Here is a 576,716-nt window from a genome sequence, read left to right as displayed (position 1 = left end):
TGGGGCAGGAGAGCCATGCTGGAGGAGCTGCTGGCATGGGGCTGCCTGGTGGTCCCATGTTTTGCTCCTTTTGCCACCATGGTTCTGAAGTCTCCGGCGCAGCGGGAGGAGGACAGAGCCTCCCCCACCCCGGTAATGGGGTGGATCATGGGGACTGGGTGGGAGCCCTGGACTGGGAGTGGGGCAGGAACGAGTCACGGGAGGAGGTCATGTGCCCCCCCGTACAGCTAAGAAATGGATTCCACTTGCACAACTGCTTGTACCAGCGGAACACCTGGTACCTTATCCTTTGCCAGGATAGCTAATCTTATTAATTATGTTCTTGCATCTTTTTTCTTCAACAACAACAACAACAATATAAACCTCACAGGCCTGATTTCTCCTCTCCCTTGTACTTGTCTTACACTCTTGTAACTCGATTGATTTCACTGCAGTCTTTCCAGATTCTCACTGGAGAGGAGACTCAGGCCCTATATTTCCATTTGCTGCTTGATTTATGCTGCTTACATCTATGACTGACTTTGACTTCTTGTTCTATATTTCCACCGCACTTTATGAAATGTAACTGAATTGTTTGCTGGTTGTCACTCTCCCAGGGTTCAGATGATGTTCCCTTGATTTTGAAACAGCAACTCTAACACAGCTCATTTGCATCAGTCTATCACTTGCCTTCCACGTCTCTGAGAAATTGAATCCCCCTTTTTTTCTCCGTCATGTCTGTATTTCCTGAGCTATACAGGACAACTTCAGCTAATCTTTAATCATAATTCATACCTCCCTCGAAAGGCTGAATTATTGTAGTTGCCCTCTGCACTTTTTCAGTTTCACAAATGTTCTTTCTGTGCTAAGTGTGAATGGAATGATACAAAATACTGTAAATACAGACTTACTTGTGCCTTATAATGATGCCCGAACAACTTGAGGAGATTTACTCTCTATACCTGTATTTATACCTCTCACGATCTTGTTTGCCTATTTATTCTTTACCCGGTAGATTTCCTCTGAGTCGTCCCTCCTTCAAAAATAGATAGCACTCCATGTTTTTGCCAAATGTGAAATAACACAAAATAAAATGAAAAACCACGTATGAAATGGAAAACTTACTTTGCAGTGGGCAGCTCCTGCCCTGTGGGGTTGGGCTGGGCTCCCTGTTCTGGGCGTCATTCAGGTTTGGCCTAGCTGCACCTACATCTTGATTGGGGAGGGGAAATTTGAGTGAGTGGTGATGTGACCTAGAACAAAGGGTTGCAGTATCACTCACTCAAACTTGGCCTGGCTGCTCCAGCCTGGTCATGACGGAGGGGGATGACCAGTCTGAACCTGAGCCGCACTGCAACCCTGTGTGCTGGGTCACAATGGCTGGAGCAGGGAACTGGGCCCAGCCCCAGAGGACAGGATTTGCCACTGTAGGGTGAGCACAGGGCTGGCTTACTCTGCAACTCCCTCCTCTGGGGGCACGAGACACCTAAGATACATTTCTAGAGGTGCTATTCCATGGTGAATCTTTTTTTCAGAACTGTTTAATTTTAAACAACTTAGAGACCATATATTTGGGAATTGTTTTATTTTGCAATGAAATATAATTGCATCTGAAAACTTGATCACAGAAAGGTTTGCTGAAAATGACCACGGAAGGGATGCAGCCATGGTCCAAGCAAATTAATTTTAAAATTGGAGCAATTATTCACAGGAAATCATTTGCAGTATTCACTCAGCTTTACTATTTTTTTTTTTAAATTATTGCAGTAATGTCTAGAGGCTAGATCCCTGTTATTTTAAGCACTGCACAAACATAACATAAAGAAGGTCCCTGCCTAAAAGAGCATACGATCTAGATTACCTTTTATTTCTAGTTCTCATTGTTCTTTAGCCCCCGGAACATATATCTCCAAAAATCAATAAGAACCTTGTAAATATGAACTCTTTCAGACTCGGGGAGCTTTACTCAGGGTAACTAAATGAGGTTTATACTAGTTAAAGTCTTCCTTGTTCTTCAAAAATAGCACTCTGTCACCTTTGAAAAAAAATGTTCCTAGGGAAATGAATATATGTCATTCCCTTAAACAACTTCTTCTGGCATCATGGTGAATCTGATTGGTAATTTCCTTTTTTATAAATCTCTTAGGAGAGAGTCAAGTCATGTCAAAGCCTTGTTGTTTATCAGATGATTACATCTTTCATTATGAAGTTTGTATAAAAGAACAAATTTGAGTCCATCTTAGATCTGAGGAAGCTGAGTTCATTCATCAAGACCAATCAACTCAAAATGGTTTCACTGGAAGCACTAGTTCATACCACACAAAAGAACTACTGCTAAGGGTCAATCAATATGAAGGATGCTTCATTTTCCATCCCTCAGCCTCCCAGGAAATACCCTGACCTTCTCAAGAAGAGTCAAGACTTTCCCTGGAATATTGACAGGTCCTGGGATACGTACAAAATGCATTACCACAGTAGCAATATTTACCTAATGTGGGGAGTGCTGGTACATAATCTGTGCTCAGGCAACTGAGAAGCAGGGGAACCTCGCTTACGTTTGGTGGTTTTTTTAAAAAATATTTTCTATAAGTGCCCCCATCCCTTTTCTTTTTTAAGGAAAGAAAATACATACAGTGATTCTCTTATGCAATTTCCTGTTCTGTACAGTTCCTTTCATAGCTTTTTAAAATGTGCTCTCCTATCATGTTTGGAAAAAGGTACGGTCCACAGAGGATCAAACTGAGCCCAAATCTCCTACTTTAGAGCATGCTGCAAGACTAGCATCTCCCCAAGCAGCCATGTGCAGAAGGAATTAGTTACTGTACCTTATTGCTATAAGAAACTGCCTTCAGAGAAGAAAGGAGGAGAGTTATATTCTCTAGAGATGAATGGCATATTATAAACAGTATGCAGTGCTCCGATACTGTGATTCTCAGCTCTATAGAAATGCTTATAAATAATGAGATGCCCCGAGCTTATGAAAATAAATAAACCCCACAAAAATATGGGCTGACAAGATGCAGGCTTCTCTCCAAAATGGTTCCTAGAGAGTAGTCATGCCCTTCCAGCCTGACTGTGAACCATTGATAATGAGTGCGGTCCCACAGGGATCAGTTCTGGGTCTGTTTGTTCAATATCTTCATCAATGATTCAGATGATGGCATATAGAGCACACTTATAAAGTTTGTGGATGATACCAAGCTGGGAGGGGTTGCAGGTGCTTTGGAGGGTAGGGTTAAAATTCAAAATGATCTGGACAAACTGGAGAAATGGTCTGATGTAAATAGGATGAAATTCAATAAGGACAAATGCAAAGTACTCTACTTGGGAAGGAACAGTCAGTTGCACACGTACAAAATGAGAAATGACTGCCTAGGAAGGAGTACTGCGGAAAGGGATCTTGGGGTCATAGTGGATCACAAGCTAAATATGAATCAACAGTGTAATGCTGTTGCAAAAAAAGCGAACATAATTCTGGAGCAGGAGTGTTGTAAGCAAGACACGACAAGTAATTCTTCCACTCTGATTAGGCCTCAAATGGAGTATGGTGTCCAGTTCTGGGCGCCACATTTCAGGAAGGATGTGGACAAATTGGAGAGAGTCCCGCGAAGAGCAACAAAAATGATTAAAGGTCTAGAAAACATTACCTATGAGGGAAGATTTGAAAAAATGGGGTTTGGTTAGTCTGAAAAACAGAAGACTGACAGGGGACATGATAACGGTTTTCTAGTACGTAAAAGGTTGTTACAAGGAGGAGGAAGAAAAATTGTTTTGCTTAATCTCTGAGGATAGGACAAGAAGCAATGGGCTTAAATTGCAGCAAGGAAAGTTTAGGTTGGACATTTGAAAAAACTTCCTAACTGTTAGGGTGGTTAAGCACTGTTGAAAAATTGCCTTGGGAGGTTGTGGAATCTCCATCATTGGAGATTTTTAAGAGCAGGTTAGACAAACACCTGTCAGGGATGGTCTAGATAATTAGTCCTTCCATGAGTGCGGGGGACAGGACTAGATGACCTCTCGAGGTCCCTTCCAGTTCTATGATTCTATTGAGTACGTATCTATTTTAGGTAGTACACTAGGTAGAGTAGGGACCTTGTCTTATCAGTCTATACAGCATCTAGTACACCATGGCTTCTGTACAAACACCAAACAACACGAATGCAGTAATGAGTACCGCTGAAGTGTCAAGAATGAAAGAAAAGTACCAAAGTAAAATAAATAAATAAATGAATTATATAGCCTTTTAAAATTTAGAGTAGAAAAAGTGTGAGAAGTCCAAAAATCTATTCAGATTTGAACTTTGAGAAAGTTAATTTCTGGATTCAGAACCATACGCAAATTTCACAATTGGTCACCATCTATATAATGGACCAAACAAAATGTTGGAAATATGAATCCAAAGCTTTCAACTGATGCCAAACCCTTCAGACATTATAGGGAGTTGAGGGGATGCAAGAGTTTGAGTTTTGAGCTGCAGTGGTTGGATCCAGAAATGGACCTGAACCTAAACTTTCTCTATGGATTCAGAGTTCCAGTTTGGGCACATCAGAGAGATTGGCCTGAACAGTGAAGTTCTGACTGAATCCAACCTTTCTCAAAATTCAGGACAGGGGGTCAGGGCCCATCTCCACATGGAATGGTTGCAGAATGGCCTAAGGATATCTGCATAGAACTTTAAGTTTTAGATGTGAGAAGAAAAGAGAGCCTACACTGGAGTGCTGATTGCTTTCTTGATCACTGGTATTTAACTTTACTAAATCACTGTACTCTTGAAGCATGTTTTTGTGCTTTTGATGATGATGATCTATATTGATATGTAATTCACTGCTACAATAGAGTCACAAGCTAGCTGCTACCCTCCTCCAGTGCTGAATGAAGAGCACAGGTGAAGTTCCTTCTTTTATTAGAAAATGTTTAAAAAAAAAAAATCCAAAACCGAATAAAGAGGAAATCCTCTAAGTCTGTTGGCCTGAATCAGGGGTGGCCAACCTCTGGCTCCGGAGCCACATGCGGCTCTTCAAAAGTTAATATGCGACTCCTTGTATCGGCACCGACTCTGGGGCTGGAGCTACAAGTGCCAACTTTCCAATGTGCCAGGGGGTGCTCACTGCTCAACTCCTGGCTCTGCCACAGGCTCTGCCCCCACTCCACCCCTTCCCACCCTCTCCCCTGAGCCTGCCGTGCCCTCACTCCTCCCACTCCCCTTCTGAGCCTCCTGCATGCCACAAAACAGTTGATCGGGAGGTGTGGGGAGGCGCTGATCGACTGGGTGGGAGGTGCTGGGAGTGGGTGGGGGGAGGGAGGTTTTGGGGGGCTGCTGACATATTACTGTGGCTCTTTGGCAATGTACATTGGTAAATTCTGGCTCCTTCTCAGGCTGAGGATGGCCACCCCTGGCCTGGATCTTGGATTTCCCTGGTGTAAATCCTGCCTGACTATGTTGAACTCAGGTCAGATTATGATCACACAAACACCACTAACTTCAGTGGTGTTGTGCTGGTGTGAGAGTGGAATCAGGCCCATTGTTGCAAGGGCAGCATGAATTCCTGGTCTCATTGTCAACATCCTGTCATTACAGAAACTTTGGGAATACATTTCCCTCCCTCCCCCGCCCCAGACACCATTAATGTGGATTAGTGAGGTGCTTCAGCAACTGCCTTATAATATTTCTGCATTCAGTAAATAATTGTAAGAGTGTAGAATTGGAAATGTGCACAATCTGCTTTGTTGTGCTTTTTTTTTATCTTTTCAGAAGGGAGCTAGATTTGTTTTGTTATTAATGAGTAGCATTCTGAATAGCACTATGCGATTGAACAGAGCTCATTGGCTATTGATTTACATTATTTAACGAAAGGTAAAGACTTTGTGACCTTGTCACACTCAAACTAACACTTGTCAGACTAACTTCCAGTGCAGTGCACATAAGTGATTGGGAGGAGGGATAGCTCAGTGGTTTGAGCATTGGCTTGCTAAACCCAGGATTGTGAGTTCAATCCTTGAGGAGGCCATTTGGGATCTGGGGCAAAAATTGGGGATTGGTCCTGCTTTGAGCAGGGGATTGGACTAGATGATCTCCTCAGGTCCCTTCCAACCCTGATATTCTTTGATTGTGAAATTCTCACGCAGCTGGTTAAGGTGTGTGAGTCTCTCTCCTCCCACGTTCCCCCACCCAGAAAAAATCCCTGTTGCATGATTGTGTGCATGCATATTTATAAGTTCAATCCTTTTATGAGATGTTTGCAAATATTTGGATCTGGATAAGAATTTGAATTTGGAATGCCCCCATATTTATGGTGGTTGTAGTTTGGGATCACTTCTTCTGTAAATGGCCCCCAGAAAATCCACTTTGTTTCTTTTGGTCCACAAACATTAATTTATAACACTGGAAAAGAGAAGGAAATGTATAATCTCTTTTAATTGTTAAATATTCTATTCTCAAACTATATCAATAAGTGAGGGAGATTTCCAGAACTAGTTTGTATTGATTATACAGATGAATTGATTTATACTTGTTTAATAATGTCAAGCAATTTGATGAGCTGGTAGAGTGGCATTTATTCTGAGAGAATACTTACTTGGAATGTTTTGTAGTTTCAGAACAATAATATTTTATTTAATGGGTATTGTCATGGCTTTTGCCCCCACACATGTGTAGCAGGAGATTCTTTCTGGCAACAATGTATGTCTAGGTACAGTCTAACAATCTTCTTTGTTTGTTTGTTCTTGCCTTAGTCCCATCTATGTGGGGTCAGCTTTTCAAGTCCTTCTCCATTCCGGTCTGTCTTGAAGCATTTTCTTGGAAATGTGATAGCTGATCAGATCCTTTAGTATGGCATCCATCTACCTTGTGTTGGGGCTTTCAACCCTTTTTACCCTCCACTTATAAGTTTAACACCCTGTTTCCTATATATTCTTCTGATCTTTTCACATGCCCAAACCAACTAAGCCTGGATTCCATCAGGTTTTCTGTAATTGGTACTACCTTCACACTTCCCGTAATTTATTTGTTCCAAACATGGTCCATCCTTGTAATTTCAAGCATCCATCTTAACATGTTCATTTTGACTATATTCAAGATCTGCTCCTGTCTCTTCATCGGTGCCCAGCATTCAGAGCCATACAAAAGTGCAGGCCTAATTCCTGTCTTGTAGGTCTTACTTTTTTCAATTTGATAGGCATTCTCCTATTGCAGATCAGTCTGCTCCAGTCTCTCCATTTAGTCCATGCCCTTCCTGTTGTGCTTATAAGCTCATCATTGAGTTTACCTCTGTCCTGTACTATTGAACCTAGATATTTGAATGTCTGCACCTTTGGTACCTTGGCCCTATGAAAACACTTTGTTTCCAATTGTATTAATTATTATGCGCTAATATTTCATAATGGTAAATACTTTGTTTGCAACTTGTATCTTTGTTTGGCCATGGCCAAACTCTTAAGAAGTGCATAGTGTGCAAAAGCTAACTTGTGTCAGCATTGACATCAAAGTATGTGCTCAGGTAGGTGTCAAAATGATTATCTGTATGTGTCGTTTCCATGTGTACACCCACAAATACTATGTGCATCTAGAACTACTGCTTGCACTATCAAGGTGCCCGTATACTTACATTTAATGCTGGTGCAATCCTACACTAGGAATTAAATTAAAAAAAATTAGGCTTCTTGTGTTATGATTTGTCATTCTCTACACAGGCATATTATTTCTTCTTGATTTGTGCTACTGTGAAATAACTGCAGAATCAAGACACGAGACTCAGTCAATTTATGATACAGAAAGAGACTTCTCTTGTATCACTCATATTAAGAAATTTTAACATTTGGACACTGAGGTCTTGGGGAATTCGTCATCAAATACGTACAGTTCTTATAACCCACATTTTGCTTTTCTTTTCATAGAATCATAGAATATCAGGGTTTTGAAGGAATGAAAGCAACAGTATTAGGAGTTATCCCCCCATTGTGAGGATTTTCCAAGCATGTAAGTATTTTAAGGATACACACTTGTGGGAGGAGTGGGGGTATTGGGAAAATGACTAAACTTTGATCTAACCTATTCCTCTACATGTGCCAGACTATCAAATTGCTTGATAGAACCAGATCCAGAATGGAACAATGCTGCAACACTATTAGAAAGACAAAAAAGGTTAAAAGATTTTTCTAGGGTCTCTCCATATTGCACAGTCATCAGTTCTGTTACCAGAATGGCTGCTGAAGATATTTGAAGATGCCAGTGAGAACATGGTCTCTCCTCTAATTAAATTCTCATCTTTGTCCAAATGGTTGAAAGGGCAACTGTCTTAAACCTTTGAACTTTATTTGTAATACAAAGCTTCAATTAGATAAAAGACAATAATTAGCAAATCTTTTATCTTTGGGCATAATTAAATCTTTAAGAAGGACATCTTAATCAATGACTTGTAATGACAAGCTCATAAATTAATTAACCCTATCAATGAGTGTCTAGCAGGAATCGATGAGTGTTGAGCGATTCAGGATGAGGGGACACCACTATAGTAACACTGTAGCTCAATTCAATTTGGTTTAAAGAGCCTCATCTATAAAATATGAGCTTGTTCAAAAGATGATGTATTATTTAAGGGAGGATCACTAAAATATTAACCTCTAAATTGGTAGAGACAATTTTTTTGTACCTTACAGCCTTTCTAATGTTTCACCACACATCCCAATCAGTTTGTGTAGGTTCTATGCCGAAATGAATATTTACATTTTCATTAGACCATGTTATCTTTTTTGAATTCCTAGTGATATACAAGAAATGGGCAAAAACAGCACATAAATGGTGTAAATCTTTTAAAGAAGTTGAGCTCAGTCCTGTAAACCCTTAGTCAGTTGAGTAGTTCTATCAAGACGAATGGAGCTACATGCATGAGTAACACTGCTTATCTGAATGAGGGTTTGCAGGATTAGGATAGGTGTACTTAAGTACTTTTTTAATGGGCCAAGTTTTTCAATCTTTCTTTTATTTTTTTTCATTTTTATTTCTTCCCCTCCCCTTTTTTCCTCCCTTTCCCCCTTCTCTGCTATCACAAACAAAACTCCTACTGGCTCAAATGTAGGAGGACTGGAAGGAGAAAAAAAATGAGTGAGGACTTCAGGATTTGATTCTTTGTGTTTTTGATGATGCTGTTATCTGTGGGAATATGAGCTCTGAAATACGATATCACTTCTGTTACGAACAATATCCTAACAGATTATGCTCTTCCATATTCTATGACTAATAGGAAGGTGGTTTGGGATTGTAATTTGACAGTGATTCAGCCCCTCAATATGGCAAGAGTTTACAGATATGAAACTCTAGATGCAGATTTTTCCGTAGTCCTAAAATGATGTATATCAAAATAAAGGCTCTTTTTTTTTGCTTGAGGTTCTCCTTTGCTGGGCGTAATCCAGCATGTGTATATGATGCCCACCTGGGATATGTCACTGGAGAGGTCATATATAGCTCAGGGTTTCTGGCACCATGTGGAAGGGTCCAATGGTGGTCAGGCTTCTCAGAGTGGCCAATTGAATGGGCAAAGGCTGCTGCAGAGACAGCAAAAGGGGCCTCAGAGGCTTATAAATAACTACAGATGGAAGCACACTATTTCACCCAAGCAACATAAATAAAATAGACCTTCCCGTTCCCCCATTCCCCTTTTTATTTTGATCTTCTGGCTTTGACTGGCTTAGGGAGGTAGGCTGGTTATACTATCCTCTGTGACCGGTACAGGGTCTGGGCCCAGGTTACTACTTACAAGCTTAATATAATATATATTTAAATCACATATCTTGCATTGTGACTAACCTATAGCCATCCAATCCCCTCCCAAATATTTTACAGTTGATTAAAAATATATGAAGGGGAAATCTATTGCCATTTGAAGTCCTTTCCCGTGGTATTCTAAAAGTGTGTTTGCCTTACATTTTATCTGGCATTTCATGTTGGTTAGGATTATCTCAGTGAAAACTGATTTTGCAGTACGACTTTGACTTTTTAAAAAATAATCCTATGTGTTTAAGATTAGGACTCCCTTGCCCAGCCAGTCCTAAAGCTTCCATACAGAAATGGAAGACTAAGATTATCCTCTGGTAGTAAGAGGTCCATTAGTGCCAGCTTTGGACAAAAGAGTTGCAATTTGATAATCTATCTGATTGATGGCTATTGCTGTATTTTGGAATTAAACTCAACATATGTTTTGCTTAACCTGTAGTATTAACTAAATACTTAATGTCCCTTACCATGTTGATACCCAGCATTGCAATCTTGTTTCATTTTCTGAGTGGTAAACATCTTCTAGAAAGATCTGTTTTTCATCTCAATGGGGGGAGCAGTGGGTATCAGATAAAGCTTGAATGCAAATTTATTTTTAAGTGAGTAAATCAGGGGTTTTTGATTTACAACTAGTGAAAGAGCTGAATGGAGGGTTACAGATGGAAACTACCTCTCAGATTTGCAGTGCTCAGGCCTTTCATTCAATAAAAGAAGTGTAGTATCATATATTAGTAGCTGGTCTTACTACTTAAAAGAGAGACTTATCAAGACAAGTCCCCCATTCTGCCAAATCCTGTGGTGCTTCCTCTGACAGGGAGCATCTAAATCTCCTCTCACATTGTAAAGGTCAGTTCTGATCCATGTAAAACTACAGTATAGCTTTGAGCGTCTTTAGACAGAATTGTTCACAGCCTGGATATTTTCTGTTCTTCAGGCTGCTGATAGGAATCTAAACCTCTTGCCTCTTCAGATACATTCACCTTTCAAAGCTGTCATTCACATTGTCAAAACTTACACTTAACAAGTTTCAACTCTAAAAGTCCTCTTATCAACACTTCTGTCCATCACATTAGGACTTCTGAATGACAGCCTTTCACTGCTTAGTTTGAAGAAGGAATCCTTTACTAGCTCTCCTTTAAAAAGCCTATAGGGTCATTAAAATTATTTGAATTTCTTTTAATGTTTCACCAGGTGCCTGGTTCAATGCATGATGAATTGTAACCCTTTCTACAGTAATCTCAGCATTTGTTTGGGAGTTAAATAATAAATCTTTTCCTTGCTCTCAGACAGGAGTGCTAACACCTGCTTAGTTCACTGCGGGGTTTGTTTTAAGGGAAACAAATGCATTCTCCCAATGCTCTGATGTAGATGGGGAGTTTATTTTTTCTGGGTTCTTTACATGCCATTAGATTTTGTGGGAGTCTGTGCAATAGTCGAACCTTTGTGCATCTTGAAAACGCCCTTTTACTCAGTGTATCATTTTAGAAATATTGAGTGAAGAAGAAGTTCCTTAAAATATTTTGAATAACGATGTCAGACATATTTTTAAATAAATTACTTGACAGGTGCTTTTGTGACTTACAGTTTATAAAATTGGCCCAGTATCAACAGGGTGACCAGATATCCCGATATTATGGGGACCATACCAATATTAGGGGCTTTGTCTTTTATATGAGCAGCTACTACCCTTTGCCCCCCCTCCAATCCTGATTTTTCACTCTTGCTATCTGGTCCCCTTGTGTACCAATAATGGAAACAAAATCATACTGAATAATTTTTTTAAAAATCGCAAAATGCATCAAATATATATTATTTAAAGAATATTATCTAAGCTGTGGATCTAAAGTACTTTGCCAGACACTGCAAGTAGTTAACTAAAATATGGGCCTGTAAATAAACCACCCAAAAAAGTGAGGGTTAGCAAGGATTGTCCTCAAAGTTCTTTGTTTATAACAAGGAAATAAAAGAAACTAACATTGATTGAAAGGAAAAGGAAAACTTCCCAATTTGGGGTTTTGCCCAGTCCTGTGATTATTATTAATGAATCCCCATATTCTGGCCAGTTATTTGCCAACTTTATTTTTCTTCCATCGTATAGAATTCTCAATCCCTACCATACATTTTTAATAGGTTTTAACGTCCAAAACGCTGTGCTTATTGAACTCTGTATGCCCAAGGATCTCCAGCTTTGCAGCCAGGCCACTGGGATATCCTTGCATAAATGTAAATTATACAGCAACTCTACTAGGGGCAGCGTTTGTGATGAATATCGGGGAGTTACTTTTCCTGCCAAGTCTTAATTTAAGGCTCAATTTTCAGTTGTGAGCATAGAGCTCTGGGGCTTCTCAGAGGAAGTTATATGCTTACATTTTTATTTGCGTGGGGTGGAACTTTACAGCCTGAAGAAGGCTGAGGCACTTAACATCCCACCCCCAAAAACACTGGTGCCACAGTCTGAGAGTTAGCTTAAAATAAATACCTCCTCACTCCACTGATGGACTGGAGCAGTGTTGCAGTGTTTCAGTTGTTTTCTGTCTTGACGGTGTTCCTTTAATCCTGTGCCTATTTTTTTCCCCCAAAAATCTTACAATTGTATTCATAATTTGCTGCCTCACTTACCTGACTGTGTGTAAAAATCAGGTATTGCACACAGAGTTGTCTGATGGCCCATTCTGCATAAAAATACCAAAATTGCCTGTACAAGCTATTCATGTACATTTAAAACATATATAATTTAAAACCAATTCCTTACCAACATTACTAATTATGCTTCAAGTTAATACAAGACAAAAGACCCTTCAAAACTGAACTTGCTTTTTACTGTTTATGCTTCTTGTTTACTTTTTGTATTATCATCAGTTTGGACAATGAAACTACCTGGGTCACTTCTGGTTCTGTTTGTAGTCTGTTTCCCCATCCCTGCTTCTGGCTTTTGTGCCCTTGCCCAACGCTGTTGTGTTTGGGTTCTACAAGGCTTAAGTAAAGCAGGACTGTTTTCATCTACATTAACACAAAATCATTTATAGGGTAGGAGAGTTAATTTGTTGGCTGGGTGAGAGTCTGTTTTTTGGCACATCCCTGGACAGCCCATACAGAGTGTGACTCCTCCTGGATAGCAAGGAAACTGCCTACCTAAGTATGAAAAATAGCACCTTTAAATCAGAACATCTAGACAAGAGGCTGCCAAACTGGACAACTGGTAGTTAACTGGCTAGTCATATGGGGCCTGATTCAAAGCCCATTTAATTCAATGGGAGTTTTCTCAATGGCTTCTATAGGTGTTGGATCAGTCCCATGATGCTGGCTGCTTTCTTAACTTCTAGTAGAACCCTCCTCCCCCTCCAACACCACTGAACATATGGGAGGAGAAGATTGACTGAAAACAGACTTAGTCACAAAGTCATTGTTGTCCCCTCTTCGTCCCACCTTCCATTCTGGTAAGGCCAAACCCCTTGTCACAGTGAAGGCAGCTAACAATACGTAGATACTTTCCCAGTGTTCCAGTATTTGCTTATATGGAAGAGTATCTGCCACAGGGAAGTATCTGATTCTGAAGTGAGGTGAGGACTGGGTGATGGTGAGGGGAGATTGTATAATGGACTATATCTATTAAAATGTGCTACACACAATGAAGAAGTTTGAGTTCCTGCACTAGATTGCTCAGGTCGTGAGCTGGTCTTTGTGAAAAGGTTATCACCGAGGCTATTATTAAAGCAACAGACTATATATAAAGCGTGATTTAAGTGTGGACCAGCTTCTCAGCGGGGTGTCAACTGTCCTAGCTCCACTGAAGTCAAGGGAGCTACATTTTATGTGCGCCAGCTGAGACTGACCCATAAACAGTGTGATGGATGGTGGTTGGAAACGTATCGTTCCACTTCACAATGGAAAGAGAACCAATTTCAGGCACTTGTCAGTGGCAAGCACAGTGTCATGTGTAATGCTTCCAATATGTTTGCTTTGTTAGCCAAACAGGAGACTGAATCAAATCCCAGCATTCACCAGCACAAATTCTGGGTGTATTTAATTCAGCCTTCTTGATGCTACATGTGGTGTGGTATATATTTTGATTTAATTCTTTTTTTAGTGCAGTTTGGGACTTTGTTTTTTTTTTTCATAATGTCATTTACTTATGTATCCAGCATACCAGTTAAAATATATGGGACATCCCCAATTCCAATAAAAGTATCTGAAATTATCTTTATGCCCAGTAAAATAAATAGGAAATGATGATATTCAGTAGAGCTGGTTCGAAAACAGATTTTTCAATCCCATGAAAAATTTTGAGATGTCAAAATTTATTTTTTGTTCCAAACTGAGGGGGAAAAAGCCAAACTTAAGAAATTTTTCACAAAATAAAATTCCAAAAGATTTTTTGGTCTCAGGTCAATTGCAATATTAATTTGGAATAATTTGAACAAATCTGTTTTGATTTCAGCCCTTTAAAAAGAGTATCTAAAATAAATTTCTAAACAAAAAGTAATTTTGCAATGAAAAATTGAAACTCTTCATTCCAAAAATGTCTAATGAGAGACCCACATAGAATTTATGAAGGGCTCATCCACGTTCCCACTGATGTCAGCGGCAGTTTTGCCATAATCTTCAATGGGAGCAGGTTACAGCTTGAAACTCTTTGTTCGTAAAAGCCCAAATTCAGCAATATACTTAACCATGTATAATTCCACTGACTTCAGTGGAATTACTTTCATTTTTAAAGTTACCTGCATGCTTAAATACCTTCTTGAATCTGGGCCAAAATCCTTAAATAACTGCTGCATGAAGTATATTTCAGACTTAGTAAGAGATGCACAGATCAATTGAGCCACCCAGTGTTCGGAAATAAATGTATTGTATTATTAATAGATTTCATAGAGAAACTCCAGTGACACCATGTGGCTCTGACCTAGCACTTGATGAAATGAGAATCTATGGCTGCATTTTCCAAAGAGTTAGCTTTTCATATGGTTATGCAATTCGGCTGTGGGTGCAAACCCGAGTATTTACACCTCTGCTTGACATAGGCCCACAATCAAGTAGGTAGAGATGCAACTAATCAGGTTTGTACCTGCAGTTCATTATATGGGCGCAAAATGTGGGCACAGATTGTATGGGAGCCTGAATGTAAAAGCTGATGCCACTGGGAATGAGTAAAACTGACTGTGGATTTCAGCATTTGGTCCAAATCTACTGGAGCCCTAGGAATAATTCATAGGCTGTTTGGGTAGGAGTTAGTGACATGGCTGTAGAATTTAGGATGAAATCCTCCAAGACCTATTGAGGTCAATGGGAGTTTGTTCATTTAGTGACTTCAGTGGGGCCAGGATTTCACCCCTGCAAGGTAGCTTTAACCATGGTATCTTACCGTTTGCAGTAGAAAACTTCCGGTCAATACAAGTCTTTATCGGTGAAAACTGCAGTTGGCTGTAAGTGGGGTGTTTGTGTGTCTACATGGAGAGCAGCTGAGCTTCATTTTAATATTTATTATCATTATGGAAACATGCAAAAATGACTTTTTCCAAAAAACTAGTCATGGGTTTTAAATAATCCAATCCTGGCTATAATTAATAGTTGCCTGCATGACAACCAAAAAGCTTTGGTTCCTAGTGCAAAATATTAATGGCTGTAATTTGACCTTGTAGCTAATTACTTTTGACCAGTGTAAAATTCCATATACTAAATTTGTTTATGATACTTCCCTATTCTAGGCATCTGATACTGTGCCAAGACTGTAGTATGTGTCTATGAATAGAGGTCATGTCTTGGCCTTAAAATGAGGACTTGAAATATAAGCTGCATGTGGGTGGGTAGAACTCATGTCCCTAAGGGGCATCTGAGTTCCTTTTCTATTGTTATACAATGTGAAACTCCAGTAACCATGTTCTGTATTACCTTCTTATATTTCTTAATCAGAATAAATCCATTTTGCAGTTCATGACCTTTTTCATAGTTTATCCAGACCTTTATATTTTTCACACATGGGCTTAATTAGGTACGCTAGTGGATATCTATCATCTATATTGTACATCTGTTCATCTGTCTTTGTTTGGCTTCTTAAAACAAGCCTAAATTATATCCATCTTGTGTTTTTAGGATGGAGTAGTTGTACCCTGGTTATTCAGGCAGTACTACTCATGTCATTTAATGTTTCATATTCTGTCTTGATTTGAAGCCTGGTTTTTAACTAGTGTACAAGTCAGTAGACTCCAATGAAACTATGCCGATTTACACCTGGTGAGAATCTGGTCCTTTGTGGTTTCCTTTCTTCTTGTCTTAATACAGCAATCAATATTGTTCCATCTGCAAACGTGTTAAGGATATCAACTTGTGCTAAATTTGAATGAATGATAGTGACACCTATGGAAATACTGATTTGATTAGGGATTTATTAAGTCATTATATTCAGTACATATTAGTACAAATGGATGCATCCTACCGTGAGTTATAGAGGCAGACGTGCTTATGTGGATTCTTTTTCATGAACACTGTGCGGTCCCACATTAGCACAAAGTGTTGCATAACTATACACATAATTTTAAGAGGCCCAAACAAACACTTAAAATGCACCAAACCCTGTTTGGAAATCAAACTTTTAACCCAGATACAGTTTTTGGAGCTGGTTCAGATATGTTTTTCATATCTGAATGAAAGGAATAGTTTTCCTTTCTTTTATGAGACAGTCCATATGTCTCATAAATTTGTGTAATAAAATCCACTATTGGCATGTTCTGGAATGCTTTTTGAGCAAGATAGAGTATGTCGCCTTTCAAAGTTAAAACTTTGCCAAGTAACCTGAAAATAATGATGGAATCAAGAGAGCCATGAGCTCAGGTGTATTTCAGCAAGCACATGCTTCAGTCCTTGAGAGGCTCACGTCCATACTTCCATAAAAGGAAAACAAAGATAAACTAAATTATATAAAAAACATTTCCTATAAGATTTGAACTTTTAGATAATCAGAATCAATTTTCCTCCTTACTGACAGCTTGCTAGTCCAATAAAGAGCCTTAATAGTACTATAAATTCTGAAAACAAATTGTGCTGCAATTGTATCATAGAATATCAGGGTTGGAAGGGACCTCAGCAGTCACTCACTGTAGAGTGCAGGTTGTTTAACTCAAGTGTAGAGATATGATGAGCACTGCAGATGATTGATAATTACCTCCCAAAGGTTCGAATGTCACATTGAAATGGGAAACAAGAATACCTATTGGGAATACAAGCTTCTGAGTTAACCTATACTAACTTGCTACAGAACCTGATGTGACTTTATTGATGTAACCCTTCTGCCTGTCAGAGTTGGCAGCAACAAGGGCCGGGTTCAATATCTAGGGGATCCATTCCAATAACACAATGCAAACTGGCTTGAGCTCCCACCCAGTGACCTGGGACAAATATATACCACCCCCGCTGGGCGCCTCCAAGAGGCAATACTTCCCCTCTTGCAAGCACATAGTCTGAGTGTAGCAAAAACCCTTTTAATAACAGAGAGAAACAATGTGGCATTATGTTGGGGAAACACCACCAACAGGATTCATAACACAACCCATGAGCAAAAAAACCCACCCCAAGCAAATTGGGGCATGCCCCTTTCCCTTTGGTTCTTGAATCCAGCAACCCCAAATCACCAAGAGTCCAATGACTCTCTGTCCCTGGTCCATATGGCAGCCCCAGAGTTCGAAAGTTTATCTGCGGAGCTTTACCTCCCAACCTGGGTGGAGATGGGACGGGGGTAAGAGGCACCTTACATGATCTGAAGCTGACCGCCCCACAGCTCCATATGCCTTCGCTTCGCTCCGCTCTGCTCCGCCAGCCGCCCCACGAACTCCTTCACTCAGCTCCGCTCCGCGGCCCACCAGCAGCTCCCACCATCCCACGAACTGCTCCACCAGCTGGTCCACAAACTGCACCGCATCCCACCAGCAGCTCCCGCCGTCCTACGAACTGCTCCACCAGCCTGTCCACAAGGCACTCCAGCCGTCCCACAAACTGCTCCACGATATATCTTCAGGCTCCCCCACTACTTAACACAACACTCAGTGATTTCAGCTCTTAGTCAGTTCAGCTCTTTGGTGAATTCAGCTTGTAGTAGGGGAGCCTCAGTGCTGGTACACCATTAGCTCAAAGTGAGCTCAGCAGCCTGTAACTCCTAATGGAATCAAAATTAGCTCTGATACTCCACAGTGGAGAGAGGAGGAAGTGCAATTAGCATGTAAGGCCCTCACCAAGGGGCCCATGCCACCAAGTATTAATACTCATCCCCAGCCTCTCTCAATTCACAGAGTTTTAAAACCCATGACCCTTGCCTAGCGAGTGCTACTTAGTTGATGGTGAGTCCCTCCATCATAACAAAAGGCCAAGTACTGTTCCAAGCACAGTTCCCATAATCAGGGTAATAATAATTTATTCTTCCTGCCCCAATAACAGAGACACTGGGGATCCCACAGCAGCCAAAGTGACCATTTGGGCAGCTATGGCCTCATTCTAGGCGGGGTGGGTGTGCCTATGCAAATCAGATTGGCCCCTGAAGTTCTTTTCCACAACTTGCCACACCTCACCACCAGATGTCAGGGTGGAGCTCATCCTGACACTGCTTACATCGACAAATAAGTCAATTGCAGCAGTTGCTGTTCTTTGTTTTAATCTTTTTACCAGTAGGCAAAATATTACCAGTTTAATGAAAAATTCCATAAATTTAGATGGCTAGATTCACAAAAGGACATAGGTACCTGATTACCATTCTCGGCGCTTAAATCCCAGAATCAGACCCCACTGGGATTCACAAAGCCTCTGCTCAGCTGCCTCTGAACCTTGAAGGCACCTAAATTCATATGTCGCCTAATTTTTGTGCAGTAAAAGTTCCCTAGGTCCTATGTTTCTGCCTCTGCAAATGCACGCTGCAGCCCCTCATCAGGTGTCCAGACACTTAAGCCTCAGAGTGATTTATGAGAGGCATTAGTCTGCCTAACTTGCCAGCAGGGCCTGCTCCGGTAAGCGTGCTCATAGCTTGCTGACTGGATGGGGTCCTTCTAGATGAGCTTACACAAAACAGCTGGGAAAGAGGGGAGGCTCTCCCCAACCACTTTTAGCCCAGTAGTTAGGGCACTCAGCTAGGATGTTAGAGTACTCACCTGGGATGTGGGAGACCCATAGTTCAAGTCACTTCTCCATCTGAGAGGGAGAAGGGATTTGAACAGGGATCTGCCACTTCTCAGATGAGTGCCCTGGTCACTGGGCTAGGGGATATTCTGACGTAGGGCTCCCTCAATCTCTCATGTTGAAGCTGTTCCACTGGGGATAAATAACAAAAGAATAATTGGACCAGAGAGAACGAAACCGAGCAAGCATGAGGAGGACTCTATAGCCAGGTGGTTAGAGCAGTCACCTGGGATACCAGGATCCAGTCCCACAGCTCCAATGACTCTCTTTAAAAGTACATATCCACAGTGGCACAGCTTCAACAGGAGAAACTGCGGCAGCCCCACATCAGAGTATCCTATAACCCAGTGGCTGGGGCACTCATCTGAGGGGTGCAGATCCCTGTTAAAATCCCTTCTCCGCCTCAGGTGGAGGGGTGACCTGAACCAGGGGTCTCCTACATCCCAAGTGAGTACCCGAACTATGGAGCTAAAAGTTATGAAGGCGGTTCTCCCCGCCCCACAACTTCTTGCAAAAATGACATAGGCACCTAATGCAAAGAGAGGGTTTGCGCCTGATAATCCCAAGCAGGGGGACGCACCTCCCTGCAGCCTGGATTTAAGCATCTGTCTCTAAAGCCTTGTCTACAGGTCAGTTGACCTGAATTATGCTACTCAAGCTCTATGAATAACGTAACTGAAGTCGATGTAGCTTAGGTTGACTTACTGCGGTGTCTACACCGCACTGCATCGACCGGAGAGTGCTCTGTGGTCCATTCAGTGGGTCTTCACTACACCCACTAAATCGACCCTGGCGGCATCGATCGCAGCAGCATTGATCCCCCGGTAAGTGTAGACATGGCCTAAGACTGGGCATGGCTTAACACTCTATTCCCCCATTCTTCTGTGCTTGACATCTCCTATAAGATAGCTTAGGGCGAGGAGCCACATAGCATGCTGGCTTTTGTGAATCCCATGCTAAGGCACTTAGCTCTCCCTATTCATTGTAAAGGCAGCTTAGGTGCCAAACTCAGGCTTTGTGAATCCCAGTGGTTTTTCTGGCTTAGGTGCCACACTCAGGCTTTGTGAATCCCGGTGGTTTTTCTGGAGCCTGAAAGTTAGGCATGGGTGTCACCATGCTTAAATTTCTTTGTGAATCTAGCCCATGATGGAGAATGCTGCTGGAACTGGCAACGCTGCCTCTTAACTACTGGTAAAAGGTGAAAGAACTTTTAAGGCCATATCTTCAGTTGGTATAAATTGGCTTAGCTCTTTTGAAGTTTTTAGAGCTATGCTTATTTACTTCAGCTGGGAATCTGGCCTTTAAAGTTGGCATCGTACCAATAAACTGCTAACATGCCAACTGTAGGAGGCATTACAAATTCTGGGTGAGATTCTCCACTGATTTGCGCTTTGTGTACTCCATTTAGACCTGTGCAAAGAGGATTGTAAAACACAACTCTGCAGACTCTAGCTTATACCCACTATGCACAAATGTAAATGACCTACACAATGGAGGGTCAGGCCGAACTTGACGCAAAGGAAGTTCTGAAAAAAAGCACAAGAATTGCTTTAGTTATTTCCATTTTTTTCCATTTACTTAGCCATTAAAACAAATGAGATTCTCTTTATGTCTGTGAGATATAGTTCCCAACTGATATAAAGGGTATGAAAATCGTTAATGGCTAAAAGAAAAATAACAATATAGTTGTATATTATCTTGGAAGATTCTATCTCTAACTCCATTCTCTTGGCACAGATAGGTGTTGAATTTTGGAGTCATTTCAAACTTGAAATAATAAGATTTTAGAATCAGAGGGGTAGCTGTGTTAGTCTGTATCCACAAAAACAACGAGGAGTCCAGCAGCACCTTAAAGACTAACAAATTTATTTGGTCATAAGCTTTTGTGAGTAAAAAGCCACTTCTTACTAACAAATTTATTTGGTCATAAGCTTTTGTGGGTCTGAAGAAGTGGGTTTTTTACCCATGAAAGCTTATGACCAAATAAATTTGTTAATCTTTAAGATTTAAATATAAATTAACAAAATGAAAACACAGAGCTTACTTTTTAAAAGGCAGAAGTTACATAGTCCAATCTTTCTCTTTGTAACATGTGGAATATGTGGAATCAGGTATTGTAGCACCTGTAATTGCAGTAGTTGGAACTGTGATGAAGTGGTGATGTCCTTTGACCTGGTCCTTTTCATCTGTCTTCAATCCACTGTATGCGGTTGCAGGAGTATGGGGCCGGGAAGACTATATAGTTTGAACAGGGTGGCCATGTGGACCTAAATCACAAAACTTGGATACAGGGCCAAATTCCTCCCAAGTCAGAGGGTTTTTTTATATTTAGTTTTTCACTTTTGATCTGAACTTCTCAAAAGTTCTCTTTCTCTCCAATTGAAACCTTCTGCCCCTTGGGACCAACTCATTTTTGCTTTCCTAATAGTTTGGAGGGGGAAAGAGAGCTACATTCTGGGCCTGTTTCTGCACAACCTTGCACCTTGTGTAGCTGTTTATACCCTGCACAGACTTAAGGACAATGGGTGTGTAAAAGTGCCACAGGTGCAATGCTGTGGAGAATCAGACTCAATATTTTAAGGCAGGATTTAGTCAAATCTTAAATATCCCAGAAGAATGATGCTGCGGGACTCAGAGTAAAATAACTTTGTTATTCTAAGAGAGCTCAGTTCATGTCCTTTCTGGTTGAAATACTTAATGTTTCTTTCAGTGCTGGACAAAAATAGTTTTTTTTTAGGGTGTTGGAACAAGTAAGACTAGTGTATTGATTTTTTCTAAAAAGTGTAAAGTATTTTCAGACAGGCCACCAGATGGTGGTGTTTCCTTTGCAATTAGTGCTGTAAATTCACAGAATCAACTGCTCTCATTTGACTTAGGTCACTCAAGGTCTGCTCAATAAATAGCACATTTAAAAATTTGAAAGTGAGGACTAATACTAGTTAACTAAGCAAAAAGGAATGGGGAAAGCCCATCCATAATCTCCAGTGAAGTGAGACAATAGAGGACTTGGTGAGGCACATGCTCATGTCCTCTATATAATAGCTATCCTGCTTGCTTCAAATCTCAGAAATATCACAGGTGATAAAAGCAATAAACCTTGGGGCAAGTCGAGAATGTTCCTCCTTGGTTAAACAGTAGCTTTGGTTCTTACAACACTATATTTTGGAAATGAAAATGTATGGCCTTCTTGTTGTTGCTGTTTGAATGGGGTGCATATAGCACTGTTGCCCAGTGGGTAATGCAGGGAGGTGGGTTCTATTCTTGGCTCTGCCACTGTGCTGCTGGATGGCCTTGGACAAATCACTTCCCTTCTTTGTGCCTCAGTTTCCCTATTTATAAAATGGGGACAATGATACTGACCTCCTTTTGTAAGCACTTGGGGTATGTCTACCCTGAACATATTCTATTCTTTATACCCACACAAGAATCATTCTGACTTGGGTCAGCAAGCACTCTGGACCCAAGTTCCACTCTGCTAGGGAGTGGATCAGAGCCCCAGTTCTGCTGTGACTTGGGTCCATGCCCCGTCATTTTGCAGCATGGATGCAGGTCAAGCTGTAAGCCTGAGTCAGAAGATCTGTGTAGTGCAGTATGGACATGTTAGTATGGCTGGGAGAGCAGGGTCCAGCAATCGTAAGCTGAGGTTAACAGTGCAGCGTGGATGCTCAAGCATGGGCTTGGAAACACCGAGTCCGCAATCTCGGGTCTGTGGGACCTGGGTTTAGTGTGCAGTGTAGACATACCCTTGGAGATTTTATATATTCCAGCTGTAAGGAAATTACTCTTCAGTAGATGACTTTGTCTTGAATCCCTGTGACTTATCATAGAATCATAGAATATCAGGGTTGGAAGGGACCTCAGGAGGTCATCTAGTCCAACCCCCTGCTCAAAGCAGGACCAATCCCCAATTAAATCATCCCAGCCAGGGCTTTGTCAAGCCTGACCTTAAAAGCCTGACTTGCTGGGTTTTGCTGCTCTAGCATTTCTATTGATGGTTGTGGATTATGAACGTCATACCGGGGATTCTATTCCATTTAGAGAGACTAAATTAGAACTGGTCAAATATTGCAAAAAGTTTCCTTGAATGTTTGTCTTTAAAAATGAATTAACTTTGATTTGTATTGGTGCCCGCTTTGTGTTTTGCTTTGTGTTAATATTCTTGCAAATAACATCAGTACCATGAAAGTTCACAAAAGCAAAGCCTCATGTTTTAAAGGGAGATTTGACACTCCCTGAATATGAAATTTAAATTCACTTTTCGTGAACAGTTACACACAAGAAAGCTGATACCAGGAGATAAGATTATGCAATCGAAGAACAGAAAAATGCCATTTGATTTAGGTGACCAACTGACCAGCTCAGATTTTGAATACTTCAAAATGAACTCTTTGCAAATCAGCTGCAGACCAAGTATTTACAGAAATTGATAGGTGAATAGTTTTGTAAAAGGATAAATCTAAGAATGCCATGATCTGCTTTCAAACAGCATGTGCAAACCAAAAGGTGAAATTCCTTGAATTCATTATTATTTGCTCACTTCTGATATTAACTAATACACTTTTTTTTCTGAAATCCATTGTTTTCACAAGAAGAGGCTCTTGGTAAATGGAGAGATGTGTTGGAGAGACATGAGCTCAAAATAAGCAGCAGAAGAAATGTAGACTTATGTAATTTCAATAAGGGTGAATACTGAAGCATTCCCTTGAAACTAGATGGGCAGATAATGCTGAAAATGAAAAGTTTCAGAATCTGGGTTCCAGAACCTAGGAAAATGGAGAATGAAATTAGCGCTAGGATAACAAGTTCCTGGATCAAATGGAGAAAGATAAGATGTGTAGTATGTGACAGGAAGATACCAGTGAGGTTCAAAGGGAAAGTCTATAAAATGGTGGTCCATCCAGTTTTAAGGTCTGGTGCTGAGTGTTGGGGAAACTCAGAAGAAACATGACCAGATGATCTGTTCCATAGATCTGCAAATGATGAGATCGATGAGTTTTTAAGCCAGAAAGACCACGTGAGGAATCTGTATATCAGTTATGTTTGGCATGTTTCTTTGAGCAAAAAGAATGAGGGGATGCAGGCACAGATGGCTTGGTCATGTAAAGCGCAGTCCTGACAAGTATGTGTGTAAGAGTCCAACAAAGCAAGACTGCAGGAAGAAGACAGAGAGGCTGACCCAAGAAGGAGTGGTGGATTTCATAAAGTTAGACATGTTAGCATGTGGTGTGATAGAGGATATGGCATTAAACAGGGCACGTTAGAGGGGGAGGACACAGATCAGATCCCATCTGATGGGATTAATACAAGGAAGAAGATTGTTTTCACAAACACATTAAGACGGAGCATCTCTGCTCTGATACTCTAAGCAAAAAGTGGTATTTCTCTGTTTTGTCTGCCTATCTATTTATAGGGTTGCCCATCACCATGATATCTGAGCATCTTCCTTGCTCCTCCAGCCTTGCTTTTCCTTGGTCCTCACTTTCTATAGCTTCCTCCCGACCTTTCCTGCAAGCTGATGCATAGGAAGCTAACCTCTATATGCTTCTTCCATGGCTCCCTCAGATTTTGACACCTTCCTCCATCCTTACTCAGTAGAATCACACGACTGCCACTGTGGGAGCCTCCTGTACCTGTAGAGGTAGGGGCAAGGTTTTCTCTTAAAAAGGAGATTCCCAAGTATATAATATGTGGATTTTCTTTGTGCAGCATGTGTATGAACTGAGAATAAAGGCCATACTACAACCTCAGAACATTTGCTTCAACAGTGATGTAAATTTCTTGCCAAAGAGAGTTCCACACCATTTGAAGCATGGCAGTAATTACAGAATACAAAACTTACAGCTGAGTTGACTTCAGGGTTTGAAGGAAGCAAGTGGTTCTCAGCACAGACTCGGATAAACTACAGTGAAAGCCTGAGGAGAGTACTTAGAATGTTTACTTGTAACCAGCGGTTCTCTTAGTAATGACAAAGATCTCCGTAAGCACAAGAACATAAGCATAATGTGTTCAAATATTTTAGATGACAGAGATAACTGAATTCCTGCACCATCATGTAGCAGTCTGAGATGTACACATGTTGGCAAAGCTAAGTCCGCCCCCTGGGATTGAATTTAAAGATTTACAACATCCATTAAGCAGATTCAAAAGAAAAACAATAGCAGCTGTCCAGCAAAGAAAGAGTAAGAGGAGAGCTGATACTCTGCACATTTCCAGTATGAGTTTATCTTCAATTCATTGCACACACTATCGCTCCTGAATTGTGTTACAAAACATACTGGGTTTGATTCTCCACTCTATTACAGGTTTTTGATTCCAGTGAAAAGTCAGTTATTTGGCTTATACTGACAAAACTGGGTGACTGGACTACAACAAAATGGCAGATGAAATTCAGTGTTGATAAGCGCAAAGTAATGCACGTTAGAAAACGTAATCCTAACTATACATATAAAATGATGGGGTATAAATGAGCTGTTACCACTCGAGAGAGATCTTGAAGTCATTGTGGATAGTTCTCTGAAAACATCCACTCCATGTGCAGCAGCAGCCAAAAAAGCATGTTGGGAATCATTAAGAAAGGGATAGATACTTGGGCAACGGGTGGAGCCCCCTTTTGTCCCCAGGTAGTCCCCGACCCCACGTCTGGAGCCCCGAGACACCTGCCCACTTTGGCCAGAGCCACAAACTCCCCCTGGCCCGGAGAAGCCCCGAATGCTCCCCCCTCAGCAGCAGGAACCCCAGGCCAGTTGCAGCACAGAGTGTCCCCGGCCAGAGGAGTCCTGGTCTGGTCGAAGCCCCGAGCACTCGCCCCCGCTGTGCTTGGAGGAGCCTCGGGCCAGCTGCAGCCTTCCCTCCCCTCCCCAGACCCGAGACGCCCCAGTGAAAAGTGTCTCTTCGGAGACACTTTTGATATACCCCATGCAGATTTCAGGGCAACTGAGGGGGCAGTATGTGATACTGAGCTTCATGGGTTCCTCAGTAATCTCCTGGAGTCCAGAGAGATTACGGATGAACCCAGGAAGCTGAATAGCACATACTGCCTCCTCAGCCGCCCTGGAACCTGCATGGGACATAATAAAGCAAAAACTTTACTGCCAAACCCCACAACTAAGGGTCCAGTGGCCGCAGCAGCACCTCCCCAGGCCTATTATACCTGCTGCCCACAGACAGTAATAAGACAGAAAATATCTCATTGCCTCTATATAAATCTATGGGATGAATCCCATGAATAATGCATGCAGATGTGGTCACCGCTTCTCAAAAAAGATATATTGGAACAGCTTCCATATGAGGAGAGATTAATAAAACTAGGACTTTTCAGCTTGGAAAAGAGACGACTAAGGGGGGATATGATAGAGGTCTATAAAGTCATGACTGATGTGGAGAAAGTAAATAAGGAAGTGTTATTTACTCCTTCTCATAACACAAGAACTAGGGGTCATCAAATGAAATGAATAGGCAGCACGTTTAAAACAAAGGAAGTGTTTCTTCACACAAAGCAGAGTCAACCTGTAGAACTCTTTGCCAGAGGATGTTGTGAAGGCCAAGACTATAATGAGGTTCAAAAAAGAACTAGATAAATTCATGGAGGATAGGTCCATCAATGGCTATTAGCCAAGATGGGCAGCGATGGTGTCCCTAGCCTCCGTTTGACAGAGTCAGGACTGGATGACATGGGATGGATCACTTGATGATTCCCTGTTCTGTTCATTCCCTCTGGGGCACCTGGCATTGGCCACTGTCAGGGAAGACAGGATACTGGGCTAGATGGACCTTTGGTCTGTAAGGTGGTTTTGGTACATGGTCATAATCTGTTATGAATGTTGCTGCAATTAAAAATGGAGTTTAGAAATTCAAGATGGTGCATATGATAGGAAGGGTTTGAACTCCATCTTGGTACCCTTTCTTCATGACATTTTCCCACCAAAATTCTGTTTTCCTCATGGAACCTGAGGGACAGAGAACTGGCTGGACCCAGTGGGAGCAAGGCCTGTCAGAGTGTGCCTCAGGAATGTGCACCACAGAGAGCATATAAGGGACTGTCAGTGGTGACGCAGGCGCTGTCCACCATCGAGGCAGCCATGTCCAGGTACTTTGCATGGCATCAGATCAAGACTCCGGCTACTAACATCTGTCAAGGACTCTGATACTTACCTGACTCCTGTAATCCACCAAAGGATCCAGTGAAGGCTTTGCTATCAGCTCAGGTCTGTTGATCTCCTGCTTCAGCAGTAGAGAGCCAGATCCTCCAATGTTCCAGAGATCCTGAGACGAACCATCAGTTGTCGGTGTCCTCCTTCTGCAGCTAGGAGAGAGACCGTCATTATTTTTTGGGCATTTATTAGTTTAACCAGGGGACAGTTTAAAGGTCTGGGCTTTATGCCCCTTGCTGGAATCTATTTGTGGGTATTTGTAGTGTTCCCCATAGTGAATCTTCCCCCAGTTGTATCTATCCCTTAATAAATCTTCTTTCTGTTTAAGGTTATATTATTTCTATCCTTTATTTCAGTGCAACATGGGTGGGAGGCACACAGATTTCTAATTCTCCCAGTTGATAGATGCAGGTAGGAGTCGAACTTGTTGTGTATGTCACCTGCTTATTATTCCTTTCAGAGATTTTGCGGTAACAGGTCTGACCCAGTATGGCCGTTCTTATGTTTTTATGGCATAAAACTGGTGTAACAGAATGGAGAATTGAGCTCAATGTAGACATAAGTAAAAAAGCTTTGAGCAAAGTTGCTTGTAATGTTTTATTAGAAATGTATTTTAACTGTGTTTTGGGGGACGACTGCCAAGTAAAAAACAACTCCTTTAGAATTTTTCTTAGAAAAGTAGGGGGTGTGTTTTTATGGAAAAATGCCCCTTTCTTCAACTAATCACTTTGGTTTGGTCATATTGTACGTATATCACTTTCCTCACAATTTTAAGACATTATCAGTATCTATCTTGTAGTTTTTAATATATCATTTGTTGGCTGCCTGTAATACAGGGTCTTTCAACTCAGTATTAGAATATTGCATTGTTGCTACATTACTTTCTTTTGATGTTTCTGTTTTCACGTATGTGCTGTCATTCAAATTTCAAGATCGTAGCTACAAAAATAGGGGGCAGCATATAATCTCCAAACATTTGTTTTGATAGGAATAGAAATTTCATCTAATCTTATTTATCATTTCTTCTGTTTGCAAATCGATAGTGCAAAACGTGTATGTCAAAATTAGGTAATATATACACACAATATCAACCGAAAATGACAAAGTTATAGTGGGTGATGTAGTGGACACTCTTTTTTATATATATACTCTAGTTTTACAGAGTATGAAGCACTCCAATTCCCTCATTAAAATGTCTTTAATACATCTGATGTGATGCTGCTCAGAGGCTCCCAATTCTGTTTGTGCCAGGTGTAATATTTCTTGTTACAACACAGCACATGCATCTTTCATACCACACATGGAGATAGCTTCGAAGAACAGCTTCATCAAGAGGATGTAGTAAACAATAAGGAGAAATTAGCATGAAATCTGCATTTTGCAGAGCAATCTGAATGGTTGGTGAAAAGCACTTTTCTTCAGAGACGTGCTTAATGATGAAATAGGGCTAGAATTTTTGTTTGGGTAAATTTTGAATACCTGAAAATTTTGCTTCTTTGTTCCAGACTTCAAGGGATTGTTGTTTTTATTCCTTCCTCCCCCTGAAAGAATGCAAATACAAATAAAAAAACCAAAACAGGTCTACTGCCTCTGCTGATCTGGGATAGTTTTTTCTTTTTTTTCGGTTGGGTTTCAGTGTTTGGAGTGGACGGGATGTATGAAAAGTGGTGTCTGTACCCCAAACAGACAGCTGCTCCTTGCTACTGCTACCATCTCTGGGTGACCTGCGTCAGAGACTGAGTTCAGAAGCCGTTGCAAGTGGTTGTGAAGGAATCCAGTTTTTCATGACCTGTTGAGAAAATTCACACATTGAAGTGGTTTTCTCTTACCATCTGATAATCTTGGTTGTATCCCTCATGAAATCAGAAGAGAGATAATTGGATTGAAACCATTCCACATCCACTGCTTACCCAGCTCAAAGAGCTGAGGTTCAACTGAGGTTGGAAAATTTAGCCCTAAACATTAAGGATTAAATTCTGGCCTTCTCTTTCATATATGGCAAAAGGTAGTTAAGCAGATCCCAAGTTCCCTTGCAGACTGCTTTGGGCTCCCTACAGCCCTCTGTAGGACTTCTGTGGCTTTCCAGAATGGAATGCTGGGTCCTCAGCATTGAATGTGTATCTTGGTGCGTCTGCTCACTGACCTGTCCATCTTGCCCTGATTACTTTTTCCCCTGCAGGAACTGGACTCTGCGTGAGAGGACTCTGGGAGGAGCTGTGACTGAGTCAGAATGCGGCATTAATTTATGCCCATCTTTGTCACAAAAGCAGCAAAAGGGCACTTGAATTTGGCCCTAAAGTAACCTCTTGTGATTGATAAGCCAGAATTAAAGCAAGGTGGGAGTTGGTTTGCAGTCTCTTGCACTGCCTCCTATCCTGCTGCTGTCATAGTGATGCTCCTTTTTTTCAGTAAGATGTCCATCACCAGCCTTAAGCGCAAAAATGCCAATTTTAATCAACTAAATCCCCCTTATTTTCAAATAAGTTCCCCTGATTCTGTACGGTGAGTGGTGCTTCTCTCCAGCAACATAGTACTTAACGGGAGCACAAACCATTAATAAAAGATTAGAGGAAAAACAAAACACGGATTTAAAATTCCAAACATATCTCAGTAGACTGTCTGTATAAAAGGCAGTTTCCTAGGCAGGTGTTCAAATGCAATTCTTTCCTACATGTTAAATAATATCAGACATGCAAACTTTCATATTGCTGTGCTGAGCAAAACGGCTGCATTTTTCTTTTTCAGTCCATAAAAGTAAGGCTCTTTTGGAATTTAAGAACCTTGATCACATTGGGGCACAGCTGGAAGACTACAACACATTACAAAAACCTCATTTAAAATGTCATAGACTATTTTTGTATTTCTTTTTCCAGCATTGCAGATTGCTAAGATATTTGTGTGTAAACAGAAGGTTTTCTAACTGGACAACTCCTCCTCTCATGCCACATTCCTGTGTTTGACAACAGAACTGTTTCCATGGGAATGGTGACTTGTGATGTTACAAATAGAGCAAATGAGGCAGGAGAAGGCTGTGGATGCACAAAATGTCTGAGTAGGGAAGCAACAATGGGAAAAGAGAGGCAGGAAAAAATACATACCTTTTAATAAGGTTTGGGTAAAATATCAGTGTGGCTTTTTAAAAGTTCACCAGGATGTGCTAATGGCTTTATGACAAGGTTCCCTTCTTCACCTTTTGGACCGCCACAAACAGGCTGAATGTGTTCCAGGGTTATAAGCAGTAGAATGTTATCTATTAGTCCCCTGCCACCAATTCATCTGTACAGCCTTGTGCAGCAACGTACAAATGGACAATAAATTTCTCCTTCTCCCACCCTAAATAGTGGGTTAAGAAAAGATCTCCTCGTTCTGAGATCCTGTATCCCCTGGCCCTTGCCAGCCTTTCCCTGGCACTTCTTTCCTGTCTTTTAACTGTGCCCAGCTGATGGGTTGATTGATCTCATTGGCTGGTCAGCCTCTGGCCTAATTAAGCCATGGCACACCCATCTGCCAATTAAATCCACTCCTGGGGAGTAATAGCTAGTAACTCTAGGGACCAGAGTGCTCCTAGCTCTTAAAGCCTCTCTTTCTTGACCCTGAAGAAGGTGGGTCTTGATTTTACAACAAATACTGCATGCTATGTAATTAAGGACAGACCTCTCCAGTAACCAAAATAAAGCAATAAGAGGTAAGCCTGGAATGAAAAGTATAACTGTTTAGGAGGGAACACTAAACCAGACACTGCAGCTGCTTAGCACTCCTATGACGCTTTACATGTGCATACTTAAGTGAATCCTCATAACACCCCACTGAGTTAGGTAAGCAAGTACTATTGTCCTCATTTAAAAACTAGAGAAAGCGAGATAGCAGAACCTGAGTACAGTGGCTCAGCAAATCACTGGCAGCAGAGGGACAAGAATTGCTGTCTCTACCGTCCTATGCTTATTTTGCTAGATCAGACTGTCTTTTGTTGAATACCCAGTTTTCAGAAGTGGCTTCTAAAATTAAATGGTACATTGTTGCTGTCACCATTTTTTAAATACAGGTAAGCCTGCAACTAGCAAGAACAACAACAAGGATTTGCATGTCCACATCAGTGATTCATAACAATCATTTGCACATATAGCTACTGCAAGCAGCAAGGATATGAGCATTTTAGGTGCTGAAGTGTGCATACAGCCGTACATATAGAAGTCTGTAATTCTAACTGTCTGTATAGCACAAATGTCGTCAGAGCCTTTGGGTCTGATAATCCTCCCACTACACAAGTTTTACACTAGTATAACTTCTGATTTATACCAGTGTAAATGAGTGGAGAATTGAACCCTCTGACTTCTGAGTCTCAGCCCAAAGCAGATTTTTATGGTCAGGGTTTATAATGGAAATGCTGACAGATTCAGACACTTAACTATATTGGCACGAAGTGTGAAGCTACAATAAAGATATGCTTTACTGCCAAGGTGTCTCATATAGACATTGAGGAAGTCATGCGTTTCAATTTTCCACCTGTAAACATACTTACTTTGGCAGTGGGAATGTATTTGCCAGATTAAGATCATTACATAGGAAAAGAATGAAACAATGTAAATAGCACAGCACCCAACATCTCTCATAGATCTCATAGTCTGAACTGGATTGAGGTTTTCTTATTCTCACATTCCAATGATAAACACTAAAAAGAAAAGGAGTACTTGTGGCACCTTAGAGACTAACCAATTTATTTGAGCATAAGCTTTCGTGAGCTACAGCTCACTTCATCGGATGCATACTCTGGAAAGTGTAGAAGATCTTTTTATACACACAAAGCATGAAAAAATACCTCCCGCCACCCCACTCTCCTGCTGGTAATAGCTTATCTAAAGTGATCACTCTCCTGTAGCTCACGAAAGCTTATGCTCAAATAAATTGGTTAGTCTCTAAGGTGCCACAAGTACTCCTTTTCTTTTTGCGAATACAGACTAACGGCTGTTACTCTGAAACCAATGATAAACACTGCGTCTCCTTTATTTTTAAGTGCCCCATCCATTCAATGTTAACAACTGTCCTGATCCCCATTGAAATTGTTAGAGCTGCGTTTCGAAGGACTGCAGAACTGGAAGTAAAAAGTCCTTTTGAACAGATGCTTGCATCACCAAAATGTATGAATGCAGAGTAGTTGTAGCCATGTTGGTCCCAGGATATTAGAGAGACAAGGTGGGTGAGGTAATAGCTTTTATTGGACCAACGTCTGTTGGCAAGAGAGACAAGCTTTCGAGCCACCCAGAACTCTGTTCTCCAACAGAAGTTGGACCAATAAAAGATATTATTTTACCCACCTTGTCTCTCCAAAATGTATGAAGTCCATTCTAGTGCAGACAGTCTGCATGTGGAGCTTGGGCAGAATGACCTTTCAGCATACAAAGAGCATGTTTCCGGTACAGTCAGTTAACAGTCAATTCCACATTTATTTCAATGGGCTCTGGATCAGGCACATGGTGCTTTAGCAGAATGACTTCCATGGATCAGTTTGGGGGTTATAATATTCTGTATTTTGTTTCTCCTTCAAGGAGAATTTTTGTGTGCATGTCAAATGAATTTTTGTGCGCTGAAAATTATGGAAATATTCATCTTGTCAAAAACCCCAAATCTGAATTTTTAGTTTTTTGTTTTTTGTCAAAAATCTAATTTTCCCGCTCCATCCCCAGAAAACTTTTAATGAACATAGACAATGTCTATTGTGTTCCCTTAATCTGTCTTTGTGGAGACCTTTAAGGCAGAGTGCCTGTTGTCTATTGAGTTGTTGTCTTGTTCTGTTCTGCTCATACTGATATTTGTCTATGGGAAAACAAATGCATATATTTTTAAATCCTATGTCTAAAGGATCCATTTTTTTCAAGCATTTTGTGATCCCGTCTTCACGGATTTTCTGTATTCAGCTAATGAAGTAGTTTTTTGGCCTGGGAAGAGTAAAATATTCATGCTGTACTGTGCTGATATTGAAACTGATCTGTCAGCTCTGTTTCTTTTGTCAATTCTGTTTGGATGTCTCCTATGTTTCCAGTAAACTTCTGAGCCCAAAATGTTTTGTTATGGAGAAGAAAAAAAGATGTTCACGATAATATGAAGATTAAGATTTTTAAAAATAGGAGCCTGAAGTAGACTCCCTAGCCCATGTTTAGGCTCCTAAAGAAGTAGCCTGATTTTTCCAAAAGGGCAGAGCAGCTAACAAGTCCATTGGGAATCTAGTTATTCACTCTTCTGACCCATTAAATGCAAAGTGCACTATGGTAGCTTCCTGCTGGTCCCAAGTGTAAATTCTCTATTATAGGGATTACCTGGTAGCAAACGTTTGATGTGGAGCTTACAGAATGAATACATTTTCACATACTCATAACTTTATGGGAAAAACTTAAATAATTTTTTGTGTTATAATAGTCTGTATTTGGTTTCTCTTCCAAGGAGAATGTTTGTGTGCATGTCACATTTTTTGGGGAAAACTCTTTTGGCCATGTTTTGAAGGTGGAAACAAAACAGAGTTTTCTCATTTTTTTTAAATAATTGGAACAAATGAATTCACTTCCCCCCTTTCCCCACTTGGATAATATGAGAATGGCTTAGCTGTGATACATGGCCTAGCCGTAGTCCTTATTGAGGAGAATGTGTCTGCTTCCAAGGTTAAACATGCAGACTGGCCAAACTCTTTAAGGAGTCTATAAATCTCAAAGAAGAATTGGACTGGCAGGGACTGGGCTTGGGACTCTCCCTCCCACAACAGCCCTCGGGATCCTTCCTTTCCCCTCCCCCAACCGCAGGACCCACTCCCGCAGCCCCTTGTACTTGTTAGTGTCTTCTGAGGATTGGGGTGGTTGGGAGGGTGGAATATCATGTAATACTCTTCCCAATATGTTTGGGAGCAGCTGACTGGCCAATTTGCCACATCCTTAGTTGGCTGTCATGGTCAAACAGACAAACAAACAAAAGCCCTCTTTTGGAAATGTATTCAGGGGGAGTTCTGCCACTTGGCAGCAGCAAGATTATAAATAGAGCTGTTAGTCCTGCAACCATTTTACTGCCCTTTGCCTTAGTCTGAGAATGAGAGATGCCCCAGGCTGCACTGTGTTATTAAGGAATCCACAGAACATTCCATTCCACTTGGCTTTTCTGCCATATTGCTTCAATGGTCTCTTAAAATGAATTATGTGGCAGCATAATTACTGTTTTCTAGACAGTCCCTACTCCCCCATCTTTCTGCTAGCTTCCCTGTCAAGCTTCACTCTGTTATCTTGACATGGGAAGGTAAAGTTTCAGAAACAAGTTTCCTTCAGTGCCCTTTGGCAACCATACACTGTTCAATTTACCAATGGGTAAACTGAGTTCCATAGAGGTTAAGAGATTTGCCTGTGGTCACACTACATGTCAGTAGCTGAGCGGGGCCTAGAACCATGAAGTCCTGACTCTCCTGCCATAACCACTAGACTACACTACACTACTCAGACATAAGCAAATTAGCGTGAAAAGGAGATTCAGAAACACTTTGCAAATGCTGTAGTTCCAAGTTTTCCCTTTCCAAAAAGGTATCAAATATAATTTTCTCTCTTTTTTTTTAAGCTACAGCACATATATCCACCATCTTGAGTACTAATCTTGAGGTCGGAATATGCCTTTTGGGGATTTTTCTCTTAATGAAGTAACTTATGCTGCAGAAATGCCACAATATCCTTGCAATCTATGTGCATTCTGGACATAGTACTTGAAGTTTTAGCTCCTTCTCAAACATGTTGGTTGGAAAGATGCTGTTTTTAGAAGCTAGATATTTTTTATTGGGTTTGATGGGAAGTATAAATTGGGTTTGGAAAAGGGCTAACCCTTCAAGCCCTCAATTCTCCCTATTAAGATTTTCCTTGCAACTTGGCCTCTTTTAAACTTCCATCTCGTGCATACTCTCTTCTAATCTGATACCTCAGCGTACATATCTAAACATGATCAGTGACAGTTTTAGCTGCGGGGTGAGACTTTCTGTGACAAGGGCAGTGAGCTCTGATTTGAGACCATTCATTGCAAGTGACTTCAGCTGTCTCTTCAAGTGACATCCAGCTACTTGAGGACCGAGAGATGACGAAAGTTCTTTGGACAGAAAACTTTCACTGACAAGAAGGTGACAGGTCCTTGCACAGCTGGTCTCTGATATGCCTTGGAAGAGGCCCACATAGTTACTAATTTAAGTTTAGCGGTGGCTGAAAGCATGGAGCAAACAAGTTCTTGTAGATTTGTAACTCATCTGCAGGAGTGACAGGAGATGGAGCTACACTTATGGCGGTGGCATTGTTGTATAACATTTCCACTAGCCCATGTTTATTTAAAGAGAGGGAGAAGTCAAACTGCAAGCAATTGCTGGATCTCATTAATGCTTCTTATCATGTAGCTGGACATGGTGTATTCTGTTAATTTGTTCATTTATTTAAAGTGAGAATGACCTTTTTTTTTTTTTTTTTTTTAAATGGCCTGACAAGTTACGGTAATACTCCCCTCAGCCTAAGGGGGTTGTCTGTGCTGTGCTTTTTTTGCCCTAAATTTCCCTGTGGCTTCTAACCATTCATTTCCACTAGAGGTAGCAAAAATGGGAACTCTAATGTGAGGAGGGTTCCAAGTGGGTTGCTGGTGTTTTAAACACTGTCATCTGACTCTGCTCCAACATCGTGCTTAAAACGCTGGAAGATGCCAAAGCACTGTGTGTATTAGTGCTTTCAACACTGGTATCCCTGGAGAAAGCACAGTGGGAAACACTGGGCAAAACAACCCAGAAACGCTAGATGGATGGTAGAGTGGATGTTGTACAATGAATGCATTTTTTCAGAGGTTTGGGTATAAGTCTCTGCCTGCTAATGCATAAGCAGCTGTGATTTCAGTGTGTTTGCTATCATGTTAGTATGAGACTGGGACCTAGGAACCTCTGAGTTCTAATTCCACCTTTGCCACTGACTGCTGTGTGGCCATGTACAAATCACATAATCTTTCATGTGCTGCCGTTTTGCCATCTGCAAAATGGGAATAATTACTGATCTGTATCTCATGGGAGGTGTAGAGAGATTAAGAAGTGAATGTTCATACAGCTACATATAAACACTGGGGGTTATTAGAAAAAGTTGTTCTTTTTTTTTAAAGTGTTGGAAGATTTCTGTTGTGAAGTACCCACACATAAGGAAGAGCAGAAATATTTTATTCCTCCAAATAGCAGATAAACACTGGCATGAACTGTAATGACAGCTCAAAAATGTTAACAATCACATGAAAAGGACACTTTTACCCAAGCACAAAGATAAATTGAGTGGCTTATTGCTGATATTAGAGGAATAACTGAACTGTTGGAGGAAAGATAGCCCAAGTGGGATGCATTGATTAAAAAGGAAATAATGGATATCACTTTAATAGAAAATAATGGGACAGATTCTCAGCTGATCTTCAATGGCGCTATGACCATTTACACCAGCTGAGGATCTGGCTCAGTATATGCATTGATGTGTACATAACCCAACCAATACAGTCTTGTCTCTATTGTAGTCCCTTACCCTTTATGTCTGCCACTCTCTGTTTTAATACTTATTCCAGAAAAGATTGTGTACTGTAAACAGATGTGTTTCTCAATGACAGCATCGGGGCCTATTCCACAACTTGTGTGAATTGGCCAGGCTCCATTGAGTTCAGTGGAGTTATGCCTATTTGCACCAGCTGAGAATCTGGCCTTTGGTAAATAAACACAAACATTATTATACGAATATTATTATACAGAGTCAATCTAATTTGTTTTTAAATATCTTCTTGGAGATAGCATTGGTGGAACAGAGGACAATGGAGAAGGGATAGTTAAATATTTAATAAGGATAACAATGTGTGAGAGAGACTCTTTCCATGATTTAGCATATGCATCTCTACTCTGTAATCATTTCCAGTCTAGTTGGATAGTTTTACCTACATATAATGCCAAATAAAAGGTTTGCTATAGATATTTAAAAGCACCAAGTACACCACTTACAGATATGTTGTTGACAGTTAAAAAAATGACATATCTATTATTTATGCTGAGCAGTCTGACAGGATGAATGTTGCCCTAACTCTTGCATGGTAAATGAGAGAACTGGAACATGGTGTAGCTTGTAGAAGCAATCCTATTTGTTTAAAGGAGCATCATGTCTTTTCTGTAGCCTAATTCAGTAATAGCACTTTGTAGGCTAAAACACTCCAGGCCAAGGCCTGAGTCAGTGACAAAACTCATGCGGACTTGATTGGGATCAGGATTTGATCCTCTGCATATTTATATCTGAGTGTGTAGGTACAGGGTTTACGTGCACACACGCATCCCAGGTTGGAGGCTGCTTTTCAAACGTACTTGCAAAGGTTCTCATTGGGGCGGGGTGCTCAGCATTCTGAAACTTTACATTTTCAGTGGCTGATATGCATCAGTTGATAAAACATTTTAGAGTGTTGCATGTCTCTTTCCTCTAGAATTTATTTTAGCAGAATGTCTGGTAAGGACCACATAATTGCAAGAGAAGATTAGTTTTGTTTTTTTGTCTGTTGTAGCTCTTTTTTTGAATATATTTGGTAAACTGGATTTTTAATGAAATCAGAGTTATGGAGAGGAGATGAAATAAGGATGCAGTTTCAGTGAGGTCTATAGGACTGGGCTTTTATGTGGTTTTCTAGCTGCCCTGATATTGCCTTAGGATGTTCACTTGGGGCCTCTTCTGCTTTCATATTTGCCCTGTGTAAATCTTAGATTTTTAATGTAATGTAACCAACAGAGAAATGTTTAGCAGTGAAATACATTCACTTCAACAGTGCAGCATAGGCATAAGTGTAAGATCTGTGGCATGTCCTTAGAAGACACTGATCATATGAGTGGGGAAGAAGGAGTGAGTATCCCATATAAGGATTTGTTGTTTGAATAATTCTGCCTATAAATACACTTATTTTACTGAATGTCATCATTTGGATGCTTGGAGCTAGACTGTTATCTCAGTTGCACAGGTGAATATCCAGAAATGGAACTCTGTCGTTCCCCTGCAGCTGCGCTGGATATTCACCAATGATCAAAATCTGACTCTTGACTTAATACAAATTTTAAAATAGATTTAAATATCATTTTAGTTAGATTTTTTTAAAAATGAAAGCAGCATTCTTTCTAGACTAGTCAGGAATTGCTCAGGTGCTGTTCTCTAACAATAGCAATAAATCCGCATAACGCTTTAGTGTAAGATATTGAAAATATATCACTGCTGTTAAACATCCTGAGCAAAACTTTATCCAGCCCCAGTACACATGCACCAGAGGGAAGGCGATTCAAGAAGTCTCCCTGCCCCTTCTGTAAGGGCCATTGATGTTCCCTTGAATGCAGAGAGAATTGTCTTGTGCTCTTTGTAGTTTTAGACCTCCCTAGCCCTGGAGGCAGCCATAGCCCAAACCGCTCACACAGAACTATTAGGAGGACTGGCCCAGCTTTGGTGGAAATATATGCTGCACCCACTGTAAGAGTAGGACAGTGGAGTCACTGTTAGGGTCTCTGGAGAAGACGAGCCTACCTGACGCACAGTAACTTCAAGAGCTCTTGTTGAAGGGCTGTGCCTGCAACCTGGCAACTACCACAGTCATTAACACTGTAATGGCTTAGGGTCTACTTGCCTCTGTGGCAGACTGGTGATCTTCTCATGCCATAGAGCTGCAGCTGACCTCAGCACGGGCACTCAAGCTGGAGCTGTCTTTGTAGAAACACGAAGGCTGCTGGAAGGGCATTCTCTGAGGCATCCCCAGCTTTGGAATTAATTCCCCAGCCTTGGTCCGAAATGGTCTGGCAGTGTTGATCTTCAGGGCACTTTTCAAAACTCATCTTTTTTCCCCACAGGCAGTTGAAAATGAAGGGAAATGATAAGGGTCAGGCATTGCTGGCAGGGGCAGCACACTGGGGTATTTAAATTGCCTGTCTCACTGGTGGCAGGTTATACTGAACTCTCCTGCTGCACAAAAGGTATTTTTGTGATGCCTTTCTAAGTTACAAGGGCACCTGTAGCATAAGGGTGGGTGTCCTTTTTAGTATTGGCGTAAATCTGAATAAAGGAAGAACTGAGCCTAAAATAATGTAACTCGAGTATTGAAACAAGCTACTTTCTGAGAGCAACTAGATATTCTTTATATTTCCTTTTTCTGTCTTCAAGGGTATTCCCCAAGCTCCTTTCTCCCAATGTCTCTACCTTTCCTCTTCCCCTTTCTCAGTTAGGGGTAAGATCTTCTCTTCTGCTTGCAGAGGTCTCTGGTCTCTGTCATCGTCCTTCAAATCAACCTTCACAATCCTTTGTGATGCTTGTGTGTATTGTGGTCTATCTTAGACATAGTTCCATGAGCATCATTTATTAGCTTCACGTTTGGAAATGCACCCTTGTTTCCTATGTCACAGAACAGAGGGAAACTACCTCTCTGAAATGCACACATTCTACACCATTCAGTATTGGAAGGAGGAATCCTCAGGGTGAAGTTAGAAATTTCTGGGGGGTTTTATGCACCTGTCTAAATACTACAGGCCTGGTTGCTATAGTCTCCTAAGTAGGTTTGCAGGCGTGAGATTGCAGAGTGAACGAGATACTTTCATACCCTTGCCTACGTCGATCAAGGACCGGTCACAGTTGTAATCCTTGTGCTTGAAGGAGCTTGGGGATTGCTGCACAGATGCACTCTAAGGAATAGGGCCATAGCTCCACACCAGCCTGCAGAGCAGACTGGCTGTATCAGGCAGAGCAGCGTTTCTCAAACTGGGGTCCATGAGGGTACTCCAGGGGGTCTGCAGGCCGCGCTGATCCGCTCCTCCTCCCTCCCTTAACTCCTCCCCTTCCCTCCAAGCACCTCCTGCATGCTGGGGAACAGTTGTTCAGCTGCATGCAGGAGGCGCTGGGGGGAGGGAGAGGAGCAGGGATGGGTCACACTTAGGGGAGAGAGCGGAATATGTCTGGGGCCTCCAGCCCCGCTGATCAGCTCCTCTCCCTCCCTGCCAGTGCCTCCTGCATTCTGGGGAACAACTGTTTAGCAGTGTGCAGCAGGCATTGGGAGGGAGTGGGAGGCCGTGCTTGGGGAAAGGGGCAGGAAGAGGTGGGGTGGGGGTGGGGATTTGAGGGAAGGAGTGGAGTGGGGGTAGGGCCTGGGGCTGAGCGGGAGGGTTGGGGGTCTGCAAAAAATTTTAAATCAAAATGAGGGTCCTCAATTTGCTAAAGTTTGAGAACCGCTGAGGTAGAGAAAACTGCACTGGACCAAACAAATAGTTCAGGCTACCTAACCCACTGTGCACTGGGATGGTTGGGGAAAGATTGTGCCTTGCCGAGGGGTGGCCACTTCAGACAAAGGCTAAAAGTCACAATTTGATCCACCTTTAGTTTTGTTCATGGCTACACATGTACTATAGGAACAGAAGTGACTGAGGGCTGTCATTCACACCTTTTCCATAGACATCCTCAGCAGACTGACCTTTTCTACATTACAAATAATTCTCCAGAAACATGAACACTTCCCGTGCTGAATGGATCAAGACTCTCCAAGATATTTTGGATCAATTGTCCAAAGACTTTCAGATATATCCATATAATATATACATATAAAAATATCCATGTTTGTACCATTTTCAGATGAACCTGAAGGAGCGGAGGCGGGAGTTGACTGTCTTGTAATGCTGTGGTCCACTCCAGATTCAGGACCAGATTCTCAGCAGGTGTAAATTGGCATAGCTCCATGGGTGTTAGTGGAGCTATGCTGTTTTACACTCTCTGAGCATCTGGCCTGAGGTTTTATGTTCAAGCTTCAGCATAAGTAACCAAATTGAGCCATGTATCCAAACTGTTTTATGAATTGCTCTTGAGAATGCTCATTTTTTCCATAGTTAAAATGTCCCATCACTTTGTAAGCCATCTATCCAGTCTGAGAGCTCTGTGTTAAGTCATTAACCTCCACACACGAGTCCCATGTTTTCAGCTCTTTTTTTGAGCTAGGTATTACCTGCCCAAATGGCCATAACCCAATTTATATCTCCCTCCCCTCCCCCCGAGCCTGTCTGGCATCAGGGTACATGGAGATCCTGAGGTGTAAATAAATCCACAAAGATAAATATCAAACTTTGAGATGCTATTCCATTTTACTGAATGTTTATTTGAACTTCACACACAGCATCCAGTTAGATAATTTGCCCACAAGGCGAGTTTGATTTCATTTTTCACCATGTTCTGCTACTTGGGATTATTTATTCACTGCAACAGAGCCACAGACTAGCCTGATTCGTTATGAGTGCACCGTAAGGATGGAAACTGCAGTATTATATTTAATGAAAAGCTTTGGAGTGAGGAGCAATGCATTATCAAACAGTTCATCGTGTTATAGTATGGGGGAGACGGTCTGATAGGAGAGCAAATTGTGGAGGTAAGAAGAGACTTTTCCCTGTATAAATACCTTTACCTTCTCGTCACTTTTATTTGCACGAGAATAAACTCCCACCCCTATTCCAAAAATTGTAATATACTCCTAAAAATGGGAGGGATCTATAGTTAATTTCATTACCTGGATATACATATATTAGTTAACAAATTAGAAAAATGAGTAATTTCTCCCACCCACCCACATGCTTTTTTTCAGACTTCTTAATTCTAACTTGACTACTATTGATCTAATAGACATATCTTATACTTAGGAATTCATTTTCCATGGATGTGTCTGAGATCAGAAAAAGAGAACTAACATGGTAAATTAATTTACTTGTAATACATCTCGAAGGGCACTGTCACAGGGATTCTGTTCCCTTACACCTTAACATATTTTCAGTTAAACTGCCTAGTAAAAATTTAGCAAAGTTAACTGCAGCCAAGGAAAACATCTGCTTTGGACATGACTGACTTTACTTTCTAGCAGGAGGGCTCCATATATCAGTGCCCTGCCTTGTCTAATTTCATTAATATGATCTTGTGTCCATCCTGTGGCAGTTTAATAGCCATTATTTGTGGCCTCCATCAAATAAAGCGTTGACCATAAATCCAGCTTCACGTAAATGAATATATAAATGTCACTCTGCATTACTGTATAATATTTATTATTTTAATTAAATGAAACTGATTGTAACATTTGTTAGATCACAAGTTGCTTGTTAATGGCAATGAATGGCAAAAATGCTTATTTTATGCAAATAATTTAGATATTTTTTAATGTTATTGTGTTATGTTACCAGAATTAGGGATCTCAGTGGTCTTTTATGGAACACAGACTCTGTTTGTAAAGGCAACAATGACATGCATTGCAAAAATAGCAAAGAGCAAATGTGGAAGGTGAATGCACCACTATGCATCTGGAGTTTATTTCTTCACCATTTCATAGTAGAGTACTTATATTCATAGAGCCAAATACTGCTTCTGTTTGCGCTGGATAACTCCAAGAATTTAAATAGAGTTATTCTGGATTAGCACAGATAGAATTCAGACTTTTTTCCCATTATGAAGGTATCAGAGTTTGTAGTTTCATGATATACGTTCTAAAAATTAAAGTACTGGGACAAAATAAAGAAAATACATACATTTTAAAATATTGAAGCCTGTTCCAGTGTAATCTTATCCCAAAAATAGAAATCTATTATAAATTGGTGACTGTTTTTATTTACTGTCCTTTGTCATTGCATTCATTATGTTTTTAAATATACATTATCCAAAATGCATTTTATATACTTCTTGTTTGTGAAAAAATATTGGATAACTACTAAGTTTTTCATTGTCTTGATTTTGGCAAAGTTCCTTATTCTGGCAGAACTCCCATGGAAGTAAGGAGTACAGGAGCTGGTGGTGTGTGTTTTTTCCCCCCTTGATATCTGAGACATTTCTTGGGTTGCAAAGTGTAGATTTTATCAAAACTGAATTTATAACAGACTTTCTGGAGTTGAGAACAGCCCCCATATGTCAAAGAAAAGTCACAGTGAGAATATACTGTATTTACAGCAGATGAAGAGCTTTAATTTTATTTAGGAACCAGCATAGCTAAGTTATTTCTATTTATAATAACAGAAAATATGGACCCTCTACTTGCTGCCTATGAAATCAGTGGCGAAATTCCAATTAAATCAGTGGCGAAATTCCAATTAACTTCAGTTGGAGGAAAATTGAGTTCTAAATTAGTTTAAAAAAAAAGGCAAATCAAGGTAAAATTAGTTGTCTTTCTATACATAAACTTCGTTTGTACCTGTACTTTTGCAATGATGATCTCATCAGCTCCCAATAAAATCAATAAAAAGTCACACATTAACTTCAGTGGGGGCTGGATCAGCCCTTAAGACATGTTATGAGATGCTGTTTTAAAGTAGTTTCAGAGTAGCAGCCGTGTTAATCTGTATCCACAAAAAGAAAAGGAGGACTTGTGGCACCTTAGAAACTAACAAATTTATTTGAGTATAAGCTTTCGTGAACTACAGCTCACAGTTTCAAAATCTGTTTACCACAGATCTGCTGTTTGCTTTCCATACCCCTCATAAGACATTATATATCTTTATGGGGAAAGCCCTCTATTTTTCACATTGGGCTTTAAAGATTTTTTTTAACATAAAACTTTGATTCCTGTAAGAATTTTAGTTTTGTTTTGAATTGGGAAGCGTAAGTTTATATATATTTACAAAGTAGTAGCAGCAAAGCTAGGCATAGAGCTCATTCCTACATTGAATCTTATTGCTCATCTTTAGCTAAGTTCCCCCACAGAGGGTCTTGCATTTTATCCTTTTGGTCAATACTGACCATGCATATTCATTCCAAATTCTAAGCATTTACTAGATATTATCTAATAAATATAAATGACCCGTATTAGATACAGAGGTAAAATTTATAGATGGCAACAAATTTAGGCTGCTACTACTGCGTATTTATTTATGTTGTAGGCCCCCCCGCAATGAAATTGCCAGCTAAGTGCTTCACCACCACCACCAAAATTTAGAAACTGAATGTTTATAGTATTGAAAGAAGCCGAGAAAACTTTTGAAATCTGTCCCCACTTTTGAATTAGTAGTTTTATTCCAATGTATTTTTCTCCAAATTCTTGACTTCTGAAAACAACTTCTTCTAGTTTCTCTATGTAGTTATGTAACTGTGTAGATGTGACAGTGTACCTTCAATTCTATATTTTCTTTTGAAATTACTGTAAGATATTTCAATGAGGTACTCTCTTAATTTCCTCTTCATTTAATAAAGCAAACAACCTATAGTTGTATAGATTTATAATATTTTCTTTCAATCTTTTCAGCTGCTAAAATCCAATAGTCTTTGGACTCCCCTCCTCAGTTTTGCATCACATGAATCAGTTATCTTTGTCATAATGAACATGACAGTTAACAACATATATCTTCATACTGATCCCCATAGCACTCCATAGTTAGTTACTTTGGAGCTGACCCTTTATTCCCCTACACACCTAGAAGTCAGCGAGAGTGTACAAGGAACGCAAAGGAGGGACCTTAATCTCAAATTGCTACCCCTCACTTTTGTCTTCAGTATCTGCATTGGATCTATAGCCAGATAGGTGCCTCATCTGGGTACCATATTACTGATGATCCTGCAGCTCTCCTTCACTCTGAACTCTTGCTGACTTTCAGGAGAGTGCCATGCTCAGAGACACAGAAGCATCTGGTCCTTTATAGCCTAGCAGTTTTGTGTGGATCTAAATGTATCATAAATTCAATGTAAATCTGATTCATGCACCAGCCTTTTCACATTAAAATATTTGACCATATTTCCCGAGTGTGATCATCCTTTTGTGACACCATGTTGACAGTTGACAATTAAACACACTCTTTCAGATGTTCTCCCAATCTGTCTTTGATTACTTTACTAGTATTCTCTGTTACAGTATGTCAAGTTTGCATGTCTGTAATGTTCTGGAACTGCTGTAGATGTCTTGAGTTTCAAATGTATTGTAGACGTTGCATCAATTTTTCTCTAGCCCACTATTACACCCCTTTTAAATGACTTTCAAATACAATTTGTAAAGGATTCCCTAAATGATTAACTCTTTCTTCCAGAAATTCTTGGGTGGAATCTGCTTGGTCCTGAAATTTTATCAGTTTTCAGACATTCCAGTTGCTTGATTCCTGTTCCAGCGTGATCCTCTGTTCCTTCAGTATTTCTTTTTCTTCTCCAGGGAAATTTAATATGAATTCTGACTTGTGTTACCTATCCTCATTGCTGAAAAGTGAGGCAAAGAATTCATTTAGTTTTGTAGTGGTCTGTCAATAAATTACCTTTGCTGACACTTTAAAGTATTACTTTTCTTCCGCTGTTGGCATCTTGTTTATGTGTCTACAATAAAAACCATATTTATCCTCCCTATCCTCTCATGAAATCTTCTTTGGATGTTCCTCTTTTCTGTACCAGTGCCAGCTGCTGAGCATCTCCTATGAAAAGCTGAGTATCTTCAGATTCCATTGATAACTCAGAGGTTCGCATCCGACAGCAAGAGTATCAGGGAATCTAGCCTCCTGAGTTATATTTCCGTGGTGCAAATGATTTGCTGAATGACGATCTTATCTCACAGTTTATCAGATGTAAAATAATGATCACTGCTCTGCTGAGGGCTGAATCCTGCCTGCCTTCCTTACATGTATGGTCCGAAGGATATTCTGAAGTTTCATTTATTAATGTTTGGAAAGTGCTTTGAGATCATTGGATAGAAATCCTTGCATAATCATATTTAGCATTTCACAGCGCAGTACATATCATAGGTCATCCTTACAGTGCTCCTGTGAGACAGAATTACCTGTCACTACAATTATTATCTTCACTTTACTGATTAGAGTGGGGGAGAGAATAATGGCCTAATCCCTCTCCTGTTGAAATTAATGAAAGTTTTGTCATAAACTTCTGTCAGAGCAGGATTAAGCTTTCTCAGACATGCCAAAGTACAATTTGAACTCAGGAAGTCCTGGATCCCAAACCACACTCAATCCCATGGACCTCTCTTTTCATACATGCAACATATCATAATTGTCATATTAGTTGCATACTTTTATCTGATTCTGTGATATTTCAAGTCTTTCTCTGTACAATATCTAATGTTTTTGTTCACCTTGTATGTGCCTCTTTCTTTTACATTTCTCATACTGTGTTATTTCTTCACTCCCAGTATATTTATTTTCTGATGCCACACTTAACCCTAGAAAATACATGGTTTTATGTGTGAGCTCATTTTACTATTTCCCTTCTGCAGTTCATTTGCTTCCTTGATTTATCCAGTCCAGCTCCCCTGCCCCAGAATTTTCCAAAAATTTATCTCCTTAAATTAAACATCCTTATTTTTTCCTATACAGTCTCATTTTCTATACCATTACAAATGTAATTACTGTGTATTGGGAGATGCTGCTTCTAAATCTCCAGGTATATCTTTTATTTAACTAAACACCTAATTGGGAAAAGTTCCCATTCAGTTTTCTCATTTACATATTGGTAGTCTTGTATTGTGCCCATGATTACGTTAATCTGCACATTAATTTATTTCTTCCTCTGTTTTTAGAGGCTATGCCACGCAGATAAGCCCTATAGAAATACCATAGATGGATAGATTGTCAGTATCAACAGTGTTGTTCTTGAGCTGCACAACAAATCAGACTTATAAAAAGAATGAAAGAACACATTTTTAAACCTTAAAAATGAAACCCATGCCAAAAGAGGAGACTCTTAAAAATTGCCCTACACAAATGGAAATTTGGTTAAGGATCATCATGCCTTTGTTTTCAGTCTATGATTTATTAGCCCAGTAGGAAAATCAGCCATACCAGACCATTGGGTTATGCTAAAACCGAACTTGAAAGATTATGCCTCGCTAACCCCTGTGGCCATTGTGCCGGCTGTAGTGGAATTGCTCGGGCCTAAATGAAATGCACAGGGAGAATAGGTGGCCTAATGTCTTGAAGCCAGATTGTGATCCCTTACTTGCGTTCGGTAGCATTTGTAGGTGTTTAGTCCCATTTACTTCAAAGGGACTCCTTGTGGAGTAAAGAACTACTCAATCTGAGTAACATTCATGTAATCTGGCACTTAATCAGTTTGTAAGTAGCTGGTGTAATTGTGAGCTAAGAACATTTTAGTAGTCTATCTGAAGATTCAGATGCACTTGATAGAGTAAACTAAGGAGCCTTCAGAGAAGGGGAGAGAGCTGGCCATAGCTTGCATAGTCTGTTTGCCTCTGTTCAGTGAAGAGAATCTTTGGGAGAATCTTTTCCTGTATCCCCTCCATGCAGTGCAAACAAATACATTTGGATGGAAGCCAGGCTGCATGCATTGCTTTAGGCTCTTATTGGCCAGTTATGCCTCTGACAGTAGTAATATTAGACTAATTAAAGGCTAGTTGTATCAATAGAGCCATATTTTCAAGTAACTTGCTTGCTTGGAATGACTATTATTGAGCATTAAAGGCAAAATCAATTCTAAACAGATAAATAGAGCGGCGTGGTAATGTGGCTGTGACCTTTGAAGTGACAATCTGACATTAATTTTTAAAGATCATATATTCACATATGCTGTCATTGTAGGGCAAATAACTTGACTGGAAGTAAGTCTATGCATTCTGAGAATGCATTTACAGTTTAACATGCTGTTACAAATGTAAGGAGGCTCCCTCTCTCTCTTAATTTTTTTCCCACCAGCTTGACAGTTTTTCAAACATATTCACTGTCAGCCCTAACAACCTGTCAACAACTGCCATTATGGGAAAATCGCAAAGACTTGCTGGAGCACTGTGAACTGTGACAGACATGCCACAAGGATAAGTTCCTCAGAAACCGAGGGCTAAAACTTTTGAAAGGTGCTCTAGCCCTTCCAAGTCAAAATGAACAGTCGGATATCTGAAAAAAACATACACTTGTCACATCTGATATCTATTTCTTTTCCCTGCAAATAGAGGTGTATGTGAAAGAATAAAACATAGACTAGGAAAAACCCGTGCAATTTACTAGAGTTTGTGCAGTTTTCCTCACTGTCGAGAGTATATGTGGTGGGTCAAATGTATCACTGGTGCAATTCCTCGTGTGGCCAGCACAAGTCCAGTGAAACCATTAGAGTGGATGCAAGAATGGAACATTCAGAAGCTTTTTCCTATTGTACAGCTTAATGTGTTTCAGATTACTTAGTCCATGTGTCTATTACTTTCCCATAATAGAGACTGATCCTGCAAAGTGCGGAGTAACTTCTGGGATAGATTCTCCCCTGGCGTATGCTGGTACAATGCAGGAGTCATTCCGCTGATGTCGGTGGATTTACACTGGTTTAAAATAGGTGCAAGTGAGCAGAAGGCTGTGGGGCTGAGCTCTTGCTGAAGTTAAGCTGCAATATCAGGTTGTGGGATGGAATAAATAAGGTTCATCACTAGAAACATGCATAAGATAAGAACTTGCCCATTCTATGCTGTATTGTTCAAACTGCCCTTGTCCATACTGTGTAAATATGTCTGGAAGAAGACATATCAGGTGAAATCCTGTTCCCATGGAAGTCAATGGAGTCTTGACATTAACTTCATTGGGGCCAGGCTTTTACACATCCCTTCTGAAAAGGGGGCAGATAATACAGGTTAGGAAAAGATTGTGTCCAAATCTTTTCAGTAATGTTTATTAAGAACACTGGAAACTGCTAATGATGACTGAGCTGACTGCCTGGAGATTTTCCAACTGAGTTTTCTCAGTCAGTTATTTAATCATTACCAGTTTCTTTAAACACGTTGTTCTGATGTTTGAATGTCATTGTCAATGAACAGCAATTTAAGATTTTACTCAACAGTGCTTGTATTCAGAGCTGATTGGCGTAACTGATGGATTCCCAAACAGAGTCCGCTTTACATCTCCTCGTTTTTAATCTCTTATGGCTTTTAGCAGAAGGGTTGTGGACTGGATTTTATTAGAAAATTAACGTGCAGTTTGTGCTGAAATGTGTCCTATGGCGCCTAAGTGCTGGAGCAATTTTAAATTCTAAACATTCTCCATTTTTGTCATTTACCGTCAGACCCTTGGGAACATTGACTACCTTGATTTATGCATTGACTGTAATGCTAGTTCTGAATGTAAACCCCGCTACACTGAGGAGTGACTCCAATGTGTTGTTTCATGTTGTTTTAATGTAGCGTTGGGTACATGTAGCAACACAAGTTTTTTGCTGCATTACTCACAAGGTACAGAGTGTATAGAAAAGAGGACATATGTGCCTATAAATGAAGTCCTGGCCATGGGCTATCCATACAGTATGTGAAATTACAGCTCAATAATTATAGTCTAGTGGAGAAGGAAAAGGGTAATTTCTGTGTCACATAAACATAAACAAATACCTTAAAATAATAAATGGAATAGACGTTTACTGAATGCAAGCTATGAGCTTTAGGTATTTAAAGTCTGATTGGGAGAGGCATTGAGCAGCCTCAGCTCTCGCTGACTCTTAGGCAATGCTCAGTACCTTGCTGGTTTGGACCCTTAGCACCAATGAGTGATAAAGGAAAGGTGGTCTTCTGGTTCAGGCACTGGTTGGAGAGTCAGGTGCTCTGGGTTCAGTTCCTGGCTCTGTCACAAGCTCTGTGGGTGACCTTGAGCAAGGCACTTCATCTTTCTGTGCCCCATTTCTCCAGCTCTAAAAGAGGGATAATAATGTTTCCTTACTTCACAGGGGTATTGTGAGGATAAGTACTTCAGAGGTGCTGAGATAATACAATGATGGGACCATGTAAGTACCTAGCCAGTTAGATCAATGCCTATGCACAGTGCTCTACCAAAATTTCTATCTGACAGTTTGGACAGTAGTAACCTACAGCAGAACTCTTTCATTGTGATTCCCTGACAGAAGACACTTGAGGTGTGTTATGGAGCCTAGAAGCTTGGGAGTATGTTCAGCATGTTTGCACTTGTATGCCCGACCCACCAATGGCGTGTATGCATGGTATCCTTCTCCTTTTACCCCCTTGTAAGGATTACTATTTCTAGAGGCTGGCATGGGGCTGAGTGGCAATCAGAAATGGGCTCGTTAATGCTGGCTCTGCTGTTTACAAGGCCAGAGTTGTTCCTTAGATGTTTCTGTTCACTTTTAAATTCAAGCTCATTTTCTTTGTTTTTAAAACAAAACAAAACAAAAAATTGGTTTGTGACAGAAACTTAGAGCAAACCTTCTAAAATGCATTCTCTAATAATTCTCCAATAGACAATTAATGTTGCCTATTGTCTAACACCGTAGAACAGAAGCCCCTCATTTAATGATAATGATTTTCTTTTAGCTACCTCCCACTAAGGGACAGTTAGCTCCCCACAGACATTAGGTTCCTGGTTATTTCATATGCTCTCAGTTGTTTTTGTAATGCTAGTTGGGTCCTATCCTGTTCCTCAAACTGTTCAGAATAACTCAAATGTTCTTCGGTTTTAATGTCTCTTATTTTTCACGTTCTTCGTTTTTCTTTCAGTTCCCAGTTACAAAAATGAATGAGAAATAGTCATAGGACATATTTTTCATGCTGATTTTCTTTGGCATGAAAAAGACAGAGGTCTCCACTGATGATATTTCCAAATTTAATCTCCTTTCGTACAAATTTTTGAATATAATTCCTTGGTTTCATACTTGTAACACATTATGTTCAATCTGTACACACTCTCCTATTATTTACTCAACATATGCTCTTATTTTTTCAGATCAATGAGTTCCAACAGAAAAGGCATCAGTTTAAAGTTCCCCGGTTACTAGTTGGTTAATCTCTGGCAGGCTAATCTCAGGTCACAGCTGATTTTTAAATTGGTGTTTATCAAACTGACTTTAGATTGTGGTAGCCTGTTGCAAAATCCTGCTAATGCTCAAACACATTCAAGCTGGACATCTGACCCTGTTGTTGCAAAAGGTTTGTCTTTTGTATTTTCAGACAGCCGTACCATTGCTGTTATTGAGGGATTGTGCAGGTAATACAGTTAGCTAAAATAGTGTCTGCATTTTATTAAACCGAGGACTGCCCATGCACTCTGGGAATGTCTTTCAGTACATGTGGGAGTATATAAGGTTATAAATCATAGAAGGAAAACACTGTAACACTTCAATAAAGCATCCTGCTCTTGAGTGTCTGGGACAGAGAACATGAGCTTTCCACTATTTTCAGGGAGCATAAGAAGTCATCAAGAAGACTTGATGACTGCTTGTATAGAAGACAAACTGCTTGTATAATTTCTTGTTTTTACATCTAGCATTCTAGGGCAGGATCCCCATCCAATGCTACTTCCTGCGGGCAAGGCCTCATCAATTCAAGATGAAATCCCTATTCATGAAAGCACTTAAGTTAAGCACATGATTAAGTTTTTTCTTGAGTCAAAGAGCCACAGTCCTGTTGTTACTGTGGTGAGACACACAGGGAGAGGGGGACAAGGATCATCTATGGGTACTGAGAAGGATGGCTCACAGTTCCTGGCTCCCATAATGCACTTTGTTGTATCTTTGAGCTAGTTTCTACCACCCTTGACTCACATTGAATAGTAGCTTACTCCCCAAGAAAGTCCGCTGAAATCAACAGGAATAATTGCAGAGTAAAATGCTTCTGTTCTGAATGTGATTAAAGGGTGGCAGAATCTGGTTATTAATAGGAGCAGCACTTAAATTAGCCAAAGGCATTTATTGAGTAGAGATATCCTCCTTTACTTTTTAGCCAGTATTTGCCTTTTGCCCGTACCTGTCTACATCTGAGGAATTTTTTCCAGCATAACAATACCTCCCCCCTAACATCCCCATCCCTATGTCCCTCCATTCCAATTTGTCTTTTGTAAACCTCTCTGTGACTCTGGAGTTCAAGCGACAAGCACGGCTTGTCTCCCTCAGTGAGTCATATTTTGACATCAAGTGTACTTGATCTGGGGCTGGTAGCTTGCTTCAAACATTGTTCATGTGAATGGGTCTGGCAGTAGGGAAACTGCAGAAAAAAAGTGCATGAACAGTGATTCTTATTTTCTATCTTCAAATCAGACCTATTGTTGTTGTGTTCCTGCTGGCTGTTTTGAAGAGTCTTGACTTTGAGACCAGAGAGAAATCATTATCCAAGTCGCATTCATTGAAAACTGAGTTTCACTGGTCTCATAAGTGATCACTCAGATTAGCCTGAATGAACCTTCCACACACAGGGGCTTGTGTTTACTGTATAGCACCTAAGGCAACTTTTCTAATTTTTAACAGAAAATTCAGTGCATTGGTGAATACACACAGCGTGTTCTGTGTGATTTATGTACTACCACTTAGCACTTTATGATGAATCACAGCTAATTCTTTTTTCTCTTGACATCCTTCAGTTTGTGACATTCCCTGCTGTCATCTTCTTATTCTTATTTTCCTTACTATGTTCCCATTGTCATTTTCTCATGGACTTTATCATGGACAGGTATTCAGCCAGCTTTTATCCTAAGTCATAGAGCTTAAACTTGGAAATTGAACTGTGCTGACTTTTTAGATAAGAATGACAGACCATGAGTGTTTCGTTTTTAAATCTATGCTGCTGATCTTTCAATAATACTTAGCGCCTATGCAATGCTTGTCGTCTATAGATCTCAAAGGAAGGTAAGTCATCATCCCCATTTTATATTGGGGAAACTGAGGCACAGAGTGCTTGCCCAAAGTCACATGGCAGGTCAGTGATTGAGCCGAGTTCAGAACTACAAAGGACAGGTGCAAAATGTCAGCCACCAAGCACAGGAATCTCACTGGAGAAAGTTGTGCGTGCCCTAAGCACAATCTCTCTGGTGGTTTTCCTGGGAAAGTGAGGTAACTCACAGGGTCAGCTGTTTGATTTAACACCATCCACAGTTGGTCCCCAACTGGCTAATCCGTCACTTTGTGCTTTCAACTGTTATGTATGCTGTGAAATGGCTGACATGTCTTACCCTAGAAGTAGCTACATTTGAGCAGTGGGTATAATTTGTATATTTAGAAGGTGCTATGGATCCTTTTGGGTGATCCTATCATAATGATAATTGACATAGCTAGTGCTTAACACTTTTGGAGCTGTTCAGATAGATAAATAATCCTTGGAGTACCATTGTAATGCAGCTGCTATATGCGAGTGTTTTGCAGATGTGGAAACTGAGGCACAGAGCTGTTAAGTGACTGGTTCAGCGAGCCAGTGTCAGACACAAGGATTAGAATGTAGGAGTTCCTGACTGCCAATACTATCCTAGACCCACTAGAAACTGCTACTTCTACATGTAAACAGATGATCATTAAGATCAGTAATATAGATGGACAATATATAGCTCCTGGGATTTAAATGGTGAGGTATAGTACTAAAGGTTAAAGCAACACACAGTTTGAATGAAGAAAAGGAGGACTTGTGGCACCTTAGAGACTAACAAATTTATTTGAGCAAAAGCTTTCATGAGCTACAGCTCACTTCATTGAATGGACAGTCAGGGCAGAGGGTAAAACCAGTGCGGTAGTGGGAAAGGATGAAAAGGAAGGGTTGTGGTAATGTCACTTCAGTGCAGCATCACACCAGTGGCACAGAGATTTATGGAGCATATTTGAAAGGGACAAGTGGGTATGATGGATGGGGTAAGTCGGTAACAATTAGTGAAATTGCACCTTTCTGTCATAGTCTATCACTAACTTCCTCTCTCTGCAGTTGGAGTGTTTCCCAGTTGCAGTTAGAGGGAGTGAATGGTGGTCACTTCCCCCCTCCCTCGGCCACTGGGTCATGTAAGCAGCTAAAGAATTTAGCCATGTTATCTGAATCGTCCAGGGTAAAAGGCAGAACTCAATTCCTGCAACTCCCAGGCAATTTAAGCCAGTATTATTTAGGAGCCACTACAAAAGTCTGGAGATTCTTGGAAACAATGAGGTAATTATTGACTTAGTTTATGACTACACCACAATAAACCAGAAGAGACAACAGAGAAAATATAAATCGGGTACTGGATGCCTTATGGTAGTGGTAGCAGTATTACAGAAGTTAGTAGAGACCCTGACATGAGCTTGGGGCACTGGTGCTAGGTGCTGTACAAATATCTACCAAGAGATGGTGTCTGCAACAAAGTGCTTACTATCAAAATAGACAAACAGACGAAGGGTGGGAGGAGAAACAGAGGCACACTGCAGGTAAGTGGCAGAGCCAGGAAGAGCACAGGATTTGCAGTCCATGCTCTATCCATTAGACCTTGCTGCCATCCCAAATAGAGGTATGTGCTTTATAATACAGAGATACAACATGTGCTTGCAGGCAAAGATGATTTGAGGTGGCAGAGCATGAAGTAAATCCCTAGATCCCAACCCTCTCAAAGTTTGCGCTGGTTCAGATTCAAATCTGAATGTTATGATTCAGGCCCTGCTAGGATTACGATTATGTAAGGAGTGATGTACGTATGTGTATCTTAGGGTTTTATTCTGACCCCATCACCGTAGTATCTGAGTGTCTTCCATGTGAAATCAATAGTGATAGTGAAGTCCTTAGTGGATTTCATGGAGTCTCTGGCACGTCTTTCTTTTTGGGGTAAAAACTTGGCTTGGTGGGTTTTTTGTGTCTCGTCTCCCCCCTCGATTTTTAGAATGCATGTGATTCTTGGTTAAAAAAAAAAACTTGTAGGAAAGGAGGGCCCAGGCTCGGAGGACCTAGCATAACTCAGCCAAACCCTATACATAGGATAATAGTTCAGCTGGTTGGGGAGTGAAGAGAAAGGAAGAGAGAATCTGATGGAGGAAAGGGAAGGTCATTTGGTTCACAGGACCTGGGAGTCCTTTACAAATGTTGGGGCAGAACCTCAAAGTAGGTAATACAAAGGCTGTGTGCATTCCATTCTAATCTTTGCTGCTGCATGTGAAGATGATTAATAATTCTACAGAATGATTGCCTTGGTTTTTAATATCCCCTAGTGATGAGTCTCCAAAGAAATAGTCTGTTTTTTATGTTGTTATAATAACAGTTTTTGACTCACTATATGAAGTCTGTTAAATTATGCATGAGATGTGCATTTTACCCAGTTTGAACTGTCCACACTAATGGAAACACTAATGCTAGATGAACAGTATCTTGTAACTAATGCAATTCTTGCAATAGCAAGCAATATCCTCTCAGTATCAAAATGCAATAAACCTTTAATAGAACACACCGAGAGTAATGTTAAAAAAATAACTACAGACCCCTCTTGGACAACTGAACAATTTATATGAACAGCCCAAGTTCTAATTTGTTTGATTAATGGCTGCGTAACTATCAGCATGTAATGGAGAAAGAGGTGATGCATGTCTGGTCTGAACTATGGTACGGTGCCAAGAAATGAAACCTCAAAATCTTCTGCTCTAAGATCAAGCTGTAGAAGAGATCTGTCTGAGCCCTGGAGACCTCCAGTACTTGAAGACTTTTATTCATATGCCATACAAAACACTTCTTTTCAATCTTCTTGGGGTTTTTCTGGCTCAGCCCATATGGTGAACAACCTTTTAGTTATGAACAAAACAAAACTTGAATTCCAGTGCTTAGACACGCCTTGGACAGCGAGGGTATGGTAGAGAGCCCAATACGGTGTTAAACCGCTGTCTGGATCCCTGTTTATAACAGTATGATGACACTAAGAACAGTTTTTTGCATTTTTCTAGCATCTTGTTCTATGTCTGTGCACAGCTTGAAATCTGCAATATCTTTTGACAGCAAGTGCCCGTTATTTTACTCTGCATGTTTGTGTACATTTTGGGACCATGTGTTTGTCTTGGCTTCTTTAGATGTACACTTGACATTTGCAGACTCTGCTTGAGACCAGTTGTAATGCCCGTGCCGTGCCACTCAGCACACTGAATGTCCTGTGCACACTGGCAAAGCAGGTCTGGAAACGCTCAACTTTCCATGTGGTCACCTCACTGTGATCAGAAAGAAGAAACTGGGCCTGCCTCCCGTGGTTGCATGCCGCGTGAGAGAGAAATTCCACAGGAACAACTTTCAAGCAGTTTGATGATTCACTTTTCAATTGGATACACTAAGGCTGAGACTTCTGAAAATGGAGAGCTGTAGAACAAAATAAGACAAGAGTGGATCAAGTGATTTCTCAGGTTAAAAAAAGAAGAAATTTTAAGTGGTACTGTAAAATAGTGATCATTAGAGTTGAAACCAAAAATACTCTATTAGCTCTCTAGATGTTCCTTTTTCTTTCTATTCTTAATCAGCAATTAATTTAAGTACCATGAAATTAAAGGAATGCTTAATATGGTACCTCAAGATAATGATTCAGGCCTAACTTTGACCCCAGGATATGGCATTTAGGTCTTATAATCTTCTTAGAACTTATCATAAATTTCAGTCAACCAGGTTAAAAATGATATGGTCAAGGAAATGTTTTAATGTACAGAAGACAATCATATTTTGGGGTTAGTAGCTTCCTGATTTGATGGTGAGGAAAGACATTTTAAAAGTTAATCAGTTTATTGATTTTTTTCCCCTGCTCATTGCAGGAATAATTTTGGGTATGTCAAGGGAAAATTGGAGTTTTGAGATAATAATAATAATGCTTTGTGCATCAGACAACAGTAAAGTAATTGTTTTTGACTACAAATTGATTATATGAAACGGTATTGCCATTCCTAAGGATTCAGAAACCATGAGTCATGCTCCAGAAAATCATGAGGGTGGATTAGAGGAGGTTTAGATTGGATATTAGGAAAAACTTTTTCACTAAGAGGGTGGTGAAACACTGGAATGCGTTACCTAGGGAGGTGGTAGAATCTCCTTCCTTAGAGGTTTTTAAGGTCAGGCTTGACAAAGCCCTGGCTGGGATGATTTAACTGGGAATTGGTCCTGCTTCGAGCAGGGGGTTGGACTAGATGACCTTCTGGGGTCCCTTCCAACCCTGATATTCTATGATTCTATGATTATAATAAAAAAATAATACATTTAGGTTCTTTTTATTTGCCTTCTATTTTTTGAACATTTTAGAATTCACATTTTTAACTCCCTGCAACCATGAGGGTTAGAGACTTATTTTTTTTCTTTAAACTTAGATTCTCGTATAATAACATGACACCTGAAGCAAGTGGCTTTAAGAAGGAAATTGGATATTATGAGACTCCTGATAAAATCAGGAGACTTGGTATCACTGTAATATTTTTATTTTATTGTTTTAGTTCTGTTCCCCTACCATCTCTTTCTGAATATTACAAATATTGACTCTCTGTTTTTAGGGGATTTAAACGTGGGCAATTTCATAAACCCAAACCATGAAATTAGTATTTTTTAAACCACAACAAAGCATTGTATGGGTTTGATATTTAGGAGAGGCCTTCTGTTTATTTTACCCAATGATGAGGATGGATTTCAGATATACAGCAGTGCTTCTTGTGGCATAAATTCAAACCACATTGCAATTTTTCCAATGTCCCTTATGTCTAGAATGAGCCAAAGTGAGTTTGTGAGGTAGAGTTTCTCTTGTACCGTGGCTTTGCTTGGCACAGGAGAGGGAACTGGGGCTCAGGAAGCTGGTTATGATCCTTTGATTCTCAGGGCTGGGCAAATCCCAATGGTGCTGCCAGTGGCGTATTGTCATAGTGTAATGGGCTTCTGCCATGCCCCCTATGCTAAGAGGGAGAGTAGCAAAGGCACAAGACCCAGAATCCACAAAGATTTTCCAGCAGAGAGTTCCTCAATGCCAGGAGAATTCAGCGTGGGTTATTTACAGCAGGATTGAGGCCCTTCTAGACCGAATGACACAAAGAGGACAAATGTCAGAAGAAAGTCTGGTCCAAAATATCTGAACACTCCTGAGCTTTGGGAAGGTCATAATTTGGTGTTCATTGAGTTTCAGTGACACTTAGGGAAAATTTTCAATTGTGTCTAAGTGATTTAGGAGCCTAATTCCCATTAACTTTCAATGGGATTTTGTCTCCAAATTGCCTGTGTCACTACTGAAAATGGGGCATAGGACCCTATGTCACCTAGTCACTTCTGAAAATATTGCCCTTAAGCTTAAGTAATTATTTAGTAGTTTGACTACTCACATGCTGAAAGTTAAGCCTGTGCTTAGATGGCTTGCTGGACTGGGGCCTAATTTTGAAAATGTTGGCCAATCGGCTATTTTACCAACATACTATATTTAATAAAATCCCTCTTTCAAAAAATCAGTGCATAAAACCTTATCCCTATTTTAGAGATTAATCGCAGAACAAACAGAAATAGATCCTTTCTGCACAGTATCTTCTTGTTTGGATTGTTGAAAGTAAAACTGCAAAGGGAGATTGCAAAAGTCAGAGAACTAAACTAAAGTTTAAGAAAGGGATGATGCTTTATTGAATCTGCTTTTTGTAACCTTAAGAGTGCACTTCTTTAGTCAGCTGCATCCTGTCAGAACTCCTGAAGTAAGGAATAAGATATAGTAATATCTCATACAATGAAGATAGCTGCAACAAATAAATTATATGAGTCAATTTCCATCTGAGAGGGTATCCTGAGAACACAGTCCAGACAACTGCAGGTTGATGCTAGTCAGGGTTTCAAGATGTCTTGTGTTCATTTACACCCGTGTGTTGTGTTTCTCTTATGAATCATCACATTTATATATTGTTCAAAATTGCTTATGATTCCACCTGAGAGCTAAACTCTAGCCTCATATATTGGGATGTACAAATTGTTGCAAGTGCAGTAATGATTTAAGGATGCTAAGATTAGAATCAGCCTCAAAGGTTGGATTCATAAACAAGACTTGCCTTTTCTTCCTCTTCCGCACCTCTGCAAATAAAATACGGAAAGCAGGGGTAAAGTGCTTTGGAAGAGGAGCAGCTGAATAAGTGAAATAGTATTTTAAATACCTGAATGATACATTTTTCAGAGACAGATGACAGAAGTCAGTGTTAGAGGTTGCAGTGGGGTTTCCATAAAACATCAATGGACACTGGTTTTGAATATATATTTTGAACTACTTATTTTATTGACAGGCTGTCATAAGTGTGAAAGGGGAAAACACACAGCCATAAATAACAGCAAACCTAAATAAATTGCTGCCAGACAGTAGGTCAATACCAGCCATTTGATGCTTACATTAGGTTTTTGTAAGGATGGAGAAGGGCAATGAAATTCAGAATGTCTTGGTGAGACTAGGAAAACAGGCAGATAAAGTGACTTATGTAATTCATTGCAGAGCAATATAAATGGTATTTATTATATTACAGCAGCACCCAGCAGTGTGCAATGTGCCACATGATAGACAAGACCCCTGACTCACAAAGCATACAATCCTAGTGTAGGCATGATGCAGTGAAGGAGATGGGCAGATGCAACAAAGCATAGTGGAGGAAGGGACACGGTTATGGTGGCAATAGAATTATGGGAACAATAAGGATGGGGCAGGAGGACAATAAGACACTAGTCTTTGCATATACAAAGGCATATGTTTATCATGATGGAGCAGGTTCAAATGTATTTTTGTTGACTCACTTCTTGTAGGCCTCCCAGCGGAGGTAGGTCCTCAAAGGGGGGGATTTAAATAAGCAGAGTAGCATTAGGCAGCATGTCTAGAAGGCCCTGGACGATAAGGCAATATCCCTGTCATCCTGCAGCAGTGGTGTAAAAGGAATCCTAGAAATCAGAAATTGAAAAGTCCTGATAGGTTGACTAGTTTGTTCCCCCTGTCAGTACAGGATTGCTTCTTATGGTACGTTTGATGGTAGGTGAGTCACTTGCAAAAGGAGGAGATATGAAAAAAGAGGAGAGACTTAGAATAGTGATTGTGAGCCTGGAACTGAGAGGGTGAGACTGAAGAGGAAAAAAAAAAAGCAAAAGAAAAGAAAAAGATGTTTAGAGTTATGAGGGTTGAGAGCAATAGCAATAGCAATTTTCCATCTCCAAAGTGCAGCATAAATATCGACCAGCTAATCTTCACTAGTGAGCCAGAGAAATGTTCAGTGAATTGACCAAGTCCACAAAATGAGTCGCTGCAAAACCAGGATTGAAATTTAGTAATTCCTGACTCCCGGTCCCGTATTCTAACCGCTACCCAAACTGCCTCACAGTGAGAGAGAGAGAGAGAGAGAGTGCTTTCAGGATCTTGAGTGTAGATGAGAAACACCAACTACAGTGCTAAAGGGTCCATTGCTGAGAGATCCTTTTCATAGACCTAAAGGCAGAAGGGACAATTATGGTCATCTACTCTGATTTCCTGCATAACAGAAGCCATAAAATTTCACCTCAAGATTCCTGCATCATGACCAATAACTTGTGGTTGAACAAAATATTGTTAGAAAGACCCAGTCTTGATTTTAAAACCCCAAGTGATGGATCATTTGTCATATAATATTTTCAAACTTATGGATGACAGGAGAGGTCCTGAAAGACTGGAGAAGGGCTAATGTAGTGCCCATCTTTAAAAAGGGAGAACAAGAGATCAGTCTTTGATACCTGGGAAACTACTAGAGCAATGTATAAAACATTCAACTTGAGAATATCTGGTGAATGAAGGGGTGATAACTGGCAGCCAGCATGGATTTACTAACAAATATTGCTAAACCAACTTGATTTCCTTCTTTGACAGGGTAACTGGTTTGGTGGACAGGAGAAATGAGGTGGACATAATATATCTGGACTTCAGCAAGGGTTTTTGACACAGTCCCACATGACATTCTGATAAATAAGCTGGAGAAACGCAGGCTTGGTGGAACGACCATTAAGTGGATACATAGTTGGTTAAACAATCACAAGCAGAGAGTAACTATTAATGGAAGGATATCAGATTGGAGGGAGGTCTCAAGTGGAGTTCAACAGGGATGTGTTCTGAGCCTGGTTTTGTTTAACATCTTTGTTATTGCAGGCATAGAGAGCATACTGATCACATTTGCAGATGACACAAAGCTGGGTCGGGGGTTGCCAAAACTTTGGAAGATAGAGCTAAAATTCAAAGTGATCTTGATACATTGGAGAACTGAGTTATAGTCAACAAAATGAAATTCAACAAAGACAAATGTAAGACGCTACACGTAGGGAAGAAAAAACAAATGCACAAATACAGAATGGAGGGGGGAAACTGGGTTGGCAGCAGCATGGCTGAGAAGGATCTGGGAGTTGTGGTGGATCTGGGAGTTGCGATGCTGTGGCAAAAAAAAAACAAATGCAATTTTAGGTTGCATTAACAGAGGCATAGAATGCAGGTCACAGGAGATGATAGTACGGCTCTACTCAGTGCTGGCTAGGCCTCTGCTGGGGTACTGTGTCCAATTTTGGTCACTGATGTATAGAAAGGATGTGGAGAAACTGGAAAGGATCCAGAGGTGAGCAACAAAGAGATGAAATGCAAGCCTTATGAGCAAAGGCTGAAGGAACTGGGTATGTTTAGTTTGGAAAAGAGGAGATTAAGGTGGGACATAATAGCAGTCTTCAAATACTTGAAAGGCTGCCATAAAAGAGATGGAGAACATTTCTATCTCTTGCCACAGAGGCAGAACAAGAGGCAATGGGTTCAAACTACAGCATAGCAGATTTAGATTAAGTCTCAGGAAAAAACTTCCTAACTGTAAGAACAGTAAGACAATGGAACGGACTGCCTAGGGAGGTGGTGGAAGTTCCTTCGTTGGAGGTTTTCAAAAGGAGGCTGGATAGCCATCTGTCTTGGATGGTTTAGACACAACAAATCCCACATCCTGGCAGGGGGTTAGACTGGATGAACCTTGTGGTCCCTTCTAGCCCTATGATTCTATATCCCTCTATAATCTGTTCCAGTGGCTAATTAACCCCCCCCCCCCACAAGCCCTCTCCTTTTAAGCAAACATGCGTTGTACATAAGAGATTTCTAAAGTCTGAAATGGCCTGTATACTAACATGCTTAGTTCTAAAAATGGATTTTGTTTCATGTCTGATGATTGCTCTCTTAGGAAAAAGTTCTAAAAATGACATACTGTTTTGTCAAATCTAGAACTTTTCTGAAAGGTCTTTTGCACAATCCAGAATGATTCTGGTTTCTCCCAAACCTTCTGGAATTACTGCATTTGTTATGTCGTGTCATCTGCAGTAAATAACAGATGTTTTGTTTGCTAAATTTCGGGATTTACTTCTTGGAGAAAAATAATTAACACTGGCAGGAGTTTGATTGCATCAATTCACAGAAAGAAACACCCAAATGATAAATCCACAGTGGGAGAACTGCCCATATGTTACAGATTGGCTTAACATGGATGAGGCATTAAATAAACGAAGTCTGAAAAACACAAACCTTATCAGCTTTATTAGCGTTGAACTCTGTGGCTTCCACTGGGGCAGACACACTTAATTAAAGATGCTCCGGTCTAATTAGGTTGCACATCAAATATACAATTACAAGTGTTTAAAAAATATCTAGCTCGGCTGCATATCTGAGTGATATGAATATTTATTTTCACCAGGTAGAAAGAGAAAAGCATTGTTAGGTCAGATGATACAAAAAACAGAGGGACTGCCGAAGCTTGAATATTCCTTGCAATGAATGATGCCTAGATCTTCAGTCTGGGTGTGGCTAAAGAAGACAACTATGGACTAAGGGAAGATAAGGCTTTTGTTTGTATTTTTTAATCATTATCTGATTAGATAGTTTAATTTTATTGGTGACTAGTTCATGGAGAAATCCATCATCGTCAGTTGATTTACTATTTAAATGTCTGATTCTGCAGCCACCTTGTCGGCCCATACCAACCTCCACTGAGGTCAACGGGAAGACTCCTATTGAGTTAGTAGAAGTTGGATCAGGCCCAGATGTCAGTGGGAGTTCTGCATGCGGAACACCTGGAATATGAATGGTAAACTGGGAGGAACCTATGTGTTACACTGGGATGCAGTGTAGCTCAAGCAAATATGATTTGGTCAGGGACTGGTATCAAATGAGACCGTTTCTAAGCCCTTTTATACCAGAAAATACAAACATGGAAACAACTTTTCAAAAGTCACCGGTGATTTTTTTGTGTGCCAAAATTTTTGGGAGCCCAAACTGAAACACCTTTGGTGAAATCCCAGCCCACTGAAATTAATGATAAAATTCCCATTGATTTCAATTGGGGCAGGATTCTACCCCTTGGGTCTGATTTTCAGGTGTGCAGAGGATGTGCAGCTCCCTCTGACTTCGAGTGGAGTTGTGGGTGCTCAGCATTTCTGCAGATCAGACCTATGCTGTCTGAAGTTGGATTTGTAACACTAAAGGTTGAGCTATAATTTTCAGTCTTTGGCCATGGTTCTGGTTTGTCCTAGTTTGTCATTTGTCCTAGTATAACTCCATTCATTTCGGAGTCAGTGCTCCTGAGTTATATTGGTGGAAGTAAGATCAGAATCGGTCCCATTGTTTTATTCTAATTAAAACTACCTTCAGAACACTTTGATCATTGCTTTCATATAGTGTATGAAAAGCCAAATCTGTCTCAGCTATAATACTTTAATTTTGTTTAGTGGCTAGAAATTGCATAAAGGACTGTAAAAAGAAAAGGAGTACTTGCGGCACCTTAGAGACTAACAAATTTATTTGAGCATAAGCTTTCGTGAGCTACAGCTTTCTCTAAGGTGCCACAAGTACTCCTTTTCTTTTTGCAGATACAGACTAACACGGCTGCTACTCTGAAACCTGTCATAAAGGACTGTGTACTCTGTGCCGTTTTACATTTAGGAGTTAGATTTTTGGGTTAGACTTCTGGAACCATTTAATACTGTTTCTTGCAGAAATGGGGAGAATGACAAGAGTGATTTAGTGCTTGAAGGGTGTGCAACACAAATGGCAGGATGCTCTAAATTATTTTTAGCTTTTCTTGCTTTTTTTCATTGTGTGTGAGCTCACAGAAGAGTTCAAACTCGTATCAGAGTTCAAGAAAGAAGCCCCATCAACTTGCTCAATAAATGAGTCATATAGACAAGCTGACTGACTTGTAAGTGGACATAGTTTCCCAGAAATTTAACATAAGTCATTTGTGCTGAATGATGATAATACCTAGCTGTTCTGTAGTGCTTTTTCATCAGTGGCTCTCAAAGCACTTTACAAGCTGGCCTGAAGAGATGTGTCCTATAATCAACAACACTTTCAGGACCAAATGTGCAGTATGTGCCTTAGGGCTAGTCTACATGGCAAATTACTGCATGACAAGCAAGGGTGTGAATCTACAGCATGCCAGCTTGCCACACAGTAATGTCCCACTGCTACGCTTCCAGGGCTTTGTGCTGTAGCAGTGTCCACATGGGAAATTACTGTGTGGCAAGCTGGTGTGCTGTAAATGCAGACAAGCCCTTATTAAGGACATGAAGCTGCTTGAGTTTTAGAATGGCTACTCCAAATCAGTTCAGTAGAAACATTTCCTACTGGGCCACTTGCACAACTCTCTGCACCTGCTGTGGTCAACTACAACTGGGTCTGACCAGAGCAGAGTGGATACACAGCTGGGTAGCCCTTGGGATTTGGTAGCGCTTGAGGACAGCCCTTGGGATTGGTAGCCCTTGGGATTTGTAGTGGGGTCAGGGCTGCTGACCATGCCCTCTTTGTTTGGAGGCTGGGGTACTAGTTTCCCTTCCAGATTGCATTGTGTTCAATGTCAAGCACTCATAGTCTGTAACATAGTGTCTTACTTTTCTCAGCAATGTGCTACTTGGGCAGCTACCTGGAGGAGCAAAAGTTTGCCTGCGAGAACATAAACTATGGCAGAAAATGTGGCCTTGTATGTTCTTCCATAAGTATGAGTTCAGAATACAGTAGCAGCTTTATCAGTGAATATCCTGGCTTTTTTTTTAAGATGAAGTTAGACATTTAGGAGTAGATGCACCCTCTTTTTCTTTTCTGAACACAGGTTTTGTTATGAGACCTTACAGAGGCTGCTCATTTTAAAGTCTGCTTCAGGGCAAAAATATTTATGGCATACTTTAAATAAAACATAACATATGTTTTGTACTAACATATGTATCATTGTCCCTCTTAGCTGAGATAATTTCTGACCCGGTGTGCTATGCTCATGCAAAATTGATGATATAGCATTGCATAAGAATGAATGTGTTCCTTTAAAATACTATTCTTTCACTGTGATAACCCCACTCAGGTTTTAGTTTCAGGAACCAACATTCTTCCTAACTATGACTGTTTCAGTAAACCACTGCACAGGTGATGGGCAGCTTAAACCCTAGGCACTAGGTGGTTGATCCTGTTTTCCTTATGTATCTAACTTTAGCGCTCTCGTGGCCAAGATGGAGTCTGCTCCTGCAGGCAGCTCCGGCCAAGAGAAGGCGCGTGCAGGACTGCAGCAGGAAGAATCCCTTCCACCCCAGGGGCACCTGTTCCAAATCCCCAGAGTGACCACACACACACCAAAAAAGTACAATGGATATAAGAAAGGGAAATATTTATTTACAGAGGAATAAGAGGAGAAAAACAACAAGGGGAAATGTAGGGGGAGCAGTAGAACAGGGTTGCATCCAAACCAAGGGCCCACAGACCCGGTGGTAGCACAGTCTGAAAGGGCAGGCACTGAGCAATGTGTCTGCAAACAGAGTTCAGGAGGCCTGAGCAAAGTTCCAGCCAAGTGGTGAGTCTTGGGTGCTCCTGGTCGTCTTCAGTGCCAGTGAACTTTCCCCAACAAACCCCTCCGGTGCCCTCTTCTCCTGCTCTCTGCAAAGCCACACAGAGCAATCACCTCCCCACTTAACTAGCTAGCAGTCTCCCTCCTTATTCCCAGTGCAGAGTCACAAGCCCCAGTAACTCACAACCCCATGCAGCTCTGGGCAGCAGTGATACTGGGTCCAGCTCTGGCCTGTCCTTCTCAGGCGATTCCCCCCTGGCACAGTGCTCCTCCTAGCTCCTGTCCTGGCGTGTCCCCGATCATCTGCCCTGTCCTTCCCAGGCTTCAGGCAGGTTCTCTGCTGCTTCACTTTGGGAGGGCCTGCTTGCTGCAGCCCTTCTCCCTCTCTCCAGCTCCAGCGCCCCACCTGGAGTTTCCCTCCTTTCTCGCACTCTTCTCCTCCCCACTTAGGAAAAAGATTTAAAGGGGCCATGCTCTCTAAACCCCAAGGGGTTACGTGTAGCTGATACTCCCATCAAACTCAATGGGATTTTTGGATGCACACCCAACATACATCTTCTGTTAGGCTACTGGAAGGGCAGGTCAATAAATACTTATGAGACTTATGGGTAGATGAGCAGTTCTCTGCTTCCACATTTTCTATATTAATGCCAAAACTTTTCAGCTTCTAAACTTCATAGGAAAAATTTCACTCCATTAGTACCTTCTTAGAGGAAGTCATTGGAGACCATACTCAGAAAATCTAGAGAACTTTTTTTTTTTTTTTGCTTTTATACACATATCATTTATTTATAATGTAATCCTTAGGGATGCTAATCATGGTTTAGGGCTCCATTGTGCAAGGTTCTGTACAAACACAACATAAAGAAAGGCCCTGCCCTGAAGAACTCACAATCTAAATAGAAAACAAGAGACAACAGGTGGTACAACAAACAGACAGGGGGAGCACAAGGTAACAATGAGACAATACAGGCACTTCTTTGGCTGTCCATTTGGAAAATGCCAGTTTGACAAGGCTAACAAAGTGTTAACCCCCTGGGAAGGATGAATGATTTTTGTTTGAAAACTACAACTATCAGAGGCACTTTATGTGTCAAACACATTATTGGTTTTCCCTCCCTTGTTTGTGTTTCTGTGGTGTTGGTCCAATTGACACAGGATGGACAGTTACAAATGCAAGGGGCAACATTCCCATTCATTGCAGTAGGACAGGATTTCACCCAGGATATCAAAAAACATGTTAACTTTTTGGTTGGATGGGTGCATTATAAGAGTGGGATATGGTGTGTAGGTTTTCTGCTCAATCATTATAGCTTCTTAGATGCAGACAAATTAAGAATGGAAAGGGTAGCATTTTAAAATTGGTTAGTTGTAACTTTAGGTGGTGGCAAGATAATGTTTGGGTTTGTTACCATATGAACTATAGCATTGCATAAGAATGAATGTGTTCCTTTAAAATACAGTTCTTTCACCATCTCAGTGACAATGTACCTCCTAAGGTTGTAAGCTCCTTGGAACAAGGGACAACGTTTTGATTTGTGTCCAATGACTAGCACAATGGGGTCCTGCTCCACAGCTAGGGCTCCTACATGCTATCTCCTACAAATAATAATACTAAGCAATAATAAATAACATAGGAGAGTAGCAGCTGAACTTAAATGCAAATATTTCCATTGTAAACATCTGTTTTCAGAAATTTATAATAAGAGGGTTAAAATGGACTGTTGGGTGAGACTTGGCAGAAAAGCAGCCACCGAACATTTGTTTACAAATTCAGTCACAATCTCAACCGCACCAGAAAGTGTATTTTTAAGTCCCAACTAGCCTTACCTGCAATCTATTCCAGCCAACGAAGAGGGAAGTCTTCTTCAGCTCTGCTCTTACCTATTATACTGAAGGATTTAGCTACGTTTAACTGGTGAAGGTGAAAACCTGGGTTTCTTGACATTGATTTTGCCACTACCAAATCTGGCCTGTGTCATCTCACAAGATGCGTACTGAAGGAAACAAAGGCTGCTGCAGAGCATTCACAGCTTACCGTAGAAGATGCACAGTGACTGAGGCGTGTGCTCCAGGCACTGTAATGAGTGTAGATATATATATATCCAAGATCCCAGACTGATCTCTCCTCTGAAGGCTGGCACCTCTAACAGCCCATTGCTTCCTAACAGCATGCTGGGGGATTGGCTCAGTAAGAGGATCACCTCCTGAATCACCTTAGTTGGAAGGGGTGAACACTGCTGAATCTCCTATTAGAGGTAAAATAATCTTGCTGTACAGGGCGTCACAACTCTCTGACTGACACACTTGGTTCTGTTTCCCTAATTCTAGAGACCTAATACAATGAACGGTATTTTACAGTAAATCTCTCTCTTTTATTAAAAAGAAAAAGAGGACTTGTGGCACCTTAGAGACTAACAAATTTATTTGAGCATAAGCTTTCGTGAGCTACAGCTACATTGGCCAAGCTGGACAGTCTCTACGTAAAAGAATAAATGGACACAAATCAGACATCAAGAATTATAACATTCAAAAACCAGTTGGAGAACACTTCAATCTCTTTGGTCACTCGATTACAGACCTAAAAGTGGCAATTCTTCAATAAAAAAACTTCAAAAACAGACTCCAACGAGAGACTGCTGAATTGGAATTAATTTGCAAACTGGATTCAATTAACTTAGGCTTGAATAAAGACTGGAAGTGGATGTGTCATTACACAAAGTAAATCTATTTCCCCATGTTTATTCTCCCCCCCTCCCACTGTTCCTCACACGTTCTTGTCAACTGCTGGAAATGGCCCACCTTGATTATCACTGCAAAAGGTCGTCCCCCATCCCTCCCCTGCTCTGCTGCTGGTAATAGCTCACCTTACCTGATCACTCTCGTTACAGTGTGTATGGTAACACCCATTGTTTCATGTTCTCTGTGTATATAAATCTCCCCACTGTATTTTCCACTGAATGCATCCGATGAAGTGAGCTGTAGCTCACGAAAGCTTATGCTCAAATAAATTTGTTAGTCTCTAAGGTGCCACAAGTCCTACTTTTCTTTTTGCGGATACAGACTAACACGGCTGCTACTCTGAAACCTCTCTTTTATTAGCGTTTCTGGTCTGTTGATTTGTTTCCTATTTTACGATGTTTAGACAGAGAGATTTGAACCATTAAAACTCCACTTAGGCTTGATACACTGGGGCTGCCTGACACACAATAACACTGATATATGTCCAGATGAATCTCTAATTAGATTTTTGGCAGGACTGTCACAGTCAGAGAAACTTTCCCTATGTACTCCATTGAAATGATGCTTTCTGCAACCTCATGTAATGAAGGCCATCTTTTAATTAAGCAGGTCCTCTCAAAAGGACATCAAACTTAATGCCCTTTTTCCACTGGCCTTTGCCCTTGCAGTATCAGCCTTCTCAAGCATACTCCTCCATGGCATGATTTAGGCAGTATATTAAAAAGTACATAAAACATACAAAAGTAAGTAAAAAGTGATATCCAAAGCTTTCCATGAATGTTACAGTGTATGTAGGATAACAGTTATAAACCCAAATGCCAGTTAGTTTGGGAAATTATTATTATTTATCTAGTCCTTGAAAAGCTTAGGACCAGAAAATGACTATATGATTGCACAATAGTATCAGTGTTGTGTAAAATCTCAAATTTTATGACTGTTTTATTGTAACTGTTGAATGAAAGAGCCTGTTAAATACATTTTCTGTTTGCAATAAAATGTAAATGAAATATTTTGACCTGATTGAGGCATCTAGGAGCTACTGGAATATAAACTTTAAATAATAATATATAATTGTATATAACTACACTGAAGATAACGGAGTTCAATAGAGCTATGCAAGTTTACACCAGTGGCTTAATTTGGCCAAATTTTCAGGTGGTGGTGGACAAATATTTGTGCATGCTGATTTATGCATGCAATATCAGATGTGCACGTGCAAATAATGAATGAATACTAAGGCTTCAGTTGTGCAGTCGGCTCTTATAGCCTGGACCTGTACACTCAGACAGAGACCCCTTGACATCAGTGAGGCTCTGCAAGAGTTCAGGGATCCATTGTAGCAGATCTGATTGTGGGTTCCTGAGCTGTAACCAGTGAAGCAGCTAAAATGGCCACATGTGCAGGACCAAAATACCTGCTTTGTTAGGCGTGGATAACTGCAATATGTGGGGAAACAAAAGTTAAACAAATTTGTTATAGTCTAAATCCTATAAATCCTGCATTTCACTGCCGAGCGTCTGTTTATTCCCTCGTGGATTTAAGAACTCTCTAGCGATGTGAATGGAAGTTGCCTGTGTTAATTGCTGTAAATTGAGAAAAGAATACAAAAGCTCAGAAGTATGACACAGGGGGAAGCAGCCAGAATGCCCACTCAAGGGCTTGACAGTGGAATATGAAGCTTTTCACCTTATAACAGCCAGTTTGAATCTAGCTTAGGTAAGGATGTTATTGGTGAAATTACTAACTGCTTAATAGAAAAAGCCAGGCAAGGCTGGCATACATTAAACCTAAACCTTTGTAACTAGACACAGAGATCAAGTCTGTGATACCGTATTACATTTCTTGAAGATGATGATATATGTTTGCTTTTAAGAAGTTAAAGGGAAATCAGAGATACAATTAACCACTGCGTTAAAATAATCCACTTATCTCCATCATTTAAAACAGTTTAACAATGCCTTCATTGTGCTTATGAGGTCAGTGAACAAATGAATTCTATAAATAAGATAATACAGGAGCGGGCTTAATGGAACCTGCCTTGCACAGAGTGAAGAAAGGATGATTAAAATGTTACTCCCCCTGGCAACCATCACTGTATCCTTTCCACCCTGTTTTAGTTCATATTGATGAGCACTCTGTCATATGAATAGATCCAGTAAAGTCAATCCTGGACCCCTGCCATGGTCTGGAGCATTAAGAAAGTGAGACACCTTGGGTGAGTAAATGCTCACCCATCTGTTGTTGGCATCTTTTCATCTACGAGAGATGGTGGGAATCGCAGCCTATGATGTAGCTGGTGTCTCATGTGACTGAATAGTCCTAAGAGAGATTTGCATGATCTTTGGCAGGTATTGCAAATGTATGTATCTTGGTTGGGAGCTGCTTGCTTCCTACAGGCTCTTTTCTCTTCAAGCTCTTCAAGGAGCCAGCCCCTGTCATGGACTTTGATACCCTGATGGAGATGACGGTGCCACTTATTATGATCACTTGCCAAGATTTCCCATTGGTCAGGATCAATTCCAAATTCCTTCAAATTTCACTTTATAGCGAAGTTTCTTCTTGTTCCCTCTGATAGCTCCCTGTATAGAGCATGGGTATGAGTCCACGAGGGATGTATAAACTAGCCCTTCATATGAAAGGGCCCAATCGTTCAACAGACATGTTCTGCTGAGTGCTTTCCACTCCCTTTGACTTCAGTGGGAGCAGAGTGCAGGGTGGGCCCTGTAATCTGCAATGTGAACTGTTGTGGAGTAGAACAGTGAATGTCTGGATTCGGGTGGACTCCATTTGGTTTAGTGCGCTGTTGGATCACAGTGCTGGCATGAAGGAAGATCATAATGGTTGAAGTTTGATATTCACATTCAATGAGAAGAAGAAAGCAGAACAACCAGGAGATTAAACAGGCAGCCCTTGAATTCAAAAATTGCATCTTGGCTTTCTGCAAAATTCTCACAGAAAAGCAACGGCTCCACTGATGGGTGTGCAAATTGGTGTTGATTAGATATGTTTAGAGCTTAACAAAGGGGCTCCTTTCGCTTTCAAGCACAAACTTGGCACAAAAATATAATAGACATGATTTCTCAGCAGCTTTACATTTTCTATGTAATTTTAAGAAATCACCAAGATGACCCACTAGTAACAATGGTTGTGCTGAGAGATTATAGCAATTTATTCATCCCTATGGCCCTGATCCACCAGCATACTTTGGCATGTGCCCAACTTTAAGCACCTGAGTAGTCCCATTGAAGTCAATGGGACTATTTACATGTTTAAAGCTAGGCATGTGCTTAAGCACCTTGTTGAAGTGGGGCCCAGATACCAGTGCAATATGTATAAATTGTTACTAATATATTTCTCTCCACTCAGATAAGTCTGATCCTGCTTCCATTGAAATCAATAGGAATTTTGCCATTGACTTCAATGGGCTCAGGACTGGGCCTATATTTTATTCTATTTTATACACACTCATCACAGTAGTGTTTGAGATACTTTAAAGGATGATGTGATCAAGTCAATCATTCTAAAACCAAAACAGAAACAGGTAACTTCTTGTCTTATTTTGCTGTAGTTTTTCATTTGATAAACTGCCTGTTTACTAGGCACAAACCTATTTGGAAGGTCTCCTATATTTTAGTTGTCAAAACTTCTGTATTGGACTGAATTTTTGCTTATGTACCAGTTCTCATAATATTTCTTTGACCATTTGGAATGTACAAAACTTTCCTGATTGAAAATATTGTAAAAATACTTTCATTACTCAAAACTGGATTCCCTTTTTTTTTTAAAGGATGAGTTATTGGGTGGATAATTTGATCTGATCTCTTCTCTTTGGACCACCGATGATGATAACATAATAATTTATACATCTTTCATTTGAGGATCTCAAAATGCTTTGCCAACATTAGCTCATTAATCATTACAATGCTTTCAGGTAAATAAGGGACATACCAGTTCAGGAATCACTTCTGCAATACAGCCAATTCCAGAGGGAGCAGAGCAGCTGTTTAATAAAGCACATCAACATCACAGAATGGTGAAGAACAGGAAATAAAGATACATGTTTTAGGTAGGTAAAACATAATTAATTGCAGTGGAATGTGGATATAATACTGGGGCTAATACTGCTCATTTTAGGAAAGTGCCCTGAGATCTTTATTAACTGCAATTGGACAGGACCATCCTTTTATGCCTCATGTAAAAGTTAGCATCCCTAACAGCACAGTACTACTGTACACCATGCTGGGGCACTGGTTTGACACTGAATGAGAAGGAAGAGTGACACCAAATGAAATACCAGCGCTACTTCCTGCCAGTGCCTAGGTAGTGTATAGAAAATCTCCAAATGAGTTCTGATTTGAGCTTGTGCCTCATCTGGCTTTGCTGTGTGCTCTAATATGAGCCAAGTACATTACAAGGTGGTATGACTTTCAGCATAGTAACCAGGCCCCAGTCAGCCGACAGTGCACAAGAGTGGGAGGAGGACTTGGCCAATGCCAGTAGAACAAGTAAAGAAGTTTTTTCTTGCTTGCTGTTAAAGTGGATGTACCCTGCACCAGTTCTCTTTATGGGGCTGTCCATGTGAACCCTGTGAGTGTAGAATATGTCTCTCAATGCAGTTTGAGGTTATTGCCTCCAGTCTCTGTCTAATGATCTGTTCGCCACTCTCCACTCCTTGCCTCCTCTTTGGACTCTGAATTTGTTTGCTCAGAATTTCAAGTCCCATTAGGTAGGGCAAGGTCTTATTTTTCCTGAAGAGCCATCAGTTAATTCAAACATTAGTTCTGAAACCTTCTCCACTGATGATACTAACTAATCAGAGGAGATTATTGGTACTAGTTGTATTGTGTTAGGCATTGTTAATCCCCTCTCTGAACAGTGCTGATGGTTTAAGATCATTAATTGGTGCATAAATACTTAAGAAAGAAATTCAAAAATAGTGCTGATAATTTAAAAGCAGAGAGAGCTGCTCAGACTAAAGCCATGAATGGAACGGCATTCTAAACTATAATGCAGGACACTAGCAGTTAAGAAACTGTTTGATACGTTGTTAAGGTCTGATGCCACATGCTTTCATCATAGTGCTGCCAGGACTTGACTCTCACAGTTAACAAACTACATGGCATCTAGGAATCAGACAAGCCTTCTGAGGACTGCCACTGGAATGACTGTTACAGGACAGAATATAGTTTTGTACGGCACCTTTCATTCTCTAAGGGAGCTGAAGTGCTTTACAGAGCAATGAGATAGACTCCCATAGTGCAGCTATTGTGCAGACAGAGATAGAAAATGTTATGCACTCAACAAATAGCTCAGTTCCTAGCCTTAGACATTAGAACATATGTGGTAGGACCTGTTCCTTCTAGGAAGTACTGAGCACCCTCAAATATAATTGACTTCAAAAGGAGCCAAGGGTTCTGTCCTGTCCTCTGCTCTTTCCAAAATATGCTCTGGAATCTTTAATTGCCACCTTGGCTGCCAACAGATGTGGATAATAAGGACATTATTAATTAATAATATCGACTCCTATATAAGATAGCACTTCTAACAGTACTAAAGCGTCTTTCATTCCTGGAACTAAAGTATAGTGTCAAAAGTCAGCAAGAGTCCAAGTCCCTGTGTGAGACCCAAACCCTGTCATCAGTCTGAGTGAAAGTGCTGCCGGCATGAGTATATTGGTCCCAGCTGGCCACAAGTTTTTTATTGAAACTTTTGTTTCGATGGAAAATTGGATTTTTGACTAAATGAAAAATGTTGGGGAAAATGTCTGTCTTCCTCTGAAAAATGACAATTCTTTGAAGAAAATCAAAAGCAGAATATTTTTGGTTTTCAGCCAAAATATTTTCAGGTTGTGTTTTTTGACAGAGTAAAATTTTTCCACTGTTTTTTTTTTCATGGTAATTCCCCCTTCTCCCCATTTCCCCCCAGCTCTAGTATTGACACTGCAAAGCCTATTGCCCAACACATTAAACTGAAACCTTTATTCTGAAACAAACCAAGAAGCAGAAAGGGTACATTTATGGAGGGTGGAGTTTGATAGAATTTAAATGATAAAGAAGAAGATATGAATTATAAAGGTGATTTGAAGGATGATATGCTGCAGGAAAAAGCAGAAAAGATCTATTCAAACTGATTGGCATGTTGCCTTGTCAAACATGCAACCATAAACAAAATCAGTACATATGTGAGACTATCTGCAGAGCATTTCACAAGGTCAGACAGTAGAAATGTGGAAGAATCTGGTAACACTTATCTGTTCAGCAAATATACATTTTGAGCTCTGTAGTCAAATTGGTGCTATGACAACCATGCTAATGATGACTTCCAATAAAGCGTGCAATCAAAGCATTGCATCTCTTTGTTGGAGATAGCAGGACCATTGTAAAGAAAATTATATATTTGGATGATAGTTGGAATACCTGTAGTGCACACATTTTTCTCAAGATGACACCAGTCCTATAGTATAATGTATACAGTACTTCAGATCTGAAAGCAATAAAACATCCATTGTCTGTCAGATATGGAACCCACCAACCCTCTGTTCCAGTATGGATTTGTGCCATCTGATGCATGGTAACAATTAAAGATACCCAAGCTGGCAGGTAAATGGTTTCTATTGTGTTCTTTCTTATCACGGTATCAGAGAGAGACCAGCCATTTGAAAAGATGTCAGTCCACAGCATACAATGTAATGTACTTCTTCGGTAGCTGTGGTGATTTGTAAGTCCTTTCAAATAGGGTTTTGTTATTGTTGCTGCTGTTTATTATTGTGCTGTGATGATAACCACATGACACACATTAGTTTGGCTGTAATGATTTCTTTCTTCTGGCTACACTGATGCTTTCAGGACTGATAAATGACTGATCAGTCCAGAGTCTGGATTTTAAATGAATGACTAGCTGCCCTTGTTCTATTTATGACTATACACTGACAGTAAAGGGTCCATGTGAGTGGAAGATGTCGGAAAACTCTGTATAATAAATCAAGTTGCATAGTATTATTTTAAATTGTAAATAGTAATAATACTTTGCCCTTAGATAGCACCTTCCACCCAAGGGTCTCAAAGCACTTGACAAACATTAACGGATTCAGTCTCACATTGATGCTTTGAGGCTTAGGAGAGCATTGTTATCCCTATTTCACAGGAGGCTATACTGAGGCACAGAGCAGTGAAGTGACTTTTTGGAGGTCGCTCATGAAGGCTGTGTCAGAGCAGGGTAGAGAACACAGATCTCTGCTTCCCATCCTGTAGATGAATCACTGCATCTTCCATGCTCCTTGAATAGTTTTTTATGCTTTTGTTACTTCTGGCTCTGTCTTTTTAGGCTGGAAAAACATACCCCACATGGCTCTCTACCACCCCCCACCCCCGGAGCCATGCTTCCCTGTCTACACTGCTGTTTTTAGCCATGAGGTGTCCCACTGCCTCACAGCCGCTGGAGCCTTTCCCCATTGCTGGAAAAGGTTTGGGCTGTGAGGAAAGGCTCTGGCAGCTTCCCGCTTCTAGAATCTTCCCTCCATCAAAGGGAAAGACTGGCAACTCCCTGCTGCTGGAGCCTTTCCCCAGCAGCAGGAGAAGTCTCTGGCAACTGACCTTGCCACCACAAGTGGTGTGTAATGTAGACATAGCCTAAGACAGTCCTATGGCTCCTTCGTGCTGCTCTGGTGGTAGAAAAGAGCCTTTTGGGAAGATAATCCTCCATTTGTAAGGACAGTAGATGCACAGAATGGGATAGCAGTGAAGCTGTGCAACACTCAACAGTTTCAACTCCCATGGTCTCAAGTGGCCATTTTCTTTGTTTTCACTCCACATGAGCTCGCTCACACACTCTGAGTTTTACTTTGAGTTCTGGTCACTAAAGATTCCCCTTCTTCAGAGGAATCCTTGGATAGCCTGGAGGTTTTTATGCCCCACCATCCCCATGCCAACCCTTGGCTGCTAACATGGACTAATCACCAGGGCATCCCTGCAGTCAGCAGCTGGAACAAAATAGAGCAGCCACTAAGTTGTTCTAATATTCTCTGAGGCCTGGACCCACACGGAGTGGCCCTTAGTCAAAAGATCAACTTTGCACCCTCTTTCCCCCTTTGAAGCCCCCATCCTCAGGTGCACTAAGCACTCCTTAACTTCAGCTGAGGGGTTGGCCTATTATTTATCATTTGTTAAGCATTCATGGTGTGTTTGATGCTGTGCATGACCCAAATATCACCACAGTTTCTGCCCTTAGAGACTCGTGCTGTAGAGGTGAGAGTGCAAGACAAGACCCAGAGCATGGCAGTCATTTGAAATGATTTGCTTGTACTTATTGATTGTACTTCTTTTTCCTGTCATGGTCCGGTAATTTTTCATTTTGGAAGCAAAGAGTCTGTGGGAGGGATTTGCATGAGTAGAGGGTGGAGTCATGGTACATGAATTTTGGGAGGGCACTTCCTGCATATGGAACTGCTTTGGAATAGGCGTGAAAGATGGGAATGGGATAAGGAAATAAGGGTTCATACGTGCAGCTGCTTCTGAGGTCAGTGGAAGTTTTGTACATGTGTATCCGAAAGCAGCCTTGATTGTGTCTCATATGTGCAGCATTGCACGTTGGACTGCATTTTATTGCTCTGACCAGAACCTTATCTTTCTTCCATAAGGGAAATACCTGCTGTGCTTTACAGGTCTCAGTGACAGTCTCACTTTCTCAGCACAGAACTAATATATCAAGCTAATTTATGCCTGTGGTGTGTTGCAAAACCTATATAATATTGAGTAAACATTGTTGGCTTATACATTAACTGTCACTAACACCCTGTGCAAACTTTATTCTGGCCACATGAATTTCTTTTAAGGGGTGGCTCAGAAAAGGGTACTTTTATTTTCCAAGGAAAGCTGGCTCTTAAACTTGACAGATCTGTTAATTTTAGGTCAGGCTAGAGGGCTAGGTCTTTCATTGCTCATATTTCCAGTTAAGGGATTTCTGCTTGGCTTATTTGATCGACTCCTTTTTATTGTCAAGATTCCATAGCATTATATAATACTTGATTTTTTTTTATCCTACTTATGGTGTGAAAATATAGGGCTGGGAAGTTCTCTTGGTTTTGGAGGCTTGGTAGGGCTGGCATTCCTTCTTTCCGCTGACCCTTACGAACAACAAAGTGCTATCCGGTTTTGGATGCTCTTCTAGGGAAGAAAACAAAACATTTAATTCTTTGCATTTATGTGGGACCATTTCTTTGAGGATCTTAACATACTTTATAAACATGAATTATTTAAGCAACAAAATACCCCTATAAGGGAAGCCCTTAAAAAGGAACCAAACCAGGATATAAACACCTCACCAGAATATTATTTATCCTGGGTATAGGAAAGGATCACAATTTATTACTGTATATATTAATATTGTGGTAATGCAAGTGTTTGGGTTTTTTTAAGGTTATCCACACTAAGTATAATTGGACCATTTGACAGATGGATAGGCTAGGGAGGTTAGGTGCTTCTTCCCAGATCACACAGTTGGACAATGGCAACCAGGCATATAGAAACCTCAGTTAGTTATTAGTTACTAACTAATGTAACTACTCCCAGTGTGACACCTCCGAATATAATTCCCCTGGAACAATACCGCCCTGACTGCCATATTCACTGAGTGACACTGGGAATTTTATAGTTCTGCTGAAGGTAATTCATTTGGTACCATCAGATACTAGATACATCTAGTCCAACCACCTCTAAACAAAACACATATCTTGTTTGAGGATTGCTCAGGCAACCTGTGACTACTGAAGTAAAGAGGCCTCGCTGACAGAAAGCACTAGTCACATAAGCATATGTGGTAAACCCACAGCTTTGGGGTCTTCAAGGTAGATCAGCCGCTGCACTAGAAAATATATTCTAGGGAACAAACCTTCAAGGAAAAGGGGACAGGCAAGAGGACTTAATACTTTTCTGTGTGTCATTTCTATGATTCTGTGATTTGCACCATATTATAAAAGCAGCTCATTGTTTGGCTTCTACATTTCTATTATCTAAAAAAACATCTGTTCTGATTTTATTGGGATAGTCCCAGTTTCTCATGTGATATCCCAGTGTCCTGAGAATGTCTTTCGGGAAACTTGAAATATCATTTCACTGATCAAAACATTTGTAGGTTTTCATGTTTCTTTAAGACATATTGTTCTACTGAGTAATATTTGTTCTGTGTTTACCAGGAGCAAACAGTCTAGTGGATGAGTGTTTAGCATAATGAACAGTGCTTGGAATTAAAAGCTGACTGAACAGGGACACTATGAAAGCTGCTGTTTTGCTCAAAGTGAATGTTAATGTCACTTGTTCAGTGTTTCATGATCCACTCAATCAGACACAAAACTACTGGAAGAAGTCCTCTACTTTGAGAAATGCACGTGTTTTGCTAGTGAATCAGAAGATGGCACTGGCAACATCAGCATCTGTTTTTTTTTTAAAGAGGCCATTTTTGTCTTTTATATGAATTTCATCACAAAAGTTTTTGATTTTAAAAATATGGTCACTTTACTTTCATCCTGAATCTCTGCTGGATTCTGCAGGGTGATTGCCGCTTGGGGACCACTGGTGGGAGGAGTACTTATGAACATTCCCTGGCAATAACCGCTTCTCACCCACACTTTCTTGTTTACTCCTGCTAGCCTAACAATTATGGTTTGTCTAAATCTTTAATCATAACAACAACTTCTATTCAGGCCTAAATTGCAACAGTCAAAGCATATGTAGAACATACTGTGACCCTTCTCAGGTTCACCGCAATGTGGGGGATTATTTCCCATTGTTTCCTTTCTACATGTGAAACTAGTTTTCTGGATAGTTTTCTGTGTGTTCTTCAAACAAGTTCAGCTGAGTCATATTTCATTTTTATTAGGTGCAGTCAGGAGGGGATTCTCTCTTCTTGTTAGGGGAAGTATATAGAGGGGTAAGAGACAACAAATAAAATCAAAAGAACAGACTAGCAATGGGCAAACAGGCTTGGACAACATAAGAGTCCATCTGTGTTGTTGCAGTTGTGTTGGTCCTAGAATATTAGAGAGACAAGGTGGGTGAGGTAATATCTTTTGCTGGACCGACTTCTGCTGGTGAAAGAGACAAACTTTCAAGCTCAACACAACCTGAAGAAGAGCTCTGTGTAGCTCAAAAAGTTGTCTCTTTCACCAACAGAAATTGGTCCAATAAAAGATATTACCTCATTCACTTGGTCTCTCAGGCTTGAATTAGACATATTAACATTGCCCCTGAATTTCAGTCTGTCTGAACACCTGGGGAAAAGGGCTTATACTTTTTTTTTTTTTAAAGAAGCAAAACATTTTTGCGTATATCTAGAGTTCCTAGTCGGAGCTGGGAGGCAAAATGCTTCAGTGAGTAAATAGATTTGTTTTTCTTTTTTATGTTGACATTCAAAAAATATGTGACTTCTTTAATAAAATTAGTATTGAAAGAGCAACACACATTTGTTAGCTCCAAACCAGTTATATGCAATTTTGAAAGTTTCCAAAAGACTTGATGTAACACACAAAATGAGGTCTGAATATTCTGAGTTAAAGGATTCAGACAGTCTCTTTCATATTATATTCCATTCAAAGAGATTTCATTCACATTGCAAATCATTCTTCCATAGGTGACATAAGGCTTTAGATGGCTTACATGCCTTACAACTAAGTAATTTAGAATCAACAGTGGTTTGAGATGGAAAAAAACCTATTAAATAATCCAGTATCTCTGTGCCAATGCAAAGTTGTTCCCTTTCGTACATTTACACAGTCATAGGGGTTAGAGATGAAAAGACCCATTGCAAGGTGGAAAGGACCTCATACAACATTTATATGTTTTCTAGGTCAACTGTAAAGATTCAGTAAAGAGCCATTTAAGGAGCTGACTGACTCCTATAGAAGGTCATGTAATGGAGTGGGGGTGGGGGGGGGGAAATAAATGGCACCATTTTCAAAAACACCTAATTCCCATTTTCAATCATGACTTAGGCCCTTAGGACAAAAATTTCAAAACCACCTAAGTTACTTAGTTTAAGTCTCATTGAAAGTCAGTGGAACTTAGGCTCATAACAAAGGCATGCAGGCCCCTAAAATGCAGATGAACAGCTAGTGGGATATTCAAAAGCACATGAGTTAGGTACCTAACTCTTATTGAAACCAATGGGAATTAGACAACTAACCTACTTAGGCATTTAAAAAAAAATTCTGCTAGGTGCCCATCTGCATCTTTAGACAATTAAATAACTTTGATAAATCTGGTGCTAAATGCCTAAGCCACTTTTGAAAATGGGATATAGGAGACTACGTCAAGTTTTGTCAACAAAAAGTATTAATTGCTCATATTTAAAGTATTGAGAATCAGGAAAATCAGAATCTTCTTGTGGAGCAGGAAACAATGGTATCTTATTTACTTCAGTGACATCACCTAGAAAGTAAGGGCTAGATTCTCACTGGTGCCAGAGCTCCCCATGGTGCCATAAAGGGGATGGGGAGGCATCAGAGGGAGTTATGGCTCCCTGATTCTTAGAGCTGGTACCAGTGTAACTTGGAGCAACCACCAGGCTGCTCTAAGCTGCACCACTGGTGTAGAGTCCCTAATGGACCCTAAACCAGGGGGAGGATATGTGTAAACTCTGCACTGCTGCACCATGCCCCAGGCAGTCCCTTTCCACCCCAGCATGGTCTCCACACTGTGCAGGGGCACACTTAAATCAGTGTGCCACATTGATGAACTTTCTCCTGGACATTTATGGCAACACACACACACTCACTCTCACTCTGCCTCCCAGGGGTGCAGGATGACAAAGAGCACTGACTAGCCTCTGTGCATGGGAGCTCCATGCCAGCTCCAGATATACCACTGTGGAGACGAGTATTTGGTAGAGGCCGGGAGCAGGCCAGGAAAGGGGTCACTGCATCCTTGCTTGCTCAGAACCTTGACTGTACTGCGGGGCAGCACTGCTGTTATTCCAGCCCCTCCACTAGAATAGTAGCTGTGTGGCAGCCTGCCAGCTGCCTGCAGTTTGAGAACTAGATGTGTATTATACTTCCTCTCTTCGTTAGTGCTTGATACTGCAAGGAACTGAGTGCTTTGGCCCTGGTCCAGCAAAGCAGTTAAGCACATGCTTCAATGTACTGGGGCCAAATATGTGCTTTAACTTAAGCATGTGCTTAAGTGCTTTCTTTGCAGGGTCCAGCGCCATAGTGCTCAATGCACCATGCAGGATTGTCCTCTTCTTTCTGTCCACAATGGGTCAAATCCTCTGCTGATGTAAGTCAACATAGCTCCACTGAATTCACTTCCGTTTCACTGATTTACAGCAGCGAAGGATATGGCCCACTGCCTGTTTACTTGGACTCTGTGTGTAGTGTGGTGAATTTCACGCTAAGTGAATAGGATGATCAAGTGAGTGAACCCTCTCTGTCTCTCTCTAGATATCTCCAGCAACTACAGTAGCCATGGTTGCTGAGGTCCCATAGTGAGCCAAGTAATGGTGGTAGGCCCTATGCCTAACTCAGAGTCCATGACATTGCGCTGGAATGAGAAAAAGGGTATTTAAAAAAAATATAGAAAACTTTTGATTGCTTTATGGCACATAACATATGCTATTTCCTCCCCCTTCACCCTCCCACACATGAGGTCATAATATCAACAATGGGAACAATGATTAAGAACACATATAAGAAACAGATTATTAAATGACATAATAATCAAGTTGAAAGACCAAACACATGACAATAGCCTAGATGGGAGCAAAGGGCAGGGGGGTTATTTTCCTTTCCCATCCTCAGGTTGTTTAATTGCCTATCAGTTCTAGGAGATGTATTAGAATGAAAAAGTGCTGTGGTGATGGGGTGCTGGTTAGATCAGATTAGATGAGATACCTTGTCTGGGAGGGATTTTCAAAAGTGGCTCAGTGACTTCAGAGCACAAATCCCTTTGGCTTTCAATGGGAATGAATGAATGAATTTGTTTAGATTTAAAACTATAGCAAGATACCCATCCGAGGCCCTAGGTACCCTAACAAATCCTTAAAAATACCATACATATAATGAAATCCCAGCAGCATTTAAGTATAGTAATCATTTCAGCAAGACCTCAGTTAGGCAGGTACCTATAGAAACTCAGTGGCACCCTTTCCTTGTTTGTGGGAAGCAATACTCTCAGCCCTCTACAAAAACCCCATCAGCCGATGTCTATTGCAGAATGCACTGAAGATCATCACACTGGAGCTATTTTGGACTTATGCTTTTAAGTCACTTAGGCACTTTTGAAAATTCTACCCACTATCAGTAAGAGTCCTGAAGGCTGAAAATCAGCTGGGATCATCACACAGATTTATGAGGCCTAATCCTGTGGACTGCTGGGCTCCATGGACTCCTATTGACTTCAGTAGGAGACATGGGCACTTAGCGTCTCTCAGGAGGCACTCAGTACTTTGCAGGATTGTGACCTTTGCTACTAATTTCTTGACAAGCTAAAGTGGCTTCTGATGGTGCTGTGTAGAAAGGTCAGCTTTGTAAAAAGAAACACTGGAGTATGGGAAATCCTTGCATCCCCTGCACCTGTTTAGATTTCACTGGCATGCACGCAGCTGAACTCATGGCAAGATTCTTAATGCAAATCCGGGGAAATGGGTTGTGGATGAGCACGAGAGCAATGCATGCTGCACTCTGCTGTCAGGAATATGTCACATGAGTGATTTTTGTTTAACCAGGGGTTCTCATTAGCAGACAGTTGAATGAATGGGGTTAGGCTGTCCCGTGTTCACATTTTTTTACATTTTTCAGTGGCTTTTCTCCAACTATGTTAAATATCTGCATTAATTTTAGGACAAAGTTAAAGCACACAGGGCCAGATTTTCAGATTCTTGCGTGTGCAGATTCACAGGCAAAATGTGCATGATTGCAATGGGCATGTATTTTCCATCATTGCTTCTGTATTTGTAACCACTGTGCATGCAAACTGACCTGATTACGCTTTGCAGTACTGCTATAAAAGCCACGTAATTGCATGGCCCATACTTTTCAAGGGATTTTTAGCTCTCCCTGGCATCTGTCTGTGCAGGTGTAGAGTGGTTCCTCCCTGTCTGCATCAGCGGGAGGCCATTGTGCCTCGCAGCGCCACCTAACAGCTGAGAGCTGATCAACAGGAGATCAGCACCAGTAACAGTCTGTAGCCAGGCCTCTTAGGTGATGGCAGCAGCATCACAGTCAGGCTCAGCCCTCTGGGCGGGGGCAGGCAGCAAACAAACGTAGGACAGGTGGCCTCTGGTGGGTAGGCTCTCACCCCAGGGGTATGGTTGGCAGCAAGGGAAGAGAAACCCAGACCTACCCTACTCCACTGGGTCCCAGCCCAGACAGTGGCAAGGAATCCTGCCACTGGATCAGCGCGGATCTTGCCAAAACATGCTGATCATGGCTTCAGCAAACACAATCGGACTAATGTCTGGTTTCCCTGGGCTATTTCCTATCCCTCCCTGTTCATAGGGTGTCATTACTTGGAGTGTTTTCTGGGTGGCAGCTCAAGAGGCAGGGGTTGATACAGCTCAGTCTTTGGTTAAGGGCCAGCAACAAGGCAGCAGCATCCAACTCCTTCCCTGACTCCCCCTTAACTAAGTTGGAGGCCATGCCTCTTAGACTTCCTGCTCTGTCCCTCTGTTTCCGCCTTAAGGGGTGGGCCTGGCCTGGTTCTGCCCACCAGGGGGCAGGGAGTGGTTCCTCCCTGTCTGTGTCAGAGGGAGGCCACTCCGCCTTGCTACAGTGGCGTTTTCAATAGTGTTTAAAACACTCCAGATCACTTTTAACTTTCATTTTTATTGCAAGGGAAAAGCTAAAACTCTGCCTCCAATTTGCCAATTTATTCCTCAAAACCTTGAAGGTTAAAAGCATCCTGGCAGAAGGGCAAACAGGTTTTTCTGCTTTTGCAGGTTTCATCGAAATCTGAGCCAAATGACCGCTCCAGCGTTTGAGAACTGAATGAACTGAAAAGCTAAAGTCTGATCTGAAATTGCAGCAGACGATGGAACAAATAACTAAAAAATTTTTTAAAGGCAGCCAAGTTGTCAGCAACATAATATTATTTCAGATAACCCTTCTGGGCCATTTCCTTAACAGCAACCAGTTGTGTTTATTTGGAGATAAATATGGGGACTTTTGATGGTACTGTACATGTTCTTGATTTTATTTATATATTTATATATTTATTTATTTACATAGATAATCACTTCATGTTTAACCTGAAAATCACACCTTCTTGATCTATTTCATTGGCAATGTATTTTATATGGTTGGGGTATTTTATATGTATTTTATATGGTTGGGGTGATAATAAAAACATCTCAAATAAAGCAAAATTCTTAGGATCTCTAGGCTGCTTACATGGGGATTTGAGCCAAATGTTCAGGTCCCAGGAAATTGGCCAAGTTTGGATATTTGTAGTGTCAACTTGCATGTACAGTACAGAGTTTAAGGTTTTTTATCAGGATCTTAACTCCTTTTTTTAAAAAAAAGCTGCTTGCCATTTTAGCTTTGCTCACAAGACAAGCAATCAGCTGAATTGGTTAGAAATAGAATCTCCCCTTGGCTTAGTGTGACTGTGGTGTTCTGGCCAAATAGGAACTGCAGAATTTTCCCCAAAAGAAGGGAAGAGGGAAATTCTAATAATATAGCTTTCAGAGGGCATCTCAGCATAGCTCCAAAAGAGCCTTGGAGTGAAATGAAATGCCAGGAGTTGTGAACCAAGGTTTTGTATGGCTTCTACTTGTTTTTATGAGAGATTTCTTTTAGTTTTAGTAAATGTTCTAGTCAAAAAGGTGAGAAAGGAAATGTCAAATGGGGATTATTAGTGTTATGTCTGATTCTGACATCCTTACCAACACTGAGGCCTTCTCCAGACAGGAAAGTTGCATTAGTATAACCTAAACTGTGAATTTAAACTGAATAGTGAAACCAGTGCAAACCCCTATATGTGGTGTAAAAATGGCTTTACTTTAAATCAGTCAGGAACAGGTTTAAGTTAAACTGAAATAGGGGTGTTCACATAGGCATTGGCAGTGGTTTTACTATACCCGTTCAAAAACCTATTTAAATTAAGCTGGTGCAGCTTTCCCTTTGTAGCCCCTTACTCCATGAGCAGTTTGATTGAAGTAAATGGGATGACTCCTGGAATTAGGTGCTATTCAACATGATTAAGAGTAACCGAATCTGGCCGATTATTACTGTTTACTAGAATCTACTTCTCCGTAAATTCTCCTTTTCAAATTAAGGGGTGGCTGGCTTAATAGGCCACTGGCATTGGCTCCGTTGATAATTATTCCATTTTTCTCCTTTCAGTAATTGTCCCAGTATGAACTGTGCTATTTGAGTGGAAAGTATTAATTATTTTATCAACAATTGGCAGACCCTGCTTGTATTTACTGGTTTCCTTTTAACCAAAACAAAGATTACAGGCCCTATTCCATGCCTCAGCTGCTAAATCTAATCTTTACTAAGAAACTTGGGAACCCCTTTTGCATGAAACACTGTGTAAAGCTTTAAGCACTCTTTGAAGCTGAGTTGTATTAAATGATAGACAAAAAAAGCCCTCTGAAGAATTGGTGCTTAATTACAACTTAATTAGCATAATTATGCATGCTAATAGCATCTCAAATGAATAGCAGTTGTCAGGAGGTTGGGACCATCTGTAAGAGTGCCGGATTAATACATCATTTTTTATTTCTAACAACGCTGTAACTCTTTCCCTGAAAGTGATTTTCATTAATCAAGTTCATTTTTATTATATAGAAAATTTGGCATTTTTCATTATGGGCCATTATCCGTTTCCCCATGCAGTCCTAACACAATACTAATGAGACCCCATGTGGCTACTCCACATTGACAATGGTAGTACAGGTGTATTATTATAATTGTTACAAACAGCACATTGTACCTCAGGACTAGTAGAGTTCTAGTCTCAAGGTATCAGGGTTTCCACTTGGTTCCTTCCCTTGGGTCCAGTACAATTTCCAGAGCTTTATGAAAAACATACATGTTTGTGGTTATGAGGAAGCAGATTTAAAGCGATAGAAGCGTGTTTGTTTTTGAACTGGATAACTTGGAAGTTCAGTAAACTGTTTTTCTGAGAGTCTTTTTTTTTCCGGACATATTAAACTCTGAGCTTAAAAGAAAATGCATGCTGCTCCAAAGATCTGCTGAAAGGGCCAGGGATGATGCAATGGATATGGTGAAAGCATCGGTGTTTATTTAAAAATACTTTTTGTGGAAATGAACAAATTCTAAAAGCGTTACTCACTGCTAAATGCAGTAATAAAACAGCAGTGGAAAAATTGTCTTGGTATATGATGAACCCAAGAAGAACCGTATGTGGAAAACTCTAATGATACACTGCATGTAGTACATATCACACACACACACACTCTTACTTGAAAGTTTTTTGCATCTTTTGCACTGAATCAACTGGCCAAACTCTGCTCTCAGGTATGTAGCTGTAAATTCACAGTAACCCCATTTGAGTCTCTGGAGTTAGTTCAAATTTACACTGCAGTAGTTTAGCACAGGATATGACCCGAAAGCTCGTGTTTTAGGTTTGGGTAACTGGTTAATGTTTGCTTTGTAAAGACAAAAACTCAACATAAATGTACGGATTATAATTATTGAGTCACATATTATTTCATTTTTTTCCCAAATGTACTATTTTTTAAAAGCTTTTCTTGTTACATTTTTGCTATCTTTATGAAAAACAAGGGCTTTCCTTTAGATTTTGGATTCCTTTGGTGACCTGACTACAGAATGATCAGAGCCATTTCAATCCTGTATATTTTAAGGAGACGTGGTGATGAAGATTCCACACAGCTACTGTCCCTGTGTTGATCAGCTGTTCTCTCCATGTCACACTCCTAATCAACCCTAAACAAAAGAATGTTGAAAATAACTCAACTGACCCAGTCCCCATCATAACTCAGGGCTTGATGGTACACTACAGTAAATCTTGCTTTGGTGGTGGTGTTCATTATTATATGTGTGCATTGTAAGCCCACTTCTGTATCTACTCTGGTTACATACCTACAGGGAACAAACCTGTCAACTTTTTCTTCTCTGCTCAATCAGTCGGAGCCAGCAACAAATGAAATTTATATCCACCTGTCCCGTGGCTTAGGAACAGGTGGAAGTTGAGATGACCAGGTCAGGATCCAATGAAAATAACATGTAAATCAGCAGCATTAATATGTAAAAGAAAAGCTCAGAAGAGAGTAGTCATTCAAGCATGCAGCTTGTCAATGCTTGGTGTGGATCTGATTAAAAAAAAATCTGTAGCAGCCTCAAACTAAACATCTCTTTCATCACTCTATACATCTGCACTGTGTTACTGAAAAGACTGAACATAAGCAGGCAAGATGGTATTTAAAAGGGACTTTCAGTTTGCTACCTTATAGGAAAGCATTGTAATTTCTTTTTCTTTCATACTGAGCACATCTGTAGAGCCCGTGAATAAAAAAAACCATATCCTAATATGTCAGGTTTTTTTTGTTTAGCTTGGCCTGATTACATTTATTTTATTGTTTAAAAATATGGAGACTATTAAATGAATAGACTGAACGCTATCAGAAGGCTAATGCTGCCCCCATCGAAGTCAACTGAAAATTCCCCATGCCTTCAGTGAAAGCAGCTTTAAACCCAGAATTGCAAACCAGTTGCAGTTTGGGCAAGCGCTGTGTTCTAACAATGCACTCCAGTACTGATCTGCTGTTTCCTATTGTATTCCCGTATTGAGCATCTCCTGAGCAGGGATTTCAAACTGGGCTCCATTGTGTTAAATTGTGTAGTGTTTTCTAACATCATTAAACAGCTTCTGTGAACTAAGAATAGACCCCAGAAAGTTATTTCCCCTGTGACCTAAGATACATTTGAATCTAGGTCTCCACAAATAAAAGGCTAAAGGTTGTTACGTCCTCCAGGTTAAATAGACTGTACATGTCCTTTACTCCCTGATTGAGACAGAAGATATAACACTAAGGGGAAGAAAGAAAGAAAAGAGAGAGAACTTCTAGGCACAGAAGGAAACATTAATAAAAGTATCTATATTGATAAGTTATTTTAATTTCTACTTGGTGTGTGTTTCTTGGGTTTTATTCTTGGGTTTGTTTTTTGGAAAATGCATATTTATAGTAAGTAGTTCCTGTTTGACTGCTGTATTTGGACAAAGCCTACATTTCTAGCTGTACCCACTGTAAGTTTTAAATACTGTTTAGTAGCATATCCCTTTGCAGATTGTTGGTGGTCTGATCAGAACCTGACCTGTTTTCACAGAAAGCAAATAAAAGAGATACTGTAACTCAATCTGAAGCGTAATTTACCAAGTGGAACAGTTTGTTACTGGCCTTTGAATGACTTGTATGCTGCTGTTTAAAGACAGACAGTTTGGGTTTAGTATAATGTGAGCCAGCAAAGCAACTATTTCTTACACACTTTTTTTGTTTTGGTAGCATTTTCTATCACAGCATGGTAGGGGCATTTCAGGGGTGATGCCAGTGGTCTCTGGGTCAGCATGCAAGCTACAATGCTCTCCATCCACTCCTGTACCTCTTGTCTGATCTGGGTGCCAGGCTAAAGGTGATCTCAGAAGAGTTGTTGCATACCGAACCAGTGAGCTGGCTGGAAGTGAGTGGATGTAATCAATGATGGAGTGAAAGGAGGAGGAAAATCGAGTCATAAAAATGCACTAGAATGATGGGCTGAGTGAAAAGATTTGACCCATTTGCACTTTTGTGATAAGCAGCAATGTGTGAGAGTTGGTGCTCTGAGGCCCAAAAAAAGAGTAACAAAAAAAGCACGGTTCATATTTAGTGTCTTTCAGTCTTCTGTTTGTTTCCCTTTTAATTTAATCACTTTATCAGTTTGAATTATTTCCCCCCTTTCATATATTTTTCTCCCCAAATTCCATTTCTAAATTTCCTTATTCATATCCTTCTAAGCAAATCCTGACTCTCAGCATCAAAAGATTAACCCTATAACTCTCTCTCTCTCTCCCTCCCCCCTCCCCCCCCCCCCCCCCCCGTGTGTGTGTGTCCTTCCATGGTTCTTCCTAATCTGCTGCTATTACTACAAAATCCAATTGTCCTGTATAGCACAGTAATGCACACGGGTAGAAAAGATGCGCAAAAGAAAGAGAAGCACAATGTTAGAGGTAGAAAAAATCATCCCATCTAGAGTTGGTACAAGAAGACAACTTGCTCTGTATCATCTGAATGGTCTCTGTTCAAGATAGTCTACGTACATTAGATCATGTGAAGCTAGGCAACAAGTAGGTTGTTGACCAAGTATCATAAAAGTAGTGGCATATATGGCCCAAGTTGGTAACCAAAGTGGGCAACAATGGGCTGGTTATTAGGAATGACAGGGTGGAGGCCATGAATAGGAGCAAAATATGTACAGCAGATGTTGGAAAGAGTTGCCTGTTGAGAATATGTAGAGAGATTATGCTTTACAGAGATGAAGGAAGAGTCATGGAAGTGGAGACCCTGCCAGTCGCATGTGTATGAGATAAGGCCAAACTGTGGGACATGTATCCAAGTTCTCACCTGAGTATATATTTCCCCAATGTTTGTGGGTGCTCAGATTTAGGGTTTAGTTCACTGTAAAGATGGTCACAAGCCAAGAAGTTTGGACCTGGATTCAAACGTCTGCAAAGTTTAGGAGAGTTGGAATCTGGAGTTTCAGTTTGGGCACTGTGTGTATTGCATTGGTATGATTCTTAAAGAAACAAAAAACGAGAAAGTCATGCAGTGTTCATTGCACTGCCATTGCCAGGCTTCAGAGCATATTTCTGTATGCTTATGTTTGGACAGAGCACCAGGCCGTTATTTGTTAACTTGTGTATATTGGAGCAGACCACAGCAAAGAGCACTGTAGCACCAATATAGTCGGACCAGAATAAGGTACAGGCCTGTGTGTGTGTGTGATATTGGAAAAGGTAATGGTGGGGGAGGTAACTGCCTTTTCTATGACCACAAAGAGAATGAATCTGAGGGTTTGTGGGGAGGGGGGGCAGATTTTTCCAGACAAAGAAAACAGCAATGCCAAGACTCAGTTTTGTTACATCCTGTCTCCGTGTTCAAGCTGAGCACTGCTGATATTATGCTTTTGATAGGAAAGAGTCTCTGGAAAAGTGTATTTTACTAAAGCCAGCACACAGTGTGCAATGCAATATTAATCCAACATCAGGTCCCTAGTACCACCTCAGGTTTTAAAAACATGTCAATTAAATATTTAAGTGAATTTGAACAGGTACTTCTTGTACATTGAGTGCTCTACGTCTCGGGAAAAGAGCACTTGATCAGACTGAATAGAGAGCTAAACCTAGCTGCGCTGGCTAACAACATTCTTATTAATACATAAAACTTCTATTGTTTCTTAATTTACTTGAAACGGTTGTTTAGGCCGTTAATTGGCCTATAACAATATAGCGATAGCAAGTTAGATTTCAATCAACGTACTCATGAATTGCCAGTATTTTAGCAATAAATTGCTAGCTAATAAACTTCTTGTAGCTTCCTTAGTAAATGCCAACTAAAGGCCTAAACATTCCTTGCAGATTTAATTACACATTTAGTGCTCAAGTAATTTTGAATTAATTACATGCCAAATGGATTTATATTCTATGTACTTAATAAACCTTGATAAGTGCCCTTTTAACAATCTATTGGTATTTAGAATCCTATTTGTTTAAAAAGAATGACTTACATTGTTGGGTCATGATGCTTCCCCCATATGTTTACGAGCTGATTGCGGTGTCTACTCTGTTGTACGTGAGTCAGGACTGGAAGAATCAGACTTAGACAAGTGCAGGTGTGAACAGGGCAGAGGCCTGTGGAGATTCAGCCATTGAATGCGGAATCAGTCCACGATGGGCTGAATTTTTCAGGGGCTCTTGTTTGCAAACCTGATCCAAAGCACATCGAAATCAGTGGAAAGGCTCCAGTTGATTTCACTGGGCTTTAGATCAGACTAGTGCAGTGCCTGGAATAGCTATGGGAGCTCTATGTGGTATTCCAGCAGCAGCAGCAGGAAGAATCGGTGGCAAAGACTTGCCTGTAATTGTAACACTCAGCCTTCTACTGGGATGGAGGAGGATGCTAGGATTCATACTGGGTGCTGATCTTGCACTGATTTTGTGGAATTCCATTATGTTTACCAATCTCTAATTAGTAGGTGTCTGATAAATGTCACACAGCTACAAACTTAATATTTTTTTAAAATGAAAAAGCTTTTTCTGGTGACCTGGACAACACCCTCTTCCCCGGGGCCACATGTATAAATGCAGGAAGGAGGGATGGATAGACAGAAAGACAGATAGATGGATAGATAACTTGCCACAAAAAATTAATCAATGCTGGGAAATAGATTTTCCAAGCCCTGTTTTAAAACCTTTTGCTTTTAAAACATTTTGTGTATGGAAATTCACTAGGCCACTTGTTTGATGTGTTTCTATTATCACTAAGTTGTCTGGGCTGCATTTTATCTTTGACACGCCATAAGTAGCATGTGATATGTGATTGCCCTGGCAGCTTTACATAGTTTTTATATTCAGAAGTTTTAAAAAAACCTAACAATATGTCTTCCCTTTGCAGGTTTTGCCTCCTCTGAAGGCAGAGTTGGTAAGCTGAAGGCCACGAGTTTTATTTAAATTTAATTATTGACCTTTATTAGTTCCCTCTTCTGTGCACGTAGCACCTCATTTAATACATTTTAACATGTAACGAGTGTTCAGTAATGATTCAGGGAGATATTGCTGTCAAGTTGTAGCAGCTGTAGAGTATTCATTCTGCAGGAATACCCCTTCAGAGTGGAACATGGAGGAGCAAGCTTTTGCCCTCGGTACATGAAGATAAAGGCTGAGTGGTTGGGGAATACAGCTGCAGGTCAGGGTGAAGCAAAAAGGGCAACAGTAAAATGAAAAAAGCAGTTCCTTGGGGCCTGAAATGGAGTTCTACATAAAACAGAATTGTATAAGTTCTTCCACGACTGTGGAAATGTCTGATTTCCCTAGTTGTCAAGAGGTCAGGAAGGCAGGTTTACAAGCACTAGATAACTGATGCAGCAGTATTACTAAAGATGTTCCTTTTTTGTCCTGGTGTATGCCATTCAAATAAATTGTTATAGTACCAAACAGGCTGAGCTGTCTAAATAAAGAATCTTGCGTAGAGGAGGGATTAACCAACTCTTCCTATGCTAAAAGCCATAACGACAGCATCACTTTAAAATATGTATTTTATTAAAATTATATTGAAAAGAAAGTTGCTTATTTTTGTAAAGGGGATGTGTAATTTATCTGTGAGATATTGGTGGCTGTGAAAGGAAGAGGCAACATACCCTGTAGCAGTCATTATTGCTAGATAATTGACTGTGCCACTAGTTAAACATCGCAAGTGAAGCAAAGGTGGTTAAGGGCTGATAAAGTCAATCATCACTTATTTATGATGTTTCAGGCCATAGCCTGGATGTTAGGAGTTGAATTTTAAATTAAAAATCTCTCTGTTTACATGTGAGACTCCAGCAAGGGTGAGTGCAGGAAGTGGTTGGACATGAATGATCTCAAAGGATATATTTTGGTAAAATGGAGAACCTAGGGCGTTTATAGTGATGCATTCACCACAATATCCTGTATTTAAGACGTCTTCAATTCAGAAACAGAAAGATGTCTCTAAAGCCTTTCTATATCATTCCATTTTTGTTTGTATGCTACAATTCCCAGCAGCCCCCATTTTAAAGATCTGTAACCCTGTGACACATGTGCTGGGCACACCAGCTCTTTCAGACCAGCGCTCTGTTATTCCTACAAACTGTATATCCTACAAACTGTAGCACCAAATACTCTCGGGTAAAATTCACATGGTACAGAGAGCACACACAAGGCCTACACATTACTTAAATCCCTCTTACTATTTGTAAGTAAATTACTACAAATTACTTAAATCCCTCTTAAGATGAAGTGGTGCATAGTCCTTATGTGGATTGTCATAAATATAAAGGGAAGGGTAACCACCTTTCTGTATACAGAACTATAAAATCCCTCCTGGCCAGACGCAAAACCCTTTCACCTGTAAAGGGTTAAGAAGCTAAGATAACCTCGCTGGCACCTGACCAAAGTGACCAATGAGGAGACAAGATACTTTCAAAGCTGGAGGGGGGGGGAAACAAAGGGTCTGTCTGTCTGTGTGTTGCTTTTGCCGGGACCAGGTCAGGAATGCTCTTCAGAACTTCTGTTAAGTTAGTAAGTAATCTAGCTAGAAATGTGTTAGATTTCCTTTTGTTAAATGGCTGGTAAAATAGGTTGTGCTGAATGGAATGTATATTCCTGTTTTTGTGTCTTTTTGAAACTTAAGGTTTAGCCTAGAGGGATTCTCTATGTTTTGAATCTGATTACCCTGTAATATATTTACCATCCTGATTTTACAGGGGTGATTCTTTTACTTTTTCTTCAATTAAAATTCTTCTTTTAAGAACCTGATTGCTTTTTCATTGTTCTTAAGATCCAAGAGTTTGGGTCTGTGTTCACCTATGCAAATTGGTGAGGATTTTTATCAAGCCTTCCCCAGGAAAGGGGGTGTAGGGCTTGGGGGGATATTTTTGGGGGGAAGACGTCTCCAAGTGAGCTCTTTCCCTGTTCTTTGTTTAACACGCTTGGTGGTGGCAGTGTAGGGTTTAAGGACAAAGCAAAGTTTGTACCTTGAGGAAGTTTTTAACCTAAGCTGGTAAGAATAAGCTTAGGGGGTCTTTCATGCAGGTCCCCACTTCTGTACCCTAGAGTTCAGAGTGGGGAAGGAACCTTGACATGGATCCTCTGCAGAGAATGAATTTTATTCCTGTAGAGTCAACACCATCATAAAGTTCAAATAATAAATGATGCAGAGGGAAATTTGGGCAAGGAGCGAGATGGAGGATAGTCAATAAGATAGAGAGCTACAGGAAGGCTGCTCCAGATTCCAAGAGCTGCAGAGAAGAAAAATCTCACACCAGCACTAGCTAGGTTCATATGAAAGGATTTAAAGATTGCTGTGCTAGATAAAGAAAGGGAACAAGTGGAGACATGGTCCATGAGGTTGCAGCAATCATGAGGAGAGGGTGAATAATTATTTGTATGATATAAACCAGGTGGGTAATTTTGAACTGAATCCTGAAATGTAAAGGATGTTAGCTGATAATTAGGCATAATGCTACATTGTCACCTGGAAGAAGACAGAGGTCTGGACTTCTCATGGGATTTCAGTTCTTGAATGGCAGAAGAACCATGAGAATGGCAGCTCTTGCGTTACTGTTGGCTCCAGAGTCAAGCATCAGAAGAGCCCAAGGAAAGGCAGCAACTGAAATAACCTACCTATGCAGGTTCAGCTCAAACACTGTCATTTTCACCTCTGTTTGGGTTTCTGCAGAGCCAACTTAGAAGTTAGAGGGAAACATTGCCCCCCTACCAGGGAGCGCAGGGACCTTGGATGCCTCTGCAGCTCTGTGGCTCAACTATTGCGCCCTGTAAGTAGAGTGGGGGACAATGTTCCCTCTAATTTTTGACAGACCGTGTGCGCAAAAAAATTCTTCTGTACAATTTTTTGACAGGCCGTGTGTGCAAAAAATTTCTTCTGTGCAAATTTTTGTGTGCGCAGTGTTTCGCCGTGTGCGCAGGGTTTAGGATCTGTATGCGCGCATACATGCGCACAGCTTAGAGGGAACAATGATGGGGGGGGTTCTAGTTTCTCCATGGACTCAAAGGAATTACTTGCGAGAGTGGTAATTACTAATGTGATTAAGCATTTGCAGGAACATATTCTGTACTTTATTCATCATCAGCCTTTACAATGCTGTTAAACCTGACCTCTGGAGGTCGCTGGGATTGCTTCCTGCATTTTAAGGTGCCAGGCTCAGTTATTTGTCAGACACTGAAGGACACAACAACAAATTTTTCCAACTTGGTGCCCCAGCTTTTCCAAGCAGAATGCATGCAGTTGCATGTATCAAGATGGCCAGGGTGTGGAGCAATTTTGGTGTTTTACACATTGGAGATTTTCTTATGTAAGTTCTGCATTTAGGGCCTGATCCAGTGCTCCTGAAGACTCCAATGGAGAGACTCCAGTTGACATAATTTGGCTTTGGATCAGGGCCTTACAAATATATGCGTGCGATTGCACAAACCTAAACTGGTGCAGTAGGCTCAAAGGTGATTTCCAATCACCAAATGTTGACTGTATTACCCTTTTCTATATCATTTTGCATTTTTTCAGTAAAGTTGTGGCCTATAACATTTCTAACATGCTACATTGCCTGTGCCTCTTTTGTGGAGTTCATATGGACCAATAAGAAAAGGAGTACTTGTGGCACCTTAGAGACTAACCAATTTATTTGAGCATGAGCTTTCGTGAGCCACAGCTCACTTCATCAGATGTGTACCGTGGAAACTGCAGCAGACTTTATATACACACAGAGAATATGAAACAATACCTCCTCCCACCCCACTGTCCTGCTGGTAATAGCTTATCTAAAGTGATCAGCAGGTGGGCCATTTCCAGCACAAATCCAGGTTTTCTCACCCTCCACCCCCCCACACAAATTCACTCTCCTGCTGGTGCTAGCCCATCCAAAGTGACAACTCTTTACATAATCAAGTCGGGCTATTTCCTGCATAGATCCAGGTTTTCTCATTTCCCCCCCACCCCCATACACACACAAACTCACTCTCCTGCTGGTAATAGCTCATCTAAACTGACCACTCTCCAAGTTTAAATCCAAGTTAAACCAGAATATCTGGGGGGGGGGGTAGGAAAAAACAAGAGGAAACAGGCTACCTTGCATAATGACTTAGCCACTCCCAGTCTCTATTTAAGCCTAAATTAATAGTATCCAATTTGCAAATGAATTCCAATTCAGCAGTTTCTCGCTGGAGTCTGGATTTGAAGTTTTTTTGTTTTAAGATAGCGACCTTCATGTCTGTGATTGCGTGACCAGAGAGATTGAAGTGTTCTCCGACTGGTTTATGAATGTTATAATTCTTGACATCTGATTTGTGTCCATTTATTCTTTTACGTAGAGACTGTCCAGTTTGACCAATGTACATGGCAGAGGGGCATTGCTGGCACATGATGGCATATATCACATTGGCTGATGTGCAGGTGAACGAGCCTCTGATAGTGTGGCTGATGTTATTAGGCCCTGTGATGGTGTCCCCTGAATAGATATGTGGGCACAATTGGCAACGGGCTTTGTTGCAAGGATAAGTTCCTGGGTTAGTGGTTCTGTTGTGTGGTATGTGGTTGTTGGTGAGTATTTGCTTCAGGTTGCGGGGCTGTCTGTAGGCAAGGACTGGCCTGTCTCCCAAGACTTGTGAGAGTGTTGGGTCATCCTTTAGGATAGGTTGTAGATCCTTAATAATGTGTTGGAGGGGTTTTAGTTAGGGGCTGAAGGTGACCGCTAGTGGCGTTCTGTTATTTTCTTTGTTAGGCCTGTCCTGTAGTAGGTAACTTCTGGGAACTCTTCTGGCTCTATCAATCTGTTTCTTTACTTCTGCAGGTGGGTATTGTAGTTGTAAGAAAGCTTGACAGAGATCTTGTAGGTGTTTGTCTCTGTCTGAGGGGTTGGAGCAAATGCGGTTGTATCGCAGAGCTTGGCTGTAGACGATGGATCGTGTGGTGTGGTCAGGGTGAAAGCTGGAGGCATGCAGGTAGGAATAGCGGTCAGTAGGTTTCCGGTATAGGGTGGTGTTTATGTGGCCATTGTTTATTAGCACTGTAGTGTCCAGGAAGTGGATCTCTTGTGTGGACTGGACCAGGCTGAGGTTGGTGGTGGGATGGAAATTGTTGAAATCATGGTGGAATTCCTCAAGGGCTTCTTTTCCATGGGTCCAGATGATGAAGATGTCATCAATATAGCGCAAGTAGAGTAGGGGCTTTAGGGGACGAGAGCTGAGGAAGCGTTGTTCTAAATCAGCCATAAAAATGTTGGCATACTGTGGGGCCATGCGGACCAAAAAAATTGCTATGTATCCTAATCAGAGGACAGAAATAAGCAGCAGCCCCATCGTGCTCTCATTCGATGGATGGGAAATTCTCATGCATGACAAGGGCAGATTATGGCCCTACATACGTTCCTGCCATCACAAACTGTGTTGCTTGTTGCAGTTCAGAAATTACCCCCAGTTAGTCAAGAAGACAGTGCTGATGTGTGCAATGATTTCAGATGTTGTTCCTTTATTCATGTTTTCAAAATCTAGTATGAAAAATAAAGTATTTGTTTTTTTCAAAGGAGCTTCAGAGAGTTAGATGCTGATTCTCATTGAATTTAGAATTTTCAAAATTATTATTTTCCCCCTTTTTCCTTTCTGCTACTGAATGCAAGAGAAAAGAGAATGAATGTTTATAGGGCTGTTGGTCAGGGTTCAATTTTATGTTTGTTTGTTTTTTTCCTTTGCCTTTTGCCAGTCTCACTTTTCAAAAGTTCCTCAACACTGGAAAAGCTCTAGAGTGAAAAAAATGGAAAAACCCAGAGCATGAGCATTATTCATTTTATTGCACTTGAGAAGTGAAGTGGGGAGGAGGGAGGGGAAATAAGAAGAAAAAATAAAGGGGAGACAAGGGGAAAGTGAGAATTTGAAATTTCAAAGATTCAAAATGATGGAAAAAATCTTTGAAAAATTCTTTCATTTCTAAATGTGCGAAAACTTCAACATGTTTTTGCAACGTTGTTTTTCCATTTTTCAGCCAGCTCTTGTTAATTGCTCCTTTTTGGAGCACTACAGTGTCAGGCACATCCACCAGCAGTGCCCCCTGAAATCCAGCTGTAACTGGCACAATTCCTGGATGCATCTGCTTGTACCCTTGCTTCTCCTGATGCCACTGGCCAGTGCAGAATTTGGCCTTTGTTTTACCAAGTGAAAACAACAAGGATTTAGCGGGTAATCTTTCAGGAGGTGACATCAGTGCATTTTTCTAATTTTTGGAGTAATCATATGAATTTAGGCGATACTAAATATGGGCTCATTCATGGCTTTCCCATGAGCCCAGATTAAGGGGCAGTGTGTTATTGTGCTGTGCCAGGAGCATCGTGGGAGGACTCCTGATATCCTTCCGAGTTCCCCTGTTGCTCCAAGGAAGGAGTTAACTAGATCTATAACGGGCTTGTACTGCATTTCCAAGTGTATATGCTGGTAGTTGTATTGTGGGAGGGGAAGGAATGGTAGCCAAGGCTCCATGCGGTCCCCATCTTGTTCACCCTCTCTCTCACACCTGTGTGAGGGAGGAGACCATAGCAGCTCTGAAGAGCCTGCTTCCTCTCTGGCATTGCTACCTGTGATGTAGGTACCTGGCGCAGAGGTGTAAGGGTTTTATGCTCTCTTGCCCTCCTTCGCAACCACACACAGTTTGGGCTTGTATTTGTGATTACACGAGAGTACCACAAAGACAAGCATGAGATGATGCCTTTACGCCCTCGGAAACAGAAGGATATGACTAGATATGGGACTGATCCTATACTCCAAATCCGAACATTTACAGAAATTCAGATACAGTCACAGACAGAACTCAGGGTCTGCTTCAAAGCCCACGGAATGGGAATGTTTCAACTGACTTCAAAGGACTTTGACTTTTGCCTTCATGACTGGCACCTCGTCCAATGATGGACCTGACCAATCTGCCAGATGAAAACATCCATACATAGGGCTTTAGAGAATTTTGGATGTAGATCTCCAATGTTTCTGAACTTGGCAGTTTGGGCCCATCTCTCATGAAGAAATCACTAATGGCCACGTGAGTTTTTAGGCCTGTCAATATCCACTGACTCAGTAGGGAAGAGATGGCATCTTCACCCTAACTTCTATTTTCTGAACTAGCTTTAAACCAGCAGAATCCCTGTTTGTTGTTCACACTGCTGTACCCTCATCATAATGTAACACAGTCTTTTTTGGAGTTAAGCCCACTCGAAGTTCTAAAATGGTTTTGAGAGGTGAATGGTGGCCAGAACACAGGGATAAAATGTCAGAACTTCTGGGCTTTGGCCTCAGATATGCGAGTGTGTTAATTTGGACAGTCATTTAACTTTCTGTGCCTCGGTTTATCGAACTGTAAAATGGGAATAATAATACTTGCCTATCTTACCAGGAGATTCCCTGTGCTGGGAGAATCCCCAGCTGTCTGGTTCAATTGGTTTTCCGTCTCTTTGTGCTGCCATAACCAATCAAAGCATGCAGAAGGGGGCCACGATCTGGCTCTCAGTTTAGAAATGCATTAATTAATAATAACTTTTTCACTGGTGTGACTGAAGAGGTTTGAGATCATTTGATGAAAGGTGTTACGGAAACACAAGGCGTAATTATAATAATACTTTTTGTTTATTGTTAGTGTTGCTTGGCTGACACTTGCTAGCCTTGCTCACACAAGTAATCCCACTGAAGTTAATGGGATTATTTGTGTAAGCAGAGTTTGTCCCATTCTTATTTATTAATATCATTTATAAGACTATTGGCGCACTCCTGATAAGTCCAGATGGTAATGTATTTGCAATGCATGATGAGACCATTGTAAGGAAGTTCCTGTGTAATGAAGCTGGAGTGTATATTGAACCCAGTTGTGGACGATGCCGTTCAGAAATGGTGCTGCAGACCCAACAATGACGGCAACATTGGTTATTCACTGTCTTGCCCTGAAATACAACATGCTGCTTCTCAATTTACTGCTTTTGGTGGTGGGAAATGTTTTTCTGGCTTTGCTGAGAGAGAGAAAACTTAATTCAGTTTCACTAAGGACTGCTCCATTCCGTGCTTCTGACATCTAAACCCTGTGCTCTGGGGCCAGGGCACTGGTAAACCTACAGTCCCTGCTGTTAGTGATCACATATTGTATCAAAATTCTTCACTCCTGGCAACAAGGGATTAAAGTGAAATGAAAGTTGGAAAGAAAGAATTTCTCACTGCCTCCTCCCCTCCATTCTATTAAAGCCACACTTCTTGCCTCCACGATAAATATTTATAGCGCCAGTAACCAACGTTTACAGATTCGGACGGAAACAGAAATCGTACGGTGTCTGCGTCTTCCTTTTCAGCATGCAGCAGCACAGTGCAGCACATTCATCTAGAGGTCATTTGCATTCTTAATGAGGTCATTTGTCCTCTATTTACAGAGAAAGGAATATGAAACTTCAATGAGAGTTCTAATCGCTAAGTGAGATGTATTGTCCTGATGAGTTGGATAAAGCTTTATGATATTATACTTCCGGGTTCACCAGGCAACAGTGGTGATATAAATGGTTGCAATTAGTAAAAAGTCTCCCTTCGCACATGTTTTCTAATCCCACACACTCTGTGAATGGGAAGTTTAAGACTCTTCTCTGTGTTTTGGGTGTATATTACCTTTCAGGAACACTAGAGTTAAAGAGAGAAGAAAGAAAATGTTAAGACTCAGGAAATTAAGAGTTATGGTTCAATTTAGATGAAACCTAAACTTCTGAAAATGTGAAAATTCACAGTTAAGGTGCCCAAATGAACTGTATTCTGCCCTCTTTGTGGGACAACTCTTCCATTTTCCTTCCTTTGTTTCTTTTTACAGCTACTTTTGAAGAAGTGTTATTTTTGAATCTGGGATTTTTTAAAAGGACTTTAAGAAGTCCACAGTCTTCAATGTAAATCCTGAACAGCCAATGTACTGGCAAGAGGAACTTCAAAGGTGCCTCACCTTTGTACCCTATGGTTTGTGTGTTGAATGACACTTGACTCATTGGTTGCTACCTGGAATCACACAGGTCCAAGCCTGTGAGTTGCTGGGCACTACCAGCAAGCTGAACCTCCTAGTTCAGGCCCCTGACAAGAAGTGGGAATGATTGCCTCATTGGGGTATTTGTATAGTTGGGAATTTGTAAGAATATGTCAACTTTCCCTCTAACTCAGCCTCCCACACACCAACTAAACATCCTCATCCGACACACAAACATGACAATCCTGATAAACTGATTTTAGCATGTTTTCCTTCAATAGATCCTTTGGGCTTAATTCAGTTCTGTGCATTTTGGTTTTAAACCAGAAATCCTTCCGTCATTTGTTTCCTCTCTTTACAGATCAATTATTGTCTTTCATTCTGAAGGGGTATGGAGGAAGCTTGGTGAGGGTGAAAGAGTATTGTTTTCATGTACATGGTGGCTGGTGCAAAAAAAAAACAAAAAACCTGCTAGACTTTAAAGGCATTTTCCTTTCTTTACTGTAAATATAAATGCAGAATCAAAAGCATTTAAACTTGAGCCCTGGCTACAGAGAATGTGAGGTATGAAATCGAGTTGTTTATGCTGAGAGAGTGATACAGATTAAACTAATTTTCAGGTCTGTGGATTCACAAGCCAACCCCTTGCTAAGAAAGGCATTTGGTAGTGTACTTTCCAGCCACACCACATACTTAATAAGTGGTTTCCCTTGGAACTGGAAGGGCTTACATTTGGACAGTGTACGATGTCAAGGGTCTTAAAGACTAATCAATGTGGAGTCTTGCTCTTGGAAGATTATATTGAACTGCATGGTGAACAAGTTTGTCACTGTGATTTTATTCTGGATAACTGAGCCATCTGTAGTAACTCAATACAGCCTGAGAGAGGCTCCTTAGGACTTTTGAAGATGACATTTGATTTGCAGGCAGAATAACACAGAGGTCCATAAAAATGATCCTCAATCCTTTCCTTGCAACGAGAGATTGTGTCATAGATGGTTTGAAGCATTTCCTTGTGCATTCAACAGCATCCTAAGAGCCTGATCCAAACCACAGTGAGGTCAATGGGAGTTTTTGCTTTGACTTCAGAGGGCTTTGGATGAGGCACAAAATGTGCATTTCTTTTCCACTTCTTTTAAAAACAAAATCCTCTTAATTAGTGTTTGTTGTTCCTCCTTCTTCCATTTCTGCTGCTCAGCTCCTGTTTCATATTAGCCTTCAAATGTCTATTGTAAAAAAAAAAATTCTGATAGGTGGAGAAAGGAAAATTAATACATCAGCTGTGTGATTGCCTTACTATATTTGGATATTGAAACTGACAAGTTGCTGCCAGTCCATGGGTACAACTGAACTCTGTAATTGATTCAGTGTGTGCTCTTCAGTTCATTTTTCACTAGTTGCTCTCTCTCTCTCTTGGACCTGCTATACTCAAGCCAATAACTGAAAGGCTAGTGTGGACACACAGTTTCTCTGCACTTCCCAAGTCAGTAGCAGAGGTTACATGGTATAAATCATCTACCATTATTTAACTAATTAATCTGGACCACACTCTGTTGAAATACACATACTTTTCCCAGTTGGCCTACCTGTCAGGGAGGATTAGTTACATTGTATTTTTAATCAATGCATTGTTTTTCCAAAACCAAGTAACTCTTCCTTAAAATAAAAACTGAGACGTATCCCTTCCCAAGGAAAGGCTTTGCTCTTAGCCCACAGCTGTCTCACTGCGGAATGATGTAAATCACATGACATACTTAGCCTTTATTACAGCTGATGTGCTGCAATACACCATAGCAAAAGAAAATCATCCTCATTGCAACCTACAGAGGGCTCAAGCTGCGGAATTCAAATCTGGATCCGGATATTTGATTTACACAGTTCAGATGTGGGAACTCAATCCGTTATCAAGGTTTGTTTGCAAAACTCTGCTCTGGGTTAGGATTCGGAACGCCCTCAAAGTTCAGGGGTGTTTGGATCCAGAGTTTTGAGTCAGGCCCATCTTAACTTACAGTCATCAATTACGGACTAGATTGTGGCTCTGAGTAAGGGTCTGTGTATTGTTGCACTCCCCTAGGTGCAGACCAGGAACCGAATAAGGATTCAATCGCATTTCAGTCTCTGGTTTCCCTTTTGCTCCAGGGGAGAAGTGAGCTATGCCATCCAGGACCTGGTATAGATTGCTCCCTTCTCTGTGCGAGATCTTCTGTACTGGATAGTGGCTGGAGTCACGGATCCACCTGTTCCTCACCCTGGACTGCTCATTTCCTGCCCTCCTCTACAGAAAGGGCCATAGAGACCGTGCAGCAGCTGTGACCTGCAATGTGGGCAACCCAAATTACAGTCTTTCCCTAGAATGCCAACCTGGGACCCTCTCACTCACATGAATTAGGCTTGGTCTACACTACAGAGTTAGGTTGACCTAAGGTAGCTTATGTCGACCTACCTATGTCAGTATCTACACTACAGCCTTGCTCCCGCCAACGTAAGTGCCTTACAGACTTAATAACTCCTCCTCCATGAGCGGCATAGGTCTTGTGTCAGTGTAGCTAGGGTAACGCAGTGTCTACACAGACACTGCGTTCCTTATATCGGCTGTTGGCTGTCTTGTGAATTTCACAGCTCCGCTGGAGCCGTGAAATTGACAAGAAAGCTGGCTCCCCAGCCAGGCTGCTGCTGGGTCTCCACTTCAAGCTGGGCTGCCACCCAGGCTCCCAGCTTGTGCTGCCCTGCAGATTCCCTGCTGGGAGCCCTGCTGCCCCCTGGGGTCTCTGCTCCTCACTGGGAGCAAGGGAGCCGATCAGACTCCAGGTGCAAATCTCCCTGTCGGAGGCCAGAAACTCTGGAAGCTTCCCCCCAACTCCTGGCTGGGAGCAGGGAGGCAAGAAGCCCTGGGGGCAGCTGGGCTCCTGGCGGGGAGCTGAGAACCCTGGATTTCAGTCCCCCACACTGTCCCTCTTCAGTTGGTGAAAGCGCTCCTGGTGAGGATGTGCACCACCAACAGAAGGAGTGTAGTGTGGACATCCGCCACCGGTAATTACTGCAGTGTCTGTAAATCACCCTAAAATAGGTCAATTTAAGATTGTAATGTAGACACGTCCTTAGTCCCACTGACTTTAAAGGCCTTTCTCAAGCAAATATGACAATGACAATTTGGCCCAAAGACCTTTGAAGAATTATATACCTTACTCTAGTTTTAAATGGATCTGTCAAAGACTATTGATGAGACTTGTCGCTTTCCTTAGGAAAAGCACTTGCCTAGCACTATATGCAAGTTGATTAAATTAAGTCTGAGCCCTTTCATACTGGCTGGTACCAGTTGTTAATGAACTGTTGCGTGGGATGGTTAATGCTGTGTGAAATCAGTCATTAATTGTAGAAACAACTGATTTCAGGGAGATCACAGCAATTATGAACAGTTTGTAATAGCAATGGCATAGTAAAGCAAAACAAAAAGGCTTGCATTAGTCACAAAAGAAAAGCCAGGGACACAGCTAGGAAGGTTGGCTCAGAGAGAGAATGTGTTAGGCTCTTCCCTGCCAATCACTGCAATCAAAAGCTGAGTACTGAAAAACAACTCTGGGATGTAGTAATTATTCCTAAATTGTTATGAATACAGTTAATATAAAAAGGCAGCACACTGTATTGCCTATCTAATTCTTCCTCATAGTTTATCCTTTCGACTTACTTGGTGACATTTCAAAATACTAACCTGACCATGGGGAACCGGGGTGTGTGTTAATTTCCTTTCCTTTATGAATCAATCCATAAACAAACTATAAATGTGCTATAAATCTTAGAAAAATTGCCTGCTATGAAAGTATGTTAAGCATTTTTATGCAGTTGTTACCTCCCAGACTTGAATAGAAGACAGCCCTGAAATATGCAAACTCTGAATGCTAAGGTTAAATCAGCTACATAATCAGACAAACTGCTTTCAAAATACAATCCATACAATAAATATAATCATATGATCTGTCCTTTTTAGCACTGTTCCATGCTAACAGCCTCTGAGGGAAGGCAGCCAGACAATAAACACTACCTGAGCTCTGTGTGGTACCTTATGTGTGTCTGTTTGATACAGATTTACCACATTTACAGGCTAAATCTCCCTAAGCTATAGAGAGCTTTTAAGACAATTATATTGCAGTGTCCCCTTTCTACTAGAGTCACAGTCATAATCTTGCTAAGAGGCAGTGGAAGAGCAGGCTGGGTAATTAATCTGTAGTTTTTTGCCTTTCATTCATAATGAATTACTCATTTAAAAAAAACCATGTAATGCATCTCTCAGACAGCCTGTGTTGTTCTTAGTGTAAAATCCTTGTTAGGGTGTAGCTTTCCTCCTGGTCACAAAAAAACCTACCCCTATGCTCGCTGGGCTGGTTCAGGCTGACTACCTGTACAATGGTGTGGACACATAAAAACCTCAAATATTGATCAAATTTGGGTTGCACAATAACAGTTGAGGTATTTATCCTTCAGCTTTCTGCTATGGTGGTGTACACAAGACAGGAAAGGAATGGAGCTGTAGATCACAAAGGGATGGAAAAAGCTTCACTCTGGTTCACTCATCCTCATAATCACCAGAGGGTTTGCTAGAAAATAAGCTCATGGCAGGACGCAACCTTGAGGAGTCGTGGTAAAGATCAAGGTGTTAAACGTGGTTTTGCAATCAGTATAGACGGGCAAGTCATGGTCTGGCATGTTAGGTGGATGTAGTTAACCCAGTGGTTCCAGTAGTATTTGCCCACAGTCAGCTGACATGATGTTAAGCATGACTTCTCTTGCCTGTCCTGTTTACAAAGTCATATTTAACATCCTGTTACTTATTTTCTAGTCAACATCAGCCCAGAGATCAAATGTTACCAGATCCCCATACAGTGCAACCCAATTTTATTTAGATCCCATAAGATGGGAAGAATTAATTTGCAGATTCATTCACACCGAGACACAACCTAAAGACAGTTATGTGGTGATAGATCTCTGGCAATCTCCTGGACTCGGGATTTATATCCTATTCAATGTTATGAAAATCAAGAAGGGGGGAAAATCAGTTAACAATAACAGGAAGCCATAGTGTCCTGTGCTATTTATACTGTCAGCCTCCTTTCATGACTATATTTCACTGGCTTGTACACTGATATGGTTAGTTGTGTTGTGTTTGTAACCTTCCTTGAGGCAGATCCTCAACTGTTGTAAATTGAAGTCGCTGCTTTGGTTTCTATAGAGCTATGACAATTTATACCAGCTAAGGATTCTGTGGCTTTGAAATTTTGGAGTGGAAAGTGTTCCACACTGATTGCAACATTAACTTATCTCTACGTTTTTTTTCTCCCAGATACATTTATGCAAAGGAGAAAAAACGCATCATTATTTGTATCTTTCAGTGATTTATTTAAGCACCCAGATGATACAAACAAAGCCTACTTCAGAGAATACTGTATTCAGACTATGCAAGGTTGACTTTAGAATGTTGTTTTGTTTTTAAAGCCAAACACCATCTTTTAGAATGCTAATGTCCATTGTGTATTTGATTCCTCTTTGCTTGAAATTACAGTAGGCCTGAGTCACTTGCAATATTGGCAGCTCCAGGCATCAGTGAATGTTTTCAAGGCAGCATTTATCCAAGTCACTGTAGTTTTTAGTCAATTTCCTGTAAAAATATGATTGCTCAAGAAATGTAAAAAAAAATTATGTCTTCTTGATGGTATACCTTATTAAGCAAAAGTTTTTAAAGCCCTAAATCTATAGGTCTAGATCATGGCTTTTAAAACTGGAGCCATATTGGGCAAAGATGCATTTTGCCAGCTGAAGTGGCAGAGAGCATTCTGCCTGCTGAGTGTTGAACAGGAAGAAGGTTTAAGGGACATCTTGGTATGGGGCAATCACTAAAGCGGTTCTTACCCCTTCTTTTTGGGATAAGTTATATATCCAGTGTCAGGCTAGGATAACCAGACAGCACGTACAGAGGATAAGGGAACAAAGCCATGGCTTTGGGAGACCAGGCATGGCCTTTGGGGATGTGTGGCACTTCTAGCCAGGTGTAATCAGGTGGCTTGCTTTTGGGCTGGAGAGCCAACTACAGAGTGAGCTCCATCTGAGGAGAATCAGCCAATTTTCTCTGAAGGATAGAAGGTGGCTGCAGTAAGAGGGAAGCTCAGGAGGCTGTAGTGAGACTGCAGAGAGTGAAAGAGAGGCTCTTGCGTGAGGGAAGACTCAGCCTAGGGGAATTGCTCCAGCTAGGAAGGGCTGGGACTAGGCTGCTAAGGCAGGAAGGACAAGGGCGCTTGGGCTGTACCTAGCTGAAGGCTTGGAGGGAAGGCTTGTGTTTAGTTTGGAACTTTGTTAATAAATCAGACCCTAAGGAGGGCTGTTGTGACTGGACTGAAAAACCCCCTGTGTGGAGTTCATTTGGTGATCCAAGAAGGGGAACTGAGTTGAGGGGCTGCATGCTGCGCTGCCCAAGGCCACCAGGGGGCACCGTGGTGCAGCCACTCATCTGTACCAGGCCATTGCTAGAGAGGAGGGATGGTTTTGTGGTTAAGGCACTGGATGCAGATTTAGGAGACTCGGATTCAGTTCCTGGCTCTGCCCAAGACTTCCTGTGCGACTTTGGTGCAGTCACTTAATCTCTCTGGGCTTCGGTCCCCAACTGTACTTTGGGGGTAATTATGCTTCCACAAAAAGAAAAGGAGTACTTGTGGCACCTTAGAGACTAACCAATTTATTTGAGCATGAGCTTTCGTGAGCTACAGCTCACTTCATCAGATGTTTACCGTGGAAACTGCAGCAGACTTTATATACACACAGAGAATATGAAACAATACCTCCTCCCACCCCACTGTCCTGCTGGTAATAGCTTATCTAAAGTCATCAACAGGTGGGCCATTTCCAGCACAAATCCAGGTTTTCTCACCCTCCACCCCCCACACAAATTCACTCTCCTGCTGGTGCTAGCCCATCCAAAGTGACAACTCTTTACATAATCAAGTAGGGCTATTTCCTGCATAGATCAAGGTTTTCTCACATCCCAGTATTCTTGTCAGCAAGTTAAAGAAGTATGGGCTGGATGAATGCACTATAACGTGGGTAGAAAGTTGGCTAGATGGTCGGGCTCAACGGGTAGTGATCAATGGCTCCCTGTCTAGTTGGCAGCCGGTATCAAGTGGAGTGCCCCAGGGGTAGGTCCTGAGGCCGGTTTTGTTCAATATCTTCATAAATGATCTGGAGGATGGTGTGGATTGCACTCTCAGCAAATTTGCGGAGGATACTAAACTGGGAGGAGTGGTAGATACGCTGGAGGGGAGGGATAGGATACAGAGGGACCTAGACAAATTGGAGGATTGGGCCAAAAGAAATCTGATGAGGTTCAATAAGGATAAGTGCAGGGTCCTGCACTTAGGACGGAAGAACCCAATGCACAGCTACAGACTAGGGACCGAATGGGTAGGCAGCAGTTCAGCGGAAAAGATCCTAGGGGTGACAGTGGACGAGAAGCTGGATATGAGTCAGCAGTGTGCCCTTGTTGCCAAGAAGGCCAATGGCATTTTGGGATGTATAAGTAGGGGCATAGCGAGCAGATCGAGGGATGTGATCGTCCCCCTCTATTCGACATTGGTGAGGCTTCATCTGGAGTACTGTGTCCAGTTTTGGGCCCCACACTACAAGAAGGATGTGGATAAATTGGAGAGAGTCCAGCAAACGGCAACAAAAATGATTAGGGGTCTGGAACACATGACTTATGAGGAGAGGCTGAGGGAACTGGGATTGTTTAGTCTGCAGAAGAGAAGAATGAGGGGGGATTTGATAGCTGCTTTCAACTACCTGAGAGGTGGTTCCAGAGAGGATGGTTCTAGACTATTCTCAGTGGTAGAAGAGGACAGGACAAGGAGTAATGGTCTCAAGTTGCAGTGGGGGAGGTTTAGGTTGGATATTAGGAAAAACTTTTTCACTAGGAGGGTGGTGAAACACTGGAATCCGTTACCTAGGGAGGTGGTAGAATCTCCTTCTTTAGAGGATTTTAAGGTCAGGCTTGACAAAGCCCTGGCTGGGATGATTTAATTGGGGATTGGTCCTGCTTTGAGCAGGGGGTTGGACTAGATGACCTCCTGAGGTCCCTTCCAACCCTGATATTCTATTATTCTATGAAAAGAATAGGAGGACTTGTGGCACCTTAGAGACTAACAAATTTATTTGAGCAAAAGTTTTCATGAGCTACAGCTCACTTCATCGGAGGCATTCAGTGGAAAATACAGTGGGAAGATTTATATACATAGAGAACATGAAACAATGAGTGTTACCATACATACTGTAACGAGAGTGATCACTTAAGGTGAGCTATTACCATCAGGAGAGCAGGGGGGAAAAAACCTTTTGTAGTGATAATCAAGGTGGGCCGTTTCCAGCAGTTGACAAGAATGTCTGAGGAACAGTGAGGGATGGGGGGAAGAATAAAGAAGGGGAAATAGTTTTACTTTGTGTAATGGCCCAGCCACTCCTAGTCTCTATTCAAGCCTAAGTTAATTGTATCCAGTTTGCACATTAATTCCAATTCAGCAGTCTCTCATTGGAGTCTGTTTTTGAAGTTTTTTTGTTGAAGAATTGCAACTTTTAGGTCTGTAATTGAGTGACCAAAGAGATTGAAGTGTTCTCCAACTGGTTTTTGAATGTTATAATTCTTGACGTCTGATTTGTGTCCATTTATTCTTTTACGCAGACCCTGTCCAGTTTGACCAACGTACATGGCAGAGGGGCATTGCTGGCACATGATGGCATGTATCACATTGATGGATGTGCAGGTGAATGAGCCTCTGATAGTGTGGCTGATGTGATTAGGCCCTTTGATGGTGTCCCCTGAATAGATATGTGGACACAGTTGGCAGCGGGCTTTGTTGCAAGGATAGGTTCCTGGGTTAGTGGTTCTGTTGTGTGGTTGCTGGTGAGTATTTGCTTCAGGTTGGGGGGCTGTCTGTAAGCAAGGACTGGCCTGTCTCCCAAGATCTGTGAGAGTGATGGGTCGTACTTCAGGATAGGTTGTAGATCCTTGATGATGCGTTGGAGAGGTTTTAGTTGGGGCTGAAGGTGATGGCTAGTGGCATTCTGTTATTTTCTTTGTTGAGCCTGTCCTGTAGTAGGTAACTTCTGGATACTCTTCTGGCTCTGTCAGTCTGTTTCTTCACTTCAGCAGGTGAGTACTGTAGTTGTAAGAATGCTTGATAGAGATCTTGTAGGTGTTTGTCTGAGGGGTTGGAGCAAATGCGGTTGTATCATAGAGCTTGGCTGTAGACAATGGATCGTGTGGTGTGGTCTGGATGAAAGCTGGAAGCATGTAGGTAGGAATAGTGGTCAGTAGGTTTCCGGTATAGGGTGGTGTGTATGTGACCATCGCTTATTAAAACCATAGTGTCCAGGAAGTGGATCTCTTGTTTGTCTTGTCTATTCAGATTGGGGCAAAGACTGTATCTTTCTCTTACTCTATGTACAGCACCTAGCACAATGGGACCCTGATATTAACTGGGGCCTCTTGGTGCTGCTGTAATTCAGATAATAACAATGTTTCCCTGCACTTTGCATTGTACAAAGGGTTAACACAAGGACTGGACACTACTTAAACCTTCAAGATACCACTTATGTTGAATATAAGTGGTGTATGGGTTTGTGCTTGATGATTACCTTGTCACTGATGATTACCTGTTCTGTTCATTCCCTCTGAAGCACCTGGCATTGACCACTGTTGGAAGATGGGCAAGATGGACCATTGGTCTGATCCAGTATAACCGTTCTTATGTTCTTATATGCTGACTCTCTGCACAGGTGTGAATTCACCCAAGGGGGTGGAAATGCAATGGGTGAATATCTGGCTCTATTGAAAGCAAAGGCAAAACTGCCACTGATTTCAATGGGGCTGTGTTTTCACCTGAGGATTCTGGTTGCCCTCTGCACAGGAGTGCACATTGGGCAAAGAGTTGTGTGCTCTCACAGATGTTCAACCCCACCCCTGGCCTAGGATATGTAAGTGTGGGCTAACCATTTATCTGTACTTCACCTTCCTCCTGAACTTTGGGGATTTGGATAAAATGGAACCTGGCTTTCACTCACCCCTGCATTTGGATTTTGTTTTACTAAACAACGCTTTGAGTGGGGAGGTTTTGCAAAACTGAAGCCACCTCTTGGTTTTGCCAGGCTCTCTGGTTTGTGCTGTTTCCAAAGTCCTTTTTTAAAATGTCTAAAGTCCAACTTGATTTTAAAACAAACAACTAGGTTACAGTATTAATTAACTAAACCCTACAGAATGATTTCAGCAACACACTGATCGGCCTTTCGCTATTTGGGATGAACTGGCTTGACAAAAACTATTATTTTGTGACTGTAAATACTGTTGGAATTTAAGCCTATGTAAATATTTTGGAATGGTTATGACGTAGACAAAATGCAATGCAAGGTTTGGGCTGATTTTGATTTAGATTGGATCCGCTAGACTGAGCTGTGATGAAGTCTATGGTAATTGTGTCTGAAGTGTGGCTAAAAATGGACTGTTTTCATAATTTTGCTTAGTACTGTGCACAAAGGAAAAAATGTAACCCTGTTCAAAAGGCCAAGACAAGGCCTATGCATCATGGACTTCCACTTAACCCCTCAGAACAGGGCTTAAGGGAGAATTAATCAAAGAAATTAATGGAAGGCCAAATGATGTTTGCTTACCCTTAACTAGACTGGGGGACAGATTCCCATGCACTGCTACAGACTAGGGACCGAGTGGCTAGGCAGCAGTTCTGCAGAAAAGGACCTAGGGGTTACAGTGGAGGAGAAGCTGGATATGAGTCAACAGTGTGCCCTTGTTGCCAAGAAGGCTAATGGCATTTTGGGCTGTATAAGTAGGAGCATTGCCAGCAGATCGAGGGACGTGATCATTCCCCTCTCTTTGGCACTGTTGAGGCCTTATCTGGAGTACTGTGTCCAGTTTTGGGCCCACACTACAAGAAGGATGTGGAAAAATTGGAAACAGTCCAACAGAGGGCAACAAAAATGATTAGGGGGCTGGAGCACATGACTTATGAGAAGAGGCTGAGGGAACTGGGATTGTTTAGTCTGCAGAAGAGAAGAATGAGGGGGGATTTGATAGCTGCTTTCAACTACCTGAAGGAGGGTTCCAAAGCAGATGGATCTAGACTGTTCTCAGTGGTACCAGATGATAGAACAAGGAGTAGTGATCTCAAGTTGCAGTGGGGAGTGGGGGGTGGGGGTTAGGTTGGATATTAGGAAAAACTTTTTCACTAGGAGGGTGGTGAAGCACTGGGATGGGCGTACCTAGGGAGGTGGTGGAATCTCCTTCTTTAGAGGATTTTAAGGTCAGGCTTGACAAAGCCCTGGCTGGGATGATTTGTTTGGGGATTAGCTCCTGCTTTGAGCAGGGGGTTGGACTAGATGACCTCCTGAGGTCCCTTCCAACCCTGATATTCTATGATTCATCCCTTGTGTAGCTCTACTGATGTTAGTTGGCTCTACTGACTTCCGGGATGACTTTGGACTGGGATCCAAAGGAATAGTAAGTATCTGTTGTTTATCCAGAAAGGTAATAAAATTGAACAGAATTTGAGTGACCGTCCCTATGTTTCATGATTTGGGAAAACATAAATGTAGGCTCAGAATCACCTTTTGATTTTGCATCATGAGGCCATTCAGCCCATCATACTGAATAAGCTGATCTATTCTGCTCTCACTATGCATGTGCATATTGTTTTCCAATAAAAAAGTGGAGCTGTTTCATTGTAAACATAGGCTGACAGAAGCAGGGCAAATTCTCAACCACTGAAAGGCACCTGACCTCAGTGTGGATGCACACTAAACATTTTAGGGCCTGCTTCTGCTCCCACTGAAGTCAGTGGTGAAACTCCCATCAACTTTAATGGTGTGAGATTGAGCCTAGAGTTAATTCTGAAGATGGTGAACTATATTTCATTATGGAAAATAAACTACATTTTGCTGGATTTAAAACTGCATGTGGCTGTTACTGTGTGCAGGATTAATGCACAGATTATCACTACATTGCAAGGACAATGTACAGTTAAAGATCCTACATGTGGATATATACATATAATATACGTGTGTCCACACACAAACCTAGTCCGCTAAGAATATGACAGTTCTACTGCACCTCTCGGAACTTCACACGAATAGTAGGAGTAGAAAGCCCTCCTGCTCAAAAAGCTGTTCAGCTAAAGAAGTATCCTATAGGGGTGAGATATTTAATGGATAATGGAGTAAATTATGAGCCATCTTCGGTATTAACAACTCTGTCAAGTTTCAAGTTGGTATGAATTTCTGAGTGTGTGTACTCTGTAATAATAATTAATTCTTTCTATTTTATATATAGATACAAGTGTGCACACACATCTGGATACTACAATGAATATAGTGCAGTATAAATGCCTAAAGTTAAGATATAGGCTCAACTCGCAACCCTTGTATACAGATTTGGAATTTCAAACATACCAAAGTTGGTTATGTTTGGATCTAGCCCATTACAAAGATAGGGGCTAGGAGCAATGTGCCAGTGGATGGATAGATGGATAGATAAATTCAACAGAGTCCTCATTCATTACATTAAATAAAAAGTGACTTGAAATCTGAGAAAGCTTTTACTGAGTATATGGTTTTAATGTTTGGAATTCCTCCTTCTTTTCCTTCTATTAGCCAAATACTTCTAATACATTAACAAGTATAGGGCTGCCTTAATGCCAAACAAACCCTTAATTTTGAATTTAAATTCTTTTGTACATTTAGTTTGCCGCCTATCAGGCTAGTTGTGGTCAGAAAGTACTTTAGCTCTTTACCACGGTATGCTTTCCCCCAGGATATTTAAGGTCTTTGATTATTTTCAAATCTTTCATAAGTAGATATATCAAACATTTATATTTAGTGTCCAATAAGAGGGTGGGATTGGAGGGAAGAGTGATATAATATCCTGTCTTCAAGTCTTTGTGGATTTGTCTGTAGAGTTTGTGGATTCATTGGTCTGGGATTTTTGCAAGCTGCATGGTGATGAAATGAGAAATGGTTCTTCATGTTGTAGTTCATTTTCAATCTAAATGTTAGATTGCTGATCTTTTTTTTTTCTTAAACCAAAGCCCATGCTAGGGACATCTTTTTGACTCAGGTTGGCAGGCTTATATATATATATATATATATATATTTTTTTTCCCCAGAAATCTTGGAAACTTTGGAATTATTATTTTTAAAGCAGTTTTTATATATTTTTCTGGTAGTGCTGCGATGGACTTACATTCTGATTGTATTGCAGCTTGTTCTATCATTTACACTTGAGCAAAGCAGCTGTGAACTGGCACCCTTCTGACTAGTTAGTAGTCTATCTCCACTTTGTATTTGCAGAGGTGTAATTGATGTCACATGTGACAAAGCAGTGGAAAATCAGGCCTGCTTCTATGCACATGTACAGTACAAAGTCTGGATCCCATAAACCCCTCACTCAGATACGGAATCTTGACTTCACTAGTCCAGTTGAAGTAAAGGGGTGAATTAAATACTGGCACCTTTGAAGTCAATGGGAGTTTTGCCACTGATTTAAACAAGGCCAAGATATTACTCAAGGAGACTATTCCCATGAGTAAGGATTACTCATGTGAGTTAGGGATAGCTGGATTGATTTGTGAATGTACCTTTAGGTTTCCCCTCGGTACCATGGAAATGTCACAAGAAGTGAAATAAATGCAACTGATTCCTTTGCATCTTTTTTGATTATTTGTGTAACACAAAAACAATATTTTTTACATTTATTGTGTGATTTATGTTTTCATAATGCACAACGGGTGCTTTGACATGCTGCAGAAGAGAATTTGTTGGACACGGTAAAAGTGATAGGAAAAATGTTCTCTCTATTTAGATGTCATAACTATTTTCTTTTTCATGTGAAAATTCTAGTATTAGATACTAATGTTACCTTTCCTCCCCAACTAAAAGCTAAGAGTTTTGGAATAGATGCAGATTTTTTCATGCAATGCTATGGTTCTGGTGTATAGAAAAATGGATCAATTACTAAGGCAGGCTTCAAAGAAGGAGACTGCCCTAAATTATAAATGGCTCAGTCCCTTAATTCTGTCATAATCCTATTTGATATATAGTTCTGAATGCTGCTGAATCCTTTTAGGGCTCTTTGATCAAGTGAGCACTTCCAAATGTGATACCTCCTGTCATCTAACCCCCTAAATATAACACAACTTGCTATTTAATTTCTGGAAACATCTGTTTCCTCCCCCCCCCCCACCCCTTTTTAGTGGAGAAAACAAAAAGCCAGTGTTTCATATCAGCTGATTTAAGGGAAGATGGGAAAGTCCTGGTGGGGGCAGCAGTTCTTTTAACAATGAATTATTCCCTTACCGGTCCTACTGCCACTGAAGCCTATGGAAGTTTTGCAACTGACTGCAGTGGGACCAGGATCAAGCCCCATCATCTATACATCATCCATCTTGGCGTTGATCTGCATCCCTCACTCAGGCATTGTCTTCAGTGAGAATATTGGATGTTGAAGGACTGCAGGAGCAGGCCCATATGCCACAATTTTCAAGAGTGACTTGGGGGGCCCAACTTGTAATGCCTAAACGAGGCCTGATTTGCAGAAAATGCTGAACGCTCACCCTCTGAAAACCAGGCCTCTCGCTAAGGTGTCTCAGGTGTGGCATCCATAAATCAAGGCACCCCAAAGCGTAAGCCACTCTTGAATATCATGATGGAATGTATTAGCACATTGTTGTCAGAGTCCTTGCTCTAATAACTCCCAGGATTTGCTGTGTGTGTTTGCTGGTTTCCCTGGTTTTCCTCTGTGCTCTTGAAAAGTTAACCCAAGAACCATATGAAATTGTGTATTGGTTAAGCCAGGATTAATTTTCACTACAGATGGAACATGGAGAATAAACTCCTGCTTTCCTATTGGTTACTGAAACCAGCTTTAATTGTTAGGCCAAGCCCAGCACTATAAGAAGAACAAGGTATCCATGAGAATGGGCAGTTCCGTGTTTAGCTTCTCAAAAGGTCTCTGATTTCATTCTTCTTCAAATATTGCCATGGCTTGTAATAGCAACAATGAAGCCTGGGGTGGGTATTTCCTGAGCCTGATTTCACACATCCTTACTTGTGTCACTGGACCCTACTTATGTGAGAAGCCCCATTGACTTCATTGGACCACTTGTATCAGTAAGGGTTTTCAGGAGTAAGCCTTTAATGTCCAACTTGATTAAAGGGACCTGGCTTCAGCTCAAGGTCTCAACTTCTCCAGTAGGAAATTCATAGTTAAGTACTGTAGATTAGTGGTTCGCAGTTTCCTGACTCTGGACCTGGTATCTTCATGTGTTTTCGTAGAACAGTCAAAATTGACTAACTGCAACCATAGAGAAAAACTAGTCAGCCTCAATTCACCAATGGCCAGCTCAGCTGCTTCTTCCTCATTCATCCCTTATCCCTGGAGGGGAAAAGGTTTGTGGGAACACCCAGGAGGTGAACCTTACAGACTTTCCATTCTGTTGACTCCTGTTCACTTCCTCATGGGGAAGGGTTTCTAACTTTGCGTTCTGGGGAAGAAGTCTGGTCTGGAAACCACACAGAGTTTTAGGCCCCATGGGTTATTCAGGCTGCAGCGATGGGGTGGTATCATAAAGAGGCTGGTTCTTCTTGCCCACTTCTGTAGAGGAGCTCAGGAACAATGTTACCCGTGGCTGTCCCTCACACATCTCTGCCCAGTCTGAAGGTTCAGTGGGAGAGTTAATGCTGCCCAAAGGCAGATTTCCCCTCAGAAACCCTTTACGCTTAGATGGGAGCATATCATATACAGAGTTTTTGTTCTTTGGGTTCCACTCTGTCCTATCGCAGACCTTCTGGGTCCCCAGCTGAGGAATCACAACTGCCTGTGATGATTTTAGAGGAGCTTCTGTGGGCTTGAGAGAGAGAGAGAGAGAATACCGCAGAGAAGAGGGCACCCTCCTTCCACACACTGTTGCCCAGCTCCACAGCTGCTAGCTCCCCTCCACCAGTGCAAGCAGAAGACAGCATTCTATCCCTAGTCACGGCCTGCTGGGACTTCTGAGACATTATTCAGCTTCCGCCTCAGATGGAAACCTGAGCATTGCGAACTCCTGAACTGCCATCTGCTCAGTCTATACAGTATGTTGATCAATGCACTGTACAGTACAAACTATTTTTTGGAGTCCTGCCGGCTGTGATGAAATATTAGTAGCCATATATTTTGAAAACCTGTGGCTCTGTGGGCCAAAAGCACTCTGAGATCCCAGCTGGTAATCCAAGAGCAGCATCACAGTTTTCGTGGTCAGGGGCTCCATTTGCTTATGAGAATGCGGTGTTGGATCTTTCCAGGTTCCTTACAAAGATAATTGATGAATTAACCAATTAAACTGAGATCTGAATTAAATCCAAAGCTCCATCACTGAATTCCTGTTCCATCATAAATAACAAGCACAGCACAAATCAAAGCTACCAAAAATAAATACATAAAGCAATCAAGCAGGATGTTTTGTTTTGCTTTAAATAAAACCCATTTTGGAGAAAAAATTAGTTGTGAACTATACTGTGATCCTGCAAACGCTTACTATTGTACACTCTCATGAGCAGACGAGGCCTAGCACCCTAAAAGAATGGGATTATGCCATTAATCCTAGTAGTTAGATTGTGACACCCTTACACTAAGTAGTACCTTGCTTCACAAGTAGTCCCACTGACTTCCATATCTTCTGGTGTAAGGTACTATTCAGTGTGAGTAAGTGTATCACAATTTGGCCTGGGTGGGAGAGGGATTGGGCTTTATGGGCAAGATCCTGGATTGCCCTATATGCCAAGTAGCAGATTAGGAAAATTGAAGGGACTCCCTGACTCTGAAGTGCGGAATACCCACTCTGCAATTCACAGCACTGGGGGTAAGGCAGCCTCTCCTGGGCTACTATTTCTCTACTCATAAAGGTGGGTTGGGATTAGGCCTGACTCCCAGTGCTTTGGCTAGTTAGCACATCTGAGACAGCATGGTGGGGGGTGCAATCTGATCCTGGTATGGACCCTGAGCCCTGGAACAAGGAGTGGGGGGAACCAAGGAAGAAACTGTGTCACAATTCATTCCCTGGTCTGCTCCCGGGGCAAGATAGCAATGTGCTACACCTTGCGGTAAGTGGAGAGTAAACTCCCAAGCTAGCCCGAAGTGTGTAGTGCTTACTGCTGTGAGTGATCCCTTCCACTTCAGCGCTACTCCTGGTAGTAGGCATGACACTATGTTGCAAGTGTCTGCAAGATCAGGCCCCATAGTTTGTGCAGGGAGTCAGAATTACTCCTCAGAGGAGCTCAGAACCTGCAGCCATCCTAGCTGAGGCACTCACCAGCCTTCTATAATAAACCCACTCAAGCCATTTATTCTCCTTTCTGATCAAAGAATGAAATGGCTTAAGCTGGATAAAGTCTGTACTGGTGACAGACTTCACTGCTAGGGCCAGCCTGTTCATTGCCTTCATTTAGCAGTGGCTTTTAGGGAATTTGATTTAATTCTTTAGGTCTTAAACATAAGCAGAACATTCTTATGATTAATCATTCATTTTTGTTTTAATTATGAAGTTTGGCAGCTTTAAAAAATAATACTGTATGTACAGTGTGTTTCATAAAATGGTCTATTAAAAGTATTGTTCTATATTGCTTTCACATTTTCTTTCGTAGGATTTTAATGCAGGATTGTTAAAAAGACCACCACTAAGAATAGTTTGCATGTTACATCTCAAGGAGAAATTATTTTTCAACAAAATATATAACCTTTAATGCCCCAGGACACATCTGATTTCCACTCACCTCTGTTGTAACTTTTCCTGTGCCACGAGACTATTAATAATATATGTATCTTCTTAGTATACTGATTGGTACATTCTCCTATAGGTAGATCTGGTTTGCAAGCACTTGAAGTTTCTTTACACATCTCCACTTCCCCAAGGGATCAATGTCTTGATGGATCACATTCAAACACATTCAACATCTCACTGAGAGAGTGTGAAAAGGACAACAGAATCACTTTCATTCTATCCATATCCATTTCCTATTGCACTCCCAGTTCTACAAGTATTGGCATGCCCAAAGGGAACAGTACTTATCAAGGTCACAGGAGCTGGGAAACAGCTACTATCGAGGTTCAGAAACTTTTGGAATTAGCACACCAAAGGTGTGATTTCTTCCCCTGTCCAAGGGGGTTTTACTGGGATTTTTGGGGGTGTGTGTGGGGGTGTGTTTTCATTTTTTTTTTTGGCTTTTTTACTTAAAGTTACCTAGTTCTTCACTTATTTGCTCATTTTTAAAAGATCATGACTATGTCTGAATTTTACAAGGTAAGAGTAGTTGTTTAAGGTTTCTTGAGTGTGCTGCTTTTGGGATGAAGGAGAATACTGGATTCTAATTGGCAAAGGACAGTCAAATTGACAAAGTGGGATAAATAAAGTGGTGTTGGTTACTAGGGATGAAATCCTGGCCCCACTGAAATCAATGACAAAACTCCATTGACTTTAATGGGGCCAAGATTTCATCCTAGGAATATAAATGCAGTGGGCTTGAATCAGCATTGTTCATCACCTGGTGTAACCATTACATAAGTGCAAAATGAGTATAAAACATTGCAAGCCAGAATGGTAGCATTTCATACCAACTTCAAATTGGTGTAAATGACCCTCCAGGTGCAAAGCACTGACGAAGCAGCCTTGATATGTTCATAAAGAACATACCCACTTAGGTAATACAAAAATAGAAGGATATATGAATTTGTATAAACAAGTGACTTCATACATTCTGGAGTGTCTAGGGTAGGATAAATTAAAGAATCTCACTGGAACTGTTCAGGAACTGTCTGTCAAAATGATTTTTATGGAAAATGGGGTTTCCACAAATATGAAATTTCCTGAAGGCAAATTTTGATTCTCCCACTTTTTTCTATTTTCTGTTGGGAAAAGGAAATATTTAGTTGTTCAAAATAAAAACATTTTGTTTTGAGTCAGTTCAACATGAATGGTAGAACATTTGATAGTTGAAATTGCAACCAGACAAAAGCCCTGTGGTCCAAAGACTCTTTGAGTCATTTATGTTTATGGGATTTGTTTTTTCAAAATTTGATTTAAGTAACCACTGCAAAGGTCCAGGAGTGATGCAGGCTGTTTAAACTAGGACTTTGCACAAGGTAGTCTCCACCACTATTGACGTTCCCGTTTTATGCATGGCAAAGCCAAGGATCAGAGATGTTACTGTAATAGGTCATGTGGAGGACATTTGTGGCAGATCTACCTTTAGAACCCAAGATATTGGAAATTGCCATCAGCATGTGATAGACAAGGTAGGTTGGAATCATACAAGAATGTAAGCTATATAATATGTGGTAGGCATCAAGAAGTTAATGGAATTATGACAAACCACATTTTACCGCACTGTATTTATCATCAAGGACCTCTCTAGACTAGTGGCTAATGAGCCAGCACTGCAGCAAAAACTTCTCCATCTATTCTTGCATCGAGGTCACTTTTAGCTGTAGTCTCCACCCCTGGACATGAACCAGGGGCAAAATTCTCAAAGGTGAAGTAGCCAGCTAAAGAAAAGGGATTTAACTGCCCTTTGTGCTTTGAAAATCAATGCCCAAGTGCCTGACTGTGGATTCCAGTGCTTAACATTAGGTACCGAAATGTGAACATTTGGAGCAGTTTGCCAGACCACAGTGACAAATAGGTGCCTTTCCCAGCCTAAAGCCTCCCCTCTCTCTTTCCACACACTGGTCTCAGAACAAAGATAAGAAAAATATATTTCTTTTTTTCTAATAAACCATACCAAACACTATAATTATCTGGCAGAACATAATGAATTGTCTAATCCCAACTCAGTGTGATAGGTCGGGTGAATTCAGTAACACTTTGTGCAATACTTCATGAATTCAGTAATACTTTGTATCTGTTAAAGCAGGTATGCCACACTTAGTCTGCCATTGCCACTGCCAGTAAATCCTTTAATTGCTGCAGAAAGCCACTCATGGAAGGCCAGGCTCTTCTCATCTTCTAACACAATGCAGGTTGGAATTACACAGCATATGTCTGCCAAGACAACTGTATAAAATATCTGCTGGACAGTCCCCCAGATTGCCTGATTTCGGCTACTTTACAGGGCCTAATCCTACCAAGTGCTGAGGAACCTCAATTCCGCTTGATTTCAATAAGAGGAGTGAGTGCTCAGCATGTCTGAAAATCTGTCTCTGAAGTGTTGAGCACCCAGAAACTCTGGCACTCCAGATACCTTTCCTCCCTCCTCCCAGCTGTGCCAAACAGAGCTCTGGCTCAGCTAAGAATTGGGGCCACAAGTAGATACCTGCACACCCACAGTTGTATAAATACCTATCCGTGTATCAGAGAGTCAAGGTAGGTGAGGTAATATCTTTATTGGACCAACTTCTGACAGTGGAAGGTACAAGCTTTCAAGCTACACTGAGCTCTTCGTGTCTGGGGAAAGAATTGGATTGTCTGAGCTAAATACAAGTTGAGCCGGATGGATCTATTCTAACATTATTTAAATATTTGCAATTATACTGCATCTTGAAAAGATTTATAAAGTTCATAATTATTTATAAACTTAATACTTATAATGAAATGGTTGCACTTTGATGCCGGTGTATGTTTTTCTAAGCCTGGATGACCTATATTGCAGAGGTATTATGTATACGAGGTGATGCAGGGATTGGCTTGGGAATTACCCATGTTTAATGAACACTAAAATTAGAATTTGACTGAAATCCACATAAATGGCTCGACAGCAAGCTTGAGCTGCCACTGGGGAGCTGTGGGCAGCTCAAATTTACCCACAGGCATTTTTGAAAAACAGTTTTTTTTCTTTTTGAATCAGCATAGTTTGCTTTTTTGAGCAGAGAGTGCTGCTTGCTCTTTACACTCACTCCTCTTTTCCTGCCCCCATTTTGGTGTTGAAAGGCCCTCTCTGCAGAGGTTGACATTATGTAAGTATACAGTGCGTGCAGGATATGACACATTGTGGACTGAGATGACTTGCACAGAATGTGCCATGAAAAGTCCATGGCATTCTCTACTACATATTTTGCTGGTGGAGTTCCTGGTATTCGAAACACCTTCTGATGTCTTTTCAGTATGCATTGATGGGAAAAGATATTCCTAAAAGTTAACACACAACACCTCCTACTCCCAAGCCAGGGTAAAAATATGAGTCTAGTGCATGCTGAAGGTAAACCATGATCACTCCTGATCCCCCAAGAAATTAGAATCAGCAAAATCATCAACTCTCTTTTAGTAGGATCACATAAGCACAGTGGTTTTGTGCTCCCTCTACTGGCTGTGTAGCAGCAGTTAACCAGCCAAACAGAGCTGTGTTGTGTTAACATCAGCAGCAGCAGCATGCGTGGGATGTATGTGGCAGGAAAATAGACCTTTGTCTCTCAGTGCAAACAGCCAATTGGAAGTGATTAGAGCTGCATGCTTTGTTATATTCACAGCCCAGTTTATTTAATTGTGCTACTTTCTGGTGAAAAGGTATCGCAATTCTAGAGTTATCCTGATGGCAGAAATGAGTGCAAAGTTCTTCATGTCAGAATAGTTTAAGAATAAAACTACTAACTTAAGAAACTAATGTTCATCCAGAGAAAACCTACAGGAGAATTAATACTCAGAGTCATAAAGAAAATTTATTGTTCCCTTCATGGATGTGTATTATTCCCAATAACATTTGTGGGAGTTATGTTTGCCTTAAGAGGGAAATATTCCTCTGGTATGAGTATTTGAGGACAAGGGATCTTTAGATGATGTAGCGAAGAGTAATACTGATTTTTGAGCCCCTCTTTTATTAGTGATGTTTGGGACATGGCATTGTAGAATTTGATTAAAAATGAATTTTACAGATCTATGTTCCCAAGCTGGAGATAGATCCCAGTCTTTTGAAATGTATTTGCACATCATGTCTTTATTTATGTCTTTATTTATTTATTTACAAAAAGAAAAGGAGTACTTGTGGCACCTTAGAGACTAACCAATTTATTTGAGCATAAGCTTTTGTGAGCTACAGCTCACTTCACGAAAGCTCATGCTCAAATAAATTGGTTAGTCTCTAAGGTGCCACAAGTACTCCTTTTCTTTTTGCGAATACAGACTAACACGGCTGTTACTCTGAAACCTGTCTTTATTTATTTAGGTTGTCTTGCCTAACAGCTGCGGGATGTTGACTTGCCTGGAAACAGACAAGGCTTTTTATTTCTTTTGACCGCTTCTGTAAAGCTTAATGCTGAATTTACATAATCAATGAGCTAACCCTGTCACCCCAAACATGGAGTCTTTAAAGAGAATAGTTCTATGCAAATTAGATATTGATGGTGTAATGATTAATTGGCCCCAACCCTTTGTTAATATGCAGTTGTAGTATAACATGCATTTGTAATTATTTTCGTTTAGTTGTTCAAACAAGTGGTGGGCACCTCTTTGCTTACAGAAATTGAAGAGATAAAAGGGGGTCGTCAACTAGTTTGATTTTCTGTTACAGTGCTAGGTTCCTTAGGCTGTATATTGGACTATAGGAGTCAGATTCCCAACCAGTGTAAATCAGTCCAACTCCATCAAAGTCACTAGAGCCAGGTGGATTTACACCAGTTGAGGATCTGGCCCAAGGGTTTCTGGGGTCCAGGTTTCTTTGCATTATTGGTATTCTCCATCCCGATGTCATGCTGATGAGTGATATTATTTGCTACTTGCTGTTTATTCTCTTTGTGACATTTTAAAAAGATATTTCCAGGGGGAATGAAATTTTCTCAAAGATACATTAGTGAGAATTCTGTTTGGAAGGTTGAATCTGTTACAAGCCACAAGCAAGAGTATAAAACACTTTATTCTGCCTTGCTCTCTTCCTAAATGCCGGCTCTGTACTAGTTTTTCAGTCCCTACAGCTCTAGAGCGCCTTTTGCTCAAATGACAAAGGCCTGTGGATGTGGAGTAGGATCATAAAGGTTGTGATCCCATCTTTCCATGTTAGCGCATAGATTTACTGCACATTGTCTTATGGAGTGAGTCTAAAGTTGCAAGTTTCCTTTCACATGCACTTGGGTTGCAAACATTGGAGCAGATTATGTTGCAATGTTGAAACCTCTGCAGTTTTAGCTGGGACTCCGAAGTGAAGGGGAATGTAGATCAGGGGGGCTCCAGAAAAGGGGGGAAAAATCTTAACAAGCTGAGTCTCAGCAGGCTACACATTTGAAATGCATCTGAACGAAGAGAGAATTTGATGTGATTCATTCCCCAGCTTTTCAGACAAATGAGGAACATCTGAGGAAAGGGCAAGCAAAGTTGTGGGTTCTAATCCTGAAGCATTTGAGAGTTATGGCGCTATAGGTTCAGTAAAACAAATAAGTGCTTCTGGGCCCCAGAAGTTTGTAAGTGTTGGATATAGAGGCTTGAACCAAGAGAAGAGCCGAGACTTAGGTGGAAAGGCAGCACCAAAAGGGGTGGCAGGGCAAAGGGGGATTATAATTAGCAGCAATGTTAGTATTTTGCACTTGTTTGAGCCAAGTTGTCTGCTTGGGGTGAATTGGCCCAGTTCCACTGAAGTCAATGGCAATGCGTCAATTTACATTGGCAAAGAATTCGGCCTGTTTTTTTTAATTTGGACTGTGTAGGTTGGACTGTTGTGCTGGATGAGACCAGGTTAAGACTGTACTGTTACCCAAAGGAAAATAAACTGATGGTTCTCTCCTCGTTATAGCTCTGCTGAGTCAGGTAAAGCGTGGGGGAAGCTCCGTTTCTCATTGTAGTTCTTTTTGCTCTTGGATTTCCAGTTTTTATCATTCGCAAAGCCAGGGAGACGTGTTTCTGATTTGTCCAACAAGAAGAGATCCCAATGTATCATGCTCCTGATGAGAGCCTCCATGTGACCAGAATCCCATGGGAGCCAGATGAGGTCGCTCAATTAGGGTGAACTGCAAAGAATGGGGCAGGCAATCCCCAAAAAGCTGGTGGATATTCTAATACTTAGATTTACCAAGCCAGCATAAAACAGCTTATTTATTACCTCATTGGTTATTCAGAAGTCAAGAACACAGTTCCCTTAAAGTAACCCAGCCTCAGGCCTTCACCTAGACACCCACGTCAGATATGATGAGGATTAATGAAAATTTTATTCATCATGTAAAAAAGCTCTACCAATCCCAAAGGATTGGACACATTACCTCCAAGGTTAATGAATATTCCAGATCTTACCCAAATGCACGCCTACAGCCAATTCTCATTAACGAAACTAAAATTTATTAAAAAGAAAAGTGAGAGAGAGAGAGAGTATTGCTAAAAGATCAATATACATACAGACATGAGTTCAGTTCTTGAGGTTCAGATTCATAGCAGAGATGGTGAGCTTTGTAGTTGCAAAGAGTTTTTTTAGAATTTAGTCCATAGGCTATAGTCCAATGCCCAATATTTCTATTCAGGGTGTTTCATTTTAGGACTGGGATCTCAGTCTTGTGACTCCAACTTCCCCTGATGAAGCTTCAGCAGATCTGTGATGACAGGATCAGGACCCAAGGGTCTTTTATACAGTGTTCTAGAATCCACTTGATCATACAGTCCTGGGTAAACAATAGGCTTTTGATGTAACCTTGTATTTCCTAAACATCACCAGTAATCTGTTACACAAATTAACATAGGGCAATTTATCCATTAGGCAGTCAATCACAAACTTCAAAGAAACATATAGACAATGACATTATTTCACCCAAGATTCATCTAAATGGTAATATTCCCTTTTGATCTCTGAATTAATAGTTATAGTGACAGACAGGAACTGTCTGTTTACATGGCTAGCATCTAAGATACACACAATTAGCATCACCTCTAATTCTCTAACAATATAGGTTTGCACTTCAAAGTTCTAGCCTATCTAGCATTGAATGGCCCTAATTACCATTCACATACACATTTGTTGCAATTATATAACAGTGGTAGCAATAATGCTTTGCATGATTATATTTTAATTAGATAATGTCACACTCCATCAGTCTGAACACTGGTTCAGTTACTTATGGGGGGTAATTGGTACATTGATCTCTGCTTATGCATTTCCTTCTTTCAATAAAATTGAAAGAGTATAGCTCTGTTACAATATTAATCCTTGGGAATGGTGCACTGTTGATTGGAGCCCCCCCAGACAGTTTAGAATTGGCTTCTCTGCTTGCCCTGGCTGATTCTCAGTTGTTTTCCCTCTCGTGCAATTAAAAAACAAAAAAGATTCTGATGACTTCCTTGAGCTCTCAAGCCTGCTAAAGGAAACTGCTTGTAGCCACCATCTCCACTTAGATTTACCCCTCTTGTCACTTTAAAATCCTGTTTTCATTCCCCTTCTCTCTTTCTGTTTGTGTTCTGGAAGGAGAATACTTCCAGAGCTCCCTTGTTCATATTATGCACTGAAAAACTTCCCTAAAGCAGCCATAGAATTTTTGTTTTAAAAAATTGAACATTCTAGAGCACTATTTTCCCTTGTTTTTGTGCCCTCTTTCGTAGTTCTTCAGCCACCATGTGGCACCGTAGAAGGCCTGATGCATAATCAGATTGCTTTAAAGTGACCTTCACTGACAGCTGTTTGAGATGTGCTTTTGCACTATGGCAATGCGCTCTCTCCACTCACCAGCTGTGTTAGGAAATTGAGTACATCATCTCCATGGGAGAAGATACTGCTAGCTACTTTGGGATGTTCTCTATCTCAGTCCCCCGACGCCCATGAAAGGATAATAGGTTGCTGTTTGACTTGTCAGGCAGATCACACACTAGAATTCTCCAAAGTGCCTGGGTCCATTTAATAGGGGCATTTCCCTGAAGTGTCTTTCCAGTAGCTGGTTACAAATTGGACTCGGGTCCTCTATTGTACCCAACCAATTGAGGGGGACGTAACCATCTATTAAAGGGTTTCCTGAAAGGTATGAACCAGAGATGGGACTGACCAGCAAAATTCTTATCTGGATCCTGACAATCCTGAGTTTGTGGGTGTTCAGATCCTGGCTGAAATTATGGTCCCTGTGAAGTCGGGGGAAATTTTGCCATTGACCTTAGTGGGGTCAGGATATCACTCCTGGGTTTGGTTCAAGGCTCATCTTTCTTTGTAAACACTAAAGAAGACGACAAATAATTCAGCTAGGAATAATGGACGAAGGAGGAGCAAAGGAAAGTGTAGCCTGCGTATCAAGAGGACTTGTAGGTAATTAGATTCCTTAGTGGCATGTCTGGCATAAAACCATAGCATAGAATACAGGGTAAAATATAAATGCTGGGGAAGGGGTGACATCAGATGACATCAGGGAGGTTGTAATCCTAGTTGGATCGCAAGTGGGAGTGGCTAGATTATTATAGCTTTCTGGTGGCAGACATGTAGCAGGACATCAGACCACACAACAGCCAAAAATGGGACTAACTAGAGATGTTTGTTCTCCCCTCAGTTCAGCAAATGAGAATTTGAAGTTGGGAGTATAGTATATGCACACGGGTAGAGCTTGGCTTAGTGATAATGTGCTGTTGAGGTCATGGGTACTTCTTCTGGTGCCCTCAGTAGTGCTTCCGGTGAGAGCAGCTGGCTGTAACCTGTTGTATCCCTAAAGTGCTGATCCATATTCATATTCATCTCGCTCTTGGTCAGTTGAACGGAGCAACATGCAAGGTGGAGTTGCGGACCAGGCACACCTCCTTTAATAGGGTGTGCTGCAATACGTGTGTGTTACACTGAAGTGATGGTAGCTGGTTGGTAGTGGAATGTTAAATGGAATGTGTTCTCCTTATGGGTCGTTTTACTTTACAAGGTCAAAGGTGACCTACACAATTCCCCCAAAACAGCTCTCACTGCAGAATTGCTGATGAGAAGTAAATTTATCAAAATACTTATAGCCTTGTTTTCACTGGCACATGAATTTCCTTTTCTAACTTTTGTTTAGGCAACTGAATCTACTGCATTACATTTGTTTTTGAGGTCTATGGCTAGCTGCACTGTAATTTGCATTTCTGTGCTTCAATCTGATATTCAGGTATAAAATGAAACCTAGTTATTACCATGTGGTTGCTGCCCTGTCTCCCATGTATAAAAGATCTTTAAATCTTGTCTCAAATGCACATGTAGAGATTCTTCTATATATCCTGGTAGCTAAAACATAGTGTGCAAGGCAGCAATGAACAATCACCTGTCTTTCATCTAGACAACTGCAAATGGCTCATTTTAGCCTTTTGATTCACTGAGAAGCATTGCTGGCAAGGGGTTTTCATTTAAAATTAAGTGTGTTATAAAGCTATTTAGAACCAATGAGGTCGATCATTAACTTGCACAACAACATCCCAGTTAGAATCCCTGGAAGAGAGGCAGTATCTCTTGCATTTGATGGCATTATGGTTGCAACACAAATGCACAAAAGCTAGAAATTCAGTGCTAAGACTGAAAGCCTGTCCTTAACTCACCTCAATGAAAGAAAAGGCAGGGAGGGCATCAAATTCTTAACCAATGTGCTGTACTAACAGTTCTGGAACTGGTGGTCCATGCTAGACCATGTCTGCAATTTCTCCTGTATAACGCAGTATAACTCCTCTCTCATGTTAATCTATTCCCTTTGTACAGGCACACTGACTAATCGACTGTAGTTCATGGAACATCGTATGTCTCAACCGTTCTGGTTTGATGTAAGGGAGCGATAGCACCATTTTCCACACATGCTTGAAAACTGACCTATTTATAACGGGGTGACATTAAGCTTTTACCAACTCAAGTGTAAATTCTGAGGACAAATTCCAAAGGGTTTTTATTATTGGCATTTACATATTACTATATTATTGCTGTACTAACCATTTTTAGCTGTGGTAGCTAGATTTAACCTAGTATGGGTTTGCCACCCTGAGCTACAATCAAACTTCTGATTGCAGTGCAGACATACCCTTAGACACAGTTGTTAAACTGAGGATGCATTCTCTCCCATCTCTTGTTTGGCATTGCCATTGCCTTCATTAAGAAAAAAAAGTGTCGATGAATACAACACAGGCATTGCATAGCTTAACAACAGTATGCTAGAAGATTTAGATTGTATGGATGTCATAGTTCTTCTAAGGTTATGTCTACACTTGAATTGGAGATGTGATTGGCTGTGACCATGTGGTGGCACAGACTTCACTGTGGACTGTACAAGTGTGCCCGGAACCCTGGACATGTTGCTAGCCTGTGCCGGGGTCCATGCTGCCACATCTTCATGCTATTTTTAGCTGTGCTAGCTAGATTAAAACTATCCTGGGTCTGCCTGCCTAAGCCGTGATCACACCTCCAATTGCAGTATAGACATGCAGCTGGAACCTGGTTACAAATCAGAGAATTCCAAGCAGAGAATTCCCCTTTGAGAGGGAAGCCCCTGCAGGTGTAGAGGGTGTGTTACTGCCAGGCCTGTGTCTTCTGCCCCTATCCCATCTAGTGTAAGGGTATGTCAGAATGGGGAAGGTGATGTGGCTAAGTTCTGCTGCACCCTTCACTGGTGAAAGGTTCATTAAGGACCCCACACCAGCAGTGCAGGAGAGAAAATCTCTTTTATGGTTGCTTTACTGAAGGATTTGTTATGCATATTTCAAAATTACATCTTGCAAAGGATATAGTTTACACCTGTCTCTTTGTTAATGTGTATGGGATCCACAGTACTTGTGTAAATCTGGAGTAATGTCACTAAAGTGAATGAAGCCACTCCAGATTTATACTGTTGTAATTAGGATCAGAATCTGGGCCATATTTTTTAGACAGTTTAATGTTGCACATATATTTACAGCAATAATTTTTAAATGTAGAACCTTAGAGTTACGAACACCTCAGGAATGGAGGTTGTTTGTAACTCTGAAATGTTCCTAACTGTGAACAAAATGGTAAGGTTGTTTTTTCAGAAGTTTACAACTGACATTGACTTAATACAGCTTTGAAACTTTGGTATGCAGAAGTAAAATGCTGCTTTTAACCATCTTAATTTAAATGAAACAAGCACAGAAAAGGTTTCTTTACCTTGTCAAATCTTTTTTTAAACTTTCCCTTCATTTTTTTAGTAGTTTATGTTTAACACAGTACTGTAATGTATTTGCCTCTGCTGCTGCCTGATTGTGTACTTCCGGTTCCAAGTGATTGACCAGTCAGTTTGTAACTCTGATGTTCGTAACTCTGAAATTCTATTGTATATTATTTATCCCCCAAGACCAGAATATTTGGGATAAATAAAACATTTGCATGATAAAGCAGAAAGAATTCAGAGATATTCTGGCCTCTTGGGTAAATTTGAATTTAAGCGGGTATTGTTATGCAGTTTATGTAAGTGTACATTAAAAAAAAAAACCTTAAGTATTATTCAGCTGATATCATAGAATGGTTCCAAAAAAAATTAAGCTTCATAAACTGCTTAACTTCTGCTTTCTTAATACTCGTGTAGTTTAAAGGAGCTGAAATATTTTCTTATTATTATTTGAAAATAGCATTCTCTTCTACTTGTGTACCAACATCAGTCAAATTTTTATAGGCAAGATGAAGAGTAAACTCTTGAAGTAGTATTTGTTAATGGAACTATGGGCACAGACTTTACCATGGCAATGTGAACACAACTAATCCATTACCATTTATTTAGTCAAAATTTGAACTAGCTGGATCACAAGAAAGGAAAACACAAATTCTTCCATAAATCCCTTGGTTATGTTTCATCAGAGGAAGACTATTGCCAGTGCTTTGGCTAGGCCATTGGACTAAAATAATAATGTGAAAAACTCATCAGATGATCTGCTTTCTGATAAAAGAGTAGTTTCATGTCTTTGTGTACAATCAATCTCTTGACTCCAAAAATCGTTATTTTAAAGGAAAGATAATGTGAATAAATTATGACCTGAAAATGGATACAGAAAAAAATTAGCATGTGGTTAAAATGTTTAAAACGCTATACTGGAAAAGAGAGACCGGGTGGGTGAGTTAATATCTTTGACTGGAGCCACTTCTTTCTGATGAAAGAGACAAGCTTTTGAGCTACACTGAAGAACTACTCTGTAGCTCAAAAGCTTATCTCTTTCACCAGAAGAAGTTGGTCCAATAAAATATATTACTTCATCCACTTTCTCTCTAATAGCCTGGGACCAACACAGGTACAACAACTATACAAACAATGCTGGAAAAGTGCAGTCTCTTTATTTGCTTGGCATGTTGTTTGTATCTTTGTTTTATCATTGCTGTCATTAAAAATTTTTTTTTATCTAATTCTGTCTTCTATTTTTTATAAATTATTATGCATAAATTCAAGCTGCCTGCAGACAGATTCTGCAAAGTAACAGATTCCTACTAGTCCTAGTGACTAATACAGTGTCCACATTCTGTGCAGTACATTGCAAGACACTTTCTACAATATATTAAAGAGTGAATTCTCTGTATCCTCCTTACTATATCTCAGGGCTATGATAGCGGTACATTTTATGTCTCTTTGTGGAGGTGCTCTCGTTGGAATGGTTGTACCACAGGGGGCACATGGTGGTGTTCAGAATCCTTTTCCAGTAAAAGTCATCATCATTCACTTGCAACTTCAGCATACGTAGACGGCATTATTTTAGCAATTTCCCATCAATCTGAGACGTTCCCTCTCACACAGGCTGCCTTTCAGAAGCAGAACAGGATGGAAAGCATGTACCCTGTGCTAACATTTGCTTTGTCCCCTCATATGCTCCTAAAATAGAGAAATCTTGTGGCCGTATTAGAAGGTCATCCAGTGGGCCAAATTTGAAGGTGATATCTAAGGAGGTATAAATGTATATGTTGGTGAATATGTGTAAGAGAGTCTAAGGGAATCTGAATTAGTGTACCTTATGTGGAAGAAGGTGTAATTTTAAGCAGCTGTAGCAGAGACCCATTTTAACATACATTCCGCTGGTAGCTGCTTTTTGTGCTGTCCTTCTCTCTTCTGGTCTGCCACTGCATAAGATACACCGTTTAGTTCCCTTAGACTTAAACCCACTCACCGCTTTATAACTGACACAGTCATATACATCACTTTTGACTACGTCCCAATGTTTCTGCGTCACTACCCCTTTCTACCTGTCTGGCAATTTTTTAAAATTAAAAGGAAAGCCTTCAGTGCAGTAATGCTTACCTGTTGAGTTACAGAGCTGATCTCACTAGTGAAAGAGGAGATGGACATATCAATGCAAAAAGTCAGAGTAGGACCCTTGCTGAAATGATTTTCTCTGTTGGGGGGAAAAACATATTACCGGCTCCATTAAGGTGAACATCAAGTAGAGGACTAAGCATTTAGTTCCTGATTGATGACTGCACAGATGGGATAAATATTAGAATGGCTGCAGCAGTAATGACTCTATGCAGGACTGTGTTGTCCAAGAAGTTGCATTAATTTAATTAGCTTTAGGCTGGAATCAGAGCTGACGGGCATCTACTGGGTGTCTTAAAAGAAGTAGCTGACACACATTGGGGTTGTAATGTAAAGTAAGAATGTTCTGTCGTGTTTTCTTTTTTCTTTTTAACTTTTACTCCATAGACAATAAAGCCTAGATCAAAACAAAAATGAGCAATGATGTGTGTAATTTTTTAACAGGAACTCTTTATAAATATTCAATTCTGCTGTTTGGCAATATTAAGAAATCACTGAAAATGCAGTTATTGCGAAATGTGTTCATTTGAGAGGTTTGCTGTTACAAATATGAATCTTCAAAGGCCATGAAACTTAACAATAGCCTTAGTATTAGACAGAGAGTTAATTATAACATCTATCACACAAGCAAAGTAACTAAACAAATCTATGTATCTCTTTGTTTCTGGCTTGTTTGAATGAATGCTGTCAAAAGGAATTTGCCTCAATGCATTTGCTTGTTAGTCTTATCAAAGTGTCTGTCAGGGAGAGTGCTTTAATATTGTTCAGAGGCCTGAGTGAGTGCATTGCGATTGGCAGAGACAGTGACAGAGGTGGTTAGGGTAGGTCCTGACAGTTTGAATACAGAATTATACAGCGCAGTGACAAAAGTGTTCAGTTTTATTTAGACCGGGGAACAGGACATGTCTGAGACAAAGGAGAAGCAAAGAAAAGGTAAAGTTATTAAAACTTTAATTGAGTTTTGAGTAACTGGTTTTGAGTAATTGGTTGGGTCAAACACTTAATGGTCACTGGCTTGGAACTCCAACCTTTCACCTTTAGGTCATTGGTTCAGATCTGGCCTGTGCTGGTCGTAGTGATGGATGTTCAATAAAGGCTAATATGAAATGAATTAGTGGTCTCAGTCCAGTTCCTTGTGAAGTCCCTGCATCACATTTAGCACTAATTGGAACCCTTGTTGGCAATCCCCAAAGAGGCAGAAACCTGAACGAACCTTTCTACTGTCACTTATCTACGCTGTAGAACATTGGTAGACCAGAGCATCAGATCTTGCACGACTGCTGCAGGCGCTTTACTTAGTGGAGAGAGAACTTTCTACTCTTCCATGTTATCAATCCGGCATCTTCTGTGTGCGCTCAGTGAAATCTATATTGACTGTAAGGGCCTGTCACACCACTGTCACTCCAAGCCACATGACTGCTGTAGCCAGCACAGAAAAAGAACTCTTTAGGGAATGGGTACAGAAGCCTCACTCCATTTTTGGAAAAATATTTGTAATTATTATGTTTTTAGAGCGTAATTATACAAATATATATTTTTAATTGTATGCACAGTATTAACCCACACCATCCTTCCCATATATACACGGTGAACCCAGTCTTGCTGCCATTGGTGTCAATGGCTTGTCATTGAATTTAACTGGAATAACCTCAGGCTCAATGTCAGTGGATAAACACAAAACACTGGAACAGGTAAACCTGAGATATTTTTATGAATATTCATACCTTTATAGACTCCAGACCACAAACCGTTCCCACCAAAATCATCCCTTTCCTTCTCCCACAGAAACAGGCAGGGGGTATGGGCACCCATGCAGTTAGTCAGAACTGTAGGCTGGCTGATGCTCTAATGATTACACGGGTCATATCCTGTAGCTATTCCACGGAAGATTTTCTTAAAGGAATGCAGGTTGAATAGCTGCCATGTCACTCAGCACACACAATGCTGATGGGCTGCCCTGCTAGCAATAGGACTTGACAGGTTTTGAAAATGTCACCTCCTCCTGTTTATTCCTGTCCACCCCATGATTAACCAGAAATAACTATTGTGGGGCTGCTTGAGTTTTAGTATAAATCTAGACTGGGATTTGAATGGGGGCTGGGAGCCTAGCTCCATTTGACTGCTTTGAAAATCCCAGCCTGAGTCTAATGATAAGCAAGCCAGTTTAAAAGACTAATAAACCTCTGAAGCAATGCCCATTGTTCCTTAAGAAACCAGCTGAATTTTCCCTGCTAAGGGTATTGAGATGGACTTACCTACCTTAAGTGGGGCCAACATTTCACTCGAAATACAAAAGTCAATAGGGGTTTTGCCATTAACTTTATTGGAATCTGGATTCACCCTTGGACTCAGAAGCTCCGTATCAGACTATAACTTAACATCCTTGGTCTGAATTTTTTGAGACAATGTCATTGTTTTTGCTATGCTCTGAACTATTTGGAGGGGATGGGTTCTGTAGTGTTCAATGAGAAACGAGGAATGGGCAAGGACCTGCATTATAGTACTTCCTGTTCAGCTGCAATATCCAGACAAAGCTGGGTCTTCATGCAGTCTCTCGTAGGAATAATGAAAGTTATGAACCAGGCTCTTTCACTGGCTTTGTTGGCCCTTTCTGGATATATTCTAGATGAGAGTGCTGGCATTTGAGAATCTGTAGTCTCCAAGTGGTCCAGTCAGATTTTTTTCCTCTGCATGTGAGTTTTGTTATAGGCATGCAAATGTATATTATGATTCTTGATATGTGTTTGACTTCATCCTTTTCTGATTCAATCTGTGGTATATTTTCTGGATTGATCTTAGTGATTGAGGCATGCACAGGACAATTATTTTCCCCCACCCCTTTATTTAGTATTTTTCTCTATGGGAAGCTCTAAAAGCTAGTAGAGGTCTATTTGAGAAGATATTGCCTTCTCTGTCACTTATACATTTGTCACAGGTCAGAGGGCAGTGTTTGGTAGAATGGTGTGTTTTTCTAATATACCAGAAATCCCTTTGTCTTTAGGGTTTGCGTGGTACTATATAATATGCCACATTACCCTTACAAAATGCTACAGTATTATACATGCTATTAGCCCCAACCACTCCAATTCCACTATGGTAAGACACATCTTGAATCATTACTGGATAATACAGTTGTGCTTTTTTAAAAATAGGGATTATGTTAATATGGGGAAGAGTCCACCAATGGCTTACTATACAACCGTTGGCAAGTCACTGCCCCACTCTGTGCCTCAGTTTCCCTATCTATGAACCTGGGATAATGATACTTAACTTCCTTCCTTTCCTTGGTATCTATGGATGAAAATAGCTAGTGAAGAGCCAAGCAACTCTATTATTTATTACTTCTGAAATTCCAAGGAAAACATTTCAAAACTTACAAAACATACGAAAAAACAATCGCCAGAAAAGGGCTTTGAGAAGTTCATTCTTAACGTCTAACTAGTGGGTATCACTCCTTGTGCAAACAGAATTTCTTAGGGCTTGAGTCAGTAACATATGTCCAGCCACCGCGCTGCAGAAGCCCAAGGGAAAGGGCAAGTGTAGTTTGAAAGTCAAACATATTTTCTGATTAATTGGACCCTTGAGGCTTTGGGTGACATTAAAGAATCTGCCAGTCATTTCTCTCCCCACTTTTGAATGATAAACCACAAAAAACAAAACCTGCTTTTGGGGGGGGGGGGGCAGTACAACAAAAATACTTCATTTCAGAGGCTTTGTAGCTAACCTGGGACTGATGCTGGTAAGAAGTGGGGTGGGGAGGCCAAAGACTTGCTCTGCCAATTATAGAAATATAAGTCATGTCCCTCTCTGTCCATTCAGAGGAACCTGAATTATTCAGTACCCACCACATAACTTATCATCTATTCTTTACTCACACTGGTCCCAGGAGGTGGATTTCTGGAACATGAATATGGGGGTGCCCTTTACAAGGGACACAAAATACTTTCCTGCAGTACTGTGGAGTTACTGAACCCAGCGTTAGCCCTGCAAGGACTTGCTACTGCCCCCGGTGAAGTTCATGACAACACCCCACTGATTTCAGTGGAGGCAGGAGTGAGTTCTGAGTGCCTTCACACAAAAGGCACCCATCTGATGTGCAGGGTCCTATGTAAATTTTGTCCTCTATGGACCTACTGCAAACAGCAGAAGCACATGTCTGAGACATGGCCCGAGGAGTATCCCACATTTGGCTCAGGGGGATTGTATTAAATATTCATAATAAAGAAATGGAACAGTCTGTAAATATGCAAAACCCACCATTTTTTGTTATTTGCTTGAATAGTCAGCTAATTTCTCCAGCAAGGCCAGTCCCAATAGGATTGACTGTCTGAGCAGCGATACTTTTTCTTTAAAAGCAAGTTCTGTCTGTTTTTTTTTTTAATTAGTAAGTGTAATGTACTTAATTACCCTGGTTATATATATCAGAAATTCTGCCAATTTCTGCCTTTATTTGCTAGGGGTTGCTGCATCATCTTGGTCCTACAGGAAACTCTGTCTGATTCATAATTTCCCTGGAGAAATTGCCTACTTTGTTTCTACTGACAAGGAGGATTCAACCCATGATCTTGTGCCCCCTTTCCACCTGGAATAAGAGGGGAAAGACCATTGTTGCATCAGACACGGTGGCCGTTCGTTCCATGGGATCATGCAGCAAGGGGCATAAAATATTTTTTACATAGAGCAAGTAGGCGAGCTCTGGTAAAGAATACACACACACTCACGCTCTCTCGTGCGTGCTGACAGTCTGTTGGTATCCTTGTAAAATTCCACCACAGTTAAAGGGAACCTGAGAGAAGATATATGGCTATTAAAGTAAAACATAACTGCCTGTCAAAGAAAGGTAGTGGCAACATGCACCAAAACCTCCACCATCTAATGTCTGTCAGCAGGAGCCGGTAGTTTTTAACGTTGTTCGTATTCCTGAGTGAACGCAGTTGGATTGGCAGAGACAAGGATAGAGCTGACACTGGCAGGTCCTGTCAGCTGAAATCCAGAGGTGAAATGTGTGCATCTGAAATCAGGCCCTGACAGCTGCATTGAGACATAGACATGTTTAGGAAGCAGGGAGTAAGTGGCGAGGGGAGGGGGCCGGTGAGTAATGAAGGGAAAGGATGCACCATACAATGCCTCTTGTTATCCCATGGAGGCAATGTCCTCTTCTTTTGTTAAAAACAAAAAACAAAAAACAATGCCTATTATGTTTCATGTCAATGTTGCTGTCATTAGGTAGTCGGAAAGATTTCAATCAGATAAACTCCCTTTTGGGATGGCAGATCGCCTTGGCAGCCAATTTTAGGCCTTGATTTGATTGATAAACCCTTTGTGACAAGGGAGGATAAAAGAGGCCCCTAGTTTGGTACATATAAATAGGAAATTAGCTGGCAAAGTTGTCAAAGATAATTAACTCTCTGATTCTGTGTGTCTATTCAGGTTGACATACTGAAATTATTTAGAAATGCACATGTCAACGCTCTGACAGAATTTGGTGCTGATCAGATAAACAGTTTTTGAGATGCCTGATTGTAAAATAATGTAAGAGCTTAGCTGGTGGTTTTATCGTTATGCATTCTCTTTAGCAGTGCAGGTATCAAACGGTCACACTGTGCTTTAATGTGAGAGATTCAGGCATCGGAAGATAAAGTCAAGCACTGTGCTTTATAGCAACACACTTTTTGTGTTCCTAGCCTTTAGGTTATTCGTAATAATAATAATTAATAACGTGCTAAGTTCCTGGGTGTTCATCTGCTCCTCATCCTTTCCCGGGGCACAATTGGAAGTTGGAGAGATAAGAGTCTATGAGATAAAAGATCTGAAAGCCACAGCATTTTGTTACTTTCAGAAAAGATAAACTACTCACTGTTATAATCCAAGCTCAAAGATTGGCAAGGTTAGGTGAGTGCAACACAGAAATTCAGAGGCTCAGCCAACCATCTTTATAATGGCTCCTATTAACGCAGTTGCAAGTGGCAATCACTAGGGTTAGGGTCGAAAAACCCAGCGTCCCGACCACTGCCCTGAATTTGTATTTTGTCTAGAGTGGTGTATGTAGCTATACAATGTGATGGCTTTGTGTATTGTATACTGCATCTTTTAAGGCTGAGATTTTCAAAGTTACTATTTTAATGGGAATTGAGCCTACAAATCCCATCAGCATGTTTGAAAATCTCAGACTAAATTTATCACCCTTCATAGGTGCTGCAGCTTGTACAGACGAGGAACACACATTGTGCTGTCTCTTGAAGACTTGAGTTTAGTTGTTTCTTGTTGCTTCCCTTCATCTAAACTAGGTAATTGAGCCTGAAAACAATATGGCTGCTCTTTGTGTATGTGAAAGTACAATCACCATAATATCTACCTTGATTGCAATATCCATGGAGCAGGAACTTGGTGTCCCTACCAGCCTGTAGACCCCCTAGCATGTCATATGGGTCACATGGCCCTTCCCATTGTGAGCAGCAGTGTCACAGTAGTTCTGACTTTGGATGCACTTACTAGGTTCCCACTCGTCTTAATGGTACTTACACATAAAATTCTCCTTTCTGCAAGATTTGTAGTTCTTATATTGCATACTCTCAACTTATCGTGGGCACGGGACACTCTTCTCTCTTATCTTCAGAGGCTTTTCTATCGTGCTTATTACTGTATTTATGGGTTTTATCCTCATAGCATCCCTGTGAGGTAAGAAAACATTATTTCTCCATTTTACAGATGAGGAAACCAAGGTCCAGGGATTAAGTGACTTTCTGGAAACTACACAGGAAGTCAATGACAGAGCTAAGAAATCCCCCCCCCCCCCCCCCCAGCATCCAGATTTTTTAAAGTGCTTAGCACCCAGTAGCTACCACTGAGAACATAAAGTGAAAACAGAATATGTGAACAGAGAACTACCCTGAGGATCAGAAAAGAGAATTTTGTGTGTCACTCCCATGAGGGAAAACTATGGTTTTCCCATGAGGTTTCTGGGTGCTGAACAAAATTGAAAATCTGGCTATTTCTTTTAGGGGCCTAAATGCTCTTTTGAAAATCTGGATGCAAGGTCCTCTGAGTCCAAGTACACTGCCTTAATCACAAGACTGTTTTTTCTTTCTTTGGAATCAGATGAGACCTGTAACCAGGACATCTGCAGGTACTGTGGCAGGTAAATTATTCAAGTTCTCATCCATCTTTCCTGCAAGGATAATCCATGAAAAACTATGCTATGTTACTTCAGCAAAGGGAAGTTTAGTAACTAACCACACCAACTATCGTATCATCAGCTCTGGTTTTCCGGTCGGTCTGAGAAGCCCTCTTCGAGACTATAATGAGTTACTTCAAATTTCCTCTTTGTGAGCTTCTTTCCATCAACTAGAGCAACAAGACATAGCTGGAGCCAGGAATTTCATTTAATAAGGTCTTAGATTTTCCATTTCATACTTCTCACGCTAATGGGAGAATTACAGTGTGATCCTAGCATGGGGAAGCATTTTGATTCTTAAAAGGGGAATGGTCCATTAGAAGGTGCAAGGCTGTGGCTACCTTTTCTGGATGCAGGGAAGGGAGAATGTCTTAGAAAAGCACCCCAAACATGGATATTTTGCCTTTATTGTGTCATCAAGTCTAATTCTTGTAACCTCCCAACCAACTGCAGTGGAGTCCAGTCCCTCCTTATGGAGAGCCTGATATCCCCATGTCTAATGCAGCATTATCTAATCTGTGTATATCGCTGTTTTAGCATTAGTTATCATAGAGCTATAATGTGCTGGTGCTGTACAGTGTCTGTCTTATAATATATTTGTAACAAATTGCAACTGAAACTAAAGGAATAAACTAGGGGGAGGTGCTCTGGGATGCTGTTTCCTTTGAGTGGCTCTTGTTAGCGCTAAGTTTTAATGTAGCTTCTTATGGAGATTTTGTTTAGACACAATTTGATGATGCAAAAAGAAAAGGAGGACTTGTGGCACCTTAGAGACTAACCAATTTATTTGAGCATGAGCTTTCGTGAGCTACAGCTCATGCTCAAATAAATTGGTTAGTCTCTAAGGTGCCACAAGTACTCCTTTTCTTTTTGCGAATACAGACTAACACGGCTGTTACTCTGAAATTTGATGATGGAGATTCTGCTGCAGGCAGCCTGAATTCATGAAAAAGGCTTTAATCACAGCACTTCTGCTTTCTCCATTGGGAGATGTAGCTGCAGAGCACCTTGGAAAATCAGGCCACTTTTAAGTGCCTAAATGTGAATTTATATGCCTAGGTGTAGGCACCCAAGCTTGAAAAAAATTGTCCAGGTATATAAGAACTGCTCTGGAGTATAAGAATTACACAATATTTCCTATGTGACATAATGAACCCCATCGTACGGAATATTCTTTTCTTAAAAGATAAGCTTTTTTTAAAGTGTGGTACATAGGTTATTATGTCCCGGAGCAGGAGTAACTTCCTTGTAACTTGTTGGCAGATGCTTCACACACCTGTTTGCTCTAGACTTCAACTGGAAATACATTCCTGTTCCTGCATCATGTGTCAGATACTGCTTCTGGGATATTAGACAGATGTCTGTACAGGAGAAAAAAATCCACAAGTGTGTGTCAGGGGCTTAAGTACATTTTCCAGTGTATTAATGAGGAAAAATAAGTTACTTTTAATTAACATATTTCCCTATATTTAAAACATGTTCTGGTTCTACAGGCTGTCTTTCTTTTATGTAAGTGTGTGTAAATACTGATTTCAGAGTAGCAGCCGTGTTAGTCTGTATTTGCAAAAGGAAAGGAGTACTTGTGGCACCTTAGAGACTAACAAATTTATTTGAGCATAAGCTTTTGTGGACAGCTCACAAAAGCTTATGCTCAAATAAATTTGTTAGTCTCTAAGGTGCCACAAGTCCTCCTTTTCTTTTGCGAAATACTGAGTTATATTTGGTTTACAGCATGTGTAACGCCGACAGACCCCAGTCGTTGGCGGGTAGGATTGAACTGGGGACCTCTGGAGCTTAGTGCATGAGCCGCTATAGCATGAGCTAAAAGCCAACTGACTGTTAGCTGAGGCTATAGAGCAAACTCAATAATCCCCCTCTCTCTCTCAGTGGTCTCGGTGCAGCTAGATGGGACAGAACACCACGCCCAGGAGGTGCGTGGCTTACATGGGCATGCATGCTCACGCCTGCATGTTATACTTTTGCTGCGTGGCTATAAGGATGCACTCGAGACACTTGCTTTCAAGGTGGTTGTTGGTGGTTATGCTGCTGCTGCTGCCGCTGTGTTTGGGTCTTAGGAAATTGGGTGTCAGTGATTCTACTAGTGATCCTATTAGACTCATAGACTTTAAGGCCAGACGGGTCCATCATGATCATCTAGCCTGACCTTCTGCACATTGAAGGCCACAGAAGCTCACCCACCCACTCCTGAAAGAGATCCCTAACCTCTTGCTGAGTCACTGAAGTCCTCAGATCATGATTTAAAGAATTCAAGTTACAGAAAATCCACCATTTACACTGCAAGTGACCCACGACCCATGATGCAGAGGAAGGCACCCTACCCCCAGGTCGTTCCCTTTCCCTCTGCTCCTCTACCCCTTTTCTGATTTATTAATGGAAAATTACTTACAGCAGCTGTGGAGCTGGCTGCAGCTTCCTCGGAAGAAAACTGGCAGTTCTATGAATGACAGGGCAAACTTTACCCATGCAGCAATGACTGTGGAGGGGAAGGTGCCCTGGGGAAGTAAATAGGGTGTGAAAGGTGTCTCTTGCTGTTCACCAATTCATTACTCTTGTGGAACTTAGAAAACAGTAGCTATTCCTACTTTTGAAAGAACCATTTAAATTCCATATGTTAGCCATATGATCCGGCCAGCTGTGCATATCCTATTTCCATTTGCTCATCTTTGATTTCCAGGCACAAGTCTATAGATTGTTAAGGGTCAGTGCATTTCACTTTTTGTGGGAATGGAGGCTCGAGCCTCTTCATGTGGTGTGGATAAGTTTTACTCACTGGCTGACCTGGCAAGCTTTCCCTACCTGTTCTTCCACTCCTCTTGCGATTACAATTCTTCCTCCTCCACCAAGAAGGATGAAATATGTGGGCGGCAGTGATCCCTAAGCCAGTCTCAGATTTTTCTGCTTCCCAGATCACACAGTCATTTGAAGTGAGAACGGGATCATCTAGTTCCTCACTATGCATGCAGTGTTCAAAGAGTCAGAGCTATTGATAGCTCATTCCTGCATTCTCCAGCAGCGCCAAGTGCATCCCATGTGCGACAGAATCTTTATCCAACGGCTAGGGGAGAGTGTCCCAGCTCCAGAATCAGAGTCCAATCCTGAAACTGCTCACTGACAGGTGTAGTGGTTGCTAGCCTTTGCAGTCTCATATTATGTCATAATAATAATATTTTGTGGTTGCCATTTAAAAGTCAATATTTCCCAACACTTCCCACATCACAGTACATGAGATACCGCAGTTAACTGGAGTTTCAAGCACAGAGAAATACTGCTGTGTTTCATATACCACAATCTGGTAACTGTTGGCAAATGTATTTGTCTAAGATTCAGAATCAAAATAAAATTTCTCAACAAACATTAAGGGTAGAAATCTTGCTGAATCTAAGACCCAGTCCTGCACAGCTTGAAGTCAATGGCAAAGCTTTCCTTGGCTTCAGTGGTGCAGGGTAGGTCTCTTGAGCAGCTATTCTCAACCTGGGGATTATGACAACCCTAACCTCCCCAGATTGATTAATGGGGGCTCCCAGGTATACCTCAGCTGAATAGGAGGGAGGTCCTGATATAGAAAAGGGATCCCTCTATGGAATACTGTTCTAGAGGATAAGTCAACAATAATCATTAGTAGCAAGGGTGTATATAGTATAGATATATAGAACACATCCTGCAAGACAAATAATCTCTTTTGGACAGAATTACAAACCAAACCAATAAAAGATACAATAATAGAGTTCAATTCTAGGAAAACACTTGATGCGGCATCTCACAAGATCTCATTTGCAAAACTAATTCAAATGGGTTTTGATACAAACATTATGTATAAACACAGGATTGAAAACTGCCTGCAAAGTAATTCTAAACAGCAATGTATTGTGTTGTGTGGGGAGGTGTCTAGCAGAGTGCTGCACTGGGATGGTATTAGGTCCATTCTTAACCACTTTAGTAATGATCCGGAAGAGGGTTTCACTAATGTAATCCACAGATGATACTAAATTGGGCAGTAGGGTGAAAAAGGATGAGGACAGAGAGATGATAAAAAGGTACCTATAGGGGATGGAAATATGGACAGAAAACAATAGAGTGAGATGCAATCTGGGGAACTGAAAGCTAATATATCTGGAGGTAATTAGACCAAACTCCACTGCATGGGAGAAACCTGGAAAGCAGTTTTGTTAAAAAATAGGATCGGGGTGATGTAGGGGAGCAAATAAAATATGGGTTTGCAGTGCAGTGATGTGGCAGCAAGAAAGGCCAAACTGATAGGGGGTAGTAGAGGCATCCATTTATAGAGGTGATCATTGTTCTCTCCGTGTCTCCAATGAGACTGTGTCTGGGACCGTGCATTCCGTGCTGGGCACCTCAGAACCAGGATGATGTTAACAAATGAGAGGGAGTTCAGAGGAAATCATTTATGAGGAAAGATGAAAAGACCTTGGGAGGGAGGGACATGGCAGCTGTTTACGGTATTGGAGAAGTGTGACGATTATGGAGGTAGAAACATTATTTTGGATTTTATAAAGGGGATAGCTAGGAGTAATGGGATGAAAGTGGGATTAAAGGGAAAATTGAGGCTGGATATTAATTAAAATGTTTTGAATAAGTGAGATGCTTTAGGCTGAAACTTCATCTCTTGGGATGTTTAAAACCAACTGGAGAAAACATTAGGCAGTATTTGACAGGCAACTATTCTGCACTGGAAGAGAGGAATGTTGGCTACTTGAACTAACTTCAATAATTGTGTGAACAAATCAAGTTTGCAAGATGTAGTACTTTTTTGGATTCCACTGTTTAAAGCTCTTTCACACAGGGCCTTACCAGTTCTGGATGAAATATGAAAATTACTATTCACACTTCACCATGCGGCCTGAACAAACTATCTAGTGATCAGTCCTGTCATATGCTGATGTAGATTTTGGTGGCCAGATTTTCAAAGGCCAGTGTAATGGATGAGTTTTGCAAATGATACATGAATGCAAAGCTCCACAAAACCCCTTATCTACACAGACAGACACACATGTACTTGCATGATCGCTGCACATGCACACACATTGTGCAGGCAAATCTGAGGGGGCACAACAGATGAATTTGTATTTTGTCCCAATTGCTGGTTGTGCAGAGCTTTGAATATTTGGTCCCAGATCAAATCCTTTCTTTTCACTCCATTAACTCGTTTGCTTATGATAAAATCCCAGTTATGTTATTCAGTACCCTTTAATCTCCAGGATTGTTAATGATATCGTAAAATCAGACCAATCAATATTAACAATTCCATTTTCCATTGTTTTACATTATACAGCATGGTAAAAGCAATATGCAATGTTGGTTTAAAGAGATCAAAATAAATAAGTGAATAAATACATAAGCCTATGGGTTTACAGAGTGAGTCAAAGAGCAAGAGATTATTGCTGGCACTGCATTCAAAAAATAGTTTCCTTTTGAAAATACCAGACACTGACAGTTTTGCATCAGGATATAATGAAGTTGAGACGAAATCTATCTGCTCAAGTTGTGCCAATACAGCAGTAGAATCAGACAATTCTGGAAGGTAAAGAGAAATGAACAGAGAATAACAGTGTAAAAAGTCATATGAGAGAGAGATCAGATTTTTGATTAGATTTTTTTAAATCGGATTTATTTCTAATGGGGCAGGGTTACCTAAGCATTTATACTGCATTTAAACGAGCACTTGTATTGTGCTTTTTGTCCAAAGACCTCAAACCATGTTACAATAGAGGACAAGTATCCTAATTTTATAGGTGGGGAAACTGAGGCATGGAAAAGTTACAAGACCTGCCCAAATCTATAAAACAAGTGAATAGCAAAGTTGTGTGCTGTTTATGCTGCCTTTTGTTTTAAATGTGCATATGTTTTGGATTCAGTCCAGTCATCAAATCAAGAGACTTTAGGAAAAAAAATCACCAGAATGTGCAAATTAAAATCCAAACAGATGATTAAAAACTTTCTAAGAAATAATTATAATGGTCATGGTCTTTGCAAGGCAAATCTACTCTGCCATAGTTATGCAGACCATAAACCATGCCCATCCACATTTCAAAATCAGCTCCCTTCAAGAAAAGCTATTGAGAAGAACTACTCAGTAAAAACAGAAGTGATTGTTCTAACATCTCATATTCTTTTACAAAAACAAAATAACATGAGCTTGGGAACTGATTGACTTCCATCATAAACTCTTGCCCACTCCACTCAGACCTCTTGAGAACTGCTAGAAACCAAAATATTTTGACTCCACATAGATTTTTCTCTAATGGATTTTCCATCCACCCCTTGTTTCAGCTTCTCTTAGCGGGTGTTGGACTCAGACACTCATCGCTCTTCTGGGCTATATCAATTGCTGTCACTTCAGAAACATCAAGAAGCTGGTTGAGTGTAACATATTTATTATGCACAGTGTATTTTTCAGGGGAGGAAGGGGCATTCTTTTCCACCAGTTCAGTTTGGTTTTCTAAATGAAATTAAAATCAAACTGGGAAAGGGGGGAGACTTTCTCACATCTCAAGCTACCTTTTGCCAGCCAGATGCACTGATAATTTGTGCATATCAGCTCTTTTATTATTATTTTATTTATTTATTCTGTTTGTATTGCAGTGCCACCAGAGAGCCCCAGTTATTGACCCCAGTGAGCTAGGTACTGTAGAAACACAGAATAAAACCATGGTCCCTTCTCCAAAGAATTTACAGTCTATCAACATTTTCACCACAGTGGAGACACATTCACACGTTACCTTGCCACTCTTTAAAGTTTCAGCTAATCACTTTAAAAATGCTACCCTTCCCCTCCTTAATTTTGCTGGATCTAAGAAACAGCTAAAGATTAAGCACCCTACCCAACCTATACACTCCTACTCAACCAATCCAGATGTAAGCCGACTCTTTGGTGCTATATTAGGTGAAATTCTGGCTCTTTCCTAACATTTAGATTATAATAATTTTAGGTCTGATTTTTCTCTCATGTACAACTCTTTGGCTCCATTGACTTCTGTGGAACTACTCATGATTTTCACCAATGTAAATGAGAAGAGAATCTCATCTATCATTAGTATGGACAGCCATTATAATCTATAGTATCCCTATTTCTTGCTTCCAGGCATAATGAAGAAGGCAATTAAAAAACAAACAAACAGGTTTTTATTTACTCCATTTGCATTTACAGAGCTGCTGATCTCTGATGTTCAGAAACCAGGAGTCAGGACACACAAAAATCATGGGATTAGTTTAAAAATGATGAGATCTTTTAAAATAGCATTTTGGGTTTTTTTTTTCTTTGCTTGCTGGTTTCTGAGCTTTTAGGGTGCACTCGCTTCATATTTTCAAGATTTTCTTACAACCTGATGCCAAGACACCTACTTTAAAAAAAAAAAAGGGGGGGGGGGAATAGTCTCATGCAACCTCATAATTCCAGCAGCTGGAGCTTTAAGAAAAACACCAAGTATTGTGAGACTCCTGATTAAAATCATGACCGTTGGCAACACTGATGTGGTGTAAATTGGCCTACCTCCATTGAAGTCAACGGACCTAGATCAATTTGCATCAGCTAATGGTCCAGTCCAATAATTGACTTTTTTGTATTTAAAGGAAATGGTTAAAATGTAGCCATCTGATTCATACTAACATCTGGAAAGAGAGATTCACATTGGCTTCGTTTCCCTTGCAAATAAGTCAATCCCTGAAGCTCGTTAAAAACATTTAAAAAACAACATTCAGACAAATTCAATGAAATAATAATAATTATAGAGCAGGACCCTAAAAAAGTTGTGTGATGAAGTGAAGCGCATAAGGCACAGTTATTATGTGTATTAGAGAAACATGGATCTGCATGGTAGAAAGAAAAGGTCTGAGGCTATGTTCAGCACATTCAATTCCCAGTAGTGGAGCCCACCTCTGAATCATACCACCAAGTAAAGTTGGTTATAAACATGGAAAATATTTTTTTTTAAATCTCAAAATCATTTACATTCTGCAGGTTTGGAAAAGCTGATCCTGTGTTTATTCATAGTTTTTCCATGGACATTTTTATTGAAAATGTTCAGGTTTTCATGTCCCCTTCCTCACTTTCCTTCCCCCTTTATTTTTATTTTTTTGTCAATGAGAAAGAAAAACAAACAGAAAAGAGAAAGGGGAGGAACAAAGGAAAAGCTGACACCTAAATACATTTAATTTTCCAGTTTTGTCAGAAAAATTGAAACATTTAAAAATAAATTAATTATTTTCGCACAAAGTTATCATGTTTGGGGGGGGAAGGCCATTTTTTTATTTGGAAAAAAAAAAAGCATTTTTAGCAGCTGTATCATCCAGTGTAGGAGGAGGGCAGGTAGGGCTTTGAGGTGTCCGGAGTCCTTCCAAGGTTCAGAAGGTTAGTTTACCCTCTCACACCTTTCTCCATGACCACACGACCATGGATTCTGTACAGAGCTATTCTGAACATTGATTTTCCCTGGGCCCCTTTTGGATTGAGTGTCTCTGACAGTCCAATGGTGTGTCCAATAAAGGGGAAAACGCCTCATTGATCCCTGCATCTCATTGTCTCTCACTGACCAGATCGGTGCTGCTGGTGTGACACATAGCAGCCACAATGAACAGGTCCCCTGATGGTCCAGTTTGGAGCCACACCTTTCATTTTCACTTTCCCTGTGAACAAAACACTCAAGTTGATGGTGTTTTAAACATGCCTGTAGGACCACTGTACATCACATACATGAACAGCGGGGCTGGGAATCTGGCCTCGCACTGCCACCGCCTTACATGTGAAAGTCTGGGCAACATATTTTGTGTGCGGTGGTGCAATTTCTGCACTCTAGTTTTAGCCTTTCCTATTTCATTTATATTGTTATCAGAATATACAGCACTCTGCTTTACCATGTGATCTTAGCCTGTGTCACTTAACCTCTCTCCGTTAGCTTCCCTGCCTTTCAAATGGGGAAAACAAAATTTACCTAAGGGGCAAATTAGGGGCATTGTGATGAATAACATGTTCATATAGCACCTTGGAAAATAGAAGTGTGATATACAGATTCTGCCACTCCTGCTTATCTCAAAGGTTCCCTTAGAGTCCCACTTGAATAAAATGAGGCTACTCTTGGAGTATGGTACTACTCAACATGGGTAAGAATGACAGAATCTGGTGCTAAATACTGAGAGCTAGATTTTGATATTCTTACTGATGTTGAATAACACCTTGTTGTGTGAGAAGATCCATTTATTCCAAAAGGCTATGCAATTAGGTCTGTTCAGTATCAGTAAGGCTATGAGGATCTACCTCTAAGTATTATTACTAGATGAAGTGCAATATATTCTCAATATTTTCATCACTGTAGACAGCTGCGCACCCGGTTCTTGGTTCTCTGGGAAGAAAGCTGCTCTACTTTTTTGCTGTTTTAGTGTTTTTGCCCTGAATGAGGTCTGAGCTTCCCCCTAGACATCCAAGCAGAGCACTGTAGTACCATTTTCGTTGTTGCCTTGCAAGCATTCATTGTGTGTGCAATGAACAAAAGTCAATAAGCAGTGATGATAGCCATGTAATCCAGTGTTTTGCATCCCTCTATGCAAGGCAAAAGCTGCCTTCTAGTACCACTCCGATATAGGTGAATACCTGACCCTGTCTGAGATTCTGCAGGAGGCAAGGATCTTTCCATTTCTCCCCTTGGTCCCTCCCTTAGTACACTGAGATGCTAAAGATCATTAGTCTCAAAATCAGAGTAACACCATCAATCTCGGTAACATTCCTCCATTCAGACAAGCATGAGGACTTGCCTTCCAGGGAGAAAATATACAAGGGGAGTACAGACTGATGTTCCCGAAGAATGGGGACCTGTTTCTCCACAGCCTTGCATATACATTTACTCCCTGTGCAAAGAGTGTAAAATTCAGTAGTCTAAATATTGTCCAATATTGTCAATAATATGTATGGGAGTAAGGAATACTGGATTTAAATGGGAGCTGGGGCAATGAGCCAGTGGACTAGTGGCAGGACAGCATGCAGGAGATAAGCTAAGGGCCAAACACACTCACATCCAGCCCTTGCTGCCAAAGGGAGACCATATGTTCTTTATTCATTACCCATTTGACCAATCCAAAAGAGCTATTCCTAGCTCAAAAAGGAAGCTGTGATAACAAGGCTGCAGTTTGGTTTGGATGTGTTGTATTTTCTCCTTCTAGGAGAACTGAATCCTCCAAACCAGAGCTTGGAATGGTTATGGTCTGTATAATAACAGTACCCACTGCTCCTCTCTTAAACAATATACCATTTCTCTTATCTTGTCATCAGTCCAGAACATGGTTATTATTCTTCAAGACTGCTGCCTTAGGGTAAAGATATCTGACCCTTTTCTATCACAAGGCTATTGGCTTTCATAATTCCTAAAGGTGCTTCCTACTTTTCTCCAAAGCTAATGCCAATAGCAGCAGTGCAACACAGTGAGTCAACAGGTGAAAGCCGGAGACCCAGGGATTTAATAACCTCTGTTTGTTTCTCTCCTGCCTCTTTCCCAGAGATCAAAGACACATGTTCCTTCCTGCTGAGTGTGAAAATGGGATAGCAAAAGCTCTGATTTTCTTGCAGACATTGGAGCCTAGCTTACATTTGTTTAGATGTCTTCATTACCCAATTAAGCACTTCACTATATGTCATTCTCTGCATCCCCGCCAAATGGCAGTGCATGCATCTCCAGTCATCATTCTCACTGTTTCCAAACTTTTCCTCTCCTCATCACCACCCCAGACAGACAAAATGCCAACACTGAGCATTATCCAGAAATGATCTAATCCATTTTTATAGTTCCAGGCCTTTAATACGATGATGCTGTTCGGTCTTCCAACTTTGGTTCTACGTGTTAATGCAATGAATGATGCACAGGAAAAAACGTTCGGTTTAGCAACTGTAGTAAAGGTTATTTCAGTAAAGACTCAGCTTAACTAAGGATGAATGCACTGCAAGAGATCTAGCGAATCCTAGCGTTTGAGACAGAGATCCCAAATTACCTCTGTTACTGAATTGCTGTTAGTACTAACAGAGCTTCTTTGTAACAAGCTATAAATACAGCTGTGTCTACTTAATATTGCCCAAGGGGTTGTACATCATAGTTTGCTAAATTTTAATCATGCTAATGTTTGCATTTGTGTGAGTTCACATGTCCCATAAAGCCCTTAATCCTCAGTTTGCCGTCCCAGGCAAAATGCCCAGTCTCGGTTGGGGCCTTCCTAGCAAACAGTGCTGATTCCATTGACTTCTCACCACATTCTCTAATGCATTTATGGATCTGATAAGAGCTTTGCTAGAGATCTGCATGCCTTATACCAGGGATATTATCTGCTGCTGTTGATGATACTGGTTGTTAAAAAATACTATACAAACATTCAGTCAAATAAAAATGAAATTCATCCATCTCTCTTGGTTATATAAAAAAAAGTTTATTCATATAAAAGTACAGACAAACCTTACAGCTGGAAAAGACTACATGGAGACACTGTATTTATTCTAAGTGGTTTGAAAAGCAAGTTATAATTATTGTTAGAATCCTCTGCATCTACTACCACCAGACTGCTCCTGATTTTAAAACAAGTTAGGAGTTCAATTTTGTGCCTAATTTCTGCATGCAATTACCATGATTGCATGTGCAAATCACATAACTGCACATACAAATTATCAAAAATATTCTATTTGCATATAGTTGTGGTAATTGCATACGCAAATTAGAGATGCAGTTACACACACATTTAAGTATGCACTTGTACACTTAACTAGTTTACAAATCTGGCCCTATCCATGTATGGCCTGATTTTCAGAGGTAAATACCTATCACTCCAAGTAAAGTAAAGAGCAGCTGAGGAAAATCAGGCTTTTAGATCCCAAATGATAGATACAGGTAGATTTTCTTGTCAAGAACAGATTTCCCCTGAAAAAGTCCACGAAATTCACCTATGCATATGTGGTGCAAAGGGCGTAATTTGTTTTAGTTTACAGTAGTGCGGCAGAACCTGGAACTTGACAGATAAGAAAAGGGAAACTTGATTTACATTTGATTCATTTTGAAATGTACCAAACTTACTTACAGGGCTTAAATGTAGGGCTTCATCCTGAGTTTCACTTGCTGCCCTTTCACTTTTTATGCATGAACTGCTCTGCCTGTGGGTGATAGATTCTACTTGCACATGTGCTCACTAGAACTTATGTGTGCCAAGCCCAATAGGCAAATGGATCATGTTTTGAAATTCTAACCCCTGTGTGTGCGAATGTTAAAATCTATTGCTTGCATACATGGTGTTAGTATGGTGAAAGCATATGCAAAAAATATTAAGTGCACAAGCCAGGATCTGATTCTGAAAGCCAGGCTGTTCTTTTCTTACTGCTGAATCTTATGCAGTTAAAAAAACCTTTACAGTGCCCTCTTCACTTATTATCTTTATTACAGTCACACTTACAGACCCCAACAGAGATTGGGGCCCTACTGGTCTAGGTACTGTATGCAAACATAGTGAGAGACTACTTCTGCTTTGGAAAGCTTTACATTGTAAATTAACAAGACAAGCACAAGGTGTGAGGGGGAAACAAAGGCACAGAAAGAAGAAGCAACTTGCCCAAGGTCACACATAGAAGGTCAGTGCAGAGCCAGGAATAGATCCCTAAGTCTTCTGACCTCAGTTGTGGTGCCCTGCCCTCTAGGCCTAGCCACATTCATGCTCCTTTATTTCTATATTCCCCTTTCTCTGTTTACGGGCTCTGGTAAGCAATGGAAATGGTTAGTTCTTGCTTGAATTTCATAAGTGGCCTTCTTCCCATCTGTTCAAACACCAGCACCTTTTATGCTGGCATGCTCTGGTCTATATAAACTCCACTTTATCTTCTTCTAAAGCTCTGGAGGAAAAGACTGTTAATCTTTTTTTTCCTTAATATTTTCTTCTCTCGACAGCAGACAGATTTCTTCTCCTTTCCTTTATCCTCAGCCAGATTCAAATAAGTCTGTAGCTTCAGAGCAAAGGTAGGTCAACTGGACAGAGGTGGTGTGCTCGACTTCAATCGCTTAGAGATGGCGCTACTGAATGAGGCCATGTAACTGAAAGTGGTGGTGACCCTGCAATGGCTTAGAAGTGCCTGTGTTTCATGTGAGCTGGCTGAACAGTGCTGGCCCATAAGGGTATACAGCCTGGTTTCTTTCACTAAATTAGTTAACAAAAGATGGCGTTGGGGAGGGGAGGCTTTGGCTGGGGGGATAGTCACAGAGTTCAAGGCCAGATGGGACCATCAGATCATCTATTTTGACCTCCTATATATCTTCAGCCACCAACTCCACACAGCACCCGCTCATTAAACCCAACAACCAACATTAGACCAAATATTACAGCCCTCAGGAGACCGGACTATCATGTGCCACAGGGAGAGAATAGGAAGGACTGAAGTCCCTAGTCCATGAGACTCCCACAATAGCAGGGAAATGATTAAGCGAGGGAAGGGCGATAAATAGCAGTGCCACCTCCTCAAAAATTCCAGTATGACTATATTTTCTTGGTAGCTAAAACAAAGTATAAAGCCCCTGAAGAAAATATTTATTAAGCCACAGATGGCAACGCTGAGCCTCTGATTTTGCTAAATCCTTAAGAGGATTGTAGTACGGCTTATAGGAGCGTCTTAGTGGTTGGATGCTCAGCTTCTTATTAGAGATGTCAGACGTATATCCACCACAGTAACTTGAGCAGGGAAGGTGCTTTGCTAATCACTCACCTTAAATTAGGGTAGCAGATAATGAGGTTGTTTTATTTTTTTCACTTGCATGAGTTCCCAGGGCTTCATGTGCATTCTCATGAGTTACAAACCTATTCTCTCTTATTTATTTAACTATGAAATCCAGAGTAGCCAGTAATATAAATGTAAATGCTCAAAACAGATGTCCCCTCACTTTTGATAAAACTTACGAAAGTTGATGACACCTGCCAGGTCAGTACAATAAAGACAAGGTACACATAGAGATGAAATTGGATTCAGTAAAAGTGGGATGCATGTCTTCTCTTGGTGATTACCTTTTATTTCTTATTCTGTTGTCTTTCTCCCCATCCTCTTTTCTGTCCTTCATGCTTGCATTCCTTCTTCATTCTTCTCACTTTACAAATGGGAAAACTAAGGCTGAAAGTTCAATTGATCTGACCAAGGTCACAGGAATCTATGTCAGAGCCAGGAGTAGAACTTGCTCCAGTTCCATTTTAGTCATCTGCACCATGCTGCTTTGCACACTAGTGAGGTCCTCACACTTCTGTGTTGATCTGGATGACAATGGCTGCTCAGCAAAGAATCTAGATTAGATGCAGACAGCTCTCCAGGAGCCCTAATTGTATCAAAGTCAGCCTGGGTGGTACCCCTTCCCCAGACATTAATTGGTCTGGGTTTCCTTCAAAACTCAAGGCATCTACAGCTCTGTATTTCCTAGATCCCAAAGGCCATCTCTTAGCTGTAGAGAGGACCATGAAAAAAGGTGTGATTCTTAAAGGTAAAGTCAATGGGACAAATGTTCAGCTCTAGTGATGTGTTGATATTCCTGTAGTTCCTTGAGATGAAAGAAGTTTGGGATTTATTTTATTTTTTAAATGAAAGCTGAGATTAACCTTGACCCTTCTAAAGTAACAAATATCAGGGGGGATACACAGACTAGTTCTGACTATTCCATCAAATATAGGAGAAGCTATATATACCTTACACTGTATGTACCCAGTGTGACAGGGTCGGGCCAGATGGCTATAGGAGAGTAATAGAAGGCAGATATATTAGCCCCAGGCTAAGTAGGTCCCTTTTCCCTGAGTAAGGTAACAGGGAAGGTTCCAGAACAATCAGGAACCTTCTGGAGACAATTAAGACAGGCTGATTAGAATGCCTGCAGCCAATCAAGAAGCTGCTGGAATCAATTAAGGCAGGCTAATCAGGGCACCTGGTTTTAAAAAGGAGCTCACTTCAGTTTGTGGTGTGCGTATGAGGAGCTGGGAGCAAGAGGCACTAGGAGCTGAGAGTGAGAACGCGGACTGTTGGAGGACTGAGGTGTACAAGCATTATCGGACACCAGGAGGATGGTCCTGTGGTGAGGATAAAGAAGGGGTTGGGAGGAGGCCATGGGGAAGTAGTCCAGGGAGTTGTAGCTGTCGCACAGCTGTTCCAGGAGGCACTTTAGACAGCTGCATTCCACAGGGCCCTGGGCTGGAACCCGGAGTAGAGGGCGGGCCCGGGTTCCCCCCAAACCTCCCAACTCCTGGTCAGACACAGGAGGAGTCGACCTGGACTGTGGGTTCAGAAAAACGGCCAAGCTGAGAGCTGCCGTGAAGCTCCAAGGCGAGCAAATCCGCCAATAAGCGCAAGACCCACCAAGGTAGAGCAGGAACTTTGTCACACCAGGTTACTTTCCAACTTAGATCTTTTGTTTGGCATTGCCATTGGGCTAGAATGTTGTAGATAGGTATTTCATATGGGTACAGTATCACTCTGCAGACTATAGGGTGTCAATTTACGGTATGAGACTTGAATAACTTCTACTCCAGGGGTCAGTGGCATAGAGGATATTCCCATACTTGCATACATTTGCTGTAAGAAGTCTTAGGGTTGGATGTACAGGCCGTAAACTAAGAACCACTTTTTGATCATCTTTGTATATGTGTATACTTTCTTGCATGGCTTGCCAGAGTTTTTGTATGTGACTGTGTTTTGCTTGGAAATTTTATTTAGTGAATTTTTATATTTTGAAATTAGGCTTCATTCTGAATTGGAATGAAACCTGAAAAAATCAAAATTCTCTTCAAAAGAAAATTCTGAATATTTTTTTCCTTTTGGATCATTTGAAATGTTTTGTTTTGATTTTTGACTTGTTTATTTTATGTTCTGGAAATACAAAAAAATTGAAATATTCAAAATTAAAACGTTTCATTCTGAAAATGTTAAAATGAGACATTTCAACATTATTGAAACATTTTCACACCGTTTTCCCGAAAAACTACATTTTGGTGGAATTCTGATGATTTTTGTGAAGCATCTCTATTTTGATGGAATTACATTCTCCAATGGAAGATGGTTCTGTTGAAGTTACTCCAACCAGCTGTAATTACAAGCTACACAATTAATTTATCTTGGACACCAGGGTCCATGATCGAGTGACACGAGTTCACTTAAAAAAAGTGTACCTTGGATGTTGACATCCTGCAATTAGCTAGCTAAGTTAAGAGGCAGGATTCTCAGCTGGTGTAAATCAGTTTAGCTTGATTCCAGTGGAGCACGGGCAATTTACCTCATTTGTGAATCTGAGTTTATAATTGGCCTCTGAATGGTGAAAGTGAATTCAGCAATACCATTGGTCACCTTTGAATTGCCACAACACTAAAGAATTGAAGAAAATATTTCTAAATGTAATGATAAACAGAAGCATGTAGCTCAATTGTGTTGAAAATAAAGTAGATACATATGCTATGTGATTTTTCCACTATGTAATAATGGAAACATGGTAGCAAATTAATAGTGTACAAAAGAGTACAACGTTACTTCACAGAATTAATGTATTTTTCCCCACTGACATCTCACACTTCCCAACTCATGTAAAACATACTGTTTTCCTTGTGTTGACTTTAAAAGGATACATTTTTTTTTTAAATCAGGAAATCTACTGGAAAATGATTCTAATGGCTCTTCCTGAGATACTAGTTATGATACTTTGGTTGTTACAAGGGAAAGAAAGTGCTGCATATTTGTGAATGGTAAAAAAAATTTGAGGTTTCTGGTTAGCTCTAAATAGGCCATCAAGGATGAGTTGTTCCTTAATAGCATGATTGATTATGTCAGGAAAGAATATACTTTACCAGACGGATAAAGCAACCATGCAATTACCGAATTGAACTGTGCTGAGAATGTATTCCTTCATGTCAACTAAAAGGGAAAGCTGGTAAAGATGTCCTAGAATTTAAAGCTGCATTATGTAAGACTGAATTCTGTTTGCCAATACAAACCTATTTTGTTGAATAATTTGCACTGTAAATTTATCAATAGTAACAAAGTTCTGGTGATGTTTCTTAGGAGAGTTCCTAAGTCAACTAGAAAAGGAGTACTTGTGGCACCTTAGAGACTTAACAAATTTATTTGAGCATAAGCTTTTGTGAGCTACAGCTCACTCTTGCTTGATTTAATTTTATAGGACAGTTTGGGACAATTGTTTTCCAGGAAAAGCAAGATGAAACTTTGTGGTGTTTGCTTACCTCTGCTGTGCTACAGGCACCTGAATTTCAGCCCACAGCAGAGATAGTCAGACATTTGCTTGAAATGATATGAGACTCTTTTCCCTCATTACTTACTTGACTTTGATTTAATGAGTAATTCATCTAGAAACTACTTATACTTAGATTCTTGAGAAATAGAAGTCCTGCAATTTATTCAGCCTTGTAAAATATAGTGAAAACCTGATGATTTAGGGATGTCTCCAACTCCCATCAAAGTCAATGGGAGACTTTCCATTGACTTCAATGGGAGGTGATTCAGGCTCTCAGTCCAACCAACTGGTAAAAACTTCCTTTTCTATTTACATACAGTTTACATCTCCAGAAAAATATATAATGTTGTTATCTAATACCTTGGATTCAGGGCCTTTTATAGATTATTTTTATAGATTATAATTGTGTAATTCATCAATCCTAGCGAACAGGAGTGGCTAACAGGGGAGTTTGGCGGGGGAGTTCTCTAGGTGAAGAAGGAGCTATTTCGTGACCATTGGGGTAAATTTGTTGTCTGTAGTGTGTGTGTCTGTGTTTGTGGTGTGCTTGCGGCTTGACTGAAATATACTGTGTGCTCTGTTTGTTTGTTTGTGGGACTGTGTGCTGACCGTGTGTGTGCTGAGCCTAGAGGCCTGCTAGGCAAGGCTGAGAGCTTCTTAAGGAGGCTGTGATCCCAAGGCCTTTTAGCATCCATCAACCCTTAACCAGGGGGTGGGGCTACTCAGGGAGACCAGGGCATTAAAAAGTCCACTCCTAAATGACCAGAGGAGCTGGCTAACAGGAGTGGCTAACAGGACTTTGGCGAGAGAGTTTAGAGGGGGAGTGTGGGCAGCTGCTAGAACTCAACATTCTTTAATCTTAAAAGCCAGAAACACCCCCTTGATATAAACAAAACAACAACAAAGGAACCAGCTGCAGGAGTAAAAAGAGAATGCTAGCAGAAGTCCAGCAACAGTGTTGGGGCTACCCAGTTTATTGCACCCAATGCAGCAAGTATGATTACCTGCCCTATGCCTATCCCCATTCAGTGCAAGGAGTTCCTGACCCTCGGAGACCATGTACGGGCTTTGGAGACCAGAGTGGCTGAACTGGAGGAGCTGAGGGAGACAGAGAGGTACATACATAAGACTTTATGGGACACAGTAGAACAGTCATAGAATCATAGAATATCAGGGTTGGAAGGGACCTCAGGAGGTCATCTAGTCCAACCCCCTGCTCAAAGCAAGACCAATCCCCAATTAAATCATCCCAGCCAGGGCTTTGTCAAGCCTGACCTTAAAAGCTTCTAAGGAAGGAGATTCTACCACCTCCCTAGGTAACGCATTCCAGTGTTTCACCACCCTCCTAGTGAAAAAGTTTTTCCTAATATCCAACCTAAACCTCCCCCACTGCAACTTGAGACCATTACTCCTTGTCCTGTCCTCTTCTACCACTGAGAATAGTCTAGAACCATCCTCTCTGGAACCACCTCTCAGGTAGTTGAAAGCAGCTATCAAATCCACCCTCATTCTTCTCTTCTGCAGACTAAACAATCCCAGTTCCCTCAGCCTCTCCTCATAAGTTATGTGTTCCAGACCCCTAATCATTTTTGTTGCCCTTTGCTGGACTCTCTCCAATTTATCCACATCCTTCTTTTAGTGTGGGGCCCAAAACTGGACACAGTACTCCAGATGAGGCCTCACCAATGTCGAATAGAGGGGAACGATCACGTCCCTCGATCTGCTCGCTATGCCCCTACTTATACATCCCAAAATGCCATTAGCCTTCTTGGCAAAAAAGGCACACTGCTGACTCATATCCAGCTTCTCGTCCACTGTCACCCCTAGGTCCTTTTCCGCTGAACTGCTGCCTGCCATTCGGTCCCTAGTCTGTAGCTGTGCATTGGGTTCTTCTGTCTTAAGTGCAGGACCCTGCACTTATCCTTATTGAACCTCATCAGATTTCTTTTGGCCCAATCCTCCGATTTTTCTAGGGCCCTCTGTATCCTATCCCTGCCCTCCAGCGTATCTACCACTCCTCCTAGTTTATTATCATCCGCAAATTTGCTGAGAGTGCAATCCACACCATCCTCCAGATCATTTATGAAGATATTGAACAAAACCGGCCCCAGGATCTACCCCTGGGGCACTCCACTTGACACCGGATGCCAACTAGACATGGAGCCATTGATCACTACCCATTGAGCCCGACAATCTAGCCAACTTTCTACCCACCTTATAGTGCATTCATCCAGCCCATACTTCTTTAACTTGCTGACAAGAATACTGTGGGAGACCATGTCAAAAGCTTTGCTAAAGTCAAGAAACAATACATCCACTGCTTTCCCTTCATCCACAGAACCAGTAATCTCATCATAGAAGGCGATTAGATTAGTCAGGCATGACCTTCCCTTGGTGAATCCATGCTGACTGTTCCTGATCACTTTCCTCTCATGTAAGTGCTTCAGGACTGATTCCTTGAGGACCTGCTCCATGATTTTTCCGGGGACTGAGGTGAGGCTGACTGGCCTGTAGTTCCCAGGATCCTCCTTCTTCCCTTTTTTAAAGATGGGCACTACATTAGCCTTTTTCCAGTCATCTGGGACTTCCCCCGTTCGCCATGAGTTTTCAAAGATAATGGCCAATGGCTCTGCAATCACAGCCGCCAATTCCTTTAGCACTCTCGGATGCAACTCGTCCGGCCCCATGGACTTGTGCACGTCCAGCTTTTCTAAATAGTCCCTAACCACCTCTTTCTCCACAGAGGGCTGGCCATCTACTCCCCATGTTGTGATGCCCAGCGCAGCAATCTGGGAGCTGACCTTGTTTGTGAAGACAAAGGCAAAAAAAGCATTGAGTACATTAGCTTTTTCCACATCCTCTGTCACTATGTTGTCTCCCTCATTCAGTAAGGGGCCCACACTTTCCTTGGCTTTCTTCTTGTTGCCAACATACCTGAAGAAACCCTTCTTGTTACTCTTGACATCTCTTGCTAGCTGCAGCTCCAGGTGCGATTTGGCCCTCCTGATTTCATTCCTACATGCCCGAGCAATATTTTTATACACTTCCCTGGTCATATGTCCAACCTTCCACTTCTTGTAAGCTTCTTTTTTATGTTTAAGATCCGCTAGGATTTCACCGTTAAGCCAAGCTGGTCGCCTGCCATATTTACTATTCTGTCGACTCATCGGGATGGTTTGTCCCTGTAACCTCAACAGGGATTCCTTGAAATACAGCCAGCTCTCCTGGACTCATTTCCCCTTCATGTCCCACCCCTGGTCTGCTGTTGAGGAGGATGAAAGTTCCAGAGAAGGAGAGCATCTAACTAGAACAGATGGAAACAATCCCATAGTTGAGACCCTCTTTCCAGATGATATTGTGGTATCCTCTCGCACTGAGGATACCTCTCCGGAGGAGGGAACTCCAGTTATTACAAAGAGACCGATATTAATAATGGGCAATTCGATCATTAGAAACATAGATAGCTGGGTTTGCAGGGTCTCCCGACTTGCCAGTCTGGTGCAAAGGTATCTCTCAAGACATCTAGATAGACTTATGTGTAATGTTGGGGAGGAGCCGGTGGTTGTGGTACATGTAGGTACCAATGAATCATAGAATCATAGAATCATAGAATATAAGGGTTGGAAGGGACCCCAGAAGGTCATCTAGTCCAACCCCCTGCTCAAAGCAGGACCAATTCCCAGTTAAATCATCCCAGCCAGGGCTTTGTCAAGCCTGACCTTAAAAACCTCTAAGGAAGGAGATTCTACCACCTCCCTAGGTAACGCATTCCAGTGTTTCACCACCCTCATAGTGAAAAAGTTTTTCCTAATATCCAATCTAAACCTCCCCCACTGCAGCTTGAGACCATTACTCCTCGTTCTGTCATCTGATACCATTGAGAACAGTCTAGAGCCATCCTCTTTGGAACCCCCTTTCAGGTAGTTGAAAACAGCTATCAAATCCCCCCTCATTCTTCTCTTCTGCAGGCTAAACAATCCCAGCTCCCTCAGCCTCTCCTCATAACTCATGTGTTCCAGACCCCTAATCATTTTTGTTGCCCTTCGCTGGACTCTCTCCAATTTATCCACATCCTTCTTGAAGTGTGGGGCCCAAAACTGGACACAGTACTCCAGATGAGGCCTCACCAATGTCGAATAGAGGGGAACGATCACGTCCCTCGATCTGCTCGCTATGCCCCTACTTATACATCCCAAAATGCCATTGGCCTTCTTGGCAACAAGGGCACACTGCTGGCTCATATCCAGCTTCTCGTCCACTGTCACCCCTAGGTCCTTTTCCGCAGAACTGCTGCCTAGCCATTCGGTCCCTAGTCTGTAGCTGTGCATTGGGTTCTTCCGTCCTAAGTGCAGGACCCTGCACTTATCCTTATTGAACCTCATCAGATTTCTTTTGGCCCAATCCTCCAATTTGTCTAGGTCCTTCTGTATCCTATCCCTCCCCTCCAGCGTATCTACCACTCCTCCCAGTTTAGTATCATCCGCAAATTTGCTGAGAGTGCAATCCACACCATCCTCCAGATCATTTATGAAGATATTGAACAAAACCGGCCCCAGGACCGACCCTTGGGGCACTCCACTTGACATAGGGAACGATAGGAGAGAGGTCCTGGAGGCCAAATTTAGGCTGCTACGTAAGAGATTGAAGTCCAGGACCTCCATGGTACCATTCTCTGAGATGCTCCCAGTTCCACGTGCAGGGCCAGTTAGACAGGCGGAACTGCAGTATCTCAATGCGTGGATGAGACGATCATGTGGGGAGGAGGCATTTAGATTTATTAGAAACTGGGGTAACTTTTGGGAAAGGGGGAGCCTGTACAGGAAGGATGGGCTCTACCTAAACCAAAATGGAACCAGGTTGCTGGCACTTAACATTAAAAAGGTCATGGAGCAGTTTTTAAACTAAGGTTTGGGGGGAAAGCTGACAGGTGCGGAGGAGCATGTGCTTCGGACATCCCTTAGGGGAGGATCTATTAATAGAGAATCTCTATGTCCTAGTGAGGACAAGAGGATGGAAAATGATAAAATACGGGGATGGGCTGATCAGAAACAATCAAATAAAAAAGAGTCCAATTCAATTACATCGTGTAATGGCAGACAGCTAAAAGGAGACAAGTTTTTGAAGTGCTTATATACCAAGGCTAGAAGTCTAAATAATAAAATGGGTGAACTAGAGTGCCTCATATTAAATGAGGATATTGATATAATGGGCATCACAGAAACTTGTTGGAATGAGGCTAATCAATGGGATACAGTGATACGAGGGTACAAAATATATTGGAAGGACAGAACAGGTCGTGCTGGTGGGGGAGTGGCATTATATGTGAAAGAAAGTGTAGAATCAAATGAAGTAAAAATTGTAAATGAATCAAAGTGTACCATAGAATCTCTATGGATAGAAATTCCATGCTCTAATAATAATAATAAAGTGGTAGGGATATATTACTGACCACCTGACTAGGATGGTGATCCTGTCTGTGAAATGCTCAGGGAGATTAAAGAGGCTATTAAAATAAAAAACTCAGTGATAATAATGGGAGATTTCAATTATCTCCATATTGACTGGGTACATGTCACCTCAGGACGAGATGCAGAGATAAAGTTTCTTGAGTCCTTAAATGACTGCTTCTTGGAGCAGCTGCTCCTGGAACCCACCAGAGGAGAGGCAATTCTTGAGTTAGTCCTAAGTGGAGAACAGGATCTGGTCCAAGAGGTGTATATAGCTGGACTGCTTGGTAAGAGTGACCATAATATAATTAAATGTAATATCCCTGTGGCAGGAAAAACACCACAGTGGCCCAACACTGTAGCATTTAATTTCAGAAAGGGGAACTACACAAAAATTAGGAGGTCAGTTAAACAGAAATTAAAGGGTACAGTACCAAAAGTGAAATCTCTGCAAGCTGCGTGGAAACTTTTTAAAGGCACCATAATAGAGGCTCAACATAAATGTATACTCCAAATTGAAAAACATAGTAAGAGAACCAAAAAAGAGCCACCGTGGCTAAACAACAAAGTAAAAGAAGCAGTGAGAGGCAAAAAGGTAACCTTTAAAAAGTGGAATTTAAATCCTAGTGAGGAAAATAGAAAGGAGCACAAACACTGGCAAGTGAAATGTAAAAATACACTTAGGAAGGCCAAAAAAGCATTTGAAGAACAGCTAGGCTAAGACTCAAAAAGTAATAGCAAATTTTTTAAAGTACATCAGAAGCAGGAAGCCTGCTAAACAACCGGTGGGGCCACTGGACGATTGAGGTGCTAAAGAAGCACTCAAGGACAATTCTGCAGATGATACAAAATTACTAAAGATAGTTAAGACCCAGACAGACTGCGAAGAGCTACAAAAAGTGGGTGACTGGGCAACGAAATGGCAGATGAAATTTAATATTGATAAATGCAATGTAATGCACATTGGAAAGCATAATCCCAACTATACATATAAAATGAGGGTCATTCTTGTTAGTTGCCAGCTTGTGCAAATCAAGGAGTGACTGGTTCACATTCTTTTCCAGGTGCAAGGCACACTCCACAGCTGTTACCACTCAAGAAAGAGATCTTGGAGTCACTGTGGATAGTTCTCTGAAAACATCCACTCAATGTACAGCGGCAATCAAAAAAGCAAACAGAATGCTGAGAATAATTAAGGGGATAGAAAATAGGACAGAAAATATCATGTTGTCTCTATATAAATCTATGGTACACCTACACCTTGAATACTGTGTGTATTTGGTCACCCCATCTCAAAAAAGATATATTGGATTTGGAAAAGGTTCAGAAAAGGGCAACAAAAATTATTTGGGGTATGGAATGGCTTCCGTATGAGGAGAGATTAATAAGACTGGGACTTTTCAGCTTGGAAAAGAGACAGCTAAGGGGAAATATGATTGAGGTCTATAAAATCATGATTGGTGTAGAGAAAGTAGATAAGGAAGTGTTGTTTACTCCTTCTCATAACACAAGAACTTGGGGTCACCAAATGAAATTAATAGGTAGCAGGTTTAAAACAAATAAAGTGAAGTATTTCTTCACACAACACATAGTCAACCTGTGGAACTCCTTGCCAGAGGATGTTGTGAAGGCCAAGACCGTAACTGGGTTCAAAAAAGAACTAGATAAAGTCATGGAGAATAGGTCCATCAATGGCTATTACCCAAGATGTCTGACATTTTAACTCTCAGATAAAAACAAGTAATACAATGTATTATTTTATTTATATATGGTCTTTCACCCAGAGATCTGAAAGTGCTTTACAGTGGTACATTTGAATCTCATTTTGCTGAAGGGAAACCTGAGGCTCAGAGAAAACGAGGCCTACTGCATGTGCAAAGTCTGTGACTGCTGGCATAAACTGGGCACTCGTATACTTGCCAACATCTAGTGAGAGACAAACCTGATCATTATAAATGACCAATTATTATTTATGTTATCCAAAGCACCCACCATGTGCCAGATACCACACAAACGTAAGGGGAGGCATGGTCTCTGGCCCCAAAAGCATACAATTTAAAAGATAATCTGCCTAATGGGCTGTAAACATCAGCCACACCGGAGACAAAAGAGAGTTTCTCCTCCCTTGGGCCGATAGGAGGTGAGCTAAGCTTGCTTCACCTGTAATTTGCAGCCCATGGTAAATTACTATCTAGGCTGCAATAAAAGTGAAATTGAAATAATAGTGAAGTGGCATGAAGTGGTTAATGTTTGTTAAATATCCTGATCCTGGACTTTGGTCCTTTTGTCAACACCCGCTATTTTACAGGTTGCATTCCTGATAACTGATTTTATTCAGTGAGATAAACAAGTAGTAAAACCACTGTCCATGGAGTCCAATGTGCTCTAGGCATCTTGGAGATTAGAAAGCAGTTTTATTAGTTAATTACAGTTTGAAGAGATTGGTTTATAGCTGTAGAAATCAGGCTCAGTAGGAATAAAGCATCAGTTGACCCAGGCTCTGAGACTGGCTGCCACAGCTTTGGGTTTTGTTTAGCAGTGTGGACATAGCCTAAGTTTTTGTGAACTCTGTGGGTCTGTATTATTTTATCTGGGATTGCATCATTGGCCAGGAGTTGACATGGCATATCTCAGTGACCTGGCTTTTGTAGCTTAGGTTAGGTAAGATTTAGGGAGCACAAGGAGCTGACATTTACAGAGATAAGGGTTGTATAAAGTCCTCCATTATCAACTACTAGTACTTCTGTAGCATAAGTGGTTTTTCACTGTCAGTGTACTTGCTGAGGATTCTTATTGGGTTAGAGGTATTGCCATCCAATTAGAATTTTTAAAGAATCAAAAAGCATAATAGTCACCCTGTCCTAACTGCCACAATGGTAAAACTGTCACTTAGGAAAGTGCCAGCTAGGGACCGCCACAGATTTGTCTGCCAATTGATTAGGGAGACTGTCAGAAAGTAATAGCCTGAAAAGTAAATTGCATTATGTTCAAAGAGACACAGATTGTCATAAGAGCAGTGGCGGTGCGGATAAATCCTTAGTGATGCTAATAGCTGCCAGCTCTCAGTTAAGTGGGAATCACTTTATTAACAGTGTCTTGTCCTAGCTTTTTAAGCAAGCAAGTGTGTGAGTGGCACAGCAAATACTGGATATACATAGTGCTGCTCACAGGGTGTAGCCTGTGCTGTGTGTAGCACTAACTGGGGAACGCGAACAGAAAAGAAAATATCTGATATATTCTGCTGGTGGTTGAGATGGCAGCTGTATCTCTGTACAGAGACCAGAGAAAATAAATGTGATTGACTGAGATCAGACTGCTCCCATGGCCCTCCCTTGAGTGCAAGGAGGGACTGGAGGGATAATTGGCATGGATAACCATGGTCTACAGCCCAAAAAGGGTGTGTCTAATTGCAATGACAGTATGGCCACTGCCCTGGGCATCCTGCAAGCCTGCTAACATCTGGCAACAGGTGCGCAAAGATGGGAGGAGCACAAGCTAAACCATTAAAAAGAAGTGCAATGAAAACTAGGGTTCCTTCTCTTCCCAGCTCTCCCCTGGTGGGGTCTGTATTGCACAGGCAGAATGCTTCAATCCACCACTCAGTCGCTGCAGCTGGGCACTCCTTTCCCCACAAAGTGTGCCTAATACATGCACAGACATAATTTAGCCCTGTGTACACGTGTGTGTGTGCAGGGCAAGCTGGTTTGAAGCATAATCTAAATAAGCATCACAGCTCTTTTCCCAAGAATTGAATCAATATATCTGCTTTCCATCCCAAACATGCTCTCAGCCCATACATGGTACTTTATATTCCAGGATAGCTCATTAATATAATTTTAAATCAAAATGTGGTTACAGTAAACCTAACCAGTTTAGCACAAACCCCGTGGAGTATCTGAATTTTAAACTTAACCAATAATTAATAATACCAGAGAGAAAGGAAAAACTATGATGCAGGACATGGGGTATAACTAGTTTCTAGAGAGAGACCCTGTGAACTCTGGGCAAATATTTTCAGTAAAATTTCTTTCCTTGCACACCAACATGTATGAAAGTCACATCTACTAAATCTGTCTCATGAATGTTTTATCTAATTTCAGTTCTGCAAACACTTTAAAGGGTTGTATTTTTGGTAGGTTTCTAGGTGTCTGGTACAAATCCAGTTGTTCGTTCATGGATGAAATCTGAACAAGATGGAGGATACTGCAAGGAGTGGGATTACCGTTCGCTTTAATGCTCTGGTCTATAACTAGAGGGACAAAGTAAATTATATTCCAGATTAGTTTTCCCCCACCCTGTTTTTTATTTTTCCTCTCCCCCATTACATGTTTCTTTGGGACTTGGCAAATCCACAACTGTTGCTAAAGCTCTTCCTTGTCTGAACATTAAATGCATGTTTCTGCACAAGCTGCTAATTCCTCTCTACCCTGCACTTGGGTGATATGTCCAGATTATGCTGACCTAATGCCTGGGTTTGTGCATGTTCCTGGAACATCGCAAAGGAAATCCCACACAGCTTTTCCTTTCTGCATCATCCAATGGTTGTTAAAAACTTGGGTTATTTTCCACCTTCTCCTCTATAATGTCTGTGAGATCCTAGTTAAACATGCTATTGATATATTATTCCATTTATAAAAGCATCATTCATGGTCTGAAGCATGCTGAACAATATGTAGAAGATCCATACATAACTTCATGACCAAAGACAACACTGGAAGACTTACATCCGCCATTGTCTTCTACATCATCTCCGTAATTATCCTTTCAGGCAAAAGCGTGCCAGGATAGCTAGGACCTACAGCATGCTTGTACACTATCCCACACCCAGTTCACATTCTGCGCCAGTCACAGAGATCTGATAATGGAAGTATGTAATGTGCCATTTCTTTATGTATAGAGGGGACTCCCATAGAGTAGCTGCAGCGAGACTGGGGACTGCTGCCAACACATTGATTAGAGGCAACACTTCTTGATCAGCCAGAGCAGAGAGTAATGGGGAGGTGATACCATCTTTGGAATACAGAAAGTAAATACCTAGCTGGTAGACATAAATTGTTCCATTCCAAGCCAGTGAGCACAGTGGAATATGCTTCTAATGGGATGAATCTTTATTTGAAGTGGAGTGAAATTTCTGTAAAAAGACAAAGACTTAATTGAAATAACTGAAGATGTCTGCGACTTTCACGCCATTGATTATTTATTAGTTAGCAAATGCCCCTTGTGCTGTACATATATGTGCCATTTCCAAACATAAAATATGATACATGCCCTCTCCCAGTGTTTTTACAAATCTAACCACCAGTGGAGATTCACATTTTATGTAAGGTTCTACTGTATTTATATGGAGATTTTACAATTTGGAGATTTGGAATTATTTCCTGATTTGAACCTGTTTCTTGATGATATTTGAATAACTGAATTCAAACTCAACATCCATTTATTAGTGTTTGAACCTGTCGGGTAGCTGTAGCCACTGTTTATCATCGGTCAAAGAGATCCTTCACATCTTTCTATATAGGAGAGAAGTTGGACATCAGATTTAAGATGATTTCAACCTTAATGAAAGTTTCTGGGTTTTCTTGACTCCCGGCAAAGTTAGAGCTGTACACTTTTTTGTTGGCCAGGGATTAAGAAGTAAAAGAAAAGTAATATGTCAAGAAATGTCATAGCCTAGAGCTAGGTACATGAGAAGAGAAGAAATCCAGCAATTAATTTGCTAAGGACATCAAATAACTCCTATAGATATTTAGATAGATAGATAGATAGATAGTGGAGAGCGAGAAAGGAAGGAATTTGTTGATATGAAATAAGAAAAGGGAAGAAAAGGCAATCTTTTGCTATATGTTAAACAAATAAGTAAAAAAACTTAAATCCACAGATAGTTCCTTCAAAACTAAAGTTGTGAGAGTGTGAGTAAAGTATTCAGATAACATATGAAGAATTATAGAAAAAATGCCGAGTTTAACTAATGCTATTTTCTGTTTCCCCTTCCACTTTTTGTCTATCTGTCTCTTCAGACTGAGCTCTTGTCTCTTACTCTATGTTTGTTCAGTGCCTAACCCCATGGGGTCTCAATCTTGTTTGGAGCCACTAGACGCTACTGGAATAACAATAAAAAATACTTCCACCACCTTCATGTGATCATCTAGCAGCTCAAGTATATTAGGCTCAGTATGTAAGGCCATGTCTACACTACAAAAGTACTCTGATTTTACAGAAGTCGATTTTTGGGAACAGATTGTATAAAGTCGAGTGCATGCGTCCACACTAAGCACATTAATTCGGTGTTGTGCATCCACAGTACCATAGCAAGCATCAACATTCTGAGCAGTGCACTGTGGGTAGCTATCCCACAGTTCCCGCAGTCCCCGCTGCCCATTGGAGTTCTGGGCTGAGCTCCCAATACCTGATGGGGCCAAAATTTGTTGCGGGTAGTTATGGGTAAATGTTGTCAGTCAACCCTCCCTCCTGCCGTGAAAGCAACAGCAGACAATCATTTCGTGCCCTTTTCCCTGGATTGCCCGAGCAGATGCCATAGCACAGCAAGCATGGAGCCCGTTCAGCTCACCGCAGCAGTTATGACCATTGTAAACACCTCGCGCATTATCGTGCAGTTTATGCAGAACCAGCAACTGAAAAACCAGGTGAGGAGGCGACGGCAGCGTGGTGATGAGGAAATGAACACAGATTTCTCTAAAACCGTGGTCCCCAGCAATCTGGAGATCATGGTGTTACTGGGGCAGGCTTATGCCATGGAACGCCGATTCTGGGCCCGGGAAACAAGCACAGAGTGGTGGGACCACATAGTGTTGCAGGGTTGGGATGATTCCCAGTGGCTCCGAAACTTTCACATGCGTAAGAGCACTTACATGGAAGTTTGTGACTTGCTTTCCCCTGCCCTGAAGCACAAGAATACCAACATGAGAGCAGCCCTCACAGTTCACAAGCGAGTGGCAATAGCTCTGTGGAAGCTTGCAACGCCAGACAGCTACCGGTCAGTCAGTAATCAATTTGGAGTGGGCAAATCTACTGTGGGGGTTGCTGTGATGCAAGTAGCCAACGCAATCATTGAGCTGCTGCTATCAAAGGTAGTGACTCTGGGAAATGTGCTGGTCATACTAGATGGCTTTGCTGCAATGGGATTCCCTAACTGTGGTGGGGCTATAGACGGAACCCATATCCCGATCTTGGGACCAGACCACCAGGGCAGCCAGTACATAAACTGCAAGGGGTACTTTTCAATGGTGCTGCAAGCATTGGTGGATCTCAAGGGACATTTCAGCAACATCAATGTGGGATGGCCGGGAAAGGTTCATGACGCTCACATCTTCAGGAAATCTGGTCTGTTTAAATGGCTGCAGGAAGGGATTTACTTCCCAGACCAGAAAATAACTGTAGGGGATGTTGAAATGCCTATAGTTATCCCTGGGGACCCAGCCTACCCCTTAATGCCCTGGCTTATGAAGCCGTACACAGGCACCCTGGACAGTAGTCAGGAGCTGTTCAACTATAGGCTGAGCAAGTGCAGAATGGTGGTAGAATGTGCATTTGGATGTTTAAAGGGTCGCCGGCTCAGTTTACTGACTCACTCAGACCTCAGTGAAACCAATATTCCTATTGTTATTGCTGCTTGGTGTGTGCTCCACAATCTCTGTGAGAGTAAGGGGGAGACGTTTATGGCGGCGTGGGAGGTTGAGGCAAATCGCCTGGTTGCTGAATACGTACAGCCAGACACCGGGGCGGTTAGAAGAACACAGCAGGAAGCGGTGTGCATCAGAGAAGCTTTGAAAACCAATTTCATGACTGGCCAGGGTACTGTGTGACACTTCTGTTTGTTTCTCCTTGATGAAAACCCGCCCCCTGGGTTGCCTCTAAATTCCCCGTAAGCCACCCGCCCTCCCGCCTTCGAGCATAGCTTGCTTGCAAAGGAAATAAAGTCACTATTGTTTAAAAAACATGTATTCTTTATTAATTGATTATAAAATAGGGAGATAACTCACAAGGTAGCCCAGGTGGGGTGTGGGAGGAGGGTAGGAGGGAAGGAAAAGACCACTTTAAAACTTCTTGAATGCCAGCCTTCTGTTGCTTGGACTGTCCACTGGGGCGGAGTGGCTGGGTGCCCGGAGCCTCCCCCCTGCGTTCTTGGGCGTCTGGGTGAGGAGGCTATGGAACTTGGGGAGGAGGGAGGGCAGTTAAACAGGGACTGCAGCGGCAATCTGTGATCCTTCTGCCATTCATGAACCTCCACCAGATGCCGGAGCATGTCCATTTGATCCCGCAGTAGCCCTAGCGTTGCCTCATGCCTCCTCTGATCTTCCTGCCGCCACCTCTCCTCACATTTATTGGCCACTTTCCTGTACTTTGCTATTGTGTCCCTCCACATATTCTGCTGAGCTCTGTCAGTGCCGGATGACTGCATGAGCTCAGAGAACATTTCATTGCGTGTGCGTTTTTTTCGCCGCCTTATCTGAGATAGCCTTTGGGACGGAGGAGGAAGGCTTGAAACATTTGCAGCTGGTGGTGGAAAAAAAGGGAGTGAAGTATTTAAAAAGATACATTTTACAGAACAATGGCTATACTCTTTCACAGTGAACAACACTATTCACATTACATAGCATATGTGATTTTGGTACAAGATCGCATTTTGCATCTTATATCGAGTGCCTGCAGCTTTGGTGTTAGAAATCACACACGCAGGGCCGAGCAACAGAATTTGTTTTCCTGTTAACGTGCAGCAGCAGAAACCAAACTAACCACCCTCCCCATTCCAATTCTCTGGGATGATTGCTTTACCCCTCACCCCACCGCGTGGCTGGTATCAGGGAAGATCCCTGCTAGCCAAATGCAAACAGCTCAGCACCAATGCCCCCACCCCCACCATGTGGCTAACTGCGGGGAGGATTTCTTTTCAGACACAGGCAAACAGCCCAGTAGGAATGGCCACCTCTGAATGTCCCCTTAATTAAATTCCCCTATTTCAACCAGGTTACCTTTAGACGATATCACTCTCCTGAGGATAACACAGAGAGATCAAGAACGGATGTTGCTTGAATGCCGACAAACACCGGGACCATATCATTACAGGCTTTGCCATGCAATGATACCAGATTACTTGCTACTAGCATGGTGTGGTAAAGTGTCCTACCATGGAGGACGGAATAAGGCTGCTCTCCCCAGAAACCTTCTGCAAAGGCTTTTAGAATACCTCCAGGAGAGCTTCATGGAGATGTCCCTGGAGGATTTCCGCTCCATCCCCAGACACATTAACAGACTTTTCCAGTAGCTGTACTGGCCACGAATGCATCCCAAGTCCTCAGGGCTATTTAATCATTAAAAAACGCTTGCTTTTATAACAGGTATTATATTTAAAAAGGTACACTCACCAGAGGTCCCTTCTCCAGCTTTGTTGGGTTGGGAGGGTATTTCAGTCAGGGTGATAAAAAGATCCTAGCTGTCGGGGAGAACGGTGTGCTGTGTGCTCTCCTCAAGCTTGTCGTCCTCCTCCTTATCTTCCCCGTCTGCAAAATCCTCAGTCATGGCGGGGAGTACCCCATCATCGGAATCCACGGACAGGGGTGGGGTGGTGGTGGCGGCCCCCCCTAGAATTGCATGCAGCTCAGTGTAGAGGTGGCATGTCTGAGGTTCTGTCCTGGAGTGTCTGTTTGATTCTTTGGTTTTCTGGTACGCTTGTCTGAGCTCCTTAAGTTTCACGCGGCACTGTGTTGCGTCCCTGCTGTAGCCTCTGTCCCTCATGGCTTCGGAGATTTTTTGAAATGTTTTGGCATTTTGTCTTTTGGAACGTAGTTCTGATAGCACGGATTCCTCTCCCCATACAGCGATCAGACCCAGTACCTCCTGTTCGGTCCATGCAGGAGCTCTTTTTTGATTCTGGGACTGCACAGTCACCTATGCTGATGAGCTCGCCTGGCCAAATAGGAAATGAGAGTCAAAAGTTCCTGGGGCTTTTCCTGTACACCTGGCCAGTGCATCTGAGTTCAGAGCGCTGTCCAGAATGGTCACAATGGTGCACTGTGGGATAGCTCCCAGAGGCCAATACCTTCAAATTGCGTCCACACTAACCCTAATTTGAAACAGCGATGTCGATTTCAGCACTAATCCCCTTCTTCGGGAGGAGTACAGAAATCTGTTTTAAGAGCCCTTTATGTCGAAAAAAATAGCTTCGTTGTGTGGATGGGTGCAGGGTTAATTAGATTTAACACTGCTAAATCCAACATAAACTTGTAGTGTAGACCAGGCCTAAAGGTTTAGAATGGCAAAATAGGCTTCTGGCACTTTTTATCTCAAGGAGCAGTAGTAGTTAAATTGTTCACTGCAGTTCATCAAAGAGGACTACATTTGTGCTTCGTGAAACTCCACAGAAGTGAATGGAAAGATTTCTGTTTATTTGACTGAAGCTGGATCTAGCTCTGAGCATGGGCATCAGAATTACACTCATTAATAGGACTAAAACCCATGTCATAGCAGAGTGGAGGAAACAACCCTTGGATGACATGTGCAACTGTGGGTAAGCAAAAGCCTTGCATTACTGCTTCTTACATCTCTCTACCCTGCGCATATGCCCTTCTGTACACTAACTGCTCACTTGAAGTTGATGGAAGTTCTCAGAATTCAATGGGAGCAGGAACAAAATTCAGTCTGTCACTTTGACTTCGGCAAGGGAAGATAATTATTTCCTCCCCATTCACCCTACTTGCAGTTGGTTTTTCTCCTAATAGTTTTTTAAATGTCATATTTAGCTTCTTGTGCAGTGAGATAACTGTAGTAATCAGACATTAATTACAGGCAAGGTTCAAAGTAGTTCACTGTATGTTTTCCCGTTCATCTAGAATACATACTGTCTTATCTATGGGACTCTCTCAGTGTTATGCCTCTGCAATATCTGGGAGCTATAGCCCAAGATCTTAGAGGAAACTTTGGACCCACTATACTAGTTGAAACGGGTTTTTGGCCTTTGGCTTCTTTAATCTTTTTCACAGCTCAGTGTTAGATCAGAAATGCTGCGAGTGCTGGAAAAGCCTGCAAATGTGTTTCCTTTTACTCTTGATCCAGTTGTCATTCCTGCCATTCTTACTCAGGCACATTTCCAACTGAAATTAATGGGGATCCTGCAGATTGCTGTATACCTATGGATGTGCAAGATACTGAAGGTCCTCTACACCTATTGACTTCAACGGGAATGGAAGGCCCTCTGCAACGTGCAGGAACAGACCCTGAAACAACAAAGCACATGACAGTGTCTTCATTTAATAGATTCATAGATATTAAGGTCAGAAGGGACAATTATGATCATGACTTTGCACTGATACACCATCTCTCAGTCAAGGATATCAAAATGCTTTACAAATAATAGTTCACACTGGGCCAAATCCCACTGAGCATCATGGGCACACTAGCAACATAGTATCATATCCCCAACAAAGTAAAGTAACTTCACTGAATTAATCTGTGTAAGAGTTGGGAAGAGAAGCTGGGATTCCAACTCCCTGATTTAACTAACAGACCATGCTTAGGTTTTGTCTACAGTAAAATTTCAGCCCCCAATGCTAAATAATCAGAAGTGATTTGGTTTAGAGCTCTGCGATTTACCCCCCAATAATAAATAATAATAATATAATTAATAATTAATAAATTAATAATAATGTAAACCCCAAGAAATAGGCATGCAAACAAAGTTATCACTTGGCCTTATAAAACTTAAGACCATTCAGATCTAAATTATTTATCTAAATTGAATAATTAAGCACTTTTGTTGGAAACAACGTTTTTGTACTTGACAAGGGTTGCCTTAAAATTGACTGATTACAGGGGGTGAAATTTTCAAAGGCTCCAAAGTGATTTAGGATTTTAAATTCCATTGAGTTTGAATGAGCCTTAGGCTCCTAAGTCTCTAAGTCATTTTTGAAAATGGAACTTGGGGTCCTAAATTACTTAGGTGCTATTGAAAATGTTACTCACTGTCCTAATCCTTCAGTCTTTTGCCCATGTAACTCCCACCAGTTTCAGTAGGAATTTGCCCAGTGCTTGATTGATATGGAATAAATTTGAATAGATCCAATTAGGTTGTTTCCAAATTGCTGTTCCCACATATGTGTAAATAATATTTAGGATTTATGCATGGTAGCACTTTTCATCTTCAAATGCTGAACATATATTAATTTATTAATCCTCACAATCCTGTGGTTACTCAATTTCCTTTTATTCTCATCCTTATTTTACAAATAGGGCAACCAAGGTAAAGATAAACGCTCCCTTAAGCAAAGGAGGGAAGTCAGTATCAAAGCTGGAGTTAAACTTGGAAGTTTGTACCTCCTACTCAGCGGCCCAAGTGTCTCTTTATTAAGACATTTTTCAGCTAAAGAGAAAGATGACACTGATTCTTTCCAATGGACAGGAGAATTAACAGCTGATTCTGGGCCAAATTCAGACCCAGTCTCACTCTGTGGCTTTTGATGGATGAGTTTGTCCCCATATGGAAGTCTGAAGTAGTCATTGGCCCAGCTGAGTAAACCAAAGCAAAATGGCTCAGTTAGCAGGTAAACAAGTTTGAGTCCTAAAGGCCAGATTCTCAGCCAGTGCAAATCAGAGTGGCTCCATTAAAGTTAATAACTCACGCTGACTTCAGTGGGAGTCCTGCTCAATGCAGTGTTGACTTCAGTGGAGCTACACTGGGGATCTGACCATCATTATTTGCTTATGACTGGTTTGCAAAACCCCTTTTTGATTCTTCCAGATGTTGGAGGACACTATGCTGTGTCTGCTTGAGTGGCTGTTTATTTTAATTGTTTCATTTTGCACTGCTGCCTTTATAGGGCAGAAAAATCCTGGTCCCCAAAAGCAAATCATATTTGTGAATGTAATAAATGCTAATGTAGCCGGAGCCGGCAATGACTGTACATAGTTTTGGAAGATATATAATATAATTAGCAGTTGCTGTGAGTTGCCAGATGACAATGAGGTAAGATTTATGTGCTTGCTTTTTACATAAGTATGGTTTAGTTTGATAAGTACAGTTCTGAGATAAAAATTAATACATAATGTATTGGCCAATCCTTTCCCTGTGATCCTGAAATCTATATTACCTCTTTGTTCTAATTATATAAAATTAGGTTGCTTTCCCCTTTTATCTCTGCTTTGATTACCTCTTTAACTGTTCCCCTGTCACCTTGGCCAGAGGGGTGTAATTATTCCTACAAGTTCAACCTCTTGCATTTGGGAGCAGAGATTGTGTAAACTTGTTGCCAGTGTGGCGGCTGGCTGAATCAAGTCGTCTGCACTTGCCTAACTTCTTTCAGTAAAGGACCCTGAATAGGCCTTCGTTGTTTAGGTAAGAAAATGACTGAGCTGAAAGGACTAGTGAGCTCTTTCTGTGCTTTATTTGCTCTAATATCTCCCCATTGTGTCATGGTACCAAACCTTGTTATTGGGCTGCCCAGTAATACCCCGAGGTGCTCTAAAGACCCCATATGGAATGGGTCTATATGACTCCCCCAGTGTTCCCCCATGGGGAATGGGTTGGTCACCTCCACAGAGGCATTGACCTGCCCCTAAATCCACCCTCACTCTCTAGGCCATACAAGAGCTCTCCATGGCTGTTGGTATCTGTGCTAGTGGACAGGTTGGTAAAAGGGAGGGAGAAGATAGGTTCCCATTGGCCCTGCAGCTCCGGGCAGAAAAGAAATACTGCCAAAGCTCTCTTCTGGCTGCATGAGCCCTGTCAGTGAAGTTCCACTTGGCTTATCTCTGAAGACTGGAGGTGGGGTTGCTGGAGACCCAGAGCTGGTGCAGAGGCAGATACTGCATGGGTGGCTCTGGCCTTCCATAGGCCAAATTGGATCCCTCTGAATTCCAAGGTTTGTAGGCCAGCCCCACCAAAACTCCCCATGCATCCTGATAAAACAGTTGGAGAGAAACCTGTGTGGAAAGAACCTCATTGAGACTTCTTCCTCTTTAGCACTCTGGGGGTGGCTACCACCCCAGGGGCCATGGTTAGAGATCAGTTCCTGTGCTGACAAGGAGGAAGGCGTAGCATAGAACAGCTTCACTGTGTTTAGGGGTGCAAGGTCCCAGCCATGCATTCTTCATATCTTCCTTCTCTGTGGTATTAGAAGCTGTGCTTTTAAGAACTGAGCTTCACAGACAGGGAATCTGGGAGGGGATCTGTGAAGCTCTTGTTCTTACTCACAGCCAGCTGGAACCGGACACAAAATAAAGCAGATCTCTGCAAGCTCCTTAAGCGTTGAGTGATCACAGGACACCACACCTTCCCTCTGTGCAGTGAAACCAGATTGATTCTGCTGCCTTTCAGACCACCTGTCCCTATGAAGGGGATCCAAATTTGCTCCTTCACTTGGCTCTAGCCATGGCTACTTCACCCCTCAAAGAATGTGGAGTGAGCACCAAAAGAACAATAAAACAAACCTACTACTAAAGCAAATGAAAGCCCATTTGTCTGAAACATCCCCTCATTAGAGTGCTCGCTGTATGAGGAATACCCCTTTAACCTGCCAGCCTTTGACTCTATTCTACTGGTATTTGTGCAGTTCACTGGTTAGAAACAATACTAGATGGACTTCTGAGAAACTCTTTGAAACTTCAGTCTCTGCATGGCTGTGCTCATTTAAAATGTGAAAACAGATTATGTGCTGTGCAGCAGTATAGGTCTCAGTTAGGTAATGATTAAAATACCAAACAAAGATCATGCCAATAATAATAATTAATAAATAATAATAAAAAGATTTAATAGGAAAATCTTTTGCGTTACAGGCTTTCAGTTTGAACAATTTAAAGATTCACACTGAAAAGCTCCCAGTTCCCAAAAATCAGAGGGGGGCGAGGAATCCAAACTGAATTTAAAGACACAAATACCATTTAAGTTACTACTGAGCTGCTTCTCGGAAAAAAAAGGACATTTTGGAATTTTGGTTTAAAGCAGACATTAGTGTACAGTGTGGACCCCTGGGTCTAGTTTATGAAGTTGTAAGGCATTTAAAGGCTTGTTTATTGTGCCTAACTTTTTATAAAAGATCTACTGTTTTCGCCATTAATCATTCAAAACATTACAGTTTGAGGCCCTGATTAGCACCTGGTAATTTTCACATGATGAGTAATCCCCTGAATCCCATTGTCTTCAATGAGATTTCGATCAAATGCCATTACCTAGAGACAAAAAAAATAATAAACCTAACCCCAACATTTCCCAATTAGCTATTTTAATAACACTGGTCTTTTAAAAAATCTCAGAATAATGTAGGACTCAGTTCAGGTTATACTGAAGACTTTCCACTGATATCAGTGAGAGTTGGATTGCTGCCTTACTGAGAAAAATTAGAGGAGATTAAATGGCAAATATAACACATTGAATATTTACCAGAATATATCAGTTGCTCTTTCATTTGTTACAAGGCTCTGGCATAAGATGCTTAGGAGATCTGTACTTTACTGTAGACCAAAGCTTTTATATTTTACAATACTTTTTATAGAAAAAAAGAGTAGGGAATTTAAGAAAATACAAGCCATGTCAACATAGTTCAGTTTCTTGACATGTCATCCTGGCTCAGTTCTCTCTGCCAGAGCCTGCAGAAGGCCCTATGGCCAACTTGTCAGCTCTCATCTGCCTTTCTGTTCCTAGTGGGTATTTTATTAACACTTTTTAAAAAATGTTTTTTATTTATCTTGCAGTCTATATGCTGAGGCAGCAACCGGTTTGTTTCTCTGTCTTTTTCCTTCTTCCTTTCCCTTCTCTCTCGCTCACTGTTGCATGAGAGTGAGGTTAGGTCTTCTGGCACTGGAGTCCACAAATCATGGCAAAAGGGATTGTTGCAGTTTGCATAAATGCGGTGTTACTCGAAAAGTACAGACTGCAACTGCTTATTGCAGTTCTGTGGAATGGCCTAAATTAGGCCCAGTATCTTTCTAATGACATTCATTTATGCAACTGGTTTTTAGGAAATTGGAAAGGAAATTAAACAAGAGCAGCCCGGGGTAACTTTTTTTAATCTTTGACGTACGTTTCTGAAATTCTTATCTATCATACTCAGGGTGAAATCTGTTATCGAATTGTCAATGGATTTAGGTGTTGGTGTTTGGCAGGTCTGGTCCAAGTGAAATGTATGAATCAGAATAGGAAGGTACAATACCAATTTAATGCATTATTTCTTCATATCTAGATTATATTTTGTGTTCATTCTCTTAAAACCTGCATTCTTGCATAATTGAAGGCAAACCTGTCTAAAAGGATGGAATAGCTTATGCCATGGCCTTAGGTAAGCAGTAGTTTGCAAAGAATATTAAATAGCAAAACACAGAGGGCTAGATTGTGGTTTGGACCCTACACGTGTGCAGGAATATGAAGCCCCCTTACATACATCCTTGCATGGGCTGCTTACTCTTTCTCCAGAGCACGTGGGTGGAGAAAGGCAGAGCCTTGGTTTCATACCCCCTACTCACTGGCCTACATAACTGAGCTAGTGCATGGGATGTTGTAATATGCTTTTAAAGGTCATCTTTAAATTACTAACCCCAACCCAAAACAAGGGAGGGAATTCTGACTCCAAGGTATGCTGCTGAGACTCAGTGCTTCCCTGGGTTATTCCTTGATTGATGCACCTGACTCATCACCATTTCCTCAGGCATGTGCCTAAAGCCCTGCAGATGTGGGCTTCATTCAAGCTTGATTTGAAGGGAAGAGCTGCTCATCTAACCGTACCTTTCTCTAGACCACACACCTTACTTTTACACTTACAGTTACCTCAGGTAAACTCTACTTTGACACCCACAGCAGTGAAAAATCTCTGTCTGGAGATGCCCTTTTATATCTGTTCTACAGCAGTAGAATAACAGGATAGTTCTGGCCATAGCCCTTTCTCCAGGCCTACGCCTGAGACACCACCCCATATAAATAAAGTTTAAACAAGCACCTGCCCTAAAGGGTAGGAGGGATTCCCAGATTTACCAGCTCACCACACCCCAAACACAGGGCTACTTTCCTCCAGGCTCTGTCTGGGCAACTGGATTATTTCCCTGCATGAGGTAAACAGCCTCTGTGCTGTAGTTTGTACCACTGAGCAGTAACGCTCTCTATTTAACATCAGGAATTCAGGCAGTAATGAACCCTATCCCACCGTCCAAAACCAAAGGATGAGGGTGAGACTTAGAATTGTGCAGATACCTGAAACTATAGATTTATCTTCAGCTTGGTTCTCAAAATGAGAACAGAACCTTGGCCTTGAAACACCCACATGTCTCCAACACTCTTGGATGTGTTGCCAGAAAAACAGCGCCTTACCTAAAATGCAGAATGACAACTCTTTAGACATCCCTGGTGAGAGCTGTCAGGGCTTCATCCTTTGACTAGGCACTCCTTCCAGCAAACAGATCCTCACTCAGCTTTCCACCTCTAAATGGACACCCTCACATTTAAGGCTATAGTTAAAAACACAAAGTGGCTTACCTGTGGAATTAATTTTGATTATTCAGCTCAAAGGGATCTTAAAAATCTAATCTTTAATGCTGTTTATTTTTTATTCACTGAGCTCAGACAATGAAAGCAGAGAAGTCGGTTATGCTTTTTTCTGTTGCTTATTAGTTCTCATGCACTAGCACAATGCTGCAATGTTTGGATTGCAAATGATGCCAAGGAAAGTTCAACTCCAAACCAAGAGTGCTGCTTTCACTGGAATTCACAAAAATAATCACTGAAACATTTCTGTAGTTCATATATTTTTCTTTAGAAACTTAAGTTTTGGGTCAACTCAACCTGACAATGTTTATCTACGTACAAGAGTGCTATAGTTGTGGGAAGAGGAGCTGGCCTTTAAATTAGAAGGAGGAGGATTAGATTAGAGTTTGTCTAGGAAGACTAAAAGCTTCCAAAGCAATAAGATTCAAGGGTCTCTTCCTATTCCCATTGAAAGAAATGGGAGTTTTGTCATTGACTTCAATGGAACTAGGATCAGACCCTAAATTAGTATTCTGTATTACTTCATAGTTCTTACCCACATCTGGCAGTCCTAGTTAAATATAGTTTTAGCTATATAGCTAATCAGTGGGGTTATTTAGAAATGACTCAAACCTATATACTGTTAAAGTCTTAAATGATTTACTGGATGTCTAGATACCTATAATCCTGGAATTAAATCTATTGGGATATAAATCCCTGAAACTCGCAAGCAGTTAAATAAGTACTAAAAGAAAAAGGCCAATACACATCTAATCCATTCCATGTTAAGATATACAAAGGAACAACATTGGAAAAATTCATCTTCCACACTGAATAAAGAGTGATTACAAATGAAAGCAAGAACATTATCCAGAAATATAAGAAACTAGAGAAGCAGCATGATGAAATAGAGAGCCTGATAATTGCTGAAATAAAAGGAAATCACTGTAAATATTCATTCACGTTTTAATGGATCTGCATCGTCAGTGTGCACAGCCCTTTTATGCTCACTTTCAAAAAATATTCTCCTTCAACCTAGTTCAATGCCTGGATAACATCTCATTAAGAGGAGACATGCAAAGCTTTCATAAGAATATCCAAACCTTGAGCAAGGTCTGCTAAAATTTGTGATGCTTTTGGAGTGAACCATGGCCAATTTCTGAGCAAATCTGTGCTGAAATGTTTGAGTTGGAAGCTAATGGCCTGATCAAAAATCTGCTGAAATCAATGGAAAGACTCCCACTAACTTCAGTGGTCTTTGGATCTCAGTGTTGCTCTGTGCTTTCCACTATAGACGGGCTAACATTGTAACTGCAGTTCTGAACACCCCAGGCTTTGGAATGTTCAGATCCAGATCCTCAGCTTCAGCATGCTGATGCTCTTTCACCTTCTGCAGTCCGCTGACCACCTAAGTTTCAAAGGAGTGAAGGACAACTGTAGGAAAACTACCTGGGGACAAAGCTTATTTTTAAGTGACAGAGCCCCACAATGCTTTATTCCTGGTACAAAATCATGCACCATACAAAAAAATATTCACATGATCGTTTTGGATGAAGGGTTCTTTGCATAGTTAGTGCTGAAAAGGGACATGTATTGACTTGGTAGAGGGCTTGGGACTTTAGGCACCAAGTAACAGATATCTTTTTGTAAGGGTCATGGTATTCACTGTGGCTATTATCTGGGAAGTGAGTAGGCTTCCATTTCATCTCCTGCATGGTTCAAAAGGGAGCCAATGGGCCACTGTTTCTTTTCAAAACTCCTCATAATGGTCTACTCATTCCTCTGTGATTGATTTCATAAATATTTATTGAGTGTAGGATGGGGCTGTCAAGGAGGAGGAAGAATCTATGAACAATCTTATACCACCTTTGCTATACAGTACATTCTAACTACCTTATTCCTTCAGAAATCCAGGCCTGACCCAGTGACCCTTCCAATAATACCCCTTGTTTGACTTATTTGACATGATTACTTATGTGAGTCATGGCTACTTCCATGAATAAGGGTGGCAGGATTGGGCTCTGCAGCAGTGGCATATTAATGTGACCTTGTGCAACATAATGACTTTCAGCTCTGATTTGGAATCAGTGGATATATTACTTTGATCATTTAAGAAAATGAGCAGAGACAGGTAATGAATTGTGGTTAGTAAGCATTTGGCCAGTATTTACAAGTATGAGTAGATCATGGGTATTCTGCCTCTGGGCCTATCTTTGCATAATTTTCTTTGTTTGGTAATATAATGTGCATTCCTGGCGCCAGAGAAGAGTCATGTAATCCTTTTATGGTGGAACTTGGGTATTTACTAATACCCATTTAGAGTCTGTGTGTTTGCTGCTAGACCCTGCCCATGTACCCACACTGTATGTGTGGATTAGGTGTGCACCAAAAGCATTGCTCCATATCAGGAGCCAGTGATTCCTTGGCTACATGCACTGCTTTGAAGCCATGCACGCACCAAACCATTCCAAATGTCAAGGCAGTTTTATATGTCCTGCCATCCAAGTGATGATTTATATTAGCAGCTTGTACAGTCAGCATTTCCTTTGATAAATCCTGTTCCAGGATATATATTGTTGTAACTTAGAAGACATTGCACTTGCCACACTTCAGGATGCCTGCTCACATTCACTGTATCCTGGGCATTATTTACTGGAGATGGGATATTTAACCCTTAGCACATGCAGAGAAGTCATCACTGGCCCCAGCATGTCTTGAGTAGTTGATAGACAAGACCAGCAAAGCTTCACAATATCTTTGGTGGAAGTGTGCATTTTAAATGCAGACTGTACTCCTCCTATAAATACTGATGAGAGCAAAGTAAGAAAAATGTTAAGCTCTTCCTGCATTCCATAACCCTGGGGAAGAAGGCTGTGCTTTTTATTTCCTCTAGTTATAAGCGCAACAAAAACTTTGAAGGATAGAAGGGGAGGAGAATTGCCTTGGAACGGCTGTTTTAATCCACGGAATTTAGGCTACTGCCCATAAATCTTCTTGGGATGGAGGGGTGGCCTAGGTCCTTCTAAGCACTTTGGGTAAAATTGTGCGCAAAGCTTTATCACAGGGCTTTGCACGGAGGTGAATTTAACATTACTTCCAGGAGCTATATTATATATTTTAAGGCCAGAAGGGACCATTATGATCCTCGTGTCTGACCCCCTGCCTAGCACAGGTCCAAAGAATTTCACCCAGTGAGTTTTGCATTGAGATCAAGAGTTTGTGGTTGAGCTAGAACATGCAGTTTAGAAATCTTTAGAAATCTTAATTTAGAAATCTTAATTTAAAGACTTCCAGTGATGAAGAATTTGCCCTGAACACTTTACTATCTCTCCTAGGTTGTCCTCCTTGCAGATCAAAAGACCCGACTTACAAAAGTTAGTCTCAATTTAAGAAGCAGCAGCAAAAAAAGTGTGTTTCTTCAAGACCATCACATTACCTGACACCCGAACTAGCCGGTGGGTGTTCCTGGATTTACCTTCTACAATGCAATGCACAAATTTTTTGCAGAATTTTAAAGACACAGTATATTAACAATGACATTATGATATCTGGAATTAATTTTTTAAAATAATCTGAATGAAGTTCATAGTTGTTATCGATTATACAATAAGTATATACTTCTGTTCTGGCAGTTGAAGAAAAGGGGCAGTTTAGTAAATGAAAACTTAGCCACCGCTTGAGAGATTGCATTCAATAGAGGTAAATAACATATACAAAGAGCAGCAGAATCTATGTTTTTTTGTTGTGCTTTAGTCAACTTCAGTGTAATCAGAAGATCTGTGACATTCGCTATGATCCTGGTTAACCAAGTACACAGTATGTGAGCCTCCCCTTCCAATGGTATTTTGATTCCCTGACCATCAACTCCTGACTACTCAGTGAAATGTGGTGTTGCCCAAGCTGTGTTGGGACTTGGGATACAAATGTATATTCTAAGGGAAGAAAGAGTGCCTGGGCTTCACTTGAGCATGGCCATTTTTAGTATAACACTTGAGCACACTGGTCTGAGACCCTTTCAAAGGGACCACACTGGTGTCAGTGTCCTATGTAAGGTCCAGGTTAAGGACCCATTGAAAATAAACCCCCATTTGCCCCAAGTGTACCAAATGGATTACTTATTCAGCTACTACAGGTAATTGAGAACATTAAGTAACTATTGGCATTGATCACGCTTCTTAATAGTTTTTTATCTGGAGTTGTCTTATCAAAGTTCATAAAGGAAGCCCATAGTAAGTGAGCAAGGTGAAAAACATCTTATCAACTGGTACCAAAGTTAATATTTGTCAATTTATTTAAGGCTTTGCCTCTGGTTCAGGAGAATAATTGCTTCAGGAGTCTTTAGCCTTTAATATATTTAACTGTTAAGCCACCCTGAATTTGTGAATGAGCCAGATCCTCAGCTGGTATAAATCTGTGTTCCTCCATTGACTTCAATAGGCCTAACTATTCACCAACTAAAGACCATTGTAACCTCTTCTGAGGTTGCTGATGTTATATCTGTACCTCACACTGACTCCTGGAGATTAGAGCTGAGGAGGAAACGTTTTTCCTATCCTGTGAAAAATTTCAAGATTTTGGAAAAAAAAGTAATCCCAGATCAGGATGAAAAATGAAAATCTCAAATTTTTGCACACCAAAAATCAAAATTCTGAGTCTTTGGAGATTTATTCAACACCTAATTATCCCTGACCTTTGGAGAAGTTTTGATTCAGATTCTCTCCCTCTTTTGTGTGCACCCATGTATAGTAGATTCAGTGGTTGCCATTAAAAGTTTTAAAGGTGTTCTTTATGCTTATTTTAGCACATACCTAGAATGCCAGATGATGCTAATTACTATCAAATGGTAAAGAATTGACAACATGGTATGTATGCACATGTGTGTATGTATGCATGCATGTGTTTGTATACATACACAAACAACTTAGAGTCTGTCTTCACTGCAGTAGTAGCTTGAGTAATCTACTCTCAAGTTAACTCCACTCAAGTCAGCCTCATTTGAGGAGAGCAGCTACATTGCAAACTAACACTCAACCTGTGCAGAGTGATAGACTGGAACCATCCTTCAGGGAATACTATTTCTTCAGTGCCTCCCTTGCAGGAGTACTATTGTCAGCCCCCTCTCTCCGCCATTTACCTAGAGGGAGGTGATACAGCATTGAGTTGCACCACTTTCTGCCTGAAACTCCACACAGGAACTCCTGGACTCAGCAGGGGCACGGTGAATAACTTGTTATCCTGCTTTTATCTCTCAGCAATGGCTTGACCAAAGTTCTGCTCTTAGTATCTTTGCTGTGCCCCACACACTGCAGGCAGAAATAATGTTGGATAACTCTGTACAGAAGTTTGGTTTAATAAATCCCTCTAATAAGTGCTACAAAGGAAAAGGAAAAGGAGCTCTTTAGTGGCTGAGCCAGCTTAAATGAGGAGAATGCTTTACAATTAACAATCCAGTGCTTCCCATCACATGCTTTGCTTTATTAAGGGCAAAGCGAAAAATGTTTTTAAAGCATGCAGATAAATCTTTGTTTTAAAAGAGTCTGCAGATTCTATTATAACGAGCCGACCACCATCAACGATCTAGAGGCCATACAGCACTAGGTCACTTACACAAAATGGATGCCAATATTTTCTCAGCAAACTCTCTATTGATTGCATAAATACAGTACAGTACCCATGAGGTAGTGTTGACCTGTCACATAGTAAAGATGTGGCAAGCCCCATAATTCATTACCAGTTGGAAATAGAACATCATTGGAGAGATAAGGATAACAATGACTTTCCATCCAATGATAAATTACTAGCAGCTGCATTATTTTCCCTCACTTATATATGGCTCTCTTTATTGAATTTAGCTTGAGATAAATAAATGATCTGCCAGAAGCCTGGTTAATATTACTTCTCTGGGACCCATTTTAGGCCCATCTAGACTTTTGCTGATAATATCTTTAAGCTTTTCAGTACGGAGAGACATAACATTTGTTTCTGACAAGAACCCTATGTTGCCTTATCTATTTCATTTGAGAGGCCGTCGACCTCAACTTCTTTAGTTAAAATGAGAGCTTTACTGTAGAGACTAAGTTCTTGAACTTGACTCTTCACTTACAATGAGATTATATGTCCTGGTTGTAAATTTGAAGCCACACATGATATACAGCTATTCTTAGCATTTCCTGTTGATCACAGGGTGGTATTGATTGCCCTGCTTTTGAATCCTTTTCCTATTGGTTTGAAGTCAAGAAATTCCATTTCTTTTTTCCCTCACAGTAATTTGCAGATTCTTCAATGTATATTTATATTTTATTTTTGTTTCCTCCTTTTAGACATGACAGTAATTTTTTAAAGTGTCCCCCGCCCTTCACCGCAAGAAGAAGATAGCTTAACAAACGTATAGACTTGATTAAAAAATTTAAAACCATATGGCAACAAAAACGTAACTCTTCCTACGTATCAGCATGCCAAGGAAGGTCTTTGAGCTCTTGAAATTCTCTTTCTTACCATTAAAAATGTATCTGTTGCATCAGTGCTTCTGGTCTTTGCAGACATCGTTGAAGCAGACAAGGGGGGAGGGGCAGAATGGAGGTGTAAGGCTGAGGCGTAATCAATCTTCTTTGCAGCCCTACAGGTTTGGATACCTTGAATGTTGTCTTTTTGTTATTTCTGGGAAGACCTATCTTTGGGTTATAGATTAAAATCAGACAAGTAGAATTTTTCATACCATGAGAATTAGAGAAAATTAAACCTGACAGCTCCTGATAAATCCTCTCATAAATAAATTAGCTGCTGGTGGTAATATGAGTCCAGCCACCATTTGATTCCCATTCTCGAGAATATAGAACAAGTTCTCTTTGTTTTTTAACTTGTCCTCCTCCTCATTATTATTATTATTTTATTATTATATGCACAACAGTAATTCCTGGAGGTCCCAATGGAGAGTGGGGCCCCACTTTGCTAGACACACAGTAAAATTTACCTCAGAGAGCTTACAGTCTAAAGAGACAAGACAGATGAAGATGGGAGAAAGGAAATGTTATCATTCCCTTTTGTCTTACAGAGGGGGAACTGAGGCACAAAGAGGTAAAGCAATTTGCTCAAGGCCACGTGGGAAGTCTCTGGCAGAGCTGGGAATTGAACCTACATCTGAGCTTCTGTAAAGTCCCTTATCACAAGATCATCCTGCCTCAGCATTTCTTGGAACACGTGTTATTACACTCCCCTTTTCCCCCCATCCCCCGGGCAAAACTGAGAAGATAAAATAGAGCAATAGCAGTAAATCTCCACTGTCTGATGCTAAAGCATCTTGCATAGGTTTGTATAAGTGAAGCTATAAACTGTGCACATTAACTCTAAGCTGAAGGACTGCCTGTGTTGAAAAAATAGAGTATTGGCTCTTTCTCTGTGATAGGAATAGTTTTTACCTGTCCTGATCACTTCCCATCACACCGTAAAATGCAATATGTTGCAAAATGTTCCTTTTTCTTATTTTCAAAAAAGAGAGTCTTATTCATCCAATCAGAAAACAGAGCAGTCACATGGCATACATATCCTACCATAACTAACCATTTCCTGTGGGCTTCACAACAAATGGCTTGACCTTCAGTTTAAGACCTAGTGGCTGTAACTATTCAGAGCATAATTTCAGATAATGAGTACATTCACCAACCTAGCAAACAGGAAGATGGCTGATGTTTGTCAAACAAATTACTTGCTGCTCGTTAATAATAATGCATTTTCCATTGACATAGTGCCTCCATTCTGAGGATCTCAATGCACCCTGCAAATCCTGTGGTGATATTCACACACACACACACACAGCCCAAATGAAGAGGTTTCAGGCAGATATCTCTACAGAAGACTTGTGGAGAGCGTGGGGTGGGGTAAGGGGGAATGGAGGGGGAGGACTGCAGCACAGCACCCCTGATGTTACTGAACCCCAGAGAAAGCTGGGATGGTGGTCTCTGCTGCTCTGCACTTCTTATGGGGTTTTTGAGCCACTGGATCCAGTAGTCCTGTCCCCAGATTTCCTTGCCCCCAAGGCCTCTATATGGGCTGGCCTATCTGGGGCAGGAGAGGAGACAGACTGTTTTTGGGATACACAGAGGGCATGTAGAGCAGCCTACCCTCCCACAGCCGTGCCATAGCAATCCCACCATGAGGATGAAGTGCAGAAGGTATTGTGTGTGATATGTCACCAATGAATTTCACTCATTAATGAACTGATCCTAATTAGAGCTCTGCAGGTAGGTAAATGCTATTCCCCCCTTTGACAGAGTGGGAAACTGAGGCATAGCGTGATTCAGTGACTTGACCAAGTTCTCACAGAGAGACTGTGGCACACCTGGGAATAAAATCTAGATCTTCCCAGCCTTAACCACACGACCATGCTTCCTCCCTATGCAGTAACTGCTGGTTATTCTTTAGGCAGTAAATCTGTCCATTTTACCAAACAGTATATATCTATCATCCTATACTTTGCATACTAACTAAGATTAATAGTAATGCATGTGTAGTGAATAAAAATCCTTACTACATGTTAGTATATTTAAAGTGAAGTGGTAATAATATTCCTGTGTAAGGACAGTATAACATAGTGCATTATTTATATGATAGTCTAATGCTGTTCTTATGGCTCTTATTCTGAGTTGCCATTTTGAGTAATATCCATATGCATGACATGCCATCATCAGCAGTTCAGCCCACCTGAATGAGGTGAAGGACTCTTCCATACATTTCCCCTCCACTCTGCTGAAGAAGTTAGCTGTAATTTTGCCACACAGGTCATAATGTGTTGCCAAGGACATACCACTGCAAATCAACTCAGTTTCCCTTACTCCTCTTGAATTTATAGGAGAATATAATCTGTGGTGGTTGGATTGTTGACCCCACTACATCTCAGATAAGGTTCTTTCTCTAACATCAACAGAAGTAATACAGCTCAGGCATTGGCATTTGCAAACTTCCATCTCCGTGCCTCAATCTTGACCTGGTGGGACCATATTTAAGGTAATCCAACCTCTCAGCCTATCCTTGGCTACTCTCGTAAGACTACCAAGAGTGCCAGCTATGGTGGCCATGATAGTGATGTGGACACCTGGCCACAGGAACTGGACCAAGACCAACAGCTCATTTTACATAGCCCACTGAGCAAGTATCACTAAGAATACCTGTGCCCCACGTGTGATGGGCTCTGCGTCCCAGTGCCAATCCCAATAGCTATCTACACTGCTTTGTAAGAGGAGACCCATACCTGGAATCTACTTACTAAAAATTGCTTGACTTGGTTAAAAGAAAATGTTGTCCCTGGGCAATAAATTCCTGAATGAAAATATTTGGCTTGACTGCGTTGTCACATTCCCAATAGCCAAAGTCCCCATTATGCACTCTAGTAACTTTCCCCCCCTTGCATTCATCTAATTGAAACATGACTTCTTGTTCGTATCACACTTTCTATTAAGAAAATTCCACCCTGCCTAGCTGCAACCTTGTTTGCCAAGTTCTAGGGGATGGCAAACCTATATATTTGCACTGTAAACCCTGAAGGAAAAGCCTTATCGGCTGTGGTACATCATGCTCAGTGGGGCCAATGCATGCTGTTCAGTAAGAACTACAGTAGAACTTCTTATAAACATACCTGATTTTACTTGCACTGTGCTTGCTAAACTACCAGAAAGACACAGGTGTTTATATTTACAGACTAAATATTTATCTGAATTAAGTGGTGGCTCAGTGGGTTATTCTAATTAAGCAATATTCTAACATGGCTTGATTCAGCTTGAAATTCCACCTCTGCAAAAAAAGCTTAGGTAGACCATGTTTTGAACAGTTACAGTCTTCTGTCAGCCTGAATGGTGGTGCAGAGATATAAAAACATTTTGATGATGTAAGAGCAAGAAACTCTATTAAGGAAGGCTTTCTTCCCTTGTAACCATTATTGCTGAACAAGTCATTCTGATGATTTACCTAGTGAGTCCTAAGTGTCCTTATAAATGTAACCCCCATCCACCCACCTACCTACACTTTTTTTTTCCTGAGCAGATGGAAGTCTGAAATGGAAGAGAATAAAAACATCATTTGCTGGAGTCCTCAATTAATCACAATCAAGTTTGTGCATGTTATACTCTACAAGGGTAACAACAATGAAAGGCAGGGAGAAAAGGATGCTTTCCTGAGGCAATGATGAAGACACAAAAGCAATAAAGGATCATACTTCACAATAATGTGGAGATAGATGACAGCACTAAATAAAAATGTTCCTTTAAACGTACTGTAAAAATAAAGATGTTTGGATAGATTTATCAGCCCTGCTACAAACTCAAAATCCAGGAGAAACTATGGGCCAGATTCATCCCTTGGGGAACACTGCTGACTCCAACAGTTCCTCTAGGGATGATTTTGGCCCAGTATTTTTTCTAATTGTTTAAAAATGACTTCATTTATTAAAGAGCTTTTTTTCCCCTTGTTTTAAATGGGACAGGTAAGTAAATATAACATTAGACGATCCCTTCATTTGACATGAATTATCAGCTATTGTACATCCCTTACCTCTTTTATGACTGAACCATCTATCAATAAATGTATGGAGGGAAAAAATGCTCAACCTTTGCTTATGTGCCTGGGATTAGTATGTTACACATCTGATCCCATGAGACGACCATGCTGGGTTTTTTTAACCAGTTTTTTATAATGGCAAACCCTGTTAGCTGAAAATAACCCCCAACACCCACAAAAATCCTAGCCTGCTTGGCTTCTAAAAATTCAAAAACTAGTGAGATTAGTTTCTGGGGTCTAATTCAACCACTCCAATGGTTACATAAAACAATGTGTTTGTAAAATGAGATTATCCATTGCAGGCATATAGCGGGATACTGCTTGCAGAATGCCATTGGGACAATTTTGGCAATGGTATCAAAGCCATTAATTTTGGATATGTGTGTTCACTGGATGTTCAGAGCTGTACATTTCCAGTCAATTCATGAAGGGTTTTTTAAATTACAGAAAGCGCTTCATTAATTGCTTTGAAAAAGGAGAAGCAGCAAATATTGGACCCTGTAAGTGCATTGGGCATAGAACTCCCCTTGATTTCAATGGGAGTGCTGCACTAGGGGCCTGACCCAAAATGGTTGACTTCAGTGCGTTTTGGATTAAGCCCAGGGAGTGCCTGCATGATCCAACTCTTGGTGATTGCTAAATAATGCCACTCTTGATTAATCCAGTTTTTTAATAAAAAGCAAAATCGTTGGATGCAGTTTTGAAGTTGAACCATGCATACATGCGACCCAGCCTCGCAAATTTTTGCTCACCACATTAGTTTTTTTAATGGTCAGGTACAGTGTTTTTAGCATGTTAGTTATCATCAATCATTGTTGTAAAAAAGAAGTCAAGGATATTTTGGGGAAATGAATAATATAATACTTATCTGCCTCCTAGAGCGCTGTGAGGTTTACTTCATTTCTGCTATTAAAGTAGTTTGAAATCATTGCTATACAAGTATAAAGTTCTGTAATAATGTGCGGTGGTGTAATATCTTAATTATGCATTTGTATTTGCTATTTTTACCATGCTAGCTGGAGCCTCACTAGTGCAAATCTGTCTACTTGGGCCAGGAGAGTAAACCATACCCTACTGGGCATTAGAAAACTCCAATCTGATGTGCACATTCTCCTTTTCTTCAATATGTCTTTCCAAGCTCAACATGAGTCAAGTATTCTTGCTCTACCCTCATTTCTGCACCAACACAAGATGCCAGAGATGGAGTATTTCAAAGGAGTGGGCTAAAACACAGCACCAGTAAAACAATTTTGTTTTTGGGCAGAGGAGATTCTGAGTAGTGTTTACACCAATAACTGTAATGGTAAAAAGCAAGTGTCTTGTGCCCTCCTTGCAATCAGCACAACCCACATGATCCCTGATCAACAACAAATTGATTAATTTAAATAAAAATAATCTTCCTCTGTCCTCTGCCCCGAATCCTAACTCTGGAATCCCATGCAACTCTAATCAGCACATTTATATACTGATTTTCCTTTGCCCTCCATTCTCCCAGCCAAGAATCCTTCCTTGATCCCTGAGTAATAAGAAAATGATTTGTGCAAACAAAAATAATTACCTTTCTTTGCTCTCCACCCTCCTATCTGCATAATCTCACCAGTTTCATGTTTAACAAATTGATTTATTTAAATAAAACAGATGGTGATCTCCTTTTAACTTCTGCAGTACATCTCTGCTGAAAATTCATCTCACAAATTCTCATATGGCAAAAAGGACAATTTTTTAAAAAAAAGAAGCTATACCTCCTCATCTGACCTACCCAAGAGAAACCTTGCTTTCTCTCACTGAGCCCAGCTAACTAAGAAACCTTCTAAACCTGGGAAGATCTGTCAATGGGGAACAGACCTAGGCCATTCCAAAAAATAAGTAAAGTAAATCACATGTACCTTTATCTCAATGCTCTGTGCCAATCACAGCTGTTAAATCAACAGAATAGCTCTTTTGTATGAAGGATCCATACAGGGGGAGCTGCTTGCATTTCTAACACACTGTAGCCACCGTATGTGTTTTTCCAGTAGGAAGTTCCAAAGCAGTAACAACCCCAACTATAAACCCAGTGGACAGCTTTCCAGAGTGTCCTTAATTAATATGCAGGTGTGCAATTAAAGTGCCCTCTCATGCCTCACATAAAACACAAACTTAGTGCCACCTAATACCAGCATGCTCAGTGACAAATGCCAGCAGCAGATGCCACTCTGCCATGTGCAAGGCTGTCGACTTATTCATCAGAATTCAAAAATCTGTCAGACACCCCATTAGGACCCGATCCTGTTGTCAATGAAGTCATTTGTAAAACTTCCATTGGCAATGGAGGTAGAATCTGGCCTAATAGCAGTTTATCAGTTTGTCCTTGGAAAGGGGAGGGCAGTAGAGTAAGGTAAGTGAAATAGCATAAGGCTCACGTTATTTAGATCAGTGTTTCTCAACCAGTGGATTGCAACCCCATTGTGGGGCGGGGTGGGGGGGTGGGGAGAGGGGTAATCACAAAAGTCAATCAGGAGATCACGCAGAGAAAAATCTTGCTGCGCCACTCCCCACACACCCTTACCCTTCAAGGTCAAGCAGTCTCTGTCAACCTCTTGAAACACTAACATAAATAAATGATGTAGGCTTTGTTGATATTGATACATTTTTTACTCTTAATTTTATATGTAAAGGGGTCATGAAGTGTTTGACTTTGAATAAAGGGTCACCGAGCTGAAAAGATTGAGAAACACCTGCGTTCTTCTGTTCTGACAGAAGCCTTATAATTATATAGTTGGTTTTTGCACCGGAACTTACTTTGACATATGCACTTGGAGTTAGACATCTTCCAGTTTGCATTTGTTAATTCAGTCTGCACAGAGTTTTGAGGTCTGATCCAGTTCGGTTTTATATTCACGTCAGTAGAGTTATTCCTGGCTTTGCAAAGGAGAACGTGAAACCAGAATCAGGCTCCAAATGGGTGCAAAAAAGAAGAAACAACGAAAATTCTCCTTTAATAACTTGTACATACAATTGCAGCTGCAAAGTTAGAGGCTACTTTTGAAAATATGGCCCTGAATCTTGGATAGCCTGAGAGGACTCTTTGAGCAAGTTTTCCTTTTACAGGGGTGTCAGGATTAGCAGAACATGGCAATGGTGATGGCAACAGGATTAAGCAGCAACCCTAATGGTATTGAACAGTGAGCAGAAAGCTACTTTGCACAGCATGTTCGACGGCAGATGAGCCTTGCTGAGTTCTTACAGTAAGCAAATGGAGATGCGTATTTCCTTTCCATGGTCATCCTTGCATGCCTTTCACATCATCTTACACTCTCAGGACCCAGTGATGTATTTACAGTCTGAAGGTTAAGATTTTCATTTTTTAGATCATTAGTGGATACAGACAACCAAATCAATTAGTAACATGGAAAGAAGGCAGGAAATTAGGACACAGAAAATGTACTTTAGTACAAAGAAGCATTGAACAGTATCATATATATCCTCAACTACTTTAATTGCCTCTAAGTTTTCATCGTTGTACTTCTATAAATGAATATGACTGTCATCCAAAAAGTCTGTTGGGCATTAAAAGGCATTTAAAATATCAGTGGTTTGGTGATTCTCTCCCTCAGTCCAGGCCCCAATATTATCAGTATGAAATGAAGCTATATAGTTATGTCTTGCTTCATTAAAATGATTAATTTTTTTTTGTTCAGATGCAAAGGTTAATTGCAGTCTGTTGGAATGACAGAAACAATGCATCATCCATGACCAAATGGGATTTTCAATTGCCAGAAAAACTTCTCCTTGAAATCTGATGGAGCTCAGATCTCTCTTCATATAGGTTAATTTTCTATATATTTTTGCAAGGCTGACTATGTGCTAGTAGGGGCTGAACCTGAAAGGTTCAAGGGTTCAGTTCACATCAGCACTCCCAAGCCTGCATGCTTATCCAAAGCTTGTGCAAACTTGTTGGGACTAGAAATTGGCCAGAAAATATTGCAAGAACAGTCTGTTGTGCTCCTTCTTGGTTCCAGAACGGTGAGAAATAGCAGTTATTTCATATTTCCCCTTCTGTTCGTTGCTGAAACCGGAAGGCAGAAAGGAAGAAAAGAAATGAGCAAAGTAACAATTGGTGTTTTTCAATCCACAGAAAAGGTTGGGGTCGGTTCTTGTTTTAGCTAAGTAGGTTTGCCTAGACTGATCCTGAGAACTATTATAGATCTTAAGTAACATGGGTATAAATACAAAGAAGCTGTATGTCAAGGTATTGTTATTGCATGTAAAAGTTATTGACAAAGAATTCTAGCAGTAAGGAGATAATAAATCACATGATAAATTATAGAGTCTGCAGTCAATAGTTGTTTAATATGATGCAAATTTTAAGTGAAATTTAGAGCATACAACCATTCCATGTGTAGCCACTTCCTCCTGCTAGGTGAATTAAACATGCAACCAGAGAATGTAGCAATGAATTACATTCAACCTCAGAAATGCTTTAGAATGTCTTCAGGAGTGTCTGCCTGCTCCAGTGATGGATTATAACTTAGCATGAGATCCCACAGGCACAGCAAGGTATTTATGTTGCCTTCTGATTGCCCAGACAGTTGGAACAAATGTTTAGTCAGTGCTAACAGAAATCAGAGCATTGCTGGTCCTCCCCCCCCGCCCCCCACTTCCCAGTTGCTGGAGTATTATAAACTGCCGAAAGCAACAATTGCTGAAAAATAATTTACAAAACTACTTATAGTGGCCCTTACTGACAATGGATAAAAGAACAAGAAGTACTTGTGGCACCTTAGAGACTAATACATTTATTTGGGCATAAGCTTTCGTGGACTAAACATACTTCATCAGATTTCAACTATTTCCATCCCACTATCAACCTCAGCCTGGACCAGTCCACAAAGAGATCCACTTCCTGGACACTACAGTGCTAATGAGCAATGGTCACGTGAACACCAACCTGTACCGGAAACCTACTGACCGCTGTACTTACCTACTATGCCTCCAGCTTTCATCCAGACCACATCACATGATCCGTTGTCTACAGATAATGCTCTAAGATACAACCGCATTTCCTCCAATCCCTCAGACAGAGACAAACACCTACAAGATCTCTATCAAGCATTCTTAAAACTACAGTACGCACCTGCTGAAGTGAAGAAACAGATTGACAGAGCCAGAAGAGTACCCAGAAGTCACCTACTAAGGGCAGGACCAACAAAGAAAGTAACAGAACACCACTAGCCATCACCTTCAGCCCCCAACTAAAACCTCTCCAGCGCATTATCAAGGATCTACAACCTATCCTGAAGGATGATCCCTCACTCTCACAGATCTTGGAAGACAAGCCAGTCCTCGCTTACAGACAACCCCCCAACCTGAAGCAAATACTCACCAGCAACCATACACCACACAACAAAAACACTAACCCAGGAACCTATCCTTGCAACAAAGCCCGTTGTGGTTGCTGGTCCACATATCTATTCAAGGGACACCATCATAGGACCTAATCACATCAACCATACCATCAGGAGCTAGTTCACCTGCACATCTACCAATGTGATATATGCCATCATGTGCCAGGAATACCCCTCTGCCATGTACATTGGCCAAACCGGACAGTCTCTACACAAAAGACTAAATGGACACAAATCAGACGTCAAGAATTATAACATTCAAAAACCAGTCAGAGAACACTTCAGCCTCCCTGGACACTCAATTTCAGACCTAAAAGTCGCAATTCTTCAACAAAAAAACTTCAAAAACAGACTCCAATGAGAAACTGCAGAACTGGAATTAATTTGCAGACCAGAGACCATTAAATTAGGCTTGAATAAAGACTGGGAGTGGATGAGTCATTACACAAACTAAAAACTATTTCCCCATGCTAATTTTTCCCCTACTGTTACTCACAACTTCTTGTCAACTGTTTGAAATGGGCCATCCTGATTATCACTACAAAAGTTTTTTTTTCTCCTGCTGATAACAGCCCACCTTAATTGATTACTCTCCTTAGAGTTGGTATGGCAACCCCCATTTTTTCATGTTCTTTTTGTATATATATATATATATATATATATATATATATATATCTTCCTACTGTATTTTCCACTGTGTGCATATGATGAAGTAAGTTTAGCCCACGAAAGCTTATGCCCAAATAAATTTGTTAGTCTCTAAGGTGCCACAAGTACTTCTTGTTCTTTTTGTTGATACTGACTAACACGGCTATCACTCTGAAACCTGACAATGGATAGTTATTCCACAAGTATTCCCATTGACTTAAATGGAACGATTGGTGGAGCAAAGTTCTATTCAATGTAGTAAAGGTATCACAATCTGGCCCGGTGTTTGAAATGTAGGAACAATTAATTTACTGCTCTGTTTCGCAGTGAGTGTACAGTTCAAAACAGATGCTCCCCAAAAGTTTCAGTAATGTCACAGAATGTTAATGGATCAGGAGGGAGACTGGCTGCCTTGCAGGAATTCAGGCAAGCGTACTCGTCAGGTATCATCCATGTAGACTGTGTGCCTTGAGTTTTGCTTTGAGCTTCGTGTTTGAGCTAACCCACAGTCTCAACAAGAAAAGCAAAAACTGAGTTTCACATCAGATGCCGAGAACGTCAGATAATGTTGATTTAAAGCAAACATTAATCTGCCCAGATTTGCTTGGCACTGAGCCAAGGTTCACTCAACAGGTTGGTGAACCCTAGCAAATCTTTCTAAGAATCTGCTTTGTGTTTTGAGTTTGTACTGTGATCTGAAATCAGCTGAGTTTCATGTGGGTTTGATGTGCAGGTTTTGGAAGGCTTAAGGGGACAAATCCAGGGAAATACTGATATTATTGTATTTGCACTAAAGATTGAGGTAGCTGTACATTGTCCCTCTTGGCACTCCTGGATGCCAAAACTGGACAATGATGTTGATACTCTCAGTATGATTTTAAAGAAAACAAGCACAGTAAACTGGCTTCTTGTATTCTTGTTTCAGGAGAAGGTGTTGTTTGAGCTCTAGGAGACGCTGTAGCGTTGTGTCATAAATAAGAGCATCACTGAGCTCAAAAGCATCATGCCCCTCTTTCCTGGCTTCTTATAATTGTCTCTAAACCTGTACTTCATGGAGAAGTTGTGGGGTTGTAAAGAGTTCGAGTATGTCCAAAGGTATATCAGCAACTTCCATGTTAATTGGTTTCAGATAATTATGTATTGCTAGGAAAGTTAATAACCTTTCAGAACAGGACTATGTTTTACTCATGTGGGTGGGCAACTTATGTTATGACTGGGTCCCTCATGACATCTGCATTCATAATATAGATGGGACTGGAGAGTCTGCATAGCTAAATGTAAAATGTTTGGATGTTTTCAATGACAGCCTTACTGCCACAAATATAGGGCATTCCTTGATCCTGATCAGGTTGGAAAAACCGTGAGAACTGACATTTTCTAGCAGTTCCATTTCCAGCCCTGGCTGGAATCTGGAAGAGTATGTGATGAAATGCAGATGTGAGAAAATGTGGAGGGGGGAGAGAATAATTCATTAGAAAATTAAGAATTTCAAAGTGTTTGGGTTCATTTCTAGAAATGGGCAAAAAGGTGAATTGGGGGGGGGGGGAGCAGACAGAAGCTAATTATATTTTCTATACCAAGGAGGAAGCTTAAAGGCTTAATTAGGCTCAATAGAGTAGTAACTGCGTGAAATGTAATTCCTTGTAATATACAGGAGGTCAGATTGGAAGATCTAATTGTCCCTTCTGACCTTAAACTCTATGAATGTTACACAAAAGAACTAAAATTCATGGTTCCCAAATATAATGGGTAAGAACAAATGTAATTCTTTGAGTGTCCTCTAATATCCCCAAGGTTCTACTCCTTCCAGCCAGATGAGCAGATTGTAGTAAAGCAGCAAATTGAATTGTCCTGTCAGTCAGTTCAAAAGTACAGTAAAAGAGAAAAGCACTTTTGTCAATAATAGGCTGAAGCTGACATCTTTGTTCCTCTATTAAACAGTTGTGTTTGCACCTGCTTGTATCACTTCATTTTTCCACTAAGGTTGTCTAACTTATTTAACTTGACAGACTGAGCACCCCTCAGAGGTCTTTGAGATTCCAACCAGCATTGGAAGTGACAGCCCAGATAACACAGGTAATCATATAGGACCTTGTGGGACTGCACTGACTACTTTTTAATTAATATTTCCAAGTTTCTGTAATAAATTTATTTCTTAATTATATACGCAATGTCATACATGGTAGCTAATGATTACTACTAATTTAAGTTTGCAGGCTAGGAGGAAGTAATGAGCTATAATATTCCTCACATTAGTCTCTGGGTCTGAAAAACCCATTTCCCTCATTGAAATCATGATTATTTTTAAAATTAAGATTTTCTAACAAAGCAAAAAGAAAAAAAGGTGCACATTAAATCCACCTCTTCCCAAATAAAAGGAAGCTTTATGAAGTTAAGGTACTAAATTAGGTAAGTGTTTTTAATTAGCTGATCATTTCAGAAAGCTCATAAAACATTTAAATAACTCTGAAGTTATGTATATTTAAGCAGTTTAATGGAGAATTAAAGTCTTAAGTGGTAAATTTGAAAAGTAAATACAAAAGTCTATAGAGGAATGTTAATTGCTTTTTCTAAGTTTCCCACCTGGACTGATATGTTATAACTCCTGATACATTTTGTATTTATAATAATAATGGGTTGGATTAGGCCCAGATAATTCCTTTAGGTGTTTAACTTCACAATTCTGCAACAAACATGGAAGTTACTTCCAAAAATAATAAGTAGAATATAAATATTCTAGAATAATATATTTCTGGTTTAAACTCTCAGAATCCAGGGAATTTAGGGACAAATTCACCACAGGAACTCAGCCAAAACCCACTGAAGTCAATAGAAAGCCACTGGTGCCTTCTTTCAAATCCCTTGATTTCAACACCTAACTGCCTTTTAGCACCATCAAACTGACTTGCACAGGCAGAAAAATGTACCCACTGGAAAATATCATTGAACGTATGTAAGGAAATATCATGCCAAGAGATGGGATTAGCACCCAGATGAATTCTCATTTGCCTGTAGGTAATTTGGGAATATTTTTGCTTTTCTTCTGACTTCACTGGATTAAATTAAAACCTTATTTGAGAGTTTAGTACCCCTATAATGCTTGAAGCTAATTAAAAGAAAAAAATAGGTGTAATAGCTGGGTTTAAAAAGGATGCTTTGTGTATATAAACTGATCACTCAGTGTTAAACTTTGGATAGTGAGGAAGAATCCACAGGAAGAGGGGAAGTGGAGAGTAGTCTGTAAGTGACCTTACAGAGCTTTCCTGGAACCATTCCCTCTGCTAGGCATTGTTTGAGGGGGCCATCGAATTGGGAGACTGTGTCCCCTTCCAGTCAGTGGATCTGCAGATAAGGAGTTCCCTCCTGCCTTCCGTACAGAGATGGGAACCTCTCTGCATGGACAACTACTGTGCTACTAGGCTCCAACAGGAATGGTGCTGCCATTGTCTGGGTGCCTGTGTGGCTAGGTGATAGCAACCAAGAGGGAAAACCTGAAGGGAGGGTAATGTAGCTAATAACTGTGTGATGTTCCAGTCGATTTCCAAAATGAACCCTGGGGGATGGTGTCATGGAGAATAGCTCCTCCCATGTTTTACATCCTTCTGCACTTTCACTGACACCATAATTCTCTGACCAGTCTGAGCTTCCATCAATGCTAGGAAAGGAGAAGAAGAATGGGGATCGCCGGTAGTCCTGCCCTCTCCTTGTGTGCAGGCATAGGCAGATCAATAAATGTAAGATTCCCCTTATATACAGATCCCAGGAGGGATGATCTGGGCCCATATATTTGCCTTCTCTGTGCCTTTATTTCCTCAGCAGTGGAATGGGGATAGTAGCACTCTCTTATCTCCTGGGGTGCTAGAAGGGTTGATTATTTTTGAAGCCTTTTGGGATTCTCAGATGCAGTGTGCCTTAGAAGTGAGATGTGTTATTATAAGGATAAAGAATAATTTTGCTGCTTCACATTAATGGTTAATATCTGCACCACAAAATCTGCTTGATCACATAAAGATCCTACTAAGCATTTAATCCTAATCTACAGGCTGATGCATATTCATTTTATTTAGAATATTAATTTAGTCCTCAAAGGTTAATCCCTCTCAGGTTTGTAATTAGATATAGCAGTGTCTTGACATCTCTGGGCTCACTCATGTTGGAATGGGTTTTCCTAGTGGTCAGGTCTGTAACTGTAACCCATTTTCAAATTCAGCCAGCAGTCATAGAACGCAACTTGGCATGCTAGAAGCCCTGGCGAGTTCAAAGACTTTGCATCTAAGTAGAAAAAGGGAAATACAAATAGATGAACAACCCATAGAATGAGTTCTAAAATTCTGGTTTCATTCATCCACTGGCAGGTTTACTCATCTTCATTAAATGTCAGAGGAAAATTGGAGCACCCCAGACTAAACATCTTTGTATAACTTTTAAATATAAAACCATCAGAGTTTAAAATTGTATTCACTAGTAGGAATGCTGCCATGTGCTGTTTCAATATTTTTGTTTATCGTGATATAGAAAGTGTCTGATTTTCCAACCTGTAAACTAACTATGGATGTCCTGCTTGAGACCTGGGGCCTGATTTTCAAATGTGCTCAAACCACAGCTCCTGTCCACTGGATCCATCCCCTTTAGAGGAAGGGGTATCAAAAAGAACAGTGGCCTGTGTGTGCTCTGCAGCTCTGCAAATCAGGCCCTAAGTGTCTCAGATCTGGCCCCAAATTCAGAGGTCACTTTAGAAAATTTGGTCTTTATGTGAAATGATGATAATATTCATCTCAAAGATATACTATGATGCTTCATTAATTAATGGCTCAGTCATTACACTAATTGAATCTATTTCCCCATGTTAAGTATCCTCACACCTTTGTGTCAACGGTCCGAAATGGGCCATCTTGATTATCACTTCAAAAGTTTTTTTCCCCCTGCTGATAATAGCTCCTCTTAATTAATTAGCCTCTTACAGCTGGTATGGGTACTTCCACCTTTTTATGTTCTCTGTATGTATGTATAGCTTCTTACTATATGTTCCATTCTATGCATCCGATGAAGTGAGCTGTAGCCCACTTAAGCTTATGCTCAAATAAATTTGTTAGTCTCTAAGGTGCCACAAGTACTCCTGTTCTTTTTGCTGATACAGACTAACATGGCTGCTACTCTGAAACCTGTCGTTAATTAATGGTTATAAAGCACTTTGAGATCCTCAGATGGATGGTGTGACCTAAGTGCAAGGTATCTGTATTATTGTCTCATCCTTTGAAGCAGGAACCAACAGTTGGTTCGTCATTGTTCTGTTCTCAACCTCTCCCTGCTGAATGGTGATGAAAGCAATAAGATATGAGAGGGTGTGTATTGAACTAAGGGTATTGCTTTACCTCTGATGTATCATTAGATATAAGGCTGCTTTTAGCTGTAAACGCACAAGGGATGAGGAGAGCCCAGCAGACAAGCATTGTGTCATGTCTTAATGCACTTACTGAATGTCTCTATGCAAATATCATCAGGAAGGCTGAGATTTCCAAAGGTGCCTATGGGAGTGAGGCATCCAACGCATACTGCCTTTGGGTAGGAGTTCAATGTCTAACTACCATAGGCGCCCTGGAAAATTGCAGCCTGAAACATTAAATCATTCAATGAGTTGTAATAAAAAAATAGTGTTCTTATTCCAATTGAAATTGCTCTGTACTTTAAATTATCTATTAAAAATAAAGAATTATAAATAAAGTATAACATGATTGTAGAGTTCCCATTTGTAGGGCGGCCTATAATTAGGCTCTACAGTATTGGCGGGGGTAAACTTGTGCCTCGCTGGTAAGAATTCTTTTTCCCAATCCTCAGGTGTGGGGGCACAAATAAAATTTGGTGGCATGGAGATGTTCTAGCTCCTTTGCCAAATGTTTATCCACAGTGCAGGCCATGACCTTTTATATTTTAAGTTGAAATGGCTGGAATCTTATCTATGGAGGATGTGCATGTGGAATAACTTCCATAGTGTTTCAGGACACAATAGAGGGGTAAATTCTGCCCCCATGCACCCAGATTTGAACCAGAATAACTCCACTGGCTTCAGGAAAGGTACTGTGGATTTACACCAGAGTAACTGAGAGCAGAATTTGGCCCACAATACATGTAATTCCTCCTAAATTATATTAAGCTTCCATACTTTTCTGAGTGCTGCAGTAGATTATTATGACTCCAACAGATGGTTCCACTGAGTAAGTAATGTGCATTTTTAAAAACTGGGTGAATGCCTATTTACTTTATACAATTGTCTGTAAAAGCTCTGAAGGCCTGATGTAGTCTGTTAAGTAAATAACTAGAAATAAAACACACGCTCAAAATTCTTTAAATATGCATTATCCCATTAAACTATAATGGTTGGAAGGAGCTGTGGTGTTTGGGAAAAATTATACATGTTTCTTAACAACTGTCCAAATACATATTTACACATACTTACAAATGTACACAAACCATCTCAATATGAACCCAGACAAAAGAGCCTTATTAAGCATTCCTCTAATGTAGTATTTTTAGTAGCTTCATCACTATAAGTAGCCAAAAGCCACAAAAAACATCAGGAGAAATGCTGGCTGGCTTTGAACCTACAAGTCTGGGGTCTTTAAAGACATAAATTATGTCCCTCTGACTCACATATGAAACAAATGATCTCAGGTGGCTTCAGGGGTAGTGGCAAAACCCTGGAGGTGGAGCTAGCTCATTAGCAGGGTCTGTCCATCTGGTGACCGAGACTGGAACCATGACCCCCATCGGCTTGCATAGTAGGTAGCTCTACCAGATGAGACAAAAAGGGCCCTGCTGTGGCCAAGAACTTTGTTAGCTGGAACTTGGGCTTTGAATACATTCACTCTCATTGTTGGACTTGCTCTTTGTAAATACACGATTTGTGACATCAAAACATGTTAGGGTTTTTGTCGACTTAGAATTTGTGGAGCCCCTAAGGGCTTCCTCTGGTTTCAGATTTTGTGTCTGGATGTAAATATTTGTATGTTACTAGAAAGACAGATTTTCCTTTAGCTTGGAAGCTTTTCAGAACAGGGACCTGGCTTTCCTGCATGCCCATGTTGTTATAAAACAATAACCCTTTTAGAATCATTTTAAAGAAGATAATAGTTTAAACAAGACCAGACTGGTGGAGTATCTCCTTGGCTGAAGGTGTACCTTGACTGTGGAACTGCCAAGTTGAGAAGATCTGGCAGTCTCTGTCTGTCTTGCCTTTAGTTCATGTTGTACATGTCGGTCTGTCTACGGGGGTGGGTGGGGATTTGTATGTAGGCTGTTCAGCTGCTTTCTCCATCATCCCTTAGAGCAGAATAATGCACTGGCCAACCAACGCTTGGGCTCTGTACTGCTGCCAAGAATAAGGGCGTAAGAGAATACTCCCCTTGATTATAAAGTTCTGGAATCAGGTTCTCTCTTGTTGGTACAGATTATTTGGTTAATATTGCACCTCCCTGCTCTGTCTTGGCCCAGGGAGGAGTCGTACTGAGGAATGCTGGGATTCACTGAGAAGGGGGAAGAAGGCCGTAGTGCAAGCTCTCCCTTTGGGTTTCTGCAGAAGGAGGTTATATTTTTGTTCTGCAAGGTGCTCGATGGGACCGATCCATTGCTCACTGATATCAATTGAAAGATTCTCATTGCCAGTAGATCAGACCCCACAGGAGCTTAACCAACACAAACCCCAAAGGGGCACCCACCTCAGCCAGCAGAGCACACTATTGGCCTGTGCTGGCCAAGTGATGTTTCCCTAGCATCGTTGCAAATCTTTCTCTGGGTCCCCTTCTGCCTATAGAGCTCCTCCATGAGAGTCTATGCCGGGAATCAGTGTGGTCCTTAGGATGCCTCTATTTTTGGTCAGTTATCAGAAGCCCATACTAGAAGCATGTTTCTATTAACTGATTACAAAGTTGTTTCCCTTTGCTGGTCTATTCTTTTATTCCAAAATTGGCAACTGATAGGTGAAAATATGTGACTGTTTATAATTACAAAATGCTGTGCATTTCCGTCTTGTGACCCACAGCATTTAGTTGGTATCAGACATTTGGTTCATTCTTGACATAATTCAGTTTCATGACACATTTTGGTGTAATATTAATTATGTTAATATTCATTACTCTGTTGATTACCATGGGATCATATACTTGTGCATGCCTCCAAATTGATATTCAAATGCACACCCGGGCATACAAAAAGCTGCAATTGATTTCCTCTGACGTTTTTGCCCAGCTTTAAATAGCATCAGTATACATTCATTTTTTCCCAGCAGATTCCTTATTTGAGTGGGTTTGAACTCCAACATACGCTTCACTGCAAGAGGATTCATACTTACAAATGGGATTCACACTGTTTCCAGTACAGCTTCAAGTATTTCCTGTGCTTACAGCCGAAGTCTAAATACAAATCTGCCTCCCTAATTTTACTTTAATTTCCTAGTTTGCATCTGCCATCTCATCAGAGCAATCTGGCTTTGCAGTACGCTGAGGAAACTATCTAACATTACCAGTGGTTTGGATTTTTCACTTGATATATAGCAACCTGCTACTCGCTGGATTATGGCTCTGTAAGAACCGATGAACTTTGCAGCAGATGACAGCCTGTTAGATTGTTTTGCAAGAGAAAGCATTACTAGAAACAGCAAATCTGTGGGGTGCAAGAGAGGTCTCATCTTAAAAGCTGGCTTTCGCCTGGCTAACACGGTGGAGCCCTTTCAGCTCAATCCTGTGAGGTGCTGAGCATCCTCAACTACCAGGGCCTGATGCAAAGCCTATTGATGTCAATGGGAGTCTTTCCATTGACTCAGTGGACTCTGCAGATCAGTGAATCAGCCTCCTAATGACTTCATTCTGAATTTAGGGTACACCACACAGGAGTGCTCAGCATCTTTCTGGGGCAAACTCTTTATGAATAGCCACGTATTGATACGAAACTTATCTAGGTCCATGTAGCTCTTTGTCTTCTGAGGACGTGGGGGTCCTGCTAGATTCCAGATGTCCTGTACAGTATTGGATTCTTTTCTCTAATTCAAATGAGGATGAAAGAGGCTGCAAAGGCTTTTCCCCTCCCCTGCATTTGATTCTCATTGCATGGGACTAGCATCCAGTGTCAATGGAAGGAAGAAGGACAGTGTTCTGTTAAGCCACTAGGTTAGTGTTTTTCAACTACTGGGCCAAAAGTTTTGTGTGTGTGTGTGTGTGTGTGCGTGTGTGTGCACAATGCAGTCAGGGGGTTGAAAATTTTATTTTATTGTAAGGCAAAGAACATTTTGCTTGCCTACTCCCAGCACACCTGTACCTTTCAAGGTCAAATATTTTCCATCAACCTCTCAACACAGAGATGAATGCTATAGGCTTTGCGTTGTTATCATTGGTCCTTAAAAAAAACAAACCCCCTCCTATAGTACACGTAGGGGTGGGTGAATGTTTTTTACTTTGAATAAGGGGCTGCCAACCTGAAAAGGCTGACAAACATTGCTCTAGACTTTGACTCAATAGGTGTGGGCTCAGTCTCACCCCTGCCACAGACTCTCTGTGTGGCCTTGAAAAAGTCACTTAACTTCTCTGTTCAGTTTCCCATCTGTAAAACAGATAATAGGACTTCCTTTGGCCCAAGCTATTTCTTTCTTGTCTACTTACTATGCAGACCTTTCAGGGCACAGGCAGACTCTTAGCCAGTGAACATTTTATCTGGATAACTGTCAACGAAAGACTGGTTCACTGTGGTATATCAAAGATTTCTACAACTGCATTTAGGACTGATGATAGAATAATTGTTTTCCATCAAGCAAACCAAAAAAGAATTCATAATAAAATTTTACAAGTTAGCTGCCACCAAGAATAAACTAGAGAGCACTATATGAAATGAATTGGGTGCTTTAACTGAATCTTCTCTCAGGACAATAACTCTAATGTAAAGCCAAGGTCTGAGGAGGTCGCCTACAGAAAACCCTCATGGGGCATTTCAGAGGAGAAAGAAAATATTCTCCTTCCTGTCAAGTTCACTTCATGTCCTAATATGTCTGAGGATGTGCATTGAAAACATAATACACAGCCACCATTATGGATCAAGGTTTAGATAACAGGGGCCATTAAGAAATCTCCAAGGATGAGAAACTTAACCCTATATGAACTTTAAAGAGAATATGTAGCTACTAATGCAAGGAATAAGTCAGGTTGATTTTAATTGTGACTGAACTAAAATGTCACTTACCATTGCATTCAATTTTGTAATGTTTTTTTTAAAATACTGTAATATTCCTTTCTAAATGTACATGAATGCTCTATCTAGCTCCGTTGGACATAATCTGTTGTGATTTCATCTTTTCCAATAAATATGCTAGAACATCTAGAGTCTCTATTAATTAAATCTTTGCCCATCTTTAAGACTCCAGTTAGGTATCATTTGTGTGCATTGATGCCATCCTGGAGCAGAAATTACAATATGTATTGAGAAATTTCCATATTTGTCATCATGGATATGTTTCCAAACCTCCCAGTTTCTGCGCAGCCACTAGGATAAACAAGATAAATATGTATCATGACTCATCCTAAGTACAAAGATAACAGCTGATTTACAAGGAATGTAGAAGAATCTTGGTAGTGGTCAAGCATGGATTTCGCATTGCCTGCATCACACCACCTTACCACTAGATTGCCTCATTAAAATCACACTAGTGGTGAAATTTGTGCTTCTTTGCATAAAGGCTGAGGGGCACTGAGTGTGGATTCTGAGGGGGTGGAATCCCATACTCACCCATGGCCAATGCACAGGCCATCAGGCTAGACTGGTTGCATCCCATTGGAAGGCATTTCCCAACCACGAGACCACATAATCCATTTTCAACGTACCCTCATTGAGCCTTCACATTAACCTAATTAAGAGCCACACTAGTGCATGCTTTTGAAGCAAGCTTGGTGGCTCCCTCCGTTTCCCTTTCCCATTTCCCTCCTCCTCCCCCCACACACTCCAAACAGGGTTTCTATGACACAGAGAGAATCATGTGGGTTCTATCTCCAGGAATTTCTCCTAGTTACACAAATCTCCATGCAGCATCCTACAGCTATTTGCTAAGGGCTTCATCCTCAGCTCATGTAAATCGGTGCTGCTCCACTGAGAAGGATATAACCTGAAGATTGGGATATTAAGTTTGAACAATATCAGATTTCAAAGGTGTTAAAATATACAAGCAGCACTTACTAAAAGCACTAATGTAAGAAACTATTCATATCCTTTACCCTGTATATTCAGCCAAACTGGAGGTTCTCATTTTGTTTCCACACCTGTTTGCATGTATAAACCCTGTGTGTGGATGCACTTCTAGATCAGGTTGTCAGATACGCAAGTACCACATCTGCTTGCTTGCATTCCCAGATGGCTGTGTACACCAATGAAGAGGCCAGTTGGAGACTGACTGAAAATGTACCTTTTAATGTATTGTATTTATTGTTGTTTATCATTTACTGGAATGAGGACGCTTATATACAGGACTGAAAGCACTGGCTAGAAGCTACTATGGATGAGTTGTATGAGATTTCTTAGCCCCCAATTCAACAAGGATTTATTGCGTAGGCTGAGTAGGAAATTGTTTTCCCATTCTGCAAGAATCTGCAAGATTTAAAAAAAAAAATTCCATCCCAAATAAGGTTAGAAAATCAAAAATCTCAAAATTTTTCAAGAACTGACATACCAACAAAATTGCAAAATTTAATTTTAAGCTTGATCTTTTTATTAAACTTTATTTTAGTTTAAATTAAGTTACATTTAGTGTAAATTAAGTTACATTTTGAAACATTAATTTTTTTTGTCAAATATCAAAACCCAGAATTTGTTGACAATTTCAAAACTATTTAAACTTTTTTTTGAGTCAGGAAATTAGTTGAAATTGACCCTTTCCTACAAGCAGTTTCAGTTTTGACAAATTGGCATTTTTGTTGAGAATATTTTTGCAAAAAATTCCTTATCAGCTCCAGTTAGTAGCACAATGTATGGAAGTGTTGCCAAAGAGCTAATAAGAAATTGACTGCTTGGGTGTGTGTCAGAGGTATGGATGACTTAAAAATCAGGGTTATACATTTGCATCCATTTGGCAGCAGTGTCCCTGCCTGATCTGCTGTCCTGCTGCTAAATAGCACAATGGCATCACTTTTCTTTCTCTCAGCATCTGGCAATTTTTCCTCATCTGTTTTTGTTTAGAAGACTTTTTTGATGCCTGATAATTGGAGGATTGTATATGTTATTTATTTATTTGCACTACCGTGTGTTTTGGACATTGGACACAGTTGTGTCAATTTTTACCTTGGTCCCAGCTACAGTATCTGGCCAGTTGCACTAAACAGCATTATGGCCTTGTGATGTTAGCAGACAATGGAGTAGAGCCCGCCAACTTCCTCTCACTTGTGATCTAAGGCAGGTTTGCCAGAATAATGGACTGGGTATGTGGATCAGTATACTCTCTGGCTGTGATTCTCCTCTCATTATCCCAGTGTAAATCAGTACTACCTGTATTGGATTTAGAGGAGTTACAACTCTGTAAAACTGGTGTAAATGAGAGGAGGATTGGATGTTTTTTCTCTCTACGATGCACTCCGCCAGTTAAAACTTTTCTTTGCTTCCATAGGTAGAAGTGAACGAGACGGTCATGCATGTAATAGTTCAGTCTGTGGGGAGTGGGATGCAATGAGGATGCTGATGAGCTGTCTGAGTGGCCATGTCTCCCTAAATGTCACTTTGCTTCAACTCACCTTTGATTCCAGAGGATTTGTTCCCCACTCTTCATTTGTAACTAAAATCTATACCTGCACATGTTTGCCACCAAGAGTCCTACAGGACAATTTTATGCTTGAAAAGGGAGAATTCACAGCTATGTATGCTGTCTGTGCAAATGGCATTGATGCTTGACATTCCAGGAAGAATTCCATTCCCTCTGTGCCTCAGGTTCTCTTTGCCCGTAAGAAATGGAACATGCACAATTGAGTGTTGAAAATCAGATATTGACTTGATATATTTACTTTTCCCCCCCTGATATTATGGCTCTACTTTGAAATTAAGTGCACTACAGCTATTCACTTGCAGCACACTGTTGGCACATGGTTTATAAATTGCTAGAATTTGCCAGCCCTTGGCTTTTAAATTCCCACTGACAGCAAGAAGCTGGCCCTAATCAGCTCCAGGAGAGTTATGGTCTTGTGTACCTTCTTAAAGGAATGTACTGTAGATACACATCTAAAAACACATAAAATAGCAACATGCCAGAGACACTTTATTCTGAGCAGAGGCTTTATGTTTTAACTCTCTGTATTTTACATCTTTTCCAATAGTTCTGAAGGAAATTACCTCCTATATGACAGCAGGTAGACCTATATCACACACATATAAAATGGACAGAATCACAGTTTAAATAAAACTTGAGCCAAGTGAAAGAGTATTATTGGTCTTAGATAGCTAGCTGCTGTGAAGTTCAGTTGAGAGTCTCAGCCCAATTCTCCGGACAGAAGAGAATCATCAAGTGAAATGCTGTCCCTACTGAAGGCAATGGGAGTCAGCACTTCACCCATAGTCTGCAGAATAACTATTGCATTTGAGCAAAAGTGGCATTGGAGATTGGCCTGAGTCATGAAGATCAGTCATAATCAGATCAGGATATAATCTTCCCCAAAGGTCAATAGTGTTTGTATTTGGTCTTTATGTCTGACCCAATTATGTACAATGGCCTAAATCACAAACTTAAGAGACAGAGCTTTGTCTCTATCTGACTATGTCTATTCATCAGTTAGGACAGGGGAGATTGGATCATTGGTGTGTGTGAGCCCACTTCCACCTGTGGAGTGTGGTATATACAGCAATGTAATTTTAATACTGTTTTCTAGGTGTTTCACTTTGAAGGGTAAAATTGCACTCTTAGCCCATCTGCAGAAGTACTCTGTGTAACTTTTAGTTCACGATGGTGGCTGTTTTAAACTGAGTAACACACACGCTCTCTCATGTAGACTTTGTAGTTGCTTTGTCTCTTTTTGTTTTGTTCTGTCATTTTAAGTTGATCTGTGAAAGGAAAAAAGCATTCTGGTCTTTTGTTCAGAGAATATTTTTATGGATGATTGAGGGACTATTGGTTGCACTCTGGGCTTTTGCAAGTGCTCAGCACAGATCCTTTTACCAGAACCTCCCGTTCCGCCAGCATGGCCATATATAGGGCAGAAGGCAACATCCAAATCAGAATCAAATAGAAAATCCATTCTCTCTGTAGTTCACCTAAGGCAGCTAGATTCTGCAGTGCTGAGCACTTTAGAAATGCAGATAGCCACAGAAGTGTATGCATGCAAAGGCGTTCATGTGGAGAATTCTGTTCTGTGGCCAGGTGGCTGTGGAGAGATGAAAGATGGTGCAGAATCCCCCTGCATGGGAGCTCCACTTGCATAGTGGAAATATTTGATGTCTGCTGCCTTTCTCCCTTACATACCCACATACAAGAGCTCAGGACTTGGGCCTATGCTCTGAAGAAGCATGGATGTAAAATATCCATTTGGTTATATAGCCACACTGAAATCATAGACTGCAGATAAAATAAGAACTAGCCTGTACCTTTGCCCAAGGCTCAAACCAAACCACAAACCTTCCTTTGCTTTCCAAAATATTTTGGGTTGTTTTTTTTCCCCTTTCCATTATTTTTCCAATTACTGCAGCATCTCAGAATTCCCTGGTTCTTTCTGGCTAGACCCAAAATGGGAAGGGTCAATATGCCCTGAGAATGCAGAAAGTGTATGAAGCCTCATACAAAAGCATGGGCCTATTTGATTTCAAGACCAGCTTTGAGATGTGAAAGGGTCAGATAAGCATTTGGGGGGGAAATGCTGTCCCCACTGAAGTCAATGGGAGTTTTGCCCCTTGATCTACTGGTGCTTATTCCAACTGAACCCGACCTCTGAACCTTTTCAGGTTCATCCATCACTAATGCATGTGTGATGGCTGCCATCTTTGCTGACAGCGAGCTCCAGAGAAAAGCATGAGCTGTTACAGCAAAAGCAGGAGCATTCACTGGGGAGAGGGGAGGAGGGCAAACAGGGGCATGCCAGGGCACGTCCTCCCCCAATAATCAGTGGGGTCACTGCTCCTCCAGCCCTGGGGCCACAGCAGAGTCACATCCCTGGGCCCACAGTGGGATCACAGAATGAGCCCCTCCAAAAGTGGTCAAATTTAAATTCCTGTGCACGCCCCTGAGCATGAGGTAAAGATCCAAGAATCATTAGCTGAGGATGAATGGACTCATATGCTCTACAGATCTGGCATGGCTGAGAGACCAATACCACACACTTAGCAAAAGGTTACACAATTTCCTATGACAGGTTTCAGAGTAACAGCCGTGTTAGTCTGTCTTCGCAAAAAGAAAAGGAGTACTTGTGGCACCTTAGAGACTAACCAATTTATTTGAGCATGAGCTTTCGTGAGCTACAGCTCACTTCATCAGATGCATACTGTGGAAACTGCAGAGACATTATCTTGGGAGACAGGCCAGTCGTTGCCTACAGACAGCCCCGCAACCTGAAGCAAATACTCACCAACAACCACATACCACACAACAGAACCACTAACCCAGGAACCTATCCTTGCAACAAAGCCCGTTGCCAACTGTGCCCACATATCTATTCAGGGGACACCATCACAGGGCCTAATAACATCAGCCACACTATCAGAGGCTCGTTCACCTGCACATCCATCAATGTGATATATGCCATCATGTGCCAGCAATGCCCCTCTGCCATGTACATTGGTCAAACTGGACAGTCTCTACGTAAAAGAATAAATGGACACAAATCAGGTGTCAAGAATTATAACATTCATAAACCAGTCGGAGAACACTTCAATCTCTCTGGTTACGCAATCACAGACATGAAGGTCGCTATCTTACAACAAAAAAACTTCAAATCCAGACTCCAGCGAGAAACTGCTGAATTGGAATTCATTTGCAAATTGGATACTATTAATTTAGGCTTAAATAGAGACTGGGAGTGGCTAAGTCATTATGCAAGGTAACCTATTTCCCCTTGTTTTTTCCTAACCCCCCCCCCCCCCCAGATGTTCTGGTTTAACTTGGATTTAAACTTGGAGAGTGGTCAGTTTGGATGAGCTATTGCCAGCAGGAGAGTGTGTGTGTGTGTGTTCCCGGGGGGGGTGTGTGTGTGTGAGAAAGCCTGGATTTGTGCTGGAAATGGCCCACCTTGATTATCATGCACATTGTAGGGAGAGTGGTCACTTTGGATGAGCTATTACCAGCAGAAGAGTGAGTTTGTGTGTGTATGGGGGTGGGGGGGGGTGAGAAAACCTGGATTTGTGCTGGAAATGGCCCACCTTGATTATCATGCACATTGTAGGGAGAGTGGTCACTTTGGATAAGCTATTACCAGCAGGAGAGTGAGTTTGTGTGTGTGGTTTTTTGGAGGGGGAAGAGGGGGTGAGAGAACCTGGATTTGTGCAGGAAATGGCCCACCTTGATTATCATACACATTGTGAAGAGAGTGGTCACTTTGGATGGGCTATTACCAGCAGGAGAGTGAGTTTGTGTGTGGGGCGGTGGAGGGTGAGAAAACTTGGATTTGTGCTGGAAATGGCCCAACTTGATGATCACTTTAGATAAGCTATTACCAGCAGGAGAGTGAGTTTGTGTGTGTATGGGGGTGGGGGGGTGACAAAACCTGGATTTGTGCTGGAAATGGCCCACCTTGATTTTCATGCACATTGTAGGGAGAGTGGTCACTTTGGATAAGCTATTACCAGCAGGAGAGTGAGTTTGTGTGTGTGGTTTTTGGAGGGGGGTGAGGGAGTGAGAGAACCTGGATTTGTGCAGGAAATGGCCCACCTTGATTATCATACACATTGTGAAGAGAGTGGTCACTTTGGATGGGCTATTACCAGCAGGAGAGTGAGTTTGTGTGGTGGGGGGCGGAGGGTGAGAAAACCTGTGCTGGAAATGGCCCAACTTGATGATCACTTTAGATAAGCTATTACCAGCAGGACAGTGGGGTGGGAGGAGGTATTGTTTCATGGTCTCTGTGTGTATATAATGTCTTCTGCAGTTTCCATGGTATGCATCCGATGAAGTGAGCTGTAGCTCACGAAAGCTCATGCTCAAATAAATTGGTTAGTCTCTAAGGTGCCACAAGTACTCCTTTTCTTTTTACAATTTACTATATGATATCAGCCGCTTTAAAACAACAATTAAGACCTAAATTTTCAAAAGTGACTATTGATTTTGGGTGAGAGGGGCCTGATTGTTGTAGGATAGGTGCTCAGCAAAATGTTTCAAGTCAGGTACCCTAAAATAGAGGCGTAGATGCTTTGCAAATTAAGGCTTATAGGAATATGTTTCTTCTTTTTGTATCTCATAAGTACTGAAGAGACTGCATCTGCTGTAGTGTATGCCACAAGTGATTTATTCCTTTGGAGTGGGGTGGGTAGAGAAGCAGCGCTCTCAGAATTAAGGTCAATTTGAATAACAAAAGAGAAATTCACTTCCTTGTGTCCTTTTTTGGTAAATCCACACAACACTCAGCCTTTCTATCTTCTTTCTCTTGCTTCTGCTCCTGCACCCACAAACCTCAATGGCAAAACTCTATTGGTTTCAGTGGTTACAGGGTCTATTCCCATAAGGGATGAGTGAAGTCAGTCGGAGTAGAGGGTGCTCCATTTATTGTTGGGATAAGATCCCTAAATGTGTAACTTCAGACTGAAAAGAAACATTTCTTTTGAAGCTCAGTTGAATGTTACTACTACACATCAGCATGTTGCACTGCACATAGATAGTGTAGCAAATGTGATTTTTTGGGGGGAGGAGGGGTCTCTTTTCCCTCGGAACCTGTAAATATCCTCTGGTAGCAAAACCAGAGAGGAATAAATTCTCTTCAAGGTATTTACAAATGTGAGAAGCTTTTCAAGTCATATTTGCAATTCTCTTTCTTGCAACGACCTCTATTTTCATAATCCTTCATGGAATATTATGGTTTAAAGAGCTTTCTCTCCCTGCTGTTTTTGTTAAAAGGTTTTTGGTGTGATATTTGAAAAGTCAAATTCTGCATTTAAATTTTGTGTTTTCACAGATATAATACGAAAGAGGCCATACTTATGGGCCGCCCCCCTTTCTCCCTTTTCTGGGAGCGCCAATCAATTCCTCTCTTCTGCATGTATTGTTAACTAAACCGTGAGAGCATACGACAGTTTTAATAGTAAATCAATTGTGATTACATCTTGCTTGTAATTACATTTATTTCATCACATATGTCCAAAAAGGCAAGCATTAGATGGCGTGTATGGGCATGTGTTTGTGGTAGGAAGAGTGTCTGTCAGCTTGACAGCAAGGAAAATAGCTTATGGTCACTTAAAGTCTTTTGTGTCATGGACACTTGCAAAGAATCTGAGTGCTTATTTTGTTTGCTTGCCTGCTTTTAAAATCAATTGCATTTGGAGAGAGGGGGAACTTATTACGTGCCATGGATTTGCATCTAAATAATCAAAATATGAAGAGCTACAAACAACAAGGTATGAATGTGTGATCATAAATATGAGAAACCCAATAGGTGCCACATTAAGGGACTGATCTACGAATGGTTGGGGCCTTTCAGGTTCCTTTATGCTGTAGTGGCAGAAAGAGCAGTAGGATTTTTAGTTGGCCATGCAAAATGAAGGGGGGGAAGGGGGAAGGAATTCTGCAATCTCTGCAGATAGCAATGAGTCACTGACTATAGGCTAGATTCTGAGACTGCTGAAGATGTGGAGTAAAATGCTATTCAAAGTGACCAAAGGGACTCAGAATCTGCCCCTTTTAAAACAAGGCATTTCCAGCACAAAATGCCAACAGTGAGAATATTATGTTCACTTAAAAATTGGGCTGGAGATTTTACAAATAAAATCTCTTTTATTTGTATATCTTTTGTACAACAAAAAGCCAGAAGTACATGCATATTCTTAGAAAACATCAGTACCTGACCTGAAACTGCAAAGAAAGCTTTACTTTGAGTTTTGACAAAAATTTGCAAATATCCCCAAAAGTTCTGTTTCCAACTCACCTGGTTTGTTGCTGTGTTTGATCCTGAAAGCAGATGAGTCTTGCACAGCTTGGGGATTCATGAGCAAATGTTAGTGTTCCACCCATTTGCACACACTAAACTGTGGCTGCTCCTCCTTGATGATGCTGTGGGGCCTGCTCCTGCACCAGGGCTTCATCCTTGGGGCCAGCCCAACCTTGGCCTGCTTCCAGCAGCCCATATTGCCTGTCAGGGATAGGGAGTGACATTGCATCTGGAGGGGCTGGGCTGGAATGTGGGAGCTGATCATAGTGTGGACTTTGTGGGCGAGGTGCTGGGGCCAGCCTCTGGGATGGTTCCACAGGGATTGATGGAGAGTACCAGAAGAATAATTTCTGGAGGTGCTTACTGCATTCACATAGATTTGTCAACCCCCCCCCCCCGACCCCAAATAATGGACTGCTTTTCCCACTTAAATTAATACCCACCCATAATGAGAACACCCCTCCAAAAGGTATAAAAGCATCACATTATTTTAAGTATATTTTCTGTACTTTTATAAAACCAAATGCACATTAATTTAAACCAAAAGCTAGTGTGTACTTTTCAGGTAAAGAAAATATCAATAAAAAATGCAGATAGTATAAATATAAAGAGATTGGGGCATTGGCAAATAGACTGGGTAAATTCTAAGCATTCATTGACCCACAATATTTAGTGACACCTCCTGTGTGGTAAAGCAGTTTAAGCATTTTGGCCCATAACAGAAAGATTGCAGTAGACTTAGACTTGAATAACCATCCCTGCATGTAGTAGGTGCTCTCTCAGTTTCATTCACCTCTTAGTTGTATTTCTTTAGCTCTGCCTTCATATAAGCGCATGTTGAATGGGCCAACACAGGAAAAGAACTCAAGAAAATTCATCCTAGAGAACAAAGAGAAAGGTTTACCCCTCGCTGCAAGAAAGTTCGTCACCAATAAGGTGAAACTGTATACATCCGCGAATGAAATATGGTTGTATATATAAAACTACATTAAACTATTATATAGTTTAATAACTATAATAATATATAGTTAATAACTGGTAATATAAGTCCAAGTCTACTGCAATCTTCCTGTTACAGGCCAAAATGTATTAAACTAGTTACAATACTGGTTGTTGGTGCTCCAACACCTTGCACTAAAGTTGCCCTTTTAAACTTGCTATCTGTGTAGAGATCTTTTCATGAATAGGTTTAGAGATATTAAGCTGGTGAACATCTGTACCTAGAAGATTATTCAGTAGGCCAGTAGAAGTGGGATGGGAAGCAAAAATGGTGAGTAATGTGCACACAGGGAAGAGCCAAGCAGGAACTTCGGATCTGAAGCTTCAGCCCCAAAGTTTGAATTCAGATCTGGATCAGAAGTTTGAAGCTCAGGTCCATGTCTAATGTCTAATTATTGTGGATTGGGAGCTGCTGATTTGTTGATGGTTATGGCCAGCATTTTCAAGTTTGGGTGCCAAAGTTAAGGGCCTAGATATGGATTTATGAACCTAAGTCAGAGTGACCTGATTTTCCTTAGGTACTGAGACTTGCAGCTGCTATTGGCTTCACTGGAACTAGGGGGTTATAAAACTCTTTTAAAAAAAGGCATTTTTACTTAAGAATATTACTTTTAGGCACTAAAGTTAAAGGACCAAAGGTACATGGGACCAGTTTTTCAAGGAGTTGGTCTCTTCAGTTACACATGCACAGTTCATTAGTGCTACTGCATTGCATGTGTAAAACCCACACTTGAGCACACATAGGACTAGACTGCCAGCCTGAACTGGACCCTGAAAACTTCCATTTTCAGGGTGCAATATTCTGCCTGCAAACACTTATGCTTCCACTTCTGTGACTACAATTATCAGATGTTAATTGTTAGATGTTTACTTGATTTGTACCCACAAACTGTTAGACATCTAATTAGCAACATTTGCACTCTGAGTGCACAAAATTATAGCCACAGTTATAAAGATCACTATTGAAAGTCCAGTCCCAAATGAGTAATTACATGCACACATGCCAAACTGCATGCACAGCTCAGCATCTGTGTGTACAATCTTGCAAAACTGATGCACCTGCCTAGTTTGACATTGCCCAGGCTTAATCTAGCCTGAGCCCAATTAGGCCACTGTGTTGCACGTGGGGTGTGTGTTAGACTTAACTGGTGATCAAACCCAGCTGGGGAGAAGCTGGGTCTTCACACAGGAAGGAGAACAGGGCAGTGAGAAAGGCTAGGGAGAGGAGAGCTAGGAGAAAGGTAGTTGGGAGTTTCATCTGTGGGGCTAAGGGTGAGAGATGCCTCAGAGGCCTGAAGTTTGAAGCCAGAATTAGAGGTCCTGAGAAGAAACCTGGAGGCCAGGGCTGTGAAGCCTTGGGCAATAGGTGTGTTGTCTCTAAGCCAAGAGAAAGATGGAGGCAGTGAAGCCCAACAAGCAGTAACAGTAAACCCTAAGGGCCATTTGGAGTGAAGTTTGTGGAACTGCATAGAGGAGCACAAAAGAAGAGGTTCCTGTGACAGCCTCTGAGGAGTGGAGACTCCTGGGAAGGAGTCCTCCAAAATAAATGAAGAAAGAACTCTGCAGGTATTCGGCTGAGCCCCAGCGAGAAGCCCTGAGGTAAGCAGCCCAGGAAGCTGAGGATGTCAGGGAAAGCCCTGGGTACAGACAGTTAAAAGGCAAAGAATACAGGAGATGGTAATTCTCATTGTAGCGGACTCGAAAGAAAATTCAGTATGGAGCTGAGACAAGAACCAAGATGGTGGAAGACAAAGGGCTCTTCCTGAGCCTGAGACAGGGTTTGATAAAGTACTGGGAGTTGACTGGGACTAAAAGTACTGAAGCGGAGATTTCTTTGAATAGTCTACATTGCAGATCCTGGGTGAGGACATGTGGGTTTTAGTAACGCCCAAGAAGCAGGGCTGAGACTGGAACATGGGTATTGTTTTCTGTGAACTTGAGACTGGAGTACCCTGAAAGGGATGTAGAACTAAAGCTGGCCTCAGGGCTGAGTAATGGAAGATGCAGAGCGCTGTGGGACCAGAGTGACTGTGGCCTGAGAGTGTGAGGAGGAAGAAAGCCTGCTTTGCCACACCCAGACACAAGGGGCTACACCTGCGGTGAGTCAACCCTTCTGCAGCTCTCCTTGAAAACACATCCCATAAAATAACATCCCCAGTACACTCAAGACAATAGATAGGTAAATTGACACCAGCTAAGAATCTGCCCCTTTATTTCTAACTCGATTGAAGAAAACTGTGATTGAGCATCGTTGAGTTACAGTGACTTGTATCAGGTTAACTAGGACAGGTGGACAGGATAGACAAATACTCATATAATCAGGATTGGTTCTACCCTCCAGACACAATAGTCAAACAGAAACAGCAAAATAATAGAGGTGGTTACTTTATATGTTTCTGACTCCAAGGGGAAGGCATTTTCTACTTTACTTGGGGCAATAAAATCTCTAGAGCAAATTCTGGACCATGCCGATGGGTATGGGCATAGATTCAAAGGCCAGAAAGGACCACTGTAATTGTCTCGTCCAACCTCCTGCACAACACTGGCCATAGAATTTTCCCAAAATAATTCCTAGAGCATCTCTCTTACAAAGATACCTTCTCATCCATTTTGGAGATGCCCATATTCCTTTATCTAATAGATTTATGGATAGGAAAGTAGGAGTTATATGAATATTCAAAATGTTTGTTAGAATAAATCCCCTAACTGTGAGACTTCATGGCTACATTGATTGAATGGGTTATTCACTAAAAATAGTTTCTAGTTAATTTGTTTGCTTCCAAAGCACTGTGTCCTGTCACCAGTCTGCTCCCCAAACTCCTCCTAGATTCAGACAGTGTAACAGCAAGGATATGGAGCTATAATCTGTATAGGTTCATCAGCTCTTTTCAATAACATACTCCTTCCTAGCCAAGCATTTTGAGCAGAGATGAGGAGAAGGTGGTGCGGAGGTGTGCATTATATGCTATTCAGAACAAAGATACATGATGGGGTTGCACAATAGACAGGGGCTTGTATTTGAATTAGAAATTAGCCTAAATGACAGCATTGTTTCTTCAAAATGGGGGTGGGGGAGGAATAGGAATTGAATTTGGAGATGGATAAGAAATTTGGATTTCGATCTAATTCTGGGTTTGTATTCCAGTCCGAGTCCTTGTGGGTAGTTTGATCCAGAATTTTGCTTCTGCAGGGTCTGGTTTTTAATCAAGAGCCTTACAATGAGGCTTGTGCGTCACAGCTATTGTACGTTAGCATTTCCATTCTGCCAGCTGAAAATGCTAATATTTAGGGGAGGTTGTATGAACAACAACAACATGGAAATATTAACAGGAAACCATTTTGATGCCACAGGAAATTATAGCTATGATGGCACTTTCATATTTTATTAGTAGAAGAATGAATGAGGCTTCTGCTTGTGCAAACTTCCTCATCAGTGATGGGAAGAAATTGTATTTTAGCCTCTGTAGATGTACTTCTAAACATTATGCTTTAGGAAAAAAAAGTAAGCATTGTTTGAGAGCTCTGCTCAGAAGGATTCATATTTCTTCCATATCAATTTTAGCAGTTGTTGAAAGGTTTTGAAATTGACTGTTTGCAAAAAAAAAAAAAAAAAAAAAAAATAGGGTAACCCTTTTTCTAGCCAGTTCTTGTTAACATGTCACCTTACTTAGCCTACTCTGGTTACAGAATTAGCATCTACATTGATCATTAGAAATAGACCACGGGCTGTAGGACAGGAAGGGACCTCCTGGGTCATAAAGTCCAGTCCCTTGTTGTTGCAGACAACCCATCATATAAACCCAGTCATAAATTTATCACACTCTAAGTTGCTTGCTGCTACTGTTCCTTTTGGGAGGCTGTTCCAGAACCTCACTCCTCTGATGGTAGAAACCTCCTCCTCATTTCCAGCTTAAATTTATTCGTGACCAGGTTGTAACTACTTGTTCATGTGCCGACATTGTCCTTTAGCTTCAATAACTTCTACCTCCCTGGTGTTTACCCCTCTGATGTATTTATGACGTATGTATTTATTTAGCTTCAGGCAGCCACTGTTTGAGAACCCCACCTTCCAAAATGGAGGATGACCTTTACTCTCTGCACCCAATAGCAATAATAGCTACTCCGCACAATGAGGTGTTATCCTCCAACTGCTTTGGTGTCTCATATCAGCTGCCTGGAACTGCTATCTGGATGACCCATGCTTTACTGCGGAGTATTGGGACTTGTGTGGCCTAAAAGCAGCTGTTTTATTGGGTGAGCCAAAATGGATCCTCCCCATGCAGAGCTGCTGTGTTAACCTTTTTTCTGCCAGAAATCTCTGGATCCGTGTGCAGCCTGAAAAAGGTGTGGGAAAGCTTGTGAACTGGGATAATTTGAGGATTGTAGTGGATGGAATTCTCCATAGCTTCTAGGACAACCTAAGGGCTGAAGTAAATCCTATTGCCCCTGTGTCCTCACCATGTGAAATAGGGGAGTTGCTAATAAAAGGATTAAATGTCCACTAGCCATGCCACGTACATGCTCCAAAACCAGACACCCTGCTGGGTGCAAGTTGTCTCTGCCACCACCATACCACTGGTCTAGACATCCTTCACCTGCTTCCCATGCACAGAGCACTGCGTCAAGTCCACCAGGAATCAAAAATCTTCCATTCCCACAGAGGTATGGGCAGGATTTGACATGAAATGGAGATCTACAAGGAATTGACAGGCTTAACCTGCCTCAAACTAACAAGTGCCCATGTGCACAGAAATAAAAAACCTGGGGGAGGGGAGAACTCTTGAGATGATCAGACACTGTAATATGGTCTTTCTGTGTCCTCCTCCATTAGACAGACAAATATGGCTAACAAATGGGGACCACAGCTATATATTAATGTGTGTTTATGTAAAGCACCTAGGGACACCGCCAAACACTTCATACAATAAAAATAAGCCAACCTTAATACATCAGTTACCATTCTCTAAAGATCACATTTTAACAGGGAACTTTGCAGGATAAAAACATGGTTGTCTGAGAAGAAAATGGAAAAACATGCCCTCCTCCCCCCCAAAAAGCTGAGATGGTGTCAACTATCAGTGCTAAATTGGAATGTTACTTATTATTCCTGAAACTGGAATTCATTGGATTAGGTGACTAATAACAAAGTAGCACTGTGATTTTATTTATGATAAAAAAAATTTACCTACTGGGAAGAAATGGACAGATAAAGCCATATGTATGTAGAGTATCAGCTCTCTGAGATGCTTGATAAATGCACTTTATCAACATTCTAAAGCTACAGAGTTTTGTGTAGAGCTCACTACAATGTATTACAAGCATATTATGCCTGCTTTACAGTAGTAAAACCAACAAAATGAAGGGGTACCTGAGGAACATAGCTCATTGTGACACTTTTCTTGAGGTGCCCAGAACTGTAAGCTACAGTTACCCTACCATCTCAGCAAGAGAGCTTTGTTGAAGCTTGTGTGTGTTAGTTCCCTGTCACAGCAGTCTGTTTGCCCCACCAACAAACTCTGAGACACTGCCAGTCTTAATTTTGCCTTGTGGGTAACATGTAGTGAACCCCAAGAACTGCTGGAAGAGCATTCCTCTGCAGTATCCAGCCCCTATCACTGGACACTCTCAGAAATTACTGCATCCACTTTTTTCAAAGAGAGAGAAAATATACACAGGTCTGTTGGCTCAACTGGGGATGCACACCTCATTTTAGAGTAACCACACTGATACGAATTTATAACAGGAACATAAGATCGGCCCAAACTGGGTCAGACCAAAAGTCCATCTAGCTCAAAAATAAGATTAATAAAGAACAGAGATTTGAGTGATACTAAGCAGAGATGACAGAAACAGAAAATGTAACCAATAAAAATGGTTTCTAGAGTCTAAAATTTTATCCTAGTTTTATGCAATTTCTCACCTACAGTCAGTTCTCAGCATCCTCAACCCACATAGTTGGGAGATTCACCTTTCACAGATTCCAAGTTCACTGGCCCCTTTTGTTCTTTAAGTGATGGATAACAAAGGAGTCCCCTTTCTTCTGTTTTATAGTGCAGAAAACATTTGAAATGTATTCTTTGAAAAGCAAGTTTCCTCTCCTCTGCTGCTTATTATTCAGGATGCAGGCAGCAAGCCCCTTCTTCATCCTCTGGTCAACTTGCTTTTTCAATTGGCTTGATTACTTTGTTTAGATGCAAATGTATTATTGTCATCTTGCTTGTAATCAAGCCATGCAGTTTTCTTATCTGCCTATTAGCTTGTTCCATGCGGACAGGTAAATCCACATTCCTTTGTCAGCTGCCTCCAAAATGTATCTTAAGAACACATTTCCAGAACACTTACTTACATAACACCATGATATTCATGATCAACATGTCACCAGTTCTTATATGATACCTTACAAGAGGCTATTTGGATAAATATTCTGACAGTATGTTGGGCATAGTGAATTTGTCAGACCAGCTGTGATTTACTGTTTCATAGCAGTGAGTTGGCATAAGGGGGCTTTTAGTGCCACACTTATCAAAATGAGAAGGCATGCTGAAGGAAATGAAATATGGATGGTGGATTTATTTTCAGATTTGAACACTACAGCACTCATTCTCCTCTCGCTTACACTAATTTCACCCCATATCACTCCACTGACTTATGCATGATTTGAGCTTTGTGTGAGAGGAGAATGAGGATTTGTGGCTTTGTGTGAGAGGAACTGTGGCTTTTAGCTACATCCCCTTGGTAGAGCTTGTACATACTGCCTCTCAGGTGATGGAACTATCAGGAGCCACTGGACCTCAGAAAGGCAGTGAATGAAATTCTAGCCCTATTGAAGTTGATGGGAGCCCTTATGTGGATGGCACAGAAGGAGGAACTTCTTGTACCCTTTTGTACCTTCTTGTACCCTTATGTATGCCTTTAGAGACTGGCCACACCCTGGACTCTCCCTTCTACTCCCATTCTTGGACCATGTTACTTTCCTTTTGGGTCCCTTCCCTCTCTTCTCCTTACCTTCCACATCAAAGTCAAAGTTTCTGATCCACAGCTCCTGTCCTGCCTACATCTCTGCTCTCATTTCCTCTACCTTCACTTCATCCAAGTTTCCCCTCTAACTACCCTCTTGGTATCCTCCTTCCACTTCTGTGGTCTTCCCTTTTTCCATGATGCCTCTTCTCTATGGAGCAGTCTGCTCCTCCTTGAGCACAGCATGAGTACTGTCTCATCATTAAACCTCCTCTTATAACACTTGTTAAGGTGAAGATTTTGAACAATAATCCCCTAAAAAGACATTAACCTTTGTAGTGCCATTTTGAGATTGGATCTTCCAGCGTTTTCATCTAGTGTTTTAAGGCCAAAGTTTTCAAACTTGGGTGCCTAAGGTTAGGCACCCAAATTCATAATTAGTTACCTAAATAACTGGCCTAACTTTCACTCACTGATCTCATAGACTTCAAGTTTCTGGTTCAATGCAACAACTCATGAATAAGGGTTGAGGGACTGGGCCTTTGGTCCCCAAATTATTGGAAGAGGGACTTCGTTTTCACTGATCACACTAACACTAATAAATAAAGGCATTATAGAGCCTCATAAATCAGGAAAATTTATTGTTCTGGATTAAAAACTTGGCTGAAAAAAACACCAATCTCTTAAAAGATATTTAAAATAGCTATAAATATTTGTTGCGATGAAAAATGTTAGTTATTGCAAGAAATATGCAGTGGTGGGGGGGAATCAAAACTAGTCCTCATTCCTACAACCCCCCAGGATTTTACTTTTGTAACTGATGTTCGTACTGGCAGACTGTCTATTCATCAATGGGAATTTAAGGTAAATTTTCTAAACCTAAACATTTCCATGGCAGATATTTATTCCTGCTTCCTATTCCCTTATCAAGTATGCAAAACACATCATATATTAAAGTATGGTCAAAAGCCTACTGTCTTCAGTGGGAGACTTCCAACTGGCATTGGATTAGACCCTTATACCATATAGTCTGGTCATGCCAGAAAGCCAGCTGCAAAGATGCTACATGCTATCAGAGGGTAGAAAGTCAATGTTAGTAGTGGCTTGAGAGCTCATGGATTTTCATTTTAAAAAAAAATCAACCCCACCAAAAACCCCATCAGACTACTCTATGATATTCATTGACTATCACAAGATGTAAAAAAAACCAACCCATCCTTGAATATAGAAAGATTTCCTCTATTTTTTTTTCTGGATGTAATAAATTAAACATGGTATAAAATGCAAAAAGGTTACATTGAAACATATAATATTTGATGGTTTAATTCATTTTTCTAGTGTGTAAGACACAAGGCTATTAAATTTTTAAAGCAGTGATCTCCTGAAGTCCCTACTTTATGAGGGCTTTCTTCATAAAGATAAATGGTTTCCTTGCCAAATCAAATGCAGATTTGAAACAAATTAAGTTAATGTTCAACGGTACAAGGTAGAATGGATGGGGGAATGGTTTTATTTTGCATTGTAATAACCATATACACCTAAATCAATAGCTGTGGGGGGAAAAGGCAATAATATCACATAACTGCAGGAAATGAAATATAGTGGGATGGGGGTGAGGGGAGCAGGTTGTAGAATGAAAGGATTTGTATTGGAATAATGACATTTCATTAAAAAGGGAAGGAGTGCTATTGAATATAAGTCCGTACCAGTAAATTCCGTTTCTTATAATAACACTTGAGATGAGTTAAAGTTGGTATTGTGATAAAGTATCACACTGGATTCCTTACTTCTATTATGTTGTAATTTTATGTTAAAAGAAACATTTGAAATGTTAAAGCAGCAGTGCATGTTTTTCAAAGTGCTTTCTCTTTCTCCTAATGTTTCATTTAGCTTGTTATATTATCCTGTGATTCACCACTGGGACATTAGAGAGTTTATCATTTTCATTCTGCTATACGCTCATATCAAAAAAAGAAAATGTGAATCCAGGTCTGGTGAAAGGTATGAGATTTGACAGCTCTGCAAGTGAAAGCCTTCTCTTTATTCATATGACAGGTACAGCATGCATGGCAATGGCACATATCTTTGGCAAAAATAGTTTGCTCCCACTGATAGATGGAGTCAGATTCTCAGCTGGTGTAAATTCAATGGACATCTCTGGAGATGTATTGATTAACACTAGATGAGGGTCTAATATGGATGAGGGTCCATAATCTTTTTGAAAGTTCTTAAATCGTGATTCCATTGAAGTTAATTGCAAAATTCCCATTGACTTCACCAAGGCCAGGATTTTACCCTTAGGGTATGTCCACACTACAAATGAAGTGGATTGTAGCATAGGTAGGCATGTTCATCCTCGTTTTAATCTAGTTTGGATGGCTTACAATAGCAATGTAAGGTGCCACAAGGACTCCTCGTTGTTTTTGCTGATACAGACTAACACGGTGACCTCTCTGAAATATAGACATGGTAGCTTCAGCACAGGCCAGCAACCAGAATACAAGCGCTCCGGTGAGCCTAGGTACATATTCTGGCTCTGCTAGCCTATGCTGAACCCCATGCCAACACATGTACACTGTTGTTCCCTGTGCCAGCTAGATCGAAACTAGCACTGGTATGCTTACCTATGCTACAATCACTCCTTCGCTTGCAGTGCAGACATACCCTAGTCTTTCTATGTGCTGCACATCAGCCTATCAATGTGCATCAAATCTGCCCTAAAGGACCACCTGTATATATAGAAAGTAGTCCATTTGCCTCTCTGCTGGGACTGCCTTCTGGGGGATGACATGCACAGGTGTCTACTAGAAATTAACATGGGACCACAGTCTCATGTGTCCCAATGGCAAATGAATATTAATATTAAATACAAAGTAATGCACATTGGGGAGATAAATTCAAACTACTCATACATCTTACATGGTTCGGTATCAACCTAGGAAAGGGTTCTGGGCATCACTGAAGGCAGCTCAGTAAAAATCCCAGCTCAATACACTGCTGCAGTCCAAAAAAAAAAGAGGTTAGGATGCATAAAGAATGGGATAAAAATAATCCTGAAAATACGATGCCTTTATATAAATCAATGGGTAGCCTCCTCTAGAACTCTGTGTCAGTACTGGTCATTCTGTCACAAAAGATACTGCTGGAGGCTCAGAAGAGCAACAAGAATGATCAAGGGAAAAACTCTGTGAAGAAATTGAAAAGACTGGGTGGGCTTGTGCACCTTAGAAAGCAAACAGGAGGCTAGAAAATGATCGGAACTTCTGTTCTCCCTGTCTCATTCCACGAGACAAAGAAATATTCAATTAAATTAAAAGTGTGGAAATTCAAACTTGATAAAAGGAAATTTTTCACACATTTGATTAAACTGTGGAACTGGTCGCCACAGGATGTCATTGAGAACTTAAGATTCAGAAAGGGATTAGACATTTATACAGATAACTCTGCATAGTCTTATCATAACTGAAGACTGTTTTAGGGTTTCAACTAATCTCTAACTATAAAAGACAAGGATGAGACCAGTGTAGGGCAGATTTTTTTTTCCACATCTGACTATTTCAGGGTTCTTACGCCTTCCTCTGAGCATCTGTTTCTGTCCACTATGAAACCAGATACTGGACTAGATGGACCTTGGATCTGATCCAGTATGGCAATTCCTATGTTCATCGTTTTATTAAATCCCACTGGGGTCTGTACTGAACTGGACTCAGAGGTGAAGGGATCTTCTATTAAACTAATTCTGAGTTAATCAGTTCCTTAGAGCAACCCCACTCCACCCTCAATGATCACTCTTATCTGGTTATTCTTTAACTTGTATAGGAATTGCGTTGTATCCCTTTGAATAGCTCGGGAGCACTCTAGAGGGCCTCCCTGTCTTGTATTGCAGAAGCCAACAGAACCATGCAAGAGCAGCACTTTACATATGCAGATAGGCGTCTCTTTGTATAGAGTTAGTAAACATGGATATTTGGCTGTATCTGTGGTTTCCTTATATTCTTAATGTTGTTGTGACAGGGTGTTCCACTCATTACTAGTATGGCATCTCCTCCTGGTTGTTCTGAGGAATAGCTTGCAAGGTCCATGCCCTTTCCCATGGTTGTATGCTGTCCTCTGCCTCTCTCTCACTCCACAAGTTGTTACTGCCTCTTCATAACTCAGCCTCCGGCCAGGTCACCTTACACATTTTTCCCTTTTGGAGTACCAAAGTCTTCCTCCAGCAATCCTAGGCAGTCTTCCCATTCACTGGCCTTGTACTGCCACTCCCTCAGCAGCTGGCAGGGGAACCCCGGGCCTGCCCTTTACTTTGGGTTCCAGCTCAAGGCCCTCTAGCTAGCAGTCAAGGTCTGGTGTTCTAAGTGTTCTGGTCCCTTATAGACCTTACTTCCCTTTCCCTAAACCCTATCTCCCACTCCTTTGCTAGCCCAAACACACTTCCATTCTCCCGGGGAGTGACTGCAGACTTTCCCAGCTGCCCCATTTGCTGTCAGTTTCCTGTCTTTATAAGTGCAGCCCCGCTCCTTCCTCCTCAGCTGGGCCTCCTCTCTCTCAAACAGGGGCTTACTTAGCCACTTGATTCCTCTCAGCTGTGGCCTGTTGAGTCAATTAGCCCCCTTCTTTGTCTTCATTAACCCTTTCAGGGCAAGTGCAGAGTGAACACCCCATCAGAACTGTGTACAGATAAAATACAATAGTGCCTCACCAAGAGAAAATGGGTACGTTTAACAATTTCCACCCAGCAGGGTAAGTACCAAAGCGGTATTGTGGTATCAAACTAGAAATACCACAATACCACAAAGTGGTATTGTGGTATTTCTAGTTTGATCAGTTGCAGAAACCAAGTTTTGTTCTCCTTACATTTGAAGGTCTGAAGCTCACTGAAGTTCTGACAGTTTGGATAAGATTTGGATTAGCAACTAAAACATCTGGTTGCTTATCTAACCTAGGCCTCTGAAAGGTTGGAGGTTACTACAACCCTAGAGGAGATCCATTTTATTATTATTATTTGTGGCTTTTGGGCTAATTCTTTGGAATACTTATCTGAATGTTCTTTTGCACCCAGTTTAGGAGTGGAACCTGCCTGCATATACACAGGTATGCCTAGTCACATATCCTACATAATTTGTGTGTGTGCGCGTGCTCGCCATGCACAGCCAATGATCCGTCCCATAGTGTTTAGCCAGTAGGGGGGCTTGCTTTGAATTATTTTTCTACTCATTATAAGCTATTTGCTTGTAGTTATCAGCGTGCAGGGCTTTTTGGTTCATTTGTTTTAATAGGCACAGGTCAACATTTTTCTCAAAGATATTTCAGACACCATTCTCATCTCTTGGGGTGCACTGAGAGAATGTAAATAACTGTACTTGCGATTGACTTCCTTAGCTCACTTCAAAATAAGAGCAGAATATGAGCTCACTGAAGCAAATCAACTTTTCAAAATTGCTTATTGTCAAATCAGTACCCATCTCTATCAGCAGGAACTGAGATCATTATCCATGAACATTTTAGTGCTAGTACAGGTCCTTATTAACATGCCTCTGCTAGGCTCATCATGGGCTACAATTATGCAAACGATATCTGTCCCAAGAATACTGTACATATTCTCCTTTATTAAGCTTCTGGGCTAGATCCTCAGTTGATGTTAAGCAATAAAGCCAGTGGCGCTCTGGTGACTTACACCAGCTGCAGATTTGGCTCTCTGCCTTTTTGCTTTACTGAGGGGTCCTGAATGAAGCAGAAGCTCAGTGGAGTGAAAGAAATTCAGAAAAATTAAGACCTTTAAAAAAGATTGTTTCGTAGTGAAAGCAGCTAAACGTAACCAGAAATGATGTAGCCAAACCCTCTTCTATGGAAATGGTAAAATTGTGCCTTTTGAAGAAATACAAAAATGAAACTGTCTCTAACTCAAGACAAATGTTATGTCTTTGGCACAGTTAGAGTGGAGTGAATAATGCTTGGTTGTGTGTTTTTTTTCTTATGGGTTTTAACCACATCCTAACCCCGTTCTGGCACAACCGTAACCAGCACCCCACCAACGCTCATCTCCTTGTTGGTCCTTTGATTTCTCCCCTTGTGTCTACCCACCACAGTTCAATGGCAGTTCGCTGGGTTAAGACACCTCTGTTAATGCCTCTTGACTGAGACTGGTGTGTGGAGATGGAAGTGGGGAATCGGGGAATTCTTTATCCTTCAGCACCTCTCCTTAGAGATTATAGGATGCTCATTTCTCAGGGGACATCTGCTGGAATTGCCCATATCACAGTAATCTGAACAAGATTTGTAAAAAAACAGAGAAAGTAACAATAAAAGAAATTAGTTTATCTAGTTTAGCTATGAGAAGGGTTAAGACATTTTCAGCTTAGTTACAGAGGAAAAAGACAAGTGAACAACTTACATCTCAGGAAAGCAAATCTCTCCTATGATCACCCTTTGGTCAGGCTGTCAGCATCACTTGCTGTCTAGAGAGCAAGGCTTAGATCCTCAAAGGTATTTTGGTGTCTAACTACAATTGATTTCTTCCCCCCCCCCCCTCCTCCCATGGGCATCAGGCACCTAAAGGTCTCTGGGCCTTATTCCTCTCTGTCAAGAGATTCTTTTTCTTTTATCAAACACTTTCAGATAGGCCAGTACAGTATGTCCTCACTGCCCAGGTGTTACAGTGCATTTGCACCTCAGGGTGAGGTTTCATTAACATTTATACAAAATATTCCTTGATTAGACATCCTGTTTGGGGAGGAGAAGGCCACACGACAATTGTCTCCTAATTTCCTCCGGGAGTTCCCTCCACCCTTCCTACTCTGAGGCTGTTATGTCTGTAGTTCCAGGGATTTCAATTTCTTTAAAATAGGTACAGTTGATCAACTTTTGATCTATGCCATTGTTTCCCACACCCTCTGGCTGAATACACCCAATATCTACTTCTTCTGGACACGGAGATATGGGATCTGGGATATGACCTTGTAAAATTTCTTTTAATTTCTCTCGCCATAAAACTTTAAACTTTAAAGCAGACCCCATGCCACATTAACCAACACAGTACAGATTTCTAATTGTACATTGGCTAGTAATATTTACTATTTAGGGTGGTTCATTTAGTTCTATAAATCATTCAGTCAAATAATAGAAGCAATATCATGAGGCTAACTGAGTTCACCATGAATTCTTTTGTGAACAATCCGTAGCTCAAGGAATGTTTTACTGCAGAAATTCACAGGTAGTGATTTCAGATAATGGTTAAGTGTAGGAAGGTCACACTATGTTGGAGGAACAGTTTTTAAAAAGGTGAAATTTATTGAATAACACATTTATTGGGAGCTATTTGTACCACTGGGCTGAGCAGTCAATGTTTTCCCTATATAAAAATAATGAAATCAGTCCTAATTAGAGGACCTCTGAGATTTCCATAAAGGACATTATGAGATGGGTGATAGTGAAAATAGTATTCATGAATGTTCAGATTCCAAATAGCTGACCTGTTAGCCTGTGTTGGGTGTCTTTTTTTTTTTTTTTTACCGTTCACGTTAATGCAAATTGGATTTTGGTGGCCTATGTGTTTGGAAATTGGCTGTTCCTTGTGTGCATTCCTGTATTCACTTGAGTGTATAGGTGTTTGCTGGTCAGCCATTCTGGCCCATCGGTTTGTTCAGCCAGCCAATCAGAGAACGGAAATAGTAGATTGTGTGACTTAAGTGACCAGTAACACAGCTTGCATTTTAAAAAAATAGTGGAAAATAGCTGAGGCAAATTGCTGGTGAGCATCCCGCTATCTGAAATCTATTTGCATGAAGTGTTTGAACAATTGTGAACCATGGAAAAGGTCCTTCACGAGTCGGCTAGTAGTAGTACCCTGCTAGCAGAAAAAACAAACAAACAAGGGCTGAATTCACTGAAAAAATTCATCGCTATGAGAAGTTTGCCTGTAACCACACCTGGACTGTCAGTTTCAAATGAATAAACACAGTTCCCTGTGGCTTTAACTGGAACCATGTAAACATACCTATTGGCAGAATTTGGCCCTAAATGATTTTTTAGACCCTGTGGCCCACAGTCCTCTCTGGTGATCTCAACTGAGTTATGACAGGGGTGAAGGTGGTCACAAGTTTGATCTGCAAATTTAGATTTTATTCAAATAGATTAGTGAATATCCGGACTCAAGGCTGACTGACGCAAATGATTTTTAAGTGTGCCATCTCTTTTCCTTGTGTAGGGATGCAGCCTAGCTTGCTATAAATTAGATCAGATATTAGTAAAGATTTGTTGTGGCTGTTGCCTACAAATAAAATGCTGGAGAATGTTGGTAAAACTGACTACAGAATATCTAGGGAGTGAAATGAGCCAAATGCTTCCTTGTTTCCACCCAGGCAACACTAGTGAAATCCATAGGGTTACTCAGGTGTAAAATAGAGTATTAAAATTTAACCCAGCTTCCAAACTGAATCAGTTTATTACTCTGTTGATTTTAAAATGAAAAGGGGAGGCACGCAGAGCTTTCTTTAGATGTATTATGCTGCTAAGAAGTTCTCTCTGCTTTGGGCCTTTTCCTTGTCACACATGCTAAGTGCTCACTGAAATCCACAGTATATTTTGCAGGGCAATATCAAATTAGCATTTCATGACTAATTTAACATTTGCGCTGATTGGACATTTTTCTTTTGTGGGAGGATGAGAAACAGAGGAATTAAGCAGGAAATGCATTAGCAATTAACAATGAGATGAAAATCCCACGTTGGTTCCAACATGTTTTTCGATGTATTTTCTGTGAGTTCAGTATTTTTCCCTTCAGCCTGACAACTGTTCAAAAGCAAGTGCACACTTTGTCAATTAGCAAATACCATTCTTTGTAAACTGCCTCAGTGTGTGTAATTTGCCAAGGAACATCTTCTTTAAGTAATCAATACAAATCAATCAATGAATCTGTGTTTATAATGCCAAAAAATATCTTGCTGGGAGTTTGGCAAACCTTGTATATAAAGCCTATTGATACACGTTATCTTTTATCAATGCTGTTGATCTAATGCAAGAGAATTCAGTTCACACTTTTGAAAAATAGATCAGTGACACTTTGATTGTGTAGCTTTTGATTTAGAGACCTTTATGCGTTTATTCAGAAGACTAGTGGAACTAAAACTATTTTACCACTTATTAATAAAGCACTTAAGTCATTGCTCAATAAGCCAATGTGTAGATAGATCCTTTTCACTCAGCTCTAACCGTGTGACTTGCTCCAAAATCCATGTAACCTCAAGCTGGAATGCTCTGAGGAGTTACAGCAATGCTACGTGGCATATTTCCACCCTCTGCTCTTCTGCATAGCATGAACACACAGGTGCATGAGAGTTGTACAATAGTGGCGCATCACAACTCAGCAGACTGGCTGGACTCTTATAATTCAGATAGCAAGGGGAAGCCTTGAGCTGCATAGGAAAAGTGGCAAGAAGGTCCTCTGCTTTAGAAGAAAAAGAAAGGGGGTTGAAAGAGTGGAATGAAGTGGTCATTGGTTTCATGGAATAAGAAGGCAACTGGCTGCAAGGGCAGTTTGGGTGAGGGTGAAAGAAGTGCAGGGAACTGTTATGAGTGGGACACGTTGACACATCCAGTCTGGCAGTTCGATAAAGTTGTCCAGAAAATTGAAACCCATTGACTTTTTGTCCCATTTGGGTGCAATTGTATCATCAACACAATATAGATCCCGATTTTTCTCATGCCAGCCTTTCAGTGTCTTACAGAACTCCCATTAGAGGGACTTTGTCAACTTGAAATATAGTCAATATTTTAAAAAGGAGTTAAACATAATTTCATTTCCTGCCTTGGAATCCCACTGGCAATTTTTGTGGTTTTACACCCATATTTTCCTATTTATTTTCTAAAAGTTTTTCCTCTCCTCTGCTGCTCTGTGAAAGACCCAAACAGGAGAAACTGACTATAGTGAAACTGACTACGTGGAAAGCACTGTTAAATGTACAGTGTGACCTGAAAACATGCAGATTTATTTAGTCATTGTTATAGTCCTCTTAGGCGTTACTTGAAGCTAAATGAAAATATTCACATAGAGCCAGGTTGAGATTTTCAAACAGCTCAGGGAATTTTAGCCATACATCTCTCTTCCCTTCCCCCCCCCCCCCATTAATTTTAATTTAATGAAAGATGTCAGGCTAAATCTCTGGCATTCTTTAAAAATTTCATCCATGATTGTTAAGCTTCTGAAAAGCCAACAGCTTAGAAAGATGCACTGTTTTACACCCTCCCCTCATCAGAATCTTTTAAGCATTTAAAACACTATTATGATCAGAAAAAATACGCATTTTCCATCTTAAACCCCAGCTTTTTTATATAAACCAGTGTCACCTGGATTGACAGCACTGGGTTGCATTTTCAGAAGTGCTCAGCATCTATCAGCTCTCATTGAAGGGGCTTCCAGATGTCCAGTGTGTTTGAAAATTTGGTTATTTTATTTAATTTGCTTACATAGATCTGTGCCAATGTACACTCACTCGCTCTAGGGCTCAGATTTTCAAATGAGCTTCAGAAAATTCAGTGAGAGGTGGGTGCCTAATTGAAAATTCCAGCCTAAGTGCCCTTCACGTAACTGAAGATCAGAACACAATAAATACCAAAACATAACTAAAGGGCAGCAGTCCAATTGAAGATAACGCACTGCAAGCAAGCTAGGCAAATTACCCTCCATTTCTCCAGCATTACAGTTCCCACCTGTAATTTTCAGATGCCTGGAAAGAAAATGAGAAACAAGAGCTGATTTCCTTTAAAAATCTTCACACCACTCTAGGCACTATTTAGATAGTCCCTGCCTCAGAGAGCTTACTGTCTTATGTGTTTGTACAGCACCTAGCACTAGAGGGTCCTGATCTCCATGCCTAGCAGTGCTGACAATTGTACTGCTACTGCTAACGTGCCAGTAGGGGAGCTTTTGTATGCTTATCTCTTTCCAGTATCTGGCTCAGAAGCTTCATAGAGTCACTAGCAGTATCAAAATCCAGAGGCCCCTATAGAAATGGCCTGCATATATTGTAAACTAGCACTGGCTTTAGTCTTCACCAGGATCTTGTGTATTTTGCATTTATAAAACAAATTTAACACTGTAAACCCTCCCCCCCCCCCCCCCAAAAAAAATTTCTTAATGGCAGGTGTTATGGCAATTACATAACACGTCTTGCAATCAAGAAGTGCTTAGAAACAGCATGGGCCAAAATGTCTGTCTGTCCTTCTGGTTGCTGGTCAGTCGAGGCATACCAGTTTTATGTATGGAGAAATAATGAATGACCAAAAATCCTTTAGCTTCCAGCACAAATCAACTGTACAGCAATGGGCCACCTTTTCCTTGTGCTTTTGGATTGCACGGACTTAATGAGACTGAAGAACAGTGATAAACAGATTTTTAATTTAAAAAAAATTAACAAATCTCCTACATCAAAGCAACTGGTCTATATCCTCCTAGCCGGGGATGCTTGACACTGCTAGGGTGCTGGACAAACACGCTTCAGCACGGTGATCTTAAAGGGCTGTGGTGTCTTTCAGACAGTCTCATTCCTGAGACTTAATTAAAACCTAGTTCACTCCTTTATTCAATTTATGAGGCCTAGCCAGTAGGATTAAGCGATTACAGGCAAAAAGCCCCATTTGTGAAACACTCATAAGCTCAAGCTGCTAGGCTGCTCAGTTGTACTCCATTAAATTAATAAGGAATGAAAAGGCTGATCCATTATGAATAAAGCTGTGGGGAGTCGGAGCATTGCTTCATACTCTCTGCACACTCCTTAGAGAACGTTTGTGTAAAATGATTATGTTCATATTCATTCAATTGGAATTCTATGAAAGTGGAATGCATAAATTACTCTAAAGATGGGGAGTTTATCTTAAACATTAACTGTGTGTGTGAATTAATAAGACTATTATAAAACCATTAGCATTCAGTGTATTTACCTACATATGCTGCATACCTAAACCAAATTCAACGATTGCACCTAATTGCTATTCTTGTTGTGTGATCAAGCTGTGGTTCATTTTCCCGTGTAGTCATAATATTTATGAATTACAATTTTTCTATTAAAACTTTTGAATCTCTTCCGCTCCAGCTTTACATTTATTCCTGTAAGTTCTCCAATTACAATTGAATCCACACAATTGTTACTGAATGAGAAGGAAAGGAGCAGCAGGCATGTATGGAAACAAAAGCACTGATAGATCAACAGATGCCTGAATATCAGTTAAGAGTTTAACATCAGATAGCTTCTATTTTCTCAGAAGCTATCAGCCAAACTGTAAGGCCAGAAGGAACCAGTGTGATCATCTAGTCTGACCTCCTGAATAGCACAAGTCATAGGATTTCCCAAAATTAATTCCAGTTTGAACTAGAGCATATCTTCTAGAAAATCAGCCAGTTTTTATTAAAAAGTTTCCAGTGACAGAGAATCCTCCATGGCCCTTGGGCTTTTTCTGAACTCCTTTTAAAGAATGAGGACTTGATCCAGCTGATTTCAGTGGGAAGACTCTCATTGAATTCAATGGCCATTGGAGTGGGCCCAAGAAAAGGAGGAAAAAATAGCAAAGGGCATTGTGACAGGTTGTGGAGCACTGCCTTAACCTAGGCAAATAAGGGGTTAAAACCAACTCTGGGCTTGCACAGGTGCCTCAGGGTGAGGCTATAAAAGCAGCTGCTCCAAGAACAGGAAGAGAGCTGGGTAGAGTGAAAAGTAGGGCTCTAAACTCAGGGTTAGAAACCAGGAGGTGGGGAACTTTGCTTCCATTTCTAAGGTTAGCTTTTAAGCTCTTTGTCTGATATATAAAATGTGTCCTGAGAAAGAAACATGACTGGCAGACCTTATGATTTTTTTGCGCTGTGGTGATTTGCCAGGCTTCAGGACTAAAGTAAATAACACATTATGAGGACTGATTCCACATGATCACAGTTAAATGGCAATCAGAGATACACATTTTCAACAGTGTTGCTGAGCAGTGCAGGGAAGTTGCATGTTACCAGGGGTTGGCTAGCAGTTCTGACCTTCATTGTTCCCAGTGGAAACAATGACAGTCTATTAGCCCTCCTCAAGGGATGTCGTCATCATCTCACAGCAGCTCTAAAAATCCCTCAGGACATCTGTGGAACAACAATAATTCAGAGAGTTCACAGAATGTTAGAGCTGTGTGAAATGTTTGCACCAAATCTTGTCTGGATGGGGGTTTCCTTTGGAATGCTGAGCTGCAATAGAAAAATGCCTCAGCCTTTCAAACGTATGTGACCTGTTAAGTTTGCAACCCAAAATCATATCAATTTAGTTCCAATGCAAAAATTCAAACACACAAAACCAGGTAAAACACTGCAGTTTTAAACCTGATTTTGCTTTGGTTTTTTGTCTCTGACTTAAAAGCTGCAATGTAAGGAACTAATATTCCTACAAAACCAAACCACAGAGTTTAATGTAGCTTTACAGAAAATTCTTTGTCATATCAAAGCAGAACCACATCTGAGAAGGAAATAATTACTGTACACTGTGGACAAACAAAGCTATGGGAGATTCTGACACGCAACCTCTCTTCTCTTTTTGTTTTCTCTGTTGGAATGGGGGGGTAGAAGCTCCAGAAATCCATGACTGATCCATCCAGAGGTGGTCTTCTAGATGTTTGAATGCCCTTCACAGTCCAATGTATTGTCCTTTAGATTCAATAAACTTTCTTAGTTACACAAGATTTCATGTTTTTACATTGCATGCTCTGGCCTAAGAAGGAACAGTCCCTATTAGAACTTCAGTAGGAGAGACTGAAACCTAGATAGATATAATGGGCACCCTAGGCCTATGTAATTAGATGCAGATGTAATATTGAATATCTTCAGGGATAACCTCCTTCTGGCGTTAGGGAGACCTTTGATTGGGAAGAATATCACAAGACAAAAGAGTTGCTTGATGTCACCAGGGCCCATGAACTACTTAATCCATGCTCGATAGGAAGGATTAATAAATGAATTCTTGACTGAAACTACACGTAAAGTCTGTATTGGAGAAAGACTTATTCTTTGGCCTGACTCCAAAAGAAACTAATCATCATGAACTTCATGCAGATTTACAATTATTCTTTCAATAGAAAATGGTTAGGCCAGTGCTGCTCTGACAATAATGAAAAAGCTGCAGAAAAGGAGAAAGTGCTACATCTTAAACAGAATTTATATGGATCATTGGACTGTATTGCTTGTGATGCTACCCTTGGATTTGTACAGAAAATTAATGTAAAGGGGCTGTTATATATTAAAACAGACAGTATCGCCTCGCTCATCTGAGCTCTGAGGGACAGTAATATCATACAGTCTTATTTTTTGAGCAAGATACCATTCCTGAAGAAAGTGATAAGAAAGGACATTACTGAGATAGTATGAAATATATATAATTCATACACACTGCCTTTAACATGGTAATCTTTTATATTTAAAATATTACTCAAAGCATGAATTACTCAAACACTATTCCCAGTAATACTCTCCTGGGGCCTAATCTGGTACCTATTAAAGTCAAAGGAAGGAATCCTATCAACCTGAATGGGCATTACGATTGGGCCCTCAGAACACTGGCAATATCTGCAATATACTAGGGTGGCAATAAATTGGGGCTAATAACCAAATTGTTGATAAACTCCTGTTTTTGGAATATACCTGAAAAGCAAAAATCACAGCCTGTTTATCTAGAATTTCTGACCTTTGTGAAAGACAGCGGAAAATGTTTGTCAGTCTGGTTTGTCTAATCTAGCTCTCCTGCACTGAGATTAGGTTGACCACCTAATCTCTAACTCACAGGACTTTGTTAATCTCAAACCTGGAGACATTCACTAAAACCACAACGTTTTTTTTTCCCCAGAGGCCTTCCTTTGGCCGTTAGAGCACTTCTCCCTCCGCCCCCCTTTCCAGGATACATTTTTGACATGAAAAATGAATTTCATGCTGGTTACACAGAAGATCTGTAAGGAGAGAGATTGTGTATGGGCTGTAGAATTCCTTACTTCCATAGCACAGCAGACCAGTGGTCTGTGTGATTCAGTATCCTATCTCAGAAGATGAAAATCTCCATAATGCACCTGACCAGCTGTATTGTGACAGAAACAATTCCTCTGAAGTCCCAGCTGGATCAGTTTATTCTCAGTAGCATGAGGATTGATAGCCTATATGACTCTTTTAATCTAGGTAGCGTAACTACAAACGTTACTCCTGTTTGTATCCATGTCCAATCCTTTCTATATCCTTATTGCATTATTTACACCTCAGTAATCCGTGACACAGTTTGTGCACTAGATCGCATGTGGCCTGTGCATGGACATACAGGGGTGAGCATGAAACTTGAATATGAAGCTTCCTTCCTCTAGCTAGGCTGCCCACGGCAGGACACAATAGCAGTTCCTGTGCTGTCAAAGGTGCAGAGACTACTTGCTCCTGCTCTGGCCTCACCTTGGTAGACAGTACTTTGAAAAGGGGACAGGGAAGAAGCAGGGCCATGGCTGGAGCTGACTGTGTGCAAGGAACAGCACCACTGGCCATGGAACTCCTTACTGTGAGAGGTCAGGATGAGTGCAAATCTGACCACTTTTAGTGCACCGTGCAAATCCCTTCTTGTGCTAGCCCTTCCTCAAAGACCAAAGAATGACATGGTCTATTTTGTACAGACAAATAATAGTAGCAACAATTACCAATAATAGTAAACAAAATCTCTCATTAAATCACAGCAACTTGAATCATAGAATGGTGGGTCTGGAAGGACCTACTATGTCATCTAGTCCAGTGCTCTGCACTCATGGCAGGGCTAAATATTATCTAGACCATCCCTAGATAATAGGTGTTTGTCTAACCTGCTCTTACAAATCTCCAATGATGGAAATTTCACAACTTCCCTAGGCAATTTATTCCAGTGCTTAACTACTCTGACAGGAAGTTTTTTCCCAATGTCTAACTTAAACTGCCCTTGGTGCAAGTTAAGCCCATTCCTTCTTGTTCTATTCTCAGAGTTTCAGGAGAACAATTTTTCTCCTTTCTCCTTGTAACATCCTTTTATGTACTTGAAAACTGTTATGTTCCCCCTCAGTCTTCTCTTCTCTAGACTAAACAAACCCGATTTTTTCAATCTTCCCTCAAAGGTCATGTTTTCTAGACCTTTAATCATTTTTGTTGCTGTTCTCTGGACTTCCAATTTGTCTGCATCTTTCTTGAAATTGAAGGAGTGGTAGAAGGGGGGTCCTTTCAGGACAAAAGTGGTGTATTATCATTTAGACACCCTACAGATAGGGGCATTAGTAATGCACAGATACAGCATTTGTATTGTTGGAAACCTCTCCCAAAGACGGCAGTCCTAAAGGTCATTAATAGCTACAATAGGGCACTTAAATGTGCAGCCATATTTGATAGAGCGGGGCAAATAGCAACTGCCATATCTGACCCCAGGTTCAAATCCTTAGAAATATCCCAATTATCTAAAAGTTTCTACATTTGTAATGACAGGTTTCAGAGGAACAGCCGTGTTAGTCTGTATTCGCAAAAAGAAAAGGAGTACTTGTGGCACCTTAGAGACTAACCAATTTATTTGAGCATGAGCTTTCGTGAGCTACAGCTCACTTCATCAGATGAAGTGAGCTGTAGCTCACGAAAGCTCATGCTCAAATAAATTGGTTAGTCTCTAAGGTGCCACAAGTACTCCTTTTCTTTTTACATTTGTAATGGTGACCCCACTGTATTATAATATAATCTCCCTGAGGCACCAGAAGCTCTAATGCCAGTTCTCGGAAAGGAGGTTTTGTAAATGGTGACTGAGCATACAGCAAATATCAATACCCTGAAGTGTATGTTATAACGTACATTATGTATCGGGACTTTCTCACATTGTGCTAATATTTCCATTGCTGTCTCTTTTAATGCTTAAAACACTGCTGCTGAAAGCAGAAGAGGACTGTATAAGGGCAGTTTATTGAGTCACTTCTCTTTAAGTGGAAAGACTGTGCCTTCCTCTGTAAAAGATCAGTGTCCTGAACTAGCCACTCCAGCCTGAGCTTTAGAATAAGGTGAGAGAGGACAGATTAGGCCTGCTGTCCTGTTCCTTCCTATAACCCATTGACCAATATATTATAACTGCTTCTATTAAAAGGTTAAAATAACACATGTTTAACCCCCCGTCTCCCCTCCCCAGAATGGTGTCATTTAAACAGCGATTGACAAGGAAGCCCATTTTATCTGAGTGGCCTCTTACTGTTCACATACCAATATTAGGCTGTCACTTTGACATCTTTCCTCACCAAAAAAAAAAAAAAAACCACAACAAAAACCCAAACCATCCAAAATGATTTTAGAAAAAAAGCAATCACACAAGACATGCATTTATGGCACTGGGTTCTTCAAGGGGTACTTCAAGAATGCTAGACTTGTGGGATTAATATGTTGTACAGCATTAATACCCTGGGACACTGTGGGAGACCTAGAAATGCAAAAAGAATAGAAAGACCCTCTTATCTATGAGAAGACTGATTGCTAGTTGCAACTGTCATAGGAGAGGAATTAGAATACAAAGTTACCTACATAGTTCCGTATGACGGCACTTTTGTACTGTGTACTACCCATTATAATGCTTGTCGAAAGATAAATCGGTGGAAAGAGAATATCTACCTGCCTGACTCTGAAGTACAGCATGGGTTTTCCTAATGTACTGGATACTCTATTCAAAACAAGTTCCTGTGAGAACATATGGCCCCTGTAATGGAGCCGAGGTCAGAGAGGTTAAAGATGGACTTGCTACATAATTGGCAGATGTGCAATAGCCCAGGAGGAAGTTCTAACTCACCCAGTGTTTCCAAGTTTGAATACATGTAAGTGGCCTGTTAGGTCACTTCCCTTTTAGAAATTTCTCACTGTCTTTTCTGGATCTATTCTCCTCTTTTTACATACTGCATCTGGCAAATTCCCCTAAATATGCACCAAACACTCAGGCTGTTAAGGTTTGTAAAGCAGATAACCGCATTATGCTATTTTTTTTTTCATTTAAATTGCATGCAGATCTGGACTGGGCACAGGCATAGCAGAGTTAGCACCATGAGTATCTTGCCAATTCTAATATGTTATGTTTTTCCCGTGGCTTTATTGTGATTTAAAGGATTGGCAGATACGATCTCTTTTGGTCTGTAAGCACGTAATACCAATGAAAAGTATCCCCCATGGAATAATAAACTCTTTAATAACAGAAATGTAGCAACCACAATCATGGAGAAAGTGATTACATTCTACATAAAAAATATAAAAGCTCATTTGATCCTAAGCTCCCCAGTGGCACATTTATCTGAACTTTTTTTTTAAAATATAACATCCCTTACTTACATCTCATTCAGGGCCTTTGTTAATACTAATATAACAGTACAATTGACTGTAGAGGAATGTAATAAAGGATCACTATGGGTCACTGATCCAAGCTGTTAGTTCTGAGATTGCCCACAAATCTGACACACAGAACTCCTAGGAAAGGGGTTAGAAACTGCTGAGCATTTTGACACTCAGTCAAGTTTTATACACCCATATACAGTAGAAGTTAATACAAACAAACTGACTCTTGCTTTAACAGCAGGCTTCTTGTCATTTTCTTCCCACAGAGGTGCCACATTTAATGTGGGAGTCCTGCATGGATGTGACTCTATAAATGCCTCTTCTCATAGACTGTTTGGAAACCATCATAGTATGAACTAACCTTGCTCTTGACTTCCCCTCTGTTCTAATCTGCTCTCACTAGGGTGACCAGATGTCCCAATTTTATAGGGACAGTCCTGATATTTGGGGCTTTATCTTATATAGGCACCTATTATCTCCCCCCCCCCCCCCCCATCCTGATTTTTTTTTTTTTTTTACGCTTGCTATCTGGTCACCCTAGCTTTCACACCCCATTTCCCCTTCACTATGGTTAACTGCCTCCTCCCTGTCTTTCCATTTCCACTTCTGGGCTTACTTCTGGGCTGCCCTCTACTCCAGGAACCATTTCTTGACCTAGTTTGCCCTAAAAACATCTCTTCCAGGAGGCCTATGAACCCTAGCCTTCCAGCAGGGAAGTATTAGCTCTTTTGGTGATGACTCATCAATGCACTATAGAGAAACATACTGAAACAGGAAACATAAATACACACACAGTTTTGTCACTCACTCACTCTTGCATCTTTTATGTAGTTTTCCAGCCCATGTTCTTTATTTGCATGTTGTCATTAACTGTAAACGATTTAGTACGTGGTGCTTGTCCTCACACATCTCTAAAACTAACAGAAAGAAAGATGAGGGGAGAAGAAGAATGGTCTGGTGGGAAAGGTGCTGGGTGGGGACTCCAGAGATCTGGGTTGAATTCCCTGTTTTGATACAGCCTTCCTGTGTGACCTTGGGCAAGTCATTTTGTCTCTCTGTGCCTCACCGGCCCATCTGTAGGACTGGGGTTAATAGCACTGCCCTACCTCACGGATTTTGTAAAGATCAATTATATTAAAAGATGGTGAAATCCTCCAGTATTGGAGGCCATAAAACTACCTTAGGTGGAATGATGCTATGACTGCAAGTAGTAATAAAATAATAGTACAATAAGACATATTAAAGGTGAATGTATCGGTTCCCCTTGTTGTTTAAGCTTATGAGAGGGCTCTGAGTTTTAATAAGCCTCGTCGCTGTGTTCTGATGAGTAGCTTCATTTTGCCTTTTGCACTGCCAATTGCTGCAATCTATAAACCATCCTTTCCCCTGAAGTTTGGTTGCCTCATGAAGCTTCAGCTGATGATTGATCAATAAGAGCTGTGGTCTTCTCCTGTCAAAATCACTGCAGCATTCTGTAGTGCTGGCTCAAAATCTGTAGTGACGTTAATGTAAGCTGGAGATAGGGTGGAGCCATTTCTGCAAGAGGTGGTGGTTCTCCCCCCCCCCCCTCCCCCAGCCCTCCTCCCACCCCCGATTATCATTGTGGTGACTTAGGGAAATACCGTTTTCAAGAAAGATAAAAGGGAGGGGGAAGTTACAGATGGGAGAAAAATGGGGAGAAATCACAGAATTAGCCCTCACATTTATTATTTAATTGTTAAAATAATAAGAAAATATATTTATCTAGAATGCTCAGATACCATGGTGAAGGCCACAGGCATAAGAACCTACCTAAGCTGAATCAGAGAAAACTTTACCTATTCAAAGTCTGAGAGACAAGGGTGAGGTAATATCTTTTATTGGAACAACTTCTCTTGATAAGAGAGACAAGCTTTTGAGCTTACCACAGAGCTCCTTTTCAGGTCTGGGAAACATACTCTGGTATCACAGCTAAATACAAGATGGAACAGATTGTTTAGTATAAGTCCTTAACACACATTTCAAGGGACCATTCAAGGTGAAGTGGCCTATTAACACCCCTCCAGTCACAGAGGTGAGGAAAGGAAGGGAGAGAAAGAAAAAGGCAACTAGAGGGGGGCAGTTGTTAGTGAGTTATATATTGTTTTCATAAATCTGGTGTCTATTCAGTCCATGATTTTTAGTGTCAAGCAGATATGAATTTAAGCACCAAGGCTCGTCTTTTGAAGGGATTGTGCAGGTTTCCTTTGAGGATAAGGACTGACAGATCAGATATAGAGTGATCGCTTTGTGAAGTGTTCACCAACAGGTGATGTGGGGTTTTTTTGTCTTTTGTCATTTTCCTGTGTGAGTTCATTCGAGAGCATTGTTATTGTCTGGTCTCACTCACATAGTTGTTGTTGGGGCATTTATTGCACTGGATGAGGTACAACACATGTTGTGATAAGCATGCGTAGGTCCCATGGATCTTGAAAGGTGCCTTTTGTGAGTAGGGTTGCCAACTTTCTAATATCACAAAACCAAACAACCTAGCCCGGCCCTATCCCCCACTCACTACATTTCCCCCTCCCTCTGTGACTTGCTCTCCCCCACACTCACTCACTTTCACTGGGTTGGGGCAGGGGGTTCAGGTGCAGGAGGGGGTGAGGGCTCTAACTGGGGGTGTGAGCACCGGGGTGGGGCCAGAAATGAGGAGTTCAGGGTGCTGCTCTCAACCAGTGGGCCCCCTGCCTAGGAGCTGGACCTGCTGGCCGCTTCTGGGGCACAGTGCCAGGACAGCTAGAGACTAGCCTGCCTTAGCTCCGCAGCACCGCTGACCAGACTTTTAATGGCCCAGTTGGTGGTGCTGACTGTAGCTCCCAAGATTCCTTTTTGAACGGGTGTTCCGGTCGAAAACCGGACACTTGGTCGCCCTTCTTGTGAGGTCTGTTGATCATTGTATCAGTGGAGATATGTCTATAGGTTTTGCATATCTTGTTTTGGCAGAGTCTGGTGCTGCTTTGAGTTGGTGTGTCCTGATCTATGAGGAGCTTGCTTCTGATGATGACTTTGGAGAGGCTGGGGGCGTTGTTTCTGAAATTCACCGCTGTTGTTGTTTTTCCATAAAGTATGTTATATGAAAATGTATATAGGTCAAATTCTGCTCTAGATTACAGTTGTAAATCTAGAATAACTTCAGTGGATCTACTCCAAATTATGCTGGTGTACCTCAGAGCAGAATCTGGCCCTGTATCTGCAATATTTATTGCAAAATATGACCACTGATTTCTCTTTTTTTCCTTCACATATAATTTTAGAGGTTAGGGTAGGAATTACTTATTTAGTGATGGTACCAAGACATAGGCAGATTTGGTAACATTCTGAAACCACACAGCAAATATCTGCTCTGGATCTGGATGGAGACCATAGCAGAAATATATTCAAAATCTTCTATTTCCTCCTTTTAGTCTGCCAATCCCAGACTGCTTACTGCCATCCTCATGCTCTGGCCAACCATTGCCATTACTGAGAAACTAATCTCTCGCTCTGTAAGGAAGAGCTAATGGAAAGTCATTTAGTCCAGGCCAGTCCATGAGAGAGACAAAGTCTCAGTACAGAGAGTTTCTTTCTTGTAACCAGCAGTCAAAGGTGTGGAATGGGAGCAAGGTGTTTTTCGGGTTTGCGTTCTTAATCCAAAGCCAGATCAGAAGATTGAGAACATGCCTGAGGTAAAGTGCATTAGAGAATCCACACTGGAGGCTTAGAAAGGTAACTGTGGTGAACCAAAAGATCAAAATTACCCCGTATATAGAAATTAAAGCTTGTACTTGCACTTGTACAATGTGCCGGTGTTCTCAGCTGCCGAAAAGAAACGCCTACCTTAGCTTCTAAGTACAAAATTTGTTTATACAAAATATAGGTGAGCTTAGGTAAAATAGAGCCCATGAACCATTGCTCCACTCTCTTCAGTTATGCAGATCCAGTGGCATTAATCCCAGCACGTACTATTCATATATTTAATAATAGGCCCATCCGACTCTCTGGAGCCCAGTTCCTCGGCTTGTATAATTCATCATAGCTCAGTCAAAGTCAATGGAAAGCAGACAATTTACATTCGCTGAGTTTCTGTTCCCCTGGGTATTTTTACAAAAGCTTTATTAAAAAAAAAAAATAAAGCCTTGGTATACACAGTGAGCTAAGTGAGCTCATGGCTTTGCCACACCCTGCTTAACATCTGTTCTAGTACTAGAGACCAACTGACCCTCATCTTCACTGGCAATGATGTCAGCCTTCATTGCCTACTAATGAAATTTTCTAGCAAACATCGTCTTGCTTTCTCCCATGCTAGCCCTTATGCATAAGAGGAGCTCCCTGTAAATATCCTCAAGGCCATTATCCTCTTCAAATCTCTCATTAAACCCCACCTTTGCCATGATACCTACAAATTGCTTAACAATTGCAAGGCAGTGGGTGAGCAGCATCCCAGCCCATTAAACTTCTTGCTATTATTCTGTGCTCAGAGGTGAAAGTAAGCTGGTATGGTAAGGTACGGTATACCGGCAAGAGCCGGTACACTGTGCCATGCCGGACCAGACCAGCTTCCCCAGGCTGGCGATTTAAAGGGCCAAAGGCTCCCTGCAGCGGCTGGAGCACTGAGCCCTTTAAATTTGCCTCCTGAGCCCTGCTGCCGGAGCCCCGGGCCCTTTTAAATCACCGCTGTAGCTCGGGCGCTGCTACCCTGGGGCTCGGGCAGTGATTTAAAGGGCCCGGAGTTCTGCTGCGGTAGCAGTGGCTGGAGCCCTGGGCCCTTTAAATCACCCCTGAGCCTTTCAGTCTTTAAAGGCCCCACCTCTTCTGGTTGAGGCCACGCCCACGCTCAGGACTTTGGCGTACTGGTAAGTCCTTTAAGTTACTTTCATCCCTGTCTCTGCTCCACCCCGTCCATTACTTGTATCCACCCATTGTTTCTCATCTTACAGTTAGATTGTAAGCTCTCTGGGGCTGGGATCATCTTTCTGTTATGTGTGTGTACATTGGCACAGTGTGGCTGCCATGTCTAGGCATTACTGCAATACAAATAACTAATCATAACAAGTTTATAGACTGTCTGGGCAAGCATCTTAAAAAGACAGCCCTCAGTAATGTTTATTAATGATTCTGTTACCTGATTAAAGGGTGAAAAGCCTACCAATAGAAGGGTTGTTAACATAGCCTCCTCTTCCCCCCCTCCCCCCCACACACTCTGGAGCAGCCTGCAACATCAACTAGCATTATAACAAGTATTTGTTTGTTTTTAAAGTGATAGCACTATCCCTTGAAAGCAGTAATGTATGGATAGCTCTATTTAATAGATGTGTAGGAATTGAGTGAGACATGCTTGTTCTCTTATGACTGGAAATGGTCATAAAAGAAATAAAAGTACATTTGCCTTGTTAATACAATTTGTATTACATATTCATAAACCATTTTATAAAACTCCCAAGGAAAAAATTCAATTGTACTGAAAGCACATAATGGTAGAGCAACCATACAGAAAACAGGCCGCATGCTACAGAATTAACTGCACCATGAATGAAATGCTATGTCTATAATAAACCCATTCAGATATAAATTATGGGAGAGTAGATGGAATGTTTGTTAAGCAATAAAGCTTGCAACCATACATGTGAAATTGAATGGGATTTATCATAAAATATTGTGGAGGATATGGCCTGAATATGTGTTACAAATTGACTGAATTAAAAATAATCCAGAGAAAGAAAGCTTTCGGGAGACTAAAATTTTAGGAAATGAGTTCATAAGCTATTTAGCTGTGGCCCAAAGTCCCCTGGTGCCAAGAAAAAGAGATTTAAGAAAATAAGAACTGCTTGATTTCTGAGAGAACCACAGATATGTTGTCCTAATTTTAATGTCCTAAATTTGTCATATAATCTGACTCCCTGTTGGGTAAAACAGCATCTCACTGGTTGGAGCAGAGGATAGGGAATTTGGCAAAACCCATGTTTGGTTAGCATGATTTACTGGGGAAGATTTTTTTTTCTTGAGTTATTTATCTCAGTAAGGCTGCTGTATTGAGAATAGGACAGATGATATTTTAGTTGGACTTTAAAGGGATATGCGGTATGTTTTCCCAAAAGACCTTACCAGCTATCTCAACACAAACAACAAAGTTGCTAAAGAATACATTCCAAGGGTTTCCATGTAGCCTTTAGCTGGTCTTGGCTATATTCCACTTTCGAAAATTGCATAGTCTTAGCTTTCTTTGGATCCTCATTACTTCCAAAAATTGTAAATACTCCCAATTTTACAACATGATGGAAATATTGTACATATGCTTAAAAACCTTAACAGAAGCCCCAGAAATTATATTTAAAATTTAAAAATAGATATTTATGGGCTCTGGGGATAAATGAGAGACTGGATAAGTTACAGCCACAAATAACATTTGTAGCTATGGAAACGAACAACAAGGTAAGAAAATAAGGGTAATCAAACGCTGTGAACTCAGTGCCTATAATGGTCAAGAAGGAATGGCCTCTTTTCTCCAGTACACAGATGGGCAAATGCATTTCAGGGTGATTCTCACCTTCTGAAGCATTAGATAATGACTGTGGTAGGTGGACAACACATTAGCTGGACCTTTAGGGACACATCCTCAATCCTGAGGGACAGAATGTAAATCAGTTTTTCTCTGTTCACTTCATTAAAACGACATTGATTTATGCAAGTTGAGAATCTGGCCTATAGTCAGCCCCAAAGAATAGAGACCAAACTCTCTCTGTCTACAGAGCTTATGTGGTCTTACCTTGTTTAGTGAAACTAAGGTTCCTATTAACTTAAGTACATTTTGCTTTGTTGGTGGTTCTGTTTGTTTAAAAGGTTTGTTAGGCTGAAAAAATGGATGCGTAACTTCAGTCATCAAGTTAGTGTATCTGACTGACCACTAGAGCACTTCTGTTTGCCATTTACTGTGTACGGTAAATAAAGGAATTCTCCATGATCTACTGGGTGAGAGCGCTCTAACTTAGTTGTTTCCTGCTAACATTTCAATGCCGTAAAACATTCCCTTTCTTGTAGAACAGTAACAGTTAACCAGCATTTCTGTGCTAGATAAAGATGAAAGCAGGTTTTCAGCAGCAGATTCTTTTTGTCGCCTTGCAAAATGAGTCTGCAAGCTTTCCCACTTAACAACCCACTCACCCACCCAGGAGATATTTTACTGGTTTGTTTTATTTTTCCTCCCAGAAATACCACATGCAGCACAAATGTACTTCAGTGACATAGTACATATTGAGAACGGGTGACAATCCTATCCCTTTAAGGCATGTGCCCACTGGAGAGTGAGTTTATTTTACTCACAGAAATCCAGTCTATCAAAAGCCTCTTTTTAACAGAGGAGGAAAAGCCTGTTAACCTGACAAGCTGCATCTGAAAGGTCTTGGGTTCAAAGCTGCTCATCAGTATTGGTTGACATTCCCCTTTAGTGCCTTTGGAAGTATCAAATTTGCCAGGTATTGACTGCATTGCTGAGTTATCTGTTGAATAAGCACAATTTCCATAAAGGACATAAGGCCAGGGACATATTCACCATGCATTTTAAGACATGGTTGATTTGATTTTTTTCATTCCCTTCTCCCCTCACCCCACCCCCAAACATATTTCCCTCAAACTTAAACACTAAACTGTAACAGTATTCTTGTTTTGTTTTTTATTTGGGGAGTAATAGCATCAATTTAGCATTAATTTTCAGGCATTTTGCTCAGGGTTATGGGCTCTGGGAAGAGCTAACACAATTCTTATGGTGTCTGAATTATCTTTTGCCCCTAGACATGAATACTTCTCACCAAGGTTAAGGTCACAGGCATGGTAGCATGAGCAAACTTGTCTGGAAGCTCTGCAGAAGACCAAATCTCTTTCTCCATGTATATAAATAAGAGACCCAGGATTTCAAATCTAGAGTTTAATATTTAAACTTTGTATACATGTTCCTTAAGAACAAAAAAGCCCCAATGTTGAGTTGATTTTGGGAGGTACAGAATTCTAATTTTGGAGTACGAACATCAAAAACTGAACTCCACAATGCACAAGGAAAAACAAACATTGGGTAATGCACCTGGGCAGAGAAAATGAATGAACATTCAAAATAATGCCTGCAGCCACTCCAACAGAAAATATTTTGTGGACTAAAACACAATAGAAAGGGAGTCTGAATCCTGTTTTTCTTCTGACCACTTTAAGAAGTTGGTCCAATAAAAGATATTACCTCACCCACCTTGTCAGGTTTAAGATATTGTCAGTCAAGAGGCATACAATTCAATGCAAATTCCATTACGTTCCTCGATCTCTGTGCACATTTATCATTGACCTGTCATATCTGAAAACAGAATAGATTTTGGTGGGAGCTATGACTTTTACTCTTAGTGCAGGGTTCTTACCCAACTTGTTTTACATTCTTAAGTGTCATTTTTTTGAATGAGCCAATCATGATTAGATCTTTCAGTGGATATGTCACAGAACAAACAAATACATTATAAAACTGGTGGGGACACTTTTTTTTTTTCAACTAAATACGTATGCCCTTCATTTAAGTGGCAAAACCTACACAAAAGTCTGAAAATTGAGAAATATTTATTAACAAAAGTGATTTAAGAAACCCTGTATACATGGGCATATTAGTGAGGTTCAAATTCTTTTGGAACAATATTTGCCCATTGCAAGAAGTAAACCTTAACTAAATCTTTTGTGAAGGTTCAGCAAAGTAATGACAATAATATTTTGTAGTTCTACAACAGCTTTCACCCGAGGATTACAGGGCACTTTGGCAGACAATAATTAAGACTCACAACACCTTTGTGAAATATGAATCCACTCCTTTTTGCAGATAAACTGAGGTATATCCAATAATCTTGAGTGTCCAAATTGAGCCTCCTGTGACCTAATTTTCACAGGTGCCAAATGTACCTTCCCAACGGGGATCTATATTAGGATTCTTGACACAAATGGACTCTGTAGCTCCCAGGCTTTGTAGCTCCCTGAATGAGGTACGCAGCTCATGCTGCACAAGGTCTGCTTAAGTCTTGGTCCAGAATAAACCATCATGATATATGGGCTGCTCACTGTGCTATATTGAGCACCAGCATCTCCCATTGACTATATTTGCCTTGGTGGATACTCAGAACCTCTGAAAATCAAGGCCAAGGTATCTCAAGTTGGGCACCCAAAAACTTTAGCTCCCAAAATTCATGAATACTTTTGAACAATTTAATTTAAATAATTTGCTCAAGGTTATTCAGCAAGTCCGTATCGGAGTCAATATCAGAGCCATGAATAGAACTCCTGACTTTTGGCTTTATGCTCTAACCCCTGTGATCATGCTTCACTAGCCTGGACCAGAAGTGGAAATGAAGAAATATTACAGGATTTACTAAGAATACTATTGCCACTGAATTTTTCAAACTCAAGAGGTTTGGGTAGTTTTCCATCCTCAAGAAAGTTGTAGGACTGAGACTGCTCCTGGGACTTTCACCTCTATGAGTATGAAATGGGACACTCTCCTCACAGTTCCTGCACTAGAAGGTGATTGGGGTGCATGTCAGGCTTATTTTACTCTGGACAGCAAGTAAAACCAACCCCTAGAACTACACACACACACCCAATCCATGATGTGAAAGCTTAGTGGCCTCAATCTCCGCCCACAAAGAGAACAAGGAAAGAGTGGAGAAAACTGGCACACCAATAGCAGGAAATGGGTGGAGTCTCAGTCTGTGTCATCAACTGACAATCATTAAAGAAAGGCATTTGATTGTAATTAATGGTAAAGGGGCTGATATAATAAAAGGCATGTCTGCCCTCTGCAATGAGAAGCTGGCAAGAGGCTGTGAAAGACACCAAAGAAAATCTATGTTATACGGCTTTGGTGGCCTGGTGCAGACCTCTGCAGTGCCAAAATCCAGACGTGTGTCTTATTGAACTGAGTCCTTATGTTTTATTTATAAATTACTGCTATAATTTATAAAAGAGATACAGCGGAAGAGGGAACCCATAACATTCCTATTCTTTTTAAAGCAACAGCTACTAAAACCAGGGTAATAAATATTTTTCCCCAGCATAAAATGTAACACAATAGAATCTTTTTTACTTTGTGTGTGTTCCTTGTGCACTGTTACTACAGCAGATCTTCCCATAGTAGCGCTCACTTCGTCTATCATTCCACAATTTTGCTGTTAAGATCATTACACGTCAGTCATTTGAGATAAAAGAAATAGTCTCAGATGATGTTCATCTGGCATGCCATGTTACATTACAGGTTTTTATAACCCACACACTGAAGGTGTGAAAGAAATTAATTGCCGGTATCATTCCCCATAAAAACAAATAAATATTAATGGTTGCCTTGAAAGTCAATTGGAGGCTTGATTTTAATTCAAATTGTATTTCAACTTGTATTAGTTCAAGGACTGGCCAATCCTGGGATTTTAAATACAGATACTGACATTTCTGATTGTCACATATTTTAATCACTCTCCTAGTATAATGAGACTATGCATAATGATGTATTAAACATGACAGTGGCATTCACATCTCTGCTCTGAGTGCAGCAGGACATTAATAGATGTAATATTAGCAGTATTTGATTTTCTTGGGGCCCAAGCTTCTGTGTTGTTCTGACCATTCCATTCTGACATCAGGACTATGTTTTTATACAGCTTGAACATCAGGCACTTCTTCATCAGAAGTCATCAGTAGTAGCACTACAAGGCTCAAATGAAGTAACAGACTGCAGGGTTCCTGCTGGCATATGCTCAACCCAACCACCTTTGAAAAGCTGGCCGTGCTTAATTAAATTGCATTTGAAACATAGAGATGAAGAGCTTGCCAGGAAAAGAACACACATGCAAAGGGACTAAGGGCGGAAGAACCTCAAAATGTTTTGTTCAAATAAGCTGCCAAGAAAGATTAAGAATCCAAACTCCCATACACTCAGCGTTAAGCATCCAAAAGTTACATATATTTTGATCATCTGAATTACCCAGATTTCTTCCTTCAGTAGAATCTGGGCTGGAAATCTCATGGAAAAGAGTCTTATGAGATGTTTAGTTAAATCAAAGAAAATAGTTAAATGTTACCACTTATATAGAGCAAAAGAAAAGAAATTCCATCCAATCCAAAACATTTCACATTTTCTTTAACAAAAAACATTTGCTTCCTCGTTTGTCTTTTGTGCCATAAATATGTCAGTTGTTTAAAAGATGCAAGTGCCCTTATAAGTGTATGGTGGATAAGCCAGGTTGTAAAGTATTCAGGTTCATGAACTGTGTTTATGCAGTTCATTGTCTAGTTCTCATGAATAATTGATTCTTGTCCTTCCTGCACAAATATTTCTCTCAGATACCATTCAAATGGATAGCAGGTGCTTGATCTGGTGAAAAATAAAGAGGCTGTGTTCTTTAACTTAAACTGTAATGCAAGACAACCTGAGTGGTGGTTTACAGAGTGGAGTCATGCATTTCAAATTGGATTCATTGAGGGAGAGAGACTGATTAAAAATATGCACAATTCAGATGTGTAGAAACTTCTGAGAAGTAATTGTTCTAGACCATGCTGCCACATTGTATTTTAATTATGTGTGCTGTGTGTGAATGTGCAATTGTGAATGGACTATCATTAAAACATGGCTTGGTATAACAACAGGTTAGGTTAGTTAAAAAGAAGAATATATTTGTACTTGGTAAATTTATATAACAGGATCATTATGTCTCAAGACTTAAAAAGCAGACTGTGCCTTCTCCAGAATATTGTAATGACCAGGAGGCATAGAAGAGTAATTGTATTACCCAATATGTCTGAGGCTTGGTGTCTGTTCCTTTAAATTTAGAACCTCTTAAAAACAATTATCACTTTCTTCCGCTACAGGAACAGTCAGTCTACACATGAGTCAATTCAGTTCTGAGAGCCAAAGTGTGCATGTGGGCACAGAAGTGAGAAGGGCAGAGGTAGAACAACCCATTGGGACTGATTCTGATCTCAGATCATTGTAACTCCATTGGCTTAAGTGAAGCTGCACCTCATTTTACATGGGTGTCTAATCAGAATTAGGCCCAAAGACGTATGAGCAAAGGTACAGAGATCAGGACCCGATTCTGCTCTCACAAAAGTCAATGAGAGTTTTGCCATTGACATCAATAGGAGATGGAGCAATTCCTAGGAGAGTTGCTCTTTGATGTTGTCTTACTATCTGTAACTTGTACGGTGTTGTGTGTAACAAACTGATATCAATAGGGATTCTTTGGAGAAGCTCCCTGTGGAAACAATATTGTGTGTATGTTTTATCTCCTTCCCATGCTGATCTGTAGGGTGATGAGATTCTTTGCCATTCTTTGAAATGTTGATGTTCCATTAAAAATTCCAGCATTCTGAAGGGCACAGAACACAAAAGTAGCATTGATATGCATATATTTTACATCAGTTACCCACTGCATTACTCTTTGAGAGCATGAGAAAAATACTTGCTCTGTGGGTTCTAACCCATTGCTGTCTTACATATGGTATATCTTGCTGTATTCCCCCTTCGGTATTTTTGGACTATTTTAATTTTCACATCATAGACATTACCAGACAGAGAAGCCTGGAGAATGAAGTCCTCTCTTTAATCCACAAAACAGATGCAGTCTTCCCAGATTTCTCACTTCGTGGCACATCTTTTCCTCCCTTCCCCTACTGGGGTGAAAGAATGGCTCTGTCATATAGAAGATGGTTCTGCCTTCATGTTCATTCAGTCTTTGGCTGTGCTAATGCGATTACCAACTGGCTGGATGACATTTGTGGTGTCAACAGCTTCTGACAGGGGACTGGACTTAGAGCCACTGAACGCAATATAATGAGAATAGCTTGCAGTTACTATTAAATTTATACCACTGAACTAAGGCAGGCACTCTGTCATGTTTTGGGGTGCAATCCAGACCAGTGAGAGGCTGCGTCACCACTTGTTCTATAATCCTGAGTGCCTTAAAGTGCTCTGTTGCTGTAACTTCCTGTCTGGATGCTCCCAGCCAGCCGACAAGCATGCACTGAGTGTGCGTGTATTGAGCAGCCCTGGTTCAGCAATTCTGACTCCAGCAGCCTGTTTGTTATACCACAGTCACACTTTGGTCTCCACCAGCCTTGGTTGCTATTAGCCATGTGACCGCAACACATCCCCAGTCCTGAATTTCCCCCAAACCATCTGCCCTGAAATGTCCAGCTCTCTCCTGGAACATTCAGAGGAGCAATCTGGTCCATTGATCCTTTAAAGAGATAAAAGCACAGTAGCCTGTTAATGGAGTTAATAATTACTTCAGATCAAACACAGCACTAGGCTGGTTTAGAATAGAAGTAAAACAAGTTTATTTAATCAAAAAGTGAGATTTTAAGTGAGTTCAGGTATACAGGATAAAGTCAGAAATGGTCACAAACAAAAGTGAAAAACACTTTCTAGTGACTAACACTTAACAAAGCTACAGTCTTAGTTCATGGTAAGGTTCTTACCAAACCTCCTTGGCCGGGATCTCCCACAAAATACAGAGTGCTTGTTTCCTTTATCATCTTAGTTGAAAGATAACTTGGGTGTCTTTGTCCCTCACTTTTATAGTCCAGTGAGGAAAGGTACGAGGGAGTCTGGTGAAGAAGGTCCCATGCTGGTTGCCTCCCCACCAGTGATTTCTACTATACAAATTGATCTGTCTCTGCAGCCTCTGATATGCCAATGAATGGCCACTTGACTAGGATTGTCAGTGAGTGCACCTATATGGAGGAATCAGCCTTTTCTCTGTCTGGAGAAAACCTGTTTACTTCCCCAGACTTCTCTGGTTCAAATAAATTTTAGTTCAATGTTTCCTTCACCTTTGTACAGTCTTTTGGGCATTTACCATACATCCACCTTGCAAGAATATTAGCGATCACTGTTGTTGGTTTTCCAATTATGCCTTGTACAACACCTATTAGACACAGCTTATGACTTAGTGAATCGGGGTACACTGAACTGGTCAGGCCAGCTGAAATTCACTATCCAATATCAGTAAACTCTTTGCCATCTGGAATTGGGATGCTCTGAGGATCTCACTATCCCTGTGAATAGTTTTCCCGTTCTGTTAGTCACACTAGCACTTGTGCTTTCCCCAAACCTATACCTATCCTCCAGTGCTTTGGTTTTCATCATTTATTTGTGCTTTCATTGCAGATGGGAATTCTTTAATCCTGGATATCTTTGTGCCACATTTAGTACCACACCCTCTTTCCCCTATCTCACAGTCATCCATCCTCTATATCCCCTTGCCAGTCAAACTCATCCAACTCCTAACATTTAGTTTCCTAAGCCCATGATTAATAGCTAGGATTATAGCGCCCAGTTCCAAGTAAAAGTGAGCAAGTACTGTAGCTGCAGAGCTCGCTGCCAAAAGTGTGTCATGTTTTATAGCAAGTATGGGTCTCAGCTGGGCTGGAACACCCTTTTGCATGTTACTTATTTTGGGTAAGATGTTCTGTGGTAGAATGGCTTATAATGAAAAGGTTCACCCTTTTTTTTTTTTTTTTGAACACCAAGAGGCGCTCTGAGTGAGGAGGCTCAAATGAGTGCTTTAGACCCTGAAGCTAGTAGTATCCTAAAAAGCTCTGTCTTCTATAAATATTACCCTATCCCTGAACTTCCTCCATTTTCCATGCTGGATTCCACTTCTGAATCTATTCATTTTGAGTCAGCAACACAATCCTCCCCTGGAACAGACAACATGGATACACCTTGCCAGCTAGCAGTTCATAACGTGTATATATTGAAATTTTGGCAATGGTGTCTAAAACCACAAACAGAATAAGTTGTACCTAGAGAAACTACTTTTTTCAGAGGCCTTAATAGCCAACAATTACTAAAAATATCCTTTATATAATTTCAGATATAGTATTTAGTGCACAACAAAATTCATAAATCAACTCTTCACAAAGGCTTCTCTTTCCCATGCTATTCAAAATATTCATATGGGGCAATGTACAGTTCCTAAGCACAGACAGCAATTTCTTTCTGCTCTTTATGAAGAGAATTTAGTGCTAGATGAAGATGACAGATTGGTAGTCTTCACATCTGAAATTCTCTCCTCTGCCACAGAACAAACATAAGCTCCAGTTCTGCAAACACCTGGGCACACACTTAACTTTAAGTGTATCCGTGATCCCATGGGTTTGCTCACACTGTTATAAGCTCTAAGTCCCAGCAGATTGGCACCCCATAGCACTTGTCTCTCTACACACACACTTCTCTCTCTCTCTCTCTCTCTCCTTACCCCACAGACCTCACAGTCTAACTAAATGAGACACGGGAAGCAGGGCTGTGAAGTGATTTGCCCATGGTCATGCAGCAGAGCTGGGAATGGGGACTAGGTTGTCTTGCAGGCCCCTGACCACCCTGTCCGGCGTATATCTGTTCTAAAGGGATTGACTGGGGTGAGAAGGTATTTCTTTTTCATGCCTCCAAAAACAGTGCCAAAGGAGTGGGGGCGGAGGTTGGTAACACAATAGGAAAGGTGCTGAGACTACCAAATCATGTTAAGTTGCCAAACTCTGATCACTGCCAACCTCTGCTGGATTCAAAGTGGTGATCTGGATTTGAAAGAGTGCACATGATATCAGTGCAATTTATAAAGTTTTGCTTACATTCTCTGTATGCACACACTGCATGGGCATCTACATATATTGCCCCTACTAATCAAGAAACATCATCTAGTCAGGTTCTTATACCATGCTTATCATAAGAACATAAGAATGGCCATACTGGGCCATCCAGCCCAGGATTCTGTCTACCGACAGTGGCCAATGCCAGGTACCCCAGAGGGAGTGAACCTAACAGGTAATGATCAAGTGATCTCTCTCCTGCCATCCACATCCACCCTCTGACAAAAAGAGGCTAGGGACACCATTCCTTACCCATCCTGGGTAATAGCTATTAATGGACTTAACCTCCATGAATTTATCCAGTTCTCTTTTAAACCCTGTTATAGTCCTAGCCTTCACAACCTCCTCAGGCAAGGAGTTCCACAGGTTGACTGAGCTGAGTGAAGAAGAACTTCCTTTTATTTGTTTTAAACCTGCTGACCATTAATTTCATTTAGTGGCCCTTAGTTCTTATATTATGGGAACAAGTAAATAACTTTTCCTTATTCACTTTCTCCACACCACTCATGATTTTATATACCTCTATCATATTCCACCTTAATCTCCTCTTTTCCAACTGAAAAGTCCTAGCCTCTTTAATCTCTCCTCATATGGGACCCGTTCCAAACTCCTAATCATTTTAGTTGCTCTTTTCTGAACCTTTTCTAATGCCCGTATATCTTTTTTGAGATGAGGGGATCACATCTGTACGCAGTATTCAAGATGTGGGCGTACCATGGATTTATATAAGGGCAATAAGATATTCTCCATCTTATTTTCTATCCCTTTTTTAATGATTCTTAACATCCCGTTTGCTTTTTTGACTGCCGCTGCACACTGCGTGAATGTCTTCAGAGCACTATCCACGATGACTCCAAGATCTTTCTCCTGATTCGTTGTAGCTAAATTAGCCCCCATCATATTGTATGTATAGTTGGGGTTATTTTTTCCAATGTGCATTACTTTACATTTATCCACATTAAATTTCATTTGCCATTTTGTTGCCCAATCACTTAGTTTTCTGAGATCTTTTTGAAGTTCTTCAGTCTGCTTTGATCTTAACTATCTTGAGCAGTTTAGTAGCATCTGCAAACTTTGCCACCTCACTGTTTACCCCTTTCTCCAGATCATTTTATGAATAAGTTTGAATAGGATTGGTCCCAGGACTGACACTTGGGGAACACCACTAGTTACCCCTCTCCATTCTGAAAATTTACCATTTATTCCTACCCTTTGTTCCCTCTTTTTTTTTTTTAAGCAGTTCTCAATCCATGAAAGGATCTTCCCTCTTATCCCATGACAACTTAAGCCTTTGGTGAGGGACCTTGTCAAGGGCTTTCTGGAAATCTAAGTATGCTACGTCCACTGGATCCCCCTTGTCCACATGTAGTGGATCATCACCATAGTATCTGAGCATTTTCCACTAGTGCATTAAGCAATGTGACAACACATCTGTCATGTGTTGCTTTTTCTCTCACCCTCTTCCCGGTGCAGTGGAGTGTCTTGTTCCTTAGTAGTGTTTTTTTTTAAATATAAACCTGTTGCTCTGTATGTGTTAGAGAAGGCATTTCAAAGAAATAGGCCTTGCCCTTGGAGAGGAAAGTGGAGAGGTTTGTGATGGTCCTCAGTTCTTTGTTGAGTTCATTCGTTGCACAATCTCAGACCAGCCCCTGAGGAAGTTTTGTCTCTTGCACAGGTGAGTTTTACCTTATTGTAGAGAATTCCGTTGTGCCAGAGGAGTGTAGTTGTCGACAAATCTTTGTCCTAGAGCTTTGGATGATCTTTTAGAGATCCTGGGCCCAGGCCATGTAGCACTTTGAATATAAGGATGAAAACTTCCCTAGCAGTGATCCACTGTCAGTAAAATGCGGCCTGCAAAGATGTGCTGTGTATCTTTTCAAGAGCTCTGTCTGGAAAATTTTTAATGTGTAATGCTATACAAGTAAGTCACAATAATATTAACAAATAATACAATTTTAGTAATTAATTGAGAGTAAGAATGGTATTTGGTGTGATGGGATGCTATCACTTTAAAAGCAGGGCAGGCTGGGAACCTTAGAGAGGATACACACTGTGGTGAAGGAAGCGCTGAGGAGACCCCGTTAAGCAGCACATTTTGAAAGTATGGGTTGTGTCTGAATTTTTTTCATTGATTTTTTGCTTCCTTTTCTTGCTAGTAAACTGGGATTTGGCAGAGTATTCCTCGCAGCTCTTAGGGTACGTCTACAGTACGAAATTATTTTGAAATTATTCCATTCAAATTTTCGGAAGCTATTTTATACATTCGGCCTTCTGTGTCCCCACTAAAGTGCATGAATTCGGCCTTCTGTGTCCCCACTAAAGTGCATGAATTCGGCAGATTGCGTCTGCAGTACCAAGGCTAGCATCGAATGTCGGAGCGGTGCACTGTGGGTAGCTATCCCACAGTTTCCGCAGTCCCTGCTGCCCATTCGAATTCTGGGTTAAGCTCTCAGTGCATGATGGGGCAAAAACATTCTCGCGGGTGTTTCTGGGTGTGTCATCAGAAAGCTATGGCAGACAATCGCTTCATGCCTTTTTGGCATGCAGATGCCGTACTGCTTTCAGCAGATGGTGCACTGCTGCTCTCCTGCTACTATGAATCCACCTCTCCAACTCAACTCTGCTCGGCCATCGTGAACCGAGCAGCACAGCTTTCACCGCCAACTCTGCTCTCCTGCTATTGCCACGCTTCTGAGCTTCTCTATATTGTCTGTCCTGGGCTCCTACCTCCGTGAAAGCCACGGAAGACAACCATTTTCAGCCTTTGTTCGGCTACCGTGAACCAAACAGCACAGCTTCCGCTGCCACTCTGCTCTCCTACGTTTTGCACCCTTTTTCCAGGATTACCCATGCAGGCGCCATAGCCATAGAGCCCGATCAGGTGTCCGCTGCAGTTTTGACCATTGTAAATACCTCGCGCATTATCCAGCAGTATGTGCAGTACCTGCAAAACCAGGTGAGGAAGCAACAACAGCGTGATTACTATACTGATGAGGACATGGACACAGATGGCACAGCATGTGGCGATTGGGAGATCCATGGTGCTGTTGGGCCAGGTTCATGCCGTGGAACGCCGATTCTGGGCCCGGGAAACAAGCACAGACTGGTGGGACCGCATAGTGTTGCAGGTATGGGATGATTCCCAGTGGTTGAGAAACTTTCGTATGCGTAGGGCCATTTTCATGGAACTTTATGACTTGCTGTCCCCTGCCCTGAAGTGCAACGACACCAAAATAAGAGCAGCCCTCGCAGTTGAGAGCGAGTGGCCATAGCCCTGTGGAAGCTTGCAACGCCTGACGGCTACTGGTCAGTCAGGAATCAGTTTGGAGTGGGGAAATCTGCTGTGGGGGCTGCTGTGCTGCAAGTAATCACCACAATCATTGACAAGCTGCTATCAAGGGTAGTGACTTTGGGAAATGTGAAGACCATTGTGCATGGCTTTAATGCGCTGGGGTTCCCTAACTGCAGCGGGGCGATAGATGGAACGTATGTCCCTATCTTGGCTCCAGAACACCGGGGCGGCCAGTACATAAACTGCAAGGGGTACTTTTCCATGGTGCTGCAAGCACTGGTGGATCACAAGGGACGTTTCACTGACATCAACATGGGATGGCCGGGAAAGGTGCATGATGCTCGCATCTTCAGGAACTCTGGTATGTTTGAGCAACTGCAGGAAGGAACTTACTTCCCAGACCAGAAAATTACTCTTGGGGATGTTGAAATGCCTATAGTTATCCTCGGGGACCCAGCCTACCCATTAATGCCATGGCTCATGAAGCCATACACACGCACCCTGGAAAGTAGTATGGGCTGAGCAAGTGCAGAATGGTGGTAGAATGTGCATTTGAGCATTTGAAAGCGTGCTGGCGCAGTTTACTGACTCGGTTAGATCTCAGCACAACCAATATTCCAATTGTAATTGCTCCTTGTTGTGTGCTCCACAATATCTGTGAGAGCAAGCGGGAGAAGTTTATGGCTGGGTGGGAGGCTGAAGCAACTCGCCTGGTGGCCAGTTTTGCACAGCCAGACAACAGGGTGATTAGAGCACAGCTGGGCGCCGCTACACATCAGAGAAGCTTTGAAAGCCAGTTTCATGACTGGCCAGGGTATGGTGTGAGAGTTGTGTTTGTTTCTCTTAAAGTTACCCGCCCCTATATATATAAAAGGAAATAAAGTCACAATTGTTTAAAAACCGTTCTTTATTATTTGTTGCACAAAACATTGAGTGAAATCAGAAGCTAGATGGGGGAGGGGGGGTGGGAAGGACAAGTCCAGAAACCAAATCAAAATGTAGAATATGCCAGCTTTCTGCTGCTTGTGAAATCCTCTGGGGTTGACTGTGTGGATCCCCGTAGCCTTCTCCCCCTCACCCCCCCGTGGGGTTGGGCGTCTGGGTGAGGAGGCTATGGAACTTGGGGAGGAGGGAGGGCAGTTATTCAGGGGCTGCAGCGGCATTCTGTAGTCTTGCTGCCTTTACCGCATTAGATCCACCATACAGCGGAGCATGTCAGTTTGCTCCCCCATGAGCTTGACCATAGCATCCTGCCTGCTCTCATCGCGCACGTCCCTCCTCTCTTCGTATTCATGTAACGCTTTATGTGACTCTGCATTTGATTGCCTCCATGCATTCAACTGGGCCCTATCAGTGCAGGAGGACTGCATGAGCTTGGCAAACATGTCGTCCCAAGTTCGTTTTTTCCGCCTTCTAATCTGGACCAGCCTCTGGGACGGAGTAGATAGGGGCCGCATTGAAACATTTGCACCTGCTGCAGGAGGAGAAAAAGGGAGGGTAGTATTTTAGAAGATACATTTTAGAGAACAAAGGGTACACTGTTTCTCAGTGAAACAGGCAATTCATAGTACACAGCACATGTTCTTTCTGTACAAGGTCTCATTTTGCCTCTTATACTGAAGTGCCTGCTACTTTGGTGTGAGTAAGCCATCACCATGCAGCCAGGCAACAGAAGTCAGCTTGCAGGCAGCTTGCGGCTCTCTGGGATGATCGCTTCACACAACACCCTCTTTCCCCCCCCTCACCCCCGCACCCACTGCAGGGCTCCGATGAGGCTCTGAACAGGGATGAGCCCTTTAAACTAAACACGAACAGCCCAGAGTGGCTGGGTTTCCCCCCACCGCGTGGCTTCGATCAAGCTTTCACTCACCAGAAGTGCCTTCACTAGGGTCATGGTCCGGGAGCATGCTTTGGGAGTAGAGGGAGGCTATTGGCTCCAGTGTTAAGAATAGTTCCTGGCTAGGGGGGAAAACAGATTCCCCACTTGCCGCCTGTGCATTCACCTCCTCCTCTTTGTCCTCCAAAAACTCATCCTCCTCGCTCCGTGCTACTCCCCCCTTGAAGGTGTCCCTAGACAGTGGTGAGGTAGTGGTGTCGTCACCCCCCATAATTGCATGCAACTCACGGTAGAAGCGGCATGTATGGGGCTGTGACCCAGAGTGCCCGTTCGCCTCCCTGGCTTTTTGAAATGCTTGCCTGAGCTCCTTGATTTTTGTACAACACTGTTCTGTGTCCCTGCAGTAGCTTCTTTCCGTTATGGCCCTGGACACTTTAGTGTACGTATCTGCGTTCCTTTTTTTGGAAAGTAGTTCTGCCATAACAGATTCATCTCCCCAACATGCAATGAGATCCAGTACCTCCTGTTTGGACCATGGACCTTGTCTGCAAATCCGGGACTGTGTGGTTGCCTGTGATGGTGGACTGTGCTGATTGTAAAGTGCATTGAAATCTTCAGCTGAAAAGTGCTACATAGGAAATAGCTATTCTTATAAGTAGCCCATTTTTGTACAAAATTTAGAAATGTGTAAAAATATAAAGCTAACTCAGGAGACCCCCCCCCATATCTGTAATTATGAACACAAACTAGCACCTAAGTTCCCCAAAACTCATTTTCAAATACCACCCTGATTTTCTATAGCTAACTAAAGAACTAAAACACTTTCATGGAACTATAGGGCTGGAACAGATTTCAAGAGGTCATCTAGCCCTCTGAGCTGAGACAGGACAAAGTTATACCTAGACCATCCCTGACAGGTGTTTGTCTAACCTATTCTTAAAAACTTACGACAGGGATTCCACAACCTCCCTTGAAAGCCTACTCCGAAACTTAACTACCCTTATGGTTAGAAAGTTTTTCTTCATATTCAACTTAATCTCCCTTGCTGCAGATTAAGCCCATTACTTGTCATACTACCTTCAGTGGACATGGAGAACCGTTGTTCACCCATCCTCTTTATAAAAGCCTTTTACAGACTTGAAGGTTGTTATCTGGTCTTCCCTTCAGTCTTCTTTTCTGAAGACGAAATGCGCCCCCCCCCCTTTTTTAACATTTCTATATAGGTCAGGTTTCTAAACCTTTTATCATAATTGTTGCTCTATCCTCTGGCCTCTGTCTCCAGTTTGTTTACATATTTCCTTAAGTGTTGTGCCCAGAGCAGGACATAATACTACATCTGAGACCTCACCAGTGCCACACAAAGTGCGGCAATTACCTCCTGTGTCTTCTATACCACACCACACACTTGTTGATGCACACTAGAATATTAGCTTTTTTTGCAACTGTCACATTGCTGACTCGTATTCAGTTCGTGATCCACTAAACCCCCCAGATCCTTTTCAGCTGTACTACCACCAAGCTACTTATTCACCATTTTGTAGTTGTGCATTTGATTCTTTCCTCCCTAAGTGAAGACCTACTTGACGCTATTGAATTTCGTGTGTTGATTTCAGACCAGTTCTCCAATTTTGTCAGGATCATTTTGAATTCCAGTCCTATCCTGCAAACTGCTTGCACATTTTTTTCATATAAGCTTCACAAAAGCCTTGAAGTAGGTAATTATTGTTAGTCCTGTTTTGTGGATGAGAAATCTGAGGCACAGAGAAGTCTTCCCAAGTTAGAGAAGGAACCTAGGCTTTCTGAGTGTTAGACTGGTGTTTCTACCACAACACCAGCTCTCATGAGTGAGAGCTGATATGAGCAGCTAAATACTGGATGTCTTAATTTAGGGCCCCAATTTTGAAAATCCAAACTACATTTCAGAGTTTATTCTTCCCTAATAACGTTTTTGTCTGAATAAGGAAAATCCGTATGGGTAAGGTGCATTAGAGGTGAAGATGTTCAAAGGTACAAAGGACAGTTAGAGACCCAAGTCTCATTGAAAGTCAATAGGCAATAACTGCCCTTTGTGCCTTGTAAAATCTCTCTCATACTCGCACACGTAGGCCACATATTCACAAACTTGCATGCCACGATGTTCATGTTTTAAGGACCTCAGTTGTGCATGCATACACTGTGATTGCACAGGTAGCTGCAGAAACTGTGCATTCAAATGACCCATTAGATGCGTCATTGATCACTTACATATTCTAAATCTATTTACCCAATTGTGTAGCAATAAGTCCACAAAACACATGCTATCTTATGGACACAGTAGACAAAATATCAGAGTCAAATAAAAATATTGCAGGACACTGAAGCTACTAAGATCAGAATTTTGTTCTGTTCATTTCTTAATTAGACTTTGAAATATGAGTAGACAGTAGTACTGTAGTTGCAGTGTTCTCTAAATTATACCTAAACCATGTGTAAGGATGAGCTACTGGGCCACAGCATATTAGTGTACTGTCACTTGATTATTCACATTTCCACTTGCTCACCAGCCAAAGAAAGAGAAGCAGTGAGTCTGAAACCTCAGCTGGCTTGACTTAAAAAGCTCTATCAATAATAATAATCGAAACCACATGAAATATCTATGTAGAGCATAATTTAATTTTTAACAGTGGTGTTCAGAAGTGCTGAACTCTCATATGTGGGTTTGGAGCCTCAATATATCACCAAATCATGCAGTAGAGAGGATGATTTTTAATACCAGAACGAGTCCTTGGTGTTACTATACATAGTACTTGAGCTAAGCAAATAATTTGCATCAATTAACTATCTGTATGAAGTTAGACTTTGGTTTTGTTTGTGGAAAGTCCATGTGAAGATGATTCTTTCCTCCAATGTGGGACTAAGCCCAGTGAAATCAATGGAAAGATTCCCATTAAGCTGTGGATCAGGCCCTATTAGAAATTACTTCACGGGCTTCTTGTGATTTGCTTTTTAAATTTTGCAAACAGATTCCAAGCATTTGATAGCGAGGTCTGTAAACAGGATTAGGGTATTTTAGAAAATTATGAGCCTTTCTCTTTCTGGGCAATGTTGTCGTTCTGTACAAATTAGCCTACTGTCAGAGTTGTCATCTGGGCACAGACTGACTTAATTTTTCTTTATCCTGTTCACACAAAGTAATTACATTTGTTTGCACAGTTCTAGCTGCAAAAGGGTGTGGTCTGACCTGTGTGTTCTCTGGCTCAATAAATCACCACTATGCCAGGAACCAATCCCCATTGTGTGGGAAGGTAAGCAATGTCTCATTCTGTATGAAACATCCATAAATACTGAAGTGCAGGAGCTTAAATGCACATCCCTTCATGTTTCTTCCTATAGATGTGTGTTAAAGATGGGATGTTGCCTTTCATTAATCGGATAATGAATATATTATATACACTGAAATAATGAATAAATAAAATAAATTGACTAACAGGCCACTCCCACTGGGTTATTTTATGTTATGGCACAGTTGTTAAGCACTTGGGAAAACCTATTAATACCAAGCAAGAGAATAATATCATTTTGTGCTGTAATTCTACTTGTCACACTTTTTTTTTTATTTCACATCTCTCTCTCTCATCTTTCTTTCTAATTGGACACACAAATATTAAGCTGTAACTACCTATACAAAAAAAGATGAGAGAAAAGTCTGAACAGGTCAGCATGTGCACAAAAAGTTCTACAGTGTGAAAGTCCAAAATCAACTAAATACAGAGGGATGTGTGTGGAGGGGAGGGGGTGTGTGTACACATATATAAAAATAATTGGGAAAATGGGTTAATAAAAAGAGCTGACTTTGACAACTTGCCTATTTTAATACACAAAGCATTTAATAGACCAATGCACTGAACATCTGTATTGGATAGGTTCTGGGTAGGAAACAGCAGCAGCCATAAAATACTCAGCCACATCCTATATATAACAATGAAGGTTTGAAAACAAGGACACTAGGTTATATATTAGGCGTTTTTCCTTTAGTGAGCACTTGTTCAACAACAAAAAGCAGGCAGACAAGACAGTGATGTAATGTCTCTTTGAACAGATATCACCTTCCATCAGTGTCAGTAATTCATTTCCCCAAAGGTGGGGTGCACTGATGCTTAAACTTGCAATTTTTTTTAAAAGACTTGCCCCCCAAATTTCTGATGCTGATACAAATCTGCCGGACTAAAGCATATTGTAAAACACAACTCCCAACTCCACCTGGAGTTCAGTCCCACAGTAGGTGCTTGCTAGATGAAGAATCTATACCTCTTGTCTTCTGAACATGACATACAGGTGAGCAGGCACCGCTAATTATGCAATGTTGACAGACAGATGGAAATAGGGTGGAGGTACTCTGATCTTTCCTGCTTGCTGCCTAAACTGAGCTCATACCCACACAGTGTACATGGTATAATTAAAGCACATGGATGTCTGTCTTTCTCACAGCCCATTCCTGGCAATGACTCTTCATTTTCTTTATCAATGACCTGATGTTCAAAGGGGCAGAACATCTATTAATTTTCATGGGAGCTGCTGGGTATTCAGCATTTTTGAAAACAAGACCACAAGTATTGTGATTTTACGTATGGTGAGAGTGGGGTGGTATATGAGGTCAGGTGTAGCTCGGTATAGCTGTCCCTGGGTATGGTGTCAAGTATCAGAGGGGTAGCCGTGTTAGTCTGGATCTGTAAAAGCGGCAAAGAGTCCTGTGGCACCTTATAGACTAACAGACGTATTGGAGCATGAGCTTTTGTGGGTGAATACTCACTTCGTCGGACACATGTGCATCCAACGAAGTGGGTATTCACCCACAAATGCTTATGCTCCACTGTTAGTCTATAAGGTGCCACAGGACTCTTTGCCTGGGTATGGTGATTTCCTTAAGATAGAGGACCTCTCTATATCACATCCCAGATGTGGTTGCTGCTGATGTAGTCAATATTTGTCTCCAATCGCCGCACAGAGCTACTGTACCTAGTATCATAGTATATCTCTATACTTAGAATAGGATATAATTATGGTGGCTTAGCTACATGATAAATACTGGGGTTTTTTTCTGGCAATCATTATGTCTTGGCCTGGATTCCTGGATATATAAGTTATCATAGTACAATAGAAACACAATAACAACTTTACTGTTGAGTGCTAAGCAGTTCAAGAGTTCATAAAACTATATAGCAGGAAAATTTCAAAGAACTGAATGACATTTCAAGCTGCTTGACTTTCATTGACTCAAACCCAAGTCAGGCAACTAAAACCCTGCACAGCGCTATGGAATTTTACCCCCAGTGTCTAACTCTATAGTACTATAGCACATGTTGTTTATGTGAATGAAGGGTCTTCTAAATTATTTTGGACCTGTATTTATTGTGTCTAGTGCTTTAGACTGTATGAATCTTTCCATATTATCTACACTATCATGAATTCCTAAAGTACAGCTGAGGGCACACCCCTGACTAGTTATTGTTCTGAAACAAAGTGCACAGTATATCGATTGGAGAGGTTTCCCCAGGATGAAACCTCAGTTGGATAAATTCGCCTGTTAGAAAGGGTGCTAGTCTTTCGCACACTCCTGCTTCTATCCAGAATTCCAATGGTCCAGTGAAAAGAGTATTAACAAGTGAACCGTGAAACCAGGCACTTACTGCATTGGTGTCAAAACACTTCTTCAAGCCTAAATGATCACAGGCAGCAAGTTAGCCACTTTCCAGAGCACATTTTCCAAAAAAGGAATCTGCAAATGGCTCATTTTATCCCTTGAAATTACATTCACTTCTGTAATAACCTGGTCTGAGCTCATATTTTGCCCTTTTAAGATAAGTCGTCTTCCCAACCAATTTTTTTCTCCTTAACAAGAAACAGGATATATTCCACTTTGCCTACTTGTTGTCATTTGAAATCTTAGAGACTCATGGAATGAGACACCTGTTTATGGAAACAAACTTTCAAATATATTTACTTTTGTTTTCTTTGGAGTTAAAATAATATTTTTATCAAGTGCTTCTACTGTGTTATGTTTTGTGTGGTTCCCAAGTATGAAATTGGTAAATTTGCATATTTTCAGAGGGGGATGGGGGAATCTTTGTTCCTCCATAGAAAAAAGTATCGAACTTTGTAAATACAAACACTGAATAAAACAAGGAATTTGTATCCTAGCCAGATAAAATAGGAACACTTGATAAATTCTCATTATGTCCTTGTACTTCTCGAATCAAATACTTCAACTATTCTTGGCTTCTGTTTGTGTAATTTTACTCCTTCAATAACGTGCATTGTACTATTTTTTAAAAAGGCCTTTCTTGTCCTTTACCCATTATTAATATCAATATTATTAAATCCACTATACAGTCACTACAATTATCTTAGAATGAATTGCATTATTTCAGATGCATTGTACATCTCATGGGACACTTATGGTATGTCTACGCTGCAGTGTCAGCCCAGGGTTGGAACTCCAGCTCAGGTATAACCCATCCTTCCATTGACTCATAAATCATGGTAATGCAGGGTCAGGGGTAGCAGAGCCTTCCCAAAAGGGGGTGGGGGCAGAGGCCTACACCCCTTTCTGTGGCCCCACCCCTCCTCTTCTTCCTGAGGCCCCTGCCAAGCCAGAGTGGGGCCAGGGTGCCCGGGCCCATCCACCTGCCCAGGGTGGGGGACCCGAAAGCAGCCCTGGGCCCCCCACCCCAGGTGGGTGGAGGGTCTGCAGCTTCCCACAGCTGCTTGTGCCCTTCTTACCCTGACCCAGCTCCAACCAGGGGGAGGAGGCAGATGTGGGGCCTGTGGCAAAAAGTGGATGGGCCAGGTCCATCCACTTTCAAAAAGTGCAAGCATCATGTCCTCCTCTCCTTCCCCCCGTTCTGGCACCCCTTCCAAGGGCTCAGATCCAGGGTCCCAGTACTCCATAGGGGTGGAGGATCCAAGCCCTAGCCAAACAGGGACCCAGTGTTCAAGCCTTATTGCTTTTCAGTGTAGATGCAGCTCCTCTGGACTCATGCTCTGCAAGTCTGCCAAAAATGTCCCACAAGCACGTGGGCTGACGTTCTTTGTCCTCTGGACAGTCAAATTTTCCCACACTGCACCATGAACAAAGGGCTGGAGTGGCCACATTTTGGGAGAGCACTAAGAAGACTGGGTTATGGGTGCCTGGACTCAGGCCTACATAATGTAGTGTAGACCTGGAGCCCTAGGTTGGGACCCAGGGTTCAACAATTCCTAACCTAATGAGTGTAGATGCTCAAGCTAACTTGAGTTCTACTAACCCTGAATGTCAGGTTTCAGAGGAACAGCCGTGTTAGTCTGTATTCGCAAAAAGAAAAGGAGTACTTGTGGCACCTTAGAGACTAACCAATTTATTTGAGCATGAGCTTTCGTGAGCTACAGCTCACTTCATCAGATGTATACCGTGGAAACTGCAGCAGACTTTATATACACACAGAGAATATATTAATATTCTTTCATATTCTCTGTGTGTATATAAAGTCTGCTGCAGTTTCCACGGTAAACATCTGATGAAGTGAGCTGTAGCTCACGAAAGCTCATGCTCAAATAAATTGGTTAGTCTCTAAGGTGCCACAAGTACTCCTTTTCTTTTAACCCTGAATGTACACTGCAGTGTGGACATACCCTTAATATTTGACATGATCTTTGGGAGAAGACCAAACAGCTCTCATAGTGTACTACAAGCAAAGACTTATTCTCCACTACTCCTTAAGGGAAAAAAGGATTTTTAGGACATTTAGGATTCACTCAACCTAATGGGAAAACATGTATCTTGCAGTGGCATCAATAATATCTCACTGTCGGCCTTAGTATACAGAAATGGAGGTAAGTACTGAAGGTGGTATTGAATCCTAGTTGAATGACTGTGTCTGTATCCTATTAAATGTATCTTTTCAAAGGGGAATATTTCATTCATGTAAATGTTGCGTTCTTCATCACAGAGAAGCAGCCTAGCAAAGGGATTTTACATTTTTGCCCAGATCCTCTGTTGGTGTAAAAGGGTGTAAATCCATTGACTTCAGTAGACTGACTGTATCTAGCAAAACTTGTGAAGTTTTGGTTAAATCTACAATGATCTGTACTGCACAACTCGTGTCCCCCCTCTCTGACCAGGTCTACTTCCATTTCTGTCCTTCCCTCTGCTCCACCAATGATACAAGCCTTGAGACTGCATTTGTTGCTTTTACCTGCAATTATCACTGGGTTGTCTTCCATGCTGCACTCTGTATGTGAGTGTGTCCTTCACTTGCCTCATTCTTATCCTTACTAGAGCCTCACTTCTGCCAGGAAGCTTAAGAAAATTCACCTTCCATCTGTCTACCTGCCTTACTGAATAACTGTTTGATCACATTATTCTCACTCTCCCATGAGCATCGCTTGTTGTATCAAGTAGAATGGTAGATTGTCACATTTTGGGGGCAAGAACTGGTGGTGAGATCCTGGCCTCAGTGAAATCAATGGGAGTTTTGCCATTGACTTGAGTGGCATCAGGATTTCATCTTGTGGCTTCACGTGCTGCTGTGAAGTGCCTAGCACAGTCCTCGGCAATTGAAATCAATGAATGATGAAGATATTGAACAATAACTTGTGGTGAGTTTCACGTTCGCCTGAGCCAGTGGATGGCCTCTGCAGTTCTTTATGGCTTTGGTTGTTCTGGGGATTTGCTTTTACGATTTTTTTTGGATCAAAAGCTATACAGGTGAGCAGGCACTGCTGATTACACAATGTTGACAGACTGATGAAAATAGAAATTGTTTGGATCAAAAGCTTCACGTGAACTCCTATGAATACAACTGCTGAGCTTCAGCCATGACCATCATAACCCATCACTTCCCTTTATATTATTGGCTGAATGTTCAGGACGAGCTTAATACATCTGATTTAGTAGCGCATCAGTTCAGCAAATTACTTAAACATGTGCCTAATTTTAAGCATGTGAAGTCAGCGTGGGCTATTGAGATACTTAAAGTTAGGAATATGATTATAAACCTTGATGGATCATGGCCCAAGGGCCACATTTTCTCCACTGTAGTAGCAACAACAATATTTTGCACAAAGGGAAACACAAGCACATCCGTCCAAGCAGCAAGAAAATCAGCACCAATCAGTAACACCCTTGTAAGGAAAAAAAAAAAACATTAACTGTGTTTGAAATCCAGGTCTCCCCTCCCTCCATTCACAAAATGATATAGAACAGCTGGCCATGAAACCTGGCTGCATATTTGTTAAATGGGAACAGATTAGTAAATCAAATTTGTTGACCAATTTTCAAGTATGTGGCCTTGAGATATTTTAAAAAAAAGTTTACATGGAAGAGGAGGGGGAAAATGTCCTGAACATTTCGTGCTGGTGGGTAAAAATACTTTTTTTTAAATTCTAATCTCTAACTTCCCTATGAGTACCCTGCTAAAACCTCAGGGAATTTTATATAGTGCATGTTGTCAGTATTTTAATCATCCCCAGCTGTCAAAACTCTTGTAACCCGCCTCTTCTATTTAAAATGTGTCTTCTAGGCATAAAATAATTAAAGGTGCAGGACCATAAGGTAGGCTCAGAGCCACTGCAATGTGACAAAACCCCACATATGAAAGGCATTATTTCAGGAAGTTTTAAATATAAATTTTGTTTTGTCAGAAGGCTGCAGGGCACACATTTTCTATACTGTCAAGCTTGATAGTAATAATATTTATATTTCAAATAAAAAGATTAAATTGCAGTCTTATGTGTTTCTGGTTTTCACATAGTTTTTATCCATGTATCACAGTGTTCCATATCAGTGTGTCATCGAAACTTTTTTTTTTTGCTGACACCAGTTTTGCTTTATTGTAATATTAAGTCTTGTTCTGCCAGTCCCTGAATTGAAATAATGAGGGCAGACAGTAGAGCGGTTGGTGTTAGTTATTTTACAAATACTTTGTTTGACATGTACCTTTAAGCTCCCCCCTAACAAAACAAAACAAACCATTCAAACAACTAATTTTAAAGAAATATGTTTGGCTGATAAGTTTATATTTTTAATTAAAACATTTTTATTTCTACAGTTTTAGCCCCTCAGCCACCCTGCAAGTGCTTATCCAAGTACTTAGCTGTAAGCATCTGAGTTTCCCCATGGGGATTAAAGTTAAGCACAAGCATAAGTATTTGAAAGATGGGAAGGCCAGAGTGGTTTACAATTATTTTGATCTCCTGTGGGATTTTTATTTAATTTTAAAAAGCAGTAAGCCATATTGCACAGAATAAAAGTCTTGGTTGTTTTGAGCTTCTGTAATATCTGCTTGGCAAGCCCCTTTGTGTGCCAATGCTTATTAGCTGCTGTTTGTGAACTTTCTGGTAACGCTCAACTATTCGGTGTTCAGAGCTTTGCAGTCCCATGAGTTTGAGTCCTAGGGTTTGTTTTATGTCATCTATGCAGCATTGCACTAGACAGAACAATGGGGAGAAATGTGAAAAGGTTCTGACTCACTCTGGTATTTGAACTGCCAATTGGATTCACTTACTCTGACAGCTGGGATTGGGTTTGCTCCTTTTGGAATGAAATGTGAGTGTGTGTGAGCTCAAAACTGGAAATACCTCACTGAGAAAATCCTCTCTAGTTCTACCCTTTGGATTTGTTTCTTTGCTTTTTTTTTACTGTGCCCACAGTTGGTTATTCCCATCTGAATCACCAGAAGGTAGGAATTTATTGGTCCCCTCGTCCCATGAAGCACTCTGTGTGAGAGCAACTGAAAGTTTTGATTCTCCTCTCTCCTATGCTGATTTCACACCAGTATAACTTTAGTTGAGCTGCTTTACTTCTGGATTGGGGGCAACAGCAATGCTTATAATATGTGGGATGCGAGGATGAAAAGGCAAAGTTGCTAAAACAATTTTTGAGGGACAGGCTGTAAATAGTTCATCTCCATTAATCCTCTCAGGAATATTTGGCTTCTCTTGTATTGCATAACAGTAGAAGTCGCTTATGTTTATTTACTTCTATGAGTTTTATTAGAGTAACAAAATTAGTCTTGCAGCACTAAATGCCGTGAGCCACTGTGTGGCTTATCTGATCATGTGCTTCTCACAGCAATCCGTGCAGATAGTCACTTCTCCCTACAGTTTGAACACTCCCATTTTTTTGTGCCGTGATATCAACTTTCTTGAGAGCTGTGTTATGAAATATTTACTAGCAGTGAAAATTCACGGGTTGGTGGATTTATGATCAAGTAAAGGCACTTTTTATTCTTTGCTCAATGTTTTGCAAACAGAGAAGAGTTTCTGTGGGTGGAAACCTGACGTTCTCCTCCCCATCCTAAAATACTATGAAACTGGCCAACTCCATTGTCATAACAGTGCAAGATGATACATGGATGATGATGATGATGATACATGGATGATGCAAGACAGGCAGCTGTCAGTTTAATGCCCAGGCAAGTACACCCTTGCCTGTTCCATGCATGATCTGTGCATGTTTGCATCAGATACTCATGATCTTTGTACTTTTGGCCAACCAGCTGAACTAATTGAAATACACACTGCAGTGAGAGATCTTTAACTGTTGTTAAAAGTAAAGCTTAAATACAGAGAAAGAAACCAAGGACAAAGAGAAGAGAGAAAATAGGCATTATTACTGGTTCCTCTATTCGAAATATCACCTTGTTCGTAATTCCTCACCATATTTTTTCAGTTTGAACTAATGGATGTACAAATCAATCTATTGCAGCACACGCATTTCAAATGAGCCAGGCCTATTTCATGGGAAACATCTGGCCTCATTATACCAGGTAACACCTGCGTGAAATTACATCTGTGCTGAAGTCTTTTAACAGAATTTGGTAATTAAACTGAGGCAATCTAATCAAAGAAAGGCGTGAAGAAGGTGACACATGAAGTTTCATTCCCTGCCATGCAAATAAACTGCAGTAGTGTATCAGTTCTTTCAAGAAATAGTTAATATCAATAGCATTGAATGTTTGTGGTTGGATAGATTTCATGCTAAAAACAAGCATTAATAGTATATCCATAATATGCATTCTGAACCAAGTGTCTAGGGTACTGTTTGGATTTACTACACTTAATAGCATATTATTTGGAGAGTGTTCTGTGCTGTTCTGACTATGCTTTACAAGGATATACTGTGGCTCAATTTCCTTTCAATATATAACTGGGCTCTTTTCAAATTTTACACTCATTGTAAAGCCTGGAATAGTTGGCTGCTCCACCATTCAATCATTACCATACCAAATGGGTTCTGAATTGTCGGTGCCAGCCTTGAACGGCATATAGTTGAGAAGCTTGCTCAGTGTAAGACCCATGTTAGAGCATGGGTACATGAAGAGAGCTGGGGATTTTGGTGCATGCTCTGTCCCTGTGAACTGGATCTTAGCTCAAACTTGGATGAACTGGGTGAAATTAATTGAGTTTATGGCTTGATTTTCAGCTGCCTGCGGTGATCACAAAAGAGCGAGATGCAGCCTCCAAATCCCAGGGCTGATTCTACATTAGCCTCTGACCTGGGCTACTTTACAGTGCACCATCCGACTGTGGCCCCTGGAGGGCAATGCATCAGCTGAGAATAACCAGAGTGCTAAGTGCTCTAGGAGCACCTGGACGTGCCACCCCTCTGGCAGAATGTGCTGCACTGATCATCTTAATTCCAGGACTGATGTATACAAAGTTTGTACTAAAATGCTATAAATAAAGTGAAAACTGCACCAATAGGCAATTCAGTGATTTAAATGCTCATGTCAAAGTATCCCCAAGATTTTCAGTAAAATTTTTTAAACTTTGAGTTGAAAAAGTCTTTGACTAAATAACTGATGTTTGCTGGCCCCTAGGGTGGTCCTAATACAGAGAACACTCACATTTCATTACCTAAAGTAGCCATAGGATTTCAATGTTTTTCTACATAAAAACCACCTGAAAAAATATTAATCTGCTATTCAAAATTACTGAAATTCCAAACAAAGGAGGCTTGGATATGAAATTTTCATGAAATAATAACCATAGCGAGTGCTTCTCATCAGTAGGTCTCAAAATGCTTTGCGAAAGAGGTCATAGATGCGGAAACCAAGGCACAGAGAAACAATGTGACTTGCTCAAGGTCACCCAGCGATCCAGTGGAAGAGCCAGGAATAGAACCCATGTCTCTTGATATCCGGTCAATATGTACACTAGGCAACACCACTCTCCCTCCACTACCCACCAATTTTCTAACTATAGTGAAAAGAAGAAAAATACCAATGAACTGACCAAAAGCAAATTACTTCCTTGTTCAAACTATAGATATAAATCTGGAAACTCAGTGTTACTTTTTGGTGATTGTGCTCTGTTAAAATATTTATATTAATCTAATGAACACTATAGGGTTGTGTGAAATAGGTACATTTTTTAATAGTGTACATCTACACAACACAATATTGAGATGACTTTTTAATGAGATTGTAAATATTAGAAGTTGTAAGGCTGCTCAGAGCATGGGAGGGGTGCCTATTAGCTGGATGATTAAAAGCTTTAAAATTAATGAATGCATAAATACATAATTAAAATCATTGCTCTGCTGGACTCTATTGGGGGTTTGAGCACACTTTCTTTGTCAGAACATATAGAAAAACAATGCTTGCAACTGAAATGGCAGAATAAATATTGCTCCTGGAGTTGGAATTTGACAAGGACTTTGGGTTAACACTCCTAGCTTTGAACAGAATGCCATGGATTCTTTACGGAGCTGCTGGAGTTTTTGTTGTTGTTTTTTTTTTTTTTCCCATAGGAGCATTTTCTCAACGAAAAGTGACTTTTTGAGGAAAAATGAATTTTTCCATGGAAAATTTTAATCTTGGTAATAAATGCCCCTGCCAAGATGATAAACATCCCAGCCCTTCCCTAGAAAAAAGATGGCTCTTGGAGCATAACGGGTAGGTTAACAGATCTGGGGCTGGGGTGGGCAAAAAGGAAAAAGTAAATTGCAGCATGGAAGGGTCATCCTGCTAGATGCAGTCTTCTGTATGTAAGAGGGGTGTCCACTTTGAGTGTCTGTGCTGATTGCAGCTATGATAGCAGGACACATGGAGAGATGCAACCAGAGCCCCAAATCATTTACATTAGACAGTGAAGTTCTTTGAGGAAGGGACTAAAGCCAGAAATGGAACCGAGGCCACAAGCCTACCACCCTACCCACTGAACCACACTGCCTACTGAAACTTGGTGCTTTCATCTATTATTATTAACACAACTCTAGAACACGTCTCTCTGCTCGTGCTTTCAACATAAGGCTGTTAGATGTTCGAGCTCTAGAGCCAAATTCTGTCCAACACAAAATCCAACAGCCCAAATACACCTCCACCCAATGCATGTGTAAATACAGTGGAAATAGTGTTCCCTTGTTGTTTGCAGAGGTAGACAAAATAAAAGAAGACAGTGGCAATAAACTTTCTACAAAATCCTACCATGCTGCTGATGTAAAGGATTGACATTTGCGTTACATTTATTTCCCATCCAGCCCTCCTCTTTAGCTAAATATCCTTATTCTCTAAGTGTTTACCACCCAAAACACATGTACAGTTTAATTTGCAGTATAAAATCATTTATTGACTGATCAAGCTCATTACTAAGGCCTAGCCCAGGCTTTCGCGTGCCCCGACAGTTTTAATTCTTGTAGCAGCAGGCTATTGCAAGAGAGAAACAATCCTGTCACATTAACGGCAGGGGTCTAAATAATTCAAATACACTAAGTCCTCCCAGAACGGTTCCCTTGCTCAGAATGGGTCTTTTCTAGCCAACAATTAACTCACAATATTCTAAGTTAAGTGTCCCAACTCTTTTGAAATCTCAAGGAAAATGGAAACATACACACACAATAAATGTTCCTAGATGAGAATGTTCCCTACAAGACCCATGTTAGGAGTGTGCTGGAGAATGTAATTGTTTAAAGGGAAGCACTAGTCACTTTGAATCAGAAAGCATTTGTGGAATTGGGGGGGGGGGAGGGGTTACGTCTCTATATTGGCCATATCTTCAGCCTGTGTGAATTGGTGAAGCTCCATTGACTTCAATTTACATCTTCTGAGGATCTGGTATATTGCCTTCCCATGGTAGATACTTGTCAAGTCGTTTGAATTTAGAGGAAGGAGTTCTTTTCTGACCATTTATTTCTGTCAGCGCTTTTGCTGATTTTCTTTATTAATAATAGCAACATAAAAAATAGATGCAAACTGGCTTTGCACCCCTCCCAGGGTGCTAAGTGAGAACCCTTGGATGGGAATTGAGGGTACTCAGCATCTTACAGGGTCTGCCATCATTACTCCTCTTGAGTAGGAATTTACTCTGCAAGTAATCCCATTCAAATCAATGAGGCATATGAGGGTGGCTGAATCAAACATTCAAGTGAGATAACGGACAATGCTACGGCAAAGCGACATTGGCAGCATGCTCGGATTTCCTTGACCCCCGCTAGTCTGGTTTCAGGTCTGTGTACGTTACTGAAAATGTGCTCTTTGCATTTGCTCTTGACACCCTGCTACTGGGTTCCAATGTGTGTGCGTGCACACTGGCACCCACATAGGCTGAACCCAATTAAAGTAGGGTGTCCATATGTCCCGTTTTGGCTGAGACAGTCCCTTTTTTAAGCCCTGACCTGACTTTTTTGGCAAAAGTGGGCATTTGTCCCATTTGCTCTTGCCAACTTGATTAGCTGATGAGCAAACAGGACAGATACCTACTTTTGCCAAAAAAAAAAAAAGGGCGGCAATGCCAGCCCACGCAGGGGGGTGGGATGCAGAGTTTGAGCGGGGTGTGGGCAGGGCTCCAGCGAGCATCGACGCCAGCCCCAGCCTACTGCAGGAGGCAGGCAGTGGGTGGGCATGCGGCGAAGCCAGCCCCACACAGGGAGAGGGGGGCCTCAAGCCAGCCCTGTGCACAGGGGAGGTCCTCGGGCTTGCCCCATGCACTCTTTGGGAAATATGGTCACCCTAACTATAACTCCACTAAAAGGGAAGAAGAGTGAAGATTTTCTGTAGGGGAAAAAAATAACCTAACTCTAAAGAGAACCTTGTTTGGTGTACCTTTCGGTACGTCTACACTGCAATCCATGGTGTATTGCGAGTCCTGCCTGGGTTCCCTGTCATGCTTGTTCAAACCTCCTGAAGTCCACATTGCTGTATCCGCACTTGTCATGCGAGCACCATTATAGTCGTGTGGGTATGCCCACTTCTGCTGCACAGATTGCAGTGTAGACCTACCCTTTGTGTGTACGTGCTCATGCACACTTTATACAGTCTGGGATTGGTGATCTCAAGGGATATTACTGCCACACCTAACATGGACACCCTGTACATCTCTTTATACTCCTTCAGGAATGTGCTCCCCATCTCTTTTTTTGGCCTAGTCCCCTGTTCTCTTTATTCTGTTGTTTCCATTCCTGTGCAGAAAAAAATCATGGGCAAGACAGGCCCTGCAAAGCAAAAACGATGGGTCTAATTTGTGGCCGAATAGCGGTGACATTGCCTCTACATTTGCTTCGGTTTATAAAAGACTTTGCTTTTTTTTATTTAATCTTTTCATTTTAGAGCACCCTGTTAATGCAATAAATCTTTCTGCACCCTTCTGACAATTTTAACTTTCTCATAAAGCTCCCAATTTTTAACTTCATTATAAACTTCTGTTTTATTGCATAACATGCAGTGCTTTGTTTTAATGCCGAGACATTGCAGTTTCCTGAGAATACCTGTAGAAATCGGATGAAGTTATAATATATCATCTGTGTAACTCACAAGAGCTATAAAATAATTGGAAGAGTCAGTAGGGATGATAATGGTAAAGGAAGGAGTCAGATGATTTATTTTGTAGAAACACCAAGTTTATGCATATTTTTCTTGTCAGATAGGGCTTGATGCCTTTCCGCCAGAGAAGAGTCATTTTATTGACTTCGCTGGGAGTTGGATTGGGTTGAAATATATAGATCAGGTACTAGAAAGAAAAGCTATTTGATTTTTGTTTTGTGTTTAAGGACTTCACTAGTCTAGCCCATTCCTTGGACTTTTTGGTAGGCTGGACACCAGAGCCGGTTGTGAGTTTTCTGTAGAAATGGTTTTTCAAGAGAAAATGCGGTTTGCACAAAATCAAAACATTTCCTTGATCACCTACTAGAAAAACTGAAATGAAATGTTACATTTTGGGGCAGGTTTATTGAACCAAATCAAAATGTTTCGTTTCAGGTCTGTTTCATGTTAATCTGCATTGCCTGAGCTGCTCTGGTACCTCTTGCCTCCGTTCCCCTTAGCAGACTAGGTCCCTGCATGGACTCCATCACCCATGAAGCACTTAGTATTCCCGATGATTAAACGAATGTGGTGCATGATGGGAGACACATGACTGTGGTTCACTGTTGGAGATCCAGGATGGAAACAAATTTTGAAGTATTGGAATTTCTTGCAGGATGGAAATTCTAATGTTCAACCAGCTGTGCTGGATCTCACTCTCGCTATAACCCACTCCCACCAAAGGCGATAGCTTTGAAGAGGGCATGAATATTGCCACTATCACTCAGTGTGTGGAAGCCAGACTATTTATGACGGGCTCTCCTCCTTTATTAGCTCCTGTCCTGAGATTCATTCCAACACCTTCAACTCCTAACTGTGGGTTAAGTAGGTAACCTAGTATGCCACCACATTCCCATCTTCCATGAGTGAGGAACTGATACAGTGAGTTTCATATTTCCTCATTTTTGAGCACTCCATCAGAAAAATGCAAATGGCCTTCCAATAAGTAGGCCTGGTCAAGGCCAAATCTCTGTCAGCAAGCTGCTTTCTAAATGTGACTTCACGAAGTGAGCTAGTTAAAGCTGCAGTGGGTTTTTGGATACAAATGTTAACATCTGCACTCTTGTGAGTATTAGATCAGAGCATGGACATATTAACACATGCTCTGGTGTTTCCACCCGGAATGTCCAGGTGTGTGTACTTGGACTGACTCTTGAAAATTTGGCCAGATCTGTGCAGCACTATTCAATGCAGCATCTAGAGCAATGAATGTATGTGCTTCAGAAAACAGACACCCATACTCACATAAGGGTCATATAAGGACATAGAATAGATTGCTGGAATCCTACATGCTGGGTGGATACACACACGCCTACAGAAGTAGGATTATACCTTGGCACTTCAACTCCAAAACCACAGGTCTCTACTGCTTGAACAAAAAGAGAATTTCTATTGTGTCATCAGGAGTAGGGCTTTGATCCAATTTGGGCCAGCCGCAACTTGACTGCTCTGTCATTCACTCACATGCATACACATGCATACCCAAAGCCAATACCTTACAAAAGCATCAGTGCGAGCACCTATTCATATCTGAGACTAGTGAGCAAGCCCGCTCATATACGTCTGATTTACCTCCAGTGTCATGTGCTATGTCTGAAGGGATTCTGAAGTGCATTCCCATTACTTTCCCTTCTTCCACATTTTAATTGTTGATGCTCTCAGCTGTCATTGCTCATGTGCATCTTCATAGATTCATAGATATTTAGGTCAGAAGGGACCATTATGATCATCTAGTCTGTCCTCCTGCACAATGCAGGCCACAGAATTTCACCCATCACTCCTGCAAAAAACCTCACACCTATATCTGTGCTATTGAAGTCCTCAAATGGTAGTCCAAAGACTTCAAGGAGCAGAGAATCCTCCAGCAAGTGACCAGTGACCCGTGCCCCATGCTACAGAGGAAGGCGAAAAACCTCCAGGGCCTCTTCCAATCTGCCCTGGAGGAAAATTCCTTCCCGACCCCAAATATGGCGATCAGCTAAACCCTGAGCATATGGGCAAGATTCACCAGCCAGATACTACAGAAAATTCTTTCCTGGGTAACTTAGATCCCACCCCATCTAACATCCCATCACAGGCCATTAGGCCTATTTACCATGAATATTTAAAGATCAATTAATTACCAAAATCATGTTATCCCATCATACCATCTCCTCCATAAACTTATCGAGTTCAGTCTTAAAGCCAGATAGATGTTTTGCCCCCACTGCTTCCCTTGGAAGGCTGTTCCAAAACTTCACTCCTCTGATGGTTAGAAACCTTCATCTAATTTCTAGTCTAAATTTCCTGCTGGCCAGTGTATATCCATTTGTTCTTGTGTCCACATTGGTACTGAGCTTAAATAATTCCTCTCCCGTTCCGGTATTTATCCTTCTGATATATTTATAGAGAGCAATCATATCTCCCCTCAGCCTTCTTTTAGTTAGGTTAAACAAGCCAAGCTCCTTGAGTCTTCTTTCATAAGACAAGTTGTCCATTCCTCGGATCATCCTAGTAGCCCTTCTCTGTACCTGTTCCAGTTTGAATTCATCCTTCTTAAACATGGGAGACCAGAACTGCACACAGTATTCCAGGTGAGGTCTCACCAGTGCCTTGTATAACGGTACTAAAACCTCCTTATCCCTACTGGAAATACCTCTCCTGATGCATCCCAAGACCGCATTAGCTTTTTTCACGGCTATATCACATTCATGTTTGGGCCGAACAGGCAATCTCATGAGGAATAGGTCACTCAGAAGTGTAAGTGCAGCTGCTTCTGGGACATCCGCTCTCCCTGAAAACTACGTGGTCCCATTGAAAATGTGCATCAATTTGGGGTGTAGTACATTTTACTATTTGGGAATAAATTTGGGGGCATTTTGCTGCTTCCCACATTTTTGCTAGAGGGGGCTGATCAGGGTCCTAAATGTTTTGGATTTCATTCTTGCAAACCAAGTCCACACGCACCATTGCACATGCAATGACTCACCAACTTTGTCTATACACTGCTGTATAGGCACATGTAAATAAGAGATTTTATGCATGTATGTGGCTAGATAGGCACTGGTCTGGCCCACTCTGCACACAAAATCCCAGCTTTGTCCCTGAAAACACAAGTGTACATGCACACAGATTGGACAAAGGCTCCAGTTTCTGAAAACGTGTGTGATTTTACTCATCCGCTTTTCCAATTGCTTCTTTCTGCCTTTCTTCAGGTCAATATTCTCAGGCCATCTATGCAGCCACCAGAGCTTATGACCATTCACTGGGGAAGGAGAGAGAGGAGTATTTGCCTCATTAGAGTCTGAGCATGCCACTGTTGCAATACCACAGGCTACCAGTTTGGAGCCTTTGGGTCAGATTTGCTGGTGTAAATCAGTGAAGTCAATAGAACTACACTGATTTACACCAGCTGAGGATCTGGCTCTATAATCCTACATCTGTCATTTAGAGATCCTTCTATCCCTCCACAATGGCTATCATGTACTGGCACTAAGTTATAGGGGGCTTGACCGGTTTGTTTCTTTCAGCTGTGCCCACAATTGAAATAAAACCAGCTTCTCCAACCCCTCTGTTTGTGTGTGTGTGTGAGAGAGAGAGGGGCTTGGAGACTGAAGCTGGTTAATTCAATGGTAAATGTGGTTTTCTGGGACATCTAAGGGTTATGTCACTTTCATAAAAATCTCTTTGATCTTGAATCAAAAGAAGGGGGTGGGTTTTTAGTGTCGTCTTAACTGTGTGGCTTTTACAAATTAAAAACCCACTTGAAATTGGTTATACAATATCTGCTTGTGTTTCTCTAAGGCTGATGAGACCACCTTTGACTCTAAGCTGTTTTTTCTAGCAGATCATCAGGAAAAATCCTGGTAACAAACAGTTGGGGAAAGCTAGAGGGAGCTTTTGAAATAGGAACTGTGCATTTTTCTCTATTTTGAGAGTCTTGGCTCTCGGTCATAAGAAACAGCAGCTAGTGCACTAACTGTGCCTCATTGTCAGTGAACTTTATACTGAAAAAAAGTAGTGGAACTGAATGCATTTTAATCTGTTTTGTAACTAAAAATAATTCCACTTTTAAGCATTCAGAATCTAGGGCTTTATCTAAAGCCTATTGAGTCAGTTGGAGTCTTTTCATTTTCTTCATTGGACTTTGGATCAGGGCCCTAGTTTCTGATTGCTGTGTAGCGCTGTGTGTGTATATGTACAATCCCTGGGCCTGATTCTCTGTTTTACACCACATTGCACTAGTGTAATTGGCTGCACGAGGAGCATGGAACACGATGGAAAATTAAGGGCTGCGTGTGCTTAGTGTGTATGTATGTGTGTGTCAGACAGAGAAGAGTAAGAAAGGGGATAATACACAGCTAAGGGAGACCAAGTTTTGGGGCTGTGAATACTTCAGGAGGTTGTTCTGGGTAGCGGTGGTCAGGAATTTTTAAAGCAAACATGTTTTCACTGGAAAATGCCAATTTAGCAAAACTGTGGGATGTTTTTTGTTCTTGATGAATTTCTCATTTCGAAAACATTTTTAGGAAAAATAGTTGAAATTTGCAAACAATTTCAACATTTTTCAAAATGAAAAATTCTACTTTTTCAGTTCAAAAAGACTGTTTTGAAACTGAAGCTAAAAATACATTTTAAACGCTCAAGATCAAAACAAAACATTCAAAATCACAGAAACAAAACATTTTGGTTGGCCCAAACTGATTTTTTTTTTGAGAGTGTGGGGGGGAATTGTTGGTTCATTAACATTTTCTAGATTTTTGACTTTTCAATTTGGGATTGGAAATTTTTGCAAGATGAAAAATTTCCTGGTTTGGGGAAACCATTTCCTGGCCAGCTGTAGTTCTGAGTGATCTACTGGGATCTACTGGCAAGAGAGAGTGTGGTTTTTGTGTCCCTGTAATCCTGAGCTTTTAAAAATCTCATCTGCTGAGGTCAACATGGCTTCCGTATTTATCTACCTTACCATCCATAACATCTAATATTCCCTAACTTAGATATAGCTTCTCTCCCATTTTTTTCTAATGATGATTTTTGCAAAGAGATGATATTAGGCCATACATTCCAACTATTAAACCTACCCTAATCTGGGGTGGTATATTAAAGGGGGAATAGTTTTGTGTAATGCCCCATCCACTCCCAGTCTCTATTCAAGCCTAAATTAATTGTATCCAGTTTGCAAATTAATTCCAATTCAAAAACAGACTACAATGAGAAACTGCTGAAGTTTTTTTGTTGAATTGCAACTTTTAGGTCTTTAATCGAGTGACCAAAGAGATTGAAGTGTTCTCCGACTGGTTTTTGAATGTTATAATTCTTGATGTCTGAATTGTGTCCATTTATTCTTTTACGTAGAGAGTGGCCAGTTTGACCAATGTACCCCACACCATTCCTCAGACGTTCTTGTCAACTGCTGGAAATGGCCCACCTTGATTATCACTACAAAAGGTCCCTCCCCCCCCCCCCCCCCCGCTCTCCTGCTGGTAATATCTCACTTTAAGTGATCACTCTCCTTACAGTGTGTACGGTAACACCCATTGTTTCATGTTCTCTATGTATATAGATCTCCCAACTGTATTTTCCACTGAATGAATGTGATGAAGTGAGCTGTAGCTCACAAAAGCTTATGCTCAAATAAATTGGTTAGTCTCTAAGGTGCCACAAGTACTCCTTTTCTTTTTGTGAATACAGACTAACACGGCTGCTATTCTGAAAGATATTTGAGTTTTTCTTGGGTTGAATTCTGCCCTCAGACATGAATGCACAACTCGCAACATGGTGTGAGGAGAATTAGTCTGTCATTAGCAATACTGGGTGTTGTGCATCTAATTCCCATGCACCACCCTGAAAATTTCCACCACCCCCACAAATGGAAGGGAGAAAAAAAAATATCCCATTTACTCTTTTTTATATGTAAATGAGACTTAAAATAATTGTTTGATAATGACATGCATTTTTTTTATTTGGAAATATCTCTTGATGATCATTTATCCTGCAATTATTGTTGCTTAGTACTAGCCTTATAATTAAGGCCAAGAAGTGTTATTCATCACCTCATTAAATATTTTCTCTTTCAGGATGCCTGACTCTCTTTAACACAGCCAAGAGCTGATAAAGCCACTTGTATGCAGAGCTGGCTGCCTGCAGATCTTTGATCTTTTCTTCCCCCCCTTCTTCAAGAATATGACTTTGTGAAGTGGTTGCTGCTGCATTTTCAGTTTGTTGTTTTAAGCAGCTCAGTAGCTATAAATACTCGTTCACTTTGATTTTCAATTGCCCTTGTAAGACAATTGTTTTTTTGTGAGTGCAGTCTCATTTAAATGTTGGATTCCCATTGAACAGATATAACTCCAGCCTTATTCTTTCTTTTGATTTTCGTTTGGAAAGTTAGATTTTAAAAAATCAATTCACTTTTTTAAAAGAAAGAAAGTGGCTTCCATAGATCACCTCTTGGGGAAAGGAAAGAACCAAGATCTACATTTGTTATAATGACTAAGAATGCTTTGCACCGCTATAATCTGATTTTATGGATGGGGAAACTGAGGCACAAAATAAGTGGCTTACCCAAGGTCAAACAGTAAGTCAGCAGCAGGAGAAGAGGCCAGCAGTCATCTATATTTCTGGATGCATGAGCTCAGGCTTTAATTTATTCTGTGGTATTTTTTTAGGTTTTTATATTTGAAATGTGGTTGGCATAGGTTAATATAAAAAGGCTATTTCTTGGGACTCTTCTGTTGCCTAAAATGTTAGAGGTCACACTCCTGCAGTGATTCATCTCCCCCCCCCCCCCCAAAATATATAAGTTCACACGGCGTCTATGGGAGTCAATTGACTTATGCATCTGGGAGCTTCAGTTGTTAAGGGCCCAATATGAGATATCTTAAAGGGGGCAGTGTTTTAGAAAGTCTGCAGCACCCTCCCTCCCCCCCCCCCCCCCGCCCCACACACAATGAGGCCTCTTAAAGGTTTCTGAACTGGGCACTCAAAATCATTCATCCCTTCTCCAATTTCACCTTGGTATAACATTTTCTTCAGTGGACTTGCCCTGGAGATGAATTGGTCCCATATGTATTAGCCAAAAGGTAGGCAAATAAATGCAGACCTTAAAGTGAACATTCAGAGAAGAGAGAAACTAGTTTACAGCAGGTCTAATTTATATTGCCTGTAGCACTTCCTAAGGTCTGGTGACAAATGAATGGTGAACTCTCAGCCATTGGTTGTTGGTCTTGCTTTTCCTAGGACCCTGACACTGGTTTTGCCTTCCCTTTACTGCATAGGCGCCGAATCTGTTGGTGCTCCGCAGCTGGAGCACCCATGGGGAAAAATTAGTCGACACCGACTAATTAGTTGACACCGACAGCCAAGCTTCCCTCACCCCCTGCCGCACCACCTCCTCCCTCCCCCAAGCGCACCGTGTCCATGCTCCTCCACCTACCTCCCAGCACTTCCTGCCTAGCCACCACCAAACAGCTGTTTGGAGGCATTAGCACGCTCTGAGGTGGGGGGAGGAGCGGGAACCACAGCAGAAGAGGTGGGGTCGGGGTGAGGATTTGGGGAAGGAGTTGGAATAGGGACAGGGAGGGGGCAGAGTTGGAGCGGGGACTTTGGGGAAGAGTTGGAATGGGGGTGGAGCAGGGGTGGGTTCTCATGGAAGGGGTGGAGTGAGGGCAGAGCCGGAGGCAGAGGGGAGATCAAACATCTATGGGAAAGAGGAGAAGTCAGCGCCTATGCTTTACTGCACACCTGGCTAGCTGTTTTAAGAAACTCTGAGATCTCCAAGTGGTAAAACGTAGAATCATAAAAATGTAGGGCTGGAAGGGACCTCAAGACATCATCTCCCTTACCTGTGCCAAGCTCAGATTAAACCATCCTCAACAGATGTACATCTAACGTAGTCACTACATGTATACGAGTAGGAGTGAACTTGAGAGAGAGAAAAATGGTCACTTCCCACTGCTAATTCAGTACAAAGTCATAATCATCATTTTTTCTCCTGAGCAAATAATCTTGTCAGGCTTTTCTGTTTATGATGTTAGATTGTGGATAAAACAAAATTTCTAATTCAACAGAGACTATTTTTGTGGTTTAGGAGCACCCCTGAAATCCACTCATCACAGATTTTACTCATCTTCTCTTGGGGAGGTGTGCCTAGCAGATCCGTTGTATATTTAGCAGGGACTCAGGGAACATTAGGCCAATGTGGGGAAGGGGAAAAAGCCCTGGATTTTATTTTTCACAATATTTGATTAAACATAAAGGGAATATTTCTGCCCCAGCTGCAGGCGTGAAGTTTTCAGCAAAGCACCTTCACCCCAGCACTGCCATGTCCCCCTTTAAAAACCCCACCCTCCTCCCTGCATACCAGTGAATGCATTTCAGCAACAGTGGTGTGCAAACACTACCCTTCATAGATTCATAAATGGACCATTGTTGTCATCTGCTCTGACCTCCTGTATAACGCAGGACATAGAATTTCTCCACTATAATTCCTAGAGCAGATCTTTTAGAAAAACATTCAATCTTGATTTAAAAGTTGACAGGGTAGAGAATCCATCACAACCCTTGGTAAATTGTTCCATGATGAATTACTCTCACCTTTAAAAATTTACTCCTTATTTCCAGTCTGAATTTATCTCACTTCAACTTCCAGCCATTGGATCGTGTTATACCTTTCTCTGCTAGACTGAAGAACACATTATTAAATATGTATCCGCATGTAGGTACTTATAGACTGTAATCAAGTCACCCCTTAATCTGCTCTTCTTGTTAAGATAAATAGATTGAGCTCTTTGAGTTTATTACTGCATAGCATGTTTTCTAATCCTTCAGTCATTCTTGTGGATCTTCTCTGAACCCTCTCCAATTTACTAACATCCTTCCCGAATTGTGGGTGCCAGAACTGGACACAGTATTCCATGCCACAATTGCATTAGGTCTTTTGACCACAAAGTCACACTGGGAGCTCATGTTCAGCTGATTATCCACCACAAATCTTTTTCAGAATCACTGCTTCCCAGGATAGAATCCCCAATGTGTCCTACATTCTTTGTTCTCTGATGTTTAGATTTGCATTTAGCTGTATTAAAAGGCATATTATTTGCTTGCACCCATTTTACAAAGCGATCAAGATTTCTCTGAATCAGTGACGTGTCCTCTTCATTATTTACCACTCCCCCAATTTTTTTGTCATCTGCAAACTTTCAGTGGTGATTTTATATTTATTTCCAGGCTATTGACAGAGATGTTAAATAGTGTAGGCCCAACAACTGGTCCCTTTGGGACCCCACTGGAAACAGAGCCACTCAGTAATTATTCCGTGATTACAGTTACATTCTGAGACCAGTCAGTCAGTTTTTAATCCATTTAATGTTTATCATGTTAATTTTATGTCATTCTCATTTTTTAATCAAAATATTAGGTGGTGCCAAGTCAAATGCCTGATAGAAGTCTAGGTATATTACATCAACAATATTATCTTTTTATCTACCAAACTTTTAATCTCATAAAAAAATATATCAAATTAGTTTGACAGGATCTCTTTTCCATAAACCCCTGTTGATTTGCATTAATTGCCTTACCTTTCTTTAGTTCATTATTAATTGAATTCTGTATCAGCTGCTCCATTATCTTGCCTGAGATCAATGTCAGGCTAACAAGACTATAATTACCTGGGTCATTCCGTTTTAACTTTTTTTAAAATTGGCCCAACATTAGCTTCCTTCCAGTCTTCTGGAACTTCCCCAGTGCTCCAAAACTTATTGAAAATCAACATTAATGGTCCAGCAAGTTCCTCACCCAGCTCTTTTAAAACTCTTGAATGTAAGTTTTCAGGACCTGCTGATTTTAAAATATGTAACTTCAGTAGCTTCTGTTTAACATCCCCCAGAGATACTAGTAACTAGTGGGATGGAAAAAGTGATATCATCATCATATGATGAGACTGCCTCATATATTCTTTTCCCACAAATACAGAACAGGAATATTTCTTGACTACCTCTGCCTTTTTACTCATTATTTATCATTGTACCTGACCAATACATGATCAGGATCCCTTTTTGTTCCTACTATTTTTAAAAATTGTATTTATTATCCTTAACTCTGCTAACCATAGATTTCTCCTTGTGCACTTTGGTTTCCCTTGTTAGTTTTCTACAGTTCCTAACTTCTGATTTATATTTATTACTATCAACTTCCTCTTTCTTCCATTTGTTATATATTATTTTTTTAAAAAAAATTTACAGCTGCATTTACTCCCCCTTTAAACCAGGTATTTATTTTAACCAATACAGTCTTCTTCCTTGATTGTGATCCCCAATTATCATTCACTTTTTTTGATTAAATTCTTCCTCACAGCTGATTTGGCTCATAATTGTTTACAGCTTTGTGAAATTGGCCCTATTAAAGCACCAAGTATATATATTTCACGTCTCGGATGATGACCCATCACATGTTCATTTTAAGAACGATTTCACTGCAGATTTGACAAAATGCAAAGAAGGTACCAATGTGAGATTTCGAGAGATAACTACAGCACTCGACTCAATGTCTAAGAATCTGAAGTTCCTACCAAAATCTGAGAGGGATGAGGTGTGGAGCATGCTTTCAGAAGTCTTAAAAGAGCAACACTCTGATGCAGAAACTACAGAACCTTAACCATCAAAAAAGAAAATCAACCTTCTGCTGGTGGCATGTCACTCAGATGATGAAAATAAACATGCATCAGTCTGCACTGCTTTGGATCATTATTGAGCAGAACCCATCATTAGCATGGACATGTGTCCTCTGGAATGGTGGTTGAAGCATGAAAGGACATATGAATCTTTACCATATCTGGCACGTAAATGTCTTGCGACGCGAGCTACAACATTACCATGCGAATGCCTGTTCTCACTTTCAGGTGACATTGCAAAAAAAGAAGCGGGCAGTATTATTTCCTGCAAATGTAAACAAACTTGTTTGTCAGAACAATTGGCTGAAGGAGTAGTAGGACTGAGTGGACTTGTAAGCTCTAAAGTTTTACATTGTTTTATTTTTGAATGCAGTTATTTTTGTACATAATTATACATTTGTAAGTTCAACTTTCGTGATAGATTGCACTACAGTACTTGTATTATACTATTTATTTTGTTTTTTACAGCGCAAATATTTATAATCAAAACTAAATATCAAGTGAGCACCGTGCACTCTGTTTTCTTTGTTGTAACTGAAATCAATATATTTGAAAATGTAGAAAACATCCAAAAATATTGAAATAAATGGTATTCTCTTATTGTTTAGTAGCGTGATTAATCATGATTAATTTTTTAATCACACGATTAATTGCAATTAATATTTAATCGCTTGACAGCCCTAATTTTTACTTCTGTGATTAGTCCTCCTTTATCTGTTAGGATAAGGTCTAATACAGAACTCCCCCATGCTGGCTGCAACATTTTTTGAGTTAGTTTCATTTCTCAGTGGCTGGAAGTAAATCAGCCCCTTCAAGTTCTCTTAGAGTCAAATGGATGGATTCTAATCTCCCAGGGGAACTCCCTCAGCCAGCCTCTCCCTACCCCAGTCTTCCTCAAGGACCTTCACTCAGTGTCTTTGTGGGCAGTGTGACAGACTGACAGTTTCCTGCAATATCCTGATTGAACTGTACTGAATAAAGTTGAATCTTATTGAATTAGGATTAATAGCGGTGGGGTACATGGTATTTAAAATGCAATTGTGTATGTGTTATTGTGGTACTGTATGCACCTTCTCTAGTAGAAAACTTTCTTCCTTATTGACCCTTTGAAGTCACCCCTTGGAAAGGTATGTATATGCTACTTCAAACTGGATTCTCCAGGGACCAAGAGACAAAGAAAGCGCTTTTGTAGAAATAACCTAGTTTTAAACTAACTAATGTCTGTCTTATTGATCCAAATGGACAGGACCTCTGGTCCATGGAGGGCTCCAATTCTCAGGGCAGAGCTGGAAGGACTGTGTGCTTGTTCTGAGCTGAGGCTGTGATGAACTGGTAACCACAAGGAATTCCCTTGGGTGGGGGGGTTGATGGACTGCATCTTGGCAGAATCCATGTTAGGGTTGGGGTTGATTCTGGTAAGCTTATTAGCATGTGTGAAGGTTCTTTTATTGTTTTTAATGTGTTTTCTCTGTCATGCTTTTTACCTTAAGAATAAAGTAGGCTTGCATAGGACATGTTGCATGGTACCTTATAACTGTAGCAGTTACAGCTGTTAAGCATCTCTGAAGAGAAAGCAAACAGTGTCCTTGGGCAATCTGTCTGTGCTGAGAATATCATAGTGTAGTTAGGGAACTGAGTAACCAGGACATCCCCTGGTCAGAAGGGAAACAGACAAGGCTGTCCACCCAGAAACACAACAGCTGGGGAGCTGGAAGCCTGGAGTGGCCCTTGGCTGGAACACAGGTGCAGTTGCCCTGAACTGTGACCATGAGAGCTCTTGGTTTGCTAGGAGTAGAATAGGAATAGCCTTCTAGAGCCTGAAGTTTTGTGGCACATTGCAAAATACTTTCAGGGTTTGCAGAGCCAGCAAAACAAGTCTAGGTTTATGAACTTTATGAAGACCACTCCGAAGGGCCAGGCACACATGGGCACAGCATAGCCATGCTGTGTAGGTGGGAGCAATATTTTCCAAGGTGCCGAAGTGACTTAGTATCCAAGCTAATGGGACTTTAGTTCTTTGTCACTTCGGCACCTTGGAAAATATTACATGGGTTGTATTTTGTTAGCTCAGAGTCTTTCTCCTCCCTATCTCTGCTGCCTTCTCATTCTCTAAGTGGCTGTTTTGCACTTTGCCTCCCCTGAACTCCCCGGGCGCTTAAGACCATTGACTTCAATGGAACTTAAAGTTAATCACGTGCTTAAATGCTTTGCTGAATTGGGGCCCAATTGTATGGAGCCCAGCTACAGGATTGTTCTTTCAGTAGTGATGAGTGCAGGTAGGGAAGCCTCTTAACCCGAAACGAAGGGCAGGCTTTGCTAGGCTAAGCCACTTAAGTGATTAAAATGACCCAGCGATTCATTTAAATAAAAGACTACTTGCACAAGCTTGTAGCACACAGTTGTAGTTGATCTTGACTATTCACGTAATCTAATATAATTTAATTTCATTGTTAGGGGAACCAATGGTTGAAGGGTTGGTGTAAAACAATACCTGGGTTGAAGGGTTGGTGTAAATACAAAACCCCTGCACTGATTCAAGAACTTTGCTGCACAACACTCCCCATGCAGCAAGAGCCAGAGAGATGTTTTTCTCTTTTCTTAAAAGGAATGCTCGGTGGCAGGAATTGGATTTGAAAATGAAAGATAATGATCTGTAGGGAAAACCAAGTGCCAGTTGCTTAGTCCCAGGAGTGCCCTTCCCCCAGCTTCCCCGGGGACACCTGAGTTCCCTGAAATAGTGAGCATGGCACATTGCTACGGTCGGCCCTGTGTGGTGGCATCCGCTTACATGGTACTGTAAATCTGAGCAATGTAGCTGGAGGTCTTGGAGTCGTCATGGCCTACAAAGCTGGTTATTTGTAACAATAGCTCAATGAAAGGAGAACTCTGCTGCTGTGGAGCTGTTTTACTGTTAGACGAGAAATAGTTAAAATATTGCTTGGGAAATACAGGCTGCAAAAAATAATCTTCACTGGCCTCTTACTCTAGTAAGAAAACCCACTCCTCCTCAATGTGCAGTATGGGCAAGAACGTACCTGACAATCTACCCGCTACGCAGCCTGTATGGAAGCAAAAATAAATCTAATGATCTCCCATATACTCCACTTTTCAAAGAGTAAAGGAGTACAAAATACAGGACAAGCCGCAGGACGTAAATGAGACCTGGAGAAGTATCAGGAAATGTTCTTGCTCTTTCTTATGACGCCACCAGGATAAATGGAGCTACCCAGTGGAAGAACAGCATGTGGCTGCATCAGCAGGATATCATCTCTGTGTGACCTGTTTATAAAAGGCTGTGCTGGAGATGATCACAGGGGCTCTGCAAGGGCTTCAGAAACAAAGAAATGCAATAAATGCAATTAAACATAAGGGTTTTTATGTAACAGTAATTGAAAACTGGAGAGTATAACCCTCGGAGAGAGATTCTTTTCACGATTAGCTGACCTGAGAGTTCAGTGTATAACTCCTGGTGCATTGAGCTGAGGAAATACCTTTATCGTTAAGAAATAGAAGATTTCACTGTGATCTCTCTGTAGAATATATTTCTTAGTGAGAAGCATGGAGAAGGAGATGCTCTACAATTCAGTTCAGGTCAGTCCGAAAGGTAGATGTGCTCGGCTGCCTGACTCACACTTGGGTTGGGTTGCTGTGAGTGACCACTAAAACAGTGGTTCTCAACCAGGGATCCAGGACCCACTGGGGCGCTGCAAGCAGGTTTCAGGGGGTCCACCAAGCAGGGCTGGCATTAGACCTGCTGGGGCCCAGGGCAGAAAGTCAAAGCCCCACCACCTGGGGCTGAAGCCTGTGGCTCCAAGTCCCGATACCTGGGGCTGAAGCCGAAGTTTGAGCTACTTAGCTTCGCAGGGCCCCCTGTGGCATGGGGAACAGGGCAATTGCTCTGCTTGCTACCTCCTAATGCGGGCCCTGTTTTTTATATGCAGAAAAACAATTGTTGTGGCACAGCTGGGCTGTGGAGTTTTTATAGCATGTGGCGGGGGCCTCAGAAAGGAAAAGGTTGAGAAGCTCTGCACTAGAATATTCAAAGGCACCACTTTGCTATAGTCTGTGATTGCCCTGGTTGTCCCCATGAAATTAGGAATAGAGTATGGACCACCCTATTTCAAAAAGCACAGGTTCCTATCACCTGAACTAAGTGAGAGTCTCCTTTACCTGTCAGCAATGTAGGATGTAAGAAGCACAGCTGAGCAATTCTCATCCTGTCCAGTGGAGGCCAGTGATCTACATAGAGCCAAAGAGCTCATTTATAGTATCATACATTGCAAATTCTCATTGAAATGTAGACGCGAAAGGATCTTCCAAACTTTGACTAGAGCCCTAGTCTCATTATTATCTTTCTATAACGTGCATCTGGTCAGCCTTGCCTTTATCACTAAAGCTTCTTATACGAGTTGCCTGTGATGCAAGCCAATGCATTTCAATGGATATCTAAATCCCCTGTAGCAGCACGAGACCTCATTAAAGCAGCTTTGGTAGTAGCTACATGGTGGATTAAATCTCTCAAAAATTGGTTAAAAGCACCCCACAATGTAGTAGTATATTCCAGCTGCACAAGTGCACCTAAATATGAATGTGCTATGCACACAAATACGTCATCGTGCTCCTAGTAATCCTATTTTGATCAGCTCATCTAGTGTACACCTGTAATTTGTTGGCAATGCAGTTGACTGCGGCTACAGTTTTGGAGATTCACAGGAACAAATCTCAGCTGTCACTGAGCTGTTTGCTTTCATATGAATGTGTGAGATATATTTGGTGTGTTAAATTTAGAATTCTGTGTGTCCTTATGCATTAATACATGATAACACCATGTTGATTTATTTTCTTTTTTCTCTATCTCTGTCTGTGTGTGTGTGTGTGAGAGAGAGAGATTTGCGAAGAAATGAGTGTCTGAAAGAATGACAAAAGAGAGCCTTGTCATGGTGTGGGTTTTACCAACTTAAAGCTGAAACCACAGGTTCCCCAGGCCTTATTCTATTTGGTTTCCCTAGTGTAGATAAATGTAGAGCAACTGGGGGGAGAGGGAATGAGAGGTCAACAGGTCCAGTTTGGGCCCATTTCGCCTTCAAATAAAGTTCAATAAAAACCAGGATGGTTTTGATCTTGCAAGATCTTAACTGTTGGCTTTTTGTTCTGCAAACTCGAAAATGAGGCAAGATGGGCCCCATGTTACATTTTTCCTGGATCATCTGTATTTAGGCTAGGGCTCCTTTCTTGGCCTATGTGTATTGTACACCCAGATAAATAAATCAGCTCAGAAAGCATAACCAAAAAGCCATTCCCAGGTGTTGAGAAATGGAGTACTTCTGTATGTTGCATAAACAAGTGCTAGGCTTGAGAGTGATCTGTCATGACAAGGCTAATAAGGTGCACTGAACATGATACTGAACAGATGAGCATTGCACAAGCCTTTGTGTAAAAGTCATGAAGTGCCACTCTTGTATACCTAAACATGTTAAAAATGAACAGGAGTATTTACAATTCTATCCTATCTCCCTATTTAGATGTTGGCTCAGTGGATATTTTGCAGCCCAAATGTGTAACTGGTATTTGGATTCTGGTTCATATTATCAGCATGTAATTTTAAGTTTATAAGTGGAAAAAATACTCACTGAAGAATGGCCTTCAAACAGTACTGTGTTAAAGTGCACTAGGGAACTTTTAGTGCACACCAGCAGGTTCTACATGGACCAATTCTTGTGCCGCTTGTTTGTGCGCTTTAGAAATTGCCCCCCTCTCGTGTGCATTACCCCATTGTGGAGATAAGCCCTTCCTCACTTTTGTTTTTCCACTTTAGGTGGAAGCATGGCTTGGAAAATGCAGAGAACTGATAACTCTGGAGATCAAAGGCCTCTGTTTATCCAGAGATGTAGTACAGCTTAGCATGGGCCTGCCAATGTGCAGTGTCTGGAGAGATCATTATTATGGGTGAAGAGGCAAATTAGTTTTCATGCCAATCTTTGGCCTTTGTGGAAAATGCCCCTCTGAAGGAGGTATTCATGTCATATGGATGTCTCTTTATTAGAAATTGGTGTTTACCCCACCAACTCATTTCACCTAGACCACTGAGGAGCCCTAAGATTTACTTGCAATCAGCCCTGGCTGCATTGGAACCAGCAGTCTGGTGGTAAAATACTCTGCATTTCATTACCAATCCCTGAGCCAACTAGTTCCCTCTTAAAGTTAATTTTTAAAAACCGTTATGACTAGTCCTGGCTAATTATTGTTGTCATGAGCACTAAACCAAGTGTGAAGCCTTCAGAGTACTCTGGGTCACACTACTTCATTAATTATTATGTTCCCTCCAGAAAATGTGTGGTTCTGGGAGCAATGGCTTTCGTCATGTGTCAGATGATGACACTAGAGCAAAGCTGCAATGGCAAAAGAGATTCAGTGCAACAGAGGAGAACACCTGGGACCATCTGTGATTCCAGACTTTGGAAACCCACCAGTAGTTCTACAGCATTGTACTGTGAAGTATACATGGGATATGAAAGTAAGTCATATTGTTTCCCTCTGTTGTCTTCCAAGGGGTCTTCTGAGCACCTCTCAGAATGCAAGTTTCAGAGTCCTTCTGTTCTCAGGCTCACGTATTATGGGCCCAATAATTGCTGCTCCTGAACTGGCAGTTGCAGAAGTGCGAGATGAGCTAGCTAGGTAGAGGTGTTCTATCACACAGCACTCCCAGAGCCTACCAGCCCAAGAGACAATTAATGAATCCAGATTTCCCATAATGCATTGCCATTATACTGGTAGGACAGGCCTCTGACATGACTTTGAGCCAACCACGGTCATCTTTCTCACGCAGTTTTGTATGTCCTTGTTTCTTTTTCTTTTTTTCCATTCTTCCTTTTTCCTCCAGAATTTCTCCTCCCCTTTTCCTGTCTCCATTTCTCTCTTTTTCTCTCCCCTTTTCTCCTCTTTGTGCCTTCCTCCCTTTTTTTTTTTTTGTCACTGTCTCTCCCCATGTAATGATCAGGCACTAGCATCTGAAAAAACAAATTGACTCAGAACATATTCCCGTGCACTTGCATTTTACCTGTGGCACCAGCGGTTGTGTGAAATTGACTATGGAATGTGATCCTAACAGTTTCACAGTCCTGCTGGCGCAGCGTGCAGGGAAGCTCTTCTGCAGAGGAGTGCGATCGGAGTCTCTTCAAATGAAAAAGTCGGGGAGGGAGGAGAAGAAGATGGTGCACCACTCTGTCCAACTGCATCCTGAGCAGGAAGATCATCACACTGTTCACAGGCAGGAAAACCCTGTGGTTGCAAGAGAGCTGCCTTTCCTAAGTGTTCTCGGGGGTGCGGCAATCAAAGAGTAATACTGTATGTAAGGCAGAGGAATTTGATCCTCAGCATGTTGGGGCATATTTTGTATGTGGCACATTAAGGTGTGTGTCTGTCTGATTTGCATGACTGTTTTATTGCCTGGGAAATGTTTAGGACATGGAACGAAATTCAGCCTTGGGGAAACACCATTTTTATCCAAAAGAATTAAGATACAGTCTTTGACTAGAAATTGCTTCAATCTTTATTAGATGAAATCCTGGAATAGAAGCCATGGCTTTTGTTGTATCTTGCCACTAGCAACAAATCACTCAGTGCCCAAACTTGGAAGTGCCACTCCGGGAGTCAGTCTCCATTGCGTCTGCATCATCCCACCACTGTTCACAATAGAACTTCTCACATTTATATTTTTTTTAACAATAAAGTGCAATCTCCTTAAGTCCAGAACAAAATTAATTCAGGCTGAAATCATGGCGCAGTCTATATGGCAACTCAGGTGCATAAGTCCTCATCAATATGCATTTAGGTGTCCTCTCCAGACTTAGGTCCAGATGCCTAAGCCTATGCAAGTGCTACAGGTGTATTACTGTACCACCCCAAGCAGGCAGGTGGAAAGGGGTGACCACTGGGTGGAGCCTTGGCCCTGGTACCCCAACAGGTTGGCCAGTTGAAAGGGGATAGGAAGAGTATTGATGGGAGCAATGGAGAACAGGCAAGGAGTGATGCCTTTCTGAGGCAAAGGGGAAAATATAGCCCAACATTTTCAGCAGTGGGTTCCTGAAATTAGGCTCCCAAGTCCATTGTTAGGAACCTGAATAAGTGGCTTACATGGGAGTCACTGTCAGAGCTGATAAAAACATTTTCATCCAAACTTTTTTCTACAAAAAAAAGTTGGCCAAAATGGAAGATTTTGCTCCCTTCCCCCCCCCCCCCCCCCCGAAAGTCTGCTTTCATAGAAAACTTTGGTTTTTGCTGAAAAATTGACAACCTGAAATAAGTTGTTGGGGGGTTTTTTTGGCTTGCAGCACCTGAATAGTCTTAATGAAAACCTGCAAAATTGTGAACATTTTTGACGAAAATGGAAAAAAAAATTCCTGAGGTGGGGTGGGGGGAAGAGTAATTTCTTGATCAGCTGTACTGTTGGGTACTCAACTCTTCTGAACATCAAACCACTTAGTCTGATACTTCTCAGGGACCAAGGGTCTATCCTTTGGCACTTAGTTTTGTCATAGTTTCCTGTGTAATTTGTATAGCTTTATCATGCTTTTAGCAGTCAGATACCATGGTGATGGAGATTTTATATGGATAGGCCTTTAATCTGCCACTAGATTCACCTGCATGGATCCAGTAGCAGAACCCAGGGCCGAAGCTAGCTAGAGATCTGGATGCACGGCAGATGAAAGAATTCTGCAATACCCTGAACAGAATACCTGTTACATTTCAGGTTTCAGAATACCTGTTACATTTCAGCATCCTGCCTACGTCCTGTGTATCTCACGGTCTTGTTTGCTTCCTTTCCCTCAGTAACCTCCCACAAAATACTTTCCTTTTAATATCTGACGATTGCAGAATTCATATAAGCTGGCAGAGGCAACTCGGTGTAGGCTTCCCAGTTGCCACTGACCTTTCCTGATAGCAGCTTTTTATCATGCCTCCCCCAGGAATGCCCACATTAATACATTATTTCATCTAATTTCTCATTGGAACAGCTCCTTTTGGATTCAGAGCCTATGTCTGCCTTGTGAGTTATAGGCTGCTGAGAATAATGAAGTCTTATAGGTTGTTCATGAACTGTTTTCTTTGACACTGTGTGTGTGCGTGCGTATGCTCGAGTGGTCACCCAGGTCACATTATTTTGTTTCTGCTTCCTGATTAGATAAAGTAGATATTTTTCAAACTAGAGGGTAGCAAATGATGAAACGAGCAAAAATGGAACTCCCAAACAAACGCTCCCCACACTCTTTAACACTGTCCGCAACTCCACTATCCAGGAAACCAGGCCTGCAACCTTAGTATCTCTCCTCCTCCTCCCTATCCAGGCCAAATCTTGCCTCTTATTCCTCTGTAAGACCATTCAAATGCATCCTGTGGTCTCCTTCCATACTGCAGAAACCTTGATCCAGGCCCTGGTTAACTCCTGCCTTGATTCTTGCTACTCTTGTCCACTTTTTGTTTGATACCTTTGAGTCTTTGTACCTGATTGCCTTTCTTATCAGATTCAAATTCCTGATCCTCACCTTCAGGGCCCTACAGCTGCTCTTCACAAACCACGGTTTCCTCCTTTCTTGCTGCTTGCTCCTCTGTTTCCTGCCCAACCCTCTACCACTGCAGCTTGTCTTTTTGCTCCCCTGGTGGTCTTTACCTACAGACAACTTTTTGTCTTGTCTCATGCTGCTCCACTAGGCCTTGGGACATCCTTCCTGGCAGTCAAAAAAGCAAACAGAATGGTGGGAATCATTAAGAAAGGGATAGATAATAAGACAGAAAATAGCATATTGCCTCTATATAAATCCATGGTATGCCCACACCTCGAATACTGCATGCAGATGTGGTCGCCCCATCTCAAAAAAGACATATTGGAATTGGAAACGGTTCAGAAAAGGGCAACCATATGAGGAGACTAATTAATAAGACTGGGCCTTTACAGTTTGGAAAAGAGACGACTAAGGGGGGATGTGATTGAGATCTATAAAATCGTCACTGGTGTGGAGAAAGTACATAAGGAAGTGTTATTTACTCCTTCTCATAACACAAGAACTAGGGGTCACCAAATTAAATTAATAGGCAGCAGGTTTAAAACAAATGAAAGGAAGTATTTCTTCACACAACACACAGTCAACCTATGGAACTCTTTGCCAGAGGATGTTGTGAAGGCCAAGACTATAACAGGGTTCAAAAAAGTACTAGATGGAGGATAGGTCCATCAATGGCTATTAGCCAGGATGGGCAGGGATTGTGTCCCAGCCTCTGTTTGCCAGTGGCTGGGATGAGCCCACAGGGGATGGATCACTTGATGATTCCCTGTTCATTCCCTCTGGGGCACCTGGCATTGGCCACTGTCGGAAGACAGGATACTGGGCTAGATGGACCTTTGGTCTGACCCAGTATGACCGTTCTTATGTTTGCCATTGCAACTTCCCTCTCCCTCTTCAGATCCCTCCTCAAGGCTCACTTCCATCACTGTCCTTCAACCCACCCTCTTTCCCAGGCCTAGGTCTTAATATTAAACATCATTTAACTAAATTATATTTATATTCTCCTAAAAATAAAGAGGATCTAACCAAGGTACCTGGATGATAATGCAGCAATAGGAGAATCTCATTATCTTCCTTTCTTACAACCTTCCCCATCCTCACAATCTTTGCTCATTGTCAACCCTTGCTGTGCTCCCAGCATCTCTAATACAGAGTGGAAATTAGGGCAACAAGCTTTATTTTTGCTTGTCTGTACCTACATTAGGTAAGGGTCTGGCCCATCATATATGTGAAACTTCAGGGTAGAAATGTAGATAAGAAAAATGCATATCATTATTACCCAAAGTGGAATTTTGCCAAGACATCCCTATTCTTGTAAAAAGTACTAGGGCTTTTTAATGGCCACAGGTGATCGGAACACGAGTTTCAGCTGGCCTCCAAAAGGTGGCAACTCTCAACAGCAAACAGTATGCCAGGCCCTTGCTTCACAGTAGTTCAGAGAGAAGAGCAGCCACTGGTAAATCACCAACACCACTTCATGCAATGCCTGTGAGGGGTTTTCTTACAGGCTTTCTATCTAGGTATAAACTAGGTCCATTCTGTTTAACTCATAAGATCTTAGCCTGAGGGACAGTCTGACTCCCGAGCATTCTGCGTGAAATGAACTCCTTGGGGGTCAGATTCTGCCTTGTATTCCACCTAGTGTAATTCCAGAATTTCACTATCAGACCTGTTTACCTAAAATCAAACTCAATACCATTTTTATTTTAAACAATCCCAAATAATTGCACAGTGCATTACCCACCTTCAACGCAGCCTTGTTTTATTCTACATACGACAATTACTCAGCCTCAGAGCACCCCATTTTGGTGTTTACTGTGGTGGCTTCATTTGTTTTCTCGTTGTCTATCTTGATTCTCTTGATTGCTTGTTGTCTCTATCAAACTGTAAACCGATGAGATCGTCTTCACCAATCATTAACGACTAGACTGGAATAAAGGGCTAAGTCTAGTAATTGTACTTTTTTACAACACTCACCCTAGGTTCTGTTCAGCCTCACCGGCCATGACATGTCTTTTATTGCACACAGCAATGAAAATAGACCCAAGTGCTGGAGGGGGGAGAAAAAAAAAAAGAAAACCCAATTTGCTCCCTATTAAATTGCTGAGACGCTTAAGCCCATTTCTGTTCCAGTTAGTTGCTAAGTGAAAATGTAACTACTTTATATATTTCACCAGAATTAAACTTAAACCTACAGAATTAGGTTTATTAATTTCTGTCAGTGCTCAATGGGGAAATAAGAGTGCCCATTCATTAAGGATACACAATTACTGCAGACAAAAATGAAGCGCGGTGCTATTAACCATAATAAAAATGTTGAACACTGTGGAAATTTTCATTAAGTAGAATCTATTCTTTATATGAATCCACTTAATCCTTTCTGTCCTTTTTTTCTCCTTTTGTGCTCTCCAACCCATTTTATTTTATTACTGAACTTTTTATAAATGTTTCTTAATTTAATTATGATTAAATATTTTTGGTAGAGAACAGTGTTATTCCATTTTTAAAAAAGCTTCCTCTCCCCCTCTAAGCTTTGTGAAAAATAGTCTTTAGAAACAACACAAGTATTACACAGGGCTTCGTTATTATTTTAGATCATGAGTATATGAGGGGAAAATACAATAAATAAGAACAAGAAACTATATCAACCTGGGCACTAAAATTCAGTTCACTTCCTAGGTGAGATTCTCATCTGGTGTAAATTGGTGTCGCTTCCCTGATGTCAATGGAGCTACACCAGCTTACAAAACCAGCCGAGGCTGACTGCAGTTAACTCTAAATGAGTGTTTCTGAAAAATAATAAAAAGGCCATAGAACAGGTAGGCAAGGAACCTGAATATCTCCAGAAAGGGAAGAAGCATGTTGACGGGGCATTCTGTGAAGTTTGCACAGCTGCTGGCCAGGTTGCCAGTTCTCACTGAATAACAGACACTTAGTTTTCCAGTACTGATTTGTCCTCAATTCAGTCCTTTGACTCATTCGTAAGTCCCCTAACAGTTCACTTGTGCTGCATTCCCCATTGAACTGGTCAACATGTTTTGAACAATTTATTTTTTTGATGAAAAAGTCTTGGTTTGGGGGGGGGGGGGGGGGCATGAAAAAGAGACAGACCTTGCTGTTAACTATTCAATCACAGGGTTGTATTTAACATATTGCTCTACTATTTTTTTAATCCAGGAATGAATTTATATAACAGTAGTTTATGGCTTTACTATTGCTATATTGATTGCATTGCATGGTACTGGCTGGAGATAGGGACAGATCCTCAGCTAATTTAACATGGCATTACTCTGTGGACAGCAATCAATGTAGCTCTGCTGCAGTCAGTGGGGCTGTGCTCATTTACACCAAATAAGGATCTGTCTCTCTATGTTTTAAATTATTGTGAAAGAGTTTAGTGCGGTGGATGAGCATCATTTCCTAAATGTTCTTCTCATAGAACACATAACCTCATATCTTTGGTCAATGATGTCTAACCAATCTAAGGGCCCCATCACTGGAGTCCTCCTTAAAAAGCTGCTACCAGAATTTGTCCATGGTTACCACAAGGCCTGATTCTGCCCCCTTGAGGTCAAGGGGGGTTTTCCAGTTGACCAGAATGGGCTCCTTATCACCTTGTTCCTGAGCAAAGATGGCAACACTATCGGGTATATAGTGAAAGATAAACTCTTGTAAGCCACATGGAAGAAGTGATTAGATAACCTTTATCACCTGTGATAGTCTCAACAAGTAAACCAGAGACTAGAGTTTGGAATAAAGGATGAACTTTAGCATAAATGGACAGGGACTACTGGCACCACTGATGTCTCTCATTTAATAACCTCTTAAAAGAGTTTCCTAAATGCAAACTTGCAAGTTGTTGTTGTTTGTTATTTGTATTATGGCAAGCCTACAAGCCTAAGTCATGGACTAAGCCCACATTGAGCCCCAAAAAGATTGGTCTCTTTGTGCCAAAGAGCTTATACTTTAAGTTAACTGTGCACATAGAAATCCTAGAGAAAGGATGACTAAGGCATTGGACAAGTATGTGGTAGTCAAGAGGTGGACTGTGGGCCAAATACAGACCACCAGACGCTTTTGAATGGATCCCCAAATCTTTGTATTTACTTATTATCATTATTGTTATTTTTAATTATTATTTTCTCTGGAGTCCTGACCTTGACTATACCTTGACCAAAAAATCTGGACCTTGGCAAAAAATAATTGCCTTCCCCTGAGAAAGATGTTCATGTCTTTGCCACAGACTTTATGTATCTTGGGCAAGGCATCTAAAGGCCATGTGGCCTACTTGGCAAAGCACTGGAATGTGATTCAGGTGACCTTGGTTTATTCCCAGTGCTGCCACTGGCCTGCTGGGTGACCTAAGGGAAGTTACTTTTCACCTCTGTGTCTGTTTCTTCATCTATAAAATAGGAATAATGGTAGTGACCGCCTTTGTAAAGGTATGAAATCTACTAATGATAAGAGCTAGGTGGTGGTATCAGCTTCTTTGTGCCACAGTCCCACATTTCTAAAATAAGGGTAATAATGCTTCCTTTCTTCCACCTTTTTAATGTCTCCTCTACTTAGATTGGAATCTCTTTGGTTGCCAGGATCCCATCTTCCTGTGTTTTATACAGCTCCTGTTTAGAACAATGGGGCTCTGAACTAGGTTGGAATCTCTAGATATTTCCATTATACAAGCACAAATAACACTTACCCTCCTCCCCACTCTGCTTGCTACTTATACACACCGGTCGCGTCTTGTCCTAAGTTAGATGGTAAGCATCTCTGCACCGGGGCTTGTTTCTCCCAATCCGTTGACAACAGGGCCCCAATGGGTATGTTTATACAGCTTACGGCCGCGAGCCTCCCAGCTCAGGTCAACAGACTTGAACTTGTGAGACTTGGGCTAGTTCTCCAAAAATAGCTGCATACACAGTTCTTTGAAAGCTGTGGCTCCGGCTGGACTCGGACTTTGAAGCCCTTCCCCCTCCCTAGGCTTCAGCGCCTGAGCTAGCCCGAGCAACAACTTCAAAGCACTGTCTACGTAGTTATTTTTAGAGCACGAGCCTGAGTCTGTCAACTTGGCCTGGGAGGCTGGCTCTGAAGACTTCCCAGTGTGACTGAGACATTTGGACATGACAATAATGCAAATAATAAACATAATTATAACAACACTGATCAAACGTTGCCGGTTAAAATCCAACGTTTTCTAAGGCCAGCTTTTCCAATAAAATCCAATCTTAATTCATTCCTCCTAACTTTTCTGACACAAGTCAATTTCTTCCTCCATGAACATTGTCTAACGAAGAATTTCTGAGGTTAATTTTTGCATCTGCACCCTAGCAATTGTTGAGGCTTGGAAACTGTCATTTGTTAATTTGTGCCATATTGATTGATGATCTTGGCAAATCTCTCAAGGTTTATGGGCTTTCAATATTTCTATAGAAATTATATTTTTAAATATTCTGCCCTGATATATCAAATTGAAATGACAGGCTGGGAAGTCCTGGTTCTTATTTATCTTTATGAATAAGCACTTCTGAGTACAGTTTGGTGGTGGTTGGTAGCAAACTTGGGTATGGGGATAGCTGTTTAGTTTTGTTTGTCCACTTTTTTCACCAGAAAGATGAATGGGACATTTGTTCAATTCTCTAGCATTTACGTACTAGGAATAAAGTCATCCTGAGACAGAAAAGGGATGAGGATACACAATTGTCTATCTTTTTCATGCATTTTATTCAGTTCAAATGGACAAAAATATTTATTTTTGTGACTGTCAGGTGGAATAATTTACCACAGAAAAATCCATCACACATCTTAATAGTTAGCATGTAATCAAACCCTCAAATCTCACCCCCACAAATCCCTGTCCCATATGAAATTTGAATAAGGATGGGTTAGATTTGGGCTAGTCCAGTGCAGAATCCAAACCTCACAGGTCGTAATTTTGTTTCCTGGTGTTTCTGCCTGGCCATTGGATTCATCCCATCATTTTCCACAGGTCCAGCCACCAGTTTAGCAGAGAGGTCACTCTGCCACCTCTCCCTGACGATTCTATGGATCATGAAAGTGGGAGCCTTTCCATAGCAACCTTTCCCCTTAAGGTACTGGGGTGTGAGAGTGGCCATCTCAGATCCCCTTGAAGAATGTGTGAGAAGACCAAAGAAAACAAGGGTGTATAGGGAGGTGGTGTCAGGGTGGACACTGGGGCCTCTGTGGAAGGAGTGTGCTAATAGGAGTGGAGTCTAGCTAGCTGGATGGGAGGATGCAGGATAGGTTGAATGAAGTGATAGAGAGATGTTGAGAGTATCTGGGGACTGATGGAGGGTATGCTCAGTAAAGGGTATAGACCTACTGTCTGTATCTAGAAGATTCCAGATGGAGGTAGCAAGTATTGTCATTTGCCAAGCAAAACACACTAAATAAGGTTTTTGTAAAACCAAAACATGACTGCCTGAGCCCATCTCTAGGTTAACGTAGATTTACCTAACCGGTTAAGCTGTGTTTAAACCAATTTACCCCAGGGTGGTTTAGAACTGTGTTTTAAATCAGTTCAGGTAACATGGTTTTAGCCCCAGTGTAGCTACAGCCTTGACATTTCTAGCCTGCCACATGTATGGTCTTTCAACTCTGGTGGTTTTTCAAAGGCTCATTTCTCCTGAACATTTTATGTCACGTAGTGACAGGTAGTAGAACCATACTAAATATAAGGAAAAACATTGTAGGTTTGCTGACAGGCAGTGGCTCTAGACGTATTTTCAGCACGTATCTGAGAGTCCTTGCCCATGAACCAATAACAGTGCTCTCCAAACATGTTTTCTACATCAGCATTGCAAACCACCTTGTGGTTGTGAGGATGGCACTGCATATATGACTTTGAGATCTGTGCTGGGAGGAGAGATGCTGTCATGAATTTTTGGTTCCTGAGACAATGCAGCAAGTGAGGTGTGGAACTTTAGAGACGTCACAGCCAAGACAGCCGGTGTTTTTAACAGACCCAGACTATTTAGCATGCAGTAAACAACCTTAATAAAGGAGGGTGCAAACTCCTTATGGCACTTATTACCTTGCTAGGGTTAACTAGTTGTAGCATAACCACAGAAGTTAAATGCACTTCAGTAAATGTGCAAAATGGCTTCAGTTTTTAAAGTACAGTAGATCCCATAGGTATTCTAAATCTATTCTTCTGTAGACAAATATTCATTTTCCTTCAGCATTAATTGAAGCATTGTTGCCGATAATGTTTCCTGCATTATACTCAGCTGCCTCATACTGTGGATAAGAGAAATCAGAAGGAGAGAGAGAACAGAAAATACTAAGATTGCAGCTGCATCTCCTGGGGAAATGATTGCCATTTGAAATGTCACTCAGTTTGATTCATTATTAAGGGGAAGCACAAGACACCTCCTGCTTGAAAATTGGTCTGCACAGAAATGGAAAGCTGCTTGTATTGTTGCTATCAAAATGATGTAACATTATCAAAATATGCAAGTCTCTATTTTATTTCAACTAGAAGCATCACCGATGGTATCCTGCATGGTGGCTAAATTAATCAACTCTTTAGAGTAATGTGATTGAAATATGACAAAATGCTTCTGTTGTTAAAGAGCATTTAACTGTTTTACTTTCATTTGCATGTTCCATAAATTTAGTAGCAGGAAGTGTGAAACACCTGAAGTCTCTGGAATGCACAGATGTTGATTTTCATTATATACTCTAAAGACTGGCCCCTAAGCAATACCACAGAGATTTTTATTTAACTTCATGTACTTAACCACCTTCCACATGAGCAGTGGGACGCAGTGAACTCTGAAGAGCAATGGCAATGGATTCCTGGAGGACTAATAATGACTGGTATGCCAGAGTGGGATTTGAAGTGATTGTGAAGTAACCTTTTCATTATGTTTTTGATTATCTGTTTTGTTTTTTCTTTCTTTCTTTCTTTCTTTTAACCAAGGTGCAAAATAAGTTAACATGCTGAATTTCTTTTCAAGGGTTGTGGGTTTAAGTCACTACACAAAGATTATGGATGCACAGAATCATAGAAATGTAGGGCTTGAAGTGACCTCAAGAGATTATCTAGTCCAACTACTATGCTGAGGCAAGACCAAGTCTACCTAAACCATTCCAGACAGGTTTCAGAGTAACAGCCGTGTTAGTCTGTATCCGCAAAAAGAAAAGGAGTACTTGTGGCACCTTAGAGACTAACCAATTTATTTGAGCATAAGCTTTCGTGAGCTACAGCTCACTTCATCGGATGCATACTGTGGAAACTGCAGAAGACATTATATACACAGAGATCATGAAAAAATACCTCCTCCCACCCCACTCTCCTGCTGGTAATAGCTTATCTAAAGTGATCACTCTCCTTAAAATGTGTATGATAATCAAGTTGGGCCATTTCCAGCACAAATCCAGGTTTTCTCACCCTCCGCCCCCCCCCCCCCCACACACACAAACTCACTCTCCTGCTGGTAATAGCCCATCCAAAGTGACCACTCTCTTTACAATGTGTATGATAACCTGGATTTGTGCTGGAAATGGCCCACCTTGATTTTCTCACCCCCCCCCCTTTTTTTTTCCAAAAACCACACACACAGACTCACTCTCCTGCTGGTAATAGCTTATCCAAAGTGACCACTCTCCTTACAATGTGTATGAAAATCAAGGTGGGCCATTTCCAGCACAAATCCAGGTTTTCTCACCCCCCACCCCCATACACACACAAACTCACTCTCCTGCTGGTAATAGTTCATCCAAAGTGACTACTCTCCCTACAATGTGAGTGTGTGTGGGGGGGGGGGGTGAGAAAACCTGGATTTGTGCTGGAAATGGCCCACCTTGATTATCATGCACATTGTCGGGAGAATGGTCACTTTGGGTGAACTATTACCAGCAGGAGAGTGACTTTGTGTGTGTATGGGGGTGGGGAGTGAGAAAACCTGGATTTGTGCTGGAAATGGCCCACCTTGATTTTCATACACATTGTAAGGAGAGTGGTCACTTTAGATAAACTATCTCCAGCAGGAGAGTGGGGTGGGAGGAGGTATTGTTTCATGGTCTCTGTGTTTACAATGTCTTCTGCTGTTTCCACAGTATGCATCCGATGAAGTGAGCTGTAGCTCACAAAAGCTTATGCTCAAATAAATTGGTTAGTCTCTAAGGTGCCACAAGCATTCCAGACAGGTGTTTGTCTAACCTGTTCTTAAAAACCTCTACTGACAGGGATTGCACACCCTCCCTTAGAAACCTATTCCAGTGCTTAACTATACTTATAGTTAGAAAAATGTCCTAATATTGAACCTAATTCTCCCTTGCTGCAGATTAAGCCCTTTATTTCTTGTCCTGTCTTCAGTGGACATGGAGAACAACTGATCAGTACCTCTCTATATCAGTCCTTTACATATTAGAAGACTGTTTTCTGGTCCCCACTCAGTCTTTTCTCAGAATTAAACATGCCCCGTTTTTTTAACCTTTTCTCATAGGTCAGGTTTTCTAAATCTTTTATTGTTTGTCGCTTTCCTCATGGATAAAGTGGAGAGAGTCCAATGTTTCATCAGTGCTGAATAGAGTGGGACAATTACCTCTGGTGTCTTACATATGACACTCCTGTTAATACGCCCTGATATTCACAACTCCGTCACATTGTTGACTCATATTAACTTTGTGATCCACTATAACACCCAGATCTTTTACTCCTTATTATTAGCTTAGCCAGTTATTTCCCAAATTGTAGTTGTGCATCTGGTTTTTCCTTATTAAGTATAGAACTTTGCAACTGTCTTTACTGAATTTCTTCTTTTTGATTTCAGACCAAATCTCCAATTTGTCATGGTCATTTTGAATTCTAATCGTATTTGCCAAAGTGCTTGCAACTCCTCCCAGTTTGGTGTCCTTCACAAATTTTATAAGTATGCTCTCCACTCCATTATCCAAGTCATTAATGAAAATACTGAATAGTACTGGACCCAGGTCAGATCCCTGATGGACCCTCTACTAGATCACCCCCCTAGAGAGATGATAGAGAACCATTGATAACCACATCTTGAGCACAGTCTTTCAACCACTTTTGTATCCCCCTTAATAGTAATTTAATCTAGACCACATTTCCCTAATTTGCTTATGAGAAGGTCATGTGGGACTGTGTCAAAAGCTTCACTAAAATCAAGATATGTCATGTCTGCATCTTTCCCTTTATCACAAGGCCAGTCCTGTCAAAGGAAATTAGGTGACTATTCCTTATAACCCTATTATCTTCTAGGTACTTACAAATTGATTGTTTAATAATTTGTTCCAGTATATTTCCAGGTATCGAAGGAAAGCAGACTGGTCTATAATTCTCTTCCCCTTTTTTTAAAGTTAGGTACAGTGTTTGACCTTCGCCAGTCCTCTGGGACTTCACCCTACCTCCATAAGTTTTCAAAGATAATTGCTAGCAGTTCTGAGATTGCTTCAGCTAGTTCCTTAGGCACCCTAGTATGAATTTCATCAGGCCCTGCCATCTTGAATACATCTAAATTATATTCTTTAACCTGTTCTTTCTCTGTTTTTGCTTGTGTTCCTTGCCTCTTGTTGTTCGTGTTAATTATGTCAAGTATCTGGTCACAATTTACCTTCTTAGTGAAAATTGAAGCAGAATAGGTATTAAACAAGTTATAATAATATGCCAGTTTTCAGATGTGGGTGTCAATAGTTAGGCTTCCAAATCCACAGCTTAGCCTACTGCTGCTTTGTTACATACTGTAATGCAGGGGTTCTCAAACTGGGGATTGGGACCCCTCAGGGGGTCACGAGATTATTACATGGGGGATTGTGAGCTGTCAGCCTCCACCCCAAACCCCACTTTGCCTCACACATTTATAATGGTGTTAAATATATAAAAAAGTGTTTTAATGTATAAGGGGGGGGGGTCACACTCAGAGGCTTACTATGGAAAAGGGGTCACCAGTACAAAAGTTTGAGAACCACTGCTGTAATGCATAATAGTTCATATTCTTCATTCTTTCCCAGCCCTTCATTTGCATTACCTGTCCGGAGTTTCTTCTATAAAAAAAATTAAATGAGAAAATATACTACCTTTAACTTAAATTCCCTACAAGAAGTTCTGACATTGTTTCAGGACTTTTCTAAAAGGATTCTGTTGCTATGTATGTTCACAAAGCATATGGTGATTTTGATTGAGAACAGGTTTGTAGAGCAAACCAACTGTTGTGTTCACCACCACCAAAGACATCCTGAACAATGTATTTCACACTTAGTATTAAGAAGGGGCAGTCCCCATATGTCATTCTTTCTACCCAGTGGAGAAAGTTGTCTAACATACTTCATGTTCAGTTAGTCTCACTTCTAACACGGTGCTGTCACAAAAATCCCATTAGGCATTCTTTGCCCCTCTTTGGAGAGTGCATAGGAAACTTGATATCCAATGTTCGCATTCTTCTTTTACCAGCTACTCAAAATAATTCAGCAAACTCTGACTCTGAATAATGGGTATAAATGTGCGTATTATTGTTTATTTCCTATTAATGGCAAAGTATGTCTTATTACCCGGCATTGATCTCTTTTCTTTGTTTTCTTTCTGAAAAAAAAAAAGACATTTTAGATTGGAACTTTTAGAGTACAAGCATCAAAGAAATAAAGCAAGTCACAAGTGACACATTTTTGAGTTCCTCTGTGTTAAGCATAAACTGTTTTGGATTGCCCAGAGTCTTGCATGTAGATTTAATGTGAATGCCATGTCTGAAGTGACTAATAAATTTATAGCTGGAAGAGAAGACAACACACTAAAATCCCATTAACCCTATAGTGCTATTAGTCAGTATTTTCCAACACAGCCTCTTAAGGTAGAATCATAAAGGCAAATTCGCAGCAAGGTGTGTGGATATTTTATGATTAATGGGAGTCTTGAGGCTAATTCCAAATATATAGGATGCTGAGAACTATGCTCATTACTAGTGGTGCCAAATGAGTAGTAGGTTTTAATTTTTATTTTATTTATTTATTTTGTTGTCTTCAGCATTTACAGAAATTGTCTTGGTAACTGTCCAGTAAAATTCTAAAAGGTCATAGCTACTTTTTTCAATGGAGGGCCTGAAGGTTTCTAGTTAGTTCTTTTCTGTTCCAAGTACAAGTATATTTTAATTAATAGTGCAACAATTTTTTTCCAATACAAAGTTATTAGGGGCATATGACTAGGTATTATTTTAAAAGGAGGAAGGTACCAAGAGGCACATCCATTGGGAGTTAGGCACCTAGATATCTTCAAGGATCTGGGCTTTTAAAGGACTAGCACCAAGAAGGAGCATGATTGAGTAGATAGTGGACTGGGAATCAGGGATCTAGGTTCTGTTCCTGGCTCCTGACCTGCTGTGACCTTGACCAAGTCATATTGCCTTTCGTATCACCTCCTGAAGCCCAGAGGAGAAAACAAGGGTGGATCACTCTGACTGAGCTGTTCTGTACACTCCTTCTGAAGTTCTGGTATAGGTCACTGTTGGAGACAGGAATACTGGGCTAGATGGCCTTTTCATCTGACCCAGTATGGCTGTTTTTATGTTTCTGTTTCCTCTCCTATCCTTTCTCTGCCTTGTCTGTTGAGATTGTAAGCTCTTTGGAGCTGGCACCATCTCCAACGATATGTTGGTACAGCACAATGGGACCCTGACACCGGTTGAGGCACTTGAGCAGCACCATAATATAACTAACATGAGCATCAAGAAAAGGGCTTTTCATAAATTCATATTGCAGAACATAAAGCGCTTTTTGCAGAGAATATGGTTTGAAATGCAAGCTCTCTCAATGACAGAATATCATTCAGCATTAGACATTTAAAACTTCCACAGAAATAGAGCAAACTAAGTTTGTTATTTATGAAGTTCATCTCAGAAGTTCCCAATTTGATGGAAACCGTTTTATTTTGGTTCACATTTAAACCCTGCAAATAGCTGAGTTAATTTAGCAAAAATGAGTATTCTCAAGATGACCTACAAGAGGGAGAGGGGGGACCTACTTTAATCTAGAAACCATCAAAGCCGCCTTGACATATGTATTATTGTAGGGCTCAGAAAAAATAAACAGTTTATGTAGAAGATTAAGAGACAGTGTGGATTTGCTTTTGACATATCTTGTCTCCAAATCATAGTTGAGGATTTATTAGAACACTATCGTGTCAAAGCTACCTCATTTATATGATAACACATCTGTAATGTTTTATAAGTGCAGCAGTCCTCATTCAGAATGCTTCTTTTTAAGTCTTAAATTACAGTACCTGGAGAGGTATGCATAATTATAGTGTATGTTAGCAAATGATAGGATGCATTTCCCCTCAGGCTCTCAGCATTAATCATCAGCAGCGTGAATGCAATAAAATCATAATTGCTTCTTCAAAAGTTATAATCTAACTTATAGAACTTTAAGTCAGTTGTATAGCAATATAATGTCTACTGTCATGTAGCATACCAACCTCCTTCATTTGCTTAAAATTAGGGCAGACTTTGCTTGTTGTAGAAATGTAATTATTGACATTTTCATTTGCAGCTTTGAGGCTAAATCCTCTGATTTAAATCAGTGTAATCCCATTGAATTTCAATGAAGCTATATTTGTTTACACTAGCTGAGGATCTGGCCTTTTAACTTTTTTCACTATGTCTAATGGTTCAGCAGCATTACATTTAATTAAAAATAGGTGAAAGCATCTAGGATGATTCTTGCTTTTTTATGTGCTAGCTTTATAGTCATGTTTACAAGCATCATTGACGGATGATTAACCTGTTCTCCAGTCTCTTTAACCAGCTGCTGTATCTGGAAAAAAGACCATATCATGGAAGGGAATTAGTATAAGTGGGAATTCTGCTAATTACCAGATACAGATTAATCTGCTAATTACCAAATTATCAGATCTTTGATACCAGAAGAGAAGATAGTTTGTATTTTGTAGGCTGAAGATCCTATAGTATACAATAAACTGCCAATGTCTTATTCTTTTATCTGGAATTATGAGATAGCTATTAGGGTAAAATCATGCCCCTGTTGAAGTCAGAGGGAGCTTTGCCATTGCCTTTAATGGGTGCAGAATCAGCTCTAAAAGTAGATTTGTTGAAGCAGATCTTATCCCACTTAACCAGTGGCCGATGATATCACATAGGATTGTACAGACAGTGGTGGGTGCAGGACTGATCCACTTGAAGATATTAATGTTAAGAAACCCAGGACCAAGGCTCCTAAGATCCAACGATTGGTGACTCCCCGAGTTCTGCAACATAAGCGCAGACGTATTGCTCTAAAGAAGCAACGAACTCAGAAGAACAAGGAGGAAGCAGCAGAATATGCTAAGCTTTTGGGAAAGAGAATGAAGGAGGCCAAGGAAAAACGCCAGGAGCAGATAGCCAAGAGAAGACGACTGTCCTCATTGAGGGCTTCTACATCTTAATCTGAGTCAAGCCAAAAGTAAAAGATGTAAATGATTAAGACAATAAATCTTTCATAGTGGGAAAAAAAAACTATCAAGGTTGATTCATAGAATCAAATCTTCAGTCAAAGATCAAAACAAACCTTTAATTACTTTTTTTTTAAACTGATGTAGTCTATAGGTGCCTTGCTAAAAAAAAAATCTGCTTCACTATAATTCATGTTCTGTCTCTGCATATAATCAGGGCCACATCCTTTGAAGGTTGGCCAACACTTTTCAGCCTTACTGAAACAGTCCTATAAAGGCATATCCACAGGGTCTATTGCAAGATGTCCGTGTTCCCAAAAGACTCAAGAGGTTAAAGGATGTGATCATTAAGAAGGTTCTTTTGGTTTTCCACATTTTTTTCCCCTCAGATAGGGTCTGTAAATTAGGGTCTGAACCTACATGATGAAGGCTCAGTTCTGCAGGCTATGCACTCTGACTCCAACACTTAAGTATGTTAAGAACACGAATTATTATGTTGACTTCAATAAGACTACTCGTGCTTAAAGTTAAGCATGTGCTTAAATGCTTTGCTGTATAAGGGCCAGAGCACACACAGCACCTTGAAGGATCAAACCCTAATTAAGCACATACAACTCCTATTAATGACAATAGGGTCCATGGTTTCAAAACATCTATTATTACTGTTTGTTTTATTTGCATAGAGGCTTTGCAGACATTTAAAGAAATGGAAGCTTATCCTCAGCTTGATGTACATTGTCATAACTCCATCCAGGTCAATAGGTCTCTGACAGTTTACACCAGGTGAGGTCTACTCTAATATTCCTGACCCTAAGGGCTTACAGTCTTTTAGTGCATGTACAATTGAGCGCACACATTTACAGAGTATCTGTTGGGTAAGCACAAATACAACCACAAAATCCATTTGCATGCACAAATTATTATAAATCTATTGATTTATTGTATTATCAGATCACCACGCAGCTCTTGTCATGGACCAGGACCCTATCAGACTCTGCACAAAGAGTTTACAAGCTTGGGCATAACTGAGTTGAAAAGAGAGGTAAATGGCATTTGATACACACATTGCATCACATACCTGAGCGAATGTCAATACACAGATAACTGTAGTGCCCAAACACTGTGTAGGTCCAACTTTGTCCATTTGAAAATGTGACTGTCAGTTTTGTTTGTATAGAGACTGTGTAACTGGACCCTTCAGCTGAAGAATTAAATGGCAGACCTGAGAAGCGTAGAGTCTACTGCCGAACATTATAAAACTTCAACTGATTAAGAGAGACCCCAAACCAAAATATTTTGATGAATGTTTTGCAAAGATCAAAATACTTGTTGTAAAGAAGAAAATCCGAAAATGTCCTTTACACATTTCTATTATGCTGCCATATTTGCTGTTGCATTCAGTTTTCTAAGAATACAAACATCGTGTTTCTAGAGGAGTGACGATTTTCATCATTTATCCGCAGAAATTAAAAAATAAAATAGAAAACCAAGTGAACATCCCACCAATCTCAGTGTTTTGGCCAATTTTTCAAGGATTTAATATTGGGGATCTGAATTTTGTTTGACTCTTTGACTTGCAGATCCAGAAATAGAGAACTATGTTAAGTAACCAGAGCTAAGTTTCCCCAAGTAAAAAACAGTCCCCCCTCTCTCTCTCATTCACACACACACAATTGTGCATTTAAATTCCATGTGTACTTTGGGGAATGTATAGTATGCTTTTAATAAAAAATACATGCTGACATCATTTGGTAGACTAAAAATTTGTGTTAATTTATTTTAAAGTGCACCCCAAATCACAGCAAGCTGGTGTGTAGCAGAGCATACTGCCAATTCCAAAATCATGCTTATCTTTTCAATTTTCCTTTCATAAACAGTTGGCAAATATGACATCAATTTAAATGATAATGACCACATTTAATTTTCATTTTAAATTTATTCTTTTACTATATATTGGTATCCTGGTGGATGCCAAGTCAGTCAGCCACAAGTCTGTTTTTCATTTATGCATTGAACTCCTTTAGGTTAGACATGCTCAGTAGTCCTGGTTTAATACATAACCCTAATTATAACTTAGAATTAAGCTACTGCTGACTGCAGCATTTTAAGGAGGAAAATCAAAGAATGTATCTATTGAAAAAAACAAAGCTCCACCCCCTGACTGTCTTATCTTTATAAAAAAATTTTACATTAGACTTTTCTTTAGATTGAGTGTGTAATATGGCTATAAAACAGCAGTTTAGACATAGTCAGCCTGTCAGTTTATATCGGTCTACTCTGAGCATAAGGGCTTTTTTACTTTACTTTGAATTAGGCCTCTCTTCTCATTAAAAATGCTAGAAGCTTTTAAGAGATCATAGTAACATAGACCAGTGATACAGGGCAACATGGTAGCCTTATTTTATTGAGCCTATCTTTGTGCACTGAAAATTATATCACTGCTAGAGATGGTTGAAAATGTGTTGTAATGCTTTTTTTTAATGACAAAAGAATTTTTAACAAAGTGACATTTGCACAGATAATTTCTATAAATTTTTGACAAAAATATTTCAGTTTTGTATGCTGAAAACGCAAACATTTTTACAAAAAAAAATGTCAATTAAAATGTGTCATTTTGGTCCTTTTTTCACAGAAAACTGAATCCACTGACAGATAAGCTCTAGTGACTGTTGTCTTTCTGGGCTCTTTATGTTAGAGGGACTTGTTCATACACTGAGCATTCAAAGACGTACAGAGAGGAAACCCTCGTGTTTTAACATAAAGAACTTTACTGTGAATTTCACAAATGTATTCTTATTATGTGTGTGGTGTGGGATTAATTCTAAACCATTAAATTCTAAACTATAAACTTCATTCCCAAGGTCAATATTAAATGTGTGCAGAAAGGTTCTACCTGTGTAATAAGTGAATAAGGCGGCTACTGATCTGACTGGGAGTTTCTTTGAATTCAAATGAGAGTTTAGGAGGAAGTTCCAAAAGTTGGACACTCCTTCTAGAAACAAGGAAGTTGCCAAATATATCTTTTTCATACAGGAACGCTGGGTGTGATTTTTATGTGGTGCAAAATTGCAGCCTAGGGAGATGGGAGACTAAAGTGGCTTGAAGCTATCTTTGTGTTCTCCCAATTCTGAGCTGCTTTGGAAGCCAAACTGCCCATTTAGTAGAATTTACATAGCCCAAGGCAATCTGGCTAAGTGCAGCAGTGCCCTGTAGAATCATCCATTGTGGCCCCACACCCAGCCTGCTCCCTGACATGCCCCTTACACTAGAAATTGTGGTGTGGCCTGGTCAGTTTCTACACCAGAGAAATTCTTCTCCCACTGAATCTGGAGTTTTTATGGTCTCTTTGCGCTGCCACAGCAGTAAGGACAATCCTCCTTGCTGTTCTCACAGAGATTGTGGAAGCTTTGGGCCTGGCTTTGTTCTCACTTACATTGAGTTTAAACTGGTGTAACTCCGTCAAACTTCCATGGAATTACTCATGATTTATGCCAGTAATTCTTAGAGGAGATGAGGCCCTTTGCCACTGAAACATGTGACACATGCTTGGATTCTTACAATGGGATGAATCTTGCTTGCCTTCCATGGGGGGGTGTTACGTGAGCAGGATTTATTCTTTGTGTGGGATTGCAAAAGTTTAATCACTTTGGAACAGAAAATGAAAGCACATGGGCTTCTTGATTATGCATCTCTTCTCTTGTCATTTACGGCCACACAAAATGGGCGTGAAATGCTACTACTCTACCAATAACATTTTACAGCCACTTCGCACTGGTGTTAACAATTGCACAGAGTGAAGGACAATGGAGAATCAGTACCTATGGGTCTGTAAGGGCTTGTCTGCATGCAATAGTAGCAACAATTTAACTAAAGAATTGGTTTAGTTCAACCAGTGTATAGTACCGACTGGATACACTTAAACTGGTTCACAACTGGTTTATATCAAATTAGCTGAGATCTGAAAGTTACCATAATAGCAACATGAACCAATAATTAATCCCTTATAATTGAACTAATTTGATATAAAAGGGTCACACACTGATTTATTTGTTTCCACACAGGAGTTTGCACTAGTTTAGCCAAATCTATTTAAAAACTAATTTTAGTTAAACCAGTACGACTTTTGTATGTGGACCAGTTCTCACATGCAAAGCTTATGAGAGCTGGGAACTTGAATGGACAAGGGATAATATTAATCTGGTATAGTTCTTTTCATTTATGGTAATAGTAATGGAAAACAAATAGACAGATGCTTTGAAGCAAGAATGGAGTGCTAGACACTAATTTCACAGAAGAGTTTATAGCCAAGTATGCACAAAAGAATTCAAATAAATATGCCCAAAAGTCAGTCTCGAGCCTAGGGTCTGTGTGAGCTGTGGTTGGCACAAAGGATGAAGGTGGGGAACAAAATATCTTTAGGTTTCCTTTATGCTCACCTTATACTGATGCTGACCAGGGTCCAGTTTCACCCTCCATGCAAGTTAAAGCAGACTCGGGGCTTCTTTAAATTTTACTGGATGATATTAACCCTCCTTAGGCAGTCATGCTTGCTAGCAATGGCTGGAATGCTGCCTTTCCTCCTGGCCATGCCTCCGACCTCCACCCCGACCAAAACATGGGGACTGTGAGGTGTTTGGTGGAGGGTTGGCATAATGAGTATGTCAAGGACAAGGATCTGTCTCTATTGGTGCTCAATTTATGTATGGACATAAATCTTCCATGGAATTGGTCCTTCAGATATCCAGTAGAATGCATAAAGGGATAGGAGCTTAAAGCAGAGAGAAAGAGAGGCATGAAACTATGGAAATAAAGTAAATAAGGCTGTAGAAAAAGATGAGCAAATTGTCAGCAAACTGGAGAATGATTTCAGGATTAGAATTATTTTGGTGCTCTGCAATTAAAACTGATTCCGATTGTTTTCCAGAGCAAATAGAACTCATTCTAATTTCATGGGTCCTAAGTTATCCTTGGAAGGTTCTGCAGGTGTGGGTCATTCAAATGTTCCATTGTATGAATGGTTCAGGATCAAACCATTAAGCTTTATTGACAGCAACTGAGAATTAACCCTCGTTGGTTAATGATGGGAATGACCTTGGCCTTCCTTGTTTCCAATATGAGTGACAGGCTGCCAAAGTATAGCTCTAAAGTCCACTCTGGCATAACCTCTCACATTTCCGCTTGCATTCTGGGCAATTGCATTCTGGGCAATAGCTCCCACCCATTGGACTCTGTAGTACTGAGTGCAAATGGTTCCTTAGAGTTACTATGGCAGCCAAAAACAGCAATGTTATATTTAATTTCTGGCACTGCCCTTTGCTGAACTGTGGATATAGCTGTAGGAAACCTCCCAGTCTAGATGTGCCTGGCGAAGGCATAAAATGACAACATTTCACATTTGGAACCGATGTAATCCATGCCATTTATGATCTGCCCTCATGGCAGGCAGAGAGAAAACTGACTACAGTCCAAGTGAGTTCAGCTCTGTTCTGGGGACTAAGGGAGAACACAGGTTTATTTCTGAAGAATGCATCTTCTTGTGGGATGATGCACTCCCCCATAAAGTCCCATTGCACATAATGCAAGTCATTGCCTTCCCATATAGACCTTCCAAGATATCACCCTCAACCTGGGAGGAATAAAAACAAATATTTGTTCTTTGGTAATGCAGAGACTTTTAAGATAAATAAGTTAAACTGCAGAGGAGATATATTTGGGCCGGACAAATCCTTATATCAGTAAATGTGGCTGGAAGGCAGCCTTAGATAGACCCATTACAGAAGTAGCCACAGGAGTTGTTCCGTACAGAAGAGCTGCAGTTCAGTCTTCTATTTTTATATTGGAGGTGAGGCTCAGAGAGTTGAAAGGTCCTCCCATGCTATGCTTTATCTTGATCTCAGCAGTAAAGAAGAAGGTGGCTGCGTTGTGCTCCATTTAATGCAAATTATACATGGCCCCTGGGTCCTTCTGAAGCTGCCCAATGTGGCCCTTCTACATTGTTTGGACACTGCTGAGCTTTGAGTCACTACACAAGGGCATTACTTTGTCCTCAAGCCAGATAAGTCCAGTGGAGAGAGAGAGACTAAAGAATCCCCCAAAATCCAATTTTTAGTCTGATTTTCAGGAGCGCCAAGCGCTCATGTTTCCCGTTGAGTCACTGGGAGTTCCTGGTACTAAGTACCTTTGAAAATCAAGCCAAGCTTTGATTGAGATACCTAAATATCGATGTTGGTGCCTAACTTCAGGCACCCTCGTTTGACAATTTTGTGCTACATGTATTGCTCCATGGTGTGTGCATGTCTGTGAGAAACAATCTGTACTGGAAATGAAGCAGTGATATACAGAATGGTTCAATCAATCTGAAATCCAAAGCTAACAAGCGAGCTGTAGCAATCTGGCATGCCACAGCTTGCTCGTTACAAGTTGCTGTTACTGGAGAGAGATTTTTTTTCTTGGACCAAACTATAGCATATAAAACTGACTCCTTACTGTGTCAAGAAGTGACACAAACATTGTACTGCACAACACTCTAGACATCATGAATCATCAGCTATAATGCAATGGGAATGGACAAGCAGGGCAGGTACTGCAAGAAACATCCATTTTTCGTGTAGTTCCCAAAGTTTCTGGAAGATACTACTCTGTGAATTTGCCCTTCTGAAATCCATAAAACCAGTGAGCAGGAACTTAATCACTTAATTTGAAAGATCTCCATTTAAATCATTTCTGACTTGTGCCAGGGCTAGCCTGTCCTCCAGTTAATTACTCTCCAGGCACAGGGAAAGCTCGTGAAAACAATCACTTCATAACAATTTTCTTTTTGTAAACTGTGAAGTACTTAGATGTGCATCATTTATTCATAATAGAGCCATATAGATGCATCCCAACTTTCCTGGACACTAAAATCAGCTAGGATACATTTTTGCTTATTTATTATATATATTTCTAGAGAGCACATTGCCACAAGCACTCCCTTGAGGTGCTGAGCTCACAGATCTCAGTGGGAGTGGAGAGAGCTACGTTGCACCCTCTGCAGGTCAAGTCCATAATACTGGCCACCAGGATGGTTGGCCACACTGAGCTAAATTGAAGTTTCCTGATTAGATGGGGTTATTTTACTCAGTGTTTTACATTACAAAAGATAAAAGATGGGCTAAGCTGCTAGCCGCGGTGCAAAGATCAGTCTCTCTTGCAGGCTGTTTTGTTTTTTGGGGGGGGAGCGGGAGAGAAGGGCTGTCTGCATCTGAGCTCCTGATGATTTCTTTGTTAATAGGACTCTGATTTTATATTGCAACAGGTGACCAGACATAACTTTGAAAGACTTTCTAAAACAGCATAGAAATGGAAGTTTCCTTTGTTGGATATTTCTTTATATTTAGAAACTTGAAAAACAGGTGCAAACAGTGGATCGGATTTCTGTGAGATTCCCTCCAAACAAGCATCTTTCCTTTAGAAAGTAGGCAATGAAGTAGTGTGCATACCTTGTTTGCATCAATCAGTACAACCTCAAAAGGTCTAGGTGAAGGACTGGCTATTCATGTATGCATTCCTTTGAATTCTGTATATATTAAAGAGCAACAAAGGTTATAGTATTAAGAGGAGAAACCTATTGGGCACAGAATAAAACTCTAGGGCCTGATTCTGATCTCACATTAGCGTTTCACCAATGTAACTCCATTGTACTTTAGTGGGAGTGAGTCCAGAATCAGGACCACTATTTCAGTTATATGGTTAGCTGATGAACTCCCAATCCTGCCTCTGCTGAAGTCAATAGCAAAACTCTCATTGACCTCAATGGGGAAAAAAAAGACCTTCAGATGAAGACTGTTTTTTCTGGACAATTCCTGGAAAGATGTGGATGTTTTTTTTAAATAAACAGATGCAATAATTCTATGAATAGCTACTCTTCTCCTACTCTGTGGCCCAGCATTAAAGCTATCAGAAACTACTGAGAATTTTAATAGAGCTCCAGGGCCCAGACCATGGGTACCCTGGTATCAGCTGCTAAGGAAGGGGTGAGCAATGCTTAGCTGAAACCACTAATGAAAGGCCTGCTAGTGAGCTCTGAACTGCTTACGTATCAGAATCTGTAGCACAAAGCTGCAATGAAATTTAGCAATAAAGGTTGCAGCCCATCTTGCAGCCAGTTGTCGAGCAGCAGCTGGGTACCCTGTCAAGTGCATGAAGGGAACATACCTTGCTGAGATTAAAAGGTGTCCTTTCCAGCTCTCCTAATGTGGGTGGTGGTCTACTCATTTCCACAATAAGTCATTGCCTACTGCTCAGTTCAAGAGATTTAATAATTTTTTTTTCCTCTTACCACAGCTGCTGCTGTGATCCAAGTAGCCCTCAACCCAGGTACAATGAATTGGTACTGCCAGAAGCAGTGATTCCTAGCAGTTGGTGGCAGAGTAGTCTGCCAGTTTTGCATAGTTCAAGGAAAGGAGAGTGATCAATGGCAAGAGAGGGCCATTAAAGCAGAAAGAGGAGAATAGGGGTATGGAAGAGAGTAGCATGGTACGGGGGAGGATGAAGATGGGAAAGGAAGTCAGAGCAGAGCAAGGAGAAGAGTGCTAATTTTAGATACCTTATTGTCGCCCCCCCTTCCGCCCATGAAGGTCAGTCGAACAGTACACCCTCAAATCGGTGGATACTGACTATGGCAATCTGGCCAGGATATAACCGTTTGTCCCGCTGATTCATGTTTGGCAATAAAGACCAATCTCTTACCAGTGTTCTGGTGTACTGATCTCTAATTCTAATAATGCTGAAAAATTTGCCATGTTTGAGTAGGGTGACCAGATAGAAAGTGTGAAAAGTCAGGATAGGGGATTAGGGGGGTAATAGACACCTACATTAAAAAAAAAGCCCCAAATATCGGGACTGTCCCTATAAAACTGGGACATCTGGTCACCCTATGTTTGAGAGACTAAACTTGGCCACAGTGGATAGCATTAAAATGCAAATCAAGGGCAAGTTTGCCCTCCGTGCCTGTAGCTACTTATCAAGTGGTTTTGTACAAACCACTTTGCCAGGCATGGCTTGGGGGGGTAGAGGGGGAGCACATTCAGCATGAATAAAACATGACAGTGATGTGCTAACAAACTGTGATTTATTGTGACGGTGATAACACTGTGAACCTCAGTGTGTGAGGACAAGATCACAATGCATGGAGACTATGAAGTCAGCATAACATGTCCATGGTCCACTCTGACTTCTGTCATTCTCGCTAATGCTCTGCAATATGCTGTGACTGTGATGTGCGTGCAGTGAGACCAAAGTGACATATGACCATCGTGTGACACCAGGGCCAGAAATAATGTGGTGGTTGCTATTTGCGGCCAGATGGACACAGATGCAGAATATGTTGGGCAGATTATACAAACTTGATAGTAATCATTTATGCAAATGATTCAATAACTTTTAGTGGCAGAGAGTTTGAGTTTGAAGATATGATATTGATTTCTCCCTCCTTAGTTATTCTCTATAAACATTTAGTTGCCACAGATGTTGGTTGGAAGATTTACCTTATTTTAGGGAGCTTTCCAATATTTGACATTGTTAGCCATTACGCAAGCTTAATGCAATATACATTGTTAATTATAAACTGGAAAATATATGGACTAATGTTCAGAATAAGGATCAAGCATGTCTTCCAGTTTAGTGTAAATAATTTTGTAGGGAACAGGTTTTTTCTTCTACTTGGCTTGATTATTCAAGTGTTCTTTAACCATTACAGCAGAATCCTTTTCAGAAGAAAAGCATTTTTCTTTCACCCTAGTTGCTATGAGAACATGAATCATCTCTTTAGCACAATAGCAACAACTGTAGTGCTTAAGTGCATCCAGTGATTTTTTACTGTTTGTTCTTTGCTCTCAACAAGATAAGCTGTTGTTCTTTCTTTCTTCTTGAACAAGCATAACATGATTGCTGAAGGAGTAGGAATAATTGGACCAACTAGTGAGGCAGTTAATGTAAACAGACAGAATTCATCTGTTTCAAATACAGTAAATGCTCCTCCAAAAATATGGAAATCTTGTCTACTTCGTCTTGTGCTCCAGAGCAAATTTTGTTGAGTTTGTTGTCACATAATTATTTTTGGACTGTGTTAAATTGCTAATGACTAATGGGTTGCTTGTGTATCTAAAGTCCTGTATCTGAGGCTGTGATGGGGTATGTATAGACCTTGGCTATCGGTTGGCATCAAGAGAATTAATATGTTCTCCTTGAATAGACTATCAACCACGGGTCTCTGTCCTCACTGAAATTGTTGCCAGGAAACCCAGCTATAAGGGGGATAGGGCTGGGTTCAGCTGGAATAATTTTTTCCATAAAGGAGAGTATAAAATGGGTAATCTCTTGTATGTCTCTCACTTTGGTGGCTGAGCTGAGACCGAGACCCCTTTTGCGGGGATGTGTCTGGCTGTGAGAAGACTTTTATTTGAACCCCAAACTCATGAGCTATTTTTCCTTCACTGTGGCTTAAGTAACCTGGTGTGGGGACTCTTACAAATGAGTTTAAATTCCTTTACCTCACAAACAAACCGTTAAAAGTCTCTCTTCCCTTTGAGGCTCTGAGCTCTGTATCCTCCGTCACTCGCATTTGCTTTTTCAGTCTAGTCTGTGGTCATGCACAGTGCTTTTAATATCACCCCAGAGCATTACTCCCAATACCTAAACGCTTGCCTCAATAAAATACTTTCTCTTGGGAGCACGGTTGGGGAAATGTCAAAGCATGCGGAGCTGTCATCTCCAGTTACCCAAAGATTCTGGATGTCCATGACCCTCAGATGATCAATGTTACACTGTGGTGCAGAGAACCACTTCATTCCCAAACATGAAAAAATATTATTCCATCTGTAGTAGTCCTAGTCAGACTCCATAAAGCATGTGGGACGCATCAGTCTGTTGCAAATTCTAGCAAGTACTACCACAAACAATTGAGCTTCTCAGGTTCAGTTCACCGTTGCAGTAGCTTGGCAAAGATAATTCCAGGGATGCTCAAATGTTCCATCAGTGGAGGTAACATTCATGTTCAATATAATACAGCAAGATATATTAGAAACAGGAAAAAGCTAGACAGTGGAGATCTGCATAAACCCTTCTGTTTTCATTCTGGGGACCAACACAGAAAGTTTATAATTTAAATCAGAAATTAAAATGAATATTCTGACCTAGTTGAGAAACACCCCTCTTCCCCCCCCCCCCCCCCCCAATACACACAGAGGTCTTCAACTTTTGGTGGCACTTTTAGCCACAATCAATTCCTCCTGATTGATAGAGACAAAGATAGATCTACATGTGCTTCAAATGATATATGGCCTAGATGGAACCACTAAGGATTTTGGATGGCATTTTCAAAAGCACCTAAATGATGGAAGAGGATGAGTCCCAGCAACTTTCAGTGGGACTTGTTTAGTGACCATGGCCCACACAGACTGACTTTTGATCTGAGGATGGCAATAAGTGCCAAACAAATATGTCTGGCCAGCTAGAGTCTGGGTGAGTTTGTCCCCCAACAACTCCTTCAGATTTTAATTAAAGATGGATACACCTCTGCATGCCACATAGGATATGTCTACACTGCAAAGAAAAACCCGCAACACCAACCTTCAGAGCCCAGGTGAATTGACTCAGATTTGCAGGTCTCGAGCTGTAGGGCTAAAAATAGTAGTGTAGATGTTAATGCTTAGGCTGGAACCCAGGTTCCAAGACCCTACCTCCTCACTGGGTTTCAGAATCTGGGCTCCAGCCTTAGCCCGAATGTCTACACTGCTATTTTTAGCCCTCCAGCTGAATCAATTGACTGGGCTCTGAGCCTCAGTGCTGTGGGCTTTTCTTCGCAGTGCAGACATACCCATGCTATACATGGAAAAGAAGGGGGAAATTGACAGACTATTTTATTAGCAAGGGTCATAGGTACTTTGATACAATTTATGAATTTGTAAATTTGTAAATCCTTTGCATTGATGTTATCTGATACTTTTAACTTTTAATAAAAATTAAAGCAATGGGCCATATTCTCAGCTGGTGTAAATCAACATAGCTCCATAGCAACACTGATTTGTACCAGCTGAGGGATCTGACCTTACTGCTTAATCAAATATATTGATTGATCTTCTTCATCTGCTTTCCTCTAAGGACAGAAAGTAGAAAGTTTTTGTATACAAATAAGAGTATAACTCTCTATCCTTATAATTTTACGTCTTACCCTCGGGGGAATCAGATCTGAATACTTAGCATGGATCTTCCTTAAGTTTGATGAACTGCTTCACTATTGTATTTAATTGTTTCCACCTAATATTATGCTAAACTAAACCAAGATTAAATCCAATTAAGCAAAAGATCAACAATAGAATGACTTTGGTTGAGAGCACCTCATCAATTTGTGTTATGTAGTTAATGTAAGGAAATCCACCAACCATTATTTAAACATAAAATACTGCTATAATGTGGCTGACCAGTGCAAGTTTCAGTTAATTCTTTCTATACAGGACCTGCAAGCAACTGGACCTTGGTTGTGCTCTTATATAATTTTGATGTTCTTCAGTAAGAAATGTTTAAATCTCAACTTGATCTCAACAACTAGGATGCAACAAAGATTTAATACTGAAAGAAAGTTGCACCACTAATAAAAAAAAACACTAAAAGAAGCACATTAAGACATATGTCCAGTGGTGCTTTTGTTGTTAAAATGATTAACAAATCTCTTGGGGGCTAACCAGGTTTTGATCACTTAATTAGAATTTGTGGAGGTTGACTTGCAGTAACTGTAAAGTCATTATAAAATTTCATAGTTAATCTAGTGAAATCTGACACGGAAATGAATGTGCGTCATCACTGTATGTATCACAGTAATATAGAATACACATTGTTCTTTGGTTTAATTTAAATTAAGTCTTGTGCACTGAGTAAATAGCAGCAATTGATGGGCTTTATTTGGTCTAATTGAAATCAATATCAAAATTCTCATTGACTTCAATGGAAGCAGGATTGAACTTTTTGGCCCTCTCCTTGCATTCAAAGCTCCCTGGCTAAATCATTGCCATGCAGGTGTAGAGTTTTCTGTTAGCACCTCTTATGTGAGGACTGTCCTAAAGGTTCAAATTTCTAATAACCCTACTTGTGACAGATAGACAATCAGTGATTGATTGCTACAACAAACCTGATTTTTAAGTCAATTGCTAAATCCCACAACAACTCTTTGTTTTTTTAATATATGATCTTTTCCATTATTTATAGTACATAAGAATAATTTTTTTTACAATTAGTTGTTGACAATTTTTGCTTCAGGCTGCTACCTTAAAGTGGTTGTTAACTGTTCAGTTAACTGTTTGCTTAAATTATGGGCATGTTATGATTTCCCATGACACATTCAACATATCTGCTTCATTAGTAAATCGAAAGACTGTTACAAGAAGTTCTGGAATCTTTTTTTGGATTATTTTTGTGAAATGTTACATGATGTCTAGAAATAACATTATAGTTTAAAATAAACTTTTATTACATTTCCCTTTATCTCCATCCAATGCCCTTTTTCATAACGTTCTAATAACTGGCAAATGGTTATTTCTTGTTACTGCCAACATTAGTGTTCTTTATGGCCCTACTCAAAAGCCATTGACATTTATGGGAGTCTTTCCATGGACTTCAGTGGACTTTGGATCAGCTTTGAAAGTTTTAAGGGTCCAATCCATTTCTCAATGAAGTTAATGGCAAAACTCCCATTGACCTCAGACACAGGACTAAGTTTCTAGGAAGCCAAAAGTGATTTCAGTCAAGCTTGTGCTTGTTGTTGATACTATGACAAATGTGCAGCAGCATAAGTGATGATATCAGGTCCCTCTCATATTTTACTTCCATCAGTCAAAAAGGTTTTAAGAAGAATCACAAAATCCTTGCTGCTGAGTGTTAACAGCAGGAATGAGATTGCATCAAAATCCAGGGTCTGCAGATGCCAGTTCCTTGCGCCAATTCCGAACTAACTCCACTGACTCCACTCCCGCTTTCCATACCAGCCACCCCAAAGTGCTCTTCAGATCTCAACACCCAGAAATTGTGGACCTCATGTTTGTATTTATTATTCTTAAGTATTTAAGCCAAAGTAGTGCCCCGAGCCCCCACTATGAAGAGGGCTTCATTGTGCTAGGTGAAGCTCAAACATATACAAAGTCATGGTCTGAAAACCTTACACATGACTGAAAAAGGTTTGAACTGCAAATTCAGATCAAGGTGTTTGGTTTGGGCCCAAATCTTGCTTGTTCCTGCCTGGTGTTCAATGTTTTTAATCTTATACACAAAAGCATATAATTAAAATGCTACTACTTAGACCCTGATTATGTAAGTTCCGCTGTGGGCAGGTAGACTCCTAGCCCACACACAGCCCCATGGCACAGTGATCTAACTGTGTGGGGAAATTGCAGGATTAAGGTCCCCAATCCTTCAAATGTACATGAGTCAACCCACTGAGTTTAATGGAATTACTCACATGCATAAAGTTAAGCATGTACAGGATTGGGGTCTTACATTTGTCATGTGATACCACACAATTGTCTGTGTTGGTGTAATGTGGCTTTCCTTAAAGACTGGTAAATATTTGAGTTTTTAAAGTTATTTTCACTGTTCATCAATAACCTAGAATATAGCAATCAATAGCTGAAGTTACAGCTGAGGAATATCTTCAGTACAATTAGTTCTTTTATTTTTAACTCACAACTTTAGAAAAGAAATGTTTGGAAAATATAATCTTAAAAACCAAATAATGGACAACTGCTTTCCTCACCACTTGTTCACGTCATCAAGACATAAAATATGTTTCTGGCCAGCTGAATATAATAATGAGGCAGCTGCACCATTCACATTGGTTGTTTATATCTATTTGGACCCAGACCTGTTGCAGTGACCTCTGGATGAACCCTCTTCCATCTCAGACCCTGCAATTTGAACGCTGCTCCAAACACTGGTTAAAGACCAAGTTTCAGCAGTTCATTTACTCTGTGTGAAATGCAGTGGATTTAAATCATCACCTTTTTGGTGAGACATGCCAGTTTGAGGTTTAGAGATTTTTGTGGCTTTGTGTTAAATAATGTCTGGGATCAGGTTTCAGCATTTGGCTTTGAATCCTGTCAAGCTATTGTATAGACTTGCCAAGTAAATTAGTACAATTTACGTTATCATAAACTGTTGCATATAGGTTATTTCCACCACACACCCCCTGTCATAAATATAAAGGGAAGGGTAAACCCCTTTGAAATCCCTCCTGGCCAGGGGAAAGCTCCTCTCACCTGTAAAGGGTTAAGAAGCTAAAGGTAACCTCGCTGGCACCTGACCAAAATGACCAATGAGGAGACAAGATACTTTCAAAAGCTGGGAGGAGGGAGAGAAACAAAGGGTCTGTGTGTCTGTCTATATGCTGGTCTTTACCGGGGATAGACCAGGAATGGAGTCTTAGAACTTTTAGTAAGTAATCTAGCTAGGTATGTGTTAGATTATGATTTCTTTAAATGGCTGAGAAAAGAATTGTGCTGAATAGAATAACTATTTCTGTCTGTGTATCTTTTTTGTAACTTAAGGTTTTGCCTAGAGGGGTTCTCTATGTTTTTGAAGCTAATTACCCTGTAAGATATCTACCATCCTGATTTTACAGGGGGGATTTCTTCATTTCTATTTACTTCTATTTTATTAAAAGTCTTCTTGTAAGAAACTGAATGCTTTTTCATTGTTCTTAGATCCAAGGGTTTGGGTCTGTGGTCACCTATGCAAATTGGTGAGGCTTTTTATCCAACATTTCCCAGGAAATGGGGGGGTGCAAGTGTTGGGAGGATTGTTCATTGCTCTTAAGATCCAAGGGTCTGGGTCTGTAGTCACCTAGGCAAATTGGTGAGGCGTTTTACCAAACCTTGTCCAGGAAGTGGGGAGCAAGGTTTTGGGAAGTATTTTTGGGGGAAGGACGCGTCCAAACAGCTCTTCCCCAGTAACCAGTATTAGTTTGGTGGTGGTAGCGGCCAGTCCAAGGACAACGGGTGGAATATTTTGTACCTTGGGGAAGTTTTGACCTAAGCTGGTAAAGATAAGCTTAGGAGGTTTTTCATGCAGGTCCCCACATCTGTACCCTAGAGTTCAGAGTGGGGGAGGAACCTTGACACCCCCTCTGCAAAGAACTAGGTAAATGAATTACCCAATTTGTTTAGACCCCAAATAGGCAAAGCCACTCCAATTATTTGAATTGCATGTACTGGCCAGTAGCAAACTATATAATAAGTTATGGAAGTTACCTACATTGCTTTGATTTACAGCTTTTAGTTCAATTTTTATTTTTATTTAATTATTACTTACTTCAGTTCCTGAAACCTGAAAGCGAATTGCATAGACCATTCCAAACCTCAACCTAAAGCGTTTCTGATGTATGCATGTCTTACTAACCTTTCAACTGTGATGGATTAATGGAATTTCATGTGGCAATACCTTTGCTCCATGAAATGATTTGCAATGAATTGTTTTTAAATCTAATACGTGGCTTCTTTTCCTTTTAAAACGGTGAGTTTTTGATCCTTGTGAAAAATTCAGTCTAAATACTCATTACATTTCCCACTGACAATGGTAATCTTGAATGGGATTGAATTAGACCCCTATTAATACTATCAAGAGCCAGATATAGATTGTCACCCTGGGTATTTTGCCTGAACAAGTGTAACCCACACACCTCCTGGGTGTGGTGTTCTGTCCCATCTAGTAGCACCAAGACCACTGAGAGAGAGAAAGGAGTTTGCTCTACAGCCTTAGCTAACAGCCAGTTGGCTTTTAGCTCATGCCTTAGAGGCTCATGCACTAAGCTCCAGAGGCCCCAAGTTCGATCCCGCCCGCCAATGACTGGGGTCTGTTGGTGTTACACAAGGAGTGTAGGTGGTCACAAAGTACATGACATTACTATGTGAGCAGTGCCGTTGCCTGTGTCGCTTTGATATGTGGTATAAAAGGGAAAGGGCACTCTTATTCCGAAATGAAAGTGTCTATACAGGGAGTTGTACCGGTAACACTAACGCTATATAATTATACCTGTATTCTTTCTGGTAAATTTCCCCATGTAGACAAGTCCTTACACGTACACATAACTTTCAGCACTTTAGTGGTCCTATTGTAGTCAAATTGGAGCTGAAGTTAAAGTTAAACACGTGCATCAGTTATTGCAGGATCCAAGCCTAAGGTACTGCTTAGCTTGACTAAGCAGGCTAGAATTGGCCCAAATGTGATATGGATAGATGTGCTTCATTTACCCTTTAGTATTAACCAAACTCTTTTTATTTATCGTATGACCTAAACTAATCTTCAGTCCAGATTCCCAAGACAGAAAAATTTTAGACCCAGGGTAATGCTGGTAGCATATGATTTTTGAAAGGTTACAACATTACTTTAAAGTATTATAATGTAATTGAAATCAGATTTTCAATAATTCAGCATCAGTTGTCCATGCTGTCTTCCAGACCATCTTTGTATCTCAGCATAAGACTAGGAAAACCAGCATGTCTGCTAATAAACAGGATATCGATTATTGAATAAACAGTGATAATGTTTTTCTATTGCTAAGGTTTTGCCTTTTACTACTGGGATGTAGAAAATACAAAAGACACGAGGCAACATGAAACCTGCTTTCTTCATGGACTCTGATACTTTTCTCTCGTTTAAGTTAAATAGGAATGTGAAAAGGCATGCTGGGCCTTTAATAACAGTTCCAAGGCTGAGCACTCCCTGTTATACTGAGCAATGCTTCAGTACTTTTGAACAATGCATGGGTCCACTCTCTTTCCACCACCTTGTTCAGCAATTTTAATCATAAAGTAAACAAAGCACTTAAATTCAAAATTTGGCCGGGTAGCTACTTCTGGGAACTAGAGAAGCGAAAAAGGCAGATTGGTTTCTTGGTAAAGACATTTGTATTTAGAAGAGGCAATAAGAAAACGTGGTCCACCCGTGGGCTCTCTGAGCTAAGCCTCCAGTTATAAAGGTCTCTTTCGTAAAGGGTCTTTGGCAGTCCAAGAGGAGTTATTTCTTAGATGCCTCCTTTTGGGTGGTGTCCCCAGAGATAAAGTAGGGGCTTGTGAGTGAAGAGGCTGGCTAAGAGATTGCAAGAGGCATGGATTAGACTTCTGGGCTGGGAATGAGTGAGGCTGTTTGTAGCTCCTTTAAGAGGGTTGAGGTTTGTGTTTAATGCATTTCCATGCTGTTGGAGAGGGTCTGGATTAGATAAGGTACCTGAGGGAATGGACGTTCAGTATGGGACAATGTTTTGGGAAGATTTAAACATTGTATTCTATTCTTATAAATTATTCGTTATTATTATTATTATTGCAGTAATGCCAAGAACCTCGGACAAGGATTAAGGCCTTAATGTACTAGACACTGTAAAAATAAGTAACAAAGAAAACCATCCCAGACCCAGAGAGCCTACAATCTAGGTGGCAGATACAAGAAGTGGGATTGGGACGGGGGTTGGAAGTATGAAGTAACAATAATGCTAACAGAGATTAGTATGAAAATAAGAGTCTCCTTCTTAATCTCTGCACTTTGGTTATCTTGATCAAGTCTACAAAATTGAAAGCACTTAATTAACTATGATCCAAAACTCCTCCTCAACTGATTGCAGTAGCTTCAAGATTCAGCCTTGCCTGCATCTCAAGAAACCAAACTACCAAGCTATTTTAAAATAATATCATAGCATTTGCAAGACCCCAAATTTGCCCAGATACAATAGGGGGTACATCACATTGTATACATTGTGTGAGGCCAAATTCTGCCCTTAAAGATACCAGTGTAAATATGGAGTAACAAATGTAGGATATACTTGGGGAAGGAAGCCCCTGAAAATTAGGTCCATAGTTCTGCTGTAACAAGTTTTGCCATGTTACAGTAGCTGCTACGGAAAAAGTCGTTGTTTAGCAATGGTCATCACACCACAGTTCCTGAGATACCACAGTTATTGTAGGAAAAATAATAACTAATTGACAACTTGTCACAGGACTTATACTATAGGAAATAAGTGTGATATTTCTGAGTAGAGACTTTTTAATTATCTCCATTGTGTTTTAAGGGGCAGGGCTCATCCTCACACTGTTCACTAGCTCTAGATGTGCCTTCTAGCAGACAATGGCATAACAAGATCTAATGGCTAGAAGTTGAAGGTAGACAAATGCAGACTGGAAATAAAGTGCAAGTGTTTAACAGTGTAGACTTCCCAAATGGAGGAAACCAGGACAGGGGATCCCATAGAACAGCATTCGTTATCTTTAACTTTAATTAAAATGTCTCTTTACTTTATTTCTAGACCTTACCTTAAGCATTTTGTGGGGGCCTGGCTATTCAATCACAATTCTGCTCAAAAGTGTGAAATTATCCAGAGTAATTTCACATCTTCCTATATCTTTTATCAAATACATATTTTACATTTAACATTCATTTCTGTTACTTTTTCTCTCTACCATTTTACATATTTGTGTTTATCTAATTCCAGCCAGTGCTGGAAGTGGAAATACCCAAATATCATGAGAAGAAGGAGGTTTATAACCATTAAAGTCTCAAACCTTGAAAAGTAATCCAATATGACCAATAAATAAGCATGCAATAAACATCTACATGTTACCCTGGAACAAGAAGGCAAGTGTGTTTTGAAAATGCCTATACAAGTCAAAAACAAAGTGTGGTTTCTTTTCCTGCTATATGCTGAATTTCAAAACCTCATGATTGTTAGCTCTTTATAATTTTGTTTTCCTTTGAGAAGCTTGAAATTTTAAACTGCTTGGTCTTCCACCTTTGTTCTAAGATGTTGGCAGTCTGAAAGACCGTCATGGAATTAGAATTAGACCAGTGTGGGTAAATTTTGCGCACGTGCTCCCCCCCATCTTTACACGAAGACTTAAAGAGTCCAATTCTGATCTCACACTGAATTCTCACTAGCATATCCTAGTATAATGCCATTGATTTCAAAGGAGTTATTCCTGATTTACACCAATATGAGACCATCATCAGTCCTATGATCTGGATTTGTGGAATATTTAGGGCCAGATTCTCATCTCGATGTAGCTCAGATGAGAATCCTGGCCCATTATCTTTTTATTCCGTGAGGAAGTTTTCAGCAAAATTCTCTACTCCAAAAAGAACATACAAGATGTTAAGTTTCCAAATTATACACACAAAATATGGTTCCGATGCCAAGCTAATTGAATTTGGTTATTTATTATATATAGGACATGTATTTATTACATAGGACACGTTCTCCATTTCCCATATGTTTTTAAATGCACTGTATCCAGTACAAATTGGAAAGATAAATCTGAAAAGTAAAACCACAAAGAGTCAGGTTTGCCAACCTGAGTCTTTTGAGCCAAACATAGACTAAATCACTCTTGAGACTGGCTAAACTCCTACTGCTCGCATATGACTGTCCACTACCCCTCTCCCAAATTTTCTGTCTTCCTTCCATAGTTATTATTTTCTTGTCTCGTCTCCTGGACTTTTGAAATGTTCCCACCTCAGTCTGTTGCCTGTGATTTTCCATTTCTTCTTCTTTTTCATTGTCAGCTTGTCACCTTTGTTTTGTCATTTGCCAGCTGGAATAAGTTTCTGTGTTCTAGTGTTTGGACAGGGTGCGTCATCTTAAATGGTCAGGGGCATATACATCCAGGCATGTGGATTTGTGCATGTGACATAGCATTGGTTAAAACTAATGTTTAGGCAGCTTTAAGAAACTATCGTGGTACTTTTCAGCTTGTACAAAACTGCTCACCATCTTGAATATGTTTGTGATTCCTGGCAACCACCATGATGTGTACAGCCTGACTGTGTTAGCTATGAGCCCAAGACTCTTATTCTAAATATTTAACATTTCTTTAAATGCTATATTTCTGCTTTTTCGCCATGTTTATTAAAACAATTATTTTTAATTACTGGGTGACGAAGATATTTTTTGCTCTCCTGTTATAAACCCTGTACATGACCACATGAAATTATACCATTTAGAGTCTCAGACCTCTGTGGTTTATCTGGTTCGCCACCCATGTTTTCCAGTGACTGATAACAGAATTCAAAATTCTCGGTGCATTATTTTCTTTTATGAACATTCTCAATTGTATTTGCCCCCAGATTTGGAATAGACCTTCCATATTGGTTTAGCACATATTTTCCTATAAGGACATACAAGAAAGTCACTGAGATTATATTGTTTGTGGATCATGCATTAACTGTCTTACTAATTGTGACTAATTGTGACTGATTTTAATAAATAGATAAATAAATAAATATCTTCCTGCCCTGCTTAACTGTAGAATTTCAGAAACACTAAAGAGAGACTGGCAAGATGCAAATCATACACAAGGGCTAACTTCTGCCAGTGGATAGGCATGTTCACTTACCAGTTCTATGAGCAGAATTGCACACATCATGTATAACAATCCTTCACACACTTTATTTTAGTCTTGCAAAGCCACATTAGGCTGACAATTTCCCATTAAGTATATAAAGAAAAGGGATGGTTGTTTTTTTTAAATAAAACTGTTTTGGTCAGAAGCCTAAGATCTGTGTTAGTTAAAAATACAATCCTTCGATGTTTGGGACAAATCCAAATGAAACTAAATTCAAATGATCTCTGATTAATGCAACTGGGATATTCTGACTCCAAGAACCATCTAACTGTAATAACTACTTCTGGTAAGCTTGATTGATAATGTCTGTTGAGTCACAGTGAACTTCTGAGTGTTCCTTAAACTGAAGAGCTATATAACCACCAAAGTGTTTTTGCCTGGAATTTATGGTCATTCTGATGTTTCATCCTGTAACATTTACATGAAACTGTTGTTCAGTACAACTTCAACACGTTGCTGACGTGGTACAATTGTGTGTCATTAATTTCGGATGGTGAAATGCATGTTTAATTTGTTTTTGTTTACATCCAAGTTGCACTTCAACATTTCACTGATGATGGTGATTGTTATTGACTTACAGCAAGTCTTGTGGTTTTGGGCAGTGGGTTCCTGCCATCCTCCCATATGATGATGCCCTTCCAGTTATTTGTTGAGCAATCCTTCTGCAACAAGCCAGGATGGCCACAGTTTTGATCATATGACCCATGCAGTAAATGGGGTATGATTTACCTGTGCCAGGGTTGACTTGCATCTTGAATAGACTTTTTAATGAAGTTGGTCATGGTGTTTCAGATATCACTAAGATTGGATCTTATGTTGTACAGAACATTCAGACATTGAGTTTAAATGAAACTTTTTAAAATATATTCAGTGACATGCTGGTTTACATAAAAATTAGGTTTCATCTGGCCAAAAAAATAAAATGTACTGCTGTTTAAACAGAAACAAGAATAAGTATGCCACATTGGGTTAATTTAGAACGATATTACAATCAGATGTCCTGGAAGTGAGAAAGAGAGCAGATGGAGCTAGGATGACTGATTTGCAATAAAACAAAAATAAACACATATTTGCTGTTGAGTTTATATGTTCTTATGAGCCGTCAGGAATGGCCAAGCCTAATATCCAAAGCCCATTTTTGCTCAGCTTCTTCTGAGAGTGGGGTTTCATTTATTCAAATGCCAAAAAAAACCCCAAAATAAAAACTTCTCAGTTTGTGGTACCTAAGTAGCTGCATTAATTTAACTCGCTGCTAATAAAAGCAATACTCCTCTAGTTTTTGAAGCAGTTGAAGGGAATAACATAATACCAATTTATGATAAACTTCTACTGCACATCATACTCTTCAAACCTATAGAAAAAGTTAATCTTTTTCTGCTACATCTTTTGGCATTACAATGAGTTCTGTAAAAGCTGCTGTCACCAACTGGAAAATCTTGATAAATAGTCTAGTAGCCACAATGATTAAACACTTTTATATGCAGGGTTTGTCTTTCAGAACTGGCTCTAAATTTCTTTTTCCCCAAGAGGGAGTCACCTGCAACCCAGATAGTGTCCTAAGGCCCTCCATCACTTTTTCTCTGTTAAATCCTCCGTCTCACAAAGCCCTTCTCAGTGTAACTGAGCTCTGTCCAAGGAGGACTGGACAGAATCTCTACATTACTACTGTCAAATTGGCCAGGTCAGCTATGAGGATGTGAACAATAGAACTGTACTGGTAAAATAATTTAAAGAGTCATTGCTAGGAAAACCATTTGTTTTGGACAACTCTGTTTGTATAGTATAAGCTCAATTTTCAAATGCCTATGTTTTAAAGCATGCATTTAGATGCTCAGTTAGCTATATGGGTACATAAATGACTTTTTTTATGTGCCTAGATGCCAATTTAACTATTCAAATGCAGAATCGAATGGTCTATTAAGGCATTCATGTTTGCAAATCACATATTACCTGTTCACTTATTGTAGAAACCTGCATGGAACTCGGAGGGAGGAACAGCGATTGTAGAATGGAAAAGTTTCGAGGAGGCACAAGGAATTCAGTCTGTGTGGACATGGTTGGAATGCTGATTCCAGTAGCAGCAGTTCTGTAAATAGTTCTCTTAATACAGAGCCAGTTTAGTTTCAGAAACATGGCGTCCTGTCATGTTGTTATCCAAAATTCAGTACATGAAACTCGTACTATTTCAGTCTTTATTTTGAAGGATATATTTAATTTTTCTCGATCAGTTTCTACTTTAAAACATGATGATTTTCCTGAATACAAATTCCATTTCAGCAAATTGCTTTTTCCCCTTTATCTCCTTGTGTCACAACTTAATGAAAAGAGTTAAGTCATCAGTAAACTCGGCTGGACTTCAGTAGTCTTTGTGCAAAGTTATGGAAAAGGTAATCAATAAACATCTTTATTTCTTCTGGTCTGTTAGTTATAGTGTGAATTGCAATGGAGCTAAGAGCAGAGATTCATCTTTAGCGCTGCCTCCTTTCCCAATAGAGCTGATGAACCAATGCATGTTGTTTACTCTTGGGGCCATATGCAGCTAATCTTTATGGAAATAAAAGATGAAAATATTCATATCTTGCCACATTAGCTAACATGTTTTTCCACACCTAAGTAGGGCAGGTAAACACATTCCCTGATATACAGTAAATCACTTGTTTGAAGGCTTTTATTATTTTCCCTTTTCTGTTTGGTTTGAACAAAGAAAAATAAATCCATAAGAAGAATGCATTAACCTAATATAGGTGCATTGAATGTCTGCTGATCCTTTCTAGATAGTATAATTCTCATCTGATTTACTTCAAAACACTGTGATCTCAGCTGTGGAATAGTAACAACAGCAAACTACAAATACTTAGAGAATTATTCAGTTAAAAAGCTGTCTCTTTTCAATAAAGCAAAAGGGATAGGATGGGAGTGGAATATATAATGCTGTCTTCATGCACACCGCACACCATGTTGTGTGCATGAGAACCACTAGCAATTTTCAGGTTTGTCTTCTAAAAAGTGAAGTGCTCAAATCTGACTTCATAAAACAGGGTCCTTCTCTCTATAGCAATGCTGGCAGCAGTACTGAAGACAGGGCTGAGCACACGGCAAAAGGTGATCATCATTGGTAAAGAGCAGCAGTTACTTCCAGAGATGCTGAGGTACTGATTTCCTACTTTCTAAATTGGTAGCATGCTAAAGGTGCAATTTTCAAAAGCTCTGGGCATTGGCGTTCTTGTGCTCCTTTTGAAGTCAATATACATTAACCAAACACTAGTTATTGGGGTCAATACAGGGTAACTGGGTGAAATGTAATTGCCTGTGAGTTACAGGAGTTCACACTGGATGATCTAATGGTCATCTTCTAGTCTTAAACTCTATCAATCTATTACTTCAATCATAAGTGCTGGAACTAGGGGTGCTGGGGGTGCTGCAGCACCCCCGGCTTGAAGTGGTTTCCATCATAAACAAGGTTTACAGTTCGGTTCAATGGCTTTCAGCACCCCCACTATACAAATTGTTCCAGCACCCCTGATTTCAATAAGAGCAGCCTTAGGCCGACCCTGAGTGCTTTTGAAAATTCCACCCTTAATATTCTTCCCTGAAATGAGTGAACCGTTCAGTTAAAAAAAAAAAAGAGAAAAAAGACCACTGTCAGTATGTTGTAGTGGGGATACTTGTGTGTTCTCTACTGTGTAAGAGATGAGTGGTGTTGGAAGAAGTGAATATACTGTTTAAATAATGGCTTCCTTTTCTCAGCTAAAGAAAGCTTTCAATGTCCTCAAGTTCAGTTTGAAGAAATTTCATTTTTGCTGAAGAGATTAATCAATATTCACTCTAGCTCGTTCTGAACCTATATTCTTCCTGTGCCAATTGTGACCAAATTTAATACCATAGAGGTGTAGTGATGGGTCGTAATGTGGACTCCCGTCCTTAACTAAAGTACTGTAGACTTGCTAATTTGATAGTTCTTTGCCCTATTCTAATGCAATGGCACCAATAACTTCTGTTTAGGTTTGTCAATAAGAAGGTGACTGGAACAATTTTACCATATATTGTTCACCTGGAACACAGCATGTGTAACAAGATGTGTAGTCCATCCTTTCTAGCTTGGTTGAATCACTTATCAACAAACTTTTCACGGTACAAACAGAACCATTCTCAAATGCAAAGGGCTGTCCAAGCAACTAAAATCTACAGAAAGGAATAAAATTAAGTTTAACTAAGTAATGAAAGGAATGGACAGAATTTTTCCTGCAAAAAAATGGAGGAACCAATCTTTCTTCAATACTTTTATCAGATGGATGACTATGCAGTGCATTCTAATCTATAAGAAGGTTAGGAAATAGGTAAGTGGTTTTAAGACCTCTTTTGGTTAATGAATTAAAATGCAAAAGAGAAAGGATGCATGTAGACATGCCCACTTCGTCATTTATCATTACAAGCATTCTTACAAACCATGCCAAATTGAGACTTCAGGATATTCACTAGTATCAATACACAAATGAAATTAGCATACTGATGAATAAATTAGTCCTACTCCCAAGGAAAGAGTATATCCATCTGAAGTCCTGAAGTTCAGTGCAAAGTTTTTTTCCAGTACATGGGGATTATATCAGGGCAGAGCCAGTATCTGATAAAATAAGCCATGCAAGTCATATAATGAGAAAAGATAGTCGTAAGTTAATTTTTGTGACTCCTGTTCTTAGGGTGTGGTTGCAAAGTTCTGATGGACAAATGGGAATTCTGGAGTTGCTCGGGAGTTCTGGAGTTGCTCAGTGACTCTGATAATCAGGCCCCTTATAGGCTGAAAATATTATTTTCCAGCAAAATAATAAAAATATATTATTCTAAAATGAAAAGAACTGGAAATTAAACATTGAATTGTACAAGCTACTTAGACGTTTATGGATGGTAGCATATAGGGCTAGCTTTACAAAGGCGTGTGCTAAAGTAACTCTCAAACTTTAATGTGTGTGCACAACCCAGGTTTCTCATTAATGCAATTTTGCTCATGCACGTTTGAAATCTGACCCAAACAAAATGTTTTTGCAGCAGGGAAATGCTATTTATAATACTTTTGTTATTTATTATTATAATGCCCAGATTCTGCTAGGGACAAATAGACATGGGTCAAGCATCCAATCTAACTTCAGATGGGAAACAATGAAGGGGTAATGATAGAGTAGGGAAGAGGAAATGGGGAGGAAGGACAGGGGATAGAGTGTTGAGATTATGTGGTTGCTCATCAGTAGTGCCTGGTGAAGGAAATAATATTTTAAAATTAATATATGTTATTAAGAATGTTAAGAAGTGTAAATAAGAAAAACTAAATGTCATTCTATATCAGCCTTTCTGCTAGAAATCATGTTATTATTTGACAATGGTGGGATAAGACAAGCAAATGTATCATTCTAAAGACTCAATCCTTCAAGACGTTGCACTAGCGATGACATTCTGCAAACACATGGTGTTCTGTTGACTTCAAAGAGACTCCTCAGTGTACCCCACCAGCATGGCTCCCTTTTGTCACATTGTTTGTAAGATCAGGGCCTAAAAGGAAAATGTAAGCAAGTGGGACAAGAAACGACACTCAGCTATGTACTGGTGCAGGGAGCTGAGTCTTCCCATCTTCTGGACATTCTGTCCCTCCCTTTCTGGTCATCACCACCTGTTTTTTGGGTCCTACAAGGTCATCTTCCCACAAGGAGTGGAATAAAGAACCACACATGAAAGATTCATTGATTTTAAGGCCAGAAGGGACTACTATGATTAAGACTATATTTTAGTTACGGGTATTTTTAGTGAAAGTCATGGACAGGTCACAGGCCGTGAACAAAAATTCATGGCCTGTGACCTGTCCATGACTTGTACTATATATCCTTGACTAAATCTTGGCAGGGGCAGGTGGCCTGGAGGTTCCACGGGTCCTCAGGGGGTGGTGGTGGTCCGGGGCTTGCCATTGGTGCTCTGGGGGAGCAGTCTGGGACCCCCACTGGTGCTGGGGGAGGAGGGAGGGTTGGTGGGGCTGGCAGGCTCCCTAGCTGGCTCTCCGTGGCTCCCCGGAAGCGGTGACATGTTCCTCCCTTAGCTACTAGGCAGAGGCGCAGCGAAGCAGCTCTGCACACTGTCTCCACCCTGAGCACCGGCTCCGCAGCTCCTATTGACCAGGAACTGCGGCCAATGGGAACTACGGGGGCAGTGCCTCAACCTAAGAGTTGAGGGAGGGACGTGCTGCTGCAGAAATCACAGAGGTCCCAGAAAGTCACGGAATCCGTGACCTCTGTGACAAACTTGTAGCCTCAATTATGATCATCTACTCAGAGCTCCTGTATAAAATAAGCCATAGAAACCCACCCCATAACTTATGTCCCAGCTCAAACAGATCTAGAAAGATAATAGTCATGGTGCTTAATATACTGCTGAAAGATGCTTAGATATTATGGTGATGGTCCCAGTACAAGAAATAAACTAGAATAGAGCAGAGCAGAGCCAAGTCCATCCAATGCCAGGGATTGTGACTGTTTTGCATAGAACCCTGGGTGAGTTTAGCTGATGGAGAAGATATGACACTAGAATCCCAAATTCTCTCCCTCTCTGAATATGTCTCTTGTGGGATATTCTTTCTAAACTTCCTGCCACTTCGGTTTCATTTTTAATTGTTAATACCTTGTATTTCCACTTTGCTGAGCACTCGATGACAGCTCCATTGTAAAAACAAACATTCAGTGTGCAATGTAGTCCATCACTGTACAACACTCAGCTCTGTTGTTGCAGTGATATAAATGGATCGCCATGCAACGAGATAGTGATTAATAGTAGATAGAGCACAGTGTGCAGAGAGTTGGGACCATACCATTTTCCCCCCTTAAACACACACTATCAGGAGCAGTTTTATATAATAGTCATGGGAAGACCCATAAAAGTAACATCTGAGATTGCAGTAGGGCAAGTATTGATTTATTCGTTACAATAAAATTTTTGTCATTACTATGCAATCACTCTACCTCTGAAAAAATTTATATATGTTGTTGGAATCTACAACCCACTGTGCAAAACTTTTTTTTTCTCTTCTATAATTTCCTGTAACTCTTCCGAAGAATCATTATTCCTCATGACATAGGCCTAGCATGCCACCTATTCAGATAAATGCCTGAACAAGTGTGCAGTAAATATTCACAATAGCTCATGTTTCAACTATATATGCCACTAATTAGATAATTTACTGGTTCAGATAAATAAATCCAAAAATAGCAGATCCAAGAAAACAGTGTAAAATGTATTCTCAGTGTCATATAGACAGAGACACTTTTAGTTCAGTTCAAATGATTCATCCTCATACACTCCAAATGTACATCCCGCTCCGCACCTATATTGACGCATGTTTAAGGACGCTCAGTTAAAATAACAAAATGTCAGCAAATGAACACATTGAGGTTCCATTAACTCATGCATGCTGCTTTTCCTTTACAGCGTATGGTTTTTGGTATGTATGTTGATGTTAGCACCTGTAAGCACCTGCAACATGGCATGATGCACGCACATGCTTACGTTTAGTAATAAGCACCACTCACTCTTACATAGCATGTTTCACCTGTAGATCTCAAAGGACTTTACACAGGAGGTCAAAATTATCATCTACCATTTTATGGATGGGGAAACTGAGGCCCAGAGTGCTGAAGTGATTTTTCCAAGATTAAGAAAAGAAGGTCTCCTGAGTCCCAGGCCAGGATCACATGCACTGGCCTGCACAGCTTGAGTGCTGTGCTACATCAGGGTCATACATGGGCTATCTACACTTGGGACATTATTCAAAACATTTTCATCGTGACTAATAGAGGTTAGTTTCAGTAGTGTTAGCAACATTAGAAGCCCACATGTACATGGGTTGCTGCTTGTATTAACTAGACCTGCATTGGATGACAGAGTGCTTAAAATGCTGGCAGCAATCAGTGGCTAGTTGATACTAGTCCCACCAAGATTGCTAGTTCCATTGATGTTGAATCAGCATTTTCAACAATGAAATGCCACCTTTGTGTCAGATTTTTTTAGAGGATTTTGCTACGTGTATTTCATTGAAATGTTTACAATTTCTTTCAACTATAGTCCGCTCTACACTGTCAAATTACGATAGCATTAGACCTGGTTACAAAACTGAGAGTGCCCGAAAAGGACTTTGCTGGTTGGTGTCGTGATTCAGGAATGCTGTTAAAACTTAGTATGATCTCCTTTGCACGACAAGAACAAAATGTACTTAATTGTGCTGGGGCACAGGTCATCCTATATAGTTGTTTAAAAGTAGGTTCACCAAGTAGGATTAAGTCCCTATTGATGGAAAATTCTGTACTCTGAATGTCAATATTGTTTTCAACAGCTATAGCAATCAACTATGATGATTCAATTGTAAAGGCATCCTAGACTTCATAGCTGATCTAACTCATTCTCATCACATGGTGCAAACACTGTCTGACACTGAAAACACTTACTACTGAGCATCGTTCTCTTGACCGTGTTTTGAATGGGACTACTCTGAGCCTAGTCTCAATCCTGCATATTTTTAGGATTAGGTTCCGTGTCCCAATGTATCATAGGTCTTTCCAAGCTGCTTCATTTTAGGCTATGTCTACACTCTGCCCCCTTTAGCGATACAGCCGTGCCACTGAAAGGTGTGCCGGTAGTGGTGGTCGCTCTGTTGGCGGTAGCTTTGTTGGCAGGAAAGCTCTCCCACTGACAAAAAAATTCCACTCCCAATGAGTGGCAGCAGCTTTGTCGGGAGAGCTCTCTCACCGCCAAAGTGCTGTTCGCACCGGTGCTTTTTGTCAGTAAAACTTTTGTTGTTCGGGGTGGGTGGGTATTTTTTTTCCACACTTCTGAAAAACTAAATTTTTACTGATGAAACTCCAGTGTAGACAAAGTCTCTCTGGCCCCAGTGAGAGCACTTCTAGCAGCTTGGATACCAAATTGTTAGAAGGTGTCATAGTTGAGTGTTTTCCTTCCAACTGTAGATTGTGATGAATAGAAAAAGAATTGCTAGAAATAGCAATTCCAAACAATCTTAGTTTGCCCTCTGCAGATGCCATGAATTTGATTTTAATTTTTCTGAGAATTCATTTTGAGTTCACACGGACACGAAATATTTTCCTTAGCACTCACTTCAAATGTTAGACTTGTGGTTCCCATCTCAGTCAACATTTCAGCACTGGGTGACACAGAGATACTATCAGTTCAATGCAGATGTAGAGATAACCCTTCTTTATCAGTTAGCAGCACAGACCATTTTCAGGAGCCTAATCTAACATATGTGGTGACACTGATCTTCTCATTCAGGAAACCTCTTTTTTCAGTGCAGATGGTTCAGATCTCACACCTCAAAATATCTAAATGTTTTGGCATTAAATTTCACCCTGAATCACCTATAAACCAGCCCTGTAAAATTCCACTCTCCTCCTTGCTTGGTGCAGTTAGAAAAGCTACTTTTCATCATCAGCTTTGTAAATGGGGGCAAGCAGATTTTTGTTCCTAGGCTGGTCAATTTTTCAGATTATTTTGCAAAGTTAGAGCTAGATTTTGAGCAGGTGAAAATCAGCATTGCAGGCCCTGACCCCAAGAGCTTACACACTAAAAAGCCAAAGCATTTACATTCATGTTTTTTTCTGTTCTTAGAAGTCAGAGGTGTTAGAATCTATCAGCCTAATAATAATTAATAATTTGTATTGCAGTAGTACTTTGAGGCCACAGTTGAGATTAAATTAAAGTAGGCACTGTACAAATATATAGCAGGAGACAGTTTATGCTATGCACAGTTTACGTTCCCAATCAGAGTTTTCCAATACATAGGTTGCAACCCAAAATTGGGTTGCAAGAACAGTGTCATGGGAGGCCCAGGGGTGTGTGTTGCGTCCTGCCCCTGAGGGGCATGGGAAGCCTTGAGAAGGGGCATATGGGTCTTGCTCGTGAGGTGATGGTGAGAGGCCCGAGGGTGGGGGGTTTGCAGAGCCCGCCCTGTGGCTTCTGTCTCCACACCCACAGCACCACTCAGGTTTGGCCCAGCCACTTGTCTGTCATGATGATGGGGTGGGGAGCGCTAGACAAATTTTGAGTGAGTGGCACTGCAACCTCGTGTCAAGTTGCCACACCAATCACTCAAATTTGGCGTGGTCAGTCCCCCATCTCATGACAGAGAGGTAGATGAGGCAACCTGAGTGGAACTATGACCTCCTACCCCAGATCACAATGCCCAGGGTGTGGAGCTGAGCCCAGCCAACCCCACAGGACCAGAGCTGCAGGAGCTGCCGCTGTAGGGTGAGAGTGGGTCAACCCAGTCTAGGGCCTCCCACCCTCTTGGGGCAGGAACCAACACCCCCTCCAGACCTCCTACATGACCCTTGGACACATTTTGACAGGTTGTAATGCCCATAGTGAAGAGCCACCCCCAGCCAGCCCCACAGGACATGAACTGTTGTCAACAATTTAGCTATTTACTGGGTCACGGCAGGTCATCAAGGCTTAATTAATCTAAATAGAGAAAAAGGTGGGGGAAAGAAAGTAGTATTATCCCCACTTTAGAGAGGGAGAATGGAGGTACAATGAGATTAAGTGACTTGCCCAAGCTCACATAGCAAGCCCAGACCAGAACTAGAAGGGAACCAAGATTTTTCCTGAGTCTTAGTTTAGTACTTTAAACACAAGACCATCCTTCCACTCAGAGAAACTATATACATTTTCCTAAGGTGTCGTCTTCAAGCCAGTCGATTCTTGTAATTCATTACAGCACAGGACATTTAGGCACAAAAAAAATGTACTAAAATAATGTAGAGTGGGTTGTTTTAACTGACGATAGCTGGAGAAGTGGCCAAAATGCCGAAGTGTGCAGATCTTCCAGTATGCTGTCTGTGGGGTGTACTAGGAACTTCCTTTGGAAGAGACAATAGCTAGGCACAGTGGGGTATTTTAAGGACAATGTGCCAGACTTACCTCTGTCTTTTGTCTTAAGAATTTTAACATGGTTTCAACATTGATTTTAGTGTCTGAGTTTTTCCAGGCCAGGTTCTCATTATAGTTCAGATAACACAAATTTAAATATTGTGGTTAACAATCAGCAGAGAGAACTATGAAACTTGCATGAGTTGGTATCCAGTGTCATTGCAGGATACTGTGTATCAACTAAGGTTAAGAACCAGTATCCAATAAGGCTGATGAGTGCTGAAGGGAGAGGCCTGGAAATTCCTAGAACTCATCTGAATTCTTCCCTCAGCATCAATGTGGTTGTTAGAAACCATCTTTTCTTAACACTTTGCACAAAGAGAAGAGCTGATACCTTATTTTCATTCATAAAGCGATCAAACGTGCATCATATTATAGGCTGTGATGTGTAATATCTTATTGCTGAAGTTATGGGAACACTAAAGCCAGGAGATAAACAAAATGTAGCATCTTTGGCTTTAATTTGCAGTACACAAGGAATATGCTTTGCTTTGGTAGTGAGACAGTTTCCAGCTACCCAGAGTTAAACAGAAAAATCATACCACAGTAAACAGCTACAGTTTATATAAAAATATAGATTTCCTTTAAGTGCTTTACTTAAGACTTTGGTAAGTTGTATTTATATTGTTATTGTTTATGTTCCGTGAAGTCAGTAGGAGGACAGCATTGTTGCAGTTTATGTGGTTTCATGATTCACATTTGATGAGGTAGATATCAAATGAAGTAAAACAACCTCTGACAAATTTACAGCCCGGCCGTACCGTAGGATACATGGCAAGCACACAATAGCAGTGGCAGGTCTCTGTGGGTTCTGAATCAATATTTCATACTCCCTAACATTTTTTTGTTTTGATCTTCTTAAATCAGCCCACCCAGAACGGCATAATTTTCACCTGGAATTTGACTTTGCCGTGGCTTGAATGTATTAATCTGGTTAAATATCACCACATTGCACTTGTGATTTGCAAGTTTCAGCATTTTACAGCAGCTTCAGTCAAATCCGCAGTAGAGTGCAACCAATCCTAAATTAAAGTGCAAGCTAAAGAAAAGGAGACAATAAAAAGTAATGACTGTGAATAGAGTACAAGGTGTGCATCTGGTTCTTTCTTATAATGACATGATTGGACAGATCCAGGTTGCCGAGTTTGTCCTTCCAGATGCAATTATTGTATTTGGATGTCGTTCTCCCATTCTCCCATTGTCACACTGAAGCAGTCCTGATCGTATTTCAGGAATGTGTTTAATATCCTGGAGTACTAGCACACCCTGTCAAAATGGAAACCGTTTCTCAAAAAAGGGACAGGTGGCACTGGCTGAAGGGCTATTCGTATGTAGGATGAGGTATCTGGATATACTTTATTTCTGCCTATCAAACATCCACAAGAAAGTGCTTCTGTTTCAAGTTTACTGTTGAATGGTGGTTGGGGATGCCACTTATAATACAGGGCTCACCTGTTTACATGAGGGGTAGATGACTGCTTGTCCTTTTGTTTTAAAGCCCCTTGAGTATTGCTCATGCTTCTTTTTCTAGGCTAAAAACTGGAGACACCAGAAAGAAAGCCTTTATCTGAAAGCATCCCCCTTTCAATGACTCAAGGACATTTATTAATGTATTTCTCACTGCTTGGATTGTGAAGGCACTCCCCAGGAACAGGAGTTTGTGTGTTAAACCGCATGTCATGTGAGGCTAGGGCTCTCAATTTACGCTCCCACTAAATGCCAGAAGCTCTCTCCAGAAACTGAACTGAACCATGATTATTTCAATATTTTTCTGCTTTCTCACTTGATATCTCTGTCTATTTCTTTGAGGTTTTTTTCCCCCCTCTCCTTATAGGGGAAAACTGAAATACATGTTTTAAAGCGATTGCTATATCACTTTTCCTTAAGTTAAACCATGTGTTTTGGTGAAAACTTTCGATGTTTATCTGTTTTCGAATTATTTCTTCCTCTCCCTTTTATTCTTTTGCCCTCTCCTTGCCAAACAACCAAACAAAACACAAACAGCTCTTTAGGCAATGTTAGAAGGGGACTGACTAGAGTTACATCTGCTAGCAGGAAAGGTGAAGGCTTCCGTTTTGCAAACATCCTTCTGGTACTGTGGATGAGCACCAGACCATGCAATGTTGTACGCAAAATTCCCACTGGGATCACGGGAATGTGGCTGCCCCTCAAAAACACTTGTGAAGAGTGCTCCCCCAAGAGAAGTGGGCCACCAGTATATATACAGGCAGCAGCCGACCTGCAGCACCAGGGCAGCTGCAAGAGGAGCAGAGCTGGATACAGCCTCCTCTTCAAACAAGATGACTTCCTTTCTACTGCTGGAACTACCCGGTGGGCCAGCCTATACTCGACACTGGTCCTGAGGCCCGCCGGGGATATCAGCTGCCAGCTCCTTCATGGGGCCATGAGCACAGGCATGTATTTGGTGTGGTTTACCCCTGTCCCGGACACCTGCCCCTTCTGCGGCATGAGGGAGAGTCTGGCGCACGTTTACTTGGAGTGTGCCAGGTTGCAGCCCCTATACTGGCTCCTCATGAATATTGTTACATTTCTGGCTGCACTTTTCCCCTCACCTCCTTCTCTACGCACTCCTATCCATAGCCCCATGAAGTCACAGGACCTCCTGGTAAGCCTTCTCCTGGCCCTGGCTAAAACAGTCATTTATAAAACCAAGGTGAGGAGGTTGGCCAATGGAGACTCCTGTGACTGTGGGGCCTGTTTCTGATTCTCTGTCTGTTCACGTATCCGGGCAGAGTTCCTCTGGGCGGCGTTCACTGGCTCCTTTTGATGCCTTGGAGGAGCAGTGGACACCATCCGGGGTTCTCTGCTCGGTGTCCCCGTCAGGCTCCCTTCTTTTGACTCTTTGACCATACTCCTGTCCCCGTTATTCCATCAGTTGTCCCCCGGACTCATTTGGTTTCCAGGTCCTGTAGATCCTCCCCTTAGGCTGGGGGTGGGGGGATCCTTCAGCAGCACTTCCTGGAACCCAATAGGTACTGCTGCAACTAAAAGACCACATCCATGGCTTGGTGGTTATGAATCCAGGGCCATTTTTGATCACTAAAGGCTTTCCATTTAAAATCATATAAATAAAAAATGAAAATCACGAAGCTACGTGCCAAGGAAGGAGGATGTAGGAATCTTCTGCTATGGCCACGCTCAAAGAAAAGGAAACAATGTCTTTCTAGTACCCCCAGGACAGCCATCTGTGTGAACACTGCAGGGTAGATCCTACACTGGTGTAACTTGTTATAGCTCCATTGAAGTCAATGGAAGATCTGCTCCTCCATATGGAACCTTTAGCTTCTCATTCACAACTCAGAAATAAACACCATTGAAAGTCTGTTTAAAGTCTAGAAGCAACAGCATGGTGCTATTCTGTAGTCCAGCTTTAATATTTCATTCTAGGAGCTTAAATATATAACAATAATGCTATTGACTTCATAAGGGAAATGCCTACTTACTCTCAATACATGAAAGATAAAGCAGTGCTCCTCTATTTCTCTGGCTTTGGGGAGATTTCTCAGGCCCTCAGAGCTTCCCTCAAAATCTCAGGCCTTTTTAGTGGTGCAGCTGTGTGAGAGACTTTGCACAGAACGGAGGAACAGAGAGAGGGGTCCTCTTGACCAGACTAGCCATGGAGCCCCGGCAGCCCGTTGGTGCCCAGATGTCTTTAATGTAAAGGATATATTTTCTGGATTAAAAAGCATCATCACAGTCGTGAATGGGGCCAGATACTGCTTCCAGTCAACTCAAGGGCAAAAACTTGGCTTGAATTTCAGTGCGAGCGAGACTGGATCCTTGATGTAACTTGTTTTCATTAAAAGGCAAAGAGGTTGTGGGGTCAGTGAAGAGGAAAATCTCAGGCTTGTGTCAGCTTCCCAGTGTCCCCTACTCACAGGACCACCTGAGGTTTTGTTCAGCCCATAAAAGACATTCTTGTTTGCTTGCCCCTTTCCTGCAGTATTTAAATACCGTACGAAAGCCACATTGGATGCATCTGGAGAAAGCTACAAAGCGAGGCTGTTGGACACACTTGTTGTAACAGGTGACTGACTTGTTTCAACAGATGCAAAGCCAATTGCATTGATCGAGGGTAACGTGTAACCACCCAGCCAGTAAGCTCTGTCTGTAAGGCTCTTTCATAAGCAGTTATACATGGATTTCCAGAACAAAACAGCCATAAATCTCACAGACACTATCGCAATAGCACAGAATGAGGCCCAAGTTTAGACCCAGGGTTAGCGGATGCAGCTCTATTGATTTCAATCGGATTGCATTGGGTTACACCGGGTTTTAATATTAAAAGTTAATGTACAAGAAATATGTGGCTCACCAGTAGCACAGTTTTCTTGGGGATTATTAGGGAGGATATTAATTTAAGGAGCTCAGGACTTAATCCAGGGAGGTAACTTAAAAGGACTTGTGAACAGAGCAAGCAGGAACCTGGCATTGTAGGAGAAAATGAAGAAACAGCTGGAGAATAGGGATGTGCCTCTCACTAATTGTGTACATCAGTGAGTAGCAACAGGAATAAGAAGCCAAGCAATATTCCCGCATTCAGTGTGTAGAACGTATTTCCTACTTCCTAAATCCATATGCTTATAGTCACCAAAATGCTAGTTCTCCTATGACAGATAATTCTGTGGTTTAGTTGACGGTGACTTTAGTCTGTTTCAGAGGATATAAATATATGAGTGAAACCAGATTTCATAGCAGAAAATAAAGGGTTTGAGGGTCAGATAAATTACCCTCACTCCATTAAAGTCCATGCTACTGCACTGATTTACACTGTCTGAGAATCTGGCCCTTGTTTGGGGGTAAAACAGAGGAGAATATTATGATTCTGCCTTAAACTGGCTTTAAAAATTCATCTGTTAGTAGGAAATTTACTGCTGCATATCGGAGTGTTTATGTGAACTAGGGAAAGAAAAATGTATTCACTCATATTCAGACTGTGAAAGCTTGCCACGGGGTTGCAACAGACTGATCTGCTAGTTGAAAATAGCCTAAGTACCTTCTTAACTTTCAGAAGATTCCTGTGCATTTTAAGTTGAGTGCCTCCACCCAAACAAATACCTGGTTCTTATTCTCCCCCATTTCCCCTGTGTGTTGCCATCTTGAAAATATCCTGGTGCTAGGAAGAAGCAAGTCATGCATATTTAACTAGTGCGTGTATGAAGGGCTGTGTCCAAAACAGCAGTGTAAAGGGAAAAAAAGAAATGCAAAATGCAATATAATTGGGACTGGGAGAAATCAAGCTGCTGGGGAGCAAAAAAAAAAAGAAAAAAAAAAGTCGGAAGGAAGAAAAGTTCAGCAGAATGCTTTGAACTTTGTCCAGCATTGAGAGTTGGGTTATGTAACATTTTGCACTGCTGTTTGCATCTGTATTTTCTTTTAATCACTGAAATATGAAATATATTTTAATGGCCTATTTCATTTCCCTGTGGGAAAGTCTGATCCCTCCCTCCTTAATTTAGTGATAGAAAGACCAAAAGATCTGTTTCTGTGCAGTCACAAGGAGGCCACACAGAAAGGGTTCCCGAACAACCCTGTGCCACAGCAAAAAGGCTCCAGGATGGTCTTTCCAGAATGGTTATGGGCAGGTAATGAATCTACAAATTACGTGGAGCCACTGGCCAAAACCCTTCTGGGGCAGGAGCCTGGCGGGCAATTAACCCACTGCCTTAAGGCTGTCGTAAAGATTTCAGAGTAGCTGCCTGGGGGCTGTGCAGATGTGGGGAACATCCCAACCCACTCCTGCTTGTCACCCACACAAAATAAATGCACTAGGTCTCTGCATGGCTGCCAAGACTTAACTTTATATCAATGTCTCTCAATTGCATATTTGTGAACACAGGGCCCAGTTCTGATCTCACACTCATTTTACACCAGTGTATCTCCCTGGGCTTCAGATGAGTTACACCTGATTTATACCAACTACATGGGGTTAACGGTACATCTTCCAGTGCTATTAAATCTAATGAAGGCCATTTATATTTTGCTGAATCATACACCAATTTACTACTAGATCCTCATGTAAATATATATATACACGTTAGATCTCTTTTTTTCCCCTTGATTTATATGTCATGATGAGTATTTACTACTTCCAATTAAATTTTTAATGCTATCATGCTTGGATGTTGGAATCGAACACATAATTTACAAATAAAATCTATAGAACATTGTTAAAGGCAAATCCTTTGTCTAAAATGACACTGAAATACAAGCATTTATTCTCCTATTATCTGTTACAGAAAAAATAGATCAGAAACTTGTGATCAAAGACCACCACATTCAGATATATATTCACACATATCTCATTGCCTAGTGCTGTGCTGCTTTTTTTTTTCAGGATGTATTTAAAATACAGAAGGCTGGCAGGTGAAAAAAATATGAGTTTCTGCATCTGATCTAGATCTAGGTGATGAATGTCTAAGAAGTAAGCAATTTGTTAGGAGTTTTCAGAGTAAGGGTTCTATAGCACATGGCTTGTAGGGAACCACAATTCACAATTCCTTGTGAAATCTTTCCCGGTCTAAAAAACTAATAGATGATGCTTTTAGTCCTCAAAGGCTACTTTCAAATAAAATGTTGCATTCTTCTGAAATACATGAAGAGAGATTGTATTCTGAACTGATGAGCCCCCCTTATCGGTCAGTTTGAATTCATTGAAAAATAAATGTTTTTTTCCATCAGGACAATATTTTATTTTCACACAAAGAGTCAGAGACTGTGTGAGACTAACTTGAAGTAAAATCAGTTTTGATATTAAAGCCGTATTCCGTGGTATGTTGGTACTTTAGAATGCAATCCAAACCCTTTCATTTCTCTACTGTGACTCTGTAAAGCTCATATACATTCTCCCTATGAGTACCTCTAGAGTGATCTGGTGAGGAAGCAACACATCTTTAACATCTCAGAGACTGGACAATTTTCTATGGGCTTTTTGAGGCATGGGGGGATGCTGTTCCACGGAAGAAAGTATTATTAATCACTGGGAGATAGAGCTGAGACTCTGTGCCGGAGTCAATCTTCCCTTATCCTACTTCCCTTCTGGTAGGAAAGCCCCATGCCCATCAGGCTGCCTTTTTCCCATAATGTTTCCACTCACAGCTGATGAATCCTGACCCCTTCCACCAGGGCAAGAAGTCCCAACAACAGCCAGCCAGACACGATATTGTGTAGAAGGACTTGATCCTGCAACATGCTGAACATTACCAAACAAGGATGGTGGTGGGATCCTACTGCTGGGATGGAGGAAAAGGGCTAGAGGTCATTTTTACTATCTCCTTTTTTTACAGTATGATGTTCTAGTCCAGGCTAAGTCTTTTAAGGGTTCTAGTGCCAGAGTTACAACGTAAAGCTTTATTTTGTTTGCCTTTATGCAAAGAAAAACAGGATCAAAGCTGGCAATGATATTTCAGCTCACTTTCTTCTGAATAAGCTGACCATGCTCAGCCCAAACCCAATTCTTCTTCTGGATGAGGCGGTTCTCAGAGTATTGTGCCAGCAGATAAACAAAGTACACTTGTATTTAAAGCCTGCAACTTTGAATTTTGAAATCCATTGGTCGCAGATGATTCCCGCTATTAATCTCCGTCAACAGATGAAGTTTAACTTTGTTTCCCAAAAGCAAGTTGGTACCTTCCTTCTCCTTTTGCACCAGGGTAGAAGTGGCTGCTTATTGCTAATTCATCTGATTCCTCTGCAGAAATCAGAAGCTTTTAAATTTAGGGAGTTTGTTAGAGTTTTGGTTTAGTTTGTTTATTTTAGACTCTCATTTCAAATTCTTTTTGTCCCTTTAGAGGCAGGCCCTAAGTTGTGAAGTTTGCATTGGAAATTGGACTTCCTCACATTTCAGAGGTGTTGCGATTTTGGGTCTCAGGTCTGCCCATTTAACCAGGGGTGAAAGTAACTTAAAAGTCTTACCGGTACAGGGGCCTGGCTGCGGGTCCCGGGAGGGGGCGGGGCCTTGGGCGGAAGGGGTGGGGTGGGTCAGCTTCCCCCACAGCCAGCCCTTCAGTGCTTCCCAGCCTGTACTGGCCCACTTTCACCTCTGCATTTAATACAAAACAATCCTGATTTTACGAAGTTTGGATCCAGACATGAACGTTCCCAAATTCAGGACCTGGGGGCTGGAGATAGATTCAGTGTTTGTTCTATGTTGGATCCTGTCCCACATCTTCTTCCATGACACTATAATATCTTGTCCAACCAGTTTAAATAAAGGAGATGTTATTTTCAATGGGTAAACAGACTATACAAATCCTGATATATGATTGTTCTCTTTTCTCAATCACATTGTATTTTGCTCTCTAGGGCCAGACAGCAATTTTCACAGATTTAATTTAAATCTGGAAAATAATGAAGAGCCAAATCCTGTTCACCTTACTCATGATTAAATTAAAAGAGTACGCTAGGTTGTGTAAAAGGAACAGCATTAGCTCAAAAGGACTATCATTTTCGAATTATTATTTTGTGCATGGTGCTGCAGCAATGTCCTACTGACCCTTAGATCTCCTAGGGTAATTCTGATCTCTTTAACTGGTGACCCTGTTAGTGGACAATGTGTGCCTGAGAAATCCTCTGGCAGTATCTGTGATGTGTGTGCTGGCTGACGTATGGAGTTAACTGAGCACCTTATGGGCAGAATAGCCTGAGTCTCTGTTGAAAGAGAGAATGCTTTTTGTTACAAAAGTGAACTTTATTTTGTCACGTCAGAGCGTCTGTAACAAGTGATGCTGTTGCAAGTGCTTTTTTATTTTTTTAAGTCAAAATGTGTTACGCATAGGAAAGAGGACTTGCCATGTGGTTTTGAACTTGAGCAATGACAGGACCTCCAGCATAGGATATAGAACATAATTCCTTCCAGTTCAATTCTTCTCAGCTACAGTACAGCAGAAAGAAGAGATGAACATACTGTGCAATGCATGAACTTGATGTGCTTTTCTTCTCTGCTAGATATTTCTTTAAGATTAGGTCACATACATTAATATGACAAAGCCAGGAATGGGGAGTCAGGGTAGGAGGGAGAGGAGACTCTACAATTTGGTCACTAACATAGCCATTGACTCACCCACTATTATTTTCATTCTTTGTATTAAAGAGAAATTCAGACATTGTGTTTGCCTTTTGTATACAGCTCTCAACAAGGATCTCTTTGTCAGCCTTACAAAGGGCAATAAACTCTGTGTTGCAAATAAGCCTCAGTAACTGCTGGACATTATGACTAATTGTAATGCAGCATATATCCTTGAGGACTATAAACCTATATTAAAAGACAATGGTCGAGAGAAAGGCCATTGAATTGAGATAGTACTCATGTAACCCCATGGGGCTCAACAGACAACAAGGAGGCCATTGATATAAGCACTTACACAAAAAGCCACATAGGCAGAGAGTCATCCAAACCAGTATGGTGTGTGGATGACCACATAGTTCAGTTTAATGCTGCTTTTGTTTTGTTCTCACTTAGAGGCAGACAACACACCATGGAACATCAGAATTAGTTCTGTTTAGATTGCTGCACAGAAAGCAGAAGAACAAATACAAAAAATAATGGAAACTTCCACTCCCCCTGCCTTCTCCCCTTTTGTATTAACTCTCACAAAATCTCCCTTGGTCTCACATGAATTAGTGTGCGATAGTGTAACCCCATAATGCGAGTGTAAGAAAATGTGTTGGTATTTAAAAGGCCTGATTGATATTAAAGTTACTTTTGGGGGGCTGAATACGTTTCAAGTTTTGTGACTATAACTGGTGCTGTTCTGAAATGTCTGATTTCAGATGAAATCAAATGTTCTCAGCCTAGCTTCTACTTAGGTTATTAAAATGTAGCTAATTAAGATAAAAAGTTTCTTTGAAATTACCATCAGTGACTAAGTCATGTCAAAACAGGGCACACAGTCAGGATCCTGATTACAGGCACTTTGAAGACCTTTGCATGGTTGTACCCCAGGTTTTGGTGTGGGCACATTGCTATTCAAAATTAATTATTTGTCAACTAGTACTAACGATCACTCCAGTCTCTGGAATGGCACTTTTTATCTCCTTTCAGCCCCACATGCACCTGTTCGATGGGCTACAATCTGGCCCTAGGTTTGCACAAAGCCATTTTTATATTGGGAGCCACCCCATATTGAAACTAGCTAAGTCTTGGTGTCAGTTGTGTGATCCCTCCTTATGTCTGACCTGATCTAAAGAAAAACAACACCTCTGTTATTTACTGAGGACCAAAGTGTCATTTAGTGACCATTTAATATGTAAATTGATGACAAAATGACCAATTTGTAAACCTTTGATCTTTTAATGGGGAAAGAGATATCAAATAGCCTGGGAACTTTCTCTTTTTCTTTGTTTTAATTATAATTAACTTCCTTTTCTACAGTCTTGGTTTCTTTTGGTTTCCTGAGTCACATAAAGATGAATTTAGAATCCCTTCCTCTTAAATTCCACATAATGTTCCAGCTCCTGAAGAGCTACCCACAAGTCCATTGCTACCTACATGTTTTCTCTCCTCTCCTTCTACTTCATCATTCACTCTATATATTCTTCCCATTCCCACCCGCTAATGAAATTCATCTCCTCTTCTTGGCTTCACACTATTTTTCTGGCCATCACCTATATCTGGACCAGCCTTCCACGTCTCATGCACCTAGAACTTTCTCTCTCTTCCTTCAAGCCCATCTTTAAAATATATAGCCAAAATCTCCACTGAAGGTGTCCTCCAGGTTCTTCAGCCCAGACTGTTCTGCCATGTACTGTGTTGGTTTCAGTTAGAATAACAGTTTTTCAGGGCAGATATGTTTTCTAAATGGACCTGATCTAAAGCCTTCTGAAGTCACTGAAAGACTTTCGATCAGGCCTAATGTCATCCACATTTACAATGGTGTGTAAATAACAATGATAATAGTCTTATATAATTGATGTATATAGATGTTCTCGATATGGAATTCATAGGTTGTAGATAGGGGCCTAATTCTCCTTCCACTCACACCAGTTTTTTGCCAGTGTAGTCCCACTGACTTTGCTGGAGTTACTGCTGGTTAATATGGATGTCAGAGAAAGGAAGTATCAAATCCTGGTCTTTCTGCAAAAATACAGTGTAATTAATGAATAATTACATTGAGAAATTACAGTGTATTAAAAGAAATAATGTAAGTGCAGAAAGTTTATGTTTATGTATAGAAGTTAAGTAATGGATGCAGTAGGATTGCATGTACAGTTCTTGCTTGTCTCATTGTGTGTCTGTCAGTGCCTCCACATGGGCAGCCATGATAGGCCTGCATGCATTACCACATAGACCCTGTGGAGATAAACACCACTCGAAGTACCACCTTGCTTCCCTTGTGGCCCCTGATTGGTCCAGGTGCCCTATTTAGGCCCAGGAGACATTCTAGGATGGGTCTATGCACTGAGGTAGTCTCCTTTGCTAGCTAAAGTGTTGGACCTGCATCTTGACTTGATCTTGGCCTCCTGATCCTGGCTCAGACCCTCAGCTTCTGCCCTTGAACTTGGATTCTGATCCTGCCCCTGCATCCTGGCTTTGATACTTCAACTATGACTTTGGATTTGACCCCAAGCTTTGGTGCTTGAACTCTGACTCTGGCTATGCACCCTGGCTTTGCCTCTTGAAAACTGGCTCTCTTCCTGACCCCTGGCATCAGTACTAGGACCCTGATCTCAGTCCTGAACTCAGGCTACTGCTCTTAGGCTGTGACCTTCTGATCCTTGATGTAGGCCCCCTCCCCCAAGAGTCTGACACCAGACCTGGTCAATAGGTATGACTGCCCAAACCTTAGTCCTGGCAAGCTTAAACAACACATTCACAATCTGTCCAAGAACACATTCCCTCTCTGCTCCCTCCTTTCCTCCCCCACCCCAGTATCTTCTAAATGAAAGGAAACAACCCGTTCTTGTTTTTTCTTTCAAGAGGAAGGATGGACTTCTAGTTAAAGCATGGGACGGGAACTCAGAGGCCTGGGATCAGTTCCTGGCTCTGCCAAGGGCTTCTTCCGTGTCTTGGTTCCCACTCTGTAAAACAGAGACAACAGTAGTGTTTTCCTCCCACCCTTTGTCTCTCTTGTCTATTTAGATTATAAGTTCTTCAGGATGTGGACTGTCTCTTATTATGTGTATGTACAGCCTAGCACAATGAGGTCCAAGACAATATTGTAATACAAACAAAACAAACCCAACCCTATTTCATACCTTGTTTCCTTACCTTTCTATCCTCGTCTCTTCTCCAACCCATATATGCTTCACACAACTTTTCTCTAGACCAATGTCTTCTCCGCCCCAACTTTGTTTCTTCCTTCATTGTATCTGTTATGCCAGGTATGGCTTCTTGATCAATAGTTTCCTAGCACACTTCTTTCCCTTCTATTCTGTGAAGGAATCCGCTATAAAAAAAACTCTTCTTGTTCCAAATTGTAACCTTTCTTGCCTTTAGATTGGAAGTTTTGCCATTGACTTTAATGGAGCCAGGATTTCACTCAGTGAGTAGTCCCATTGAAATGAATGGTACTACTTTAGAGTGACCAGATGTCTCTATTTTATAGGGACAGTCCAGACATTTGGGGCTTTTTCTTATGTAGGTACCTATTACCCCCCAGCCCCTGTCCTGTTTTTTCACACTTTCTATCTGGTCACCCTATACTACTTGCATGCTTCAAGTTGGGTATATGCTTAAGTACCTTGCTAAATGGGGCATGGTTCTGCACGCAGAACTCACTATAGTCAGATAAACTGCAATTTAGAGTCCTTGGATGAAATTTCATTTCTCACCCTATTAAAGTCAACTCCCACTGACTTCAGTGGAATCATGAATTCATGCCTTATATGTTAGGCCCCTAGAAAAAAAATATAGCAATATAGAATCTTCTGTCAGAACTCCCAAGTCAAAAGAACCTTGGTCTGTTCTATACAGATTAAAGAGACCTTTTTAATCATTAGCAGGATTAGGTTTTACTAGGGTTAACCCAAGGGAATTAGATGTAATTGTTCTGCCTGGAATGCACAGGCCCCTTTTTCTTCAGACAATTTTGTTTCTTTCCACCTTACTTTAAAAAAAAAAAAAAGGAGAGGGGGAAAAAGAAATCATTGTATTTGTTAAATTAGCCTAAAGCAAATAAACTAAAACTTCTTGATGTTATCCACTGTAATTCATTATTCTGGTGCAGTACTCTTTTATTTTTTTCTTTCCGTTGCCTGAATAATGTTCTTTGAAGACTACATCATCAATAAACCTCTCTAGTGAGGTTTAGAGGGCCTAGAATAATGAATAACAATTAGGGGCATTTAAAAGGTAATATTTTTTCCTGCAATTTGGGAATTGATTTATGAAGTTGGGGTTCCTCCAATTTCATCAAATAAATGGTTTCTTAAACCAATTCTTCTTACTGTCCTAGTAGTCCCTTATATCTGGCAAGGTTGGTGAGCTTTCTTGCCAGCTTATTGAGTTTGATGCAAATGAACCATCCTTCAGTTTGCACAATTAACAAAATTCTTCTCTACAAATGATATACATTCTACTCTATACAACCAAATTAGGCTCGCACGAAGCCAGTTGTATTTTAGGAGTCACCCTATAGAGAAATTAATCTGAATGATGGTTTTATTTCAAAAACTAAAAGCAGGAAATGTATCCTTAAGAAGCTTCTTTTAAAACATTTTGGAATTTAAAAGAGCGCTGAGTGAAACTCCTGGTTTGGGAAGTCTGGTTAGGTTAGACAAGCATGTGAAAGTTCAAGGACCTGATGCTCACCCCACTCTGATATGCTGACTTTATACCAAAATCACTCAGCTGAAGTCAGTGAAGTGATAGCTTGTGCAAAATCAATGAAACAGAGTGGAAAACTAGGCTCTGTGGATTTTCAAAAGTGCCTAAGTAATTCAGGAGCACATCTTCCAGTGAAAGTCACATAGGGTGGGATTTTCAATCTGTTAATCTAAATTTCTGAGGCCCTGCAAACCTTCCTCCCCAAGCTCCAATCCCCATCAGTGTTCTGATCCCCTCTAATTTATTCATTGTGTCCTTGAGGGATTGTGCAACACCCTGCTCTGTTCTCTGATAGATCTCTTACTTCTCATGGTGCGTGGTACTTCGCAGTCTGTGATTATGCCTCTGGGGCATGAACTCCAGAGTGCCCTGAACATTTTAAGTAGCAAGCCTCAGGGGCACATGAGAGAGTTCAGTGGGTTCTGTTGTGCTTTAGTGGGCTTACAGAAAACGAAGCCAAACGGATTGAGGGGAATGGTTCCAAGTAGTCCACTGAAAAGACAAAATACTACTTCAAGAAAACGTCTCTCATCAGTCCCCAAAGATGAGACCCCATACAAGAGGAGGAAAAAGCTAGCTGCCTCTTCCCAAGAAAGCAGGGCAACATGGGTCAGAAGTGTGTGGAGTGGGAGCAGAAGCTTGTGCAGTGCCCAGATGTGGACACACCCATAGATGAGGGAGATGGGCAGAGCTGTTTTTTGGATTTTTCAGAGTGATTGAAGATGCAAAGTGTTGTATGGGTGCTACTGAAAGTAAGCAAGCAATTCATTGCTTGCACAGGCGTCTATTTCATGCCCACAAGTATGCGCTTACACTAAATTTGTTAGTGCAGATCAGAGAGGCCTTTTAAAAATGTGGCCTTGAATGTGTATGGGAAAATAGTAAAGCTACAGATACCACAACTCGCTCTTTGTGAAGCAACACTTTTCTATAGTGACCGGATGTGAAAACACAATCACTTCAGCCACTTTTAACAGTCGGAAAAGCAAAAGGGGCTCTGTTTTTGCTAGCTAAAATTCTATAGTCTAAATATCTGTTACTTCTTTTAATGAGTTCAGCCTGGAACTACTAAACACTAATTCACTCAGCAGACAACAGCCATAGTGCCGGGAGGGGAATGCATGGCTTGTAGATTCCAGAAACATGTGAATCACCCCATCGCTGTGTAGCTTTTTGTGCTTCACTCTTGCAATTTCAGCAGGAAAATAAAAGTAATTAGAAAGCTCCATTTGGCACCAATGATGCTGGTTTGAAAGTGACCTGTTAATCTGCAAACCTTTTTGTCTCTCCTTTATTCCCCACTCCCTTATATTCCCATTCTAAATCTGATCTGATCATCTTAAACTTAGTGTTGTTTAGAACTGAGCTGTACAATTCCTGGAATTCCTGTTGTGTTTAGAAATTATTTAGAAAACATTTTGAAATATTTATATTGGGACATCTCCATCCATGTTAATATTGCAGTATCATAACAGTTGCCAAATTCTGTCTCCTTTTATTATTTTGATGTATGGTGGGTTATTGCCGATCACTTGCTTCTGTGCTCGTCCAAATGCTTCAGCTATCTCACAGTCACTTCCTGAGAACTGTTGAGTGCAGCTGTGACATTACTCATGGTTATCCCTTAACCTAATTAGTTCGGTTTATTTACTCTGTGAGAAGGAAAATACAAAATAAAGGGAGTATTGTGATATGGCCCATACTGAAAGAGACTATGAAACCTCCTCAGAAAAGACAGGCCAAATTAGTTTTGTGTGCATATGAATTTGGAGCCACCCTCTGATGGGACGGATATTTTGGGCTACTGGGTACTTGGCAAATCAGAACAAGTTTGTTAAAATAAATGGAGCCATTGAGAGAGAGAGAGAGATGAACCGAGTGAATGATTGACTGACTTGCCAACATTTTGAAAGGGTCCCAGCCCCATGTGAACGTGGTATAATATGATATGAAAGGAACACTTGGAGGTCCATTAGATTTGCAGTGATTTGCATGTTGATAATACTATGCACTGATCTAATTCATCCAGTCACATATTACTGGGCCTACAGACTCCATAGGATGTAATGGAAGTACAATGCTTGTCTTAAAATACAAAGTCCCATTAATTCCAGCGGGATTTTGTGTGGCATGCGTGCCCGGATGTATGTAGAATAGATAGTAAAAATGCAGTAAAAATAGGGAAACAAGGTTTTCAAACACAAGTAATTTGGCCATTTAACTTTTTTCTTCATAATTTATCAAGGTCCCAATTTTTAAATTTAGGAGGCACCTAAATACCTGTTGTAGGCACTCTAATGTCTAGTTTAGGTTACACCAGGTCAAGTTGGTTGAGTAGGCTGAATTAAAAATTTGCTCATGATAATTATGGTATTTGTTTATTTTGAGGTGGATTTAATATTCCATATAATTATCTGGTGCAGAGAATTATGAAGTTATAAAGCATACAATTATCTCCTTTGCTTCTTTCTGGGCTATATGAGAATGTGTCCATATGGTATCAATTGTGATAAATCAATATGTTTTAGATTACTAATTACTTATTATTTACTATTATTTACTACTAATAAGATAACTTCTTATTAGTAGCAACTGATATTGAGAAATAGCCTGAGTGTGATTGTATCACTTCATTAAGGAAGTTGACATCTAGCTGCTCAATATGTGACTTTGGAAGCTAATGACTGAAGTTGTACTGAATTTTCAGGGGTACATTTTCAGCTAAGCTGAGGGCCAGCCTCCTTCTTTCTCAGAAGTTTTGCACCTGCTTGTGAATTATGGGTGCAGATATTATTACTATTTATTTGTATTACTGTCCCACCTAGGAGCCCTCGTCATGGACCAGAATTCCCTCGAGCTAGGTGCTGCACAAACACAGAACAATAAGACCATCCGTCCCTTCTCATGTTAGCATTAGGACTGATTTTTCTGACTGCAAATCAGGCCATCTGAATGTTAATATTTGTATTTGCAATGCAGTGTGGCAGGGAAAGCCATAGTTGCTGATTTTTGAAGAAGCCTGTGCAAAGTGGAGGCCAGTATTCTGAAACTATCAGACTCTAAATACTATTGGTTTCCTCAGACTGCAGCATGGTTTCAGCTGCACAATTATACGCATGAGCAAATTCATGTTGGTGGCATATTGATTATTTGTCATATTCATAATACTGTCATCACTGATGACAGCATCATGGGTTCTGAGCAACTGAAAAAATGAGAAAAGCTCTGATTTTCATAGGCCAAATCCTAGTAGGCCACATACATATTCAAGATCTAATGAGTGGAAGGTGAAGCTGGACTAATTCAGTCTGGAAATAAGGCATACATTTTTAACAGTGAGGGTAATTAACCATTGGAACAAACCACTAAGGGTCATGGTGGATTCTCCATCACTGGCGATTTTTAAATCAAGATTGGACTTTAAAAAAAAGTGCTCTAGTTCAAAAGGAATTATTCTAGGGAAGTTCTATGACATGTATCATAGAGGAGGTCAGAAGAGATAATCACAATAGTCCCTTCGTGACCTAGGAATCTATGAATCAATATGGACTTGACAGAAAATGAGTTGGGAGGAAATACTTATTCTCAGCTCCATGCTATTCTCTGAGACAGGAAGTCATCCATTCTAGCAATCTTTCTTGACAGGAGAGATGTGAGAGGGCATGAGTTGGGTCGCTTGACCTGCATGTCAACTGATGCCCACATTCTGGCCCAGCAATGACCACTAGTCAGAACAGGAATACACAGATTTCTGCTGTGAGTGCAGGACACTCCATGGGGCTGATGTCATCCGTGCTGGAGCCGTGAAACTGACAAGCAAGCCAGGCAGCTAGAGCCCGGTTGACCTGGCTTCCCACTCCCAGCCAGGCTGCTGCCCAGAGGCTCCCCACTTGCCACTCATGGAGATGAGAAGCCCATGGTGGCTGTAAGTCAACCTAACATAGGTAGACTTAGGGCTGTAGCGTAGACCTGCCCTTAGAATACACCCTGATATTGATTATGCAATGAATACCTGGGCCCATTAGGAGGCTGGTGGCACTGCTCTCCCTGAATTTGCCCAACTGGTACCTAGAGGATTTCAGGTTGGTGCTAAAGTAAACATTGGGGTCATTGGTGAGGCACCAAACCCACCAGAAAGAGTCAGAAATGAATCAGGACATTTTTGTCTTTGATTCGGCAAACATCATGACATTGGAGTGAACTGTGAGCTCAAGCTTTAAGAAATATCACGAGACTGTTAACAAAAAAAAGAAAGTTGGACACACTGTGTTCAAATCTGAGGGCTGGTCTTCACTATGGCGCTAAATCGGTGCAGCGGCATCGATTTAGCTGGTCTAGTGCAGACATGCTCCATCAATGGCAGAGCACTCTCCCATCGATTTCTGTATTCCACCTCAACGAGAGGCAGAAATAATGTTGGCGGGAGAGCATCTCCCGTCGACATAGCATTGTGTGGACCCTGCAGTAAGTAGATCTAAGCTATGTCGACTTGAGTTACACTACTAACGTAACTCAACTTGCGTAGCTTAGATCAACCAGCAGCTGTAGTGTAGACAAGCCCTGAGTCTCAAAGTAAAGGCGGGGAGAAGGGGAAAGGGCTGCAAACATTTGTACAAACAAGTGAAACTGCTACAAACACCATGAAGCTCTATCCCTTCATTCTCTTAACTATTTAACCTGTTTAACTACCACTACACAGACTACTGTATTCTTTTCTCAGTCATTGCGTCTGGCTCTGTATTATCAGCTTTTTTTTTTTGTGTTTCCATATTTATAAACATCCATCTCCAGTAACAATTACAGTTGGAATGTTTATTTTGCTTGATGTTAGAGAGACAAGGTGGGTGAGGTAATATCTGTTATTGAACCAAAGTCTGTTGGTGAGAGAGACAAACTTTCAGGCTCTGTGTGGCTTAAAAGCTTGTCTCTCTCACCAACAGAAGTTGGTTCAATAACAGATATTACCTCATCTACCTTTCCTCTCTAATATTGGTGGATCAACAGAGCTACAATAACACTGCATACTGTGCTTGATAACATTTACAGTTCATCTGCTGCACAAATATTCGTTATTCTTTGGGCAGGTATGATTTTTATTTTAATATGTTATTAAAATGGGAGTTATGTAAAACTTATTAGTTTCCCCAAAATGTGTTCCGTTTCATACTGTATGCAGTTACTATACACACACATTCTGTTCAAAATCAGAAAAAGGAAACTTGCTAGTAAAGTTAAAGTCAAAATCTAATACAGTATTTTAGACTTCATCCAAAGGAATTATGACATTTAATGCACTGGATCAATGGTAATCCATTTACCATTGGATATGGCTATTTGAGGAATCAGTTTCTTTTTACTTATAATGATAGATTCCCCAGGTGTGCCAGAACAATGCTTGATGTACGTGGGGAACTGAACAGAGTTAGCGTTCTGCCACCTTCTCCTAACACTGTGGATTCTTGATCTAGAGAATTTAGAATTCTAGCAATTTACTAAACAATTTAGCAATCTAGTTTCATTGCTGCTCCAATCTTTATTAGCAATTACAGCTCTGCTGGCCAGGATCACCCCTCCTTGGTCCTGGCTAGCACCTATGGCAGTAGGGAACGAAGCAGGTTGTGTAGTGCTGTCTACCCTGGCTGGAATTCCCTTATGACAGCTGAACACTCAGTTGCTGCATTAAGCGGCTTTCAGTCCCCTTTGTGCTGCACTGATGTAAGATGGTGTAACTGGCCAGTCTTTTGTAGTCAAGACAGAAAATACTAAATGGATGAAGTTAAATGATTTTCTATTACCCACATCCTTCACCCTCCTTTCCGTCCCCAAGGTGCAAGTTCAAAGACGGCACCTTTTTAAAGGTAAATCCATTATTTTCAGTGGAGCAAGAGGCAGGATGCATGGATAGGTTTCCCAGCAATATGCCTGGTGTAAATTAAAGCCATCTGGATCCCATTTTTCAAAGCACGCCCTATGCTGTACATCCAGAGGCATTAAAGTGGTTAATGCTCTATGCAGTAGATGGGAGTTAATTTAGTGCAGATAGCTGATACTCAGTTTTAATGTGCAATGGAAGGAAGTTGGCACTCATTTTTGGGCTGCACGTTGCTCTCTGCCTTGATGAACTAAGCAGATACCGTACCATGAAAGGAAAGAGGAAGTTGAAACTTGGAATAATGTGCTTGTTTGTTTCATAGTGCACCACTGATCGTGATGATGATTTGGCAAGCATCCTGCCCTGCCAGTAGAATGCAGTCACTGCTTGTGGGTTGCTGGAGGATGAGGCTATCACTGTCTGGCAGGCTGGGTGAGAAAGGAAAGGAAGGTTGATGCTGGCCAGATGAGAGATACTTGGTCAGTGTGAGAAAGAGTGCATGGAAACAGTTTATGTTCTGACAAAAAGAACCAACCGAGAGCCAGACAGTAAGTGTCACAGACTAAGGAGCAGCCAACCGGTCATTACAATAGGTATTCCCAGGAAACACCTGGCTGTGAAAGGAAACTGATGGGACCCGCTAATATATGAATGTGGCTATCAGACTGTCTGTAGTGACAGGTTTCTGCAAATACAGCAGAGAAAGACAACTCAGCCCTTTGCGAAGAGGCAGGGAAATACTCCCACTGACTATGTTTTCCTTTTAATTTTAAATAGTTTTATATTTATTCTCCAGGACTGGATCAAATGAGATATTTTCCATGTAGTGGGACAGAAGATTTGGGTGAACAAGCTCTTAGGGAGGATGCTGGAGGTCTCTACATGTTGGAACCAATAAATGTTGGAAGAAATATGCCTGAGGTCTTGGAAACTGAGTTTGAGTATTAGGAAAGAACAAGACCTGAAGGTTAATTTTCTCTGAAATATCAACATACCCTTATGGCCAGATAGGTAGTGACAGATTAGATACTTGATTAACCTATGCCCAGAGGTTACTTATTATTCTAATACAATGCAAGCAAAGAAAACATCTTAAACTAAAAAAAAAATGATAAAGATTGCAGAATGCAGATAAGAGAGTGTACAAATAAGATAAGGAAGACAAAAGTGGAGAACAAAAGGGAAGATTGCTCAAGAGGTTAAAATAATAGCAAAGCTTTTCCAAGTACATACAGATCCAGGGGGTCAGCAGAGAAGTCAGCAGGCCTCTAAGAGCTACTATATAAACACAGCATGCAGACAGAAGAGATGAGCATTGCCATAGGTGGCTGGTGGGTGAGGATAAGAGACAGAGGGTTTAGCAATGTCATCTTAGAAATTCCAGAAATTTGTAACTATTATTTATTTATTAAGAAACCTTACTGCATTCTGTTCAGTTTGTTGTAAAGGGCACAATGGGTGAGGATTTCAAAACCACCTAAATGGTTTAAGGAGCACAAGCCCTAGCCATTTTCCATAGGACTTGTCCTTTTAAGTCACTTAGACACTTTTTGAAAATACCAGCCTAAATTAACAACCTTAATTGTCATAAACAAGTTTGTTTTCTCCCCCTGCTGGGATTTTCAGCATAAATGTTAAATATATTCTGCAGCATTGGAATCCCTTACACCACAGCATTGTGCCAATGCATGAATACCAGAAAGTGAAACTGATCATAAGAAGACAAGGAAATTGACAAGTCTAAATTTACAGTCTATGCCCAGGGAAGTGCATGATTCCCAATAGAGAGGCATAGAATGGTAGTGAGCCACAGATATAACATATCTGGAGTTCAAAAAAGTTTTAATAAAAAGGGGGTGGCACCTATGCCTAGGATATCTGCAGTCTACCTGCTATGGTCCTGCTTCCAACATGTCCCTACCACTCCCTGCTCTACTCCAGCATGTCCCTTACATCAGTAGGGTTTGTGAGGAGGTCCTTAGAAGACAGGCTTATGGCTGTCGTCCACAGTTCCTGTGCCAGTGGGATCGAAGGCTCCTTTATACCATTTCAGCCTTTTACGTGGCACAAAGGGGCCAGAGAGTAGGGTGTGAGGCTCTCATCCCTACAATTTACTTCTGCTACTAAGCAGGCGTAGTCTGACCATACAGCAGCACTCATTAATTGCGTTCTCCTGGGATTCGTGCCTGCTGCCTTGCTCATCACTTTTCACAATATTCTGCTTATGTGCTATGCAGGCTGAAGTCCTATGCATGTGCATTTTTGCTAGCACATTTGTCTACAGATCTTTGACCATGTGGAAAACTGTTTGTAACTCAAAGGAAAAGTACATTTTTAGAATGCACATTGTCACTTGTGGAGTATGTACCAACTTTGTCGCTGCTTGTTTCCAGAATTTATGAAACATGCTTCTTTTAAAGTCTGCTATTCCAGCATTAAAGCACATGCAAAGGCCCTTCCCAAGGATTTGTTAGGCTGCTGACGGATCCAGAAAAAAATTAGAGCTGTTTGGAAAATTGATTTTTTTTCCCATTGAAAATGTTTTTTTAAATTGTCAAAAAAACTGAAAATCTGAAATCCTAAATTCTTTGATTGGTCCCCTCTATGTTAGTAGATTTACTAAAAGTACTGTGAGCTCGAAAAAGATATTGTTTGGTCCTTGACATAGGTTTACCAAAGTATTACGCCTAGGAAAGGGAGTATATCGTAGATGACTGGAGCTGTGAACATTGTACAACTCTGGGATTGTAAGGTAACTCCCTTCTCTTCATGTGCCAACATATATTTATGCCTGAATCTGTAATTTTCACTCCACGCATCTGAAGAAGCGTGGGAGTTTACCCAAGAAAGCTTATGCCCAAATAAATCTGTTAGTCTTTAAGGTGCCACCGGACTGCTCGTTTTTGTGGATACAGACTAACACAACTACCCCTCTGATAACTCTGCGATTATCACCACTGGCTGAGCATCACTCCCTTTTCCTCCCTCCAAACCCCACCAGTTTAGATTTGCATAGGGTCTGATCCAAAGCCCATGGAAATTATTCAGACTGGGGGGAATTTGAAATATAATGTACAATTATCTCTGAGTTTATGTTATTCTGCTTTGTGGTTCTTAACTTAGAGTGTTCAATTTCCCATTTATGCCTTGCAGCAATTTTTCTTGTATGTCTAGATTTCTTGCGTCACTTGTGATTGCTTCTGATGAGACATATTATTTGGGTCTTACACATGGAAAATTAATAAAAAAAAACAAATGTAAAGAAAAATAACAATTTGGTGGAGGTTTTGGGGGCGGGGTAGGGTCACATTTAGGTTGGTCTATTTCATTATCATTCTCACAGATTCTCTTATATCAAATGGAAAGAATGTTTCTCTCGTCCATATTTGAGCATACATAATAATCAAATTCTTCTGAAATTCACGAGAAGTGCCTTTCGGTACATTCTTTCTTTCCCATAATGAATGCACAAAAACACCTTGCTCTCACTGCAGCCTTATATCTATATTGGTGGGCATCCCAGTCACACATCACATTTTCATTGCTACTAAGAAGTTAAATCCGCTGCGTCTTTACCATGCAAAATAATAACAAGAAATCATGCTTTAAATATGCACCTGTGTAAGCGATTTTTACGAGACAAAAAGCCTTTAAAGTCCCTTGTGGGATCATTTATATGATGGAAATAAGAAATATGCTATTGTTTTGCTGGGGGGAAAGAATTATTCTTAAATCACCTACTACATTTCCAAGTCTTATTTTTGAAAGATCTTCATGAACAACACAGCATCGGACTGTAAAAAAAAAATAAAAATAAAGCCCCATTTGTTTTTGAGAAACAATATAAGCAGGGTTGATGGATTTATTTTTTTTTTTGAGTAAAAGTAAGTCCGGGATTCTACCCAATAGCAAAATACCCAAATTTCCTGTCCAAAAGTAACACTTTAAAGTGTTGATCTTAAAGTGCAATCGGTAATAAAATGCAGGTTAAAGTAACTGAGCCAAATTCAGAGATGATATAGATGGTGGTGGACATAGATCCCTGCTGGTAAGGGCGTGTCAGTGCACTCCAAGTGGAAGAAGGAAGGAGATGTATCGGGAAAAGCAAGAAACAGGAGGAAGAGGACTGAATATGCTTGTAAAGCTACAATGTTATTTACTGGGAGAACATTCCCCCTTTTAAATGCCACTGGTTACTTTTAGAGTCTTACCAACATCAATGATTTTCTACTCTACCGCACTCCTTTGAGGTTATCAAGTATCATCTCCATTTTACAGGGAGCTGAGGAACAAGAAGATTAAGTGACTTTGCCCAAGGTATCCCAGGAAGTCTGTGGCAGAACCACGAACAGAGATCTTTCAAAGCCCAGTCTAGTCCCTAAACCGTGAGACCATCGTTCCTCTTTGTACAGCATACAGTGCAGTGGTTCTTAACCCAGGTTATGCGTACTCCTGGGGGAACGCAGAGGTCTTCCAGGAGGTACATCAACTCATCTAGCTATTTGCCTAGTTTTTACAACAGGCTAAATAAAAAGCACGAGCAAAGTCAGTACAAACTAAAATTTCTTACAGACAATGACTGGTTTATACCGCTATATATACTGTAAACTGAAATGTAAGTACAATATTTATATTCCAACAGATGTATTTTATAATTATATGGTAAAAATGAAAAAGTACGCAATTTTTCAGTAATAGTGAGCTGTGACACTTTTGTATTTTTATGTCTGATTTTGTAAGCAAGTAGTTTTGAAGTGAGGTGAAACTTGGGGGTACACAAGATAAATCAGACTCCTGAAAGGGGTACAGTAGTCTGGAAAGATTGAGAGCCACTGATATAGTGTACAGCTATACTGCCAAGAAAAACCCATGGCTCTGAGTGTCAGACAATTGACTCATGCTCGTAAGGCTTGGGCTGTAGGGCTAAAAATAGCCATGTAGATGTTACTGCTTGGGCTGAGCCCAGGCTCTGAGACCCTCCTCCCTTGCCAGGTTTCAGGACCCAGGCTCCAGCCCAAGAAGGAATGTTTACACTGCTATTTTAGCCCCACAGCCCAAGCCCAGTTGGCCTGAGACAATTGTCTGGGACTCTGAGACTCATTGCCACGGGTTTCTCTTTGCAGTGTAGACTTGCGTATAGAAAATTATCACTTCTTAAATTAAAAACTCCAGGGTTGGATCCTCTTCTCACCCTAGTTACAGAGCAGTATACCTACCTTGGCTATAGTAGAGCTACTCCTGATTTACTACTAGTGTAAGAGCAGAAGAAAGGCCTGTAGATTTTTTTTTAAATCCATTCTTATCAATTAAAGGCATTTATATCATCAAACACATTACTGGCATGTAGAAATAATGGGAAAAGAAATCTCAGTCTTAGCCTTCCTCCTTATGGGAATTCATATTCAAATCTATGTTTATACAATATCTTGATTTAAGGTATCATGAATGGTTGCTTGCTCTGCAGCCTGTCAGCAAACATGTCTATACGTATGGTGTAGTTATCAGTGAGTGTAATAACCTAGGTGAAGTGCAGGAGAAAATTGTGTGACTTTAGCTTGCCTAATGTGACTTCAGTTTGCTTCATATCTGTCACTCAGACAGCTTCATATCTGTCATTCCCCTTTCCTTGTAGAGGAATGACCTGTTAATATCCCCTCACCTTTCATACAGTCCTTGGGTTCAAAATCCTTTCACACAATTTCTGTCATCAAACCTTTTCTTTCTTTTTATATCATCCACAAATATATAGAGATTAGTCACTGTATTTCTATTGATTTAGCCTTGTTCTGTGTATTTTTAAATTACCCTTCAATGGCTAAATTGCCCTTGTTTGATACTACAAAATTTGATTTTCGTTTCTTAAGAAAAAAAGTAACGCTAGAAACTAAAACATGTGCTTTCAGGAGGTCCATACTTCCAGAGCATTATCTAGACTTCAAGACTAGTGACGAGAAGCGCTATGTAAAATGTCCCGTTTGTAGTACCTGTATTCACCCAAAGTCAAGGTAGGCCTGGATGCTAGTCCTTCATCACCCCATTCCCTCTGTAGCAGATCAAGTTCCCTTTTCCACTAGACCTTTGGGTGACAGCAACATCTCAAAGTGCTCTGTCAGATGTTGGTTTGCAGATAGGTCTTGCAAACCAGCCCCTGCAGGGTTCAGTTCATGAAGCAAGCATTGCAAGCTTTTCTGACCCTGCTTATGGGTGAACCACAGAAGGTTTGAAGTTTTATTGCCCATGGTTGAGGGTTCACAGTGTTGGTTTTGCTGCTGTGAAAGACACAGAGGAGAGCATGGTCCCTGCATCGGGGAGCTATACAATCTAAGTGGGTTTGGACCTAATGGGACACATTATCTCTTGTGTTAAGTTCCACCTGGGCAGGGCAAGGTGGCTGATAGCCTAGGAGTTGGCCATGGCTCCTTCATTCTCAACCTATCCCAACATAGAGCAGCCCAGGGCACGTACTCCAGCCATGAAATGGATTAGCGGAGCTACACTTGGCCGTGCACACCCTCTGTGTTCAGAGGAGCAGAACTGGCAAAGGAGCTAATTCTGTTTATTAAATGTCGCTGGAGAATTCCAAATAGGCAGCCATGCCCATGTTCCATCCCCTTCACACTGCTCAGCTGGTAGAAAAGGGCAGGAACTCAGGACAAAAAATATTGCCTAGATCTGGTTTAGAGAAGAGACCTTAAGTGAAGATCTTTGTCCAAAGCTAACCTGAAATTAACCATCCACATTTCTTGGGTCTGTAAATCGGGACAGTAAATCGTGCAAGAACAGGTTTCTTTGTGAGATTTCCGGTACTTATTATTTTCCAGTGGTTTGGAAATAACATGAAAAAGCTGCTTTGTTTAGGTATTTTGGCATTTCCCCATCTTCTTTTGAAAAAAAACTAATGGCTTAAATTTAACCGAAGTTTTCTGAGCCTCAGGGAAGTGTGAGTTCCCATCACATTTTGGGCAATGGCTTAGGGAAGTGATTTTTTATCTGAGTAATTCTCCCACTCCTTTTCCAAGATTCTGTTTTGTTCGGGTGTTCCTTGCCTCCCCTGTAATTGCTACCCATATTAATCAAAAGGGGGGAAAGCTGGGGATGTGTGCATGGTAGTCATTTTGTAGGCTAATTCTACAGACCCGGCACTTTAAATTCCTCATGTCCTTCATCAAAGGACATTGTCTTCTAAATATTTCTTGATTATCATGCACATTGTAGGGAGAGTGGTCACTTTGGATGAGCTATTACCAGCAGGATAGTGAGTTTGTGTGTGTGGTTTTTGGGAGGGGGGTGAGGGGGTGAGAGAACCTGGATTTGTGCAGGAAATGGCCCAACTTGATTATCATGCACATTGTGTAAAGAGTTGTCACTTTGGATGGGCTATTACCAGCAGGAGAGTGAGTTTGTGGGGGGGGGGGGGCGGAGGGTGAGAAAACCTGGATTTGTGCTGGAAATGGCCCAACTTGATGATCACTTTAGATAAGCTATTACCAGCAGGACAGTGGGGTGGGAGGAGGGATTGTTTCATGGTCTCTGTGTGTATATAATGTCTTCTGCAGTTTCCATGGTATGCATCCGATGAAGTGAGCTGTAGCTCATGAAAGCTCATGCTCAAATAAATTGGTTAGTCTCTAAGGTGCCACAAGTACTCCTTTTCTTTTTGCGAATACAGACTAACACGGCTGTTACTCTGAAATATGTCTATAGTGATCAGGACAGGACCCCTCGACCTAGCCCATAACTGAGTTTGTCAGTGGTCTATAACATGAAGCCATTAGTTAGTATATTACCAAAGGCTTCAACATCAGCTGGGTTAGGGAGTTTGTCAAGGCAGATATCAAAGTCATTGTTGGTGTTCTTTTACTACAGCAGCAGCTTTTATTTTTCTTCCATGGACTAGAGTCCCATCTTTAAATCATATTGTTATGAGCAGGGTGAAACCTTGTTAAGGATTGGGTTAAAACCCCATTGAGGTGTGAACTCACCCTTCAATTAACATAACTGTAAACATAAGCCCCACCTAAGACAAGAGGTGTGTATGAACCCACCCAAGAATTTTTATGATTATTATTTATTTAAAATATTCTATTAATTTTTCCAAATACAGCAAATATACCAAAATGCCAGATTCATCATAATACATGAAATAAGTAAAGAAGGTTAAGAAAAAGAGAGGGGAGGGGAAGCAACATATCTATCTTCAGGCTCTACATTAATCATAGACCTCTAAATAGCTAGCCCAAAATACTTATATACTAATATTTAATGGGCATTCTCCTTCTGCGGAATGCCAGTTGTTGATTAGCTGCACCGTCCGTGATCTCACTGAGCCAGGCATCCATCTTTGGTGGCGATTGACTTTCCCATTTTTGCAGGATTGCTTTTTTAGCAATCAAAGCTGCACACCGCCTCGTTACCAGGTAACCTCCAGGTATCAGGAATATATAGAAGAACAAAACTTAATGGGGAGGGCTCCCACTTAGCATGCAATCTTAAATTGGTCCTTTGACCCACCTCATACCAGAAATAATTCTTGACACATAAGACATATATGCTACTGTAGCACCTATAGAGTTACATTTCCAACAGCAGTCAGCATTTATGAGGCCTCGTACCATGAGCCTATATGGGGACCGATGTATTTGAAAAGATGTCTTTTGGTGAATAAGCAGTAGTCTCCGGTCTGTAGTTGCTTTTTAAAAATTAGATACAATTGTATTCCACTGAGTAGGAGACAGCTGTGTATCCAAATCTCTATTCCAAGCAATTCTCAAATTGTCAATCATCAGTAGAGATTTTAAGTGCCAGAAAATTGTAAAAAGATACCGGTGGCCACGTAACTGTAGGAAGTTTCCTCCGAAATAATAAAAGTTCTGGAGCGCCTAATGTATCCAGTCCAAACAGCATTCATAAGCAAATGCTTTAATTGAAGATATTTCTGTGGTCCAGAGCATGCCCAGGAGTTTTGGGGCTGAGTATTGTTTTGGGTAGATGTGTTAGAGAACACACAGATACTGAGGTCACAGACAAGAACAGAGTTGGGCAGTGGAGAAGAGGAAAGAAAAAGCCAAGCAGGAGCATGTAAGCATAGGGTGTTGCTGGAAAAGCTAGAAAAAGAGCTTTGGGGTCTAGTCTTGGCTAAAGAGAGTTGGGAGGCAAGTAAGTTTAAAAAACTGTTCTCCTTTGTTCTTGATTCCTTTTGCATTCAGAGACACGGGACCTTGTACATTCCTTGTAAATAAACAAGACTGCATCAAAGAAATACCTGGATACCACTAATTTATAACGCCAACTGAAACATGCACAAAAGCCACGAACTTTGGCTAGACCTCGGGTCAAAAAGGTGCAACTGTATTCATTAGATTTAACTGATTTCACTATGCTACTTGGCTTCCTGCCCCCACCTAGTTCTCTCCCTCTGCCAAATGTCTGGACCCCTCTCCTCAAAGAGAGATACCTCATTTTCCTTGCCAGCTACTTGCTGCCCCTAATGTTTTGGGACCCCGTGATTTCTTGAGTACACTCTACCTAATATTCAGACCTAAGTATCTTGCTGGCATAATGGCATCCCATGCTGTCACTTCACTGCTAACTTTTCCCCAGTACAGGCACATTCTCTCCTTCCCCTACCCCCACAAATACACAAAATGAGACTTTTAGAAGCTGCCAAGAGTCCCTGTAGGACTCAGGGACTCAGATGTCACACAACATCCTTTCTGGCTTCCTTAAATCTACAGTAACCTTACTGGATTTCACTACCTTAATGAAAGGGAGCTCACTAAAATAACAGGCTGCAAAAGCGAACCCAATATTATACCACATTAATCCACCTGACACAGCATTCATCTAACTGCCACAATGGCTATGATACTCCTGTATGGGCATGAGATTCATTTACTATTATTTGCCGTAATTACCCTGTGCAGAATTAAATGGGATTAAATTAAACTTGGTGGTCCACACACTTAAGAGAAATGGGGCAAGCAGGGGTGGAGTTTACAGTAAGTGGTAGGGTATTATTCTAATCAAATTTGTTAAGCAGTTCTCCCATAATAATCACCATTTTGAACACGATTCATTGCCATAAATGTTTGTTAGTAGCCATTTGTCATAAAACATTAAATACTCCTTTGATTTTCTCATGATTTATCTTGATGTTTTGAAAGAATGGCCATGTGGTTAGTTGTGTACTACAGATGATGATTGTGGTAAAAATTGTAAATTACCTCCTGGTGTGATGTAAGTTGCCGTTCAGGAGAACTAATGGACCTTGTTCATAATGAGGATGCTTAGACCAGATTCTGAATTTAGTTTTACTCGTGTAAACCTGGAGTAATTCCACTGAAGTTGAGACTTGACATTGGCCGTCTTATGTGCAAGCACATAAACTGATTTGTGTGTGCGTAACTTACCAAGGAAGTTGCACAGGTCTTTTCTGATTCACATTGTTAAATACATTTTCCTGTCCAGGTCATGTCAGTGGGAACAGATAATGATCCAAGAATAATATTGAGATGGATGTGGATGCTTTTTTCTAAATGAGCTGTAACACAGCAAATTAAGTTTAAATGATTATATAAATGAACCTAAAGAATTTGGGCTAAACATAATATCCTGTGCTCAAGAACCAGGTTGGCTGAGTTGGCTGTGGAGTACGAGAAGACTGGTTTTTAGGAAAAAATGTCTAGATAAAATTAAGAATAACAATAAAATAAGTCAGTATGGATGGAGATGGAGATCAGAAGTTGAATAAGAACCAAATTCTCTGTTTATTTATGTCTATGGTATGTGAGATACTGTGATTTCTGAAGTATAACTGAAATCTGAGAAGACTACAATGAAATGATAATCTTCTCTATGAGCCCCACCCCCCACCACACACACACACACTTAAACTACTGTGTACAATTCCCTCACTATATAAAAAAGATATTGAAGCATTATTGGGCTTGCCATTAGTAGCCAAAGTGGTGGCCTTAGAATCTGAGATGCCCCCATTTTCCCTACTTTGAGAACTGGGAATAACTACAGTATCTCAGATACCACTCGGTGGTAAATAGGTGTGTATTGACTCTGTAATGGTTGCCATTGCAAAACTATGGTAGGGGTTGATTCCCTACTGGCCTTCACTTGTACAATCATTTATACATATGCAAAATGGCAAAAAAAATATAATGCTACACAAGTAGAGAATCAGGGGTCCACTGATTCCAACCTTGATGATAGAAGCAACATATGTATATTTATGTCCAAAAATATTTATAAAAATAATTGCTCGGGGCAGGATTTATCTGGCATATCATATAGGGAAAATAACAAAGGCACACAGTAACTGAAATTGCAATGAAAACACTATGATATGGTGGGAAGAGAGTAATTAGGACACCCTTGATTATTAAAGGCATAAAACAAGAAACCCTTTAATACACACCTCCAGAAATAGGTGAGCTAGCTTACTCTGTCACAATTTAGCAAGGTAAATTCTATTATCATAATTAGTTTCAAAGAAAAGAGAGATGCACTAGAGAGTTAAACTAGACAAGCTCCCTGATTATAATTAGTAGTAGTTCCTAGTGGTTCAACACTGAGATTGAGGCCCCATGGTGAGAGACAGTTACTGCTCCAAAGCGCTTATCCTCTAGATAAAGACAGAGACTAAGAAGTGAAGCAATTTGCCCACGGTCACAAAGCAGGTCAGTGTCAGACCCAGGAATAGAACTCAGGTCTCCTGGCCACTACATCAGTGTCTGGGTCACTAGACCTTGGAATTGTCTCACCTTTCTCTGACATGAAAAAAAAAACATGCTGCATATTCTTCTCCGAAGGAAATCTGCATTCTCTATCTTGACAGTGTAAAAATTATAAAAGAATTCAAAAAAAAAATCCCCAAGAAACAAAGAGAGCTTTCCTACATGGCCATACTATTCAGAGCTCCTTGATAAAACATTTCTGGGTGTGTTTGTCACGCAGGAGCTATTGGTATCTCTAAGCTTTCAGTCATGCTTCATAGAGACCTTAGTAAAATTTGAAAGACCATATAACATTCCAGGTATGTCAATCAGTCTCCTACATGACATCATCTCAGTTCTAGGGGAATATTTATAGAAGGAATATATTTTCTGGAAAGGCTTTAGGATTTTCTGTATCAATGTCCTAGTCCCATAATATTACCAAAACAGCATTTTGTGTCATTTGTTGCAGTGCACCAAACATACAGCTGTCAATATAGTAATAGTTGTTCTTCTCTATACGGTGACATCACCAGCCAGGAAGCTATTTGCATACAAATGAGCATTGTAATTAGAACTATTTGGATAATGAATTTTCTGATTTGGTGGCAGAAATGATTTTTTTAAGATCTTTCAAGTTGACCTGAAACAAACCATTTAAAAACATTTGGGAACCTGAAAAAGGTTTTAAAAATTTAATTTCCCAGTGAATAACTTGAAACTAAACATTCAGGTTTCAGGTTGTTTTAACCTATTTTTTAAAAATCAAATTGTAGTACATTTCTAAATGAAAAGGGGGCTTGAATTGAAAAAAAGAAACTTTTTTTTTAAAAAATTCTGTTTTACCAAATCAGGTTGGTGAAGTCACCTGAGTTTGCAGAATGTTTTGGTTGTTCCAAAACTGCATTTTTTGGCCAAAAAAAGTTTCTAGCTTTTAGCACTTTTGCAGACATACAGTAGTTTGGGTTCCTTAATGTGTACTGTATAGGCAGAATATGCTAAGTGTAAACATAGCCATGGTAAATTCTTTACATTGATAATATCAGAAGCAGTAAGCAGACAATTCTTTAAATTGTAAGTATAAGCAGTAAGATATCTTAGACCCTGGTTGCAACCCATATACATTCAACTAGTTCCAATGGAACAGTAGAATAACCTGTGTCCTTTAAGATTCCAAGATCAGACCCTTAGCTGGAAAGACACATATATAGCCAGTTGGACATTGGACTTAAGGAACTGGCATTACAAGCTAGGCACGTAAGTGCCAAGGAAAATGGTGTGTGTGTGTGTGTGTCACAGAAAGTTCTGTTTCATAATAATAATAATATAGGGTTACATTGTGCAACCTTTACTCACATTGGTGAGCAATACTCACCTGACTTCAACAGAAACACTCTTGTAAATAAATCTTTCACCAACACATGTGTAGCTTTGCACAATCTAAATTAAAACCCTTTTATTTTGTTAGCATCTGGCATCTCTGCATGTTTTTATGAATAAGGTCCCATTGATTGATAAAAGGAAGACTTAGATGATGAGCAGAGAAGCCCTGTAAAGTCAGAAGCCAGCCATAATTAGTTTGCACAATTTTTGTTAGAGTTTTAGGTATCAAATCAATACAATAACATTAATAATTAAGGACTTGGATAAATATACCAAGTCCTACATTAGAGTTTTGAGCTTTAAAATGCACACATAAAAGGTTTTTCATAGGCTCTAAATGTTCTAAAGTGCTATAATGTGACTTCTCAGCTACAGATCCTGTAAGAAATACCAGACTACTGTACCAGTGAGGGATTTGGGTATCTCCAAATTGGGGAGTACCTACTGTACCTACAGGACATAGCTGGCACAGCTTTTAGATGGTTACTCTTTCATTAGCTGCAATAGGGGGCAAGGGATGGAACTGGATCAAATAAGAGAGGACAGCAGCTGTGTCAGGAATGAGTTTAAGTGCAGCCTAAATGGAGAACATTGCCTTTTTCTGCACTTTTTTGCTCAATACTGTCCTGATCAAGTCACTAAGGGGTAGCTCCTGGCACATGTACTCATGCTGCGTAGTTCCTGACTCCAGGAGCACTTCCATTGGCCCAGATCATCTCTATCCCTTAGGAAAAACCCATAGAAGTAGAGGAAGACTTCTTGAGGTTCCCTTCCAAGCGATCCCTCTACATCATCCTGTTGGGGAGCAACACTTGCCTCCCCTGAAGAAAAGGCCAGGAGGACTACTCCCAAACCTGGGATAGCACCAGACATTTACCTGGATTCCAAAGAATCCCAGAAACCAGGGTCATCCACCTTGGCAACCCTCCCAGCTGCCTGGCAGTGCAGCTCCTCCCTGACTATGATCCAAAGGAGTCCACTGGCCTGGGGAAGGGGAAAGGTTTTTGCCACTGACTTTAGAGTGAAGCTGAATGGGGTCTTTACTTTGCTGAGTGTCTTGTTTGTGAGTACATGAAGATGAAAAGTGATCAGAGCTTGTCGGTAATTAGTTTTATTCCATGAATGTTTCTAAATCAGAGAACAATGTTAAAACTTCTCTTTCCAAGTGGATTGCTGTTCACCATATTATTTTTAGCAGATAATTTAAGACAGCTGTTTCAGATTTTGTAGACTAAAGTGGCGTCTGGATAATCAGGCCTGGCTTCAGATTACTAAAATGTGTATTTCTTGTATTAAGTCCCATTGAATCTCTACCACAGAGGCTACCACTTAGACCACAATATTTTCAAGTAGCCTCTGTTAATTATTTTGAGTCAACTTCTTGCATTAAGTTTAATTGAATTTAGAGCAGTGACATAGGTTAAGTTCAAGTCACCATGTAATAAAGGGGCTGATCCTGCAACCACGGACATCACAGGAAAAAGGTCCATTGGTCATTGGTGCAGGATCATCTTGTGCTATTTTGTGTTGACAGTGCTGATACGGTAGGCCTTACCCTGCAAGGACCTGAATGACCTCAACTCCCATTGATATAAGGGCCACTGCTTCCCCTCTCATGCAGATGTGGTTGAGCAGGGTGAAGAGTAGATGGAGCTCCACCTCCCTGATGCTCTAGCCACTACAGCTGAGCAAATGTGCAGGTGGAAGTAACCTGTGCAAGTAGAGGTGGGTCAAAGAAAATTTCCCTCCTGGAGCAAAGGGAACCTAGGGGACAGACTGTGACTCTTAGTCTACCCTTGGGACAGTGTAACTATGTGCTATCTCTAGTTCAGGATTGGTGGCAAAGGCACGATGGAGACCAGAAATAGCAATTTAGGCCACTGAATACCTAATGGGGTACATAAAAATACAGTGCTATTAAAGTAGCAATGCTATTTAATGTTAAACAACATTATACAAATATAGCTGTAAAGCTTCCAGATTTCAACTAAGAATAAATCATAACTAAAAGGCTTGTGTATATTTCAAGGCGGATGGTAGTGTGTCATTTCTTCACACCTTGGTGATTAATATGTTGCGTTAGACAAAAACATCATTTTTCATTTCCCTTCAGAAATGGTCTTTAATTTGTACAAAATAACATTAGTTTGTTAGGAAGAATAAAAGAGATGAAATTACTTGGGTGATCATTCAGCAGTGGTGCACAATGGCTTTGTTTATTGTGAAATTACAAAGAATTTATTGGTGGTTCCCTTGCAAAGCATTCTAGTGGATAAATGAACCCATTCATCTGATAATTTCGTAAGGTGTCTGATAGGTATTCCTGAGGAGAATTTACAAACAATTCATGCCCTGATTCAAAGTGAAAAATCAGTGAATTGTATGTTCATAGAACTTTGAAGGTTGCGATCAGTTGAAAATCAAAATCAAAAATCAAATGATAAGACATGTAGGACAATATCCTGATAGCCTTATTCACATTCATTCTCTCACAACTATTCATGTAATAAGGTACTACTCAATGGGAATAAGGGTAAGAGAATCTGATCCCCAGGAATTTTTATCCCTACATCATGGAATATTTTATAAACTGAGGTCCAGATTGGGAACCCCATTACTCACATTGGTGAGCAGTTTACTCACACATGTAGTTCCTTTGGCTTCAATGGCTCATTGCACTCTGATATGAAAAATAATCAGGGATTATTCCACCAATCACATGACAGGGATCCTGAAAATTTAGGTTCTAATCCTAGATTTTATGTTTATGATCTTGGACAAGTCACTTAATACTTCAGTTTTCCCACCTATCGAATGGTAATAATAGTATTTAGCTACTTCACAGACGTGCTCAGGCTTTATTAATTCATGTAAGCAAAGTGTTTGAGAGCTCAGATGGCGCTGCCATCCATTATCATTATTTTGAATATGGGGTTTCTTAGTTACTAAATATAGAAGTAGCTTTCTAATTCAAGAGTTAAGACGGATATAACGAACCTAGGCCTCATCTTTTAGCTCTCTCCATAATTCAAGAGATTTTATTAAAATGAAGATTGTTAGGCTCCATACAAGAATTATTTTTTGCTTGGATTTGATTAGTAGCAAAATCTGAATGCAATACAACCAAAGCAAACCAAGCTAAGAGTTTTGTTCAATAAAAGATGGATGGACAGAAGAAGAGTTTTGAATGCAAAGTTCAAATGGATTATGTGAAAATTACCAGACCTCTCTTCCGTGCACCATGGTCTGTAATCTACCCCACAGCAAAACAGTAGCTATTACCTGCTGAGTTAGGGCAGCATAAAATACCAGCTGTGGACATGGGTACGAAGGAGTGCATTTCTCCTTCTCCAAGGTTGTTTTTAACAGACATCCTTTCTCATCCTGATATAATGCCGTTGGTACTGATAAGTTTTGGTGGTTTGGTCGTGTTCAGTGCATTTTAATAGAGACTTTTGTATCCTTTTTGCAAAATGAAATAATGTAAATTAAAGAAATAAAATTATTTTTTAAAATCATTCTCACATAATTTACATTGTGTGAGCCTATGGATTCTGAATCTTCTGAGGATCAACTGCTGTACAGCAGGGATTTACATTTTAAGGCATTATTAATTATGTTTATGCAATTCACTTGTACTATCCATATTTTTGACATCAGACTCTTTAGCTTTACTTTTACTGTGTACTTTTAATATGTATTATTGGCAAAGCAAATCCATATATTACACAGGTCTATAAATTTGGTTTAAATATACTGTAACCAAACCTAATTTGCTTTGGTTTTATATATTGTATTAATTTACAGCTCTCCAGTGGATATAATTGGCACACTCACCCTGCTTCTATCTTCAGCGCTATACCTTATATTAGAGTCAACGAACCAGATTCTCTGTGGCACAGGATTCTGCTGGGTGCAATTGTGAAGGCAGACAAAAAGGAGTTTTGACTCCCTTCTGGGGCTTGTTCCAGGCTGTCCTCATCCTCAATAAATATTATAACAGCCTGAGGGTTGCTTTAAACTATGCTCATTAGCAGACATCTCGAACACAGCATGTTCTGGCCATGCCCCAGTACACCCTCTCACACTCCTAACAAAACTCCAATACAGTGCCTGCAGAGGGATGGCATAGGAGTCTGCTCTGTTGCATATAAGCCTTCCTGCTGGAGTTGGGGACTTCCTGCTGGAGCAGTACAGAGGGACAGAACAGGCAGAAGAAAGCGGCCCTTTGTTCCCAGGGTGAATAATCAATCTACCTCATATACAATCAGTTTTCTCCTCACCTTGGTTTTATGCTGGTATTGACTTCAGTGGAGTTATTGCTGAGTCACAGTGATATAAAAAGAGAATTAGGCCCATAAGATATAAGAAATGATATAATACTGAACTTAGTGTTTATAAAAAGTGCAGGCTTGAGACCCTTGAAGGCTGATGTCTCCTGTTCTCCACAGAACAGATACTGAATAGAAATTGGCCGTGGAAGCTTCCTCACCCTGCCCCGCCAGTATGCCTTAAACTTTACCTTGTATTGTCACTTCTGGAAAAGAGGGGTACTCCCATTTCCTGCTGACCCAGACCTTGACCTCTCAGCTGATGGTCTATTCGTGCCAATTCCTTACTAGTTCTTAACACTGAGCAGATTTCACACATTTTTGATTAAATCCTTTTTTGTCGGATTTTCTATATATCCAGGTCCAAATCACGCACGTCTTATTCATATAGGTAGACCTATTGATTTCATTGGGACTACTTGCATGAGCAGGGTGAGCAGGATTTGGAACAAGGCGTTGTAAACTGACCTAAGCTATATTTTCAGCTCAGATCATATGCAATGGACTTTGGCCATATGCTGCTAAAAAGTATTTATTTTTTGTTTTGCAATGAAGCTTTGATGGATAGATTCTGCTGTATTAGTACCTGCTTTTAACTCTGCTATGTATTGCTACTTTATAGGAGTAGTTCTACAGCAAAGGGCTGATTATTAAAGCAGCATAATTGTAAACGAGCTGCTCATTACTAACAAACCATGGCCTCTCAGAATGCTACAGGCCCTTACATTTAAAAAATATCTTTGTGTAGATCATGGTTTGAGTTATTTTCAGAATTCCCCAATAAGCCCTTTGCTACAGTATCAAGGTTTCAGATGAATCAATGCTGTCTGTGCAATAATTTTAGGTAGAAGACAAAACCACTTCAAAGAGTATAATGTCTTGAGAGTTTGTCAATAAGATGTCTTAATGTTTTTGACAACACCCATTTCGTTGACACAGTGGTTGAAGAATCTTGACATCATTTATTGTGTCAGCTGTACAGATTTAGCTGCTGGTGAACCACATGGTAAATTGCACTGTTTCCCCCTTCCTGTTTGGTTGAGATATAAATCATATTTTCCTTTTGGAAGCTGATTAGTATTTTGCTTTGAACCAAAACACAGTTCCATCTACTGTATATCTGAGGAGAGAAAGTAAAAGTATGCTCTAGTTTCCCCTGGACATGGTTTCTAAGGTGTCATTAATCCATAATTAGCAGCCTGGTTAAATATGAGATCACATTCCATTGGTAAAATGGGTTTAAAAAAATCTGAAAATTAGATCTCTTTTATAAACTAAAATCTTATTTTTCCATGAAAAACAAGTTCCCAGCTGATTTAAAACATTGTAAAATATGCAGAACTATTTAGAGGGCTGAAAATATGTAAAGTTCTTTGAAAGACACTAAATATATTGTCCACTAGTGTAATAATAGAAAGAAAAAAAAACAGTGCTATGACTTGGGTTTTTATCTTTAGCCTGTTCAAGTTGGCTGTTTATGGATATGATTTTTTATGTATATGTGTGGGCGGGAGCATTATATTTGCTCTTCACATGCTTTTCCTTATTCATCTACTTCTGCTAAACTTGGATAGTCTTTCAAAATTATTTGGCAATGATTAATATTATTCAGCTTTCAAAGTCCATAAGGATTGTTGATCATCAGTATATGACTATAGACTTTGAAGTCTCTTAATTGCATGAAGACAGATACATTAAACAATTACCTAAATACTCAAAAAAGAAAGAACAAAGGAAATAAAGAGTGATATAATCCCTGAGGGAATCGTATTTCTGTATCAAGAAGGAATCCTGTCTCTTAAATTTGGCACAAATATTGGGATGCTCAGCTGTCAGTTTCTTCTCACATTTATTCTGAATGAACACAATCCATCCATCAGTGCTTAAAGAGTTTTCTAACAGTACATTGACCTTGAATGCGGCACATCGATTTTCAGTAACGCATCACAAATAAGGTCGTTACTGAGTCATCCAGCAGTGGATGTGATTGGGAACAGATTTCTGAAATTCCAATACTATGCCATCTGCCTCCAGTGATAGATTGTCCTATGGTACCCCATCAATCCTCACCTAGCTCTAAAAAATGTGACACCTGTATGAAATTTATCATTATATACAGCACAAGGCAAAACAAACGGATACAACTGGGGCTTTTCAACAATTTTGGCTCTTCTTGTAAAGATTCTGTTTTGTTTACAATGGCATTTATTTACAGAGGTACTTCTTTCTATAAGGGCCAACGGTGACGTAGATGTAAGCACTATGGGGAATTAACGCTGCAAGTGGGATTGAGCAATAGATAAAAACAGTCTGGATCTTAAACTGTTAGAGGTTAACACTAGATCAATTAAGGTGATTGTTTCTTAGATTGCATTGGACAAATATACACACACCGAGAGGGAATTAGTGAAATTGAGGAGGGAGAACAAATAGAAATTAACTATGTTAAACTAAAAATCAAACTGGAAAAAGATTTTATGTTCTTATATAATGCCAAAGAGTCTCCTTGAAGAGGAAAAAAGGATCTTCCCCTATGAATCTGGAAAAGTGTCTGTAAAAGCCCTGGTCTAGGACTAGGAAAGGTGTGTGTTCAGCTGCTATTGCTCCACAGAACCGGTTGTTGCAGTTGGAGTTTGAAAGGGCTAACCTATTTATGGCCAATAATCACATTTCTGCTTTATGCATGTAAAGAAAAGGGTAAAACAAAATAAAGTGTTTTAGATTGCAAGCTGACTGGCACAAAGATCAGGAAGTAATGCCCTCTCCTTATCCCAAATTTCACTCTGGTTTTGGGTACAGCATTACACAACTAAATGAGTGCATCATTATTCTTATTCTTTTCAATTTAAAATTGCCTGTGGACTGAAGTAGGACTCCAGACTAGATGGTCTAGTGGTTTTGTGAGCTAGCAAATTCTATATTCTGGTCACCTCTTTCAGTTACTAATGACGTTGAGAGCCTTTTGAAGAACACCCTGCTAATTACTTGTTTATTTATTTGGTACTCTCCTGGCCTCTAGGCACTTTTCCAACGAGTTAATGTAAATACAACCGCATGAAAACTAAAGCCAGCATCTTCTCCACCACCCAGAGCCGGAAATAACCAATACAAAACCAGACCAAATCGAAACAGTGGTTCTCTCACCCCAAAACACCAGTCCTTATAACACCCCCATCCAATGCCCAGTCCCTGGGTAAATCAATGGACCTTTAAGCATGCCTGAAAGGTCATCAAATTCAGGCTGTTTCAGACCAAGTGGAAAGTAAGTTCCTAAGTTGCAGCCACCTCCCAGAAAATGTCCTCCCCCAACAGCTCAAGTGTATCTGCAGATCACAGTGGTGGCAGTAGGGCATGGAATGAAATGTGGTCTCTCAAACAGTCAGGCCCTACTCCAACCCCAATTGAAATAAACAGAAAGGCTGACACTGATAGGGAGCTGGATCACGTCATTAGAACATTAAACATTAAAAACTTTGCTGATCTGCAAAATGAGTTGTAATAATGCTTACCTATAACACGGGCTGGTGGGAATTGTAATGTTTTATTTTATAAAGAGCTTTGAGCTCCTTCTCTGAAAGGTGGCTATCAATAAAAAAAGTGTTATAGAAGGAAAGCTAGTGCAACATATTTAGTTTTAAATATATTTAATATTTGTCCACCTATATTTACTTATATGTATGCTTTGGTTTTATCACCAGTATAGCAAGTATGTGGAAAAAATGCATTTGTTAGACTGATATAATCCTGAAACATGTTTAGGTTTCAGAAACCAGTACAGTGTCTGTATATTTTCCCAGGCACACTTTGCATATATCTCTGACCACTCCAAACAAACAGCGGAATTTCCTGCCATCAGAGCAGAGCCATTAATACTACTGGAATTAAGGGTTAGTTGATATTTCAATAATAATCCCATTTTTCAGACGTACGTGAGTCAGGCATTTTAATTCCCTGAAGACTGAAAGTCCGATGTCAACACACAAAAACACACATTTTATAATTTATTTTTTTTACGGCATGGCTTCAGGCCAAATCCCTATGTTGATTTACACCCTAAGAAGCCGCAGTGATGTCAAAGAGACCTCAGATTGCAACTGAGGATTTCTTACACATTTAACCTACTCTCTTTAATACCTTAAATGTTACAGGCCACGATGCAAATTCTGTTCTTTCCATCAGGCCAGCTCATTTGCAGTCAATGGAGCTGCAGTAGGGGAAGCGAAAGTAGTTTGGCCGTGTCCATTTTTACTGTCTCACCTTTGCAAATGCTTTGTGCACCTTTTTGCTGCTTCATGGTTAATACTTGTGGGACGGAGGCATTGCTTACCTTGTAAGGTTGAGAAAAACAGAGACTCAGACTGTGCTCCTTAAAATCATCCCATGGAGTAAGCTCTCTCTATGCACAGCTCCACCCTATCGTGTGGATGTGATGGACTCTGCAGCACTGACCCTGCCTTCTCCTGGGTGCTCCATGGCTTAAGGCTGCACACAGAGAGGAGGGTGGAGATTGGGCAGGCTGTAGGAACGGTGGTTTGGCACTGGGGGGACTGGGGCAGGGTGGGAAGAACCAGTGCTCTGCAGAGCTCTCAGCTGTATCACATAACGTGGTACCTCCGCATTGCATCAGCCACACTGCATTTTCAGGCAGTGTCCTGCAGGGACGGGGAGTAGCTGGCTGGTGTGGCTGAGGAAGGAGGAGGAGACCAGTCACAGGCTGGGAGGCTTCACTCCCTTCTTCCCCATCCATTCCTATGAAAAATGTAACAGCCTGGCCTACCCACCTATTTCCCTCCTGGAAAGCAACATTCTCGTAGGGAGCTAGGCTCCCTCTCTCTGCTCTTCAGAGGGGAGTGGGTCGCTGGAGCAGGAGGAGGAGGGATGTCTTTGTGGGATGCAACTCTGGAGCCCCGCAGAGAGGTGGGGAAGGGGAACAGAATTAATAATATTGGGAGGATGGGAAGCAGCAGGTGGCTAAATATAGTGTATTTATTTGGGCCAATTCATTTTACTGGGGGCAAGAAATTGAAACTCTGCCTTCCATTCTCACATGGACAGAGGACCTCAGCAAGAACAAGGCCATTTTTAATTTTTTTTTTAAAGCTGTTATTCAACCAAACATTTTTTGTCCGATTCAGAGTCTAGACCCCAAGCCGTCACAACTCACGGCCTCCCCTCGCTTGCTCTGAGTAAACCCTTGTGAAATTCCATTGGTTTGAACAAAGTTACCTCTCCTTTATCCTACTGTGAGCGGAGAATCAGGACCTGAGGTCTTGGAAGCAGCAAAGATTATCCCACATTTGCCTAATGCAAGGTTCTTACCCCTTCCTCTGAAGCATCTGGTGCTGGCTACTGGCAGAGACAGGAGACTGGGGTAGATGGACCTTGGGACGGATCCAGACTGGTGAATCCTCCATTCCAGTTATTTACAAAGAGAAGTCTTTAATGTGTATTTATTCTAAGTCTTTCATGTGTGTTTATTCTTAGGGGACGTGCTACTGCTCAACCTGCAAACACCCCTTCCTATGTGTAATACTACTCATACCCTATTTTTTGTAGCTTAAGTAGCTATTTCATTTAAACAAAATGCTTAGGTAGAAACTTGAATTCAGAAATTGCTATCTCCATGTCATAAAACAGTGTTCTCTGCACAATGTTCTTAGATCTTACTATACATCTCACCTCAGCCATTTTGACAAATAGGCCCCATTGATCCATAGAATTAACTCCAGTAAGACATTAGTCATTCTTGGAAATTACAGTGCTCATCTCTCTCTCTCATACTTAAATGGTAGGGTTTTCAAGCATAGTTTTATAGACCTAATTAATGCATCTGACATGCTTCTGGTGTAAGGTAAAAGAAATGATTATTAGAGATCTCGGGAATAAGCACATTCCAGAGGCTGCACAAGCAAGTCTTTATGCTAGTTACTGTGGGAGAGAATGCTCCGCAACAAAGCAACAATGTGTTTTCATTTGAAACAACACTATTTGAAGAAAAAAATCATTAACATTTGTGAGAGAAGCTTGCAAGAATCCTCTGTGTTTTTATGGAGCAGTTTTGTAGTCCCGAACTTTGTAAAATAAGCTTTTGGTAGCACAAAAGATCAGTTCCCACTTTGCACCTCAAAGGTCATGAAGAGTTCAGTTTCACTGAGATTGGTTAGCCAACACATTTTGTTCTGGATGTAAGGAGATTGCTGGTTCTTGTATACCTCTAAAACAGATGGTCTCACGCTTTTCACCTTTTAACTTATTTTGAATCCACTGTTAACCTGCTTTATTCAAGGGCCCTCTCCTTCTAACAAGGCAACCAGTTCACTTCTTCCTGTTGGGCAGGACTTCATTCAAAACAGAGGTAATATTAATGGAAGTATTTCATTTCTACAGATGTCATCTCTCCAATCTAGCATTGCAGAAAAGCAGAGACCATAATACACAGTATACTGTGCTAGATTACAGCATCTCAGTCTTGCATTATTCTCAAACTATAGAAAAATAAATAGGAACAACAAGCAAATTACTTTAAAAAAACAGCAACAACCACCTTAAATTACAGAAAACTTGGCATCATGCACTGTGGTCATGAAAGATGGACAGGTATTATTTTATATAAAGTATGTTACCAGCCATATACTGATAATTCAGTATCTGTGCTCCCTCTGAACATTAATCAGATAATTATCAAATATCAGTTCACTGTGGGACTGTCGGAAATTTGACAATGGATATTTTATTTGCCTAGTGTATGCCATTTAGACAAATGAAAATGCAGTCCCTCAGGCAGAAAAGAGTAAGAGGTAAAGTCCTTGCTGTACTGAAAGCAGTGGGAGTTTTGCCATTGACTTCAGCAAGGGCAGGATTTCACTCAAGATTGCTAACCAGTTAGCCATTTTCTCAGAGACTCTCACTAGACTGATGGTACCAACTACCCACGTCAGACTTTTCAAAGCTGCTTAAAGTATCTCAAACAATAGTAGCAAAGGCTAGAAAATGTGTGCCCCGTCCCTTCATCTTACTCAGGTTTTAATGTCAGTGGTTAGCTGGGGTTGCGCCTTAAACCTGTTTGGAAGCTGAAGTTAATGCACGAGATGTCAGCTCACTTGTTAAGTGAGTATCTTTCCTTGAGCTCAAGATGACAGTAATTAGGAGCTCCACTAGCTATCTGATGGCTCCTGCCTTGTTGGTTCTGACTTACAGATCCCAAAGCAGTGCTCCCTACTCGATGGCCTGCATAACTCCCCATGCCATACTGCGGCAGTTAAAATCAGCGAGGCAGATCCCTTGGTTTAAAAGTGCTGCGGACAGAGCATTCTCTCCAAGAGCCCCTGGTCTTTGGAATTCACTGCCCCTCTAGACCTTGCAGACATGCTTTCAATCTTACCCAATTGGTTGGGGGTAGGTGGAATGTTTTTGGGGGGGATGGAACAAGTCTAAGGGATGGGAGATTTTGAATTATAATATATGTGCTGACTGATGATTGGTAGGAGGGTGGGCAGAGAGAGACTGAGAAATGTGCTGCTATTTGATTTCATTACTGATTTTGGAATATGTTTCTAATTAATGGCAAGGGCATGTAGGCCCCAACCCAGGAAGTATTTAAGTGTGTGCCTTAAGCTCCTTAGGACATAGAATTTTTTTTAAAATTAATTATTAATTATTATTATTATTATTATGTGTTTGTACAGGGCCTAGCACGATGGGCTCCTGGTTTAGGGCAGGAGTTCATAGATGCTACCAAGATGCAACTAATAATAATAATGCAGTACCTTCAAGGGTTGGGCCCTAGAGTTCAGGATAGGTGCTCTTTTTTTATTGATTTGAGTTTAAAATACAGTAATTTAAAAGTGCCCATAGAAAGTTGTTAGATTTGTAGGAAGCTGTAATATAGTATATAATCTTATGTTGTTAAATGTATCATCTATGCATGTACAGATAACAATAGCTTATTTATTGAATCTTTATGCCTTATTACTGGTCGTGTACTGTACACATGGTACACTGAGTTGTCACTTTTGTAGGATAGGATTGTGTCTATAAAATGATTAGTGTTAGACTGATTGTTTTAAAATAACTCAAGCAGCGTCTGAATTTATTTACATACAAGATACTGCCTTCCATAAACACAGCTGGACTCAGAATGTCAATTCAAGGATATTTTTGGAAGTTCATCCAACAGTTCAGCTGGAATAAAGGCATCTCACTTATGCAGTCTTAACTTTTTTCTCCCTAAGGACTGTAGGCCCAATACTGGGAAGTGCTGGGTAGCCTTGACTTCTATGGTGCCATATACTCCTATGGTCTTTGAAAGGAGTTGCAAGTACACAGCAGCACCCCATAGGAGTCACTCAGCATTTCACAGGATCTGCCTCAAACTGTGATTATGAGGTTGAAAACAAGGTGAAATTTTGCACTCTCTCTCTCTCACGCACATATCTCTTGTGCTAGAAGATCCTCGACTGACTATACAGCAGAACCATGGATATAGCTCAAATTCAAGACTGCGCCGTTATCGGAGTGCCCACTTTGGAATTTAATATGGCTTTTCAGTTAGTGATTAGCTTCTCCCCAGTTGGTTGCTTTTGAATTTAGAATAATATAAGTCACCATCTGAAAGATACTTAGAAACCTCGGCACTGGCATTATTTGGAGAGCCAGTGTTACACTATCACTGGCTTTGATCTATTTTTGCTGAAAAGATTGTCCTATTTAAAGAAAAAAACATATGTAGAGATACTGAAAGCTTTAATGGTTTTTGTACCTATTCCAAGATCATCAATGTACTGTATAATTAAAAAGTTCTCTTGTTTTAGATCTTTTTTTTCTGCCACATGGGATTTAAGCACTACAAATGCAAGATCTATATATATCTATATATCTATGTATATTCTGTAATTATTTATTTTTGTTACAGTAGCACCCAAAGACTTCAGTCACCGATTATGCTAGACTCTGTATTATTTGTACTGCAGTAGAACCTGGAGGCCCCAGCTGAGGCCTTGTTGTGCTACTTGCTGTACAAACATAGTGTAAGGGTCACTGCCCGGAAGAGCTTACAATATAAATCGGCAAGATAGTCGAAACGGGGGAGAAAAGGAAGCATTACTAACCCCAGTTTGACAGATGGGAAACTGAGGCACATTGTGATCAATGACCAAATTTACAAAGTTATTCAGGCACCTGGAGATGCAGAGAACAGGCCCGCCTTAGGGGTAGGCGTTGGCGATCAGGATGGTCTCTCTGAACGTAAACTTCCGGGAGCACCAAATCAACATCCAGCAGGGCACCAAATCCAATTTATTGTTTTGTGTTTTGCACGGACATTTGGGAGGCACCGAAAATGTTTTCCGCCCCAGGCGGCAAAACACATAGGCCTGTCCCTGTACAGATAGGTACCTAATGGGATTTACAAAAGCAGGTTAGATGCCTAACTCCAGTTGAAAATCAATGGGAGAGAAGTGCCTAACTCACTGAGGCACTTTTGTTCTTTAGGTGCTTTGCTGCATTTTTAGATACCTAAATACCTTTGTAAATCAGGCTTCTAGTGACCAACGCAATGTCATTGATGAAATCTTGACACAGCTGGGAGATGAAGCCAGATCTCCTAAGGCCCAGTGTACTGCCTTACCCAGAAAACTATTTGACATAATGTTTGCTTCACTGCTTTTGTTTACTATGAGTTTTGCAGCTATAAAAGGTCTGGCCCAGTGGAAAACAGACAACGGTTTCCTGGCTAATCAAAAGTGCACTGAATCTAAAAGGAATCCATCCGTGTCAGCAGATAGACTTCTAGATCTTTTTAAAAGCTAAGTACTACCAACGTTTATTATGCCCCCATGCTGTATTCTCTTTCTTGGAATGCAAAGTGTAATGTGATTTTCTTTGATTATTCAGGTTGTTTTCTTTTTCATATTTTACATTTCTGAGGTACAGTGTTTCTTGGGGGTGGAAAAACATTTCCATAACAACTGGTACGCAAAAGGCAGCCTTTCAAACCGTCACTAGAAACTCAAAGGAAATAGCAAATAGCGGTGGTTGTTTTTCTGGCTAATTGACACAATTAGGAGTGGAAGCTTAAGGCAAAAATAGTTCTGCAACTTATCTGATCAGGAGCTCCACAAACATCTAACATAGAAACAATGGGCCAAATTATGTCTTCAGTAACTAAAGTTCTGAATTTAGTCTAGTAGGTTCATGCACATAGCAGAATTAGTTTAACTGGTCAGTTGAGGAAAGGGAAAAGTTACTGATCTGAGGGAAAGTCCCTGGAGCTCTATAAATATACATATATGTATGAAAGAAAGAAAGTCTTCATGAAACTACATCTGTAAAAGCATGAGGAAAAAAACCTACCCAAACATACCTTGCAAAACTCATTTAAATAGTTTGGCTTCACTTTGTCATTTGATTCTCTTATTTACAAATGTAGAGGCTAAAGCATTATAGGTGCAGAGAGTATCTCTAGTCCCTGGTCTTGTACTTTTCATAAGGTATTTCTGGAATTTAAAGTGAGAAGCATAAATGAATATACATATGTAATCTTTGTATTAACTATCCCATTAAACTGTGTATCCCTTCCCATCTCCCTCATTTCAGAAGAATGTCCTATCATTAGCTGCTATCTGGAATCGACAGTAGAGTCATTTGAACTCTGGCTCCCAAGGGCCTACTCCTTTACTTCCTGCTCTAGGAATAAGGTGTGTATTGATTAGATATCAGGCTGTAATTGGGCTCCAATCTCTGTGCCTCAAGATATATGATGGAGATGACAGGAAACAGATACCCTGTTGCTACTTGTAAATAGTCTGGTTGAACAAAATGGTTTGTAACCACTTCAGTGCCATAGTCTTTTATTACTAGAATAGAGGTGCTTGATCATTCAGTTTGATGGTGTTCCTTGGGGATGGAAAACGTCTCTTTCTAAAGGAGCTAAAGTAATTTTAAATTAACTGAATTACCCTTTTGAGAACCAAAAATTATTATCTAATAGTGCATAGCTTGGTATAATTATATAGTGAGCATGTCACAGACATAAAATTAAGTCCATAACCTCAATCTGGCATCCGATGACTAATTTAAGAAAAGAAAGTGTTCAGTATGAGGCTGTAGAGAGGAGGTGGTTATGGACGCTGAAGATCTGGTGCAGTTCAGGGCTAAGCTCTCCCAAGATGATGTCTCCAATGTGCTGATTGTACTGGGGCAAACATGTCTATTGAAAACAAAAGTTCAAAGCAGGGAAGAGATCACAGGTCTTGCTTCAGTATGACACATTACCAGCTCCCTACATGTGGGTATTTCAAACACAAAGAGAGACATGTATCTACATTTTATATGACATCCAAGCTTGGAAGCTTAAGGCAAGATTCTGATGTCAGGCTGATGATCTGAAAGCAATGCAGTTTTTATCATGAACAGGAGACTTGGTAACACACTGAAATTAATAAAGTGAGAGTGAAAGGACTCAGCCTCCTGAGAAAGACGGACTTGGATTTTTTTCTGAACTTATCTTTTTTTTTTTTTAATCCTACAAAAGAGATTCCAGAATGGACAATCAGTTTATTCTGATCAGTGATTTATCTGTGAAATTCTTAGAGGCGGGGGAACCAAGCAAAGTTCTCAGAGCTGTGGCCCAAAGTAATGAATGTGTCGCAATAATATATTTAGCACATGATAAGGCAAACCACAGAAAATATATAGTGGAGGAAAGAACACATTTCCTGACTGAGAAGTTATTGAATGTTTAAAGCCAGGGAACACATAGTTTAGGGGGATGGGGATTTCCCTGCCTTCCACGGTGCAAATAAATCACTGATTCCATGCAGATATGTACTTCGTTTCTCTCTTTGGAATGGATTTTGGATGGCTACAAAAGGCATTTATATCAGAGTTACACACTGAAGGCAAGTTGGTTTTGCATATAGGCATTTACATTCTGCTGCTCCTTGGAGTGACCTTACATTTCCTTAACATATTTTATCAGTAAAGAAGGACAAAATTAGTGTAACTATTTTTGAGCAGTTAAAAAATGTTTCACAGAGGAAACATTTTTAAGTATTAATAAGCTGTAGGGTGCACATTATTATTACACACATATATATATGCATTTTATAATCCTTTTTTTACCAGGTTGAAAATCCACCTATCATTTTTTGTAGAGCCTGATTCTCCTGTCATTGACACCAGTTTTACACTGCTGTAACTCCATTGACTTCATCTGAGTAATTCCTGGTTTACTCCAGCATTTGTGAGAGAAGAATTGGGCCTGTAGTCCTTTCTTTCTAACCAACATGACTTTATCACTGCCAGTGTTCTAAGTGAGACTTGCATTTAAAGCAGATTATACACCAGTAACAAATTCTTTTTAAAATTCTATTTTTTTCTCGTCACCGTAATAGTGATTTTCACCATAGTTGTCCTGTACTATTATCACTGTTCATGAAAAGGAAAAGAGAGTAATCTTACTCATTCTGACCTCTGCTGAGGTCCACTGAATTAGGATAAGGAAATCAATAAGAGTAACACTGATACAGGAAGTAATGAAAGAAAGGAAAAGCTTTCTACGGTGGGCCTATGTGGGTTTCAAATGATGTCTCTTTCTTTTAGAGATAGACCTGTGATCCATGACTCATGTGGGTACTTGACAGATGCTGTCAAATATTAGATTGTAATGTTCCCCCAAATGTGGGTTAGGGGTATAATAGCAATGGAAAATAGTAGGAACACAAGGAGAGGAACTACAGTGAGAAGAATTACAGTGAGAAGTGGACTTTTTCTCTCACACACTGAGCCCTAATTCAAGTTATGAGTAATGTCAAATTGACATGTGTTGCGATCGACAGGCAGAAATTCAGTCAGACATTCAAATTTGCATAGAATGATGGGACAAGTAATTCACATATTTATCAAGAGAGAATGCAGTCCCAGTCATGCTTATCACTTCAAGCTGCAATGTTGGATTGGGATCCAATTCTTCCAAAGTCCAGTGGTGTACAAATCCATGGTTTTCTTTTGGTCCATTGCAAATCTAACAGTCAGTAGTGGACTGGTGGAAATTTGGGGAGTAAGGTAGAAATAGAGGAAAGCTCATCAGAATTTTTGTTTTTTGCCATTTTGGTTTGAATACCAGATCAGAATTTGAGTTTTGAATACTGTAGATTCTGCCTTAGTGGCCGCCACTACAGCATCATGCTTTCATAGCCCCCACTGTTTCTGGGAGCCCGCATCACGGCATGGGCCCAGATGGTGGATCCTCATAGGCTATGTCTACACTACCGCAGTAAGTTGACCTAAGTTACACTACACCAGCTACGTGAATAACTTAGCTGGATTTGACGTAGCTTAGGTTGACTTACTGTGGTGTCTACACCACACTGCATCGACAGGAGACGCTCTCCCATCGACTTACCTTACTCCTCTCATTCCCAGTGGAGTACTGGAGTCGACCGGAGAGTGCTCTGCCGTTGATTTAGTGGGTCTTCACTAGACCCGCTAAATCGACCCCCGGTGCATCGATCGCAGTAGTGTAGATCCAGCGGTAGTGTAGACATAGCCACAGTCTCAGAGCCCAAGCCCCCACAAACCCAGCTGCATGCTGAAATGGCAGAACTCAACATTTGGCTATGCTGATTTACCCCAGTTGAGAGTCTGGCCCAGATACTTAAAGGCCAGAATGGGCCAGTATGATTGCCTCGTCTGACATCCTGAATAACATAGGCTATGTGTTCTCTCTCCCCTCTGTGGAACAACAGAGGTCCCACTGTATTAAAGGCTCTCTGTGGCTCTGGCTCAGGCTGAAAGAATTGAACCTTCATTACTTCCTATACGTTTTCAGACCTGGCATTTCAAGCAAGTAAATGATTTTACAGCAGGCTCCTTGGCTTCTAAAATTACATTCACAATAATAATAATGATAATGAAATCAAGAGCATAGTATGATTTTAAAATAAAAAACCAGTGTTTTCTACATTGCAATTGGTTACACTTTGATTTTCCAAGATGGCTGGAAGTAGAAGTGAATTGGAATACATGCCTGATCATAATTGCGTTCTGCGTGGAGAGGTCTTTTTTTCAGGTTGGTTTGGCTGCTGCTGTTTTAATCAGGAGGCTGTCTATTTGTATGTTAATAGTTTCATCCCAGTTTATTAGGTTTGTTGATAGAAAAGCAAAAATCAGATGCTTCACTATTTTCAAGCTGCACTATTAATCTACATTTTTTTGTGCCAACCCTAAACCATTTCAGCATCCTCTGCCTTACATCCTCTTAATGAAAGCATGGAGAATGACAAAATACTTCCTTTCATAAAGCAGAAGGCTATGCCAATTCACTTTCAACATGCTCACTCAGTGGAACTGAGGTAAATATGTTGCTCCACAGGTGCTTTTCCTTGCAATAACATACTCCCTAGTAATCCATTAAATTCATCTCATGCTCTGTTTAGTGCCTACTCTCTGAACTGCCTAGCTGGTTAAGGTCATTGTAATAATAGGGACAGGTTAAACAGCATGTGTATGTGTAACTCCGGCATACACTGGGACCATAATATAGATAAGAAAAGATAGGCAGCATTAGATGTGTGACCTCCCACAGAACTGACAGAATACCTTCCCCTTCTGTAGCTCCATAAAGGCTGAGACCTTTGGGATTAGATAAATGCTGTCAGATCTGAATCTCAGGGTTCCTGCAGATAATTTACAAAAAGAAAAGGAGTACTTGTGGCACCTTAGAGACTAACCAATTTAGTGACACTAGAAACAGCGGATTGGTAAATGAATCTTCAGCTAGCACAAAAGACAGAGCATGAACAGGCTGACTATCCCAAAGGGGGAGGGAGGGGTCTCTTGCTACTACACCTACGCTAATGAAAGCAGAAAAATTGTAGTCTCTGTCGCTATGCCATGGCTAGTGTCTGCTGAAGTAATGGGGAGAAACCTAAACATCATCATTGTTTTGTTCATGTCATTGCTGGGTCCTAGCACAATATGGTTTGAAAATGGACTCCATATTTCTTTAAGTAACTTCTAGATGATAAGACATCTCATTACTTGGTCCTCATTAAATGCAGTCAAACAATTGAGCCCCTATTACATTCAGCCCAGATCTAGCCTCAGCCATCCCTTCCATAAGCCTTTTTTACTTCTGTGAAGACCTGACAGGGTTTATTTTACTATTTCCTTTGCAGGGAGTTGGGAAGTGTAATCACTGGTAACTAATCAAACGTCTTTCAAATACCCACAAATATATAAAGGCAGAGAAATGATTAATTATTGGGCTAAGCCATTTCAAATGAGAACTCATCTAAATGAGCAGATTTATTTCCAGAGCAGCCTGAATGTAAATCTAACTGTTTTATGAAGATCAGAGTCAAAAGCACGCTTGTATTTGAAGATGAAATGGGTTATGAGCAGCTTTACAACTGTCTATCCAAACCACTGGGAAAAGAACAACAACAAAAGACAATTTCAGACTTTACAAATCTGTCAATACAACACACGGTGTTAGCCATGGTCAGCTATAATTTGTGGTCAATCTCACTCTGGGTATTATTAATTTATATGCAGGAGTAGGTAGAGGGGGCGAAACGAACTGGGTTTAGAGCTGGTTAACAATTTTCACATTTCACTGTTTCCATAGAATCTTCTTTGTCATTTAGTATGTTGGTAAAAAAGATAAAGAACATTCTCACTTTTTTGGTGAGTTCCATCTCCCACCCCTTCTTATAAAGTGTTTTGATTTAGACAGAGCTGCGTACTCCAGTGGAATATGAGTCCGTCGAAGTTTCTCTGACCAGCTCTACTCTGCAGTTATTTACCTATAAGATATAAAAATGGAATACAAGTCTGACCAAAACAGTTATGCCCATCCACATGCAATCCTGAACTCATACTACTAAAATGTCTATCCCCATAGAGATGGAACATATCCCATATTAAGAGATACATTAAGAGGTGAACAAATACTTCAAAACCTTTACTTTAGATGATGAATTTTTTCTCTTGTCTGTTCCCAAGCACACAGTGAAAATATCAGCTTTACTTCTATTCCAAATGATTTACAAACTTTTCCACAACCAGCGCCCCCATGAGTGAAATTTACTCTATTCAAAGAGTCTTCACAAAACCTAAGAATCAACAAGTGCCATTCAAGCCCTATTTTGAAGGGTTAATGGGGAAGTGGCCATGTTCTGGGCTTCTGCACAAAGTGACTCTCACCTTGGTGCATTTGTGAGTATTTATGCAAAAGAACCTCCAACTTATATTTGCAGAAATTTGCTTTCAAATTGAAACAAATATTTGCAGAAAACATTACCACAATTTGCTACTATAATAGTAACTACTATGAACAGTAATATTTAGCTCTCTTCTAGTGCTCTTCATTAGCATATCCCAAAACACTTTCTCTCTGCAATAGACCCTCTATGCAGAAAGGACTGCCCAAACTGAATTAGTTTAATGCTAATACTGCAACCTTAACGTCCTTGTTCTGGGAGGTTTGCATGATACAATTTTAATTTTTATGCCCATTTAAATAATAACCAAATATTTTACCCTTATCCCTGAGATAACAGACAAAAGAGGTTTCTAATGTTGATTAACAGTTTTAAATAATAGCAACAAAAAGAAATGTTTTAAAAAATTGTAAGCCAAACATTTCTTGACAAATGACATGGTTCCCTAGTTTGTCCAGTTCCCTGTCTGTTTCTGTAAAAACTCTTATTTATGCTGTAGCTCACTGCAGAAGAATGTAGCCTTGGAAGGAGATATGATGGCTAGTTAATACTGTGTGGGATTGCATGCTGTGGCCTGTGGCAATTCCTTATGTCTCTATGGGTAGCAATGCTTTTCCAGCATCATTTTTTTTATCATCACACAATTCCATTGTGAAATATTATTTGTATGAAGGAGGAAGAAAGGGCTGGTTACACCCTGCAGTGTTTTGGGGAAGTCTAAGAAGCATGGATTGCAAGGAGTTTGTGTGAAATATGACATTTCATTATCTGTAATTATTTTCTTTACCCAGTAATGGCCATGTTGAAATGAGTTTGTTATTTTTGGACTGCACAGGGAGTGGCAGGGAAGGGTACTCTTAAACGGAAGTACGGTCCCTTCATCTCACAGCAACATGGGTTTGATCCAACACCCATTGAAATCGATGGGAGTCTTTGCATTGACTACAGTGGGCTTTGGGCCAAGTCCCAAGCATGGCTATTGGTAAAGTAGGAGGGGAGAAATACATGAGTGGCTGTATTCATCCTACAACCATGCTATGACTCTGCTGAAGACAGTGGAGGTACAGAAGAGATTATTTTGGTTGGATTCACTGTGAGTCATGTAGAATGCTGATATTAGGGACAGCTTTATAGGTAGAAATGTTAGAAGTCCTATAAAAATGGGTGAGATGGGACTGGTATAATCAGGGCCGTGCGGGGGGGGGGGGGGAAGGGCAAGTGGGGCAATTTGCCCCAGGCCCCTGGGAGCCCCCATGAGAGTTTTCCGGGGCCCCACAAGAGTTTTCAGCGGCGGGGTGATTCTGCTCCATGTCTTCGGCGAAGTGCCCCGAAGACCTGGAGCAGAAGAACCCCCGCTGCTGAAGGCCCCCTGAATCCTCTGGGCGGTCCTGCGTATAATCAGACAAAACTATAGGTTTCCAAGTCTTTATTATTGAAGTGCAGGAGCAGGCAAGCTAAATGTCCCTATATTGCAAAGAGAAGGTGTCTGCATATATGAGAGAACTCAATTTGCAAATAAGTTGTGTTCAATTACCTCTTTATGTTCACATAGGAAGGGTGCGGGAGGGATTTTGCATTTTGTATCTTTGAAAATCTGGCCCACGTGATTAATATTTTATTTTCACCTAAAGAACCATTTTGTTTATATTCATAATCAGTGAAAAGCTGTTCTTTTGGAGGTCAAGAAGCATGGAATTTATAAATACCTCTCGAGTATTATTCTGCAATTAATGACGTGAAACTGTTACTATATCTGCTTATAAAATGCATGAGATCATTATTTGCCAAAACAATATTACCTATCCGTTTATTCTTAGGGAAACTAAGATGTTTTAATAGTTGAATATATTTTATCTGGATACCCAGCATGGATTTTACCAACTGTTTAACTCAATGGTACAGCTTAGAAATTGCACTGATTAGACACACACAAAAATCTGCAAGCTGATACAGTCTGACTTTCTGTGCAGAAGTTGCATTGCTTCGCATTTCCACTGAAGCATGCACAGTAGTTGGTTCCTTGGTGCATACTTGGTACTAAGCCAGCATTTACAAGAACAACTTCAGTGGCTGCATACTCCTGAGTGTAGGGCCAGTTCAGTGCATTAGCCATGCCCAAGGAGGTGGCAAGTGCTTGGTAAGGGATCAGGACTATGTCTGTTTTGCAACACAGCTCTGAATTGTTCCTGGCATGATTTAGCTCCTAGTGCATTTCTAGACAATTTCACTTTAGACTTTTCCAACAGATTTTGCAGTTATGAAATGTTGTGCATGTAAATAAATGTGTGTGCATGTTTGTGCATGCACAAATGTAGAATTATTTGGATAATACACATGCTCCATTTAATAGTATTAGTTTTCTGAAACCCTTCTTGCAGTGCACAAGCAGTAAGGGTATCCATTGCAACACAGGCACAGCTTAATCTTTGCAGCATACTCCGTCAGTAACTGTCTGTGCATGAGATTTCCAAATGCTCAGATATAATTCTTCCACTGGAGAGCACAGCGGGATTATGACAATCTCTGTCAATTTTATTAGCCACACAGATGTTATAGATATATAGGAAATTTGATCATAATTCTCCTAGTGACGTGCATAGTGGAACTGCAGCAAACTATTCCACTCCCTTCACACAACCACTTAGCTTGCAGGCTTCCTGCCATTTAGCTGATAGGTAGCTCATCGTTGTGTAAGCTTCCGTGTGGCCTTCAAGCAAAAATGATCCTAAAGTGAGAACTAACACAGGATTGAAAATGACACTCTTGAGCCAGTGAGAAATTGCAACTTCTTGCAACAACAGAGCCCTGTGTGCTTCTGAAAAGTAAAGAAAACTGTAGGAATGAGATGGCTGCCTCATGATCTTGCTGTGCATGGGATTTTCCTGCTAGGTGTGCAAAGCTAACTTGTGGGCTGAGTGGTGAGCATCAATGACAAAGGATATTTTTCCCTCAATAATGCCTATGACACTCAGTAAAATACTTGTACGGAAGGGAGGCTAACCCTCTAAGACTGACAGGGCCACAGCTCAACTGTACAATTTAGCTTGTTTTCCTCCAACAGCAGGATCTTTCAGGCTCATCTCAAATTCTTGAGCATCCCTTCATGCCCTCTCATTTCTAACCCTACAGTCCCAAGGTCATGGTGACTATCCCTCTTGGTAAGCAGAGCTGGATGCAACTCTTTCTGGCAAAGAGCTGTGAAAAATAATTGCATCGATCCTTGAACTCTCTTGAACAAAGCCATGGTTTCAAGGTTCGGTTTATGTCAAGCTGAGGCTACGTTCTCAAAGAGCTGGCAAACATGAAGGGAGGCAGCAAGGACCACTGAAGTAGACAGACAGATAGAATCTGCAGTGGTTGGTTTAATTCTGTTCCTTATGAAAGGAACTGACAGGAAGTCTTGGGGAAAAGGAGAAAGGCTGGTGTTGTCGTTAAGACACAGGACTGGGAGTGAGGAGACCTGACCTGCCACAGACATCCTGACCTTCTCTAAGCCTCTCTGTACCTCAGTCTTCCCACCTATGAAAATATCCCTGGATAACAGGACCTAATACCCAGTGGGGAACGTGTGAGGTTAATTTAATTAGTGTTTGGTGGAAAGCGCTCCATAAATGCAAAGGAATTATGGGCGCCTAGTAGTTACCATGGTGATTGGCATCTTAGACATGCTAATAATAATAAAATAAATAAAGAACACAGGGCAGGCAGGAAGAGCCCCTAGACATGAATGTGAGCTGCTCCGCTCCTGAGGGACTCCGTGTACTGCTTTCTCAGCACTCCGAACCCTATGCTGGCTTCAGCTCGGCTCCCTCCCAGGGTAACACACTGTGCTTTGCTAGACCGCTAGGTCAGCCAAGTGAAAGCGGAACTTTTAAGTGCTTTATTATTTTCAGAAGGCATCAGAGAAATTGAAACCCCCACAACTGCAAATAATTGAATACGTCAATAATATTTTGACTTGTTCATGTTTCGCAAGGCTCAGTATAGCCCTGTTAAGTACCTTATTGCTGTCCCTCCAGCGATGTTAATTAAGTTCACCCTAGGCTCACAAGTGCTTTTTTTTTTAAACGAGCAAGCAGTTTTCCCAAATATAATGTCTAGCAATGGGAGCTGTAATACACTGGAAAGCACCCGAACAAAGGCAGATTAAAAGGAATAAAGAGGAGGCATCCTTCGGTGTGACTGTCAACATTTCCCTGCAAATAGCTTTTCCAGCAATATTAGCTGAAGGATTTTGAAAGTCTGAAGAAAGTATTAAAGAGGTATGCAAAAAAAAATAGCGAACAGCAATCCTCGGCCGTGGACCAGGTTCACATTAGCATTTGTTTTATACATACACAGAGATACATTCACTGTAACGCAAATGATGTGGGAGTTTCAGGATTTTCTCATGTAATCTTATCTGACTTCATGGGAGTGTGTGATGCACCCGATTAAGCAACAAAAAATTGCCATGTCATTATACAGATCCATGCACAGGCATCCGTCCCATGGACTCCCACTCATGTCGGCGGCAGGGTTGATTAAATGAAGCTTTCGCACACTTAGTGTTCTCCGACATGAGAATGATGGTGGCAGATTGACACCCAAGAGTTGTGACATCAGACACACACACAAACATTCAAGCTGTGGGTGACACAATGTAATTATGCCTTCCTCCCTTACAGCCTCTAGTTAGGATTTGCAGCGCCAAAGAGAGAAGAAAAGCAACCTTCCACCTCAGTTCCTTTACAGGTTTTCAGCAACTCTCTCTCTCATGCCAACAGTACAATTTTCTTGCTGTTAGTTTTCTTTTCCATTCATATTGCTCTCAGCAGTAGATCTTTGGTAAGTCAGTGGAGGCACCCAATAGCAGCCCTGCAGAAAGGTGAATAGGTAACACAAGCAGGAGCAGCAGAAAGATGTGGCATGGATCAGGTTCCAGGGTGCCCTCTCTGGTGTGCACGTCTCCAGCCACTCACTACCACCATGCACCTGCATCCTCGACTGCAGCGGACATGGAACTCAAATCCCACGTAAGGCTGGGCCAATAGTTAGAGTAGGGGAGTTAGGACTCCTGGGTGCAATTTCTAACTCTGCCACTGACTCATGATCAGGGACTCTTGTTCGTAGATTAAGTAACTTTACTTTGGGCAAGTCATTTAACATGCCTGTGCCTGAATTTGCCCATCTTATAAACAGACAGCTACTTCCATATTCAGAGGTCCACCGTTGACATGGGACCAATTCTGCTTTAAGTTACATCTTTGCAAATCCAGGGGAGTAAATGAGCTTGTCTCAAAGAATGTAGGCCAATATATTTACATGCTATTCCTCCCCCTCCACCCTTACGCCTGCCACACAGGATCCGGGCACAATCACAGCCCTTGTACTCCCCCAAGCTCAGGGACTGCTCCCTCCTAGAATCCCTGGGGCTGTGTCACCCAAAGGGAGAATAGGCAGGAGCAGAGCTGACTGGATTCAGAGCAGGGAGCACCCTCCACCATTCTCAGAGATAGTCCAGCAGGCACACTCCCACTGGAGCAGGGCCAGGCCTATCGCAGTGCTGCACCTCTCAGACACCATCAAGCCCTCAGAGTGTTTTTAGTGTAATATATTACTCTGACAGCAGGAATCTCATATGAAGGCACCAATGAAAGGAGAAGTCTGCTGAACACTGGGCTGCCTCATAGAGTCACCTCACTCACACAATGACCTGCAGACATCTAGGAATAGAATAGCAGGGGATTACAGTTAAGGAAGGAGGTGTGTTCATGAGAAAAGCTTGCACAATCCTGGGGCCTTCTTTATGTAGCCAGTGCTGCAAGTCTTCTAGTTCCTAAGTGTGAAAACAAGTCAAGTTCACCACGGCCACCGAGAAGGTGGAGAAGGCAGCATAATGAAAGGAATTCAGCTCAGATTCCTTGGGTAGTAGTGGCTTCTGACTCTGCACTGGTCATTGTCCTCAAAGGGGTGTGACAGCCAAAGAGATAGGATGGAAGTAAAGTAGAGGCTTTTCAAAGGTGTGAGATGTGTTTCACAAAGCCTGGCTAAACCTAGCTGGGCAGCTCATTCTCCGGCCCTTCTTCACGATTTTTTATTGCAGTTTAGTGCATTATTTAAATAAAAAAATGCTATGTGAATCTAGGTGCAGACAGTACAGCGCGAAGTAGGCTGTGATTGTGCCTGGACCCAGTGTGGCAGGCATAAGGGTGGAGGGAGAGGAAGGGCTTTTTATATCCTTCTTCGCTCTTGCATGCCCCTGCCACATCGAGGCGCATTCTGATTTTGGGCAGCCTAAACTGTCCTGGAAATATCCACTTCTGCTGCCACAGCAGGACACTGGACCATGCAGCGTCAATGTCACCCCAATTCATTCCTTCCAGGTTTTACACGAGATACTCTACATGCTGGGGAAGAACACTAGAGGAGAGTTTGCTCAGTTCTGGGAAGAACTCCAGGTTGGCTAGATAACCGCAATAAAGCTGCTAGCTATTAACTTAACACCAAGTCAGTGTAGATATTCAGCAGGGCTTCTGGGAGCTTGGGACACAAAATAACATAGAGGGGAGAGAGGAGTTGAGGATAGCACTGACGTCACAGGCCTGGGCGACAGAGAGGATAATGGAGACAAAGGCTGAGTTTGGTGGGAAAGGTGAGACTTTTGCACATGTTGCAGGCATACGAGTCAGTCAGGGATGAGAGACAAAGGCACTGGGAAGAAAGAAGGAATCAGAAATGGAATGTGGCTCCTGAGTGCTCAGCAGCGTAGGAGTAGAAGAAGCCGAGGCAAGGGACGAGCCTGGTGTCATGGAGGAACCACTGAGAAAGAGGAGCAATAGCATTCAAGGCTTGTATTTCAGAAGTAATGAGCACCCACAGCCCTCTCTGGAACCATTTGGGAGCTGCAAGTGATTAGCTTCTCTGACGCTCTGGATCTGATCAGAGAGGAGAGGGTAGCTTTAAAACTATTGAATCAATAGTTTACAAAGAAGTCAGTGTGGGAAAGGGGGTTCTGAGAACAGAACGCTTGCAAAGTGATGCAATAAGCAAAACAACCAGAAGAAGGAAGGAGAGAATTATACTTTCTCTGAGCTGCAGTTTACTCATCTCTAGATAAGTGCTGAAGATTCTAACACATGTGATGTGATAACCATCTCACAACCTCTGCCTGCCATCGTGTGTGTATGTGTGTAACAAGTAGCATAATATCTGCTTGCTTGTCTGCATGTCAGTTTTCTGAAGAAAAGGAGATTATCAGCAACAGACTGTTGGACCAGAAGATATAAGTTTTTGGAGGATAAAAGTTCAATAGCTTACAAGCCTCTTAACAGCCGAAAAAGAATGAACATAGGACACTTTCAGCCCAAGTTTTTGTAGACTGTAGGGTTCTTCCTCATAGAATAGAGAGCCAGACACAAAACTGCCACACATTAGCCCCAACTCGTGCTTGCCATGTCTGCCCTGTTTCCCGCCCCCCCTACTTAATCCTGTTGAAGAACAAAGATTTAGTTGATCTAGGTGTCTCAAAAAAGAAAGATCAATTTTATTTTGTTAGAAGCAGAGTCAGTATTTTAATTCTTTTCACTCTGTTTCTCTGCGTTCTTGACCATGTACATCATACAGACCAGTCAGTAATACACACTCCACAGCACTTTCTGACATCACACACACACACAGAGAGAATCTGGGAGCTTCCTAATGGCATGGAGGAGTTCAACCAGTTGTCACAACCAACCTGGCCACAGATGTCAGATACCATTATCTTCTTGCTGTCCCTTCTGTAATAGTGACCTGGTTGTTGTAGGAGTACAAACCCACCATATCATTGTTACATGATAGTAGGACTTGCATACCAAAGCAAAGGATAAGTTTGCCTGTAATTGTCTGTATTTCCTTTGCAGCTGTGTCTGATATTGCTGTCCAAATGGTTGTCTTTTCCTAGCCTGGTCTATCCTGCAAGGAAATCCTAATCCTACCATTGAGACTACATAACCGGTTTCCATGGAAATCAATGTGATGTCATAAATTCATCATGATTACTCTGGGATAGAGGGCCAGATTTTCAAAGACAAACCTCTACGGGTGTGTGAGTCATGTGGGTGCAAATCCTGGTTTGAATGCTCCTTTCTGGAGTTGCGCACATGCAAATTTTGTGCATGCACAAAGGCACAAGTTTGAAAATCTAACCCATATAGATCAATATATGTCTGAAGACATCTGCCCCTACCACATCTTTACTTTAGTCACCCTTATCCCGTCTGTCCACCCTGTTCTGTTCTGGCTTAACTCATAACTCAATCTTATTCTTCTCCTTCAACTCCTTCCTTAGAACTCACTTATTCTGGCTGTCCTTCCATCACTGTCCCCCATCCTCATGCCCAGCATTGTCACCAAACACAAATTTATTGAATTCAATCCATAGCTACCAAGGGCTTCAAGGTTGCCAGACTGCTGCATGAGGAATATCTTGGCAACAGCGGTTATAGAACTCACATCCTCCTGCTCTGATAGCACAGGTCTTTATTACTTCAACAAAAAGAGAATATGCACTAGCTGTTAGCAATACAAGGGCAAGGACACACCGCTGAAAAGTTCTGGTTCTGTCTAGTAGAGGGCAGTGGAGCACATGGGGAATAATCACTTCATTACAATATTAAATTAATTTAAAAGAAATCTAAAAAGGAACCACAGCAAGAAGATTCTTCTGCAAAAATCAGCATATCTAATGATTAGCCAAGAACTTAGCAGGATTCAAACATTTGTGTGGATATTGAAAACATCTAGAATTCCATTAGATATGTCTCAAATGTATAAATCCTCATGCTTCAGAGTTTACATAATTCAGTACCAGACAGGGGTCAGGAAGAAACTTCTGCAGCAATTATTTCATAATTGGCCGATTAAGAAGTTCCTCTGAAGCATCTGGTTCTGGTTACAGACCTGATGGACCACTGGTTAATCCAGTACGGCAATGTGTAAGTTTCTATACATGTTGATATTTGCAATCTTTTTTCCTCCCAGTCTCCTTTGTTCCACAGAGCTGGCCAGACACACATGCCCCTGAAGTGGAAGGGCAGTAAGTATGCTCCCTGAATATACCAAGGAGCTCCACACCAGTGGAGGCATGAATGAGCCCTTAATGAGTAACTAGATCATGCACCGGAGTGGGGATATTACAAATCAGCAGAAACTGCAAGAAATGACAGATTAGTCTTCATGGCATGAAGGGCTTCCTACCACTGTCTATCAGCTTGATCCTGGAAATTATAGGCGTGGCCCATGATTCTAAGTGGCTTCAGTAGGAGTTGAGAGCATCAGCCCCTGGCAGGGTCAGGCCAGCTACTTGGTTTACAGCACATTGGTAGTTCTCTGGTAAATAATAATGCTGTGGTGTGGCTTGTTATATCCGTGGCATAATTAATATTTCACATAAAACCACCCCTGACCTGCGCATCAGACTGCATAGATAGCATCCTACATGCAGTCTGAACTATCATCAGGCAACATAAGCTGGTTTCAAGGATTTTTTTTTAAAGTTTTGTAAAAGCAAATTGTTCTTGGGGGTGGGGAGGAAGCATGTTCGAACTGTGAACCTGGTGATTCAGGCATGAATATCAGCACATACGTGTTTGTGTAAGATGATCAAAAATAGACACTAGGTCCCTTTGTATGACACATGCACCAAGAGCAAATCCTTGGAGACCATGCTCATGTCAGTCAATCATGTGTGGTAATATTTCATGCATAAAAGCTAATAATGAGATTCTTAGAGCTATGCTGATTTACACCAGCTAAGGATCTGGCTGTATTCTTTCCAGCCTATCGGTAGCTATTTTCTCACTAAATATGAAGGAAGTGTGCAAATAGCTAATGGCTTCACTGCCCTCCAGGTCGCCAAAACCTGGAGCCCAGATTCATTCCTCCTTTGGCTAGCTGCCTGACAGGCTTGTGCATAAAAGTGGCTTGGAAATCTGCAGTCACCTGCCTGCCGACTTTGTGCACCCTGGCTATATATCATATTTCGGATTACAGAGAGAGCCTGGTCATACAATATGCTGAATATCCTCAACCCCTACCTAGGGACATGGTGGATTCTCCCTCAGTTGCAGTCTTTAAGTGAAGACTGGATTTCTACCTAAAAGATATACTACGGCTCAAAGAGAAATTTTGGTTTGATGCAGGAATTACCGACTGAGGTTTTTTGGCAGGAGCTCAGACTAGATGATCATAGTAGTGCCTTCAGGCCTTAAAATATATGAATCTATATCAATGGGAAACAAAGATGCTCGACACCTAGCAGGATTGGGTCTGATATATAACCATGTTTTTTGTCTGACCTTTAAAACCTGAGTCACAGAAAACAGCTCTATCGCTGTGTTTGCTACGGCCAAAGTACAAATGTGCTGGTTTTCAGGCTCCTTGTACAGTATCGCTTAGTGTAGAATTATTTCCCTTAATGGCTCCACGACAAGTGGCTCGTTAACTGATGAATGTATAGATGTTAACTACTGGATTTAAAGAGTCTGGTGGAAAATAATTTAAACTTTCCCCAATTGTGTCACAGGGCAATTACTGTGGTTATTTATTTACGGTCTGCAGTGAATTATTTTGTCTCTGTTTCGTGACAGAGATATGGGGTGTTTTGTTTGTTTGACTTTTTAAAATTTCAAATTAGTTATACCTGCTGCTGCGTCTTGCTTTCTTTATTTTTTTTTTTAAATAAGTACGTCCTGGTCAAAGAATTATGGTAAGATTATTTTTATTTCCTAACTGGAAATATAAGTGCAACCAAAGTTCTTTCTTTGGCTTATGAACAATGATATTAAGGAATCCATGCTGAGATTGTACTAAGAATCTCACAGATGCCTAAATGCTCTGGTTATACATCTAATTTCAAATCCCATGGCAATGCTGGGAGTGCTACTGGGAAAGATGAAAACAACTAAAGGGAATGTTGTTTCATGTCTATTTCACTTCTGCTTCAAGACTGATCTCAGGAGCCACACTCTGTTTTGTAATGAAGAACAGCAAAAGTCCTAATAATGAGTTTTTATTTATGGGTTTCAGTGGGGTTTTTGAGGCTGGTATCATTTGAGTTAGTGGTGTAGAAGTGCTTTAAAGTGATGACTTGGTAGCACTTGTTATCTTTCAATCCATCGGAGAAAATTGTAGTCATTATTTGTAATAGTTCACAGGAAGGTGGACCAGGCTTGGTTTAAAGATATCCTGTTTTAAATACATAGGGGTAATGTTCCCATCTAGATGTGCTGGGATTTAAAATCCCTGCACATTGTGAGGAGAATATACCCTATGGAATCCAATTAATTTGAAGAATATTACATACTTAGGGAACATTCATGCTGTACAATTTCACTGGCATGTAGATTTGTCCTCAATAAAGCTTTCTAGTGGCTGGCAACAAAGACATTAGCATTCTACTGTACATCCAACATAAAGGAGGACTGGACTATACATTTTCTCCAGCTCAGTGTGGGCAGTGACAAAGCAGCTTTTGAGAGTAAACAAATAAGGAATTGAGAAAATAAGGAAGGAGATGGTATTTTAAGAATGTGAATATTTGGAGAATGCTGGGGAATGAACACAGAGGAGGCTGTTTGTGTATAGGTTAGATGCATTACAACAGGAACCAGACAAATACAAATAAAGAAATACAGCGTGGAGGATAAAAGGATATTCAGACTCTGGCTGTTTCCCACAGGCAGAAGTTGATAATGTGAATGGAAGTGATTTTGTTTTGGGGGTCATAGCGGAGGTTGATATCACAACCTTTTGCTACCATGGAAAATATCGTTCTATTAAAATAGCCGACCCGGTTGTTCTTGTGATCCTAATGAGGCTATTTTACGTGACAAAGACAATGGCAGCGAAGAAACTCACAGCAAGTGTTAATGCTTCAGAGACAAAGCACCAGAGACACGCTGCTTCTGGAAAGTGTAACAGAACATTAAAGCACATGATAAGTAAGCAGGAATCAGCAAAAAGTTAATAGGAAACCACGGTGACAATATGTCCAAGCAGTTTAGGACAATATTCCTCTTCTTTTTTTTTCCTAACAGGATGAGGAATTTAATAGTTCACAGGAAAGCAATATCTTTGTAAAGAAAGAAAGGAACAACAAAAGATAAGGAAATAATGGCTCTTACCACTAAACAAGCAATTCAATTTTAAGAACACTTGTTTGTAAATGTTTGACAGGACCTCATTTGCCAAGACCTGGATGATCTTGGGACCTTCTTCAGAAAGTCATTTGGGGTTGTTTTTGTTTTGTTTTGTTTTTTTAATGAATAATATATGACCAGGATTTTCAATAGCGAATCATTATTTTTGGAGGTGCAAGTGGAGAAACTTGGAAAAGGGCCAGATTTTCAGAGATGGGTGCTCAGAGCTTCCTAAAAAACAGGTCCCTTTATGTGATCTCACGTTGGGCACCCATTAAGTGAAGCACCAGATTTCACTTATAAAAATCTTGGTAATTTGCATGGGTGTGTGCATATGCACAAGCCATCTGTAATGAATACAAATAAAACCTTAATAACATACCACACCATGATGTAGTTGTGTATAAGCCCACATTTGCCAATTATTTTATAAATGTTTTAGAACATTTTTTAAAAATGCTGTTGGGCCCTTTTTGTTGTATTCCCTCCCCTTGTAAAGTTCTGTGAGTCCTACTGTACAGGCTGATGAGGGAAAAGGGGGAAAGCACATCTCCTGCAATGGGACTAAACTCTGGTGTAGCAGTCACATTGCATGAAGTCTCATTGCAGTACCAGGACCCAATTCATTTGAAAAACCTCTACAAATGATCTTTTCTATGCACAGAAATGTCCTGATTTAAAAATCTTGGGGTCTTAGAAAGCGTTTGAAATCCCGTTGAAAAGTTGGGAATATTTCTTTTCCAAGGGGCTAAAGGTCTCATTCCTAACTCAGATGGGTGATGAGATAGCAGACCTTGAATGTGTAGTGACAAGTATTGGGCCATGGATGGATAATGCCCTTCTGTGGCCATGGGCAGATGTAATTTTGATGTGGATGGGATTCCATATTTGGTAGGGAGAAGGAAGACATGAATCTCTGGCCTTCTGATTCATAAATGAGGGTGGCTGTTTGAAGCTGCTCAGAGGTTAGATATGATCCAAGGGAACAGGGATCACTAGGCAGAGGGCACCTGAGTAAGTCACAGGTTCCTGCTAAATTCAGTGTATTACATGGCTCTGGAATTTGTAACACAGATGTCATCTATGCCTTGTATAACACCGAAGCTTGTGTTGCATATTTGTTGTAGTAGGCCAGTAAATGGGAGCACCTCCCCCATTCCATACTATATTACCCTCCTAGTGCTGCTTTGAAAGTTGGAAGATTGGCTGATGTGCTTGCCAGTGCTCCAAAGGGACATCTCTGAGGACTTGGGGTCTGAGTATTGTTAGTATTTATTATTTGTATTGCAGGAGCATCTAGACACCCCAATCATAGACCAGTGCCCTACTGAGCTACGTGCTGGACCAACACAGAACAAAAATAGGATCTCTGCCCTAGGGAGCTCACAATCTACTTAGGCAGTGACCACCTGCACATATGCCCTCTGTTATACAGGAGGTTGGACTAGACCAGCGGTTTCCAAACTTGTTCCGCCACTTGTTCAGGGAAAGGCCCTGGCAGGCCAGGCCGGTTTGTTTACCTGCCACGTCCGCAGGTTTGCGGGGAGCTGCTGGAAGCAGCGTGGGCCGAGGAACGTACTGGCCGCCGCTTCCAGCAGTCCCCATTGGCCTGGAGCAGCGAACCGTGGCCACTGGGATTCACAATCGGCCAAACCTGCGGACGTGGCACGTAAACAACCCGGCCTGGCCCGCCAGGGCCTTTCCCTGCACAAGTGGCGTGTCAAGGTTCCTCCCCCACTCTGAACTCTAGGGTACAGATGTGGGGACCTGCATGAAAAACCTCCTAAGCTTATCTTTACCAGCTTAGGTCAAAACTTCCCCAAGGTACAAAATATTCCACCCGTTGTCCTTGGACTGGCCGCTACCACCACCAAACTAATACTGTTTACTGGGGAAGAGCTGTTTGGACGCGACTTTCCCCCCAAAATACTTCCCAAAACCTTGCACCCCACTTCCTGGACAAGGTTTGTTAAAAAGCCTCACCAATTTGCCTAGGTGACTACAGACCCAGACCCTTGGATCTTAAGAACAATGAACAATCCTCCCAACACTTGCACCCCCCCTTTCCTGGGAAATGTTGGATAAAAAGCCTCACCAATTTGCATAGGTGACCACAGACCCAAACCCTTGGATCTGAGAACAATGAAAAAGCATTCAGTTTCTTACAAGAAGACTTTTAATAAAAATAGAAGTAAATAGAAATGAAGAAATCCCCCCTGTAAAATCAGGATGGTAGATATCGTACAGGGTAATTAGCTTCAAAAACATAGAGAACCCCTCTAGGCAAAACCTTAAGTTACAAAAAAGATACACAGACAGAAATAGTTATTCTATTCAGCACAATTCTTTTCTCAGCCATTTAAAGAAATCATAATCTCACACATACCTAGCTAGATTACTTACTAAAAGTTCTAAGACTCCATTCCTGGTCTATCCCCGGCCGAAACCAGCATACAGACAGACACACAGACCCTTTGTTTCTCTCCCTCCTCCCAGCTTTTGAAAGTATCTTGTCTCCTCATTGGTCATTTTGGTCAGGTGCCAGCGAGGTTACCTTTAGCTTCTTAACCCTTTACAGGTGAGAGGAGCTTTCCCCTGGCCAGGAGGGATTTCAAAGGGGTTTACCCTTCCCTTTATATTTATGACATGGCGGAACAAGTTTGGGAACCACTGGACTAGAGGATCACAGTGGTCACTTCTGGAATGTATGAATGTATAGCTGTAACATATAAAATAGAGGCTGCTCCTTTTTGAGTAGATACATTGCCTTGCTTTTTTTCCCCAGCCTCCCTGAGCCATCCTGCCCTCCACCTTGTACTGCTTCTTGGAGCATGGGGATCAATTGCTAGAATTTACCCCATCATACTGACAGAAAACATGATAAAATATCCTGTGTATAGAAAGAAGGTGTGTGAAAACTTTGAACAGCATTTCGGCTGTCACTGGTTAAAAAAACCCTCTTATCCAGTAACAAATCAAACAGCGTGTCTGAAATGTAAAAATCTCATTCCTTTCATATTGCTGCTTATCCTGTGCACTCAAAATGTATGCTCCTTAATGATACTGCTTTTTGCTTCAGGCAGAGAAATGCCCTTAAAAGGTTTAAACCAGCCAAAGAATACTTGCAATTAATCTTCTCACATGGTATTAAATATTCATTTTTATGGAAAGCTAATAGATCTTAAATAAACAAAAGGAACAGGATCTACAGTGGTTTTACAGACCATAATTTAAACTTGAGCCTGAGCAGTAATGTTAAAATGATAAACATGTTGTATGTGATATGTGACTGTTTAATAATGATGTTATTGAGCACAGAGATTAGACCCATGTTAGATGTGGTTTTGAGGAAGATACCTGGAGTATAGAAAGGTTTTCAAAGGCATTTTTCTTGCTAAGAAATAGCCAGCTCGTTGTGTACTTCTCTTTTCTAAGTATCTTAAAAACACATCAAGTTTTTCTCTTTCTTATACAGGTTTTAGACGTGTGGTTTATCTATTTTTAAGATCTCTGCCGCTGAGAAAAGGACTCAAATTGATGAGGGTTTTAGACTTTTTTTATTTATATCTTTATCAATAAATGAATATATATAATATACACTTTTAGATGTGTTTCTAACTTAATGGTCTGATTGTGAAATACTGGCAAGGGCCATTTTGCCTAACATCTAATTCTGGAATTACCTCACTGATGATGATCATTTTCCAGAAGAGGACCAAGGAGAGGTTTTGAGGGGTGAAAGAAGAACTGAGCTTTAGTACTTAGATGAGACCAGTGCTTACGTTAAGGAAACAGTCACTTGAGGTAACACCCAGCCTTATCTGACCTATGAATAGACAAAATAAATAATATCCCTTTACCAAATGAAAAATATCCTCTAAAGACCAAAGACAACAATACCAATAGCATAGTCCCCAAAATCCCATGCAGGGGCAGTGGTTTGGGACTAACTCAGAGGGATCAGTATGCCTACTGATCACCACCACCACTTCCTGTTCCAGCAGACGCATAAAAAAACTTGACGCACACTGATCTCTAATAACAGCATGGCCGTGTCAATATACTGTAACAAAATCATGTCTGATGAGGCATATTCAAAGGCAGCAAATTTAGGATTATTAAAAGGTAATCTTTTTTTTTTAAAATGCAGAACTAACTTGTGGAACTCATTACCACAAGATTTTATGGAGACATGTAGGATTCAAAAGAGGAATAATTGTTACATGGATAATGTGACATCCACAGTTATATTACATAAGACAAATGATATGTTCTCATTATCCATACACTTTCTAATCCTTTTTTGAAGCTTATGATGATCTTGATATCAATTTTCTATTCAGGAAGAAGATAAAATTCTCATGGTTCAGGGCACAAGCCGACCACTAACAGCACAATCCTGCAAGCAGAAGTCAATGGGACCACATGTGCTTAAAGTTAAACATGTGTTTAAATATTTTGCTCAGTTGGGGACATCACTGCATCTTGCAGGAAAAAGCCTAAATGATAGGGCCTAAGAAGAACTTGCATCTGTGCGCTGCCCAGTTCAGTGTTTCATGCATCCTTAAAGCTCTGCATATCTGCGGAAATCCGCTTTATTTCTGCGGACCATTTTTACAGATCGCGAATCGGAAGCAGATACAAATTTTGTATCTGCGCAAGGCTATATGCATCTTCCTCTGAAGCATCTGGTATGGAGAAAAGACAGGATGTTTCACTAGATGTGCCTCTAGTCTGATCCAGTAGGGCAATTCTTATTGTCCTTTATCTTTCCTCAAAAATACATTATCGCCTATACAAGTTAAGAGAGAACAAAAAAATGTTAGAAACTTTTAATAAATCCCATTCAGAATACTAAGAACAGCAGTTAAGAGTACACTGACATAGTATTATCCCCTGAATTATGGACAACCATAGGACCGTGCCAGGTTGAAGCTTAATACCAGAAATAGAATAAATTGATTCAAGAAGTCAATTTGAACACCACTGTTCAGCCTGAGTGCAGCTTCAGTCACTAATGATTAAATGTTACTTCTTTATAAATTGCATTCTGGCCAAAAACTCTCTTGCATTATTATTTTCATAAATGAGGTCCCTAAGTAAACACATTTTATATATGAGACAAATACCAGTCACTTCAGTTCACTTATTGTGGTCATGATCACTCTGGCAAGATTACAGGAAGGGGGGGGAGAAATGAAATAAATCAGATATTTTCATGATTGAATGTTTTGAAAGGATCAGAAAGCAACACATGATATCTTCCATTTCTGAATTACATATCAGTTAGTAGAAAGAGCCAAATTTTCCAAGAATCCAGCCAAAAGTTGGCATTTGATAGATGAGCTTCATGTGCAAGGACAAAGGCAAACTATTCCACTTAGGAAGGAACAATCAATTGCACACACACAAAATGGGAAATGATTGCTGGGAAGGAATACTGCGGAAAGAGATCTGGGCATTATAGTGGATCATAAGCTACGTATCAGTCAACAGTGTAACACTGCTGCAAAAAAAGTGAACATCATTCTGGGATGTATTAGCAGGAGTGTTGTAAGCTAGCAAGATACGAGAAGTAATTCTTCTGCTCTAATCCGTGCTGATAAGGCCTCAGCTGCAGTATTGTGTTCAGTTCTGGGTGCCACATTTCAGGAAAGATGTGGACAAATTGGAGAAAGACCAGAGTAGGGCAACAAAAATGATTAAAGGTCTAGAAAATATGACCTCTGAGGGAACATTGAAAAAATTGGATTTGTTTATTCTGGAGAAGAGAAGACTGCGAGGGGACATGATAACAGTTTTCAAGTACATAAAAAGTTGTTACAAGGAGGAGGGTGAAAAATTGTTAACCTCTGAGGATAGGAGAGGAAGCAATGGGCTTAAATTACAGCAAGAGAGGTTTAGGTTAGACATTAGAAAAAACTTCCTGTCAGGGTAGTTAAGTGCTGGAACAAATTGCCTCTGGAGGTCAGGGAATCTCCATCATCGCAGGCTTTTAAGAAGAGGCTGGAGAAAGACCTGTCAGGAACAGTCTAGCTATTATGTAGTCCTGCCTTGATGTATGTTACTTCTACAAAGTTTTGTGGGTGCTGCACCCAACTTCTACTGCAGTCTAGAAGTAAATGCCACAAAAGATCCCTAAGAATGTTGCCTCTGCAAAGGTAGAATTTCCTGTTCCACAATGGTTTCCATGCTGGATTCTCCACGATAGTCCTGATAATGTCCTGGTAATAGTTTATTACGGCTCCTGAAGGTCTTGGTAGTGACCCCGTAGGAAGAATCTCATGACTACACAGTTATTTTGGCTGTAAACATAATGTTTAAAGATAATTCTTATCATAAACTGAGACAAAAATTAATTTAGTTGTAATGTTCATTACTCACTTTTTCATCTTCCTTCTGAATGGTGAAGATCAGTCATATGGGCCAGCCCGCCAGCAGCTATCATGGTGCAATTACTGCTACAGGCCATCCTATTAGATTTAGGATTATTTTCTGGTGTGACACTAAGAGATTTCTTTGAGGTCCTTCTATGCAACATAGTCACCTGGACTATTACCCATCCAATTTTAGTTTGAACATTTCTCTTACTTTTCTTTGGAGCAGTTCAGCTCGACCAATTTAGTTTGACACAGCTGCCTTTTGACTGACACATAAAATATAAAAAATCCTGCTGAAATGTTAGTTTCTGCTCTGTAACCAGCCATCTCATTTCCTGCCTTTATATGCACAAAGTAAGACCCTCCTCGGTCTTTCCTCTTGCCTTTTGTTGATTTCGCAATCAACACCAATGGATTTTAATAAAGCAGTGAAAGACTAATAGAACATTCTGAAACAGGATAGCCACATAGGTTATCTTTTGTCCCCATTGATAGGAGTTACTGGTGAGGGGAAAATGCCATTTCAATGAGGATGCTTTCCTTTGGGTCCAATGACTAGGCTTTCCTTTGAGCAGTGCCCATGAGAGTGTTGTATCATTGGATAGATTGGTGCAATGATTCCAAGACATCTTCTGCACAGATGTAGAGACACACACTTTTGGTTTTCCTGAGCTGATACCAGGGACAACCATGAGACTCCTAGCAAGGCAACCCAGCATATGTAATTGCTATGGAAGGAGCAAACAAAGGAGCAAACAAAGGAGCAAACAAAGTGATTTCTGGAGATATCGCAGCAAGGAAGGCACCAAATATTCTTGTTAGAAGAGCAAACAAACAGGGTCAGCATCAGACTGAAACACCAAAAGCCCTGATCAACATTATATCACCTGAAGATATCCCCATTAACCAGTGTTATTGTCTCGATTAAGAATTAGTCAAGGCTACTTAGTATCACTGGCTATTTAGCTGGCTTCCTGAGAGACATCCCAACTAAGCTGATTTACCACTCGGTGTCTTCTACCTTAGCCTTCAAATCCTTACTCACATGTGCAGTCATAAGTCAAGCAAGCAGTCCCACTGGATTCAATGGGCTGGGTCCTCCATGCTCTGCGTGTCCCAAGCCTCTGTTTGCCAGAAGCTGGGAGTGGACAACAAGAGATGGGTCATTTGATGATTCCCTGTTCTGTTCATTCCCTCTGGGGCACCTGGCACTGGCCACTGTCAGGATACTGGGCTAGCTGGACTATTAGTCTGACCCAGTGTAGCCGTTCTTATGTTCTTATGTCAATCGATTTAGCTCTATCACCTTCTCTCCTGATTGATATTCACAGAAGATCAGGCTTAAAGTGACTACTCGAAGGAGAAAAGGTTTGCAGAAGCAGACTCTACATGCTGAGCAGAGGGTATGTACTTCATACCCACAAGATCTCTATTTTACTGGTCTCAGTGTGGCTGATCTATTCATTCACTGACATTGCCTGGAGACAAAGAAATGAAATGGGTCAAGTTACCTTAAGGCTAATGATATTAATAAAATGTAATGCAATGTGGCCTGTAGTCCATAAATAACATAAGAGTCATACAGAAGGGAGAGCACAAATTCCAAATTACGCAACTGAAACAAAACCAGAAATTCGGGACTGACTCTGTTTCAAAGCAAGTTCACATTTGCCTTGATTTCTATCATTTATAATCCTGGAAATTAACCTTGACATCTTTAAATTGCCAGTGTTCCAAGTTTCCTAATGTATTCTTTCCATAGATCTTCCCCTGCTACCCTTTTTGTGATCTGAACAAGATTTTTCAAGACATTGTCTGGGCTGATTTCTGCAGCTTGATAAAGTACCATGACTTCTTTCTACTTTCTCTGTGGAATATTTGCATGTTGATTTTTTTAACATGGCTGCATGACCTGTTCCACTTTGTTCTGATGGAAAAAACAGATGGTCACTGAACATAACAAAACGTCCAAGTGGATGACAGAATGTTAAGGAGGGAAGATACCAAACCCAAATGGCTGATTCTCTGTTCCATCTTGTGGAAACCCTGGGATAGCATTAACGCATGTAAACTATTAACCTTTTTGTAGTTAGCCGTCTGATAAAGTGTGTCTTGTCTTGCTTAGTTTTTGTTTGACTACAGTATAAACACAAGAAAACCAAAGCAGTTCCCTGGCCAAATCTTCTCAAATAGATTTCTGCTGGGAAAGGTTTGGGAAAACAGAAAGTGAGACTAAAACTAATGAGCCTGCTATGCCTCCAGTTTACACTTGCGTGAATCAGAAATGGTTCATTTGACACCAAGGGAGTCATGCTGGTGTAAAACACAGAGTAAGTGAGAGGAGAATTAGGTTTTATGGACCTGAACCTGGGCACAGCTTTGCCATTTACTTCAATGTGAGCAAGGCTGGGGCCTTACACACGGATTCTCAGCAGGTGTAAATTAGCATAGCTCCATTGCTACTAGAAAATGACTCATCCAGATGGTAAACTAAATACCATATTGGGCCTGATTCTCATCTCACTTGAACCAAATTTACATCAGTGTAACTCCATTTATTTCAGGGGATTCATTCCTGAATCTGGCCCATAGTATTCAGAGACCGCTAGGCAGTGTGTAGTTTACAATGCCCAACTCAGCCACCACCTGCTGCTCAGATTGCACTTGTCTCATCTAACCTTGGAAAATGTTAGCACGAGGGGTTGTTGTGGTGGTGATGAGAATATGTGTGTTTATTTGGGGGGGGGCAGCCTAATGCTTGAGTAAAAACGTCCATTTGCCATAGAAAACTGTCCTCCTGCCATGTGTATTATCAATGGCCCTGCCATCAGCCGTGTTAATTGCTCTCTCATTCTGGAGAGGTAACATGGCACTTTATGAATTGGAAAAGAGTTTGTGGAAAATATTTTTTAAAAATTATTAATAGGCTTTCTTTGGGGAGACAGGTGGAGGGTTTGTGAAGTAGGAACCCCTCTTGAATAGAATCTAGACGCCAGCTGTTGAGAAAAGGAAGAGAGATCGTATGAGGCTAAAGAGCAAAGGTTGAAAAGAGGAGGCATTAGACAGAAAAATAATTAATTTAAATACCATTTTTTCTCCTGATGTAGTTCATGTCATAACTGTTTGAGGAGGCATGAGACGAGGGCTGAGATGATGAAAACAATGTCAGCGCCTTCAGGCATGCTAGGCCACTGACAGTATGTTTTGATGATGTTAGATTTGTAATCAGGGACAAGTAATAGGTTTAGAGTATTGGACTGAGAGTCAGGACTCTGAGATTTCTTTCTCACACTGACCAGCTTCATGGGGAAGGTTCTTAGGGTAACTCTACACCACGATTAAAAAAAACCCTACAGTAGCAAATCTCAGAGCCTGGAACAACTGACTTGGTCTGGCAGGACTCATGCTACGGGGATAAAAATAGTAAAGTAGGTATTCCCACTTGGGTTGGGACCTGGGATTTGAGACTCATCCCCCCCACCAGGTTTCAGAACTCGGGCTCTAGCACAAGCAGGAACTCTATGCCACTATTGTTAGTCCCATAATGTGGGCCCTGCAAGCGCAGGTCAATTGACCTGGGCCCTGAGACTCACTGCCATGGGTTTTTTTGTGCAGTGTAGATGTACCCTTAGGCTCTCAATGCCTCTATTTCCCTATATGTTAAATGTGCCTTTACCAGTCTTAGCAAGACACTGAGGTCTCTGTAGGAAAAATGTTGTCCATGTGCAGTAATTGCTGGAGCAAAGGATTATAGAGATGGGCTGATCTCTGAAAATCCTGACCGGATGCTTCTAAGTAGCAATCCTGCAACTCCATGGCCCCATGGGAAGGATTCTGTCCCCTTCTCTCACCTGCACACACAGCCCCTGCACGGGGTCATTACACTGCAGAAGGGATTTGGCCCGAAATCAGGTAGTGTCGAACCCTCTGAGGTAGAAAGCCTTGTATGCTGATGGCCCACTACAGCTGGTAGCTATGATGCAGAGACGCTCATTTTAAATGAGCACTGCATACTGTGTGAACCCTATAAAAGGTGACACTCAGACTGAGGGTGGTCTTGAACCCTTAACGACTGCTGACTGTGGCTTTAGGCAGCCTACACCCCTGTCTTCATCTCTGTAACTTTTACTGACTAAGAACTACAGCGAATGATTTTCCAGAGATCCAGGCAGCTGTGAATGAACCTCCCTAAAGGAAAGGAAATAATAATCCTGTGTGCTCGGGTTCTTTTCTTTACCTCCTCCCCTCTCAGGATACTATTCTATGGGGAGACTATGCCTATCTATTTCCCAGTAACAGATCTTCAGGATAATTACATACCCCTGTTTGTTAAAGCCAGTGTTAATTGTAAACAGAATAGGCCATGTCCTCAGCTGGTGTGAATCAGTGTAGCTCCATTGACTTAAGTGGCGCTACACCCATTTACACCAGCTGAGGATTGGATCCCATGTTTGCATTGCGTCCTTGTCTTTTTCACTTAGATTTCATCTTACAAGGAACAGAGGTTTTGTTTGGGGCGGGGTTTTCAGCTGCTTTTCCTTATTCTTCAACAGATAAGAAACTTTCCAGCATTTTTTGCACCTGTAATTTCTTTTAACAATCGTAGACATTGTGCTGCATAGGTGAGATGCTCCCAGGAATTGCATTATACTTTGAACACTGCATTTAAAACATGCCCGTCCTACAATAGTTACCATTCTTAGCTATTTAACTTAGGTACTACAGTATAGCTACAGATGAAATGTGATCTACTGGAGAGAAGTTGCTTGACTTTAAACTCAGCATCAAGCAATTTAACATGATAATTGACGGCTGCTAAACTATTCCACCTTCTGCCTGAAACACAGTTTATTTTGTCATTCAATGAATTGCACGTCAGCCCCTGAGAAGTCTGTTTTATGACTAGGCAAATCTGGTTCCCTGTTTTTATGAACAAAAGGTTGTTTGCACAAAATGTTCAGGAAAAGAAATTCTGTAGAGGTGTAGCAAAATATTAGCAAATAATTTCTTCTCACTGTGGTGGAATTCCGCCTTGTTCTGAGAGCCTTCCCAGGGCCTACACACTTCTGTGCGAGCAGAACTTAAGTGGCGCACAGACCTTGTAAATTTTACATTGGGTCCAATTCAGGAAATCATTTAAGTATGTGCTTTCTATTCAGGAAAGCGCATAAGCACGTGCTTAATTTTAAGCATGTGTTTAAGTCCAATTGACTTCAAAGTTAAACGTATGCTTAAGTACTTACCTGAATAGGGATGCTCTCCTGAGTTTGAACCCATGCATGCATAGCTCTCTCTGGAGGTCAGGTTCAAGGGGCTAAGTAATGCTGCACGGTTCCCACCGGCATTAGGCTTATTTCACATCCCTCCCTTTCATGAGAGTTACATTCATCCACACTATTAGAAAAGAAACCTTAAAATGCATAAACCTGCCTTATAAAGGAGAGTTTCCATCTTCGTCCTTAACTTTGACATTGAAGCAAATGTGCATGTCTCCAGACTTGTATGCTTCAGCTCTTGAACCATAGATTCATAGATTCATAGATATTTAGGCCAGAAGGGACCATTATGATCATCTAGTCTGACCTCCTGCACAATGCAGGCCACAGAATTTCACCCACCACTCCTAAAAAAGACCTCACACCTATATCTGTGCTATTGAAGTCCTCAAATTGTAGTTTGAAGACCTCAAGGAGCAGAGAATCCTCCAGCAAGTGACCCGTGCCCCATGCTACAGAGGAAGGCGAAAAACCTCCAGGGCCTTCCAATCTACCCTGGAGGAAAATTCCTTCCCGACCCCAAATATGGCGATCAGCTAAACCCTGAGCATATGGGCAAGATTCATCAGCCAGATACTACAGAAAATTCTTTCCCGGTAACTTGGATCTTACCCCATCTAAAAACCCATCACAGGCCATTGGGCCTATTTACCATGAACATTTAATTACCAAAACCATGTTATCCCATCATACCATCTCCTCCATAAACTTATCGAGTTTAATCTTAAAGCAAGATAGATCTTTTGCCCCCACTACTTCCCTCGGAAGGCTATTCCAAAACTTCACTCCTCTGATGGTTAGAAACCTTCGTCTAATTTCTAATCTAAATTTCCTAGTGGCCAGTTTATATCCATTTGTTCTTGTGTCCACATTGGTACTGAGTTTAAATAATTCCTCTCCCTCTCTGATATTTACCCCTCTGATATATTTATAGAGAGCAATCATATCTCCCCTCAACCTTCTTTTAGTTAGGCTAAACAAGCCAAGCTCCCTGAGTCTCCTTTCATAAGACAAGTTTTCCATTCCTCGGATCATCCCAGTAGCCCTTCTCTGTACCTGTTCCAGTTTGAATTCATCCTTCTTAAACATGGGAGACCAGAACTGCACACAGTATTCCAGGTGAGGTCTCACCAGTGCCTTATATAACGGTACTAAAACCTCCTTATCCCTACTGGAAATACCTCTCCTGATGCATCCCAAGATGACATTAGCTTTTTTCACAGCCATATCACATTGGCAGCTCATAGTCATCCTATGATCAACCAATACTCCAAGGTCCTTTTCCTCCTCCGTTACTTCTAGTTGATGTGTCCCTAGCTTATAACTAAATTTCTTGTTATTAATCCCTAAATGCATGACCTTACACTTCTCACTATTAAATTTCATCCTATTCCTATTACTCCAGTTTACAAGGTCATCCAGATCCTCCTGTAGGGTATCCCTGTCCTTCTCTAAATTAGCAATACCTCCCAGCTTTGTATCATCTGCAAACTTTATTAGCACACTCCCACTTTTTGTGCCCAGGTCAGTAATAAAAAGATTAAATAAGATTGGTCCCAAAACTGATCCTTGAGGAACTCCACTGGTAACCTCCTTCCAACTTGACAGTTCACCTTTCAGTAGGACCCGTTGTAGTCTCCCCTTTAACCAATTCCCTATCCACCTTTCAATTTTCCTATTGATGCTCATCTTATCCAATTTAACTAATAATTCCCCATGTGGCACAGTATCAAACGCCTTACTAAAATCTAAGTAAATTAGATCCACTGCGTTTCCTTTATCTAAAAAATCTGTTACTCTCTCAAAGAAGGAGATCAGGTTGGTTTGGCACGATCTACCTTTTGTAAAACCATGTTGTATTTTGTCCCATTTACCATTGACTTCAATGTCCTTAACTACCTTCTCCTTCAAAATTTTTTCCAAGACCTTGCATACTACAGATGTCAAACTAACAGGCCTATAATTACTTGGATCACTTTTTTTCCCTTTCTTAAAAATAGGAACTATGTTAGCAATTCTCCAATCATACGGTACAACCCCTGAGTTTACAGATTCATTAAAAATTCTTGCTAATGGGCTTGCAATTTCTTGTGCCAATTCTTTTAATATTCTTGGATGAAGATTATCTGGGCCCCCCGATTTAGTCCCATTAAGCTGTTTGAGTTTCGCTTCTACCTCAGATATGGTGATGTCTACCTCCATATCCTCATTCCCATTTATCATGCTACCATTATCCCTAAGATCCTCTTTAGTCTTATTAAAGACTGAGGCAAAGTATTTGTTTAGATATTGGGCCATGCCTAGATTATCCTTGACCTCCACTCCATCCTCAGTTTTTAGCGGTCCCACTTCTTCTTTCTTTGTTTTCTTCCTATTTATATGACTATAGAACCTTTTACTATTGGTTTTAATTCCCTTTGCAAGGTCCAACTCTACTTGACTTTTAGCCTGTCTTACTTTATCCCTACATATTCTGACCTCAATAAGGTAGCTTTCCTTACTGATCCCTCCCTTCTTCCACTCCCTATATGCTTTCTGCTTTTTCTTAATTACCTCTCTAAGATGCTTGCTCATCCAGCTTGGTCTACAACTCCTGCCTATGAATTTTTTCCCCTTTCTTGGGATGCAGGCTTCCGATAGCTTCTGCAGCTTTAATTTAAAATAATCCCAGGCCTCCTCTACCTTTAAACCCATAAATTCTTCAGTCCAATCCACTTCCCTAACTAATTTCCTTAATTTTTGAAAGTCAGCCCTTTTGAAATCAAAAACCCTAGTTGCAGATTTATTTTTGTTAATCCTTCCATTCAGTTTGAACTGAATTAGCTCATGATCACTTGAGCCAAGATTATCCCCTACAACCATTTCCTCTATGAGGTCCTCATTACTCACCAAGACCAAATCTAAAATGGCATCCCCTCTAGTCGGTTCAGCAACTACTTGCTGAAGGAATCCATCAGCTATCGCATCTAGGAAAATCTGAGCCCTATTATTATTACTAGCACTCGTCCTCCAGTCTATATCTGGGAAGTTAAAGTCTCCCATAATCACACAGTTTCCATTAGTATTTACTTTATTAAAAACATTAAAAAGGGCTCTATCCATATCCAAATGAGATCCCGGTGGTCTATAGCACACCCCAATCACTATCCCAGGGGAGGCTCTAATAGTTTTCTTCCCCAATTTAATTGTTGCCCAGACAGACTCAGTCATATCCATTTCATCGCTTCTTATTTCTTTACATTCTATCTCATCATTGATATACAGTGCTACTCCACCACCTTTACCTTTATTTCGGTCTTTCCTAAACAGCACATACCCTTCAATACCTGTAGCCCAGTCATGACTACTATTCCACCAGGTCTCTGTTATACCTATAATATCTGGTTTCACTTCCTGCACCAGTAACTCTAGTTCCTCCATTTTATTACCTAGGCTCCTTGCATTAGTGTACAAACATCTTAATTTTTGCTGTTTGGCCTCACTCACATTCTGTACCCTATTAGGCACGGTTATTTTACTACCAGTATAACCTATTAGACTTGTATCTACACTGCCCTTCCTCCTACCTACAGCTGTATCCACTCTTACTTCATTTTCTTTCCACTCTATGCTAAATTCTGGCGTGGAGATTACCTGGACATCTCCCAACCATCTCCCCCAAATTCCTAGTTTAAAGCTCTCTTAATCAGTTGTGCCAGCCTCCATCCTAGAAGTCTATTTCCTTCCCTACTCAGATGAAGTCCATCCCAAGAGAACTGTCCTCTATCCATGAATGCCTCCCAATGACCATACATCCCAAAGCCCTCCTTATAGCACCACTGCCTAAGCCATCTATTGATAGTCATAATCTTGTCACACCTTTGTTGCCCTTCTCTAGGAACAGGCAGGATCCCACTAAAGATCACCTGAGCCTCAATTTCCTTAAGCGTCCTCCCCAGCCTAGCATAGTCTCCCTTAATACTTTCCAGCGAGAATCTAGCCGTATCATTTGTTCCCACATGAAGGATAATTAGGGGATTCTTTCCCGCTCCCTTTAGAATCCTTTTCAACCTCAGGTCTACATCCCGTATCTTAGCACCTGGAAGACAGCACACCCTCCTGTTTTCTGTTTTCAATAAGCTTTCTCTTAAATTTGCCTTTTATAAAACTTATTTGGGAGATTTCCTACTGGGCAGGACATGAAACTAACAATCTTGTATTGTTTTAGACAGGCCAAAGCCTGAACTATATTGGAGTTTGCCTGAATAAGGAGTGCATGAAAACGGAATTTAAAAACCCTAAGGACCGCTATATCTGGCCCATGGTATAATATACCTTTTTCCCCTTGTGTATTGCAGATTTAAAGTGAATTGATTTAGTAAACATCCCAAGGCCTGCTAAAATGGCCTCCAAATGTACTCGCAAATAATTGCATCAGCAGTTAATCATATGGACAAATGATAGCCAGCTAAACCACCTGACTGCAGATAGTTAAGCACTTAAGTGCTTTCATTTGTGAGTGCAATTAATTGTGTGTATAAAATTAGAGATGCAATTATTTATGAGCACAAAATTGGGCACCAAGATGAAGCCCCTTTAAAAGTCAGCACCCAAACATACAACTCTGTCAAGTGATTGGTATCAAATAATAATGGCTGGAGAACTTGTATATAGATGAGGCGTTTGCTGCGGCCCAGATACTGAACCCAATAATGCAAGTCTTCTGTGCATTGACCAATAGGAGTTCCACACACCAAGGGTTTAAAGGATTGGTTCCTATACCTATGCATCCCTGAATATACATGCAAACCAGAACACATTTCCCAGTACACTAGGCTATTTCAATTAACAGCAATACTGTGCCGTCTTCTGGGTATGAGATTTAAAACATTGTGGCTACTTGGTTATCCCATTTTCTTCCTGTTTCATTTATAGCAATGAACAAGACAATGGTCTATAATCCAGTAAAGTTACACTTCTACAGCTATTTTTGGATGCTTTTTTACCTTAAAAAAACTGGTCACTGATTATTCTTCCACTTGGTTCTGTTTTTCAAGTACTATATTCTAGCTCACTGCTCACATATCTGGAGGAACTGAACTGTTAAGAGCAGCTTTTGGAGTTCAATTATATATACAAAAAATAAATTATGCAATTATCTGATATGCAGTTACACAGAGTAGCAACACACACAAACTAACAGTGCCACATCAAGTGCACATGGTTCTAAGAGAACTTATGAAGTGAAGTGATATGCAGCTGTGTCATCAACCCCTTATAAGCTGAAGGCTGGAGGAAGACACCCTTTGAAGATTCTACAGAGTACAGTGGCTGTAAACACACTTGCAAAGATTTTTGCAAGATCTATATCAAGAAGTCAGCAATTCAGAGAGAAGTGAATGATTTCCCAACCCAGCTTTATGAATGGAATTCCTAATTTCTTATTTCACTACAATCCAATGGTTCCTTATGGTATGTTTGACATCTCAACCAAAGATTTCAGATAAATCTTGGTAGTATAGCCTGTTCAGTCTTAACTTTCCAGAATTTAAAATCATAAAGACTCCAAGGTGCCTTCAATTTCTTAAAAAATAAACATTGTTTTTAATGTTTTTTTTAAGTGTCTGACATCCTAGTTTGAGAAGCCTATCATACTTTCTGTATTCAACTATGGCGGTGCTATGTAAACCGTTCCCACACAAATCTGCCACTTCACTTTAATCATGCACTTAAGCAGATGCTTAACGTTAAATACATAAGTAAACCCCCACTATCCTATACAGGGTTCTCTCTGGAGGAGAAGCTGCCAATCACGCCAAGTTTCATGGAGGTAATGGGATGTGAATAAATATTTTTGTAGATGCTAGACTGAGACAACTAAACTTATGTCATATTTTACCTAAGGCTGAGTTCAACTCAGATTGCCAGATGTGAAATGCCTATAGACTCGTTCAGTACACCAGCCATCTCCCTAGCTCCCTTCCTAGTTTACACTTGTCTGGGGATTACAGAAATATCCATAGCTGTGTTTAGAGCTCAGTGGAGTTCTTGAACCAAGTTATAGTATATATGTTGTGTAAGTATATATCCCTTTGTGTCTCCAAATGTTTCCAAAGATGAACATTATTCAATATGAAAATATATGAACTGAGGAACACAATTTTGTATTTATTAACATATTCCGTTAAGTAATACTTCATTTAAGAAGAGGATCCTGATTTTGCCAAATGGATAAATGAGATTGGTGTATGAAATTTTTCTCTCATGTAGATGTGTTCTTAAACTAGCCACAATTTGGACAATAGAGCTACAACTTCCCTGCTTAGTCACTTGCTCGATTCAACACCTAGGAAGCGCCTGTGAGTCTGTCCATTGACTTGAGTGGGATTTTGCTCAGGCCTGTATAGAACAGAAATATTTAAAAAAAAACACCTCTAAAAGGGGCAAATTCCTGCTTGATCAGGATCCAGAGGCTGACCAATTTTGCATGACAGAATGAAACTCCAAAATAAAGCACTAATGTAGAAGATGCTACATACCTTAAGATTTAGAGATTTTTAAACACCAGAGTGAAAATGAATGAAAAGAGTTTTCAAATGCATTATTTCATAATAAAGACTACCTGATTGTCACATATTTTTAGTAATGGAAGGATGTAGCATATCTCCAGTTTAGATTACATGGCAGGAAGCAAATGTTATGAGTTTTTGAAAGAGCATAGAACATCAGATATAGCATCTTAGAGATGCAGTTAAAGGCTAGAGGTCTCTTTCCCTCAACTCTGCCTTCTCTTTCCTATCCCTGTCCTCCATGCTAAGGGAACACAATGCATTAGTTTTGTGCAATAAGCAGGATATTGTCCAGGTCTGTTTGCAACAAAATATTATCAAGTTGTTTTGTTTTGTTTTTAAATACAGACCAACAGCAAGGTTCATAGTACTGCATGCAGATGTTACAGGGACACAAAAGTACAAGATAAGGTGCTTCCTACCACAGGAAGACTATCTTAACAGTGGGTTTCACAGCTGATATTTACGAAGGAAGGAAAGTCAAAAGCAACAACAATTAATTTAATAGTTAAAGCTGGGATTTTTCAAAGATGCCTGTGGGAGTTAGGATCCCAATTCCTGCTGATTTTCAATGGATTTTGGCAACAGTTTGTCCTACGTTCTTTAGAAATCAATGCCCTAAAGGTTTTTCAACTACATTTAAATGGAAAGACGTGGGGTTGGGGGTGGGGGGGAAGGAAGCATTGTTTTATAACAGGGATTACAGAGTAAAAGGACTATAATAGTAATAAGGCAAACCAGTTTATAAGAGTTGCTGGTCTGCATTGTTTGTCATTCTCAACAAAATTGCTGAGCTTTGGGAGTTTGCACATACATTTAGACTAATGGACTCTGATGAATATCTGGGACTTTCTGAATGTCTTTTCAAATGGGTGAGTCAGTCCCCTGTTCTGTGATGCTATGCTTCATGAACTCATTTACACAGCCTGTGTAATTTGAACTATATATATATATCTATATATCCATGATGTTCATGCATGTTGACTGTCTCAACGGTGAGGGCAGGGTTCATATTGGAAAGGGTGTTAACGGCTTCACTCAGCAACTAAGGATAATGACCCTTCCACTTCTAGGTGAGTGGTTCAAGCCTTGAACTAGGTCGGTAGTATCAGGTATCACTGCTAGCTCACAGTTGCCCAGCAGCCTTAAATCAGTTGGTTGTCTCAGGGTGATTCTCTGTTGATGAGTACAAAAGACACCATCCAGTCTCAGCAAAGAGGTCAAGGATTGAATGAGGATGGAACTACATCCTACTTCTGACAATTGGATGCTGCTGGTCAGAGTCAGAGTGCACGGTAAAGTGGTGTCAGGTGGCTTGCACAACTTCCATCCATGCTGGACTTGTTAGGACTTTATCCCCTCTCTAAACTTCACTGGCAGTAAAACTGCATAGAAAGAGCAAAAGGAAAGGTATTACACAAAAATGAAATTACGGATTGTAAAGATCCTTGACTAACTAGTGTTTTCAAACTGGGTTAAAGCAGATTTACAGTAATCTGACATGAGGTAATCCTAGTGAAGTTGCAGGAGAGCAGAAATTAAGTATTTATTTGGGGTATTATGGCACCTTGTGTAAGATATTATTAAGCACTGTCAGTCATTCGTTATATATTTATTTAAAAAATAAGAACTTAAAAGAAAAGATAAATTTCAGATTAAAATGTAGTTGGTGTACATGCATAATCCATGCTTTTCCTTCCGTAGCATTAATAGAGCCTGTCTTCCAGAACAGAGAGAAATGTATGATTGAAATCAGCAGAACTAAGACCTAGAACTATTAAAATTCTCAGTTGCTTCCAGTATAGAATTTCAGATAGAGCCATTGATTTGAGTGGAACAGTCCTCAATTTATTATAACTATGCCCTAAAAAAGAGTATTGTGGCAAAATGAAAACATGGGGTACGGAAAGCATTTGGAACCGCTGCTTCCAAATGCCCAGAGACGAAAGAAAGAAAGAAAGAAAGAAAGAAAGAAAGAACCATCATTAGTGATGTATCGTCAGCAAAGGAAGCCAGCTGAAGAACTATCTAACTAGGAACAACAGTGGAAAAAGAACCCACAATGAATGAGACTGCCCATGCATTGCTTACGGGTACTGATCCCTGATAAAAATTACTGACTCGGATGAATATTTTATTGTAATATTCACCTTCTTATTATCCCTGACTCCTTTACTATCATGCATTGCTGCAAGGCCTTTCACTCCCAGAATTCCCCTGTTCGGAGCTGAGACTAGGAACACACAATCATAGAAATGTAGGGCTGGAAGGGATCTTGAGAGGTCACATAGTCTAGCCTCTGCACAGAGGCAGGACCAAGTGTGTGTAAACTATCCCTGACAGGTGTTTGTCTAACCTATTCTAAAAATATCCAGTGACGGGAATTCCACAGCTTCCATTGGAAGACTATTTCAGTGCTTATAGTTAGAAAGATTTTCCTAATATCTAACCCAGATCTCCCTTGCTGAAGATTAAGCAAATGATTTCTTGTCCTACCTTCAGCAGACATGGAGAACAATTGATCTCCCTCCTCTTTATAACAGCTTTAACATATTTGAAGATTTATCAGTTTCCCCCCTTAGTCTTCTATTCTCATGCCTGTTTTTTTTAACTTTTATTTTTGTTGCTCTCCTCTGGACTCTGTCCAATTTGTCCACATCTTATGAAAGTCTGGCACCCAGAACTGGACAGACTACTCCAGCTGAGGTCTCATGGTGCCGAGTCTTACATAGGACACTCCTGTTAAGACACCCCAGCAATTATATTAGTCTTTTTAACAACTGCATCACACCATTGGCTCATATTTAGTTTGTGATTCACTGTAACATCCAGATCCTTTTCAGATGTACTATTGCCTAGCCAGTTATTCACCATTTTGCATGTGTGCATTAGATTTTTCCTTCCTAAATTCAGTACTTTGTACTTGTCTTTATTGAATTTCATTTTATTGATTTCAGACCAATTCTCCAATTTGTCAAGGTCATTTTGAATTCTAATCCTGCCCTCCTGGGTTGTTGTCATCTTCAAATTTTATAAGCATATTCTCCCCTGCATTTATTCAAGTCATTAATGAAAATATTGAGTAGTTCCAATCCCAGGATGGACCCCCATTAGATACATCGTCCCAGTTTGACAGTGAACCATGGATAACTACTCTTTGAAGGCAGTCTTTCAACCAGTTACACACCCACCTTACAGTAATTTCATGTAGACTACATTTCTCTAGTTTTCCTATGAGAATGAATGTCATTTGAAATTTTGTTCCGTTCTAAAAATTAAGATATATCATGTCTACAGCTTCCCCGCTATCCACTAGGCCATAAGCCTATCAAAGAAGGTGATTAGGTTGGTCTGGCATGATTTGTTCCTGACAGATCCATGTTGGCTATTCCTTGTAACCCTATTATCCTCTAGTTGCTTACAAATTGATTGTTTACTAATCTGTTCCAGTATCTTTCCAGCTATTGAGGATAGACTGGTCTATAATTGTCCAGGTTGTCTCTCTTTCCCTTTTTAAAGATACGTACTATGTTTGTCCTTCTCTAGTCATCTGGGACCGCACCCGTCCTCCATGGTTCTCAAAGATAATAGTGAACCATTCCAAGATTGCTTCAGCTAGTTCCTTAAGTTCCTTAAGTACTCTGGGATGAATTTCATCAGGTCCTGCTGACTTGGATCTAACTTATCTAAACACAGCACTGCTGAGCCTATAACCTGCTTGAAAGGGCCAGCACACCCTCTGGGGGAGGGTGGCGTGGGATTGGAATAAATGGGCTATGAAGGTCTTTAAAACATATGTAGAAGAAAATATACCAATGAAAATCACATTAAAATGTGTTACAGAATTGTCAAAGGCCTGGCCTCCAATCCATACAAGAATTTATAAAAAAACAAAACCCTCCAGTGTCAAGTTGCAAAGGCGTTCCATCCGAAATGCTACCCAGCACACTCTGCTTATGCCAAGATAATGGAATTTTGAGCCTTAGCTGCGAATTTCTATACTTCTGTGGGTTTGAGTTATATCCTTCTGGGGTTGGGGGGGGTTGGTTTTTTGTTTGTTTTTTTTTGGGAGGGGGGGAATGGGAAATTTTAGTGCCTGGAAAATTTGAGGCATTAAAAAGAACCTATATATATATATATATACACACACATACATACATACAGATATACAGCGAGAGAGAGAGAGAGATGTAGGAGGGGAGTTTGGATTTCTTCTGAATCCCAGTCAAATTCTGGAAAACAGAACCAAACCTCAGAACCAAAAAGACCTTCATAATTTTTCAACATTTCTGCTAATGCAGAGACCCAAGGGTTAGTTTACATTGGGAAACCCTGATCCCTGGCTCCAAAAGGTTCAATTAGTCAAAATGGTTGGCAGATGGAAAAAAAATCATTAAATTCCATGCACTGTTTTGTATAATAAAAATAGACTCAAGACACAATGGCCTTACCTTGAACTTTTAAAAGCCTATGTCATATAATGATAAAAAGGGAGTCGCCTTTTAAGACCTGGATTATCTACCAGCAGGCATGCAGAGTGCCAGGCTGCACTGCAAAGGAGAGCTTGCACAGCAACCTCGCAGGCTGAAATCATGATCATTAGTTTAATGATTTTAGCTGAGAATGAAGATGTAAATTCTGGAGAGAAAAATATGACTTTACATGGATATTATGAGACGCCCAAAACATCACAACCGTAACAATAATAAATAATCTGTTATTTAAAGTGATGCTGAAACCCATGGAAATTTTCAAACATTCTGCTTAGAAATTACTCTTCCTAGATATTATATAGTTCCTGAAACCAGTGGGAAATGGAGTTGCAGAGGACCTCTGATCAACAAACTAGGACTGTCAAATGATTAAAAACAATAATCACAATTAATCACGAGATTAAGAAAATAGTCATGATTCATTGCAGTTTTAATCACACTGTTAAAACAATAATGGAATACCAATTCAAATTTATGATGTCTGTCTTTTTCGATTTTTTTCTACATTTTCAAATATATTGATTTGAATTACAACACAGAATACAAAGTGTACATGGCTCACTTTATATTATTATTTTTTATTACAAATATTTGCACTGTAAAAAAGATAAACAAAATAAATGGTATTTTTCAGTTCACCTCAAACAAGTACCATAATTCAATCTCTTGAATGTGAAAGTGCAATTTACAAATGTAGATTTTTTTTAACAGAACTGCACTCAAAAACAAAACAATGTAAAACTTTGGAGCCTACAAGCCAAACCATGAAGGGGCATATGATATCTGGCACATAAATACCTTGCAAGGCTGGCTACAACAATGCCATGGCAAGACCTGTTCTCACTTTCAGGTGACATTGTAAATAAGAAGCTGGTAGCATTATCTCCTGCAAATGTAAACCAACTTGTTTGTCTTAGTGATTGGCTGAACAAGAAGAAGGACTGAGTGGACTTGTAGACTATAAAGTTTTGCCAGATCCTGAGCTGATAGAAAAGTCCATAATTCTACCATCTGAGGGTCTAGGTCATAATGTTTACTAATGTTTTCCAGAAAGTATCAGCCAGTCTATAAGGACCTACATTTAGTTGGTACGGGTTCATCTGTGTAATATCCACACTTGTAAACCTATATTTTCACATGTATTCGTGGCAGCTGCACATACAACTGAATATGCTGTGTGTGCATGCAAGTGGGTATTTAGATGTGGAAAAATAAGCCCATTACAGTCATTTCAAAGCCAATGAAACTTTGAGTATGGAGATGAGGCACCTGACTGCTTCCTACTCCCTATGCCCTTCTTTCTATTCTGAGACCTCTTTCTCAGCAACAGGGCTTCCCTCTTTTTCCATTCTCTTTTTCTCTTATACCACACCTCCTCGTAGGTTACTATGATCCAGCTCTCAACTCGGATTGTTATTTCTGCTGCTTCACATGTTTGCCTGATGACAATACTGTTATGCTACATTCTTGCATGATAGTGCTAACCTAGGGCAAGAGTAGGAGTGAACTGGGAGGTCCCTGACATGCTATCATGAAGAGTGTGAGCAGCACTGGTGCAGCACTGTCATGCCAAGATTTTAAGCAGCCATGTTCACAATTTGTTGGATTGCTCTGATTGTTTCATCATTTATATGTAGAGGGATGACAAAAAAATGGCTACAGAATTTACACAGGCGAGATCTGGTGCTGCACTATTTCTACTTAGCTGCAGGAAAAAGGGACAGGTAAGGACAGCTGGACAAAAGATTCATATCACATCCAGATCTGAGCTTCCCTGTGACCATTTTGCTCCCCAGACAGCTGTCCACTCCCCAATAACAAGCCTTTGGAGTCTGATGGTTACTGTTGTTCTCTTCAGAGAGAACTTTTCCTGGGATAGGGCACCTGCCTTAATTTTCAGTGAGTACAAGCTGACCGCCATCCTGTATCTTCGGGGTGGCGGCCATGAAGAGTCACTCATGCCATCCAAATCCCAAAAATGTTCAGAAGCATAGGAGAGCATCAGCTGTTCTACTAAACCCCGGGTAGATAGCATCGTAATATTCATTTTGTGGCTGCTATGGAACCAAGCTAACTCTTATGGGGGCCTGTCTACCTGTGGGCTTAGCATATCACCTTCCACAAAAGAAGGAGAGTTTATTTTTCCTATTGCTCTATGGAGTGGTGGGTGGAAGGAGTGATGGGTGGAAGGAGTGATAGTCTGTTTCTTCTTTCTCAGAAGTCCCTGTGTATTTTGGAGAAGGTGGAGATGGTGCTTTGTTTCATGATTCCTAAAAGGATCCCTTTATTGGTACCCTAAAATTTGGGAATTGACACTTGGCATACCCAAAGATCCAGGAAGAGCAGGCCCGAGTTCACTTTCCCCTCTCCAAAAACAAGCTGCAGGACCCAGTCCATCCTAAAGCAAACCATGTTGTGTTGGAGCAGCATGGTATAGGAAACAAAGTCAGTGCATAGGCTGTATTGCACACATTGTGGGTAAGCAGATGGGCTCCAGCCATGTGTAAGAGTAGGCAAGTCCTATTATCTGTTATGGTGATGGGACATGCACAAAACACACTGGTAGAATATCAGCAGAGTTCTCCCCCCCCCCCAAGCTGGGCACCAGTGATGCTGTCATTCACAGTGAGCACTAGCTTTAGGCTGAAACCACAGAATATTTTGATCCTGGAGGCATCAGCAGTAAAGAGTGTCAAAGTGTTCTCTGGGCTGGCCTGAAATGTGGCATTCTGCTCATGAAGGCAGGGTTGCTTTTGTACAGATCACATCCAGCCGCAGAGCTGGGTACCCATTGCTGCTCATGCTGCATGGGCTTTTTGATATATGTCACAGACAGGTTTCAGTACCTGTTTTTCTGGGAACTCATCAGTAACTATGGCTCCACATATCTTTAGAAACAAAATCCTGTCCAACCTGAGAACCATGGTGTGACATTATTGACATGAACTGTGACTGTATAAATTATTGTTGCAACCAGGGTCCTATACACCAGGTCTTGTACAGAGGAGGTCAAGTGGGGTGTCTATGGAAAGGTTGTCGTTTGCTGGTTATGATTATGCTGTGTGTATGTGTGTATCATTTTTGTATTTGAAGTTACGAATATTGGCTATGTACTTGTATCTCAATGTGTTTGATTCTAAGTAGCCTCAGTGAAGCCTTTGGGCAGCTTCTTGAGAAAGGACTATTCTCAGTAAGTGCCCAATCAGGAAACACTTAACTGACAATGGACTTTGGGATATGCCAGTCCACATCTGAACTTTCCTGGGAAGGTTCAAACTAATATTTAAACAATGGCATCGACCTGCAAAAAGTGGAATCATTCACAGACATGTGACTTGCCCCGGTGGCTACAAACTCCATCTTGTTGCTGTGATTTTGCACAGGAGAACAAAGGGGTTTCCGCCCACAGGAGAAAGAACGTAAAAGGCCCTGGAAACCTCTTCATTTTGTCTTCAGCTGGCTTAAGAGGTGACCTCTCCACCCCCAAGAGATGCCTGCAAGAAACTGGAACAAAGGACAGTAACTATAGGGGTGTGAGTGATTGCTGGACCCAGACTAGGAAGGAGTCCAGTCTGTGAAAGAAGCTTATTGGAACATCGCTAAGAGTGAGATCTATCTGTATGCATTTTCTTAATGTCTTAGGTTTAGACTTGCATGTTTTGTTTCATTTTGCTTGGTAACTTACTTTGTTCTGTCTGTCATTACTTGGAACCACTTAAATCCTACTTTTTATACTTAATAAATTCACTTTTTGCTCATTAATTAACCCAGAGTAAGTAATCAATACCTGGGGGAGCAAACAGCTATGCATATCTCTCTATCAGTGTTATAGAGGGTGGACAATTTATGAGTTTACCCTGTATATGCTTTATACAGAGTAAAACGGCTTTATTTGGGGTTTATACCCCATTGGGAACTGGGTATCTGGGTGCTGGAGACAAAAGTACCTGCTAAGTGGCTTTCAGTTAATGCTTTTGGGGGGACATGGTTCAGACCTGGGTCTGTGTGGTAGCAGGCTAGTGTGTCTGGCTCAACAAGACAGGGTTCTGAAGTCCAAAGCTGGTAAGGAAAATGGGCTCAGAGGGTAAGTCTCAGCACACTAGGTGACGGTCCCAAGCGGGTTTCTGTGACCCAACCCATCACATGTGGATCATGTGCTTGATCCTTATAAAAGGAAAAAAGGAATTTACCCATCTTTAGGTTTGATATTGACATCCCTCACCTGCATGCTGGCCTGAGCCCACTTCATACTGTTACCCATATAGCCAGTGCAAAGGCTTCAGGTTTCATATCCAGCGTCTCAAATACACTTCACCTCCGGCATGAAAGTTCTGGAGGAAAATGATAAAAGTCCTTTTTGTGTGATGTTTTGTAACTGAATGAAGCCATAAGATCTCTTGTGAAATGTACTGCACTGAAAGCTTCTGCGTTTTCACCAGCTGAGCTGCCATGCCAGCTGGCTAAGAGGAGATTGTCATGATCAATTTCTTTTTCTACTTTTCTCACCCATCTCCCTATAACTCACTATCCCCACTTTGATTTATTTCTTTTCACTAGCTTCACTCTAATTCATTTCTTTGGTAATAAAATGGATAGGTTTTAATGCACACACACACAGAGAAACAATCTTTAGTGGCCTTATCTCAAAGCCAATCAGAACTCAGCTCTCTAATCTGCTAATTAGGAAGTGGGGGGAGAAAAAGTATTATGCCGAGGAATGAGGCAAAATTGGAAAGCAACAGTTATTGCTGTAGCAATGGATGCAAAAAAATGTTGGAGAATCAAGTCTCTTCTAATAGTTTTTAGCACGTTGCTTCATCACTTTACTTTCAGGAGTTTGGGCCTGGGGTACTTGGTTGATTTTTACTGCCAAATGCTACTACAATCATGTCTTTTGCCAAATCTTGGGCAATATCTAGGTGAACTGATATAAGGCAATGTGGGTAGATTTTGACCACAACTGGGGTAGTCAGGAGGTCTGTGAATTTAATGAGTGCAGCAATATGAGTGGAGCATTACTAGGTTCATGGGGAATTCTAGTTGTGGCCACTGGATTTACAGAAAAGAGAAATTCTAAATACATAACACATAGCGCATAATACACACAGACACCTTCCTACACAAAAGGGCCAAATTCACCCTTGGTGTAATACAGTGAAAGTCAAAGGAGAAATTGTGCTTTTAGAGATTAAATGAGTTTGCTGGATTCTAGTTCTTACATTAACTCAGCTCAGTACATTTGCAATCATAATGGCTGTGTTTGCTTAACAGATGCTCACGAATCATGTGGAGTTCAGATTTACTGTATCCATCAAGATGCAAATCCCAAATTTAGTTCCCATTGCCCTGTTGATAAGAATATTGCATATAGGTAGGGATTTTGTTTCTCGCAAGCCCTTTTTAATTTGCTTGTTCATTTTATTTATTTTTGTTTCCCAATTTCCCCATCTTTCAGTAATATGTTCTGCTAGTAAAGACTGAGAGACGATTAACACATGTTACCACACAACTGACCTCGAATGGGAACAAAAGAAATTGTCTTCTCAAGGGCTGAAGTATAATTCAGACACTGAGCTAACTCTGTAGAGGTCCTTTCCTGATCAGACACTGCCAACTGTATTACTAGCCCTGGAAACATTTCTGCAGTGTGTATTGATAGCAAAGTGTGAAGTGTGTACCATGGGGATAATGAGGGATTTAGCCTTCCATGCCATTGGTCCCTCAACTCTCATAAGCAAGACAAACAAATGCTTTGTATCTTAGAAGAACTGGATAGTAGAGGCAACTAGAGTGGCTTCCTTCCTACACTGGCTTTTCACCTGGGGGACTACGTGTGCTGATCCTGCCCAGGTTAAAATGACTGAAAATCAATTTGATTTGACAGCTGTGAAAAAACTGGATGTACAAACTGTTGAGCAACAAAGGCTCTTCAAGCTGATACAAAATGAGAGACAAAGAGAGACCACTGTCTGTGATCTTTCTGCATGCTTTCAATTCAAAGCAGTCTAGCCAGCCCTACTCCAATCTGATATGACCAGCCTGTCTCTTTCACAACACTTCCCATCTTCCCAGCACACAAGTGCAAACACCCAAGAGGAGCCGTGTTTTCTGGTGTGGCCAAACTACACCTGTAAAATAGCAAAAAGAAAAGGAGTACTTGTGGCACTTTAGAGACTAACCAATTTATTTGAGCATGAGCTTTCGTGAGCTACAGCTCACATTGTAGGGAGAGTGGTCACTTTGGATGAGCTATTACTAGCAGGAGAGTGAGTTTGTGTGTGAAGAGAGTGGTCACTTTGGATGGGCTATTACCAGCAGGAGAGTGAGTTTGTGTGTGTGGGGGGGGGGGGGGGGCGGAGAGTGAGAAAACCTGGATTTGTGCTGGAAATGGCCCAACTTGATGATCACTTTAGATAAGCTATTACCAGCAGGAGAGTGAGTTTGTGTGTGTATGGGGGGGGGGGGTGAGAAAACCTGGATTTGTGCTGGAAATGGCCCACCTTGATTATCATGCACATTGTAGGGAGAGTGGTCACTTTGGATAAGCTATTACCAGCAGGAGAGTGAGTTTGTGTGTGTGGTTTTTGGAGGGGGGTAAGGGAGTGAGAGAACCTGGATTTGTGCAGGAAATGGCCCACCTTGATTATCATACACATTGTGAAGAGAGTGGTCACTTTGAATGGGCTATTACCAGCAGGAGAGTGAGTTTGTGTGGGGGGGGGGCGGAGGGTGAGAAAACCTGGATTTGTGCTGGAAATGGCCCAACTTGATGATCACTTTAGATAAGCTATTACCAGCAGGACAGTGGGGTGGGAGGAGGTATTGTTTCATGGTCTCTGTGTGTATATAATGTCTTCTGCAGTTTCCACGGTATGCATCCGATGAAGTGAGCTGTAGTTCACGATATATTGGTTAATAAATTGGTTAGTCTCTAAGGTGCCACAAGTACTCCTTTTCTTTTTGCGAATACAGACTAACACGGCTGTTACTCTGAAACCTGTAAAATAGCGTATATGCAACAGTGGCCCTAATACAGTTTTATAGCTTGGATGGCCATTCTGCAGGGCTGGTCTTATTATTCCTAGTGACTCCATTGTTCAGGTCAGAATGCCCTTGAAGTAGCAATATACACAATATAAGACCTCAAGCCTGTAATCCAACCCACTAGGACACCTGTGGGTAGCCTCGCAGAAGTTGCTGTGGCTCAGTATGGGCACAGAGGTCTGGGCTTTAGTGGATCTGCTTGCAGGACGCGAGCCGAGATTTTTAATTATAAAAGCAAAACATGTAATGAAAAAATAATCACTGGTGAAGAACAAATCTCACATAACATATGCTAGAGAGACGAGGCAGGTAAGGTAATATCTTTTATTGGACCCGCTTCTGTTGGTGGGCGAGACAAGCTTTTGAGCTTACACAGTGTTCTTCTTCAGGTCTCTGAGTACATTTCCCAGACTCTGTGTGAGCTTGAAAGCTTGTCTCTCTCACCAACAGCAGTTGGTCCAATAAAAGGTGTTACCTCACCCACCTTGTTTTTCTAATATCCTGGGACTAACGGGACATATGTTAGTCATGTAACTAATGAAAGGTGCTGAGATACTAGGTGATACAGACTATACAGACTAGGCAAGTGAACAAAGAGAGGACCAAATCCTGCCCATTACACTCACTCGAGTTGTGCTATTGAAGCCAATGGGACTATTTTTGTGAGTAAGGCCAGAAGGACTGGTGCAGGTTATAGCACACATTGCATTAGCTGTTGTTGCTGTATTGGTTTCTCCACAAACAAATTTGTGTAATTTTTCCCCATTAAATGAAGTGTCTTCTGCTTTGGCCACTCCACAATTTTCTTACTGCAAGAATGTTGTGTGACATAATATGAGTTTTCTCTATAGTTTGTCTGTTTGAACATGGATGCTTTGGGTGGGGGGGGGAGTTGTCTTATTTAAATAAATCTTGAGAAGTAGTGGCGAGATCCCTTACCCTACTGTATAAGGTCAATATAGAAGTAGACAAGTGACATGTATCTCTGGATTCCATCCAGGGCTGCTGTCAAGGACAGTGACTGATTCAGTGGGTGTTTCTTTAGAAATCTCAGCATGCAGAACTCTAACATGAACCCAGTGAACAAGAGGTAATCATCACTCTGGGGATGCTCCATATTGGTTATGCTGTTCCTGGTGAAAACTTGGTGAAAAATATTTTGCCACTCATCAAGCACTAATTTAGCTGAATTTGTATAAACTTTCTTTAATGCTCACAACAACCTGATGAGGTACATGTTATAATATCTGTTTTACACAGCCAAAGAGATATTTTCACCTGCATTTTCAGAAGTGGCTGCTAATGTGGGTTGCCGCCATTTTTCAAGGATCTAAATGGAGATACTTGATATTCAGAGGTGATGAACGGCTGAAGCCTGCCAGAAACTTCAACTAGAGCTTCAGGTGCCCCGCACTTCTTGAAAGTATGGTGTTTCCTGTTGGCCACAAAAATTGAGGTACTGCAAGAGAGTGGCCAGTTTTGAAAATGTGGGCGTAAGGTGTCTTGTCCATGGCCATCAGTTTTCTCAATGGGAAAACTAGGTTTAGAACTTACTAGATCTAACAACAACAAAAATATCCTAATGGCAAATTAGGTAGGTCCTTTATAAGATGGTGTTCTGAATGTGTAAAGGTTTATTTGAAGGGAGAGTTTAGAATATGGAAAAGCAACAAGCACCTATTTCTTATCATGTTACCCTAACTTTGACTTTAAAAATTGAGTTCAAATTGGTATCTCCATCAGAGAAAGCAGTGGAGCCAGTGCAAAGCTTGCAAATAAACATCTTTTCATTTAACACATAAATTAAGAATGTAACTTAAAATGTGCATATAATAACGTATTACCCACAGCATCTCATGTTTTAAAAGATTCCATATGCTGGGAAAACCTATGAAATAAAACCTAAGAAATGATGCATTCTTTTTCTATTAATTTAAAACAGCCACTAAATGGGGAAAAGAATAAAGAAAAAAGAAACAACTGCTGGAACAGAATGAGTTTATTTTTTTCTAAGACAATCCCAAACAAACTAGTAAATCCATTGTTCCAATCTCCTTCATCCTTTTTCTAAATGGTATATTAACCTGTAGCCTCAATACTTTTGTAGAAAATAGCTTTAAGTGGGGGGAAATGGTAGCAAATTCCAGGGTGGCCTTGCTAACATTCTTGATTGAAAAAACCTGGGAAAATATTGTTGGCTTAGGATGTTGAGGATTGTTACCATTTTTCATGGTTTAACCAGGATTGTCCCAAGTTTGACTGCAATGTCTCTTGTTTGGTTTAGAACCTAAAAAATGGGCCAATAACTGTAGCTACCTCCCTTCCCCCACCCATTTCCCTCTGCCTACACCATCTTTAAGACTGTAATTGATTTTAAAATGGTCCTACTGAGGCTGCTTTCTTCTGGAACTACTCCTAGAAAGCAGCTAGCATTTGCTGTCTCTTGCTGAAGGACCTATAGTGCAGTGAATCCCTCCAGAAGGGCCTATTCAGTGCACCAGGGGCTAAGCAGGAGAGGTAGTATGGTCCAGTAAGTAAGGCCTTAGCCCAGGACTCATGTGATCTGGCTTCTAATCTTAGTTGTCCCTCTGACTTGCTGTGTGATCATGAACAAGTCATGTTTCTGGGTCTGTTTCCACACCATATGCTCTTTGTTTCTTAGATTGTCCAAGACTACACGCAAATGGGTTCCAATTTCAGCTGGGAACCTAGGCACCACTGTATTCCATGCAATAAAGGACACCCCATGAGTCAATGGTAGATCCTGGACTAGGCCACCTCGTTCTGCAGTTAGCGTCCTCTCCAATGGATACTACTACTGCTGCTGCTGCTTCCATGAAGGTGAAGGAGAAAGCAACAATTTAGTGAAAGGAGTATGAGGAAAATGTGAGATGGAAAAGAAGAGTAGGGTAGGAGCTGCCCCTTCCTAAATATACATTTTGCCAATGCAATGCCAGGAGTTATACCATGTCTCATATATCAGCATAAGTTTCCCCCCTCTTGTCTCTGAGCTCTTACACCACCGAAAACTCAATCAACATTCCACACCATTAACATCTTCCTCTTTATAAAGAACAAGACTGAAACTTAGTTGCAAGGTTAAGAAAATAGGAGACTGCAAGCGTTTGTGACAGTGTGTATAAGAGGCTCCCTACAGGCATTGGCAAGGGAGAGGGTTAAAACTCTCTTTGATTGGAGGAAGGATCACAGCTGTATGCACTAAGTGCAGGAATTGTCAGGGCAGTTTGGCCAGGCCAGCTGTGGTGAATTAAATAATTCCCCCAGCCAACTATAAGGGCTTTGCTCAAGCAGCATTAGGTTTAGCTGAGAGTGGGAGTCAGGTTTTCATGGGGAAGGGGAGAGATGATGGAAATATTTAGCTAGGAAAGCCCCTATCTTGGCTAAAGTCAGTTTTTGGCTGCATAAAGCTCTTTTTTTGAGTACAGTTCTTTTAGAAGCCAGGTTGAAATAAGTTTGGTGCTTTGACCTCTTAGTTTAAACCCCAGGCTGGGGGAAATGGTCATTTGTTTTGACAGTGTCCTCCAAAAAGCCTGTGTGTGCCAGAGAATTGCAATTGAAGATCCTAGGGCTCGTGGTCCTATAATGTAGCTTTCTTGATATGTAGCACAGCTCCTTAGAATGAGAGTTATCCTTACAGAGTATGTGGTGCCTGCTTTCATGCAAATGGAACCCCTCCTTGGAAATAAACCGCTAACTGCATGCAATTAAATATATTCTATCCTTTAAAAAAGGTAAAAATTCTATAAAGATGCAAAACTCTTCCAGCTTTTATGCTGTTCTCCTCCAATTTAAATAGGATGGCCTGTGTTTGATCAGTAAAGACAACACTTTATCTGGTATCAGGGAGCAATTTCTTAATCCCAACCTCACCAGCTGCTAAGGGTTTGCAAACACTGAATTCTTAAATCAAAGTGGTGTTGCAAATTTCTGCATTTTAAATGAGCTGGAGTGGAAGGGGAAAAAACAAATCAATTCTGATTCTCTATTGCCAAGCCACACGGCTCCCTGCTAAAATCAAGAGATGTTACTGTTGGCTCAGCAGGTTTAAAATCTCTTCTATGTTTCAATAAAGCAAGAAACTGAATGAGATTCTCCATTAGATCAGCAATTTCTCCTTTGTAGTGATGCAACAGATGAATTATACTCCCATATTATTCAGGAAAATAACATGCAAAAAATTGTGGCAAGGTGTCTGCAGAAAAATTAATTGCTCTTTTACTTTTTTTCACTGCCTCCACACCAGTAGCTGCTTCAAACATTCCAAATACCCAGTAGAAGTGTACTGTGGTGTCTCAGACAAGTCCAGTGTTTTTCCAGAGCTCTGATTGACTATGGTGAAAGCAAAGTGGAATCAGCGTAGGTCAGAGGATTGTCTTGTAGCTAAGGTGCTGGATGGGGATTCAGCAGATCTGGGTGTAGTTCCTGACTCTGCCACATACCACTTGTGTGACCATCGGTGAATCTCTTAATCTCTATGCCTCAGGTTTCACATCTATAAAAGAAGGGTAATAACACCCATTTTCCACACCCCTTTTTTTTTGTGTCTAGGCAGATGGTAAGGTCTTCACAGCAGGGATTGTCTTTTACTGGATGTTTCTACAGCAATGTCCTGATTTCACTGAGTCATCTAGGTGCTACTTGTAATTATAATTGGGAGAGTCAGAATTCCTGATACAAGATCAGTGGTTATGCTGTTAGGCTGGGACAGACACTAGCTTTTGAAAGTGGGGGGAAACCCAACACAGAGAATTTGGTTTTCTATGTAAATGGCTGCAAAATGGCATTCAAGTGGAAAGCCACTTACGGCTCATAAGGTGTAATGCTAATCCTTCAAGGAGTCCTATAATGAATAAAACAGGAAAGCTTCATAAACTGTTTAAGGGTTAATGATGTATCTTCTCTCTTTGGCATCACTCCCAGTCTAAATCAAGCCTGCTTCATCTCATATGGCTATGAAAGACAAACTGTACAGATTGAAAACATCTGTATACCGAGTGAATGAACCACATGGCAGCAGTGTCATGCAGAGATTTACTTAAAACTGTCCCCTTTTGTTTGACTTTAGAGAAACAGCACAAATAAATACAGTAGGTTCTGTTTAAACAAAGAGGACTCTGATCAATAGAGGTTTGAATAGCTTACGACCTTCAACTATAAACAAAAATTTGGGGTAAAACCCACAAGTCTCAGGTCAATTGCCATTTTATTTACTTTATTACACCACTAATGTTCTAATCTGTCTTGCATCTGAAATGTTTGTTACAACAATTCTTTCTCTTGCTTTTCTGTTTTTAAGGCAGAGAGGAAAGGGAGGGTTGCGTTTGTTATTCTCAGCAACCAGGGGGTGGGGGCGGGGGTGTGCACATGCAGTGAATTTTTAGTATCAATATAAATATCTAGAATACACAAATCAGTTCAGGCTCATTTTAAATTCCAGTACATTTTGGTTGATATCCACAGTAGCTTTCTATGCTTCATGAATGGGTTCAAACATCCCCAATAAAAATCAAAATGGCTTGTGGTTCACCATAACTGAAGCAGTGCACAAGAAACAGTGTGTATGCTATAGTTAGATATCAAATATATAGATATGATCTATACACAAATAGAGAAATTCCTTTAAATTTCCTTCTTGAAAGAAGGATCCTTAAAGTCATTATCTCTGGCACATCTTCTAAAGAGGCACCTGAAGAAATTTGCAAGTTTTCATCAAGGATAGATGCTATTCTCTTTTTCTCTGTCTTCAACCCAAAAAAACCCAATACCAAGCACTTAGGGGTTGGATTACTTCTTCTGGGATTCCATGCCATCCTATTCTCCCACCTGCAAGCATCTGACTACATTTCTTTGGGTTCATTTGATTTTTGAAGTTACATTCCAGTGGCATCAAGTAAAATCTATGAAATATTGAATTTGTAATCTAGTAATTTCACACAGGGATCAGCCATGTTGATGAATGATACAAGTGAGAAGGTTAATCAGAGTAAACAAGGGGTTTCTTTGGAGTTGTGACTATCCCAAGTGCTTTTAAGTGCGTTAGGGCCCCCAGATGAAAAGTTGTTCATTAACTTTTCAAGATCATTGTTTGGGTTTTTAAACATTTTAAAAAAACTCTATATTCAGAATGTCAGCACACCTAAGGTCTTTCTTCATTAACCAGATGACTTTTCATTCCATGAGTGGAACTTGGACCTCCCTTTGCACACCTTGCTGTATTGACACTGTACAGACATTGGAGTTTGGAAATCCAACACTTGCGTGTCTGCTTTCAGTTTCCAGAGTTTCTCCTTAAACCCCATTGGGACTGGAAACTAGAGATGCAAGTTGTAGTCTCAGCAGTAATGTCTCCCCAACCATTAAATAATTCAGTTAGCATTGCAACCCCCAATCCAGAAGTCAGAGACACTACCTCATAGCTGGTGGGTCACTGGCAGCAAAGCTGACAAAACCCTCCGAGGGCTGCGAGTGGGAGCTATGTTCCTGGCAGGTTCAAGTTTGGTTTGTTAGGTCAGTGGGGAGACAGACTGGGCTAACCACATCATGCTTTTGCCAAACCCACACTGGCCAAGATCAGTTAAGTTCTGGCTGTACCTTACAGCACAGCATTAAGAACAGTGAAAACAACCTTGTGGCCCTTCAGTGGATAAGAAAAGCAGATTCACCAATTCAGTGCGCAAAGGGTGCTGCCCTCCAGACAGAAAATCAAATTAAAATGGAGAGGTTATGTATCCTACCCTCTCCGCCTCCCCATAACTGAGAGAGAAGTTCAAAAGGTTGAATGATTTTATGTGCTGTTTGTGGGCCTTCGTTAGGGAGTGAATGAGATCCCGAAAATACCAAAGTGATCAAAATAGAGATCAATCCATCAGTGGCCTTCAGCAGACTTTTCAAGAAAGGCATCATAGTTAAAGTGCTTCTATAGAGATGTAATATTGTACATAGTAGAAGAGGGAACAGATAAACCTTTAAGCCACCCAGGTCCATCTTCCTATCTAAATATCTAGACTCTGGTACATTAGGCTGACCAGACATCACAAATTATTTCTGACCTTACCTTGTTTAAGCAGAGTTTAATGTATTTTTACCAATAACTAGTATAAACTTATTTAGTATGCTTATGTAGCACCTTTTATCTTGAAGGATCACAGAGTTCTTTACACATCAACGGGTTATTTGTTGTACATATAGGACCACTGACATTCAGATACCTGTTGAAACCAGCATAGTATCAGCAATAGGGTTAGCAGGAGATGTGAATACAGGACACTGTCACAAACCTCTGATCTGATTAAAACAAAAAATGCAAACTGTGTTATAGTTAGGGCCTGATATATTTAAAAAAACGAGCAAACCCAAACAATTACAGGAAAGGCGTGATTGTGAATTATTTAATATCGTCTTTTAGGCCTTAATTCTGCAGTCTGACCCCTCAGGGCAAATCTTTGCACCTGTGTGGAGTCAGATTAGCCCATGCGGAATCTGACCATGGAAATCACATTGCAGAATCAAGACCCACACAGGGCCTCTGCTTTTATCTGCTCTTATCCAAGAGATCACCACACATAGAACTCAGTTTATTTATCTTTGAAAGATGCAGGATAGTCATCTTTGCTCAGAACTGAACAAGTGGTTCCAGCTAATCTAGCAAAAAGAAAAGGAGTACTTGTGGCACCTTAGAGACTAACCAATTTATTTGAGCATGAGCTTCGTGAGCTACAGCTCACTTCATCGGATGCATACTGTGGAAAGTGTAGAAGATCTTTTTATACATACAAAGCATGAAAAAATATCTCCCCCCACCCCACTCTCCTGCTGGTAATAGCTTATCTAAAGTGATCACTCTCCTTACAATGTATATGATAATCAAGTTGGGCTATTTCCAGCACAAATCCAGGTTTTCTCACCCCTCCCCACACACACACACAAACCCACTCTCCTGCTGGTAATAGCTTATCTAAAGTGACCATGAAAGTTGCAATATTACAACAAAAAAACTTCAAATCCAGACTCCAGCGAGAAACTGTTGAATTGGAATTCATTTGCAAATTGGATACAATTAACTTAGGCTTGAATAGAGACTGGGAGTGGCTAAGTCATTATGCAAGGTACCCTATTTCCCCTTGTTTTTTCCTACCCCCACCCCCCCCAGACATTCTTGTTAAACACTGGATTTGTGCTGGAAAAGGCCCAACTTGATTATCATACACATTGTAAGGAGAGTGAGCACTTTAGATAAGCTATTACCAGCAGGAGAGTGGGGTGGGGGGAGGTATTTTTTCATGCTTTGTGTGTATAAAAAGATCTTCTACACTTTCCACAGTATGCATCTGATGAAGTGAGCTGTAGCTCACGAAAGCTTATGCTCAAATAAATTGGTTAGTCTCTAAGGTGCCACAAGTACTCCTTTTTGCGAATACAGACTAACACGGCTGTTACTCTGAAATCAGCTAATCTAGGCATTTCACCCATGGTGCTTAGACCACAAGCTCTAATAGTGAAGTATTGGAAAGAAGTCCAGTGGGAGCTCTGTAATGGGTCTTTGTGTTTATATGTAGCCAATTATCTTGGAAGCTGGACTATGAAAATAACAAGAGTCCTGAAAAAAGTTAGATATTTTTGAATCAGATGTTTCTTTTACCCAAGTGCCCTGTCTAAATTAAAGCAGAGGCAACATGGCTCATTCTCACAATGTGCTTAATGAAAAATGGGTACTAGAAAAAGTTAAGGAGATGGATAATGAATGTAGGTTCCTTCATGTAAACCAATAGACATTGCTATACAGTATTATGAAATTGTTTGTCTCATATCTGTACTTGAGAATTCACACGTTTTCTTCTTAGTTTGTCATAACAGGATTGTGTCCTGTTAGAGAAGAACAGTTAGGTAATAATCTGATTTTTTTTCAATAAGGCTGCAATCTGGTTTCTTTACCCACCCATGGCACCAAGATAGCTTTCCTCTGAGGCTGCAGTGACCTTCTGCTTGCTCACCAGGGGCATGTCTACATGATGAAGTTGTCGGATCTTTTCCTCTGTTTTTGACACGAGTGACGTGACCCCCCCTCCTTTCTCATTTGGAGTTCGATGCTGACCCACGTGACTTCTGAATTGGGTTAGATCTCATTTGTCTCATGGTATTCCATTCGCTGCCCTGGAGAATTACTTTTGCAGTTTGGCCCTAATTACTCCTGGAAAACCCAAGGCTCCATTTTAACTCCTCTCTTTCATTTGACGTTGATATATATCTATAAGGTCATTTGTATCCATTTCATGATTTTCAAATTTTGCACTGCTTTGTGTGTACATAATACTAGATGTACTTCTCATTCCCTGTTCATCCTATGAAGCAGCTTAGTGGTTTGCGTAGATATCTTTCCAATATTGAATCTTGGATGAATTAAAATGTTCTTACATTTGGATTGTCCAGTGGCTTAGCAATTGGGTCTATGCATCAATGTGGAAGATTGGAGTCTGGGTGGGTGAAGCTCAGGTCCATCACAAGGGTAGAGTAACAAGTTTAAACTTCATATCAGGTATGATGGGCATTCCCTTAAATACACATACATGGAAAGAGCAATAGAATAGCAATAACTGTCACACAATCCTAGGTAGTACAGTTATACAATAAATAAATAATAATATTTTCAGCTAAAGGAATAGTGTTGTGATGGGTGAGATGATTCATGGGAGAAAAACACAAGCCCTTAGAATGAAAAGGAATACTGTGAAGTGTACTAATCAAATGAAAAAGCTGGGATTTAAAGATGTCAGTTTCTTCCTTTTTACTGCCCCACCAGTAGACCATTACATTTTCAGATCCATATTATTCCGGTATCCACATACCTATTACAAATAATGGAGGAAAGGAAAAATCCTTTAAGTATATTAAAAGAAATAAGGAAAGAGTAAAAAGGGAAATATTTCACAAAGTTAAATAAACATTAATTCTTTTTAAAAAAAAAAACACTTTTTTCTTTCTCATTCACAAACGCTCCCTTTCAGCAGTGCTCTTGTTTTAATAAATCTGTAACTAGCAAACAAATGTTCTTTTTGACCCAAAAATCATTGCCACTGTCATTGCTTATACTCACCAGGGACTATACCCAGACATTAGAGGAACACAGCTGCATGCATTATGACACAAAGAAAGTGAGGGAATAGCAAAGAAGACTTCTCCTTCCTGTGTCCTTTGGACACAGAAGCATGAGGATTCCACATTCTGAGGCTCAGAGCTCTTTCTCCCCACCAAGGCCATGGTCCAGAAAAGCATATAAGCACATGCTTAACTTTGAGCACATAAATAGCTCCACTGACTTTGTGAAAAGGACTTAAGCATATGCATCAGTGTGTTACAAGACTGGAGCCCAAGTCAGCACCGAGCACATCTCCCTTATCCCCCACCAGTCTTCTCATACCAGGTTAATCATGGGCTGAATTCTCCCAATCACTGGTATCTCACACATGCAGCTCGCTGGCCAGTTGGAATGTTAGGGCCCCCAAAGTAGCTAGACTTGGTGCCCAGGAGGGGGTGGCTTAAGAAAGAGTGAGACTAAAGTGAAAAAATATTTCATGCTCTTCTCAAGGAGCAAAGAAGACTTATAGTTGCTGCCAGCCAGATAAAATGGAATGAATTTGTGTGTTCTGATTTCATCTTTCTCCTCTTCATCTACTTTGAAAATACCATCCAGGGTCTAAAGGTTCAGCCAGGTCTTGTTGTTGCACTACACAAGGAGTCCAATCCATACCACTTTCACCCCCAACCGAGAACTCTTTTTACATGTCCCTTAAAGGGCGGGTTCATCAACACTGTACAGGCTTACTGGTCCTATGATCTTTCCCAATTACTGCGAGAATACTAAATCTTCCAGCTACCCTTCTCCAGTTATCCTTAAGAACATATACAAACGAATACATCTAAATCCTTCTGTCATATTACTGAGGGCCAGAGCCTGATATGATACTCAGTGAGAGTGAAGGTATCCAAATTTGGGTCCGTGAGAGCAATGGTATATTACACATTGATAAAGAAGCAAGTTGATGTGTTCATTGCAAGGCTTACTTTGTAATATCAGCAGGCCACAATGTGCAATAGACTCTGTGGGCTTTTATCCATTCCGTGTGGACTGGCTGCCTCCTATAGATTACATGTATTTTCATTCTGAGCCTTAACTATGGAATCTGATGCCTTTACACAGTAAAATTTCAGATTTATTGTTTAGTTTTAAACCCCAGCTTAAATTTGATTCAGCTTTTTTTTTAAAAAATTATATTGGCAAGTGCAGTTTTATATTAACTTGGTACGGGCCTTTGGGGAATGTTTTACCCACAGGGTCCTGTAGACATTTAAATCTGATTGATTAATTGCTAATAAAAGTTATATTGTGTAAGTGAATGCAAATAACAAATTGAGTATAGCGTTTACATTGGCATCAAAACACTTTAAAAAGGCCAGTTTTAGCCTCAGGTGATTGACAGCATTTTTTAGTCTTTGCTTCTAAGTAAACCTCTAACAATGGAGCAATCCAAATAATTAAAGCCAGATTGTCCTTCTCTGTTTGCACAGTATTATTATTATTTCCTATCAGGATCTAACTGTACCATAGTGACCTCCAATGTAAAGGAATAAGGAGTGCCTTTTGTCAGTTGCTATGCCTTAGAGATTCCTGTCACAAGTCTTATCAAGCCATAATAAAGCTCATGAGCAGAAGAACACCAAGCAACTTAAAAAGCAAGGAACAGATGCGCACACACAAAATCCTAAAACCTGGTGATAAAATAAAATTGAAGAGCACAATGCAGAAGCTGTTAATTTTTATAGCTAATACAGATACTAATATCTTATGAGGTTTGGAACTATCAATATAAAAAAGTCAGATCTAGCCTTACCCTTTTTGTTTTAATGCAAAGATAAAACCGTCACATTGTAGTATGAATAGAGCAGCATTATGGTTAATAGACCTCTTCTTTATGGATGGAACTATCTTCCTGTTTTCTTTCTCAATATTTTGAAAAGCAGAGGGGTATTCTCCCCTCCGCCATTCCTATGAGAAATCCACAATCCGTTTTTTCTTAAAGAAGCACCTCCCCCACTCTCGTATATTTCCAGGCATATTTTCAGTTAAATGGCAGCACCAGGTTGATACTCCTGTGGGTTGTAGTTTGTGAAACGTCTCCATTTAAATGTAGATTTTGACTTTACACTGGGGGCCTATATGAAAGACTTTCAACTGCAGAATTAACAGGAAGGTGAAAATATGAACTCTGAGAAGGTGTTGTCTCCTCTCTCTGGGTGCATGCTGTGTGAGTCTAATCTGAATGCTCTTCACCAGTTATTCAGAATGTTACCATTACATCATAGGGAACAGCAGTGCCATTGTAAGATCTATATATTTATAGAGGCCACAACAATACCTGAGTTCAGTGAAATCTGTTGCCAAAGGGTAGCACAGAAACCAGTTAAAAATACCAGGTCCAATACTTTTGAGGGAGCTCTATGTCTATGACCCGCTGGAATAAATAATGTTACATATAAATATTTAAGAATAAAACTATATCTAGTTTAATCAACTAGAGATGACAAAGGTATCATATCTTGAAGGCATGGGGTAAGAAATTACACTGCTATTACACTGTAAACATGCAATAATATAATAGCACTTCATCTCAGCAAAATGGGATTGTGTCAGGTCTTGTAGTTAAGATGATCTAGTGAATGGGGTTCTTGGGTGGGACTCAGGAGACCCAGATTCAATTCTTGGCTCAGCCCTAGCCTTCATGTGTGACCTGGTGACTTAATGAACCCTATGGCTCAATTTTCCTGTCTATAAAATGGGGGAAATACTTCACTGGGGTGTTGTGCAGATAAAATTCATTAATGATTGTGAGGCACTCAGATATTACAGAGATGAAGGCTATACAAACACCTAGATTGATGGATATTACCAGGAAGTTATTTTATCATTTTACAGCAACACTAAGTCAACTATCCATATCAATCAAACAGCAAGATGCAAAATTATGCAAGTCCCAGACTATACTTTTGTAAGTTTTTTCTCGTTAAGTTTCATAGTAGGGTTTTATCAAAACTGGGAAAAGACCAAACAAACAATTGTATATTAAAAGCATGAATAGAGCAGGACATATAATATAGTTCAGCTACTGGATAATTGGAAAGAGAGCAAGGGCATTCCTGAGTGACTGTAATCCTGGCATAAATATTTTGGGAAAACACATGTTTATAAAGAATTTTACTACTGCATAAGGTTCAGTGGTTTCTTCAATATATTGCAAGATGGATGCATACACTTCGTGATATGAGTCCTGGCCATAATTCAAGATAGCCATAAAGAATTCTATTTTAGCTGTAGCCAAGAGACCTGATTCCAATAATGTTGAGAATTCAAGGTGTTTGTTAATATTTAGCTGTAATGAATGCAGCATGTGTGTAAAAGAGCTGCATATTTTAGGGCTTCTAATTCCACAAAGCTACATGCATAGTACACAGATTACCAAGTCTAAGGACCAACATTCTAGCATGGACATAAAGTCCACGCAAGTTATTACCACTAATACCGCAACGCTAAAGTCACTTCCGTAGGCATCACATCCACATTAGCAGTTTGCTAAGCTCTTTGATGATTCCAAACGATGGAAAAGAGAACTATGGAGTGAGTAGCAGTGATAGAGTTCTTGCATGTTGGCACATATCTGTTTTACATTAGTCCCTAGCCGTTTCAAGACTGATGTGCAAGCAGTTGAATGCCCAGCCTTCCTCTCTGTTGTTGGTTTGGTAAAACCTTGCTCTCTTCCAGTTAAATGGGAATAGTCCACTTTCTAGAAACCATTTGTTTAATTGTCTAAGGAAAATCAGCTTTGGTTATACCAGATCAGACCACAGGCCCATCCAGTCCAATAACTTGCATAAGTACTGCTCAATACTTGATGTAGCTTCAGAAGAGGAGGGAATAATTAATTGCTTTTGTATTAAGGACCTGAGCCTGCATGCTTTGCTCTCTCCAAACTCCCACGGACCTCAATGGACGTTATAGGTGTTGAAAGGATGCAGGGATCCAGCCCCCCAAAACATCCAAGTCCAGAGTGCACAGCTTATCTCGGGAGGGTAGCATGCAAAGGAAGGCTTTCTATCAGCTTTGTACCAGTTCTGTCAGATTAACTATGCAAGTCAGATTAACTGCAAAGGCCATGCTAGGATCTGGGCCAAAACTGCTCAATATTTTGCAGTGTTGTAGATGGATGGAAAACTTGATTTCCATGACGTGAAGATGATCATCTTACACCGTGAAGCATTTATTACCCTTACCTTACCTTGCACAACTACAAATGTTATTAATCATCCAGTTTATGTTTAATATTATGGGACAAGGGCAGATTAGTCTTTCAATATTCCCTTCATAAACCTTAATTTAGATGTGCCACAGGATTTGGATTCAATAGTCTCCTCCATAACCTGTACATTGAATTACAGCTTTTCTCAGCCATTATATGTGCATACTTGCCTGCATTTCCCATAATAAAGTTCCTGTTGTTCACTATTACGTTTTTGCGTAAAAAATTAGAATAGAAATTCTTAAAGGGTTTCACTGGACTAAGGTATACTCCATGTTCTGTCTTAGGGGAGGAAGGCATTACCATTCTGGAAGAGTAATCAGAAGATATTCATAGGGCACAGGGCTATTTTAATGAGTTTAGGCATTTCTATTATTTAGCTGACTAAATTCATCAGCCACCAGTGCAATTAAAAAGTGCTTTGACAGACATTATTGGTTTTGCCAATATTCCTCATTTTATGTATAGTGACTATGTATCAATCCAGCAGAAATTTTCAGAATGCAAGAAGCTTTGTAAGTTTGACTATTGGATGTCTCTATGCAGTTGCCCAGTAAACTCTGAGCACTGTATAAATAATAGTGATTAATAATAATAAAATTTCACACTAGGACCGTTTTCCTGTAATTTTCCTTTCACTATTTCATTCAGTTAATTTTAGTTAATTTTTCAGATATATCTGTGTCTTCTCTGGATTGAAAGACAGACACAGACATGCAATTAGTATAGATGCTGATGTTACACAAGGTATTCTGATTTCTCACAGAAGTAGCCAAATAGAACCTGCTTGGTCTATGTTTCTGCCTCTATTCTGTAGCATTTCTCTTATGTTCTCATTTGTTTTCTTTTGATAGCATAAGGAATATTTCATAGAACATCACTTTTTTGACGTTCCCCTTCCATCCTGAGTAAGAAATTCTCCCCAGATGAGAGTGAAAGCAACTGATTGCTCCTAGTATGGCTACAATCCACATGCCACACCTTTTCCCTCTGTTGTATACACAGGAAAAACTGTCAGTGTTTCTGTAAATTGTGATGGCTTAGTCCAGGAAAACTGTATTTTGCACCTCATCTGGTCTAAATATTGAGTTTACAAGTGAATGTTACTTTGCATTATGTGTTATAGATGCTTTATGTTTATTTAAGAACTCAGTTTTCAGGAATGTTTTCCAGACATGCGGTTTACCGCAATAGACAGTTGTTGATATTCTGATCCCAAGAGCATTAGAATATGTTTAGAAATTGCAACACTTTTAAAACCAGATGTTCTACATAAACTGCACAAAAAAGGGGAGGAGGGGAAGACAAATAGAACTGTTATTTGGCATAAAAATGGTCTGTTAAAGCAGAGGCAAACACATACCAAGTGAAATTTTAAAATTGTGAACTACCCCAAGCTGCTTCTCTTTTTGTAAGATGCAAAGAACTGTTTTAACAAGAGATGGAAAACTCTGGACCCAAATACCCACCCAATTGTGGGGAAGTTCAGATCCAGATTCACATCTGAATGTTGGAGATGACCCTCATATAATGGGCCATACCAGAACTGTAGATGTAAGCAGTTCTGAAGGAGTTTAGATCTCGATTCAGAATCCAGCTTTGGCATTTGCATTGCTCTCTGCTTTAGAGGATGAATTTGCAAGGATCAAAGGCAGCCACAAAGCACTGTTTCCTGCTAGCACACCCTGACGGGCAAATCATCCCAAAGAGAACAAGGAGGTGCTGGGGAGAAGACAGAGCCACCCTATCCCCCTTCATACTAATCAGTGGAACTGGCTGGCCAGGGAGGTGGGCATACGCTGAACCCTCCTACAAGGTGCTGTGGAGGACAAACTTCTTCAGTGTGCCTTTGGGACCCTGGAAGGGGCACAGTTAGTTCCCCTGGGAAATGGTAGCACCAAACCACCTCCACTGCTACCGAAGGTCAGTGTTGCAAAAACACAATCTGGCCATTAGCGTGGGATTCAGCCTACACAGCAGCTAGTGACATCTCAAAATGTGTTACAAATCACCATCCTCCATTCAGTGTGATCCTAGTTCTTCCTCTGCACTTTGGATTTGCTTTTGCCCATTTTTAAAGAGAAGAAAAAAACCAAAAAGTTAAAATTATCCCGCAGAATAGTAACGTTTACTATCTCTAAAGTGATGATCAGCTGTTCCAGAGGGTATTTTCCTTCTAGTGCTCCCAGTTCATTAGAAAATACACAATAATCAGAGATGGGCCTCTGGACCTGATAGGAAAAGCAAGAGCAACTGGCCCCCACTAACAAGAAAACCCAGAAGTGAGGGCGTTAGAGTGACCTTATACAAATGAGACTGCCTTGCTTTGCTTTACAACAACACCACACTATGATGGAATGATACGATTACTAGCAAGGCTGGTGTAATTTGCAAATAAATGGCTAAAGCAATAAAGAATTGCCCAAAGCCTGCAAAAGTACTGCAGGCTATGGTAATATTGTGGCACAGTGGAAGTAACATTTATAATATAGAGGCAATGCAGTAATTTACTGATTGTTCTCTTGACAGTGTTCCTCTAATTTTTTTCAAAAACAAATAATCATATAAAACATGTACTTATCTCAGTTACTTAGTGACATTCCAGATCGTTAAAATATGTAATATGTAGATTTAAAAATTTGAATGTACTTTTCTCCATTTTCCACATCATTCAGTATGAACAGACCAGTTTTACTTTGTCGTTGCCTGCACGAGAACCATGTTAGACTGTTTGGCCCAGATCCTCAAGGCCTAACTGCCTTGTATTTCAATGGGAGTTGGGCATCTAAAATACCTTTGAGGTATACACTGCAGGGGACATTTTCTGTAGTTTAAAATTGGGTATTCTTTAACATTTAAAAATGTATGAAAATATTTCTATTCATGTTAGGAGTTTTAGAATTTTTAATATTAAAAAAGCCCTAAATTACCTGATAGTTGTCCTTCAAGACTGTTTGTTTTTAATTTCTAACTTCAGTTGAGACCCACTAAAATCTGTGGTTGCTAAGGAATTAAAATCTCGATGAAATCCAGGCCCTGTTGAATATGTACTTTATGCGGGGGGTATAGCCAAGGGAAAAAGGACAATGCTGGGGTGTCCCCTGTGCCCCGGCTTATCGCTTCTGCCACAACAGCCCCCTGAGGACACAGGCAGTTGGCACAAAACAAAGTAACCTTCAGGTTACACGAATTTGTACCAGGGGCTAGGTCAGCCCAATGGACCCCAAGCTCAACAGGTTGCAAAGGTGTCTTGAAGCCACTTTTTTGCTCTCCATCCTCAGATTCACTGAGCATTCCTTAGCTGTAGTTGAGGATCAGGACCATTTAGACACCCCCCCTTATGTTTACCTAGAGCCATTTTGACTCACATTGCACATCTGCGTTTATTTCAGTTCAATCCACTGCTTGTAAATAGGCAGATCTATTATTTACTTGTTCTAAATGAAGGTAATTACTTTTTTTAAAAACCCACATAGTGACTGAACCCAACCTTGCTCCCACTAAAGATAAACCTCCCTTTGACTTCAGTGGCTGCAGGACCAGGTCCCTAGTCTGGCTTCAAAGGGTTAGCCCAGAGGCAAGACCTCTCCACACTGACTCACCCTGCTGCATATGGGCACCTGAAAAGCCAGAAGTCAACTTTGAAAACTCTCCCTAGTTCTCGTCTGCCTCACTGAAGACAATTTATGGAGGAAGTTCATGCACATGTTTATTTTTGTGCTAAAGAGTTTGCTGCCACACTTCGAACTGTGGGCTATTGCCTGGTCAGGGTTATTGCCTGCTTGAAAGAATTACTGCCAATCTGAGTGAGCCTCCTTGAGCAATAGTTGAAATTAAAATGTGCCATTTCTCATGTTCGCACCAATCCAAAATGACCACAAAACCCAAAATGTAATTCTTGCAAGCTTCTGGCTGCAGAGCTATCACATTTAGATTTCTGCTGGTGGGGAAGAGGAGGGGGAAATGTTCCCTTCAAAGACGTGCTGCTTCTTGACTCCATTACCAGTGACTATGACCCTAGCATTAGCTGGAAGATTGTGTAGAACTCTGATATCCACCACTGGTGAACCTGCCATTAAATGCTATGGAAGAAGGTGGTGGGGGTAAGTGTGGCAATGAGATTGGACAAGAGACTATTCGCTATGTTAAAAATAAAGACTTCTCGGAAACTTTTCATCGTTGACTTTTTCCTATTCCTTGAGCCTATTGTTAGAGTTGGGGCGTACAATTAGGGATTTGGTTGAGGTAGGTTTTGATCACTTTGTCACTCCGTCTAGAAAGATGGTGTTGATATTTTTAAATGTGTTTTAATGAGAGTATGTGCTTTTTTTTTTAGCCATAATTTAAAAAATAAATTAAAGCAGAATTTCAGCACTAACCTGAAGTCAGGAGTCTAAGATTTGTAAAATACAAACTGAGCCAGTATTTCCCTGCTTGGCTCAGAGCTGTTCTTCATTGCTTATCATGTCATCCTTTCATACCATCTGAGATATCCCAGGGATTGTGTCACATTTTAACCTAAAACTTGTAGGCTACAGCTGCCTATGGTATGTTTATCGGAACAATGAAAACACAGCAATATCTGCAATATGCTGCTCCTCCACACTCCTCTCAAACCCTTTCCTGGCTCATCTAGGGCTTTCGTGCTTTTCTGGATAATGTAAATCTCCTGAAGTAAGAGAGAGAAAGCTTTTTGTTTGCTATTTCCTTCACAGAATATGGCAAATATATATATTGTCTGTGTTTTTTATTTCCATGTCCTGAAAGAAAAGAGAATTGTCAAGCAAGAACAAAAGGTGAGAAAACAGAAACCAGAGATAACACCTAAGAGTCCACTTAATGGAAGATATTTCAATATAGGTGTGATTGATTTACTGATTGAGGGATGTTGTATATGTGTGCACCCATGCACACATAACTGTGTAAATACCAAGAAAGGGACCACCAACCCATAAATTCTGGTTCTAGCTGATTTAGCGAGCCAGGTGTGATGTGATCACATTTGCATCATGATTAGAGATGGGCCAAAACTCGAACTCCAGATCCAATTAGCCTGTATTTGGAGAAAAGTTCAGATGCTGACCTTGATCTGAAATTTGTGACTCTAGTCTCCTCTCATCAGTCATTGTGGGACTTTGAATCTGAACAATGCCAAATTTGTGCAAAGTTTGGGTTCAGATTCAAACTTTGCAACCCAAGTCCATCTATAATCATGAGGTAGGATGACCAGATATTCTGATTTTCTAGCGACAGTCCCGATATTTGGAGCTTTTTCTTATAGGCACAAATTACCCCACCACACACACACACACACACTCCCTGTCGTAATTTTTCATACTTTCTATCTGGTCACCCTATCATGAGGTCAGACTGGAGGAGCCAACAAGCTGGGAGCCAACAAGCCAACCTTGCAGCACAATACCAAGTTTGCTGAACCCAAGGACTCTACAAGTTTTTGGGTTCATTTGCAAGACTTGAACAGACCTAATAGGCTTAACAATGAAATCCTTGCGGATCTTAAACATAAAAAAGAAGCTTACAAGAAATGGAAGATTGGACAAATGACCAGGGAAGAGTATAAAAATGTTGCTCAGGCATGTAGGAATGAAATCAGGAGGGCCAAATCGCACCTGGAGCTGCAGCTAGCAAGAGATGTTAAGAGTAACAAGAAGGGTTTCTTCAGGTATGTTGGCAACAAGAAGAAAGCCAAGGAAAGTGTGGGCCCCTTACTGAATGAGGGAGGCAACCTAGTGACAGAGGATGTGGAAAAAGCTAATGTACTCAATGCTTTTTTTGCCTCTGTCTTCATGAACAAGGTCAGCTCCCAGACTACTGCACTGGGCAGCACAGCATGGGGAGAAGGTGACCAGCCCTCTTGGAGAAAGAAGTGGTTAGGGACTATTTAGAAAAGCTGGACATGCACAAGTCCATGGGGCCGGATGCGTTGCATCCGAGAGTGCTAAAGGAGTTGGCGGCTGTGATTGCAGAGCCATTGGCCATTATCTTTGAAAACTCATGGCGATCCGGGGAAGTCCCAGACGACTGGAAAAAGGCTAATGCAGTGCCCATCTTTAAAAAAGGGAAGAAGGAGGATCCTGGGAACTACAGGCCAGTCAGCCTCACCTTAGTCCCCGGAAAAATCATGGAGCAGGTCTTCAAGGAATCAATCCTGAAGCACTTATACGAGAGGAAAGTGATCAGGAGCAGTCAGCATGGATTCACCAAGGGAAGGTCATACCTGACTAATCTAATCGCCTTCTATGATGAGATTACTGGTTCTGTGGATGAAGGGAAAGCAGTGGATGTATTGTTTCTTGACTTTAGCAAAGCTTTTGACACGGTCTCCCACAGTATTCTTGTCAGCAAGTTAAAGAAGTATGGGCTGGATGAATGCACTATAAGGTGGGTAGAAAGTTGGCTAGATTGTCGGGCTCAACGGGTAGTGATCAATGGCTCCATGTCTAGATGGCAGCCGGTATCAAGTGGAGAGCCCCAAGGGTTGGTCCTGTGGCCGGTTTTGTTCAATATCTTCATAAATGATCTGGAGGATGGTGTGGATTGCACTCTCAGCAAATTTGCGGATGATACTAAACTAGGAGGAGTGGTAGATACGGTGGCAGGTAGGGATAGGATACAGAGGGACCTAGACAAATTGGAGGATTGGGCCAAAATAAATCTGATGAGGTTCAACAAGGATAAGTGCAGGGTCCTGCACTTAGGACGGAAGAATCCAATGCACCGCTACAGACTAGGGACCGAATGGCTAGGCAGCAGTTCAGCGGAAAAGGACCTAGGGGTGACAGTGGACGAGAAGCTGGATATGAGTCAACAGTGTGCCCTTGTTGCCAAGAAGGCCAATGGCATTTTGGGATGTATAAGTAGGGGCATAGCGAGCAGCTCGAGGGACGTGATCGTTCCCCTCTATTCGACATTGGTGAGGCCTCATCTGGAGTACTGTGTCCAGTTTTGGGCCCCACACTACAAGAAGGATGTGGATAAATTGGAGAGAGTCCAGCGAAGGGCAACAAAAATGATTAGGGGTCTGGAACACATGACTTATGAGGAGAGGCTGAGGGAACTGGGATTGTTTAGTCTGCAGAAGAGAAGAATGAGGGGGGATTTGATAGCTGCTTTCAACTACCTGAGAGGTGGTTCCAAAGAGGATGGATCTAGACTGTTCTCATTGGTAGCAGATGACAGAACAAGGAGTAATGGTCTCAAGTTGCAGTGGGGGAGGTTTAGGTTGGATATTAGGAAAAACTTTTTCACTAGGAGGGTGGTGAAATACTGGAATGCGTTACCTAGGGAAGTGGTAGAATCTCCTTCCTTAGAAGTTTTTAAGGTCAGGCTTGACAAAGCCCTGGCTGGGATGATTTAATTGGGGATTGGTCCTGCTTTGAGCAGGGGGTTGGACTAGATGACCTCCTGAGGTCCCTTCCAACCCTGATATTCTATGATTCTATGATTAATATGGGGGAACCTGAAATAATCACTCTGCTACATATATTATAGTATTGTATTGCCAACCTCGAGCATTCACAAATCATGAGTCAGCTCCCCCCCAAAAATTGTCACATTTGGCTTAAAACAATGAAGGTGTTTTAAGAAAAAATACATTTTTACTTTTTTTTTTCTTGTCTTCAGGTTTTTCGGACTTTAGGGTATATTCGGTTCATGTTTTCAAGGTTTTTCTCCACAGCCATGAGGGCTAGACATATTTTCTATATCTACACAGACAAAGAACCCATGTCTGGCCCTTGCCAGATAACTCAGCCCCATGGAGCTCAGGCTGCAGGGTTATTTCATTGCTGTGCAGACTTCCAGGCTGAGGCTGGAGCCTGAGCTTTGAGACACTCCCATCCCATAGGATCCTAGAGCCCGGGCTCCCGCCTGAGCCCAGAAGTCTACACAGCAATTAAACAGCCCCATAGCCCAAGTCCCTTTTCACTCCAGATGAAAATAAACTCTTGTTTCTCTCCAGAGTGAAGCTGGGTTATTGTGCAGTAGCATTCAATCCCCATGCTGAATCACTTGCTGAACATGTGTTAGTGGTTTTATGTCATGCACTATGAACTGGGAAGTAAGCTAAGCTTACCCAGCCTATTTCATTTATGACTTCACACAAGTAAATAAGCATATTTTTCAGCTACTCGTGACAGGAATGGCTTGCAAATTGCAATCTCCAGTGCATCGGAGGTGAAAGGTTAAGCTTGTCAACAGGTCAGGCTACAGTGCTAATTCACCTCACTAATGAGTCCCAAGCAGCCCGTAACATGTGTTTGTGGCTGTTGTGTTTGTATAGTGTATAAATAAAATGAAAACCGTATGACAGAGGTTAGGCCTCTTAAACGGTTGTCACACTGGCTTGGGTGACTTTCTTACTGTTAGCCAAAAATCTGGTGGTATTTTTGTATGAATTTTATTGACGTGGTGAACAAAATTGAGTAATTTTGTAGCTATGCTACCCAGCTAGCAGCCCTAACAATGTGCTGTCTGTCTGTTTCTCACTGAAATATCACTAACTATGTTCAGCTTCCAGTAGTGGGCCTCCTCCAAACTAGTGGATGGTCTGTCTGTGAGAGAGAGGACCTAGACACGTGACAGCCATTTCACTCTTCATGGATATTAAGTGCGCAAATGTATTTATGTTCAGTCTCCCGCTGCTGAATTTGCATTCGGCGTTTTGCACAAACTAATTGCGCGCACGAAATTGGCTGTGCATGCACAAGTCAGGTAGCTGAATGAAAGCCCAGTTACCCAAACTGAAAGTATGGGGTTTTAGATGTGCAAAGCACCCTATTTAGTCAATATAATGAACTGCACACACAAACTGCAGTGGACAACTCAGTGGCCACTTTGAGCTGTGTATAAATTTGGCCCTGAATGTTCACATCATATTTTTACAGGAAAGTATGGAAAGAAACAGTTTTTAAGAGAGGAATCAAATGAGCTCAGTTTGGCTTGCCCCACCAGCATGCATGATGCACCCGTTATGTACCACCTGTATGATGAGGCAAGTGCCAGTCAACTCACATGGGGCAGGCAGGGGGTCCTGTAATCATAGAATATCAGGGTTGGAAGGGACCACAGGAGTTCATCTAGTCCAACCCCCTGCTCAAAGCAGGACCAATCCCCAACTAAATCATCCCAGCCAGGGCTTTGTCAAGCCTGACCTTGAAAACCTCTAAAGAAGAAGATTCCACCACCTCCCTAGGTAACCATTCCAGAGCTTCACCACCCACCTAGTGAAAAAGTTTTTCCTAATATCCAACCTAAACCTCCCCCACTGCAACTTGAGACCATTACTCCTTGTTCTGTCATCTGCTACCAATGAGAACAGTCTAGATCCATTCTCTTTGGAACCACCTCTCAGGTAGTTGAAAGCAGCTATCAAATCCCCCCTCATTCTTCTCTTCTGCAGACTAAACAATCCCAGTTCCCTTGGCCTCTCCTCAAAAGTCATGTGTTCCAGTCTCCTAATCATTTTTGTTGCCCTCTGCTGGACACTTTCCAATTTTTCCACTTCCTTCTTGTAGTGTGGGGCCCAAAACTGGACAAGGTACTCCAAATGAGGCCTCACCAGTGCCGAAGAGAGGGGAATGATCACATCCCTCGATCTGCTGGCAATGCCCATACTTATACATCCCAAAATGCCATTGGCCTTCTTGGCAACAAGGGCACACTGACTCATATCCAGCTTCTCATCCACTGTAACCCTGAGGTCCTTTTCTGCAGAACTGCTGCCTAGCCATTTGGTCTCTAGTCTGTAGCGGTGCATGGGATTCTTCCATCTGAAGTGCAGGACTCTGCACTTGTCCTTGTTGAACCTCATCAGATTTCTTTTGGCCCAGTCCTCTAATTTGTCTAGGTCCCTCTGTATCCTATCCCTACCCTCCAATGTATCTACCTCTCCTCCCAGTTTAGTGTCATCTGCAAACTTGCTGAGGGTGCAATACACGCCATCCTCCAGATGATTAATGAAGATATTAAACAAAACCAGCCCCAGAACCGTTCCTTGGGTCACTCCGCTTGATACCGGCTGCCAACTAGACATGGAGCCATTGATCACTACCCATTGAGGCCAATGATGTACTAGTATACTATTGTTTTACTACGTTAGTATCCAAAGGCCACAATCATGGTCAGATTCCCATTGTGCGAGGCAATTGTCAAACATATAGGAAGCATGCATGAGATGAGGCACTTATTGGCATTGACCCAAACAGCAGGGGCTTTGCAGAATGGATCCCTTCATATAGTGGAAGATTAATTGTATAGTGGCTGAGATGTGCATGTGACCACTATGGCTGTCTTTTAACTATACAACCCCTTCCTGATTAGCACATGATCAGCCACCATACCTTTAATATACCCATGAAGCATATGACAACCTATGTATGTGAAAGGTCAGTGCACATTTTGTCTCACGTAATTACCTCTGGGCTCTCAGAAGTAAATGCCTACTCCTTGCATCTCAAAACTACTTCAAGTTATTCATTCAATATGTGTTACATGATATCATGGGCTAGTTATTATAGGGCTATCAGAAACAGGCACAATCCCCAGAATAAATACAAGTCCTAAAAGCAACAGGACCTCTCGCTCTCTGTTTTCTTCTCCCCAAGAGTCAGGAAGAATAGACTCACTCCTGAACTTTCAGAAAATACTTTTTGAGACAGGAGTCCATCTCTTATGGAAGGAGCCACAGCCTTTAGAGGCTGAGCATATTAAGGAACACTCACTCACGTAGCTAACTTGGTAACTCTGTTGTAGTACTGTCAAACTTCAGACTCTGGAATGTGAGCCCATTTTGAGAGAAGACTTCTGCAGACAGTAGAACACATAGCACACAAAGGAGAGGATTCTGGGTGTACAAAACAGTTTGCAATAAATATTATGAAATTCCATTTCAGCTCATCTGGTTCCCCTGAAAAGTGAGTGGTTCCCCCATCTTTGGTGAAATTCTCTAAGGGGTTGGCAATATTGCTCAGATTTAACATTTACTATGAACTATGCTTACATTTCAATAGCATTTTATTAATATTTTTCATAAGTATAAGCTAAAGTAGTTACTTTCCACATGGGTCATGGAGAGTTCAGTAAATGCTGATAGACTGTATTCTGTATTAATGGTACTAAGCTAGCAGCCTCACTGTGCTGCCAGAATTCTTTATTTAAAGGAATAGCCCCGTATTTCACAAGAAAATATTTTTAAAGCTTTCCCCACTAATAATTTGTCCAAAGAGAGACAGGTCTGATTATTTATATTGAATCTGGAAAGCTCAGTATTGGATGTGTTCAATAAGGAACATGCTTTATTTGAATATATATTTGGAGCTGTGTGAATACCTTGATGATGATTATTATTTATTTAATTAACTGAATATCAGCAATTAGCTTATTTAGCTGATTATTGAATTTTAAACATGATCCTACAAAAGAAACTGAAGAAATTATAAGGACTAGTTCGTGCCTTTAGGCACGGCTCTGAGTAATGGGCAGTGTACAATGTGCATCACCTCAGGAGTATCCCTGGGAGGCATGATGATTCGTAGTCATAAGTCCCTCCCTGTTTTTGTAACTTGCCACTGCTTATATTAGCTCAGAGTTGTTCAGGACCACAAGTGATTGTGGTTACAGTGAGGCTCCACCCCGTTCCCTGTCCATATGCTGTGGGGAGGCGGGACTGACATTAGGCATACAACATCTATCCTTTTCTATCCATCTGGGAGCCTGGGTTGCTCATGTTTGGGGGTAATGGATGTTCTTACTCCCTTGCCTGGGTATTCGAGTCACCATCTACCCTTAAAAGAGGGAGTTATTCAAAAACCACAGTGTTGGTATTTTGAAAAAATCATCTGTTTCAGTTATAACCTCAGTTCTTATTAAAACCATAAACTTCGAATGACCCAAAAGTGAAATGATTTGAAAAGTGAGGCCTATAAAACAATGAAAGAACAATTAGGGCCAAATTCCCCTGTTTCATCTGAGCAACCCATTGCTATCAATGAGGTTACACTGAGACATCACCCCATAATATCTCTTTGCAGGGAGGCTGTCTAAGCAGCAATGCCCCCCTGGGTGCCCCACTTAGAATTAGTACAGATTTACATTTTAAAAATATATGGGGGGGGAGAATTATTTTAAAATAAAATCCGAAAGAGAAGACAAAAAAACCCTCTGCTCTTTACATGCCTTCTGCGTGCTCAGTGATGGAACAATTTATGGAGCTAACAAAAATCTTCCCATTAAAATGTAAAGACAGTGACAGTAAAATGTGTAATACCCAGCTAAACAGAATGACTCCTTCAGTTCTGACTATGTGGTTTAGTAGGATACTTAACAACAACCGCAGAGCTGTACACAAATTTCAAGAAAAGTATGTACCATTTACTCCTCTACATTATAGAAGCTAGTCAATCAATTAAGGGCTTGATCATCTAGTCCTTGTGCCAGCAACACTCTGATGGGAGGCGGAAGTTATGCCACCGTAAGGACTGTAGGATCAAGCTCATATGTGGTAAATAGCAGTAAAAAAAGTGATGGGAAAGATGCAAGAGAAACATCTATAGAGCTTTAACTGCCAGATTTTCAGCTGCCAGGTGTAAACTGGCAAAGCTCCAGAGACTTACAGAGAGCTCTGCGAATTTACACCAGCTGAGGATCTGGCCCTTATAGATTTCCTTAAGACTGTGTGAAATAAAATGATCCTGGCCCTCACTTAACACATATAAGGAAGTAATTAGGGCCCCTCAATCCTGCAAGGCACTTAAGTTCCTCCTTAACTTTAAACATGTGACAAGTCCCCCTGAAGCCATATAACTTTGTTAGATTGAAGTCTGGGGCACTATTCACATGCTTAAAATTAAGCGTGTGATTATGTGCTGTGCTAAATCAGGACCCAATAGCATGTACCTGTAGGTGGGGGAGGTAATGTCTTTTATTGGGACAACTTCTGTTTGTGGAAGAGAGACGCTTACGCAGAGCTCTTTTCCAGGTCCCCCTTGCCTCTCTAATATCCTGAGACCAACACGGCTACAACACTGCAAATACCTATATAAGTGGTGTTTATGTTGAACCTTCTGTAATTCTTTCACTTCAAAGAAGCAGGACCGGCTCTAGGCACCAGCGAACCAAGCTTGTGCTTGGGGCATTCACAGGCACCGACTTTACCCAGTGCCAGTGGGGGCTTGGGGCCCCCCATTCCCCGCCCCTATTCCAACCCCTTCCCCAAATCCTTGGCCCTGCCTCCTTCCCCAGGCGTGCTGCATTTCCCCTCATCCCCCGCCCCCCTTCCCCTACTGTTTCGTGCGGCAAGCCTGGGAGAGAGGGGGGAGAAGTGGAGCGGCGGTGCGCTCAGGGGAGGTGAGCTGGGGCGGGGTGGGGAGCTGCCAGTGGAAACAGAGCACCCACCAATTTTTCCCTGGGGGTGCTCCATGGGTGCTCCGGGGCTGGAGTTGGCGCCTATGGGCACATTTCCAGGGGTGGAACATTTCCAGGGATGGCATTCCAGCCAAAAAGTGGGGGCGGCCAAAAAATTTTTTGCTTGGGACAGCAAAAAACCTAGAACTGTCCCTGCAAAGAAGATATTTTATCCACTGTTAAATAAGGGATGGATGCTGGAGTAGAGTCACCACTCCAATTCTGTATTTATTTTGTTTAAATTTTGGATATTTTTTGCTTAAAAAACAACCCAAACCCTCTCTCTCCTGTCTAAGTAGCGATAGCCGATTACACTCTGACCCTACAGTGATTTCCCAGGCAATAGATTATGAAAATCATGTTTAGCAAAATGAAAAACGTAAATATCGTTTTATAGGAATGATGTTAAGGAGAAGCTGTAGCTGGCTACATTCAAACTTAGTCCCATCATGGTGTGATTTGATCAAAGAAGCAAACCCTGATGTTCAGTAATGATCTGCTGGAACTTTATAGAGAGGTTGTTATTTAGGCTGAAGGAACAGGGCTGTCATAATAAAATGTACATTTTCAAAACTCAGGGCAAAAATTGCAGAATTCTTTAAAAATAACTTAGCCTTGAGGTTGTTGGCCACAATGTCTTTGTGATATAGCATGGCCAGAGGGCAGCAGGAGAGTGTTTGGAGAAGTGCTGCAGTGGGCTAAGAAGACCAAGACCCTAGGTAAAGGGATACCTGGTTTGTGCAGAGGGAGGGCAGGAAGCCCCACAAGCTGAAGAGCAGGAGAGGGAAGTAGCCCAAGGGAAGGAACCACTAGTTTTAGTGGTTTACTGCTGTCCCTAGGGCCCCTGGGGCTGGGACCCGAAGTAGAGGGTGGGCCCGGGTCCCTCCCTCTCCACTCCCCTCCTCTAGGACACTAGTAGGGCAGTTAATACCCCAGTTCAGGGGCAAGAAATGGTGCCCTGAACCCCCACCCACCAAGAAGAGAAAGCACGAGACCCATCATAGTAGTGCTGGCGATTTGCCACAGTTTGTAAATACATAAAACCAGTATGAAAATACACCAGCTCGTAGTGAGATAGGGACGAAGGGAAACAACTGAAAAAAGATATAATTATTCTGAGAGTAAAAACAACTAGAGAATCTGTTTGATCCCACAGATCAGGCCACTCTGAAGAACCGCATTGCTCAATAAACCCACTTGGTGGGATTTTCAAACTTCACTCCCATTTCGGACATGGTACTGTTAGCATTAACTTCACTGGGACTGGGGTAGGCCATTGCTTGGGGGCTTTTGAAAATTCCCACTCTGTATGTCCAGAGTAGGAGAAGGTTGGTCCTGTAGCTAACATGCAAGATCGAGAGTCAAGAGATACTGGCTCTATTCCTTGCTCATTCACAGATTCACTGAGGCTGTTGACCTTCAATCAAAGACTCATGGCAATGAGTCTGAGTCCAGGTCAATTGACTCAGGCTGCGAGGCTAAAAGTAGTAGTGTAAATGTTCTGGCTCAGGCTATAGCTCAGGCTCTGAAACCCCAACCAGGGCATAGCATGACAGGGTATGTCTACACTGCAGCAGAACACCCATGGATGGGCCTGTGTCAGCTGACTTTTGCTCATGCTGCAGAGCTATACAACTGGAGTGTAGATGTTTGGGCTCAGGTTGGAGCCTGGGGTGTGGGGGAATCCCCTCCTCCCCTTTGAAGGTCCCCAGAGCCTAGGCTCCAACCCAAGCCTGAACATCTACACTGCAGTTTTGTAGCCACACAGCCCAAGCCCCATGAGCCCAAGTCAGCTGACCCAGGCCAGCTGCAGGTGTTTTATTGTAGCGTAAACATACACTCAAAGCCTGACCCCCATCCTGAGTGGGAATGTCTACACAGCTATTTTCAGCTCCGTAGCCAAGTTCTGCGAGCTTGAGTCAGTTGACCGGGACTTTGAGACTTGGTACCGCAGGTTCTCTTTGCAGTGTAGACATAACCTGAATAACTTTGTGCAAGTCATCTAACCTCATTAGTAAACTGAGGACCACTATACTCGTTGACCTCACAGTTGCGAAACCGCATTCACTAGTGTATGTAGTGCTCAAATGCCAAAGCTAAGGAAATGTGACCTAGTTCTTGGCAATTTTGGTTGGATGTTGTGACAGTGCCCCCCATAAGGCTTTATGGAGATATGCTTATGAATGTATATATGATATAATGAGAATGTTTTATGCTACATGTGCCATGTAACATATCTCTGTAAAGGTTATTATCTACTGAATCTATTAATCCTATTTGTCTGTATGTATCATTTTTGTATTCGAAGTTATGAATATTGGCTGTGTACTGGCTTGATTTCTAAATAACCTTAGCAGAGCATTTGGTCAGTTCCTGGAGAAAGGAATTTACAAAGTTAAGTGCCCAATCAAGAAGCACTTAAGGAACAATTTCTTGCTTGCATATTTATACCTGCCTCTGGAAATTTCCACTACATGCATCCGACGAAGTGAGCATTCACCCACGAAAGCTTATACTCCAATACATCTGTAAGTCTATAAGGTGCCAGAGGACTCTTTGCTGCTTTTAAGGAACAATGCATCTTGGAAGGCTCCAATCCACATAAGAAGTCTTCCTGGAGACATTCAAGATACCATGTGGGCAATGGCTTCTGCCTATAAAAACTGTGAGTCATGCATGGACATGTGACTGGCCCAGGTGACTCCAGAACTCCATCTTGGAGCTGGACTTTGCATAGGAGAGAGGAGGGGGTCTCCGCCCACCAGAGAGTCTATTTAAGCCTGTGGGAGACCCCTCCATTTTGTCTTCAGCTGGCTAAGGAGAGAGCCTCTCCACCCCTAAGGATACCTGAAAGAAACTGGAACAGAAGACAATAATTACAGGGGGTGTGAGTGATTGCTGGACCCGGACTAGAAGGAGATTAGTCTGTAAAAGGAAGCTTACTGGAACTGGTGAGGTTTTGTCTGTATTCAGTTTTTTATTAGACATAGATTTGCAGGTTTTATTTTATTTTGCTTGGTAATTCACTTTGTTCTATCTATTGCTACTTGGAACCACTTAAATCCTACTTTCTGTATTTAATAAAACCACTTTTTATTTATTAATTAACTCAGAGTATGTATTAATACTTGGGGGGAAGGGGCAAACAGCTGTGCATATCTCTCTATCAATGTTATAGAGGGTGAACAATTTATGAGTTTATCCTGTGTAAGCTGAGTGTTAAAGACAGGCACACTTCTGTAAGCTGCTTTCAGTTAAGCCTACACCGGTTAGACCCAGGTCTGAACCACGTCCCCTGGGTTTGCAGCAGGCTAGTGGGTCTGGCTCAAACCAGGTAGGGCACTGAAGTCCTAAGCTGCCAGGGCAGGAAAGCAGGGACAGAAATAGTCTTGGCACATCAGGTGGCAACTCCCAAGGGGGTTTCTGTGATCCAACCTGTCACAGATGTATTCCTTGAGATTTCATCACATGACATAATCTTTAATTCTTGGAGACTCCAGGACAATCCTGGAGGGTTGGCAACTTTATTCATTCCTCCCAACTTGCCCTGGGTATGTATGGAATGGGGAAAAGGGTGCAGGCAGTCCACTCAGTAACAGGCACGGTGCTATCTTACAGATGTACGCCTAGTTCCTGATCCTGAGAGAGGTGCTCAGCACCCTCAGTTCTCACTGAAGTTAATGGGAGTTGCAGGCCCTCCTATACCTCTCAGGTTCAACCCTCTATGGGTCTAGTCACATATCTCTTCAGAGGATGTAGCTAAATTATACATCACAAGCAAGTTTGCAATTTTTAAAGCTGTCCTGTGTGGGGGGGGGAAATATATAAACATACAGGAAAGACTGGGTATTTTCCATAAATCTTTTTACAAAAGTTGCTTATCAGCTGTACCTGGTAGACCACTCTGGAAAGATGCAAATAAAGTATTTAACTGGATTTGGTAAGCAAGGCATTCTTTCAAATTTACGTGTAATGCAAGTTTATTTAAAAAAAGAAAAAGAAAAGAAATCCTGGTGTGTTAGTATAGGCGATGAAGGCTGAGACTAGATTCCCGAGAAGATAAAGCTTGCAAAACATTGAACCTCCAACCTCATGGACAGCACACTGAGCATTTTAAAGAAATGACTGGATACGATTAGAATCATAGCCAATAGAATCTGATACATTCACAAGGTTTTAATCAGAAGCTTTTCTAGTCTGTGACAACCTAGCCAAGGTGGAAGAAAAAAATGAACTGCTTAATTATGGTCCCTTCCGTTTTTCTCCCATCCCCTCCATGACAGTCTACATTGCTAGTGCTAAAACACCAGTAAGCTCTGACACCTCCTTTAAGCACATGAAAGTGTGAGTAATACTGTGCATTGACACCATATAATTCTAGGCATAGCAGTTCTCTGATAGATTGGTGTGCTTCTGTCAACAAACTATTGATACCACAGCAGCTCCATTTCACACACAAAAATGTGTAGAATTTGGAGAATGGCCCAAACCTAAGACGTTTGTCTGAAAACCAGACCACCCTCCATTTTGGATAAAAATGGTAACTGAATCGCATTCAGCCTATAGATTTTAACTTTGACAATGGATACCTGAGTTTTAGGTTTTGCACAACTAAAACCATGGCCAGTTTTGCATGTGTTTGATAGAGAAGGGTGTGTTAATTCATGGAACATTTACTTGATATATTCTGGTTAAGTAGTCATAATGTATGCCATCTGAGATTTTCATAGCTAGATGGCATCCTAACTATTTATGCACATGCAACGCTGTTTGTGTGTACTCAAGCAGTAGTGTGTATACAAAGTAGATATTCAGTTGCATACACAGAGATGCACACATCTGATTAATGTAAATCAGTCTTGTCTAACTTAATTTCCACTTTTACAGAACATGGATTTGGTCTTTTTCTCTTCCAGCCGAGTTGCAACCAAAAGCACATTTGTCACATCCTTCAAATTGTGTGGAAGAAACAGTCACACCCTGAAGTAATCCATGGAACTATTATTACAGCATAGGCTTCCAATTTAAAAGGCAAATTTGGGGGGCCTGATTCTCATTTACACTAAGATCCTTTACACTCTTGTTGCACATTAAGGGGCTTTACATTTAAACGTGAATAAAACCCATAGTCTCCGCTTTCACTATTCATTGAGGTAATCCATATTTAGCTCAAGCCTTTATCATTCTAGATCTAGATGTCCTTCAGAAGTGAACATGAGTTACTGTACAAAGAATAGCAGAGAAGTAGCATCCCCCAATATTCCGGAAGACAGCAAACCAACATGATAGGCCAGTGGATAATGCTAGTTATAAATATGTTTCGTAATTCCAACCATATATTATTAGCAACAAAATTGAAGAAAGGTATAGAAAGTATAAATTATACTTTTAAAAAATAAAACCTAAATAATTCAATATCTATAAGTGCTGTGCCTTGATCCAATTTTAATGGACATCTTGGCAGACTTTTTTGTGAAGTGCCGGCTCTGATCGCACTCCCTGCCGGGCAAACCTGCACATGCCACTTAGGCTGTGGCATCACTTTCAGACTCCAGGCTACAAGGATCTTCCTCCAGGGTTGCAGATACCATGAGGGATTTCTGATAGATTAGCAGCCAGAATCTGAACTTTTCCTCTTAACCTAATTTTTAATAAAGCTGTATGGGTTTCTTGAATTTCTTTTGGTCTCTAACGCTTCTTTGCTTTCTCTTTGTGCAGTTTCTCCATTAGACTTCTTGAAAAGTCTTGATAAGATTGGTTGTACTTTCAGCAAAGCTCCAGCATAAGGGAAAAGTTCCCAACAGCAGTCATGAAATCCAAATGAGTCCAAGTCTGGTAGGTAGAATTGTAGTCACTTTGAAACTTGTCACCCACCTTGCCCTCTGTACAAGCAAATGTGAGGGCTTGTCTTCACTATCAGGATAAGTTGACCTAAGTTACGCTACGTGAATAATGTAGCTGGAGTTTACTTACCCCGGTGTCTTCACTATGCTGCGTAGATGGGAGACAGTATCCCATCGACTTACGCTACTCTTTTTGGGGAGCTGGAGTACCGGGGTTGACCCCAGTACTGAAGAGCACTCTGCTGTCAATTTAGCAGGTCTTCACTAGACCCGCTAAATCAACACCCGCTGCATCGATTGCAGCAGTGCCAATCTCACCGTAGTGAAGACCAACCCTAAGAGTACTTCCTCTCTCTCCGTTCCCAGTAGTGGCGAGAACTGTTGTACAGCTACACACACAAACAAGTTGAGGAAAGTGGAGTGTGGTGCTACTTCTGTTGTTTAGAAAGAACTTGTCCTCAAGCTCAAAGCAGCATCTTTTGATTTCACAGGAGACCAAGGCAATAGCATCACCAATTTCCAGTGCTCTGTGTCAATAAGTGTGTCAATCTGCTAGGGAAGTTATTTAATGTTGTTGAATATGCATGCAATGCCAATTGTTGTATGTAACAATCTGTGCTGATGAACTGTACACGCAGCAGCATCAACAGAAGAAAATGACATTTAAACTCAGAAAATTCAGCTCCAAACCCACTACGCTTAGGACCTGATTCAAAGTCAATACTTGTGCACAGAATTGTTAGTGTAGTTGGAAACCATCATAGTTGGTGGACAGTGTCCATGTAATTATTGCCACAGGTTTGGACTGGACATACTACAATATGATCATTTTTATTCTGTGACTCTGCTGATTTACATGTTAGTGTGGAAAAATGTCATCTCTGGCTGGTGATTCTGCATTGCTTAAAACTCTACACTTCTTGGGTAAGAGATGGATGGGATATGCCCTTTTTTCTTGCTTGAAAAGTCAATTGTATGAATTGTAGAGCAGTGTATTTTTATACAAAAAACCTTCCAATATTTCCATGGTTTCCCTTTTGCTATTATGACAAGATTTTCCCCTGCAACTGAACAATAAATGTTTCATAAACAGCTCCTTCCATCTGCAAGAGGACCTTGAAAATTGATTATTTTTGTTTTTCTTTTACTCTCCAAATGTTTCTGCCATTATAAAGCAACCAGTTATTTTGCTAGGAAGGAATGTGAAGAATTAGAAACGTTGAAAGCGATTAAGGCTCTGTCCTTTTAAAACAGAACCACTCCGTTCAGCCTGTGCAGAAGACACTCTGAAGCCTTGAAAACAAGTCCTTTTCTAATCCCATGGGGTGGTGTTTGCATTAGCAGAGAAGAAATTATATAACAGAGACTATTTTCTTCATATTTAAAGGTCCCTGTGGCTTATACTTATTCTATGTAGATGTTTATTTTTGGATACTTTGTTTCTAGAAAGGCCACCAAAAGTTCAGAGTTATGGAGAAAAGGTCACTTTGTATTTATGGTATAAAAAAGGTGCCAAATAGGCCTGCCACCGTTTGTTGTTGTTGTTTTTTTTAATTTAAAGAGACAATGAATTTTCCACTTATGCACACACAGTACAGCACATTCCAGTCATTGTCTAAATAGAAACAGATTTAACCCTGGTATTATGACTTGGATAACTAGGTAGTGCATGTTTTCAATATGGTTTCACTTTGTTTTACAAGAAGAACTGTAACTCCATACAACTGTCTTGTGGGGAGAGACCTGTTGTTTTGATGCCCTTTGCTTGTATGTAAAATGATGAAAATATGAAGAAGAAGAAGAACCAAAACACAGAGTGGCCTTCCTTATAGGTAACTATTCAACATTCACACAGTGAATTTATTCTTCCTGTAAAGACCTCTGAATATAAACAGAGTATCATTCAGCTCTAAGGACAGTGCCCCTTTCTTTTGTCACTGCTGAAAAGAAGGTCAACAACTTTTAAAAATCTCTATCCTTAAAATATTTGAATGCAACTCATATTCCCTTACAATCAGGGGTGCTGGAACAATTTGTGTAGTGGGGGTGCTGAGAGCCATTGAACCAAACTGTAAACCCTGCATATAATGAAATCTACTTCAAGCCCAGGGCTGCAGCAGTACTCCTAGCACCCCTAGTTCCAGCACCTATGCTTACAATACATTCTTTCACTAAAGGCCTAATCCAAAACCAGCGAAAAGACTCCCATTGTCTGAGGTGAGCTTTGGATCAGGCTTTTGTTATCTAAAAAAACCTTGAAGTGTTTCTTCAGAAGGGCGGGGGCGGGGGGGCGGAACTATGATAAAGGGTGAGGCCTGAAGATCTGAGGGGAAAGATGGGCTACCGTGTTTGTATATCAGGAAATGACCCATTACTCACAGTTTGCTCCATTTCCTTAGATGAGGGTCGCACTCTCTCAGTGAGAGGCAGAGAGATTAGAACAATATTAATGGTATTTGTAACATTCCATGGTTATTTATCATACTGAGTCTTTTTTTTTAAGGTTTCCACATATAGAGTGTGTTTATCTGGTTGATAAGAACGTTGCAGTTTGAAATACTTGCAGTAGAGCAAATGGCCAAATGGTCATCTCTTTGCATATCACAAAGGTTGATCCAGTGGTTAGGACAGTAGTTTGGGATTAGGAAGATCTGGGTTCATTTCCCAGTTCAACTACTTTATGTATAACCTTGGGAAAGTCGCTCAGTCTCTCTGGATGTCAGTTCACCATCTGCAAAAACAGAGATAAAATGGGCACTTCCCTACCGCATAGGGATGTTGTGAAAATAAATATATTAAAGATTGGGGGGGGATATTCAGATACTATGGTAATGAGAGCCATACAGTAACTTAGATTCTGAAGCAACATCCACCAAAATGTATATCCACTCTGAATATTTCTACCTGTAGCTCTGAGTATGTTTCCCAGATCTGAAGAATTGCTCTGTGTAGCTTGAAAGCTTGGCTCTCTCACCAGCAGAGGTTGGTCCAATATAAGATATTATCTCACCAATCTGGTCTCTCTAATATTCTGGGACCCACCCAGCTACAACAAGACTGCAGACATTTTTAGTTCTACACATTTTGAGTTGCAGGAATCAGCAGATATGACTTTGCTTCCTATCATCTGGGAGCTAAACATGACAACAGCCACAAACCACACTTCAGTGTTCATTTTGCTTATTAAAGGCTCCTAACAAGTTTCTGCAATGATGGGATCTGTAAAATTGTGTGAGCTTTCCAATCAGTAAGTGGATTGGGTTTCAAAGCGCTAAATGAAAATGGGCAATAAATATTAGTGTTAGCTAGGTCATATAGAGCAAAGTGACAAGGAGACTGAAAGACCTTCTGGCAAAACTAGAGCTAACAAATACGAATTGCATCCACTAAATCTTCTAGTTGGCTTTTCAAAAACAGTGCAAAGTTCCTCAGTTCCTTTAATTATTTTAAAAGCAAGTTCAAATGAAGGACCAGGATCAGTGCACCGGTCTGAGCACCAATGATAAACCAGGTAGTCCTGAATTCTAATCCTGACTTTGACATTTAGGTGCTCTGTAACCTGAAGCAATTTACTTTACTCTTCTGGGTGAAGTTTCTTCCTTAAAAGAGGGATAATAATAGTTATCTACCCTATAGAGAGCATGTGAGTATTCGTGTATGCCAGTTTGTACAGTCCTTTGGAGTTACATGGACACATTTTTAGAAGGGTGGTCTCTCAATTGTGGGACATAATTTGTTCCTGATTTTTTTAATTGACTCTTACATACAAATCTGAGTGTTTGCACCACTAGATACCTGTATGCAGAAGCAAATCAAGTGGCTACAATTGCAGTAACTCATATTTGTGCCTGTTGTTTCCATTTGCTGGAAGAAAAAAAATGCAGATACCCTGGAAAATGTGTATGCTCAAGTAGGGAGTATGAAAAATCTGCTACATGAAGGGCTAAGTAATATTAAATGATAGCTTGACTTCTTTTATAGTATTTTTAAGGATTCATTTTTGCTCAGTCAAAAATATTAATCAACAACACGGCAGGTTATAGCCATCTAGTGTCTTAATTATTTTTTCTAGTCCCTTTCTCATAATATATAATTATGACAGTCTCCTATGTAAATGGTTTTCTCCCTTACTGCCTCTCTCTCTCTCTCTCTCTCTTCCTGCTGCATATTGCTACAGTGAAACCACACAGTCCTAATTTATGACCTGCCATTAAGGCTGCCCTCATAGTGAGAGCTCTGTGAATGTGAGATGTTCTTGCATGCCTCTGCAAACCCGAGGCAAATGCATCTCCACCCACCATATTCCCAAAGGCCTCTGCTCTAGCCAGAAGAAGAATATTTACACTAACTTCTTCCTCTCTCTTGGGAAAAGCCTATGTTTTTGCCCACTTTTAAACCTGAAACAATGGAGAATGTTTTCTTTTCCTATTAAGAATAATGTTAAAACTGGATTTTACTCATTCGTTAACCTATTTTGCAAGCCATAGCTGTAGGGACCTCGTACCTGATGACTGAATGATGCTGTGTCAGAAGCATAGCCATAAGGAGTCAAAGAGATGCACTCAGGGTTTGGGAAAGAGGTAGGCCCTACAGAAAAAGAAAGAAGAGTAAGCGTCATTGGTCAACTGGAAAGAAAAAAAGTTGGACCTTCCCAGAAACAAACCCTGATGGTAGCAGTCATTGTCTACTCCTCCAAAGGCTGTCAGTTTAATTGAAAGAGTTGGGGGTGGGGTCTCGAGGTGTTCCCCAAGACTGAGAAAAGCATTATGGCAGCTTGGAAAAGTCATCAATCTTCCTTAGTGACTAAACAAATATTTTTTGGAAAAATGAATGTTTGACATAGTTCCAATCCCTGGCTGCATGTTCAGAGCTCAGATACCACAGTAATGGGTATAGAATAGAATAGAAATCCTTAGCCACATAGTGCTATTTCAGAAGTACTGTATAAGAAAAACAAGCATACACATTGTCCCTGGAAAAATTCTACTCCAGGACCAGGCTAACTTGGAGAAGCAGCATGGAAAATGGGATTGAACCAATATGCTGTTTGAACTATCCCCACCCAATACATGCAAATGCAGCTTGCCTCCTTCACACTTAAATCCAAGCCTCTACAGCTGGTGAGCATTCCAGATACATCTGGGGAGTTGAAGGCACCTGCCATGCTGCAATAGGCCGAGTACACTCTACAGTTCTGTTGACTTCAGCAGACTATTAATTCACAACAGGTGCCAGCAAGGAAAGGGTCAATATGAGAACACTGGTGAATATTTATTAACCAGCTTTAGAAATAGATATGGAAAGCTATTGTAGAATTCATTTAAAACAGACTTGGGCACCTGTTTGTGTACAATTCAAAATGTATAGTTCAGAACAAAGTTCTCCGATGCAATTGCTGCTAAAATCTCTTAATACGTACTGCATATAATATAATTATACTTTTCACTTCTCTATGCCTTTGCATCCAGGTATCTTAAAGCATTTTAAACAATTATAGCCACATGTCCGCTAGGCAACTCCCCTTTTGCACATGGATAAACTGAGGCACACCAGAGCTGTTAAGGGCTTTATCTTGTGAGACGCTGAGCACTCTCACTTCCCAAGTATAGTCCGTGGGATTTAAGGACACTCTGCACATCACAGTGCATGGTAAGACTGAGCCTGGTGTGACTTGGCAAAAGCCAGATAATTGATATAATTAGACGTGGCTCTTGAGGTGAGCACTGCTGCATACGGGAGAAATTTAGTGTGTAGCAGGAGTAGTTCTGCACTGAGAATAAGGTGGCCAGAGTGCAGACTGGAAAGAATTTTTGCTCTGAGCTTTTGGAACTTAAATTATGGACCTAGCAGTAAAGTTCAGTAGTCTCTAAAGCTGTAAAAAAAAAAAAAAATTGTATGAACCTGAGTGATGAACTCCAGGGCTACAGTTTTGCATGTGTGCTGTCCCCCCAGTGGAAGAATGCAAGCCAGGATGGCCACATGCACCTGTGAAAATCTGGGCCGTAAAAGGTTTACTTTTAATCCAAGCAAAGAAGCTTCCATAGGACTTTTTAATTGTTTGTGTAGTTGGTAAAGAGCTATGAATAACTTTCCCCAGGTATTTAAACAAGTTGCATCCTTGAGGGGAGCATCACTTCTTTCATGTTCCTTTATCATCTGTGCTGTCTTAAGCCTTTATCATCCGTCTTGAGTGAACGTTATGACTGTTCTAAATGTAGCTTTCCCACAGCGATGTTGGGTACCAGGCTCCAGTCGTCTTAGCACATGCACAACATGCCTCAGGTGGCCTGTGACCAGGATTCGTCATCGAATTTGGTCCAAAGCGTTGGATCATTAGCTTCCCTGGCCCAGGCCAGGAACTGACAGGGAGTGCAACATGAATGCTGATCCATGCCCCCCGCCAGGCTCCGGTATTGTAATATAAATAGTATAGTTGTCATAAATATAAAGGGAAGGGTAAACCCCTTTGAAATCCCTCCTGGCCAGGGGAAAAATCCTCTCACCTGTAAAGGGTTAAGAAGCTAAAGGTAACCTCGCTGGCACCTGACCAAAATGACCAATGAGGAGACAAGATACTTTCAAAAGCTGGGAGGAGGGAGACAAACAAAGGGTCTGTGTCTGTCTGTGTGCTGCTCTTGCCAGGGACAGAACAGGAATGGAGTCTTAGAACTTTTAGTAAGTAATCTAGCTAGGTATGTGTTAGATTATGATTTCTTTAAATGGCTGAGAAAAGAATTGTGCTGAATAGAATAACTATTTCTGTCTGTATATCTTTTTTGTAACTTAAGGTTTTGCCTAGAGGGGTTCTCTATGTTTTGAATCTAATTACCCTGTAAGATATCTACCATCCTGATTTTACAGGGGGGATTCCTTTATTTCTATTTACTTCTATTTTTTATTAAAAGTCTTCTTGTAAAAACTGAATGCTTTTTCATTGTTCTCAGATCCAAGGGTTTGGGTCTGTGGTCACCTATGCAAATTGGTGAGGCTTTTTATCCAACATTCCCCAGGAAAGGGGGGGTGCAAGTGTTGGGAGGATTGTTCATTGTTCTTATGATCCAAGGGTCTGGGTCTGTAGTCACCTAGGCAAATTGGTGAGGCTTTTTACCAAACCTTGTCCAGGAAGTGGGGTGCAAGGTTTTGGGAAGTATTTTGGGGGGACAGACGCGTCCAAACAGCTCTTCCCCAGTAACCAGTAATTGTTTGGTGGTGGTAGCGGCCATTCCAAGGATAACGGGTGTAATATTTTGTACCTTGGGGAAGTTTTGACCTAAGCTGGTAAAGATAAGCTTAGGAGGTTTTTCATGCAGGTCCCCACATCTGTACCCTAGAGTTCAGAGTGGGGGAGGAACCTTGACATGGTGGCACAGTGGTGGGATTAACCTGAAATCATTTGAGATCCAGTTGAGATTTTTTGAACTAGAAATACAGAGTTTAAAAAGGAAATTTTTTTTTCTTTGGAAAGAAAGTCCAGAAAGCAGCTTTGAAACTTTGGCCAAGCAGAGACAAAAGGGGATTATCTTGTGAATTGCAGGTTTTTTTGCCTGGAGGCAGGGTACTTAACTCCTGCAGGGAAATTCACAGTCCTCCAACCCATTGTTGTTTTTTTTTCTTTTCTTCCTAAAAGTAAATAGGGGGTGTGTGTTCTACCCATTTGCTTTTTCTTTGGGCTGGGTAAGCAGGTTTCCAAGCAGTTGGAGGTTTTTTGCTTTAATTTGGGCCCAGAGCAGAGACAAGGGAATTGTCTTTTTCTGTAGGCTGACAATCACTATCAGAGAATAGGTATTCTATTGCAGCACAGCAAAATTTTACAGCCAAGTTTTGTTTGTTTATTTCTAAACCTCGGGTGTAAAGTTAGTTAAAAACAGAGAGGTTAGAATGACCAAATCCTCAGCTCGACTACAGCTGGAATTAGCCAAATTTCAGGCTGAGGAAAGACAAAGGGAACATGAAAGACAGATAGAACTCATGCAGCTGAAGAAGGAACAAGAAAGGGAGGCAGCGAGAGAAGCAGAACAACACCAAGCAGCTGCTCACAGGAGAGCTATGGAAGCGAGGGACAAAGAACTGGAGGAGAAGGAAAAAGAGAGGAAGTATGTGGAGGAGATGGAGAAGATAAAGGCCCAGCAGAATATACCAACAAACCCTAGCAATCCTTCTCCAGGTACCACTTCCCATCCCAGAAAGTTCCCCACCTACAAGGCAGGTGATGATACTGAGGCCTTCTTAGAGAACTTCGAAAGGGCCTGCCTTGGGTACAACATCTCTGCTGACCAATACATGGTAGAGCTGAGGCCGCAGCTCAGTGGACCCTTAGCTGAGGTGGCAGCTGAAATGCCTAAAGAACACATGAACAAGTATGAACTGTTTAAATCCAAGGCAAGAGTCAGAATGGGGATAACACCCGAGCAGTCTCGTCGGAGGTTCAGAGCCCTAAGGTGGAAACCAGACGTGTCATTTACCCGACATGCCTACCACATTGTGAAACATTGGGATGCCTGGATATCGGGAGCAAGTGTTGAATCTCCAGTAAATTTGCCCTTCCTAATGCAAATGGAACAATTCTTAGAGGGTGTTCCTGAGGAAATAGAAAGATACATCCTAGATGGGAAACCCAAAACTGTAATTGAGGCAGGAGAGATTGGAGCCAGATGGGTGGAGGTGGCAGAGAAGAAGAAAACTGGTCGCAGTTGGAGCGGAGACCAGAAGGGACCACCCCAGACCACACCCTATTACCGGGGGCCGCCCAAAGCCCCACCTACCTCCCAAAGAACCCTCCAGACCCCTTATCGTCCCACCACCCCATTCTCCAGCAACCCTCCTCGCCCCAGTGACCCGTCAGCTGGACGATGTTTTAAGTGTAACGAGCTGGGGCATGTAAAGGCCAACTGCCCCAAGAACCCCAACAGATTACAGTTCATTGCACCGGAATCACACCAGAGGTCCACAGGCCCAGATACCTCCCAGATACCCTTGGAGCGGAGGGAAACTGTGAGTGTGGGCGGGAAGAAGGTCACCGCGTGGAGGGACACCGGAGCACAAGTGTCAGCTATCCATGCTTCCTTAGTGGACCCCAATTTAATCAACCCAGAGATCCAAGTGACGATTCAACCCTTCAAGTCCAACTCTTTCAATTTGCCTACAGCCAAGTTGCCTGTCCAGTACAAGGGCTGGTCAGGAATGTGGACTTTTGCAGTCTATGATGATTATCCCATCCCCATGCTGTTGGGGGAAGACTTGGCCAATCATGTGAAGCAGGCCAAGAGGGTGGGAATGGTCACCCGCAGCCAGGCTAAACAAGCCGTGAGGCCTAGCTCTGTTCCGGAAACTTCTATCAGGACCCAGTCAGAGGTGATGGACCCGGACCCCAGGCCAATGTCTGCAACAGCAGTAGTGGATCCAGTCCCAGAGACCCAGACGGAACCAGTCCTAGAACCGGAACCAGCCGAACAACCAACACCAGACCCCGTGTCAGCACTGAATCCAGTACTTGCAACCTCAACACCAGAGGGCCCCACCGAACCTGAACTGGCAGCAGCCGATAACCCTACACAAGAGGCTCAGCCGGAGCCTGAATCCCAACATAGTGCACCAGCGGAGAGCGGTTCACAGTCAACAGAAACAGCTCCATCCCCTATATCGCTTCCAGAGGGACCAAGCCTAGGTCCACAATCCCATGAGGAACTGATGTCTCCAGCATCAAGGGAACAGTTCCAGACCGAACAGGAAGCAGATGAAAGCCTCCAGAGAGCTTGGACGGCGGCACGGAGCAACCCACCGCCTCTCAGCTCTTCTAATCGATCCAGGTTTGTTGTAGAAAGAGGACTTTTATACAAGGAAACTCTTTCTGGTGGACACCAGGAAGACTGGCATCCTCAGAGACAGTTGGTAGTTCCAACTAAATACCGGGCCAAGCTCTTGAGCTTAGCCCATGATCACCCTAGTGGCCATGCTGGGGTGAACAGGACCAAAGACCGTTTGGGGGGGTCATTCCACTGGGAGGGAATGGGCAAGGATGTTTCTACCTATGTCCAGTCTTGTGAGGTGTGCCAAAGAGTGGGAAAACCCCAAGACCAGGTCAAAGCCCCTCTCCAGCCACTCCCCATCATTGAAGTTCCATTTCAGCGAGTAGCTGTGGATATTCTGGGTCCTTTTCCGAAAAAGACACCCAGAGGAAAGCAGTACATACTGACTTTCATGGATTTTGCCACCCGATGGCCGGAAGCAGTAGCTCTGAGCAACACCAGGGCTATAAGTGTGTGCCAGGCACTAGCAGACATTTTTGCCAGGGTAGGTTGGCCCTCCGACATCCTCACAGATGCAGGGACTAATTTCCTGGCAGGAACTATGAAAAACCTTTGGGAAGCTCATGGGGTAAATCACTTGGTTGCCACTCCTTACCACCATCAAACAAATGGCATGGTGGAGAAGTTTAATGGAACTTTGGGGGCCATGATACGTAAATTTGTAAATGAGCACTCCAATGATTGGGACCTAGTGTTGCAGCAGTTGCTCTTTGCCTACAGAGCTGTACCACATCCCAGTTTAGGGTTTTCCCCATTTGAACTTGTATATGGCCGTGAGGTTAAGGGGCCATTGCAGTTGGTGAAGCAGCAATGGGAGGGATTTACACCTTCTCCAGGAACTAACATTCTGGACTTTGTAACCAACCTACAAAACACCCTCCGAACCTCTTTAGCCCTTGCTAAACAAAACTTACAGGATGCTCAAAAAGAGCAAAAAGCCTGGTATGATAAACATGCCAGAGAGCGTTCCTTCAAAGTAGGAGACCAGGTCATGGTCTTAAAGGCGCTCCAGGCCCATAAAATGGAAGCATCGTGGGAAGGGCCATTCACGGTCCAGGAGCGCCTGGGAGCTGTTAATTATCTCATAGCATTCCCCACCTCCAACTGGAAGCCTAAGGTGTACCATATTAATTCTCTAAAGCCCTTTTATTCCAGAGAATTAAAGGTTTGTCAGTTTACAGCCCAGGGAGAAGACGACGCTGAGTGGCCTGAAGGTGTTTACTACGAAGGGAAATGTGCTGGTGGTGTGGAAGAGGTGAACCTCTCCATGACCCTTGGGCGTATGCAGCGACAGCAGATCCAGGAGCTGTGCACTAGCTACGCGCCAACGTTCTCAGCCACCCCAGGACTGACTGAACGGGCATACCACTCCATTGACACAGGTAATGCTCACCCAATTAGGGTCCAACCTTACCGGGTGTCTCCTCAAGCTAAAACTGCTATAGAACGGGAGATCCAGGATATGTTACAGATGGGGGTAATCCGCCCCTCTGAAAGTGCATGGGCATCTCCAGTGGTTCTAGTTCCCAAACCAGATGGGGAAATACGTTTTTGCGTGGACTACCGTAAGCTAAATGCTGTAACTCGCCCAGACAACTATCCAATGCCACGCACAGATGAACTATTAGAGAAACTGGGACGGGCCCAGTTCATCTCTACCTTGGACTTAACCAAGGGGTACTGGCAGGTACCGCTAGACGAATCTGCCAAGGAAAGGTCAGCCTTCATCACACATCTCGGGCTGTATGAATTTAATGTACTCCCTTTCGGGCTGCGAAATGCACCCGCCACTTTCCAAAGACTTGTAGATGGTCTCCTAGCGGGATTAGGAGAATATGCAGTCGCCTACCTTGACGATGTGGCCATATTTTCGGATTCCTGGGCAGACCACCTGGAACATCTACAAAAAGTCCTTGAGCGCATAAGGGAGGCAGGACTAACTGTTAAGGCTAAGAAGTGTCAAATAGGCCTAAACAGAGTGACTTACCTTGGACACCAGGTGGGTCAAGGAACTATCAGCCCCCTACAGGCCAAAGTGGATGCTATCCAAAAGTGGCCTGTCCCAAAGTCAAAGAAACAGGTTCAATCCTTCTTAGGCTTGGCCGGTTATTACAGACGATTTGTACCGCACTACAGCCAAATCGCTGCCCCACTGACAGACCTAACCAAAAAGAAACAGCCAAATGCTGTTCAGTGGACCGGAAAGTGTCAGAAGGCCTTTAACAAGCTTAAAGCGACACTCATGTCTGACCCTGTACTAAGGGCCCCAGACTTTGACAAACCGTTCCTAGTAACCACAGATGCGTCCGAGCGTGGTGTGGGAGCAGTTTTAATGCAGAAAGGACCTGATCAAGAATTCCACCCTGTAGTGTTTCTCAGCAAAAAACTGTCTGAGAGGGAAAGCAACTGGTCAGTCACTGAAAAAGAATGTTATGCCATTGTCTACGCTCTGGAAAAGCTACGCCCATATGTTTGGGGACGGCGTTTCCACCTGCAAACCGACCATGCTGCACTGAAGTGGCTTCACACCGTCAAAGAAACTAACAAAAAACTTCTTCGGTGGAGTTTAGCTCTCCAAGATTTTGATTTCGACATCCAACACATCTCAGGAGCTTCTAACAAAGTGGCTGATGCACTCTCCCGTGAAAGTTTCCCAGAATCAACTAGTTAAAATCGTCCTTGAGATGTGGAAAATATTGTTAGTCTTTATGTACTTGGTAGTATATTTAGAGATGCATGTGTCTTATTAACTCTGTTTTCCTAGAGCTCCAGGAAGAAATCCCAGCCAGTGTTTCACCCTAGCTGAGATTTGGGGGGCGTGTCATAAATATAAAGGGAAGGGTAAACCCCTTTGAAATCCCTCCTGGCCAGGGGAAAGCTCCTCTCACCTGTAAAGGGTTAAGAAGCTAAAGGTAACCTCGCTGGCACCTGACCAAAATGACCAATGAGGAGACAAGATACTTTCAAAAGCTGGGAGGAGGGAGACAAACAAAGGGTTTGTGTCTGTCTGTATGCTGCTCTTGCCAGAGACAGAACAGGAATGGAGTCTTAGAACTTTTAGTAAGTAATCTAGCTAGGTATGTGTTAGATTATGATTTCTTTAAATGGCTGAGAAAAGAATTGTGCTGAATAGAATAACTATTTCTGTCTGTATATCTTTTTTGTAACTTAAGGTTTTGCCTAGAGGGGTTCTCTATGTTTTGAATCTAATTACCCTGTAAGATATCTACCATCCTGATTTTACAGGGGGGATTCCTTTATTTCTATTTACTTCTATTTTTTATTAAAAGTCTTCTTGTAAAAACTGAATGCTTTTTCATTGTTCTCAGATCCAAGGGTTTGGGTCTGTGGTCACCTATGCAAATTGGTGAGGCTTTTTATCCAACATTCCCCAGGAAAGGGGGGGTGCAAGTGTTGGGAGGATTGTTCATTGTTCTTATGATCCAAGGGTCTGGGTCTGTAGTCACCTAGGCAAATTGGTGAGGCTTTTTACCAAACCTTGTCCAGGAAGTGGGGTGCAAGGTTTTGGGAAGTATTTTGGGGGGACAGACGCGTCCAAACAGCTCTTCCCCAGTAACCAGTAATTGTTTGGTGGTGGTAGCGGCCATTCCAAGGATAACGGGTGTAATATTTTGTACCTTGGGGAAGTTTTGACCTAAGCTGGTAAAGATAAGCTTAGGAGGTTTTTCATGCAGGTCCCCACATCTGTACCCTAGAGTTCAGAGTGGGGGAGGAACCTTGACATGGTGACCCCCCCTTTCCTGGGGAATGTTGGATAAAAAGCCTCACCAATTTGCATAGGTGACCACAGACCCAAACCCTTGGATCTGAGAACAATGAAAAAGCATTCAGTTTTTACAAGAAGACTTTTAATAAAAAATAGAAGTAAATAGAAATAAAGGAATCCCCCCTGTAAAATCAGGATGGTAGATATCTTACAGGGTAATTAGATTCAAAACATAGAGAACCCCTCTAGGCAAAACCTTAAGTTACAAAAAAGATATACAGACAGAAATAGTTATTCTATTCAGCACAATTCTTTTCTCAGCCATTTAAAGAAATCATAATCTAACACATACCTAGCTAGATTACTTACTAAAAGTTCTAAGACTCCATTCCTGTTCTGTCTCTGGCAAGAGCAGCATACAGACAGACACAAACCCTTTGTTTGTCTCCCTCCTCCCAGCTTTTGAAAGTATCTTGTCTCCTCATTGGTCATTTTGGTCAGGTGCCAGCGAGGTTACCTTTAGCTTCTTAACCCTTTACAGGTGAGAGGAGCTTTCCCCTGGCCAGGAGGGATTTCAAAGGGGTTTACCCTTCCCTTTATATTTATGACAATAGTTATTTAGAAAAGGAGTACTTGTGGTTAGTATCTAAGGTGCCACAAGTCCTCCTTTTCTTTTTACGAATACAGACTAACACGGCTGTTACTCTGAAACCTATAGTTATTTAGTTACTGATATGGAAATAACACATTGGCTTCATTTGTGACTCTTGAATGTATTGTCACTTTGTCTGTCCTGTGTAAAAGTCATCTCCAAGGGCCCTTAGAAATATGCGTTCCAAATATATTCTCGTACTCCGTATAGATGTACTGATGACACTCCAAACAGTTTGGCTAGAGAAAATCTGAAACATCAGATCTAAATGACAGAACAAATCTTTGGAAGGAAGCATAATAATCCGACGACATCTTTGGAGCATAAGAAAATTGAGGAACAGGGAAATGTCATCCAGGCCAATGTGCATGCCCATCCAGCCCTTACTCCCATCCATCACTGATTAAAAATGAATTAGGAAATGGCAGGCAGAGAGTTTTCTGGTTAAAGCCCAGGACTTGACGTCAGGAACCGTAGGGTTTAGTCCTAGGCACTGCTGCAGACTTCTTCTGAGCGTTTGGGCAAATCACTTAGGCCAACAGTTTCAAACCTGCATGACTAAATGCAGGTTCCTAATTGCATACTTAGGGACCTAAATAGAAGTGGGTAGATCTCCAATGTGAGCTGGTTTGTTTGTTTCCCACAGTGCCTCTGAAAATTTGGCCACTTCAATTTAGGAGCCAAAGTACAGAATTAGGAGCCCCACTTTAGGTAGCCATGCTTAAAAACATTAGCCTGTATGTCTCTTCACTTCCACTTCCTCCTCTATAAAACAGTGATAATACTCTTCTGCCTAAGAGAGGTGTCGCAGGTGGCTGAATTCATTAAAATACTTTGAGCAAGAAGGTGAAAAGTAATTGTTTGGGTCTGAGTGCCTTCTCCCATGACAGAGTATTCAAGGAAGGAAATCTAGGTAAGCTTCCCGGATGGAGTTCTACTAAGTTCTTCCAACAATGGGTAGTGTATCCCCTTCCTCCCCACACCAGGGAGAGAAGCAGAAGTGTCTTCCCACAAGCTGCACATACACTCTGGGGTCTGCTAAAAGCCAGGGGTTCAGGCTGTATACACATTGCTAAGTAGTACCCACAGGGCTTGAGTATCTCCTCTCAACACTCCCCTAGGCCTACCCACTCCACTAGGCCTACCTCCATGAAGTGGATGGTTCTACTGTGGCAATTGATCTTTCTTCTGCCACCAACCCCCAACCCATTCCCCATCTGTGTGGGACAGAGAAAATCTGCAGATGAATTTCAGAGGGGATGACTGAACTGATTATTACTAGTTTGGACGCTGGCTGGCAAAACTTCCAGTCACCAGCAGGAAAACATCCCCTCTATCTCCAGTCACATGTGCCAGATCATCACCAAGATAATAACGAAATTAAGAAAAATCTTTTCCATTATGTTCAAAAAAAAAAAAGTGTTACCTGGGATTGGGATGTCTAATTCAAGCAAACTGCTGAGTATCCATTTTGTTCAAAAAATCTTCCTCCTTATTTTTCCAGCCATATGGATTTGCCAGCTCTCTGCATCATTGCATGTTTATACTACAGCATATCTTCAGCAGCTGTCCATATCTCGTAATGCTACAGCATCTCTCACGCTGATTTCCAAGCCACAATAGATTGATATCATGTCCAAAAGAGCCCTAATATCCAGTCGGACTCCACTTGTGAGCTTTTGAAGAGGAAAAGAGTGCTAGAAACACTCTTAAACATGTCTGTTGTTTCAGCCTTGGTAAAGTGTCATATTGCTGTTAATTCTCAGCCAATGCTTGGCCTTTAATCAGGCACAGTGTACATTTTATTGCCAAATGTAACTATGCTCTTTTTTCTTTACTAACCTGTGAATCACAAATTAACCGCATGAGTTTAATTTGGGAATCTGATGTCCTAAGAGGTTATTATTTGGCAATGAGAAAGTTAAATGAAGACAGGAAATTTTCAGGGGTTGTCCTTGATTTGCATTAAAATTCTTCTTTTCCTCAGTGTGGGTTTGCATCTTCATTGATCTATTCAGCCCTTCAGGATTTAATATAGACATGGTATGGAGGAAAACTATAATCTGGGAACATACTCGTCTGTATGCATGATCTTCTCCAATACTCTGCTCCTGCCACACTTGTATCCTTGATCCTACTATCTTTAAAAAGACTTCCCCTGGATATTCAAAAGATTAATCAGAAGTGGATTTAAATTGTTCAGATAGGCAAATCTAACAAATGTGGGTTCCTTACTATCTATGCTGCACATTAAGAATGATGAACGGTTGTGCGCACACACACGAAGAAGAAAAAAAGGGGGAAAAAAGGCCCAAACTTTTGCTCCAAGCTCAAATCAAATTTTTTTTTTGGGGGGGGGGGGGGGAGGAGGCGGGAGGACATCTGCAAAACTTCACTTATCTATTATCTTGTTTGTTGATTTCATTTTTGCAAACTTCCAGGTTTCAGCTGGGTATCAAAATATTTCAGATTAGAGTATTTCTGAGCAGGCTGGAAAAAGGCAGGACTAGAAAGTATAAGAACACATATCATGAGTGTTCTTGTTCAGTTTCCCAACCAAAGAGCATCAACTGTCTTGTGGCCTGTGTGAAATGACTTAAAACCTGTTCCCAGTGGACTTTTGTCTACGCTGCTAAACACATCACTGCAGGTGGCCTTCTTGGCAGCCTCAAAAAGAGGCCAAGGCCTGAAAAGCCATGGAGGCTAAAGTGAGTCAGATAAGTCAGGAATGAAGCAAGATAGTGTGGGGAAGCTTGCACTAATGCTGCCCAGGCTGTGCCTGTTGTATGGACAGAAAACAACCATTTTCCCCAGGATTGACAGTTTGGCACCTTTCTGCAATAGTAAATCCATACTATTGATAATGTTTAAGTTCAGATAAATATCTAACCTGAGCCTTGAATCCTGCTGTATACCACTCATTGTTCATACTAAGCCACTCTGCATTACCTGCTAATATTTTGATGATATGTGTTTTGTTTGCCAGATGCTAGCATGATTGATTAACTAGTAGTAGTTGTTGCCTTCTTGTGGCTGTGTGGATTTCTTCTGCATATTAGTTTGGAAACTTCAAACCTGTCCCTACGTGGCCACCGAGAAGAGGAGTTAAGTTTATGTCAGCTGGAAGTTGTTGATGGATATCTTGGAGTAGATGTAGCTATTCAGGCAGCGGGTGCTGTTTCTGGGATTCAGCAGGTATTACTTTGTTAACTAGATCACTCTTGAACCTTTAGCATTTCAGAGTCACCAAGACGGGAAAAAGGTTGTTGGATTTTTTAAAATGCATTTTATGATCAGACAATTCAGGCTATTGAAGTAGTTTATGTGAAGTTGCACTGTGGTGGTTAAATGACATAATATCCCTTGAGAGATAAACAGACTTATTCCTGGTAGTTATAACTCAATCAGATAACACCAAATCACAGAATAACTGAACTTGTCTGACAAGTTCCTCTGACACAAGCAGATTGTCAATATTGTATTAAAACTAAATCAACAAGGAAATGTCTCAACTTACAGTGACTTTAAAAATTGAAGAGAAGGAGGTGGGAGATGGCACATGACAGTTGTCCAGGAACAGAAAGGATCTCCCCGGTCCAGAGCATGAGAAAGGGGAGCCCACTAGGGTTTGCAGCCAATGATCATGGCCAACACAGTGGTGTCTGTTACTGCTGCTTTGAACAATATTACTGGTTCAAGAGTTGGAATAAGCAGAGAGCTGGGTGTGAGAACGTCCTGCATTCTAATCCTCCCTCTGGAATTGACTCACTGCATAACCTTGGGCAAGTCACTTCATCAGTCTGCACCTCAGTTTTCCCATCTGTAAAATGGTGGGAATAATTCTTATCTACCCGTCTCATAGGAGTACCAAACCTTTGGGTAAGGATTAAAGAATTATGATCGTACAGCAGAGGATGGAAAGTCCATTTTGTCAAGCAGTTTGAGATTTGGACAGTCTTTGCTCTGAGAAGGAACAAAACCTGGAAATCTCTAAATTCTCTGTGAAAGAAAATTCTAAAGAAAATTTTGGATCAAGCAATTTGTTTCAATTTCACCTTTTTTATTTTAGAATTATAGAATACGCATTTCAAACATAAAGTAGTTTCAAACAAACAAACAAAAAAAGAAGCTTTTCATTCCAAAATCTGTTGAAACGTTCAATATTGTTGAGACTGTTTTTGCCAGTTTTCTCTAAAATGAAATTTCTGCAAAATTAACATGATTTCATGAAATATTTTGACTTTGACAGAACTGCCTTGGCTGATGGAAGAAGGTTCCATCAAAGTTTTTCCAACAAGCTCTAGTGCAAAATATTGTTAGTATTGCATATAATGGTACATACCTTTAGCAACAGTAAAAACATTAAGTGCAGCCATTCTATAGCTGTGCTTCATGCAGCAGGTCAAATACTCACAGGAGTGGAAACCTGCATGCAGGATTGGACTAATGCAGCACCCCAAGGAATTTGCAGAAGTCCAAAACCCACCACGCTGGAAGGACATGTCTAACATAATGCAGGGGAAGTGATAAAATGGTGGCAGCAAAGCCTAATAGATTTTTCAAGGAGATTGAACAGGAGCTTCTGAAGGTAGAAGTGAAGCATAGAAAGCAAAAGTAAACTAGGGCTCATTTAATTATCTTTTTCACGCTGCATTAATCACCACAAACACAGCTTTATGCCTATTTTTACATCAGTGTTAGAGATTAATACAAAGGTAATTTCCTGCATTGTCTGTCATCAGCAACTGCAAAATCAACAGCTTGAAGAGCAAAATAACAAGATCTTTTGACCTATTGTTCACCAAGCACTGCTTTCCCTTTGACCTCTGAATTTCTCCTATCAAATCATCATATGATTTGCTATAATTGTGCTCATTCTTCCTGTCCTCCCTTCTCTTCCCTCCATCCCCCAATCCACCCTGGCACTTGTTGTTTCCTTGACCACTATCCTCATTCACCTCTATGTCCTTTGAGTCAGTCAATTCCTCCTGTTAAGGTTTTCACAATTCTTTGCTCTCTAGTTATCTTCCTACTTTGCCAGTTGCTCGTTCAGCATCTCTGTTGGTAGTTGTTCCCCAAACCCCCTTCTACCTTCTGAGTCCCTCAGAGTTCTGTTTCTCTACATCCCTTGTCTCAAACTACCATCTGTACATGTTACACCCAGAGTAACTCTTCATCTATGTCCCTAATCCCTCGCTCCAGTCTTGCCTCTTTGACTCTCTCATTCCAAGGGTCTCATTGCCAGCTCCAGCTCATCAGCGTGAAAACTCCTCACCTTTCCTCTAAGGCTATGTCTACACTACTGCGGTAAGTTGATCTAAGTTACACAACTCCAGCTATGTGAATAACGTAGCTGGAGTCGACGTAGCTTAGGTCAACTTACTGCAGTGTCTACACCACCCTAGGTCGAAGGGAGACATACTCCCAATAACTTACCTTACTCCTCTTGTTCCTGGTAGAGTACCGGGTTTGACCAGAGAGCGCTCTGCGATATAGACCCGCTAAATCGACCCCCACTGTATCGATCACCAAGTGGTCGATGCTGTGGTAGTGTAGACATAGCCTAAGAGTCCTCTATTTTTCCTCATCACTTTCTGCTACTCCACCAACCTCCCTATAAACCGACTGACAATATCAGTGTATCCTATTCAGCTTCTATCTTTCTTTCCCTCCCCACATCTTCACAAGCAGTTCTAGTTTCTGGTTCTCACTTTCAAGGCCCTGCACAAGTCTGGTTCTGCTTAGATTTCTGCTCCTATTGCCTCCTTTCATTCCCTTCTGCCTGCCTCTGCTCCCTTGTCCTACCCTATTCTTTGACTTTTAAAATAATTTACAATCATATGTGAATTTAGTGTTCATGAAAGTAGAGGCTTAACAGCTCTGGAGACTTAAATCCTCTGTTAACCTTGCAGAGTAAGAACCTCCCAGGCAGCAGGTTCTCTACGGTGCTTTACCCCACAAATGTGCATTCAAACTAATGTAGAAGGGCAACCACTAGGGGGAGAGAGATGTTACATTTTCCAAGCCCGTTCAGCGATTGGTCTCACTGCTCAGAGTTCTCACTGCTCAACAAGAGTCCCCTCTTCTAAGAGTTACTAGAATAGATTAGCTCATGAGTCCATTTTGTGCTACACCCTCATCCAGAAATGACCAGTAGTTGATGCTTCAAAGACAGCAAAACAAACAAATAAAATAAAAGCCAACCCCATAATACATCTAGCTAATTGTTCAATATTGCACAAGGTGTGTACTGGGTTTAGATTTCTTTCTGACCCATGTAGGCAATAAGCTTATGCCCTGAAGCATGAGGTGAGTTACTCCTATAATTATTTCTGCTCACAACACTACTGCTCTGATGCTGTAAATGGTCACAGAAGTACTAGATCCTTTATTAAATCCACCTATAGTAATTGTCTTGATGACCTGCTGAACAGTGAATCCCACAGGTTGTCTCTGCTGCATAAAAACATATCTTATTTTTATTGTTCCTAAATAGATTGACCTCTCATTTTATTGAGTGTTCCCTTGTTCTTATTTTATGGGATATGGTTAAAAAGAGAGCAGATCCGTTACTCCTTCCCAAGTGGAATAATCCTAATCTTTGCCATTTCTCATTTATAAAATCCTGTCCTATTGCTCACCATTTTCGCCAACCACTCTGAACTTTCCATTTTCTTCTGTCTCTGTGTTGGCTTGAAGGTCTGGTGTTATATGTATTGCAAAGTCAGGCAGAGATTCAGAATGGTGCATAGGGTACAGCACTGTGCTTTTTATATGGGTGAACCAACAAGAAATAACTCAAGAAACCAAATCTTCAGGATTTCCAGCGACTTCAGGAAATAAAATTCATCCAGTCATTTTACAGCACTGATTCCTATGGAATGAACAGGAATATATCTTCCCAGATTAGCAACCCCCTTGATTGTGATCAGTCTTTATAAACCATATCTCTACTTGAACGATGGACAATTGACTGCATCTGTTTTACTTTACTAATTCAAACTGTCTAGGAAAACTACTTTTGCAGGAACTTTAAAGGTGAAAAATACCACCAATTATATTCTTTAATACAATTGATCTTTAAGAACCTGTGTGTACATTTCTGATTCTTCTGTAAACCCCAACTGCAAACACCATAAAAAGGGGTTTTATGAGCTTCTGAAAGCTTTATTTCCAAGGATAATAGCCACAGACTCCACAGGTTCAGCAGTAGAATTTAAGCACTGTACAAGGCCAAGCATACAGGAAATTGCTCTTACTGTTAACAAGAATGGGCAAGATTACATATGATACGGTTTGAACCTTTGCCTGTGCCCTCCAACCAAGCGTGGGCAACAGCTCTTTTGAGCTTTCCAAAGTTTTGTTTTTTTCTCCAGTTCTGTGATCTGCTATGCAACCTTTGTACCAGTCAGAATAATAAGCAGAAGTAAAACTGTTGGACCAGTACTGCCCACCCAAAAAGAAATGGGAAGTAGTTGAAATTTCTCAAAGAAAAAGCTCGTGTTCACATGATTTCTATTAATGTAAGGAGAAATGCAGCAAATTTAAAATACTTTAAAAATTGTTTTTACATAATGGACAAGTTGGGGTTGTCTGTGGAACTTATTGCCACAAGATGAGACAAAGAACCTAGCAGGAGTCAAAAAAGGATTGGACATTGTATGGTTTATGGGCAATTACTATAGTGAGGATTAAAAAAACAAGAGTTTGGGAAGGGATTTAAACCCTCCTGCTTCATAGCATAACCCAGTCTCTAGCTAAAGGAGGTTAATAAGAAACATTCCCTATGAGCAGATTATTTAATAAATGCCTGCAGCAGGGATCTTCCTCAGAAGCTGGTGGGTACTGTTAACTGATGAAGACAAGGTACTGTATTAGTTTGGGCTACTGGCTTGATTGAATATGGCAATTTCTATGTACAGTAATTGTTTTGCCTTTAGACTGCTACTTCTAGCTGAGCTAGTCGCTAGTTGATCCCAAGGTTAGGGAAATGGAAAACCACTTTGTTCTAAACATAATGCCGCCCAGACCAGCTAATATGGGTCACTAATACATACACACACACTCAGTGTTGTATGGAGAGATCTAACACTCTCACTAAGTGCAAATTTAGGAGGAGAATTATCACTTTGTTAAAATAAAACACATGGCGATTGACGTGTATTATGGAATTATATAAATATACATAAAATTCCATTTTAGAAACATGTTCCTTTAATACTAATAGGATGCAAAAATCTTATCACATTAGTAACCTTCCTACCTTTATAATAAGTCTCTTATTGTATTAGCCAGCTTGGTTTTCACTAATATGATATGAAAGACTTGCTAATATATTAGGAAAGCCACTAACACTATTAATTTACTAGATAAATTACTTCTCTATCTTGGAACTTTAAATGAAATGGAATTCACTAATCCTAATTGGTTTGCCTTCTACCGGAATTATTTCCCATTAGTTCAGCATGTTTTCTTGTTTCATACTTGAATAGAGGAGACTTCTTAAACTCAAAGCCTTGGGGTACGGTATATGGGTTTATTAATTATCGGGTATTCATTCAAGGGGTTTAATTAAGCACTAACTTTCCATTGACTGGTGTATACAAAGGAATAAAAGGCTTGACTTGTCCGGCTGATTAAAGCATTGAGGCCATTTTGTCATCATTTTGTCCTATTTGGTGAGGGGAATAAAGATTTTTGAATTGTTTAGTATGATTGGCTCCAAACATGGACACCCATTACTATACACGGGAGGTTCGTTCCTGTATTGATTTTTGTCCTTTTTTCCCCATCTGTTCCTGGCTAGGAGGGTTATGATCTTTCCTCTTGGATATGGACCTTGCTACTGGATACATGTCTTTGTCACCTGAAGAGCAGACGACTGTAATACAATAAAGGAGCTTAACTTTAAATCTCCTGGGAAGCTGACACTGGTACAGAATGTAGCAGCTTGCTTAGTAAGTGGGGGATCTTGCTGAGCGGACATGACACCAATGCTCTGGGGTCTTCACTTGTCTATTAATTGCCAGGCAGAGTTTAAGGGGTTCTGCTTTTATATTTGGGGCCTGATCCAAATTCCTGTGGCATCAGTTGAAAGACTCCCATGTACTTCAATGGGCTTTGGATCAGGCCCAGAAAGCTCTAAGTAGGTTGCCGCAAGCCTGCATGAAAAATGTTATCTAGCCCCATGGGATACAGCCCCAGGTCTGGTTAGCAGCAGAATGTCAGGGGGAACATCTTCAATACTAAAGAGAGGGGGCTGCTGCCATGAATGCTCTTTGACTGAAACATGCTTCCTGCCCTGACTTGGTCTGCAGTCAGCTGAATCGGTTGGTTTTTAGGACATACTGTGAAGACCATACATAGAAGAATCCTCTGGTGGCATGGAATTGTCATAGTGTAGGGGGCCAGAGTAGTGGGGCATGACTGGGGAAAGGAGCTTCTTTATGCCTCGCTGATTCCCAATGCCTTTAACAGCCCCGCTAGGGCTGCTGGTGGTCAGTATTAATTATAACAGTCTCCAGTTTGCTCTGAGTTACACTGAGGAATGGGCCACACAGCTGACCCAAGCTTTGGGAGTACAAAGTCCTCCTTTATTCCGTTCACGCATCTGCACGCACACCTTGCATTGCACTGCACAAGTCCCCAGCCACAGCCAACTCTGCATAACCCAGGCGCTGGAATCCTTGTGTAGAAGATTGTGCTTGCATTTATTGGCAAATGTATGTTAAGTGCTCTCTAAAACTGGCAAGCTGAAATTGTTGCTTACAGTCAGCCTCACGTCCCTGAGTCAGCGCAACCTGAAGCCTTCGCACATCTCTGCCCAAGGGAAGTGCAACTCAACATAAGGAGTGGCTTCTGGGTACCGAGGGAAGGAACCAAGTTATACAAGAAAGAAGAGGGTGGCGGTGTTGGGGCTGCAAGCTGGGAAAGCATAGTGATATTAGAGTGCCTGGCAAATTTGCTTTCAAACAAGCCTTAGCAGGCTTGTCTCTCTTTATATTTTAGTGCCTGGGGTAAGTGTCAGTTGCTATGTAATGGCAAGACTGGTAACAACGGCCAAACATAGTGCCAGGAAGCACGAATGTAGTTCTCTGTCCTCACCTGTTCCTCTTAAGGTGTAGCAGACTCTGCCATTCAGCCAAACAATGTGGAGGCTAAGGCATCCCTCTGTGTCTGGGACCAGGGCAAAGCTCTGCAAACAGAGTCCCTGGAGGAGCAAAGCCAATGCAGTATCCTGCTGAAACCACTGAGCTCTAACCAGTCTTTTTATTTTTTTAACAACATATTGAGCGAGTTCTTCAGTTCACCAGGATAGCTGCAACTGCAGCATCACTTCAGCGAGAAGGAGGCTTTGGTAAAAGGAAAAGATTTCGAAACATGAAATACAAAAGCTGTGAGACAGCTTGAGTGGTTGAAATCCTAGATCTCTATCCACCTATACATCTTCCTGAGCCAAATGACTTGCTTTGGCTTGCTTATCACTCCAAGACAAAGCAGACAATCTAGCTTTATTTGACACTTGCAATCATAAAAGGTATCCAAGAAAATGTACGGTTCTGCAATGGAGCAGGTCTTACAGGTCATTTGCACAAGATAACTATGCAGGCTAGTGACACAAAAGTGTGCGATTATTATTAATATTATTTGGTACCATCAGCTTTTCCACCAGCAGCATATGTGAAAACTATAGCTGCAGGAATACAAATAATTCTCAGAAAATGATTGCCTGTGATTTTATTTTCCCTTTTGATTTGTAAAATGTACACTTACTAGTCACAACCGGCTTAAATTTATTCATTCTGAGTGAAATGCACCTTTTTACAGGACTATGAACCACTTAAGCCCTCCAAATAGAACTTGGCTTGGTGAAAAATTTAAATGCAATGTTCCTTCACATTCACACAAAGCCATTTTGTGTGCATGTGCCACCCTGCTGCCAGAAGGTAGAAGTCACATACTTGTCTGGCTCATTTAATTGTCTCTGTTTTGGGCCTCTAGAAACCTTGTCCCCTTACCATGTTAAAGCAGTGTCCCAATCCCATCCCATGTAAAATATAGCCACCTGCATTTTATTTATATGTAATTTTCTGTCATCACCACAGTCACTGACACAAAGTAATTTGTGTGTGTGTGTGTGTGTGTGAGAGAGAGAGAGAGAGAGTCCTACTTGCGAAGAGTGCAACTACATCCTCGACTCATTTATTAGTTGCTTTACTGCCAGGGAGGTTTCTGTGAACCCTGTTCCCCTGTTGAAACAAGCAGCACCCTGTACTATATGAAATGAATCACTTCTGCTGAGAACAGTCAGGCACATGCATTTCAAACTGGCTAGATCCAAGTACCCAAGCCCATGAGCTTGTGTAAGCATGGCTGAAACAAGTTCACCATGAAATTCAAGCAAACACTTGCACTGCATTTTTTGCAGCATTTATGCAGACAAACATTCAAGTCTAGTGATAACAATAGTACAGTTACCTTCACATCTGAGCAATAACAATGATAATTAGCAGGGCTGCTAATCCAGCTGTTTCCTTCTTTAATTTCCAACTCTGTTCCTACAGACAGACACTGTCCTCCCCTGAGATCCTTTACTCTGATCTGGTAACATGAGGGGGGCCTTGAAGTTGGTGGAAACAGTCCCCAGTCTCAGGGACAGCGTAAGCAGCCCTACACCCCGCTCTTCACAACCACCTCCTAGCTGTAGGGGACATAGTGGGGCAATGGCGAAAGGTCAGAGAAGTGGAGCAATTTTTAGGCAGTTGAAAGAAAGCTGCCATAAATTAGAGCAGCCAGTTGGGTTGCTCCAACTTTGTGAGAGGCCACATTGACCATGGAGCAGCCTAGAATCTGGGCAGTACAAAGGTAGCATCCAGCTATCTTTAGCCTCCCTCTGTCCTCCATGCCACAAGCTTCACATCACAGAATTTCTACCTTCCTGATTTTCAAGTAGGATTTTTACAATAGTACCAAGGAACACTTTAAAAATACTTATCCGTGAAAAGCTTTCCATTTTACATTCATTCTCCTTGGTGTTTTTTTTTTTTTCTAATTAGCAAAAGATAGCTGTGTGTTCAGAGAAATGCCGCTTCACTGGACTCTCTCTTCCCTGCTAGGAAGTCAGAACAATGCCTTTGTGACCTCTTGCTTAGGGCCTGAGCCTGAGTTTGGCCTAAAAAAAGGCAGGTTTTTCTGATCAGCCACACTTTAGTTAGCTGCATTATGTCTATGGGTTTTAAGCACTAAGCGTGAAATTCACCAGTGTACAGAGGGCCAGCATAATGCCTATGGAGCAGTTAGGACTTAAGTGATGCATGGGCTTCACCCTGACTCTCTGGGTAGGACTGTATTTCACTCTTACAAAAGACTAATGGTTTGCAATACTGATCCTATTCTTTCCAATTCATTCCCTTCTGAAAAATTCAGAGTTAGATGTAGCGATTGGGCGGCTGGTTTTGAACTTTATTTGCCTTAACATTTTTTTATGGCAAATACCTGTAAGGATTATGGGTTTCTGGGCATTATGTTTGGAAAGAGTTTGCTAGGATCTCTAATATATATGTCTTGGCTGACAGCCCCTTGTCACTCAGTGTAAGATTGATTTAGGAGAGGTGTAAAGTTGATTTGTGGAAGGGGAGGAGGATCGTAAAAGGGGAATGGCTTGAAAAATGTGTGTAAGAGAGTCAGTGTAACCCTATACTCTTACATTAACCAGGGACTTAACTCTTTTTCCTGCAGTGTTTGTCTGATAAATGTCTGTTTAAAACGAAACCCTAACCCCTGTTAATAAATCCCAGTTATCTATTTCTATCACGCTTTCATCGGGATCAGCCTTAAATTTTCCCCTGCCCTTAGGAAGACTTAGAGTGTCCCATTTGGTGGCAGGGATAGAAGAAGGTTTACATAGCAAGCCAGACAAAGCTTTACGATTTCACTTCACTTCAGAGAAAAAATGCCGGCAGAGGAATATGCTCCCCTCCACATCCCCTTCCTCCTCTTCTCGCCTTCCCCCTCCCCACAGGTTTAGACACATTTCAGGGAGAGAAAGCCAAGGAGTGAAATTAACCCTGACCCAGCAGGTTCAATCCCTTTCCTTCTAGCTGGGTAAGAGGAAAGAGCCTGAACCAGGAAGTGGCCGGGGCTCTGCCTGGGAAGCAACCACTACATGACTAGCCTGGAGCTTCAGAGAAGCTGGATGCAGAAGCAATTCCCTAGAAACCATATGTGGTGTTGCATATGGAACAGGCTGTGACTGTTGGACAGGTCTGTGTGGGACTTATGGGGAACAGCAGCGGCTGGGCAGGGAGCCAGTGCAGAAGGCCCCAGAGGGGCAGAGTGAGCCTGGTTTGGAAACCTGTAAACTCCTGTTTGCTTGAATGGAGACTGGACTGGGAAGGTCTCCCCAGGGACTAGGCCTGAAGGGCCCCAACTCTTGGTTAGACTTCCCCAAGGACCTAAACAGGAACTGCTATTGCTCACTTGAACTGTAACTGCTTAAGCCTCTGTACCTAGGGTATCTGCAAGCTTTCCTGCCAGCACTAGTAAAATACCCTTTCACCCTCACCCTTTCACCAGGGGTCTGAGTGGTTATTGGGACTCGCCAGGGCTAGTGCCTACAAGGCGTTGCTGCTGAAGCACCTATAAAGCTTGCCTCGGAGTCATGATACACATGGCACATTGCTGGCACCTTGGAGGCTTTGTGTGCTCCATTACTGACCAGCCCTTAAGCCCTTGCACACTTATTATTGCCCCTTCCACTTTGGTACCAAAGGCAACTGCTTGTTCTGAGTGCTCCTAAGGCTGGGGCAGGGTGGAATATGATGTGTGAATAAAAGTGTTCGGAAGAGCTACTAGCCAGTAGACCACAGGAGAGGGCAGGTGGAGGAGACCAGCTTGTTGTTTATGCATTCTAGAGCCATATGTTTCAGGACAAGAATTATGAAATGAGAGCTGCCATTTAAATAGGAAGAATTCAGTCCAAATGTCTGTGACTGAGCACAGGATTTCATTTCTCAGAAGATCTAACACTTGGATTCAGCTGCACTTGGAAGAAACCTACTGTTCAGTTCTGGGTGCTGTCAGTGAAGGCCAGGATTTCAACGCCAGTAATTAGTAACAAACGTCACCACTTTAAATGTGCCAGCCAGCCAAAAGGTCCATTCTTCAAACATCTGTCCCCATCTCCCTATGAGGAGGAGAAAAATATGAGCAAAGGGAAATTAAGTGACAGCACCCGTGATCGGGCATATGTCACTGCCTCAGAGGCTGATTTAACCAGGCAGCAGGTAGAAAAGACAAATATTCACGATAGGAACTGGAGAAAATGGAGAGGAGGCAGAATGAGATAAAACCTATTACAGAAAGTGTTTTACAGTGCAATACCTTAGGGAGCTGAGAGGGAAGGGGAAAGCTCACCATAAATGGAAAAAAAGCTTGAATTGTAATTGATTCACAATGGCCAAGGCTTTTACCACATTTAGACTCTATTTCCATGGAAGAGAAAAAATGCACCAAATCTCAGGTGTTCAGTATCTTTAAAGCACACAACAGAGAGATGTATGACAATAGATTAATATTAGAGTAAATTTCCTCTCTATAGGCTTCATAAAAGGGCTTTTGATGCTTTCGAAGTTAAACCACAGGCAAACTAATCAACCCAACCTGAAAGGTCATCCACGGAAGGTAGTTCTGAGAACAGACATTGACATTGCCCAGACTGCATGGCTCCTGCAACTGAACTGCATAAAAGAGAGTTTCTGTTGGCAATACATATAGCCAGATGCTCAGCTGTTGTCAATGAGTGCCTCTCCATTTACTTTACCCAATTAGTCCAGATCAGAACCTGCAAAGGTGGCTTTCCCCTGCCACACCCTCAATTGCTAGTCCTGTAAACTCACCTTGCAATCTGGTAGCCAAACTGTGTTCTTTCTAGTTTATACCTTGTCAAAACTGAAGACCTGCAATCTGAATTCTGTTGATGCACTAGCTAGAGTAGATTCCAGCTCACTGTCCCAGTGGTGCGCAGGTTCTGTAGAGCCAACAGAAGTAAAAACCAGTGTCAAATATATTCTTATCTCTCAGCTCAGTAGATGGGACTCTGAATACACACAGAGGTAAGAACTGCTCAGTCAGAAGGTATGTTTTGCATAGTCATTTTTTTTTCAGACCAAATGCAAAGTTTTCTTAAACAAATATAAGCCACGACATTCTGATCCAGATCCCACCTTTCCCCAAGTTCAGGGACAGTTGGATCTCCAGTTTTAGTTCATTACTTATTAAATTGTTGTTAGATTTTATACTTGCCCTTTTATATTCTTGTCTAGAAAAAAGTGTTTCTGCATCCTGAGAGCGAGTACTCCTTTGGTCTTTCTGTACCGCATGCTTTTATGTAAAACTCAATAAAACTGTATTTGTCAATATAATTACAGATGCAGCTACACTTTTTAATAATAGATTATATAAAGCATGTTATGAAATGCATTCATATCAAGTTCCTGGCAAATTATACTATATACTGTAACCAGGTGTTATAAAACCAATTACAGTATATGAGAATTACTGACACAACGTATGTGCCCCTTTAATAAAATACAATTTCAGATGGCTGTAAAACACATTGTAAAGTACCACTGAGTTATTACAAATCTGTGGCAGCCAGCAGCACTGAAGGGGAATCCATTTTTATGGGGGACATTGTGATAAATGAAAGCTTAAGAGCTATAGACTTGCAACCATACTGTCCATGTAAAGAGGACAAAATACTATGATCCTTAGTGTTTTCACTCAGTCTCTAGTAATGCAAATTTACATGGAAGTCCATGGTAGTTTGCTCAACTAAAGACTAGATGAAAACAGAGTAAAGACTTAGCATTTGCCCCACATTACATTTACTATGTTCCGTCAACTTTGTTGCAGTATCACACTAAGGGCCTGATCCAAAGCTCCTTGAATGCACAGGAAATTTTTCTGTTCACTTGAATGGGTTGTAGATCTGATCCTAGTTGAATTATTTATTTCCATATTATTTCATAAGCGTAGAGGGGCTGTTATCTTGAGTAAGTCTGAGTGTTGCTGTGTACTGTGCAAAATGAAATGGATTTTTTTGTACTTCCTCATTACTCAAAAACAAGTTCTAGACAAAGATAAGCAGAACCAGTTCAGATAAATAGGAAGCACCATCCCCTCTCTTCCTACTCCGAACCTTCACCCAAAGTCAAACCAAACCCTTTTTCTGTGAGGTTCCTGTTGTTTTGTTTTTTTAATTTTTTTGCCTCTGTATTTTCTACTTCCGATTGGATCTAGAAGTGGAGTCCAAAATAACACAAGAAAAGTTACCTATGTGTTGTTGTTTCCAAGTTTGGCCAGAAGCATGAGGTACCAAAAATATCACAAGAAAACCTGTTCTCTGGACACTTCCAGTCCAGTTTTACTAACTCGGGGGATCTAGATAGTTAAGATAAACATCCATACCTTTTAAAGTCTGACCTTGCTATTTCATTCCATGCATTCAGTTTGAATCAGAATCAAATCTTGTTCCCATTGAAGCATTTCCATTTTTTCAGAAGCTGTTTTCTCTGGAAAATTCTCATTCACTGCAGTGAGAGTCAGACCGGAGACCAAAAGGGAATCTATATTTAAGTAATCACCTAGCCCTATCAAAGATCAAAGAGAGTACAAAAATTCAGAGCTCTAGTTATGAAATACAGACATACAGATCCATTTTTTCCAAAAAATGCCTGTGTAAACTAATTTAATGTCTCCCTTGCTCACATGATTACTATGATAGTGTGCACTGTGGCAGAAAATGCACAACCAGTGGTCACTAGAGGTTTAAATGAAATTTAAGCATGTAGTTGCAGAACCAATCTTCTGAAAGTATAAGTCGGTTACACAAGTAGCAATACTGATAGTGTACAAGTGCACAATGTCTTTCCTTCAAGGACCTCAGAGCACTTCACAGATGTTGTTTAAGCTTCCCAATACTTCTTCATTTGAGTAAATATAGTCTCACTGAGATTCAGTGACTTACTCAAAGTCACCCAGTAAATCAGGGGTTGAACCAGGAAGTGAAACCAGGCATCCTGGCTCCAAGTGCCCTGCTTTAACCTCTGGTTGTGTTGCCACTGTTAAGCAGGGGCCTGATTCTGCTGCCCTTACTCACATGAGCAGCCCCAGAGAAGTGAATGGAACTGTTTGCATGAGTTAAAGGGTTGCAAGATTGGGCTCTTCGGGCCTGTTCCTGCCAGGTGCTGAGGTTTTATCTCATTCTGCCTCCTCTCCATTTTCTCCTGGCTTCAACTCAGACTGAAGATTTCTACTAGTAAAAAAAAAAATCTCAATTTCTCTTCTTTCCTTCTAAGGCAGAAAAGTACAAAATAAATTCCCGGTCCTCCAACTTGCTGCATGTGGGCAGGGCCTAAGTAAGTATTGGCACTCTGCGCCTCTCAGAAATGGGCCGTTAATTTTGTGCTTTTCTGCCTTGTAAGGAAAGGAGATATTTCACTATTGGAATATGGAAGTGGTGATTGGTCTCTCACCAGGCATAAACATAGAAAGGATTCCTCATCAGCAAGGCATTGGCTCTTCCCCAGCTTCAGCACTCACATAGGCTAAAATATGACCAATTTTTTTAAAAAATCTAAAAATGTGTCTTTAATAAAAGGAGGAGAGTATTCCAAACTCCTGTCTAATTTCTCTCCAGGGAAAGAGTTATAGATACATGCCCTCTTTTCTGTCTTTTAAAATCCCTACCCTTCCTAATCTGTATTCTCTAGTAGAACTGAAATAAACAAAGTGGTAAATTACTAGAAAGAAAGTATGAGAGAATAAAAGAGGTGCTAAAAGGTTTTGGACATTATATAGACAGCAATAACTAGCTAGAAATAAATGTGGCTATGAAAGGAGGGCTTTCCCTAAATATAGTGAGGTCCATTGTTCAGGAGAAATGTTGTTATTAAGAAATAAAGGAACCTACTGCACTTGAAAAGAGAAATCTGCTGACTGAGTTCTATCCACTGTTCTAATACGGAATGAACTGTTCTAATATGGAAAGTGAGAACTGTCATATACAGCGAAAGTGGAAGCTACTGTTCCAACCTGAAAAAGTGAAGAATTCCCTACAGTTTGCACTTCTGCGATAAAAAGAAAGAGATCATTAACTGTGAGTGAAGATAGTTTGTGAAGGAGAAAAGAGAAGAAGAAAAAATCCTTTAACACTGTAATTTTTAAAAGTGCCCTTGTTTGTTTTCTTGGCAGAGGAGTTAAGTATTTGGCACAAAGAGCTTGGAATGTGGCCCAACTGTATAAATGCTCCGGTTGGCCTTTTTCATACTGTTGCTAAGCGGATGGCCCAATGGCTGGCTAGAGGCCCTTTAAACCCCACCCCTAAGCTCTGGCTTTATCCAGAAATCCCTCAAGCCCTTATTAAAGCCTCTCTTCTCCCACTTGCTAATAATAATAATTTTTTTTAAAGCTGAAGAAGCACTGAGTTTGTGCAAGCGAAACCAAACCGGCTCATGCCAAGAACACAGCAGAGAGCAGCTGAAGAGAAAGAGCTTGTGCCACGCTCTGTCTCTGTTTAGTCCTGAGGGACTAGAGCTGCTGTAGATTGCTATCCTGTCAGACTTGTTCTGCTCTCTCTCTCTCTCTGTGTTTCGCAGCCTAGAGGTAGAGGGCAGGACTGAAATTTTCCCCCCATTTTTTTTTAAATAACTTTGTCAATTCAGTGAACTCTGGGATGATTTGTGCATTTCATGCTCTCCTTTGCTTCTCCTCTTGGCTAGAATTTGGATCCTTTCCAAAGCTCAGTTAAAACTTTTTCCCCCCTGGTTGTTTGTGGTTTTGCATGAAAGGGCATTGTTAACTCTTTCACAGTCCATTTGAAAAGTGCTTCTTGGCTCAACTGTTATAGGCATTTCGAGAAGAGCAAAATAAGTGTCTGGCTTTAAAAATACTCCTGGCAAGAATAGTAATGATGGGAAAGATTAAAACTGCTACTGTGGGATAACTAGATCTAGAGGAGCAAAGCTAGCTATTTTTAAAAAGCTCCCTACCCATCCTCCTCATCCATTCTAAACAGCCAGAGTTCAAAAGTGAGGAAAAAAGAGGAAGCAAGGAATAATAATGCTGCCAGGTTTTCTGAAACTATAGAAAGAGTGGGAGGGGGGCATTGTCCCTCAGTATTGATGGGGGAGAATGGGATTATAACATCACATCAGTGTGACAAAGGGTCGCACTTTCCACACAGCTGCACTATTTGCACAAGTGCCCATTTCCATGTGCAAAAAGTTTCTATTTGTGTTTATAAAAGGGATAATGCACTACTTCTTTCTTACATATATATACATATATATATAGAGAGAGAGAGAGAGAAGGGGGGAGGTTATGTTTATGTAAGAGGATGCACCTTGTCACCCAGAATGTCTTGAAATGAGAAAATTTAGCCCATCTACCTGTGCTTGGATAGCAGAAAACACAGCGATTGATCTGGCTAGCTTAGAAACTAAAGTGACAAGCATTTATCACCTTGGGCCCAAGGATCAGGGCCTTCGTATCAATCTATCATCTAGCTAGCTAGCTGAGACACTTATGTTTAATGTATTTATCCTCACAACTCCCCTGTGAGGTATCCCTTTCTTCCCCCACTACTCATCATCCTGGCTTTTTTAAATGATTCATATTATTGTGTTGTGTGAATGCATCTCAGTGTGCATGTTACAATGGGGATCTTTTGCTGTTCTCTTGTTCTCATTCATAAATCAGAATTGCCAAAGATGGCTGCCATGGCACTTCCAATGGCAATCTCAAGAGTGTGAGGTTTCACACATGCTGAAATGCAAACAGTGGGTTCTTGGCGTGTCAAGGACACAAATAATGCATGAAAAGAACTGGTGAAAAGTTGTCCTGAAAAATGTTCATCACTTTTTTTCCAGCTTTGATATATATTTTTTTCTGTTTGCTTAGTATTCAGACATGTTTGTAACAGCTGGTGACAGAACGGTCATTTGAATAGAGAGTACATTTACATCATATGTAGTACACTGGAGCTTTGTGGGCCCAGAATCACCCAGGAGTGGATTGCAACTCATTTCTGTCAACAGCACTGTGTCATATTAATTTTCCTTTGCTGCCCACAGATCTGAGAGACTAAGAGCCTGGAATCTGCCATTTAAGGCTTTTTTCCCCCCTCAGTATTCACAGCTGCTGAAAAGTGGGCACATTCTTGCTCACATAGTGGGCACAATCTGCATTCTCAGGTATACCTTCTCTAACACCCCTAGCATGTCCCCCACAGCATTACAAATGAGTTGAGTCTTGAGTGAATGCTAAAAACAAGTATTAAATATTTGGCAGCAGCTGAGGTAGATTATGTTTTTCATTTCAACAAATGGAATGTGAGCAGATTGTATTATATTTATATATTTTTATTTTTTTCCTTGGATTATAAAACATCCCTATTGCTGCCAGTAGGAATGTAAATATATATTAAAAATGCATACATTAACATAAGTGAAAGTGACACAACATTTTGAGTAAAAGCGCTAAGAACACAGAAACAACCCTCACCTCCCAATTAGCACATCCTGTTGTAGTTAGCATATGAGTAGCTTATTATGCTCAATCTGAAAGTTTTTGAAAAGTAACCTTTATGGGTGATTAAAACAGATGCATATTTTGCTGACTTCTTCCAGAACATTTTAACATGGTTGCTATTCTTAAATAAATAAATAAAATCTTGTGCCAGCAAGTTTGACTGTGTAAAATAAAACCATAATAAATGATATATTCTCAAGCATTACAAGATACTTTAAGGGCTGTATAGCCAGGAATTTTTCTTCCCCACTGAAATGCAGCCACCTCTGAGGTGGAATGCTCCAGACAATTTCACACGAGTAACATCTGAAAATAAGACATAACACAGATGTAGATGACAATCTGCTGCTCTTACAGCATTTGCTGAATGGAGAGTAGTGCCACTAGGACTCAATTTAAAGTGAAGCCTGTGAGTAATTCTTTGCAGGACTGAGGCGTGAGACAGATTAATCCACATGTAACTTGGTCCTGATGCTTTGGAAACAAAAGCTTTTGGAAAGGTATTCAAAGGCTCTACCAGGTGTTCAGATGCTGGTTATAATAACATCCAGGGACCTTCAGATGCTTATGTTATGAAATATCCATCTACTCATCTATATGCAAGGGGTGAAATCCTGGCCCCATTTGAAGTCAATGGGAGTTTTGCCCTTGACTTCAATAGGGTCAGGATTTTACCCAAGAACTTTATATCCATTCTGACTCTGGGCTTTTTTTATTAGCCTTGACAGAATTTTGTGCATCTGTTCTGATGGATTACTTGGGCTGCAAAAATATTTTGAAATTATTAGAGTCTGGCTCATTGATCTGGGATTTTGAATCCATCCTGACAAAACTTGAGTAGATGTTTGTTTCAAGCATGATAGACATAGAGCCATTTATTTGTACGTGCAAAATTTTGTTGGCACACCTGTTGTGGCCTGTTTCAGAAATTTGTTCATGTAGCAAATCCCAGTCTGGGCACTGATTTCATTTCACCACATCACAGCGAGCTGTGTCAACTACTGTACGTCAGTGTGCGACCGTGCTAAAGCTGCTCTGACAAATAGCTACTTCAGCAAGCTGTCATTTCAATATTTTATGTAGTTTCTTTTTGTGTATGTTTGCTCTAAATTTTAGAGCAGCCTCATCTCTCCTGCCCATTGCCATAGGCTACAAGTCTGTGGCAAAACTCCATCTCTAACATGTCAAACACAATGACAATGGAGAATTCTAGCCCGAACAACCTGCCTCCTGATTTCTGGAGATGGTACTGAAACATCGGAGTCAGGAAGGGATAGGGTGTGAGCAAGTGAGTGAGTAGCTGACGATTCCAATGAGAAATATGGCACTATTAGGCCTCTTACTATGGGAGAGAATTATTCCTGCTATAATTAGCCACTGGACATAGAAAACAATTTCTGTACAACAACTCTGGCAGGATCCACTCCATTTTTGGCTACTGCTGACTAGCGGATAATATGGAATATGTGTGTCTATTTTATAAATTTGCACTCTAAATTCAAACTAAATAGCTGTATAATAACAATGCTTTACACTTATATAGTGCCTTTCATATGACTATCTCAAAGTACTCAGTTCTGCTCTATCTATTCTCTTCATTCATATAGGTAGCTAAGTATCTTAAATCAAAGGGAGTCTTTCAATCTACTTTCATGGCAATTGGACTGGGTCTTCAGTTAAAGTTTATTTGTGCCCTAGAGCATTAAGGTACCTGGGCACAACAAAATGTTTACACACTGCAAACTTTAATGAGTGAAGCCTCACAGCATCCTCTGTGAAGTAGGGAAATGTTATTGTCCGCATTTTACATGTGAGGAGCTGAGACATAGAGATGGTAAGTCCCAAATTCAGTAAGGTATGTCAGCACATGCCGACCTTTAAGAACCTGATTAGGGAATCATAGAATATCAGGGTTGGAAGGGACCTCAGGAGGTCATCTAGTCCAACCCCCTGCTCAAAGCAGGACCAATCCCCAATCTTTGCCCCAGATCCCTAAATGGCTCCCTCAAGGATTGAACTCACAACTCTGGGTTTAGCAGGCCAATGCTCAAACCACTGAGCTATCCCTCCCCCCATTTCTGGATGAAAAGTTACGGGAACCCAGTCTGCAGCTCAGACATCTATACTGCAATTCTATAGCCCCGCAGCTTAGTTTGATTGACTTCTGTGGAACTACTCATGTTTAATCATGTGCCTCACTGAACTGGGGCCTACACAACTTATGCAAAGAAACACAGGGAGTCTGGCAGAGGTAGAAACAGGACCCAGATTTCCTGATTTCTGATTGAACATCAAGACCATGCTCTTTCTACAAGTTTGCCCCTGCTGATGTGTCTGTAAGACACGCCAGTTTTATTTAGAGTGTACAGAAAGATGAACTGCCTTTTTTGCAGCATTTTAGCACTTCTGCTTTTACTCATGACCAAAAATAGGCAAGTGGTGAGGTGTGCAAAAAGGGGAACTAATGGGGATGGGTAGTTTTTGTGCCTCAAAAATGATTGCTTGGAGTTCAAATTGCATTCTGAGGTAACGCTTGGGTCAGGTTTTGTTTTACCCAAACCAATTTGCTCATTCCTGGTTCTTGTAAAGATGGCTTACTTTAAATGCCAGGGTAATACCAAGGGCTTGTTTACCTCTCATTATGTGAGACTGGCTCTTTCAAATAAGACAAAATGATATAAATGAGAAGCTGGGATAATCCTGCTAAGAGGCTATCAACAGGGTACTTCAAATACTCTTTCTATCAAAGAAATATATATTAACTTTATAATGGCTTATGATATGTATCTGCAACTGAGTCATATTGCCTTAATTTGTTTCTGTATGTGACACAATGCAGGCTGACATAGCCTGACACAATATGGTATGTACAATGAGCATATATCATGATGAGACACTTGAAAAATAAAGACAAGGGTAGACAAGCATGATCCAAAAGAGGTCCTGTGTCCATCAGAGAGAGAAGATTTCGTGTGTCACATGTTCCACTTGTAAGTAAATAAATAAGCATTGACATGAGGCAAATACTATAGTAAACTAACAAGATAATAAATCTCATATAATATTTGGAAATGTCACTTTACTTCCCTTTCCCCCTGTATTTTGGTTTTTTTAAAATTAATTTTCTATTTTAATTCAGGATAGAAAATATAACATCCAGGTATCCAGAACTCAAATTAACAACAACAGCACTAAATAGTTCACTAAGCTTTAAATCCCACTGAAGGAAGAGGTGGGCATAACTGTAATTGTAGCCATGTGATTGCTTCCCCAGCTGGAAGTCTATTGTTACTTTTGTGAAGATAAAAGGCATCAGCAACCATGATGGTACATTAAAAAAGCTCTGAGGGCCGAAACTGAAGGATCATTGTGGGCTTCAGTGGCTGCTCTGCTGCTTGATAAAAGGGAAGAGCCTTCTGTTTTCAAGAGGACCTGGGATAAAATAGTCTTCAATGTCCCTAGCCACGTTTTTTTGATTTAGATGCCTCAAAAAACTTTGCTGTGCTCCAAGAAAGAGGTGAGAGGGAGATGGCATTTAGTCACTTAGTGGATGATGGAACATTGTGTGCCATATATTGACTGGGTGTGTATAAAATAACCCAACAAAATCCAGCCTCCCTGCTCATTAAACTGTAGGCATTATGTCTCATAAAGACATGCAGCCCTATGGGCTGCTGAGTGTCATATAATTTTACCAAACTAACTTTCACACCTAAAAAACATACACATGCTAACAGTGGCCAAGCTGCAGGATCTTGTTATGTTGAAAATTGCCTGGATTTGGGCCACAGAGAAGCCAAAATCATGTACATTAGTGACTCCCTGCTCTTGAGGCCAAGGAGGTGTCTCCCAGAGGCTGGAGCATGGTGCCTGTTCTGACCTAGTGAAAATGCCCCCAATGGTCTATCTGAGATCACTTTGTTGCAAGAATGTGAGAGGAGGCTCTTTATCTAGAGGAGAAACTGGATACTCTCTGCAATTATTCAAATATATCTTAAAGAAAAGTGTCCACTAACCTGAAATAGCACAAAGATGAACTGCCTCTGATTCGTTTTTCTATAGACTATACAGGATGATCAGTCAGTCAGAAAGACGAACTTTCCATCCTACATGCGTGTCACTGGAAATACTGAACATGTTCAGTGTCATATTCTTGATAGCATCACAGTGAGCAAAACTCTATGGGCTCCATCCAAAGTCCAACAAAGTCAATGAAAAGACTCTCATTGACTTCACTGGGCTTTGTCAGGTCCTATAAGACCATAGACACAAAACAAGAGGCTGCATGGCTCTTCAGAATGGTCCTTAAAGCACGAATAAAATAGAAAATATCATAATGCCACTATATAAACCCATGGTACGCCCATATCTTAAATGCTGGATTGAGGCTAGTTCTCTGAAAACATCTGCTCAATGTGCAGTGGCAGTCAAAAAAACCAGTCAGAATGTTGGGAATGACTAGGAATGGGATAGATAATAAACTAGAAAATATCTTAATGCCACTATATAAATCCATGGTATGCCCATACCTTGAATGCTGCAAAAAAGAATTAGATAAGTTCATGGAGGATAGGTCCATCTATGGCTATTAGCCAAGTTGATCAGGGATGCAACCCTATTGTGCTGGGTGTCCCTAAACCTCCAACTGCTAGCAGCTGGGAATAGATGACAGGGGCTCGATCACTCAAAATTGCTTGGTTCTCTTCATTCCCTCTGAAGCATTCAGCATTGGCCACTGTCGGAGACAGGACATGAGGCTAGATGGAACATTGGTCTCGACCAGTATGGCTGTTCTTATGTTCTGTTCTGAATGTTAATTTGCATAATATTATTTGTATTCTTTCAGTGCCATACATTTGCCATTTAGGTGCTTAGATTGCTTTTCAATACAAAACGCTACAGAAAGTTAGGAAATGGGAGACTAAATCTATTTCCATTTGTGGGAGCCTCCCAATCAAGAGGGAACACTTGGAATGCATTGTATACTTGCAGAGGAGCATTTAGCCTATAGAGACCTGGAAAATGCTTCAGTGGCTCTCTACCCACATCTCTTCATGACTATAATTTCAAAAATATATATAATTTGGAAGCGATAGCATTCTGGAAGCTTGGCTCATGTGGTGCTCATAGTTATATTTTACTTTATCCTCTGAAATAAATTATACCAAGCAAATCCCAACTGCAGATAAGTTCTTCTCAATCTATTTTCCTACAAAAGACAAAAGATGTAAAATTGTTTTCATATAGCAATTGCACAAGCAAGTCGGAAGTCATAAACTTATTGCTGAAAGAGAAAGTTAGAATGCTTTTGGTCAAACGCCAAAAATCTTTGTTAAAAATTCTCTGAAAATAACTGCAAGAAACTGATAATTATTAAGCCTAAACAGTCCTCAAGTTAAGTTAAACTAAATTTAACTTAAATATTTATTAGCAATGCAACCTAATATAAATGCTGAAAACCAAAATATTTATTTCTTAATTGTCTTTTCTCTTTCCCACAATGTATCTTAAGATGTAATGAGGTCATCTGAATTTTTAGTAACCCCTCCAAGGTGGAGTCCAGAGCAAAATGCATTCCAGAGTGCAGATCTCAATGTCAAAGGGGGTAAGAAAGAGACTAAAAAATACAAATCTGTGCTTTGAGAGTGAAAGAATTCAAGGAATGTGTGTCTAGGGAAGTGTAGATTTACCTGATGAGTAACAGGAAAGTTGGTTTGTATTTAATGCACATAGCAGTATGTGGATATGGCTACACAATAACAAATTGGGCTATTATAGATTTATCAATAAGCCTGTAAATATAAAGTCACTTCTTAAAAGTGATCAAAGTAGAATTTTTCCTTTTAGAAGGGGTTTAGTTATATTTGAAAACTGCAGAGTTATAGTATAATTTTGTGTGTGTGTATGCGTATATGCACATATGGACACATCCAGTAGATGTGACTAAAATACCTCTTTCTAGAAGCATGGTTTCATTCAAAATGTCTTGGATGGAAGAGTTCATAAGGAAAAGACTTGTACTAATTCTATCAATATTAAAAGTAAAAGTGGAATTGAACAAAAAATAAACACTGCCAATAAGATTCACAGAATGATGATGATGATAATGGGAATAAAAATGATCAGCTGCTCCATATGTATGTACTGAACAGACAATGCAAACATTATAGACTGTCATGTGGATTTGGGAAACCTACAAGGGTTCTAAAAACGCACATGCTGTGTTTGATAATTACTTCAGACTCTCTGAAGATCCAGCATGTATAATTGTGACCCCGTAAGCAGTGAAGAATTTTTTCCAATTTTGCATCTGTTTTATTTTTTCCATGTAAATTAAATGTCTATCATAAATGCTCTAGCCCTTCTCACAATGAAAAATCCAGAACCTCATATAAGAAAATAACCCAAATATCTAACAAATGATACCAAGAGGAACTAGCCAACCCACCAGAAAGAAAACAGCCACACTCCTTTCCCTCATAGAAGGCCTGTATACATAGGTAAATCTTTGCAACCCACTCAAAGAGCTGTGATGGAACAAGGGAAGCAAGTGAGTTCAAGTTTTGCCCCATCTATGGACAACTTGCTTCCAGTCATTTTAGCCTAGGGAATGTCAGTTCAAGTGTCCCAGCTAGGCTATGGCACATAAGGACCCAAATTGTAAATGGCTTTATAAAATAAGAAACTGTACTGCATGCAGAAATTAACTGGTACCCAGTGCAGTCTTAGAAGCACATATGAAAAAGGTCCCCTAATAAAAACACCACTAAAGGCTCTAGCAGCTGCATTCTGTGAAGTTTCAGTTGGTCTTTAAATGATGCCCCAAGCAGAGTGTGTTAGAGTGATCCATTCTGAAGGTGGAAAAGCCAGTGATAACTAAGGCCAGATCTGCACGTAACAAGAAGTACATAACTTTTTGCAGGCACGATCGAAAGGACGAACACATTCTTGCCCAGAACTCCATCTGCCTTTATCCCAAGTGGGGGGATGGGGGTGACACAATACTTTGGCCCACATTGGGGTTTAGTCCTCACGAATTTACCTCAGATCCCAGTCACATATAAAATCTAGATCATGATCATCTTTACACAAGAAACAGATGATTGTTTTAAGAAGGGTGACCAGTTTACTGTTGACAGCATGTCACCTAGAGCACCAGTATAAATTGCATTGATTTCAATTGGAGATTTATGCATATAACAAGTAACCTGAGTAGAGTCTAGGGACCTGATTCAGGAAACATTTTACACATATGAGAAGTCGCATTGAGCTTAACAAGTCTTTAAAGAAATTATATATGTGACTGTTTGAAGGGTTCCTGATATCCTTGAAAATGTAAGCTTAACAGCTCTTCTTATATTGTTTTTTTATAATGATTTTACAGTTTGTTTATTTGATTTTACATAGCCCTACAACTCCCCCCTCCCCCCAAAAAAGAATATACCTTTCAATTTGGAAGCAAATTGTTCACCTAGGTATTTGCTAAGGAGGTAGTTGTGGTCGGTCTGTTTTATTGGACGCTGCCAGTTGGTTAGCTGCTGTTTCAGCTTGATTGTTCTTTAAGTTATTCCAAGGATGCCCAGAGTAATATGTAGGTGGACTCTTTGTATATTTTATTACAAATCTAATGAAAATAATAATTTAAAAAAAAAGAAAGACATCACCACAGAAATACTGTCCCTTGTCTCTTGTGCTCATCTTTCATTCATCACATTAGTTTGTTTTTAATTCCATATCTCTCAGCCCCTCTGTAAATATAAATGAGCTCTTCCTTGATTTCATTGATCCTCTTTGCCTGCAGTGGCCCTTTTTGATAATTTATTTAATATGTTTATTCTTCTGAAAGTACAAATTGCCAAGGGACACTGTGGGATTGTCATCATTTGCTTGCCTAGACACCCATCTATTATGGATTATTTAAGGATAAGGAAAACAATCCTACTATGATTCAGGGAGGGAGGGCTTCAATGACCTGGTAGAACTAGTCCTCTCCAATCCAAATGATTCTATTTTTTGTTCTAAATTCATTTTGATCTCATTTTTTTCAAGTTAATGTTTTCTTATGCTTGTGTTTGAAAGTGTGAAGAATTTGCATGAACCAATTTTTTATTAGTTCCCAAGAGAATGTTAAAAACTTCAATTAGGTCACTGTGAAGTCTCTTTTCCTGAGAGAAATTCCTTAATCTTCTTTAATAACTTAAATCTTTGAGAACTGATGATGTTCTGCAATGCATTTTCCTCAAAAGTAATTACATTCCAGCTAAGATACTGTACAATAGCCAGTGCTGTGTAGTGCTCTAAGTATAGTCAAACCTTGGGCTTTATATAACCCATTGGTGACACATGACATTGCTTGTTATGAGGTGTATTCTGGAAAATCTAAACTTCCAGCACCAAGAGGATAATACTTTTCATAGACACTATAACCTTTAGCTATATAATCTACTATTATGTTTGAATTTTTTACTGACTCTGCACACTTGGGCTTTAGGATAGATTTCAACAACAAAAACATAATCTATATCTGAGTTAATATGCTGAAGAATAGATGGGAAATCAGTATGTATGTCTGTCCCTCTGTCTTTCTCTTCACGCATTTATCATCACCATTGATCTTGATACTTTCCAATAGATAGTGTCAAGCCATTAAATACTATAACTGATCAAACGCTGATATCCCAATGTTGAGCACGGTACAGTAGCAGTTCAACCTCTACCAGCCTGATAGATTCCCCTTTGCGGCTGCCCTTTGCTATTCCGCCCTTTGCTCACCTCAACTTTCTACTAATTCCATAACTACCTCTAAGCATTTTTACATTCTGGAATTAATGGGAATTGGCCATCCAAATCCCCGTGTGGCTTTGAAAATCCTACTCTCTGGGGTCTCTTCAGCATGTGCGCACTGTCAGTACACAGCAAATAATAATAAAGGGCCTGCTTCTTCACTGCATTTACATCAATTTTAAGACAGAAAACCATCATTGAATTCAATGGAGTTATAATGGCATAAATCTGGGGTAAAGGAGAACCATATCAGGACCAAAGATGTAAATCAATCCAAATCAGAACATGGTCAGGTACTTCTTGTAATATCTGTGATACCTTCAGTTTACCCACAAGAAAATCACATTTTGAAAATTAGAATAGAGCAGAGGTTTTCAAACTGAGGGGTGCAACCCCCCAAGGGAGGGTGCAGAGGAACATTTGGGGGGTGAGCAGTGACACCAGGCAACTCAGGCCAGCCCCGCGTGGGGGGAGACTCGGGAAGGGAGTGCCACTTCCACCCCCGAATCACCTCAGTGGGCTACCCAGCCTGTGGGTCAGTGTCAATGCCTCTGCACCCAGTGCTGGCTCTGCCCCCAGAGACTGTTGCACATGCCTTCCCCCACCCTGAAAACTCGAGGGGGGAGGGGCAGGTATTGAGGGGCACAACTAAAAATTATAACTCAAAGGATGGGGGCTCAGCTCAAAAAGTCTGAAAACTGCTGGAGTAGAGCCCTGGGTCCTTAGAGACTAAAATGATCCTAGAGGCTAAGTTGCAAAGAGGAGAACCAGGAAATTAAAAAAACAAAAACCTGGACTAACCAATGGGCAGAAAGACATAAGAGATCCTGGAAATACATAGACAACCAAAGCGATTATGAGGTTACTTTTTCAGTGCATACCATCTCTCTGGCTACCTGATCAATAGAAGAGAAGGGCCTGAGGCACAAAGTCAAAATCTAAACATTCTCTAAATTCAGTTTGCCTCTAAATGCTTCCTCTCAGACCTTGAAATTCTTCTTTTTGCTTTTAATTGTATTACCAGTTACGTGGGTAGAGTTTATTGTCCTGTACTCCGTTTAGCGTCCCAGTGTCTGCTTCGTTCGCAAAATAAACCTTGTAGATACTTAAAATCAGTCCATTCAGCTCAGATTTCAGGAGTTCCTTTCATTCCTATTTCCCTGCAAGAGGTATATCCTTTTTATGGGTAGCACATCTTCAAAGAAATGCAAAGGAGTTAGTGAATAATGTAGGCTCCCACTCATGGCAATATAGTTGTTTACACCATCCTTCCACACCATCATGCATGATATTCTCTGTGTGAGGCCATTAATGTTAGGGTTTGCATATTCACTAGACTTGTTACCATTCCTTATACAATAACTAGTTTTTGTTCTCTGGTCTTGTTGGTTTCTCAACCAACTCTGATTAAAGGGAAATTTCATACCTTAAGTGTGTTTCTCAAATAGCACAGAAGATATTGCTTCTTATGAAGCCTCAATGAACTTACACCTTGTAAGCCTTGACCTGCTTTTTTCATAAGGTTCCCTTATGAATTTTTTATTAGGATCTCAATTCAAGATGCTTCTTTTGTTGATAATGTAGCTGTCATATCTCATTTTTCCCTCCAAGCAAAAGTGACAAGGTCCTTACTTACCCATATTCCCACGCTCCACCCTGTGCTGTTGAGTCATGACCTGTTATGACATGTGAATGCTTGTTATTTGTTTGTTGTCTGGTGTAGATAGGTGATCTTAGTGTATGTTTTGGGGGCAAAGGGAGATTTAGAAATACTCTTCCCTTCCATTGTTTTATTTCCTTCAATTCTCTCCACTATTTATTTCTATTTTGTAGGTTAATATCACATTTCTTCCCATTCACTAGTTTACAAAAAACACGTACATGGCAATACCAGGTTCCCTGCTCTTTTTTTGATCAGGTGTAGCTACATCTTTGTACTCTATTGCATTTTAATCTAAAGATATTTGGAAGTGTCACATCTTAGACCTCTTCTTGTCCCCATGCACAAAATATAGCTATGCGCAATTTTCCCCTCGGTAAAAAAGTGAGAGTTTGAGACAGCAATTAACCATATGGAAACAATTTTAAAAATCAAAGATTTTGGGGCAGGCTTGGGCTCCCTCAAGAGGAATAAGCTCCTCCCTCTGCTATGACATCTACAGCTCATGCCTGCCAATAGAAAAGGACAGACTGTATGAGGCAGGTGGAGTATCTCCAACTCCAAACTCCTGGTACATGAACAGGAAGGCACAGGACATGGAGCAGCACTTCCCACCTGCACTGGATAGACACAGCAGGGAAGGAGAGGTGGATCACCTTCAGCATACATCAGCTGGTTTGGGAGACACTGGGAACAACCACCCGCCTCTCAGCCTCAATAGCATCTGTATTCATCTTCTGCTTACTTACTTAGATAGCCTCTCTCCTTATACTATCTGTGTGTCTCACAATCATTAATGAACTGTAGATAGTAGAAATGTAGGCTGTGAGGTAGTAGTTATTATTAATATTTTGGATGTGGGGAATTGAGGCACAGAGAGGTTATACGACTTGCCCAATATCACACAGAAAGTATTTGGCAAAGCCAGAAGTTGAAGTAATTAAGTACATAGGTGTTTTTAATTCCTGCAGGTGGTCAGGGTCTTGCCCTGGAAGTCAACACTTCCAGCAGCACAGCAACACCTAACACCACACTGGAGCATTGGTTCCATACTGATTCTGGGGAAAGAACCATCTACTGAAGCACCAATTCCATGTCCTTTAGCATCCTGGCTGCTTGCAGGCCACCTACTGATCAGGTCAGAGCCTGCTTAGCACCAGGATCACAGTCAGGGGTGACACAACGGGAGGTTATCAAGATATTATTATCAGACTCTTCTTGTTTCACACAAATACTCAAACATTATGTCACTGATGTTACGCCGTGTTCTTTTTGTTGCTGTAGAGATTGGGAACAAAGTTATTTTGCCTCTTTGCTTTAGTATATGCCCACATTTATTCTATTCGGTTTAATCTGGCTAGATAATTTCTAGACTCTGTTTGGCTAAGGACATGCCAGTCTGAGGTCACGTTCATATTCTGAAACCTCTGTTTACCTCTAGCATTCTGCTTTAATGGAAACAGCCATGAATTGCAATAACTGAATAGATGCATTATGCTAAAACTGCCTGGCTAATGCAAACAAAAGAGGGCATTTTTCATAAAAAAAAAAAATTCCATCTGGCTGAAAATACTGTTTTTAAGAACTTACTGGAATTTTACATGACAATCTTTATTATTTCAGGTCAACAGAAACCAAGTTTGAAGCAGGAAAAGAGGAAGTCCAATGGCAGATAAATACATATGCTCAGGAAACGTGAGCGGTTTAAGAAGCATATTGTGCAACTGTGTCTTAGAGTCCTCAGCCTGACAGTTCAGGGCCATGTTTCCAGAGCTACTGGTCAATATATGGACACACATATCGCAACCACTATTCACTCCATGCTCAAGTTTCATAGAGTCAATTGTACAGTAAGTCAGAGCTCATGCTGGCTGAATGAGCACAAACTCCCCTTCCATAGCTTGAGGGAGGTAGTGTGCAGGTCCATTAGGGAAAGCCAATGTCAGCAAGGATACTGAAGAAACAATGCTGCCTATGGGAAATTTGGAGGGGAGGGGGACTATGTTGAGGAGGGCATCTCCCTTCAGAAGCCTCAGGATTCTTATGGTTGAATTCTAAGTTCCCTGATGAATTTCAAGACGAGCCTCCTTGCATGAGGCTTTGCACCTCTCCACTGAGGGAAAAATTCCTCCTAAGAGCCAGACTCTCCACTCTTTTCCAATCACTTTTGCTCCCTGTCTTGGAATTTTCTATGGTATGAGAATGTTTGGGACACTGTGAGCTAATGAAAACAAGAGGAATTGAATTGGATCCATAACTATACAACTTGATCTATTTCCATTCAGTTTTGGGATGTGACTCAGGAAAGACACCACACAGAATTCCTTCTAACTCTACAGTCATCCCAGATTTCCCATTAATTACTGGTTCAGATTTTCAGAGTGAAATTAAGAAGCTAGTGAGGTCTTGAAGAGTAATATTACCTTGGATCCTAGAATTATTTTCTGAGGAGCCCAAAGCTGTGTATCTACTATTGGTAAGCCACAAGGAAAATTCCTGTGGTGAGCTAAGATTACTCCAAAAATGGAAAGCATTACAAGATTAGACATTTTAAAGTTGTCCATGTGCCTACATATGCTCACAATTTAGAGGGAGGCTGAAGTAAAATAATTATTTGGAGATTAATAATTACATATCTATCAAGGTTTCCATTGCTGCAGTATCTGATGCCCTTACCATACTTTGGGGGCATGTGTGTGATGAGGGATGTTTGTTTTTCTCCTGTACATTTTTTTTCTTGTGATTTAGAAATAAAATTATAAACTAACTCAAGAAAGAAGAATCTTCAAGGCTAACACATGGTCCTTGCTCCAGGCTAAAATAAACAGGCCTAGTTACAGTGGAGAATCACAATGGTTGATGGGAAAGGGGAATGAATCCTCCTCCCCAGGTCTCAGAAAGGCAGTGGAGCTCAGGGCTGTAGTAGCCTCTGAAGATGCTATGTCACCTTCTGTAGGGAGAGGTTCAGCTTTTGAATCTGAAAAGACACTGGTCCATTGATGCCATTCTCCCCACCCCAATTTTGCCCTGCCTCCAGAGCACCAAAATGGCACAGAGAATCCCTCTGAGATGCACATAAGTCTTGGAACACTTGAACACTATATTACTCCAGTGATGGGCACCATTATAAGAATCTCCTACCCACTCCATGAAACATAATCATACCATGATTATAGGGCATTCCATGCCTGACAACCAGAGAGGATGATTTCCTACCCAGTGGGCAATATATCTTGTTATAAATTAAAGTTTCACAAATGTAGTTTTTGGATAACTTTAGCCCAACAAAAACCAGACCCTACTGCTAATGCAAAGACAATGGGATTGCCCTGATTATGAATCCATCCCTGTCTTTTCAAGTGTTTGGAGTCTAATATCTCTCGGTTTCTAGAAACTGGCACAGTAAATAAAATTGATGCCTATGGTAACTTTCCAGGGGCCAGATCCTGTGCCACTGAGGTGAGTGGGAGTCTTATCACTGACTTCACTGGGAGCAGGATCAGGCCCATAATGTTGACTATGACCCAGCTATAACAGCTGTAGTAGATGTGTGGAGAGCCACCTCATGAGATCCTTCTGAGTTAGATCACTCATATTCGCTCCACTGAATGCATCCGATGGAGAGAGCTGTAGCTCACGAAAGCTTATGCTCAGATAAATTTGTGAGTCTCTACCGTGCCACAAGTCCGCCTGTTCTTTTTTCGTTTTTTTAATGTGATTCCCTTCTAAATTTTTGCTGGGAAAAGAACCCGTATGTGACTGTATACTCTGCAGCTGCTTATGGGACACCCATGTCTGACAAGTCCTAAACTAGTGGTTCATCTGCAGAATGTCATGGTAGAATTTGTTGGTATCAGTCTTGAAATAAAATATACTTTCTCTGATAAGGCAGGTCTTCTATGCACTGCAGTGTCACTGTGTGTATGTATTGTATGGGGAGGCCACTTTAATTATAGTAATACCTAGCTCTTTTTGTCTGTAGAGCTCCAACTGTTTAACAAAGGAAATAAATATCATTCTCCCCATTTTACAGTGGGCATGCCTAATTTTTTATGGGATGCAAATTGATATTCCAAACTAAGTATGCTGAAATCAATGTTTACAATGGACAATAGTATCAGTTTGGCTGGTCATGTTGCTAGCATTCCAGTGCCTCACAGAAAAGAATGCACATGTTGAACTTCAAGTGACCTAGTTGTCTTTGCTAATCGCTGGCTGATTACTAGCTAATCAGTGTCTTGTTTAGAGCAAGGAAGCCAAAATCACTCTATGCTATGCTGCACTTGGAAAGTGGGATGCATTTTTGTCATTTTCGGTAGTGTGCTGTGATTGCATTTGAAATGGACAATGGAACACAGGCTTGACCCAAATGGGGCCTGCAGCTGTAGGTAACTCATCAGCATTCTTTTACTATAGGTCACCAGAGTCCTCTGCTCGGCAGCCCTCTGCAAAGCATAAAACAGCCTAAAACCATTTGCTTGTGCTGTTCCCACAAGAGATGGGAGACTGAAAAGAAAAGTGCCCCTTCTGGCCAATGGGACAACTTTCACTCTATTACATGAGTGTAAATCTGGAGTAGCCCCATTGAAATTTATTGGCTGAATTAATCCTTACTCTGGGCCGAGAGGACAAAGCTCAAAGGAATCTTCAGTTCTATTCCTGATCTTGCCATTGACCCTAATATGTAATACTGGCCAAGTCACTTCACCACTCTGTACCTCAGTTTCCCCATCTGTAAAATAGGAATAAAGATACTTTGTCAAGTGCTTTGACATCTACAAATGAAAACTGTTATATGAGAGCTTATTAGTAGAGGTACTAAGAGCAGTAGCTCCGTGATATTGAACTAAGCGATGATCCCAACAATTGCCACCACTACAATATTCACCTGCTTTCTGCACAACTGACTCCCATTCAAACATCTTCCTCCTTTTTCAAAAGCTTGTTATAAGGTGGGAAAGAGTTTATAATAATTACATTAAAAATATAATCCACCACTGTCTTCTGGAAGTAAATAACTCAATAGACATTGGAAAAACAGGGCATTGTTTTAAATTTAAACATATTCCTTGTCATTGGGGTTTTGTGCAATCACGAAACTAGAGTAATATACCTTCCTGATAGCTGCTCTAGCAGGATATAAAGGAAAGTTCTTTTAGGCAGCTGTACCACCTGCTTCACTGAGTGAAATGTGCCTATTAAAAAGCCATCTTTGTCCTTGTGTTTTGACAATAGGATACTGTTAAATATTTGGCCATTTAACCCAGCACAATCGTTAAACAGTTAATCAGCTTTAGGTTTAATGATTGTTCTTAAGGAGTTTCTCTCTGTGGACTTTCTTGTCAAACTCATCTAAGTGTCAACTGAGCCTTTTCAGATTTACAGAAGAAGGTAGGTATAAACTATTCTTCGTGGTCATATCATGTCATTGCTCATACTAGACCCTTGCTAATCCAAAAATACTTAAATTCACATTAAAAACCAGCAGACTCAATACAGATCCATTGGCTTCTACATGTGAGAGCCTAAAATCAAAGCTATGAGAACATCTCAGAGTAGGTATTCGTTATGCTGTTAGCACATTACTATAGTGTGTTTAAATGTGCCATTGATGCAGTATGCTTGATTTATAATTTTCCTGAGTTTATTTGCTCACTTGCCAATTCACAAGAATAAATAATTTTGTAATGGGTCAGCCATTAGAATTAGTAACATTCAATAATAGAATGGTTTTATTTTATTTTTAGATATACAGGTACTAAGTTACACTGTGTTGTTTATACATTAGCTTTTAATTTCTTTCAACCTGGAGAGAAATCCTTCTGATTGCAGGTAAAAATGAGTTTTAATGGATAAGTTTATCCAAACCCACCACTCATTCTGATCCGACTAGCCATTTCAGTTCATGAGCGGTTCAGCACTAGGATAGCAGGGTAAAGATTGAGGATTGCTAGCTGAGCTTTTGTATGCAAGAGAAGCTATTACAGCATCTGTCTCTCTCTCCCTTGTCAGTGTTAGGACCACACTGAGCTGATAAATTCAAAGTTATGTGCATTAGAGTAAACAATTTAGAGATGTTTATTTAAGGTATAATTAACACCGTATTTGAACACAATGGCATCTAAGCTGCAAATTTCCCGGTTCTCTACCAGAGTGAATGAAAGATGGGCCTAACCCCAGCATCTCCAAACTTCCAGGCTGTTTGAGCCCTGATCAGGACCTCAGCTGTAGGCTTGGATCCATTTCTATTCATAAGTATTATAAACAGAGAGGATAAAAGAGTAGGGTTGAAAGTAGAGCTAGGAAAATAATGGATTTCTCAGTTCACTGGCAATTCCAAAAAATAAAAAAATAAAGCTTTTTTTTTAGGTAGAGCTGAAAATGAAATTTTTTGGCTAATCAAAAAAGTCAAAACCACGTTGAATTGTATCAAAATGAAACGTTTTGCTTCACCCTTCCTGACACTTTTCATTTTGATATCAAAGCACTTTGAAAACAGCAAAGGAGAATTCAAGTCACAAAATGCCCCACTCTAGTTGAAAGGAATTGTTCTTTCAAACTTTTGCTTAGGTCCTTGTTCTTAGAGATATGTGAAGGTTTCATGATAAAAGGCAACAATACTTTAAATCTGAGGGATTTAAAAGTTTATCACAAACTTAAAAATGGGGTTTATTTCTACTTGATTATGGGTATCTTTTCCAGTGAAAATGAGCCAATTTATGATTGAGAATGGCTTGTTCCAAAGACGCCTTTGAAAGTTACTGCTTGATGTAAGAGTTTCCCAGTACTTTTGATGCCAAAAAGGTGTCATGATATCAACTTTAACAGAAGAACAACATTCGAGTTGCATAGTGTTGCAAAATATTATATGTAATGTTTCATATACAACTTTCTGGCCCTTTAAGTGTTTTGTGGCAATCTGGTCCAGTAGATAAGGTGTTAGGTTCACACTAGGAAGACCTGAGTTCTAAGCATCATCTCTACCACTGTCCAGCAGGTGTGACCTTGACCAAACCAATTTACCTGCCCCTGCCTCTGTTTTCCCTCTCTGTCTTGCCTATTGAGATTGTAAGATCTGGAGGCATAGGCCGTCTTTTGCTATGTTTGTACAGTACCTAGCACATAGGAGGCTCTACAATATAATATACATAAATAAAAACATTCAAATGTTCACCAGTTTTATTTCTAGTGACAACTTGCTTTAGCTCAGAAATCATGAAGGGTGCAGCTCAGACTTCTGAGGATCTCAGGAAGGTGATAAATTGCTTCTGGTTTTGTTTTTGCTTTTGTTTTTTAAACAATGGCTAAGTTTTTTGCTTTTGGACTCCTACAAAAGAGTTACAGGGAATTTTTAATAAAACCTTTACAATTCACTTTTAACCCTTTTGTATTGGCTTATGAATCATCTAGCGGCTTTGTCATCAGAAAACGTCAAAACGTTTTTTTTTTCTCCAAGCACTGGAATTTGTTTATTCATTTCATCTTAGGGTATGTCTACACTGCAATAAAACTCCTGAGACTGGCCCAATACTTCTCTAAGCAAGATTCTGAGTGACTGAATTAGTATAGCCCATTGGTGAATGTGTGTTACAGGTCCCCATCTGCACCAATAAGAGTTGTTACAGCTGTCTACTACAGAGTAGTAGCAGCTCATGCTTTTAGCTTTACAGATCCCTAGTGTAATCCCTCGTGTGTTGGCCAAGAGGGTGGACATCCCATAAGCACTCTAAAAGAATAGAGTTATTCAGAGAGACAGTGATATAGCACTGAGAGATACAAGAGAGTAAAAAGGTTTCTTTTTTAAACAGGTTCTTTTCTGCTAACCACTGATGGACATGATAAAACTTCCTCTATGTGCTACTGATAAGTAAAGCAAAGGAAACCAGTGTTACTTTATACCCTACATACGGTACATGTTGGTTTCATTTGGAGTGTCAGACATTTTTATCCTATAGCAAGTATTATAAATAGGCCTCCTACTTATCTGATCCTCCTCTTAATGTTTTTCATTAGAAAACCACAGTTAATTTTAGATAATTGTTAGAGATAATCTCTAATTTGTGTGTAGCGCATGCCCCAGTTCTAAGAAAAACATGACACTTGTGGAAGGCGCTGGCTGGCATCTTTTCATTTACTGCACTAATATGAGCTCTCTTGTTCTTGTCAAATGAATTCTAGTATCTTAGACATTCAGCCTCATACCTCTCAAAGCAGATAAAAGTTTGCCTTGCTTAGAATTTGCTCTCCTCCATATTTTACAACAGCTTCTGAGCAGTGTGTTTGGGAACCAAGCACAGCACATGCCCTGCCAAACTGCAGGAGAAAAGATTTGATAAAGGCTTATGCAAGAATTTGCAAAGGCATATTTGACTCTAAACTTTCCTGTTGGATTCAATTTTACCGCATTTGACAGCAGCAGCATTTGCTTCTGACAGATAATTTTTAACACAGCATGTCTTATTTATTGCACTATTTAACAGTGTGTTCTGCATTAGATCTTTAGCAAAGGTATGTCTACACAGTAAAAAAGAAAAACCACTTGTGGCTGGCCTGTGTCAGCTGACGCAGGCTTGCGGGGCTCAGGCTGTGGGACTATAAAATTGCACAGTAGACATTCAGGTTTGGCCTTGGGCTTGTAGCTTCCCAAGCCAGCTTCCCAAGCTTCCAGCCCAAGCCCAGCTATCTACATTGCAGTTTCATAGCCCTGCAACCCCTGAGCTAGAGTCATCACATTGCAGCCATCACATTGTTCATACTGCTGTTATATCCCTTTATGTTACCTCTGTGTTGTGTTGTTATACTCCTTTTCCCTTACCCTTTTTGTGTCTTGTCTATTCATAGATTCCAAGGTCAAAAGAGACCATTGTGATCATCTAGTCTGATCTCTTGTATGACACAACCCACACAACTTCTCCAAACTAATTCCTAGAGCAGATCTTTTAGAAAAACATCCAATCTTGTTTTTTTAATTGTCAGTGATGGAGAATCCACCATGAACCTTGGTAAATTGTTCCAATGGTTAATTACTCTCACCGTTAAAAATGTATTTCCAGTCTGAATTTGTCTAGCTTCAACTTTTAGCCATTGGACAATGTTGTATCTTTCTCTGCTGGATTGAAGAGTCCATAATTAAATATTTGTTCCCCGTGTAGGTACTTATAGACTGTAATCAAATCACAACCTTCTCTTTGTTAAGCTAAATAGATTGAGCTCCTTGAGTATATCACTGTAAGGCATGTTTTCTAACCTTTTAATCATTCTCATCGCTCTTCTCTGAACGCTCTCCAATTTATCAAGAACTTTCTTGAATTGTGGGCACCAGAACTGGCACGGTATTCCAGCAGCGATTACACCCCTGCCAAATGCAAAGCTAAAATAACCTCTCTACTCCTGCTCAAGATTCCCCTTTTATGCATCCCAGGATCTCATTTGCACTTTTGGGCACAGCATCACACTGAGAGCTCATGTTCAGCTGATTATCCACTGTGACTCCCAAGTCTTTTTCAGAGTGACTGTTTCCCAGCATAGAGTCCTCCATCATGTAAATATACACACAAGTGTAAATATATACACAAGCACAGATCATCCCATACTTAGCCCAAAGCTAAACTCAGAGCTGCCCACATGGTTGATGGACCTTAACAAACTGTTAAATTAACCTGGTCTGAGTCTTCAATTTGCAACAGCAACAGAAACCAGGTGACTTTTGTTGTGAGCAATTTTACATAGCTCTACTTATCAGTCATGTGAGCATGTGTAATTATTTATACCTCCTGTTTGCTAATGACACTTTACTTTGCATTTGACTGGTCTTAAAAAAAGAAAAGCTTTAATCTAAACCAAACAATACTTAATGCAATCAAATGTTTGGATGAAGAAAGGGCAAATGTCTTCTGTTTGTGAAAGCAGCACCAATAAAAACAACACCGACTTCATGAACTATCATAACACCACCAAACAATCAGGTTTCATTTAATGATCCAGACATACTTTTGCAGAGATTGAAAAAGGGCTTGTTGTCTGTCAAGAATACTGGTTCTAGCTGGTTGGTGAGGTCGCAAAAGTGGGAACACACTTCTCCTAAAGGGTTTGTATATTTGACCACTTTTTTGTTTTTCATTTTTTATAGAACAACTCTTAACTTTTAGAAGTTTCCACATGAGAAATGTGTTCCCAGCTGCTTAGGCTAATTAGGAGACACAAGGATCTGCTTTGTTATATTTTCCTCTGGATAGGAGTGATGTTATTTCATGCAATTTTTTACACAACTCTGCTGTGTGATGTGCTGCATACAGAGTAGTTTATTTATACTGCTTTATCTCACACCTGTTTGGATGCTGGCTGTTTTATGGTATTTAAACATACTATTTCTTGCCAATTGCTTTATCTTCACAGTTCCCTGCTTTGCCGCAAATGTTTCTTATTAACTCTAAAAGAAACATCAATTGCTCCCTAAGCATTATTAGCGAGGACAAAAATAACATAATTGTTAGTTACTTCCAACATGTTATCACTGCAGACCTATAAAACAGACATTCTTTCGAAATACTGCAGGGGCTATTTCACTTTGCTGAAAATAAATAATACATGTTTGAAGTGCTTGTTATTCCACTGGAATTTTGTTTTTTAAATGAAAAAACCTTCCCTTGATTAAAAAAAACCACCAAGTTTCACTATTATTCCTTTTTGAGACATTTCATTGTACAGTTTATGAGCACACTTCTGAACCTGCCGGAGAACCAATGTGGAACATAATGGGGGGTAGGACACTACAAATTATTGCAGAAACTTATAATTCTCTGGGATACTTTCCATTGGTGTAAATAGCTATTGTTGTAACCTCAATTTCATTATTTCTGATGTAAATAATGTTTAACAATAAAGAATTAGTTTTATGGAAAAATCTCTCTCTAGGTACTAGTAAGGCCCTCATCACTGTAGAACCTGAGCACCTCACAGTCACCAATGGACTTTATCTTCACGACACCCCTCTGGGGGAAAGGAAATATTATGCCCATTTGACAGATTGTGAATGGAGGTATAGGGTAGATTAAGAGACTTGCCCAAAGTCACACAGGGATTATTATGGCAATGTCTCCAGCGTTGTCTCTACTCACCTGGTTCCATCTCTCCACAATTGTTCTGTGTATAGCACCTAGCACAGTGGGTTCCTGGTTCCTGACTGGGGCAATATTACTATTAGTAATAATAATACCTGAGCTGTTTGCTGAGTTTGCCTTTTTAGCAGTTGCTTTTGATGTTCTTAAATACCTGTCCTCCAGGCACAGTGTACTGAGACCACCACTTCAGTTCACATAGGACACTTAAGAGCCATCTTGACTTTTAGCTGCTACCAACCTGACCTAGAATTGAACTATGACCTCTGTGTTCTATTACACATCTGTTGAGCCATCATATCCCCCAGAATACTTTTTTTAAAATTCTATTAGCTGCTGATCAAACAGATACAAGATCTGGTTAAAAAAAAAAGTACTGAAATATGTAGAGACCCATAATTTTATAAAGGTCTGATGCTTATGACCAAAACATTATCTTTCTTGTGTTATCCATAAATTAATTATATTTTTCTGGTAAATGTGCCTCAGCCACAATGGAACACGTGATGACCGCCTCCTCAAAGGGGTTAACTGGCAAAACAAACTGTTTGAACAAAGTTTCACAAAAGATGCTTCATTTCATTCTGCGTTTCTGAAAGAGGTGCTTTTACCCATAGCCAGGGTATACATAACCCTCCACTCTTTTATTATTATCCAGTTAACATTTTCACTCAAAATTCTGCTGGCTCTCATTGAACTTCATAGTATCCTAATTATTTAAACACACAAAATAAATATTGTATGTACTTGGTACATATAGATCCTTAGCTCTTCATTCCCCTTAATTTTTCATTAATCGCAAAATAAAAATATTTGAAAGAAGAAAATACTTTGACTCATAGCTAGAGATAAATGACCGTTTCAGAATGAAACCTGAAATCTAGCAGGCTTTCTCTGCTTTTGGGTTCCACTACAAAAGTAGAATTTCCAAAGTGCTACTGAGGTTGAATTTACTTTCAGAAATCTTCAGGGCTCTGGAGCTAGGCCCCAAACCACAAGTTAAATTTTGTGCAGTTTATTTTTTCTATCAGCTGTGCTCAACATGCATCTCAAAGAACTTGATTCTCATTTACACTAAATTCCCTTTACACCCCAGTGGCAGTGGTAAAGATAATCGCACATGGGCCTAATGTCAGGTTTCTTGAACTGAAGTATCTGGCACTGGCCATTGTCGGAGACAGGTCTGGTCTAGATGGACTTTGGGTCCAATCCACTTCGGCAATTCCTATGTTCCTAAATCGGCCATAAAGTGGGTGTGAAGCCTGGTTCTTGGGTGGTGCTGAAGGTGCCATCATTTCAAGGATATGAAAAATTGAATCTCTAACCATTCATTGCCATTAAATATCCCTGGCACATTTCACCACAGTAAGGGCTCGATTCTCATTTACATTACAGCCCCTTTACATTGCCAGAGCAAGACTTCAGTGCATTGAGAATCAGGCCCAAACACTTCAAAGCTATGCAAAGAAACAAAAGATTTATGAGCCACATCAACCTAATACTACTTGATTTCACGTTTACTAATTTTCATAACACACTGCATGTAGCATAGGCTGATCCTTTGGGGGAAAGTTTCATAGGATTTAATAGAGATGAAACCAGAAATTAATTTGGTTTGTATAGAAATTACTCATGCAATCTGCAATAGAAAGTGATGTCCCTACTATAGAGCTCTGTAGAAATGTTGTTCTTTCCTACTGAATTCTATAACACTTTTCTGTAAGGGAATCTTCTATAAATATATAACAGAGTTGTAGGAGAGATGGCCGGACACATTTATTCCATAAATAATCTAACTATTTATAAACCATATTTCTATATAACCATATTGCATATTTATGGACCGATTCTACAAACAATTACACACATGAATAACTTTATTCATCAGTGTGAAATTACTGGCAGGTGTTTGCAGGATTGGGCTTTTAAAGCATGTGTCCGTAATCTGTGTTTTCCAAGGGGTACAGTACATGATGCTCAATAATGTGAGACTGCCTGATAGAAAACTATGTGTGCTGTAGCAAGTTAAGGGTGCTGCAGACACAAGGAGAGAGAATCATCATCACTGAATTTCCATGGTCTGTGCTAAATTTGATGTCACTCATACTTTTCACGATTTATTACCTTATATTTTCTTTATTTAATTCATTTGTTAGCATTGGATAGCAGCAAGCCAAACCAGATCCTGAAATCCAGATTGCTTTGAACTTCAGAGGGTTGTTTGGATCTGAGACCTTTGATACAAACTGCCTGTTTTCGGTCTGGATCTATTCCAGAACTGGACCAGGCCTGAGTTCTGCTTCCATTTTGTATCTATTTTAAATCTCACGAAAATGGTGACTCTTGTGGGTTTTTGGCCAAGGATATGAAATTTCATAAAAATTCAGTGCCATTGAACCCAAGAAGTTCTGATTTAGCTGGAAGCATGACCCCCAAGCCCAACCCTAAACGGAATCTAGTTCCAGATCTGAGCGTTGTCTCTCTGCTCCATCTCTAACATTATATTTATTTTTAATGTGGGTAAAGACCAATCCCTCTTCCCACATTTGGAAAATTTAGACCAAATCCTCTAAGGTTCAGAGTACCCTCAGCTCTTGTTTACTTTTGCTGGAGAAGACAATGCACAAAATATTAGTCACAAGAGAAATTTTCAAGGTACGAGAGTCCTGCATATAGTTTACTATAACACTGAACACATAAATCCTCCTTACCACTTTGAAGATTTCTATACAGTGGCTGGGAATTATTTTATCTATTGCCAAGGCTATAGCTCTTGTTTTACTATTTAATGCTTAAAAACCTTTAACAAATGTCAAAGCAAGAAAAAATACTTTTCCCTTTTTATGATGCTAACCATGAAACCGTCCATTTGACAAACCATTTCCAGTTGTATGACCTACACCAAACACCCAACACATATACTCACAATTGCATATTTCCACCAGAGCACAGTAGAAAAGAAAACACTTAATATGACTCTAGGTAATTATATTTCACTAAGTGGTTCACCGAACATGCATACCCATTGTATCCATAAACCAATAGATATTTTTGAATCACAATACAGAAACATGCAAAATGTTACAGGAAGACCCCAGTGTAAGTAAACAAAATAATCAAGGACATCCCGTAATTTATACTAGGCCACGTCTCTTCATGCAAAAGGCACTTGTAGACACAGCAAAGATATCACTGCACCATCAACACCTCAGGTGGTTTATTATCACTTTATGAAGAGGCTGGCTAGAGATGTCCCAGTCATAGACATGTAACAAAGCCAATATAAAGTTGTCTGTCCAGCCCAAGCCTTGAGTAGACACACAAGATATAAATCACTCTCCTCTTCACTAGCGTAGACAAGCTTATCTCATAACTGCTCTCCTGCCAACGATGGCAGGTTTACAGTCCTGTAACTCAAACAGCCCAGTGCTTTATGCAGTTGTGTGCACCATGTGTCTACATCTGTACAATTAATTCCAAGCTCTGAGGGCAGAACTGTATTCCAAAAGTTATCTTTTTGGAAAGCAGATGGAAAGACAAGGCCTCTGGCTCACCAGGGAGATGGTTTCTGTATGTGCACCTCAACAAGCAATGAAAACCAGCTGATGTTTGGAGCCATGAATCCACTTTGCAATAAGGAATCCCATTTGTAGCAATGAATCTTACTTACATAGTCACTTGCCGATGAAGTGATAAGAGACAAATGGTATAACTCTTCTGAATAGTCAGGCCTTGTCTTATAGTATCTCTGATTGTAGCTGAACATTTAAATTCAGCCAGCAAGATGCACTTTGGAAATGGTATACAGGCCTGATCCAAAGTTCATTAAAATCAATGGAGCAGCTCCTCACCAGGTGTCATCTACATTTAATAACCAAAACAAAACAGAAAGCCTAAGAAAGCGTTTCACTCTGTTTCTGCTTATAAACTGAAATTTATGCTCTTGAGAAAGAAAATTGCCTACTTGTCTCCATAGTTGGTATGCCAGCTTTGGTCAACAAAGAAAAAAGGAAACATGAAATGAATTAATGAGCTCATTTTATTTTCCCTGGAATAATGTTTTTAAAGGCTCTGCTACAGGCAGCTCACCTTTTAATGAAACCTGTTCTGTGATATTCATAGAAAAGCAATCTCCAACTACATTGCAGCTTCACAAAGTTGTACTTTACCACTCTGATGATCATTAATGAACCACCTAGGAAAAGAGTTACAAATGCAACCAGTTTCTTTAATTATTAGCTGTGTATTTTTCATTCAGTAATTCTTCTCCTGACCTCACTGATACTTGAGGCTAGAACCTCAGTTGGTATAAATCAGCTTAACTCTTGACTTCAATGGAGCTACACCAATTGACCCCAGCTGTGATGGTTGTGGCTCTGAGAATCTACATACTTATAAGGCCAAATTTATAACCGGTATAAGGGATGCAGCTCCATTAAGGTCTGATTTTGGCCTATTGCAATTTTAAAGCTCTCCAATATGGATCAGATTCTGAAGAAAGATTCAAATGAAGTATCAGTTTCCAACTGAGCACTTTTTAGAGACATAAAAGGAAGTTATCGACAGAGATGACTGGCTGAATTCAAAATATTCAGTGGACTCAGAAAATTTTATTCTCTTTCCTACATGAAAAGATCAGGCCAAGACCCTCCTTGTTGAAAATCTGGCCCTAAACCACTATCCGCTCAGTTAAATAATGTATTACGTGAACATCTTTTCATGGATTTTTTTTCCAGCCCAAAAGTCAAATCGTATTTGTTCTCCTAGTGTAAGTACAGTATTAGGAATGAATTCATTGCAGCCCCAAACATATCCAAAGATAAGACACAGCTATGGAAGAAAGAGGAGTTAGAAGAGTATCAAAATTTAACTGAGCACATTTGGCTTTGGAATGAGTAGGTTGGTACCACTTGCTCTTTCCCGTATTACTATCCCAGAATGCTGTTGTCCAAGTTGGTGGGGGTGGAACAGAACTCCTTTTGCACTCTGTTTTGTAAGCCAGAATTATAAATGCTTTTTCTCATATTTTATCACTGTAACATTACTGTACCAGAAAAATATATCCGTGCAAGGCAACCATGGAGCAATATGTGGGCAATGTGTAATAACTAGCCATAAAGTTGTATGCCAAATATATGCACTGGTAAACACAATCTTGTCCTGATACAAGCTTTGTATGTCCTGCAGAATATGCTTAGCATCTAAATCACAAAGAGCTGTCAAATGATGGTATATAGGCCACATAAGCCCAGAAATGGGCAAAAGGCATCACTCACTCATTCTGTCAAGGACTCCATGTGCCAGTCTATGCAAACTGATTTGCAATCAATTGCAAGTGATTACACATTGTTTCTCATCGATTGGCACAAGGAATCCTTGAGAGAATAATGAGCTGCAGCTGATGACAATCAGAGACTACTGTCTCGTTGCAAGTTTGATTGCATATCCTTCCACGGATGCAATTGAACACTTACCACCGCAAAGCACAGACAGAAAAAAGAGAGGGAAAGTGAAACGTTAAAGCCTCTTCAAATCAAAATGACAGGTTGAAAGTTCCTAAATATAACACTGCAAGGATAACCTCTTTGCTTTGGATCAGAAATGAGATCTGCAGGCCCAATATTTCAGAAAATAGAAGCTGGGATCACAGGAAAAAGACCGTGGCCAACTGTCTCCAAATTTTGATCCTATCCCAGATGGTGAAATCTGCTCCTTTCGCCTGAGCTACTACGATGTGATCAAAAGATGCCAGGTGTAGGGAAGGCCCTACTATTGTTTTGCCCTGATTTGTGCATGGAATGATGTATTCCTGATTTACAAAGAGTGGATTATGAATTCATCTAATAGGATAGGTACCAGTAGCTGTATCCATTGGCCACATCTAGCTTGATGCAATGGAAGTATGATGCATGAAAATGATGGATTTCTTTCATAGGGATTTTATTTTGGGTCTTTACACACAAGCCTGGAAAGATAAATAGGCTCCATGGCTCCTCTCCACTCCTGCAAGATGGGGAAAAAGGTGGAGTGAACTGGTTTGGCATGCTGTCTGTGTTTAAGGGTGTAGGTTGAGAGGAAATATGGTTAAGGCAGTAGACTGGGACTAAAGAGATGAATTAAATTTCTGAGTCCACCGCAGACTTCCTCTATGACTAAGGGCAAATCATTTAATCTCTCTGTGCCTCAGTCCCCCATCGGTAAAACGGGGATAATAACCATCCGTTTCAGAGTAGCAACCGTGTTAGTCTGTATCCGCAAAAAGGAGTACTTGCGGCACCTTAGAGACTAACAAATTTATTAGAGCATAAGTTTTCGTGGGCTACAGCCCACTTCATCAGATGCCTAGAATGGAACATATAGTAAGAAGATATATATATACATACAGAGAAGGTGGAAGTTGCCATACAAACTTTAAGAAGCTAATTAAGTAAGATGAGCTAGTATCAGAAGGAAAAAAAAAACTTTTGTAGTGATAATCAAGATGGTCCATTCAGACAGTTGATAAGAAGGTGTGAGGATACTTAACATGGGGAAATAGATTTAATATGTGTAATGACCCAGCCCCTCCAGTCTCTATTCAAACCCAAGTTCATGGTATCTAGTTTGCATGTTAATTCAAGCTCAGCAGTTTCTCATTTGAGTCTGTTTTTGAAGCTTTTCTGTTGCAGAATTGCCACCCTTAAGTCTTTTACTGAGTAGCCAGAGAGGTTGAAATGTTCTCCTACCAGTTTTTCAGTGTTATGGTTCCTGATGTCAGATTTGTGACCATTTATTCTTTTGCGTAGAGACTGTCTGGTTTGGCCAATGTACATGGCAGAGGGGCAGGGTCGGCAGCCTTTCAGAAGTGGTGTGCCGAGTCTCCATTTATTCACTCAAATTTAAGGTTTCGTGTGCCAGTAATACATTTTAATGTTTTTAGAAGGACTCTTTCTATACGTCTATAATATATAACTAAACTATTGTTGTATGTAAAGTAAATAAGGTTTTTAAAATGTTCAAGAAGCTTCATTTAAAATTAAATTAAAATGCATTAATGTGATCCTTGCCCTTGCTTTTCCTTGCTGAGTTTTCCAATGTCTGGCACATATTTGGATACTTTAAGCTGCACACAGGCTTCTGAGTGATCAGTTGTTAACTGGCTCCGAGAGAGACAGAGGACAGATTTCATGTGTGAAAATACCTGTTCACACAGGTATGTGGATCCAAATGCTGAAAGCAATGCAAACACAATTTGCTTCGAACACTTAAATTTCACTGGCAGGGACTTCCAGCAGGTCAGAATAGAGGCCCCATGACCTCTCTTGGTAGCTTCAAGTGCATTCCGCAGATCTCCAAACTTTGATGCCCACAATTCTGAGCTTTTTAACTGAATGAGCTTCATTTTGAAATCTTCAATACCCATCCACTGAAATACAGACAAATCCAAGTAGTTTTCATTGAACTTTTCAGGTTTAATTAGAAAAGAAAGCATTGGGCCAAATTGCTTGAAATCTGTCAGAAAACTCTGATTCCAGTTCTTGCATGTACATTCTAATCTCAACGTCAAACGCAGTGTGCTGTTCCACATGGCATGATAGTGATGTAAGCAGCAAATCAGGACTTAAAAATATCCCAGCACAGTGGTGCTGGAACAATTTTTAAGGTGGGGGTGCCGAGCTGGCTGGGGGCGACTGCAGAGCTCCCGGCTGGCGGCTGGAACCCCAGGCTGGCAGCAGAGCTGAGCAGGGCCGGCGGACGGAACCCCAGCTGGCAGGCAGCCGGCAGACAGTACCCCAGACCACCAGCGGAGCCCCCGGAACCGGTGGCCAGGACGCGGGCAGTGTGAGTGCCAGTGAAAATCAGCTCCCGTGCTGCCTTTGGCATGCGTGCCATAGGTTGCCTACTCCTGATTTAGATTATACAACTCTTTGGGAGATGGGTGGCCTCTTCTTATGTGTTTGTACAAATAATACAAATGATTTTGGCTGTGACCTCTAGCTGCTATTGTAATGCAAATAAATAATTAAAGTAATGGGGAAGACTATGATTTGATAAAGAAAAAAATTACAAACTTGGGTGCCACACAGATGCTCAGTTTGCATCCTGCAGGTTTCCCCACTGACTGTTGAAATTAAATGTGGGTTGGTGTCATTTCTGGGCCTGTGTTTCCTAATATCTAGAAACCTCCCCTGCGGTTCCACAATTTCCTCATTAGTAAAACACAAGAAGGCGACTCCAGGACTGGCCATATGCATGCCAACAAGGTTAACAAGAAGAAAATATTCTTCCACTTCTGGTTCCCTACAATGATTTTTGTATACTCTAAATCCCTTCTCTTTAACAACTTTATAGAAAACCATGCTTTGCTGTGGAGACATGCAGAATCCTTCAGGTTCTGTGCAGAATTTCCCTTCTTGTTGTACATCATTTCAGAGTCTAGGACACTACATTGCATTAATTTCCTTTTCTCCTTTCCCCTCCCTATACCTGCAAAAAGAGTTTGTAGGGATCACTTCCTACATGCCCTTAAAAATTCTGCACCAAAACCTGGTCCCACTGGAATCAATGGGAGTTTTGCCATTGGCTACAATGGGGCCAGGATTTGGTCCTCTGATCACCAGTTCCTGCTGATTCCATGTAAGTTGTTCTTGCTACCTCTCTGAAGAATCCAGAGAAGCTGGAAGAGAATGCCTGTCCAACCCTTGGGGACCAGTTTAGGGTTCATCCCTATAGCATGTTCTCTCATGATTTGCCCAGTCCAGCTTTGACTGTCTCAGGAAATGGGGCTTCTCCTTCTCCCTTTGGGAGCTCAGTCTGAAAGGTACAATATACCAAAAGGTGCAAAATGTTGTATTTGAGGCAATGTGGTCATGTGGCTAGAATACTCAAATGAGAGACTAACAGTTGGGTTCTATTCCCAGCTCTGGCACTGACCTGCTGTGTAAGCACGTCACCTTGATTCTGCATCCTTTAGCTCAGGTAGTAGTGATTCATTATTTTGTCTCAACAGGTCCTGGATTCAATTCTTGTTGTCAACAAGCCACCCAGAGACTATTGCCTTGCACTAGCATTCCTAATGTTGGAGGTAAGACTGGATCATCTAATGATCCCTTCTGGCCTTAAAATCTAAGAATTGTCATCGCTCGGTGTTGTGACAGCTCTAAGGTGGCAGCTACAGGATAGTCTGTATGATCGGGCTAGCATAGCCACAGATTTAATTTAACAGGCAACTCTGCCCTGCCCAAGAAGGGCCACTTCCTCTTTCTGCCTTTTCCCACTCTTCGCGGTAAGCATAGCTGTCAATGAAGAACCATTAAATTAAAAAAAAAAAAGTGTCTTCCAACAAATGACACCAAACATGACTTAGCCCTCTCCTTCACTGAGAAATGTTGAGTAGAATTTTACTGGTTTGTAAGTACAGCATACAGTGTACTTGGACTCCAAACTGTAAATCAATAACTGTATCTGAAAGGTGACATTTCAACAACAGTGGCATGCTGAAGCCTGTCGGTATCTTTTTCTTTCTTTCTTTAGTATCCGGTTATAAATTTCTTAAATAAATGATGACCACATTTCCTATATATAAAATTCTCACAGCAAAATGACTGACCAAAGTATTATTATTTTATCAACTACAATTGGTTAATAACATAGTAAAAGCCTCCTGATTGTTTAATAACTTAGATGGGTTAATAATTAAATTACACAGTGTTTTAATATCATGTGCTGCAAAGAGTCGCAAGAGTCACAGTAAAGAGCCACTTGCTACTGGCAAGCCCAAGTCTGAGTATCACTGATGTGTACACACACACTCACAGTAAGAGCAAAGACACTAGACACTAAGCATAATGAACATTGGGAAAAATGGACCTTTATAGACTTATCAACCATTGCCATAATGTAAATACAGTGAAGGAGCAGTATGGGTTTTAATTAGGGATTGTCATACCATGGCTTTAAATTATGCGCTTTTAAAGTACAGTTGCTGTGTCAGCTACAGAGTGGCGAAAGGATAGGCAAAGAGATGTTGAAGAACCAAAAGCTGCAGGACAAGGAGGTGACAGGAGAAAGGGGGGAAGGTGAAACAAGAGAGCAAGGAGCCCCAGCAGGAAAATTGGAAGAGAAGGAGGTGAAAGCGGAGAGAAGGGAACATGCAGGAAAGGGCATTCTAGGGGGAAAAGGGTGCAGGACTAAGAGAAGCCACGCGCTTCAATAAAAGGAATTGGAACAAGAATGGGTCAGGATCTGTGGAGAAGGCGCTCTTCTTGTTTCTCCTGCCCCATGTTCTGCTTCCAACGGGAATATGTTTGGGTTTTTTGAGACACACACATTATTTTGAAACCCTCTTAATATATTTTATGACCTAAGCACTGGACTCAACTGTCAGGAAACAGCATACCTAATAAATTACTCATGCAAAGATGTGCAAGCAATGACAAACACAGTTACTGTAATTGAATGTGCAAATGAGGCATTCAGTTGCATGCACATTTTTGCGCACACAATTACACAAGCATTTTTCTGCTGTCTCTTTATATATATAGCAACAGGGAGTTGAAGAAAAAAGAATGTAGGAGACATAGAACATTTTTAAAGTGCTTTAAAAACATTAGCTGATTGATCTTCACAGCACATCTGTGTGGTAGAGTAAAAAGTGATTTTAGATTTCATGGCTTGATAACAGGTTTTGAAAGAAAGAAAGTTGTGTTTATGACTTTGGCCTCTTAGATGTTGCAGCAGCCTTTTAATTTAATTATAGCCCAACAATTCACCAGTACCCAGTAACAGAGAGAGCCATTTTATTAAGAGTGGACAATTTTCAGTCTTACCGGTGCCTTCAGCATAATAAAGAACTTTTATTTTAGCAGACGACAAGAAAGCTGGCAAGGTGATTTCATACAATGGAATGGTTGAAGTTATCAATAGGGTAATTTACAATAATTCTATTTGCAAATCGTACATCATCCTCCTAACAATAAATGTAAAATCCTGAACAGATATTTGATAACCCAGTCTTGAGTAATGAAATCTAATTAACTTGTATCTAATTCCAGATTCTGGCACCCGCCATTCTAGCCTTTCTCAGCAGTTCTTGTTGGCAATGCGGAAAGAAGATGCTGCCCAAGCTATCTCTGCTGGGAAAGCTTTGTGTTGTACAAGAAGGGCTCATGTTTGGCAAAAGCAAACTTACAGTCTGCAGGGGACTTTTAGAACATGATTGTGGCATGCCCCACATGCCCAGACAGGGGAATAAGAAAGCATCCCTTTCGCTCATATGCAGGCATGGATTACGGTTTAGTGAGGGAAGCACCCTCTGTGGGCTGATATCCCTCTCCTGTGCAGATGGATGGGGATTATTCAAGGCAGTGGAGTAATCGGAACTTTGACTCTGCCCCCTCCCACAATACTCCATTGGGCACAGCTGGTGCCAGGTAAAGGGTTGATACAAATTATTCCCCCTACGGTGGTGATATCCTAAGTCACATTTCTGTCCCTGGTCCACGCCTGGGGCAGGGCAAGTGCACCTATCTCTGGATTACTGGTAAACCCATAGTCTAGACCTCAAATTTGAAAAAGGAAAGGTGTGGAAAGAGTTATGAAATCTGTACAGGGCCAGAACTCAAGGATTTTAGAATCCTAAACTACTCAGATCTAGAATCCAAATGGCTGAATAGAGCATAGAGGTGGAGAAGAGCCTGCTGCAACACCCATAGCCTATCCTAAAGACTTTCCTTTGTGTATGGGTCACCAAAAGGCTCCAGGCAACCATCTTGAATCAGCTGACTTGCCTAAAAGCTTTACAGTGCAGAACCACCGCTATTACTACATTGTCCTCCTCCACCCCAATTATTTAATTATGTGTGACTTATTCAGCATCATAGTAGTCCATCATGCCGTACAGAGAGATTAAAAGACATGCTCCCTTCTCCCAAAGAGTTTACTGTCTAGGTTAGAGAAGACAGACCAAATATGACAAAGGGAAAGACAGCATTAGACAAGCACATGTCTCAGCAGACAGGCCAAGAACATAAGGACCATTGGACATGTCTGAAGGTTGTCCCTCTACGTCAGGGAGGAGCAATGTTGATGAGATAGTAAGGAATGCTACAGGGTCACTGCATGTGCTCTAACTTTGCATGAATATAAGGTATAATCTAAGTATAAAAAGCAATCAGGAGGACACGTTTTACAAGGCCTTTTAAATTCACACGCACAAATTGTTGTTCTTGCTGCTGTTGTAAATGTCCCTGCACTGCATTTTCTCTTGAATGGGTGTATATATGCATATCAAAGCAATTAAGAAAGTACATTTTCCGTTTTTCCATTCTCAGCTTTGATGGCATCACTATGGAATGACACATTTTAGTTAAAATGGCTTGTGAATAAATACTGTTGCCGGCATCACATAGCAAGCTGATAAATAATCTGTGCATAGTAAAATAACTCACAACTGATACACATTGTAGCACACAGACTGCATGTAAATAACTAGGTCAGTGTTAAAACTAAAGGGAGAAGGGCCAGAAAAAGAAAAGATTCAGCCACCATAGAGAGCATGGGATGCATCATGATCCTATAGTCAGTTTTGAGCTGTTCAGATTGGAAGTTCTGTGCAGAGGTGATCTGTGATACGTTACAACGATCTGATCTGTCATCCGGTGGTAGGTCAGAGCAGACTGTCTACACTAGGACAGGTATATGGATGACCTCTTTTAGCTATAGACAAGGGGGGAAACTATATAAGCCCTATTGGCAGTATAAGTATAGTTAGTTTCAGTGCAGACTGATCATTACAATTTTTGCATATTCATCAGAGTCTCTTGGGAAGGATGACACTTAGAACCTTAGTTGCAATTATCTGTTTTGGAAATTAAGTTATGTGTTAAAGAACACAGGCACCCTGGGGCTTTGAGCTGTAACAGCTACTTAGGTTTCACTAAATCCGATGAAGTGAGCTGTAGCTCACGAAAGCTTATGCTCAAATAAATTGGTTAGTCTCTAAGGTGCCACAAGTCCTCCTTTTCTTTTTGCAAATACAGACTAACACGGCTGCTACTCTGAAACCAAGGGAATAAGTTACTCAAGTGAAATTGAGATGGGAGATTCTGACTCACATCCCTGCCCTATTGCCTGCAATATATGAGGTCTTGAAAGACCTTCTATATTATCAACAGGGGATCGAGGTACAATGATTTTCCTAGTCTATGTATGCTGATTAGGGCTGGCTGGAAAACAACAATTCTGTTTCACACAAAAAAAGAAATTGAGGTTTTCAAATTTGTTTTTATTGTGATGTGGAACAAAACAGAAACCTTCTGAATGTTGCGTGAAAAAAACAAGAGTGTAAGACCTGCCTGAGAATAGTCAGGTTTTCAGGGCACTCACCTGGGATGTAAAGAGGCCCAGGTTCAAGTCTCTTCTCAGTCCCTCAAAATAGGGACCTGAACATTGGTCTCTCAAATTCTAGATGAGTGCCCTAATCCTTTGACTATTCTAGGGTCGCTCATTCTTGTTCCTTTGTACCTTTACAAAATTCCAGCCTGTACCTTAGAAACCAAGATGTGTTTTGGAAAACATTTTGGTTTCAACAAAACAGAAACATTTGCCAGAAAACAGTTTAGTCAAAAATTATTTGACCACTTTACCAGTACATTCTAGTCCACTCTAGTGTTGCCCTTGTGGCTTCTATGTCCAAAACAGCAATAACCAACAGCCAGAGAAACTCCAGCTCTAGTTACTATGGTGAAGTGTATTTATGCTAGCCTGACTATGCTCCATATCTGGCTGTATGTGGATGCCTACTGACTGGAATAGGAGAGCACCTCCAACCAGGCTCTTCTGAGAGCACCTTTACTGTGTATGAGATGCACAGTTTTGAGCACCTCATGACAGGAAGCAGGTCGGTCTTTACCTTCCCAATGTCTTTGGGCAGACACATCGGTCACTCCTCTGAAGTACTTGGCAATGGAGGCTTTCAGTTTTCGACTATAGGAAAGTGGGTAATGGAAGTTGTATAAACCATGGAATTTGTGTTGCCTTCCTGCATAGTGAAATTTGTGCTCTGCATGTTTTAGAGAACTTAGGTCTCACCCATATTCTTGACCCTGTGCACAGCATAAGAATTATGTTACAAACATGTTGTTGAACTTTTATTACACACATTGAAGGTTTTGTTGTAGTTGCAGCTCACACATCCATTAAGGAGCTTGCATACACCATGCAACGCATTATGCAGGCATGATATGGAATTTGTGTTGGAGCTTGCAGCTCATGCACATTATGAAGCTTGTGCTTTGAGCATGTTCTCTCCATCTAGCAAAAAGAAAAGGAGTACTTGTGACTGGGAGTGGATGTGTCATTACACAAAGTAAAACTATTTCCCCTTGTTTATTTCCTCCCATACCGTTCTTGTCAACTGCTGGAAATGGCCCACCTTGATTATCACTACAAAAGGTCCCCCTACTACCCCACTCTCCTGCTGGTAATAGCTCACCTTTCCCGATCACTCTTGTTACAGCCTGTATGGTAACACCCATTGTTTCATGTTCTCTGTGTATATAAAATCTCCCCACTGTATTTTCCACGGTATGCATCCGATGAAGTGAGATGTAGCTCACGAAAACTTATGCTCAAATAAATTTGTTAGTCTCTAAGGTGCCACAAATTCTCCTTTTCTTTTTGCGGATACAGACTAACATGGCTGCTACTCTGAAACCTCTCCATCTAGCTATCTCTGTCTATTGTATTCAATTTTTACCCATCACTGTGGTATCTAAGTACCACTGTAGAAGGTGTCCTGAGTATCCTGGCACTTGTGTATGCCATGAAATTTGTGCTCACATAGTACAATTTATTGGGGAAGAGGAAAGGGGAAGGGAGTGGTGTGCATGTGTGATGGAGTTGGTGTTGTGCAGATGTGTTCAGAAATTTGGTTTTGTGTTGTCCAAACTTGCAGGTTTTCCATTTCTCAGTCATCACACTTTACTGAAGAAGTAACTGTGTCACTCAGAAGGGTCTTCATTTTTTCTCCATTTCAGTTTTCCTCTTGGCTTCAACAGTTGAGATACGGAGAAAGGTTTTGTTTTTTTAAGCACAGGACTGGAAGGCAGTGGTGTCTAGATTTTTTTTACCAAAAATTGTCTGTGCTATTTTTGAGGAACCAGTTAGCCTGGCTGTGGCAGTTTCCATGCCTGTAAAATGCTGGGGAGATACTGAAACCGTCCTTGGCTAAGCACTCTGAAGCCTTCAGGAGACAAGCTCAGTGTGGGTGCTGGTGTTCTTTTTTAATCATCTTGGCATTTTTTTAGAGGTAGCACATTCAATCTGTAAATCTAGGGCCAGGCTGTGAATCTCCACGAGCAAGAGCTGATGTAAAACTGTTGGCCCGCTGTCCCAAATCAATCACCTGAAACATGCAGACGTTCTCCTCCTGCCAAGTCTTCGCTGGAGCTCACAGTTAATACCTATGATTCAATGGAATGATGCTCAATGTGATGTCACCAACCTAACCTTCCTGGGGTTAAAATGAATTGTTAGGTCAGATTAAATAAAACATTCTGTTTTCAGTGAAACATTTTTTTACATGTGTATGTTTTTTTTTCCCCCTCCATAATAAGAGATTATATACTGGTCTTGTTACATATGGCACTTTCCATTGTACATAGTCAACCCACATTATTAAAAACACTGAAACTAGTATTTTTCCTCCTGAAGGGGGTGTTTGCAGAAGGTTATGATTATAACTGTTTTAATATGTAACCTTTTATTGTAAACAATTCACAATAGGTCTATCTTTTGTTTGCCACAGTTATACATTAGATCTGGATTAATGATTGACTTGGCTGTATGGTAATTTATTGCTCTCAGTCGATGTAGGTACAATATGATCATTCAGTTTTCTATAGATTTTTTTTAATGTAACCTAATTATGAAAAACCCTCTGCCCTGTAAAAATGTTATTTGCTTCTGGCTTTCATATGCATGTTTGGATGAAAGACATGAACAAAACTGAATAATGACTAGCACTTGGCCTTTCTAACCGCACATTATGGTGCTCTGCTATTTGTATTTTTCCTTAAATATTCATTGTTTTCATACTACATTCTGAAACCTTTCCTTCCCTATTGTGTAGAGTATTTTCTCATCTCAGTGTGTAGAGATTTATGTGCATAATCCCCATGAACTTGAATAGGAATCTAGCGTCATAGACACACACACATCTGGCTAGATCATGGCTTAGAGAGGGGGGAGTAAGAATCCTGTGTTGGCTACTCAGACACTGGGCTACCATACACAGGAATAAGCAGATCCTGTGTGCCTGCTTGCTTTGCCAGCAGCGAATGGGTGGGGGAGAGGGCTGAGTCAAGCCAATGCACCAGCCAGCACAGCTGAGCCAGCACAGGGATGGAGTATTTACTACAGCTGTGGAGAAGGGAGGGTATTGTGGCTGTCCTTTCCTGGGATAGGCATGCTACCTGCCACTCCTTACATTGAGTTGTGTCCTTGTGTCACAATCTAGCCCACTGAGAAAAGAAGGCAGAATTCCTTCTGTATGCAACAAATTTTCTACTAGTACATATTCAAAAGCTTACTGGAATAATTAAGAGCACAAGCACATGGAGCATTTACTCTGCTGTAATATAGTGAAAAACCCCGGAAAGGGAATGGTGGAAAATACTGATTTTTTCCATTAGAATGAGAAATTGTTCTAAATGTCTGAATGAGAAATGGAAACTGATAGCAAATAATGACATTGGAACGCTTTTATATCCTCTGCATATATTCATTTCCATGACAAGAACTGCATAAAGTAATAATATGAAAACTAGAACTGCTGGTTGCAGAATTATGCTGCTGAGAGGCCAATAATGCTACAGAGCAGTGCTTTTCACTCTTGTTGACAGAGGCCAGTCATAACACTCTCCAGGTATCACAGCTCTGAATTTGTACCTCAAGCTGTCAACGGAAGCAGTGGCAGCAAAATGATAATAAACTAGCTGAGTGCTCATAGTGCTCCAACATACTTGTAATAGTGAAGCCAATACACGTTCAGAGCTTCTAGACTAGTCCTGCATTTGGAGTTCCAGATGCAGGGCAGCTAGATTCACATCTCAATCACTCCAAAGCACTTGTCAGGAAGACAAGAAATGCTAGGTGAAATCTTATCCCCATTGAAATAAATGGCAAAATTCCCATTGACATTAATATGCTCAGACTTTCAACCCCACACCACTCCCTCATCCGAATCCAGCCCCCCCCCCCCCCCCCCTTCTTCCCACAGGCTCTGGAAGCAATGCAGTAAAATTGTAAGAAATCAGTTCTGTTTAACTGTGTTATCTGGGCAAACATAAAATTAACATAAAGTGAACCTGCTGTGGCAGGAATCCTGCATACAAATATTTGATCAGTTGCAGAGGTGAACATACAGCTGTCACCTCCAGGCAATATAAAAGGCCAATTTTTCAAAGTTTCCTGTACACATTTGCACGTGGAGATTTGCACAAACATTAATCTGTGTTTGCGTACTCAGTCCCATACAGGGGTATTACTTCTGTCCCTATTTATATATATACAGCCAAAATAATTGATTTTTTTCACTGTATCTTTCCAAAAATCTCTCCTGTTCTAGTGTATTACAATGGATTTTAAAATGTCCCCATTTTTCTTCCCAAATAAAGTATATCACCTTTGCTGACCAAAGCCAGATCAGTCAATGATGGATGAACAAGGAAAGAAAACTATGCATTTATGAGAGATAACTATGTAACTAAGTTACAATTTAGAGAGAGCAGTTAGTTAAGTGCCAAATAACAGCAATCTATCCAGGAGTGGCACTGATGTGCTTAGCGGGAAAATGTGAAACTTCTACAACCAGGAATTTTACACTAAAACAAGGATTTCTAAGAGACTTCAGAACAGAGAGAAGACTTTCAACACAGCAACAAGAACTGAGAGAGCTGGATTCTCTGCTGTGATATAGCTGCTTTGTGCTCCACCAGAGCAGGCTGTCTCATGAGATTGCTGGTACTTTGAGCTCAAGATACAATCAGAACTACCTTCCTCACAGTATTTCATCACAGTTCCATTGGCACCAGTAAGTGCAGGCTTGGTGACTATCAATAATGGTGAAAAGAAGTTGACTAAAAATGGGTGGGAAGCAGCATTCCCATCCTGCAAGAATTTTTGCGATTTCAAAAAAATTCCCATCCCACATCAGGATGAAGATTTGAAACCTTAATATTTGTGAACTGAAAAAAAGGTCCGGTCAGTTGAAACATTTTGATTTGATTTTTCCCCTTTTTAAAAAAAGATAATTGATAGTAAAATAAACTTAAATTTTGAAATGAAAAATGGAATTTCCTGTCAAAACAGGATATCTGGATGATTTCTAAACTTTTTTTTTTAATTCAAAATGGGAAATTTTGTCAGATCCACCAACCTCTTTCCCATGAACAGTTTCAATTAATTGCTATTTTCCAATGGAAAAATGTTTTATTGAAAAATTCCTGACCAACTGTAGTCAAAATTCTGAGTTTTTAGTGGGAAGTTCAGCTCTTTGTTTTATGAATCTAAGCCAGTTCCCACCATGTATGTCTCTTGTATTATGCCTTTTTTATATTGATAAACAGTTTTCTGATTGGCTGGCAAGTTTTCTGCTAGAGGGCCAATCATTTAGTCTAGATATAAACTTGCACAGAAAACTCAGGAGCTCTCTGAAACTGGAAATGTGTATCTCATGGAGGAAGTGGGGAAGTGCATAGTGTATTCTACCAGCAAGTTGTGTTCCTTGCTTCTTTAGTGCTATTAACCATCACTTCAGCACCTGCCGTGATATCAGGAAAATGGCATCGGTTATATCAAGCATTAAAGAATGTTATTTCCATATCAAAGGGTGTGGAACACGGAGAGACAATCACCCTTTCAGTTAGTCACTAATGGAAATTCAGAAATAAATCCTCTCTAAATACAGTCATTAACCACTCAGCAATGTTTAGATGTTAGTGCCTGGGAAACTAATGATGCATCTGATCATTTTGATGCATGGAAAGGGGTAAAATTGTAAGATTTAGATGGTAAACTGAGGCCTTAGGCCTACAATCAGATCTACACTAGTGCAAAGGTCCAATTACAGGACTGGGGCCTATGACTGTAGCCTCTTTGGGCCAGGGACCATATATTCATATTAATAAAAACATCATGTTTTTACAGCAGCTTGCAAAACGGGGCCCTGATACTGACTGGGGCCTCTGGTCACTACTATAGTATGATGTAATGATATCAGAAGGCTCACAACTAGGTTTAAAGGAGGATAGGTCCAGATCCTACTAACTGGTGATCCTACTAACTGGTGAGTGTTTTGTACAAGTTGCTGACTGCTATTAGTTCCTAATGAATGTTATGGGAGTTGAGAACACTCAGCATCTCACAGAAGGAGCTGAGCTCCTTGCAGGATGAGCGCCTTGGACAAGATTTTCAAAAATAGAAGCCCAAAGCTAGACTACTAACTATGTCGTTGCCTGATTTTCAAAAGTGTTGAGTTCACATTGGCTTCAGTGGGAGCTGCTGGGTACTCGGTACTTCTGAAAACCAGGCCACTCATTTAAGAGCCTAAATATAGACTTAGGAATCTAACTTTAAGCTCACATTTTTGAAAATCTTGGCCTTAATTGCTACATATATTTATTTCTGTGTGGAGATAAATTCCCCACAAAGGCCTGATCCTGTGAGGTGCTGAGCAGCTTCAACTCTCATTCATCCCTTTGCTCCCATATTTGGAAGAGAGCTGAAATCAATGGGAGTGGAGGAGAGTCAGCATCTTACCTGATCAGAGTCATGGCATAAATCCTGAAAACAGGACACTTGGCGATGTACAATCTGTTTCCTGTGCCACATGCTGGGTAACAACAGGAAAGGAACCCGTGCTTATAAAACTAAACTGACTCTTTATTAGAAGAGATGCTGCAACTGCTGTGACTTTTAGCCAAGTGCCCCCAGACTGACTTCCTGGTAACCTCTCCAAATTCTTCCCTCCTGCAACCAGTGCTCCTCCCTCCAAGTTCCATGCAGGTTGCTACAGTATTTATTCTATCACTCCATTGAAAAGAATTCAAGTTTAATATGGATGCAAAGGCCCTTTTGTCTGCAGCTGCAGAGATATTTGCTGTGGAAAGGGCTAACACTGTGAGTCTGATTCTCCAATATGTCACTCCAGTTTTACGCTTGTATCACTCTGTTGAAATCAGATATATTAGTGTAAATCTGGAGATGGAGTAACAATGAGGAATCAGTTCCTCGATATGTAAGTTTCTTTAACCCCAATAACAGAGTCATTTTAACTTCATCCCTTCAAATAAGGGCATGTGTTCACAGCTAATTGTTATTGTAATCGAGTGTCTAGGATGTGCTGAAAATGCTCCACCTTTAAAAACACCAGCTGGGGTTGAGGACCTGTCAAAAACCTCTCTTAAAATGTGAGACTTATTCATTTTCATTTCCTGAAAGGTCCAGCTTTGCTAGTCACAATGAGACTATACCCATAGTAACGTGTCCTCCTAGACCTCCAAAAAGGCTTCTTAGAAATCAAATTTCCCATATCCTATGATAACATTATCAGATATTGATTTGAGTCATTTTTGTGGATCTTTGCATGGCACCTGTAGACTTTATTCCTGTGTTTTGAGCTCAGTCCAGCTCCCATTAAAGCCAATGAGAGTTTTTTCACTGACTTCAAAGAGACCAAGATAGGGCCCTTAATAAGGAGCATTCATTTTGGGAAAAATATGTTCTCTTTGCAAGAATGTACATGTTTCTAGTCTTACAGCTTTGCTGAAGGGGATTACAGACTATATACTGTGTGTATGAGTCATGCTGATGAATCAGAGTTTTTCCTAGTTTTCAAACTGTGGTTTTCTTTGTAATAAAGACTACATTGTCCTTTCACAGCCAAAACTACACAATCACATCACTTTCACAAACGGACTAAAGGAAGACAATATCCATGGACTTTTTGTCTCATGAAAATCAAAAAGGGGCAACATTGGAACAACATTTTTTGCCTGAATTGGCTACTTTAAAACAGATGGCATGAGTGAGTGTGACAGATTTAATTTTCATTCAATAGTTGCAAGACCCAGAAACAAACAAGCAGCTAGGTAAATGGACAGAAAACTGACTTCTCAGTCACTCAGTCCATCTTACCCAACTTTGAGCTTTCTGAAATCCATTATAGATAAAAACCAAAATAAACATGTGTCCACTGTGATTCATGGGTCAGTGGTGTATGTCATCATTGAACATTTATAATGGAGTGGAATAACAACGCATTGCATTCTAAGAGACATGGCCATAATTTTGTGGTATACTGAGGTTTCATTTCCAACTTTCTTTTTTAAGTAACTCTCTAGGTCTTTTTAGAGTGAAAATAGTCTTGAAAATGTAAAGTGATTGACATTTAAGGCTTTTGGGTCAGGTCCTCAGGTGGTGTAAATCAAGCTAACGCCCCTGAAGTGAATACAGCAATGCTGATTTATATAAGGTGGGGATCAAGGCCATTATCCAATCACTCCCTTTAGTGAAATAGTCTCCCAGGAGAAGTGATAGAAGCCCCATTTCTTGGAGCACATTGAAAACTAGACTGGACACAATGCTAGCAAATGTACAATAGATGACAACAGCGGGAGATGGGCTTGAAGAACTTAAGGGTACTTACCATTGCTACATGCTCTGGTATGTTGAGTTGAGTTGTTTGCAACACAAAATTAGGTTAGTACCAGCTAAGAAAAAAATTGCCAATTGCCATGATTATTAGTGAGAAAAGAGACCAGAAATAGAGGAGAGAAATCTCTGAAAAGATTTTAGAACAACAGTTTTTAGGGTGTTTGATTTACTATTCAAGTGTGCACAGCTGCTGCTAGGGGGAAAAAATCCCGGCAACATGCCAAGTAGGAGAGACAAGGGTAGAACAGCAATAAGAGAGAGAGAGATTGTTTGCAGACTAGGCTATTAGACTGACTTGGAAATAGTTCCCTTCATTCCTCCCTGCATGAAATAGTTGTCTGTTTCCGATGGATTCCCACAAACTTACAGATATGGCACTGAAATGTTGCTTATATAGCACAGTAATTGCAGTATTGGAATCCACCCCTAGTTGTTCCACAGCTCCAGTCCAGTTTTCCTCATAAGCAACATTAACTGCATTAGCAGCATCCCTATTTGTAGCTTATTTCTCTCTCTTATCTTTCAAACAATAAGCCTGAATGGGAGATATTTAATTATTCATTTTATTGAGACTGTAGCAGTCAACACGGGCTGTCCAGAGTGGCTGAGGCTTTACATAGGGAAATGATGCTACTGTAGCAGAAAATATGAAGCTGTGGTAAATGCCACCTGATGGGAATGGTTCAGGTACAAATCAGGAATACTTGGCACTTGGCAAATGTGGTTACAGCAGCCCCTTCCCCACTTCTTTTCAACAGACTGAAGGATGTTTCTCTTTGGACGCAGAGATTTTTCATCATTTAAGCAGATACTGATTGACTTGATCTTGATAACACTGATTGGCTTTTTCCAGATGACAGTCCTATAATATATCCATTTATTCCACTGCTCCTGCAACTGGACAACTAAAATTTTATTCTGCTGCCTTTGCTGCTACTTATTCTATACGGTCTCCTTGGCAAAGTTTATTTTTGCCTAGTTTTAAGCTTTCAGCAGAAATAGATTCATCTGCAGAACAACAAGAGCATGGGTCAGATCCTCAGCCAAAGGAGCTAGGCCAATTTACATCAGCTCAAGATCAGGCCTGCTTTTCCCAAGTTGTGTACTGATTAATGCTCAGCAAGGGAGAAGGACTGGATCTGGATTACTAGTTTGGATTACTTTGTTTATGAGACTCTCGTTTTGGTGATTAATGTCTCTGCATTAAACAAGCGTGGCTTCAAATCTGGCTTTGAAACATGGCTCTGGTAATACTGCCAGCTAATGTTCCTTCTCAGTTCAATACTCCCTTTTCATGGAAAGTCTAAATGCTGTAAACTTTTACAAGAGTCCCTGCTTGTCCTTATTTGCAAACACAGTTTCTATTTGTTCCAAGGAGAGGTGAATGCACCAGCTCAAATACTGAACAATTCTCACCAAGAAAGAAGCATTCTCAACATTGTCTTTTCAAGTAATTAACCAAACCAGCTACTGAATTCCACAGAGAGGCCCTGAGAGCAACTTTTTGCTCTTCCAGAACTCATTTGGAAACTGGATTCCAATTAGATGGAACTACTTTAGCCTAATGTGTTAGCTTCTGTTTTTCTTTTCTGCTACAGTTCAGTCAGGATTTATTTTTGAGCTTAAGGTAGCTATGGGTTTAACTAATGTTACTATCACAGTTTCAAACTTTTGAGTGATCATACAGAGTGAGAAACATCGATCAGTTTTTAGCAAAGTGCAAAGGTGCTATATGAGTGCCTATAGACATTGAGAAGAATTTTCAGAAGTGTCTCAGGCCCACATCAATATGATCAATGATTTCAATGGGAGTTAGGTGCCTAAATCACTTTGAGGGCATAAGTGACTTAAGAACATGAATCTCATTGACTTATGAAAATTTTACCCATCATCTTTCTGTCTGCTGTATGGCCATGATTGCCTAAGATAAGAAATTAAAAACTTGGGTATAATTTTCAAAAGCACCTATTGGACTTTTGAAAATGGGATTTAGGCTCCTAAGTCACTTACGCATGTCTGATATCCTGTACCTATAGGTTTGCAGTACTGTATTTTGGTTCCAGGCTTGCATTTTATCATTCTTACAACTGCACTGTTACGTGATTAAAACGTAACAAAACGGTCGATTTGAGGGTTGTGTTGAGATTGTTGTATTGGCTCCAGAGACTACTGACGGGACCTAGAACTCTTTATCTCTAGGAGATTTGGTTTTAATCCAGCCTAGTGACCAAAAATAGTGGCTGTTCAGGCTGAAATGAGTTAGTGGGTCTCAATCCAATTCCTCATGGACAAGTGTCCCCAGCACAAAACATCTGACCTGTTTGGCACCCTTGTTAGAACCCTGAGCAGAGGAGCAACAAAAAATGAATGGGCATGAAAACTGAAATACCTTTCCACTGCTAGAGGTGGTCCCTCCTGAACAAGCTTGATGCACATTGATTGGACCTGTGTGGGGAGGTCTACACTGCCACTGCCTGCACTGTAGACCTTCAGTGGATAAACAGAAGATTTCAGGCTCTGGCTTGGTCACTCTGCACCTCTCACAAGTGCCAGAATTGCCCACTTGTCTGCCAGCTAGAAGCAGTGTGAACCCAATTCTTTATGGCTCTGTCCAAAAGCAGAAGGCGCTCTGCATCAGATTACATGCAGTCCTAGTTCACAGGTAGACTTTTTGTTTGTCTTCCACCTAAAAGTGATGCCTATTCTAATCTGAAATAATCTGCAAAAGGAAGTGAGATATGCAGACGAACGACACGGTGTTGATATATGAAGAGAAATGATACAGTGTTCACATATGTAATTTTCTAATGTCAGAATTCACTTTCTCAAAAGTTATGAGCCTTCCTCATTTACATGCTTGTAGATGGTTACAGACACTAATGGACTTTGTGCAAATCTGTTGGAGTCTGGAAAAATAATTGATCTTTTTATTTCATGTACAGTCACGAACACACTGACAGAGGCAAAATATTCGTTGATGCATGATTCAATAATATTATGTATTTCGTTCTTTTCCTACCCCATAGCCTATCTCTACAATTACTCTTACATTCCCATGCCTCTGACATTTTCTTTAAAATAAAAATAGATTAAATGTTTGTGTTAAAATATTACCTGGCTTATTTACTGCTAAATGTGCATTGTTTAAAGAGACTTACATTGACATGTTCTCATATTTGCCATAGAGAGGGAGCTCTTTGGGGCAGGGACTGTCTTTTTGTTCTATGGCTGTACAGTATGTAGCGTAATGGGGTCCTGGTCTGTGACTAGGGCTTCTAAGTGCTACAATAACACAGTTAATGAATTAATAATGATCACGTTAAGAAAAAGATTGGGAAAGTCTGAACTCCTTCCTTGCATAGTGCTCTGAAAAGAACTCACTGCAAATCCTTCAGATTCTTCTGAGCCAAGCCATGGCAGTTCTGTGAGGTAGAAGGCGCCCAAAGAACGTAGTGTTGTGTAAGTGTGACAGAGATATTAGAACTGAACATATCCTTCCATGTTTGGCTGGAAATGGGGTTGCAAATTATTTATTTTGTCACTGGTTTGCTGGCCCCGAAGTTCAAAAAGAGATCAGGCTCTTGGGTCTGCTCCAGAGACTCACATTGGTTTCAATGGGCTTTGGATTGGGCCCCAAATTAACTTGTTTTTTCCCCAGGGTCGAACCCATAGGTAGAGCTCTGTGAAATTCATTTCTTTATTATAACTTTTAATTTTATTTTGAGGGGAATATATCCCTTAAACATTTCATTTTATTTCTTTTTATTATGTTTACAGTAATAAAATACCTCAGATGCCTACAAACAAATAAAAAACAGTGTATTAAGTCCAGTTTAGCTATATTACATCATTTTATTAAGCATCATTCATTATTCCAGGCCTTGAGACACTCACCTCCCCCAGCTCAGTTAGCCACTCTAAAATACAGCTGCTTAGGGTTCCCCACTGAAATTTGTCCAGTACTGCAGCCAGCAAATAAACCCCACTGCTCCATCCCCCCTCAGTGACACAAACTCCACAGAACACTCCAGGACCCAGATGCCCCTCTGTATCCCTAGTGATCCCTCCCCAAGCATTCCCATCCCCCCTTATATATTTCCCCTCTTCCATTGAACTTTACACCTCCAAGCTCCCATTAGCTCCAAAACCCCTTCCCTCCCCACCTTAAATATTCCCTCCTCCCCCATTAAACCTCAACACTGCCATTAGTCCCAGGGGCCCCTCCTATATCCCCCCTTATATATTCTGCTTCCTCGCCTGGGGCTGCCCAAGGGGGGAGGAATTGGTTACTGCCCTCAGGGGGTGGGAGACCCTGGGGGAAGGGTTGCGGAGCTATGGGTGTTGTGACCTGGTCCATGGGGCTCAGTGCTGCTCAGGTTTGGCCCCGTCAACCTGATGAGGGGGCAGCTGGGCCACATTTGAGTGAGTGGCACTGTGACCCCATGTGCCAGGTCACAAGGCTTGCAGAGGGCAGCTGGGTCCAGCCCTGAAAGACAGGAGCCATTGCTGCAGGGTGAGTTGTTCATTTTGTGTTGTTTATGTCCTTTTTCATTTTATTTTGTAGTATTTCACACAGGCAAAATACATGGGGCTCTTCCCATAGCAAGTTTTAGATTAAATGGGTTTGCTGGTTTACCAGCTGTGGAAATGGGGCCAACTCTCTCGTCTGATCACAGGAAAATAAATTTTCCCTTATAAACTTTGGGATATAAATGCATAGACTGAAACAAAAGTTAGAAATAAGACGACTCCAAACAGCTAGGGCATTACAGAAATTGATAATATATTGGTCAGCTGCCATCCAGATTCAGCCACACACATGCAGGAGCTAGGAGAAAATATTTGTTTGTGGAATTTTCCAGTTGCAGCAGAGAGCTCATCTCTTTCTGAATGAAAACAGCTGCTGCTGAGCTGACCTTCCCGGTCACCTGATGTAGGCTCAGCCAATAAAGGATAATGGAGACTCTGATGGAACCATGTGACCTTTTCCAACACAAAACATACTGTGGACAACCCTCTGATAATGTGTGTGGCTACCCGGGCAAAGCAATAATTTGCAATACGTTTTTCTTTGGATGGTTCAGGAGTTCATAATGTTCACTGATAGTTTATGAATGTAGGTGAAAACTGACCCAATGGTTGTTTCAAGCACGGTTGTGTTCTGAGTCAAACATTTTGCACAGAACAGAGTTGGACACACCTTTATTCCCCAGATGCACTACTGAAACAGGTTGCTTGTAAACGCCATGTATTAATGAACTATACTAACCAACAAGCAGCCACATCTACTTGGCTACAACTCAGCTGTAGAAACTTCCATATAAAATGGGCAGCTTGGTCTGGTTCAAGAAACCCCTGCTGTTAATGCTGTTAATCGCCTGCTAACCACATTTTGTAAATACAAAGACATGGTCAATGGTCCCACTGAAAGCACATTTCCCAATAATGAGGGAAATGGTATTTACAGGAAGGATTTAAACATTTCTTTAGTACCGTAGCATGTGTTTTTGTAAGTCCTATATGAACCCCTTAATGCAAGGATGACTAACGTATCCATCTAATTAAATTTTTACAACATTCCAATGCTTGAGTGTCAAATGTTTGTTTCCAGTTTGCCTCCTCATAACACTGTCAAATAAACTCCCCCTATTTTTATTTAGTGTCTGCCCATAGCGTTCATGAGGACCATGCAAACATATTTTCTACCTTCTCTCACCACTTTAGCTTTTATTTTGTAATTCTAGATTTGTTTGCCTATTATTCTATAAAATAACCTTCTGTATTACATGCATCTTGGGAAACGATAATTAGACTTTTCAGTTAGAAAACATATTATATGCCAGAAAAATGAACTAAACAATATACAATATATGATTTGCTTCATTTGCACTTTTCCCTCTAGAAAGGTGATGATTTCCTATTAGTCAGATAGGTAGTTGAAGACAATTTGGAGAAAAGGTACAACAGGAAAAAATAAGCTTCAAGGCTTCTAACAAACAGGACCTTCATGGAGCCAGGTGAAAAGGTCCAAGAGGCATCTGTAGGTTATGTCACCCTGAATAACAAAGGTTTATAGGTTTGGGGATAAAGCAAGATTACTCCAAGAAATCATACATCACTAGGAAAATAAAGACAAGGTATAATTCAGTCAGTTTTAATCTACCCTTTACAATGCAGGCAGGTCATCATGAGATCACCAGGAATCCCTATGTAAGCACTAAGTTGTTGTCTTTAATTAGTCTGCAAGTTATAGTTTAAATGCAGTGCCCCCCCCCCCCCACATCTCAATTAGGTATGCAAGATAAGAGCCCAATAAATGATTTCTCAAGCCTAATATTCTATACCATGGCCTTCTGGAATAATCACACAATAGGAAATCTTTTTACAATGTGTTAGATGCAAATGGTGGTAGTCAGAGTACAATCTATTAGGGGCCCTTGGACATTTCTCTCTTTTTTTCTCAGGTTATATCTGAAAAGATTCTAGGAACCAATCTTTCATTTATATTTTTAGTAATAGAGTTGTGCCACGCCTTCTAGCAATCCCATAGCTAGAGGTCTGTTAGCATTTGCAAGATAAGACTTTGCTTTCAGGAGTTTATAACTCAACCATAAATGTTAGCTTTAGGATAGGAGGTCTTGGCCCACTAGCAATTTCCACCAATGAATACAAGCTGAAAGATAGAAAGGCCACATTTCCAGTGGGAACACATGGGTTGTTCTTTCTACCTCATATGGATTATTCCTACTTGAGAAAGTGGTTTAGGTTTGTTAAGGACCTGGACTTGATCACCTCTTTGTATGATTTCAGCAGACTCTATAGTTCTGTTTTGTTTTGTTTGTCTTTTGAGGGTTTGGAGGATTTGGGGTAAATTAGTAAAGTGGTGGCTTTTTAAATAACCAACAGGTAGCATGACATCAATGTGAGGGTGTCTTGGGGCAATGTGAGAGGAAGAAATGAAATGAAAGCAATGATTGTCAGGTAGCTTATTAAAAATAATCAAAGAGATGGTGACAGATAGGCCTAAATCTTTGTAATGAAGTTACATAAGTCAAATCAAAGGATGAGTGTCATTGCAGTGGGTGAGTGGTGAGCCACTTGAAGTATCCATCATCAGCTTGCCATCGTGGGTTAGTAATAATAATTTTCAAGTTGACTTAACTAGTTCATTGTGCAAACAACCTTTCCCCCTGCCCCCTTCTGTTTTCCCCCCCCATCTCTTTCCCTTGGCATGTTTCCTATTTCTCAAGCAGCAGCTGTGCACAGTTGAATAGTAAATCAAACACCCTAAAAACTGTTGTTTTAATACAATGCCTAAGATTTCCAGATTCTTTTTTTCCCCCTTATTTTTCTTGATAATCACTCTGGCTTATCTTTGTCTGGTAGTAAAATAACTAATTCTGGTAACAAAAGCCAGACCTGTGTCTTTTTGTGGAAATTAGTGGGTAGGTTAGTGGGTGAAAAGCAAATAACCCACAAGCAGTTTAGAGAAGTAGATATTAAAAGCTTGTTGTATTCATAATTGTTAAATACATTTTTTTAAGATTTCAGTGGCAAATGGCTTTTCTTGTCAGACTCTCATGTGGTAGAAACTCTTTCTTTGCTCCTTGTGGTAAGTCTTTGGAGAAGTCAATTTCATGCTTCCCCACAGCTTCCATTTCTTCCCCTTGCTGGGTCACACCATCTAGAAGTGTCAAATTTCCTTTAAGTCTTCAAGCTGTTGGTTGGAGGCACCTTCTGGAAGAAGGTTCTCCATATTGTAGGAACAGCCTCTCTAAGCCTCAACCACCCAGCCTGACAGCCTTGATTCCTCTGTGAATCAGTGTGGAGCTTTTCCAGGCCACAGCTTCTATCATTACAGCAGCAGAGTCAGCTTCACAGAGTGAGAAAGGGTGGATGATTCCCTATTGGCAACACTGGAACGCTCTGAAGCAGACAATTCACAGTTATCAAGAGCTCGATCTGTCTAAGAAGCTATTGAACTTGCATTATCTCTCTGCAGCTCAGCTTGTATAGTATGGGACGCTCAATTTACAGCACTCTCTGATTACAGACAGGACACAGTTTTTGATCTGAGCTATAGAATGCAACTGGCCAACAGTGAATTCCTATGCAGTAAAACTCCATCTGTAATGAGTCAGAATGAAATTTGTTTTGATTACACTTACCGTGTGCAAATTGCAATTCCACTGCCAGCAAAGCCCTGCTTATATAGTAAAACTGTCACCAGGGCGGAGGGAGGGCGAAGCAAATGTCTTCACTTTAAGAGTCTATCGTGATCCCTGATCCTATGAAAGCAGCTTCATTATAACATCATCAAAGGGGAAGGAAGAACACAGGGAAAGGTGTACAAGCAATCACATCACATTGTATAAGCAGCCTTTTCTAATAAGCCTCAGAGAGCACTAGCAAAATCTTTGTGTTGCTATCCACACAGCTGAGCTAATAACATTGCCATTGTGACACTCTCACTGACAAAAACCAGGAAATTCAAAGATAAGACAGACACCACGTCCTTGACTCCAGCCATTGTGAGAAAAAGGCCTGACGATATGAGTGAAAGAGGAAATACCAGCCCTGGCTGTGAGCTTTACAGATTTTGTTGATGTCCCTTACAAACTGCAGTCCGGTGTCAGGACATGTGCATGCAGACTAAGTGCAATACCATACGTGGCCCTTGGTGCTATTTGGTTGCATTTAAAAAGGAAAAAAAGGAACACTAAAAGAAAAATATTTCCATGGACAGCTGTCAGACTTTCTCAAAGCTGTTCCACTCTCCTTAGGGAAACACACAGAATACCATTGCTCTTTCCTGCAGGGCAACCTATGGGGGTATGAGGGAATGTCAGAGAATTTCCTCCTGAATTGGATTTGCCCTACTGGGGAATGGGCCAGAGGCCAGCTCAGGATCCCTGCAGATTCTCCTGTATCCACAAGAGACCAGGGCCCTCTGCACAGCCGTCGTGTATCTACGTGTCAGCTTTGTGACCTCACCCCTCCTGATTCTTGGCTGACCCTGAGACCCACCCTCTTAGCAGGGGGACTCCCTGCTATGGATGTAGGGGAGACATGGAAGTATAATATTGACTTGGGCCTACCCGCCTCCCTCTATTCTCAGAGAACTATCTGGAAAAACCACTGCACTGCACCCCCATTCCATGCATGGAGGGTCTTGGGGAGGGAGTGAATCCAGCCCTCATGTAGGACCGCTTAAGTATGCAAACAGGCTTTTACAAGGGCCTATTATTTAAATTATCCAGGTAAATACTTCATCTGGTGTACACACATTGCAAACTACATAGAACTTAACTTACACCTTGTACCCAAAAGACTCCGGAACAGCTGCTTGGGAGCCATTACGCTCTAACTGGCAAATAAATATTTGGGCATGCAGGCTCATTTGAAAACATGGATTATTTCCTATTAGGGTGTGATGGTAAATACAAGCTCTGGGCACTTTTCAAAAAGTGGGTTGTGGTTATTTTTTGGGGGGGGGGGGGTTTGGCCTGGCAGACCTTCGCTGGCAGTCAGGCTCCCAGGAATGTGCACTGAGCCTACGGACTGGACTCCTCTGCAGAATAAAGGAACACACAAGCCCTGAAACAATGTATTGCTTCTTCAAAATCAGCCTCCCTCTTCCCCTCTTCTTTCCTTTCACTTCAAAAGGCGCTTTTCTAAGTGAGGAACTAGAGACCTTCAAATTTTGGGATTAAAAAATTATTTTTGCATTAGACATAAAGAGTGTAAAAAACAGAAGCCTCCGAAATGGTGCGATTCCTGGGAGCTCAGGCCCTAAATCCTTCTCTCACTGGAATCAGTGGGAGTTCTGCCCCTGAGTTCAGTGGGGCTGAGATTCAGGCCTTATAACAAACCAATTAATTCTCCCGACCCTCCCCTCAAAATTAGGCGGTAAAAATAATCCTTCCTAGGCTATGATTTTTTGAGCCAAGCTTCAAGCCAAAGCTAACTTTCAAGGGGAGGAGGGTTTTGAAGGTTAATCATTGTGCTCCTGTAAGAAGGATTTATGTGGTATGAAACGGGGGAAGTTCATCAGTTCAGGGGGACTGCTGACAAGACAGCGAACTTTTTTACTTCCTACAGCAACTGGTACAAATCTAACCCACGATGGTAATGACAAGGAGTTGCCATCCCCTGATGGCTGCCTAGAATGAAACCATGTTGGACAGCAAAAAAACCGAGGAGTCCTTGTGGCACCTTAGAGACTAACAAATGTATTTAGGCATAAGCTTTCGTGGGCTAAAACCCACTTCATTGGATGCATGTAGTGGAAAATACAGTAGGAAGATACATATACACAGAGAACATGAAAAAATGGGTGTTGCCATACCAACTGTAACAAGACCAATCAATTAAGGTGGGCTATTATCAGCAGGAGAAAAAAAAACATTTGTAGTGATAATCAGGATGGCCCATTTCAAACAGTTGACAAGAAGGTGTGAGTAACAGTAGGGGAAAAATGAATTCACCGTGCTACCTGTGTTGCCATCACAACAGAGCTGTGGAGGATTAAATGGGCATGGAGGCCAAATCAACGTTCTGCCTCGGGAACAGAACCCACCGAACAGGGTTGAGGCCAATTGGCTGGGCAGTCCAACGGCTTGTGCAGTTATCTGTTCTGTGGAGAGAGGATTTCAGACCAACAAAGGTAAACCCCAAGCGACTAAAGATAGGCTCCTAATTAGAAATGGCCTGATTTTCAGAGGTGCTGAGCACTCTCAGCTGCCATGGTTTCAATGAGAGGTGGGGCTGCTCAGTAACACTGAAAATCAGACCACTTCCTAAATGTTGAACTTAGCAGCCTAACTTTAAGCACCCAGGCAGAGATTGTCAAAGACACAGATGGCAGCTAGGTAGGTATCTAACAGCTCGGCATTTCCCCCTGCCTATCATTCATGCCTTTGAAAGCCCACCCTTTTCCCTTGTTTGAAAATGTTGGTCTCATACCTCAGTGCTGTCAAGCCAATATTTTTCACCAATGCTAAAATTCACTTGAAAGAATCTATTTAAAAATGAATAAACGAAGAGATTATGCACAGATTTGTATGCATGGATTCATCGGCATTGTCTCATATACAACAACTGCAGCATATTGAATCCTAAATTGGAGAATCATTTCACAACGCTTTACTGTATATTTTAGTCCCATCTCTTTGTATCTTTATCAGAAGCCCTTATATGTCACCACTCATCTCTTCCCTTGAAAGAGCAACATTTGCTTGATGAAAAGTGTTGAGGTAAACTTTTTTTTTTAAGTGATCCTGCTGGCGCTACTCTTGCCCCTAGCAGGAAATATATCTGAGGATTTGCCCTTTGAGGAAGGTGAAGGGATGTAGCTGGAGTTCAGAATATTCCAATTTGGGAATAATCTGGTTCCTCTTAGATCTCTGAATGCAGAAGAGGTCTGGTGGGCTAATCTGAATCATTTTGAGGTTGGAGGGAGATGATATGCCACAGTCACCAGATATACAATTGTAATCAGTATGTTGTTTTTAAGAACACACCACATTCTACAGGCGGGAGATTTTCAAAAGGCAGTGAGGCACCAAACACTCATTATCCCTTTGCAAATCTCCCGTGACCCTGCTTTTGTGAAGGGCTCTTTGGCAGCTTTTAAAAAACCAACTCTATACCAATCTCTTCTCCCCTGCAGTATTTCTTGTTATGAGGATGACAGAGGCCTTCTTTCCCGTCATCCCCTCCCCCCCACGATTTGCTATCAGCTGGCTAATCTGCCTGACACACAGCTGCAAGAGATGAAAACTGTACTGTTGATAGATGAAACTTTGGATAAGATTACATGGTTTTGAATATCTTGATGACATATTTGTCTGAAAAGTCTTTTAGAGGACAGACGAATATAAATGCACGGAAATGTTTCTAATGACTAGCATTTGTCTACGTACTTAGTTTGAAAGATGAACATTAACGTGTTCTTCGGCTGTCATTTGCATTTGTATGTGGAGACAAAACTTTTCAATAATCACTTCTTCAAGCGGAGAAGAGTTAACTATTTATTCAAATAGACTAGGGCCAAATTCATCTCTGGTGTAATTCTTTTGGCTTTGGTGGAATTACCCCAGTGGTGGAATTAGTGCTAACTTGTTTGTAAAAGGCAAATGCTGTCATGTAAGGCCATGTCCACTGACCTCGCTTGTGGTGATGATGGGAGTGCAACCACTAAAAAAAGAGTTTACTAGAAACTACTGAAAGAAAAAGAAAAAGAAACAAGGTCAGGGCAACCCCATCTTTCATCTACTGTGCTGTGCAGAACCCTCATTTTATTTTGTATTTTGCACTGATGATTTGAATTCAAAAAGACTTCTTGTAGTATTATTATTTTATAGTTTTGCATCACCAAATAGTGTGCTAGACACTTACTGGGACAAATAGAAAGGCATAGAATATAATTTTCAAAAACTTCTAACTGACTTAGGAGCCTAAGTCCCATTTTCAAAGGTGGCCAGATTTTAAAGGTATTTAGGTACTTACAGATGAAGATAGGTTCCTAGTGGGAGTTAAGTGCATAAATGCCTTTGTGGATCTGGGCCCTAGGCATTTTTGAAAATCCCACTCTGTGCTTATCTGTGTATTTAGGCACCTAAATACCTTTAAAAATCTAACCCTAAGTTGCTTTTTAAAATGAGACTTAGGCTCCTAAATGAATTAGGTGCTTTTGAAAATTTTACCCAAGGTCTCTACCGCAAAGGGTTTACAGTCTAAGACCCCAGGGCTGCAGGTGTAGCCAGAGTAAGCAAAAAGAAAAGGAGTACTTGTGGCACCTTAGAGACTAACCAATTTATTTGAGCATGAGCTTTCGTGAGCTACAGCTCACTTCATCGGATGCATACCGAGGAAACTGCAGAAGACATTATATACACACAGAGACGGTCTCTGTGTGTATATAATGTCTTCTGCAGTTTCCTCGGTATGCATCCGATGAAGTGAGCTGTAGCTCACGAAAGCTCATGCTCAAATAAATTGGTTAGTCTCTAAGGTGCCACAAGTACTCCTTTTCTTTTTGCGAATACAGACTAACACGGCTGTTACTCTGAAACCAGAGTAAGCAGATCCCCATTCCAGTCAGTGGAGCTGCAGATGGTGCAGGGGCACACGCACATAAATTCATTTCCAGGATCAGGGCCTCCTTTTAGCTATGATTTGATGCGTAAGGCAACTGAACAGTATGGAGGGGTTCAAGTGAGGGAAGATGCGCGTCATTGCATTAAGATTATGGAGTAACTCAGTCTGGATGTAGAGAGTGAGAGAGATACTCGCTTCATTCAAATTATTGTTATGAGCTCACTGTGAGATTAAGCTTGACACAAACACCAGGAAATGTGCCCCAGCACCTTGAGCTCCGTTGTGCAGAGATGCTGAAGCACATGTGGTCCTCTCTTGGAAGTCCCCACAACTTTATGAGGTTCCCTCCCACTGCCCTGTGTTACTCTGTGCTGCAGAAAGACGTTACACATTCTTCTATGTGGCACTGTAGATTGTACTGATTAGAGAGCAACAGGAAACCTTCTAATGTTCTTCGCTTGGGGGGGGGGGAGAAGGGAGTAACATTGCAGACATAATAGAACAGGAATAGGTATAGCACTTGGCTGTTCTACCTGTCCATTTACTTGGCTCATACTCATGAATTCAACGTTTTCCCACTGGTGTCTCACTACTTCTGTACGAGACCTTTGATAATGGCTTCAGTGCTTAAGTGTAGCAGAGCTGTTTAAGAATAAAGTTTCTTTACTCTTTGGGTTTCTGTTCAAAACATTACATTATTTTGTTGCCCCTTTTCATTTCTTATTTCTTTTAATCACAGCACTGGATTGTATATGGCTTTATTTGGCAATGTTATATGGTGCTAGATATCACTTCTTGTTGCTTCATCTCCACCTCATAGCACTGTCTCTGAAGCCCTGTGTTGGCACTTCCCCCCCCCCCCCCCCCTTAGAATATTTTGACATCTTGATGTCTTCTCCATAGACTTGCACTGAGACGGTGTTAAGAACTCCGTGATGACACTACATCCCGTTTTAGGGAATGGTGAAGTGGACTTGTCACAAACTATATTGTGAAATATCACCGCTTTAAATCTACTTTAAGGACTGACCTGCTCTATTATAGAAAATGTGTGCATTTGTAAAAAATTTTATGTGTGTAGCACATGACAAAAATGAAACTAGGTCTAAACTACTGCATGTTATCTGATGCTATAACTGAAAATAAACTTAGTGGGCCAGCATCATCACCGGTGTAACTCATCTGAAGTCAGTGGAGTGGCACAACAAAGGAATTTGTCCAGACAGATTTATAGTTTTTGAACCCGGTTTTATCCAGCTTGATAACTTTTCTACACCAACATAAAGAGTATACAATTTGTTAAAATTAAAATCAGGATTCATAATGAAAAAGCTAGTGTGAGCATGGTAAAAATGGTCTCTGCTTCAAAAAGAACTGACAATCACCTTTCTTGCCCTTACGTAGGACTACACATAAGCACATGCTTCACGGCAAGCATGTATTTATCTCATTGTTTTCAATGGGACTTAAGCGTGTCCTTTAAGTTAAGCACATGTTTAAGCACTCTGTTGTTTAAGAACAGCTCCTTCAATATTGAAATACAACCCAGGTATAACATTTTTTTAAATTAAAATATCCATACTTTATAAGAAACTAAATTTACTATGAACAGTTCCCTTGAGTACCCACACTAAATTAATGCTTATCAGGTTTTAAAATATCAGCATAAAATTGGTATTTCATGCAAAATTCTACACTGATTATGAGAACCCCAGGTAGTAGGAGTGACCCAATTTATTGTCTTTCTTTCAGTGTTGTGTCTGTTCAGTTGTGCGAAGTATATTAAAAAGTATTGCCCTTTCAAAAATGGTGCCATAAGCTACTCCAACACAATTAATTTCTACTGACAACTACTTTGATGCTTAGCAGGGTTTTGTCAGAGTTTGTTAAGGAAGGCCTCACTGCTAGTGTGTAGCAACAATTGGTTTGTGGTTGCTTTAAACAATTATAGGAATCAAAAATAGGCCCGTTGTAGATTAATTAGACTTTCTGCCACTTTCTCTTGCTCATTAAAGACTTCAGCCACCACAAAATATGAATCATGAAAATACAGTGGCTCAAATTCAGTTGTCAATGTAAAAGAATGAATTTGCCCCATTAATAATTGGGACAATCATTTCTTGGATGAGTGGTACCAATCAACAGGTTAATAGGGATGGTTGTGATATCACTGACAATTTTAATGACCGAAAAACATTTGCCTAAGAACCTAGAATAGATGATTTTGTACCTAAATCTCCAAAAATGAATAGTGGCATAGGCAGACATGCATTTTGAATTTGAGCACACAGCATAGAATTAATGGGTCAAATTTAGCCCTGCTTTACCTGCAATTAAGTCCAATGAGGTTTCAGTATCTACATGATTCTCCTATATGCCTACCCAGCCTAGAATCTGAAAATCTTGTATTTTTCCTGCCTCTCACAGCATCACGCAATTAGTTTTTAGCTGACAGCTTTGTTGATGTGTGAGGCAGAAGAAAATCCACTCCACTCTGGTGGTGAAAATGTGGTTTCTTCAGGGAAGGGAACAGATATGAATCGAAGACAGATGGAACAAGATGGTGTCATTTTTAGCTCGATGCTTTTCTGACCTTTAACAACATAAAATAACTTGTCATGTATTACTATTTATTATTTGTATTGCAATGGTCCCAGACCTGGGCCAGGGAACTCATTTAGTAGATTCTGTCAAACACAAAACAAAAAGATGGTCCTTGCTCCAAAGAACTTACAATCCAAGCACCAGTACGGTCTACGCAGCTATTCCAGCCTTTTACTTATGAAGTTACTTGTGCAGCTTCAGAATCAGATCTGCAGTAGGACTGAGTGTTCCATATATTTTGGAACAACCTTTCCATCTATTAATTTTTGCAATTAGGAAACATGAAATTTTAGTCATCTTCTCCACCCAAAGAATTTCATGTTACATATTATTTCAAATGACTGAAATAGATTATGTACACAGTGGAATGGGTGAACTTTTACCTTTCGTATTGCAAGTTATCCATGACATCCTTGGAAATCATTGACTTCCCAGCTATTGATATGGCCGGGGGGGATGGGGAGGTGGAAATCTCATCTTGCAGGGAATGCTGACTCAGAGATTTCTTAAGAAAATCTACTTTCGGAGCGAAGGAAGAGAGATTCATTATTTGCTCATCTTGGTGAAATCTAATTGTAATATTTATATTCTGTATTAATTTGATTCAGTAAAGATTTCTGACATAGGCAAAGAAGCCAATCGTAATAATTTGTTCTGAAGTTTTTATTATTATTGTGTTTTGAATTCAGGTATTAAAAGAATATCAAACTTGCAGACATTTTTCTCTACTTACATTTAAGGATAAAGTTGCTAAAAACATAATGGGTAAAACACTAGCCCCAATGGAAATCAATGGCAAAACTCCCATTGGCTTCAGTGGGGTCAGGATTTCACACACTAGACATAGGGCAGGTTCTTGGCTGGTGTAAATTGTTGGAGATCAATTGGAATGGCCAATTTATACCTGCTTTGGCCCATAATTTGAACTGTTTATGGTCACATGCTATGTGTGCATAAAGCAACTGCTGTACATTAAAATACAAATTGAACAAGCCTGCTTAAAGAACAGGCTGGTAATACCAGTGGCTGTGTCTTAGTGTATTTTTTCCTCTAAATTTTCAAATACTTATTAGCATTCCTTCTTATTTTTATAGCAATAGCACACAATAAACATTTCTTTTCTGATTAAGGGATTGGAAGAGAACTGAATTATAAACAGTATTAAAATAAGAGGGAATTTGTATCCTGTGCTCTAACGGCCTGAGTTTATATGACCTTAAACAATCAGTCTGAAGAAGTCACATCAGCAGCTGTACACATTCCACATTACTGAGGAATTAAAGTAAGCAGCTTTAATATCTGTGAAATGGCACAGGACTGAAAGAGAATCATTCCAATTTATGAACTTTGTATCTGATTTATTAGTGCAAGTCTAGCAATTTCAGAACCACCAATTGCTTTAAGACCACCTCCAAAGTGTTTTTATCACTTACAGTAAATGTGCTAACATAACGTTTTAATTAAAACATTTAAAGTGCATCAAACAAATTTATTGATGCTGCCAGAAAAAAAAAAGAAATTCTGCTATTTGCAAAATCTCCTGATGTATGCACCATGTTGTGACCCTGCTAAGACTGCTCTTAAACATTTCAGCTGGTGTCAATAAATTAGCAAAAACCTCCCCCCGCCCACCCTATATCATATGTAGTGCACAAAAGGCATGGTTAGAGCTTGTAGAAAGCTATTCAGCTGTAGTATCAAACATTTGTGAACACAGCATTTATTTTTGCTCTTTGAACACGAGCCTGATATTGCAATGATACAATAGTCCCAAGAGCACTTTATTTTGATATTGGCATTAAAAGTGCTTTTTCTGTTAGTGAGAGAGGAGTTTTCCCTTAAAAAAATAAAAGCCAATATTAGCCCTATCAAAACTTTATCATCCTTTTACCACTAGCCTGCAGTATTAAGTATTCACAACTGAAACTGGTTTTCATTAAAAACCCTTTTGCTTTCTGCACTGTGGTCTCAAAACTGACCCTGGCTCCAGAATTTCTGCAGCCCCCTCTGAAAAAACAAAAGTGCATCCTCAGACCCGATTGCGTTGAATTCTGAAAAGACACGTTCAAGTTTCCAACACTTTCCAGCTTTGTGCTTGATGATGAAACGGGAAGAGATTTGCTCCTGACAAAGGAAAGAAGAGGCCTCCTTCATCACCTCTTTCATCTCTGATCATTCACTCACTGCACAGCTTGACCCCAAAGCACCATGGCACAGCAATTCAGCGCAGAAAGGCAGTTGCACAGGGTCAAAAGCTGATTTCTGCTTTACCCTACAAGAAATGAAACTGAGGGGTTTTTTTAGAAACAGTATTTTGGCTTCCTGGTGGGGCATTCATTATAGAGGCTAATATTTGTCCCAGGTTCGCTTTCCTACATATCTTATCTTACATATAAGCATGCTTGTGTATGACATAGAGAGAGAGCAGTACCATATGATAGGACCATATGAATGGGAGACATATTGCCCACCTCTGGTTTGAAACACAGGTACTGCTAACAGTGCACTTTAGGAGAGAAAATATAAAAGAATATTATATCCAGTTAAATCTGCAGGGGGAATTTAGGCAAACGGAATGCCATTACCCGAATTGGGATCTGGCAGGGATACTGAGAATGTGCTTACTCTTGCCAAAAAAAAAAAAAAAAAAGTGCCATGCCACTCTTTGATCACAAGAGATCAGAGACTTGGTTTTACCTGTAATCCCAAAATCCGCTTCAGCGACTCCAGCCCCATGCTGGGGCATTGGTTCAATACTGATGATTCAGAGGCATGAGCGCCACCTACTGAAACATCAGCTCCTCATCCTGCGAGGTCTCCCATCCACATCCTGACGACCCACCTCAGTCCTGTTTACCATGTCAGAGCTGGCAAGATCACATCACAGGAAATTAGTGCCTCCCTGTTTCCTTGCACTCCCTGTCTGTTTGTTGTATCTGTTGTCTCTTGTCTTAAATGTAGATTGTAAGTTCTTCCAGGGGGGATCATCTTTTTGTTTTGTGTCTGTACAGCACCTAGCACAGTGGAGCCCTGATCTATGACTGGAGCCACTAAGCTATACCACAGTACAACTAATGAAAATAATAATTATGGCTGATGGCAAGTAGCAATGTTAGGGGAGTGAGGGCATCATTATTTTCTAGGGGAAAGAAAGGAAGACTACAAAGGCAGCAGCAGCTCTCACTTCTCTTCAGTTAAATTCCCATGGATTATTCACTAATGACCTAATTTTCAAAGCAAATGTGTGCACATGATTACTTGTGCACCTAATCTCCATGCACATGAAGTACATCTGTATGTGTAAATAAGATATTTGCATATTTGACCACCTCAATACATAACTGGTCACCGAATCCTCCGTGTGTACGTGCAATCATGGCATACAAGCAAAAAAAACCCTGCACGGCATTTACAGAACTGCCATTTGAAAATCTGGTCTTTTGTGTCGCAATTTGTTTTCCATCAGAGTGTTTTCTCATCTGAAAGGTTCATTCCTAGTCCAAGTCGATAACCCTCAGATTTACAGGCTCCTGGACAGTTGTCCATCTTTGATGGGGATCATCACAGTCTTGATGCAGCACTCTGTCAAGGATCAGGGCCTGCCATGGAATTGGTCTCCTGGCAATGCAGGAGGGTACTTGACTGCACCACCTGATTGGTCAGGCAGGACAGCTGGCTGGCTTTTAAGCCTAGCAGGAGCAGTGGTAGCTCTCTGGCTGTTTAATGTGTATCTTGCCTACAGCTATGTTTGCCCTTGTTCAGGTTCCTGCTCCAGCCCCACTTCCCCTTCATCTCCTGCCTCTCTGCTAATCCTGGGTGACCCTTAGGCTCTGGCATTTGGCTCCAGCCTCTCTGGTACTGATCCTTGGCCCTGCCCCTAGCTTATGCCTCTGGTTAACCCTCCAGCTCTGGGATTCAGCTCCTGTCTCTCTGATACTAACCTTTGGCTCATTCCTGGACTCTGCCACCCTGGATCCAGGCTCTAACTGGTAGGCTGAACTCTTTCTTTAACCACTAGACAAGACTGCCCACAGCCTGGTCTCTAACACTTTCATTGCATGCTCTACTCTGCTTAGAACTGACCATGACTGGAATGACTTTAGTGAGACTTTATTAGAGATGTTATTCATTTACTCTTAGAAGTTTCAATGATATTTACCCACTGGACATTCATGAAAGAAAAGGTGGATGTCATTCTTCCAGGATGTAGGAGGGACTTAAGTTCATATTTTGACCTCCCTTTTGTGCCTCATTACATTTCCACAAACATGGAAACATTCAGGAAGAACCTTGCAGCAGCATTACGCAGCTCACCTACTGACCTGACAGGAACTAATTATTCTGCTCTACAAATTGTCCCACCTAGTTTTGGATGCAGTGAAGGCCTGAGGGGAGACTGTGCAAAGGAAGCAGACGTTCCAAAGGAAGCTGGGCCTGATTCAGCTCAGGCTTCTGCTAGCAAATAGCCAGCTACAGACCCTGGAGGCATAAAGTCCCCCCATGATGGGGAAGGGAAGGTTGGAGGAGAAGGAAACATCTGTAACTTCCCTCCATTGGGCAGGAAGGCACAGGCACTTAGTGAGGAGATGTGGGCAGAGCTCCTACCTAGCTCCGCCTAAGTCTCCACCAGCAAGAGCTTCGCTCAGAAACTATAAAGCTGCTCCCGTAACTGGAGCCCTGATGCAAGGAGGCAATGACAACACTCCCTGCTCTCCCTGAAGGTAAACCTCCTCCTCAGCTGAGGCACAAGGGCACTTCCTGGAACAGGGAGCTGAAATTTATGCCAATATTAGTGAATCTGACCCGGTGCATATCAGATATGCACAAAATGACCTCCAGCTCAGGAAATCCTAACACAGCTTGTACTTGCTCAGCCATGGGGAGCCTGGTGTACTAGAGCTATTGTCTTGGGACTAGTATAGGAACCTCAGTTTGACTGTACATTAAATATTTTATCAGTAATTTGTATTACAGTAGTATCTACTACTCTAGACATAACCAGGATCCCACTCAGCTGGGCCCTGTACAAGCACACAATGATTGGGTGTAAAGTACAGGATGTGCATATAAAGGAGATGAGAACTCTGCTAATTGGGATTCTATGGCCATGTTTAAGGTCATGATTCTGAGAAGTGCTGAGGGCACACACTCCTGCTGATTTAGCTGAGTTGTGGGGTTCGGTATCCCTCAGTATACAGCCCTCCTCTCACCATGGGACCAGGGAAATCTGACCCTAAACCTTTGTGAGAACCTCATCCTGCTGTTCCTCATACACATGTCCTTTAACCCACGTATTTCAATGTTTTACGTATGGGCAATAGACAAAGGAGTTCAGCTGGTAATTCTCTGTTTATAACCGTGTGTGTGTGGCGGGGGTGCATGCAAAAATGGCAGGGAGTCTCTGAGCCTGGGCCAGATGCTTGGGCTGGAGCCTGGACCTTGAGACCCGGTGAATGGGGACTGTCTCAGATCCTGGGCTCCAGCCCAAGCCTGAATGTCTACATTGCTACTTCTAGCCCAGTAGCAGGAACTTGAGTCAGCTGACCAGGGCCCTGAAACTTGCTGCTATGGGTCTTTGGTAGTGTAAACGTACCCTCCGTTAAGCAGGTTCCTTTGAGCTTTTGAAAGGCTTCTGTTGGGTCCATGAGTAAGGTGGAAAGTTGCACGGTTGAGAAGCCTGTAAACCTTACAGTTATTTGATCCCTACTATATTACCCTGGACTGATGATAAAGGAGACTGCTCCCAGCCTGGAACCTTGGAGTATCTGGCTCTTGCTTTGCTTCTACCTGATGCCTTGCAGCTGAACTGGAGCAGGCAATCCAGCAATGTGCTAAGCGAGCCCCCTCTTTACCAGTCCCCTCTTCCTCCCCCCCCCCAAAATTCACTGGGACCACCCATGAGACAAAAGGCTGAAGGGCCAAATCATAGATCCATAGATATTAAGGTCAGAAGGGACCATTATGATCATCTAGTCTGACCTCCTGCACAATGCAGGCCACAGAATCTCACCCACCCACTCCTGCAATAAATCTCTCACCTATGTCTGAGCTTACTGAAGTCCTCAAATCATGGTTTAAAGACTTCAAATCCTGGAGTGCTTACTCTACTTTCACTCAGTCCCAACTCAGGCAAACTTCTTGTGTATCAGCAACAGCTCAGTTCCCGTCACCAAAGTTTTAGTCCAGGTGATGGTGTTAGGGGCAGCTTGGTATTCAGATTTTAGGTTGGGCTTGCAGGATTATTGCTCAGGAAATGAAATCTTTTTAGACTCGGACCACTTTTGATCTGGAACACCACCTTAATTAGACAGTCACTTTGCTGACGGGGATTTTGTGCTCAGAACAAACACTGGGAGAAAACACTCTTGCTAACTTATCTCTTCTTATGTGAACCACAACACTTCCTCAAATGCTTGGAATCACCTTCTGTTCTTAGAAGCAAAGAAAACAAGACAGTAGAAACACAGTTGTTCCCTCTTCAGTTCTTCCTGTCCTAACTGCCCCTTGCTCTACAGGAAATTGATATCGGGTCTATATATGGTACCTGATCCTTGTAAGTGATCCCTTGTTAAATGTTCCAAAGGGAAGGGAAGAAAATTAGCTGAGGTCTCCAATTTTTTCCCCACCTATAAATATAGGCAATCTTTAAATCTTTCTATCAGATAAACCCTGCAGCAGTGCTTCGTAATAAGAACGGTCATAATGGAGCCTCATATGCCCATTTTGCACAAATTTACTATTGCTGTCTGAAAGAACTGTTTTATTCCCAAACCCTAGTAAGGATCATTCTCCCAGATTTCTGGAGAAATCCTGACACTGATTTTCATCCTCAGCTTCCAGGAGTGTCCGTGTGTTTCTGGGCTGCTGCTTAAATAGGGTTTTAACCTATTGATTACTTGGCGGATTGTTTTGTTTTTTTTTTGTTCATTTGTTTTTTAAACAAACTTAGGCTTTGTCTTCAGAAGTGGCAGTAGGGCACCTGGAGTTTGCCAGATGTGTAAATAATCCTATGAATGTCCATATATCCTGAGCGAGTGGTTCCTTGGGCAAAGATGATGGCTTTTTGCTTTTCATAAGCTATGTTAGTATCAATAGAATAAACATGAAATTGGTTTCATTTCAGACATTTGTAACAAACCAGGCACATCGATTAGAGAAGGGTTAAACAAACACAATAGGATAAAAGCTTTAATTCTTACCTAAAGGTGGTTCTGCAAAATGATTAAAGTGCCTATGTACTCTGTGACCTCTTGAAGTGCTATTACTGCTCCAAGAATGGAAGCAAATGCCTTCTGAATGCAGTTCAGAGCCACAGTGCAGGCGCTTAGCTTTACAGTTTGCTAGCTCCATGTCATCTTTGATAGGCTGGAAACTTGCAGAGTGGCAGGACGGTGATTCCCAGCCATGAAGCAGACACTCAATGCATCTCATCCCTTGCAATTAGGAGAGAAAAGCAGAAATGCATAAAATTTCGAACAGCATTTTAGTTTGCAGACCTCCTCCTCTCTTATCTAGCCAAAGTGGAAGTGCCACCCTTTAATGCTCATGTCGCATGCATGCAGAGACTGACTAGGCCTGGACAGAAATAAAATACCACAGAGCCACACCAAAAATAAAACACACTTGCAGAATTTGGTTTCTTGCACTTAATCATCCACCAACCTTCTTATGTTAGAAAGCTTAAACATAATCAAAACCTACCTACAAATTACCAAGACAAATACTGTTGTTCCAATCTATTCTCTTCTAACATCCGAGAACAAACCCCTAGTGCAAAAATACAGTCTTGTGATAAAATGACTAATACATGACTAAAGCTATTTTCTATTGTGCAGGAGTACCTTGGGATCATTTGTTTTTCATGGCAGAACCCTCAGATGGTAAATTCCTATGTTGGTTGGTATTTTATTAATGACCAGGATTGTTAGTCACCTCCAGGGAACTGAAATAGGATGCCACTCTGGTTGCCACTATTAATTCCAACTGCAGGTGTGAAAATTAATTTCATGGGTTTTTCTATCATTTCCTTTTTGTTAAGGATTAAAGTTATTGCACAGCCATGGGTTC

General features: G+C 40.8%; 2 long non-coding RNA genes across 3 annotated transcripts; one reads left to right on the top strand and one right to left on the bottom strand.

Moving 5' to 3' along the window:
• Positions 1-261,289: 261,289 nt before the first annotated feature.
• On the bottom strand, positions 261,290-301,195 carry LOC142068672 (uncharacterized). The gene is made up of 2 exons (XR_012664593.1): positions 301,004-301,195; positions 261,290-261,874 (listed from the first exon to the last, which is right to left on the bottom strand). It is a non-coding gene; the product is annotated as an uncharacterized LOC142068672 (long non-coding RNA).
• LOC142068673 (uncharacterized) lies at positions 296,076-546,756 on the top strand. 2 transcript variants are annotated; one of them, XR_012664595.1, is made up of 4 exons: positions 296,076-296,213; positions 338,141-338,234; positions 540,238-540,312; positions 546,266-546,756. It is a non-coding gene; the product is annotated as an uncharacterized LOC142068673 (long non-coding RNA). The 2 variants fall into 2 exon arrangements; XR_012664594.1 differs by lacking the exon at positions 296,076-296,213 and having other exon boundaries at positions 337,883-338,234.
• The last annotated feature ends 29,960 nt before the right edge of the window (positions 546,757-576,716 follow it).

Source organism: Caretta caretta, chromosome 12 (genome assembly GCF_965140235.1).
Source record: "Caretta caretta isolate rCarCar2 chromosome 12, rCarCar1.hap1, whole genome shotgun sequence".
Taxonomy (NCBI): domain Eukaryota; kingdom Metazoa; phylum Chordata; order Testudines; family Cheloniidae; genus Caretta; species Caretta caretta.
Note: the sequence above shows the minus strand (reverse complement) of the source record. Positions and strands in the feature narration are given on the sequence as shown.